Source organism: Xyrauchen texanus, chromosome 21, assembly GCF_025860055.1.
Source record: "Xyrauchen texanus isolate HMW12.3.18 chromosome 21, RBS_HiC_50CHRs, whole genome shotgun sequence".
Classification (NCBI taxonomy): Eukaryota; Metazoa; Chordata; class Actinopteri; order Cypriniformes; family Catostomidae; genus Xyrauchen; species Xyrauchen texanus.
In genome coordinates this window covers 24,191,754-24,730,826 of record NC_068296.1, presented here as the reverse complement: position 1 = coordinate 24,730,826, position 539,073 = coordinate 24,191,754, and the positions used below count along the sequence as shown (strand labels likewise).

General features: G+C 39.0%; 11 protein-coding genes and 1 pseudogene across 17 annotated transcripts; 10 read left to right on the top strand and 2 right to left on the bottom strand.

Moving 5' to 3' along the window:
* The first annotated feature begins 3,415 nt into the window (after positions 1-3,415).
* LOC127661653 (nuclear pore complex protein Nup93-like) lies at positions 3,416-48,290 on the top strand. The gene is made up of 22 exons (XM_052152467.1): positions 3,416-3,525; positions 5,700-5,896; positions 6,022-6,139; positions 31,114-31,176; positions 35,073-35,201; positions 37,066-37,140; positions 38,267-38,359; positions 39,098-39,237; positions 39,769-39,901; positions 40,130-40,287; positions 40,853-41,018; positions 42,171-42,264; positions 43,471-43,662; positions 43,789-43,915; positions 44,701-44,773; positions 44,869-44,913; positions 45,208-45,324; positions 46,464-46,582; positions 47,202-47,319; positions 47,415-47,498; positions 47,605-47,733; positions 48,053-48,290. The coding sequence occupies exons 2-22, from the start codon at positions 5,718-5,720 to the stop codon at positions 48,161-48,163; spliced, it is 2,463 nt and encodes an 820-aa protein (XP_052008427.1). The 5' UTR covers positions 3,416-3,525; positions 5,700-5,717; the 3' UTR covers positions 48,164-48,290.
* A 4,933-nt stretch (positions 48,291-53,223) lies between these two features.
* LOC127661510 (solute carrier family 12 member 3-like) lies at positions 53,224-69,052 on the top strand. Its single transcript, XM_052152243.1, has 26 exons — positions 53,224-53,543; positions 53,985-54,107; positions 57,065-57,140; positions 57,340-57,435; positions 57,992-58,131; positions 58,600-58,710; positions 58,821-58,932; positions 59,054-59,184; positions 59,306-59,390; positions 59,524-59,678; positions 60,054-60,161; positions 60,336-60,459; positions 61,208-61,309; positions 61,639-61,794; positions 61,978-62,077; positions 62,269-62,380; positions 63,773-63,901; positions 64,014-64,120; positions 64,317-64,399; positions 64,512-64,598; positions 64,702-64,803; positions 66,697-66,808; positions 67,043-67,129; positions 67,270-67,405; positions 67,550-67,617; positions 67,765-69,052. Exons 1-26 carry the CDS (start codon positions 53,292-53,294, stop codon positions 67,904-67,906), a joined length of 3,036 nt encoding a protein of 1,011 aa, XP_052008203.1. The 5' UTR covers positions 53,224-53,291; the 3' UTR covers positions 67,907-69,052.
* Positions 69,053-69,364: 312 nt separating this feature from the next.
* LOC127661630 (homocysteine-responsive endoplasmic reticulum-resident ubiquitin-like domain member 1 protein) lies at positions 69,365-78,366 on the top strand. 2 transcript variants are annotated; one of them, XM_052152429.1, is made up of 9 exons: positions 69,365-69,495; positions 69,590-69,773; positions 71,861-71,938; positions 72,702-72,785; positions 74,451-74,629; positions 74,751-74,861; positions 75,009-75,374; positions 77,068-77,182; positions 77,331-78,366. In XM_052152429.1, the coding sequence occupies exons 2-9, from the start codon at positions 69,618-69,620 to the stop codon at positions 77,508-77,510; spliced, it is 1,269 nt and encodes a 422-aa protein (XP_052008389.1). In that variant the 5' UTR covers positions 69,365-69,495; positions 69,590-69,617; the 3' UTR covers positions 77,511-78,366. The 2 variants fall into 2 exon arrangements, with proteins under 2 accessions (XP_052008389.1, XP_052008388.1); XM_052152428.1 differs by having other exon boundaries at positions 69,421-69,773.
* Positions 78,367-78,976: 610 nt separating this feature from the next.
* Positions 78,977-88,336, top strand: cetp (cholesteryl ester transfer protein, plasma). Its single transcript, XM_052152963.1, has 16 exons — positions 78,977-79,271; positions 80,619-80,733; positions 81,302-81,433; positions 81,678-81,748; positions 83,221-83,308; positions 83,544-83,613; positions 83,764-83,824; positions 83,945-84,036; positions 84,173-84,352; positions 84,456-84,506; positions 84,685-84,834; positions 84,987-85,054; positions 85,182-85,224; positions 86,879-86,948; positions 87,029-87,114; positions 88,054-88,336. Exons 1-16 carry the CDS (start codon positions 79,142-79,144, stop codon positions 88,129-88,131), a joined length of 1,485 nt encoding a protein of 494 aa, XP_052008923.1. The 5' UTR covers positions 78,977-79,141; the 3' UTR covers positions 88,132-88,336.
* A 988-nt stretch (positions 88,337-89,324) lies between these two features.
* On the top strand, positions 89,325-120,626 carry LOC127661477 (protein NLRC5-like). Its single transcript, XM_052152217.1, is given in 44 exon segments — positions 89,325-89,356; positions 90,870-91,192; positions 93,362-94,851; positions 94,853-95,097; positions 97,290-97,373; positions 97,506-97,589; positions 97,798-97,808; positions 97,811-97,880; positions 98,732-98,821; positions 100,748-100,798; positions 101,269-101,313; positions 102,927-103,010; positions 103,161-103,244; positions 103,854-103,943; positions 104,023-104,070; positions 104,164-104,220; positions 104,300-104,383; positions 104,562-104,645; positions 104,748-104,837; positions 104,933-104,992; positions 105,104-105,187; positions 105,272-105,355; positions 109,611-109,700; positions 110,349-110,414; positions 111,113-111,196; positions 113,491-113,574; positions 113,721-113,804; positions 113,953-114,039; positions 114,276-114,338; positions 114,465-114,515; positions 114,693-114,749; positions 114,838-114,921; positions 115,077-115,160; positions 115,268-115,342; positions 115,557-115,643; positions 115,785-115,868; positions 116,346-116,429; positions 116,697-116,780; positions 116,879-116,962; positions 117,066-117,149; positions 117,293-117,370; positions 119,396-119,479; positions 119,569-119,652; positions 119,785-120,626. Coding segments are annotated over 43 exon segments (5,070 nt in total). The 5' UTR covers positions 89,325-89,356; positions 90,870-90,876; the 3' UTR covers positions 119,858-120,626.
* Positions 120,627-121,821: 1,195 nt separating this feature from the next.
* LOC127661400 (copine-2-like) lies at positions 121,822-161,461 on the top strand. The gene is made up of 16 exons (XM_052152069.1): positions 121,822-121,912; positions 131,724-131,926; positions 133,898-134,077; positions 135,034-135,108; positions 135,195-135,266; positions 135,372-135,455; positions 136,131-136,220; positions 136,570-136,668; positions 138,502-138,585; positions 139,146-139,205; positions 143,022-143,155; positions 143,263-143,317; positions 145,511-145,562; positions 146,066-146,199; positions 160,171-160,407; positions 160,975-161,461. The coding sequence occupies exons 2-16, from the start codon at positions 131,753-131,755 to the stop codon at positions 161,080-161,082; spliced, it is 1,638 nt and encodes a 545-aa protein (XP_052008029.1). The 5' UTR covers positions 121,822-121,912; positions 131,724-131,752; the 3' UTR covers positions 161,083-161,461.
* Positions 161,462-161,963: 502 nt separating this feature from the next.
* Positions 161,964-178,848, bottom strand: psme3ip1 (proteasome activator subunit 3 interacting protein 1). The gene is made up of 8 exons (XM_052151804.1): positions 178,647-178,848; positions 176,287-176,352; positions 176,047-176,169; positions 175,629-175,727; positions 173,479-173,600; positions 170,122-170,258; positions 163,943-164,016; positions 161,964-162,847 (listed from the first exon to the last, which is right to left on the bottom strand). The coding sequence occupies exons 3-8, from the start codon at positions 176,159-176,161 to the stop codon at positions 162,642-162,644; spliced, it is 753 nt and encodes a 250-aa protein (XP_052007764.1). The 5' UTR covers positions 176,162-176,169; positions 176,287-176,352; positions 178,647-178,848; the 3' UTR covers positions 161,964-162,641.
* Positions 178,849-180,292: 1,444 nt separating this feature from the next.
* Positions 180,293-204,201, top strand: rspry1 (ring finger and SPRY domain containing 1). The gene is made up of 15 exons (XM_052152744.1): positions 180,293-180,560; positions 182,367-182,878; positions 189,114-189,166; positions 190,594-190,706; positions 193,094-193,220; positions 193,682-193,740; positions 194,453-194,519; positions 194,601-194,732; positions 195,065-195,180; positions 195,506-195,649; positions 196,103-196,214; positions 196,347-196,449; positions 196,550-196,702; positions 202,825-202,929; positions 203,331-204,201. The coding sequence occupies exons 2-15, from the start codon at positions 182,517-182,519 to the stop codon at positions 203,425-203,427; spliced, it is 1,743 nt and encodes a 580-aa protein (XP_052008704.1). The 5' UTR covers positions 180,293-180,560; positions 182,367-182,516; the 3' UTR covers positions 203,428-204,201.
* Positions 204,202-208,514: 4,313 nt separating this feature from the next.
* Positions 208,515-210,298, bottom strand: LOC127661476 (piggyBac transposable element-derived protein 4-like; annotated as a pseudogene).
* Positions 210,299-217,099: 6,801 nt separating this feature from the next.
* LOC127661883 (nuclear receptor coactivator 5-like) lies at positions 217,100-229,630 on the top strand. 4 transcript variants are annotated; one of them, XM_052152831.1, is made up of 11 exons: positions 217,100-217,166; positions 217,303-217,328; positions 217,593-217,658; positions 217,892-217,975; positions 218,771-218,844; positions 220,835-220,967; positions 223,834-224,033; positions 225,409-225,684; positions 226,692-226,868; positions 227,204-227,650; positions 227,783-229,630. In XM_052152831.1, exons 3-11 carry the CDS (start codon positions 217,600-217,602, stop codon positions 227,818-227,820), a joined length of 1,488 nt encoding a protein of 495 aa, XP_052008791.1. In that variant the 5' UTR covers positions 217,100-217,166; positions 217,303-217,328; positions 217,593-217,599; the 3' UTR covers positions 227,821-229,630. The 4 variants fall into 4 exon arrangements, with proteins under 4 accessions (XP_052008791.1, XP_052008790.1, XP_052008792.1 ...); XM_052152832.1 differs by having other exon boundaries at positions 217,111-217,180; positions 217,300-217,328; XM_052152834.1 differs by having other exon boundaries at positions 217,113-217,180.
* Positions 229,631-235,801: 6,171 nt separating this feature from the next.
* znf423 (zinc finger protein 423) lies at positions 235,802-440,997 on the top strand. Of its 3 annotated transcripts, none has more exons than XM_052152240.1 (8): positions 235,803-236,893; positions 277,895-277,954; positions 292,291-292,494; positions 336,481-339,914; positions 340,699-340,783; positions 409,585-409,716; positions 412,857-412,972; positions 440,160-440,997. In XM_052152240.1, the coding sequence occupies exons 1-8, from the start codon at positions 236,854-236,856 to the stop codon at positions 440,187-440,189; spliced, it is 4,101 nt and encodes a 1,366-aa protein (XP_052008200.1). In that variant the 5' UTR covers positions 235,803-236,853; the 3' UTR covers positions 440,190-440,997. The 3 variants fall into 3 exon arrangements, with proteins under 3 accessions (XP_052008201.1, XP_052008200.1, XP_052008202.1); XM_052152242.1 differs by lacking the exon at positions 235,803-236,893 and adding an exon at positions 254,766-254,890; XM_052152241.1 differs by lacking the exon at positions 277,895-277,954 and having other exon boundaries at positions 235,802-236,893.
* Positions 440,998-443,354: 2,357 nt separating this feature from the next.
* LOC127661876 (plasmanylethanolamine desaturase-like) lies at positions 443,355-494,585 on the top strand. Its single transcript, XM_052152818.1, has 9 exons — positions 443,355-443,364; positions 443,599-443,676; positions 472,256-472,332; positions 474,616-474,655; positions 475,108-475,194; positions 479,289-479,293; positions 487,353-487,497; positions 488,360-488,572; positions 494,464-494,585. The coding sequence occupies exons 1-9, from the start codon at positions 443,355-443,357 to the stop codon at positions 494,583-494,585; spliced, it is 777 nt and encodes a 258-aa protein (XP_052008778.1).
* The last annotated feature ends 44,488 nt before the right edge of the window (positions 494,586-539,073 follow it).

Below are 539,073 nucleotides of genomic sequence, written 5' to 3'. Positions count from 1 at the left end.
TACATAGCCTATAGATGTGGGGTTTATTTATGAGAATTTGTCTTTATTCCGAAAATGCAGACACTGCACTTGTCACACCAGTTCTGTTTCATGAGGCGAAGTGGAAAAACATCCCCAGTCAACAGTGAGAAGTTGGACAAGTGCAAATCAGTTCTTTTGTTTACTCTGGTCTCGCGCTCATCAAGCTGAGTGCAGACTAAACACGTCACAGTACCGTGTGCAAAAGAGCAACATGTTGACAAACATTTGTATGGAAGAAAATAGAAAGTAAAAAGAGCTTCTATAAACTCAAATAATTTCTTCAGTGTCTTTCTTTTTTTCCGACTGGGACAATGGATATCTACCTAACGTTATCTGCAAAAAAAAAAAAAAAAAAAAAAAAAAAAAAATACGTTTATTTAACCTATTATCACACACTTTTATTTTTAAATAGCCTATATCATGTGGTTGTTCTACCTTTCTTTCCTCTAAAATTTTTAATGAAGCTCAGCCACCGTTAAAGACGCACAAATTATGTTCTAACAAAACTATCATACTAGTGCAGTCTTTTATGCATAAGACAACCGAAACAAACATAAACACGTTATTATATAATCACGCAAATAATTTCTAATAAATATTGAGCAAGTGAAGAGGAAATGGTTGTAACTTAATTTTATAAACAACACATTTATTGATCTAACAGGCTGGGAGGGTCCCTTATTGTTTGATGGTTTGCACCCAGTTGCGTTAATGAGTGACACCGTGTGCAGGCTCAAGCGGGTGTACTTTTGCACTCGTCATGTGCGCTGGCGAACTGTATAAAACCACGGAGTCTCTAGTACTTTCCACAACAACTCATTCAGATACCGAGTGAAGCGATACTTCTTGGGAACTTTCGAAAACCTTTAAGGCTATTTTGAGGGAAAATGGATCCTTGTGATTGCTCCAAGAGTAAGTGTTTTCGGCTATTTTATAATTATTTGGATTCAGATTTTGACCGCTGGAATCAACTAACTAAACTTGCTGAAAGCGTTTTTTCCTACAATAATTATCTTTGCTCTTTGTAGCTGGAACTTGCAACTGTGGTGCCACCTGCAAGTGCACTAACTGTGCGTGTACAACCTGCAAGAAGAGTGAGTAGTTTTTTTTTTTATATATATATATCTATATATATCTTAAATTCATTCTGTGTGGAGGTGGGATATATATATTTTTTTTTTTTAATTTCTGTATAACATGACTGACTTTTCCATAGGTTGTTGTCCCTGCTGCCCATCCGGTTGCAGCAAGTGTGCTTCTGGCTGCGTATGTAAGGGCAATTCCTGCGACTCCAACTGCTGTCAATGAGGTCAACTCCACGTTTACAACATGGCTTTAATTTTGTCTGTACAGCTGGTCTTTTGTAATGCATAGCATGAATGTTGTCTTTTTACAAGATAATAAATGACCTCTATTGTTAATTCTGACTGTTTCCATTCTTGAGTAGTTTCCATCAAGTGTTTGTAACTAGACTTTATATTTGCACACTTGCTGTCTTGCTTTAACTTTCCACAATCTGTAATGTCTACAAGACCAATGTCTGCAGATATTGGCATGATTCACAAATTTAACCCTATGAATTGTAGCAGTTTCATAAAGCGTTTTCCATAGTTTATGCACTATTCTAGTTTGGTTATCTGAACAAGACCATTTTGAACATGGTTGCGTTTGCCCTTACTGAGACATATCATTGCTTGTGAACACACTGTGCATTTGCCAGTAAAGGCATTCCAAAAGTTGTCCTTTTATCTGGTTGCCTGTGTAAAAGGTGTTCCAGCCTGCTCTTGTCCTCCCTTTTGAGGCAATTAAGTGACCAACTCATGTGTATAGTCAATTGGAATTATTCATGAATTGGTACAAAAGTATAGGTTTTTGGACATCACCACCATGGTAGCTTTAATGTTGGGACTGCATTATTTGTGACATGTATATTTTTATGCTTCTCTAGCAGTTGTTCTCAACTCTTTGACTCAATCTTGATTGCTTAGCATTTAAATGCAGTATGTTTTTAATCCGTGGAGGCTGTTGCAAAAAGAGATGGACAATATCTCTAACCTCCTACATGAAATGCTGGATTGAGTGCATCCAGCAATAGATTCAACCTCAGTGCAATAGGGAACGGATAGGTGGTTGTTCATGCCTTCTACTAGACTTCAATTAATCTATTCACAATGTGCAGAGGCATCTTTGATCCCCTGGGAACTATAAGATGTGCCTTGTATTTTATATAATCCAATGTCTTGCATTAACTTATTTTGTATGTGTTTACGGTGTCTGTATTGCTGCTAATGCACTTCAAGATCCCAAGTCCGATCAAAGTATCTATCTTATGTCTACCATCCCCTGTACCTTGTACAATTTGTGGAGTTATGCCCACACCTCTTTAGTATTAATGTATTTTTCTTATAAAATAGTGTTACACAAATGCCAAAATTAAAAATTATATATATATAAATATATATTTTATAATTGCTTAAAAGGGTCATTAGAGACCCTATGTATTTATTTTATATATATATATATATATATAAACAGTTACATAAATTATATATGTATGATTATTTTATATATAATTTACGATCACAGGATATTTATTTATTTGTTTATTACAATAGAAACGAGTACTATATTCATACAAATAATTACTATATAACGTTGATGTTTTGTGTAACAATGGTGAATTATCAGTATCACATATGCGTGTACACATTCATATTCTACATGATATTACTTACTCAAGGTGATATTGCTTTGACATAAAACCATTTGGGTGTACTACTGAAATGATGTAACTTGTGCATCTATTTAGACTCAGTAAGTGCCTGAGAAAATACTTAGGTGTATCTTATATTTTATTTGTAGCTCAATATGTGTTTGGACATTCAGTTGCATCTCATAAAATTTGAGTGTAAAAATAATTAATCCTGTTCTAGATTTGTCCTGATTTGTTGCATAATCTCTTTGATATATATAATCAAAATAAATCAAATATATATTTTATTTGAGTATTTTCTAATCGTCTTAAAAATATTTTGAACATTTTACACAATCTGTGCATTACATGCTGGGTCTCTAAAGACATTACTGATTTAAACGTTTATCATTGCATAATGCGTTCTGTTTAAAAAATAGTATGCACTGCAGTATACAGTACATACTGTAAATTAGGAACACTAATTCACGGTAAATTTGTGTTCCAATAAGAACTAATGTACTAATATGTTAATGCGTTTTTTCACGTGAACTATCACAATTGTGTCTGACCTGATTTGAATGTGTCAAATGTGCTCAGTCGTGAACTCTCGCTGATCTTTGAATTAGGATTGTAGACATACATTTGAATAAAGTTCTCTGGACGCGCGAGCGCTTCTGGGAAGACCCCTTTGAACCAATGAGCGCTCGCACTGAATGGAACCCGGGAGTTCACGAGGGGAATGTGTTTAACATAGCGGCTAACTGGAAAACATCTTCTTACAACTGCTGTAAGGACTCACATTCAGCGAGGTGAGTTGTCAAATGTGCGCCAGCTAATAACCAGTCAATAGACAGTTAATTGTAGCCGCATTTGTCAAGTGTCTGATTAGGACCCATTTGCCGACAGCACCTCATGGCACATTAGCTCGTTAGCATGTCACAGTCACTTCAAAAGCAAAACAATATTGATATTAATAATATGTAGTACCATATTCGTCACCGTATATGGCAGTAATACAGGTCCTTCTCAAAAAATTAGCATATTGTGATAAAGTTCATTATTTTCCATAATGTAATGATAAAAATTAAACTTTCATATATTTTAGATTCATTGCACACCAACTGAAATATTTCAGGTCTTTTATTGTTTTAATACTGATGATTTTGGCATACAGCTCATGAAAACCCAAAATTCCTATCTCAAAAAATTAGCATATCATGAAAAGAGTCTCTAAACGAGCTATTAACCTAATCATCTGATTCAACTAATTAACTCTAAACACCTGCAAAAGATTCCTGAGGCTTTTAAAAACTCCCAGCCTGTTTCATTACTCAAAACCGCAATCATGGGTAAGACTGCTGACCTGACTGCTGTCCAGAAGGCCATCATTGACACCCTCAAGCAAAAGGGTAAGACACAAAGAAATTTCTGAACAAATAGGCTGTTCCCAGAGTGCTGTATCAAGGCACCTCAGTGGGAAGTCTGTGGGAAGGAAAAAGTGTGGCAAAAAATGCTGCACAACGAGAAGAGGTGACCGGACCCTGAGGATGATTGTGGAGAAGGACCCGATTCCAGACCTTGGGGACCTCGCGGAAGCAGTGGACTGAGTCTGGAGTAGAAACATCCAGAGCCACCGTGCACAGGCGTGTGCAGGAAATGGGCTACAGGTGCCGCATTCATCAGGTCAAGCCACTTTTGAACCAGTGGCTACAGAGAAGCAGCACTGGACTGTTGCTCAGTGGTCCAAAGTACTTTTTTCGGATGAAAGCAAATTTTGCATGTCATTCGAAATCAAGGTGCCAGAGTCTGGAGGAAGACTGGGGAGAAGGAAATGCCAAAATGCCTGAAGTCCAGTGTCAAGTACCCACAGTCAGTGATGGTCTGGGGTGCCATGTCAGCTGCTGGTATTGGTCCACTGTGTTTTATCAAGGGCAGGGTCAATGCAGCTAGCTATCAGGAGATTTTGGAGCACTTCATGCTTCCATCTTCTGAAAAGCTTTATGGAGATGAAGATTTCATTTTTCAGCACGACCTGGCACCTGCTCACAGTGCCAAAACCACTGGTAAATGGTTTACTGACCATGGTATTACTGTGCTCAATTGCCTGCCAACTCTCCTGACCTGAACCCCATAGAGAATCTGTGGGATATTGTGAAGAGAAAGTTGAGAGACGCAAGACCCAACACTCTGGATGAGCTTAAGGCCGCTATCGAAGCATCCTGGGCCTCCATAACACCTCAGCAGTGCCACAGGCTGATTGCCTCCATGCCACGCCACATTGAAGCAGTCATTTCTGCAAAAGGATTCCCGACCAAGTATTGAGTGCATAACTGAACATAATTATTTGAAGGTTGATTTTTTTTGTATTAAAAACACTTCTTTTATTGGTCGGATGAAATATGCTAATTTTTTGAGATAGGAATTTTGGGTTTTCATGAGCTGTATGCCAAAATCATCAGTATTAAAACAATAAAAGACCTGAAATATTTCAGTTGGTGTGCAATGAATCTAAAATATATGAAAGTTTAATTTTTATCATTACATTATGGAAAATAATGGACTTTAATACAATATGCTAATTTTTTGAAAAGGACCTGTATATAAATGAAAATGTAGGTGATATAGGGATTTAAGGTCGTTATACAGCTTATAGATACTTTATTAATGGGCTTTAATCCATGTCGTAATTCTCTGTCATCCTAATTTCATAATGGTAATTGTAATTTCTGCCAAAATACCATAGTCACTACAGTTATTGTTACTGTTGTCAAATAATTAACGATCCTCAAAATGTTCAAGACGGGTTTGTTTTGTTGAAAATAGCGGTGAGTTCTTGTTAGTACAATGAACTTTAGTTATTACAGATATCTGGTGGAAACTATGGTTACTATGTGTGTTTTTTCATCAGGGAAAGACATACTGAATGCAAATGATGTGCACACCACCATTTATAATAACATACCAATCTTCTTTTGCTGTCAAGTGGAACAGGTTGCTGGACATGGATACTGAGGGCTTTGGGGAACTTCTGCAGCAAGCAGAACAGCTTGCAGCAGAGACAGAGGCAGTTTCTGAGTTGCCCCATGTCGAGCGAAACTTACAGGAGATCCAGCAGGCGGGAGAGCGACTACGTTCCCGCACTCTCACTAGAACCTCTCAAGACACAGCTGATGTAAAAGCGTGAGTTCTCACCTGTCAACCGCTTGTATCTCCATGGACAAAAGATGTTTGACCATGCAGTAGTGCATTTCAAGGTATTTGAGTCAAAATGCTGCTTACTACTTTTCTGTTGTTGTTCTCTTCAGCTCCATCCTCTTGGGCTCTCGGGGTCTTGACATCTTCCATATCTCTCAACGTCTGGAAAGCCTCAGTGCAGCCACTACATTTGAGCCTCTTGAGCCAGTCAAAGACACTGATATTCAGGTTAGTACGTGCTTCAGTTGAGTGGGATGTGCACAGTTTTGCACTCTAGTCGCTCTATATTTGATGTGCCTCCCACCTATATGCCTCAACCTTGTGCCTCATATATTACCCAGGCCCGGACGAAATCTGCAGACACTAATGCTGAATTCTACAGAATAGATTTAAGCATGGTAAAATAAGTAGAGTACTACACTTTCATTGGTTGCTGAAAGCATAATCAGATTAGTTAAAATATTTAATTACAAAGAAAAAAACTAAGAAGTTGGATAGTTGTTAGGGTTGGGCGATGTCCCCTAAATTGGCAGTTGACGATTTTGACAGTAAAACATCGCGATGGACGATGATATCGTCGGTGGGGCGGGGGGTTATATAATTTCATATAATTTTCAAAAATTATATGACAAATTATAATTTCGTTATTTTACTAACCCAACTAATGACTCGTCGGCGCTTTATCAGTAGGTTGCACGACACGTGAAGCATTTATTTTTTAGCTTTCACTTAAGAAGAGTTGTGCACTTTTTATTTTAATATATCTCTTTACATAAATACTATTTTCCACATAAAAACTATAATTTCAGTTATTTTACTATCCCAACTGACTCATCCAGCTTTCCAATAGGTTGCACGTAAGTGGGAAAAATATTTCTTCCACTTAAGAAGAGTTGTGCACTTTTAAGCACTTTTTATTTTAATATATCTCTTTACATAGATATTTTTTTTCTACTGAAAAACTATAATTTCGTTATTTTACTAGCCCAACTAATTAGTAGCCTACTCATCCGGGCTTTTTAATATATTGCGCCTAAGAAAATAAAGTCGTCTTTGGGCAGCGTTCTTGCGAAGAGAGCAGCCACAGCCACGCTCACTGATGAGCAAAAGGTCGAGGCAGAAATGACCATGTACCTGCAGGAAATGGCCATTGATGGGGAAGAGGACCCGCTGACTTGGTGGAAAACGAGCGACAAAAGGTTTCCGTTCATGGCAAGATTAGCACGGAAATATCTGTGCATATGTGCTACCAGTACTCCATCAGAGCGGGTCTTCAGCACAGCAGGTAGTGTAGTTACTCCAATCCGCAGCTTATTAAAACCAGATAAAGTGAATATGTTGGTATTTCTGACCAGAAACATCGAAATTTAAACATGGTCTATGGTGAAAGATATTAGACTTTACGCATTTTTCGCCATCCGTTGCGGAGCTATTCGATGTTGCATAGGCCATTATTTTTTAAACGTTCATTTGTGTAGTTCATATGACCACTTTACAATATTTCAATAACATAATTTATTTTGTAGCCTGTGCTGAAGTTAATTGTGCTGCTAATTATAAGTGAAATGTTAATGCCGAGTTTCGGTCTGAGTGTTGTTCCCGTTTTCTTGTTTTATTTGTTGTTCTTCTATGTTTTAATAAATGTGTGTTATTCATATTCACCTTGTTTCTTTCATTTTATTTGACATTATGGATTTATGGCCAAGGAAATTTTTCTTTAAAAGTATTAACCAGACAAAAGTTATTTGACGTTCGCTGGTCTGGGTTTATCTTAAACTACCGCTTCAGTGTATACAAGAGTATGTGACAATGAGCAAGATTTTCTGAGACACTACAACTACTAATAATTAATTAATAAAGGCTATTTTCTTGTAGCCTACAACATAAAATATTTTAATCTAAATGTACAGTGTAAGACATGTAAAAAAAAGACAAGAAGCTAACAATGTCAAGATCAATATTTGTGCAGCCTGCCTGACACGGTATTTTCACAGACTAACACGTCATGTCTCTGGCATATACTACAGTATTTAAAATAGCATATATGCATTAGTTATATTCTCAGTTTAATTTACAGAGCAATCCCTGCAAAGTTTTTAGGTTAACTATAGAAGAGACTAGGATTAGTGAGTCACACTAGCAAGACTCGCAAAAGGGGGCATGGCATCACGATGGTGGCTCTACGTCGTGATGTTGGTCAGCCATCACGATGGACGATGATATCGTCCATCGGCACAACCCTAATAGTTGTAGAACTAAATAAAAGACTGCATAAATCTGAAGAGGTTTCTGTGGAAAGTTTATGGAGCAGATTCTGTGTGGGTCTGCTAATACCTCATATTTTACATCTCTCTGATGCAGCCACTGAGATGCAGTTGTGTAACATCAACAATTCAGTAGTTGTTTGTACAAGTTGTCTGCGTGCTCGAATTATCTGTATATATTTGGACCAGCTGAATTGTTTAACATTTTTTTATACCAGGTATAGTTAGAACTGGTTGAAATTAATGGAAAATAAGCTGTATCATTAATAATTGTCTTTCAGTGGACAGTTTGCATGTGTTTTGGTGTTGGGATGAATTGAAGTGGTTATTTGGTTTCAGAGTTTAGTAAGATCTGTGTTACAGTAGTTTACCTTACATTTGATATGATCAGAATGCATCATTAGCACTCAGCAATTTTTTTGTTTTTACAGATTATGTTCTTTGTCCTTCTCTTTTTGCATTGTATTACTTAGACATTTAAAGCTCTGGCTGTAGTGTATACTATAGGCAAGCTTTACACAACCTTTACAAGTGTGCTTGTCAAATAAATGAGCTAATAATTGCAAGCTTGCTTTTTTGATAATGCACCTTGATGTGTTTATTTTTTTTTCTAGATTTCAGGATGCTTTGTTGACTAATTACTTTGGATGATAGTGAACAATTTTAAGATGAAGTGTGTAATTCCTACTAGGAATTCAGAGATACCACTTTTTCTTTCCCGAATCGATTCCGATACATGAACTTTCTGCATCGTCCGAAACCGATCCAATACCATAGTTGTTAAACTAACTACTCTACTGGAAAATGCAGAAGCTAAATGCACTATAATAATAATAATACTTATTATTATTTATTAACTTGTAGATTGTTATTATACAATACAATTATACAATTCAGCTTTCTTCTTAATTCTGGCTTTTATTTTGGCAGAGCACATCTGTAAAGCCTTTGATTGTTTATATAGCCTAGTTCACGTTAGTTTAATAATCTTCTTATTCAGGGGCTTGGGTAGCTCTGTGATAAAGATGCTATACCTGTATATACATACTATACAGTTGAAGTCAGAAGTTTACATACACTTAGGTTGAAGTCATTAAAACAAATTTTTTTTAACCACTCCACAGATTTAATATTAGCAAGCAATAGTTCTGGCAAGTTGTTTAAGACATCTACTTTGTGCATGACAAGAGTCATTTTTCCAACAATTGTTTACAGACAGATTTTTTTTTTTTTTTTTTTTTCACTTTAGTGGGTCAGAAGTTTACATACACTTAAGTTAACTGTGTCTTTAAGCAGCTTGGAAAATTCCAGAAATTGATGTCAAGCCTTTAGGCAAATAGCCCATTAGATTCTAATAGGATAATTGTAGTCAATTGGAGGTGTACCTGTGGATGTATTTTAAGGCCTACCTTCAAACTCTGTGCCTCTTTGCTTGACATCATGAAAATAAAAAGAAATCAGTCAAGAACTCAGAAAAAATAATTGTGGACCTCCACAAATCTGGTCCATCATTGGGAGCAATTTCCAACCGCCTGAATGTATCATGTTCCTCTGTACAAACAATAGTACTCAAGTATAAACAACATGGGACCACACAGCCATCATACTGCTCAGGAAGGAGACGCATTCTGTCTCCTAGAGATGAATGTAGTTTGGTACGAAAAGTTCAAATCAGTCCCAAAACAACAGCCAAGGACCTTGAGAAGATGCTGAAGGAAACAGGTAGACCAGTATCTATATCCACAGTAAAATGAGTCCTATATTGACATAATCTGAAAGCTGCTCAGCAAGGAAGAAGCCACTGCTCCAAAACCACCATAAAAAAAGCCAGACTACGTTTTTCAAATACATATTGGGATGAAGATGGAGAAAGACTTTTGGGAGATATGTCCTCCTGGTCTGATGGAACAAAAATTTAACCGTTTGACCATAATGACCAGCGTTATGTTTGGAGGAAAAAGGGTGAGGCTTGCAAGCTGAAGAACACCATCCCAACCGTGAAGCATGGTGTGATGGCAGCATCATGTTGTGGGGGTGCTTTGCTGCAGGAGGGACTGGTGCACTTCACAAAATAGATGGCATCATGAGGAAGGAAAAAATATATGTAGATGTATTCAAGCAACATCTCAAGACATCAGCCAGGAACTTAAAGCTTGGTCGCAAATGTGTTTTTCAAATGGACAATGACCCCAAGCATACCTCCAAAGTTCTGGCAAAATGGCTTAAGGGCAACAAAGTCAAGGTACTGGAGTGACCATCACAAAGACCTGACCTCAATCCAATTGAAAATTTGTGGGCAGAACTGAAAAGGTGTGTGCAAGCAAGAAGGCCTACAAACCTGACTCAGTTACTCCAGTTCTGTCTGGAAGAATGGGCCAAAATTCCAGCAACTTATTGTGAGAAGCTTGTGAAAGTCTACCCAAAACATCTGACCCAAGTTAAACAATTTAAAGTCAATGCTACCAAATACTAACAAAGTGTATGTAAACTTCTGGCCCACTGGGAGTGTGATGAAAGATATAAAAGCTGAAATAAATAATTATCTCTTCTATTACTCTGACATTTCACATTCCTAATATAAAGTAGTGATCCTAACTGACCTAAGACAGGGAATGTCAGTAATTGTGTTTTGATATAGTTGGCTAAGTTGTATTTAAACTTCTGACTTCAACTGTATACATATTTAACACAGACTTTTGCGATTCACAAAGCTATCATTTGTCTTCACGAGACTTTGAGACATATAATGGTGCTCTTATTGTTCTTTTATGTAATTCTTGGAGCTTAAGCGTAACATCCTGACTAACATACAGTATCAGATTTTGATCAGGCTCGTCAGAATAATACATGATCCATTTAAAAACGTCATATTACGACTGGGAAAAAATATAGATTTTCAGATGCATTGTAATTTTTGTTTGAACTAAATAGATTTTTTTAAATTGCAATACCAATCTTTTACTCTACGCGCAACCCTTTTCAATACGAGTAAATCACTCGCATATGCAACCAAATTTCATGCTATGGGACTAAACATTTCTATGATTAGCCACCAACTGGTAAATGTTCAGATTAATTCAGAGTAGTGTAGTGGAGAATAAGTTCTGCACCGAGGTCCATTCTTTGCTAGTTTAGAGTAAACATTTTATTTGACTCGTTCTGTGTGTCTAAAGATGTGATCCACGCAATCCAATTGTCATTTTATAATGTCTCTGTGACAGGGCGGAGGGTGGTGATTATACAAAACCGGTCCCTTATCAGGCTAATTAAGCCTCCGAGAGGGATAAAGGCCGATTGCGGAAGGTGGTGCGACGAGAGGGAGATCATGCTACAAAAATATATATGCAATATACTATATGCAATTTCAAGACATTTATTGATGGAACAGACTGAATTTGAAAGATTTTCAAATGGTAAAATGTGATCAATATAATGAAAAACTAATAACATAATTGTTTGTAAAATTAATATTTTAGAATTGTAAATGGAAGGTTGGAAGGTACCTTTATAATAACCGCATTAGCTGAAAGATAATTTTTTTCCTTATGTAACAAAATGAACATTGTAACAGAAATATGCCCATAGGAAATTATATTGAGCCGAATCAGAATCCAATCCAATTAAGAGCTTGTGAATCAAATCAAATTGAGAAATCTGTATCAATACCCAGCCCTACATGGTATTGGAGCCGATATCGATCCAGGTATCAGATCAGGGCATCCGAAATCCTATGCTACCAGCAAGAATAAAAGGAATTACAAAAGAAGTATATTGTTTTAAAACTGTTTTCCAAAATAAATGTCTTCACTCATGTTTTTTACAATGTCAAGTTTACAATTGCTTTTCTTGTGTACCATAACCTATACATTTCCTGTTTTGTTTGTTTGTTTTTTTGATTGAGCAAATGCATTTGTGGAGGCAGGTTCTTAAGTAAGGCTGCAAAGGCCTGTTGAAAATCATATATTGAACCCTGTGGGTTGGATTATAATTAGTGCTGCACGATAAATCATATCGCGATGTCAGCCTGTGCGATTATATGACGGTAAAATGCTGTGATTATATTAAATAAATAAGTGCATGTGTGGACGTGACTCTGAGGGCAGTTTGCCCATTTTCTACACCGCTAATAAAAAGATGACCAGTCAGTCTCAGTTTAGGGAGTGGCACGTGTGGTCATGTCAGTTTCCGGTGTTCAGCGTGGAGATAGATGCTGAGCAGACTGACACTGAACTGGTGGCCAGAAAAAATAACACATCATAGCTTGGTGATATATCTTTATTTCATCCTTAATTAAAGTTCATATTATATGGAAGCGTGCCAGGTAAATAAACACAAACTTCAAAACTGTCATTCTCGGTGCGGTCAGAGCCGCTTCAACCAGTCGAGGAACAGACACAATCTGAGCGGGAGTCGAGACCGGGAGAGATTTAAAGTTCTGCCGGGTGATGCGCAGCTTGCAACGCGTAGCATTGATGAGATCATCATAAGATCAATCTTATTTGAAAAACAACACTAAAATGACAACAACAATAAAATGTGTGTGTGTTTGTATATATATATATATATATATATATATATGTTAGGGGTGTAACGATTCAACAATGCCACGGTTCGGTTCATATCACGGTTTTGGAGCCACGGTTCGGTTCGGTTCTATTTGCTGTGGGGGCAGGGTTCATGGCAGGGCACCAGCAATAATAATAACACTAGATTCACTTTTAACTTAATAAAAACAACAACAATAATTTAACTTATTAACTTTATCTTTATTAACTTAACTTTATACATTGGCTTCACATTTTCTTTAGAGCAGTTAGCACACCTGAGTTAACTAAAATGAAATAAATGCCTCCACTGACTAATAAAATAAAATTTATAATACATCTAAAATGTTAAATTAAAATTTTAAATTCTTCTTCAAAAATACCATCATGTCCACATTCTCAGGTGAGAGGCTTGCTCTCTGTGCTGTAACAATGTCCCCTGCTGTAGAGAACACTCGCTCACTGGGGACTGATGTTGCAGGGACTCCAAGGAAGGATTTAGCCAACCTGGCTAAATGGGGAAACTGGCTCTCTTTGTCCTTCCACCATGCATGTGGATTTGACTCCACTTGAAGAGTCGGCACTTCCTTGTAACGCTGCACCTCCTCTTTCACCATTTGAGACAGAGACTTGGATGCAGGTGTGCTGGTCTCCACTGGAAATAACTTTCCAAACAGTTCCGCGATTGGTGCTCTTTTGGCTGGAGGATCACATTCACTGCTGGATGCCACTTCTGACTGCTCCTTTGAGGCTTGGGCCTAACATTAAGGAAGGACAAAGCCACAAAATATTTTTAAGCTACTATTGCTAATTGCAATTCATATCTGACAAATAAAACTACCAAAAACATAGTGATGCTCGTCATTTCTGATGATCTAAGTTTCTGTTTAGATTTTAGAGTTTAAAAAATTATATATGTAAAGTGCTTTTCAAAGGACGTATTCACTACTAGTAAGATATGTTGCAGGTCTGTGGTATTTATAAACAATGAATTTGTATAAAATGTATTTTTTTAAAACGTATTAATTTTAATTAATCAAATTTATTAAATTAACTCATTTTGGAATTAAAACAATTAAACAAAAATACCTGTGAGGGATGGTATTCCAGAATCTTCTCTATCAGGCTGTTGAAGACGATTCTGCGCGTGGTCTCATCCAGAAACGGCAGAGATTTAAAACGTGGGTCAAGTGCAGTACTCATATGAAGAAACTGCACAAGTGTTGAGTCAGAGTCTGGGTATCTGTTGGTGAAGTCGGACACAATGGCAGATTTGACATCTTTCACAACTGCTGTATCTGTGCAACTCACGTTCATAGATTCCAGGATGGTGTGTTTCAGTGGCATTATCATTGAAACGGTTGGCAGCTGTTCAGTGCTCAACAGAGCGGTTACCGTTTTCAGTGGTTTGAGAACCTGAACAATGTCCTCAGCTACTTTTACATCTTCATCAGATAGAGTAAGAATGTCCTTAATGTTCCTCTTAACATTCTTGTCTGTAAGTGCTGAGAAAACAGCAGCCTGCTGTTCAAGGTAGCGCTCAAGCATGTCATAGCTTGAGTTCCACCTGGTGGGGACATCCTGGATCAGCTTGTGTGTAGGCAGTTGGAGCATCTCTTGTTTGTCCTTGAGCACTGCTGCAGCAGTAGTGCTTCGATGGTAAAAAGTGACAACTTTTCTCACTCTGCCTAAAAGCCGTGACATCTGGTTAACGCTCATCCCCCGTTGTGAAGCCAGGTTAACAGTGTGTGCAAAACAGCGAATGTTTGGTGAAAATCCGGCTGCTTTAACTGCATTCACTATGTTTTTGGCGTTGTCTGTTGTGACGGGAACAGTCGCGTTTTCTCTGTCAATTTTCCACTCAGCTACAGCTCCCTGTAATATTTCCGACAGATGATCACTTGTATGGCTTTCATAGACAGCGCGTGTCTGGAGAACGGGATTTGCAATTACCCAGTTGTGCGCCGTGATCGTGATGAAGGACTGAGTTGCACGGGAAGTCCACCCGTCTGTAGTTAAAGCAATGAATTTTGCATTGCTCAGGTCCTCCACCAATTTGGCTTTCACTTTGTTGTAAAGTTGAGGCAAAACATTCTGACTAAAATGCGGTCGGCTCGGTAGTTGATATCTGGGCTCTAACACACGTAGCAAATGCGTGAATCCGTCGTTCTCAACAACTGAAAATGGGCGCCAAAACACCAATTGCCTTGGTAATTGCTTGAGCACGGTCTGAGTCGGCCTGTAGCTTAATTTTAAAAGCAGTAGAAAGAGTTTCCTGTTTTTGAGGTCTCTTACGTGTGCTGCTGATGTCAATGTCGGGATGATGTCTCCGGAGATGCGCTTGCATGTTAGAAGTGTTTCCCGTCGTATGAGCAACTTTTGTGAAACACTTACGACAGACGACGCGCGTTTTGTCTATGACACGATTTCCATTATTGTAGTCCACTGGAAAACCAAAATTTGCCCACACAGGAGACATAAATGTGACCGGAGGGTCTTCAATCTCAATTTGCCACGGAGTTGCCATCCTGAAGTGCGTATGTAAATGTAAACTCCCGAGAGTGATCGATCACACAAATCACGTGACATGCACTTTATTTAGTAAATAATATTATAATAATATTTAGTAAAACTATAGCTCTTATTAGTTGTTAAAAGTGTACTCATTAATTACTATTTAATCAAATGTCAAGGAAGAAAAAAATAGTTTTGTGACAAAGTGAAGTGAGAGTTGGGCCGGGGGAGGAGGGGGCGGGGCATGTTCGGTTCGACATGAGAGTATCGCGGTTTGATCCATGGCTGTTGTATCGCGGTTTTTCGGTTCGGTTTGAATATCGTTACACCCCTAAAATATGTGTGTTATGTGTGTGTGTGTGTGTGTGTGTGTGTGTGTGTGTGTATACGCTCACCTAAAGGATTATTAGGAACACCTGTTCAATTTCTCATTAATGCAGTACATGCTGGGCATTATCAATAGCCTCTTTTACATTATCAAAAGTGGAAAGTGTTCAGTGACTGGTGTGATACCAAGAGCTTGAACCCCAAAACGTGCGAGATACCGAGCGTACTCGCCTTTTTTGCAGGAGCTGCTGGAGGCGGGCCGCACACCCTCCACGCTCAAAGTCTATGTGGCTGCCATAGCGGCGTCACACAGTCCTGATAAAGGACATTCATTAGGAAAAAAAAACGATCTGATCGTTCGTTTCCTAAGAGGCGCTAGGAGGATGAACCCTCCTCGCCCACCTTCGGTGCCGATCTGGGACCTGGTGGGATACCCATTGAAGATATTTGTGCAGCGGCAGGCTGGGCCTCGCCTTCGACATTTATCAGGTTTTATAACCTACATGTCCCCTCACTACATTCCAACATTCTATCAGTCTGACTGTGGAATGAGCTGGAGTATGTACATGCTGGGCATTATCTCCTCCCTTATAAGGTCCGTCTCTGACCGACTTAGAGGGTTTATTATGCGTACCAGTACACAAAAAACTCAGTACATAAGATGTGTACTTGTGTTTGTACAAGGAGCGCCCCACCTTGTAGGTAAGGGTGCCCTGTCATACCCCACTAAATAGCTCGCCTCTGGCCGGCTCGTGGAATAATCACTTTGCTTTAAGGCTCAGGCACCTGCCTCTGGCTTTATACAGCGAAGTCAGCACGCACAGCGTTTTACATGGGGTTCGAACAGTTGACCGAGCTGCTTCGCTCATCACTGTCTGCTGTGCAGCTGCAATGCGTTTTACATAAAGACTTCAATATTTCTCGAGAAACTGAGTTTTCTGCATCCAGGAAAACTCCGTTTCTCGAGAAATATTGAAGTCTTTATGTAAAACGCATTGCAGCTGCACAGCAGACAGTGATGAGCTAAGCAGCTCGGTCATTGGCTGTGCTGCGGCAACTGCTCGAACCAATGACGGGCGATTTAGAACGCGCCACCAATGGGGCGCGCCCGCTACGGCTCATAGCCTGCTGAAATTAGCATATGAGGGCTATATAATGAGCATCCCGTCATTCCGGTTCTTTAGGTTCAATCGACTGAAGCGACTGACCAAGCACAGGCACGGCAGCTTACGCAATAGTTGTTCCCTCTCTCAGGGAACCAAGGTTACGTTAGTAACCGAGTCGTTCCCTTATCGAGAGGTCTCTCCTATTGCGTAAGTAGCTTACGCTATGGGAACCCCATGTAAAACGCCGTGCGTGCTGACTTCGCTGTATAAAGCCAGAGGCGGGTGCCTGAGCCTTAAAGCAAAGTGATGTTCCACGAGCCGGCCAGAGGCGAGCTATTTAGTGGGGTATGACAGGGCGCCCTTACCTACAAGGTGGGGTGCTCCTTGTACAAACAGAGTAAGTTTGCGTCGTCCTCGTCTGCTGAAGACGATAGCGCTGCCAGAGATATCACCTGTGCTCTGAAGGGTGTAGAGAGCACCTTAGGAATGTACCCGTGCTTTGGCCTAAGGACAACTCTGCAGTCGCTAGGGTCCAAATTCCAGGCAAGCAGCGCTTGATGACAGCGCTGAGCAGGTCAGCCCACTCTTTTAACTGAAGCGAAAGTGCCAGCAAGAGCGTGGTTTTGAGCGAGAGCTGCTTGAGGTGCACGGCTCGGAGAGGTTCGAACGGGGCACCTTTGAGTGCGACCAGGACCGTGGCCAGGTCCCAGATCGGCACCGAAGGTGGGCGAGGAGGGTTCATCCTCCTAGCGCCTCTTAGGAAACGAACTATCAGATCGTTCTTTCCCAATGAATGTCCTTTATCAGGATTGTGTGACGCTGCTATGGCAGCCACATAGACTTTAAGCGTGGAGGGTGTGCGGCCCGCCTCCAGCAGCTCCTGCAAAAAGGCAAGTACACTCGGTATCTTGCACGTTTTGGGGTTCAAGCTCTTGGTATCACACCAGTCACTGAACACTTTCCACTTTTGGGCATACAAGCCTCGTAGAGGGGCTCGTGCCTCAGCAATGGTTTTCAGAACTCCACTGGGGAGGTTCTCGGAACCCGCTGAGGGGCCATGCATGGAGGGCCCACAGATCGGGCGGGATGAAGAATCATCCCGCTGGCCTGTCCGAGGAGGTCTTGCCTCAGCGGAATCGGCCATGGGGCAGATTGCATCATCTGTACCAGCTCTGGAAACCACGCCTGGTTTTTCCAGAGTGGGGCTACCAGGAGCACTGCACATTTCACCTCCCTGATCCGACTGATGACCTGAGGCAGCATCGTGATCGGGGAAAAGCATACAAGGGGCGGCTCGGCCAGATTTGGGCGAGCGCGTCCGTGCTTTTTGAGAAGAAGAGAGGGCAGTGCTGCGTTTTCCTTGGAGGCTGAAGAGGTCGACCTCTGCCTCGCCAAAGGTTCGCCATAACCACTGAACCGTCCGAGGGTGGAGAGACCATTCTCCTGGGAGAACTTTGTCTCTGGATAGCATGTCCGCTCCTTGGTTCAGGACGCCTGGCACGTGCGCTGCTCTTAGCGAGCGCAGGTGGTGTTGTGACCATAGGATGAGCTCCCTGGCCATAGAGTGCAGGGAGCTCGACCTGAGTCCACCTTGGCCATTTATATACGAAACTACCGTCATGTTGTCCGTTCGGACCAGGACGTGTTCGTTTTTCAGGTACGGAAGCAGGGCTCTGAGAGCCAAGGCGACCGCTTTCATTTCCAGACAGTTTATATGTAGGCGCTTTTCCGGGTTTGACCAAAAACCGGAAACAGGCCTGCCCTCGTAAAGGGCCCCCCATCCTATTTTGTTGGCATCTGTCGTGATAATTTTTCTCCGCGTATTCACGCCCAGACTCACGCCGGTTTGATACCATTTTATGGCTTTCCAGGGCATCAGGGCTTTTATACAGCCGTGATTCGCTCTGATCAAACAGTGGCCTGAGCGCCACGCGTGAGTGGGGACGCGGCTCTTGAGCCAGCGCTGGAGAGGACGCATGTGCAACAATCCTAGCTGGAGTACAGCTGATGCCGAGGCCATGAGGCCGAGCATTCTTTGAAATCGTTTGACGGGGCGTGCGCGCTCGCTTTGAACGATGTTGCAAGGCGTCGAATAGAGAGCGCGCGCTCTGATGAGAGGCGCGCCGTCATCTGCACTGAGTCTAGCACTATTCCCAGAAAAGAGATATTCTGGCTGGGGGATAGCACGCTCTTTGCAAAATTGATTCTCAGACCCAGACATTCTAGATGACTGATAATCCAAGATCTGTGCGTCATTAACTGACTCTCTGATTGTGCTAGGTTAGCCAATCGTCGAGTTAATTCAGTATTCGCACTCCCCGCTGTCTCAGGGGGGAAAGTGCTGCGTCCATACATTTCGTGAATGTACGGGGGGCCAATGATAGGCCGAATGGTAGTACTGTGTACTGGTATGACTGTCCCTCGAAAGCGAATCTCAGAAATGGCCTGTGAAATGGCCTCGGAATGTGAAAGTAAGCGTCTTTCTAATCCACTGATAGAAACCAATCCCCGGGGCAAACTTGCGTGAGGATATGTTTGGTCGTTAACATTCTGAACGAGCGAATCATTAAAGCTTTGTTCAGATGTCTGAGATCTAGGATCGGGCGGAGGCCACCGTCCTTTTCCGGGACGAGAAAGTAGCGGCTGTAAAAACCCGCCTCGCTCATAGAGGGAGGAACAGTTTCTATAGCTCTCTTCTCTATCAGTTTGAGCACCTCGGTGCGTAGAACATGTGAAACATCTTTCCTCACTTTCGTCTCGACCACCGCTGAAAAGCGGGGTGGTCTGCGAGCGAATTGAAGCGAGTAACCGTGTCTTATTATGTTCAAAACACATTTCGGCATGTCAGGGATTTTTTCCCAGGCTTTTGCTCGCACAGATATGGGCTGAATGCTGGCTGGGGGCGTGTCGCAGTGACGTATGGACCCTGCCGGCGAATTGCCTTGTGCTAACACTGAGCTTACAGCTCTCAGAGGCACGGGGGCACGCTGAGCAGCTTTGTTGAGTGCCGAGTGCAGGGGTGCGTGTGAGATTACAGGCACGCACGCTATCTCCGTAATGCTCGCAGCATGAGCTGGAGAAATGTTTGAAACTGTATAGACAGTGTTTACGGGTGGGGGTGCATACATTGTGATAGGCACGCGCGCCACTTTCATAAAGCTTCCCGTTCTTAGCGGGGAGTTTCTTGGCTCGCGCGCCGCATCTGTGATGCTCACGGCATGGGCCAGAGAACTGTTTGAAACTGTATGGGCAGTGCTTATGGGTGGGGGTGCATATACCGTAGTAGACACGCGCGCCATTTTCATAAAGCCTCCCGGTCGCGGCAGGGGTTTTTGGGCATGCATACAGTGTTTGTGTGTAGGGGTGCATGCATGACAGCAGGCACACGCGTGTTACCTTTATAGTATTTCCCGCTTTTACTGGGGAAGTGTTTATAACTGTGGGAACAGTGCTTGTGTGTAGTGGTGCATACATGACAATAGGCACACGATCTACATTTATGGGGCGTCCAGCTTGAGCTGGGGAAGTATTCGGCACTGTTTGGACAGTATTGATATGTGGGAATGCGCACTTTAGTGTGGACACGTGACCCCTTAGTGACACAGGCAGAAAATGACTCTTTTTGTGATTTCTGCGTGTTGCCGTTAAAAACGGCGTTTGATTGCAGGTGAGCGAGTTCTGTGACTGGCCCTTTGACTGCTGTACAGACATTTCCAGCCACTTGTAAGGGGACTGGGTAATGTTTTACACGTTTTGGAGAGAGTGGTCTGGCTTTTGCGAGACACGCACTCTCTCTCTTTCTTCCTATGGCTAGGAAGGCTTACGAGGCTCCGGGTTCAGCACGATCTTGGGCCGAGGTCCCCGTCGCTCAGGCGGCTGCTTTCGGTTAGCGGAACGCGAGCGGCGTCGAGCGTCCATTTCAGGTCTGGGCTGGGAGACGGGAGGCGCCACCCTGGCTCGCTGCTGCAGCTGAGGCAGTCTCTGGCGGCTCTGTGACGAGCTGGAGCGCTTAGGCAGGAAGTGACGCATAGCCTGCGAATTCTTCTGGGCTTCAGTGAAGCGTTCAGCGAACTCTTTTACCACCGGTCCGAACAGGCCGCTTGGGGCGATATCCGCATCCTTCATTTCTGTTAGCGTCAGCCACAGATGGCGCTCAAGGACAGTCAGGTTAGCCATGGCCCGGCCGATGGACTGGGCGGTGGCCTTTGTGGCTCGCAGGGCTACATCAGTGGCGCTGCGCAGGTCCTTGAAAGCCTCAGGTTCAGGTCCAGATTCGTCCATGGTGCGGAGAAGTTTGGCCTGATAGACCTGCAGAACAGCCATGGAATGAAGCGCTGACGCAGCTTGGCCGGAAGCGGCATATGCGCGACCGGCGAGAGCTGAGGTAGATCTTGCAGGGCTTCGAGGGATGAGAAGCTTTGGCTTTCCATCCAGCGGTGGAGGGTGGGCACAGATGGTTGGCCATAGCCTCCTCGAGGGGTGGGGTTCCTCAGTAGCCTCTTTCTCGCGCCGCCCACCGAGGAGAGCGAGAAAGAGAAAGAAGGCTTCAGGCGAGCAGAGTGCGGGCTTTCCACGACTTTGTGAGTTCGTCGTGAACTTCGGGGAAGAAAGGGGAGGATCTCTGTCGAGGGGCCTGCCGGCGCCCTTGCAGGAACCACTCGTCCAGCCGGCTGCGGGCGGGTTCTTCCGGAGAAGACCAGTCGAGCCCGAGGTCTTCCACGGCTTTGGACAGTATGCGGACGATTTCTGAGTCCATGCTGGTGCCCCTGCTCGTGTCCGCTAGTGTCGACGGCGCGGGGTCGAAGTCGCCAGTCGTCGGATGCAGCGTCAATGGAAAGGCTGTCATCATTTTCACCGTCGTCCCCTGACGCGCCGAACGAGACGAGACCCAGCGCTCCGGAGGGTTACTGGTCTGCCTGCGTGAATTGAACTGGCGGCAGGGAGTCCTCGGGTGGTGGTGAAGCACGCGGGGACTGGCCCGGCGTGACGTCACTGAAGTCCGCGTGCTCTGGCGGCCTCCGTGAGCGGCGCTTTTTCTTGCGCGGCTCGAACAGAAAAGAATCTGCTTATTACAAGAAAATAAAAATAAATAAAAGCATGCTGTCTTTAAATTAAAGGATTTATAAAATATTCACATTCAAGTGTTATACTTAAAAAATAATAGCAGTCTTCTTTTGCTTCTTGTGCCTCCTTTTAATTGCACAAGAACAAAAAAACAAAAAAAACAAAAAACAGTTATGTACATAAATATATATACTGCAACAGCCAACATTATGGAGAAAACATAAGTCCTGGCTCTTGGTCCTGACCTCAAGTTACAGCGTTTCTGAAAGGAGTTTATTTTTCAGGACCTGGACCTTGTTTGACAGCTTGTTTGCATCTAGCTCCATAAAAATCTTTTGAAATACTTCAAAAGTGTACCTCAGGTCTTGTGGGTAAGCCAAGTTTAAAGTGTAAATTAGACCAAGCATCACAGAACAAGCATTTGCCAAATTGTTCAGGTCTTCAAGTATTTGGACGCCTTCAGTGATAATGCCAACATCTTAGTAAGGGTCTGTAGCATCTGCCCCTTCATGTACGACGACATAAATGCCTAGGGTGGTGTTTCGCATTGAAGTTTGGCCTTCATCATGTTCAACGTCCTAAAAAAGTAAAATACAAATAGAAACAATTAATAACATATCAGGGGTGAAAGTGGGAGTTGGTTTTAAAGAAACATACAATAGGTTTTAAAAAAAGTAAATAACTTACCAAGTACTCCTTCACAAGGTTTGAGGGGTCTTCGTTCATGTAAACAGTAAGGGCTTTCAAGATGCATTCACGTTTTTTTTCGATGATGTCATTCTGAAAAAATTTGAAATGAGCATTAGTACTTTGCTTTTTAGACTTGTTACTGTACCTCTAACATTTTAAGTAGCATTATACAGATTATCCCATTGTGTTGTTTTCATTCAAGTCAAGTTTGTCATTCTTGTGATTACATGAAGAAACAGAAAAACTGAGAAAGATTAAATCCAGAAGAACTGCGTCAACATCTCCAAGACACCTGAAGAAACCTTCCTGCAAAGCTACCTGAAAAACTATGAGCAAGTGTACCTGGACAAAAGCTTTTTTAAACGCAAAGGCTGGTCACACAGAGTATTGATTTTATGTAGTTGATAGAAGTAAATAAAATCTATTTATGGCATTGTGTTTTAAAGCAGTACAAAAAGTACTGTAGATTCGCAGGAAGGTTTCTTCAGGTGTCTTGGAGATGTTGACGCAGTTCTCCTGGATTTAATCTTTCTCAGTTTTTCTGTTTCTTCATGTAATCACAGACAGACTTGATGATGATGAGATCCAATCTCTGTGTGGACCATACTGGCTATTGTCAGACTCCTTGTGCATATAAAAATGTCACTGGATTATTACAATTAATGGCAAAAGGAATGTTTGGAAACGTAAACCGATATTTCGTACTGACACACTGCAGTAAAATATTTAAATAACTGGCTTAAAACCATTTTTTTGGGGTGAAAATATTATCATGCCTAAGACTTTTGCACAGTACTGTATAAACCAGACTTTAAAGGGATACTTAACCCAAAAATTAACGCGTGAGGCTATACATAATGACTGAATTTCCATCTTTAGGTTAAATATTCTTTTAATCTATTATTAATTATTGTCAGATTTAAAATTATGATGAATTTAGAGAACATACCTGATCCATAACTGACAGGATGTTTGTCATCTTCTGTGTTGCTGTTCCTCCTTTCTTTCTGAAGATTCTGAGGAGCTGGGTTGAGAAATGATCCAGCTGACCCATAAATTTGGACACCAAAGGGGTAGTTGTAATCCTACTTCTGCAGATACCTAATACAATTTTGAAAGGACAAATCATGTTGGCTGCTGATAAACTGAAAATGTTTTCGCCTCTTATGTGAATTGAATGTGCTATACACATTTGATTTAAACGAGCAGTCCTTAAACATACAACTTACTGTCTCATGACTGCGCAAATGCTTATTTATGTGGAGAAAGTAATCATTTATTGAAGGAATGTCAGTAACATCACAAACATGACAATTTATCTTTGTACTTTCGCTAGAATTTTGCTTTTGAGGTCGCTGCTCACTACCATGTGATCTGCATAAGTGGGACCGCAGTGCATTCCAGGTTTTAAAAGTGCATGGACAGTAAGAATATGCGCATGGATATGCTTGTCTGCGGCCATAGTGTCCATGTACCAACCTGAAGTGTTTTAAAAGCTTTGATCTTGATATGTGAGACGAGCCACAATCTCTGCACAGCCACATGTAGGACTCTAGAACTCCAAAACTCTGTGAGAAAAAAAAAGATGTAAGTCACCAAAGAATAATAATAATATAAACAACACTGTAACACTTTATAATAACGTTCAGTTATAAGTGACTTATAAGTTATTAGTTAATGATAAACTAATAATTTACAAAACATGTCTATATTCATAAATGATTAATAAGTGATGTGCTAACATTTTATGAATGTTTTGTTAAATTAGTTATAAGTCACTTATAAGGTTATTAGTTAATGAAGAACTAATCATTTACAAAACATGACTATACATTCATAAATGACTAATAAGTGATATGCTAAAATGTTTTATTGTTTTGTTAATTCAGATATGTCATTTATAAATTATTAGTTAATAGGTTCATAAATTATTAATAAGTGGTATGCTATACAGTAAAAATCTGATAAATAGTTTACACTTTAGATTAGGCCTAACCACCAAGCTTACATTACTTAGCTAACATCAATGCCATCTTATTGATGTGTCAAATGTGTTTATAGCTGTTATTTGGGTCTTCCAAAGATTGAGTGTTAACATTTGACATTAAATAAAAATGCTCAACACCATTATTTAAGACAGTTATTAAAACTGATAACATTACTAAAATGTGAAAAAGTGTTTCGCTTTATACAGTAACATTACACAAAACAATCCGTTAACACATAAATGGAGAAACTCTTATTAACTAGCAATTTAATATGTAATTTATGTCTTTGTGTGGGGAAATTCACATCAAAGTTCAACAAGTATATATATATTACATAAGATCGAAACACACGAATGTAACGTTATAGGCCTAACTAACAAAAATGCGAAAACCACACGAGGAATGCGGCATTTTCATTAAAATACCATACAAAACACGATATCGGCGATAAACCATCTACTGACAGCCTCTAGCCTATATAAATGCATAAAAAGTAAAATACCTCACCTCTGTGTCCACAAAGACAAAACGTTGATTGTGAAATGTTGCATTTGACTGCACAAAATGGCGATGAGGGACTTTCAGTGAGCTGAAGGATCAAAGCTGATCGTTGGATGTGCTTTCCATCTGCGCATGTGCAGATATAGCTCCACCTGCTGACCAAATTACGGTACTGCAGAAGCAACACAACTGCATTTCGTTCATTTAACACAAGTGAGCTGTGTAAATGGGAAATATCACTTTTTCTAATTTTGTCAACACAACTGTTTTAATTTTAATGCACAAGCTTAAGAGCATTATTTAATTTAAACAATTCCATTCTTTGGACCAACAACTACCAATTTTCATTTTTTTGAGTGTATGGCACACTGAAAGGTTAACACTGGCACACAAGCAATGCCGAGAGAGGAGCAGACTATTTTATGTATGTGAAATTCTGCACCTGTATTCCAATCTACATCTTGAGGTAATCCTTCCTCATGATCACGCAGCGTGTTTTAATCCGCTGAATGGGAGGCTAAACAAAAAGTAAAAATGTGATGAGACTAAAGTATACCCAACAGACTCATGCAGCGTGTGCAAGCCATTCATACATCACAAGCAGCGATTCACTTCCAGTTAATCGTGTAAGCGCAGCCCATTTAGTTAACATCATTCAAATCATTGAAATCTGCTTTTAAAACTCATTGTTCATGACAAATGTAATTAAGTGGTTATAACAGACAATGAAGTGGTTGAAGTGGTTATTTAAATCTGTATTCATGAATTACTAATGGCTGCTTGCAACTGTTCTTCTACACTTTGTTGTTTCTTGCCAACGTTTCTGAGGCTTCAAGCAGTGGACTTGGTTAAAAAGCATAAATGCCCAGCATTATACCTCAGAGAGTGACAGAAGGCTGATAATTGTGATGACAGCACTTTTAATGGAGACTTTTAACTTTTAAAGCAGTATTTTAATGGACCTCCCTTTTTAAATATGTCTTGGACACATGGCTGTTACTTTAGTAGACTATCACTTAGTATGTCTGAGATGATGTATAACATAAGCTTTGATGGATCCTAGTGGCTTTGTCATGCATCATTTTTACTGATTTTAAGGAATTGTTCTCACAAAAATGCAAATTCTGTCATTATTTACTCGCCCTTTTTTGTTTCAAACCTGTATACATTTCTTTTTGCCATGTAACAGAAAAGTAGTTCTTAGATGTAATGTGTGGGCATAATAGCCTCAGTCATCATTCACTTTCATTACATCTTTTTTCAACACCTTTTGGAACACATGAGGGTGAGTATTAAAGGGACAGTTCACCACAAAATATACACCGGTCTATGATGTTATCACAATGTAATGATATTTTAGTAAAGTTTATACAATTTCTGAGACCCCATCACTTGAACACCACATGCACACAACCATCAAAAGCTTATGGTGGATGTCTTTAAGGATATGTGTTTTCCTTGTGTGATTGCTAATAATGGAAACTGGGTGTTTACTCATCAGTGTAATGATCCACTTGGTTTTTTTGTTTCCTGAAGGTTCAAAGCAGTCTACCAACACCCGTCTTTTCCTCTGCTTCTCTCCATCCATCCATCCATCCATCCCTCCCTCCTCATTTTTTCTTTTTCTTTTCGTCAGACATATTTTTGTGTTGGGCCTGCCAAAGTGCAGCTCGCCTCTTACTGGAAGTGCACTTATGAACACTTTCGTAATCTCCCTCCGTGTGTGTGTGTGTGTGTGTGTGTGTGTGTGTGTGTGTGTGTGTGGGGTGTTGTGTGTGTGTGTGTGTGTGTGTGTGTGTGTGTGTGCTAAAAATGCTCTTTAGCAATTCTCAGTACAACTATGATTGACTCTAAGGGTTAAAATGTTCCTTTTATTATTATACTTGTGTAGATGCTTTCATTCAACATCATCTTCATACTCGTTATGGATCTCCTCTGTTTTATGCCTCGCTCAGATCAGTCGTCTATTGATAATTTGTTAAGAATTAAATATGATATAAAAAATAATAATAATATTCTGCAGGTACCGTGCTCACAAATGCACTATTACCATTGTGTATACATGCATACTGAGACAACCAGATGTGCCAGAAACCTGTGAGGCAGCTGTTTTGTGTGTGTGTGTGTGTGTGTGTGTGTGTGTGTGTGTGTGTGTGTGTGTGTGTGTGTGTGTGTGTGTGTGTGTGTGTGTGTGTGTGTGTGTGTGTGTAAACTGTATATTGGATATTGTGCATGCTCCATAAGGCTGCGGAGCTGCCTGCCTGAAGACAAAGGAAAAGCACACTGCTGATGAGGCATAGTCTCTCCTGCCTTTGCTCTCGCTTCATGCATTTGCGTGTGTGGGCAAACAGCATAATGCTTTTTCAAACACACGTATGAATGTTACCTAAATAAAGCATGCATGTTTTTTTTAATTATATCTTCATAATAGTGAGACAATCAAAGACAGGAGCCCTCGATTTACATCCCTCTATTCTGCAGCTGCACACGAAAAGGCAAAACGCCTGAAATGATGAGCAGACAGGAGGAGATGCACATAGGGATAGACTGCCCGTGATAATGGCAAATGGAGAGAAATTTGGCAGTGCGTCTTGTCTTTTTTTTTTTACTTTTCCGCTTTCTTCCATCCATGCCCCTCGATTGCTCTTTCTTACTCTATTTAGTTTACACTTGTTTCTTTTTAAGCAATGCGTTATCTAAGCACAAGCAATGGTAGGTGCATGATAATTGTAAATAGCTCTACATGTGGAATAGTTCTCTGGTCATTGCACTCTCCTCATTAACACGACCCTTAAGAGGATTATTAGCCCAGTTTCTGGACAGGATGTCGAAAGCCATCAGGAGAATGGGGGTAAAAATCCATTACCATAATTGCATTGCGCCAGGAGGAGAAGGAAGCAAAAAGGAAGGATGCAGAGATGTTTAGAAAAATGAAGAAATGAGTGAGAGTGAAAGAAGAGGCTGGCAGGGATGCTGGAGGAGAGTCAGTGGAGGAGGGGTGGATGGCTGGTGTTGCACAGCACATGGCTGAGGTTGAATAATGACTTCTCCTTGGATTCTCCCCCATTTCTGTGGGCTGACTTGGTATGCTCCTTCTCTGACAATAAAGCAGCCCACAGTAACCCTGCTCATGGCTCATATCTAGGTTCAGACCACTGGGCCGCCGTGGGGTAAAGAGTGCATGTGACAGACAGTGTGTGGGCCCCTGATAAGGGAGGTCAGAATAGCACTAGAAATGAACTGGCCCACTTCTGCAGAAGATGAAGATGAAGAAGGCACAAGCAGAGGACAGGCAAACAGTTTCCAGATACTTTCACCTCCTGGCAGCACTTTGCCAGCAGGTTAAGCAACAGCATGAGTGAGTATCACTTACACACTCGCATTCGACATGCTCTCGTCTACACTCATGAAATGCATGAACGTGCGTTTTCCAAGCAGTTTATCCAAGAAGATGAGGCTGACGCCTTCGACAATGGTATGAAGATTGCGAGGATGAGGAGAAGGAACAGGATGAAGGCTTGTCTATCACACAGGAAGTGGTGGGGTTTGGGTGGGGTTCCTTTACTCCTCGTTGTTCACAAGTAAAGGGAATGTAAAAGAAAAGGATGTCTGTAGAATTTTACCGCTGTATTGTTGCGGCAGATCTGGAAAGAGGTATTGTATTACAAATTGAACTTTTTTTTATTCAGTTAGAGCATGTATGCCTTTCTTTTGTCCATCCTGTGCATTCGATGCCAATCTGTGTCATATTTCTTGATATATATTGCATTACATTCACCTTATGTTACATGAACTGTGATTGCCATTATCAGTGCATTGCATTGGACCTTTTAAAATTGCTAAGGTGACTTTAAAATGTGAGTACACACCCAAGAATGTGTATGCATCATATTATCAGAATCGGAATTCCTTTTTGTTTTATTATTAGAATTTGTTTTTAAGTTATGTGCTTTTTTATTTATTTTTTAAATGTGCTGCTTTGTTAAATGTTTCATTTATATATGCACTAAGATCTATATTGAATATATATGTAGAATTCTAAAAGTCGCTTTATATTGTAATGATTGTCTTCTGTTGACCGTGCTGTGATTTGCGTACCATCTTAATCCAAATCAAACTTACTTAATATTTGCTGTACATTGAATCTTACAGAAATCCATGGTACTTACATGTATGTAGTACGGTAACCTCCCCTTTCAACCTATATGATCTGCTCTTTGTCTAGCTGCTTTAATATTAGTCTGGGCTTTTCTCCTTTAGTCTCACATTTGTATTTCACCGTGTTCAGATGATAATAGTTTTGACTTGGACCAGATTCAGATCTACATGTTCCTTGGTATAAATTAAAAAAGCTTTTTTTTTTTTTCTGATGTATCTGAAAATGTGTGAAAATTGCATATTTGTTGGTTACACTGTACACTGTGTGTTTTAAGCATGTTCCCACGTAAGGCATGACACACATCCCTCCATGTAAAAATGTGTCAGTTTCCTTAAACTGGGTAGAAATGGTTCACAGAGCTCTTAAGGGGGCGCTGTTCTCTTCTGTATACTAGGGGTTGAGATTAGAGGCACAGTGACTGAGCAAGAAATATGATGGTGGGAATTTCAGAAAGAGATTGTTTAAATTAGTCTTTGCTATGTATGAAACGTTGGCGAAATCATCAGCAGTTGGTCCTGCAAAGCTCCATTGCTCCCACGGCCCAACCCCCTCAATGACGCCTCTTCATCTCTGTATCCATCAGCTCCACTCATTAATTTAGATGTATCATTCAGACTTTTCGTTCCTCTAATCAGAATAATTAAATCCTAATTTACAGCTGTCAATCAGTGTGGATGGGGCAATGGGGGTCGAGCCATCTCCAGAAGATCACTAAGGGGAGGGGTGGACAGGCTTCAACACAGTCCTCAAGACTTCGAGAAGAGGGTGGTGTTAATGGAGTTGGGTGGCTGTATTGCTAAAATGTAACTATTTAATTACTATGTCAATGAAACGTCTTGAAATACTATGTTCAGTAGACGTGTGTGGTTGACAATTAGGAGGAAACAGCATTATGGCGTAGTTTTTTTTAACAGGGGCGTGGTGTTTGATAATGCGACCATATTTAGTAGATATCTAACTAGAGATGAGAGAAATATAAGGAATAGGCTCAATCACTGATGTTATGATGGTAAAAACATGTTCAAACAGATGTTCAGTAATTCAACACTGGGTTTTCAGTGGTCCGAAGATCAACCAATCCCACCAGATCTAGCTTCCTCTACTCTTCTATCATGTACCACTCCCTCTCCCAACCCCCATTCGGAGTGTGTGTTTCATATCATTCCAGTGATTTCTCTGTCCTCAGGATCAGCTGCTGGTATCTTTCTGCCAGGTTTAATTAAAATGAATAAGTTTTTTATAAGTCTGTTACCCAGCTAAATCTTAACATCAAGTACTAGTGTTCATCGCACATTTACAGGGTGCTTTACTTGCACACTTTGAATCTAGTCAGATATTTATAAATGTAGCTCCTAGATCTGTGGAGGCGACTGATGTGTGCATTTTCCATCTGTGACCTAACGAAGATAACATTCTAGGCAAGACTGCCGATATTTTACTAAGATGTGTAGACTGATGGCCCATAATTAAATATAAGCATCTGTTACCTCAATATTTGTAATGCATAACATTTTACCCAGGGTTAAGGCTTTGTATTTATATGTTTTAACTGGGTTAGGCAGTGTAATATGAGGACATAGTGGGTGTTTCGAAAAGGTTGGGTGGTGTCTGGCTTGATGGAAAACATGTAAAAGCAGATATTCTTCCCTGCACATGTAGTTGAGATTTACACGTTTCCAAATCCATCAGTAGCCTGTGTAAACTACTGTGTGTATTTGTGTCAAGCCGGATTGTCTCGCATCCACAGAACATTTAAAACACTCCAGAACATAGTGTTGATCCACAGCTTTGCTGAACCAGCTCTGACCAGTCGAGAGCTGCCATTTTGAGCGAGCATACTGAAAGTGTTGTACAGGGTCGATTCTAAGCTCATTTTAGCAGTGATTGTGATAATGATGGCAATTCTCCATCTTTGGCCTGTGGCACTTTCGTCTTGGAGGATGTATGGAAGGAAAGAAAGAGAGAGAGGGCGTGTGCTCTGAATGCAGAAAAATGGAAAGTAGGTTGCAGTACGTTTAACTTCCATGCCGTGTCTCTTGTTCCAGGGCTTTCTGAAGAACGAGAGAGACAATGCACTGCTGTCTGCCATCGAGGAGTCACGCTGCAGGGTGAGTGTCTTTCCTCACCACATCTATATCCATCCATATCCTTTTATTCACGTACCACTCAATCTATCAAGCATCCTCTCTATCCAGTGTATTTCTCAATGTACTAAACCATACCAGAACTTTCAGAAACCAACAAACCCATTCTTTTAGTAATCAGGGTTACCGTGGTCATGGAATACCTGGAATTATCTGGGAATTTAAACATTGTGATTTCCAGGTCTGGGTAAGTCATGGAAATTGATAAAATCGTAAAAGTCATAGGCATTTCTGTACTTACTATCAATTTTTTGTAGTTATAATTCACTTTAAAATATTATATTAAGCTTGTGGACTAGCAATTGCACTTTGTGAGTGCAATCTCTGTAAAATTATTATTTTTTTATAATCTTTATCCTGTAATCACAAACTGCAAAATTAGGCTAATTGATAACCAGTTGTCGGATCCCTGAGAAATTAAGTGCACTACATCCTATATTGCTCAGACATTTCTGAGCAGACTCCTTTCTCTTCACAGACAGGCTGAGGGTTGCCAAAGGTTGTAGCTCTCTCCGTTTCAGGTCAATGCGCTTTTTTTTTTCTTTTTTTTTTTTTTCATTATTGCCTTTTCAGCCACTCTCAGAGAGGTAAAAACAGGCCCTATCACCTGTTGTTTTTATCCCACTCTCAGCAGAAGAGAGCTGCCCTCTGCCAGGTCAATATCCCCTCAGTCTATCCTCTTAGTCTAGACATCAAACCGCTCACTGAGGAGGGATGTCAGTGTACAGATGAACCAAGGACCATTTCCTCACCAAGGAAAGAGGTGTTAACCTCACGATATAGATGGCCCCTGTGTGACAAAATGTCTGTGGTGAAATTTGTGGTTCGTGAAAAGATTTCCAAGCACTTCAGCAAGATTAATTTATGGATTTCCCAGACAGGGTCCAAAATTAACTGTTTACCTCGCCTGTTAATGGTGAGTGGGTTGAGCAAATTTACCAAATTTAACAAACATAGATCTGTCTTATTAGCCACGTATAACGGCACCTATCGCATAAACGTGAAGGTGCATTGTTATTTTGTTCCTTCTATCTAATATATATATATATAGGTTTTTTTTCCACTGAGGAAAAGCTTGTTAGATGTGTGAGTCTTTACTGAAGGTTTTTAGTAGACCATTAATGTGGCTTTGAATACGTCCCTTATACCAGTGAGAGTCAAGGCCTTTGCACACCAAACACGAATTTCCGCCGCAATTTCTTGCTGCAAATAACATTTGAATGAAAACAACGGATTCCTATGAAGCCATTCATACCTGGAGCGAACATTCACGTGACGACAAAGCAAGGTGTGCTTTTTATTTTTCTTAAGGTGTGTCAATGTCTTCAGATAATAATTTTTTACCATCCAGCAAATTATGTAATGTTACAGTTCCTAGTACTGTCGATTTAATTTATTTACTAGCCAAAGCCAATTTGTTTTTGCCTTCGGCACCTGGGCCCAGTTGTTCAGAAGGTTTGGGTAAAATCTTGAACATGGGTTGTTCAAAAGAATAAAAGGATTCTGAAATAGGATTAGATCATGTAATCCAGTCTTGGTTTTGATCTGGATCAAACCTTCAGTATGTGTTGTTCAAAACTTTGTAGTAGGATTGGAATACCTTTGATGCAAAAAAAACAGGATTACCCTGATCTCAGCAGAAGGGTTGATTTAGGGTGGATTTCAGGAACAAAATGTCACAAAACTTTAAAATTGGTAAATTAATACAACATTTGTATCATGTAGTGTGTATATATGTGTGTGTGTGTGTGTGTGTGTGTGTGTGTGTGTGTGTGTATTTATATTTTGCACTTAATTTGTTTAACCGTTACAGTGATAAAGTAGACATTAAGCTACCTATTAAGACATTCAGTACAATAAAGTAAGACAATGTCCCCATAAAATAATCCCCAAACAGCTGTCAATATCAAACAAAAATAATATATTTAAATATATTAAGTCATTTTGTCACTGTATATTATTACAATGACTCAATCATCAGAGATGAAGCAGTCAAAAGTAGTTTCTGTCATTTGCATCCCTTATTGCACGTCCAGTCAGTCTCTCAATCTGAGGTTGGTCTGGGTCTTCAACAGGCTGAGTTGTGTCATAAATGTTACACAGAGAGGGACATTTTAGCCTTTTTATGATTTAAAACACGTGTTCAAAATATCTACAATGAATATGTAAATAATGTATATTTGTTTGTTTTATTTATTTGTTGTGGGTCAGATGAGGGCTCTGTCTGTTTAAAAGAAATTGAAAATGGGATGTGATTATTTGTATTGTTTTATTGTGCTGTTTTCTGTTCTTCAAAAAAAAAAACACTAAGTGACCCCATGTTGGCTATTCTACCTGTTGTTCTTTACATAGCTTGTAGCCTACATTGTGATCTGTAGTCCCATTTAGAGCACTGGTAATATGGATTTGGTAATCTTGAAAAGTTTGTTTCTGGATCAGGGTGGTCCAATCCAATGTTGCTTTGAAAAAACGGCAAAAAGATCGATTACATGATACTGGATATCAAAACATTGGATTTCCAAATCCATATCATTCTGGTCCAGATTAAACTTTTTGACAACTGGCCCTGGTGAGTGTTTGTTTTGGACCCTACATGAGAGTTAATTAAATTGCTGGATGATTATATAGCTTTTTTTTAACCCAGAAAAATAATCCAGGGTAAAGTTAGCTCCTTAAATCATGAATAAATGTGTGCAACAACGTGTTTTTGTTTTATTAACAAGAAGCCTCCACAGTCTTTTCCTCTAGAAATGTTTCCTGATTAGCATTAACTTCAGTACGTCATGCTGATATCATCTCATTCCCTTCATCATTACGTTCTTCTCCAAAGTTTCTTCCTCCAGAGTTCAGAAGCTTTTTTAATTAGAATGCTTGCAATTATCTCACATTGATCCATCGGGACTGAGTAAAATAGACGAAAGGTCTTTGGATTCAATCAGGGTACGGGCTAAATCCGTAGTAAGCATGAAGGCAGACCCAGATAGCGGCATAGTTCCATTAGCACGGCCTCCATGCAGCCAGGCTTTAGTAGCCCAGACCCAGTTTGATGCTCCCTAGGCCCAGCTCTCATTCCTTCTCCCTCAGAGCGGTGGCTGGGGTGGGATTGGGGGAATGGGTGATGATAGTTGTAGCCATTAGCACTCCCAAATCCAACCTGCTCTCTTCTTACTCCACTATTTTTATGCGTCACATATTGAGTAAGCTATATATTTACTTAGGGGTTTCTGTCTTTTACATATTACTCTTTATTCTAGGGGTGGGACTCCGATATTATATCAATATCTGGATAATATTGTGATTTGTCCTGGTTTAGTTGGTACGTGCCAGTATACATTTTTCATATCGTGACAATTGCTTAAACCTTTATCGCGCAATACTGTATTATCACAATATACTGTAATACCGAATACCAGCACATGTCTAATGTTTAGTTTAGTTATTCAAACTGTGATATTATCTATTACTCAATTGTTTCCCTTATCTCTATTGGCCTTCATTGCTTTTTGCAGTTACATTCTTTGCACGTTCTGAGTTTGGATTTTGATAGAATATAATTAATTACGTGTGCGTTGACCCAATGCTACAGTTTTCGATTTTCACAGACTTGCTGTAAATAGTGGTTTCCTTTTACCTAAAAATATGATTTGAAAAATGTAACTGAAATATTGATTCTTGCCGTGAGAATATTATTACAGTATCATGAGGTAAACTATTGCAATACTTTTAATAATTTTTTCCCCCAAGCCCTACTTTATTCTGCCATTTTTCTATACATTTTTGTCTTTGGTTGTTTTCTTGTAAATCTGACCCCTGTTCTCTGTCATTCTGTCTCTCGCTCCCTTGTTCTGTCTCTTTCACAGACATTTCTGTTGGCAGAGGAGTACCACAGAGATTCTATGTTGGTGCAGTGGGAGCAGGTGAAACAGAGGGTGTTGCACACCCTGCTGGGAGCTGGGGAAGATGCACTGGACTTCAGCCAGGATGTGGAGGTCTGAGAAACAACACACTACATAAAACAACACACACACAAGGAAGAAATGATATGCCTCACTTGTATGATACATGATATGATAGCACACAAAAACCTTACACATGTTGTGTTGTGAAGTACAAATGTTCTCATTTACCATATGAGCAGCTTGTGTTCAGATATCTTGGCATGTTATATGCAGCCTGTGGCTACGTGTGGCCTGGATCTCGGCATCAGTGAAATCTTATCTGGCAACAGCTTTTCTTTAAGCTTCTTTTTTCAAACATCAGAGCAGTGTATCTCAATTGCTTTTACATTGGACATTAAATGACCGAAACCCAATACCAGACTTGTTTATTATATACAAAAGAATAAAGCCTTTAAAATCAAAAAATAAAATGTAGTATTATTAACACGAACTGGCGAAAAGTGTGCAAAAGTTACTCCGTTTTCTCTTAATCTGAGCATAGTTGAGCCAAACCCATCTGTCACATGACAGGTCATTGTATAAAACCTGATTTTGGTTTTATGTAGTTACTGCATACAATTATGTGGGTAGTTGCATTTTATTATTTACATTATTTTTTAAATATGTGTAAGAGATTGCAAACCACTAGATATAGATGTTTTTAAAGAGAAATTGAATTTCTTCATGTAATGAGCTCCTTGTTGGATGTTTACATATAGATGTTTGTAGCATGCAGAAAATACAAATTTGGTCACGTGACAGTAAGATGATATGACATTGGCTTCTTTTAGAAGGTATTATTCATAAAAAAAGCTTCACAATCTTTGCTGTCAAAAAATGGAGAGGTGAGCATGAGAGCAGGATGAAGAAAACATGAAACATTGAAGATGACAAGCACTCCTCTGAATAATATATACACAAAAACCGCATGTTTCTCTTTTATGTCCTCAATTGGAGCAATAGTGTGTATACGCCAAACAATAACATCCTTTTTGAAAATACAAAACATATTGTATTATTCTTTAGTTTTTATGCCTGCCCTCTCTTTTGTTGTCCAATAAAGGAAATGAGACTAGAGTTTGTGTGTATTTGGACACACATGCATGCGTGTTTCCATGCTCTTGGAGATTTTTGACTGCTGTCCCGCTGCTTTAATTATTAAACAGCAGTTAAATTTTCCATGTGTGACCTGCTGTTCACATCCTATGCCAGGAGCTCACTCTTCCCTGTACCACCAGCCTGAGTTGCCCTTTCCTGCCGCATAGTCACACAAACTACAATGCCTCAATGGTTTTCTTGCCCGGCTATTCACAGAATTTTACTACCGGGGAATGTGTAAGTGTGTGTATAGCGTGTATGAGAGTGGGTGTGTGTATTAGGTTTTGCCTACATTGTGGGGACCAATTGTCCAGACAAGGAGAGTAAAACCTAAAATCACTTGCATTGTGGAGACCTGTCAACCCTCTCTACTATGAAAATGAATTAATAAACATGTTAAATAATGTTGAATGTAAAATGTGATGTTTAGGTGTCATGTTTGGGGATAAAAACAATAAGCTCAATTTCAATAAAAAAAAAAATGTGCATTTATTTATTACTTTTTAAAATTTCTTTAGGCTAAATTCCTATTCGTATAGAATATTTTAATTTTGTGCATACACACACACGTGAACTATATGCTCTTAAGTGCAAGTTATGTTCCTCACAATAGCTTCACACAACATTGGTCACTGTGTTTGGATTAAAAACAACTTTCAGAGATAAATGCAGGCTTGTGCACTTGTCAAACCCACATTTTTAAAGGCACACATATACATATACACATACACTCAAAGAGAATATTAATACGGCCTTGTTGTGTAGACATCCTTGTTTGTGTGTTAACAAGGCTTTTGCTTTGTGTTCACCTACACAGCTCAGCTTTGTGAGTGAGGTCAGAGTTCCAGGACGGAGCGCGCTGGACAGTGTGGAAGTTGCCTATAGCAGACAGGTTTGTAAAGAGCCACAAGTATACAACATCTACACTCACTGAGCACTTAATTAGGAACACTATGGTCCTAATGAAGTGTCCGATGTTGGCCATTCTCCGTTGACCTCTCTCATCGTCAAGGCGTCTCTGTCCACAGAACTGCCGCTCACAAAATGTTTTTTGTTTTTGGCACCATTCTGAGTAAATTCTAGAGACTGTTGTGTGTGGAAATCCCAGGAGATCAGCAGTTACAGAAATACTCAAACCAGCCCATCTGGCACCAACAATCATGCCACGGTCGAAATCACTGCAAACACATTTTTTCCCCATCTGATGGTTGATGTGTGTATTAAATAAGCTCATGATCCATATGTGGATGATATTATGCACTGCACTGCTGCCATACAATTGGCAATTAGATAATCTCATGAGTAAATAGATGTACAGGTGTTCCTTATAAAGTGCTCAGTGAGTGTATTGTGCAGTAGACAAGATGGATAACAGTTTATACATGACATGGAGAAAATTTAAAATAAAAATATTTCACGTTATTATCTGCTTCCAATATCAACCTAATTATGCCAACAATATGAAAAAACATTTACAATCTAGTCACCAATATATCATGAATCCCTTGTTATTTATGAATCCTAGATATTTTTAATAAACCACAGGCATCACAGCTCCTTTATTTAAGTCTAGCTTGGCTCTCGGCTTTGGTTATTCTCGCTTAGTTAGTTAGACACAAGAATAAATGGGTTGTGTTTTGCGAGCCAAGCACGATTGATTCAAAAGATTGATTGGCTGGAAAGAAGCATGATGGGTAAGCACACAATCTATCCACAAAGGGAATGGTTGTTTCTCACTCTCATCCTTTGTTCTCCTTTTTTGTCATCTCTCTTCTATTGCCTTGATTTCTTTCTTTCATCATGTGTCAACACATTGCCTGCGGAGTCATCCTCCTTGTCTTTTTACTCTTTTTTTCGAAGACCTTCTGAACATTTTCATCCTCTTTGTTTTGTTTTTTGTCATCCATCACGTCACCTCCAGATCATAGTGCATCCTAATGTCCAGAACTTGTTCTTAGACAACAACCAATCATTGATCATCTCCATTCTTATTGAGCATTTCCCCTCCTGCCTTTTAGATCTACATCTTCAATGAGAAGATAGTAAATGGGCATATTCAGCCCAATCTGGGAGATCTCTTTGCCTCAGTGGCTAACAGCCTGGATGATAAGGTACGTCACATTTTGTCTCTATCTGAATGGCTTTAGCATTTAGTCTTTGTGTTCTTAATAGGGCCATCACATTTCCTAAGATTTATATTTTGGTGGTCCTTGTCTAGAATATGAGAGGGTTTAGACTATGTTAGCAACTCCGATTTAATCAACAGCATCAAAAACTGTTAGAATAGGCAAAATGTATTAATTTCCATGAATCAGTTCTAACTGTCTGTTTCAATCAAATGTTTTAAAACTCAAACTCAATTATTTGTTTGCATAACTCAAAAATATTAATGATAGTCCCCCTTTTGCATTTTTCATGTATTTTAAATGTTTTAGCAAAAATACTGTATATGTAGGCTATATCTCTGTTTATTATCATTTATTGTTATATTGGTGCATAATAAATAAAAACCAATAAATATCATTACTTCATGTGTTCATTTAGTGAAAAACTGTATGTAAAACCAGCTTTGAATATTTATTACTAGATTTTTACTGTTTCAGTTCATACAATAACATTTGGATTCTACTTGGCTAGAATGGCTGTTTGATCAAAATGATGGATCTTCCATTTTATGCCTTTAATACATTTTAATAGGAATTTCAGAAAAAATACATAAATATTTTGACAAATATTTTAGCCACCCAGTTCTGTTTTTATATATTTTTTTTCTCCTAGAAATACATTTTTATTGGAGTTAATAAGCTAGATAATGATCCTTTTAAAGTAATTTATGCATGTGTTTGTAGAATGTGTCAGACATGTGGCTCATGGTGAAGCAGATGACAGATGTTCTCTTGGTTCCTGCAAAAGACACACTGAAGAGTCGAGTGTCTGTGGACATGCAGATGGCTTTTGTCAGACAAGCCCTGCAGTTCTTGGAGAACAGGTGAGAGAAAGGGCAGAAACCAATGGAGAAATGCAACAGAGTCTTTGATGAGAGCAGGGGGTCTGCAGCAAATCTGTGGGGTGCCTCCAATTATTTCAACCTTTTTATTTGTAGAAAATAAAAAGTTATCTTAAACCAAAACTAATTTAAAGTAGCTGAAGTTCAAAAATGTTTCATTGTCTCTCTCACTTTTAAATGTATTAAGTTGTAATAAGTAAATATATGACTCTATATGACAAACTATGTTTATGGCTTTGTGTAAGCAAAAAAGTCTGTGAATACGTTAATAAGGTACTATACACATGTTGATATAGGCCAGGCTTGAAATGCAACATTTTATATCAAATGCAACTTGCTCCATTTTTTTTTTTTATCCACCAATGGGTGCCCCAGGTTTAGAGACAAACAAAAACTAACAGCTTATTATGGAAATTGGCTGGAAAATCCTGTACAATTAAAAAAAAAAATAAAATAAAATTGTATCCAATGAAAACCCCTTTGTCTAAACTGACCCGTTTCCCCCTTGTGCAGCTATAAAAATTACACTATGGTGACCGTGTTTGGGAACCTGCACCAGGCTCAGTTGGGCGGCATACCTGGCACTTATCAGCTGGTATGCAGCTTTCTGAACATCAAGCTGACGACCCCACTGCCAGGCATGCAGGTACTGCAGCAAAATTCCTACACAGCTCAGACAGCACTGCGTCATGCTAGATGCCATCGCTGCAGATACTCTAGAGTAAATTACTCTGAATGTGGCACGATGTAGTTTAGATAACCGCAGTGGTTTCTCCTTGCATGGGCAAATAAGCTGCTTATTTCAGGCTTGAATGTAAAAAAGGGAGTAAATGGAGGCAGTGTGACCTGAAGATAAACCGTGTGTGTGTAACAGGATGGCGAGGTGGAGGGACATCCAGTGTGGGCACTGATCTATTTCTGCCTGCGCTGTGGAGATCTCCCTGCTGCTATGCAAGTGGTGAACAGGGCACAGCATCAGCTGGGTGACTTTAAGATCTGGTTTCAGGAATACATGAACAGCCCCGACCGACGGTGAGAACACTCATACACACACCCCAGAAAACTAGATCACATCCTGAGAGAAATATTGCTTGTCTGATTTTGGTAACTCCCTCTCATTCTCTTATGCACTTGACCTAGCTTGCTCTTTCTCCCTATGCCAAACATATTCCAAAGGTTGTTATATGAATCTTGTTTTATAATATGAGTCTTTGTCTATGTACTGAAATGCTCTGCCCCAAAACCTAAGGAGCTGTGTCCATAGTATTTGAAGGCTGTTCCAAAGGGTAGGCAAGAATTATTCTGCCTCCCAAGACATCTCGTTTGAGCCAAATTCTAGGGGAACATTGCTTTTATCTCTCTGGTAAAAGGCTGTCCTTAATGCTATGTGACGTGCTGAGTGAAATCGGTTCCAAATCAGTTACTTAAGAGGTTCCATTCCAGTAAAGATGCTGCCATAGAAGGTAGCTGACTGTGTAGGCAGTAGGCAATGAAGCAGCTCACTAGGATTTGGAATAGATCTATTCATTCAGTTGAGTAAATCTGCTATGTATTAAACCAGTGTGCTGTTTTTTTTTTTTTTGTTTTTTTTTTTCAGTCTGTCTCCAGCTACAGAGAATAAACTGCGGCTTCATTACCGTCGTGTGCTGAGGAACAGCGCAGACCCTTACAAGCGCGCCGTCTACTGCCTCATCGGCAAATGCGACATTGCTGACAACCATGGAGAGGTAGCTGATAAGACGGAAGACTACTTGTGGCTCAAGGTGAGAGGTCCTCTGGTCACTGATATAGGCCTTGTTGCAGATGTGAGCATGCATCGCTTATAAACACAAACGCAATAAAAAAAATCCAAAGACTCCCACGGATGTTGTTCTCATCTTGTGGAAGTACAGTATATTTGATTTTCTACTATAGATATTGCTTCAGTTGAGTTTAAAGCTGAGGTATGTAACTTTCTCTGTGTTAAAATGCTTTTGTCTATTCCAGCTTAATATGCAGAGACAACTATAATCAGCCATTCATTGTTTATTTTCTTGAAAAACTATAAACACGGTGTCTCTGTAATGCTATAAAAATTCCTGTATTTGTTTCGAGCGACCCGCTTATACCCCACCCAACAACGTTACTCAACCAATGGCGTGTATGTGTGTTCTCACCGTCGGTCGGGGCTGTTCAGTTGGGGGTGGGACTATCTGACTGTTTGAACAACAGCAGACGAGGGGCATAATCAGAAATCTGTTTGAAACATTGTTTCTATTCGGTGGTGTAAGAAGTGCATAAATTACATTCTTCAGCTTCAAATTAGTTAGGTATATTAGATATACTGCAAGTGGCAGAAATGATCTGGCGATTTTGCTCACTTTTTAATCTTGAACTTTTGGTGGACTCTATTATCATGCAGTAACTGGCAGTAACACACTGCTGTAATGATTGATGTATACAGTCATGAAATAAGACAGCCTACCCTTGAAATCTGAATCTTTCAAATGTTGGAGAGCATTTAAAATAATTGTCAATTTAAAAAACAAAAAAGTTAAATGATGATGAGTTTTCAGTTAACACATCCCCTGGCCCTACCAGTTGTCTTCGTTTTTTTTATTTTTAAATCACAAACTGTTACTGCTACATGGAAAGAAATTGCCTCCTTATTTTATTATGATAACTAGCATGAAAATCCATGTGATTACGTCAGAATTCCCCTGGTCATATAGTCATGATGTGTACCACTGCATCTATACGATTATCAGACAAACTGACTCGTAACGTGCAGGGGGCTTACGACATACTGAGTGTCAGAACTTGCACCGTGTACATCCAGCCTAAGTTTGGATAACGATTGTGCTCTTAAGAGATATGAATAGATTTAGCACTGATTCCACAACTGATTATTTTGAACTGTCCTTCGTCTCTTCCAGCTAAATCAAGTGTGTTTTGATGAGGATGGCAGCAGTTCTCCTCAGGACAGAATGACATTGGCCCAGTTTCAAAAGCAACTACTGGAGGACTACGGTGAGTTATTTTTTAACAGTAAATAATAGTGATCAACCAAGTGGGTTTTTCAATTAATGATGCTAATATCTAGAGAGCAGCGATGGGCAAAATAATGCCTATATACAGTGAGGTTAAAAGGTCCACATTGAAAACCTGGAAGTAATAGAAACAATGACGTGAAATTATTACAAAATAAAAAGGACATTTCCAGATCACTAATCAAATAAGCACAGTTGTGGTATTTAGTCAATTGAAATATTTGACTTTTTTTTACTCAAAATTCACCAAAAAATTAATAAATTAGAAATCAGAAAATGTGCTTTATCCATTGACATTGCTGTCGGTAGATTTTGTCACTGACTCAAGAAGAATTTGGTAACCAGGCAGAGTTATCATTGATTCATTAGCCTGGCCAATATATTAGTCAGACACTAGAAAATAATATTATAGTTACAATATGTTGACAGAATCTTGTCCTAACAATGCATTGGGAGAGATCTCGGCTCTATTAATCAAGTGGCTTCATAAGAGGAAAACTCAAATCATTCAATAAAGCAAATAAATCATCTTGTTTATCTGTAGATTCTCTTCAGTCCTGGCGGAAGAGATTTTAAATGGGTATTTGAAAGATTAGGAAGTTTGTCGGTATGCAAAACCCCTATTCAGTTTCTGCTAGTGTGTCTAGCCCAGATAAAAGTGCATGTCATTGTGCTGTTTTCTCACAGCTTAAACTTCTCCCTGCCCAATTTTAAAAAGGCATCCACTTAGTTTCTACCACCTGCCTGATGAGTCAGTCTTATCTCTCCAGTGCTCCTGCAGTACACCACATTAAAGACTCCCTCTCTCGCTGATAAGACAACTCCACTCCCAGCTGCGCTGCCATTACGCTCCATGCAAAGTCGCAGCAGGTCTTTTCAATGCTGTTTTAAGACGTCAGTTTTAACCGCAATTTAAATGAGAAGGGATTATATCAACACATGCAAATGGGAATGAAACAGCCTATTTAATCACTCCACAGCTGAGGAAGATTTATGCAGAACCCATTACTTGCTTAAAGAAACATTTAAATTCCTTAAGTAACAAATCATTATAGGCTACATTTGCATATGCATGTTGTTATTTCGATTTTTCTGCAAGTGGTTTCTGATTATTCCAAAGACTCATAAATGTGTTTGTAAAGGTGTTGTGGCTTTAGTAGGACACTGTTTTAATTGTTTTTTGCAGGTGAATCTCATTTTTCGGCTAGCCACCAGCCCTTCCTTTACTTCCAGGTGCTTTTCCTGACTGCGCAGTTCGAGGCGGCCATAGCGTTCCTCTTCCGAGTGGAACGTCTGCGCAGCCACGCCGTCCATGTAGCTTTGGTTCTATATGAACTCAGACTGCTACTCAAATCATCGGGCCAGAGTGCACAACTTTGTAAGCCACTATTCAAATGTTTGTGTTCTCTGAAGTATAGTGCGGACTACTTGTATTAACATTACAGTTATTTAGATTCACTGATAAATTATCTTTCTAAAGAGATTTCTGATATCTTGCTTTCAGTGAGTCAGGAGGCAGGAGATCCTCCAATGGTGCGACGGCTAAACTTCATCAGGCTGCTTATGCTCTACACCCGAAAGTTTGAGTCCACTGACCCTCGAGAGGCCCTGCAGTACTTCTACTTCCTGCGGTATGCTCGCCCTATGGCAGCTCATGATCAACAATCATGCAAGCTATTCCACAGCATGTGGAGTCGTTTCAATATTTTTTTTATTAATATTAATTATAATAATTACAGTGAATTTAATTAAATTCTTATAACATTATCTAAATATATGAAAATACAGTTGAATTATATGTATTGAAAAGTATGCTATATTAGTGGGCACATAGTTGGTATTAACATTAACCGTTAAGTCATTGTTAATTGGAAAGACAATCGATTATGAAAAATTCTTGAAAATGTAAATCTCTCATTCACCTTCATTCTGGGGTCATATTGGTAACAATACAACATCTGATCTCAAATCAGTTGTCTTTCTCAGCTGTTAACAAATCTATACTTAAGATACACAGAACCTATTCTTAGATCAGATTCTGTTTTTGTTTGATCAGTGGCTGAACTGAAAGTCATTTCAATTTCTCTGAAAATTGGAGTTGAAATCCCTCTCCAAGAAGTGATTAAGTTGTCATGAATTACTCTGAACCTTCCACGAATGACCCATGAATAATTAAACCCGTTCCATGCACACTGAGAATTCAGTGGTAACTCGCCCTATTGTTTAAGAGACCTCGCAGCTATTGTTACAAAAAGGAAACCGTTGATCTTCTAAAAGTTTTTTATCTTTGGGTTTGTATGTGTATCATAAAGTGAACACGCTCTTTCACTGGTGAAAGTGCTTTCATGCTACAAATGGTGTAATTACTGACTGAGAACTTGCAATCGTTGATGTCCTGTTCTCTGATTGGTCACAGGAATGAGAAGGACAGCCAAGGAGAAAACATGTTTATGCGCTGTGTCAGCGAGCTGGTCATCGAGAGTCGGGAGGTAAAAATTCTTATTGAAGGAAGATATTCTGCATGCTAATTAATATTATTACTATTACATAATATCTGTCAATACTTAACGCTGTCTTTCTGTAGTTTGATATGCTTCTTGGAAGACTTGAAAAAGATGGCAGCAGAAAGGTATGTTGGAAGCTTTTGTGTTCGTCTAATTAGATGTCACCTTACTAGCAGTATGACTTGAAGACTGGCTTTGAACGTGCCACTGTTCTTTCTCAGTAACTTATTTCAAGTCATTGTGCACAGACTCGTTCATTATTTTCCTTATTCGACTTTACAGGATTCTGTAGAATGTTCTATTGTCTCAAAGGCCTTTACAACACAGTCTGCCCTTTCATGCTCAATCCCATTTGACAACACAATTGTGCATTCAAAGTCTTGCTGAGCTCTAAGCAGTTTTTGTATGAATCCCTTCAGCCCGGCGTGATTGACAAGTTCGCTGGAGACACACAGGCCATCATCACTAAAGTAGCCTTGGAGGCTGAGAACAAGGGGTTGTTTGAGGAGGCTGTTAAACTGTATGAGTTAGCCAAGGTAAGCTTAGTCTTGACATGCTGCTGGGTTTATTAGGCTGGGATCTGAGAGTTGATGTCTATACCAGTGTTGCAAAACAATTATTAATTATGGTTCGTTTTGAGCAGAGACTGTATTTTGTTCCGGCACAAGCGTTCTGCTGCCTCCTTTTGCAACTGTTAAACGATTAGAATAAAAATAAAGAACTGTTAATAACTTTCTTTTTAAAAATGTACTCTATGCTAAGGGTGGGAATGTACCAGTTGCAGTGTTACCAGATCTCAAGAAAAAAAAGGGACCTATCTTGAAAAATGTGCTCAGAATAAGGGACTTGCCTCATCAAAAAAAATAAAATAAGTGATAAGCAAGTTGTGGGGTAATTATCAGCATAGAAATCATAAGCAAAGTATACCGTTTCCTATTTAAAATAAAATCTTTTCAATAAATGTATTCTTAATATAAAAAATATCCCATAAAATATTTCAAAAACACATCTGGCCATCTAAACTAAATGTCTCTCTCCTGCATGCATGAACACACTGCTTGGGTGTGTTTGGACTAAACGTCATCTTATGCAGTCCAAATTACTTTATTTTAAATATGTAATTGCTAGTTTATTTTAACAATTTAATAACAGATCTGATTTTTGTTCAGAACCCGGCAGCAAAAATCTGAATCAATGCATCATATCTAACAATAATTCAGTAAAAACAGAGAAATTGACTTTTTAACTCATTATTTTATTTGTTTTAGGATTAACCGTGCATGTATTTATAGTAATTATATGTAGTTGTCTAAAAGGTCTTCAGCATGTGCAATAAGCAAAGAAAATTTCCTTCAGGATCAAAGCACATGCTAATCATGTTCTACCAAAAAGAGAGAAGCCTCATATTTTGGACAACAGGAAGTGGTGTAATTCCAAAAATGTTCTGTAATAAAGAGACTTTTAGACTTTGGTGTCATGAAAAGAATTATCAGAATGCAATTAACCGATTACCAACATTTAAAAAATAACGTTTTCAAACCGTAACAATTGAAAGGGACTTCGTTCCCATTTTCGGTTATGTTCTGCAAAAAATGTGTTCGTTTGTCGTTCCTTGGAAAGTTTTCAGTCCCTGGTCTATACATGGAATCTAAAACCTCTTTTCTTTCTGCATCAGAACCCTGATAAAGTTCTGGAGCTGATTAACAGATTGTTGAGTCCAGTAATTGCTCAAGTCAGCGAACCCCAGTCTAACAAAGAGCGACTCAAGAACATGGCGGTGGCTATTGCTGAACGGTGAGGATTTACCATTTAAACAATAAAGTGGTACATAGGCCCCGTTATTGTTACTCCGTATCAGTGATTCGTAACTGGTAGGTCATGATTACAAAATGTGTTGCACAAATGTCTTCATAATGTCATGGTCAGCAGGGAAAAAACAATGCTAAATGCAACCAACCATATAATCATACGTCGTTAGATAGCAAAATAAATCTGCTTTTAAAGTGAGAAACACTTCACATATTTTTTTTTTGTTGATGTTAAATGTTGTAATCTGTGCCAAATTCATCTTTACTTTGGTAGAAGCTATCCAAATTAGGCTAATGCCAACATGGACAGGTTTCATGACATGCCCTAATGCTCGAAACTGGTAATCGTACATTTCAGTGTTAGATCTTTAGGACAGTTTTGTTATCTTTTGTATGATAATCAGTTTTGGTTCTGAGTTGAGATGCTACTTGATGCCCAATGTAAAATCTAGGTCCTGAAGTAATAGCTGTTGAGAACCACTGCACTGCATAGTTTATTTGCATCATAAACCTCCATGGTGGGATTTGTGGCGAATCATAGTATTTTGGTCCTGTAGATTTCATTGATCAACACCAAATGGTACCTTGTATTTCTGTGGTTACAGATACCGTGCTAATGGTATAGCTGGGGAAAAGTCTGTAGATAGCACCTTCTACCTGCTTCTGGACCTAATGACGTTCTTTGATGAGTACCACGCTGGCCACATTGATCGAGCCTATGATGTAAGTTCCTGCAGGAGTAAAACCCCTACAGACCATTGCTCAATCCTGCTGTGTTTAACCAATTACAGCTCTCTTTTTCTGTTACTCTTAATCAGGTGATTGAGAGACTGAAGCTGGTTCCTTTAAGTCAGGACAGTGTTGAGGAGCGGGTTGCTGCCTTTAGAAATTTTAGCGATGAAGTAAGAGATCCGACTGGAACTGATCTGAGATGTGAGATTTGTAATACTTGGAATGGCAGCCTTTATTCATGTGACATTCTCTCCATTGTGTTTAACCTTTCTACAGGTCCGACATAATTTGTCTGAGGTTCTTCTCGCCACAATGAATATTCTGTTCACGCAGTACAAGCGTCTAAAGGGGGCTACAGCAGGCACACCAGGAAGACCACAGCGTACCCTAGATGACCGAGACACAGTAAGAAGACAGTGTTCTCTACGATAAAACCCTCATGATCATTGCTTATTCAAATGTGAAGCCAATTCTGGGTCCAATAATGTATGAATTTATACTTTGTGTACATGTTTTCCAATACTCTAAAGCCTCCTATATCCAAACTGCATTGTCTTGTTCATTGAACATTAGACATGACTATCCATGACTGACATTGGACATGACTGTTATGACTTCCTGTTAATCCTGATTTATGAGATGAGCTTCTTTCCATTTTGTTCTGTTAGAATCACCTGCTTGAAGTCATGCCTTTGTATTTGTATTTGCCTGCTTTTATCTGCAGCTTCTGCGCTGTCAGGCTCGGGCACTGATCACGTTTGCTGGGATGATTCCGTATCGGATGGCTGGAGATACCAATGCCAGGCTTGTTCAGATGGAGGTTCTAATGAACTGAGACCCACCTACCCTACCTATCCTGTCTTGTCCAGCAACTCTTTCATTATCCTCATTTCACCATCATTTGGTGTTGATTTATTTGTATTTTTTTCTTCTTTTTTTAAATAATAAAAGAGAAATTTTCAGTTCTATTTTGTTTCTGTTTCCTGTTCATCATAAACCTTAGTTTAGTTTTAGTTTAAAAAGTTAGTTTTAATTTGAAGTGTCATCTTTGTTTTTCCCCTCCCAGTATGTTCATTTTAGTTGCATGCATTAATTATTTTAAAGCCAAAGTCATATATTAAAAGTTATTTGAGGCTAAGCAAATACATGATTACCATTTTATACCTCATGATATCCAGTCTCAAACAATTGATTTGTAGATCAGATATTATTTTATGGTATTGCAAACAATGAGATTAGCAGGGCTGAATTACTGGGCTCGTTTCCCCTGAGCTCCAAAGCCTTAGGGCCACATGAGCTGACCATTGGTGCATGATTAAGAGGGAGTTCAAACATTGTTATTCAAATACTGTTCACAGAATTCATGTTAGATGCTTATGATTCATATAGACTTTTATTTTTTTGTCTAATGTTTGCTCACCAAAACATGTGTTTCCTAAATTTGTTAACCAAATCACCCTTAAAACTTAATGTTGGACAAGGGGTCTGCACTAGGGGCAGTGGCAGGTGGGCTTCCAAGGGCATGTGCCCTGGAGCCTTGTGGGACCATGATCTGCCCCTGGAGATTAGTCAACGAACAAATTTGGTGGCTATGAAATGGTATGCTCTGTACTTAATGCTCTGGCATTTTCACTTATGCATTCATCATCAAAAACTAGCTTGTGAAACAAACTTACTGTGCAAATAAGTGGCCTGCCAGGGTAGATTTGAAGCCCTTTTCAAAGAGAGTTAGAGAGCAGTAGTGTGTATGTGACACTGATTCTCTCAGCAGATGGTGGGTTATGGAGGAAATGCCCGTAGAGCACACAGATGGACATGTTGGCTTCGTCACACCCGACTGCAGTATCTGCTTCTGCTTCAGCTCCTAAGCTCTGCTTTGCATTTTTAACTGTTAGCATCTGGATATCTGTGATTTACAATCCACTGTTCTAAATTTAAGATGCTGGAATTACTCCAATTAAAACCATTCTTCGGTACAATGGGGAATAATAAAAACTTTGTCTACACTGCAGTTCAGTCTTAAACTAAATGTCTTCAGCATAAAATAATCTAGTCTTGATATAATTCACTGTATATTCTACAGTTACCATGATCATGGGGAAAAGTTTGTTTTTTGTGCACAGACAGGTCATGGAAAATAATACAATCTTAAGTTATGAAATTGCTATGCTTTATAGTTATGCTTTGTGTATTGCGCATGTGTAGAGTAAAACCTGCTTGCAAACTATAGTGATATTTGATTTGTATTTTGACGTTCTTTGCTATGAACCGGTCAAAATGGTTCACAAATTGTTTTATTTGCCAAATGGTCTGTCAGCTAAGTTGAATGATTTTTCAAGTCTTCTATCAATGGAAAAGAAATGGAAATTCGCTGGAGTGTGAGAACTCGGATGTTGTTACAGTATGTCAGACATGTTGGACAGGAACTCTGTTCTGAAAGAAGACATGGAAGACAAAGATTCATCTTCGCACCACTCAGACTGGTGTGGAAGGTGTGTGTGCTGCAGCTGGTGTTGTGAATCAGGCCGATGTCACACGTCCGGGATAAGCCGGCTATTTCACAACACCAGGGTGGCACCACACCACTACCAACAGCATTACAAAGAGGAGCTCCACCTCAGAAGACTCATTTGTTCATAAGGATCACCTCATCCATCCCTTTTACAGACTAAATATTTATGTGCATGTGTAAAGCATGTATACAATTCATAAAGTCATGGAAATGTTTTTTTGAAATAAAACATTTGCACAACCAAGATTAAGTTTCTCATTAATATCTTTGTTCTGCAGAAAATGGTGTAGTTGGCCTATACAGTGGGGTCCAAAACTCAGATCACTCGTGAAAATGCAATTTGGCATTTCAAATTCAATAAATCTTACCTTGCACATTATTTTATCAGCATAACAATTTTAGTAAAAATTTCAGTTAGCACTCATATTCTGTTCAATTAGAAACGCCTACTTTGCTGTTTGCTGACATTCTTGACCGTACACATTACAGGTGTAACTTCTTTTCTTTATTTCTTAAAGAAATTATGACATTTCTCCTTCCCTGAATTATGGAACAAATTATGCATTATTTGGGGATTTTATGTATTTTTTTTAAAGATCTTAATTACTTTAAGATCTTTAGATATTATTTATCATTCATTGCATATGCAAATAAGCAAATTTATTTAACTCAAAACAGTAAAAACTTTCACTTCTATAAGTTGAAATATGAAGTTTATAAGAGAACGTGTCATGTATTGGGGCAGATTACTGCCATCTGGTGAAAAAAGAAAAAACATGACTTGAAAATCTTGTTAGGACAATAATAGCAAGTAGATGGCTGCAGTTTTCTATGCAGCCACCTACTGTGTAGTAACTAAAAATTTTATCACAACTTATGCGTTTTAAACTATTATTTGTCAAGATTTATCATCTTTGTGCTTTAAACTGTTTTGAGGTGTCAGCTTTTGCAATAATGTCACATTATGCTTACAGTCAAACCTAACCTGGTGTTACAAAGAGAGGACATAAACGAATTATTTTGTTACCAAACATCAAAATGTAATAAATTATATTAATAGTAATGTCAAGAAAATTAACAATTATAAACAGAAATGAACAGTGATGGACAAAAACGTCTAGTAGTGCATAAAAGAGAAGACTCAGACTTTGCTCTCTCTGTTTGTGGGTGTGTGTGTGTGTGTTTGGGTGGTGTAAGAGGACATTTTTTAAGATTAAAAACTGGTATTTATAAGAATAGTGTAATATAAATGTGGTTTATGAGGACATTTCCAGTGTCCCCATAATTCAAATCACTTAAAAAACTGATTGAAAATGTAAAATGCAGAAAGATTTTTGTGAGGATTATGTTTAGGGTTAGGGGATAAAATCTATAGTTCATACAATATAAAAATCATTATGTCTATGTAAAGTCCTCATAATGATAGCTGCACCAACGTGTGTGTGTGTGCCTTCTGTGTTAGTCTCTCCCGTAAATTTCTGAGTGTAAGTGAGTGTGTGTGCTGCATTGTGGGTGTGTTATGGTCTTACTCCCTCATTTATATGTGTGTGTGTTCATTGTGGCTGATTTATAGATTTTATTTCACATACTGTAAATGCTCCGTAAAAGAAAGCTGTGTTATTGTGTCACCTTTCATTTCTGTGTGTGTGTGTGTGTGAGAGAGAGAGAGAGAGAGAGAGAGAGAGAGAGAGAGAGAGAGAGAGAGAGAGAGAGAGAGAGAGAGAGAGAGAGAGGGTTCTGTGGGTGTTTTTTCTGCATTGTGGCTGATTTTTATATTGCATTTGACAAATAAAAAAATTGCTTATTTTTTTCATCTCCTTCATTTCCTTTAGTCGGTCAATTTTTGACCACAAACAGCAAAGGTTTATTTTTTTATGACCACTTAGTCTTATCGAATCAATCCAATTTTTTTTTATATTTTGAGATGGCAAGTGGGGGAAAAGTCACAAAATCTTGTACCGCTCATATAAACAAAACCATTCTTATTACATTGGAAAAATTTCTTTTGATCAACAATTACCAATAACAGAATTGGAAGGTAAAAAATTTACAAATTTCAGTCTTGCTGAGGCTGCGTCCACACTAATATGTTTTCATTTAAAAACGCATTGATTTCACCTCTCTTCCACACTAGAACAGAAAACACTCTCCATTACCGCTTAGGCCTACTTTGGAAAACTATGACATTAAGAAACTGAAAACAGATTAGTGTGGATGAGGCTATCATTTGTGAATGTTCCAAGGAGCATCTTCATCTTCAAAGAGGAAATTAAACATTTGTACAAAGTAGTTAATATGGCCACTCTCACAAATTTGCTTACATTTGATTAGTTGACCTAGAAATAGTGCAGAATCTCAAATATGTCAACCTTTCTTTGTTCTAAATTTTCAAAACTTACAACAGTTTAAAATTTGATTTTGAGTCTCAGATTTTCAATGTGGTCTCAGACTTTGGGACCCCACTACAAGCTTGCCCCTTCATTTCTTCATCACTATTTTAGATTTGTTTTTATATCTGTTTAAATCTATATTCTTTTGGCGTAATGAAACATTACTTTGACTTATTATATACATTCAACATAAAATAGACTCGTTTACATTTTAGTTTGAACTGCTTCGTACAGACTTAATTACTTGCTATGACAGATCCCCTCGAACATGAGGTTTTCAATATGTCCATTTAGCTGTTGGGTTTCTGCTGAAGCTCTTTGAGTCTAATAATAGAAATGTAATCAAAAATGTGCTTCAAAGGAGAGCACCTGTGGATTCGTGTGCAGGATCTGCACTGATTACATGGAAAAGGCTCCACCTTTGGGGCTTTCAGACCAATTTCTGCAGAAATAATTACTTAACCCAATGCTGCACCCCTGGTCAAATGCACTGGTGGACATTAGTCTTTCAGTTTATGAGGAACTGCTACAGCAATGATCAGTCATTGCTCAAGGGCAAAGTCTTTCAGTTGGAACCACCAAGAGCTTTGTCATGGCGGTTTGAAGCAGCTAAATGAAGGTCACGACTTGGAAAATTCACTGAGCAAGATTTCAGGAATTGTGTTCTATCGTACAAGCTAACTATATGTTTTCCATTGTATATTAAATAAAGTGCTCATTCTCAGTCTCTTGAGATACAGATAAATGACACATGCAGGACTCGCTCTCAAAAAATGCAATGTGTCCTTGAGAACTTCTGTCAAGGATATCTTATCAAAGATCTTTGTCATTACATGTTCTGAGGATGTTTACAAGCCCCAATACAAGCTAAAGGCCCTACGGAAACACTTAAGAATTAATGACCGATAAAAAAAGGTTTTGAATATGTTCTTACACTAATTAAACAGTCAAAAGAGGTTCCTTCCGGCTCAGGTATAATATAACCCTTTGAATCGACCCTTTGCTTTATTCAGACATCTTCAATTCACTTGCGTGGAGATCATCCACAGGCCAATGAAGGAATGAACCTCACAACCAACAGAAGCCAATTCTCGGTCTCTTCGGGACTGAGCAATGGAGATGACCGTAAATTCAGTTTGGGGGGATGTAGCAGTTATGATAATGACAGTGTGGCCTCACACAGCTCTGTGGTCTTTTCTGGATATGACACATTGGATACCCCACCAAGTTATGACTTCTATACTAACACAGAGGTTTTTGGGAGAGCAAAGAAATCAAGACCTTCTCTCTTTCAGCTTCACTCCAACCCTCAGGTAAGAACAACAGCAGTGAGACTTGATAAAATGGCACTTGATAAATTAACTGATACATATATAAAAGCAATGCTGACACACTAAAGCACAGTAACCTGCGAAAGTCTTAGGTACATAAGATGTTTCACAAAAGCATTTGTCTTCAGATGGTTATTTATATCTTCAGCTTTAGTGTGTCAATAGGAAATATACATTTTAGACTCCCAAACATTCCTTTTGCAAATAGAAAAGATTAGAATAGAAGAACCATGGCGCTCCACAAGACATGGTATGACCCCCATAGAACATTGAGTCAGTCTGAGATTACATGAAGAGACAGACAACCAGTTGAACACACTATTATGGCTTCAACATAAAAACATCCATAGAAAAACAACAGTAAAAGAAAAATCAAAAAATAAAATCATGCTTTTCCATGAGCATATTTAAGATTTATTCCAGGATGACCCATCTCCACCTCCTCTGTATGAGGAGACGAGTGTGGACAAACAGAGCCCAGAGGAAGACGAATCGGCAGAACCTCCTCCAGAACCAATGCGTTTTGGATGGGCTCAGGGAGTCATGGTAAGTTGGTTGACATTTAAGGTTATCACTAAAGAACATGCTTCATGATGTATTACATATAGCAGTGGGGAGTCCACATTTATAATCTAAGATTCAAATCTGATTTAAACCTGAAAATAAACAACGTTTTAGTATTTGGAATGAATTTAAAGGGAAGAAACTTTAGGATGTAAAATGAAAAAGAAATATTTCAGATTCTGCACTGGTATAAGGTCACTAATTGAATGGAAGCAAATTTGTGAAATTAATATTGATTCCATGTTAAAGGAATATTCCGGGTTCAAAACAAGTTAAGCTCAATCAACAGCATTTGCAGCATAATGTTGATTTACACAAAAATATAAATCGACTTGTCCCTCTTTTTCTTAAAAAAGAAAACAAAAATCGAGGTTACAGTGAGGCACTTACAATGGCAGTGAATGTGGGCCAATTTTTGTATGTTCAATGGAAGAAATGTGGAGCTTATAATTTTATAACAGGACTTTATATATATATATATATATATATATATATATATATATATATATATATATATATATATACACTTTTATTTTTCTACCCTTTTCTCCCCAATTTGTAATGCCCAATTCCTAATGCACTCTAAGTCCTCGTGGTGGCGTAGTGACTTGCCTCAATCCGGGTGGCAGAGGACGAATCTCGGTTTCCTCTGCGTCTGAGACTGTCAATCCGCGCATTTTATCATGTGGCTTGTTGAGGGTGTTACTGCGGAGACAAAGCGCGTGTCTAAAATTACATCGTCATGGCAATGAAGTAGTAAAATTGGGTATAACTTCACACAGAAAAGGTTAGTAAGCAATTTTATCACACTAAAATCCTCTTAACATGCATATTTTTTACATCTTACTTTTGAAACAGTGAGTATTTTAAATTTTCACTTCCATTATACGTGCCTCTCTGTAACCCATATATGTACAAAAAATTATGAAATCCCAAAATTATTCAATTAATTTTTCAATTAAAATTTTGCAAATTTCAAATTTCTCAAATTGTGATGCTAATCATTTGTAATGTAATAATAATAATAATAATAATAATAATAATAATTTTGAAATATGCAAAATAGAAGCATTTTCAAGGGTGGTCTCACTGACCTCACTGCATATGGGCAAAACCAGTATTATTATAGTTATGGATTTTTAATTTAGTTTTTATTTCTATTTTATATTCAATTATTAATTTCAGTTTAGTTTGGTTTTCGTTATTTTTCACAGTTTATCAGCTAGATTTAGTTTAGTTTTGTCAGTGTTTTGTATTTTCAGTTTAGTTAGTTTTTATTTTAGTTTTAATATTTTTTTTTATGTCTGCCAAAGCTGAGCGTTTACTGATGTCATTCAAAAAGTCTAATATTACGACATTTCTCCGGGCAGTTCTGCGTTACCTCTATCTAGTGGTATTTTCATGTAAATGTTGCACATTTTGTAATAAACTGGGAAAGGTGACAAAGCTTGATCCACATTGAATCCATGTGAATATCCTTAAATGATTATAAATCTTACTAAACTAATATATAGAGAGTACACAGTTAAAGGGATAGTTCACCCAAAAAAATACAATTCCCTTTTAATTTACCCTCATGTCATCCCAGATGTGTATGACTTTCTTTCTTCTGCTGAACACAAATGAAGATTTTTAGAAGAATATTTCAGATCTGTAGGTCCATACAATGCAATTCAATGGGGGGCAAAAGCACATAAATGTGTCATAAAAGTAAAGCACACGACACCAGTGGTTCCATTATATCCATCTTTAGAAGTGATTTGATAGGTGTGGGTGAGAAACAGATCAATATTTAAGTCCTTTTTACTATAAAACTTGACATCAGCGGTCTCCTGGGCAATCATGATTTCAAGCTGGATTATATTTCCCAGCATCATCTTGCACTCTGCGAGCTCTACTAGTTTGTGTAATCAAGCTTGAAATCATGATCATTCCTGAAGACTACAATTGCACGTGTGCAGTTAAAAAGGAGTTACATTTTGGTCTGTTCTTACCCAAAACAGAATAGATTACTTTGGAAGACATTGATTAAACCACTGATGAATACATTTTGTGCTGCCTTTATGTGCTTTTTTTGAGCATCAGAGTTTTGGACCCTGTTGACTTGTATTATATGGACCAACAGAGCTGAAATATTCTTCTAAAAACTGTTGTTTGTGTTCAGCAGAAGAAAGAAAGTCTGGCATGGCATGAGGGTGAGTAAATGATGAAAGAACTTTCATTTTAGGGTCAACTATCCCTTTATCTTATTGAGGTTTTAAATTGAGGATTTTACTTTGGGATGTTTGGCAGATTTCATTTTATGACCACTGTTGGGAATTGTTTTTTTTTTTTAAATGACAGACATTTGAGGTAAATCTTGTTAAGGTTATAAAAAAGTAAGTTAACTTAATGTTATGATGTGAAAGTGTATATGAAAATATAAAAGAATATTCCAAAATGATATTTTCTAGAAAATAATTTTTCCTCTGTCCCACTTTACAAAAACTACTTATTAAAATCTGGGATTTGTTTAAAAGAGGGTCTTCAAATGTTCTACATCCCAGTATTGAAAATGTCTTTGGTTTGACTAGTGTTTTTTGATTTTGACAAAGGTAGAAGACATCTTAAGCTTTCTTTAAAGGTATAATCTCAAGTTATGTGTCGTTTAGATCATAATTCAAAGTGTCAAGAAAAGTATAATTTACAGTATTGTCCCACTTTGCCCATTCACCCTAATATAAATAAAACTTAAATGATAAAGAAAAAATATGTTTTATTTTATTTTAGATAGTTTTGGAGTTATGAAAAAGTATTTGTTTCAGTTTTACTTTATTTTAGTTAATGAAAATTAATAATATAATAATAATACTGGGTAAAACTATACCCCAATCATCTGAATGAAACCAAGCAAAAACCATTGATCTTCTTCTCCAGCACTATTCTTTTATTCCCTGTAGATCCGCTGTATGCTGAATATCTGGGGAGTTATTCTGTACCTGAGGCTTCCCTGGATCACAGCTCAGGCAGGGATTGGTATGTCAGTCTCTGTTGTTATCATATTTGATCTTACCTCTAACATTGTGTTTTGTTTTTACTGTAAAAGCTCTCAAATGATTTTTTGAAAAACCATTAGGACTGTTAAGCGATGTATCGCTGTGATATACTGGTAGTGTAAGTCAATGTTTCAGCATGTGTCCTTGTTAAAGTGAACACTCTTCTTCTAAATTTAAAGGTCTGACTTGGATTATTATATTGGTGTCCTCCTCTATAACGGGCATCACTGGCCTGTCCACATCAGCCATTGCCACTAATGGAAAAGTTAAAGGAGGTAAAGACAGGGAACAATATGAGTAAAAAAGTGTATTATTATCACTATTGACATTTTTTTTAATCAAAACTGTGAAATAACACAAATGTGAGTGTTGGCATTATGTATTGACCAAAACAATGTAACATCAAAACAATCTTTTATCTTACCTTCTTCATTGTTGCCATTCTTTGCCTTGATTACAGCATTTTATATTTGTATATTAATTTATATTTGTTTACATAACTAATTTCAAGCTTTTAAGCATAAACTATTTAAATCAAAAGGTTTTTAAGATAATAGGAAACACATGTCTTTAAACCCTCGATAATTGTCCCCATTCTCTTACATAGTAAGAGCCTCACTGTAAACTGCATTTTTGTTTTTGTGGTAATCGACACATTCCTCAAATTCTGTCGATTGAGCCTAAGTTGTATTGAACCCGGAATATTCCTTTAACTGTTTTTTAGCCCTTATCAGACTTCTCAGCAGAATACAATATTGCCTAGCCTTGTATGTTATTTAATAGCCACCTCTAATCTTCATTCAGTTTACATTCTTTTTATTTCTTCCCCAGGTGGAACTTATTTCCTGATCTCTCGCAGTTTAGGCCCAGAGCTCGGAGGTTCAATTGGGCTCATTTTTGCTTTCGCTAATGCAGTGGCTGTGGCCATGCACACTGTGGGCTTTGCTGAAACAGTGCAGGCTCTCATGCAGGTGTGTGATATGGATTAGCAAACAGTCCAGATGAATATTTTATTGCTCAAATGTTCCTCTTTCAATCTGCTAGTTCCAAAACTTATTGAAGCTATCTGTAATGTTTCTTGTAATATCTATGCCTTTAAATTGCAGATGTTGGGATCATAGCAGTTTCTGACATCGAGATCTCTTTTAAATCTCTAGACAAGACACGTGTGAGACTACTAAAGACTTTTTCTAAAAAAAAAAAAAAAAAATACACAGTTGATTAAAGAGATCTCATTAGTAATCTTGCCTGTATTGAGAGTACACAGAAAGTTAATATTTACATCATAAATGATGAGAGAATTTTCATTTTTGGTGAACTATCCCTTTAACTTTCTGTGTACTCTCCAATACAGGCAAGATTACTGGATTTAACAGACCACTGCTCACATCTGCATTTTGACACAATTAAATTGAATTAATCTCTAAACCCCACAACAGGATAGTGAGGTTTGCATGGTAGACCGACTTAATGATATTCGTATCATTGGAGTGATCACTGTCACCTGCTTGTTGGCTATCTCAATGGCTGGAATGGAATGGGAGTCCAAGGTTTGTTTCTCAAATCAAGCGATTTGGCCCAAATACCTGAATAATTCCAGCTCTTAATCAATTAAAGCAAAGTGACTCATAGCTTTCCTCCGGTTCTGTTCCTCTCTCAGGCCCAGGTCTTGTTTTTCATTCTCATAATGGTCTCCTTTGCCAGTTACATTGTGGGTACCATCATGCCATCCACTACACAGAAGCAAGCCAGAGGTTTTTTCAGCTACAGATGTGAGAAAAAAAATGTAGTCGATGATTTCCACAGAAACTAATAAATCCACTCCATCCTCATTTTCTCAATGCTTGTCAGATCACATGTTCCCCATAAAGTGTCTCTGTTTGTGTTCGATAGCCGATATTTTTGCGGATAACTTTGTGCCCGGCTGGCGTGGACCAGAGGGCAGTTTCTTTGGCATGTTTTCCATCTTCTTCCCCTCAGCTACAGGCATCCTTGCAGGGGCTAATATCTCTGGAGACCTGAAGGCAAGTTGAGCTTCCAATCTCAGTAATTTGTCCTCCAATAAAACTTTATTATATATGTTATAAAGCATATCATTCTGTGGAAAATCAAGCCTTTAAAACGTTGTTCTTCTACTTCCCATAGGACCCTAATATTGCTATACCCCGTGGTACAATGCTGGCTATTTTTTGGACCACTATGTCATATCTCATTATCTCAGCTACTATTGGTGAGTATCAGAATTGTCTACCAATAAATATAATTATCCCATTGTTTCTAATTAAAGTTAATATATGAGATCAAGTAACACTAAAAACTGTGTTCTTTTCCCATTGCTGTGTTATTTCATTTTTGTCTTTCAGGCTCCTGTGTAATTCGCGATGCTTCAGGTAATTTAAATGACACCATTCCGCCTCCATATGAAGACTGCTTGGGAGTGGGCTGCCACTATGGCTGGAACTTCAGTGAGTGTATGAACAACAGGACCTGCGATTTTGGACTCATCAATAATTATCAGGTAACCAGCATGTCTATATTGGTCACTGAGTACTGGTTTGTCAACAATGTCTTATTAAAAACTAATGGAGCATTATCAAAATTTCATAGATGCTTTACAATCAATTTTGGGGCCACTAAACATGACATTTTCAAATTAAATAAACATTTCAACAATCTCTCATCCAAAACTGTATTTGTATGTTCTAAAAATAGAAGTGTTAAACTGTCATTGGAGCTTTAGCACACATGCTATGAAATAGCATATTGAGATACCCAGACCTCATTCCCTCTTCCTAACTCCACTCTCCTTTCAATAAAAAGTTGCACAAAGGTAATAAATGAACAGCATTACACAAACAGAAACATATATTTTCTTCTGTCTTGATCACTTCAGACTATGAGCTTGGTGTCAGCTTTTTCTCCTCTGATCGCTGCTGGCATTTTTGGAGCCACTCTTTCATCAGCCTTGGCTTGTCTGGTGTCCGCCCCTAAAGTGTTCCAGGTAATCAGTGAACCTCTGAACATCTTCACTCTATTATTAAGAACAAACCCCTTACATCTCACAGCAAACTGCGAGTTTGTGATGTGAACATTAGGATGATTTATTTAAACATAATTCTCACATATCTTCAACCCTTTTCATACATTTTTCCTTCCATGCCTCATCTCCCTACAGTGCCTTTGCAAGGACAACCTGTATCCAGGCATTGGTTTTTTTGGGAAGAGTTATGGGAAGAATAATGAGCCACTGAGAAGCTACATGCTAGCCTACATCATCGCTGTATGCTTCATTCTTATTGGTAAGCCATAAAACATAAAGCCTAACCCATGCTAGTTTTCAATGGCCTCTAAATCAATTATTCATTGCCTATTAAAAGGATAATTCACCCAAAAATGAAACTTCTCTCATTATTTACTCAACCTCATGACATCCCAGATGTGTATGACTTGTTTTCTTCTGCAGAACACAAAGAAAGATTTTAGAATATCTCAGCTCTGTTGGTCTATTCAATGCAATTGAATGGGGGCCAGAACATTAAAGGTCCAAAAAGCATTTAAAGACATTATAAAAGTAATCCACATGTCTCCAGTGGTTTAATCCATTTCTCCAGAAGCAATATGATAGGTGTGGATAGAAGGAGATCAATATTTAAGTCATTTTTTACTATAAATATCCACTTTTACTTTCACATTCTTCTTTTGTTTTTGGCCATTCGTATTTTTCATGAATATCATGCATTTTTCTCACCCACACCAATCAGATTGCTTTAGAAGACATGTATTAAGCCACCGGAGACATATGGATTACTTTTATGCTGCCTTTATGTCCTTTTTTGAGCTTAAACGTTCTGGCAACCATTCACTTGCATTGAATAAACCAACAGAGCTAAGATATTCTTTTAAAATCTTTATTTGTGTTCAGCAGAAGAAAGTAATACATCTGGGATGGCATGAGTGTCCATAATAAATTAGAGAATTTTTATTTTTGGGTGAACAGTCTCTTTAAAAAAAAATGTCTACATCCAATTGTTCTCATATGTATTTCAGCTGAGCTGAACACCATTGCTCCCATCATCTCCAACTTCTTCCTCTGCTCCTATGCCCTCATTAACTTCAGTTGCTTCCATGCCTCCATCACTAACTCACCAGGTGAGCTCAAACATCGAGCCAAAATGGGTTAAGCAAAGATTAAGATTTAATAGCCTATTTACAACTTTTATTGTATTTATGATTTATAATGGTAATTAACCACTTGTTTCACAGTGTATAGCCACCACATATACATTTTCTTGAGATTACGAGACAAATGCAAGCAAGATGTAATTTGCGGCAATAATGTAACATTTTGTTGCAGACATTTTCATCATCAAAACACACATACCTATCTACATGCTATCAGAAATTCACAGAGTCTCAAAACAGCTGTATTCTCATTAATGCACGCTAAAGTTTTCTCATTTTGCAATGTATGTGGGCAGGTTGGCGTCCAACCTTTCGATTCTACAGCAAGTGGCTGTCTTTGCTTGGAGCGGTGGTGTCTGTAATCATCATGTTTCTCCTAACCTGGTGGGCTGCTCTCATAGCCATTGGCATAATCATCTTCCTGCTGGGATACGTGCTGTATAAGAAACCTGGTAAGACATCAACACACTCTTAAATAGCTTGTGGGCACTAGTCTTGGTGAGAAATTATTTGTCATATGTAGCACAAGTAGGCATCTTAACCTACATGTGTATAATTGCTAGGACTTCATCCTGTGCTCTGTCCATGACCATTTTGCAAGAACTTAATGACTTCATTGTGTTTATACATTTCAGATGTTAACTGGGGCTCTTCAATGCAAGCCAGCTCATACAACATGGCACTATCTCAGTGTGTAGGTCTGAACCAAGTAGAAGACCATATTAAGAATTATAGGTAAATGACTGTGCCCCCCACAACACTGCTTCTCACAGTACACTAATAATGTACCATGTCAATACTTTCCATGTTGTTGTTAGTTTTTCCATTGGGCTTTGCTCGTGTGTTCATGTGCATCCTCTTCTCTCTTGTGCTATTTTCTTCATTTCTCCATGTGCCCTACTTTTTCCATCTGTTCTTTTTCTCAGACCACAGTGTCTTATTCTCAGTGGACCGCCCTCTATGCGTCCTTCCCTGGTGGATTTTATCAGTACCTTCACCAAGAACCAGAGCCTGATGATATGTGCAAATGTCCTTAAAGTAAGTCTACCAATGGAAACATTTCATACAGCCATTAAAACAGTCTTACAGTCATTGAAAACCATGAAATATCAGGGAATTTTAAAATGATGACTTACAGGCTTGGAAAAGTAATAGAAATTAATAGTCATGTAAAAGTTATTAAAAAGTTTCTAGTTATGCTCAGCTTTAAAATATTTAATTAGCTAGAAATTGTTTGCTTGTGCACAATTGTTTTTATTCATTTATTATAATTAAATAATTTGAACAATTCCTTACTCTGTAATCATGAAAAACTGAAAAACAGAAATTCATAGACATTAGTTTGTCAAAATATGTAAGAACCCTGCATTAATATTATTCTCAGAATAATGGCCAGAATACATTTGGAACCATTTTTTTATTTTTTAAGGTTGTTTCTCAAAAACACCAATGGTATCTTTATCTCTTTTCCCAGCCTTTCAACAAATAAAGGAATACTTTTACACACACACACACACACACACACACACACACACACACACACACACACACACACACACACACACACACACACACACATATATATATATTAAACTGCACTGGAAAAAAATACTTTGTGGTGAAGTAAATATAGCAGAAAAAATTAAGTACTTTCTACATTGAATAAGTTAGTTTCAGTGTGAACTTGAAAATATTAATTACATTTGACATTTTACTAAATTCAAACATGTAAAAATGAACGCTCTAAATAATAAGTAAATATAATTTATGATTGTTTGTTACCTTTACAATGCGTCACCATGTATCAATCCTAAAGTAGAAAACCTTGTCATAATTATTCGCTAATTTGAGTAAATTTCACAGGTTAAAAAAAGAAGTAAAGCACGTACCTGGCTTGAATAATTAATGAGCTTGTATGGTTTCACTGTTTTCTAGTTAATCTACACTGTTTTTATTGTTGATTTTGTTGTTACATTTTGGTAACGTCTTGTTTTTTGAAGTCTGAAGTTCATTTTCTACTTAAAATTACCCACTCATGATCAATAAATGAATTTGATAATTGTTACCGTCATCGTGTTTTGTGCCCTAAGTGTTCAGGTCTGCATGCTCAAATCTATAATTTGATTCTGTCATGATTATAGCAAGATAATATTTTCAAATAGTATAGCATAGCATAGTCTTCATGTGGAAGGCTTTAAAAAGCACTGAAATGCTAGCACATTTTTAAAAGCAATGTTTAATTCAGTGCTGCATTGCTTGAGTAAAATGTACAAAAACAGAGTACTTGAAACAGAGTATTGCAAAGTAAGCTTTAGAATGTCTAAATAAATCCACTGCTTTTAGAATCTTATGTTAATCACCATATCTACAGAATGATGCTTAGTTTAAAAGCTCACCCCCTTCCTTCTCTCATGAACTCTCTCTTAACAGGGGGGACACTCACCTGTTGCTGTGGACAGCAGTACTTATATAAGCTGGCTAAACAAGCGGCGCATTAAGTCTTTCTACCACACTGTAGTGGCTGATGACCTTCGCGTTGGTGTACAGATGTTGCTCCAGGTCACCCATGTCATATAATAAACTATGTCTGACAACATGTTTAACAAATGTTTTTTTTTCTACACTTTTCTGAGTCTGATAATGTCTGTTTGTGGTGTTGGTTCTATTCCAGTCTACAGGATTGGGTCGGATGAAGCCTAATGTCCTAGTGATGGGATATAAAATGAACTGGCGTAAAGGTCAACCGAGCAACATAGAAAACTATATTGGAATTTTGCAGTATGTATATCATATAGTTTAATATTGGTCCCTCAATTGTTAAATTCTTTTAAAAAGTCAAAATGCGTAAGACCCCCCATTATTCAGATTAGCAGTCAAAATTAGTTTTTAATGACTGAGCCATAAACTTCTACATTTGTTCTATCCCAGACTTGAACATTTGGTAATTTCCTTGGTTTAATCCATGTATTTTCAGTGATGCATTTGACCTGCAATATGGTGTTTGTGTCCTTCGGATGAAGGAGGGTCTTGATATAAGTCGAACAATAAAGGCGCATGGTAAAGACTGTTTCAAAACTCCTAATTTATCTCCACCTCCACTATTTGTGTGCAATGCCCTTATGACCCCCTAAAAGCCATGACTGTTGACTGAATTTTCCCTTTACCGTAGTGAATCTAGGGTTTGAGACATCCACTGAAAAGGTACTTGACACCAGGACCTCCACTTCTACTACCACACCCACAATTGACACATCATGTATGTATCCAAACATTCAAATAGTGCAAAAGTATGTCAATTTAGGTCCAATGTGAAGGTTCCTTGCCAAAACATTTGCCATCTGTTATAACCTGTGTTTCAGTGGATCCTGAGGCACTGATGGCCGTGTCCCAGCCTGCCACTGTGTTTCAGTCTAGACAGGGCAAGAAGACCATCGATGTGTATTGGCTCTCTGATGACGGGGGTGAGTTCTATTGATATTCTATGAATTCAGATTGAAATACTGCATTATTACCTTATGTAAGATATACAGTGAAAAACAAAGGGATAGTTCACCCAAAACATTTAAATGGACATTTTCTCACCCTCATGCCATCCGAGATGTGTATGACTTTGTTTATTCTGCAGAACACAAACAAAGATTTTTAGAGAAATATCTCAGCTCTGTAAGTCCTCACAAAGCAAGTGAATGGTGACCAAAATTTTTAAGCTCCAAAAAGCACATAAAGCATATTTTATGTACATATGGGGTACATAAAGTACCCCATATGTCTCCAGTGGTTAAATCCATATCTTCAGAAGCAACATGATAAAGTGGGCAGGGTTGGGGAGTAACGGAATACATGTAACGGGATCACAAATTTAAGATACAAAATATAAGTAACTGTATTCCACTTCAGTTACAATTTAAATAATTGGTATTTAGAATATAGTTACATACAAAAAGTATTTTGATTAATGAAGAGATTACTTTGCAATTTATTGTCATTTGTTTCATTTAATATTTAGTCCTTTCAGATGGAAAATATTTACAGTATCCATATAAATGATGTGATCCAAAGTGCATTTGCACAGCGGTGAAACACTTTCTCATGATGTGTTACATTCATATGAGCAGACAGAGAAGTAAGTTTGAAGTAAGTTTGAAGTAAGTTTGAAGTAAGTTTGAAGTAAGTTTGGAGCAGAAGAAATAGAAATAAACCTTGTGTAACTTGTCAGCTTTATGCTAAGCTAAAATGCTATTTCTAGCCATTTTACATGAACATGTGACCAGGCACGATCATATTTGTTTATCAAGAATTTTTTTTCTAGTAAGACCTTTGATATTAGGGCAAAAATCGTATTATTTATAATAATTTTTTATTGTTTTCCTGTAAAAATATCTAAAATCTAAATTTGATTTATCTTGTTTTAGAAACAACACTGCATAAGATATTTAGGTTTCTCAGAGAATGTATTTTTAACATGTGTATTTTGTCTTTATCGTCAAAACAAGTAAAAAAAATCTACCAGTGCTGAAGAAGTAAGTCCAAGTATTTAGAATATGCTACTGGCCTTGAGTAATCTAACTGAATACTTTACAAATTACATTTTACAGCATGTCAATTTCAAAAGTAACCCTCCCAATCCTGAGTGTGGGTGAGAAACAGATCAATATTTAAGTCTTTTTTTCTATCAATCTCCACTTTCACTTTCTCATTCTTCTTCTTTTGTTTTTGGCCATTTGCAGTCTTCTACTTGGCAGGGAGGAGAATTTATGGTACAAATTGACTTAAATATTGATATGTTTCCCACCCACACCTATCATATCGCTTCAGAAGACATGGATTAAACCACTGGAGCCGTATAAATTAATTTTCTGCTGCTTTAAGGTGTATATTGGAGCTTCAAAATTTTGATACCCATTCAACATGCATTGTAAGGACAAACAGAGCTGAAATATTCTTCTAAAAATCTTAATTTGTGTCATACAGAAGAAAGAAAGTAATAACACATCTGGGATGGCATGAGGGGTAGTTAATGAGATTTTGATTGAATAATGATTTTTGGTGAACTATCCCTAAAAATTCTATTATCATCTACACACCCTCATGTTGTTCCGTGGAACACAAAAGGAGGTGTTCGGTAGAATGTTAGTCTCAGTCACCATTTACTTAATTGCATCTTTTTTCCATACAATGAAAGTGAATGGTAACTGAGGCTGTCAGTCTCTAAACATTCTGCCTAATATCTCCTTTTGTGTTCCATGGAAGAAAGAAAGTCATACTGGTTTTTAACAAAATGAGGATGAGTAAAATAATGACAGGATTTTCCTTTTATAGTGAACTATTGCTTTGATAATTGAATGTGTTGTCAGGTCTGACACTATTGGTGCCATACCTCCTGACCCGTAAGAAGCGATGGGCTAGATGCAAAGTGAGGGTGTTTGTCGGAGGTGAAGTTCAGCAGATTGAGGAACAGAAACAAGAGTATGTATTGCCTTGAGCTTACATTATATTATCCACGTTACACATATTGCATGTAAATTTAATTAATTAATATAATTATGGAATAACATCTAATATATTATAATATAGATAAACATGATAATATATTTTCTAATTTATAATTAATGATTTATCTTAGGAACAACTGTTGTTTTGACATTGCCAAGTCTCTTCCAGATAAAAGACATCAAACAGAGCTTGTGTGTGTCTTTACAGGCTAAAAACTCTGATCGCCAGGTTTCGTCTGGGTTTCCAAGATATTCAAGTCCTTCCTGACATCAATGGAAAACCACAGTCTGAGCAGTACGGTCTTTCATTACAGCTTTCTGAACTGACCTATCTGACTAATGATATCTTCTAAAATATATTGTTCGGAACTGTTGTGGAATAAATTTTTGTGCCTAAATGCCAATGCATTTCTGCCCTTCCAATTAATGAAACAGCATAAAGAGATTTGAAGATCTCATAGCTCCATATAGAGTAAGTGCAGTCCAAAAGAATGATCAAGAAGCAGATGAGACAACGAAGGAATGTCCCTGGATGATGTCTGATGAGGAGGTGGAAAAGTTCAAGGCTAAGGTAATTTAGGGTTAGAACGATGGAGTTAAAAGAATGCACTGCCTTTATAAACAACAGTCTGGTGGTTTATTTTCTTCAAAGACCATGAATTCTGATAATCTCTTTTTTTGAACATTTAATATTTTGTGTCTTGTGTTTGTGCAGTCCCTTCGACAGATCCGCCTGAATGAAGTTATTCAAGATTACTCAAGAGATGCTGCCTTAATTGTTGTGTAAGTATCTATACAGGACGTGTTGCTGTGACATCATTAATATTACATGATAAGCAAAAGAGCAATCAACTAAAAAGCCAGACTGTTTAACTATTAGCAGTGTAAATACCTGATATCATTGGTCATCTGTGACTTTTTGTTTGGTAGCACCATGCCTGTAGGGCGGAGAGGGGCATGCCCTAGTGCCCTCTACATGGCTTGGTTAGAGATTGTGTCCCGTGACCTTCGACCTCCCGTTCTTCTTGTCAGAGGAAATCAGGAGAATGTGCTGACACAGTACTGCCAGTGAGCGCGACCTATTCCAGACAAAACTGTCCAGATGCCTACATCCAATGGAAAGATACTTGTCAATGTTAAATTGTTCAAATCAACTTGTTAATATGTTAAATCATGGCAGATTTACATGTGTTTACTACTTGTTGTGTTGTTTATTCAAAATGTTAATTGCATGTTTTAGTGTTTTTCTCCTGAAAAAAGCAAAAGACTAATGAATTTTCTCTTAAAACCATAAATCACATTTAGTTACAAGCCTAATAATGACATTACAAGCTTCTCTGTTGATTCTGATGATAATAATTCAACAATTGAACAATTAGCATATGTATAGACTTGTTCTCTTTTTAACGCCAAATGTTACTAAATATATATTTAACCCTTATATTGTGTTTCAGTCAAAGCTGACCAATGAATTTTTTTCTTATTTTTTTCATCCAGTTTTATCAGCATTGCTTTTTTGTTTTTAGCTAATTTTCATAAAATGTTATTGGTTTATGATCTACTTATCACATTATGTTGTGTTTGAGCTTGTTTGAATCGGTATAATCTGCTGTAAGTTACAAATTGTCATTGTCTATGTTATATGTATGTTTTAGTAAGTAATAAGGACAAATGTGACAAAAAGACACTCCTAGTTATTATATTTATGTGTGTTAGTGGGAATTTTATACACTAATAATCATTGCAGTTTGGCCTCTGTGTGAAACAAATCTGCTCAATGCATTTTACTAATCGAGACCTTTCCAAATATATATAAAACATGACTACGACATCTAATCTTTTTTGTATGTTTTTATCCAATGCTTTTAATCAAATCTGCAAATGATGTATATAATTGTCTGAAAATTAAAAAGCATAAAAAGCAATTGGTTATAATTTTCTACATTATTATTAGAAAACAAATGTTTACAGGGTGTGCCACCACTAGCCCAGTAAAACTCAGTTTAATGAATTCAATAATAAAAAATAAAAAAAATACATGCAATATAAAAAATAAAAAACCTGTTATAAAAAAAAAAAAAGTTGAAAAAAGATCTAATGCATATTATTGGAATAATATGACCAAAATTAAAGATTTATTAACAATTTTAGTGGGCTGGTCAGTTTTGACTGAACACAAAAGGTGTTTGCACAAACGAATACAACACAAGGGTTAATAAATTACTACTTATAGAATATTGACTTGTTCTCTTAATAATGACAACTTAAATGTTACTATTATATTTAAGTAAAGTACTATTTATTTTCAATACAATACATCTCTTATTGTGTCTAAGACAATTAATGTATACTTTATAGCACAAACTGAACCCATAAAAACACAACACACACTCACTTTAACGTACAACGGAGACAGTGTCATAATCGCTATGTAATGCAATCACAACGCTTACAGTAAAGTGAAAACATTTCCGACGACTTGGTGTCACAGCGCATGTGCGGTGCGTGTGGCTTCAGGACAGGCTCCACGTCTGAACACAAGAGCGCCACAGCCAATCACAGGCGGCCACAGTGTGTTTGCAAACAACAAACGCAAATACTTCATGGCTTATGAGCAGCCCGAAACTTCTTGAATCAGGAACCTCTTTCTCTACCATCGAGGTTTGTCTTTCTATTGATCGAATCGTTAACCAATCTAGTGTTTTCATAGATTTGCTTTAAAGTTTTTTTTTTATATATATATATATATATATAGATCTGGCTGGTTTGGCAAGGGCACAAAAATGGAAAATTCTAACATTTCGTCTGAAGAGACGATCTCGCTTGTCGTTAAAACGCCCAACCAGTTTCACGGTGATCAGCTGATCGAGGGAGTGTGCGTGGACTGGACGGTGAAGGATCTCAAATGTCACCTCTCGAAGGTTTATCCCAACAACCCGGTAGGTTTTGATTTGGTTTCTTATCCTATAAATATGGTTTACAATAGCGGGTCATCCGCATTCCTCAACTCAACACATTTCCTGAACACTGCAGGAAATATCCGACTTTCACTGTAAATACACCCATACAACATTCTAGATTCAATAAAACGTGTATTTCTTACCCCTGTCCAAAAACAAAACTCAGATTGATGTCCTGACTACTTTAATTGTGTTAGTTATATAAGTGTTACTGAATTTATCTTATGATCTATTATGTAAATATTTACATTATTCGGAAACACAACCAGTAAAACGCAAGCGTAAATCAAGCCGAATTGTGATACAGAGTATACTACCATTACTACAATTTAGCTATGTCCCAAATGACGCACTATACATTATGCACTCAGAAATGTATATTCATTTTCAAATGATCGTACTGTCCCAAATGGGATCCTAAAGTTTTTTTTAACCGCACGGAAGCAGTCGCTGTTTGTCAGCTGACGGAAGTGACGTTTTAAACGCAAGCAAATTCAATACTTGCATATATATCACAAATAATGTACATTGTCACACAGCGTGGGTTGATGACAAAGCATTCAACTCACATTTGAAAGGTACTGTCTCAACAGAAATTACACTAGTTGCCAAATTCATAATTAATTACAATTGTTTTGTCAGTCCAGCGTCGGCCATGTAACACCGCCCCTTCCGCTACGTACTGCAAACCGCGAGCACTGAGTGCATGAAGTACATCATCCAGGTACTCATAGTACACTTCTCTTTGTTGCATTTTAAGTGCAAACATACTACTCGCACTACAAATGTCTTTAGGTGCGTCCCAAACCGCACATTTCTGCACTATTTTATGTCACTTTATATAGTGAAAGTAGTGCGAGTAGTATGCTTACACTGAAAATGTATCACAAAGAAGTGTTCTACGAGTAACTGGATGATGCACTTTTTCAACCGTCAAAACGGAATGAGGAATGTTGAACACTTCATACACTTAGGTCACACGGCTTGCCTTACATAGTGCAAGGGGCTGAGTTACTGGCAGCGATGGTGATCTGGCAAAACAATTTCAAATAATGGAGAATATAACTAGCGGAACTTATAAAAGTGAGTTAAAAGCTTTACCATCATTCCATATTGTGCGAAGATCTATATTATTGAGATATAAGTGTTGAACTGAGGGTGGATGGCGCTCTAAAGCTAGCGGCAACACTTGGGTTTGAAATGTCACTTCCATCAGCTGTTAAACGGAGTAGTAAAACGCTTCTGTGTAGTAAAATATTTTTATGTGTTCCATTTGGGATGATACTACACTTTGAAAATTCATTCACTACATGGCTGAGTGCATAGTACATTTTGTAAGTGCATAGTGTACAGTGTGTCATTTGGGACACAACGTTTCTAGCAAGTCAGTCCACTGTCGGCTATGTTTGGAACGCTCTCGGGAGGCTTTTTCCAGTCATGCCAGTGCAGCTCCTATCTACTTGAATGGGGGAAGACCGAAATCTCAAAAACGGTTGGTCAAAATTACAAATCAAAGATCAAATCAGTAATAAAATCTGACAACACTGGAATCATAAATTGTGATTCTAAAAACCAAAATTTTCCTGGCATATATAGCTAATGCGCATGCATGTTTTAGAGTTGATTGACAGGAGATGTCTGTATCTAAAAGGTGATTGGCTCTGTTAACTGTAAGGCGGGAATTATTTTCTACATCCGTTGACAGTTGGGCACTCAGAGCTCCTTGGTTGAGCGTTCGATTTCTCCCATTCAATTTAATAGAAGTGGTCCATCTCTGCTAAATAATCTCTGGCACTACTTACACTACAAAGTGGCATAGAATAGTGCAGAAATGTGCGATTTGGGATGCACCTTTACTTTTTCTGCCATAGATACGGTAGATGTGGTGGAAGGAGTAGTATGGGTAGTATGCCATTACGAACTTGGCCTATCTCTCCTCGCAATTTGTTTGATACAGTCATCTCCTCACTTAGGCTTTCAACACCTCTACGATAATATATACATACATTGTTTATTTAGGACTTTTTGATGTGTGTTGTCTGATGTTTGGACTCATTTACTTACAGGCTGAGAAAGATCAGAGACTAATTTACTCAGGAAAGCTTCTTCAGGACAACCTGCATATAAGAGATGTTTTCTCTATGGTAAGTGAGTGTGGGCCTATTAACTGATTAGATGTTTTTTTTTTTATTTGACAAGTGACGTTAAAAACCAAGCTCTCTACAAAGTGTCATTTATCACAGTATTAGTACTGATTGAACTACAGTATTTATGAATATATCTCTATTTCTATTAGCATAAAGAAGAGCTGGGCTGTATTAAAGGGTTGGCTAAACATTGCTGGATTTATTGCTACTGTCAAAGAAAACTAAAACTAGTGTACCGTACAAGGTTGCATGGTGGTAAACATCAAGGAGAAGAGTGCTTATGACACAAACGCTGAAAAAATCACTCGAACAGGCAGGAATAAAAGTCAGATTGCTGATGACAAAGATGGGCTGTAAGCAGAGAAGGGTGCTGTTAGAAACATAAGGGTGTGCCCACAGACACCTCTCAGAACAATTGTTCTGTGTAGTCAGCCTGATCCATTTACCATGTGTTGCAGTCAATCAGATTTCAAAACTGCTCAAACTGCAAGTGAGATGTGTATTTGAAAATGGAAATTGATGTTTTACAGAGGATATATAGTCACCACAGATTCACACAAATATAAAATAATAAAACAATCAGGTGGTTTAGAACTAGTGTCACGGCTTTATCGTATGCAGAATAGTAGTGAATGTATTTGTTGCCTCAAAAATACATTAGTTCACACTTTAAAAATACATGTACTCTATACATGTCTTTGGTTTCCAGATAAACAGGCTTTATTTTTATTATTTCTTTTTTCAAATCTTACTTCTACAGGTGCCTCCAGATACCAAGCATACTCTTCACCTGGTGTGTGCTTTGAGACCCCAGTCTTCTGACCAGTTAGGAGCAAGACCTAAAGTATGTTTATCATTAGTCACATCTGATTACATGTAGTTCTTATAATACAGATTTCATGACTTATTTACTTGTGTTTTACTTGGGCGAGTTAAAACATTACAAGTTTTGGAGATGAAGAAAACAGTTAAGAGAATAGTCGCACGTAAAAAGACAGATTTTGTTTTCAGTTTCGCTCCATGGTGGTTTATTTGATCAGCTTACATTCAGTATGTTTTCATGAGCAGGTGTAATCGAGCTACAGCTGTTTTTTGTGCAGTCGAGATTAGGGCTGTCACGATTATGAAATCTGGCTGACGATTAATTGTCAAACACATAATTGCGATAATGACTATTAATTTGGGACATAGAGTTTTAGTGCTCTCACGATTATGTTGACTATGATGATTAATTGTCCGTTTTAGGGCTTTCTCGATTATTACGATTAATTGTGATACAAATTGTCATGCTTTTGTTATAGGATGTTTTTTAATACGTTGTTTTTTCATATTTTACTTTTACTTGATTTCCTTTTAAGGCTTTAAAAACATATGACATAATTATGAAAATATTTCAAATTCTTAAGTATCTGTCCATCTTTTTTGTCAACTTTAGCATTTACACTGTTGTTGTTGGAACCTAGCCAACATGAATGCTATTATATAATTTTTTTATTATATTATTTTAAATCATTCAATAATAAAATATTTTTTTCCAAAATGTTTCACTTTCGCATGTTACTTTAAGTCTCTGATTAAACACACAAGCCCTTATTTCACATGAAGAAAGACCTTTGAGATTCTGTGTATCTTCATTCAATCATCTTGGTAGCGACAAATAACATTTGCTATAACACGATCGTTAAATTAAAGTGAAACCGGAGCGCATTGCACTCACAAAAAATCCTTGTTTATATTTTCATGGGAGTTTGGCGCAAACCTCCGTAGACGGCGTGTGTGATATTCTTCAAGTCCAGTTCAGAAGCGGTTAATCTTAAAGCGCTCTTCAGGTGCAGCACTCACTCAGTGCGGTCCACAGTGCAGCTCAGTGAGTCTGAGGACGGTTGGAGTTCAGTTGGATGATACACTCAAATGCGCCATTCATTCCGTTATTTGGACAGTAAAATATTATATAAAATTACTGCGATCAGATGATTATTTATTCATTGTAACAGGCTTAGTCACGCTACAGTCTTTATTTGTCAGTCTAAGTATACATGGGAAAATGTGTAATTGCATATTTGACAGAAGGTTGACAGCTGAGTAAGTGTTAAATATATGCTGCGGATCACCCAATCTCATGAAAAGTCGTACATCATTTACGAGTTGGCTATTCATGTGGACTCGCACTATGCTGTTCGCATAAACTTGTACGACTTCATCACATGCAAATTCCCGGATGTCTAAAAAATAAGCATGGTATGATTTCAGTCTAAAGGGCATGTAAACGTTTTGATTATATTATTCATTGTTAATGAAACTGAGATGTTCCACTGTTTCTCAAAGCTGTTTCAGTTGAGTGTGATATCAGCACACAGCTGCTTCCATTTCCTGTCTTCATTCTTGTTTGCATAAACCAAAAAATGTAATAACTTTCAGATGAGGTTTCAGATGAGTATGTGTAGTGTATTATGCACCTGCCCTGGTTTTATAGCTTAAAAATTAAATGTCTGCCTTATCTGTGGTGCAGGTAACCTCAGCTACACAGCAGCAGAGTTCCCAGCCCTCCCCACTTACTGCTAGCCAAAGCACAGAGTCCGTTTCTGCAAGACCATCTGTGACTTCTGTACCCTCTACGGATGGCCTTAGACAGCGAAATCATGCCGAATCCACTGTTGCATGGCCCAACACTAGTACCGGCACATCAATGTGAGTTTCTGTCCTAAATATTATAGGTGCTGTAAAAAATGAAGGGTATATTAATATTGTGTACTTACAGAAGATAATGTTTTGTACTATAGTTCATTAAATGTTTATCCTTCATTGGCAGGCCTGTAACGGCTGCAATGGCCCACCCAACTTTCCCCACCTACTCACTCTACAGTCCACAACAGCTTCTGTGGTTGCAGCAGATGTATGCCCACCAATACTACATGCAATAGTAAGTACCCCCTAAATAGACAGGAAAGATATATTGGCAGTTATGTTTGAGAAATAACGTGCTTTATGTTCTTCCATGTGAAGGCACTTCTATATGATATGTTGTCCATGTCTTATGTCTCTTTGAATGCTGTCATCTACCTTTCAGTCATGCTGCCATGGCAGCCGCCACCTCAACTCCACTGGCCACCCCTCCCACTGCTTCCTCCCTCCCTGTTGCCCCTCATCAAGCTGCTGTACCTGCAGCTTTACCCAATCAGGGCCCCATCAACAACCTGCCAGCCAATCAGAATGCCCCAGGACCAGCATTCATCAATCCAGAAGGTGCAAATCAGAATCTACGTATGAATGCCCAGGGTGGGCCAGTGATGGAAGATGAGGAGGACGTGAACCGTGATTGGCTTGATTGGGTGTACACAGCAACCCGAATGGGAATCTTCCTGAGCATTGTGTACTTCTACTCCAGCTTGAGCCGCTTTATCCTGGTTATGAGCAGCCTCCTAATTATGTACCTGTAAGTTTTAAATGGAATGCCACTTATTTTGTGAAAACAATATTCGGTAACCACCAGCTGTCTAAAGAGATATGCAAGGGGCCGTTTACACGCGTCACGCTCTTGTGTACATCTGTGCTATTTTTAAGTGGCCGATCTTTGTCATTATGCACTTGACGGTCATTTTTGACCGTTGTGACAAGCCTGGCTATTTTTTCAATGACTTGCAGCCATAAACTGTGTGTTTTTAAATGCTGTGTCAAGTAAAAAGAAAGAATGTTTAAAATGTGACTCGAGACCCCTGCGTTCTGTTTCATTCCATTACGCTGTTCATTCCACACTAAATGTTTTGGAATGCAAGAACACTTCCTGTGTGAATGGCTCTCTTGAAAATGTGGTCTGTTTGGGAGCTTAGACTTTTTTTTTTAAATGTATGTACATATTTGTATATCATGAAGTACAATACCCATTGTTTACTCCAGTTCTACATTTATTCACAGATCGGGAGGAAAATGAGCATTCATTGTAATTTGTGTTCTTATCAAATCTGTAAGAACAGTTACATCCCCAGTTATGTAACTTAAGACTTTGAACCAGTTGTCTCTGTTATGTACACAAACTCTTACACTCATGCATTCCTGAGTAATGTTAAAGGAATGAAGCTGGTTAATGCTGAGAAGAAATGACCAGAACACAGGCTTCTCTTTAGTCATAAAGAAAACATATGGCTGTATATGACTGTAATTGCAGTAGACTTTGTGTTTGCTTTCATGTGGTTGGGAGCATTGTGGGACTTGGTTCTCTGAATAGACTGATCAAAATTTTGGTCTGATAAACTTTATCTCTTTAAACATGGCAGATTTTCTGCTTTACAAACTAGCGCTTTGAACTCAATAGCTTGTCTGAGGTTGTTCTGAATCTTGTATTTTCCTTTAAAACAAGACATGACCAAGTGGTGTTCACCAGGTGTTGTATAGGCCACTCAAGACTCACACATGTATTTATTCTGAAAGGCGAGGAACCACCATCATGTCAGTACTGCAAGACTCCCTTGTCTCTTAAACATATCTTAATAGTCTGCCCTGCTTTTAATGCAAGTAGCTCTTTGAGGGATTTGTTTAATAAGGTTTTACAAGGAAAGTTGGATAATTTATCGCATGTCCATTTGAAACCTCTTATATAGTTATACCCTTTTATAATTATTTATTGTATTTATAAAACTCTTTATGTACTTGTTGAAAAATGTAAACCCTTTATAAACGACACAGTTCCTGCCATGAGAATAGCCTTAGTTGCTGACATGGTATTAAACTTTAAATTACCTACCTACCTGAGGTTGATCGGTGTAATGATGGCCTTCTCTACTGGCAAGATTGCTCTTCCCTCTTGTTGCATGCTGCAAACTTGACCCATCCTGCCATGAAACACTTTCTGTCAATTATTAATTTGGTGGGTGGGATTTTGGAGATATGGCATGTGGTTGAAGAGATGGGTGGTTGAATTCAGTGGCTAAGGCTATGTCCACACTTATACGTTTTTGATGTCATCGTTTTCGAAATTATGTGGTATTAGAGAGCGTTTTTGAAAGTCATATGTTTGCCAATTGACTGAACTCGATTAGAGCGTGTTTAATGGAAGGTAATCTCATGAAGGCAGTCTATCTGAACTTGTTTTGTGTGCCATTCTGTTTATTTTCTTCTGTTTCTTTCTTCAGACACACGGCGGGCTGGTTTCCTTTTAGGCAGAGACCCCAAGCCCGGCCTCATGATCAGCCAGTACCAGAGGTCATTCAGAACCTGCAAAACCAGAATGACAGACATCCTGGACCGGTGAGTGATTTATTTTTTAAGTTCAGCAATTGATGAAACTGATGTATTAAGATTTATTTAAGAAAGAAAAGGAGTGTTGTACATGAGAACTGTATGTGAGATGTGTAGGAGAGAGTGAGTGCTTAATATTTCTGATTTCGTATTGAAGGCACAACCTCCTGCTGGAGTGGAGGGTGAAGTTGGAGCCCCAGAGGAAGCTGTTCAACCAGCCATGACCGCAGTTCTAGTTCCACCAGTCAGACCACCCACTCTCTGGACAGCCTGGGTCTTCTTCAAAGCCTTCTTTGCTTCCTTGATACCTGAGCTTCCGCAGGGTATAGGGAACTGATAAGGATCCAGATGGACAGAAACGACGAGAGTTAAAACCTGGAGCCCAAGTCCATGGCCTGAGCTTTTTGGAGCTTTTGTAAATGAAGGCTAAAAGTCCTAGATTGTTTCACTGTTGCACTTTCTTTTCCTGAGGCTCTGTGACCAACGCACATGAGCAAGAGCTTTATCGCTTCCTTTTTCCAAATGGTTGCGCATTCTACAAACAAGTGCTATAAATTTTACGCAGCACTTTAGATAACCACGTCAGCTTTGATCAATGGAATCAGTCATTTGGTATGATACTCATATGTCAGGCTCTTGTTATCAGGGCTTAATTTTCTTTGGAGTGCCCTGTGATGAGAGATCCAAGGACTAAACTCATGGACTAATCTTATTATGATCCTAGTAAGATGAACAATGGGGCCATACATAGTGGGTCCTTGGAGAATACTTCTGTGCATAGAATATATTGGAGATTGTGGCTATTCATGTTTTTTAAAGGAAATAACCGGTTCTCTTTTAATTGTTTTCAACTTGTAAAATTAGTAATGTTAATGTTCATGAAGAAATTTTGGTATGTGTGAGCAGGAACATTTGCAATTCAAAAAGAACAGAAGATTTGGTTGTTGACCTTGGGATAAAATTAAACCAGGCAAACCTCACATTGAATTCTGCAGCTTCTTTATAACGAAACTGCACTTTTGGAACATGTTATGTATAACCGAAAACAGGAGAGGACTAGTTCTGCGAGATGAAAAAGATACTGTTTTTGATCTGGAGTTTATCAACATTGTAGCATGTGCTTTTATGTATAATTATGTAAAATTTGCTTTATAATTAACATTATTAAGATCAAACCTCTTTGTATAAAGAAATTGCATAATAAAAACTTTTTTGTTTCAGTTTCACTTTGAGAGTCTTCTAATGTAAAGTAGTAAAGATAGAAGTGTACTACGGTAAGTTGCATTCTATTTAGGTGATGAGTAACATTCATATTAGGCCTATTAATTTTAATTTGTTTTCATTAGATGTTCAACCAGAGGCTACCACTGCCCCAACTGATAAACATCAGAACTTGTTTGTATGTCACTAGACAACAACATGTTCCTTTCCACTTCCTGTGCACTCTGCGGAGGACGTCCAAATGAATTTCTATGATCCTGCATATCTGTCCCTTTTCAGAGTTCACTGGCAATTTCTAGAACAGTGAGGACACTACAGAGTATTCTGTCTGCACTCAACTTTCTTCAGTTCTTACTATATAAACTCACTTGCATAGTCTCCTGCATGGACTTTGGCCTTGCCTTGTCCACTTTGTCCAAGACCATATCTCTTATTTGATTTGTGGAGCACAATGTCCAGACAACACCCCTCACTAAATGTTCTCTGCACTAAAATAACAAATTAACAGCATATGCTAGTCGACCTCTGGGGCAGATACATGTTCTCTTCCATTCTCCAAAAGAGGAACATTGCAACTCAGTCCTTACAGGCCCTGTCCACCCCCTCATCCTCTGGGGCTACCTCTGATATGTCCCTCCTCCTCAGACACAGGCTAAATGAGAACAGAGCTCTTGTAAAAGAGAAGCCCTAATATCAGTTACAGCATTAAGACAGAGGCTCATCTGTATTCATTCAGACTCTGTTGAGATGGAGAGGAGTGTAGCATTGCTCCTGGTCCTTAGTCTGGTCAGAATAAATTGTTCTTGTCTGGATCCTTCCTCTGCCTACAAGTTTACAGGAGCCGTGTGCAGGTTTACCTATCCTGCTGCTGTAGTATGTAAGTATTCTCATTGCTTTATTATAATCTATAGGCTAGCAAGTCCATGTTTGTAAAGACGTGGAAAGATGTGCTATTTACTACTTTGAAGCAGGATTAATTCACATAGCAAATGGAGTGAAAATGCGAAGAATAAAAAAATGACAAAGGAAATAGGGTGACCATATTTAGCATAACACACACACACACACACACACACACACATATATATATATATATATAAATATACATTTCCAACATTGAATGTCCATAATATAATATTTGATGCCATGAGTGTATCTTCATTTACTATTACTATTATTTTGAATGGCCATGTAAAATGAAGCAATATGATAACAATTCTACCTAGTTGCAAAAAGTAGTCAGTTAATTTACCTGATGAACTTTCACCTTTTGCTGACCCTTGGGAGAGCTAACTTGCACCTTTATTAGCAACTTACACATAAGTGCCAGCTTTACATGTCCTATATTCTGCTTCCCACGGATCTCGACCAGGACGAAAGCATGGGATTTTTTTTTGTGCAAATCTTCTGTAAATTTGCACTTTCGTTTGGGCATTGTTTCCACTCAGCTGTCATTTACTGCTACAGTCAAGCTATTGTTTGATGCCGAATAAAACAGGGCTTCGCGCGTTCGCCGAGAGATTTACAAGCAGGAATTTGGCCAATAGTTGCTGCAGTAAGAATTTGTTGACACATTGTTAATCTGAAAGCCATTTGTGAGGTTTATGTCATGTTCTAGTCCTCACCAGTAGTCCAATCTTCATTAAATTTTCTCACGTTTAGCTTAATGTTTGTTTTAAAGACGTTAAAACGGCCAATTATCGTTTTTTGAGACTAATTCGCTTCATAGAAGCAAACGTTTGTGCGATGTCACACAACATAGGAACATGCTTGCAAAAGGCGGGAATTTCAAAATGCCACATTTTCGAAGCTGTTTCCGGATATCAAGACTCGGACTTAAAGAGTTAAAAGAAAAATCTGGAGACTGGGCACCAAAATCCTTACAAGATTCATCACCTTGTGCCTTGCCCCACTCTCCCCAAGCAAGGGTCTATTGAGCATTAATTATGATAATTAATATGACAGAACTGAATACAAATAGCGACACTTGGTGGACATTAAATTATATGGTCTCACATTTTTTAATGTAAGGTCTTTGAGAAGTTGACATTTTATGACAAGCAGCATGGAATATTTGTAGTTTTAAAAAATAATTGATCACACCACTGGACTATTTAATGAACTGCAAAAAACTAAAAGGTGATTAAAATGGTGAAAAGGAAAATGACCAGAAAAGGTTAACTTGAGGCTAGAGAATACATTTCTTTCTTCATTGACTCCACAGTGAATGAGAAGACTACAAAAGTGATACAGGCCGCTTTTCAACATGCCAGATATCCCAGTATAAAAGGAGAAAAATCAGCAGGCTTCATAGGGAAGGTGGAATATGGATTCAACAAGTAAGTGAACTAACATGAACTCAGCATGTGTTTGCTTATTATAATCTGTTACCAGTGCTGGGCACATTACTGATAACAAATTACTTGACTAAAAGTGTAATTGTTAATGTAAATTCTTGGGTTAGATGTTTTAGGTAATGTAATCTAATTACTTTCAGAATACTTCGGATTTAAAACTTGTTGATTTGATGTCATGTGATTTCGAGTAGAATAAAAATACAAAGAGGAAGAACTATATACCATTATTTATTACTAACAAAACTATTTGAAGACTTACAAAACATATATCAGCATTAGGCTGATTTAGAATGAAAAAAAAAAAATATATATATTTATGTAAATTATTATGAACAATTTACTGGCCTGATTAGATGCATTCATTTAATCCATAAAAAAGTAATCTAATCTGATTACTAGTATTTTATAATTTTATCTAATTACAATTACTTTATTGTTGTGATCCGATTAAGTAATCATGATCACATGTACTCTGTTACTACCCAGCACTGTCGGTTACAATAGCATGTGACAACCTGTATTATGGCACTCTCATTTCCCAAATTTTTAGTTTAGAGATCCACAACCTTTCGATCGGAAAGAGTGATTTTGAGCTGAAAGAGAATGAAGGAATAGGGATCTACATTTCAAATGTGTCTGCTGTATTCAAGGGGACCATCAAGTACAAATATGGCAGCTGGCTGTAAGTGCTTCTATTTATTACCGCATATCAGGATCAGATTTCTGTGATGGCACAGATGGGGCTTTGCCTTGTGGACTACATATAATGTTTTGTAAAACTATGGTTTTTTGTTTGCATTGTATGAACTTATATGAGATTTCTTCAGGTTGGCATATAATAATGGCCTACTCAGATTACATGCATTTATATTCCAGACAATGTATTCTCTTAGATTTGCTGTATTTTTTATTTTTTTTTTACACAGAATCAGTGTTGGACAGACAATTGATTTTGAAATCGATTCACAGATTGACCTAGTCATCAATTCAAAACTATGTGAGTTCAAATACAACCCTAATTCCAAAAAAGTTGGGACCGTATGAAAAAAATGCTATTAAAAACAAACATGTGTGATATGTGAATTATATTCACCCTTTGCTCAATTGAAAGCTCTACATCTACACATAAAAATGTACAGTCATTTCAAATTAGATGATTGCAACACACTCCAAAAAAGTTGGGACAGTTGAGTGTTTACCACTGTGAAACATCACTATTTCTTCTAATAATACTTAAGCATTTTGGCACTGAAGACACAAGTTTGTTAAGTTTAGAACGTGGAATTTTCCCCCATTCATCCATTATGAATGTCTTTAGCTGCACAATTGTACGGGGTCTTTGTTACCATATGATGTGCTTCATAATGCGCCACACATTCTCAGTTGGAGACAGGTCAGGACTGCGGGCAGGCCAGTCTAGCACCCATACTCTGCTTTCATGGTCATGCACTTAAAATCCAGGCAGTATGTGGCTTTAAACTGTCCTGCTGGAAAATGACATCCCTTGAAAAGATGGTGCTGGTTGACAGTACATGTTGCTCCAAAATTTGTACATGTCTGTCTGCATTCATGGTGTTCTCAGAGGAGTGCGAGTTACCCATGCCATGGGCACTGACACACCCCTGGCCTATACAGACACTGGCTTTTGGACCTGACGCTAATAAAAGCTTGAATGGTCCTTTTCCTTTTTGGCCCAGAGAACACAATGGCTGTATTTTTCAAAAATATTTTTAAATGTGGACTCTTTGGACCAAAAAACACAGTTTCACTGTTCTACTTTCCATCTAAGATGAGAACGAGCCCAGAGAACTCAGCAGCGCTTCTGGACAGTGTTGATGTAGGGCTTCTGCTTTGCATAGTAAAGTCTTAACTTGCATCTGTGTATGCAACGGCGAGTGGTGCTAACTAACAGAGGTTTAATAAAGTAATCCCAATCCCATGTTCATTTTCATGATATCCATTACAGATGAATGATATTTTTTAGTGATGTCTGAGGGATCAGAGATCACGCACATTCAGAAGTAGTTTTCGTCTTCCCCTTTACGCATCAAAATTTTACCAGATTCCTTGAATCTTTTAACTAGATTGTGCACTGTAGAGGGTGAAATGCCCAAATTCCTTCCAATTTGTCTTTGGGGAACATTGTTTTCGAAGTGCTGGATAATTTTCTGAAGCATCTGTTGGCAAATTGATAAGTCTTGAACAATCCTTGTTCTTGAAGGACTAGGCTGTTTTTGGAGGCTCTTTATACAGTATACAGTACTATGACACAATTGCCTCACCTGTTTAACATCTCCTGTTTCACATCGTCTTGTTATTTCAACTCGTCAAATTGTTATTAGTCTTAAATTGCCCCAGTCTCAACTTTTTTTGGAGCATGTTGTTTCTACATGTATTGAATTACATTTAGCTTTTTTTAGTTATTGTCTGAAAAAGAGGTGTGTGTGTGTGTGTGTGTTTATGTATCAGACTGTGGAAAGGGCAAAGTGGCTGCAGACACTTCAAACTGTTTCCTCACCTTTCACAAACTGAAGCTGCTTCTGCAGGGAGACAGAGCGTGCGTCTAAACTTTCACATTTCTGACACACACCAGAAGTGGCCGGAGAAGTTAAAAGGATCTTTTTTTACACTTCAATCAATAGAATTTATGTCTATGTAGAAGTCAAATGTCTTTGCCTATGAGTAAAAAGCAATCCCTGGATTCCAGGATGACTTCTTTTTTTTTCACCACAACTACTGTACTGCATGTTTACGAGTGCCATTTACATGACTCTCATTTTGACTGTGTGTAGGCCTGGGTGGCTGAAACGAATGTTCACAGATATTGTGACTTTCACAGTGAAGCTAGTAGTCAAGTCACAGGTGAGTGTGCTGTTCAATATTCTGTTGCTCTCTCGCTTTTCACAGTGCTTAAAAAGAACACTGATTCTGATACAGATGTCTCTTAATACTGCATGAGTAGCCATTACCTCTGTTTATTTGAGTGATCTAGCTTTTTCCTCTCACTAACAGATCTGTAAAGAAATAAACAATGTGGCCAACATACTTGCAAACTTCATACAAGAGCAAGCAGGTAAGGGCAAGTAAATGCAGAGAACCCTCATGTACTGTAGCATCCCTTTATGTAGCAGCCTCATGTGGATTTCTTGTTGTGTGTTGTATGGTCTTTATTAATGCCTCTTAACCTGAACAGAACAATTTATAAGTGATGGGAACATCACAGTGGACATCTCTGTGACCTCTTCCCCTATCATCAAATCTAATTATATAGAATCATACCATAAGGTAAGATATTTTTGACTGTCTTCTTGTGTTTTAACCCCCCACCCGAGTCATTTCCCATATAAACTACTATACTAATGTTGCTGGAGAGATTTGTTGTTGTTCTCAAACTGGCAACTGTTGTTCCTTTGATAATCAGGGTCTGGTTAATTACAATAATGAGACATCAATCATCAATTCCTCTGTGTTTAACCCCTCCCAACTATCCGAGAACCGCATGCTTTATTTTTGGCTCTCTGATGGGGTTCTCGAGCCACTTATGAGTGCTGCATACCATGATGGACGATTTATTCACAACATTCCTGGAACAGAACTCCCGGTATGATGTAACACTTAAAAAAACAGACTTTGCTTAGTGTTATATAACTCACTGTAAGCTATGAAATGTAAAGCTTTATCACTTGTGTTCATATTTTTTTTAGGATCTGTTTCATACAGAGCTATCCTCACCTAGGCCTGAATTGTTGAGCAAGGTACAAAAACGCATAATGCAGATATGAATGTAAGAACCGTACACATGGGAGGAAATTACAGTTGTTTATTTCATAGGAACATGCAAATAAATGTTTTCCATTTGAAGCATAGCAGCTCTCTGTAAGGGCAGCACCTGTATGTTTGTGTGACTGATATGATATTTTATATTCTCAACAGTGGCTGTCCTCTGAGGATCCAGTGTTAAAGGCAAGGAGTTTGTCAGTTCCGCAACTCTGGACCACCACACAGGGCACATCTGTCAGAGCTGTGGCTGGGGTGGAACTCTTGTTGGCCAATCAGGAGAAACCAACACTTTACTTTGAGACAGTAAGCCAATAGCACATTCCTTTGAGCCATGAAAGCACAAATTGAACCAGCATTTGTTATTAAAAAGATAGATAGATAGATAGATGGATGGATAGATTGACAGATATGGATTTAAGTACATTTACACTATTCACTGGTTTTTGTCCTTACAGGATGTAACGGTTGTTGTTAAAGCCACATATGCGGAGAAGAAACTCATTTTGAAGGCCACTGGAGAGCTGTTAGTTTTTGTGTATTTTGTTTTTGTTTATAATTTTAGTGAAAAAATTTCATTCTAAAAAATGTCATGGTGAATTCAGTTCTGTGTCCATGCTAAAGTTTTCTTTTCTGTTTTGTGCCTCTGATAGCATTCATATAACAAATGTCTCAACATCAGAAGGAGCCAGTGAGGTGAGAATAAATTAAATGGCTTTTAAAATTTTTGGCTGAGGCTATTTGCACTTAATAGCCACAAAAAGGATCTTCTTTGCACTAAGTGCAAATAGTATTAGATGCATCTAATGTATTTGCACCTCTAATGAATTACTAAAATAGAGTATAGGGGCATCACTTATGCATGTTTATTGTGTTTATTAAAGAGGTCATATAATGCCATTTTTGTACAAGTTAATATGAATCTTTAGGGTCTAAATGAAAACTTTGTAATATACTTTTATTAAAAATTCTCATTAGTATTTTAAGAAAACACTAATTTTACCTGCTCAAAAACAGCTCTGCTTTCAGCACGCAGTTTCAGTGCATATGACTTTAAATGATAATGAGCTTTGGTCACCCCGCCCCTCCGTACACAGTTTTTAATAACACAATAACCATAACGCGTTGTTCATTATAAACGTGGGATTATGAATTATATTGAGAACGTCGTAACGTTATGGAAAACATGCCGTAATGTACCCTGAGTGTAAACATTAGCCACATTCATTGTGAAGCGTGCAAGCGATTTGCAAAGATTAATATAAAGGTTAATAAAACGTTACACTTACTTCTTCTGGAGGTGCAGAGGGAATATAAATAGTTGGTACCGAATCTTTTTTCAGCAGCAGCTTCTTAGCAAAACCAGCTTTATACTGACCCTCGTTTATAAAGCAGTCTGGTGAAAAATGATTCTCGCAAACATGAACGCATTGACGTTGCTCGTGGGGAATATTCCCATCGTAAACAAAATTCAGCCACTGCGTCTTCAGCGGTTCAGATTTAGTAACATCAAAATGACTGCTGTGTTCGTTATTACACAAAGAACAGGACACCACAATCGCTTAGGCGCCATTCTGCTCCAGTGTATCAACAAAGATGACGGACTATGATTAACAGCTCGCTCACGAGCGAGGGCGGGTCTGTGTTGAAACACTGCTGTCAATCAACAATCCTGGGAGGGGCGTCCGACCGTGTGACGTCACACGGTCCAACGGTTCGATTTGAGGCAGGGGAAAATATATAAGGAGATTAAAACAAAAACACTGGATGGATTTTTATCATAATAGGATGGTTGTGTACAATCAACTTGAAAAAGTGCATGTACCATTATATGACCCCTTTAACCTAATTAACACAATATTACTGTAGTAAAACCATTGGTAATTGCATTAAAACTATGGCTTCCACCAAAAACATGGGTTCTACAATAATACTATAGTAAAACCATGGCTAATTTTACCTGGATCAAACCATTCTCTCGACTCCCTGACCGTCACCATGACCAAATCACTGCAAGGTAATAAGCCTTTGTATTACTTTTAATGTATTATTACAAGTAGTATTAAAGGAAATATTAAGAGTGGAGATGGGGAAAAAGTGGGACAAAAAGCAGATTAGAATCCGGGTCGCCCACACGAAAAAGCACACCTTCACTGTCTTTACCTGCTTCACTACTGAAGCAACACCAGGGAGTGCGGTTTGTCTTCAATTTCAGTGTTTCCAACAGACTATCAAATTGCTGAGTTGTGTGGCAGGTGGTATTTACACCTAGTGCATATAGTCACTCTATACATTTTTAAAAAATCTATTTGACTATTATACTGATATATTGTATAACTGTCATTTGAAGATAGAGGAGAGCTTGAAAGCTTATCTACAGGAGGCTGTGGAAAAGATTGGCATACCCAAAGTCATATCATGTAAGTGTGACCACCATAATCAGTGTGCAAGTAAATTTGTATCTTCCTTTCTCTTCATCACAACTGTTTTCTCCCCTTAGATCTGGAACTAGAGTTAACTGCTTTGATGGATGAACAGGGGCTTAATCTCTTTGACATCATCAATCCTGAAGTTGTACCTCAAGATGTGAGTATATTATTCTAGCATATAATGTCTGGATATATGGCAAGATCTATAATCTATAATGATGTCACAAATCATATGATATAGTGATGCATTATTTAAAAATGGTTTCAACTATGTTTTTAATATGTTTAATGTGGCCTCTAAATGTATTTAGACACTTGTTTGGACAAAATGTTCAAATGTCATTGCATTACAGACAAAATATCAAACCAAGTGGGCTTTGCAAGCAAACGATATTAGTTTGATTTTTAGTGTATGTATGTACAGTACTGTGCAAATGTTTTAGTCACTTGTAAAAAATGTTGCACAGTGAGCATGTCTTCAAAAAAGAATGTAATAAATAGTTTTCATTCATCAATTACTGTCATACAAAGTCCAGAAGAAGTAAGTCTCTTCATGTAATCCCTGACTGACTCAATGTTCTATGGGGGTCATGCCATCTGTATCAAGGCTCCCTGTTCTTCTATTCTATTCTATTTGCAAAAGTAATGTTTGGGAGTCTAAAATGTATATTTCCTATTGACACACTAAAGCTGAAGATATAAATAACCATCTGAAGACAAATGTTTTGTATGTATGTGCCTGAGACTTTTGCACAGTACTATATGATTTCAGTTGCCCTGATAGTTCAGCACATTAACTATAGACTTGTTTCACAACCAGAAAGTGTCAAAATACATTTTTGTCATAACTGTGAACAATATATCTATTATTTTGTCATTTGAAACCAATGCTTTGCTTAAAAAAAGTGCCTGCTATCTTTCCTTAAAATGAATTGTATTAGTTTTATATTTTATTACATGCATTTTTAAGTATGGCTTGAATGTCAAAATACAATTTTGGGTCCACTGTATGTTTGTATGAATTTTACTTAATGGGGCTTGATCTGAAACCTGTTACTGTACATTGTTTTTATATTTCTTAATTCTGAATGTGCAGGGGTATGTCATAGTGCAGCTGGATTTTGGGTTTCCTCACCATTTACTTGTGGAATTTCTCAGAAAAACACTGGATTGACAGTTCTTTTCTGGCTTCCGTTCTCTTCCTCACACAAACACACACATACAGACAAGCACCAATCACATTGAAATGAAAATATGAATGACTTTGTAACTGGCCATTATTGCTTGTATAAAAAGTTTTTTGTTTATCAAGTTTGATGCTTATCTTTTTTTGTGATATTAGTTTTTAAAATTGTTCAGATATTAAAGTGTTAATCACCCCCATTGTGTTTTATTTAGATGTCCTTTGGTAATACGACCTCATAAAACCCATAATCAAATGTAAAGGTTGTGTTAACATTCTTAAACTTTTCCTTGTGTCATTCAAATTGTGTAGCAGGTTTCTCTAATTAAACCTGTTTTCTCCCTATGTACTACATAAATGTTATACATAAGGAGTGGCAGTGTTTACTCTATATTTTCTAAAGTGAATTATTCCAAACCTTTAGCCAAATTGAATTTCTAAACAAATTTAGAAAGAAAGTGGTATTTACCAAGTTCAACTAGTTGTTTTAATTAGACTAGAGGATTGTAGAAAGAAAGGTGATGCAGTGATTTCATTATGCCACTATGTGGTGCTCGTGTTTTTCACTCTTAGTCCTCATGTGACACTCTCCTAAGAAATAAACATGAGCTTTACTGAACAAAATTAACACGACTTAGAGTTTTTGAAGTATATATTTTGATCTCGATGGCAATGCTCATTAAGGCAATCTAATCTTGAAGCAGTTTTAATTATCATTAGATATATATTTATTAAATGTTGATATAAGCTGCTAATCATCCTGATGTGTATGCATTATTATTATTATATATAAAAACAAATTATATGTCCAAATGTGCTAGGAAAACAGCAGCATCTAATGTAGCTAAAACACCAGTTCGTAACCACTGGAATAAACATAATGGACCTCCCAATTCACCTCCTAGGCTATTTCTTTTTATATAAAATGTTATAATATTAAAGTAGCATACTGGTTGAGTGCCAGATTATTTTAAAAACGAAACCAATAATATTCGTACTGCAAGGTACGTAATCGATTAAATGTAGATTCAGTTCTGTAAGAAACTGAAAATAATTGTCGGATTATTTTAACCGCGCCAAACGTCGGCATCATGACGGACTCCGCAGGATGGCATCCGTATTTGTTGCGCATATAAAAGGAATAGAAACCAGACTGGTGGGAGGGATTGTTTCGTTTTCTCGCATAAAACTGGGCCGATGCGTTATGCCACAGGAGGTGAGTTCTGGCGGCATTATAATAGTTAAAAAAAAACATACTGCGAACTCATTAACTGCAACTTTTGAGTTTTTAAAAAAGATGTATTTATATTTTGTTATACGTATGTTTTGTATGCTACTACACAGCTTGTCATTATCGTTTCCTACATGTCACTACTGGGCATGAGGTGCTTTTAAAAACACTAGAAAAATAACTGAAATATCAGGGATAATGTTAGTGCATGCTCAGATTCTTAAACCCCAAAGAACTACAGAACAATAATTTATCATGCCTATGTGTGGCATACAATGAACACATTGCACCAGTTTATCCTTAGAACAAACTGAAGTAATAGTGTGGACGAGGTAAAGAGTTATACATTCATTTTATTATTTAAAGGACAAAGATAGTATATGACTTGATAGTATTAAAGTATTTCAATGTAGTAATGCACATGCACGTACACAAACCCCTCAGTTGGCATTCCAGACAAAGTCTTTGAGTTAGGCTACACTGTAAACACGAATAAGTAAGCAGAAATCAAAGAATCGAGGTAATCAGTTACACCAAACTTTTTAAGTTAATAAATTACAAGTTTCAGTATAAGCAGAACTGTCAGATTATGTACTACTCATGCTTGTATTTTTTCGAACAGGGGGGATCTCAAAACTGGATTGCGCAACCTTAAAGCCCCACTGAGCAGTCATGGCACCCTGGTAGTCAAGGGCCCCTGGGCAAAAGCGACCAGCTCCCTTCACATGAAAATCAGTCTATTGGCATTAATAGGCAACCTAGGAAGTCCTGGAAGGTCTTGTTTTGTTGTTGCGTTACAAGCCATTCACACATTGGCAAATTTTTTTTACATATTGCACCTTTAATGTTTACTCTCCCTGCCGAGTGCCATGTAAAGCATGCTGGGAAATCCCAGTTTCAGTTAAATTTAAGTTCCTGTAAATTTAAAAAGACACGTTCTTTAAACTCAAAACCTTAAACAATTCAGGTTACTTAAAAGGTGGGCGTTTTGTGAACTCAAATGAAAGAGAAAGTTCTAAATGGGGCAGTGGTGGCTCAGTGGTTGAGGCTCTGGGTTACTGACCAGAAGGTTGAGGGCCCTTAACCCTATCTGCTCCAGGGGTGCCGTATCATGCGGACCCTGCACTCTGACCCCAGCTTAGCTGGGATATGTGAAAACTAATAAATTTCACTGTATATATGCAAAAAACTGTGTGTATAATGTGTGACCAAAATAAAGGATTCTATTCTATTCTAAATACTCATTAAGGTTAATTTATTTGAACAAATTTGTATGACTAAATTTTTCCCTTCTCAAAACAATTAATTATTTTGAGCATTAGTGTTTACAGTGTAGCCTACATGCACTGGTATACTGTGCAATGTCATATGTGGATATATAGGTTTACTCTGAACACATATTGTGGTAAATAAGTTTTGTGATGCAAGTTCCACAGACCCAAATAAAGCAGTTTCTTGTTTCTTGTCCCAACTGTTAAATGAAATTGATTTTCCCCAGCTAATGGATGAGGATGGAAATGGTGGACTGGCAGGGGGGCATCCAGGAATTGATGGCCCAGGAGGGCAGTAAACTGGTGGACTTGCTGTGCGAACAGAAGAGCAAAGTTCTGGATCATATTTTTTCCTTAGTGGACCCTAGGACACAGGACCAACTACGGTCACTGACCAACATTAAAGACCGTGTCTCAGGCATTGTAAATTACTTCAAGAATTCAGATTGTATTATATGTGAAGATTTTCTCCACAATGTATATGAGTACTGTGAAAATATTCCTTTTCCTCTGGAAACCACACTGCTGTCCATAGCAGGATATGGATCTGGTAAGTCATGCTGTAGATGTTTTGATGAAGTCATGCTTTGAAGTAAAATTGAAAGTACAATCTTGATGTTAAAAGAGAGACCAAGCATGTTTATGGGTATTTACTAGAATTGTATGAATTTTACTGAATTCTGAGTTGTCAGTATTTAAATAATATTTGTTTTGTTTTCAATGCTTTGAAGGAACAAACTTAAATCATTCAAGTGACACAGACAATTCTTCACCAACACATAATGTGAAACGTCCACGGTATGTTTTTATTCTTAAAGGGGCACACCCAGCAGTTTCAAATATTGACTCGCTGTGAAAGATAACAACCTAACATTTAAATTTACTTCAACTTGAATAGTAGAGTGCTATTTCTCTCAACGATTTCATGTGAACTTGTTGTGTTCTAATAATCTTGAGTGAAATGTCAAAATAAAAAACATTGCATGAAACTAGGACTAATCAAAAGAGAAGCTTCTGCTGTATTCAAAACCACAAAACCTCTTTTCACAAACAGCAGGACTAAATACAGATTGAAAGATTATTTGAAAACGAATCTTATCATTAAAGGGATAGTCCACCCTAAAATGCTAATTCTTTTATCATTTACTCACCCTCATGCTATCCCAGATGTGTAGGACTTTCATTCTTCTGCAGAACACAAACAGAGATTTATAGAAGAATATTTCTGCTATGTAGGTCCATAAAATGCAAGTAAATGGTGGCCAGGACTTTGAAGGTACAAAAATCTAAATAAAAGTATAAAAGCTTAAAAGTAATCCATACAACTAAATCCATATATTCTAAAAGAATATGATAGGTGTGCGTGAGAAATTATAAAGCCCCTTAGAGGACAGGGTTGAATTTTTTTTTTCTGAAATAGTTTTTCATTCCCTTGGTTTTACTACAGCAACCATATTTTAACCTTAATTATTGTAGTAAAACCATAGTAATAATACAGGAAATCTAAAACTATGGTAAGAAAAATCATAATTTAGGCTATTATGGTTTTACCACAAAAAACATGTTAAAACCATAGTAACCACAATATTAACCTTGGTTAATCCATAGTTAAACCATGGTGTTCACCAAAAACTTGGTTACTTTAGTATTTTTATTACTATAGTAAAACCATGGGTTCTGCCAAAAAAAAAAAAAAAAAGAAAAACATGGTTAGCCTACAACAGTCATGGATACTACAATATTACTATAGTAAAACCATGATTTCCACCAAAACTAATGTTTCTAAAGTCTAACCATATATAACTAATTAAACTATGGTATTTGTAAAATAAAACAATACTAACCACAAAATTATGATTTTTATTATGATTTTATCCTGTATTCACTGGTTTCACAAGGAATATCATGGTGAAAATATGGTGATTAATATGGTGACTAAAACTGGTAAATGTATTGCAAGGGAACGCATAACTTATTGTGAGAGAAAGCAAAGTATTGTGAGGGAACGCAAAACTTTTTCAGAAAAACAAAAACAAAAAAATTCCCACCCTGTCATCTAAGAGGCACTAATAACAACTCTGTAAGAAACAGATAAGTCCTTTTTTTTTTTACCAGAAATTCTCCTCCCTGCTCAGTAAGTGGGAATATGCATGAAGAATGTGGAAGAGAAAGTGGTGAATTATAGTAAAAAGTGACTTAAATATGTATCTGTTTCTCATTCACACCTAACATATCACTTCTGAAGTTATAGATTTAACCACTGGAGTCATATGGATTACTTTTATCCTGTCTTCATATGCATTTTGGAGTTCTGGCCACCATTCACTTTAATTGTTTGGATCTACAGAGATGAGATATTCTTCTAGAAATTGTATTTGTTTTCAGCAGAAGAAAGAAAGTCACACCATCTGAGTAAACGATGAGAGAATTGTAATTTTTGGGAGAACTATCTCTTTACTCTGTTGCAACATGGCAATTCGCAATATTATCATACATATGCATTGCAAGTTGTTTTTTAGTTAATGGAATGACAGAAATCAAACGATGAACCAAATAATCAGATCTTTTTATAAAAGAGGCCAAAGTCTTATTCATTCTCTCCTAAAGCATATTTGCACAGTAGTAACTGACAAACATCATGACAAACTTACATACCAATAATTTTTATTCCCTGAAAAATGGTTTAAAGGTGCAATTACAATGTTCTTTTCCTACCTAGATTATTTACAGAGTTACAAAGATGTTCTGAAATCCATTCTACTGCAAAAACATGAGACTGTGACACAGGCTGTGGTGAAAGAGATCCGTCTGAATGAGACATGGGTATATTTAAAACATAGTCACCCTCTGCGAGGAAAAGACAGAACCACCCAGCCTCAAGCCTCTCTAGGCAACCAGGAAGGAGATGCTTCATTTGAGCATAAAGTTTCAGTGGAGTCTCTTTTGGAAACCACTGGCAAAATTTTCATGCTGCTGGGTCAGGCTGGGTCTGGTAAGACCCTGTTGGTGCACTGCCTTGGTCATAGCTGGGCTGAAGACTCTTTCTCATCCATTCACTTGCTGTTTCTGCTGGAGTTCCAGCAGCTCAACCTCATATCACGAAACCTGTCCTTGAAAGAACTGCTCTTTCTCTTCTACCCTCCATGTGAGAAAGCTGAGGATCAGAGCGAAGCAGTGTTTGCTTTCATCCTCTCCAACCCTGAGAAGGTCTACTTCATATTTGAAGGGTATGATGAGTTTCGAGCCAAGCTTACGGATCCGAAAAAGCTTGATGGTATTATTGACACATACAAACCACTTCCAATGACAGATCTCCTCTCTGCACTGTGCAATCGTAAAATCCTCCCAAACTGCACTGTGCTGGTCACCTGTAGGCCACGAGATGTGACAAACATGTTTGGGAGTCACAGTTTCACAACTTGTGAGCTGATAGGATTTGACCATTTGGGTGTGAAGGAATACACTGAGCAGTACTTCCATGAAAAGGGAGATGAATTTAAAGAAAAGGCTGTAAACTTGTTGATGGACAGCCATCAACTCCTTTCCATGTCTCATGTGCCAGGACTCTGTCATATCTGCTGTGTTTGTGTGGATTATCTGTTCTCCATTTCTGGAACTCATGCTAGTCTACAGCTACCCATGTCCTTAACCCAAATCTACATTCAGATCTTGTTTGCCTTTCTCAGCCACTTCAATGAGGACGGGATGTCTAGCGTGCCTTTGATGCAGAGATACAGAACTAAAATTGTTGAGATGAGCAAGCTGGCCTTTAAAGGTTTGGAGGGAAGCAGCATTGTTTTCATGGCTGCAGAAGTTTCGGCAGAGCTCCAGGATTTTGGCGTCAGAACTGGGATCTTGTCTCGAGTGAAGCTGACATGTGAGGATGGATCTTCAGGATATGGTTTCACCTTCATGCACCTCACATTGCAGGAGTTCCTCGCTGCTCTCCATCTCATGACCAGCCAAAGCATGACAGAGTGTCAACTTAAGAAGAAGCTAAACTTGAAAACCCGCTGGACCACCAAAATAGATCCAAAATCTGTCTTTACTGACTCCCTCCATCTTTATGTGTGTGGGCTTGCAGCCGAGGCCTGCACCTCCAGTCTGGTCCAGCTGAAAGGGACAGAGGAAGTCAGAACTTGGGTACAAGCACGCCAAGCTGCAGTCCGAGGCATTTTGTTTGCTTCAGCAGGAAATGCCAGTCAAACATGGCCCCAAAATAGTTGAGCTGTGCCGATGTGCTCAAGAGACACAAGATGCTAAACTGGCAAGGACTATTGGTTCGAGACCTCGCTTCGAACTGCGCAATATCAGACTTAGTGCTGTTGACATGGAGGCCTTGGCATTTGTAACAGCAGCTGCAGATCAGACTGTATGTCTAGACTTTGGTGGCTGCTCCATTGACCTGGATTGTTTGGAAATCCTCCCTTGTTTCAAGAATGTGGATCACCTCATGTGAGTTTCCATAAGATTCACCTTATGATTTACAACAAATTATTTACACATTCCTTACATCCCAGCTGGAAAAAAACAACAACATTACAAACCAGTCTAAGGTGGTTTTCTGGACATAGCTGGTTTAATCTGGTCTAGTTTGTCTTCCAGGTTGGCCAAGCTGGTATTTAACTGGTTTAGCTGCTGCCAGCTGGTTTTGGTTAGCTGACTAATAAGTGGCCGAAATCCATGTAAGACCATCAAAACAGGCCGGCTTGGGCAGACTGGAAGACCAGCTGTTCAGCTGATCAACTTAGGCTTGTTTAAACTGTTTTTCACTGTAGGGATTGGGGCTGCACGATATTGGAAAAAACTGACATTGCGATATTTTGTTTTTCTGCCATATATATTGCGATATGAAAAAATACAGGATGACTACATGATGACTTCGCTAGATGACTTGAATAGCTCTATTTGAGAAGAATTAATTATTCTAGAATGATTGGGGTGATTTTGTAGGGAACTGCATCTTCATGGAAAAGAAACTGAAAATTACTTTTTACTTTTTGTCTTATTTTGGGTAGATTATTTTATTCTAATAATTAATACACTGTTTAATTCACCATGGTACCATTGTATTCATGTAACACTCCTCTATCAATTCATCCTAAAGTCAATGATCTAACATGTTATGATATTAATAATGCATGTTGCTTACCCTAAAATAAAGGGGCTCATTTGTGAATGAAGTGTGGTGTCTAGAAGGGATTCGGGAGATTACAGGAGGCTTTATCTCTGTACTGCAACCAGGTTAAAACAGAGCATTACACTAAGGAAGTTTCATTATCACAATAGGGCATTAATGTGAATGACAAAATAAGTAATTTTACATTTTATTATATTACAAATTAGATTACAAATTAGATTTTTTTTTTTTAAGAAATAAATATCTTTTCATTTAAACCGTTTGGGGGAAAAAGTGCAGCTATACACCAACCCTGATTGGTTTACAAAAATACAATAAAAATAAAATGTTTCTAAAAGTGATAACTTAAAAATAGTTGCGTGATTGTACATACAGCTTGTCAAGCGACCGGATCATATTTTTAAAACCCTCTTTGGTAAACGTGTTAATTGGTAAGATGTCTTTCGCAAGGTGAAATGTTACTGAATCTGTGATTTTTCACAGTGTAACACTCCCAAAGGCATCTGAAATAGTTTTTTTTTTTTTGCTTTGGACGGCATTTAGATCTGGCTTTACACTCGACATACAAAGATTTGTGGTGCTGATTAAATGATCAAACAAACCAACGTCAACAACGTGCAGCAATGAATGTTTTAAAAAAAAAATAAATAAAAAAAAAATATATATACTGCGATGGACTGGCGACCTGTCCAGGGTGTCCCCCGCCTTTCGCCCAATGTTAGCTGGGATAGGCTCCAGCCCCCCGCGACCCTGTACACAGGATAAGCGGTTGACGATGGATGGATGGATGGATGGATGTATATATATATATATATATATATATAATAAACTCTTTGTATCTATGAACTCATAAATCGGAGTAAATTACGTAATATCAGACAGATATAATGCTACTTTTCCTATTGGAGAAAAAAAATATTGTAGACTATATGTTTATCTTACTACATCGCACGTTCTGCGATGTGACTATTGCGGATGCGCACATCGCGATGTCGATGCTGAAACGATGTATTGTGCAGCCCTAGTAGGGATATAATATGATGTGCAGCTGCTTAGATATTGTACATTGACACTAAATCGAATCCACCTTGAAGGTCTAACAGTAATCCATGAAATTGATGAAAACAGTTTAAATGTTTAATATTTTGTAGATCTTAATAGAGTGACCACTGACCCTAGTCATGTAGATGCATTTTTCATGTACTGTTAGGGTTGCCACTTGTCCTGTAAAATATGGGATTGTCCCTTATAGATGAAATGATGCGTACCGTTCAAATCTGTACAGGATGTGATTTGTCCCGTATTCAAGCCGGTCTGCTATCATTATGGCGAAATCGTTCAAGATCATTGATTTAATCTTGTTATCTATTGAAATTGCCTATACGGTGGGTAAGAGTACTCACATTGTGCTTAAACTGTGGAGGGTGTGGTAAGGGACTGTCAGAAGAGAGAGTGTCCTTTATCATTTCAAAAGAAGCAACCTTATGTACTGTATATTTCTTTCAAGTTTCCGAAGCCGGAAATATGATGACAAGTTTGCAGAGGCTTTGTGTTGTATCCTGTCCAAGCTCCAGGCCTTACGGCGATTAGAGTGAGTTCTTTATAGTCTAACAATATTTCAACCAACCAGTTTCCAGTGTGCTGATTATGCATTAGGTCATTGTTTACTATACAGTGTATTTTTGTCTAAATGCTTTGGTTTAATTATGTCTCTTTATTACAGATTTATCAGTGGGGGCCTCACCGATGTTGGAGCTGCTAAACTTGCCAGGGCTTTGGAGGACTGTACACATATCACGCATCTAAAGTAATACCATTTTTTATGCCATGTGCCCTAAAAGGCGATGCAGTGATTTGGCTTGACATGTTTTAGCTTTTAGCATTCCAGTCTATTTTGGATATGTGGTCCAGCTTATTATTCAAATTCTGTTTGTCAGGACACATTTTTTTCCAGAAAATCTTTAGTCTGGTATAGATGGTCCCTCATACACATCTGTTTTATGTTGATCTTGCAGTGTCAGTGATAACTCCTTAAAGACGAGGGTATAGGACAAATGGTGAAAACACTATCCAAACTGCCCAACATCTGCTCTGTTCTGTAAGTAGTATGTTTTAATTTGAAATAAATAAATAAATAAAAATAGAGGAAAAACTCAACTCAACTTTACCTACAGAGGACTAATGTCTGTATGTAAACTGATGCTGACTCCCTTAAAGGGATAGTTCTCTCGTCATTTACTCACTCTCATGCCATCCCAGATGTATATGAGTTTCTTTCTTCTGCTGAACACAAAAGAAGATTTTTAGAAGAATACCTTAGCTCTGTATGTCCAAAGAATGCAAGTGAATGATGATCAGGCCTTTTGAAGCTCAAAAATAAGATATAGTCAGCGTAAAGTAATCCATACTGGGTCCACTGGTTTAATCAAGGTCTTCTGAAGCAATCTAGTTTGATTTGGGTGAGAACAGACAAAAATATAACTCCTTTTTCACTGTACATCTTGTCATTGCGGTCTCTAGTCATGATCATTTTCAATCTCGATTTCACTTCATAGTGCTCGACGTATGCACAGTGAAAAAGGAGTTACATTTTGATCTGTTCTCACCCAAAACCAACTGGATCACTTCAGAAGACATTGATTAAACCACTGGAGTCTGATGGATAATGATTATGACTTTATCTGCTTTTGGAGCTTCAAAATTCTGATCACCATTCACTTGCACTGTATGGATCTACAGAGCTGAGATATTATTCTAAAAACTATAATTTGTGATCATCTGAAGAAACAAAGTCATACACATCTTGGATGACACAAGGGTGAGTATATAATGAGAGAATTAAAAATTTTGGGTGAAACTACCCCTTTAATTTAATTCGAAAAAAAAGAAAGTTTATCCTTGACTACATAAATTGATGAATGTCTGGCATGCTTACACTTTTGCTGTCAGGATGGACAAAAGCAGCATCTCCACAGATGGAATCCTAATGCTCACTGAAAAGATGGCCATCTGCCCTTCCATTCAGAAAGTCTATGTTGAGTAGGTTGACCTCCGGAGCTAACGTCTTTGGCTCTGGGTCGTAGGGGGGTTCGTGAGACAGGGGGCGTGCGCCGCCTGCGGGGTGCTCGACGCTGGGGCTGAGAGATGGACCCGGGTTGAGGCGGAGCAGGAGCTGATTTCTTCGCCGCAAGGGGACGCCCTCGGCGAGCAGACGGGGCAGGGCCCGTAGCAGCAGGTGTGCGGCGGGGCATGATGTGAGAGATGGCCTCCGTCTGCTTTTTCACCGCGGAGAACTGTTGGGCGAAGTCCTCGACGGTGTCGCCGAAAAGGCCAATCTGAGAGACAGGTGCGTCCAGGAAGCGGTTCTTGTCGGCCTCACGCATCTCGACCAGATTGAGCCAGAGATGGCGTTCCTGGACCACTAGGGTGGCCATCGCCTGTCCGAGTGCCTGCGCTGTGGCCTTCGTCGCTCTCAGGGCGAGGTCGGTCGCTGAGCGCAGTTCCTGCAACACATCAGGATCAGGTCCACCCCCGTGCATGTTTCTGAGTGCTTTGGCCTGGTGGACTTGCAGGAGGGCCATCGCATGCAGGGCAGAGGCAGCGCGTCCAGCCGCACTGTAGGCCTTCGCGTTGAGTGAGGATGTTGTCCTACAGGGCTTGGATGGGAGTACGGGGCGGCCATGCCAGGAGGTAGGGCTACCGGGGCATAGATGTTACGCAACTGCCCTATCGACCTGGGGAATCGCCCTGTATCTGTGGCGCTCTCCGCCATCGAGGGTGGTGAGAGTGGAGCGGGTGGCACCTAGACGGGTGGAGAGCGGGGCTCTCCACGTAGACGTCAGCTCGTCATGCACCTCCGGGAAAAACGGGACCGGGGGGATGCGAGGCCTCGAACGGCGCGCTGCCAGTCATCTAACCGTGAAGGCTGTGGGGAGGATGGAGGGTTCCAATCCAACCCCACACTCACGGCGGCCCGGGAAAGCATGTCAGACATCTGAGTGTCGGCCTCAGCCTGGGCCTGCTGCCCCGAAGGCGGCAGTCCAGGGGAGTCCTCGTCATCAGACATCACACTCTCCGATGCAGCGGCGAGCTCATCTGCTTCGGGCTCGGGAGGATAGACAGCCAGGCCGTGAGGCGAGCCGCTATCGCCGCGAGCATGGACGGGGACCAGCGAGCGTGCAGGGGAACGGGAGGTTCGCGGGGGGCTATCCGGCGAAACTGCACCCGCTGCCGCCCCCAAATCGGCCCCAGCGCCAACCGCATAGTCCTCAATACCGAGGGAAGAAGGAGCAATGCGGGGTGCAGCTGGGGTGGCTTGCTTTCTGTTGAAAGCAAGCCGCGACCGCAACGTGGTCATGGTCATGTTCTCGCAGTGAGAACATGAACCATCCACAAATGCCGCCTCGGTGTGATCGCGACCCAAACACACGAGACAGCCTGTGGCCGTCTGAAGCGGAGAGGCTTCTACGCATCCAGGAACAACACAGGGGCGGAAGGGCATCTTGAAAAAGACTCATCCTGAAAAGGACGTTCAACGCCGCTGTGTTTTGCTCTTTTAGAGAAATTACTCTTTTAATAGAAATTTGCTCTTTTAAATACACAATATGTGTGTGTGTCTGCGCTGTCGAAGCGATCAGGGGCAACAATGCACGCGTGCAATGTGAAGGAGAAAGCCGCTGTTGTGCGCCGTCAAGATCCAACAGCATGCAGATCGTCAGAGGAAACAGGAACGTTCCGGGGGCGGGACATGCAAATACCGGCTGCCAACTCTCATTGGCCTTTTTTCATAGATCAGAGGTGGATATCGGCGCTCAAGAGAGACCCCTAGTGTCGCTTCTCCGACACAACGTGGAGAGAGCGACAGAAGGGGAAACAGATAATATGAGGGATTCCCATATATCTAATGAGTAGGCACATTCCCTGTCACTTGTTCATAATTTTTTTATTCTCTCTCATTGTACACAGGGGAAGTAAGGATGTCCGTATTTCCTTCTCTCAAACCTCTGACACAACCAGGTGAGTGCTGATTTTCAGTAGAATGCAACAGCTGGTGCAGCAGCAAAACAGCAGACATTCTAGTAGACCAGAATGAACAGTTTGATTGGCAAATAAGATGTATCAACTGCATTTGAGGTGTTATGCTCAAAGGGTTGGTAATACCCCAGAAGTCCATAATCAAGTAACTAGTATTTCCTGTTTGCATATCGGTTGTGGTTTCATTGTCTGTGAACTTGGCCAGTTGCTGCAGTGCAATATGTCCTCAAAGTGATCAAATACAAAGATTTAGAAACATTCTATTTGTCCATGGGATCTTTTCATTGGTGGTGTAGCTCTTGAAAGTATTTGAATATGATCAAACTCACCATAGATTTCACTCCGTCATAGGCTTCTGACTACATCAGAACACATTTTTCTCTTAATTATGAATGCTTTTAGTTGATGTACCTACATAATAATATATTTTTTACATTCTTTTTCTTTCTTAGTGAAAGAATGGAACTGAATAACAAAGAAGAGGCAAAGAATGTGACGTATGTGCCACATCCTTTCAGATTTCAAAAGGCTTTTCTTTTCAGATAAGGGAAAGCAAATTTATCATTAGTTGCAAAGACTAGATTTTAGACTATTTATTGAGATCTGACATTATAATTTGATGGTTAGACTAAAGATTTTATGGCTTCAGAATTGTCACATACTGGAGGAGCTGCACTTTCACCCAGTTTTGTTTGTTAATTCAATTCAATTCAATTCAATAATTTATTGCCATCTCAACAAAGTTGTCTATAATTGTTCAGGGTGAGCTCACAACAACAAGAGCAACAATGGTATCACAGTAGTGCCTAGAAAATTAGCTGATAGCAGCACAATAACAGAGACCCACAATACCAAGTGTAGGGTGCTAAAGTTTACCCATGCTTATAGAAAGAGTTTTCGAAATGTTATTGTTTATTTTCGACACTTAAGTTCAGTTTTGCAAGAAGTCCAGAATTCAGTGGCAAGGAACTGATGAACCCTCAATTTCCCTAACTTCTCAAATAACTTGATTGGGATGATCGTATTAAACGCTGAACTATAGTCCACAAAAGAACCCTCACATAAGTTGCCGGAGTTCCTAGATGTTTTAGAATAAATTGAAGCCACAGAGACACAGCATCAACCACAGATCTATTAGCCTTATAGGCAAATTGGTAGGTGTGCAGAGTTACTGGCAGTTTAAGGAGTGTTTTGAGATGAGAAATGTGCAGGTGTTCATAACTTGGCAGCATTTCAGGAGATTCAAAAGGCCAGAAACAGACTTTGTGATAAAGGGTACTAAGTTATGCAATTACAGCAAATCATCGCTAATATAAATAAATGATTTTATGAGACAAATATAAAGGACTGACAAATGATATATAAAAAGACCCATGAATTACTGACTTGAATACATATACATAATTGATCATATTTATATTGTAATTATTATTTTTGTTTTTACATTTTATTATTTGTGATAAAATATAAATATAAAAAGGTCAATTACAGAAATTCTCTCAGTATTGGTGATGATCTCTATATTTTGATCTGTAAGGACATTCAAGACTAACTCCCCTCTTACAAGACCACAGAGATGGACTTGTTTTAGGTCTAGCATTTGACTGAGAAGGCACCTTTACAGGAAAAAATTCTAAAATGCAAATATTATGTCCCCTGTCACCAAGGGAACATTGCATATTGTTACCCACAGATTTGCATGCTTACCATGGGTAATGCACAGGCCAATATTAATTGTGTTTTACTTGCCAGCAATGAGATTGTAACCTCAGATATCAGAAACTGGATGCAACATGTTTTCACCATTCTGTGATTGGATTGACAATAGGAAACGTTGATCTGACTTTACACAATTTAAGTCCAAAACTTGTGCAGTTTCGCTGCAGCAGATGAATGATGCAATGTTGAATTTTAGCCTTTTTTTTTTTTTTTTACAATTAAAACTATTGCTGCCTATGTCAATATTAACCTCTGTTTTAAAGGACATTTTTCATACCTCAGCTCATCTGACATGGTTAAAAAACAACTAAACATACTGTACTGACGAAAAGTTAATTGTTTCTTGGTGCAAATGTTCTGTTTCATCTGTGAAAGAATTGTTTCTTTTTAGATTGAAGCAGTGTTACTTCACCTGTGCTAATGTTGCCAGCCTGTGTAATAAACTCAAGGGCTACTCCTTCTTAACTGCTTTAGAGTGAGTATAAGCATGCTCAATAATTATGACTCTCTCAGCCACAGTCAGAATACCTCACAGCAGATTTAGTTGATACACTCACAATTCTTCATGCAGACACAGCACTAATGTTAAGTCATATTTTTCTTGACTTTTTTTCTCATCTATCAGTTTGTCCAAAAACTTGTTGGGTAACAAGGGCCTAAAGAAATTTCTGGACCTTCTGCCTAAACTTGGAATTATTCAGGAGATAAAGTATGTTTCTATATTCCTCATCAACTCAGTGTTTAATGTATTTTAATTTGGTCTTGACAAAACTGAAGTGCACACACACAGATAGCGTTGCTTATTTGCATGTGCTGTCTACATTGTTTTATCCCCCGATTTTTCAAATCAGACAATAGCCCCACAAATAGGCAGTGAATACATTATGCGCTGCACAATTACCCGATTGCAATTGCTACTGAAGGTTGTGGATGATGCAGCAGGGTCGCAATCTGGCAATCTTTACTGGGACTATACTGAATCGCTTGATCACTGCAGTCTAAGCACTACAATGTGCATCTGTATATATGCTAATTTAAACACTTTTCCTCATCATTTGATGGATTACTTGCATGAAAAGAATCACAATTATTTAATTTAATTACAGTGCAGCACAATTACAGTGCATTTTGTGCCAGATCAAACTCGATTGTGGGTAGTTCCTGATTAAGACGCTGGGGGTTCTGTGCTGAAATTTGTTAAAGTGGCACAACTGTTTGTTGTTTTTTTGCAAAGGACTTCCCCATATAATGGATTTGTGAATCCAATGCATTTCTATTTTAAGAGGGTAAATATTTATTTATTTAAAAACTCACACAGTATCAGTGAAAATGGAGTAGATATGGAGGGGTTGGTACTGCTGGCTTCTGCCCTCTGTACTCATAAGGACCTGATGAAAGTAGATGCAAGGTAACTCACTTGTTTTTTTGGCAATTTTGCATGTCTGAATTATCTTTAAAGATGCTAACACTCTGCTTTTTCTCACCAGTGAAAATGGAAAGAAAACATTGGTTCTTTGGTTTGACACCAGCGGAAGGTACTAAAATGGTTGTGATTACTGACATTCTTGCTTAATGTGCCAAATGTTTATTGACATAGAATGGGTTACTAATGTGCTTTATTAATGCAGACATTCAAAGCAGTTTGCCAAAAAGGAAACTGGATTACATCTGCATAAAAAACTGAGGTACATCCTAAAATTGTATTCCATAAACTGATTTAGTGATGATCCTTTTATAATTTGGTTTGTACTTTTGTCTTTCCAGTTTAACCTATAGTGATATCCAACCTACCTACATGACCAGACTGTGTAAGCAACTGGTGAAGTGTAAAAACCTTCTGGATATTGAGTAAGTAGCTCTTAATTTCTGCTAATCTTTAGGGTAGGTGGTTAGCACACATACATACAGAGTTAGATGTCAAACTAAAGACAGCATGTACAATTTATATTTCTCACAACAAGATACACACCAGCTGCTGTATGTATCATCTACATTCTGCTAGTTTTCACGTTTATTTGTGTTATAGGTTCACACATCTAAAATTGTCAAACGAGTCGGTTGAAAATTTGATTTTGATTCTTCCTGAAATGTCTTCTCTTCAACTTCTGAAGTAAGTGCTCTGGTTCCTTCAGTACAGCAGTGCTTTATCTCCAACTTAGATTACATGATATTACTTGACCTTATGTTCATCTAAGACTATCTTTTCTTCCAGCCTAAGTCATGTTGACATGTCTACGAATGGGGCTCTGTTATTGGTCAGATCTCTTGTCGACTGTCAGCGTGTCACTGCTGTAGAACTCAGGTATTATTTCATCCTTTCTTAAATATACATTTAAGATCACTTCAGCACAATATTGATGTTTACATTTCTAAAGATGTTTTTAACCTGATTCTTAGGCACCAGGCAGAAGCATTCATTAAGTTCGTACCAGTCAAAGCAGAGGCAGCAATTTGCAAGTGAGTACTATCAGGCCAGTATGCTTTAGTAGCATTGATAGCATTGTTATTGTGGTGTTTTTAGAAATAGATTAATCTTTCCTTATTGCCTTTTCTGTGTTATATCACCAGGCTCACAGAGTATAAACTAAGCAGAACCAATGTTGAGAAGCTCTCAATGATACTGGAGGGCTGTCCTCACCTAGCTGAACTGGAGTAAATATTCTTCTACTTCAAATTCATATTCTCATTGTTAATAGAAGTCATAATTTCAGATTTGTATTCCTTCCTCTTCAGTAGTTTGTCCCATAACCTTCTCAAAGATGAGGGGGTGAAATGTTTTGTTGATTGTTTGCCAAAACTAAAGATCTCCAGCTCAGTGAGGTAAGAGTACAGTCTGTTTAGATACAGGTTGTTTAGTAGAGCATCCTTACTGACATTAGATATGTTGGCTAAATGAAGCCAACATACTGTTATTCTATAAACTTGGTTTAGGGATTTTCAAATTCACTAAACCGAGACCAACATTAACAAACACAACTTCTCTTAAAGCTTTCAAACTTCATCCACCAAACCTGGTACAGGCCTTCAGACGGTTCTGTAATAGTGTGCTATGTCTTTTCTAACTGATCAGACTTACTGTACAGTTTTCGCTCAGTGGACATTAAATAATCTGAAAAATCCCATTGATTTACATTGACAGAATTTTCAAATGGGTCAGTGGAAGGCTCATTAATTCAAACAACAGCTGTAAAAAATTCAAATGTAAACAAACCCACCTTTAATCTGCTTTAAGTACTCTATGGCCATGTTCACACTACAAAGTTTCAGGAGTGACATCCACATTTAAATGCGGTAGTGAATACCCTAAATTTTAATTCCATATGTGCATGGTACCAGTTTAACCCATTTTGTGTTTGCTGTTTTTTAGCAAAGAGATTATCCACCACAGATATATTATCATACAACAATGTTTTGTTAGCTGCTGTCGACAGAATCGCCATTTTGTGGGGATGCACATCTTTTTTTTTTTTTTTTTTTTTTTTTATTAAAAGGGACAATACATATTAATGAACATTTTCACAAATGTAAATATGTCAGATTATAGCCTTAGGCTAATTTCCATCTGCAGACCCTCTGGCAGGTTGATGTAACACACAGAAATTAATAAATACATATCAATACACTATACACAGACTATATACAGAAATACAAGGACAAGAGCAGTGATCACAACATGTTAGAACAGACAGTAACAACAAGAGTGGACAACAAAAGACATATAGAAAATTGGAAAGCATCGACTATATTGCACAAACCACAATTTTGCACATATCCTAACTAACCTGATATTGCACTGACCCCCATTACACTGACCCCTGTTGCACAACCCATACTATACTGACTCTTATTGCACAACCCATATCACATTGATAATTGTATCCATTTTTGTAATGCACTAACTATGTTTTACATCTGATATCTAATGATTACCTAATCATGATCACATGTTTGTGTGTCCTTCAGCCACACTTTTAAACGACTCCTAAAGGTAGGAAGACTTGTGCTTTCCCTCATTAACAGTGGAATACTATTCCAGAAGCTCACTCCCTGATATGACAGGACGTTCTGTGAAAAGGCGGTCCGCCTAAATGCCAAGTCACAATCACCTCTCATAGTGGCTCTAGTCACTCGAGACCCGGCAACACTACTAGATTTTTGTTTAATATAATCACTCAATGGTGGAGGCGCCAGACCATGTATAACCTTATAGATTAGACAGGCTGATTTAAATAATTTGAAATTAGCAAAATTTAAAAGCTTATATTTATCTAAAATTTGACAATGGTGATATGACAACGGTTTCTTGTCTAATATTTTCAATGCTCTTTTGTAGCATACTTGATTGGCCCAATAGCAGCATGACTCAGTATAGGACCAACTTGTGATACAGTACTCAATATGAGCCAGTATCATAGAGTGCAGGAATGTAATCGCTGCTGAATCCGTTAATGATGTACGAATATGTCTAAAGTTCCGTATATTAACATTTACAATTTTCACAATTTTTTTAACGTGTTTTTTAAAGGATAATTTCGAGTCTATCAGCACTCCCAAATACTTAAATTCCTCAACATTAATTAATTCTTGTCCACCCAAGCGAACTTTTACTGTGGCCACGGTTGTTTTAGGTTTACTAAAAAATATTGATACAGTCTTTTTAACATTAAGGCACAGGCATGAATCATTCAGCCATCTTTGTAAGTCATTCAAGGCCAATGAAAGCTGATGGGCTGCATCATCAGCACTTTTGGCTTGTGTAAAAATTACCGTATCGTCTGCATATATAATCGTGTCCACATTTTTGCAAACATTGGACAAATTATTTACATAAAGTGAAAATAACAGGGGACCTAAAATTGATCCCTGAGGGACACCTTGCGTATAGTAAAGATAGGGTGACTTACTATTCTTTATTTGCACGCATTGTTTTCTATCTGATAGATAAGACTGTAACCATTTTACAGTTTGATTGCTAAAGTTAAATGTTAACAGTCTAGACAAGAGCTTAAGATGATTCACAGTATCAAATGCACGCTTAAAGTCAACAAAAACAGCCGCAACATAACTGTTTTTGTCTAAATAAGACTTCACCTTCTCAACCAAAACACAGACAGCCGTTTCAGTTGAGTGAAGAGATCGAAATCCGAATTGCATAGGGTGCAAACCCGGATTAGAATCATTAAGATGTGCAATAATAGAGTTAGCGACCCACTTTTCTGCTATCTTTGAGAAGATAGGAAGTATGCTAATAGGTCGATAATTTGCAGGGTTTAATTTATCACCCGATTTATATATTGGCATGACATTTGCCACCTTCCAACTCAAAGGGACGACTGCCTGCGTGATTGATAGATTAATAAGATGGGTTACAGGCACCAAGATACAGGATTTATAATGCTTCAGAAGATTGGTATCAAATCCAAACACATCCCTTGCTTTGGAACTTTTCAATTTAGAGATTATGTTTTCTACTTCATTTTCTGTAATTATTTGAATATTAAACTTTAAATTTTGAGTTAAGGCATCCATATAGGGGTCGATGTTGCCAATAATTTGTTGAGAGTCACAAGAATTAGAAAACAATTGTGCGATCTCATCAACGGTACTTTTAAAATAATTATTTAATTTAGTTGCTAGGCTGAGAGGCTCTGATATCACTTCATTAGCAAATTTGAGTTCAAGGTCTTTATCAGCACTGTGCTTACCTGTGAGTTTGTTAATATTTTCCCAAATTAGCTTACAATTTCCTTTGGCACCATTAATTACAGTCATGAAAAAATTAGCTTTTGCCATTCTCAAAGTTTGTGTGACTGTATTCCTTGCGGATACAAAATTTAGTCGATCAGTAGTTAATCCATATTGTATTGATTTTTTAAGTAATTTGTCTCTGAGTGTCATAAGCTGTTTACACTCACTATTGATCCAAGGCAAGGAATAAACTCTTTTCTTAAAATGACCCGCTTTCTGAAACTGAGACAGAACCCCTTTAATAGAGGAGTGTAGTAGATCACAACATCTATTAGTGTCATCACAAAATAGTATGCTAGACCAATCAAGAGTATTTAGAGCTGCAATTAGACGTTGTTCTTGGCTCTTTGGAATAAATGTTTGTTGTATATTAATGCTTTTACTGACGCTTCTCAGTCGTTTTTTAGTCAACTTTCTAGAGAAGAATATGGCATTGTGGTCAGACAAACCAGTCAAGAAATTGTATGTTTTTATCATTCTATCTGGATTGTTAGAGAACACCAGGTCTATTAGAGTTTTAGTGCAATTTGTTATTCTAGTGGACTCACTGATCATTTGTGTTAGTCCAAAATTATCTGTAATTTCTTTCAGTTTCTTTCTGTCACTTTTATTGTCCCAATTTACATTTAAGTCTCCAATTAGAATAACCTCATTATTAAAGTCACAACAACTCAGAAGTGCCTTAAATTGATCATAAAAATCTACTTTTGCTGAAGGCGGACGATAAAGACATAAAACAGTAAACGGCTGTTTACTGTTTTAACGGCTGTTGTTTAACAACGCGGGCGCTCTGGACTGTATTGCATGGGATATCACCGAGTTGATGAGAGAAACTATAGATGAGAGTGAAATCTGAACCTCTGAAATTTTGGGGAGTTAATTCGGTTGTAGAATGTGGTTGTCACTCCCGTATTTTATCGAACTGTGTGTGTGTGCAGAATTTAGCTGCAGTATGTATGTGGCCTATTTCTCTCTCTCTCTCTCTCTCTCTCTCTCTCTCTCTCTCTCTCTCTCTCTCTCTCTCTTTCTCTCTTTAATAATCTATCTATCTAATGGTTTATTTGACTGTATACTGTACGTGACATTCTGTCTGACTATCTATTTAGTGGTTTGTCTTACTGTAATTAATGTATAACCATCCATTGAAGCAATCTTTTAAAACTAGTTTAATTCTTCAAAAGGATTTTTCAAGCCAACATCAACATTTATCTAACAAACTTTACCTATCTAGTTAATGTTTAGGTTCTATAAACTTTGTAAAGTTTGCTTGTAATTGTCTTTGTGGGTTACATTTACCATAAAGTTTACTTGTAGTGTTCCTTCACAGCCTCAATGGCAACAGAATGACCCAAGTGGGGGCTCTGCATCTGGTCAACTCAATGAACACCTGCAAGAAAGTGGTTTCTGTTGAAGACAGGTAATAGCCAGTGCAGTGTTTACCAACCTTTTATGTCTTACAGTAGGTAACCTGTCAGTAAAAATACCTTTTTATCTATCAAATATTTAAAGAAAATTAAGTAATCAAGAAAACATGAAGGATTTCTTTAAAAAAATAAATAAATAAAAAATATGAACGTGTCAAAGGAATAGTTCATAAAAAAATACAAATTCTGTCATCATTTACCTGAATGACTTTCTTCCAAAAGGAGATATTTGGCAGAATGTTAGCCTCAGTCACAACTGACTTCAATTGCATATTTTTTTCCCATATAATGAAATTATATTGTTGTTTTAAGTCACAATCTTTTGTTTTTTAGATTTAATAAAGTAATATTAAAATATTTACAAGTATCCCCTGGAACCTACCTAAGTAATAGGTACTGTGGTAGTACACAATCTTAATAGAATAAAACTGCTACTTGTTCTTGTTTACTTTTGATTGATATGAACATTACTTGATCTATTAGAAATACCTTAGGCATTAAGTCTTCCTTCCACCATATTACTTACAATCTGACCTATTTTGGATGAGTTAGCATAGCAATGAGTTAGTATTAGATGGACACACCCTCAGTTTTTGACTGTTAAAGTATTAGCATTGGTTATTTGCTCTTCTCATCTTTAGTCTTGGAGTGGAAGATCAGTCTCTGATTCAGTTTGTGCAGAAACATATTAACGGCAAGTCTATCAGGTAATTTCCCAGAATGTCTGTGAGGCATACATGCACGCACACACACACACATGTTGGTGCGGCTATCCTTATGAGGACTTTCCATAGACATAATGATTTTTATACTGTATGAACTATAGATTCTATCCCCTAAACCTAACCCTCACAAAAAACATTGTTTAGTATGTTTGTTAAGCGATTTGAATTATGAGGACACTAGAATTGTCCTCATAAACCAAATTTATAGCATAATATCCTTGTAATTACCAGTTTGTAACCCCCCACCCCCAAACACACACACACACACACAGGTGTGGCTATCCTTATGAGGACTCTCCATAGACATAATGATTTTATACTGTATGAACTATAGATTCTATCCCCTAACCCTAAACATAATCCTCACAAAAATCTTTCTGCATTTTTACATTCTGTATTTTTACATTCTGTATTTTTATATAAAAAAATAAATAAATAAAAAAAATCATTGTTTAGCATGTTTGTTAAGCAATTTGAGTTATGGGGACACTACAAAATTTCCTCATAAACCACATTTATAGCATAATACCCTTGTAATTACCAGTTTGTAACCCCCCACCCCCAAACACACACACACACACACAAAACTACACAATAAAACAGCCATGCTAACAATGTAACTTATTCACTCAAGTCAAAAGTGAAAGTGTTGCTCAAGCTTACATTTGTCTTCATTACAGACTGAAGGAGTGCAGCTTTGAGGCCAACCACTTACAGAAGCTTGTGGAAATACTGAACCAATGTCCAAGACTACTTACATTAGAGTGAGTGTAAGCTACAGCAATATGTACAAGAGTGTTGTACATAAGCTGACACTTTAAAAGGATATTCTGTCATCATTTACATATCATTCTAAACTGGTTTGACTTTCATGCTTATGTGGACCACAAATGAGATTTTTTTATGAAAATCACAATCAGCCTTTTCAATAAAATGGCAGTTGTTAGTGACTCACTTTAAAGCTTAAATGTGCTGTAAGCGATTTTAGCCATTCTACTTCCACAAGGCTGAGCCGTTGGATTAGCCACACCCCCACTTTCCAATACCCCGCACACCAAAGATACCAAATCTGTTTTATTGAGACCAACATCGTGCAGAAACGGTTGTTAAATACAACAGCAGCAAATAGCGCCCTCAACTGACAACTCTTATGAACAGCATGGCTTAAAAATGGCAGCAAGTCTCAATAATTCGCTGCAACTACAACACTATGAGAACGTGCAAAAAGATTGACAGGTCGATCAAGCGTCATTGTCCGCGGTTCACGGACAAATTTTGGTTCGCTATTTACAGAGTCTAGAGCTGTCAATATCTAGATATCTTACAACACTTATTTCAGAAATATCTCTCAGGGAGTAGGAAACCTTTTTCGTACCTTTTCATGAAAAAATATGCTAATAGCACCTTTAAAGATGGACTAAAATTATCATAAAAGTAGTCAAGTAGTCTCAGTGACTAATGCGTGATACTCAAAGTTTTCTGAAGGCTACAATAGGTTTTAATGGAGCAACCCAAATTTAAGTCTTTTTTTCATCTGTAAAAACCTTGACGTCTGTTGCACAAAGCTAGTTCACATTGGCACACATGTTTATGCAAGAACTTGCTTTGTTTTTACCTTGCATTTGAGCTAAGTTTTGGATATGAGTCGCACAGACTACTTTTAAGATGCTTTTGGGTCCTTTTGTAAACTTTAAAATGTGTCACTGCCTCATCTGCCTTTGTGTCGAAAAGACATACAGGGATATTCATTAAAACATCACCTTTTGTGTTCAGCACGAGAAAGAAAGTCATACGGATTTGCAATAAATAAATTACAATAGAAATAAAAATTTTGAATTATAACTGTAATAACTTCTAACACTCAATAGCATTTATTGCCTTCACAGAACAATATCCTACCTTGTAAAAAAACATTCTCTAGGCATATTCAAAGTGTTTTAATCTCCTGAAACCTGAGTGTGACTGCTGTTTGCATTTTCCATTCCCCTTTATGATTTGTAATTATTAGCCCCAAGAAACATGCTAAAAAAACTTTTTTTTTTACACCAAAACGTGTGGACCTTGGGATTAAGTTATTACATTTTTAATAATACCAAGCTAAAGAAAGTCTGATTTTTTTATAATCAAACTGTGTATTATATTTCCAGGAGTGTTGGTTTTTCATGTTTTTGAGACGTTACAGACATTACATCAGAGATTAGCATAAATAATTCTGATCCAAAGTAATGGGCAGCATCATCCAATCACTACCAACCATGTAAAATACATTTTGCATGAAAAAATCTGAATTTATATACTGATTACCATTGGCCCATGTATGTCAAACATGATGAGTGGTCTAAATATACTCTGCAGCCTGAAACTGAAGTTTTTGACTGGATGTTAGGAGTGAATGGACTTTGCTGTTTAAGAAAGTTATAGGACGCTCCCTTGCTCCCAAATTAGGGAATGACTTAACCTCCAGTGTGCTGTCTGTCTGCACTGATCTCAGAACAGTTTGAAATGCACCTTATTTTATATCTTATTCTACCCTCTGTATGCAGCCTCTGAAAGCGACATGTTCCAGCTTTTGGTTGCATCCATTAATTCTCAGTGTGATAATGCACAGTGAATATAGGATATTTTAAGGAAAATAAGCATATAGTCCACATACATGGTCATTGTGTTTAAAAGCCTACTGTTTTGTGATAAATCAATTAACTTTTTTTAAATGGCATTTCGGATGAAACTAGAGACTACTCTTTTGAGTAAAAAGGTTTTAATATAAAAATGTAATTAGGTTTCTTACCAGATGTATTTTTGTTGGCGATCCTCCCAAAGACAAACTCCGCTGAGATCGGCACCATGTTGTTTTGTCACCTGACTTGGTGTGTCAAAAGTTGAACACTTTACTGACAGCACAGAGTTTTCTGAACTGAGATCAGTCAGTTTAAATAAATTAAGTAAATTATGCATAGCCTATAGTGAAGCCAAAACTTAATGTCCACGTATGTGGACAAGTGGTCTCAGGAGTTAATGATGAAAAATACCAGATGCTGATTGTCCCTTTCTTCTTTAGACTGTCATCTATTTCGCTGCACAATCAAGACCTGTTTTCTTTACTGAACAGTCTGGCCAAACTATCCTCAATTCAAACTGTAAAGTAAGAATTACTTTTGTTATTAATCAAGACCTCACAGATCAGTTATGTGTCCATTTCAACAGTATTCATTTTCTTACTCGCATACATAACTAATTGCTATTGCTTTTGCACCCAATCACACAATGTTTATTTTATTTTCATGTCAGATTAAGAAATAATGGTCTGAGTTCTGAACAGATTAGGTATTTTGTGAAGCAGCTCAGTAGCTATCACCAATACAGAGACATCTGGTAAGTAAAGTGCAGAACATTTGTGTATATAAACAAAATAAATAGTACAAAAGTAATCCTGGTGTTCATTTGTGCTATTGCATATGATTTTTACATGTATAGCTAATACAGTGTGAAGATAATGATGTCTTTGAAATGTTTTCATTAGGATTGAAGAGCTGTGGATGACAGGAGATGCTGTTGTCAGTCTTGTTGGTAACTGCCTAAAACTGGAGTCACACATCAGAGAAATGAGGTATGGTGATATGATAACTATTATAACTTGCCCTGTAAGACAACATATCATCACTGGCTGTTATATTCAATGGCACAACAAGCATTAAATATTTACTCAGTAGAGATTTACATGTATCCATTTAGTCTGCTATCCTAATTTAAGTTATTATGTGAACTGTTAGGAGCAAAATGTTGCTTTTGAAACGGTTATTTTCTCAAAGAGATTAAAATAACATAATTTAAACTCATTTGCAGGGTCAACCATTCATCCATAAATATCATTATGGAGGCCAATTCCAGTTCCAGCTTTAATTCTATGTAGGTTTTATTACTCTGTATAATTTAATGTATGGTGTGGAGTGCTATTAACATTTCGTAAGTGAAACAATTTCAGTATGGATTATAATATGACATGCACAAAGCTAATTTTCATCTTTCTGACAGATCTCATTCTGAAATCAGAGAGCTCTCACTATGTACTCTGCGATCCATCAGGTGTGGTTTTTTGTTTGTAGGGTTGTTTGTATGTTTGAAAAAGTACTAATTCAATTTTATTTTTCAAGTTAAATTACTGTAGTAATAATGAGTAATGTTCATACATTCTCGTGTGATATTCTTTATACAGTATTTGACACAATACCACTTTTGTCATGATACTTAGCTTTGGTGACATCATCTCACTCCACTTACACTTCCTATCCAAAAATGTCATGCCTTACAGGATTTGAAGTAAGTCACTGAACGATTGTGCTGATATTTTGGTATCAGTTTGTGTTTTGAGTTTCTTGAATTAGCTAATCTTTGTTTTTGTGTCCAGGTTTTCTCAGCTCAAAATGGACAGAAAAGGTGCAGAGTTTTTTTCTCTAGTCTTTCCAGCTTTATTGAATCTTAGGAACCTCATGTAAGTGTCCTATAATTAACACATTAAACATTCAAAGTCATTTTGAAATGCATGTACAGTTTATGCAACATGTTTTGGTATTGCTATAAAAAATACTGTAGATATACATGATTTTTACAACTGAAATATATCTCTCCACAAATAAATCTTTACAGTCTTGATTTGAAAGGAGCAACTGAAGATGATTTGATAATACTAATGGAAGCATTACCAAACAATCAAACATTTGAGAGTCTGAGGTGTGTTTCTTTCTTGTTTACTTAGGTACATTTAAATTGTATTGAGCTAAATTTAAGAAACCCCTCTTTTTTCCACTATATATTTCAACTTGGTCCTGGTCTTTTAGTTTGTCTCAGCTCGTTTTAGGTGACCGCGGAACCACAGTACTTGGCGGGGTCCTTAAAAAAGTACCAAATCTGAGGTCACTCAAGTACATAACATTCTAAATGTTGCCAAAATCTTTTACAAAAATGAAAGTTGTGCCTGTAATTAGCACATACTGTCATTATTACGATTTCTCAAAGATCTACCAATAAGTATTAATATCACATTAAAAGAGTGCTGTTGTACTTCATCCTCTGTTATTACAATATGGTGTATAAATGATGATGACTGGCTGTTATCTTTTTGTCCAGTCTCTCTCAGTGCTCTGGTTGGACAGCGGGTCAAGGGAGGGAATTGGTCATAGATCTGGTGCAGTGCTTCTCTCTTGAAGAGATCCGGTAACACCTTGCCATCTTATGATGTAGTGTTTACTTTTCCAATGCTCCTTTTTATAATTTTATAATTTAAGAAGTGTTGTTAGTTTGAAATGCATTGAGAAGTCATTATCAGGTTCTCAATACCATGTTCTCAATTCGTAGGCTGGACTCTGTGGTATTGGATGAAGAGGGCATAAACATCTTGGCCCAAGGCTTCTGCAGGATGGGCTCACTTAGGAGGCTCAGGTAAATTAATCTTACTCATTGAAATTTTTACTTTAGATTTAGCATATATTGAATAATCAGGCAAAATCTGAAGGCCCGTCTTTTCAAGTGTAAATTGTCTCATCATTTCTCACCCTCATGCCATCCCAGAGGCTTATGACTTTCTTTCTTCTGCTGAACACAAAGATTTTTAGAAGAATATCTCAACTCTGTATGATCATACAATGCACGTGAATGGTGACCAGAACTCCAAAAGCAAAAAAATTAGATAAAGTCAGCATAAAAGTAATCCATAAAACTCCTATGGTTTAATCCATGTTAAGGCTGATTTTGTTGGTTGCTCTCCTCAGCTTGAACAACATTAGAATGGAGACATGCACTGGCATACTCTGCCTACTGACATCCTTTCAGGCTTTTAGACAGATGGAAGAGATTGAGTAAGTGTTACAGTCCCTGCACGCCATTTGGTAATATGTCAGTTAATTTGTCTATCTGCAGGTTGGATGGCACGCGAATGGGAGATAGTGGAGCACATGAGCTTTTGAAGTACATTCCCTCATGGACTGAACTAAGAAAAATAAGGTGTGTGAGCATGAAGCTTAGTGGTACAAGAAGACAGCCTATAATGCTTGTGATATAGCACCCTCTAGTGGAAACAATTAGAGAAAGCGTTGAAAAATGATCTAAGATTTATCAATATTGTGTGTCATGCTCTTGACTTGTGTTATTATTACAATAGATTAATCTAAATCTTTTTCCATGAAAATCGTTGCATTGTTATTCCGTTTCATTTTTCTATTGATGAGCATAAGTGACTTCAGATTTTAACTTGTAATTTCCATTTTTTAGTCTGTCAGACAACAGTGTGAGTGACCAGGCTAGAGAGAAGCTAGTGGAGGCACTATTCCACTGCAGAGCTCTTCAACGATTACAGTAAATATATTTAATCAAGCCTTACAACTGTACACATGTGATACAGTATTAAGTGTGAAATTAGTAGTATAGCGTTCATCATGATTCTTTTTACACAGGCTTTCCAAAAACCAGCTTGGTGAATACTGTGCTACTAAACTATCTCAAGTCCTTCCGTTACTGTCTCAGCTCTCAGAACTGGAGTAAGTCTTCATGTTGTGATCTAGATGGGCTTCAGGAGGCATCAGAGACATTAAATAGTGCTGCTAAATACTGTTGTTTACTTTCTTTTTTTTTCATTTCTAGTTTGTCAGAGAATCAGTTTGGTCCAAAAGGATGTTTAATTCTTTGTGAAGGTCTGGTCAACAAGAAAGCACTGAAAAGACTGCAGTAAGAGATTGAACACATTATTGAACCACACTCAAGTACAACAAGATATTACTTTTGTATATCAATATAAAGTTGTACTATATTATAACCGTGATTTGGTTATTACATACTGCTCTTAACCTGTGTAACTACTTGTCACTCAGCTTGACTTCGATTGGGAGTTCAGATCTGGCCGGTGTGGCCTCAACCCTCATATGCTGTCCATCCATAGAGGATGTCAGGTGGGTTCAGACATTCCAAACAATTCATCATTATATTTTTCTTTTTTTTTCTCCCCATTTCTCCCCAATTTGGAATGCCCAATTCCCAATGCACTTAAGTCCTCATGGTGGCATAGTGGCTCACCTCAATCCGGGTGGCGGAGGATGAATCTCAGTTGCCAACGTGTCTGAGACCATCAATCCACGCATCTCATCATGTGGCTTGTTGAGCGCGTTACCTCGGAGACATAGCATGTGTGGAGGCCCACGCTGTTCTCTGCGGCATCCACGCACAACACCCCATGTGCCACACAGAGAGCGTGAACCACATTATAGCGACCACAAGGAGGTTACCCCATGTGACACGACCCTCCCTAGCAACTGGGCCAATTTGGTTGCTTAGGAGACCTGGCTGGAGTCACTCAGCACGCATTGGATTCAAACTCACGACTCCAGGGGTGGTAGTCAGCATCTTTACTTGCTGAGCTACCCAAGCCCACAATTCATCATAATCTTGATGAATTCACGTGATCTTGTGGTTTGACCAATGGCCTCATAAATGCACTTAAAATAAGAATTAAACAAAAAAATTCCAATCCCATAATAAAGGGATAGTTCACCCAAAAATGAAAATTCTCTCATCATTTTCTCAATCTACTGCCATCCCAGATGTGTATTTTGTTTCATCTGCTGAACACAAGCAAAGACTTATAGAAGAATATTTCAGCTCTGTAGGTCCATACAATGCAAGTGAACGGTGGTCAGACATTTGCTTTGATCTCTGGCATGCACGTGCAACAAGCCGGCCTCCCTCGATATTGTGGCGCACAGACCTCAAAACTGATGTGACCCATTTCAGTTCTAGTGAGACTTTTCTAGTTTAAAGCGTTTCGGAGGAAGTCGAGACAAACCTCTCAAACAGTAGGCAGCCCTGACATGCCAAACTGCACTGAGGAGGAAAAGAGCAACACTGTGCTCTATTTCTTTTATCATTACACATCACCACCTTTACAAAATTGTATGAGTAAATGAGTTATATTTTGACAACATGTTATAATTTCATATGAATTAATCTATAGTTAGAATCTATTAGAAACCATATTTATATCAACAGTAGCAGTTGTATTTAAAGTTTCAAATGTTTCATCTAGTATTTTGTTTTATATATATATACTATAATTTATTATTATTACTATTATTTAGGACTAACTACATTGACCTAACCATGTTAGCCTAATGAGGAGCCTTTCCTCCTGTGTAATATTTATGTTCTATTTGAACAAATTGGATAATAATTGGCTCATATAAAAAAACATTCTCTTAAATTGTTAAAAGTGGGGAGAGGAATCTTCCTGTGCGACCCAGGATACATTAAATACAGGTTACGTTTTTACTATGGTGGGTCGCCACTTGATTTCCAATGTAAAATCTGGGTCCTGAAGCAAACCAAACCAGTTCATAACCAGTTTAGAACATCTGCTCTAAAGAGATATGATAGTTGTGGGTGAGAAGAAGATAAATATTTAAGTACTTTTTTTTTTAACTATAAATCTCAGCTAAACAGGAGCCACGTGTGATTTTCAGACGTGAAAGTGAAAGTGGAGATTTATAGTAAAAAAGACTTATGCTGCCTTTATGTGATTTTTGGTTCTTCAAATTTCTGGCCACCATTCACTTTCATTGTATGGACCTACAGAGCTGAGATATTCTTCTAAAAATATGTGTTTGTGCTAAGCAGAAGAAAGGAATTAAAACACATCCGGGATGTCATGAGAGTGATTAAATGATGAGAGAATTTTGAACTACCCTTAAATTGCTTTGTTCTGTGGAGCAAAAAAAAAGAGAATTTCATTGTATCTTCTTTCCATACAATGAAAGTGAATGGTGACTGAGGCTGACATTCTGCATAACATCTCCTTTTGTGTTACACTAAAGAAAGCAATACATTAAGATTCGGGACAGCATGAGGGTGAGTAAATGTTGACAGAATTTTAAATTTGAGGGTGAGCTATTTATTTAAGTTTATAAAATTCTTGTCTTTCTTAGCTTGTCATGGAATGAATGTGGTGACGAACTGGCACAGAAACTGGCTGAGATTTTGCCCCTGTGTACAAAGTTGAAAAGACTTGAGTAAGTACTCAAATGCTTGCAGTCAAGGTTTAGCAATATGTTTTGGCAATTTGCAGTATGCTGATTTTCTTAAAACTAATGCTTTGCAGCCTGGAGGCCAATAAAATAACCACAAAAGGAGCAATAGAGTTTGCCAAATGCCTCCCATCATGCCCTTCCATTGAAGTAATAAGGTAATTATTATTAGCATGCACATAATGTTGACCTGATGATTGTTGATAGTTTTTATGATCAATGAGAATCATCTAGTTTAATTGGTTGATGAACACATATGAAGCTGAGTTTTTTGCACTTAATCTACACAGGCTCTGGAGGAGCTTAATTGCCAAAGATGATGAAAATCTGAAAGATCATAGACTGAACTTCTCATCAATTTAATCTCTTATGTTTTCTGGTTTAATTATTTTTTTCTTTCCTTTTTGGTATATTGTACATAATAACAGTAAACTGCTACATTTAATTGGAGAACACATTACCTCATTAGAGCAACTCACCACACCAAACACAGTTTATCCAGCTGCCCAGGGACTGGAATATGCCCATCTAATGGTAACAATGTTGGAAATTGGCTCAGTTAAGTTATTAGAAATAACTTTATTTCCTACCCTTTACTAGAGATATACATTTTTGTGTTTTGTCAGTGCAAAAATAGATAAAACTATGTTTATATGTAGCACTGTGAAGCAAGCAGTTCTCTTGTAAAGTTAAGAACAGTCATGCTGAGAAGCTCAGAGCCAAGCACTCCATTGTGGGCATTCCTGCACTGATCCTCCCTGGACACCACCATGTTGTGTTCTCCTTTAAATTACATATTTATGTCTGTACTTCACTTTGATCTCTTCAGCTTTCAGGCCTTTTTATTAGAAATATGTTGTACTATTTAGAAACTGTGCAGTAAAATTGCATATTGTTTTGAGCCAAAGTGTCATCGTCTCCTGCACTGATCAGTTTTCACTCGTTTCATTTAGTCATCTTTTTTCTAAAATTCAATTGAATTATAAATAAAGGTGAACTTGTAAAATATTTTGTCCAGTAGAGAAATAATTTTTTTAATAGTAAAATTATAAATACAAAAAGAGGAACAAGTTCAGTAAATACCAGCAATTATTAAAGCAGTTATATTTAGTTGAGGTGTACCCTTGTTTGAATGAGATACAGTGGTTATCAGAGGTTACAATTTAAAAAAAAATGTAAAGTGACCATTTCAATTTCTTACTTGTATTAAATATGTGTAATATATTGTTATTAGTATTACTGTTAATTTATGACCATATATGTTTCTTACAGTAAAAAAAGGAATTGCTATTGCCCCTGGACTATAATCTATAAGGGGTCTTTTTTTTTTATTTATTTTTTTTTTTTTTTTGGTTAGTGAGTGTACCATAACATTATTTTGTACGTGTTCTGCATTATTACCACTAGATGTCGCAGAAACGCAATAACAGCTAAGTGAATCTGTTGAGCCTTTTTGTACTGTTCTCTTGAACGTCCAGAGAATAATGTTCATCTGCAAAAATCACACATGGCAGTCACTATAATAAGGCTACTGTCACTACATGTGATGTACAGGGAATGTGTCTACAACATAAACATAAGACTAGTTTTAAATAGGTGAAAAATAGTTTTAAATAGGTGAAATCGATGATGACGATGATCAGTGCAAGTCGCCAACACACCAGTTCCAAAGAGTCAAGTCAAATATCCTCCAAACTGTGTTCATCTCGTCCCCTGACTCCTTCAGTGCTCTCTGGCATTGCCTTTTATTGACGTTTAAAACAAAAGCGATATGTTTAAATGGGTGGAAAGAAAGAAATAGACCTCCATTTGATTTATTTTCTATAAAATCTCTTTATATCCCCTCAGAAGCCCCTCAATGCGCACGTTTCCAAATACGTCAATGTAATGTATATAATAAAACCAAGGCCAGTGCGTGTTATTCTTTTTCTCTTGTTTTTTAAGCTCTTTCCGAGAGTGGCAGTGCGCTTTAAAAGAGACTAGCCCATGGTAATGACAGACTCGCAGATGTAGACACGAGCGGAGTTGTCAGAGCTGTGAGAACTACACAACTGTTGGGTTCATTGAGCGCGCGACTCAACACGATTCAACCGAAGCGACGCGCTTTTTCGGTTTTACCTTTTCACATAACAGAGATTGGCGTCGTTTTTTTTTTTTTTTTAACTGGATAATAAAATTAACCCAGTATCGTTTTGAAACGCAGCGTTGGTGCGACCAATAAGACATAGAAGAGAAGACGCTCAAGAAAAGTAGGCTACGTATTCCGAGAAAGCTTCGACAGGTGAGTTATATTGAGTTATATTGTGACTTCATGAAGTAATCTTTCGCATTCATTAGCAAGCCGGGTTTGCGACATTCTACCTTCTGAAAGGAAGCCACAGAAGCATAAAGAGTTCCAGTATCGACCTGCACGAATAAGTAGGTAAATAAAAATACATTGTCAATTCAAAACAGTTATCCATTAACAAACGCGTCATATCCATCAAAACTATGAATATTTTAAAGATGCCAATTTCTAATGCCAATTGAATTCTCAAAAATATAACAGCTCTTTGTATCTTTTGAAAGTTTTTTTTTAAGTAGCCTAAAAAATGTAATTACATATATATATATATATATAACTCGTTATTTTGTTGGCGTATTACTTACTTTTAACCATTTACCTTTTTGTTTTGTTTTTTGGTTCTCGGTGCTGCAAAGCTCAAGATCTGATTATATATTAAGCATGATGTTGCGCTGTTTTAATCCTTTTCTGAATATGTGGTTTGACAGCTGATCGAGTCGTAAGGGAGCGTGATGCCTAAACTGTAGTGACTTGAAGTGAAGTGTTTAGTCTTGGGACATTAGACGGCATTTCATCAATTTCCAATAATTTCTTTGACTTTTGTATTGTAAATTGTAGATTAACTTATTAACTACACATCATGAACATTTAGTCCTTTGCTTATTGTTCAAGAAAATGTCCATGGTCTTCATGTTGTAGTGATAATACACTCCTTTCTGCACTTTTACATCCCAGCTGATCCAAAGGCCTTTGAGTTGTACAATTTGCTTCAAAGAAAGCAAATTTACAATCACTAGTCATAAGGGAATATTTATGGGCTACTGCATACTTTCAGATCAAAGAGCACTTTAGATCTTGCTCTATACTTCTAGTTTGTACTCTTTTAACCATTTTTTACCATGTAGGTAGTGTTCTCCTTCATTCTGGTAAACTGGAAAATCGGACACCCAAGGTATTGTAATTATGACAGGTTAATGTAATGATCTTGTAATTGTTCTTCTTTTGGTAAAGTCCCTTAAGTGCAAAGTGTCCGGATGTATGATTTAGATGTGACATGATTGTAGAGTTCACTGAAAAACAACAACAACAACAAAAAAAACAAAAAAATAATAATGATTTGTTGGCTCAACAACCATAACCTAAGACAATAATTAGCTTATACTCAGAAACGTACATATTTATAAGATTGTTAGCTTTACTTAATTTTCATTATTATGTACAACACAAAATATGAATTATATGGTGAACTTAGAGTTATACATAAAGTAAAAGAATAATTGTGTTCCTTTAAAATGCTTGAAAACCCATAAAATTAAGATTTAAGTACTACTAACTCAAATGATCAAGAGCAGAGGTTGTGGGGAATACCCATAAGCCCTTGTGCTTAAATAATTTAAGCACATATGTTTGGTCAAAATGGACTTATTGGGGCATTTAATTAGTTGATTAAGATCTTTTTATTTGTTTTGTGTAAAGTCACCATCAGGGTCAATAGTGTTCCCTTTGGTGAAGTTGGATCCTCTTCAATCCATGTAATTTTTCCTTGCACTTGTGAATGTACATAGCTGAAGTGCAGCTTTATCTGCTTTTCTTCTGGGAATCGATTGTTAAATAACTGACCTCAGCCATTACTTTCTTTTGAGCCAGATAAATTAATTAGAAAGAATAATATTAAAGTCAATTAAAAACAAAATTCTATTCTTTTTTAAATCTTATTTGTGTGACACACATTTTTAAGTAAAAAGTTGAATGAACTGATACATTTGTGTATATCTAACACAGGTTTTCAAGTTATGCTGACATACAATGAATGTAAGTGTAATTTACTTAAACAGTGTGATGCAAAAATGCTACTAAATCCAACAGCTATTTTTTTTCCGTGTTGGCACACAATTACAGTCAGGTTTTAGTCAGATTAAATCACTATTAAACGTTACAGGAGACTCAATTTGCACAAAAACTTGACGTCTATGGCTCGCATGTCTTTTACCTTTAAATTAATCATCTTAGTGCAATACACATCAAGTTAATCTCTTAATTACCAAAGAACATTTTGACTCATTCCTCAGTTTGTAAAAAAACTAACAAAAATGAATAGCATTTACAGTAATGCACTTACAATAAAAAGTCAATTGGGCAAGGCATTCTGGAGGTGTTAAAAGCATAAATGTGAACTTTGTGTTTTTGTTAAAGCACTTTTATTAAATCTTCCATACAAAATTGTGTGTTATTTGAGTTATAAAGTTGTCTAAATCGTCCTTTTAACAGTGGAACTACTGCTCTAGGCAAATTAACAATGGTTATGCGTTTACTACACTTATCTATGTTTTGAACTTTTAAGTATGTGTTCTTTACAGTTGAGCAGTTGTTTAACTTTTCTGCTTCTTACTTAATTGTATTTCTTTGATTGCCCATGAAGGCAATTTCTCCTATAAAATCAATTAGTCTGTATGCATTATCTTTAAGAGACATTTCTTAGAGATACATTAAGCTATGTGATTTTCTTTGCAAAGTATCGGTCGTTATTAAGGAGTCTGGTTTCTTTATTGGCTCAGCAATTAAATATGCCTGCAAATTTCACACATCACTTTTTTACGGTTTTACAATAAGCAATGCAATCATTTAAATGGATAAAACAGACATAACGACATACTCCACACATGAATATACACTTGTTTTGCAAGTGTTTTGCAAGTCTTCTGTCTAGTAGTACTGCGCTTTGTAGATAAGTAATGAAGTTCAGAGTTGATGATCACGTAGATTAAGTCATGTTTATGGTGTCATCTCAGAATGCATTGCCATTTTGACCTCAAATGCGCAGACCCATGTCAGGAAAAGACACTAAATTATTTTATGGAAATTGTTCAGATAGAACAGCAGGGTTGGACAAAAGGCTACTAATTATTGCAGTCTCTGACGTTGACCTGTCTCTATCCAGTTGTCCTTTTTTGTGCAAGGTTTCCTATGCGAGTTTGAGTATTCAGGCAGTTCACACTGTTGTGACTGAATATCCCGTTTTCCATGGCATCACAGTCATGTGGAACGTGGGCATGGTTGAGCATTTGTCTGGAGAGAGAGGAAGCAGAAAGGGTTTTCATCTGAGATGAATTGCTGGTTGTGAAGCGGGACATGGTCATGTGTCTGTATCTGGGGATCACCTGGTGATTAATGATATGTAACACATGTGTCTCGTTGCAGTGATGACGGAGATGGGCTTGAAAAGGCCACCGAGAATGCCAGTGAGGGAGAGAGAGTCAGCAACAGAGAAACACGAAGCTGTGAAACTGAAGTGTATATTTATCGTGAACCTAAAGCATATGTTTGTTGTGAAGCTAAAGTGTATACGTCATTTGTGAGGCTGAAAAGCCAAAACTCTGATTGTGAAGCTAAAAGCCAGAACACTGAATGTGAAGCTGAAAACATTTAATAAAATCTGACTTGCCTGGACTGTCACCCCACTTCCCACTTCCTTACTGTTGAATCCTTTAAACTGGCACTGAAACCCGGGATAAGGAAGAAATCTGGTCGCATGGTCACCTCACCACTGGACGGATTCATCCGTGCCCTGGCTAGCATCCAGGACACCCATCATCAAGCCCTTATTGCCTAGGAGCGGCGCTACCAGGTGCTTTTCTAAGCCCAGGCCATAGATCGGCAGGTCTTCCGGAGCTGGCCGGCTCCAGGCTGATCCTCCGTCATGATCCCAGAGGCAGCGAAGCAGCCGCACATCCTACTCTCCAAGATGGGCCCCCAGGACGAGACGTTCATGGGCATTTTCGAGCAGTCAGCCACCACCTCCGAATGGCCGTGAGCTCAGTGGTCCCATGGTGCAGGGATGCCTGGACTACATGAAGCTGAAGACCGCTGTCCTGCAATGGTTTGGCCGTACCCCAGAACAAAACCGCCAGCAGCTCCGCTCCCTCATGCTGAGCGAAGTCGACCGCCTGTTTGCGTTTGCTCAGCAGCTCCATGATGCTTGCCGCAAATGAGTGCTATGAGTGCTTACCGTATACTGGTAAAAATGAAGGGGTGTACATACCAAGCCCTGGTGGATTCAGGCTGTAATCAAACAGTAATCAAATGACGGGGCTTTAGGTACAAAACACAAGGTGATAGTGAGGTGTCACATTGTGCATGGGGGTGTTCACAAATACCTGGTAGTGACTACCGTTATTCAATTTCGGGGAGTAAAGCATAGAGTGGAGGCCGCGGTTAATTCCCTCTTGCAAACCCAAAACACGGTGTGTGTTGTGTGACGCACTGGCTGAGGAGGTTGTATCGAGTAACACAGGACACTAAAACCCATGAAAATACAACCCAGTTATTAGTCCCGAGGAGCCGTCGGGAAACACTTTTCCAGGTGGCTCACCACAATCCTATGGCGGGTCACATAGGGCAAGAAAGAACACTACACCATTTAATGGCCTGCATTTATTGGCCGGCCCCATTGGGTGCTTGACATCATATGGGAGGCATGGGAGGAAGGATCTAGCCAGAGCAAAAATGAAATTCAGTATGTCCTTGATCTTCGAGCAAAGCTACACACACTGGGTCAGTTGTCACAACAGAATTTGCTCCAAGATCAAGATACACAAAGCCAGCTGTATAATGGGGTGCCCAGCTACGGGAATTTGCACAGGGAGACAAAGTACTTATATCACTCCCCACATCAAGCTCAAAATTACTCGGCAAGTGGGAAGGATCCTTTGAGGTTACATGGTGAGTCGGGGGCCTCGATTATAAAGTTAAACGAATGGAGGTGGGGCACATCAAATTTACCACCTCAACCTCCTTATATAATGGAGAGAGGGGGTGCTTGTATACATGCCGATGGTACTTCCAGAGAGGGTGGAACTCGGGCCAGATGTGAAGCTCAAAGCCGATCCATTCACCCCTGTCCCTTAAGGAAGACCACCTCTCGCCTGCCCAGCACGCGTAGGTAGCCAGGTGGCAAAAAGAGTTTGCGTGAGACATGTTCTCTCCCCTTCCGGCCGGACTAACCTCATACAGCACCATATCAAACCCCACTGGGAGTGGTAGTGCATAGTTGGCCGTACCTGAGCACAAGAAAAAGGTGATTCGGGATGAATCAGAGGCAATGCTCAAGATTCAGAAAGGCGGCACACAAAAGGCGTATCCTTGCCGATGGTAGTTCTGGAGAGGGAGGAGTTTGTGGAGACCACTTCTTGCCGTCACAATGTGCAGAGGTTGCCAGGTTGCAAAATAATTTCTCTGATGTGTTCTCGCTTCTCCCCAGCCGATTAATCTCATTCCACATCGAGACAACCTCTGAGGTAGTAGTACATAATCGTCCACACCGCTTACCCGAACACAAGAAACAGGTAGTATGGGAAGAATTAAAGACCATGCTCAATATGGGGGTAATAGAAGAATCCCACAGTGATTGGGCTAGCCCGGTGTTTCTGGTAACTAAGAGCGATGGCTCGGTCTGGTTCTGTGTGGATTATAGAAAATTTTACGCGGTGTTGAAATTTGATGCTTATCCAATGCCTCATGTTAACGAACTGCTCGATTGTTTGGACACAGCTCCCTTTTTTCGGGATTGGATTTAACAAAGGGATATTGGCAGATCCCCGATGTCCTCTCCACACTGTTTGGCTTACACCAATTTGTGACCCCCTCCATTCGGTTTGTTTGGGGCTCCAGCTACTTTTCAGCATCTTATGGACAGGGTCCTCAGACTGCATGCTGCGTATGCCACTGATTATTTAGATGATATAAATATTTTTATTAATGATTGGCAGCGGCACATGCAGCATCTGGAGGCCATTCTGAGGTCGCTGCGACGAGCAGGGCTCACTGCAAACCCGAAGAAGAGTGCAGTTGGGCGGGTGGAGGTACGGTATCTGGGGTTCCATTTGGGTCATGGTCAGGTGCTGCCCCAAATTGATAAAACTACAGCGACTGCAACCTGCCCGACCAAAAGAAGGTGAGACAGTTCCTGGGGCTGGCTGGCCATTATCGTAAGGTTTGTGCCCAATTATTCGGATGTTACCAGCTCGCTGACTGATCTCACTAAAAAGGTAGCTTCAGACCTGGTACACTGAGCGGAGCCATGCCAACAAGTATTCCCGCAGGTCAAAGCTGCACTTTGTGGCTGCCGCTTCTACATTCCCCTGACTTCTCTCTTCCTTTTGATTTGCAGATGGATGCATCGGACAGGGGGCTGGATGCTGGGTGCGCTACTGTCCCAAGTGGTGGAGGAGGAGGAGCACCCGGTGCTGTACCTTAGTTGGAAGCTCTCTATGAGAGATACGAAGTACAGCACCATAGAGAAAGAGTGCTTGAACATCAAATGGGTGGTCCTCGCTCTCCGCTACTATTTGTTGGGATGAGCATTCAACTTCTGTCAGACCATGCCCCGCTCCAATGGCTCCAATGCATGAAGGATGCCAATGCACGGATCACCCGTTTTTATCTGATACTCCAGCCGTCTAAGTTCGAGGTGGTCCACAGGCTGGGGGTGCAGATGGCTGTCGCGGACCTCCTCTCCAGAAAGGGGTGGGGTCAGACAATTCCCCCTGAGTCGGGCGGTGGGGGTATGTGGAGGCGAGGGCATGGTCGAGTGTTCATCTGGGGAGAGAGGAAGTGGTATGGGTTTTTACCTGAGATAAATTGCTGGTAATTGCTGTTTCTATGTTTGCAGTGAGAGTCGAGGGAAATATAAAGGGGGCCAGATCTCAGAGTGAGAGAGAGAACCCAGCTGACAAGTCGTGTGTGTTGGCGGCTGCCATTCCCAGAGCGTTTGAGTTTTTATATGTGAAGCTTACCGTTACTCCATTAAGCAAATTTGTTCTGTGTTATTAATAAATTTAACTTTGAGTTGGATTCGCCGTCTCCCCCTTCTTCATTCCTCAAACCTTGTTACAGTGTCATTATTCTGAGAATGGTTGCCAACACTGCTGTGCTATATAATGGTTATTTGATTGCAGAGTTAATTTAGAATCTGAACCACCCTTGAGGTTAGAATAAAAAATATAAGATGCCATTTTGGGATGGAAACTCAGGTGAGTGAGTGATTTTCTTTTATTTTATATATTGTATTATTTATCATGTATATGTATATGTGTGTGTTTGTGTTTGTGTTTGTGTTTGTGTTTGTGTTTGTGTGTGTGTGTGCGTGTGCGTGTGTGTGTGTGTGTGTGTGTGTGTGTGTGTGTGTGTGTACACAGGCTCTGTGTATTTATATACTTAAACAGGGTACAAGAGAGTAAACAGGGTTGGAGAGTATCGGAATACATGTAACAGGATTACATTTTTAAAATGCAAAATATATATAATTGTATTGCACTACAGTTAAATCATTTTTAATGAGAATACAGTTACATTTAAAACTAATTTTGATTACTGAAGAGATTACTTTTATTTTATATTTAGTCTATTCAGTTGGAAAACATTTATCCATATACATCTTGAATCTAAATGAAGGTAAAACAGAATTTATTTTATTTGGTCCTAAGGAAAATTGTGCTGCTGACCTCGACCTAGGTTCTCTTGCCCCATATAAAACACAATGCGCCAGAAACCTGGGTGTACAATTTGATAACAATTAAAAATTTTATAAACAAATTAGTGCGGCTGTAAAGTCATGCTTTTATCATCTTCGCCTTCTCATTAAAGTAAAACCTTTTTTATCCATGCGCAACTTTCAAACTGTGATTCATGCTTTGGTAACATCTCGTTTAGATTATTGTAATTCTCTTTACTATGCTGTCTCTCAGTCTTCCCTCTCTCATCTGCAGCTGGTACAAAATGCTGCTGCCAGACTTATTACGGGGACTCGCAAGTACGAGTCACCTATTCTAATTGCTTTGCACTGGCTTCCTGTCAAGTACAGAATTGACTTCAACATTGTACTGTTTGTTTACAAAGCACTACATAATTTGGCCCTTAAGTATCTGTCAAACTTGCTACAGCCATATGTTCCTTTTAGAACTCTTAGATCTTCAGATTTTGGTTTATCTCTTTGCCTAGATCTAAAAAAAACATGGTGATCGAGCATTTGTAGTCGCTGCACCAAAACTATGGAACAGTCTACCTCTATATATTAGATTATCTCCCTCAATTTCAACTTTTAAGTCTTCTCTAAAGACATATTTTTTCTCTTTTCAATACTTTTTAAATATTGTGACCTGTTTTATCTTCTTTTTATTTTTTATCTACTTTGCATGTTTTTATTTTCTTGTAATAACCATTTTACCTTGTACAGCACTTTGGTCAACCATGGTTGTTTTTAAATGTGCTTTATAAATAAATATTGATTGATTGATTGATTGATTGACATGATATGAACCAAAGTGCATTTGAACAGCGGTGAAACACTTTCTTAAGATGTGTTACATTAATACGAGCAGACAGAGAAGTTTGAAATAAGTTTGAAGCAGCAGAAATGGAAATAAACCTTGTAAATTGTCATGTGAACATTTAGCTTCATGCTAAGATAAAATGCTATTCCTAGCCATTTTACATGCACCTGTTGCCTAGCATGATCACATTTTTTATCAAGAAAATTCTCATTAGATCCGAATGGTTTTTCTCTAGTAAGACCTTTGAAATTTGGGAAAATCTTATTCTTGATGAGAATTTCTGAATTGTTTTTCTGTAAAAAATATTTAAAAATCCTTCAAACAAGATCACTTTGCTTTATCTTTTTTTTTTTTAGAAGCAATACTGCGATAGATATTTCACCTTTTTTACAGAGAAAAATCTACCAGTGCTGAAGAAATAATACAAAGTATTTAGATTATATTACTGACCTTGAGTAATCTAAAGGAATACAGATTAACTAACCTGAGTTCTGGTTGTCAACATGCTAAATTGTAATACAATTTGGAATAGGTGATCTAATGTGATTCAAATGTTTGGCCTGAGTAATTTTCTCTTACATGCTTTGTCTATGGTGGTCATAGCCTAATTGTGGTTTGAGACATTAACACAGAAAGAGATGGTGGTACGTCATCTAAGCAACAAGAGCTGTCGCTGTATTCCTCATATCTTGGTGTGATGTTGTTCTGTTTGTTTGTGTATTTACATGTCTGTCATTGAGTGTTTTAATGATTTGTACATGAGGAGCTGTTTGTCAGTTGACCATGAACATGTATCCTTGTTTCATAAAGAAATTATTAAGTTATATCTATGAGAAAAGGTCAATCAAGGCTGTTAAATGTATTTCTTTTCAAGGTTCCAGATCACAATCAATTTTTTTTCTTGTTGCAAGTGATTAATATACAGATGAGAGACTGAGAGCCTATTCTTTATTCTATTTGACCTTTTTAAATTGCCTTTCTAAATATTTTTGTAATAATGTAGTCCTGGGATTGTTTAAGAGAATAATACATTTTAAGATATACTGTATAAACACATATAGGGGCCAAAATTCAGAGACCATTTGTAACAAATATTATTATAATTATTTTCTCATTATGAATTATATTGTCAGCACACAATTTAGTGGAAAGTTGAATTGAAAAATGTACGTGAATTTCAGAATTTCCTAGTATTTGGTGTGTCCCCCTTTTGCTTTGATGGCAGCATTAATTTGTGCTGGCATGGACTCCACATGTTTGTACAAAATCTAATGATCCATGTTATCCAGCATATTTTGAGAATGTTTGTTTGTTTCAATGGATGCAAGGAAATCTGACCTTTTGTACAAATTTTGTTCTTTGATTGGTGACCTAGAAATAGTCTTAAATATTTCTTAATCACTTTATAACATTTTGTTGTTTAAAATAAAGAAAATTTAAAAAATGGTTTAAATTAGGCTAAATTTTGAATTAGAATTTTCAATGTGGACTTTTGGACCACACTGTATATATTAATTTTGTAAGTTACTTTTGTCATTTGTCACTTATATAATATTCTACAAATTAATACGGATGAATATACAGTATATTATGTAAATTACACTTTTGTTCCCCCCAGGGTGTGGGAGAGGAGGTACTCCCATCTACATGGCCTGTACTCTGGGCTCGGGCCCTGGCGCAGGCACTGCCATTGGGCCCCAGCACTGTGTCACAAAGGTAGAACTTTCTGTCTGTGGCTCCAACCTGCTAGACCGTGATGTGGCATCAAAGTCTGACCCCTTCTGTGTTCTTTTCCATGAGGTGGATGGCAACTGGGTGGAGGTAAGGAGCAATAAAAACAGTTCACTTTCCATCTTACATTTAAAGATTAATGGAGTTATTGTGGTGTTAGGGGATCGGTTAGGAGTGGTTCGATAACATGGGTTAACATTTGATAACTGCTGGTGATAATAAGAGATAGAATATAGAAATAGAATATAGAAAAAATATGGAAAAGAAGGTGGAATGAGGAATACTGAGACAAGGGTATGTGGAAAAAGGATAGACATTGAGACAGTGACGCCAAATAAATTATTTGGACGCATTTGGACACTCCAGTCACACTTAAAAATTGTCTGAATGTGAATTTATTAAATAACAATTCACAGAGGTTCCCTCGCAGGTGTTGATCAACACATTCATTATGGATGTGCTCCACTAATATTTGATTATAATTGTATCATTTGATGCTTTTCTTGAAAGTGGTTTGTATGATATATTTTATGTTTTAAATAAATACCACATGGTTTGATCTTTTCTTACATAATTTAAAGACATTAATACATTCTGAAAGAAAAAGCTCAAGTTTGGAGCATAGAGGGCTGAACTAGCTTGCAAAAATGAGGAACAGAGGTCTTTGTACACTGAGTAAAAATAAACCTTGGAGCAAAACAACATTGCCGTGTGAGAGCACAGATATGTATGTGCAGTCTGTGCCCTGAGCAGCACAATCAACACAGGCCTGTTCTGCTGGTCAGTAGGGCAAGCCAGCACATTAAATTATTCTTTCACAGCAAACTGTAACCATGGAAACAACAGGTGGAACAACGGAATGTGTTTGTTGTGTAGAAAAGGTTGTTAAAGAAGACCACTTGTATGTTAATTCTCAATTTTAAGGATAATCTCAAGAACGCTAATGATTTATATTTGTTTTTTAATATTTATAGTAGACAAAAAAATGGTCCGACTTTTAGTAGTCTTTAACTACTATGTTCTTAAAGATTTGATACAAATGTACATACGAGTTGTTGCATTGTACTTACATTTAAAGTACCTGCATTTAATTACATTTGTAGTTACACTGTTTATCTTACCTCTAACCCTACCCTTAACCTGAACCCTAACTCTAACCACTGACCCCAACCCTAACCGTAACCCTACTCCTAAACCTACATTACCCATACTTCAACCTCAGTATCAGCAAAGTTGAATCTTGTGAGAATTTTGCAGAACAACATGGTTACACAGTAAATACATTGTGATTTTCTAGACTTTCTAGGAGTTCACCGTGCTGAAGCACCTGATGTTGAAGAAAGGCCTGAAAATCGGCATTGTGAATAATGGGAATGACAAAAAAAAATAAATACATAAGTGAAACTTATATTATAGGAAAATTTATTTGAGGAGAAAATATGCTTAATTATAATGAAAATAATGTCCCTGTAATAAAAAAAACGAATCAATGGTCCTAAAAATAGGTTTAAATGCTAAACATAATTTAGTTTCTTTTTAGTTTTGGGTGAAATGTTACCTAGACATGTTTTTGTCAAATTACAGTGAAAATATAAATTATTTAGCCAGGCTGATATATTGGTCTATCACTAACTTTTGATTGACTCACTAGAATTTTCTTTTCTTTTCACTTCATTTGCAAAACTCAAAGTAAGACCAACAAAGTACACATAATGGCTGCATTAACATTTAACTTTTGCAATACAGTTGCACCATTACTGGATGCCAATCTGTTTCTCATCTTAACCTATTATATTCCTTCTGAAGATATGGATTTAACCACTGGAGTCATATGATTTACTTTTATGCTGCCTTTATATACCATTTGGGCCTTAAAAGTTCTGGTCACCACTCACTTGCAATGTGAGGGCCTACAGAGTTGAGATATTTGTCTAAAAATCTTAATTTGTATTCAGCAGAAGAAAGAAAGATACATCTGAGATGGCATGAAGGTGAGTAAAAGATGAGAGAATTTTAATCAATTTTTATTCACATGGCCTCTGATTTGTGTGTCGATTCCAGCTGGCTCGAACAGAGACTGCCATTAACAACCTGAATCCAGTGTTTGGTGTGAAATTCCAAGTTGACTACTGCTTTGAGGAGGTCCAGAAGTTCAAGTTTGCCATGTTTGATGAGGACAAGTGCGGCTCCCAGCTATACGAGCATGATTTTCTGGGCGAGTTCACCTGCACGCTGGGAGTGGTACAGTAGCATATTCCTACTCTGCCTGCTTTCAAATCTTACTGCTATATGCTGCCTTATAATTTCTTAAAGGGATGATCTAATATTTCCTCATCTTTATGTTGTTCCAAAACTGATTGTTGTTAGATGTTAGGCAGCATGTCTCAATCACATTTACTTGCATTGTTTTTTTTTCCTCCATACAACGAAAGTGAATGGTGACTGAAACAAGCATTCTGCCTACCATCTTCTTTTGTGTTCCACAGAGAAAAAAGTAATATAGGTTTGGAGCAACATGAGGTAGAATAGACATTATTTCTTCTGCTGAAAATAAAAAATATTTTCAGAAGAATATCTCAGCTCTGTTTCCAGAACTTTGAAGTTCCAAAAAGCATATAAAGGCAGCATAAAAGTAATCCACAAGACTCCAGTGGTGAAATCTATATATTCAGAAGCGATATGATAGGTGTTGTGAGAAACAGATAAATATGTATGTCCTTTTTTACTATAAATTCTCCTCCCTGCCCAGTAGGTGGCAATATGCATGAAAAATGTGAATCGCCAAAAACAAAAGAAAAAGAATGTGGAAATGAAAGTGAAAGTGGAGATTTCTAGTTAAAAAGGACTTAAATATTGATCTGTTTCTCACCCACACCTATCATATCGCTTCTGAAGACATGGATATAACCACTGGAGGTTTATGGATTACTTTTATGCTGCATTTAAATGTTTTTTAGAGCTGTAAATTTCTGTCCACAATTCACTTTCACTTTGAATTGTACGGACTAACAGATCTGAAATATTCTTCTAAAAAGTGTTGTTTGTGTTCAGCAGATTAAATTCATTCACATCTGGGATGGCATGGGGAGAACTATACCTTTAAAAGAAATTAATTATTTTATTATATATATTATATATTTAAGAGCTCAGGTGTGATTAATCAGCCTCTACTTACCATTTTATCTGTTGTGTTTTAGATTGTATCAAATAAGAAGCTACATCGACCACTGATTTTAGCTAATGGCAAGCCAGCAGGGAAAGGGGCCATCACAGTAAGGCACTAAATAATACATTATAATAGGCACATGCATTGATAGAGCATTTACTAGAGCATCACAATATGCTATGTTTGGTCTAGATAACAGCGCAAGAGTTATCAGACAACAGAATTATCACCCTGACCATGTGTGGGAGTAAGCTGGATAAAAAGGTGAGTTGAGAGGTTGTGATAACCAATTCAGGCACTCTCAAAAGCTCTCAACTTTATACAATAATAGATATGATGATGATGATTATGTTTTTGACTGTATTTCAGGACTTTTTTGGTAAATCAGACCCCTATTTAGAATTCCACAAACAAGGGGATGATGGAAAATGGATGATGGTTCACAGAACAGAGGTAATATGCAGATTTTTTTATTTATTATTTTTGTAATGTTTTTATTTTCTCCCCAATATGGCATGCCCAATTCCCATTGCACTGTAGGTCTTCATGGTGGTGTAGTGACTCATCTCAATCTGGGTGGCGGAGGACGAATCTCAGTTGCCTCCGTGTCTGAGACCGCCAATCCACACATTTTATCATGTGGCTTGTTGAGAGTGTTTCCGCGGCATCCACGCACAACTCACCACATGCCCTACCGAGAGCAAGAACCACATTATAGTGACCACGAGGAGATTAACCCAACGTGACTCTACCCACCCTAGCAAGCGGTCCAGTTGGTTGCTTAGGAACCCTGACTGGAGTCACTCAGCACGCCCTGGATTCAAACTCATGACTCCAGGTGTGGTAGTCAGCGTCTTTACTTGCTGAGCTACCCTGGCCCCCAGTAATATGCTGATATTAAAACTCCTACACACACCTGTTACTGCTTTATAAGGAGTATCCGACCATATAATGGAGGCCAAAAAATATATGATTTATTGTGGATGCCTTACAATACAATAAATAAGTTGGAAGAGGCTGAAACAGACCACATAATGGATATCGAATTACTGATGGAAAGTGTAGAGGGTGTGTTGAGTTGATGCAGGGAAAATGTCTACTGTAATTTATTCTTATATGGATTTTTAGGTCATCAAGAACACTTTGGATCCTGTATGGAAGTCCTTCACTGTGCCTCTTATTTCACTTTGTAATGGAGATGTGGACAGAAACATCAAGGTGCGTTAAGGGATAATGTACAGGCATTATCCCAAAATAAAACCTGTCAGGATGATTGGGTCCTGTATCATCCTGAAGAAGTTTATTTTTGGAAAATGACTCCATGACTGCACATTTTCCCAGTTATTATGTAGTTGCTTACCAACTAAACAAATAAATAGACATGAAATATTGAGTTGAGTTGAAATTATTTTATTATGTGAGAAGGAAGAGACCGCATAGTGATACAAAATCATGAAACTAGCACAATGTTGGAGATTGATTTACAAGGGACAGTGATCAAATATACTGTTTAGTTATGCAAAAACATTTGCATCCATGCCTTTTTATCAATGATATCATACTGTAGGCGCTGTGCTACGATTACGACAATGATGGAGGCCATGACTTTATTGGCGAGTTTCAGACTACCGTCAACAAGATGAGTGAAGCACAGAACTCAGTGGAGGTGAGTTTGGCTTAAATTAACTTTTTTTTAGTTATTTTTTTAATTTATTTAAAAAATTCTGCTATTTCAATAATATAAGTATTTATACCTCATATAGTATTAGTTTGTACTGCCTTTAATTTATGCTGATTTAAATAAAACAAATCTTGGAATTACAGTAATTTACTGTAATACAGTAATGAGAATTTAATGAGAAAGAACTTTGAGGATTATATAAATTACAAGAATTAAAAAGACATTTTTTATATATTATGATAATGGAAATTTAGGGGGAGAGTGTGATTAAAGGTATAGTTCACCCAAACATGAAAATTCTCCAATCTTTTACTCACCCTCATGCCATTCCAGATGTGTATGACTTTCTTTCTTCTGCAGAACACAAAGATTTTTTAATTTTTTATATTTCAGTTCTCTATGCCCTCACAATGCAAGTGATGGGTACCATCATTTGACCTCTTATATGTCTCAGTATCAAGGAAAATGTTATTCTCCATTTCATGACCCCTTTAAATATTTATCTGTTTCTCACCCAAACTTATCATATCACTTATGAAGATATATACAGTATTTAATCACTGGGGTATTATGGATTACTTTTATGCTGCTTTTATGTGCATTTGAAAGCTTAAAGAATTTGGTACCCATTTACTTGCATTGTGAGGACCTACAGAGCTGAAATATTCTTCTAAAATTTTTATTTGTGTTCAGCAGAAGAAAGAAAGTCATTCATATCTGGCATGGCATAAGGATGAGTAAATGATGAGAGAATTAAACATTTTGGGTGAACTACCACTTGAACATTTATGAAAATAATGACACAATGATAAATTGCACCTAAAATAGATTCCTTTTCATGCTACATAGAAATTCTTTTTTGCTTTGATTTTGGGATGAAATACGACCTGGACATAGTTTTGTGATGCCAGGCTGATATATTGGTCTGTCACTAACTTTATCACAAGCATTGTATTCTCCTTTCACTTCATTTGTAAAACTCAAAGCTAAATATACATCCTTGTTTGACATCTCTGAGAAACACGATGAATGCATTAACATTAAACTTGTACATTTATAAGATGAGTGAAGCTCAGAACTCAGTGGAAGTGAGCATGCCTTAAAATAAAAATATAAAAGTATATTAAAAGACAATGTAGAGACTCTTAATTTCTAGAATGTAGGAACTCAATACGAGAAGTAAAGCTTGGCTCACATTAATGCCTGTCACTCTCTCGCCAGAATACTATGTGAGTACTAGCCATGCCTCATTCTCTGGCATAATGAAGGCGAGAATTAGTGAGTGAGTGAGAGAGCGAGAGCGAGAGCGAGAGAGAGGGAGACACATAGAGAGTAACTGGCTCTTTTGAGATGAAAATGGCTCTGATTTTACCACTGCCTTGTGCACCCAGTACAAGCATTGTGTGTCGCCAGTCACTCTTAGGCAGAAAATGCGGAATTATTCTCCTGGAGATGGAATCGGTGCACTAATAAATCTCTAATAAAACTCTTTCACTCATTTTCAGTTCTGACATTCTGTTGCAGAGCATTAGCTTACATATATGTTTTATAGTGTGTTGTAAATGACTTGAGCTCCCGCAGTGATTGTTACCCCCTCTTGTATCATACTATGTTCACATCTCACTTGAGTGCTCATGCTAGAATTAACAGATGATGGTGATTATCATATCCATAATCAAGCCATTATTGTTTATTATTAATTAGCCATTATTATTACAACTGGCCTATAAAACAGCCTGACCAACATATCAGTCTGTCACAATTTTACTAATGGCCTTTAAAGAAAGGTGGACAATAACATAGTGCTCTCTCTTACAGATTGAATTTGAATGCATTAATCCCAAAAAACAGAAGAAAAAGAACTACAAAAACTCTGGGATCATAATTGTGAAGTCATGCAAGGTAACGAAATAGGCGATTGATCTTCCTCATTTAATCACCGGTATGTTGGTTTAAAATTAAGAATTATTGCAAATAGCAGCAACAAAAACCAGCATTAAATACATTATGTTTGCACACTGAAGGACATTCCATTCTACTATTGTGCTGGGTTATTTATTGCATTTTTATTGTCCATCCATCCATCCATCGTCAACCGCTTATCCTGTGCATTTTTATTGTTTATTATTTAAATAAAAGGTCTTTAATGGTGGCTTTGGTGTAAGTAACGATTAATTTTATAGTGCTAAATCCACATTAAATAACATGTATTAATACCAGCACAAAACATCTGTCAGTTCTGCACCATCACCGTAGCTTTAATCATTTGTGCTGATGGAATGAGTCATTAAATCAGGAAATGACTCAGTTAATGTCAATAAAAGTCACATTATGTGCACACATAAAAACCCATACAAGGAGTTAAATTAACAACCTTTTTCCTATGGAATGTCCAAAATGGTTATGTGATCTGTTTATTTGACTAGAAGACAGTCACATGTTGTGTATCTATTATTTGTTAGATTACAAGGGACTACTCCTTTCTGGACTATATTCTGGGTGGCTGCCAGCTCATGTTTACTGTGAGTATGATTATGCATTTATAATCTCTTGATTTGAATGTCTCTTTTAGAAAAGTGTGTGTGTGTGGCAAAATAACAAAAATATAATTTGTAAGCAGATGAAATTGTAAATATATTCTGTAAATGACAAACTTTCAGCTGAAAATCACAATGGCATAATCTGGTTTCAATGCAGCTCCATTGAATAGTATTATATTTGTACGTTGGGTCAGTTTGACATATAAAATAAAAGTCCAAAATTTGGCGAATAAGGCACATAAAATGTGTTTTCTTTTTGTACACTGTCCAGTCGAACAGGCTCTATATATGGTTCTTTTATGTGACTCAATTGCCTTCACCAGTGTGATTGCTAAGAAATGATACAGAAAGTGAGTGAAATTCACTGGTTGCTATAGTTACAGTGCGCTGCTGTGTAGAGGTTCATGTCTCTCATTTGAAACTAAACACAGAGAGTGACAGGAGAATGTAAAAAAAGAGAGAGAAAGAGACATGGATGGATAAAGGGAGCCACGTGAGCCTCTGAACAAAGGAAACGGTTTGGGGAAAGGGATTTCAATATCTTGTTTGCCTGTTGCCACCTTACGACTCTCATTCCAGTTGTTGCCCTGCAGAATATGATAAGCCCTCATATAATTTATTTTCTCTGTATAGATTGTTATTTCTTTAAAGATGTTTGTAAACCAGCACTTCTTGAATAGCGTATCTATGACACTCAATCGGTCTTATGTGCAGCGTGTTTGTAGGTGAGATCTTCTCCAGAATTGCAGCTGTGGGCTTAAGCCTTGTACAGATACAGAGTGGAGCTGATTGGAGTAACTATTTGCTGATGCATTAGTGCTTACAGGCACCTTTATGGAAATGGAGTGCAGAGCTCAGGGTTCAGCAGGATTCAAACAGACCTTTGAATGCAGCATTCAAAGGAGAGTTAATTAAAAAAAATTATGTTTTGCATTTATATTATTTTTTTTTTTAAAAAACAGATAGTTCTGAAATGCTTGAAACATGTGACCACATTTCCAGATCAACAATGATCACTGTTTCTGGCAGATTTCAGCACGGAATGTTTATTGTACCTGTCACAATAAATGGTCTGCACTTATATAGCGCCTTTTTAACCTTAACGGTATTCAAAGCGCTTTACACTGTGACACATTCACCCATTCATACACACATTCATACACCAATGACGGTAGAGCTGCCATGCAAGGCGCTAGCCTGCTATTAGAAGCAACTTGGGGTTCAGTGTCTTGCCCAAGGTCTTGCCAATATAATGCAAGCTTTGCAAAGAGGCTGTTATTGAAGGATGAGATAGGACTAACTACATTGGACACAACAGCAAACCCGCAGCCCATGTTGATGCGCAGCAAAGTGCAGTATCTCATTTCACAGAAAAGAGTGTTTACATAGATGACTTAAATAAAGTCTTAAGTCAGTGACTTAAAATGGCTCGTTTATTTCTTAAGATCATAGAGAGGGTGGAAAATGTTCGAGAAACACTAAATTGTAACAGTTTTGTTAGCAATAATACCTTGACTAACATTAAAGGGACCTCATGGAAACAAAATTATAAAAAAAAAAAAAAGAAGAAGAAATTACAACTTTAAAGGGATGTCACCCAAAAATGACAATTCATCAAGTCATCATTTACTCACCCTTGTGTTGTTCCAAACCTGTTTGACTTTCTTTCTCCCAAACACACAAGGAGATATTAGGCAGAATGTTAGCCTCAATCACAATTTGTTTTCAATGTGTCTTTTTTCCACACAATGAAACAGCAAGGTGGCTTAGGCTGTCAGTCCCCTAACATTCTGCCTGATATCTCCTTTTGTATTCCATTGAAGAAAGGAAGTGAAATGGATTTAGAATGATAGGAGGGTGAGAAAACGAAGAAAGAATTGTAAAATATTTTTCTACAATTTTAAATCACAATACCTACATGAAAAAGCATTATCTATAGTTTGTTCTTGCAAGACAGACAACCTCCCAAGGAAAAGGAAAAGGAAGATTTAAAAGTTGTTACATCCACACTGGAGAGAATATAGACATCACAATGGTTTATTCTCAAGTGCTTAACTTAACAGCTTTGTCAGCCAGAGGCCCTGAAAGACAATGTGAGGCTGACCACATGAAAGGACACCCTCATTCTGTCACCTCCTATTCCCATGCCTTTCCTTTCCCCTTCATTAGTCTGTTATCAGCCTCAGGAGGGCTAGGAAGTGGGTAGGTGTGGTCTAGGAATGATGATGTGTGAAGGTTAGACATAGGGTCTTTCTGTACTTGTTAAATGTTGTCTTTTTGTAGGCATATAGTCTGAGAATCAGGTCTTATGGTTCATGATTGCTGTGGGACAGAGCTATCAAATCACAGCTTGAGCTGATCTGATGATTAAACCTCCCTGGGTGAAGACAATATTGCCTTGAGCTATAAGCTTTGATGCACCACTAACTGTGTAAAGATTCTCAAATGCTGCATTGTACTAACAGCTGTCTGTATTTTTAAAACACCACCTCAAAGAGCTGCTCAGTTTGTAGTCCTAAAACCCGGCATAAGAGAAAATTCCAGTGGGGTTTAAGATTTTTGAGTAAAATACAGTCTGTGTTTAACAGTATTTTAAAGTGATTTTGGCTATTTAAAAAGTTCCACAGTCTGAGCTGTTCGATTAGCCACGCCCCCTCTTTCCAAACACCCTGCACTCCATAGATACTAAATGAGCTTTATTGAGACCGATACTTGTGGTGTATTTTTATCAAGTTGAGTATACATTAATCAAATATAATCAACTTGATAAAAATACACCACACACTGAGCAGAGGTGGTTGTCAAAAACAACAGCAGCAAATTAGCGCCCTCAACTGACAACTTTTATGAGCAAAATGGCGCGAAAATGGCATTTAGCCTCAATAATCTGCTGCAACTACAATGCTATGAGAACGCACAAAATGATTGGCAGGCAGAAAGCATCAGAGATTGTGCCCCGTGGACAAATTTTTTGGTTGCTGTTTACAGAGTCTAGTGTTGTCACAGAGACCGGTGAGGTATGTCACGACCCTTATTTAAGAAAAAGTTCTTATTTAAGGGAGTACATGTTGTTCTACAAAATAAAAAACACACATTCATGGAGTGTGAGTTTTGAAGTTGATTTTTTAAATGTATTTTTTTTTTTTTAAGTGAGTGTACACGACAGCTTAATAGAAACTTACATTTTAAAAACATTCCTCAAAATGCACATTTGAGGTATGACTGAGTGAAATTTATGTTGTGGACAAACAACATAAATGTCACCCTAAAATGAAAATTCTGTCATTATTTACTCACCCTTATGTTGTCCCAAACCTGTATGACTTTCTTTCTTATGTGAAACAAAAAAGCTTTAAAGTTTTAAGGCATAAATAAGAACACAAAAGTATCCTTAAAGTGGTCCATGAAACTTGTGCATCATATCCCAAGGAGAAACAACCCAAAATGTAAGTTATTTTTAATATAAACATTTTCACTTGATAACTTTTCGCTATTAATTAGACTAGTTATCTCTAAAAACAATGCAAGCTCTTGCATTAACAAGAACCATTGTGAGCAAGCATAACAGATGTCAAGATCTTCACTATTGCTGACCTAACGTATACCTTCAAAACACTTGGAATATGACAAATGAATCGCATGGACTACCTTAATGATACTTTTGGGTTATATTTATTCATTAAAGTGAGGCACTATCCTCTGCCATTATTTTGAAAAGACAGATTGAGATATTGATTAAAGCATTGTTCATCATTGGCAAGTATTAGTTCATCACACTATGGATATGCATTTCTCCAGGTTGGCATTGACTTCACAGCATCCAATGGAAACCCAAGGGAACCATCTTCTCTGCATTTTATCAACCCAATGGGCAGCAATGAATATCTGTCTGCTATCTGGGCTGTAGGCCAGATCATCCAAGACTATGACACGTATGTATCAGTATATGTAATAAATACACATTAAAGGTTTCCATATGGCCACAAAAGCAGTGTCTGGTACAATCACACACCTCCTTATTCACACTTTATGTGCACAGGGACAAAAGGTTTCCTGCACTTGGATTTGGGGCTAAACTTCCACCAGACTGGAAGGTGAGAAAATGTCCACAGCTGTGTGAACATTTGTATTGTCCATGTATGATTGTTTGTTTTGGAGTGAGTGTAAATTAAGTTTTGCATATTTTTTTTAAATCTTTTTGTGAGGATTCTAGTTGGATGATCAAGTGAAATTTAATGTGAAAGGCTGTTATAGGCTGTGGATATGTGAAATGGAAACAAGAATTTAAAGTGCAAGACATTGAAGAGGTAGATAAAGAAAATGAATAATACTCACATATCCCAGTGATTATGCAAGTGTCATCCCATCTGCGTTGCCATGACACCAGAGTGAACACAAAGAAGTCTGATAGAGTGAATAGAGACAGAGGGATGGATAGAGAGATGGTATTTCTTGCTGTAAAGAAACATACTGTAGAGAATAAAATTAAAATTCTTCCCTCTGATAACTCATAGAATTCAAGTAATAAGCTGGATTTTGTTAACTCAGGCCACATCCACACTTATACTTTTTCGTTTCATAAACGTATTGATTACGTTTACGCCTCTCATCCATACTATAATGGTGTTTTCCTCTATTGAAAACTGTCAGGAAAGATGAGACAATAGATCCGAGTGTGGGGTAAAATTACAATGACAGTAACCCAACCAGGGACCCTGAGTTACCCTGATGGAGATGGAACCGATCGATGAGGGCACGGTCCAGAACATCCAGAGATGGGACCCAGCATCTCTCCTCAGGACCATAGCCCTCCCAGTCCACTAGATACTGAACCCCCCCTGCATTTGACATTGAGTAACCATCTGACAGAATAAGCCATGGCACCCTCCACCAGACGTGGCAGGGGTGGGATGGGCATGGAAGGGTTAAGGATAGACCGGACGACTGGTTTGACACTGGAAACATGGAACACCAGGTGTACACAACTAAGGAAAGGGGACAATTTGAGAAGGATCGCAAATGGGCAAATTACCTTAGTGATGGGAAATGGCCCAATGAATCTGGGCCCCATTTTACAAGAGGGGAGTCAGGGAGGAATGTCCTTGATAGACAACCAGAGGTTGGTGTTCTGCCGACTTCTTAAAAGGAGCGGCAGTCCAGAGGAGGGCTTATCTGGCTATTCGCCAGATGCGATAAGCATTGCGTAGATCCAACTTCATTAAGACGGATGCCCCCTACAAGAGTTCGAAAGCTGAAGCCATCAATGGCAAAGGATAGCGATTCTTTAACATGATATTATTCAGCCCCCGATAATCTAAGCAGGGTCTAAGCAAAATGTCCTTCTTCTACATGAAGAAGAACCCCACCCCTGCAGGAGAAGATGAAGGGTGGTTGAGACCGGCTGCTAGAGAATCAGAAATATATTTATTCATGGCCTCCGTCTTGGGAGCAGAGAACAAATTAACCGACCTCGTGGAGAAGAAGTCCCAGGGAGCAGATTGCTTACCTAAGAGATGAGGAGCAACATCGGCTGCGTCAGAGTGCAAGGCGTTGGTCAACCATTATGGCAAGAGCGACCAGATGTGTTTGTAGGCTTGTGTGCATAGTGGCCGTATAGAGTAGATCCTCGAGGAATCCAGAGAGAGTAGTATGTTCATAACTTGTGTGCATAGTGGTCGTGTGCAGAGCAGTCCCGTTGCAGAGAAGTATAGCTGAGGAGCAACTTCTGAGAAGAAGCATCAAGGAGGCGAAGCAAATTGGCAGGATGGTAACCACAATCCCAGTGCACACAGCACAGACTGGTAACCAATATACAGACACGATACAGGATATAATAGGGCTGAGGGAGAGAGTGGTCAGATACAGGGCTCAAACAAACAATCGAGCAATGAACAAAACAGAGGGAGGTAGATATGGCCCAGGAACTAATGGCAATCAGGTGCTGCTCGTTCGCAGCAAGCTGGCATTATCAGCGTTACCATGGAAATAATCAAGTGGCAAAGCTGATCACGTGAGTCAGTGACACCTGAACCCAACAGAGAGAAAGTAATAGCAGTAAACATAGCAAAGTCATTGTCATTGTGGTTTCAATGAAAATACATTAGTGTGGACATAACCTTCGAATTAGAATATTTTAAAACATTTAATATATTTTCTCACAGCAGGAAAGTTAAATTCTAGGAAATATTTGTCAGTCTTTTTCTGTTTGATGTGAACTGAAAAAACTACTGATGTGATTTCCTCATTATTATCCTTCTTATATTTATCGTTTTCCACTTATATTGCAGGTTTCCCATGAATTTGCAATAAACTTTAATCCCACCAACCCATTTTGTTCAGGTGAGGTTCATATACATTTTACATGTATTCATTTACCACATGCTTTTATCCAAAGCAACTTAAAAATGTGTAAAGGGCTGTTCACACCAAAGGCATTTTTGTACCCCTCTGTGCTGTTTTTAATAGTTTTTCTATGTAAACATGTGCTAGAAGGATGTCTTTGCCTGTTGAGCTGCATTTCACAGTTTTTTCAGAGACACATTTTTTAGATGCTGTATCAAGTTATCAAGAACTTCCAATTTAAAATTGCACCTTGCGGCAACTGTTTTCTGTTTCATTTATTGCACTAATGTTATATATATATATATATATATATATATATATATATATATATATATATATATATATATATATATATATATATTAGCACAATAAATTGTTCGTTCTGAATGGCCCCTAATGCAAAACATAAGCAATTCATCACTCTGTGACAATGTCTGTGGCATCCACTGTACAAGCTGATGTGTATTTTAAACAGCTGTGATGGTGTTTTGTGTGTGCAGGTGTGGAGGGGATCGTTCAGGCTTACTCCAACTGCCTGCCTCATATCCGCTTCTACGGACCCACCAACTTTGCCCCCATCATCAACCACGTGGCCCGTTTTGCCACTCAAGCCCTCCAGCAGAACACTGCCGCAGTAAGTGCAACCCAAAACAGAGTTTCGAACAAAAGATCAGGAAAAGCATATTCATACAATCCTGCCCATCACAATTCAAACAATAAACATCTTCATATGGCACACCCCTGCTAAAATGACCAGCTTAATCTTCTCTTGCTTGCCTAGGCTGGTGTGGCTTGGACGTTGGCAATGTCCGCCTCTAGGTTTCTCTCTCACTCTCTCTCTGGACACTTGGCGTTCCTTTTATGTCTCCCTCCGCATCACTATAACAAGACACAGGTGTTAGAGTTAATTATAAACCAGGTGACAAGCCTTACCGGTCTCTCTCTCTCCCGCATACCAACACACAACCACGCCCCCACGCCACAGCTGGTTTATGCAAGTTAATGCTGATTTGATGCTGGTGGACCAGTTTAACCTTGATGTTGTCCAGCAAAACACACCTGGTGAAACTGGTCTATCAGCATACCCTATCTGATGCAGCTTCATGATGAAAGAACACCAGCAAATCAGCATCCCATTCTGGGGACCAGCACCCAAAATACAACTTATACAACTGATAGTTCTGAATTTAAATTCTAATTGGATGAGCAGCTTTAGAAGCCATTCTAAAATTACCATAAACGCACACCTGATAAGATTAATTGATCAAGTTAGCTGGAAACCCCCTGAATCGCATGTTAGCCAGGCAGTCTCACATGTGAAGCCAAAGGACTGTTTGAAAGTCAACCTTGATTAGAGTGTCTGCTTAATGCTGTAAACATAAAGGAAAGTCTCTTGGGTTTTGCATGTCTGAAATACCTCCTGTTTCTATTTAAAAATTAGTGGCGACTCATTATATGAACAGAGAGGCTGTGTTCTCAAGTCCCAATGTCAGTCCAGTTTTGAACAGCAAGTCTCCTTATAAAAGTCTCATTAGTCTTATTCTTATTCTTCATCTTATTGCAGCCCATTACTTTCCTCAACTCAGCTGCATATGCACTCTCTAGATCTATAAGATTGAGTAAAATCCACAATTGATCCACACCCACTTTATGCAAATCCCTCCATAACATTCTCCTTCCACTGCTGAGAGAGGAACAATACTCATCTGTGTTCTCCGTCGAACGTCAAGTGTAAAACTGTGAAAACTTAAAATAATAATAATAATATATAAAAAAAATACAATTCTTAATCAGTATTTTGTTTTACTGTAAAAATATTGAAACACCCTTGAAACAAGATCAATTCACTTGAGAAGCAAACATACATTTCTTGAGAAAATAACAAGACTTTGTATGTTGAATAACATTTGCAAATGGCATGTTGATGTGGATGTGATCACTAATGTGGTTAGATGTATGCTTAAAACCAGAAAACAACTTTGCCAGTGGGGTAAGAAAAACAAACGTAATTCAAGATATATTTTCTTAATAAGTCTTAAAATCTTATTCAACTTCGCTTTTTGAGTACATTTATCTGGTTTTAAGGATGTTTTGATATTTTTACTGGAAAAAAATATTATTGAATAAATAACATTAGTTAAAGACTAATGTTCACTATGTAACGTTTGTCCCTCTAGCGGTTAAAAAATAAAACTGCATGTGTTTTGCGGAAGAACATTCGTGCTTCAGCTGTTCTCGTCTGCATGGATGAATGTGGTTCGAGGCACTGGTGTACACTGGATACAGGACATCTTATCAGAGCGAATGGACAAATAAATAATTATATCTAAAAACATGTCATCTGAGCAGGAACAGTAAATTCCATATCTTATGCTGTTGTTTTGACTTATTGGAAACATTGATGTTTTGAAATAAATGAAATTACAAAAGTTATGCAATGTTTGTTAACATTAGACACAATGATTGGTAGTTTGATAAAGTCAAACTTTTATTAAAAGTTTTTATAACTGCAGGATATTCTGGCCAAATAGACCACGGTAGTAACTAATTTATAGATTGTCATTGTTACCAACCAGTGGTCAACATAATTTCAAGACTCACATGTCCTTGGCAAGCCTAGGACTAAAGGATTTATTTATATAAATTATTGCCATTATAAAGAACAATTTCGTTTTAATTGTTGACAGGTTTTTGAGCGGGGGGATCGGCAAACAGGATTGCACAACCTTAAAGCCCAGGCCCCATTGGCCCGATCGGTAATCCGTCCCTGCAGCCAGGACATTATGATAAATATCTCCTGAAAGAAAGAAAATCAAATAGGTTTGGAACAACACGAGGATGAGCCAGTCATCCTGTTTTGCTGGATTTATACAGAGATGTTTGTTTTGGGTGGGTGTTCCTGTGTGGTTGTGTTCACTGTCTAATAGACACCAAGACTGACCCTAATTGTTCCATAAGACACTCACAAAATTTGATTCTTGTTGTTAGTTCAAAGTCTTCTGAGGGGATTTGAACAGCCAGCACAGCACTCACAATTTCTCCAGCTCTTATTATCAGCCCAGTGGAAAACAGCCATTAAAATCCCTTTTCAATTATAGCTATTTATAGAGGCTGAATCAGTGAACAAATGTTCTCGCTTTTTCCCTAGTTGTTCATGGGTTTTAATGAGTAATGAGGCCTCAGGTCTGTTATATGTACAGGCCAACAGCAAGGCCAGCTTCTGAGAAGGAGAATGGAGGGACACTTTGTGTTGTCACAAAAATCTGTGTGTTAAGCGAGGCCATACAGAATGCCAGTGCAGACACCATGCTGTTAAATAGCAAGATTATTATTATTAGTTATTATTATTGATACAGACACACACAGAGTTGTGATCTTGGAGAGCAACTGGGGCTGGAGAGTATGTGATCAGATCACTGTTGTTTACTGTACAAATTTCAAAAATATCAAATTATGCCTTTTTACATGACATTATATACTGTTGTGAACATATAATAATTTATGTTTACCATTAAGATATTTGTGCACTGTGACATTTTATTCATGACAATTAACCCCCTTCAAATTATCATTAGTGTAATGTGAAAAAAATTTACAAGATAATATTTATTTAATTTAAATATTAAAAAGTTAAAACTTCTACAGATATTTTATTCAAATCTGCATAGGATTATTATTTATTATTACAGTGAGAATAATAATTGAGAATAATAATTAATTACAGTAATAATAATAATAAAAACAACAACTATGAATGCATTATGGAGGTAATGATGTGTTTAATTGTCATGACAATAATGTCATAATGCTAAAAGTATTAATGGTTCTTTAAATAGGCTTCCTTCTCTACAGGTATAAAGAGAATAAAATATAAAATATAGTTTATTATATTTTCTTTTGATTTTGTAGTAAAATATTATCTGAACATGTTTAAAAATGTTAACATAAATGTTTAAACTAAACCAGTCAATGACATTTGTCAATTATAAAGCACAATCTCTTCTCGTGCTTGCTTAAAACATCATGTCACATCAGAACAGTAAGCATACTGTAGACACAAGCCTTTCATGAGCCATGCTAAACTCACTTCATGACCAACACATTCTGTCTAGTAGGAAAACTAAATAGTTATTATTTAACCTCCTTCAGGAGAGCCTAGAGCTCTTTTTCTCCCTAATTGCACCCTGTCACCTCCAAAAGATAAAAATGGGTAGTGAGATAGAGAGAGAGAGAGAGAAGAATAGAGCCTTAATGCAGTAGGAGAGAAGTAGTGTTGTCTTCTTGTGGCTGTGTTAATGCAGATAGGTTTATTAGCAGTGATCTGTGAACTCAAGTGTTTCAAGCCATTGTCATTATTTCCACTACAACTGAATGGCCAATAGGTCAGTGGAAATGCTTTATACACATTTATACACATCATTTAAAGTTAGCAGAGGGATTGGAAACTCCCAAGTAAAGGTTTTCAGATGGAAAACTTGTGAAAGCTCCATTATGGACGTGTAAACTTTGAGCTGTGAAGATGACACTTGACGAGGTAATCAATCAATTCTGCATGTCTGTAAATATTTTGGTTATGTGTCTCTGCTCTGAGTAATGAGATGCTAATGAGCCTGTATGTTAGCACATTAAAAGCCAAGACTTCTCTATCCTAGCAGGAAAGGTGAGTTTGCTGTCTTATGGGGCTTTTACACTGCACGGTACAACTCGACTCAACTCGACTCTGCTTTTTTGGGGTTTTCCACTGTGGATAGTAACTGGCACCTGCTACTTTTTTTAGTAACACCTTGGTCGAGGTTCCAAGCGAGCCGAGCTGATACTAAATGTGACGTCAAAATCCTGCAGATCACTGATTGGGCAGGACAAATTGTCTCACTGGATTTCCGACACGCGACATCAACCCGCTAGTTTTAAAGTTAGTAACAGCGATAGCAGTATCATTTGTTCACACGACTTTCGAATTGTGAAAAAAGAAATGGCTATGCGCAAAACCACGCCGTGGTCAATAAACGAGGTGCAGACAGTCCACTCATTAGCGATAACCGAAACGAAAAAGTCTCTCAGGAAGTGTCTCAGCTGCTGGCCGCACACGGCTACCACCGGACCTACCAACAGTGTAGGGAAAAGTAAAAAAAAACAAACTTAAAAGTGACTACAGAACCATCAAGGAAAAGTGGAGTGGTTCAACCAAATGGAAACCGGAGAGCAATGGGAGGGAGAGTGCCCTGGACTCAGCCACGATGAAGTATGGTATGTTTTGTTACATTAACTCTATACTCTGCTTGAAAGCTTCACTTTATTTAGTTGACCAGCTACTGGAAGCTTGCTTCTAAAACAACCAGGTCAAATGAACTATTACACTTGTGTAAAATCACCATGCAACAACTGCACTATGCAGCACAATGAGCTAGTAGCTAACAGCTAGCGGTTGTGTTATTGTTTTGGTCAGTTTTTGTCGTGTTAAAGATGATGTCACAGCAGTAGGTGCAGTGCAACTATGCCCATCAGCCTATAATCCCACCCACGCTGAAGAAGCACTAAACTGCAGTGGAAATGCAAGCTCAGAAAAGTAAAGCGAGTAGAGTTGAGGCGAGTCAAACCTTAACGTGCAGTGGAAAATTGCCAATACTGGTACCACAATGAGTCCAGCTTGCAGATTATATGTTTAAGCCTGTCCAAATATGTCATTCTAAAAGTTAAAGGGATAGTTCACCCAAAAATGGGCATGGCATTGGTATTTAATTATATAATTGGCATTTTTTCTGATTCAGTTCCACATGAGTGTCCTCTTCTTATGTTGCCATCTTCCTAATAATGTTCAGTGGCTTCTAACATAATTTTTTTTTACATTGTCTGAAGAATGGCATTGCTATTTGGTTGCCTGGGTGTTCTGGCTAGCTACTTGGCAGGCAAAAACGCAAGTCTGATCAATTTGAAAAGTAAATGCATACCTCTCTCAACAAGCCGTACGGTTTGAAGTATCATTCATGTGTCACAGCATCATCGGACTGAAATTGCTGTCATTGCAGGCAAACTCAGTGCTGTGCATTTACAGGTAAGACATCATCCTCCCTCATGTGGTACCCTTCCTGCTGGCTCATCCTGACATGACCCTCCAGCATGAGAGTGCCACCAGCCATACTGTTCATTCTGTGCATGAATTCCTGCAAGACAGGAATGTTAGTGTTCTGCCATGGCCAGTGAAGAGCCCCCCCATTGAGCAGAAATGTCTGGGAAATTGCAAGTGCCTTGGTGGAAGAGTGGGGTAACATCCCACAGCAAGAACTGGCAAATCTGGTGCAGTCCATGTGGAGATGCACTGCAGTACTTAATGCAGCTGGTGGCCACAACAGATACTGACTGTTACTTTTGAATTTGACCCCCATATGTTCAGGGATTATTCCATTTCTGTTAATCACATGTCTGTGAAACTTGTTCAGATATGTCTTAGTTGTTGAATCTTTTTAGTTTCATACAAATATTTACACATGTTAAGTTTGCTGAAAATAAAAGCAGTTGAAAGTGAGAAGACGCTTCTTTTTTTGCTGAGTTTACATGTGGATACAATGTGGATCAAGCTTAAATGTCCTTTGTCACTTTATACATATTCACCCTTTATTATAACATTTAGGAATAGGGACCAATAAGGTAGCGGCAAGTAAGAATCTGGCGAGGAGTCAGATTTCAGACTTGGTACCGAAGTACTAGTACTTTTGACATCCCTTCTTTGTTCAAATCCCTAAACCTTAAGGATGAGCATTAGTAATGGTGAGTCTTGCATTAGAGTAAAAGTTAGTTAGTTAGACTTAAAACTGCATAAGCAATAAAATGTGTTCTTTAGAGAGAGCAAGGGAAAACATCTCGTTACGTATGTAACCTCGGTTCCCTGAGACGTGGGGGAACAAGACATTCCATCACTAAGCTGACGCTATGGGGATTGTCCTTCTATACGACCTAGTTGAAACCTTTCTACAATAACACCAATTTAAATTGTTGCCTTGTATTAAATTGTTGTCTTGTATTAAAGCGGGCGCAAAAACACCATTCCTCCAAATTTTCTGACTGAGGGACAAGAGTGCGTCGTTCGCACCTCAAAGAACTCTGAGTCTGTAGTGTGGCCAGCTTACGCAATGTATCGTTCCCCTCGTCTCAGGGAACCGAGGAAAAGAGGGGCATAAGTTTATGTTTTTGCCAATGAAATAGCAAGCGCTCTAGACAGAGATGACTTGCTATGAAAGAGACGTTATGTCTAGGTTGCAAATCCTTGCAAATGTGTTTTGCAAAGACTGCTGCAAAACATATGTCTTGTAAGGTCAAACCATTCGTCCATGCCCATGAAGAGGCCACACCTCTAACTGAGTGTACTTTAACACCAATTGGGCAATTCGCACCCAGCGACTCGTAAGCCAGAGCGATTGCATTAATGATCCAGTGAGAAATTCTTTGCTTGGAGACAGACATTCTGTTTGTGCATCCTCCATAGCACACAAAGAGCTGGTCAGACAGACTGAATTGGCAGGTGCACTCAACATATGTGTGTAGCGCTCACAAAGGGCATAAAAAATGCAAGGACTGTTCCTCATCTGAATTAAATGGAGGGGAAAAGGCTTGAAGGTGAACCACCTGCACTCTGAAGGGTGTGGTTAGAACCCCTAGGCACATAGCCTTTTCTGGATTTGACAGTGGTTTTTGAAAGTCCTGGACCAAACTCCAGACATCAATATTGTCAACTGACAGTGCTTACAAATCACTGTTTTAGTGAGGTCAAAGCCAGCAGTAAAATGGCCTTAAGAGGACTCAGGGGGACCATGAGCACTTTTAGGACCAAAGTTAGGTCCCAAGTCAAGACTGTAGCCAAGCAGGGGGATTTAGCCACTGCCCCCTTAAGGAATTATGATTACATCATGTTTGCCTATAGAGGTGCCGGCTTCAGGTGCGTGATACGCAGATATAGTCACCACATAAACTTTGAGCATTAATAGATTGAGCACTGCATCCAATCACTCTTAAAGAAATGTACACATTTCAGGTATGGGGCAGTTCACTGTGTCTTTGCTGTGTGAAAAGCACCAATTTGTGAACACTTTCCATTTCAGTATGTAAGGGTGTCTTGTGGATGGTGCTCTAGCCTGTAAAATGGTGTTCATAAACAACTGAGCCAGTTCTGGCTTGTCCGCTGTGCTCCGTTCAAAGGCCATATGTGTAGGCTTCATATTTCTGGTTGGGGATGCCAAATCATGTCTTCTGTTTGAAAGAGAAGGTCTCTCTTCAGCAGTATTTCCCATGGCAGCCTATCCAGTATTTCTATCATCTCCAGAAACCAGCACTGATTGGGCTATTTCACCACAATTAACAGGACTATTTTCATGTCCACTCGGACTTTGCTCATGATAGAATGAAGGAGGCGCACCAGGGGAAACTCATACTGGGGACTTCTATACGTTTTCTGAACAAATCAGAATGTGGTGATTCACGATGTTGGAATGAAAAGCTCTCAAAGCGAGAAAGACAGCCAGTAGCTCTAGGCAGTTGTGTGACATGCCATGCCCGTTTCGCACCTGTCCAGGTTTGGAAAGTCGGACGTCCATCACACACCTTGCACCAACTTGTGTTGGATGCGGAATGCGGAACTTCACTTGTGTCAGTACTGGAGAGGTCTTATGTGCAACAGACCTAATTGTATGATGCCATAAAACCCAGCAGGATTCGAGACAAACTTCTAAAAAGGAGATTTACTGGCAGGGGAAAGTGTGCTTTTTGCCCAGTTGACATTAGACCAGATTTTCCATATGGCAAAGCAAAAAAAAATTTTTTATACATTATTACACGTCCTTCAGATCTATTTATACAAACCAATTCTGAGGATGGATGTGTGATAAGATCTGTTTCTGACTTAACATTTTGAATGAGCATCATGAACAAGAATGGGCCAAAGCCCGCCATCCTTCTCCAGAACAAGGAAATAACGTTTGTAAATCCCGCTGTGTGTGTCACAGTCTGGGGCAGTGGAAGTCAGTCTGAGGAGACTAAGACTGCGAAGACTGCGTCTTCGGACGCACCGTGGAAGTCTAACACTGATGAAACGGGGTGGCTGATATGCAAATTAGATCATATAACCATGCTTGATCGTTTTTAGCACCCAGTCGAAAAAGCCCGTAAGTCATGTGTCCACGTAACAGGACAGAGGACAATTTGTTTTTTTCATTGTACGATATAATGCGCCGCTCACCATTGGGAAGTGGTTGTGCATAATGTGTGGGCTTTGAAGTGGAAAGCTCTTTATAGAAAAAGTGTGAGCGTCTTGTGTATGTTCATCTAGCACTGTACTCTTTTTTGCAATCTTTATTGCATGTGATTGAATGTGAGACACAATCAACATATTGAACAACATTTTGAACAACAATATTCCTTTACTGACAAATGGCAATGGGGAAGAGGGGAATGGCATTGTGTGTCAGGAGCAGCGCTGGGGTTTTTTTCCACTCTACATGGGGCTTGCGCTAAGGTGGCTGCCTTCTTTTGGGCGCTGGCTCGAGACAGAGCGGGAGTGAGCCGGTTGTGATGAAGTACTGCTCCGTTTTGGCATAAAATGTCTTATAGCCTGTGATTGTTACTGAGTTGTGACGTAGTGCTCAGCAAATCTATCCACAGAGCCCCCGAAAAGGCTAGCTGGTGACAGAGCATCAAATAGAGTGGCGTATTCTGCATCACGCATTTCTGTGAGAGTCAGCCAGATGTGATGATCCAAAATAACCAGATTTCTCATTGACCTGCTAATGGCCTGTGCAGTGACTTTCATGGCTCGCAGTGCTAAGTTCGTAGCAGTGCGGACCTCTTTGAACATCTCTGGATTATAGCCTTGCTCGTCCATTTGCTTGAGGAGCTTAGCTTGGAAAACATGGAGCACCGCCATCGTGTGGAGTGCTGAACCTGCTTGCCCCGCTGCTGAGTATGCTTTCCTAGTCAGTGCGGACATCAGTTGACACAGCTTGGAAGGATGAACAGGGCACCCTCTTCCACAGGGGGTAGTTGTGCATAGCCTATGCCTTCTCTGTGGTCCACTTTAGTGAGAAGAGTGGAAACGCTGTGCGAGCGAGCAGAATTTTGTCAGTTCATTATGAACTTCCGGAAAGAATGGGGCAGATCTGCGTAACAGGGTTGCTTGACGGCGTCCGAACTGAAAGATCAATTCATCAAGGTGAGATTTTTAAGGTTCCTCTGGAGGACACCACTTGAGACCGAACTCTTCGACTGCTCTTGAAAGGACATGAAGCATCTCTTTATCAGTGGCGCATGCACGCTCCTCGCCCTCACTGGGGGAAGGAGAGGCAACATCATTCATTGACCATTCGCCAGATGCAGCAAGAGACATAACATCATCCCCAACATCAGAACTGCTGAACGTGACAAGGTTGTGCGCTCCTGCAGAGGGCTGAAGCTCTACATGTACATACAGAGATTGAGGGGCTCACGGGGCGTGTGCTGGCACAAGATCCACCTCAAATTCATCCTGCTCAACCTCGCAGCCCCGCCATGTCTCCTCGTGGGATCCCTCGGAAGTCACAGAAGAGGCTGATGTGAGGGTGCGGGAGGCTGAATGGTCCCTCAGAATGAGGGCAGGTTCATTCCAAACTTCCTCAGCCATCTCAGGAAGAAGAGGCGCTGGTGAGCCTTCTTCACAACGGCTTCAGTGTGGACGGACCATGTGAGTTCTTCAGTGATGTGGACACCGAGGAACTTGAAACTGCTGACTCTCTCCACCGGTGCTCCATTGATGGTGATGGGGCGGTGTTCTCCGTCTTTCTTCCTGAAGTCCACTACAAGCTCCTTGGTTTTACTGACGTTGAGGGAGAGGTTGTGCTCCTGACACCAGCGTGTCAGAGTGTGCACCTCCTCTCTGTAGGCTCTTTCATCATTGTCAGTGATCAGACCTACCACCGTCGTATCGTCAGCAAACTTAATGATGGTATTGGAGCTATGTGTTGCCACACAGTCATGTGTGTATAGGGAATACAGAAGTGGGCTGAGAACACAGCCCTGCGGGGCTCCAGTGTTGAGGGTCAGTGATGAGGAGATGTTGCTGCCCATTCTAACCACCTGACGTCTGCCTGACAGGAAATCCAGGATCCAGCTGCACAGTGAGCTGTTTAAGCCCAGAGCCCGGAGTTTCATATCAAGCTTGGAGGGCACTATGGTGTTGAATGCTGAGCTGTAGTCTACAAACAGCATTCTCACATATGTGTTCCTTTTTTCCAGATGGGAGAGAGCAGTGTGTAGTGTAGATGCAATGGCATCATCAGTGGAGCGGTTGTTGCGGTAGGCAAACTGCAATGGTTCCAAAGAGGGGGGCAGAACAGAGCAGATGTGATCTCTGATTAACCTCTCGAAGCATTTGCTGATGATGGGGGTCAGAGCAACAGGACGCCAGTCATTTAAGCAAGTGATTGTGGCTTGCTTCGGTACAGGCACAATGGTTGATGTTTTGAAGCATGTGGGGACTACAGACAGGGAGAGGGACAGATTGAAAATGTCCATAAAAACACCAGCCAGTTGATTCAACTGAATTTCCGCTTTAACTACGTCTTCAGCTTCACACGTTCACGTCAAAGTACACTTAACTCACGTAACTTAAACTGACTGTGTGCCTCCATCGTCCTTTACATCTTCAGCTGAGAAAATGTCGATCTCTCGCACAGCTATTACAGCGTTACTCTCTTCACGAGCACAGCGCGTCTGTCTTCTTCAAAGCCAAAGGTGCAACTGTCTTCTTCCTCTTCTCTTTCGCACACACCATTGACAGCGCCACGCACCAAAATAAAAGTCCCTTGGTGAAAATATATCACCATTACATATATATATATATATATATATATATATATATATATATATATATATATATATATATATATATATATATATATATATATATTTAAGCAATATCACATGAGCAAGAGTGCGATATGGCCCTACATCAGCACTGCTGTGATTCGGCCGCAGGTAATCACAGCAGTGCTGATTTAGGACCATATAGCACGATTGCGAGTGTGATATTGCTTATATACAACAGTTCAAAGTTTGGAAAAACTGAGTACAGTCATAAAAAACACATTGTTTCAAGTAGTTCCATAAACACATTGTTTATGGAACTACTTTCTTACGCGACGGATCAAAATCTGCCATTGCTGGTTCAAAACAAATGATGCAACCAAGTCTCTGTTAGTAATTAAAAAATGCCACTTAAGAAATAGTATCACTGCTTGTGCTGTTGAAGTTATTGGATAAGAGAGAGACAGAGAGAGAGAGAGAGATGGAGTGTGTACAATCACCTGTTGACACTCCCAAGCAGAGATGCTGTCAGCTTTCTGAAGATCAGTTTTCTCAGTGGAAAAAAGCGGGGGTATTTCTCCCTATTTCACGGTAGCCGGTGCGAAAGAGTCGATCACTATAGAAACCGCAATGTCCTCTGCCATTTTAAACAGCACCCTTTGTGTAATTAACCAGTCTGTTGTGTCTCTAATGCTGAAGTTGTTCATTTAAAGCCATTTAAAACTATTTCCTAGCTTTAGTAATGTAGTAGTAATACTAGCAATCACAAAGAGCTGTTGTATTTAAACACTGGCTGATGTAGATTCACTATATGTCACCTAACTGGCTCATATTTCTTTTGCCACCAGCTGCTGGCTAACATATGTAATGTAAAAAAAATACATGTAAAAAAAAAAAGACAAACCATAGATCTTAACACATATGCACTACGCCTACACCTTAGTTTGGAACAGCATGAACACAAGCGGAGTGATACACACACAGTGAAGTGTCTGAGTGCTGATGGTGTTAGACCATCAGTGCTCATGGAACGTCTCTAGTCCAATCAGATTCGAGGACCGGAACTAACTGTTGGATATATACTATATATATATATATATATATATATATATATATATATATATACAGTAAATACTGTATACACAATATTACAATAGCTGAACTACTGCTGAAGCAGCCCATTTACCAGTGAAACTTCAAGCGGAGAGGCAGAGTAAATGTTACCCGGAACAGGGGAGCAGAAAGTGTTCATTTGCCGTGAAGATACCGCCCGCTGACTTGTGTATGTCGACAGCGATGTAGTGGAAGGCTTCTAGATGATAGATGAATCGCTGTCTTGAAGGAAGAAAATTTGGAGGAATGGTGTTTGCGCTGCCACTTTTATACCAGACAGCTTCGTGCCTAAAAAAGGGCAGGGCTTAAACACCATACCTAATTTTAGAATTGCCATTATTGTAGAAAACTTGGTTGTACTGAAGGACACTCCCCATAGTGTCAGCTTAGTGATGCAATATCAAGTGTACTGATTCGTAAGGGAACTGTTTATTGTGGCGGTTCATTATGCAACACAGTTTGGAGGCACTTGAGTCTTAGTTGTCCAAAAGAGTGTGTATCTTGGTAAACATTCACTTTCATTCTCATCTCACACCACAGAAAATTTCACAGAGGACAATTTCTCAGGCTGCATGCCTATTTAGGTCACATCACCAGCTTAAAATTAAGGCCGTTTTAGGACAAGGAGCTATCAGGCCAGTCCCTAATGCTCTCGTAAGCCCATTTGTTTGTATTTTTTGTACTTTGGCAGATCGTTTTAGGAAAATTCTAATAAAATGCAACCGGGTCTCATCTTTCCATGTGTGCAGCAGGGCTGGACTCCAGGATGAAGTATTAAAGTATTACTTCGTTTCAATGAAGCAAAAGCTAAATTATAGCTTGAAAGTGAGGCACAGCAACATGCTAAGTATTGCTGTCAGAGATGAGCTGCCACGTAGAGCAGGAGGAGGGAAAAGTGACAGCGAAAATCCCCTCCACACATTTACTCAAGCTCTCCGTCTTTCTCCCTGTGTGATGAGGGGGCAGGGTGGTATGGATGTTTTAACAGGAATTTCAGTACATCACCATGCTTTTCCCTTCGCTCTGCCTATGTATTTCAAGTAAACCGTCAGAATTGAGCTTGATTAACTATATTAATGGTGCTTGCTAAGGCAAGCATCACTATTATTATTGCTTAAACTTAAGATAAGGTGATTTTCAAAACCTAAAATCTTGTTGCTTGATGCTATTACTTTTCAAAGCGATTGAACTTAAAATTGTAACAACTATATTAAATGATAAAACAGGAAAAAACCCATAGACTTAAACTGAAGAAGGGACCTGTGACAAATCAAGGGACCAAAATATCATCAAGACTTGGGGGTCAGGGCTTTTGACTTGGGCCAGTAAGAAACCACCTAGCAACCACTCAGAACATCGTAGCAACAACCCTAACAACTGCATTGCATTTAAAACCAATCCAGAAATTTTAGCAACAGCATGGCTATGTCCAGGCAACAACCCACAAATCCCTATCATTCTGGCATGGGTGTACACCATTCACATATTCTTCAGAAAATGTAAAAACAATCAGGTTGCATTTATAGCAGCTGAGCCTCTAATTTAGAAGTTTATGATTTAATAAGAGGTTTTAAGGAAGTGCACAAAATAACATTGTGATGCACGTGACCTCTTGACCTTACACGGATTCTTCTTGTAATCTCTCTGCATTGTCTCTCTCTCTCTGCAGCAATACTTCACACTACTGGTAATTACTGATGGTGTGATCAGTGACATGGACGAGACACGTCACGCTATAGTTCAAGCTGCCAAGCTGCCCATGTCAATTATCATCATTGGGGTGGGCAATGCCGACTTTACTGCCATGGAGTTTCTGGACGGAGACAGTAGTGTACTGCGATCCTACACGGGAGAGGAGGCAGTGCGAGACATTGTGCAGTTTGTTCCATTCAGGGACTTTCGCAATGTGAGTGCTTCCCAAATTCTCTCCCTTATTGCCCCTGTATTGGTTCAGTTATGTAAGGGTGTAGTCATAGTGTACATGATGTAATGCTTTTAAAATACAGTTGCACATGATGATTTCAGAGCCAGGTCAAAAAGTATTTTCTGCACAGAATTAAACTCAACATTATGGAGATAATCTGACCCTAAGGCTCGAGCTTAGTCTTATAATCAATATTTCTGTTGCCCCAGACCTCAAGATAGTTTCTTGTTGTTCTTGGAGCACGTATGTAAATAGAATCTTCAGTAGGAGTGGGAGTGGGCGGTTTGTGGGCCATGTGATTTCCTCAACAGCATGAGGGAGCGGGCAGCACTCGCTCAACTGGGTTCCATTCAGAGGAAATTAAAATTAATTTAGCTTAGAGAGAATATGGAGGTACACTGTGCCAACATTCAGCACCACACAACCAAATGTGTCTGCCATTTCTTCATTTCATTAAATGGAAATGGATTAAGAAGTGCCTTCTGCCAGTGTGTACTCGAATATGCATATTCAATGACGTCATTGTGTGTGTGTTTGTTGTTGTTCCAGGCTCCGAAGGAAACTTTAGCCAAATCCGTACTGGCAGAGCTGCCGCAACAGGTCACACATTATTTCAAACAGAGGAACCTGTCGCCTAGCAACACAATGCCAGAATAAAAGCTTGAGGCCTGAAGTTCACACTGCATGTTGCCAAAACCTGCTAACTGTTTACAAACCCCCCTTGACCAATTAAATGGGCAAAATGCATGTTTTATTCTGTAAATGTGTTTATTTATTGGTTTATATATGACGACTTATCAATCAAGATGCAATGGCCATTTATGTGTCTATGACAAAATACGTGAATAATGGTGTTTGGCTGAATGTAACTTTATACTGCCATTTTCTGTGTATTCAGAGAAGTGAAAGAAAAAGACCTATTATGTAGTGATTTGTATTTAGTGATAATCGTATGGTGCCATGTCAAGGTGGTGTTATTGATTTTGTTGTTGTATCAGTTGTTTATGTTCCACTCAGGTCAATAAATTTCATTTGTGAAAAGTCATGACACTGTGACCTATGAAAACACATTACTACCGCAAAAACGCTTGCATTGATTTGGGAACCAGTGCTTTAAATCGGATTATCTTCAGTTATGAAAATTGGTTCTGTAATTGTGGCAACTAGCAGGTTGTTAAAGAATCAACAAAGCACCTTCAAGTGCTGTGTCCTTTTAGAACGTTTTATATTGATCAACAATTTGCAACATTATTTTGATTTAAAGTCAACACAAAATCAAGATTGCCCCTATTTAATTTCTTAAAGGAATTGTCCCTCATTTTCTTAAAAAAAAAAAAAAAGAAAAAAAAAGAATTTAAGTTACAGTCAGGCACTTATAATGGAAGTGAATGGGGGCCAATCCATAAACATTAAAATACTCACCGTTTCAAAAGTATAGCCACAAGGCATAAACAATATACATGTTAACATGATTTTAGTGTGATAAAATCACTTACAAAGAAAAAAAGCACAAATACACGAGAAACATATATATTTTTTATTCTCATTTCATTCTCATTTTCATTCCAGCGAAATGTCACACACACACATTTTGTGTCCTTAAAGGGCAAAGTTCCAGCTTTTCACATTGCAGCGTTTCGTTTTTAAAAAATAAAATAAAATAAATCAAAGAAACATAAAACTCAACAAAGACATTTAAACATCTTCAAACAAGCACCGCCCACAATATGTCTGATTTGTCTTGTGATGATATCAGAGATTTTGTCTAAATGTTTCATTTAGCAGCCTTCTTGATCCTCGGATGTCAGTCAGTCAGTCATTGTCCCCTTGGCCACTAGCTCTGCAGAAGCCGCAGGGGCAGGTGGGCAGGTGCGTCACCAGGTTAAGCTGCCAGGTTTTTAAACTGTATGGAACGTAATATGAGGAGGATGGGGGAATTGTCATGTTTTGAGAGTATAACACATCAACAACAACCACAATTCAAGTTAACATTACCACGCCTTTAATAAACATCAAGCAAAAAATTAAACAGACTAATTCAAACTTTAAACACAGAACATTGAGCTGAAATTAGAAATACTTAAGGAGCTAAATCATTTTAGTTACTGATTTGTGCTCCACACCGCCGAGTAGGCAAGGGGGCGGAGCCCGAGCCTTGGGCAGCACAAGTTTTAAAGGAGAGAGTGAGAGTAAGTGAGTGTGATTAGTAAATGTGTCTATCTGAAGAGCCTGTGGCACTTTATGGGAGAGCCAATCTTGTCCACGCTACCTTCGCTGTCGCTGCTGGACTCTGAATCGCTGCTGCCCGAGTAAGCTCCTAGCCCTGGCAGGATGCCCACACATACAGCGGCGGAGGGCAGATGTAGAACGCCTGAGCGAGTCACACCCGCACCAAGGGATTTGGGCTCACCTGCCTCCTGCTCTGGGAACACAATACACACATATAGAGCGACACAGTCTCTACACAACTAACATGTTAATACTGAAAAATGCCATCAATATGACATTTATATTTTGCTGATTTTTAAAAGTAAAGATTACACTCAGGGTTGCCCTTTCTGCTTCATGACTTTTCCAGTCATTCGTGATGACCAGTGTTGGGTGTAATTTGATTACAAAGTAATTAGTTACTGTCATCTAATTATTTTAGGCACATTTCCCAATTTGGAATGTCCAATTCCCAATTGTTTTGCTCGAAGTCCTCATGGTGGCGTAGTGACTTGCCTCAATCTGGGTGGCGGAGGACGAATCTCAGCTGCCTCCGCATCTGAGACCGTCAACCCGCGCATCTTATCACGTTGCTCGTTGAGCGCATTACCACGGATTCATAGCACGTGTGGAGGCCCACGCCATCCACTACAATAGCTACACACAACTCATCACGCGCCCCATTGAGAGCGAGAACCCCTAATCGCGACCACGAGGAGGTTACCCCATGTGACTCTACCCTCCCTAGCAACCGGGGCAATTTGGTTGCTTAGGAGACCTGGCAGGAGTCAACATCAGTATGCCCTGGATTTGAACTCGCGACTCCAGGTGTGGTAGTCAGCATCAATACTCGCTGAGCTACCTAGGGTACCTACCAACTGGAATTTACAAATTAAAAATTCCCTGATGTTTCCAGGGTTTTCCCAAGAACTTCGAAACCCTATACATTAGGTTTGTGTATTTAATTTTATTAAAGAGATATTCTGGGTAAAAAATATAAAAAATTAACAATTAACAATATATGTGGCATGCTGTCGATTACAACAGAAATAATTTTGTCTGTTGATAGTATTGCACTTACAATAAAAGTCAATGGCACAAAGGTTTTTACAAACTTAAGCTTAACTTTTAACCCCAAATGCCTCTTATATATAATATATATTACTTACTATAATGTTCTGGTACATTTTAAAAACAATTAGAACAATATGAAATGTAATAACAGATCTCTAATAATTATATGAAAATCTAAAGATTACATTATGCATGTCTAATATATAGTATTAGACTACTCTAGCAACTTGCCCACCTGTTTGACTGCCATTGCCGGCAACTGTCGCTTCCACTTTCAGCTTTTTACTTCCTTCTGAGGACAGAGACGAGCTGTAAAAAACCCCACAAAGAATGAAAACAACAAATAAAGGGACTGCAACCTCTTTTTTTCTACAGGTATTACTCTACACAGGGCCATAACTACCATAAAGATAGAGCATACCCACCATAAATATTGAGGGCGATGTGTCCCATTCAATATTTAAAATAGCATTCAATCAATATGAGTTGTGGCCTTCAGCAATTTAAACACTTATGTGTGAACACCATTTCAGTAGTTCAGAAGTTAATGCAATCCTGCAGTAAATGTTAAAAGTGTAACTATATGTGGCTTGCTATCCCTAGCGGAGAGCTCAATGCTTGAGACTTGACCTGAGCTCGAATGCCTCCCAAAAGAAGCCAAGAAATGGAACAGCAAGTCGCTTGCATTGTAGCCTAGTGAGGCGCGGAAGTGATGTGTAGGAAGGAAAAAGGAACAGAAGACAATATCGAATATATTCGACTCGAATAGAAGAGCCCCTGATTTAAGTGTGTGGGAGGGCATTTGTTGCGGTATGGACGGGTGAGCATCCAGGCTTGCTGGGGTGGACCCTCGCAGCATCCAAACAGGAGTCATCGTCAAGCGCATCGTTTGACGTGAGGCGACATTTGATGAATTAGATTGATACGGAGATGCTGGCTTCTGGCGGACTGTTTAGGAAGACCTAAATCGGCCCGATTGTCAATCACTAGGTGGGTGATGGTTCATTTAGTATGAGTGCCATAGTATGGGTTACGGAGCCATGGGGGCTGAGACGCACGGTCTGAAAGATGTCCCGAGGTTGTGGCATGTGAACAGTTGCAGTGCTTGGACAGTGCGTTTGTGCACTTAACCGTGAATTTGGAGTTTGTCGTATGGCCCTAAAGATGCCACGGTTGCAGTATTTGAACAGCATATTTGCTCTGTTTGCAGAGCAGTAGGAGGTTTGGTCGCACAGCCCAAGTAGGAGTTCCGGAGTAGGAGATTAAAATGGTAGAAGTGAGGGGTATAAATTGAAGAGGGGAATGGGTCTGGAGCAGGTTTCTCCAGCGGAGGCAGCCTCACGTGGCAATCCACTCCAGAGGCCCATGGATAGGAAGGGGTAGAGGGATGGATGTTGGCAGAGAGAATCGGTTGTGATATGAACAAGCTGAATCATCCGGGTGTGGGACTGCACAGCGTTAAATGGGAGAACATACGATTCGTGTGAGAATGCTTATGCTGAATTTTACGGAGCTCGCAAGCAGCTTGATCCACAGGTGTGGGCCTGTACAGCATTCGATGATAGGATGAATCCTCGAGTGCAGACAAACGTGGAGTTTAACAGGAAAAGCCGATGTTTTCCTGTGAAAACTTAACGCTGCATCTGAGCAAGAACTCACTCTGCGGTACAAACAGGTTGAGCACGGCATTTGATGAGAGGGCATATGGTAGGCTATGTTCGAATTAAATTGATTAATGCAGAGATGCAGGCTTATGGTGAACTGTTTAGGGAACCTGAACCATCCCAATTGTTGTCAGTTACTAGGTGGATGATGGTTCATTTGGTATGAGTGGCATAATATGGGTTACGGAGCCATGGAGGCGGAGACGCATGGTCTGAAAGACGTGCCGCAGTTGTGGCACGTGAATGGTCGTGGCGGTTGGACAGCACGATTGCGCGGTTTGTCGTGTTGTGGGAGTTTGACATATGGCCCAAAAGAAAGTTGCGATGTTTGGATGGTGCATTGCACTGTTTGGACAACACCTGGACAACACATTTGTGCTGCTTAGGGATGTGTTGACCCAATACAAAACATGATAACGGTAAATGTAGCGTCTGCAGACACCTGAACGTAATAGTTGCTAGATTACATGTCGGGAACATGTGTAAGACAACGGCAGGATACATGCGTAAGACAACGGCAGGATACATGCTTGAGTGTATGAACAACATCATTTAAAGTTGGTTTGTCATGAAATTAGAAGGCACCTGAAACTGAGTGCCCAAATGAATACCGTAGTCTGATGTGTATAACTTAGTCATATGGTTTGGAGCTTTGTAGATTGTTTTCCAAGGTAATACGAGTCAATTCATAACTCTATATTATTGCCATGGGGTGACTCATCTCGTTTGATGAGAACGTATGAAATCATAGGAGTTTGTGCCTGAGAGTTGGATTTAACAGATACTATAAGAGCACTGTTGGCTGCATAGCGAGGTGAGCTCGAATGCTGAGAGAAGTCCATGCGAGTTTGAGGAATGATTGCGAATGAGTTGGGATGCAACCCGTGATCCGCCTCTTGCCTATGGAAGGCTAGGCAGTTCAAATATACGTGAATTTTTAACACATAGACAATGCGCAATCAACGTGTTGTGTACACATTGTTTAAGTGTGAAAAATCACAGTGTAAACAACACGTTAACAATGCGAGATCTCGGACGTCAATTTTACTTACTTCTGAGCCATTTGGCCACTTGTCCAGTTTGAACAGATGAGTGTCGTAAGTTCCAATTGGCTGCTGAGCACAAGGGTTAAACCCTTTCTGTGAGTATATGGTGTTGCCTACCCACTCATAGACTTTATGCTACTACTATTTAACATGCTAAGGATCCTCTTATTTCTTTGTCCTATTCTTCCTTTTTTGTGTCACTTATAAAAATAAAATATTTGGATTGCAGTTTCATGACATAGCTTTTTAATTTTTGTTTTCTTGTTGTTTTCTGCATTACAAATGAGAAACGGAAAATCATGTCCTTCATAAATAAATCGAAAAACAATATCAGCATCTTAACCAGTTAAACACACGTGTCAATTACTAGACAGCGGACGTAAAGTGGTTTACACCTTGGAAGGCCGATACATCTTGGGCCACGGCGCAATCAAAACTGTTGAACCACATTCATACATTTTAATACAACATGCTGTAGCCTATATGTGCATAAAATACAAAATATGCCTAATGAATGAAAATCCTGCATAATCTGCATATAGTCTTTTTCAAGTCTATAGCTAAACATCCAGCACCAGCATCTCAACTAAGCCTTTAACCAGATATATTATTATTATTGTAATGTATAATAACAGACATACATTCATAATATTAATTCATTTATAAAATTCAACTGTCTGTGATTTGTTATCAGTCATGAAGGCTTGAGATAGGAGTGGGCGATATGGCCAAGATCTCGTGATATGAGTAATTTTATCGCGATAACGATATCACAATATACTTATTTTTGCAGGAAATTAGGCTGTTATGATTCCCGAATTTTTGATACCAGTGAAATTTCACAATGCTTCATACCAATTTCGATACCACAGCAAAAACTAATATTAGCATAACTAAAGTAAGAAGTTCTCAAGCAATTATAAAAGTCAAACAGTCAGTAATAAAATAACAATAAAGAAATAAATTACAAGAAATTGGACAAATAAACACAATATAACAAAGATACAAATGACGTAAACAGTGCTGAAAGTCTTTCGAACTTTTTTGCACAAGCATTCATAAAATTAATCAAAATAAACTAAAAACACTTCATAGTCTTCACTGCATTCATTAAATATACATTGATCCTTATTAAAGCTACAAGTTATTCAGTCAAGTGCGGTGAGTGATTTTTCTTTTTCTTTTGTTGTTAACCACACTTACAGCAGCAAGAATTATTAGAATTATGCTGCATTTACACTTTAAGACCTAATGCACAGATCCAATATACTGACAACACTTGCCAAGATCTGCATTTTGGCATAATTTGTGAGTATTTGACTGTATACCCGAGCGGTGCGAGTAGCGAATTGAGTTATATTTCATGGCTTATTGCGCTCTTAATAATTATTTTTAATATCAAGTGCGTTCTGCTTTGTATTTTCTCATTCCTCCATGTTTCTTCAACCCTCTAACCCGTCAATAACGTTAAGCAGTCCTGGTCACCGAAAGCCGCATGGATATTTTTTACATAACACGATAACGATAGCAAAATATCTATCTACTGACACTTTATATTGTCTCCACGATAGATAGGGTCATATCGCCCAGCCCCAGTTTGAGCAGTTTGCAGTGGAAACACATCAGTCCCGTCTTTCAGTCCTAGCCTTTTAATACTGTCAGTAAGCCATTTCAAGTCTGTCACGTGTTATGAAGTGTATAATAGGATACTACTCAGTTACAATCCATGTTACTTGTTGCTGTGATCATTCTGGAGAATCTGCAATGCACAGTTGAAAGCATTCATGTCCATTATTTTCTGCATGACTATTTCCATGTATTGCAGATATAAACTACTATATGTGTGTGTGGTTCTAGAAATAAACAATAAGCCACTTTTATTTGTATTTGTGTTTACTTAAATGTTTAAAGTGTTTTAACTAATTAGATAAACACTTCTCAGGTAAATGGTTTTAATAAGAACTTTCAGGGTGGTCTAGGACTTTGGCACAGTAGTGTACATCTGTTGGCATGAAAGCCAAATCAAATTATTAGCTGACCCAAGGGCGTAGATATGGCTTGACCATTGGGGGGCGGGGGTTGCAGCGTGAAGCATTTATATGTCTCTACTGATAATGGTATAAATATTTGGGGAGTTGTAATAGCTTGCTTTGATTATTTGGGGGTGGGGGGGGGGATCTGTCATAAAACTGCAATCCAAATATTTTATTTTTATCAGGTAAACAAAAAACGAAGAAAAGGACAAAGAAATAAGAGGATCCGTAGCATGTTAAATAGTAGTAGCATAGGGTCTATGAGCGAGTAGGCAACCTCCTTAGGCTTACAGAAAGGGTTTAACCCTTGTGCTCAGCAGCCAATGGGAACTTACGACAGTCATCCGTTCAGACTGGACAAGTGGCCAAATTTGCTCAGAAGTATGTGAAATTGACATCTGAGATCACAAGTTGTTAACACGTTGTTTGTGTGTCCTTTAGGTGTTGTTTACATGGTGATTATTCACACATAAACAATGTGTAAACAGCACGTAGGCAATGTAAAACCAATAGGATGCAAACCGTTGTTTGCACATTGTCTACGTGTTAAAATGTACATATATTTGAACTGCCTGGTGTTCCATACTGGCGGAGCTGAATTCGGCTCGTATCTGTTCGGACAGAGGCAGCGTATAACTGCAGTGTGCTGTGGAATGGTCAGAGCGAGTGGTGTGTGGCAGCGAGCTTGCGTTAAAATGTCTGAATGGATTGAAAAGAAGTTGTCATTACAGCATAGGTCATGCAACGGGTTTGCTGTTGCATGATTGCCCCTCAGTTCAGAAGGGCACTCTGAAGGGAGAACAATCGTGATATTCATGTTAGAAGTTGACAAACAGAATTGCTGAATGGATCATGCCCTAAACGAGCTGTGCGGCGAGGTAATGAGGCTGTCAGGAATCAGCAGTGCAGGAGAACCAGATTTAAACGCTGGGTAGTTTAGTTGGAATGATGATTGAATTAAACAGTTAATCTTTTGTTTCCCACGCATTCAAACAAAGCTGTAATAAAACTTGAGTTGCATGAGCCGGAGCAACGCCCGTTCACGGAGGCAGGCTTATGTGTTGAACCGCTCTGGGTGGAAATTTAGATAGGAGAACATGTATGTGGTCATAGAGAGCTGTTTGTCATGCATATAGAGTCAAAGCAGCCAGTTAGCAGAAGCAGCTTCTCGCAGTCGGCCATTCCGGGTGGGAAATTCAGATAGGAGAACATACGAACAGTCGTAGAGAGCTGTTTCACATGTGTACTGCGTCGAAGCAGCCAGTTGCAGAAGCAGCTTCATGCAATAATCTGCTCTGGCGAATAGAGATGAGGAGGAAAGATGTGGTCGCAGTCAATGCTGTGAAACGAATGAGCTGCTGTGGCAGCTTCTGTTGAGATGAGATGATTTAGACGGAAGAGCTATTCTGATGAAGGCGAATGCTTTGCAACAGAGTTGCAATCCGATGATCCGAGTCACTTGCATGGGTCTGTTCGTGGGCAATGGGTGGGGCCAAATGCCAGAAACACTCAATGCTACAGAGAGCAGCTGTTTATATAATCTTACTCAGGCTGTGTTATTGTTTGGATTAAATTAACTTGCTCCTCCCGAACTTTGTTAATAAAACATCATATGTTGGGGTGAGTCCTGCTAAAACAAATTGTTTTGAGTAACTAACTGCTTTTTAATACCTGCGTCGTTTGACTGCCCCAGCCAACAGATGAGCCTGAGACAGGTGACTGGACTTGTGTTCTGTTGATTTAGGTCCTGCTTTTTTTTCTGGCTCCTTCTTTTGGCTTTCTGTGCTCGTCAGCTTCTGCAGAGCACTGTGAAGCTCAACAGTTAAGGAAACAATCACTGGCACACTTTGGTACAACCAAACCATGTGGAAAATTCACAGCATCCCAACCTAACCCAACTTTCCAACACTGCAATGGCAAACACAGTTTGACCAATAGATTTGTGGTAAACCATTTGATAACAGTTCTTACTTTTCACATCAAAAGAATATCAGGAAGGTCACATGAACTAAACTGGAACAGATAGTTACCACAAAAGCACAAAAACAGATTAAACCAACCTGTTTTATATAAATTTGCAGACAAGAAAGCAACATAAAGAGGGCTTAGAGTTGTGGTAATAAATATTGGCACCCATGGCAAATATGAGCAAAAAATCTGCATTGTTTTTATGTTTGATCTTTAATTAAAAAAAATAAATAAATAAAAAAAAATTAAAAAAAAAAAATCACAAAAATCTAACCTTTAATTGAAAACAATCGAAAGAGGTGAAATATCACATTATTAAATAAAAAATTTTTTTCCCTCAAACACATTGGTCACAATTATTGGCACCCCTAGAAATTCTAATGAGTAAAATATTTCTGAAGTATACTCCCATTCATATTTAAAAAATTATTTAGAGAACCTGGGTGACTAGGAACATGAAATTGTTCAGCCATGACTTCATGTTTCACAGGGGTATAAATATGAGGTAACACACAGGCCAAATTCCCTTAATCATCATCAATAACAGTGGGTTAGACTAAAGAATATAGTTCTGATGTGGGCAAAAGGATGTTGAGCTTCACAAAATGGGATGTGGCTACAAGAAAATAGCAAAAGCATTGAAAATGCCCATTTCCACCATCAGTGCAATAATTAACAAGTTCCACTCAACTGGAGATCTTAAGAATCGGCCTGGAAAAGTACGTGTGTCTATATTGTCTCCACGCACAGTGAGGAGGATGGTTCTAGTGGCCAAAGAATCTCCTAGGGTCACAGCTGGAGAATTGCAGAAATAATTTGGGTCTTGGGGTCAGAAAGTTAAAAAAAATTATATCAGACATCACCTACACAAGTTGTTTGGGAGCATTTCAAGAAAAGAAAAAAAGAAAGAAAAAAGCCTCTGCTCTCATCCTGCAACAAACTCAAGGATCTTCAGTTTGCCAGACAATACTGGAACTTCAAATGCAACCAGGTTCTATGGTCAGATGAAACCAAAAAAAAAATAGCTTTTTGCAGCAAACAACAGAGATGGTTTTGGCAGACATTTAGCTGGATCTTTAATGTTGTTGGGCTGTTTTTCTTGTTCGGATACATGGCATCACGTACTCTATCAAATACCACCAGACTGCCTCTGCCAGAAAGCTTACAAGGGGCCCTGAATAGATCTTCCAGCAGCACAATGATCCAAAACAAACATCAAAATCAACACAAAAATGGTTCACTGAACACAAAATCAAGGTTCTGCCATGGCCATCCCAGTCTCCTGACCTGAACCCCACAGAAATTTTGTGGGGTGAACTGAAGAGGAGATTCCACCAAATGGACATCTGAATTTGAAGGATCTGTAGAGATTCTGTATGGAGGAATGGTCTCCGATCCCTTGCCAGGTGCTCTCAAATCTCATTAGGCATTATAAGAGAAGACTCTGTTATCTTGGCAAAGGGAGGTTGCAAAAAGTATTGAATAAAAGGGTGGCAATAATTATGGCCAATGTGTTTTGATGAAAAACATTTATTTAATGAGATATTTCCCGTTTCGATTGTTTTACTTCAATTAAAGGTTATATTTTTGCGATTTGTTTTAATGAAATATCAAAAGGATAAACAATGTAGATTTTCTCCACAGCCTTCTTTGCTCATATTTACCAAGAGTGCCAATATTTTTGGCCAGAACTGTATAAAACCCACAGACCTACAGTACTTCCTTTTGGGCTCACCACTAACTAATGGCCTAAAAAGGTGACACACTTTACAGGTAAGACCATTTTGGAGCATTCACGAGAGTCGAATTCAGCAGAATTAGGGCACATTACTGTATTGTGCTGCAGATTATACCTCTCAGCGGTGCTTTTAGACGCAGTAATCAAACCCTTAGAAAAGTTTCAGTTGCCACGACAACGCATCCTCCAACCTTCTATTTACAGGCATACCTGATTAGCAGAAGAGAAAGGGCACTGCTGATCGTGTCACTTGCTTCATGATTTAAAAAAAAAAACGATTGTATAGTATGGTTAAAAGCATAGCGCCATTCTACACATTTGATGACATCACTTAAAAATTTTGAAATAACAGGTCTTGAGATCATTTTTAACATGAAGTTAGCTCCCTTCAAGTTCATACAGGTGTCTTAGCAGAGTAACCACAAATGTAGTTCATCACTTTAACTATGTTCCACTTGTTTTTGATAACAAAAAAAAAAAGTCAAGACTTTACTAGTTCATTCAAATATGAAAATTCTGGGATGTCTTAAACTCATTTTCTTTCGTGCAAATCAACAAGAGATGTTTGAAAAAAATTTAATAACCATATACTTTCATTCAATTAAATAAAATGCAATGAAAGTGAATGGTGACTGAGGCTATCATTCTGCCAAACATCATCTTTTGTGTTTTACCAATGCAAAACGATGGCAGAACTTTTAATTTCTGGGCGATGGTAAGGTTTAGGGTAATTTTGTATTACGCGATACATATGACAATCCCAAATTTCTACCAGTATATCATGTCCACCGATATAATGTCCACCCCTATGTACATAAAAAAAATTATCATATAATGAGTAGTTGTAGTGTTTTCAATTTAGCAAAGGATTTAGAAATAACTTTTTGTTTTAATTATAATTATGTGAACCAAATTATGTGATAGTTCTGCAGAGATAGTGAGTTCTGTGTTTGTTGAATGTTTCTCCTGGCAAAAAGTAAATTACTTGAACTGAACTTTTTTTTTTTTTTTTTTTTTTTTACCCTTTTCGGTTTCATCTTCCACCCATTTGCCTGCATGACTTTCCATTGCAACAGAGCTGGATTGAGTGCGTCAGGCTCCTCTTGGGGCTGTCTTGTTTGAGAGCATGTACACTAACAAGGTATAAGAACTCTTCTTTATTTTTTACCAGCCATCACCACGATTGACAGCTGAGGCTTTCACCGCTGGCTTAACTAAGGTGAAAGTGGAGACAGACTCAGGTGGAGAGCAAAACTTACTGTCAATTTTTCAAGAGCTGCGTGACAGTCATATTGTGTGCATGCTGAGGTGCAAAAGGATATCCTGTATTCTTTAATCTCCTGAGCTTCCTCGTCTCGCCTGCGTTTCTCTATAAGATACTGTTGCCGTGACACTTCGTCAAGAAAGCTGCTCTCGTCTTGATCCAGACCTTTAACCATGTTCTCTGTGGAGAAACAACAAAACAGATGAAGTGTGCATTTAGTGGTAACACACACTCCTTCAGTTTTAGGCATGGGATGCCTGTTAGGAATTTAACAATCCTGGTTCCTTAAAGGAATAGTTCAACCAAAAATGAAAATTCAGTCATGAGCATGATTCAAAATTCATATATTACTCATACACATCAGTAGTCAAGATCGTCAGTAAGTAACTTACATTTTGGTCTTCCTCACACAATCACTATAGTATGGCAGAAGAGTTGTAATAAAGTGAAGTAGTCCTGTGAACCATTTTTATTATACTTTGGTGATTTTATAGGCGCTTTCTCATAATGGAACTTGACAGTCCTAGTCCTCATTCACTTTCAATATTTGGACTAGAGTGCTCAAAATGTTCCTATTATTTGTGGTCCAAGAAGAAATTCAAACAGGGTTGGAATGACAAAAGGGTGAGTAAATAACCACCTTTTAATTTTGGGGGGAACTTTGCCTTTAAGGATTCCATTAATTATTATTTATCAGGTAATAGTATCTCAAATCAGGAAATCAAGATTCAAAAACCAAAGTTAAAAAATCATTCACCCTTAAACGCAAAACAAATTTTACTTAAGATTATATTTTTTTTGTGTTGAAACAGAGACCATATGATTATGTATGGTTTATGACAAAATAACATCTCAGGTCTTAAGTGACCCAGGAACAAATTTTACCCATGTACCTCACCTATTTTTTGGATTTATGCCCACAATATTTAGTGTTCCTTAATCTTTCTCTTATATATACACTGTAACGCAAAAAATAAATAACATAAACAATATTTATTTTTTGTATAATGGCTTGCGTTTATGCCCACAATATTTAGTGTTCCTTAATCTTTCTCTTATATATACACTGTAACGCAAAAAATAAATAACATAAACAATATTTATTTTTTGTATAATGGCTTGCGTACCAAAAGTGAATAGGGTCTATGCAAGTAATAGTGTCAATTTTCTTTTCTTTTGCATTTACTTTTTCATAATTAATTAATATCTACATAAGTTTATAAATCACAGTATATTTATTTATTTGTTTATTACAAGAAAAATTGTCATTTGGGTGTACTACAGAAGTTATGTAAACTCTGCATCTATTTATGCTCTATAAGTGCCTGAGAAAATACTTTTGTGTAGTTTATGTGTAGTTAATATATAGATTAGGCCTATGTGTTATGTGTATCTTATGTTTTATTTGTAGCTCAATATGTGTTTGGCAGCGTCTCATGACATTTCAGTGTGAAAATATTGAATCCTGTTCTAGATTTGTTGCATTGTCTCTTTAATATATATATATATATATATATATATATATATATATATATATATATATATATATAAAATAAATAAACATACAAATACATTTCATTCTATTATTTTCAAATTTTCTTGAAAATATTGAGAAAATTTGACACTATCTGGCCATTTTGTAGATCCATTTGTGATAGATATACGTGCATGGTCTCTAAAGACCAAAATACTTAAGAGCGTTTGGTGAAATTCCCATGCATATAAGGGTTAATGGAACCAAGCTACTTGAAAATTCCCCTTCCCCTTTTTGATTCCCAACTACTATTCCAGTCCATAGCTTCTAGACTGAGAGATTCCTTGGAATCAATAGAAATAGGAGCAGCAATGGTCGCCAGGGAGACTGAGAGTGGGTTTGTCACCAGGGATACGGAGATGAAGCAGAGATATTAAGATCATGCCAGTCTCCCATCAGCACCCACAAGAACACACCTGCTCTTGATCTCCACCACTCCCATCTGTTCACACTCATAGACACCCGCCTATAAACCCAAACACACACCAATGCTTAAATATGCACGCAGGCACAAACTTGTGCAAAAGCAGTGACAGATAAACCCCAAAATTAGGTCATGTATAGATGGGAGAGGCAAGCCCCCTGAGACTGTGTGGTACATGTCATCAGAGATATTGGTGTTTGATAAAAAAATAAAGGGCTGAATATGGGTGGGGAGCAGCAGGAACATTTACTGAATTTGAACTGCTCATCATATTCCTCCTGTTTCTTGTCTTTCTGCTCTTGTAGCCTTTCGTACAGAGATCGGGGGTCATACTCTTCTTCTGGGACCTCTGTGGTAGAGCCAGAATACAAAAAATCAATAGTTGGCAAATGCATCTAAGAAGAATTAATGTCTATCAGGAAAAGTTCACCCAAAAAATGTAATTTATGCCATCAGTCACCATTCACTTTCATTGCATGGAAAAAAATATGCAATGAAAGTGAACAATGACTGAGGCTAACATTCTGCCTAAAATCTCCTTTTGTGTTCCATTGGTCAAAGAAAGTCTTACAGGTTTGGAACAATATAAGGATGAGTAAATTAAGCTTTTGGGTGAATCATCCATTTCGTTTGTCTGATTGGTGATGATGAGGTGGAAAGCATCTTACCCTCTGGATCATCTGGCTTGCGGACCTTCTCCCATTCTTCTTGTCTTTTCTTTCGCTTCTCTTCAAGTTCAGACTCTGACACAAACTTTTGGGTGAGGTCCACACCATCTGCCATGGCAAAACCTACACAACACACTCATCAGTACTATATACAGTACATCTAGACATATACCGTGTGTTATCAAACATGATGCCGCTATACTTTTAAGAGGCATTACTTAATATGTTTATCTAACTTACCTAAATGGTGTCAATTTGATTAGGATGAACAGGGCAAGCAGTTCATGAAGTCATCTGCAGTAGATTCTGTTCAGAAATAGAGGGGAGTAAAAAAATTTAGATAATGCTAAATACATTTGGGAGATAAACAAAGTTAAAAAAAAAAACCTGAAGATCAATATGGTGAAGGTCGAAATGTATTTCTACTCAAATGATTAAAGTCACAAATATTCTGTGTCCCAGGTCCTTGACTGAGCAAAATAAGAAAAATATAAAGTGAACACAAAAAAATTATAATCAGAGCCACTGATACCAATACAAAGAAAGGTAAACACTACACCCTTGTGGTGGATTTAAACATTTAACACGATAACTCCTGGATACAGAATACAGACTGACCTACAGTATTTCCCTCATTTACTACTTTTAAGCTTCAAACCTTTAAAAAAAAATTAAGATATTTCATCAAAATATTAAATCAACAATTTAAAGGTAAAATAACCTGATATAGTAAATTATATTTATTATTTATGCACTGGCAGCCAAAAGTTTGGAATAATGTACAGAGTTTGCTCTAATGGAAAGAAATTGGTACTTTTATTGACCAAATAACATGAAAAATTACTATTACAATTTGAAAACAATGTTCAGAACTTCTTAAACTACTTCAGAGTTCTCATCCAAAAATCCTCCACATGCAGCAATGGCAGCTTTGCAGATCCTTGGCATTCTTGCTATCAGTTTTTCCTCAGGTGACATTTCACCCCACACTCCCTGTAGCACTTGCCATAGATGTGACTGTCTTGTCGGGCACTTCTCACCTTACAGTCTATCTGATCCCACAAAAGTTCAATGGGGTTAATATCCATAACACTTTTTTCCAATTATCTGTTGTCCAATGTCTGTTTCTTTTCCCACTCTAATCTTTTCTTTTTGTATTTCTGTTTCAAAAGTGGCTTTTTCTTTGCAATTCTTCCCATATGGTATGCACCCTTGAGACTTCTCTTTACTGTTGTACATGAAACTGATGTTGAGCGGGTAGAATTCAATGAAGCTGTCAGCTGAGGACATGTGAGGCGTCTATTTCTGAATCTAGAGACTCTGATGTACTTATCCTCTTTTTTAGTTGTACATCTCTTTCTGTCCTTGTTTGAGCCAGTTGTCCTTTGTCTTTGAAAACTGTAGTGTACACCTTTGTATAAAATCTTCAATTTTTTGGTAATTTTAAGCATTGTATAGCCTTCACTCCTCAAATCAATGATTGGCTGACGAGTTTCAAGAGAAAGCGGTTTCTTTGTTTTGTCATTTTTTAACTAATATTGACCTTAAGACATGCCAGTCTATTGCATACTGTGGCAAGTCAAAAACAAACACAAAGACAATGTTAAGCTTCATTTAATGAACCAAATAGCTTTCAACGGTGTATGATATAATGGCAAGTGATTTTCTAGTACCAAATGATCAATTTAGCATGATACTCAAGGATAAGGTGTTGGAGTGATGGCTGCTGGAAATGGGGCCTGTCTAGATTTGATTAAAAAAATAAGGAATTCAAATAGTGATGGTGCTGGGTTTTTTTTTCATCAGTAATGTCCTGACTATACTTTATGATCAGTTGAATATCACTTTGGTGAATTAACGTAACAATTTCCTTCTGAAACAGCAAACATTATTATAGCTTTTTAATGTATATTATTCCAAACTTTTGGCATACAGTGTATATTTATATATATAAAAAAAGAAGCTGCCAGTGTTGGTTATACATAATAAATAAATACAATATCAGAAAGTAGTGGCATAATATGACAACATTCCATTAAACAGCCGCAACACACATATAATGGAACCTTGTTAAGGCCAATGACTGCATAAGGATTCTCATTTTGTATATATGCAAGGAAAACTGCAATAAGCAGCTACAACATACACTGCTTTAGTATTTATATCCAGAACAGCTGAAGGGCCTGATATTGATCTGAATTACGAGCGTGCATGCTTATGATCGCACTCGCTGGGTGAACAGTCAGAAGCGCTATTTGTACAATGTCTAGATTAATAAACATTATTTACCCTAGTTATTGATTTGCACAGCAAGACTAATAATAGAAAAAGAATAAATAATTATCTCAAGATGGAAATGAAACCAGATATTTACCTAGTTCGGTCTTGTGCCCTTGTTAAAGAATTCCGTATGCAACATCTGCTTACGGCGCAAGTTCCTATGCTTAAAGCAAATTTACCATTTTCACGTACCATTGTTTGGAATGCGGAAGTAAGCTATTGTGAGGTTTTTAATTTATTTTATAATGCAATTATACATCAACAGGGTTAACCTGTACATCGGTGAATGGGGGAGCACAGCTAATATAATTTCTGCTTACCTGTTTGCTCCAACAGCGACAAAAAAATAAAATCTCCACATTTACGTTTTCACGATTTTCTACAAGAGGAAAACATAGAGAGCGGTGCTTTACCACAGTAAAAAGAGGGAAGACGCCAAATTATTGTCACTCCCTCAGCAGCTGTATCAGAGATAATTTTATTTATTTATATAACAACGTCTGCGGCTCAATTATCTTAGGAGATATCGTAACGGTCAACTAGCGTTTTACGACAGTAAGTCACCGTTTTGCGGATACTATACAGAGCCGTAAACTAATACCTATTTGTCGCAAATTTGCCAGTGTCAGAAATTGTATCGTTGTCAATTCCACACATAATTCATTCCAAATGTTTTTTTTGTGTGTGTAAAACATGTTGAAGATTAGACGACAGGCGGTCAGTTCATAAAGCGATTAGCTGTTTCTTCACAAAAGCCTTTTATTCATCAAACTGTAGCGTCTCCTTCATAGACATCAATTCAATAAAATTACCTCTTGTCCCCTCGCCAATGTACAGCCATAGAATGTCTATGGGACCGCCGCGTTATGCTGTGCTTAGGTTATAGGACCCTTCGTAGAAGGATTCTGGCTGTATTAGAGCCCATTGTAGCTGTGGTAACTAATATTTTAACCAAATTCCATTTGGGGCCTGGGTAGCTCAGTCAGTATTGATGCATACTACATCCCCTGGAGTCACGAGTTTGAATCCAGGGTGTAAAGTTTGACTCCAGCCAGGTCTCCTAATGGCCTGGTTGCAAGGGAGGGTAGAGTCACATGGGGTAACCTCCTCCTGGTCTTTAATGTGGTTCGCTCTCAGTGGGACGCCTGGTGAGTTGTGCGAATGCCACTGAGAATAGCGTGAAGCCTCCACACACTTTAAGACTATGTCTTGTTTGGAAGGCTGTGTCCTTCGGAGGAGGGGGGAAATTAATACATAAATAAACAAACACATTCCAGTTTATTAGCACAAAGCATAATGTTATAAATTTACACTAACTAAATAAATCAATAAATTAAAATGAAAAAGTAGATAGATTTACGCCGATAAATAAGGCGGATTTGCGTCATCACAGTCCAGAAAAAGGTCCATTGACTTCTGGGAAATGTAGTTCTCAGGGATGATGACTTGAAGCTAATTTCGCTTTCGATTTTCAACGTATATTTTATTAATATTTGTATTTAATATTATTTTTTTTTTGTATTATACTGTAAGTAATAATTTATAATGGTATTATAATTTTAATAGATGCCAGTAAACTTATTTATTCTGTCTTTCAGTTGTCAACACTTGCTTGCTATATATTTTTTTAGCATCTCTCCGTGTTAAACAGGTATTAATCAATTATTATTATTATTATTATTATTATGTAAATTGTGAATATATCTATTTATTACCTGAATGTCTCGATTTGTTATTATATCATTAAAAGAAAGGCAGGCAGGATAAAACACGATTCTCAGTCCACATTCACCCACCCAAAACGAAAAAAAAAGAAGTGTGACAAAAATAGCTGCCACAAAGCTTTTATAATTATGCATTTATCTGTTTAGCTCAGCATGAGAGCAGAAGTTGGTATGTTGTACTGGTTGCTGGGAGGGGTCGGGTCCAGCATCATGTGCTGGAGAGAAATATGCGACAACACACACTACACAGAGGGAGCCCTGATTTATCCCCACACACTCACTTCAGACAGTTGCTTATGCTTTCACTTCTCAAGCAGCCACTTACTTTCATTAACAAACACCGACTGTGTCTGTTTTAATCTGTGGGTCAACACACTATTGATGACTGAAGGGACTGTGAGTATTAATCATATCGCTAATAATTAAAGCTCACACACTTCCCGTGTAGTCTTTGTTTTCGGCCTACAGACCAGTGCTGCTACATTTAGCGAAAATCCTCCGCCTTAACGGGTGAGTAAATGCATACCTGTGGTATATTCATATTATTTAAATACAAATAGTCCTGTTTATGGACGTGTCAGTTCAGGAAAATGCTTTAAGCTGACGTTTTGTTCATCTTTTTGGAGGCGTAGTTAGTTATATCGCCGCTAACGTTAATTTCTGACATGACGATAGAGGCTGTGTTTCAAAACCTAGTGAACTGCATACCTTGACAACATTTTTGGGGATCATAAGCGCTCGAAATCGTTTTGGGTATCATACATTTGTGTTGTTTAGCTGACACGGAACGCGCCTGTGTTTCCCGTAAATGCTGCCTTCGTAGGTAGCTCACAAGGATTTAAAACGCAGCCAAAGAGACTCAAGTTTGTTGACGTAAATTTATTTAAACGTCAGTGTCATTAGAAAGCTTTCTGTGTGTCTGTTGAGGGATTGTGAATGTCAGTGTTAGCTGGCCAGTGTCCAATCATGAATGAGTGTTTTATTATCATTTAAATGCTGTTTTTAAATTTGTGCTAGCTGTGAGGTTAGCCGCTGCTAACATTGACAATTATTGAAATCGCAGATATCTTATTAGTTTATATGTACTCTTACAAACTGCTAGCAAGTCCTGCTGTGTGATGACTTAACATAATTATTAAGCAAATCATAAGGTTGGATAATTGCAGTTCTTAGAAATGTACATAAAATGTGTTGTATGACTAACAGTGTCCCTTTAAGCAAAACATTGTTTACAAAGCAAGCTCTGGAACTTTTCCCTAAAACACTTATGTTTTATTTTAGCGACTATACTAAAGTTATAGACACTAACGGTCTATTATCATGTCAGTCCGCTAATGCAATCTTGTAATAACTAGGGGCCGGTTGCACCAACTATAAGTACGCTATAACTTCGCTTAGTTGTGGCGTAAATGGGCCCAACTTATGCCCTACAAAATATTTGAGCGTTGCACCATATAAACTTGGGTAGGATTTAACCCTACGTATAAACTAAATACAGAAGCCTATGACCAGGAGTAACGGATGGAATAAAAAAGAAGACTGATATTTTATGACATCAATGAGCTCATGTTTTGGTTGTCAGGCTTCTGTCCTTTCTACATACAGTATGATGTTGCCATTTACACTCGTTTACATTTACGGGAGAAAACATTTAGTAAAAAACGTACTTCTTCAGCATGTGTCAAGTTTCAACATACGAAATAGATATTAAAATGTATAAATGCCTATTTTTCCAGCCTGTTGTATTCGTATTTATTTATTGCCCCTTATTTTAGATACAGTTATTAAATATTGTTATTTAAATATACCATTGGTATATCATAGTAATTCAGTAGGGATATAATTTATTACATCTAACAGTTTGGAGCAAACAATGTTTGAACAAGATCAAATTGAATTTGACAGCTTTTTAACACATCTGTGTATAAATTTCAAGGCTATGTATTGGATCAATACAAGTAAACGTCATATTATGGGACTATGCATGACTTTACAGAGAGCTTAGGACCTTTTAGTTAAGTCTTTCCTTAAGAATAGGTGGTGCAACCAAATTAAGCACTGACTTAGTTACAAACTAACTAGTAGTTACTAACCTCTTAGTGTGAACTTCAGGTTTCAACTTAAGTGAGACCTTACGCATAGCTGGTGCAACTCTACCCAGATCAGTGGCTATTATCTAGCTATGTTAAACCGTGTTAGTGAGTCCTTTGAGTATTTTATGTGTATGTTTTCCACGTCATGGTTGTCATGTATTCTGCCCACATTGATAATAATTTGATGAGTAATCTTAATGAAATCTTGCTGCTTCCCTCACAGGAGTGAAAACCTCTCAGGCTGTAGGATGTGTGTTGACTGCACTATCAGCTTTGTTCGTCTGCGCCTGGCAGCTGATCGTCTGCAGTAGCACAATGACCGACACATCTACCCGACCCGTACCGTCACACCTTCTAAAGTCCTTCCAATGATATGATAGTAGCCACCTGGATTGCATTCTGTGCCTGCAGGAGCCTTGCACGGGTTCTACGACTGACTGTAGAACAGCTGCGGTCAGTGCAGTTTTGGCCCAGCCTCTCATCCAGTGGAACTATGGGGAACAGCTGCGTGTGCAGAGAGGACAGTGACGTGGAGGAGGGATCAGCCCCTCGCAGGCAGCACAGGCGAGTGGATAACTCTGTCTCTGATCCCCCAGAGGCCAGAAGCAGCCGGCCCAGGGACCCGGTCCGACCGCCCAGGCGAGGTCGAGGACCGCACGAGCCACGTCGGAAAAAACAAAACGTGGATGGTTTGGTACTGGATACGCTGGCCGTCATCAGGACTCTTGTTGACAAGTGAGTAAAACTGTAACTATGACAGGAAGTAGAGGGGCATCTCGGTAAGTTATTAATTCCATCTTGGAATTAATCATAATGCATCATATCAAAACATATCTCCATCTATGGCTAAAATCATTAGGCTTATTTTAAGACACTGTTATGTTGCATCCATTTTCATATTGTTTTTTGTTTTTTGGTAAGTTAAAGGAAGAATGGAAATGTAGTCATTTATTCACCCTCATGTTTTGTTCCAAACCCGTATGGCATTCATTCTTTTGTGGAGCGCAAAAGAAGATGTTAGGGGGAATGTTCAGTCTCCGTCATCGTTGACTTTCATTGTATGAAAAAAAATAATTATAATACATTGAAAGTAAATGTGACTTAGACCAACATACTAACTAAAATCTCCTTTTGTGAGCCATAGAAGAAAGGAAATTATTTGGTTTTGGAACAACATGACAATGAACTATCCCTTTAAATATATAATTGTCTACCACTGACACCACACCCACTGGAAGGAGGACCTTTCCTCTGAAATTAACCAAGCTTTAAATCTGCAGCTTGGAGAGCAGATTTAGAAGCCTGCCAGAGCTTTTAAATTAGCATGCCATTATTTATTTATTCATTAATTTGCACAGCAACACATTTAGTCTTAATGTATTGCTCAAGACACCAGCTTGAGATAACAGAGGAGCTCTTTATGTTTCTTTTAACATTTAGGCTTTATATCAGAGCCGTCAGTCACTCTTCCTCTTTGTCACATGTTCTTGCACCTTCCCACACAGCTTGCCTACAGCTGTCAAGCAGTGGATGTCCACCACAAAAGTTTGTTTTACCTGTCCATCAGATTTGCCAGCTCAAATCTTGCTGAACCTGCTGCAACCTATTTGCATGGCAGATGGCAGATGGCAGATCCGATTCAGACTTTGTGTGCATTATTCTCAGGAATTTTTGACCCGTATATTAACAGGCTGTTTTCACTTCCTGAAGAGAATCTTAAATTACCATAAACCACAATTTTATGGGAAAGGAAATATTCCGTTCCAATCAGATTTAAACATTCTGTTTTTTGCAGGGGTGGGGGGCTCAGCCATTTTCTTTCTTTTGTTTAAAGTTGGAATGTAATTTCACTTTGTAAAATTTTGTTATTATTTTTTGGTTCCTGTGTAGTAAGTGTTATTTCCTAATTGCTTGTGCCTCAAAAGTATAGAAAATGGCTATTGTTCCCACAAAACTTGCTTTTGTGACCAAGCCAGTGATGTTTTGAAATGTACCTATTTTTCAGAACATTGCAGATAGATTCAGTGCTGAGTAAACTTGGAGTAACTTATAGAACTTTCTATAACTTTCCAGTAATATAAATATTAGTATAAATAAAGGGGCCTTAAGCCCACTAGTTCAGTTTAGTTCCAGCTGCCTTAGTGGATACATATCTGCATTTTTCTGAGATGGCATCAAGAGGCTGCAAGCATCCGGCAGATGCTTTTTCCTATGTCTGCAGCCAATTTATCAAGACAAAAGTGAAAAAGTACTCTGTGGAAGCATTTGCTAAGATGTGTGAGGCCTATAAGGCATATTTCGGCATGCCTGTTAAGGATCAAGACAAACCCTGGGCACCTCATATCACATGCGAGCACTGCAAAAAAAAAAAACTGGGAGCCACTGGTGGACCCCTGGAAGGTGCTGGTACCACCACTGCGCATCAAACTGGGCCTTATGAAACAATTTGTCAGAGCTCTAGATAAGGAGTCGGCAGCCTTCAAGTACCTTCAACACTTCTTCCCTAAGCTGTCTGAGGCAAGAGGCAAAAGTCAAAGCCGGTGTCTTTGTCGGACCTCAGATAAAAGAAGATCCTGGAGTGCAATGAATTCCCCAAGAAGCACACTAGTAAGGTGAAAGTGGCTTGGAACAGCTTTGTCGCAGTGGTTTGGGGCTTCCTGGGCAAAACTACGTGTAGCTGTTTGAGACTCTGGTGAAGAACTATGGCACAATGGGCTGTAGGATGTCCCTCAAAGTGCATATCCTTGATGCTCCTCTTGATAGATTCAAGGAGAACATGGGAGCATACACGGAGGAGCAAGGCGAGTGCTTCCATCAGGATATACTGGACTTTGAATGATGCTACCAAGGACAGTATTACGAGAACATGAAGGGAGACTACATTTGGGGGCTGATTTGTGAAAGTGATTTACAGTAGAATCATAAATCTGGAAAAACTACTCTCTTCTAAATCTTTTGTAGACATTTTTGTATTACTTTAGTATAAATACATGTTAATTTGGATTCTTATGTTTTATCTAACTTTATGTGAAAAGATACAAATTAGCTCATTTTCTCATTGGAAATAGGTAAATTTCAAAATATCACTGTCCTGGTCATGTAAGTTTGTGGGGAATAATTGCCATTTTCTATACTATTGAGGCTTAAGCAATTAGGGAATAACACTTACTACCCAGGAAAACAATTGTGTTACATAGTGTTTTCAGTTCACACACCACAACCAATGTTTCATCAAATATCTAGGCCTCTGAGTGGACTAGAAGCTCAATCTAGATGTCATTAGAAAGCTAAGATCCTCCCCTTTGAACTGATATAAAACATTTAATCATCATTAGTTGTAACAAATCCGATGATTTGTTTAGCATGTTTTTCCTGCTGTATGACACATTTTGTTCTGGGATATAACTTTAAATTATTTACACAAATAAGCTCATAGACCAGTAAAAAATTCTCATTTGAAAACTTAGGTAAAAGCAGATATTAAGTTTGTAGCTATTTGGGACTTACAGCAGCAGTGTTTGGTGTGTAAAAGAGACATTTGTATTTTATGTCTTACAGAAATAATATAAAAATTTGTGATACTTTTGAAAATCTTTCCAACTGTGGTATTAGGGCAACAAAATAAAATGTACAGTAGTGCAATGATGAGAATGAAAGGTTTCATTTGATATATCATGATTTGTCTATTTTAGTACTATATGAAATACTTTTTCATATGAATATTTCTACCCCATTACCACTAAGTGGCTCTGATTTGCGACACAAATTTTTCAGGCCTTATTTTGCTATTTTATGTAACATAAATGCAGAAGTAATGGTTATCTATGAAAATGTGAGATTCTACTCTTTCAACCGATACCACATATGCATGAAATGTATACAGAGACTTGAACTTATTAAGAGTAAACTTTTTCGCAACATAGCACCTACTTTTGGACCCCTTGAAAAAGGAAAAGTTTCATACAGTATAAACGCCCCCTAGGAAAAGGTTCATATAAAAAATTCCATTCTCCGAAGAATATTTTTGAGTGTTCATGCACATTAATTGTTCAATCAGAGATTTGAAACAATTAATTGAAAGTTTGAACTGGTTCATGAAAATGAACTGAACTTCCCAACTCTAACAGGATTTTTTGTATTCAAGGTTAAATCGGAGGTGCAATTAGAATATCTATCTTAATGCTCTCATTTTCTCAGGTCTTTTGAGACCATGTTGTTTCAAACCTGTATGATTTTCTTTCTTCTGTGGAGCAAAGTAAGTGAAATGACACATTCTTTGGAAACTTCATGGCTAAATGAAAAGTTAATTAGCGTCATTGCAATAGTCAAAATGTTGCTTAGTTTTATATCAGTAGCAAAATCATTAGGAATATTCAACAAATCACCCAGCACACCTGTGACCACAATCTCTGTCCTTGATTGTGTTAAGTGATCAGTTCTGTGTAGACAGCTGTCTACACAGAGTGATAAACAGGAGTTTTTAAGTAGAAAATGTCCCTATGTGACCATTACAGCACAATCACACAGCAGTCAGACACCTATAGCTTGGGGCATTAGACCTCTCTCTCGCTCTCTTTCTCGACCACCCTAATAGTTCTCTGTTCCTTCTCATCTGCTGTTATCGGTGACTTGATTGTACCAGTCTAAATGTCTCTGGTGTTGTTTTGATCATGCCGGCTCCCTCCAGGGGCGTTTGCTATCGCTGCTTAGATTTACTATTGCAGACCCAGCCTGCAAAATGGATGTATAGACCCTGTAGCCAAAACAACCCCAGAAGTCTGCTCTGCCTACCCTCCAATAGCAATCTGCCATGTGTTGTACAATCACCCTTTATACCATTAGGCTTTTATAACTAATGTCTAGAGAGCCAAGGACTAAATAAGATGCTTACACACTCACATGCTCATGCACCCATGGTATGAGATACAGAGGTGAACATTTATTTGATTATGCTTTGCCATTAGCAGGGCGCAACAATAAAGATATTGTTTCTCATGCTCAAGTTGGGCCAGAAATAAATTATAAAATGTACCTTGCTGAAACAATTTTAAAAAACAACAATGTTTAAAACATCACATGTTAAGCTCAATCGACAGCATTTGTGGCATAATGTTGATTATCATAAAAAAATATTTTGACTTGTCCCTACTTTTCTTTAAATAAACAAAAATCTGGGTTCCAATAAGAATCTTACAATGGAAGGGAATGGGGCTAATACGTAAACGTTAAAACGACTGCAAAAACGATGATTTAAACAACTTTAATGCTTAAATAATACAAAAGTTTTAACAAAAAAATTATTGTAAGTGTTTTAATAAAATTATTAGCTTCACATTTCTGCCTTTTTAAACCCTCCAAAAATTGGCACCATCCACTACCACTGTAAGAGCCTCACTGTAACCCTGATTTTAAACCCTGATCAAAATTATGGCCAAAATGCTATCGATTGAGCTTAATGTGTATTGAACCCGAATGTTTTTTTTATGTTCACAAAAGGTAAGGTTGCTGCTGGAAGAGGTATTAGGGAGTCTTATGGCAAATTTCCACTGAACGTTACGGTTTGACTCGCCTCAACTCTGTTCGCTTTACATTTCTGAGCTTGCATTTCCACTGCAGTTTAGTGCCTCCTCAGCGTGGGTGGGATTATAGGCTGATCGTCATAGTTGCGCCAACTCTACTGCCGTGACATCATCTTAAACATGACACAAACTGACCAAATCAATAACACATCCGCTAGCTGTTAGCTACTAGCTCATTGTGCTGCATAAAGCAGTTGTTGCATGGTGATTTTACACAAATGTATCAGTTAAATTGGCCTGGTTGTTTTAGAAGCAAGCTTCCAGTAGCTGGTCAACTAAATAAAGTGAAGCTTTCAAGCAGAGTATAGAGTAAACGTAACAAAACGTGCCATCCTCCATCGCGGCTGAGTCCAGGGCACTCTCCCCCCCCATTGCTCAGCAGTTTAGATAGCGTCCATTTGGTCGAACCACTTCCGCTTTTCCTTGATGGTTCTGTAGTCACTTTTACGTTTTTTTTTTTACTTTTTCCTACACTGTTGGTAGGTCCGGTGGTAGCCTTGTGCGGCCAACAGCTGAGACACTTCTTCAGAGACTTTTTCGTTTCAGTCATCGCTAACAAGTGGACCGTCTGCACCTCGTTTATTGACCATGGCGTGGTTTGCGCATAGCCATTTCTTTTTTCACAATTCAAAAGTCGCGTGAACAAATGATACTGCTATCGTTGTTACTAACTTAAAACTAGCGGGTTGAAGTCACGTGTTGGAAATCCAGTGATGCTGGTAGTGACTATTCTCCCTGACCAATCAATGATCTGCAGGATTTTTAGTATCGGCTCAGCTCGCTTGGAACCTCGACCGAGGTAGTACTAAAAATGTACCAGGTACTATCCATAGTGGAAAACCCCCAAAAAGCAAGCAGAGTTGAGTCGAGTTGTACCGTGCAGTGGAAAAGCCCCAATAATGCCCCAGTATAGTGATGGGGACACTATACTGTAAAAAGGCGCTGTCGTTTGGATGAGACGTTAAACCGAGGTCCTGACTCTGTGTTCATTAGAAATCCCACTTCTCGAAAACAGTGGGGGTGTAACCCCGGTGTCCTGGCCAGATTCCCCCCATTAGCCCTTATCAATCATGGCCTCTTAATAATCCACATACACGAATTAGCTAAATCACTCCACTCTCTCCTCTCCACCAATAGCTGCCTGGTGTGTCGTGAGCGTACTGGCACACTATGGCTGCCATCACTGCACACTGGTGGTGGTTGAGAAGAGTCCCCTATTCACTGTGTAAAGCGCTATATAAATGTAACGTTTATTCATTCATTTATTCATGTCAGATGTAGTGAAAATGTAGAAGTTGCCTAATATGGCTGGTTAAACTGGCCTCAAGCCATTGGCCCATACTTATTTTGAGCCCTTATTATCATATACTATTTGTTCTTTTTTATTTCAGTGATCAAGAGCCGCCATACTCCATGATCACACTGCATGAGATGGCAGAGACGGGTGAGTGAAATACAGTCAAAGTGCTGCAATATTGCATGTGGGTTTAAGACATTACAGAAATTACTGCATAATTTCTCTAAAGCTGCTTTGAAATTATGTGTGTAGTGAAAAGCGCTATACAAATAACATTGACTTGAATTGAAATCAGCCAGTGGTGTTTTTTTTGTTGTTGTTCCCATTAGTGAAACAAGTGCAGCTTGTTGTCACCCCCTGGAACCTGATTAAGTAATTAGGAATGTTAATCTAAGAGCGGAAGCTGTGGATGCTCCGTGTGTATTAGTTATGGCTGCTTTTGAAGTTTGACGTGTACCCTGTGCTATCATTGTTATTGCGATGCTCAGTCCTGTTGCAGCGGCTGAAGTTTGTGGGTCAGTGACTTTGGAATTTAAAGGGATAATCAGGTGTTATTTATTCATCCACATGTTGTTTCAAACCTGTATGATTTTCTTTCTTCTGTGGAGCAAAAAAACAAAACAAAAAGAGTTCTACATTCTGCCTAAAATCTTCTTTTGTGTTCCACGGAAGAAAGACAATCATATGGGTTTGGAACAACTTGAGGGTGAGTAAATGATGACAGAATATAAATTTTTGAGTGAATTAATTAGTCACTCAGAGACTCTTGAGTTGAGGAACAAACACTTTGCATGTGTATAAATTTGTTTTGTGATTTGTATATAATTTTAAGCTATGCTGCATTTGCTTGTTTATTGGGTAGTGTGCTGAGATTTTGTGTACATACTCCCTTTGCATACTAATTTACCCTGTAATCTTTATAATTACACTTGTAGATGTAGCCCATGTTACCTGCAATGCCCCATAGTATACTGCATATTGAACGGGGTTGCTTTGGTCTGGACACAGTCCAGATTCAGATCAGGGGTCAAAATGTAGCAAGGTCGTATATGGGTCGCCAGCCTGCCTCTCTCCTAGTGCTAATGCCAAAGCCTCCGTGGCTGTTGATTTTATTTATATGTGCATCTGTTGCTCCGAGCTGAGTCTGCATGTTGTGGTTTGAGACTCTGTGGCATCAGGTGGCTTCTAAGAGCTTTATGCTGGAGTAAACAGGTGGAAACTCTACTTTTAATAATAAGGAATGGTTCACCAAATTTTTATTATTATTATTATATTTCTAAATGTTCAATCAATTGAGCAATTTAGCGAATGTCTCAGTTGCTTATATTAAAATGTTATATCTTGTAAAATATTGGCATTTAATGTGTCCTCAGCCAGTCTGCTCACTGCCAATATTTTAATTGAAAAACCCATATAGGTCAACTAATAATTTTAATGAGGTATAAAATTGAGTGCACTGATACAATAATGGAGCAGTATGCTATAATAAAATTCACACAAAGGACATCACATAGTTGAAACTAAACTTCTGTTTGTGTTCACCCATCCTCTCTTGTCTCTCTTTCTCACCCTAGATGATGGCTGGTTGGAAGTGGTGCAGTCTTTAATTAGGGTAATTCCTCTAGATGACCCACTGGGACCGGCTGTAATAACCTTGCTACTGGATGAATGCCCTTTGCCCACCAAAGTGAGTTCACATATACATTCATACCCACATTGACTGCCATATTATTTTCCAGGTACTTTTCCATAAAGGATGTTAATGCACCGAAAACCTATCCCTAATATGTGATGTTATGCTGAATTTGAGTGATTGCTCTCTACACATAAAAAAATAAAATAAAATAAATTAATTACCCATTTAATTTAGTTTGGGTCATATTTTATTTTACCTTGCATATTTTTGTTCACGGTTTTCGAGGATGAGGGCATGTCAAGCAACATGTCCATATTGGATGAATCTACTTTGGCAAACTTCTACCAGGTTTGCTCAAAATGCAGTTATGCAGTTTAGATTGGACAAATGGCCTTTGAAGGCAACAACAAAAGATATGTAAGTGTTTCCTGCTCGCTTTTAAAATTTCACTTGTCAATTTATTCTATGCATGATTAGGGCTGAACAATTAATTCAAGTAAAATCTAAATCGCGATATGACATGCAATTATCAAATTGCTAATGCTGCGATTGAAATAAAATATAGAAATAGTCTGCACATGTTTCCCGGCTCATGAGCTATGTGTGTTACATTTACAGCACTCTAGTTTCACTAATTGCACGTTTGTGTTATTCCAAATACCGGTATGCCTTGCTGCTAAATGTAACTATCCAAATCTAAAGTAACCTCATAAAACCAGGTTTTTGTGGACAGAAGAGTTGAAACAGAAATGTCTTCCTTTAGTGTACCGGCAAAATAAAAGCTTCTGCCAAAAATAAAGGCCCTCATAGTTGTGCTGCATTCAGATTAAGAAAATATTACATAAATATGGTACTGTTTTATAACAACAAGAACAATAATAATAATAATAGTTAAAGTTGTTGTCGTTGTTTTTAATATTAGGGACTACAAATTTAATGTTTTTAATTTTGAGCAAAAACTGTATTTTCGGTTCAGAAGTTCTGCAGTTTTCCGGTTAGAACAAAATAAAAGAATGGTTAATAATATTCTTTTTAAAATTACAGTACTGTGCGCTATGGGGTGGGTGAAATGCCAATTGCAGTGTTGCCAGATCTTGCAAGAGAAACAAGCATGGTCTGGAAAAACAAGTTCAAAATATGCCACTTGCCTCACCAAAATAAGTGAAAGTAAGCCATTTTCCCCCCTGTGTGGTGGATTTATCAGCATAGAAATTATAACAAGCAGATAATTAACAGTTAAGTATAATTTTGTTTACAGATCTGCTTCCGATTCAAAACCCGGCAGGATCAAATCTGTATTAATGCATCACATCTAACAATAATTTAGTGAAGACTTGCAAACAACTGAGAAAACTACTTTTTACCTCTAATAATGTTTTCCTTGTATCTGGATTAGTCGTGCATGTATTTATAGTAATTATACATAGTTGTTAAAAAGGTCTTCATTCAGAGAATGCAACATCCACAACAGGTGATTAGGCAAAGAAATGTGTGATGCAGCAGTTTCCTTCAGGATCAAAGCATGATTCATTTCTTCGAGCAACATGAAGTGTAGTTCCAAAAATGTAGTGTGATAATCCCTTTAGCCTTTAGTTTCATGAACAAATAATCAGAACAATATTTGCTGGTTATAACTGGTTATCAGCATTTAAAAATAAAGTTTTCACTCTGGAACAATTGAAAATCACAGTTTTGCTAAAAATGTCATTTGTTTTTGTTTTTCATTTTCGTTCCTTTAACCGTTTTAGTCCCTGGTTAATATTATTCAAAAGTATATTTCCGTAAAAATGTCTTAACTTAATAATAACTTATTATTGGGTTCCAAAATATAAATGTATTTTTTTATTTATTTAGTCTAGTTCTTTTTAAGAGGACTCAAGTGTGAACACCCTTTCATGAAAAGTATTTCTGTTGGCAGTAGAGCATGTTTGCCCATGACTTAATTTTGATCAAAATGAAACACTTACTAGTTTTTTTTTATGTTAATAATCACATCACAGTTCAATTCGCAATCGCAAAATGTTCAAAATAATTGCACTTAGATGTTTTTTTTTTGTCTAAATCATTCATCCTTATTCATGATTATATAGTTGCATTTTATTATTTGCATTTAGTGTTGTTTTCTCCCTGCTGTCCATGACCCTATCAAAACTGACCTGCAACTTATTTTTGGGTCCCACACAGTTTAAGTTCTGATTTTATGTTGGAGTTTTAAGGTAACAAATTCTAAACAGAAGTGAGCTCTTGTGATAATAATGAACATCAGAAACATGTAATTTTGTCTGATGTCTGTGAGAACGTGTTAACGGTTAAGTAGAGTTGTGAATAATGTTGGTGAGGAAGCTCTTTTGGTCTTTGAGCTCTTGTGCATTCAAGTGTAGACACCATTTGGTTTGTAGCATTGATTAAAGAGTTTGGTGCTTTGTGTCTCCTGTCAGGATGCTCTGCAGAAGTTGTCGGACATGTTGAATCTAAGTGCTGCTGTGGCCCGTCAGGACGCCCTTATCCCAGCCAAACACCGCAACACCACAGCAGTATTGGGCTGCCTGGCTGAGAAACTGGCTGGTGAGGGAACCACTCATACTCAGCCTAACATGAACTTGGAAACGACACCGAAATGTCCAAATAATTTGAGCAACACATACATGTAAAACTCATCCAAAGTGACATCAGTCTGGAAGATTCTGTGAAAGGAATCTGAGATCTCTTTCATCTTACTATACCTCTTATTCATGTTAGCATGTTCTTCTGAAGCTAAAGAGCCTAGTTTGCTGTGTGTGAACTGTAGACCTGTCATGCTTGCATTCTGCAGCAGCCTCCCTCAGAGGCCTGTGATCTGACAGCTCTGCTGAGCCTGCAGCACACACACATAAACACACGATTCACCCAGGGCCATCTACAGTCACTCAATATCCAGTTCTCTCACTATGGATAGATCTTACTTTTTTAGAGTCAACACAATGTACAAATGAATGATTTGGTTAATACTACAATAGTTAATTGAGTACTTATTCTTCTTGCTACAGGTCCAGCGAGCATTGCGCTCCTCAGCCCTGGCACTCTGGAGTACTTGCTCGAGAGTTTGGTAGGAGCATTGCACACTACAAATTTTTTTTATTCCACATACCAAGTTTATTTAACAGAGTCATACCATGGAAAACAGGATTTTCCTTCCTCTTTTGAGATGAGAGTTTGATTTTATTATAAAGACATACTCTGACATTCACAACTCAAAGCTTCCTCCCCAGTCCACCTGGAACATTTATTTAGAAATTCAGCTGTGAAGATGGGTTATTCAGAAATAATTATGACATCAACCATGAGCACATTAACATATGATAGCCTAAATTATGTTTGAGGTGTAAGACATCCCGACTAATATTATGAGTGGACTTAAATGACATAAAATGCTGCTAAAGTGTAGAAAGTGTCCTAACCATGCACACCGTGATAAAACAAAGAGTGATAAAACTTATCAGCCACGACCCCAAGAAGCAACAAGAACCAGGACATTTTGTTGATTGCATTGTCAGCATTGCACTGGATAGCCCCGCCCATTGTGAAATCTCATTAGTCCAAAGTCCCACTTCATATAACTGTACATTATGCATTAAATATCTCCTGATTGCCTGAGACTGACACGTCGCAAAACACTTTTGTGTTCAGTGTGGACAGACAAATTGCTTGTTGCTGGAAATGTTACAGTTTTATAATCCCCTTCCACTTATGCTGTAGTTTTGCATAAGTTGTTGTAATGCTGCCATTATAGCATTCATGTGTTTTTATTGCGCCTTTAGAGCTCTGAGGCCCATCCAACTGTCATGCTGTTTGCTCTCATCGCTTTAGAGAAATTCTCTCAAACCAGTAAGTTTGACACTTTGCTTTCTGTAGTTTTCTGGATGAAGCTCAACATTTTCAACATCTGGAAGCTTGTCTTTGTTTCAGGTGAGAACAAGCTAACCGTTTCAGAATCGTGTATCAGTGACCGACTCTCCGTTCTGGAGTGTTGGGCTGATCACCCGGACTACCTTAAGCGGCAGGTCGGCTTCTGCGCTCAGTGGAGTCTTGATAATCTCTGTGAGTAACCTTGACTGCAATGGTGTGCATCGTTCATTAGAAGAAAGTATTTGAATGGCATTCAGGACTTTTTCAGGTTTTTTTAAGTGAACAAGTTCTTTGTAAATAAATATATTTCTATGTTCTATGTAATATATAACTATGTTTTCTTTAGTTAAATTCGTACTCTTTGCCTTTTTTCAGATATCCTTTTGTATTACATGAACTTGCTTTGGTGTAGTGAAGAAAATAATAATTAGCCTGGCAATTGGTCAATTTTGCATGAACCAAATATTATATTGTATGTTGTGTCTCATTGAGAATTTTATCATTGGCCATCCTTTGGCCCATAGTCATTAAAGAGGGCCGTCAGTTCACATATGAGAAGGTCAACTTGAGCAACATCAACGCCATGCTGAATAGTAATGATGTCAGCGAATATCTCAAGATCTCTCCCTCTGGACTGGAGGTGAGAGACAAACAATTATTTTTGAATTCTGCAAAATGACATGGATGTGTAGGGTCTTGTGAAACCGCAAAACATAAACAGAACATCTTTTCACACTTCAGTAAATGGTTCACACTGCTAGTCTCAGGATAGTGGTGGATGAATGCATGCCTAATATTGAGCATACTCCCAGTAGCACATCTTGTGGAGGAATAGCGACTTATAACAAATATATGTTGTTTGTTTGTTATATGTCAAATATAAGCACATTATTTAGCTAATTTATCCATCAACCTTTTTGAATTTGAGAATTTGTGTTGAATGTGATTTGTTTCCTGCTCCTTAGGCACGGTGTGACGCATCATCGTTTGAGAGCGTCCGCTGCACATTCTGCGTTGATTCTGGGATTTGGTACTATGAAGTCACGGTCATCACCTCCGGTGTCATGCAGATTGGCTGGGCAACAAAGGACAGCAAGTTTCTAAACCATGTGTGTTTCTTGTTATGTTATGGTTATATTTACCCATTATTTAAATGAAGAACACATCCCTGCTCTGGTTTTATAAGAAGCGGCATATAGAGTGCTGAAAATTTAACAGCATTGTATTTAGTGGTATTATTTTGGTGTATGCCTTAAGTATTTTGAATATAACTAATAATATTTAAATAACATAATTAGGAAAAGGGTTTCGCAACATGATGCCTGTTCATAAATTGAGCTCTTGTGAATGGAACTAAAAATGACACTTCTTATGTTACTGATTGCTTAAGTCGGTTCTGTTTTTTTGGTTAGTTCATGAGGCATTTTGAAAGCATAATTTTTCATCAGACTATTATACACTGTATTTTAAGGGAAAGAGAACAAAAACTAAATGTCCGCCTGACAAAAATAAAGTGTAGCTTGAAATACTTTAGTGATAAGAACACTTTTGTGTTTGTACAGGAGGGTTATGGGATTGGAGATGATGAGTACTCGTGTGCGTATGATGGCTGCAGGCAGCTGATCTGGTACAACGCTCGCAGTAAACCTCACTCCCACCCCTGCTGGAAAGAAGGTTCGTGCAGAGCTTCCAGTTCTGCAGATATGTTGTTTTATTTTGTGATGATTGCCAGACTAAGTGTGCCAGTAAGTGTGCTTCATAATTTTGGGCAAAAAAGGTTTGAGCATTGTTCTCTGGGCTTTGTAGGTGATGCCATAGGCTTCCTGCTGGACCTCAGTAAGAAGCAGATGATCTTCTATCTAAACGGACACCAGCTGCCTCCTGAGAAGCAGGTGTTCTCCTCTGCCACGTAAGCAAACAATCAATTCTTCCACCACAAGAATAAAGATTTAAAGTGTTTATGGAGCTCTTTGAGTATTTTCTTTTTTCTCTGCCTCTTTCTTTGTCAGGTCTGGCTTTTTTGCCGCTGCCAGTTTTATGTCCTACCAACAGTGTGAGTTCAACTTTGGAGCCAAGCCCTTTCGCCACCCCCCCTCAATCAAATTCAACACATTTAATGAGTTTGCCTCGCTTGCATCAGACGAGAAAATCATTCTGCCCAGGTATGTTTTATTTACTAGATTTCTGTTCACATGGCAAATTATCAGTGTCTGTAATCAGGCTGCACAGTTAACAATTAAGATGACAATTACGGCTGCCGCTATTAAAGGGGTTATGAAATGCTTTCTTTTTTTTTTTTTTATAGTTTTGTTATCTTCCCTGAAGTCCACTGATAATATTTAGTAGCCTCCTTTAAACTTCAACGCTATCATCTTTCAGTCAATTTTTTAAACATAATCGGAAGAAAATGAATATGCACCAAAACATTATAAAACTAAATGTCAGGGTTTACACACAACGCACATCCAACACTTTGCATCCGAATATATTAAACTGTTTATCTCAAGCACAACTGTTAACACTTACACCCTATCTACACTGGATGTGAGAGTCATAATGAATGATGTTGTCTACAGCGTCCATTGCATCGTCAGAAAACAGATGTCCGGTTCAATTTTGCGCTGCATTCGGTTTTACTACTACTGCTAACAACACAAATAAACGGTTAAGAAAGTTTGTGTTGACACACTTGGTGTAGACAGCCTCAAGCCGTTGTATCGCTTCACATCAACGGACACGCCATGTGTAAAGAGGATGTCAGCACTATAAAATATCACGATTGCAATCATGTCCAAGTGTTTTTAACTGCCCCATCCTTCAATAACAGTTCCTTTGCAAAGCTTGAATCATATTATGACCGACCGGTATGTTATGAGCCAAACATATGATCCACTCTAAAATATGCTGAAGACACATCCAGTTTCCAGTATCTTTCCATCATGTATTCAAACACCAACAACTAAAAATAGTGCAAATGGGCAAAATAATGCGTCCATGACAGAGAGCTTCTCCTTTTAAGAGATGTAACATGACACGGTGTCTTTTAAAAGTGGCCCGAGATATGTATCATGGGGTCAAAACTGTCTGTCTGTGTGCATGTTTTTGGAGAAAAACATTTAAATCCAGACAGGCACATGAAGTGGTCCTGTGTAAAGGCCGGTGCACACTGTACGATTTTGGCCACGATTCTGCCGTCTGTGACAAATGTCGTCACTGGGCAAAATCTGCATTCAGCGTGACATGTACACAGACGGCCGATTAATAGCCTTTGCGATGATCTTCAGCCTCTGACGAAGTTCTGGCAGTGTCAGAAATTTTGCATCACAGCCGTATAGTGTGACCGCTATTACGACAGTAATATCAGCACCCCTGTGGGGACCCGGGGTAAAATAGGTCCCTAGCACCCCCTTGCTGTTTGTAAAAGGTGATGAATGGGGAGACTTGATGGCCTTAAGTTGTGACCTGTATCTGTGGAAGAAGAGATGCTGGCATTTGAGGAATGTGGGCAGTTGCGATCCAACACAATGCTTTGGCTCTAATTTCATATAGACCGGTGGTTTGAGAGGCCCGATCCAATCAAGCGGCTAGTCATGACGTGCCCAGGGCAATTACTGGCATTTAAATCAGCCACAATGACATTTTTCCCTGAAGGCGGTGGCATAGGGTCAAACAAACAATTTAAGCTTTTAGCTCTTATTGCAAGAGTACTGTACGTCTAGCTCTTGGAGCCATCGGAACAAGTCCCATTCAAAGCCTTTAGACAGAAGACGGTGAACCTTCCCTCCAGAATAGGCATCTGAAACTGGCCTTACAATATGCATTCAAACTCACCAGTATTCCAACCAGAATGTTCTTATCTGTATGAAGCTAGACCTGAAACAATCAAACCTTTTGGAATACGGATTAAACCATACTTGGAGAACTTGAACATCAAACTGGACCTTGAAAAAAACAACTATTATTATGGCATTGGCACAACTAAAAAAGGCAGAAACACTTCCCAATGTGTATCAACAGAAATTCTTGGAACTGAAATGTAGTTTCCCACTCTATAGTACAGTATTCACGGATGGATCCAAAATGGATAACAGTGTATCAGCAGCAGTAGTGATTGGAGATCAACAATATGGCATACGTATTCCAGAACAGAGCTCCATCTTCACAGCTGAGGCCCAAGTGCTGCTACTGGCACTGGAAAACAGCAGGGTTGAGGACGAAACTTTTTAATCACTTCAGACTCAAAGTCTTGCCTTCAAGCACTTGAATCCATGGAGAGCGATCATCCCATAATCATAAACATTTTGAAAAAAATATTGATTACAGAAGAAGGATTTCAACATTATCCTCTGTTGGGTGCCGGGATATATTGGTCTGGCAGGAAATAAAAAAGCAGATACGGCTGCAAAAGCGGCATTTAACTTGGAGATCTCAGAATGTCTGATACCACCCTCTGACCTCAGGCCATTAATAGACTCCTATATCACCAATAAGTGGCAATCAGAATGGAATGAGTGTAACAGCAATACATTATATGAAATAAACCCCAGGGTCCAAAATGTTAAATCTAGGCATGACCAAATAGTGTTTACCGGATGCTGACTGGGCCATTCAAGACTAACACATGTTTTTACTGACTGGTGAAGATCCTCCCATATGTATACCTTGCCAAACCCTATGACCTTCAAGCACATTTTACTGAACTGTAAAACATTTGGAACTATCAGACAATGGAGACTAGTTTAATAGATATTTTTTAAAGTACCATCTGAACAGATTTTACAGTTTTTATCTTGTATAAATTAAGTGTCTTATTTAATGTTGTAAATATTTATTGATGAACCTTTTGTTTGCCATGTGAATAGCGTTAAAAAAATAATCAAAATCAGCAAATACAGTTGGATACAATTCTAGAAATATATGTCATGTTTGTGCATCATCCATAGGGAATTTGCAAGCATGATATACACTCACCTAAAGGATTATTAGGAACACCACACTAATACTGTGTTTGACCCCCTTTCGCCTTCAGAACTGCCTTAATTCTACGTGGCATTGATTCAACAAGGTGCTGAAAGCATTCTTTAGAAATGTTGGCCCATATTGATAGGATAGCATCTTGCAGTTGATGGAGATTTGTGGGATGCACATCCAGGGCACGAAGCTCCCGTTCCACCACATCCCAAAGATGCTCTATTGGGTTGAGATATGGTGACTGTGGGGGCCATTTTAGTACAGTGAACTCATTGTCATGTTCAAGAAACCAATTTGAAATGATTTGAGCTTTGTGACATGGTGCATTATCCTGCTGGAAGTAGCCATCAGAGGATGGGTACATGGTGGCCATAATGGGATGGACATGGTCAGCAATGCTCAGGTAGGCCGTGGCATTTAAACAATGCCCAATTGGCACTAAGGGGCCTAAAGTGTGCCAAGAAAACATCCCCTGCACCATTACACCACCACCACCAGCCTGCACAGTGGTAACAAGTCATGATGGATCCATGTTCTCATTCTGTTTACACCAAATTCTGACTCTACCATCTGAATGTCTCAACAGAAATCGAGACTCATTAGACCAGGCAACATTTTTCCAGTCTTCAACTGTCCAATTTTGGTGAGCTCTTGCAAATTGTAGCCTCTTTTTCCTATTTGTAGTGGAGATGAGTGGTACCCGTTGGGTCTTCTGCTGTTGTAGCCCATCCGCCTCAAGGTTTTGCGTGTTGTGGCTTCACAAATGCTTTGCTGCATACCTCGGTTGTAACGAGTGGTTATTTCAGGCAAAGTTGCTCTTCTATCAGCTTGAATCAGTCGGCCCATTCTCCTCTGACCTCTAGCATCAACAAGGCATTTTCAGCCCACAGGACTGCCGCGATACTGGATGTTTTTCCTTTTCACACAATTCTTTGTAAACCCTAGAAATGGTTGTGCGTAAAAATCCCAGTAACTGAGCAGATTGTGAAATACTCAGACCGGCCCGTCTGGCACCAACAACCATGCCACGCTCAAAATTGCTTAAATCACCTTTCTTTCCCATTCTGACATTCAGTTTGGAGTTCAGGAGATTGTCTTGACCAGGACCACACCCCTAAATGCATTGAAGCAACTGCCATGTGATTGGTTGATTAGATAATTGCATTAATGAGAAATTGAACAGGTGTTCCTAATAATCCTTTAGGTGAGTGTATTATCAGCCTATATGAATTTTTGAAATTTTGCATGGCCTATAGGTTACTAATCTAAAAGAGGAGAAAGATGTAAAATAACACACCTTTTTGTTTTCTCCAATGTGAATGGAGAGGTTTGTAGTTTTTCAGGCCACAAGTCTTTTTATTTCCACATGAATATTTGCTTGTCACGTTCATTCTCAACATCTGTAATTTTCTGTATTTCTGATCAGGCTGTCTTATTATAAGCCTATTTGACAAAATCCATCTTTCTTGTAAATGTTAGCCTTTGCTCATGATGGTGTGGTATTAGAGCAACATAAATGCTGATGTCCTGACTTTCAGAGAAAAAACTAATGGGGGCTAATTTCGCCATTTAGCTTCTATTCCACAACATACCCGTAATGTTAGTCACGTTCAATGATCGAGACGATTGGGACCAAAGTTGGCTACGAGGTCTATCATGCAGTCTGGCATAATGTCGCTCAGTGTGCCATGGTGATATCAATGCATTCATATCGTACAGTCTGACAAGCGAGAATCAAAATCGTACAATGTGCAACAGGCTTAAGTCCACTTTGGATGAATGTCCCATGACAGGCCCCATCTCTCTCCTCTTCACCTGTGTGAACTGACTGAGAGCCAGTGGGTGGGGCCAAGGGTGCAATGAAGAAAAATAGGTGTTGCATATCAGATGAACCAAAGTTTTCCGGAGAAGTTCTTCGTTCAGGTGTAAAAAGAAGTTTGGAACAGCCGAGCAACAGTATACTGTTTGCTACATTCAGAAACCCACATCACTGTGGGAGGCGTTTAGAATTGCTCTTAAATATGAGGATGCTCAGTAAAACCTTAACTAATGTGACATTAAAATGTCTTATCAATGAATTTATGCCTTATTCTAGGAGTATAATACACACAAGGTCTGTAAAAGAAGCTTTTTTTATCCACTCGATGATGATTTAAAGTAATATATATGCAGCAGATAATGTTTAATTTGTCTTGTTACATTCTGAATTTATTGAGCTATTGAGCTAATGCGCTATATATATGCACCGATTACACTGTTATTGTAATTTATGATGACTGCAAAGATGAGTGTATAAAAGTGTTAATTTGCATAATAAAGACAAACAATTATGGTAGATGCATATCTTGCTTTGAGCAGATGTGTAAATGGCTTTCGCTGCAGATGGCACATGTGTGAAAGGGAACTTAAGAGAATTTGAGTTGATTGGATTCCTTTTGTAGACTAATTACACAAACAAAAAATCACATGACATTGGAAAATGTCTACATGAACGATCATACAGATGTAGATAAATTTGCACCAGCTTGCTAATAACCTGTAACATGCCGGTGTGTTCTTGTTGACTGTCCTTAACTGACTGAACAACATAAACAAAATTAGCTGTCGGCCTCAAAGTAGGTGGATCTCCAGGTCACACTTACTGATGATGTTGACCAATGGTATTAAGAAGGTGTTTAGCAGCCACTAAGACATTTTTATAAAAGTTTTTCCCAGCAAGCTGTTCCGAACCACAGAAATGAATGCAAAAACACCTTTTTGGCCAGATTTAGTTCTAAATGAAGTCTCCATGAAGTTCGTTCTTCGATATTGTATGAAGTATATCAGGGCCTTTACATGTTTAGTTGCAGCACTTGATATTGTGACCCGTCACAGATTTGTGAACAATAAATCAAAGGTGTTTAAATGAGTCTATAGGTCTATCAGTAATGAAACATTCCTAATGAGTGCTTTTTGATCCACAAATGGGTGTTTTATGTTTCACATCTGTTCGTGGTGGCATGTGAAAATGAGTGCTGAAGAAACAGCATCTGACAAAAATACGTTTTCAAACCCAAGCAAATTATTTTGTATTCGCTAGATGCCTCACCATTTAAAATTTTGCTTATCAAAATTAATAATCACAATTGCAATATCAAAGGAAATAATAGGCAATTATGGTTTTTGCCATAATTGTACAGCACAAGACTTTTATGTGGATTTGAATAATGCACAAGTTATAACACCTAAAGAAAGTGACTGAATCCCTTTCATGGCAGACACAGTATGAAATGCTTCTTTGTCTTTTTTTTTAATCTCATACCTTTCATGGCAGACACAGGCGCCTGGCCTTGCTCAAGCAGGTTAGCATCAGAGATAACTGCTGCACCCTCTGCTGTGACCAGATGGCAGACACTGAACTGAGACCCTGTTTGCACAGGTACAAAGATCAGCATATAGAAGCAAAGTTTACACCACTGGGTTAGGGGTAAAGAGACATGATTGAGGTTCAGAGTCTGCTCAAGAAAATTGAACGGATCTGCTGGGTTAAATTGGAAAAACAATAGTGCCAATGGAATGGTCTCAGAATTATGACATTTTGTAAAACTGATAGTCCCAACTCTAGATTCTGATTGAATGAGCAACATTCGAAAAATACAAAATAAAGACAAACATGATAGTTGCTACGTAGTTTGGAAACCATTTCAAGCCTATTTTTGCAATGTCTATTGTTGCTATTAAACCTCTTGTACATTACTGTCACTTCCCATGTTCATTTGTGCTAAACGATTATAATGAAGTCATCTTTGCATTTGTGTTTTCTGTGCGTCATATCCACAGTGGCATTTGTATGGAGTGTGCCTTACAGCTAGAAACGTGCCCACTGTGTCGTCAAGACATCCAGACACGAGTCAGACTCATTGCCCACGTGTCCTGACATCAACCCACCAACCCAAGACATGGACTTTCCCCCTCAAGCTTCCATCTTTTCCAATCCCCACTGTCTGAGAGATTGACCTGACCAGTCAAATCGTTATGCTGTTTTAGGATTGAACGCTGCAGTTTGGACCGTTGATCGTTTGTGAGGATGGATGGAATAGACCCTCCATGAAGATAGAGATAAAAAATAAAGAGAGAACTCTACACTGTTGCACTCTAAGGAGGCCCCAATCAGAGTGGCAATGGGGGCTGTTGCTTAAATTGGAGGTTTCAAGTTTTCCGGGAATTTATAATGATTCAGGAATTGATAAAATATAAAACAAGTACATCCATTTACATGCTGATCTGATTTAAGTGTCTCCCGTCGAGCTCTGGTCAGGCTCTGCTGTGTGTCTGTTCAGATGTGTTAAATATATATGTGACTTCTCTCATTTTTTATTCTCAGCAGGAAATTACATCAGTGTCTTAACCACTTTGTTTCCTCTCAATGTTTATGCCTGTCTTAGAAGCCCATTATTCCTCACGGTCAAACTTGATTGGCAGAATTGAACGAGAATTTAAATAACTGAAATTGTCTCATTTATATGACACTATGCTAAAGGCACTCATGTGAAAACCCATATGTGAGGTTTAGGGGAAATTTTATGTGTTTCTTTCATGGTTAATACACATATCCATGTCCCAGTGCTGCTGAGGCTACATTTGAATTTTCTGAAGCAGAGACTGAAATCTGAATTGTGATGTTTGTAATAAATGTCTATTTTATGTGTTGCACAGGTTTTGTAACAGCTGTCTATATTTACTATTTTCAAATGTGATTTCCATGAATTCTAAAAAAGCTAAATGAGAGCAAAAGCTATATCAAACTATTATGTGATAGACCGGCCATAGAGTGTAACTTAAAGAATGTCTGATATGATCACGTAAGTTAAAGGGATAGTTCACCCAAAAATGACAATTCTCTCATTTATTCGCCCTAATGCCATCCCAGATGTGTATGACTATCTTTCTTTTGCTCAACACAAAGATTTTTAGAAGAATATCTCAGCTCTGTTGGTCCATGGAGAAATTTTAATCTCCAAAAAGCACAGAGAGGCAGCATAAAATAAATCCATATCTTCAGAATCTATACAGGTGGGTGAGAAACAGATTGATATTTAATAGGATTGTAACAGTTCTCGGTAAAAAATAAAAAAAGTGTTTTCCACCCACGGTTTGGTATGTACGAAGAGGATTAGGGCCAAGCAATAATAAAAAAAAATAAAGCCATCTCGAGATTAAAGTCATTATAATGCGAGATTAAAGTCGTTAAATTTTGAGAAAAAAGTCGAAATACAATCTTGAGAATAAACTCATTAAATATCGAGAATAAAGTCATTATAATGCGAGATTAAACCGTTAAATGTCGAGAAAAAGTCGAAATACAATCTTGAGAATAAACTCATTAAATATCGAGAATAAAGTCGTTGTGTTTCGAGAAAAAACTCGTTAAATTTAATCTCGCACTGTTTGACGTCGCTCGACGCGAGTGACGTATACTGGTAATTAATGTAAAAAAAAAAAAAAAAAGCGAGCGAGCGAGGGTTTAAAACGCACAAACGATTTCTTCCTGTTTCCTTGCACGGCTGTAATCTATCACGCATGCAAGCGTCAATGATGCGCTTTGATTAATTGCATTAAAATGCCATTATAGTAATACATTAATACATGAATAATCATTTACGCCGATATCACCCGGAGAAAGAATGAGCCGAAACTGCACACAATTGCATCCGTTTTTAAGCAGACACTCGGTGCTAATTCAGACAGACATCAAACAATAGCTAAAGCGCTTGGGTGTTCATTGTCATATGTGGGATTTTCACGTATGATTAAAATACCCGAGCCACATTATCAAACAACATCCCTTCTTGTATACATTTTTATAGCAAGTTTCCTTTTATAGTGGTGTACAGATTGTGAATGTTGAATATTACATTTTAAATACACTTTATGTTGAGGCATGTAGAATTAAAGTACAAGTATTCATTTTAAATGTTGATTCAATAATTAGATAATTTTTTGCTTTGTTTTTATAGTTAAGGACCTTGATGAAAATTAACCATGGTTTTACTATAGTAATATTGTAGTAACCATGAACCAGAAGTAACCAGCAGAAATCATGTTTTTGATACAACTAACCATGGTTTTATAACAATAATACTGCCGAATTCATATAGTAATCATGATTTTACTATATATTTTAACAATGACAGTAACCATATTGATTTTGTGGTTACTATGGTTTTACTACAAATACCATGATTAAACTATGGTAACTGTTGTAAAATCATTATTTTTTTTTATGGCCAACCCTGTTGAAGTGTTTAACAAGTAGAGTATTCTTTGGATTTTGAAGTAATATTTTTTTCTGAACAGCAAATACCGAACAATACCGAAACCGTGATCCAAACCGAACCGTGGGAAATTTGAACTGTTAGCTACACCTGATTTGATAGGTGTGGGTAAGAAACATCAATATTTAAGTCCTTTTTTACTAGAAAACTCCACTTTCACTTTCAAAATATGAAAGAAAGTGAAAGTGGAGATTTACAGTGGAAAATAACTTAAATATTGATGTTTCTACCCACACCTAGCAAATCGCTAATGAAGATATGGATTTAACCAGTGGACTCATATTACTTGTGTCTATATATATATATATATATATATATATATATATATATATATATATATATATATATATATATATATATATAGTACTGTGGAAAAATTGTAGGCACTTGTGAAAAATGTTGCATAGTGAGGTTGTCTTAAAAAATAATAAAATAAATATATTTCATTTATCACTAAAAAGACCAGCAAACATATACAAGCTAAATCAATATTCGGTGTGACCACCTTTGCCTTTAAAAAAAGTCCTAATGATCCTAGATACACCTGGACACCTTTTTCTTGGTTATTGGCAGATAGGATGTACCAAGCTTCTTGGAGAATTCGTCACAGTTCTGCTATCTATTTGTCTCAATTGCTTCTGTCTGTTCATGTCATCTCAGACTGACACAATGTTCAGTGGGAGGCAATGCGCCCTCTTCTTCTATTCTAATCATTTCTATTTACAAAAGTATGTTTGGGAGACTAAAATGCATTTATATTATTGACACATTGAAGCTGAAGATATAACCATCTTAAGGCAAATGTTTTTGTGAAACATCTTAAGTGCCTAAAACTTTTGCACAGTACTGTGTGTGTGTATATATATATATATATATATATATATATATATATATATATATATATATACACTCACCTAAAGGATTATTAGGAACACCATACTAATACTGTGTTTGACCCCCTTCAGCCTTCAGAACTGCCTTAATTCTACGTGGCATTGATTCAACAAGGTGCTGAAAGCATTCTTTAGAAATGTTGGCCCATATTGATAGGATAGCATCTTGCAGTTGATGGAGATTTGTGGGATGCACATCCAGGGCACGAAGCTCCCGTTCCACCACATCCCAAAGATGCTCTATTGGGTTGAGATCTGGTGACTGTGGGGGCCATTTTAGTACAGTGAACTCATTGTCATGTTCAAGAAACCAATTTGAAATGATTCGAGATTTGTGACATGGTGCATTATCCTGCTGGAAGTAGCCATCAGAGGATGGGTACATGGTGGCCATAAAGGGATGGACATGGTCAGAAACAATGCTCAGGTAGGCCGTGGCATTTAAACGATGCCCAATTGGCACTAAGGGGCCTAAAGTGTGCCAAGAAAACATCCCCCGCACCATTACACCACCACCACCAGCCTGCACAGTGGTAACAAGGCATGATGGATCCATGTTCTCATTCTGTTTACGCCAAATTCTGACTCTACCATCTGAATGTCTCAACAGAAATCGAGACTCATCAGACCAGGCAACATTTTTCCAGTCTTCAACTGTCCAATTTTGGTGAGCTCTTGCAAATTGTAGCCTCTTTTTCCTGTTTGTAGTGGAGATGAGTGGTACCCGGTGGGGTCTTCTGCTGTTGTAGCCCATCCGCCTCAAGGTTGTGCGTGTTGTGGCTTCACAAATGCTTTGCTGCATACCTTGGTTGTAACGAGTGGTTATTTCAGGCAAAGTTGCTCTTCTATCAGCTTGAATCAGTCGGCCCATTCTCCTCTGACCTCTAGCATCAACAAGGCATTTTCGCCCACAGGACTGCCGCATACTGGATGTTTTTCCCTTTTCACACCATTCTTTGTAAACCCTAGAAATGGTTGTGCGTGAAAATCCCAGTAACTGAGCAGATTGTGAAATACTCCGACCGGCCCGTCTGGCACCAACAAACATGCCACGCTCAAAATTGCTTAACCCTCCTGTTACCCTCAAATCTGATAAAAAATTTTTAACCTCCAGAATATGATTTTTTTTTTTACAAAGGTTTGTGTCTCAGGTAATTTATGTCTTTGTTGACTTCTTAAGTAACCTTTTAAATTGACATCCACCCACCACCCCCCTCCCCACCCCTTAAACATCCAGAATACCCATTGCACGTATATGGACAAATTTACAAATCACCATAAAATCTTACTGATTGACCTAAAATTAGAAAAGTACATATATTTTTGGTGTTTTATTTGTTTTATAATATTTCTTAATAAGTATAGATTTTTGTAATCTATAACATTTGGAAAGAAAAACTATTTATTTTATCAAGGATAGTAACACGAGTTATGTTTGGGGTCAATTTGACCCCGGGAAAAACACAATTTCAAACATTTAGAAGGATTTTATTTTTAAACAGAACATCATTACAATCAAAACATCAGTAAGGAACACATAACAGTCCTTTTTGTTATCAAGGATTGCAACATACATAATGTGTGGGGTCAATTTGACCCCAAGAAAACAAACAATTTTAAACATTCAGAAGGATTTTATTTCTAAAACAGAACATCATTGCCATCAGAACAACAGTAAGGAACACATACCAGAGAAAGAAAGAGAGAAAGAAAGAAAAAGATGGATTTACAAAACCACCTCTAAAAAGTAAATTTGAGCATTTTGTCAGGAATTGTTTTATGAGACTGTAAGTGCTTTATGCAAAAACTATGAGTTAGAATACAAACAGCATAGACAGAATATGAACAGCATATTGTTTTTTTCCTACAGATCTCCATAAGGTACATTCCAGCCTTTTGTCTGCACTACTTTGCACATGATGTGCAGGAAGTGTGTGTGTGCTCCTTGCAGATGTATTTTTGCATTTCACACAAGTGTTGCTGGTCTTGGTGTCATTTCTGTTGGGACAGACCTGGCACCTGCCACGTTTCCTGCTTGCAGTTTGAACCAATGGAGTGTGCGTCTCCATTTGGATGTCCTTCACAACAGTTGCAGCAGCTGTTGATGCTCTTGGAAGGCACCGTCTTCTCTCGATGTGAGGTTTCACTAGCTCGTAAAACAGCTGCTCCAAGAAAATTCTCCTTCGACTCAGTTTTCCGCTGTTCCAGTCCTTGTTTATTTCACTCCATAACACAAAGGCATTGTAGGCGCTCACATCAATGATGTTGAAGAAAATGACAAGTGGTCATGCGTCGGCAGCTGTAGGTGGCTGTAACCTTGTCCAAATTATCAACCCCTCCCTTTGTCTCATTGTAATCCAGCACCATTTGTGGTTTTCGGTCTTCTCTAGTGCTCAGCATTTTTGTGCATAGTGCTCATTAGCAGGACATTTTTCCCTTTCTTGGGGCAATAGGAGACGACAGTGGCCTTTTCAGTGAAGGCAAACATTGAAGATGTTACCTTCCTGTTCTTCATCGCAAGAAGGTCACAGGGAAGTTCTGGCTTATTTTTTCTCACTGTCCCCAACATGGTAACCTTCCTTTTTAGCAGTTCTTCACCCAGGGCGTACGATGTGAAAAAATTATCGCATGTAATGTTATGGCCATTCAGTCCCTCAGCCATGTCTAGTACCACCCTCATGCCTTGATTTTTTTCAGGTGCTTCTCCAGGGGATTTACCCGTGTACACCTGCATATTCCAGGCATAGCTGGACTGTGCATCACATGAGGCCCATATTTTTATGCCATATTTGGCTGGTTTGCTTGGTATGTATTGTCTGAAAGGACAGCGCCCACGAAATGGAACCAGACATTCATCCACCGTGATGTGGGGGCCTGGATTGTAAAGAAAGGGTAATCGCTGGACCCACTTGTCCCATACAACCCATATTGCTGCGAGTTTGTCACGCTAATGTCTGCCCTGTCTTGTTTCTTTGTCATCAAAGCGTATGACATGGGAGAAAACATGGAATGTCTTTAGAGACATGGTGGCTGGAAATATTGCCCTTCCAGTGTCAGCATTCCAAAGGCTTGCTGTTGCTTCTCCTTTTGACTTGTAGACTCCTGCCAAAATGAGCAACCCAATGTAGGCTTGCAAGTCAGTCACATCAAAGTCTTTCCAACCTTCCCCATACACACGCCTACCCTCTAAGTTTGTCATTTCAAGTACATCCTTTTCAATTGATGGTGTGATGAAAAGATCAAATGCTGATTTTATATCTTGGACATGGCTGACATCATATCTAGTGGGCCCTGGAACCATTTTGATGACATTAGCAGCACTAAGTCTACCCTGTCGTTCAGGTGGTGAGCGGGACCATGATAACTTTCCATTTTTGGAAGGTAATGGGTTTGTGGGTGGTTGAGAGACAACAGGAGGGTCAACATTAGGAGTATCATTCTCATCTGAGGAGGATGCCTCATAATCAGGGTCCTCCTCAATATTATCATCGGTCTCAGATACATTCTCCTCTATGTCACTTTCACTGTCAAAAAACTGTGACAAAATCTCATAGACAGAAAATCTTTGCTTAGATGTCATTTTCAAATGAGAGAGATGGAGAACATAGAGAGCACACAGAGCACAAAGAGAAATGGTTTAGAAGGCTTCTGTTCATGCTTTTATAATGTTTGCTCCTCCCTTTGTTTGGTAAACCATGAGAATTATGTTTTCCCTCCCCCACGGCACGGGAAATATCAAATTTCTTGCAAAAATTATGTTTTCCCCTCCCCCGCGACACGGGAAATATCAAAGTTCTCGCAAAAATTATGTTTTCCCCTCCCCCATGGCACGGGAAATATCAAAGTTCTCGCAAAAATTATGTTTTCCCCTCCCCCATGGCACGGGAAACATCAAAGTTCTCATGAGAATTATGTCCCATGTCATGTGAACTACTAGTGGTTCTCGCAATACTACAGATATGGTTATGTTAGGTTAGAGCCCTAAAACAGAGGGAAGTTTTTTGAATATGTAAAATTGTAATGAACATTATAAAATTATAACATGTTATAGTGACCTCAATAAAACAACCAAAACAAATGTGTGTGAAATTTTAATATTTCTTCTGTTTTATACAGCTAAAAGAGCCTGGGGTCAAAATGACCCCAAGGAACACCGATGCTACAAAATGTGTACAGGACATTGAAAAAATATCAGCAGGTTAATTTGATGTTTACAGAGTTGTCCCCATTAAATTAGGAAAAGTCATTAAATCTGAAGCAAAAAAAAAAAACATGTTTTTACATATGTTAAACATTGAATGGGGTCAAATTGACCCCAAAGATAATAGGAGGGTTAAATCACCTTTCTTTCCCATTCTGACATTCAGTTTGGAGTTCAGGAGATTGTCTTGACCAGGACCACACCCCTAAATGCATTGAAGCAACTGCCATGTGATTGGTTGATTAGATAATTGCATTAATGAGAAATTGAACAGGTGTTCCTAATAATCCTTTAGGTGAGTGTATGTATATGTATATATATGTATGGTGTTTACAATGTACCTCAAGGTGCTTCAAAACATGCATCGCTATTGCAATGGTACATGCACATTTCCCGCCAAGTGTAGGACCATTCTGCTACTTTTTTGTTAGTGGTGCAATTGTTTGAGGGACAGTAATTAGACTATAGGCCTAATATATAGTGGAAGTGTACACAAAAACTGAAGACAGAAAAATATATAACTAGCTTTATGCACACCTACTTGAAATGTTCAAGTGAGCCCAAAGACCTTGTTTAGGCTGTTTCATGATCTAGTTCAGGGGTGCCCAATATGTTGATCGTGATCTACCAGTCGATCGCAAAGGCAATGCTGGTAGATCGCACAAAATTTAAATGTACTTTCGTAAAATTTTAATAAAAATAAATATAATGTCTTTCCTTCTTTTAGTTTCTGTCTGACATGCACTTGATGAGTAAATATGGACCAGGCGAGTTTTGTTTATTCAGTTACCATGACAACTACTATATGCGCCTTCCAAGGACTTCTGAGAACATGCCTAAAATCCGGGCAGTAGCATCGCAATTTCGCGCTCTGTTTAAGAAGTCCTTGGAAGGCGCATATGCGCAAACCTAGTTGTCATGGCAACTGAATAAACAAAACCTGGCCTGGTCAACATTTACTCGTCATCAGAATAAGGTAAATGCCCTGGCTATAATCTATTTTAGTGTTAAAACTGAATGATATCAACATTGAACATTGTTATATATTTTTTTATTAATTAGAAGATGAATTCCATGTAGGGATACATGCAGTAGTCCCAACAAGCATTTTCTTATTTTAAATGAAACTGTGTTTTTTTTAGTTGGTAAATCTTATTGAGTTGGTCATTTAAAAGTAGATCATCACACAAAAAAGTGTGGGCACCACTGATCTATATATATAACTGGATAGCTCATGACGTCACAACAGTGAAGCTACTGCGCCGCCATCTTGGTATTCCCTAACGTTCTGTATTTCTGGGTGTCAATGGGAAATCGTCTGTTTTGGTGAGTAATTTTTACCTATCCAGTCACATTAAAAACAATGTTTTACGTCTGCATACACTGCATCACAATGCAATCTTCCTAACTATGTAATTCATTATTTATTTTGACTTTCATTTTTTCCCCCTGCTTATTCTAAATGTGAGCGTGTTATGTTACTCTTTATTGCAGCAGCATTACGTTCAGCGCCGCACGTGTTACCTCAATAGAAACAAGTTTAAGAAACTGAGGTAAGATATCAGTAGCCTTTTTTTGGCAGGCTTTAAAGTTTTTATTCTGAATTCATAATTATGTTTTGTAACTTTTGTTTACGTTGAACGTGCATTGTGGTTATTTTCTTAGGATAAATGAATATTAGCTGTGCAGCTAACGTTAACTTAGGAAAATAACCACAATGAATAACAGTATAACTCATCAAGTTAGCTTTTTTTGGTCAAGTTGAATATCTAATTGCAGATCAACACCGGTTACATAGATGGATATAATGTGGGCTTGCATTAATTCTCTGTGTGTGATTTGTAGTTTTTGCAGTGCACGCCTGAAACCGGACCAGCTCACGGGCATCATTTATAAAGTGATCAATTGGAATAGACGAGGAGCAGGAATAGACGAGGAGCAGGGCTGGACTGGTAATCTAGCCTACCGGACATTTTTCCGGTGGACCGACGCACTTTGGGGTCGATCAGGGTGGACTGGCCATCGGGAGAACCGAGCGGGCCGATTTCTCTTTTTAGTCCAGCTCTGACAAGGAGCACATGGATATTGTTGAAGTTAAACAAGGTGAGTTAGCCGTTTGGATTTCAATAAACACCCCACTGAATGTTAGATAAAACTGGAATTGGTTTGCAACAGGAGGAAAAGCTGTATGAGGAGACATTGTTAAAACAGCTCTTCAGTGAAGCCAGGCTGACAGTAAAAAATATTATACTATCTGTTGTTATTTGCAATGAAGATACTTTTGCAACATGCAATATAAGTCTCATAAAATTACTGTTTCAGATAGTTATAACATTTAATATTAATAGAAAAGTTGACCCACATATGTAAATTCTGTCATCATATACTCAACCTCATGTCCTTCCAAATCCATGTGACTTTCTTTTGCAGAACCCCCAAAAATGTATTTTGTATTCCATATAAGGAAAGTAAATGGTGTGCAAAATAGCTTGTTTTGGTCACCAACAGCTGTCATTATATGGACAAAATTTTTTTTTAAAATGTCACCTTTTGTGTTCCACAGAAAAAGTCATACAGGTTTGGAAGGACATGAGGTTGAGTAAATAGCTGTGCGTAAGGTCTTAAGTTGATTTTGTTACGGTTGATATACAAACCTTGTTTGCTTACGTAACCGTAACTGCGGACGTCACAAGAGCAGCTCTCTTGAGAGACATATTTTGATAATTAAGATATTATTTTAATTAACATTTTATACTTTTATATTTGACTGTCATTCATATGTTTTTGAAGCCTGAAAAGGAAATCATACCCTTATTTTATTATATGACTCAAGCTTGTAAAAATTTGTATAAATGAATTAGTGAGTTTGTATGGTAATAAATCATCATATATATGAAACACCTAAAACAGACAATTAATTGTCATAATCACAATTATTTGATTGATGCCTGTTATGCAAAACATGAGCTTATTGATGTCATAAAATATCAGTCTGCTTTTTTATTCCATCGGTTACTCCTGCTCGGAGTCTTCCGTAAATATTTAGTTTATACTTAGGGTTACGTCATACTGAAGTTTAATGGTGCATGCTCAATTATTTAGTAGTGCGTAAATTGTGACTTCCTGCTCATTTACGCCACAACTAAGCTAAGTTTAAACTTTTGTATAGCTGGTGCAACCGGCTCCTGATCTTTATATCAAACTTTTCTTTTTTCTTCTATTTTGCAGTACAAGCTTGCCCAGAGTTTTCTTAAGCCGTTTGGACTGTGATGTTTCCTTGGCAATGAAGTGGAGCCTGATGTTTGTGCAGCTTTCTGCAATGCACTGAGGATGAAGATGTGATTGTTGTATGGTTCTAGGTTGAACATGTTTGCCTCAAGTTCCTTGAATGCAGAACCACCATGGAGATCCAGAACCTTTGTGGGGACAGAGATGGGCCTTGTGAGTGTGTGCTGTTGAAGAAATCTCTCAGCTGTCTTGCAGACTTTCAGGACGCTGTCTGACGGTCTTATAAATCCACCTCAGGACTTCATGTCGATCAGTGTGTTCATCTTGGGAAGAGCTCTCGACACTGAGTGCTGATAAACAGGTAGTGCACAGAATCATCTTCATAGTGGTTTTAACTGCAAAGCCTGCTATGTGCCCTACCACAGCCTCTTTGAACATGGACAAGCTGGGACGACATACAGTGATGTTTTTCTCTGTGTCTTCTGTTTCAGGCTGAATGTCACTGCCTGAAATGCATATCAGAAGATGTTGCCTCCAGTGTCACTGTGCTATCCGGTGGAGAACTGTTGCCACTAGCTCTGATGGCATGTCTTGCTACCATTCTTTTGAAAGCTGAATAATGTGGGATTGTTGTTAAATCCATTAGCAGATTTGTTCCCACATATCTGCAAATTTTTATTGTATTGTTCAGTTTAAGTCAATTTTTGTGTGTACTTGGAAGCTTTTGTTATTGAACAAATAAATATGTATGATTTCCTTGTGTGCATATGTCAATAAACCTATTTCTAATTATGATTTAAAAGATCAGGGGATTGTTGAAATAATTAAATTCTCACAAGCTGGCATGTACATATTCCAGAAATGAATGCAAATGGATAATTCCATTAAGTAAAGGTAAATTAATTTATGTGTGTGTGTGTGTGTGTATACACTCACCTAAAGGATTATTGGGAACACCATACTAATACTGTGTTTGACCCCTTTTGCCTTCAGAACTACCTTAATTCTACGTGGCATTGATTCAACAAGGTGTAGAAATGTTGGCCCATATTGATAGGATAGCATCTTGCAGTTGATGGAGATTTGTGGGATGCACATCCAGGGCACGAAGCTCCCGTTCCACCACATCCCAAAGATGCTCTATTGGGTTGAGATCTGGTGACTGTGGGGGCCATTTTAGTACAGTGAACTCATTGTCATGTTCAAGAAACCAATTTGAAATGATTCAAGCTTTGTGACATGGTGCATTATCCTGCTGGAAGTAGCCATCAGAGGATGGGTACATGGATGCCATAAAAGGGATGGACATGGTCAGAAACAATGCTCAGGTAGGCCGTGGCATTTAAACGATGCCCAATTGGCACTAAGGGGCCTAAAGTGTGCCAAGAAAACATCCCCCACACCATTACACCACCACCACCAGCCTGCACAGTGGTAACAAGGCATGATGGATCCATGTTCTCATTCTGTTTACGCCAAATTCTGACTCTACCATCTGAATGTCTCAACAGAAATCGAGACTCTTCAGACCAGGCAACATTTTTCCAGTCTTCAACTGTCCAATTTTGGTGAGCTCTTGCAAATTGTAGCCTCTTTTTCCTATTTGTAGTGGAGATGAGTGGTACCCGGTGGGGTCTTCTGCTGTTATAGCCCATCCGCCTCAAGGTTGTGAGTGTTGTGGCTTCACAAATGCTTTGCTGCATACCTCGGTTGTAACGAGTGGTTATTTCAGGCAAAGTTGCTCTTCTATCAGCTTGAATCAGTCGGCCCATTCTCCTCTGACCTCTAGCATCAACAAGGCATTTTCAGCCCACAGGACTGCCGCATACTGGATGTTTTTCCCTTTTCACACCATTCTTTGTAAACCCTAGAAATGGTTGTGCGTGAAAATCCCAGTAACTGAGCAGATTGTGAAATACTCAGACCGGCCCGTCTGGCACCAACAACCATGCCACGCTCAAAATTGCTTAAATCACCTTTCTTTCCCATTCTGACATTCAGTTTGGAGTTCAGGAGATTGTCTTGACCAGGACCACACCCCTAAATGCACTGAAGCAACTGCCATGTGATTGGTTGATTAGATAATTGCATTAATGAGAAATTGAACGGGTGTTCCTAATAATCCTTTAGGCGAGTGTATATTATACACACACATACTGTATATGAACTTGTGTGTATACTACGTTTTTATATTTGATTCTTCTGGATTTATTCTGAAGAGGTACTGTCTATATAGTTACAATATCAACACAAAGCTAGTCGTTTTTATTAACAACTTTAAAACTTGTTGATGTGCATGCCCCCCACTAAATTAGTTCACATTTACTATATAATCTAGTCAAAAATGGTTAATAATGTTGGCAAATTATGCAGTTGTATAATTTGTCAACATTATGAACAATGAGCATCAACATATTTAAACTATGAAGGCAGAGAAACATTGCATCCTGTAACAATCTGCAGATGGATAACTTTGCTTTAAAAAGGGGTATTAATACACTTTGGTGTTGTATTTTTACCGTTGATTATTAAAGATTATGATCGTTATGCCCACTCTACATGGGGATAACGACTAATGTGTGCTTAATATGTACATACCGGTAGTCATAAATTACAACATGTGGGCACTTTAGCCGCATCCTTAAGTGATTGTTGTTTCGCGGTTAAACGCTGCACATGCCGCGATGCCCTCTGTCGGTAGGGAATAGTAAGATGGCCGCCAGAGCACTTCCGGTAGCTTCACCTACTGCTGGCAGTTTAGAATTCTATGAGCAATCCAGTTATATATATAGATCAGTGGTGGGCACCCCTGATCTAGTTGATAAGACTTGGATCCAAACCAACAAACCCAAATCTCCATGAGCAGGTTTGAGCTCCCTGTGTCGTGACGTCATTCCTCACTGATCTCGTCGTTTGGCTTCCTATCCAGTGGGAGGCACTCCACTCTTCTCTAAATACACATTATTCGTGAGGAAGAAGTCAGAAGAACGGCTTGGAAGCAGGTTCTCAAAAAGATACCGTGAGCCCTTACGTGTAATTTTCATTAGTATCCACAGCCAATTATTTACCAAGTATTCATATTTTTTTTTGTTGTTGAAATAATATAATGTCATTGCATGTAAAGATTTAACATTGTATCACGCTTATTAAAGCAGCAGTGAAATAACTGAAGATTACGCTGGTAAGATGGGTTTCATAATACTCATTTTTTATTTTTCCTTTCCTTTCATAACTATAACTTGATTAAGTATTGCAAATATAGTATATTGTTTTAACCATAGACAGTTTAGATAAATAGAAAAATCAATGGTTAAATCGCCTTGTGTTGTTATGAGATTTGCTGGGACATTAACTCTATTGGGTCTTGTGTACTGCGATATTGGTTTTAATCTAACGTTTTGTTTTTTTGTTTATTATGTTGCATAACCTTCCGTTTGTTCAAAAGAATTCAAATGTCGTCGTGGGTGAAGAAGGCTGGGGGCATATTACCACCGCCAAACAGTGGAGGAGGGTATATACCTCTACATGTATTTGCAGACAGTGGTTGTGTCTCAAAACCTAGAGATCTGCCTACTTCTAGACAACATCTTTGGGGCATTATAACCTAGGTGTGCTTTGAACATTCTGGATTGGCAGCTCATTAGGTTTTGAGACATCTCACAACCTCTAACATTGTAATACTCTGTGATCTCCCATATAGTTATTTTTTTTTTAATCACTATTAAGTTGTTTTTTACTATGCAGTGGGCCAAACCCTCTCAGGTCTTTTAGAAGACAACCATATCCTATGAGGGACGAGAGAAAAGAGGATCACCAGAAATCTGAGAGGTACCCAAGACGAGAGAAATAACTGACAGAAAATGGGTCAACAAGGTGTAATGGCACTGATATTTTCTCTTATAAACTGCCGTTCAGAAGTTTGGGTTCACTTATTCTATATTATTAATTTGTTCTCCACATTTTAGAATAATAGTAAAGTCATCAGAACTATGGAATAACATACATTGAAAAATGGGAATTATTTAGGTACTAAAAATGTTATATTTTAAATAGTCAAAAATAGTCACCCTTTGCATAGATTTTGCAGACATGTACTCTTGACATTTTCTCAACCAGCTTCTTGAGGTATCACCCTGGGATGCTTTTTAAACCGTATTGAAGGAGTTCCCATCTATGTTGGGCACTTATTGGCTGCTTTTCTTTATTATTTTGTCCAAGTCATCAATTTCAAAAACTTCTTTTTATTTATTTTTATTAAATTTTTGTTTTGTAATGAAATAAATTAATATGTTGGCACAATTATATTTTTGTCTACAAAACTAATTTCAAACCTTTAAGCATATGCCTTCAGATCAGAAGATTTTTAAGATCATGAGAAACATTTCAGTCAAATGACCCCACATTTTTAAATGGTAGTATATATGGGACATCTCCCATTTCTCCTAAATCTACATTTGCTTTTTCACAATTTATGGCTAAAGAAGGTGATTGATTATTCATCTGAAAGTTCGAAAGCTGTATGATTTTCTTGAATGGAACACAAAGGGAGATATTTGGCAGAACGTTAGTCTCACTCACCATTCACTTTTATTGCTTTTTTTCCATTTTCCCCTAAATGTTCAGTTTTGAAAGCTTGAAAGAAGTGACTGACTACTCTGGCACAAAAGACAATGAGCATTCAACACATCAGTCAACTGGTAATGTATTATTTTTTTTTTTTGGATAAACAACTTTTCTCACTGCTATTTTTGTGCCTACTCTGGAGAATGACATTGTGTTCCTTAAGTCTCAGAGCAGTGTTATTATAGTAAACGAAAACGAAAACTAACTAAAATCATTTTCGTTAACTAAAATAAAACTAAAACTCAAATTGTTGGAAAAAAATGAACTAAAATACTTTTTCATAACTCCAAAACTAACTAAAATAAAAATGATTTCCAATTTCATTTAAGTTTTATTTATATTAGGGTGAATGGGCAAAGTGGGACAATACTGTAAATTATACTTTCCTTGACACTTTGAATTATGATCTAAACGACACATAACTTGAGATTATACCTTTAAAGAAAGCTTAAGATGTCTTCTACCTTTGTCAAAATCAAAAAACACTAGACAAACCAAAGACATTTTCAATACTGGGATGTAGAACATTTGAAGACCCTCTTTTAAACAAATCCCAGATTTTAATAAGCAGTTCTTGTAAAGTGGGACAGAGGAAAAAAAAAAAATCTAGAAAATATCTACAAAGTATTTGGAATAATGTTTTATATTTTCATATACACTTTAAGTAAGTTTTAAGTTAATTTACTTTTTATAACCTTAACAAGATTTACCTCAAATTTCTGTCATTTTTACCATTGCTTTTCCCAACAGTGGTCATAAAATGAAATCTGCCAAACATCCCAAAAATAAAATCATCAATTTAAAACCTCAATAAGATAAAGGGATAGTTGACCCTAAAATGAAAGTTCTTTCATCATTTACTCACCCTCATGCCATGCCAGACTTTCTTTCTTCTGTTGAACACAAACAACAGTTTTTAGAAGAATATTTCAGCTCTGTTGGTCCATATAATACAAGTCAACAGGGTCCAAAACTCTGATGCTCAAAAAAAGCACATAAAGGCAGCACAAAATGTATTCATCAGTGGTTTAATCAATGTCTTCCAAAGTAATCTATTCTGTTTTGGGTAAGAACAGACCAAAATTTAACTCCTTTTTAACTGCACACGTGCAATTGTAGTCTTCAAGCTTGAAATCATGATCATTCCTGATTACACAAACTAGTAGAGCTCGCAGAGTGCAAGATGATGCTGGGAAATATAATCCAGCTTGAAATCATGATTGCCCAGGAGACCGCTGATGTCAAGTTTTATAGTAAAAAGGACTTAAATATTGATCTGTTTCTCACCCACACCTATCAAATCACTTCTAAAAATGGATATAATGGAACCACTGGTGTCGTGTGCTTTACTTTTATGACACATTTATGTGCTTTTGGCCCCCATTGACTTGCATTGTATGGACCTACAGATCTGAAATATTCTTCTAAAAATCTTCATTTGTGTTCAGCAGAAGAAAGAAAGTCATACACATCTGGGATGACATGAGGGTAAATTAAAAGGGAATTGTATTTTTTTGGGTGAACTATCCCTTTAACTGTGTACTCTCTATATATTAGTTTAGTAAGATTTATAATCATTTAAGGATATTCACATGGATTCAATGTGGATCAAGCTTTGTCACTTTTCCCATATTTACAGTTTATGTGCAACATTTACATGAAAATACCACTAGATAGAGGTAACACGGGACTGCCCGGAGAAATGTCGTAATATTAGACTTTTTGAATGACATCAGTAAATGCTCAGCTTTGGCAGACATAAAAAATAAAAACTAACTAAACTGAAACTACAAAACACTGAGATAACGAAAAAACTAAACTAAAACTAGCAGATAAACTGTGAAAAATAACGAAAACTAAACTGTAATGAATAATTGAATACAAAATAGAATCCAATACTATAATAAGATTGCATGTAGATTTGTCTCCACACATGCTAATAGTCACATTTAAAAATATCCTGAACACCTTTGATAAAAATAAACTACACTTAATCCCAAATTGTATTAATTTGAGCACTTATTTTAGTAAAGCTTTAATATGAGTTTTTGTGTGTTGTATCAGCTGTTTCTCTACAAGAGTATGATCCATCATCTCAACGCACTGCCGTATTCAAGAAGTTGTACCAGCAGCTACATGGAGATGGTGCGAGACGGCCTGCAGACTGTGTCATCCTGTCCGTCAGCATCCAGAGTTTGTGAGTACATCACAAGTAGCAGTAAATTCTGCCACATTGGTCATTTTAAAAGCAAGTAAACTTTACTTTCTGTTTGTGTGATTGTTTTTCTCTTAATTTCATTAACCTAGTAAAAATCTGGAACTTAAACATTTGGCTTAGACATTTTGTGAAATGCTGTAGTGTACATTTTCTGAAAATTGTCTGTTGTGTAAATGCTCCCTGTTAAATGTTTGCTTGATGCGGTTAGTTAAGTTAAAGATGTGCATCAGGAACCGTCCATGAACCTGGCACATGCAATTCTGTAATTAAGAAGTAAACAATTCAATTAGGGATTTAAATATGCATTGAAAAATAAAAAAATCAATTTGTAATTTACAAATTGTAATATGTCACATATTAATCTTTCAAAAGCTCAAAAACATTACCATGATTGTGTTATATGGAATCTGTGTGATATCTCGTGAAATTCAAAATGTATCATTTTTACTCGAGGGGCACAGCCCACAGTTATGAATACATTTGAAATAAAAATTTGTAAATAGAATGTATAAAAGATCAGAATTTTTACATAGTTCAAAGCTCCCACCTTCATTGAAACGACTGCATAAAATTACTTAAAATTCTCTCCAAACCTCTAAAGATCTATAAATCCAAATTTACAGACGTCACTAATTTACACAGATTTCGAGCATACCAACACTAAAGACGAGACATCCATTAATCACAGTAAAAAACTAAACAAAAAAACATTGGAATTAATCATATTTGTTTTCTTCTTCAAGGTGTGTTAGTTTATTCAAAAATGTGTTAATTTTCCTCCTGGCTTAATTTCCCAAACAAAAAATGTATTTATTGAAAATAAATCATACTAAAAACATTTATATTGACTTCTAAATCCTTAAAAGTTGTGTAAATACATGTAACAAACCTTGTATTTTCAGACAGTAACAAACATTTTCAGCACCAGCTCTTTTGTTAGATCTCACTAGTGTGAAAGAATGTGTAGTTTTGTTTGGGATAATTTGGTTTTATTTATTGACACTGTCGTATCTATATTTAAAAGTCAAACTTAATTTTATGGTATTATGTACATTTTTCACCCTCCTACACAACATTTCACACTTCTCACAAAGGAATTAATGTGCCCAGGAAGCTGTATCCTTTACAATCCTTAATTTATAACCACAATCCCTGTTGTATAATATGCAAAACAACAAGTGAAATTGAAAATGCTCAATCAAAGCCTTATTTTTTTTTTAAACAATTCCATACTAAAAAACAGTCTTTTTTTAGTTAAATCTAAAAATACAATACATTTTTTTGAAATGCATGATACTATTTTTAATTATACAATGAATTTGATTTATTTGTATATATACAAATGCCATGAATTTGAAACAAACAAATTCTAAATTACATTTAAATGAATAGATCTAGTTGAATCTTTATTAATTAAAGGGGTCATGAAATGCAAATTTAAAAAAATAGTTTTATTCCTTGATAATGTTGGGATAGTTTTTTTGCACAGTCATAATTTAGAAATATATGATCATTTTCCACCCTGTTTCTGGCCCTTTGTTTGAAACCCACTGTTATGATTGGCTAAAATTGTGCAGCCCCTCAAATACAGCCATATTTGAAACTATTTGAATTGTGTTACAGTTTTGCGGGTGCAATAGAGTTTTTAATCTTCCCCATCCTTCAATAAAAGTTCCTTTGCAATGCTTGATTCATATTATAACTGGTTCACACACAGTCTACGCTGTTGTGATGAAGAAATGCAGATACATAGTCCAAAGAACGGTGAAATGATTCACACACATAGGTGCACATCGAAACCCATCAAACGGTAAAAGACATCCACTAGTGTATGTTTACATACACCAGCAATGACAAATATCACAGATGGGCTTAAAAAACATCCAGAATGAGATTTTGCTCAAAACAGCAAGAGGCAGAGCAGCTGAATGTTTCACCTTACATTCAGTTATTTGAGTAATAACTTGACACCGTGTCATTTAAAAGCATCGTGAAATGCACAACAACAGTTAAAGACATCTGTCTAGTGCAAGTTTATGTACAAAAATAATTCAAAATAGTCCATACTGGTCCCCTTTGGTGTTCAGGAATAGTTTGCCACACTATGCCCATTTGTCCTGCTCTCTCTTTCTGTTTATAATACGAACTGTGCACCAGTGGGTGGGTCCAAGGGTGCGATGATGCATGTTGTGGAACTTATAAATACAAATGAGCAATGTCTCGTAACGCCATGAACACAGATTTCAAAACGAGATGTTTCAGCAGGGTGGCAACTATAAATGCTCTTTTTAGACTGGGAAGAAGTTTTGAGTTCTTAAATGTGGGGAATGTTTTTATAGTACCGTTACGTCTTTATATGTCTAAATATCAAGAAAAAGTTTATTCTCCATACAATGACCCCTTGAATGTTTTTAATTGCAAACTTTATTTACAGGGTTTTTGTAATTTAAATGCACTTACGTTTTGGTAATATAATTTAGAGTTTAAAATTGTGTTAATCAGTGTAAAGTTAAAAGTTTAATTCTGCATATTAGTGTAAAATTATATGTAAAAATCAATACATCAAATTTAAAAAATGTTCACTTACTGTGTCCTATGACAATTTTTATTGCAATAAACAACTTAACATCAAGCAAAAGCATTTGTTCATCAAAAAACCTGAACAAAACCTTTTTATATTGTTAAAATGGTAACTTGATTTGTGTTGATTTATTCATACATGTAAATCTTCAGCCCTTCATTACTGCAGATATAAACCAGGCCACACCATGATCCCCCACATTTGCTCACTTCAAGCCCTCAAGCATGGTGCTCAATAACCAGATCTCTTCTTCTTCTTTCAAAGGGATTACCCCAAATCTATAGGCCAGTGTTTGCAGGAACGTGGCCTCTCGGTGGAAATGCTTTTCCTGCAGGCTGAATCAGGCCTGACCCGGGCCCTCCAAGATGTCCGCTCAGACGGTTCCCCCTTATGTATTCTCGTCGAGCAGACTAATGTAACTCTCTCCTCGTGCACTGTAATCATATTTTCAGAGTCCCTCAAAAGTAAGTCCAGTTTATCTCCCAACAAAAACAGTTTAAATATTCTTTGTACTTCAGTTAAATAATCTTATACATTAGCTAAAGATTAAGCAATCTTGACTTAGTGGTGGGCATTTTTATACTCATTATTAGGTAATGAACATTATGAAAAGTAGAATGTTAACACTCAACATAATTAACTATCAATATTCCTCCAAACACACATGCACCACATAAAACGTATAGTTTTCTGACTGGAGTTCTTGTGGGTAGATTGCAGTTGTGTTGTCTCCCAAATCCTTTGTTCAGAAGAAATAATTTTTCTAATATACATAAAAATTATACACCATTTAACCCCCATTTAAAAAAAAAAAATTATGTCTCACCCAAAACAAAAGTGTTTTAAAAGTAATTAGCTTTTTTAAAAACATGAATATTATTTTGAGTTATTCAAAGAAATCAATATGCAATAAGAAATTCCCCCAAATCTAGAGAACACTGGTGAAATATTTAGGCAGGGGTATAATTTATTTTATTTATTTATGTATTTACCAATTGACAGGAATAAACTGGTTTGTGTGCTCCATTAAAGCCTATGCAGTATTTTAAAAATGTTTTGTGAGATGCTACAAAATGATGGGTGACTGCTGATTGAGGTTAATATTAAAAGTGCTTTTTCATTATCATTGTACCCCCAACATTAAAACAGAAGAAATGTATTGAAACAACAGACCTGATTTAATTCCTATTTTTAAATTCTATATTACATGTAATGCCCACCACACATTGTTAAAATTGAATAAAGGAGCTCAGATGTCTTCAATAAATATTTCAAAAGTTTTTATACCTTTTTACCTTTCTGTATTCTATTACTGTAATTCTATTATCAATTATATAATTTCTTGAATCCATAAAATTGAACTTCAAAACATGTAAGCTCATTTGCTAAATTAATTGCAACATCTAAGCATATTTGGATAAAAAAACAAACAAAAAGAAACCTCTCATTGTGCTGCTATTTTGAAAAATAAGAGATAAAATCACCTCCAAGACTAATGAGCAAAAATACAAAAGATTCTCACATGCACATTGCTTTCCTTATGTTACACACAGTCAAATAGTTTGTCTGAAAGTTTTAATATCAATCCTAAATAAAATCTCCAAAAATTGGCCCTTCATCTAACTGTGAGTCTATACCAATGTGTAATCTATTGAATGTATTCTTTAACTGCATTCTTTATTGTAATGTCGTAATTTGGTTAAGCAGTAGTTAGCACTGCAGTGTGTTGCTGATGAGGTAGAACTCTGGTGCACACTGCTTAGACTGCAGCGGCTCACACTGAGCACCATATGTAACCCCCTCCATCCTCTGGCTGACCCTTCCACTGCCTCTCTGCAGTTCATCGAAACATGCCCAAAGAACAGGCCATGGATTTTGTGATGGTGGAGTTCAGGCACGTGAGCGGCTCACGGCAGGAGCCGGACCCCACGGAGGCAGCGGTGCGGGCGGCTGAGCTGACAGAGGACTACCTGGAGCGCAGCAAGCTGGAGCACCACGCTGTTCCCTCTGCCACACGCCACCTGCTCTTTCTCCTGGCCGAAGGTTTGCACCTTTACCCAGAGGAGCTCAGCACGCTGGCAGAGTACCTTCAAAACCGCCAGGACCATCTGCAAGGTGAACATACCATGTCCTTCTGGCCTAATTTAGTTATTGTTATTGTGATCTATTCATGAAAACTCTCATTTATCACGTTTCTCTTTGTGTATGATGGGCACAATATTGTTGAAATTAAACATACATTATGGGCTATGTTTATTCAAGTTTATTACATTTTTTTATTAAAAATGTAATTCAAATAGGTTCAAAATGTAAATTGTGCATCTATTGACAAAGTTGGTATTAGATTTTGGAGCTAACACTAGGGGGAGCTAACGCTTCCTTGTTGCACAGTTATTGGCAATGTCGATAATCACAAAATGCAATGCAACACATCGCTGCTTAATCGGCCTAACCAATTTACTGGTCTATTACTGGATAAAATGCTATTCTTTGAATAGTGATATTGGGGCTAGTTGTCACAAAGGGAGTTTTGACAAGGTTTTGAGGCAAAGGTCCAAATTCTCAAATGCTCGTTTTCTCTAACAGGTTTGTCGTTTGTTGGTTCCAGCAATCTACTTCAAATCTGTCTTTAATTAGAAAATTCTTTGTGAATTTAGTCTATCCTGGCTCCAAACTAAAATTCCAGCATCAACACCATTTATGTAATAACTTTGAGTAAACAAGTGAAAACAATATACCCTTTAATTAAAGGGGTAGTTCACCCAAAAATGTATATTCTCTCATTCACCCTCATGCCATACCAGATATGTATGACTTTCTCTATTCTGCTGAACACAAATGAAGATTTTTAGAATACATCAGCTCTGTAGGTCTGTACAATTCAAGTTAATGGTGACCAGAACTTTGAAGCTCCAAAAAGGAGATAAAGACAGCATAAAAGTAACCCATAAGACTCCAGTGGTTAACCAATGTCTTCTGAAGTCATCAGTTGGGTTTGGGTGAGAACAGACCAAAATATAACTAATTTTTTACTGTACATTTTGACAGCAGGCTCTTTGGTGTTCATGACATGATTTTTAAGTTAATTTATTCATTCACAGCATTGTTCTTTTCTTTTACAGCAACTTCCACTGAAGTGGACAGTGAGGTGACTCCTGTGATAAACCGTCTGCCTCCAGGTTTAGGAAAGCCCCCACCACTTCTACCTGCTGGCTCTGGACCACCACCACCAAGAGAGCGGACAAACCCATCCACAGGCTCAGGAGATGCATCTCCAGGCCTTTACACAGGATTGCAAGGTTTGTTTGTGGGGCACAGAATGAAATGCAGCCATAAATGTAAAAAATCTAAACCGTAGAAATTACAAATTTTCTGGAACACAAAAGATGTTAGCAGAATGTTAACCTTAGTCACCATCCACTTTTATTGTATAGAAAAAAAGATGCAATGAAAAGTGAATGGTAGCTGAGGCTGTCATTCAACCTAACATTCCCTTTTGTCTTCTGTGGAAGAAAGTCATTCAGGTTTGGAACGACGAGGATGGATTGCAAATGATATAATCCATTGAATTGTTCAAGCTGACTTTGAGACTGCTTAGTATATTTCATATAAACAGTGTTCCCTGTGTTTTCAGGCTCATATCCCAAGACAAAACCACCACCTCTGCTTTCCATACAAACTCTTAAGCCACCTTCTCACAGATCAACTGCCCCCCATGGTCCTTCACCCACACGTGCCCCCTCAGTCTCTCATGATCCTTCACCCACACGTGCCCCCTCAGTCTCTCATGGTCCTTCTTTTGGTTCCCTGCCATCTAGAGGGCCACTGGCCCCTCATGCTCTTGACAAACCTCAACCTCTTCTAGGCATAACACCTCCTCGTGGTCCATCCCCGACTCGTAGCCTTCTCCTTGACCATAAACCTCATGTTTTCCACTCTCCTCGAGGGCTGTTGCCGCATCGGGGGTCTCATTCATTGCGAGGACCACCTCTGATCCATGGACCCCCACCGCAGAATGGCCCCCGGGGTCCAAGGGTACCACCACCTTCACTTAGGAGCCTTCATATGGGAGCCCCAACAGGTCTGCCCTTTATCAGTTTTTTGTATAATACTACTGGTATTTAGAGAAAAGAATTTAGCCTGGAAGAATCTGTTATTAATATTTCCATATTTAATGCTCTTGTTCCTTTTTTTTTTTTTTTTTTTTGGACAGGTTCAGGTCCACGCCCCCCACGACGTCTGCTCCCTTGATTCACTCAGTACATCTGATTAAAACGTCCTCTACAGCCATGTGGGACAGTTGATACATTTTAGACTAAAATGATCTTCTGTTTTGTTTTTTGTTTTAGGAATTTGCCCTTTCTTTTTGGTCACCCTATCAGGATCTCATTTGATGTTTGCAAATTGTGTTGTCTTAAACAACAGTTATATTATCTTTATTTTATGGTCATTGCTCCCTATCAAACATTTCAATGGTATTCTGTACATTGAACTTACAAATTTGTTTGTAGCAGTAGTGGTTTTAAAATCCATGGTTGAATGTATTTCAATGAATTAAAGGTATCAGATTTTGTCATCATGTACTCGTCCTAACCCATATGACTTTCTTTCCACAACAAAACACAAAAGATGTTAGGCAGATGCACTTTCACTTTCATTACATCTTTTTCCCCCATACAATGAAAGTGAATGGTGCACAGTGTTCTTTCCTGTGTTGAAACAAGTGGTTTGGGTGGGACATATTGAAAGACTTGTCCCTTTGTTTTAAAGGCCCAATAGCCTTCACCCAAAAATGTATATTCTCTCATCATGTATTCACCCTCATGCCATCCCAGATATGTATGACTTTCTCTATTCTGCTGAACACAAATGAAGATTTTTAGAATACTTCAGCTCTGTAGGTCTGTACAATTCAAGTTAATGGTGACCAGAACTTTGAAGCTCCAAAAAGGAGATAAAGACAGCATAAAAGTAATCCATACGACTCCAGTGGTTAACCAATGTTTTCTGAAGTCATCAGTTGGGTTTGGGTGAGAACAGACCAAAATATAACTCCTTTTTTACTGTACATTTATTATTTTACAACCATGTATTCTTTGGAACGTTGTTATACTGGAACAAATTTAGTGCGCTAAACAGGCCATTGAATGACTGATGCAGACACCCCTAATGGATTTTGGCTCCATGCATGTTGCCCTTGATGACAACAAGCTTTTTACTTTCTCGTGCTAAAAAAAGAAATCCCAGAACATCATGCTGCCACTGCACTTGACTGTAGTGATGGGGTTACAAGGGTGTAGAGCACCAAACACTGCAGTTTGAGACTCACTAGAGGCCACAAGATCTTTACCTTTTTTATATATTGGTTAGACTTTATGCACTTATTTTTTCCAGAGAAAAACGTCAGTATTATTCGATTCTAATCAGCTGGTGGGTGTTATGATCCCTAAAACATTTTAGTGAGAGTTTGAGCATACAAGCGAGCAAAAAGTTGCACTTCCGTTTTAGCATTGGGTCGACCATATTAACGCCTGTCTTTAAGTAATTCATGAGAAAAAGATACATAAAATATCAAAATAAATGTCTCAAAACTGAAAAGGCAAATTATACCTGTCCCATTGTTATGAAGCTCCACCAGCTACCTATTGAACTCTTGTGGTCAGTAAATGTGTCCAAACAGCAACATTTAAGAACTTTTAGAGGTGTGAGATCAGGGTAGAAGATAAATAAAAAAAAATTGACAGACACAAACATGCTGCTTTTAGATGACATTTAGCAGAACATCCTTTGACCCTATTAGACTAATTGTGCATAACTAATTCTTGTTTGAAGTTTGCCTTTGTATATAGACCTTGTTCAAAGTATAGCGCTATATTTCATGTTTGACAGGAGTGAAAACGAGGCAGCAAGGTTTCGTAGTCTTTTAAATGGCATTTAATTTATAAATTAAATATATCTATATATGACGATTTTAAGCATACTTTTTATTTATTGTACGTTTCTTTAAATGCTTGGGCAACATTGTAAAATGTTAACAATCATGCCAATAAAGCTTTTTTGATTTGACTACTCTGAATAAGGTAACGCCTTGAGATTCTTGCTAAATTCTTTAGCTGAAAATCTTAAATACTGTCAATTTTCAGGAGACAATGACCAAATCCGGACAATATAAATGTTTAATCGATCGAATATTTGTGTTTTTGTCGAGAACTGCTTATTCATCACAGAGGGGCAAAGATGAGAAAGGTGAAAATCCACGAAAATGAATGTAAGATCATTTTAACCACTAGATGGCGATGTAGACCTATACAACATATTTAATGTAGCGGTTAAATGTTTCATTTTTAGCGTTTATACTCATCAAACTTCACACACTTCGTTATTTAATGTTTCATTTTATTTGACAGTTTTATTTAAAAACATTTGTTACTATTTAAAACAATATAAATACAGAATGCACCCTAAATGGGTTTCTTTCTCTGGAAAACATAGCTAGCATAAATTTATTTTCCTCAATAAAAGTAAACATCATTTTATCATGCAAAATAAACCACCGGGAGATGAATCAGAGGCTTAGCGAAACTACTGCTCCTTGTTCAATTTAATAATAAGATGAAATTTGCATTTATGAAGGGATAGTTTGTGCACATGCTCAGAATTGATCAAAATAATAATGCTTTCAGATTACATGTTTGTGTCTGTGGACATATATATATAGAGATTCACTGATATTACAAATCAAATAGAAAAAGACACTAGATAATTCAAAGACATAAATGCTACTCAAATTTAGATTTAATATCAAGAGATTTCATAACCATAATTTATTTTATGCAGTATATTTTAATATGTTTTATTTGAGTTTCCAGAGCTAATTTCAAACAACTGAACAGTAAATATAAGCATTGTTTTAGGGATGTTTATAAATGGAAAACTCCAAATGTATAAATGTTAGGTTTTGTAGGTAGAACATGAGATGGCAAATGTAGTTGTGGATAAATCTACAGTCATATGTGTGTATGTGTATATGTATATGCCTATGGCACACACTGTGATTGAGTGGGTGTATGTCTTTAGTGGGGCATGTTTTACAGCTGTTTGTCTCTCCACTCTCTGATCACAGACACTCAACCGCAGCTGTGAAGTATCCATCAAGTCTCAAAGTAATGGATGCATAGTTCTGCTTCATTTCACCAGCTGGGAGGTGTTGATTGGCCCTTTTTATGGAAGCAAGCAAAAACCAGCTCTTCTAAAGCTGATAAATGCATTAAGATGGACAGATTACCAAGCAAACAGAGTGAAACCAACTTTCACCGTGCTCGCATGCAACGGAAGCACAGGCATGCCTCATTTCTGTCCCACGACGTGCAATTCAGTTACTGTTACAATTCCGTTATCACACAGAATCACTTTAACCCTGTGGAGACATACACTTGCCATTGCTGCACAACTGGGTATCAATCAAAATGTATCACTATGAATATTCTTGGCACTATTGTGTAAGAATTCACAGATACTAGTTTGGCTCTAAACGCGACGTGCTTCTTTGTTAGGACAGCACCACACTGTGCTCCTGTATGCTGCTGTGAGTGAGATCTTCATTAGAAACCTTGAGCCCTTCACCAGGATCTGTGCCAGGTACTTGGTCTAACAGACAAACATGTTGATAATTAAACCCCTGTAATCGAGAGGTGTTATCACAACAATTAACAGCAAAAAATGTTAGGGAATGAGAGAGAGTGTCTCAGAATGTGTGGCTTTGTAATTCATCTTTTTTTAATTGGAATCGGGATAGTCAACATTTATATCAATGGTTTAATTATTTATTCATCTGTAATTGTAATAAACTGTCTGCACATTTTTGTTTGTGTATATTTTGCAGATAATTCCTCTGTGAAAGCATCTTGGGAGGAACTTGATGTGGGAGAATAAGGCACGAAGACATCATTTCTCTTCCGCTCTTTTTCCTGAAAGCACATTTGTCTCTCTCCTACTTTCCCTAATTCTCCAGACGGGTTCCAGTCTTTCTCATTTTCTCCTCTCCCTCCCTTTTCCTCCCCAAAGTTGGCTGCTTCTGCCCTCGTTCCTAGGCATCAGCTGAAGACCCAGCAAGGCCCCCATACACAATGAGCTTTAATTGGGTTAAGTTTGTCCGCCACAGATAACATTTCTCTTTCTGTGGAGAATAAAACAAATTGCTGGCACTAATGGCACTGTTTAATGTAGCTCTTTTTATTATGGATGGAGGAAATTAGGAGGAGACTCCCAGCAGAGAGCTGATGTCGTGGGAGTGAGTGCATTGTTGCAGCTCATCAGAAAAGCGTTGTTGCTGGAGCTCGGCCTCCTTGCCTTCGTTGCTTATCTTTCTCTCTCCCCTTTTGAAAATACAGCAATGAAGACTGCACTTAAGAATTAGGGCGTATAACCGTAGCCTTTACCATGCAGTCAAGATCTGATCTTCACACATTACGCCTTGTGTCCTGAACCTGTTCTCTGTTCGCTGGTTTATGCTATAATGCCCTAAGTCCATAAAGCTGGTGTTTCTTTGTGTAAGTCTGGGGCAAGAGCCAGGGAAAAGGGGGTCGGAGGGGAGCTAGTTATTGAGGTTTCGGCACAAGACGCGGTAAGCCTAAAAGCCTGAAATTTGTTCTGCATTGCTTTCGTTCTGAAGAGGGTCCCTTTTTAAAGTCAGACATCTCACTGCAGCCTGCTAATGGGATGTGAGGACAGATGCACACCTTGGCATTTAACACGCCAACACCTGAGAGTGTTTGGAAGACAATGAGCAGTAAAAATGTAATGTTCAATCTGGATTTTTATGGTGGCTAATCAGGACTGATGAAGTAGTGGGTACATTAAAGTGCAGCCGAGCGGTCAGCCCCAATCTGCGTTCCCGCTCTCCACCTCTCCCTTGTGTGCCCGTGTGCACTCAGAATCAGCACGGCCTTCCAACGGCAGTCTGGGTCACTGTAACAAACAAACATGCTGTTTTAAGCTCCTCACCGTCATATGGAACTCCAGAATGGAGCGAGGACAATTAATGCTGTGTGATGGCATATTTTAGCAACCCTATATTTTGCTGATATACACGTTGATACCATTAAAAAGCTTCTGGCAGTGCTTTTTTGCCATTGTTGCATTCATAATAGACTCTACCAGGGCAGGGCATGTCCAGAAAGAGATAGATCCATTACCTTTAAATGGATGTGTATTTTAAATCTGTGTTTGACAAAAATGCAACAAGAAGCATTTGCTTCCTGCGTCCCATACCCATTTAAGCATGATGCTTCTGCACTTTGTTATCAAGACAAAAGATTGTTGGCTTTGCAGTATTTAAATCAGTTATGTCTAATTATTTCATACAAAAATAGCCTATCTAGGGCAAAGCCAATGAGATGTAACATTGTCTGTGGAGCGGGGACCTGGCGGAGTTGGCGTGAGTTCAGCTGAACAGAACAGAACAGAACAGAGAGAATGCGCTGTAGGCAACATAAATACAACATGAACTCTCCAGGCTTGTGACAGTACAATGGGGGAGTGTTTAAGAGTGCTTTCTGGGACTGCAGTGTCCAATGGATGATATTCACACTAGAACTGAATACCTATGTACAGACGGAGAGGAGACCAAAGGGAGAAAGGACAAAACGGTGTTGAGTTATTGCAAAATTTTGATGCAAGAGCATCATAGTCAACCATCCTTGCTGTGTTGTGAAAAATACTAGCCAGTATCAAGGCCATTTGAATTAAGAAAACAAGTGTTGCATTATAATGTCAGTATACACATTAGAGATGCAGCAACATGAATTACACACATTCTCCTCTTCTATATTTTTTCTCTCAAATCACATGAAATCATCCAAGCTTAAAAAATTTGCCACTCATTAAAATCTTCCTAAAATAGCAGCAGTGTCTATTCCAATCAGGACCATCACATTTCAAGTTCACACCTCTTTTCCTCCAGCGTCTTAATTAATTTCATCCACATGTCTTGTAAGTCTTATTCTAAACTGCTTGTTGTGGCAAAAGAAAAATGCAAATCCGTAAAAAGATGACAGAGGGTGTAATCGCTTGCTATGTGATTTCACAATGCCACTCTTTCAAGCCATTCATGTCTCGGCTGTCCTTGACCCTTAAGGAGCTTGTAATGTGGGTTATTTTCCTCCTTTGAATTTATCCGAGAAAAATGGGACCAATGCGGCGAGCTTTCGCCCCTTCGTGCCAGTGGCCTCTCTCTCTGGGACGCCAGAAACGCGTTTAAAAGCGGTATCCAGGCGCGCGCTCATTTCAGGGGGAGTTCAGACGAGACAAGAGGGCCCCCGGTCCTCCGCAGGGGGTCAATTTTAAAGGCCGCTCCGTAACTCGACGGGGTGCCAGACTGGGGACATCCCGCTGACCAAGACTGGGAGCCCCACCATGCTATCCATGACAACGGCCGAGCAGCTCCGGCACACCAAGCGTGAGAGGCGAGTACAAAGCGCGCGCGTAATTTTGACAATTTCTTTGGTTGATTTTTGTCAAAATGACTGGACTTCAGCAGCACATGCAGACGGTGTGGGAACTGAAAATGCAATCGAAAAGGCCTTTCCCAGCCAGTAAATAAAGGGGATTTAAAGGAATATTAACCTCAATCGACAGCCTTTGTGGCATAATGTTGATAACCACAAAAATGAAGTTTGACTGGTCTCTCATTTGACTTAAATAATACAAATAAAACGTGAGGCGCGTACAATGGAAGTAAATGGGGGCCAATCCATAAACATTAAAATACACACTGTTTTCTGCTCACAAGACATAATATACGTGTTAAGATGATTTTAGTGTGATAAAACTGCTTACTAACCTTTTCTGTGTGAAGTTATAGCCAATTTTACTACTTCGTTGCCATGACAATGTAATGTCAACAAAACCAAAAGGCATAAAACGACTGTAAAAAATGAGTTTTAACAGAAGAATTAATATAAGTGCTTTTATAAAATTATATAAACTTCACATTTCTGCCTTTAAGGGAATATTCCGGGTTCAATACAAGTTGAACTCATTAGATTAGATTAGATTCAACTTTATTATCATTGTGCGGAGTACAAGTAGCTACAAAGACAACGAAATGCAGTTTGCGTCCAACCAGAAGTGCAAAAAAGCAGAAAAGTGCAATGTGATAAAGACGTATAGACAGGTGGTGCATAGGCAGGTACAGAAATATATTGCAGTGTTATAAGAGCAGAATAAATATGGCTATGTAATATGAGCAGTGTACGAAAAACATGTACAGATATGTGCAATGTAGTAGCAGTGACATTTAAAATATTTGTAGAATAATATAGATATATGCAGTGTATTAGCAGAATATATAGTAAATAGTTAGACAGCATTTGTGGCATAATGTTGATTACCACAAAACATTATTTGTTACTGCGTTACAGTGAGGCACTTACAGTGGAAATTAATGGGGCCAATTTTTAAAGGATTTAAAGACAGAAATGTGAATCTTTTAATTTAATAAAAGCAATTACATACATTTTTTTCTGTTAAAACTCATGTATTATTTGAGCTGTAAAGTTGTTTAAATTAGCATTTTACAGTAGGGTTTTACATCGTCATGGCAACGAAGTTATAAAATTGGTTCTAACTTTACACAGAAAAGGTTAGTAAGCCATTTTATCACTAAAAGCATGTTAACCTGCATATTGTTTACATCCTGTGTCTATAATTTTGTAGCAGGAAGTATTTTAACGTTTACAGAGTACATCACTGGAACCCTGAATTTTCCTTTTTTATTATAATTATTATAAAAAGAGGGACGAGTCTGAATAATTTTTTTGTGGTAATCAACAATATACCACAACCTCTGTCGATTGAGCTTAACTTGTATTAAACCTGGAATATTCCTTTAAAGTTCATTACAAATTAGACCTATACCTAGGCCTACTAACTATTTGAATTAAACACGTCTCGTATATATCAAACGATATTCAGATATGTAGAACACATCTTCACATTAAAAAAATGCATCTCTTAATAATCAAACATGCACTTCATAAAGTATCAGTTCAAATATTCAACAAAAAGATATACCCTATAATGCCAAATACTACAATTTTTTCGCAGATAAACTTGTAATTCAATATTACCAAGCGATGTACCGAATCATAAAAAAGGATCTTAACTCAAAGGTAACCCCCAAATACTTATATTGTCATAGTATCCAATCGTCAGTTAAACGCTGGAGTGAACCCAAGATGATGGCACGAGCTCAAGAACTAAAGAGGGCAAGGACCGTAACAAAAATGAATCCAGTCCGTCTTTTTTCTTGCACGCTGCAGAGTTTCCTCGAAGCTCCGTGTTTTGGCCCGACCCGTGCTCCAAGTTAAGCTGTAGTTTCCATGGCTGACCATGGTTTGGTGCTGTTGGCTCTCTCTGTCTGCTCAGCCCAGGCTGTGCAGAGCTCCCTGCGGGATCAGAGCGCTCCCCCGCCGGGACCCTACTCTCACATCCTCCTGCTGGGACACGGCTACATTTCCAGCCAAGCCTGGCTTTATTATGTGTGTCTGCGCTGCAGCCCCGCCAGCAGTCGGATCGGGAGGCGGAGGGAAGACCAGAGTCAGGACAAAGAAAAAGGGAGAGAGAGGCTAGCGACTAGAAATATTTACGACTTTTAGGACGTAAGTGTGAATAAACAAGAAGAAGAAGAAGAAAAAAAAAAATCCCCGCAGGTAAAAATGGCATTGAGAGAGACACCTTCCGAAAAATAATAGCGCAAAGGAGGGCGGCTCGGTGTTCTCGGGATCACAACGAAAAAAGACAGTTCCGACAACTGTAAAAACAGAATCTCGAGGAGCACGCGGGACATAAACATTATAAACCAACACCTAAACATTGTTTAAGTGGGTTTGCCACATTATCGGGAAGTATTGGGCACCTCTCGCCACTGATCAGGTGTGATCGTAATTTGGGCACGAAACTCTCTGTGCCCGCCTGTGTGCCCGCTGCATCGTCTGCCGTTACGGAGGAACAATAGAGCGTTCGCGAAATACCGCAAGTTATTTTTTAAATCTACAGGTTGAGTCGAGCGTCTGGATAAGTTCAATTATTGGAATATCCGGGCGCTGCGGCGCCTCTCCATTGCTCCACTACTCTCTCTTCCTTTGAATGCTTCTGGACTATCGAGACTGAAGTTGCCGCATTGCAACAGGCAACGTGAAGAAATCTCAGAAGTATCAGCGCGTAACCTCTTGTTATTTATCGGAAAGGACGAAATACGCTTTAAAAAGAAGTAAAAAGACGGAGATGTCTAGACGCAAGCAGGCCAAACCACGCTCCGTTAAAGGTAAGCTTTCAGGGTTTTTTATGGAGACAAGAGGGAACAACTCGCATGACCAATCAGAAACTGGCGGGGATTGTGAAATTCGTCGATTTAATGTATTTGCTTTAAATAGTGACATTTTCAGAGAGTTAAAGTATGTCTGTATGCATGGGAAGATAATAATAATAATTATAATAAATAAACTCTTTAAATATGATGCCAGGTTCCAGCAGTTATGTGGTTATCAGTGGTTTCCATTTGTAAAGAAAACGTGCTATATTTATCAGTAAAACTATTTTATTTTTTGATTATTGCTTGTTTTAGACCTATTATAATTATTTTACCATTTTATTTAGTAATTTTAGTTTAAAAAAAAAGTAGTTTAATTTGCATCATGCATCACTAAAAGCTTTTAAATAAGTACCTTTTTTGGCAATATTGCATCATTTGAATTGAATATGTTTATGTAACACACGTCATTTTGGACACCATCCTTTCCATTCTCCCTTGTAGTAATATTGTGAGTGATATTCGATTCTTTAGAGTTTTCAGTCTGGTGTTTCCCCCCTCTTTGCTGTTTATTCCTGGTTGTGACTTTGACATGACAGAATCAGTCACACACAGACCCATCTCATTCACGCCCCTCCTACAAGACTCGACATACACTCATAGGCAGGTGAATTTAGGGCCAGTAAAGGCCTGCTGTTATTTTGTCATGCCCATCAGTAATGTGCGGCTAATATTGTGCTGCTGGTCGAGATATCACTTGGCACCCTCACCCCAATAGAAACCAGATGGGCATTCGGGTGGCCATGTGGCCCATATTAGTACCCCCTCCCCCAAATAATAACCATTTTTTTGTTTTAATTAACGGACACAATCTGCAGAGGTTCACAATGAGGGGTGGGGGAATGGTCATAAGTTTGCATGGATGTAAGTGGGTGATGAATAAATACATTGTAACAATCAGGCTTCAGTCGTTGTTATTATAGATATTTAATATTGACTGAGTCTGCTGGGTGCAGATCGATCGTAAACATTGTTGTTGAGTTGTTTAGGAGAGAGAGCGTCCATACAAGCCTGTTACAGATAACTTGATTATTTTGAAGGGGTTTTTAGTATTCACATGCACAGTGATGGGGAAATAATATTGCTTTGAAATATGTATCATAATACTGTTTTTTTTTTCCAAATATGAAGCGTGTTTTTTTCTTCCAGTATCAATATCTAAAAAGGCAATTTCCAAGCAAAATATTTTTTAAGGAATAATATTGCTAGATTGCAATATTGCCATTTGTCTATTGACTATGCATTCACCCTGCTGCAGCAAAGGGGTTCTGGGGTAAACTGTGATTGTATTGACTCAGCGATGCACGTCAATCAGAAGCCAATTAAATATGTAACCGAGGCTCACGCTGTCCCTATCTCAGCCCAGCACCTTTAGCTTTGATTGGTATGCTCAAAGATTAGAGGGGCAATATGTTGGAGTATGGTTAGCACAAAATCATTTGTGTTTTTAAATGTCACGATGTCTGGTGTATTAGCTTGCTCATCCAGGGGTTAATCTTGTTTGTCATTATTTTCTTTTTATATGTTCAAATCTGCAGGTGTTATGACTGTAGAAACATGTGCAGTGAGCTAACACATAGAGAGGGGACTTCTTCAAGAAAACATGCCCATCACATTAGACCATTATTTTCCAGTAAAGGAAGTCATGCTCTCACATCACATTACATTATAAACGGTGATTGCCAGTGTTACTTACAAGAGAGAGAGAAAGAGAGAGAGAGAGGGAGAGGGAGAGAGAGAGAGAGAGGGAGATTATTTCCAAAGGAAAAAGACAGCGAGTGTTCGTCAGTGGGGTAGAGGGAGCTGCGCTTATCAAAATATTATTTCTCTCAATTAATCCCTTTTTAATGTGTGTCTATGCACTGAGTGCTCGGCCGTGGCATTCCAGTTTCATATCTCCACCATCCCCATGAGTGTTTCATGCATTATGTAGTGATGATTATTACTTAATTACACATTAATTAATCCCCTTCATTTGCAGGACATTAAGAGGGGGATGAATGCACACGACAGAAAAGGAGACAGCGAGGGCACTTATTTCCATATTTTTAGCGTTGTTTACAGTCAATCAAATCAAATTGGACTTTTAATTCAACAAAAGGGAGAAACATTTGAGTAGAGCTTGTATGAAGCTTGCTGAAAAAGAAATCAAGAGCTAATGGCATTATTCTTGCCTACCCAGCACCACCAGTGTCTTTCTGCGGATGTAGGATGTGTGTGTATGTTGCTCTTTCACTCAATGTTGAAATGTCTTTTAGGAATGTAGTCAGCTTATGTTGTTTCTTTCTGCCAAATGTATCTTTTAGCAAGGGCTTGGATAGGGAATTGGGTATTTACTCACTGTTTTGAATGTCAATTTTAAGACATGCATTTGAACAACTGAGGGACTGTGGAAAAAATTTGACTTTCTTAAAATTTGCAAAACAACAGAATTATTATTATTATTATTATCTTATTTGCTGGGACAATAGGATATGAGCAAAAAGACATTTTAAAAACATTTGTAATTTAAGTAAGATACTGTGTATTGTGTCAGGTGGGTATGTGAGTCATTTTTTGTTCTGATTTTCTTGTGCCTTTAAAGAAAGCTGCCGCCGATCTGATCTGCCTCTGAAAAGAGCTTTTCTGTTCTGTGATTTCAGGTGTCTTGTTTGAAACTCTGAACTTACGCTTTGGTTTTCAGTAGAACTGCGTTACACATCAGAGGATAAGACAAAGAGGCAATGAAGCTACAGTGTGTGGTTGTGTAATATTTGATTATTTTTTTTCTTCAATGAGATATAGTATGTATCTCTTTGCTGTCCCCTCTTTCTGGCAACATCTGGTTTTAACATGAAATGTCTTTTTTATTGTCACCTAGACTTTTGGCAATGAAAAAGAAGTTTCATTGGTCAGTGGGTTACTGTAAAATGTTGAATTGAGTTACCATAGGTCTGCAGAGTCACAAATGAAGAGATCAGGGAACGAGTACCAGCATTCTTACGCATTCCCGTTTGTCTTTCTCATTTCATGCTTTAATATGTGTGATGTTTCTATTTTTGTGCATTTAATCACCCTGTCGCATCTGTTGCACATTTACAAATGATGGTTCATTGAGAATAAATGGTGAGATAATTTTTAGTCAATATTAGGTTAACATTTCAGTTGAATTGAAATTTGTTTGGTAGATTTTCCTAATTCTACGATTAACAAATTACACTTTTTGCTTGGTATTTTGATCTGTGATAATTATGTGAAATTGGAGAGAATGTATCTGGAAACCAAATCATGTTTTTTGTCCCACTCCAGATGGTTAATGTGAGGATAGAGAGGGAGATAAGTGTTCTAGTCACTTTGTGTTAGGTAATGGGAGATGAACCACAAAATAGATTTTTATGCTCTTTCTTTTTTTGTTTCCATTGAGTTGTTTAACTAATTGTTCATGCTGTGAAGTCAAAGTATTTCATCAGGAACAGGAAAAAAATTGTAATTGCGCACAGTTTGACAGAAGCTGAGGACTTTTTATAATGACTGTCTTTGGTTGTTGATGTAGCTGATATTGTGATGTTAACTGGCCAAACTCGCTCTATAATTTTCTTCAGAAGAGAGCTTTTTTTAAAAGGGAAGACAATTACCTCTGTCCATTGTGCTCTCTCTGCAGTGACCTCTGTTGGTGAGGAGATTGTAGTGTAATTTGCCTATGATGGGGTGCTGGGTTGGGAGGAAAATGGGATGGGTTTGGATGGTGGTTTTTCCCTAGTGGGCAGTGCGTGTCTGCCAATGACAACTCCTTATCAGCAGCCTGCCTGCTAGTTTTGTGGGGAAGAATCTGTCTTAATGTAAGAGCTCAGTCATTGGCTCTGCCATTGTACTGGCTTAGCCACACACTTTATCAGTAGGCCTGGGCTCAGTTGCCCGGAACCAACACTCGCTGCGGACCCGCTCAGGACCCGCTCCATGCCACGCTTCACTTCTAAAGAGAACGTGTCGCTCTGACAACTGCTGTTATTAATTCTGTTTATGCGGTTGGCATTCCCATTGCCCCCCTTTTCCTTTCCCACCAAGCCTGCCAGCTAAGGCTCCCCTGTCAGGCCTTCCCAGAGGATCACGGCCGTTCTAAGATGCTGCGCTCTGGAACCCGGATTGGGCTGCTGCAGAGGGCAGATTAAAACGTGCTGGAACAACGCACAGAGAAAGAGTCTCTCAAAGCTGCTCATACCCATGTAGATTAAATATGGCAGCCATTTTCACCTAGTCCGCAGAGGTTTGCGAGGACTTTTGTCTGTGCTGTTTAGAAAGCATATTGTGGTATGTTTACAACGTTTGATCGTGTCTTGAAAGCATTCTTTTACATTCACAACATTGTTTGGTGACCTAGTATAGGGGTTGTTTTGAATGTAGGCCTGTCACAATGTCAATCAGAGTTGGGAGTGGATCAAATCAAAGATTGTCCCAAAAAGTGAGCTTCAGTAAATCTGACACTTTTGGGGAAATTAAGGTACATCTTCAATTGGAAAATTTATTTATAAATAAAGCGCTTTTAATAAATTTTTTTCTAAAGATGCAAAAAAGTTGTTTTAGTGATTGGGTTAGGACCGAATGATTATCGCAATCACAATAAAACCGAACTCGTGATATGACGTACTGTTATCAAACCGCAAGGATTGCGATTTAATTAAATAAATAGTTTGCATGCTATGCACTTAATGCTTGCTTCACTTAATGTATGTGTGCAGCTCTGTTCTCTGTAGTGTATTATATATACTCAAAGCAGTCACGAGGCTAATGATCTTTGCAGGTTATATATTTACAGCATTCTAGTTACAAATATGCTTGGCCACTGAAAGTTACGATCCAAATCTGAAGTAACTGTCAGAGAGTGAGACAAAGGGACCCAAAAGCAGAGGAACTGTTCAAAGCTTTTATTTACAATAAATGATAATATTAATTGTGCTGGCAAAGACTGGAGAGCCTTGCACCAACTACAGTAGAGGAAATGAGTCGTGTGAATGAGTGTGCGCTGTAATCGCACAATGGGCAGATCTGTGAAGAGTGTGTTCGTAGACGAGTGTTTTGCGTTGTGGAAGTCAAGAGCAGATCCGTAGGAATCCTCTGTAGAAGCTTAGAAAGGTGCAGAGAATAAGGCCCAGCAGATTTGAAGATAATCACATTCCCGACAGGTAGGCAGAGATGAGGAATCCTCCGTTGAAGATTCGTGAGAGCAGAAACCAAGCGTACAGCAAGCTAGAAGGTAACCACACTCCCAACATGCGGGCAGAGAATGGGCAACCAAATAGATACATTAGACAAGACCAACTAGGCAGAGAGTGAGGTAAGTTACTTCACATCAAACAATAGTCTAGCAAAGATACTGAGAACATGAAGGGTTTAAGTAGGGAGTGAATTAGAGGAGAACCAGTTGTTGCTAGCACGCTAATTAGTGGCATGATCAGCGTTCCCTGATTCCCATGGAAACACTGATCAAGCATGCCGGCTTCGCCTGCGAGACACGAGGGAGAGAAAATAATAAAACACACAGAGTAAACCGACAAACTCACTGGAGCCATGAAACACTGGGTTTTTGTGGACAGAAAAGTGGATGAGAGCATTTCTCTGCAGTTAAAGGCCATTGTTAACTCAGCTACAAAAAAAAAAATCTTCCTTCCGTATTCCGGCAAAATAAAAGTTTCTGCCAAAATAAAGGCTTTAGGGTAGGGATGCCGCGATTATACGGTTTTACTATTAACCACTATTAAAAATGTAGTTTACCCAAAAATGAAAATTATCACATAATTTATTCATCCTCAAGCCATCCTAGGTGTATATGATTTTCTTCTTTCAGCCAAACACAATCGGAATTATATAAAAAAATATTCTGGCTCTTCCAAGCTTTATAATCGGAGTGAATGGTACCTTAGATTTTGAAGCCCAAAAAAGTGCATCCATCCATCAAACAATAATCCATACAGCTCCAGGGGGTTAATAAAGGCCTTCTGAAGTGAAGCGATGCGTTTTTGTAAGAAAAATTTCCATATTTATAACTTTATAAACTATAATCTCTGGCTTCCGGTAAAGGCCGGAAGCTTGGAAGAGCCAGGATATTTTTTGATATTGTGTTTGGCTGAAAGAAGTCATATACAACTAGGACTTGGCTTGAGGGTGAGTAAATTATGGTATTTAAATGACTGACTGAAGACGACGGATGTAAATTATGCAGACAGAAGTCATAGAAAGATACATATCCAACAAGGGGACAGGATGTTCCACTAGTCATCCAGCAACAAACAAGTAAGTTTAATATATTTAGCTGTGGTGATTTTAAAGTGATGAATCAAAAGATGCTCCTTTTTGTAACGTATAAGCATGCTGACAGCGTGTGGTGCATTTCGTGTAGTTACTCAGCGAGTAAACATTGAAAAGCTGTGTTTTCGTCCTCATTATTTAAAGCATTGTTTCAGTACAAATTAATCGCGTTCAACAATAAATTAACATTTTAGTCATTACAGGACTTTAAATTGCCAGCTGTGAGCAATGTTCACCTTATTATGCATAGTTCACAGGTTTATATGTAAGGTGTTGTGGACAGTATTTTTATAGGCACAAATCTGTTGCCGATTCTTTATGTTGGGATGTCTGACAGACAACTAATTGTTTTAATAAACTGTTGCAGAAGAAAAAAACAGTTGGAAGCCTTGAACAAGGCTACATGTTGCGCTCCCACATTAATCTTGCATTTACACACTTTTGAAGCACTCTGGTTACATTGAAGCACCTCACTAAGCTTGGGATGCGCTTAAGCGGTGTCGTGCCCTAGATTGGAGCATCTGTTATAATATACCTCCTATTTATTTGTTGAGTATTTATCAGCTTTATTTTTGTAGGGCTGCCCTTAGTGTCCACATATTCACCAGGAAATACGTCCACTAAAACGTTCACTGGTGATATGCATTTGTTTTGTATCAGTGCTGTTGAGGCTGTTCCTGCTTGAGGGTTTAACTATCGTATAGCAACATGCAAGTGTAAATTAGAACATAAGTATGCTACTGTTTTATATTATAATTATTATTATATAAAAATATATTTCCATTATAATTTCTTAATTATAACTTATTTATTTAAATAAATAAATATGAAAAGTTGGCTGAGACCCTATCACAAATTGGACAAAAAATATGGACATAGTGAACAGGTACAAGGTGAAGGTGATGTGAATAATTTTCCCCCCTCGATGTTTACTGTATTTGTTTTATTTATTTAGTCTTGCTCTTTTTAAGTGGACTTGAACAGTATTTCTACTGGCAGTAGAGCATGTTTGCTCATTACTTAATTTTGGTCAAAAGGAAACACTTACTAGTAAAAAAAAAGGAAAAAAAAAAAACATATATATATATATATATATATATATATATATATATATATATATATATATATATATATATATATATATAAAATTGCAGTTTTCCAACTGCAATGTTTTTCAAAATAATAGCAATTCGATTTTTGGTCCAAATCCTTCACCTATACTTTGGTTTAGTTAGTGTCTACCCCTAGTAATTATTACAGCTGTACTGACGTATCGGCCAAACATTGGACATGAGCTGATTGTTTAAAAACAGCCGATGATCTGGCCAGTTTATTTCCTGTCAAAAGGGCCAGGAAAAACACACCTGACAGTTAGCCTATAACTCATACTCTGTGTGAAAGAAAGTGTCTCTTGTGTGGAATAACCTTGAATTGAGTGAAAATGACAGCAGAGTTAAAGTTTGTAAGCTTTTAACTGCTAGAATTTCACGAGAGGAAAATATGGTTAACATTTTAATTTTAAAATTAATTGAACTACTCACATTAAAGTTCACCACAGCAAGGAATATGACGAGTTTGTTAAAGCTAAAGCGGAGGTTGCTTTAGCTATAAAGGGAAACGCTTCATCATTCATAATTCAATTCATGTAAGTTAACAATATGCTTTTTGTTTTAGTGTTTTGTTTAGAACTAAGAGCAGTTACTCTGGAACATTGAAGACATCCAGATACATAGAGAAGTTATTATTTACATTTCTTTCAAAGTTGTGTCATTAATTATCAGAGATTTTAAACAAGGTTGGATAAAAAAGCATAACCACCAAACTATTGACTTCAAAGTTGTTCTAATTTATCGGAAATTGCTATCAGCACACATTTGCATTAGTGCATTCCATTTAGATAGGGATGTAAACGTGTGTATGTTTTCAACTTTTCCTTAAATTGGAAGATATATACCAAGTATATCAGTCTCTTTATGGACAAGTGTCTGATATATAAAGATGCATTAAATGTCTCTTCTTATCTCTCCTCTCCTTTCGACGGGTGGCTACTTTACGACCCTTCCCTGTCTCGCTGGGCTGTACATTAAACATAAGGAAAGGGGGCAATTAAGTCCACACCTGGCTGATGCATATATTTATTGGCCTGTCTCCCCGCCGGACAGACTTTGGGCCCTGGCCTGTGCTTTTTTGGAGGTGGCAATGAAGGCTTGCAGAGATCATTAATGAGGAGTGCTGGTGCTGGTTTGACCCCTGCTGAACCCCCCAGAGTCCTTCTGACCCCTCACCAGGTCATTTGCCCTCCCATGGACGAGTGTCCAGAGAGCCTCGGAAAACCAGCGAAGGACTGGTGTAGCCAGAGGTGCAATGCTTCCACTGAAGCTCCACGGAATGTGTGTGTGTGTGTGTGTGTGTACGGGCTTGCAAGGTCGAGCTTGTGCCCACGCACATAGAAATCGCCCGAGCGCTTGTGGCTCCCATTCTATCTACAGATGAACCTATCGATTTCACAAGGCCTAAAAAAGTTTTCTACCAGCAAGAACAAAACTGTTAAAACAAACAAACACTTACAGAGTTGAGCAGCCTTGCCCTTTAGAACACAGATAGTTTGACTCTGCAAAATGAAACTTTTGAGTAATTTAGAGTTCATCGAATGTCACAACGTCTGGCTTTACCTTGTTTCAAATCTTCTAGACAATTACATTGAGGAATAAGGAGGCGTAATTGATATGGCAGAATAATAAAAAATGACTGAAACCTTTCACTTATCAATGAAAGTAACGAGTTCTATGAATACCAGCATGACTAATGAAAGTGAAGCTCCACCAGCCATATTTCAGTCTGCTATTTCGTCACAGACAGATTATGTGTGCTCTGAGAAACCAGCGCTTTCTGTCTTGTGCTAGTAATGCCTTGATAAATTGATTTAATGTGTGAAGCTTCCTCGTTTTATCCCGAGGCTAGTCTGGAACCTAGCATTGAAGCCTTTTTTGGGCTTAGACAGAATTAGCCGCTCATTGTAAAAGACCCTCCATTCTGCTAGCCACCGCTGACCATCGATAAAGACAAGTCATTGATCCCGGAGTAAGCCCTGTTTTGCTTATTTTTCTTCATTTAATGCCCTGTCAAACAGCAAGTTGCCCCCTCCCGCAAAGCTGAGGATAATAACCCGTGCAAACAGCGGGGCTATACTGAAGAAACAATTAAAGCCGCTCTTCGTTTCAGGGCGTTTGCTCACACACATATGCTCACAAAGGGAGAAAAAAGAAAAAAAAAAAAAAGAAGCGGAATAATGACATTTACAAAACAGCCGTTTGTCTACAATGTGTTCATTTGTTGGTTAAAAGTCAGGTTTTCCATTGTGTGCAGTTCATTTAGCATATGTGCTGTTTTGGAGGGCTGCTCCTGTATTCCAAAAACTCCCGTAGGAACTGAATGAGGCAAAGAGTGATTATTACTCTCCGGTTTCTCTCCGTTCACCTCAACTCACCTCACTTCTCACCCTCCTGTCTGACTGTACAAGCTTAAGTTTACAAAACACATATTTCTAAACTCCCACTTAATACTGAAATTATGTGTGGAAATACACAGCTATTCTGCTTTACATTAGTAAGCCTGTTATTTCTAAAAGTACTGTTTGAAAGTGGCCAATTCTGCCAGTTCTGTGTGTTTTAGATTTATTTGAGTTTCTCTGAGAGATTCTGTGTGTGACTGTTTTGGTGCTTGACTGAGAGATTTGTGGTGTGTTGTGTGTGGAGAGATGACTCAAGCCACTTGTATGGAGGTGTGTGTGTGTGTGTGTGTGGAGGTTGGGGTGTTACTTAGCTATACATTACAGACAATGTTAAGCTGAATTACCTAAATTTGGGAATGTCTCAAAAGATAAAAAGTATTCATAAATTAAGAATTTTTTAAATCACAAAAATGGGTAGATGTGTGTTTTTTCTTTGTAATGTCCGAAGCACCTGCATTCAACTATTCATGTATGCAAGATTATTTATGTATTAATTAAAAAAATGTACAAAGTTTTCTTTTAGGCAATGAAATAGGTTTTTGATAAGGTTAGTATGTATTTATAATTAGCTTAATATAAAAACAGTCTATGATAGATCCCCATTTTAATAGCTAGATTAACATGTGTATATGTGTGCAGGTGTGTAAGAACACTGCCAGAGCGACAGAATTTACTCCGAAACTGTGTCAAATCACTCACCATTTCCAAACCGAATCAGTTAACCTTATGTTATATCTTGTCGGATCAGTCCCCAAGTAAAGATCTCCATGCTATAGCCACAGCGTGTATTAAATCATCCATCTGCCGGTCCTGACGTGTGTGTATGTGTGTGTGTGTGCATGCGTGCACTCGCTGTGAGCTGCTCTGATAGGTGTGTATTTGTGTTGTTGTAGTGTAGCTTGGTTGGAGATGATAGGGAAGGGTTCTCTCTCAGTTCCAGCACAGCAAAAAAAATTAATAAATCCAGGGCCAAGTGAGGTGCATAGAAATTATTAACCATCCACATACACTCTCCCAATTCTTCTTTATTCTCTCTTTCCTGCTCTGCTTCTCTCGCCTAATAAATGCTTCATGTCACCATCAAACAGGGCCTGACTTGCTCCTGGAGAGGCAAAGAGAGGGAGCGGAAAGAAAGAGAATTGGAGATGGCGGGGCGTGGGGGTTGTGGACTGTGGGGCCTTAGTGTGGATGCAATGGCTAGATGGACAGATGTTAAAAATGTAGAGTTTTGGCCTGTTCTGTAGTGACGGACAGGGACCTGTCTGATTCTCTTTCTAACTGGATCTAGCTCTATCATTAAACTCTGATCAAATCTGATATAAGACCACTCTATACATACTGTCTGTTCACACACACATATACACACAGAGTTTCTCAGGGGCAAACCCAAAATTAGTTTCTTATACAACACTGTAATATGTTCAGGCAAAGTGTACAATGCAATACTTTACAGATAACTACAAAAATAATTGGTCTGCATTAATCCGTAAACTTTAGTCCAAGTACGTGGCAAGAAAATGTATGTGAACTCTTTGGAATGAGCTGGTTTATGGCATTAATGTGATCTCATCTTCACAAGTCACAAGTATAGACAAACACAATGTGCTTAAGCTAACAACACACAAATAATTATAATCTTTCATGTTTTTACTGAAAATATCCCATGTAAAAAGTAAGTGAACACTTGGATTTAATAACTGGTCGATCCTCCTTTGGCAGCAATAACCTCAACCAAGTGTTTCCGGACATTCAGAAGGCCGCTGTGTGTATGCGTGCGTGTCTGTGTTTTATGTTATGTTTCAGTTTATGTCATTAAAGTTATGTTGACTGTTCTGCCTGTTCCCTCCTCCTCCTTGCCCATTGTTGGAACCCCATTACACTAACCTCAAGAAGTTAGAAGAATGTGACAAAAATTAACACAAGTCCTACACAAATGCTTAAATGTCACGATTGTTACCATCTATTTGCATTAGTTTATTTCCAGCTGGTCAAGTTTATGCATTTGCTAGTCAGCTACGTTGCACATATAAAGCTTGTGATATGAGAAACCAAATTAATATCTTCATGCAGCCGAGAGAAATTTATAAACAAATCAGAAATGCATCTGATTTCAGTTCAGTTTTTTTGTCCTCACTGTAATACAATGACTTCAGATCGATCACATTCTTGTGCAAAAAAAAAGGCTAGACACAGTGCAACATATGCAGTTTAACAGAGAGCAGGTGTCTCAGTATGCTTTTAAAGTTTTTTTTAATTAGACACATCATCTAAAAAACAGCACTCCTGCACAAGATGCTGAATAAACAAAAACGAAGGGAAACAAAAACGTTTGTCTAGCTTCCATTTACATAGAAAAACTAATGGATGGTTGAAAAAGTGTTCAGTGTGAACAGTCCATTACAGTTGGTGGAGGTTTTGGTCATTGCGCCTTGCTCTCTTATAAGCGTTTCTCAGATTAAATAATGAGTTTTTTAAATGCTTTGTCAGGAAAGATGTTCAACTTGGAAATGTGTGTCTCGAGATATTTGCGTCCGGTTCCAGTCTGTTGTGCTCTGTCTGTTTGAACAGCCCCTGACCTGGGCTCATAGTCTGAGCCACTTCACCACTGAGTTCAGCCGAATACCACTGTAATTAATAAAAACAATGTGGTATTTCACTGTTATTATAAAGCTTGAGTCTGTAGTAGGAATCAGTGCAAGTGTAACACCATGTCTATTGAAGCGTTTTCCCCCCTCATTTTACTTTTGACTTAACATTTGAGAATATGGACAGACTAAAACTTTTTATTTATTTATTTTACGCACATTAGTTGAAAATGAAATGCTCTTTTTTTAACAGCTAGGATAGGAATGTTCTAAGCAATAATATAACTATGTATTTATTGCACCCCACGTGGGAAACAACGTCAATTTAAAAATCAGCTGACTTTAAAATTGTAATATTAGTTAATATATATAATATTTATATGTTTATTTCATTAAAAAAAGATTTAATTTTCATGGTTCAGTCAGTACTGTTTATTTTTGTAATAAAGTCCCGCACAATTTTACTTTGTGTTATTTTTTTATTCAGTATCGGTTAAAAATTATCGGTTGATTAATCAGTTATTGGCAAGTACTGCAAAGCTTAGTTATCGGTATCGGTAAAATCCACTATTGGTCACAGCAGAATCAGGCCGGAGGTTAGGGCGGAGCTAATTACAACACAACAATCATGGCCGAGAACACTGTGAGTTGTTTTATTTATAATATTTTATTAAATCTATCATTATTTGGTGAATATTAAATCTATATATTAATGCATAGTTTTTATCTGCTGACTACTGAATCTGTAGTTGTGTTTCTTGTTATTCATATTGAAACAATCAAATATTGACATTTCAATTACCTTTCGGATTGTGTTTTGTAAATAGGCATTCCGATAAAGTCACTGAAGCTTTTTTTATATTTCTGAATATAATAATTTTTTGTTGTTTTGTTTAGGCCTATGGTTTGTGAGTTTATGGTAGCCTACTAATAGGCTACCTTTGAGCACTGTGTATTTTGTTGCATTGGTCAAAGTTCCTGAAATTAAGCTATGTGCATGTGGTGCATTTTTCACTTGTAGAGACATATTACGATATAGAGAGGTTAAACATTACCTTAGTTGAAGCAATGCAAAACCTTTTTGCATGGCAAGTGTGTTTAAGCCGACAAGACTGGACAAATCAAATTTGCATCTCCAAAGCGACTATATTCACTTTACTTTTCCACATATGTGGCTTGGGCTGTAGAGCATCACTCCATTGCCACTGTCTGTACTGAGCAACTACAGTAATTTTGAAAAATATTTTATGTAAACATAAATAGCATCCAACTTCAGCCAAAATGCCATCAATCACCTGCTGAACAGTGCCCACGCCAGCGGTCAGAGACACACCACCAACCAACAGTGCCCACACCAGAGGTCAGAGACACACCACCACTGCACCAGTGCCCACGCCAGTGGTCAGGCACACCATCAACCACCAGTGCAACAGTGCCTACGCCAGTGGTCAGAGACACCACAAATGCCCACGCCAGTGACACACCATCAACCACCAGTGCCCACGGCAACGGTCAGAGACACACCACCAGCCACCAGTGCCCATGCCAGCGGTCAGAGACACACCACCAACCACCAGTGCCCACACCAGAGGTCAGGCACACCACGAACCACCAGTGCAACAGTGCCCGCGCCAGCGGTCAGAGACACACCACGAACCACCAGTGCAACAGTGATCAGTGAAATCATGTTTTTGACATAAATAAACCAATAATTGGTGCGATTTATAAGTATTTGTTGGAAGAAAGAATAAGGACACATGCATTTACAATTATTCAATTGGCAGATGCTTTTATGGAAAACAACTTACAGTGGAGTCAGTCTATTGACTTATACATTTATGCATTTTTTGGGAACCCAAAACATTGCTGTTTCTATCATCCTTGCTCTAACTCTACCAGTTGAAATTTAGGATTTCTGTAGCTCAACTGGTAGAGCATGGATCATGCTTAACCTGGCATATACTGTACGAATCTGTAAACACATATTTGCATAGTAATTTTTATGCAATTTTAACTTTTCTTGAAATAGTTTTTTTATTGTTGTTTTTCAGAACGCTCTGCACTTTGTCTAGGTGCACCCTTTGATGGAGACATTTCAATTACCCTTTCGATTGTGTTTTGTAAATAGTCATTCCGATAAAGTCACTGAAGCTTTTTTTATATTTCTGAATATACTATTTTGTTGTTGTTTTGTTTAGGCCTATGGTTTGTGGGTTTATGGTAGCCTACTAATAGGCTACTCTTGAGCACTGTAAGTATTTTGTTGCATTGGTGATTAAATTGTTCTCTTGATTAGTTTTAAGTTGTCCATTTGTTGAATAAAGTTTGAGTGTTTCTTTTAAATTGTTGCTGTTATTTTTATTTAGATGTTTAAATTATGATTTTAGTTCTATTTTATCAATATTAACATTTCTTATTAGTTTTTTAATTGTCGAATGTTCATTTTTAATTTGATATGATTAAATATAGATGACATTAAATGCCCATGCTTTATTCCTTTTTTTAAGTACTATTTGTAACATCATGAACATGAAGGAAATCATATCTCATATAAAATAGACAAATGGGTAACACTTAAAAATAAGGTTCCATTTGTTAACATGTTAATATGAATAACAATGAGCAACACAATTTCAGCATTTGTTAGTCTTGGTTAATGTTCATTTTAACATTTACTAATACATTTTTTTAAACAAAAAGTTGTATATGTTAACATTAGTTCATGGACTATGAACTAACAAAGAACAATTGTGTGTTTATCCATTAACATTACCAAGACTAATATATAACGGTTAAAAATATAGTTAATTGTTTGTTCATGATATCTACCTGCATTAACTAATGTTAAAGGGAACCTTATTGAAAAGTGTTGCCATTGAATGTTTAAGATAGTCATCATATGGAAATCAATGTGAAAACAGCAATTTTTTTAAAATGTAAACAACAAATGTAAGAAATTATGCTTCAAAAGTGCAGGTTGCGCAAGCATTGGTCCAGAAACTGCTGTGGCTCCATTAGCTCTGCCCTAACCTCCGGCCTGAGACTGCTGGCATGGTGCTGCTGTCCTGAAACTGCTGTGATGTGTTGCTCTGCATGTAGATATATCTCACTTCGGCTCAGCCAAATTCTTAGGATGTCTAGTGTGAATGGTTCTCTTGTAGTCTTTCCACAACATCTCTATTGGGTTAAAGTCTGGGCTCTGACTGTGCCACTCCTAAAGGTGGATTTTCTTTTTTTGAAGCCATTTTATAGTGGACTTTTTTGTGTTTAGGGTAATTTTGGGGCGGCTGTGGCTCAGGTGGTATAGCGGGTTTTCCACTAATCGCAGGGTTGGCGGTTCGATTCCCAGTTCATGCGACTTCACATGCCGAAGTGCCCTTGGGCAAGACACTGAACCCAAAGTTGCTCCCAATGGCAGGCTAGCGGCACATTGGTGTGTGAATGTGTGTGTGAATGGGTGATTGGGACACAGTGTAAAGCGCTTTGGTAACCTCTAAGGTTAAAAAAAGCGCTATATAAGTACAGACCATTTACCATTGTCTTGCTGCAGCACCAAACTTATACTGAGCTATCTTATAGCAACTTATACTTAGGGTATCTTGATAAAAGTGGGAATTAATTTTCCCCTCGATGATGGAAAGTTGTCCTGGACCCGGGGCAGCAAATCAGCCCCAAATCATGATGCTTCCTCCACTGTACTTCACCGTTGAGATGATGTTTTCATGTTGGTATGCCATATGTAGTGCTGCGTGTTCTTTCAACCTATTCAACCTTAGTTTCATCAGTCCACAAAACATTTTCCCAGTAGCGTTTTGGAATGTGAAGGTGGTCTTTGGCAAACTTTAGGCACGCAGCAATGTTTTTATTGGAAAGTAGTGGCTTCCTTCGTGGTGTTCTGCAATGGACACCATGTCTGTTTAATGTTTTCTGTATAGTAAACTCATGAACAGAGATGTTAACCAGTTCCAATGGTTCCTTCAATTCTTAAGCTGTCACTATAGGTTTCTTTTTTTTACCCCACTGAGCATTCTGCAGTGTGCTCTTTGAGTCATCTTGGCTGGACAGCCACTTCTAGGGAGAGTAGCCACAGTACTAAATGTCTCCATTTATAGGCAATTTGTCTAACTGTGGACAAATATCTAAGCTCTTAGAGATAACTAAGCAAAGCAAGTTTTCTTGATCGTAGGTCTTCTGAAATCTATTTTTTTTTGCGACGAATGGTCCATGTCAGAAGATGCTTCTTGTAAATAGCGAACTTAAAATGTTTGAGTGCTTTTTATAAGTCAAAGTAGGTCTAACCCACACATACAATCTTATTTAATTGATTGGATGGCAGGTTTGCCAACTCCTGACTCTAAAAAGCTTTTGTTGATGTTATTAGCCTAGGGGTTCACATACTTTTTCCACAGCACTGTGAATGTTTAATGGGATGTGTTCAATAAAGACATGAAAGATTATAATTTTTTGTGTGTTGTTAGCTTAATTACATTGTGTTTGTCTATACTTGTGACTGATGAAGATGAGATCACATTTTATGACCAATTAATGCAGAAAACAGCTAATTCCCAGAGGGATTCATTCTCATACTTTTTCTTGCCACTGTATGCTTCACACAGTCAGTGCTATTTTATGGCTTCTTTTACTGTTGGCTTGTGTGCAGTGTAGATGGCAACACAGTACAAGTAATGTGCATAACGAAATTATACGCAACAAGGATTTACACCAAGTTTATGCCATTTTGTATTTAATTTATTTACTCACAAATAAAATTGTAAAATCAACTATACCCTATAAAATAGTCATTTAGCTGCAGTTAGAAAAACGTAATGCAATTTAAAAATAAAGGTGTAACTTATTTAGTCACTGTTAGAAGAAACAGTTTTTCAAAGTAGACTAACATGTAACGTGTTACTTGGTGAAACATAACATTCACCAATATTGCTTGTGTGTATTTTGAGAAGAGTAAACAATGTTCTTTAAAATGTTCTCATATCCTTAAATAAGGGTTACTGTAAGTGTCGGTAGAGTTCATTTAATAAGAGCCCCTCCCACAAAATCCTCATACACAAACAAACATACACTGGCATGGTCTCCGGCGGGCAAAACAAACAGTGGAAAGGTCTCAAAAGGAGCATGATTGCAGAGTTAATCTGTCCTCTAGTGATGTAGGCCAGCCGCAAAGCTCCTTCAGACGGGGGGACACATTGTAATGCCTAATCAAGTCTGTATCAAACTAAATAATGCTGTAGTGTGAAATTGGAAGCCGAAGTCAAAAAGCACTCCCCAGCCTGTACTACAGGATAAGGCAATTAAGACTCTCTTTCTCCCTATTCTCTCTCTCTCTCTGTCTCCCAAGAAGTCAGGATGTACTCTTATGTCTCCGTGTGTGTAACAGCCCTGCTCTCTTTCTCCCACCTTTCAGTTGATGTATTGTTGGTGGTGTTCTGGGAAAATCTATTTCTGGGGGGTCCCAAAAGGCGCGGGGATCCAGGGAGGCCGTCATCCTCCTAGGTCAGGGGCATTCGGCACGGGGCCCTCCACCTGCCAGGAGAGGAAACTGGATTTTTGGGGAAGGTGGGGTGTGTGTGTGTGTGTGTGGTATTAATGGGTCATAATGAGGTTTTCTCATAAATTTTGTTTTAATATTTAATTTTTTAGTAAAAGTACTTTAATTATTGTGCTGACAGTGTATTGTACTTTTGCTGTTAGATTAGTTTGCATGGAGTTTTTGTCTTAAAATCCATCCCATTTAAAATCAACTGTACCACAGACATGCATATGCAGACGGACATCTTTGGCCATTACATTGTTTTGTTTTTTAACCTCTTGCAGCATGAGTGCTGCTTTTCTTAAGCATGTCAAGATAATTTGTTTAACATTTAAAAATAAATTTGAGTTCCTTACATTCTGTACCATTCTGTTTCACTCCATCCAGCTGTTTTTGTACACAAGAACATAGTTTATCCTATGTGAACGCCCCCTAAGAAACGCATCCAATCAGGGTCACCTGAATCTGAAACCAGCTTAATTATACACCGCTTATTAAAAGGAATATTTCACCCAAAAATGAAAATTCTGCTATCATTTACTCATCCTCTTGTCATTACAAACCTGTATGATTTGTTTTTCTTCCATAGAACTCAACAGGAGATATTAAGCATAATGTTAGTAACTCAGCCTCAGTCACCATTAACTTTCATTGTATGGAAAAAAAGATGCAGTGAAAGTGAATGGTGACTGAGGCTAACATTCTACCTAATATCTCATTTTGTGTTCCATGGAAAAAAGAAAGTCATATAATTTGGAACAACATGAGGATGAGTAAATGATGATTGACTAATTATTCAGGCAAGCGACAGACTAGTCAATTAGGACAATATGTAGTTTTGCATCACTAGCATGTAGCAGTTTGGGGCTCTGCCGCCCCCCACTGCAGTCGCTCCCCCCTGTCCCGGCCCCGTTTAATAGCATCATGGCGGAGAGAACGTGATTATGGCATTCTCCCTAGTGAGCAGCGATCTGAACCTCGTGACACACTCGCTGACAGCCACACACAGCAGACGGGATTTAATCACGTCTTCTCTCCTTCCATGTTCCCTCTTTTCCTCTTTTGCTTTATATTGCTCAGGTTAATTCTCTCTCTCTCTCTCTCTCTCTGCCTTCCTTGAGCCCTCTCTCTTTCTCTCCGCAGGTATATTGGAAACATTTTTCCTCTTGTCTTTGACAGGCGAGACAGATGAAATACAAATTTCACATCTGATCTGAGCGCCCCTTTAATCTTTGACTATGTTTTCTTCTAGTGAACATAGTTGTTCCGCTGCTTGCGTGCGTACGTGCGTGTGTGATGTGAGTATGTTTTCGCATGCCATTGTGGTTTACGTTTTTCTTGAGTCTTTGTGTCGAAGAATGTGCATTTCTAAGTACATTTGTGCCTCTGAGTGTGAGTTTATGTGTGTGAGTATGTTTATTAGAAGCCAAAAGTCAAAGAGTGTCAAGATAAATAAATAAACTTTTATGTTCTGCATTGTGTGTTTAAAGGTGGGCTGTAAGCTGATAAGCGGCCCCGACTGCCTCTTTCAGTGTGTGTGTGCGCGTGTGTGTTTGAGAGGGGAATGCAGAGGAAGAAGGAGAGTTGACACTGCACCCAGGGCTTTCCTGAGGAAATGGCAGCTGACGGCCTTTAGCCAGACTTTCGCATCATATGGCCAGGAATGTGCCATGTGTGCGCAGCACAGGAGTGGTAGAGTGTGAGAGTCAGAGAATGTGTTTATGTGTGTGACTGTGCTTAAACGTGTGTGTCTTCATGCTGGTTTAGGCTACAATTTAGCCTGGCATAAATGTTTAGAGTTAAAGCTAGAATTTATGTTTTGGTATTTAATTACTTATATCCTATCTTGGTTTTATATGCAACGACTGCTGCTTGTAAGCAATTCGGATGTTTGGTTTTTTAAGGCCACGTCCACACCAATATGTTTTAGTTTGAAAATGCATTAATTTTGCTACAATTTGTCTGTCCGTCCACACTGAGATGCCATTTTTGTCCAGCAACAACAGCTTTTCGAAAACACTCTCTCAAGGGAATACATTTGAAAACGCCTTCTTCGAGTTGTAGTGTGGACAGGGGAAATGGAGATATCTGAAAATGATGACATATTTGTTGTCATGTGACGCAGTCATGTGATCCATTCAACCCAGTGGATGGCGGCCCATGTTGTAGCGGTCTTGTGCCTGCTACCCACTTTGATAGCATTGTTAAAGATAGATGTAACTTTGTATGACTTTCACATTGCATTCCTTCAATGGCGATGGGAAGTTCACTCGGAATTGCTGTTCGGTGGTGGAACACAAGGATAATTGCACTTCAGATCTTACATGGAAATGACGCAGGGCCACGCTTCTAATGTTTTCCTCAGTATGCGCAGTAAGGGGATTTAAGGGTTTCCAGACGTTTCAGTGTGGCGAACTGCTTTTGGAAAATGTACATTTTCCTAAGAGTGTAAACACTGTGCATCTGTGGTGATATCAAAACATTGCTCTGTTTTTGACCAACCCAACACAACAACACTGGCTTTACCAATGGCATGAGTTTGTGGCGGGACTATTTGTATAGCTGACAAATGGATTATGGCAGTAGTGTTTGGGGTAACCTTCTTGGAAACTGATATTGTTTTTGTATTCCATTTGGTGAATCTAATGGCATGGACATTACACACTTCATTATGTTAAATTGGCTTAATAATAATGTTGTTGCTTTTGAGGCCTTCACTGAATAGAGATTGTCAGATTACACTAGAAAATGTTGTATTTGTGCTTTTGTGTATGTATGTGTTTTGTTTGTCTGTGTCTCATCTCTGTCTTCCATCACATCAGACAGGTTTTGGATCTCTAGTTGGTTTTGTAAAACATCAAAGTTACCCGCACTTCAAGCATCCTCACAAACACGCATACGCATTAATTTTTCTCGAAAGAGCGGATAGAGGCAGACCTGGACTGGGTGCAGCAGACATGCCTGCAGTGAAAACTAAATAGAAAAAAGAAAGAAAGAGAGAGAAAGTGTGTATGGCTAAGACCCTCTTTTGACTTGAGCTGTCCAAGTTCTCCCAAGAGCACAAAGTTGCCGGAAGACAACACAAGTGCTCTTGCCAGCCTCCCACTCCTGTATGTGCTGGTTTTCTTTCTCTACACCATTCTACATCGTTCTTTGACACTTCCTTCTTCCTGTCCCTCATTTTGGTTAGGGATGGGTCATTATGGTTGACTATTCTAACAACTGACTAGTCAATTAGAATAAAGAAAGTGTATTGCTTTCTTTCTTTTGCAGAACACAAACAAAGATTTTTTGAGTATTTCAGCTCTGTAGGTCCATGCAATGCGAGTGAATGGTGACCAGACCTTTCAAGCTCCAAAAATCAAATAAAGGCAGCATAAAATAATCCAGTGGTTTAATATATGTCTTCTGAAACAATGCAATCACTTTTTACATTTTAAATAACTTTTTTAAGTTTTCACATTTCACATTCTGAAAGTGAAATTGAAAGTGGAGATTTATAGCAAGAAAAGCATTGAAATATTGATTTGCTTCTCACCCAAAGTGATTGCAGTGATTCAAAAGACATATGTTTAACCACTGGAGTTGTTTGATTTTTTCTTTTCTTTTTATTGCATATATGTGATTTTTGGAGCTTGAAAGGTCTGGTCACCATTTACATACGTAGTATGGGCATACATAGCTGAGATATTCATCTAAAAATGTTTGCGTTGAGCAGAAGAATGTGATACTATGTGAGTAAATAATGAGAGCATTTTCAAATTTGGGAGAACTATCCCTTAAAAGCACCGCCGCTACAACCACACACATTCAAACAGACATTTTTGGTTGTCACGCTACATCTTGTGTTGTTTTTTAAGTGTTGCGTTTTCCAGACTGAATATGTTCTTGCACTAAAAAAGCTGTACACAACACATCAAATGGAACAGAATGGAGGTGTCTTGAGATGCGTTTTTAAAAGTTCAAGTTCTTTTAACTTGACAAGCATTGTAAAAACATGCTGCTCATGTACAAGGTGCTGAAAACACAGAGACAAGGCACAACGATCAAAAATGGATATCTAGTGCATGTTTACATAGGAAAACAAACGGTTCCTCCTAACTATACAGGGCAGACAACCCACTGACAAGACCAGTGGTTCTCAATCCTGGTCCTGCTGTACATTTAGGATTTTTCACTTGTTTAACACACCTGATTCCACTCATCAGCTCATTAGTAGAGGCTCCAAGGCCCGAACTGGGTGTGTTATATAAGGGAGAGTTCCAAAATGTGCAGTGCTTGCGTACTCCAGCACCTGGATTGAGAACCAATGGACTAGTCAAGGTTTTGTGATAGTTTTGCACATCCTTAATTGCTTTAGCTCAGTCCATTGCTCAGATCCACTGTCCTGGGCTGCTGTGCGTTTTAGATGAAGATGCTGGACAGTTTGGCATGTTTGGAGCATAGGCGGAAATCGCGGGGGGGGGTCAGGACCCCCCCTATCTGAGGGTTGTCCCCCCCTAAAATATAATTAAAATATGTGTATTGTAAATAATATAATGATATATTCTTAAAATAATTGTTTAAGAAATAAAATAATACAAAGGCAAATGGGGCAACAACAAAAAAAACCTTGGTGTCCCCTTCAAAAATTGCTCTTGCGAATTGTTATGTTTATTGTCCCCCCCAACATTTTGATGAAATTTTCGCCCCTGGTTTGGAGTAGTGTTGTTCTCTGAATGTGAGGGAGCAATGAGCTCTCTGGGCCAAGTCGGTCCACCATGTGTCCCTGTGCCATGTAAGCCTTCAGTTTCTCTCTTCCCGCTTTAGTGGGTTTCTGGCCAGTGGTGCTGTTTTGTGTTTTTAAGGCCGTTTTGTGCAGCGGAGCAGTTTCACTGCTGATAAACGAATTTGGATAATCAGCTTCCCTCTCCATCCCTCGTTTTAGGTTTGGAGGACAGGCCATTGAAGTTGAAGCTCTTTCGGGAAAAGCGCAGGCTGTCAGACTGGCACCGCACTCTACCAATGCAAGCATGCTGCAGACCTGTGAGCTGCAGCTGGCAGCCAATGCATTCAGATTGCGAGGGTCTGAGGGCGAGGCTGTCAGCTGCGGCCCATCCTGCCTGTACCGCCCTCACGGGCCGGCCTCCAAAGCCTAATTGGACACAGTGACCCAGTTGAGCGATAAGGGCCCCAGCGGAGTTCCCTCTGTCCGCACTTCCATACTGTGCTTGGGGAATACTCATCCCTGTCACTCCATCTCCGTTGTCATTCCACTGCAACTGTGTGTGCGCTTTTGTAGGCGGAGCTGTCACAGAATCCGGCCCGCATTCAAAACAGCTCTGGCTGCAGGGAAGGAGTTAATGAAAGACATAAACATATTGAGGAAACAATCTCCTCCCACTCCTGTCAGTGGTGGTGTGTTGGTGACAAATGGCTGCCTGAGTGTAAATATTAGTTGGTGTTTTTTATGCCACACTCAAGATGTCAACATGGTTGTTTGAATCATGGTGATATTCTTTAGCGGTGGGAATCAGCAGGGACCTGGCAACATGGCATTATGTAGAAATCTTGGTTGTGATAAGATAATATTGCAGTTTTCTTTGTTTAGTGTATTGAAATTCAAAACTATGATACTGTGATCTTTTTACCTAATCTTCTTCATTGGACTTCGGTGGTTTGCTCAACAAGTGCTGAACTTCCTGCTTTACTTCATCGTAGAGCCACAAAAGTAGTGTAAAGCATACTGTAGGCAAAAAAATAAATAAGAAAATTTGAAGGACAAAAATGTACCATGGTACCAGTGTGTTTATAATTACATGAAAACCATAGCAGTCTAGATGTACAGAGGAAAATTGTGGACATCCTTAAAAATGAAACAAGCTATAGATTTGAGTTTGCATTTTGGTCAAAAATATTTGAGTGTTCACATGTTTTGTCTTCTCAGAAAAGTGGTGGTTGACACAATGTAACCATAATTCAGCCGGCTCATGAATATTAATTAGGCAATGTAACTTTCCTTCTAACGGATAGGTCCGTAAACTTGTTGTTTTACATGGTGTGCTACATGTTTTGTTTTAGTTTTTTCCTGCGGCCAAGCAAAATAAAACTTTTAAAATGTAAAGATTATTTTTTTAAAGTGGGAGGAATGAACTGCTTCAATGACTGCTACACCCCTACTTCTGTAATTCTGCAGTGATGGTCACTATATTTTGGTGGATCAGTTTTGCTGCTGTATATTGTCTTTATCGGTGTAGTAAACCCACACTAATATTGTAAACTATACAGCACGAGCCATACATTTTGTCTCAACATATTTGTGTGTACATTTGTGTTCTGTTTATGCGCTATTGTCACCATTTGCTTGCTTGTATGCCCATTCTCTTTGCAGTTGAGCCCCCTCTTCTGAATGGCTTCAAACCGCTTTGTCCGGGTATTGATCTTTGGTGGTTGCCTGTGATGTGTGTAGTGCTTACGGGAAAAAGCATATGTATTTTTATATGTGTGTTGGCAGGAGTGAATTGCACCATTCAGAGAGCAGGCCTACAAACAGCGCTCTCTTGGGTGTGTTTGTGCCCGCTTGTGTGTTTGAGTAAGTGCATGCCATGGGCTTCTTTTAGCGTGCGTGTGAAAATGTGTGAGTGTGGGTCTGTTCCGGTTCAGGTACACGCCTCCACCCTCTATGCTGCAGCAAGATGACTGTGTCTCTGGAGGTCTGCAGGCCAGCGTCTGGAGACACAGCCGTACGTGTTCCCGTTATTCTCCCTGCTATTAAAAGCTATTAAGCCTTGAAGAACAAGTCAGGCTTTTATCTATTATTAATTATCTGGAAATGAAAGAGAGTCTCCCTCTCTCGCTCTCTCCTTCATGGTGAGACTGTGTCGGTACAGGATGACCGTTAGGGCGTCGTTAACCCAGAAAGATGGCAGTGATGGACAGCGGGCTGGATGTCTTCATTTATAATGTGTTTTTCTCTTTCCCGGAGAACACGGGCAACGTGAAGCCACAAATAGAGGTCATTAAATCAGCTCTACCGCAGGATGGACGGGTTTGACTCTGATTGCCTTTATTAAATGTTGATTGCCTCGCCTTATGCTTTTTAGCCCCATGTGCAATGGTCAAAGGGGCCCTATTGACTCAGCTATGGAGTGAGTTTTTGAATGTCTAGAGGGGAAGGAAGATCATTGCATTTTAAAATGAAAATAAATTAGTGTGCACATGGCCTAACATCCTGACTAAACCGGACTCAAGCATCGCATTGTCATAATTTAGAAAATATATATATTTCTTTCTAATCACATGCACACAATGTTTTAGCAACAATAACATTACAGCAGTAAATAGAAAAAAGTAAATGATTATACTAGGGTATTTCTGTTGAAAATAAAGTAGGATTCAGTTTATTCACCCATTTAACTGTCACAGAAGTCTACTTGAGCTCACAGCTGATTTGTCTGTGATTTTGGCATGTTGTTTAGAATGTTCACTTTGACGCTGCATGGCAGGCAGAGACTGTTTAGCCGGAGATGGAGCACTTGTATTAAAATGAAGGGGACAAATTGGAAAGCCCAATATGGTGAATGTAGAAAAGAAAGATATTGTTACTTTTATTCACCAAAGTTGCATTCAACTGATCACAATGTATAGTCAGGAGATTCATAATGTGAAAAATTACTATTACCATATGAATTAAAAACTATTTCAAAGAGTTCTCATCAAAAAATCCTCAATGTGCAGCAATGACAGCTTTGCAGATCCTTGGCATTCCAGCTGTCAGTTTGTCCAGGCACTCAGTTGACATTTCACCCCACGTAGCACTTGCCATATATGTTGCTGTCTTGTTGGGCACTTCTTGTTGGGATAAGGTGTTGGAGTGATGGCTGCTGGAAATGGGGCCTGTCTAGATTTGATAAAAAAAAAGACTTTTTCAAATAGTGATGGTGCTGTTTTTTACATCAGTAATGTCCCGACTATACTTTGTGATCAGTTGAATGCCACCTTGATGAATTAAAGTACCAATTTCCTTACAAAACAGCAAAATCTGTACATTATTACAAACTTTTGGCTGCGTGTGTGTGTATATAGATATATATATATATATATATATATATATATATATATATATATATATATATATTTATTTATCAAGATAGAAAGATAAAATTTAATTTGTTATTCAATAATTGTATTTACTAAGTGCGGTCGCTTCCCTCTACGACATGCCTGTAGGAAATCTTAACGGTGTCAGCAACAGTAACTATGGGAAGTGAGGCTTATAAGTTTTCTCTCTCTCCCTCTCCCTTCCGCTCACTCAAGAGAGCACACATACAGTCCACTATTATCAGGGTTGGGGAGTAATGGAATACAATAAAGGTATTATGATTATGTATTTAAAATACAAAATATAAGTAACTGTATTCCACTACAGTTACAATTTAAATCATTGGTAATTAAAATACAGTTACATTAAAAAATTATTTTGATTACTGAAGAGATTACTTTGCATTTTATTGTCATTTGTTTCATTTAATATTTATTCCTTTAACATGGAAACATTAATAAAGTATGTTTGGAGCAGAAGAAATATAAATAAACCTTGTGTAAATAGTCAGCTTTAAGTTTAGCCATTTTACAAGCACACGTGACCAGGCACAATCATATTTTTTTGGCTCAACTAGGTATGCAGTTTTAAGAGAAAGAAAAAAATAAACTTACAAGCACTTGGTGCACTTTATCCTCATACAGTTGTGCAAAGATGCTCTGGTTGGTAGAGTGACATTTAATGATATTTTGTTGCCTTGGTGTTGAGTTGGACTAGGACACTGACATACTGTTTTACGACTGTAGTGCATTTTATGTATGTTTTTTTTCTCTCCCATTTTCTGCCCAATTTGGAATGCCCAATTCCCAATGCACTCTAAGTACTTGTGGTGGCGTAGTAACTCCGGGTGGCAGAGGACGAACCTAAGTTGCCTACTTGTCTGAGACCGCCAATCCGCTCATTTTATCATGTGGCTTATTAAGCGCATTACCGCAGAGACATAGCGCGTGTGGAGGCTTCACGCTATTCTCCGTGGCATCCATGCACAACCCACCACTCACCCCATCGAGAGCGAGAACCACATTATAGCGACCACGAGGAGGTTACCCCATGTGACTCTACCCTACATAGCAACCGGGCCAATTTGGTTGCTTATGGGACCTGTTAATCCTGTTTGTGTGCATGTGGTGTTAGCAACAGTCTGGTGCCTGGGCTCCTAGATCTATCAGTAGTGAGTTTTAGGGATCTGCATTGGGCCCCTGATTGTGATGCATGATGGTGTGGAGGCAGCCATTGGCCCAGCATGGGCCCATTCTAATGAGGGGGCTGGACCGCAGTGCACTCTGGGCCCAAACAGCTCGTCGCTGGACACTAATCCCAGGGTGCCGGAGAGCTGTTTTGTACTGACAAAATCACACACACTTTGCTCAGGCAGGAGCATGCGCGCGCGCACGCACACACACACACACACACACACACACACACACACACACACACATACTCATAACCACAAACCAGGCAGGAACACAAAGACACAGGGGTATGAACCCATTCAAATGCATGGGCTCATGCATGCACAGGGCACACACACACACACATACACACAAACCAAGCTGCAAATGGGGGACTGCTAATGGCTTCCAGTGGGAGAGAAGGAGAGCAAGGCTTTATCCCTTAAGTGTAGAAGACTTAATCATACAGAATGGCCCGGGGCCAGTAACAGGGCTGTACGGCACGCCCCTCCACACACGCATTAGGTATTCTGCGGCTGAATCGCATGCAGACGGTTGCTGCAGAGCAGGGCCCAGGTGAGACTCCCTCCCTCCCACTCGCTCGCCCTCTCCCTTCCCTTCCATCTCTCTCTCTTTCTCTTTCCCCATGTCAAACATGCATACCAACACATTGGTCCACAAGAGCTTTCCTAGTAATGTCATCGGAGATGCGTCTGCATAATATTTCTGCCCTCTCTCTCTCTTTTTTTCTCTCTCCCACCCGTCTATTAGTCTTTCTGTCTCTCTCTAAATGTATTTTCATACAAGCACTACTAGCATGACTGTTTAAATACAATCTCTTTTTCCCCCTGATTCTTCCCTTCCCTCTCTTTCTGGCGTGGCGCTGGAGTGCAAAACCATTCTTTGAAGCTTTACCTGCAGTGTGTGTGAGTGTGTGTGAGGCCCTTACTGAGAGAAGCATGGGGCCTGTGTGTGTGTGTGTGTGTGTGCTTGTGTGCTCATTAAGGGCCCTCACAGCATCAGCCAGGTCTAAGGGTGAGAGATGAGATCTTGTTCTTTGTACATAGTGGCTTCTTGTTGTCGGGATCTCTCACTTGCCGTGAAACGCATCCCTGATTTGATAACAGTGGAGATCCTAGTGGAATACCTTGCTGAAGTTTAGGAGAGCCATGTATGTAATCCTGCCAGTTGCAATGACAAGAGGATATAAACAGATGCTATCCTGGCTCACCCCCAATTTCATAATTTTTCTCGGTGTACTTCTGTCCAGAGGGGAATTTTAGGCAAGTTTCATGCTTGATAAGCTCCTCTATTACGGACAGCGATCCACACCTGCTTTCCTTTTATACAACCCAACATTATATAACCCTAACCTGTAAAGATACAGTTGACTTTTTGTTAAAGAGATAGTTTAAACAAAAATTTTAATTCTGTCTACAGTTGTTTTAAAACCATATGAATTTGTTTCTTTCATGGAACACAAAAGGAGATGTTAAGCAGAATGACAGCATTAGTCACTATTCACTTTAAAAAGAAAAAAGATGTAATGGACTGTGGCAGGGCGGAGGGCGGGGCGGGTCATGATTCTGCACACCTGGACCCTAATCATGCTGATCAAGCCCGAGAGGGATAAGGCTGACCGGAGATGGCAGTTCAAGAGAGTGAGAGAGAGAGAGTTTCGGTCAGCTGCTCGACACCTGTGTGTGTGTGTGTGTGTTTGTCTTTTTGGTTAAATTTATTATTAAAGTATTATTTATATTGTTAAGCCGGTTCTCGCCTCCTCTTTTCCATTGAAATGTGTTACATGGATTTAAACAGTGACTGAGGCTGATATTCTGCTTAACATCTCCTTTTGTGTTCCACAGAAGCAAGAAACTCAAATGGGTTTGAAATTACATGAGGGTGAGTAAATGATGATGGAAATTGTTGGGTGAACTATCCCTTTAGTAGTTATATTCAGAAAGTATAAAACAAATTATTTAATTAGACATGTCACATGTTTAGATAAACGCAGCACGTGTTCATCTGTGCACACTTACTGTGATTTCCCTATACCCTTGTTATTTTGGTAGATAAGCAAAGCCCGTTGTTAATTTAAAGTGCTCAATTTGAAAACAATTAAAGGCTGTGTCATTCTCCCACTGGCTGGCAAACGTTTTGGCAGCTAAATGCGAGCATTGTGTTTGCCATGTTGTTGTGACGCGCTTGTTTGATCTCTACCCTCGTCCTATTCTCCGCTCTGCTACGCTCATCGCTGTGTTGCCGTCAGCTACACTCACGTATAGAAGTCTCTGCATGTGTGTGTGTGTGTGTGTGTGTGTGTGTTTGTGTGTGTGTGTGGTGATGGTGCTGTTTAACACGGGTTAACAGGACCCAGAAATGCAAATAACGCTGCACGCTCTCTCCAACACAGCAGTAATTAACTGAGAAGGAATTTCAATAATATAGAAATAAATTGTGTCAAGGATGTGTGTGTGTGTGTGTGTGTGTGTGTGTGTGAGTGAGACATAGAGAGGGAGTTTGAAGATGGCCCTTGGGGGAAGAGTGTTTTTTCTCTCTTTCTTTTTTCCTTTAAATAATAGTTTAAATGGAAAGAGAAACAGCAGTCCACCCCTGTAGCGGTGATAAAAAAAGGAGGAGATATCTCTGGGGTGCCGATTATTTATTAACCCCTTCCTACCTGTATGATTCATACATTACAAATGCACACATTCAAAACAATATGAAATTAGTACATTATACATTTAATTGAAGTGATGTAGCATATTATAGTTATAGTTCCATGATCTGCAGTTAAAAGATTGAAAGATCACAATCGTATTTACAACTGTACGTAAAGTCATGCAAACGCTCTGGTCAGCTTGGACAGCGGTGTCCATTTTGGATCTTGAAATGGAGGCACGGCGTCAATCTCTCTTCCTCCCTCCAGCTCCAGTGCAATTGGCACTGGCCGGGCGAGCATATTAAGGAAATGGAGAGTATCCAAGGTAACATTTAAAACATGCTGTTATCATTACACTGCACCCCACTGTATAAAGCTTTTACAAGCCCAAGCTTTTCAGGAGGAAGAAAGCAGGGTCAGTGTGCAGTGTGGAGCTTTCATGTTTTTAGTCTGAATTGCCTACCATGGATGGAGTATACAGTAGTTATACAATCCTAACCCTAAAGGTTAGTTTTCTGTGTGCCGTTCCATCAGGCGCACACTGCCCAGCACAGAAAAATGAAGTATACTTTGGCCTTATGTATTAAACTTTGGCGCATATCTCATCCTGCACCGTTTGCGCTATGCACACGAATGATACCTCAATCATTCTGGTTATTGAGGAGAGGTGTGCTATTACTTTTCAAAGAGGTCAGACACTTTACACAAATATTTTGAAAACCCAAAGACCTACATCGATAGAGGCCATTGAGAATTTACCTTGCAACCACCACAAAACACCCTAGCAACATGCTAAAAACCACCCACAACACCCTAACAGCACACCCGTGACAAATGCAAGAACCACTCACATTTCCTTAAGAACATTTTTAAATCTAGTATAGATATAAACAACTTTGGAAACGTGGAAGTTGTTCATTGATGGGTAGTGGACGTGGATGATCAAATATCTCACTCCACGTCACAGTTCACAACAGCAGTGCTTTCTGCACCCAGGGTGCCAGGGGATGAAGACAAGATACACAGAAATAAATATGCTTAGCTAATGAGGGAGAGCAAGAAGAGGCTTTTAATAGAATGCTGGTTTTAAAAACTCCTTCTAATTACTTTATTTTCCCTATTGCCTTTATCTTTTGTTTCTTTCCATGCAAGGTTTTGTTTGGCTTTGTGGATCCTAATGTGAGGTCTTCGTATCCTCTTGGGTTGGTTTATTCTTTATTTGGGGGGAGGCTTGGAGAGTTTGAGTCACTCAGGACTTTGTATGTACTGAGAGCCATCTGTAGTCCAGTGGTCTACAGCTGTACGGCCCATCCCTATAGAAGAGTGTCCAGCCACACCTTTATGTGTTTGGGTTCAGATTTTTTAACTGTGATCATTTATATTCTGTAGTGTCTGTAGTCACTTTCAAAGTTAAGGTTTTTAGTTACTGTCCAGTGGCTCCAAAAATTATTTGTGTATTTAATTGACACTTAAAAATGTCTGAAAGCCATTAAAGGAACATTTTAATTTTGTTTGGTGAGTAAAGGTTTTTTGGGTGAACAAAACCTTCTGTCAAACCAAGTGGCATCTGCACACAAATTATGCTGCAGTAGATGATTCTCAGAACTGAACTTCTTATACTGTATTATGTATTATGTTTGTTCCTCAGACATTCACACATGTGCCTTAGAGTAATCGCAGGTGCAGTTCATCACATTAATTATTGATGTATTCCTAAAAGTTTGTGTCCAGAAAGTGTCCAAATACATTTGCAGTGTTTCCCCTAGGATTTTTTTCAGCAGTGTTGCTGTTGTGCACACGTCCACAAGCCCGCAATGCCGGACTCGTATTAACGTGTGTTTGTCAATGATTAGATTAAAACACAGGCGTCAAACTCAATTTGAGCCTGGGTCACATCAGGGTTTATATGTGCCCTCAAAAGGCTCTTTGAAAATGTGGGACCCAGCACCTGCTTTGGTAGCACCCATTCAAATAATATTCCATGTTATGTGCATTGAAATGCACATTTGACTGTACAGCATTGATTTTGAGGTTGGGATGAAGATGAAAATTATAATATTAACAACAGTAACATCTGTTGAAAAAATGAACACCTAATTTTTATATGGCTACATTGAAATATTATGACAGCGTGACTAAGTTGGGTCTTTACAGATTCCTTTCATCAGGCTCCTACTGATTAAACTACAGTCATGTCTTGGAATTTATGAAGGCAAACCAACAACTTACAATCAGAGAGCATTACAAGAGTACAGATTTTACACAGATGGAAAACTGATAACTTGGTCCATTATTATGAAAATGCACTATAGTTTTCCCCATAGTTTTAACTATAGTTTTAATGATATTTGTAATAGTTAATGGTTAGGGCTGGGTATTGAGTTCAATACATTTTAGGCACCGACCGAATTGCCTCTAAACAATCGAGTATCACAAAATGTCTTGTCGTTAGGTGCAATCATCCTCTCAGCGTCCTGCCACAGAGCCTCCTTTAACATGCCCACCACGAGTCCTCCTCCAAAACTACTGATGAATGCAGCGGCGCTATGACAGGGACTCCGACAGGTAAGGTTAACGTTTAGCAAACAAAACCGGCTAACTTGTAGTGGTACATTCTTGTGTAATTGTTAAATTAACGTTTTTGTGCGCGGTGACATAGTCCTATAAATTGGGACCAACCAGTTAGATATTGTTTGGATGAATGGCAATAGATAGCTAGCTAAATCGATGCTAAAAATGCCTTAAGGTTGAAGTAACTGATCAAGTTTAACTTACAAACTATTTATCTTGTTATCCTGTTTTTCCCCCTCTTCACATTAATGATATAGCCTCTGCCCCTGCCGACCCTGGCATGAGGAGACCAGAATGCTCAGGAGATGAGTCTTTGAATCTGAAAAAAAAAATCAACAAACTGAATTAATAAAACCAAAGTAAAGAGGTAATGTTTGTAATCTTGCAAAAATCGGAAAAGTATCGTTTAGGAACTGGTATCGAAGTCAATTTTAACGATCTGAAAGATACCCAGCCCTTTTCATGGTAACCATAGGTAAATCCATGCATGGCTCCTCACTACAATGGTTAGTAAATATGGTTTCTATATTAAGAACTATGGCATTTTTGTAATTAAAAACAGCAGTCTAAATACATTTAGAAAGTTTTTCTGCCACAATTACCATAATTATCTATGGTGATTACAGTACAGTTAGTGTTACTGCAGTAAATCCATGGTACCATTTTGTTTTGTAAGCATTGTGATCTGTGAATTGAAAAGAGAATTTATGTTTTGACCTTTTTCTTTGTCAGTGCCGTTTAGAATGTGTTCTTGGGCTGAACAGTCTCAGGCTGTTTGTTTTAAATTAGTTTCATCACAGAGTCATAAGACTTTTGCCACAGACAATAATGTGCAGCATTCAAACGGGTTCGCAATCCCCGCCACGCATCTCACTGGTTCACAAACACATTTAAAATAGTCTGTGCGGCTGAGACAAGTCCGCAAATTACTGCACCTGCTCTGCGCTCGTGCTGCTATGATTAAGCCGTGTTGATAATTGACCCGTATAGCGCTGTTTCATTCCACTGTTGAAGCAAGCAAAATGCACTCCAAAACATACAAATGACAGGGGAAGTCTCATTTATATTCACAAGGAAAGTGCTAACTGATTGTTCAATGAAACGTTGCGATCACCTGCCATCCTACGTTTCAGAATTGAGCTTGCGGGCCACTTGAAATGAAGCGAGTTTGACACATGTGGGGTGACTGTGAGTAAGTGCGTGTATTTGTGTGTGTGGCGGGGTCCCTTTCACATGTAGAAAGTGCACAGCTTGCTGGGGCTGGTAAGCGTTTTGTTGCGTCAAGAATATTAAATTAACCATGTGAAATCCCAACAGTGGCACTCATAATTCAGCAGAGGTGCAGAGCCGCCGCAAAATGCATATAGGGGAAACACAGACATTTGCCATAATTTTGAAACAATGTCATTTTTGTGATATATTTCTTTAACACATTGATATTAATATTGGTATTTAGTTATAAAGACATTAAGACTATGGCTGTGAATTGATTAAACTTTTTAAATTCATTTATTGCAGTTTTCTGTGATTAATCGCAATTACTTTTAAAACAAACGTAATTAATATCATAAATATATTTACATTATGCTTTGTCTTGGTTAGTTGTCATTTATTTTAATCATTTTAATATGTACATGTTAAAATATATATATATATTTTTTTTTGCTAAAAAGAGTTTAGACACATTTCTACAGGTATCTACAAGTTTAATTTGCTGACGTTTAAATCTCAAAAATATTTTCTCTGGCTGCCATTCAGCCTCTATCAGGCATACGCGGGGTCTCTCTCACATGTTTTCGCTTTGACACTGACTGGTTCAGATGATAGTGAGTGAGCATTTTCTGTACTAGGATGTGCAGTCGAGTTAAGTGTGTACCTCCTGGAAATGTTTATATGCCAATTTTACCCACAACAAATTGGCTGGTTTCTGGAAGTGAAAAAAACTAAACAAACTGATACTGCATTAATTGCGTAAAATTATTATTATTTTTTTTACAGAAATTAACACGTTATATTTCCCAGCATTAATTCAGACATTTTTAAGTCAGGCTTAAAGGGATATTTCACCAAAAGAAATTCAATTCTGTAATTGTTTACCTGCCCTCATTTTGTCCAAATTCATATGACAATCTTTTCTTTCAGTGAGCACAAAAAGGTATTTGTTAAGAGAATGTTAGTTTCTGTCACCATTCACTTTCATTGCATCAATGAAATTGAATGGTCTCCTCTTGTGTACATGAAAGGAATAAATAAGTCATACAGGTAAATGATGGCAGAATTTTTTTTTTCATTTTGGGGTACACTATCCCTTTAAATGTCTAAATATTTCATGCATCTGCTCATTCACTGATAGTGCTCTGACCATTGACTTCACAGTAGATATGGAGTTGTAGCTCTGTGTGTGTGTGTGTGTGTGTGTGTGTGAGAGAGTGAGAGTGTGTGTGTGTGTGTGAGAGAGAGAGAGAGAGAGAGAGAGAGAGAGAGAAACATAGAGTGAATGTATGTCTTACTTGGCTGGAGCCCAGTGCAGTGCAGTAGTGTGTAGGAGGCAGATGTCTGCCAGTGCCGCTGGCAGCTTTGTTTTTAGACAGGGATCTAGGCTCAACTGTGTGTGGTGCTGTTATGCTGAAGCCTGAGGCTGATGGAGCTGTCTCTCTGTGTGTGTGTTTGAGAGATGTAGAACGTTTGTCTAGTATAACCTTCCTCCTCCTCCTTTTCTGCACTCTTGTACTCTTTTCTCTCTGCCTTACTACACTCCAATATCCTTCCTCTAATGAAGCAGAAAATGGGGGATAAGTGACACTCTGATTGGGAGTAATTTAGCGTTTTTTCCACCGTTGGGAAGACGTGTCTTCAGGAATGTGGCATCCGTTGTTTGGATGAGGAGTCTTATGCACACGGTGTGGTGTGGATGAGATTCAGGTGGCATTTTGGTCCACTATAAATTCTAGTATTGTACCATTTCATGTTTGTAACTACATTTTTTACATTTCTGAAGAAAATATGACTGTTACTATACTTATTTGATATATAGGTTTCAAAAGGTGATCTGAGTAGTTGCTAAAGAGTCCACCCCTAAGTATTTATGGCCATGTTCCCACTTAACCGTTTTCGTTTGAAAACACATTGATTCTGCCACATTTACTTCTCTCATCCACACTAGAACGGCATTTTACTCTTCTGAAAACAGAGACCTTCAAAAACACTCTTTTATACATTCTTTGGAAAACGATGACATTAGGAAACTCAAAACAGAGTTTTTAAACAAAAAACGGATTAGTGTCAATGCGAACTATACTTTTGTGCCTAGATATTGCTTTGGTCCTTATTTCTATGTAAGTCAATGTTTTTTTCCCCCTCTTGTTTTATCATCCAGCAGACAAAATCAGTTTGATTACTAAGGAAAGTAATACCACACCTCTCCTCAACAAGCTGTTTGATTTGAGGTATCATTCATGTCCGTAGCACAAAAAGTGCAGGACATGTTACGTGCCAAATATGTTTAATATGTAGGGTTAGGGGTTCTGAAAAACCTCCAAATGAGGTAATAGTAATGCTTGCCTTAGCAATCACCACTAATTATCTCTTTTCTTTAGGAAGGTAGAAGCTTTCTATGAGTGTTGGTGTCCTAGTGTACTCCGCACCTGCAGTGTAGGCTGGATTTCTGGAGAGATGCAGTGCTTTCTGTGTATGTGTGTTTGCAAGTATGTATGTTTTTGTATGAGTAGTAGAACTCTTAGTGGATATTTCGGACTATGGGGAGCTTACCATTAGGGCTGAAATGATCAGTCGGCGTTATCGACAACGTCGACAATAAAAAATTGTCAACATAAATTTTCGTTGACAAAGTTGTTTGATCTCATTTAACGTTACTTGAGATCACATTAATCTCTAATGATGATGTGTGAGAGCCGCACTACAGTTCCCACCTGACTGAGGAGAGGAAGAAAACACAGCTCACAGCCCATATGCACCCCAAACTTTCCAAACAGCTTCAGGTGATTTAGATCACCAAGTATGAGGGAATTATAATGCAAAAATACCAAATAAGTAAATACAGAAGCACTCTCATTGTGGAATAGGTGGAACCAGAGCTACTGCTCCAATAAAGCAAAATTTGCGCATCGAGCATCTTTAAAGGAAACACCCCAAAGTTACATCTTAAATGCAGTTATATTTAAAGCATTACAGCTTTATTAAAATTCAAATAATACAGAAGCAGATCATGTAAATAACTACAAACTCCGAAACTGGCATTTCTCTGTGCGGTCAGCACCTCTTCTATGAGTTGCTCAAAGTGTCCAGATCTAAGGGGTAGAGATTGAAAATGCATCCTGCTGAGGCACACTCTGGCACGGGATGCTCATTATCCAATAATGTAAAATCAAACTCCTTTTAAGAGGAATATACAGATTCTAAGCGCAGCACTTCAGCATTTACATTTATGCATTTGGCAGATGCTTTTATCCAAAGCGACTTACAGTGCACTTATTACAGGGACAATTCCCCCAGAGCAACCTGGAGTTAAGTGCTTGCTCAAGGACACAATGGTGGTGGCTGTGAGGATCAAACCAGTGACCTTCTGATTAACAGTTATGTGCTTTAGCCCACTACACCACCACTCCACATGGTGACTTACAGATATTCAACAAATAAATAGGTTATAAAACTAAAAACATCTTATTACACAAAACTATAAAAGTAAGAGAATAAATAAGAGACTGCAATACAGAGTGGCAGAGTGCTAAAGGGCGATCCTCACTTCACAATCAAAGCATAGAACTGCACGATATTATTGCGGGTACATATCTAGTTCACAACATTAAGCAGTTTAAACCTTTTTAAATGCAACTATTTATTTAAGCAGTGTCAGACAGAATCAGCAAAAGACTTGCATCTCTCCACAGCACCTCACAAATACGGGAACATTGCTCACAGTGATCGTCTTGAAATGTATTGTTGGTTCGGGACATTGACGGCTGCAACAACAGCGCATAAAAAGAATAAACTTATGTGTTAAAGAGACCAAACTTCTTGCAGAGGGATTTACTGTGCTGACTGTTATTCACTGTTAAACACAGCAAGCTATAATAATGCAAAAATGCACTCTACAATGTTGTCTCTTAATTAATTTGAGAAATGCATCTCCCTTTAAAACCACCACCAATAAATATTAATGTTAATAGTTGACCCCACTATTCGACTTGTCAGTTGTTAGATGATTAGTCGACCACCCAGGCACATCCCTAGTATTTAGGAAGCCCTGTATAGCTTGGCTGGTTTCAGGTTCACCGTACCTTGATCAGACACACTTCTTTAGGGGTATCTAGATACAATGGATTCTGGTGTCAATAAACCACTAGATTGAGCTGCGTGTAATATAATGCTGTACTATTTTTAAGTTGACTTGGTATCTTAACGCAACCACCAGTGAGTGAAATCTGTCTGAATGTGGATAACTGAAGAATGTGTGCTGTAAAGAGAATGAATTAGTCATACAAACTAACAACTATAGGACATCATCTTTAGCACAACTTTAACACATCATCATTAGCATCAGTGCTAATAATGACAAAACCGAAACAAAGAAGTAAAAAGAAAGAATCTTCATAAAATAGTCAACCTCATTAATCAACTAGTCTATTGTTCGACGACTGGTTGACCTTCTCGACCCATTCCTAACAAACACTTTTACAAACTGACAGTCAGAGAGGAAAAAAGAGCACGTCCAAGGATAAACAAATCCAAACACCCAGGCAAGCATCATTTTGGACTGGGAATTTGAGTAATACAGAGGAAAAACTTTAGAGACTCTGAAACAAAGGACAAGAGAAAGAGAGAGGTGTGACGTAACCCTTGACTTTGAAAGGAGTGGAAGAGAGGACCTCAGTGTCCAGTTAGCAAAGGCCTTCTGTTATTTCTGGGCTCCAGAGCTTGGCGTCCGGTAATAGGCCAGTCATTCTGACCTGGCTCGGCTCCCCAGGCCTTGATGGCAGGCTTAGCGCTGGAACTCCTGGCCGGAGCTTCTGCGGTCGTGATATTCCGCAGCTCTGAGAAGGAAAACGGGTCTGTTGGCCTTGGCGTCAGAGTTGAATATGGAATTACGGGGTGGTAGTGGAGTTGAGTTCACACCGACCACCCTGCTGAGAGCAGCCACGGCGAGAGGGGTGTACGGTGGCCCAGACAGTACATTCTCCTCTGGTGTGTGTGTTTGAAGGAAAAAGAGGGTCTGTGTGTAATTAAGGAACTGATCATGTGGAAGGAATGTAGTATGGCTGTCAGAGACAGTGCAGTTCCTGCCTCTTGCAAACCCTCCTTCTCTACCTTTCTTTCCTTTTGTCTCTCTAGTTTTCCATCTTTCTCTGAGAGTCTTTTCCTGAAAGGAAATGTGTTTAGTGAGACTGCAGTGATGCCCAATGCCAGTGGGAGCATATCTAACCACAATTTCCTTTACACAGAGCAGATTCGGTCTCCCTCACTCTGTCTTTGACTTTACTTTCTTTTCTCATATAGACGTCTATTTAAAGGAACAGTGCACTAAAAAAATGAAAATTCTGGCATTAATTATTTACCCTCATGCCATTCCAAACTTATATGACTGCTTTGTCTGTGGAATACAGAAAGGCAGAATATACTGGCTGCTCTTTACAATATAATGAAAGTTAAGGGGGAGAGTGGCTGTTGAGCTGCAAAAAATTACACAAAGTCACCATAAAAGTAGTCCAAATGACTTGTGTGCTAAATTCCAAGTCGTCTGGAGCCATACATAGATTTGTGTGAGGATTTTTAAATATAAAAGTTGTAAGTTTGTATTCACACATACAAAATGTTCTCTCCACCATAGCTCTCAGATCTCGTTTGTGTTTTCGCATATTCAAATGTCATGCATAAAGACACAATGTGCCTGCTTTGACGTTCACTTTTTGTACACTTAAAAGGATTTTCTTGGTTAAATACAAGTTAAGCTCAGTCGACCTTATTTGTGGCGTAATGTTGATTACAAAAAACTAAATGAAGCTTCACTTTTCTTTGAATCTGAATGTAGTCATATGATGTCACTTTAATGTTGTTATATTTGGATTAGTTCACTGATTCAGGGTCCCTATGGTCATGGACAACCTGGAAATATCAGGGAATTTTAAAATTGTGATTTACAGGCCTGGAAAAATCATAAAAATATATAAAACTTTTTTATGACTTTTTATAGTGATATATGGAATGTGGAATACTTTTCTGGTTATGCTCGACTCTTTAACATTTTATTGGAACATTGCACTCTTTGTTGTATTCCAGGTAGCTTGTATTTAGTATTTAATGTATTTAATGTGTTTTCTTTTAAGTTAGTTTTGGTGCAGTAAACAATCTTAAATAGTTTGTCTCTTTTTCTTGCTTAAGACACATTAGGGAAAATATTTAAAGAATACTGTAAATGCATTTAAAAAAATACAAAATCAAATTGTTTATCAAATCAAATTGAATTTCAGTGTGAATCGAATTGAATCATTCTGACCCCCCCCCCCCCCCCTATGAATCATATTGATTAGCTGTCAACCCAAATACTCACACACCTAATTTTAACATTTATGGATTGGGCCCATTTACTTCCATTGTAAGTGCCTCAAAGAAAAGGTTAAAGAGTCTAAATATATTTTTGTGGTAATCAATATTATGCCACAAATGCTGCCAATTGAGCTTAACTTGTATTGAACCCGGAACATTTATTTAATAGTCCTTACCAGTTCTTTCATACTGAAAACTATCATCAGGCATATTCCTTCATGCACAAATGCCGCCGTTGTCTATGAAGGGGTTACTCAAATAACCAATTGTGTTTGTTTTTAAATCGTTGAAGTTGTCCTCACAAAATAGTAGAAGGTGTTAAAACTGACTTTGAAGTGTCATAAATCAGCCAAAACCTTTTTTTTTTTCATTGCTTCATTTACTTCATATCTACAAATATCAACAGTTTTCTGTGAGTGTTAGTGGGAAAGTATAATAAATATAGTCGTTGTATTATAAAAACGTTGCGTCTTTATGAGATCCTTACTAATATATCTTCTAAAGTCTGTGTGTGTTTCCATTTTTGAATGTAGAAAGCTGTGTGCCAAAGTGCTTGGAGGCTATAGGGAGTTTTAGTGTCTGGGAATATGTGTGTGTGTTTATGGTGGTGCGGCTGGGGGGGTTAAATTTCTCATTGTGTCCTGAACACTGCTGTTTCCTGTTTGTGTGCCAGTGGGGCTTCCTTCCTTGACTATGCCCAGGAAAACCTTCATCACACATTCCTGCTCTCATCTCACTGCCTCCCGTTACCTGATTTGCACCTCCAAAATTAGCACACAGACAAACAAGCATTGACCACTCACACAATAAAGCCCTTTGATGTGCATCAGCAATCAGATCGAACACATCATAGACTCATTATGGGCAGCCATTTATGTGGCGCACTTCTGAAAAGAATACCGTAAATGTTTGTGTGCTTGGAATTTGTGGTTTGGCTACACAAGCATTCTAATGTGTCTCCCTCTCTGTCTGTCTCTCTCTAAAGCGGTGGAAGAGTCCGAATCTACAGACTGCACCAGTGGCTGGGACTCCTCTGTTCAGACAGGTATGATTTCAGCCGTTGGTGTGGCGTCTTGCACATCCTCCAATGATACATCCAACCCCCGCACAGAGACGACCCACTGCATCACAATCTCTAATATTAATTCCGCATGACCTGCAACCCTGTGCGCAGAGGGAGGGAGGGAAGAAGAGAGTTTTTCATAAGGTGCAAGAGGACGGTGTCCAGGTGCATGCTGGACTGGAGGCTCAGTGGTGCTTCCTGTCTGAGCATTTGTTGCTTGTAAAGGCACTTTGCCGCACTCAGAATGTAATATTTCACGACTTGTCGAGTTTGATTATGTGTGCTCTCAGGAGAGGAAAATTCTATATAGCAAAATCCAAGCAGGCTTTTTAGATTGTGCATCTTTCTGAATATTTGATTTAGCTTTTCTACCTGTTACCTCAGAAGCCCTTTTCTCTAATCGAGGTTCAGTGTCAAGAGTGTTTCCTAATGTCGAGCCAGTTCTAGATGTATTTGGATTATATGGTGAAAACATTGCTGTTTCATCAGCTGTGCTGTGTTTTTTGACTGGACCTTATCCACCAATGGAACATTTCTGGTTACTTAGTGAATTAGTACTTGCTTTAGTCAGCACTGTATTTTCTGAAAGAAACAAGATATTCAGAAAGAAAAAAATATGGGGCTGGATGTATTTTTATTCACTGGGAATTGATAGGATCATGAAAAGTGGTCTTTATACGACCAGAGTGACTATTTGCAATAGATGTAGATATCACCTGCCACAAAGTTTGGTTATTTTTACTCCAGTAGTCTGGTAGAAACAGTAATTTGTTGATTTACTCGCTGTGATTTGGTCATGTTAAAGGTCACAGAGTTGAGAGAATGGTTTGATCCAGGTAATATTAACCATAGTTTTAATCTAGTAACATTGCAGTAACCTTGATTTTTGGAAGAATCCATAGTTTTAATGCAATTAACCATGGTGTTACTACAACAGTATGGTGTTTATAGAGTAAAGTTATTTAATTTTGTGGTTACTATGATTGTATTATGAAACACCATGGTGATACTATGATAACTGTAATAAAACCATGGTTAATTTGGTAAGGGATTGTTAGGGTTAGGTTTAGGGGTTGGTGTAGGGTGTCTATGGCACTCTAAAAAACATGTTAGTAAGTTAGTATTTAATTAGGTGTGTAAATAGTGTTTGCCACTTTTCGCATGTAATACTATTTGCACTTAGTTGCACAGAATCGTTTTTTTGTTGCTGTTTACGCAATCGTCTGTGTCCCGCAACTGCTAACGGGTCCTTAAATAATTACGTGCGAGTATGGGCAGCTGGTGAATTTTCTGGTAAATATCGTTTCCTATTTTGATAATAGTTACAAAGACAATTTTTATTTTCTTTGGAATAATATTGTGTACATGGTGATATGAACCATTCACAATAAGATTGTGTATTAAGAATGTTAAGGGATAATTTTGATTTCATGCTGACTTTAAAGAGTTCGTTCTTACATAAATTACAATTCTGTCATCATGTTGTTCCAAACCTATCCGACTTTCTTTTGTCCGTGGAACACAAAAGGAGATTTTAAGACAGAATGTTAGGATGTTAATTTTCATTTAATCTTTTTTTTCCATTAAATGAAAGAGAATGCATGAAACATCTAATTTTGTGTTCCATGGAGTCAAAAGGGATTTTACAGCTATTAAATGATGACAGAATTTCATTTTAGAATGAACTGTCACTTTAAGACCACAAAAGAACAAATGCAGCATCAGTGCTACATGACTGGTTGAATATTTGACGATTTCATTGGAAACCTTTTTGGAAACGTGGAACAGAGTATGTGCTTCATGTGGCTGATGTGAGTTAGCCTACATAGCGGCTTGTATCCTTTCCAGATCCCGTTCCCCCTGTTCTTAATTGAAGTGAGTTTGTTTGTGCTATCGTTAACATACATTTCTAATTTGTATCCATATATGCATACATGTTCCATCCTGGTGCTTTGGAGGGGTGGTGTGCTCAGCAGAGAGAAGGCAGAAAGAGAGAATGGCCCCTGGGGGCCTGAGAGGATGACGTGAGCCTCTCCTAACTGGCCTTGAGGGAGTGCTGCAGGGGTGCTGACTGAGGCCCTGGGTGGCTGCAAAGTGCTGCGTGTGTGAGATACAGCAGGAAGGGGAGTCTCTGGAGTCTCGCTAACCCTGCTCTCTTCCACCCTGCTTTGACTCCTCTCTCCCATCCCTCTCTCCTTCATTTCTCTCTTCCGTGCTGTAACCCCATTTGCTCGTGCTAATCAGCCTTTTTTCCCTCTGTGTGCCAAAACCACCTCCGTTCCAGGTGGACTTGATCGCTTTCTGCATTCCAAGTCACCTAGTCTTTTCTTCTTTCTCTTTGTCTCCCTTTTCCCTTTGCTTCTTTCCCCCTTCCGCTTTTTCTCTTTCCCCCTTCCCCCTATCCATACTCTTTGCTGTGTTTGTTTGTACTGCTGTGTTTGGGGCTCAAGGGGCCGCTCGCCATCTCTTATTTAAAAAGATAAAAAACCTTCCTTCCCTTTATTCCCTGGGAGATGATGTCGACAAGGACACTGGCAGGCTTTTCCTGGTATTAAATTTGCTTTTTTCTCTTCTGTGGAAAATGTGTGCCGAGTTTGAAGAGAGTGTAATGGTGTGTGTGTGTGTGTGTGTATGTAGGGGTTGGTTGGAGTTAAGGGGTGGAGAGGTTAAAGGAAAGAGTTAGAGCCCCGCCCCCTACCCGTGGGCCTCTGAGGACCTGATTTGTGGTCCCTTCGGTCTGTCCCGCTGGAGGAGCAGGCCGGAGGTACACCCCCCGTTTCCCTCTCTCTCCCTCTCTCTCTCTCCACCCCGTGCTCCCTGAGATAGAAAAACAACCCGTCCCTCCCTGGCCCAGAGGGGAAGAAGAGAAGGAAAGGAGAAAAGAGAGAAAATGAGCCAGGTCTGACACTGGAGACTTGGAGAGAGATGGAAGGGAGGGGGCGGTCGGTGAAGGAAAGGAAGAAGAGGAGGGAGAGTTTATAGAGACAGATGCAGACGCTTGTCATTTTTGGAAAGAGGGAGCGGGGGGCACTTTTTTAAGTGCCATCAGAGCTGTGAAGTTGAGCATTGTTTTTCCTGCTTCCTGTCAGAGAGCCGGAGCTGTGCTTTTTGGTTGTGTACACACACTTTGAAACAATAGCTCTAGAGACTTTGTTTTGTCAACATATAGGACATAGTCTGACGCGCATTTGCAGGGATCAAGTACGTTTTTACTCCTACATACTACACATACTTATGCACACAAGCACCCAATAGTGTGCGTGTCCCAGACTATGATTCATTGTGGAAAAAGGCTGCTCATATCCCCGTGTGCTGGACAATAGGGGCTGTAATGGTCTTGAATTGAATTATTTTATTTGTTTCCTCGCTCAGCTATTGGTGGGCTGACAGGACCTCTTAAGACAGCCAATCAGAGCGCTCTGTTTTGTCTCCCTCAGTCTCACCCACACTGGGTAAGTCATTGTGACCTCACCCGTAATGTGAGCTTTTGGTCACTTGTGTATTCCTCACTCAGAAATGGATCTGTTGTGTTCTGGTTTTATTTGGCAGCAGGGCACCAAACCGAGCCTATTTATGACCCTCTTAATGGCCTACACTGTCAAACTCAGCACACGTTACAACTTTTGTCCAGGCCTAAGAGAGAGGGAAAATAATAGTATGTGGTGTAGTCAGTACCGAGCAAGACTTGACAATAAGGATTTTTTATGCTGGAATGCACAATTCCCATTGCACTCTAAGTCCACATGGTGGTGTAGTGACTCGCCTCAATCCAGGTGGCGGAGGACGAATCTCAGTTGCCTACGCGTCTGATACCGTCAATCCGCGCATTTTATCACATGGCTTGCTTAGCACGTTACCGCGGAGACATGGCACATGTGTAGGCTGCACGTTATTCTCCGCATCATCCACGCACATCTCACCATGTGCCCCACTGAGAGCGAACCACATATTTGTGACCATGAGGAGGTTACCCCATGTGGCTCTACCCTCCCTAGCAACCGGGCCAATTTGGTTGCTCAGGAGACCTGGGTGGAGTCACTCAGCACACCCTGAAGTCGAACTTGCGAATCCAGAGCTGGTAGTCAGCTTCTTTACTCGCTGAGCTACCCAGACCCCCAGTTGGACCAGGAATTACGAATTACGAATTTTAATTTGCATTGCAAATATTTTCACTGGTCCAATAACACAAAAATATATATTATTTTTATTGGTAAAATTTCAATTAGTAATTTAAAATGTATTTGAATTGTTTTATTCTTTTTTAATGACTTATTTTCAGAACATATATGCCTTAAAAGTGTTAAATAAAAAAGTTTTTCATTTAAAGTTGCACTCAGTAACTTTTTTGTTTGTGTCATCTTGCACACTATTTTCAGTTGCACTTACTTAGTTTTCAGTGTCAGATGCTATTTTAGAAATTCACTATTCACAGTCAGCCATTATTAATTTGATCCATGAGTCAAAATGTCTAATAACAGGGCGATTACTGAGATTAAGCGAGTAGTTTTCAGCTGGTCATATGATTCTAAAATGGCCGCTGCCATAATGGGACCCTCTCCATGTAGAACCATGGAGAACACATCTGACTTCATCTCATGTGAGTGCTACTAATTATATAAATATGCTTTAAAAATAATATTTATTTATTTAAGAGTAAACTTTTTTTAATGTTACTGAGTGCACCTTATACACTCACCTAAAGGATTATTAGGAACACCTGTTCAATTTCTCATTAATGCAATTATCTAATCAACCAATCACATGGCAGTTGCTTCAGTGCATTTAGGGGTGTGGTCCTGGTCAAGACAATCTCCTGAACTCCAAACTGAATGTCAGAATGGGAAAGAAAGGTGATTTAAGCAATTTTGAGCGTGGCATGGTTGTTGGTGCCAGACGGGCCGGTCTGAGTATTTCACAATCTGCACAGTTACTGGGATTTTCACGCACAACCATTTCTAGGGTTTACAAAGAATGGTGTGAAAAGGGAAAAACATCCAGTATGCGGCAGTCCTGTGGGCTGAAAATGCCTTGTTGATGCTAGAGGTCAGAGGAGAATGGGCCGACTGATTCAAGCTGATAGAAGAGCAACTTTGCCTGAAATAACCACTCGTTACAACCGAGGTATGCAGCAAAGCATTTGTGAAGCCACAACACGCACATCCTTGAGGCGGATGGGCTACAACAGCAGAAGACCCCACCGGGTACCACTCATCTCCACTACAAATAGGAAAAAGAGGCTACAATTTGCAAGAGCTCACCAAAATTGGACAGTTGAAGACTGGAAAAATGTTGCCTGGTCTGATGAGTCTCGATTTCTGTTGAGACATTCAGATGGTAGAGTCAGAATTTGCCGTAAACAGAATGAGAACATGGATCCATTATGCCTTGTTACCACTGTGCAGGCTGGTGGTGGTGGTGTAATGGTGTGGGAGATGTTTCTTGGCACACTTTAGGCCCTTTAGTGCCAATTGGGCATCGTTTAAATGCCACGGCCTACCTGAGCATTGTTTCTGACCATGTCCATCCCTTTATGGCCACCATGTACCCATCCTCTGATGGCTACTTCCAGCAGGATAATACACCATGTCACAAAGCTTGAATCATTTCAAATTGGTTTCTTGAACATGACAATGAGTTCACTGTACTAAAATGTAGTACAGTCACCAGATCTCAACCCAATAGAGCATCTTTGGGATGTGGTGGAACGGGAGCTTCATGCCCTGGATGTGCATCCCACAAATCTCCATCAACTGCAAGATGCTATCCTATCAATATGGGCCAACATTTCTAAAGAATGCTTTCAGCACCTTGTTGAATCAATGCCACGTAGAATTAAGGCAGTTCTGAAGGCGAAAGGGGGTCAAACACAGTATTAGTTTGGTGTTCCTAATAATCCTTTAGGTGAGTGTAAATACAAATAATTAGGTATTTAGTTGGCAATAATAGCTGAAAATTATACTGTAGCTTAAATTGAACTTCTTTTGCAGGAAAACAATTGCATATGGTGCAAAACCTTTTCGATCCAAGACAATCACAATTTATTTAAACTTTACCTAGTAGAAAAGTAGTGACATACACTCACTAAGCACTTTTTTTACACTATGGTCCTACTAAAGTGCCCGATGTGGTCTTCTGCTGTTTTAGCCCATTACGCCTGAGTTGTGCATTCTGAGATGCTATTCTGCTCACTACATTTGTACAGAATGGTTATCTGAGTTACTGAAGCCTTTTTGTCTGCTTGAACCAGTCTGACCATTCTCCCTTGACCTCTATGACCAACAAGGCATTTCCGTTTCCAGAACTGCCGCTCACTGGATGTTTTTTGTTTTTGGTTGCGTTCGGAGTAAACTCTAGAGGCTGTTGTGTGTGTGAAAATCCCAGGAGATCAGCTGTTACAGAAATACACAAACAAACCCGTCTGGAACCAACAATCATGCCATGGTTGAAATCACTGAGATCACATCTTTTCCCCATTCTGATGGTTAATGTGAACATTAACTGAAGCTCATGGGTCGTATATGCATAATTGTATGCATTGCACTGCTGCCACACAATCAACACATGAATAAATAGGTGTAAAACTGTTCCTAATAAAGTTCTCAGTGAGTAGATGTAAAGCTGCTGAATAAACAAGATTAAACAGTGTTTAAAACTTCACATAAAACATGTAACATTTTACTAGCCTTAAAAAAACATCGGGGCTCAGTTGGCCACTAATCACAGAGTTGGTGGTTCAAATCCCAGCCCACATGACTCAACATGTCAAAGTGTCCTTGGGCAAGACACTGAACCCCAAGTTGCTCCCAATGGCAGGCTAGCACCTTGCATTAGGTGTATGAATGCATGTGTGAATGGGTGAATGAGTCACAGTTTAAAGTGCTTTGAATACCGCTAAGGTTAAAAGGGTGCTATATACGTGCAGACCATTTACATGTACATGATCAACAAATGTGAGATGTATTGACTATAGGGTGTCAGGCTATCCATATTGTTGATCCCAGCAAAGGCAGCAGTGGAGAACCAGTGGGTCTGTGAGATCTGTTATATGATGTGTATGTGTAACATGCTCTGTCCGCTCTGGAATCTAACCTGAGCTGGATTCAGCCATGTATTTTGTGAAATGCTGCTTGGCTCCCTGCCCTCCGTTTGGTGGCGGGTACGGGATGAAAGGGGGAGGAGGACAGGAGCTTTGATGACCGTCGGCTGCATCACAGCCCCAAAATGGCCCTCTTTCTGCATGGTGTAGTGGACAGTTTAGAAAAGAGGGCACAAGCAAGAGATCCATCTCTCTATCCCTCAAGTGCTTTTGTGTGTCTTTTCTCTCTCTCCCAATTCGTGTCTCGCTGTCTGTCTCGCTCTCGCATTTGTGTCCCTCTCTATTTTTCTTCATCTCCTTGCACGAACCTCTGGAGGTCCATAATATATTTTTAATTTCCCCAAGGCAGTGACAGGAAAACAGTTATAATGTGTGAAGAGGAGGTGTGTGTCTGCCTCTTTGTGTGTGTGTGTGCATTAGCATGTCGCTTTTGTGTATATTTGTGCATTTCGGAGTGCAATGCATGTAAGTGTCAAATGCACGTTTGCCGATTGCACACATAAACGCCCTGCCAGGGGCTGGAACAGGTGATGCATTGGTGAGCAGCTGTACGGCTGTTTGCATGTTCTGTGTGATTTAATTCCCATCCTTCCATGATGCACTCTTTCATCATCTCGCTCTCTTTCTTCTCTACGTCTGGGTGTGCGGGCGTTGGGTGCTGGGTCTCCGGAGAGGGGGACGCTAGGACAGTGTGTCTGGCAAGCGGGGGTCCCTAGGGGCCATGCGGTATTGTGGAAACACAGCAAGCAGGGGCCAGCAGATCCAGAGAGAGAGGTCTACTTGCTTTAAATAGGTCCCGTGTTTACCGCGTTAGGACCTGCGCTCCCCCGAGAGACCACGTGCATGCACTGCACCTGCTCAAGCACTGGGCCATCAGGGGCTGTCCCACTCCAACCCGGAATACACACAATTTGACAGTGTACATACATGTTGCCTTCTAGCTAATGTTCAACTTATATGGGTTTTTATATGGTCAATGCCAATATTATAATGATATGTATATTTAATGATTAGCTCTGAAATCAAACAAAGATGACATTATAGACTTTGTATACATAACAAAAGATGACAGTTGAACCCATGACATTGCCGTTATAAACACCAACATTTGAGCTACAGGAACCTACCTATTGCATCGTATTTGTAAGATGCTGGTACCGTGGAGTCTATATAAAACCTAGAATGCCTCTCAGTTGTGTCTTGCTGCATTCCAACATCATTAATGTTTCTTATCACAGAGCATGTCTGTGCCAATTTTCAGGGACAGGATGGATTTAGACAGGTAGGCTGTGTTCATGTTATGAGATCAGACATCCCTAATTGAGCTCAGAGCAGCACTACAATTCCTTTGGTCTCTCTGACTAATGCAGCCTTGATCTGGTTTACATTTGGCCACGTCTGGTTTGAGTATGTGTCCATGTGTGTGTATTTGTGGTGCTGTTGAAAGACAGCCTTGTGCTTTAGATGTTTTTATAGGAACAAAAAGGAACTGAGGTCTTGTTGAAGTTAGAACTGATATTCTTCCAGTACAGCAAAGTGTGGCTGGTTCTTTTGTTGGAGTATAATAGTGCTCTGGTGTGTGTGTATTTGTGTGTGTGTGTGTGTCTCTTATACCAAGCTTACTCTTATCTCGTGTTAGCTGTGCAACCCACAACTTTGGATTGCTCTTCCTCTCCATCTCTCTTAGTCTCTCTTGCTTTCTTCTCTCCATCAGTTGACACGTGATGATGACCTCATATGTGAGTTTCCCCTTTAAGTACTCGTTGGTACATACATAAGTCATACTAAAAATGTATGAATATATTGCATTCTATTACAAAATATCATTCCAAATGGCATTTATTTTAAAGCAATTTTGCCCAAAGTGAATTTGAAGGGAACTATCTTCTAACTTTTAACTTTGTTGTGAGAAAAGCATCTTGTGGTCATCTGATGCAATGGTGTTCAAACACTTTAATTGCTACTTGGGTGTCCAAAAGGACACTTTTTTGCGGCCACTCTACATTATACTGCACACATACACACACACACACATGCACGCACGCACGCACGCACACACACACACGCTGGACAGCATAGTTAAGTCAGACACAATGTCAGAAAGGGAAATGGAGTTTAAAGTGTTCTGGTCGTAAAGAGAGATCCCTTGCTAGGGTCTCAGAACGTTTTAGCTCAGTTGCGTCTTTGTGAATCGAAACCCACAATGCAAAATGGAAAGCTTTTTATTGCATTATTGCATTGCATTATTTAATGCACTTTTATATTTAACGTTATTGTGCATTGTGGGCGATTACAAAGACGACAATGTCTATGTGACGGAGGGACCTGTGGACTCTTCATGGCACTAAAGCATTGTTTTGATCCTTTGTCACTTTGTCATTTTGCCGTCCCTTCCCTCGGTGTGGAGGATGCCTTGCGGTGTCCATTAAGGGCAGCATCACACTGATGCTAATTATTTCCCTCTCTCTCATGATGGAGGCTGCTCCACACTTAAAAAAATACATATCAACCTAACGAGGGGTAATTAGCAGGTCCCTGTAAGGCGGGGCTGTGCTCGGCAACATGACTGCTCTGTGGATTCTGCTAATTCACTTCTCCTCATCTAATTACCCCACACAAACATGGCTGTTTGTCTTTCCTGAGAGAGAAAGTGTGTGGGGGGGTGAGAATGGGTTTGGTATCTTGGCGATTGTAACAACCCCCCCAACCACCACCACCACCACACACACACACACACACACACACACACACACACACACACACACACACACACACACACACACAGTCACAATCTGAGGCTCATCTTTATGTAAAACAAACACAACCTTATGTAACATAAACAGTAAGAAAGGGCTATTAGTACAACTATGAATATTATACAAAACCATAAAAGAAAAAATTTCATTTATATATACTGATAAACTGTACTCAGATCAGAGCATCAAGCCAGACTGCATCAGAAGTGCATATGCTTTTTAAAAAGTTGGCCAAGCTTTATGAATATAATTTTTTTTTCTTTCACACTAGAATATGCATTCTACCATTTTTAGAATGGATATAGTCTACTGGGACTGCATTTAATGACTGCAACTCTCAAGCACCATTGAATTGTTCTGTTATAAATGAAAATTAATCCTCTGTTTGAAATGTTCAGTTTTATTTTAATTAATTTTTTATAAAATTTTTGGGCTTTTATCTTTGACCTTTTTTTTTGGCAAGAGAGAGGGAGAATGGTATACTTGTTTATGATACACTTGTGTTTAGGTATATGTGTGCAAGCTCTTCGTGCTGGGACTGGCTGGCTCTCAGCGATAATGGCCCACTGCAGAGTGACGGCCAGGGACTCCAACTGGCTAAGAGAGAGCTTGAGTTGGAGTAAGGGGATAAATCCCTTGCTGGGGACCCCCAAACACTTATTAACACATTGCTCCTCCATAAGAAAAAGGATAGCGCACACCCTAATTTAAAGTACTGATAAAATACTCTCTCGTACACTAACAAAGGTGTGGTGGAAAGAGTTTGCCACCTGGTATTACAAAGTCTCAAAAGATCAACGTATGTGTGTTTGATAAAGTCTTTGTCATATTTTCTGAAGGTCATTATTCTCAAATACTGCAGTGGATCACTACTACTCTGATAAATTAAGCTTTCAATCAAGTGTGCCACACTGTTGTCCACTAACCCTCACCAAACACACACACATTTTGTGTCTTTGGCTTGTTCCTCACCTAGCCCTCTCAATGTAGAGGGAGTGTAGACCCTGTGGTGAGCTATGCCTGTGTGAATGTGTCCTCCACCTCTAGTGTCACAAAATGACACTGAAGGGGCGAAAAAAACCATTTATACTACATTAACAACACAGATAGCAGCCCAGTTACCTCAGAATTGCACTTGATGCAATGCTAGCTCGACAGCTATTATAGTAATGAAACAAAAATAACCGCATGGTCTCTGTCAGGAGCGGCACTCGCAGGAGATATATGTTAGCAGCCTATGGCGCGGAGCGAAGAAATATATGAGCGCTAAGAATATATCAGAGAGCATAAAAAGAGCCTTTTGAACGACTTTCTTAAAAATCATTAATCTCTTTGGACAGCACTCTCCGCAGCCCGGATTTCATCGAGCTTGACCGTGCCACAGTGAGTCTGTGTTTAAAAACACAGCATGCCGCTTCAAAATGATTCTGCTAAGCCTTGTTTGCCTTGACCTTAACTCACTTCTGCAGGCCTTGCATGAGTCTGTGTGCGTGCATTAAGCATTTAACGGTTAAACACACAAAAAAAATGACCTTCACAAGGGGGTTCAGCTGAACCGTTGAATATTTTGAAATGTTCACGCCACCTCACCTCCACCTGTGCCCCACCCCATGTCCATCAGTCTCCCCTCACACTAAACGCACGTCGTGTTTACGTGTCCACGGTCGAAGGTGGAAAGACTGCAGCAGAGGTGCATGATGTGTGTGTATCAATCTTCCACTGCAGAGAGAGAAATGGAGCCCTGTAATGACGGTGGCCCTGCACTCTAATGGAGTGTGTTCTAGAGGGCCTCCTCTAGAGACTTCCCTCCCCACATCCCTCCTGAGAGGGAATACGCTTACCGGAAAGGAGGGGGAGAGAGAGAAGCATTAATGAAAATAAGATGCAAAAACAGGAATATGGAAAGAGAAAGAAGGATGGAGGACGGAGAATTTAAATTGCAGGAATGGGTCGTGATGGTCCTACAACGGATTAGTCGATTAGTGAGGTTTACTAGCTATATTTTTTCTTTTACTTTTTTAATTTTAATATTTGATGAATGAATTTTGATGATGCTTTAATTTGCGTACTTCAGCTGTAAGACAGTGTAGGCTGTAAAACGAGTCTTTACATTTATAATCTTTAAAGTACGACCACCTTAGCCTTACACATTCAGAGAGATATCTGTTGCTGTTGCGTCGCATCTTGTGCTTTTTTGAGCATTCCGCCTCAAATGTAAAATTTTTAAAATGGCATGTTTCGTTAAAAGGTCCAACTTTTAAAAACTGTCCCATTTCGTTGCGTTCTGTCTAGTTGTTTTTCAATACAAGAATGCCTCTTATGTAAACACCCCTTAAAAATGCATTGGATCCTTGTCAGCAGATCCCAAAACAGAGCATATGATGGACATCTTAAGCCATTGTGTCGCTTCTTGCGTTGTTTTTGAGCATTCCACCACAAGTATTGCGTTTTTAAGAGTATATTTTAAGTTAAAAAAAGTCTAACTTTTTAAAACTCATATCGCCCCCTGCGTTCTGTTATATTTTGTTGCACTCAATCTAGCTGTTTTTGAAAGCCAGAATGCATCTTACATAAGCGCCCCCCTAAGAAATAGGCTACATCTGATGAAAACAAAACCAGCCTAATTTTACTGGGCTTCTTTAAAACTAAGTATCGAATAGTATTTCAGGCAGCCCACAAACTAGTTAATTATAAATATATGTTGTTTTTCGCATTACTATTTTGTAGGTAGGTTAATGGTGTAAAGGGGTTCACCTGGCGCTTTTATCCTGGTCTCCGTCTCCTCCTGCAGGCCAGCTCCTCTTACAACTGGAAAGATGGAGGGATGGAGAGCGGAGTGCAGAGGAAAGGGATAGAGAAATGTCCCCTCCTGATCCTCCCTCGTTGCCATGGTAGCAGGTTGTGCTGGCATGTGCCTTGGTTGGCAGTGCCTTTACCACTGGCATGAGGGTACCTGGGGGAATCAGGGTGTGTGTGTGTGTGATTGAGTGAGGAGAGGTAGGGAGTGTACGAGGGTTACTGCCACCATCAATTTTCCCCGAGATTAGAAGCTCTCATGGATGAAATAGTGTAGTTAATGCACCTTTTGTGTGTGTGCATGTGTGTGCGTCTGTATGTAACCGCTGCTTAGGGCTCTATCAGTGTAGTGCCAGTTAGGGGCAGTTTTCCTCCCTGTCCAGACGGTGTTCTCACCACTGGACAGATGGCCATATCCCTCTTACCCCCAGCCCAGCCCACACCACCAAACCACCATGACGCCCCCACCTTCACCCCCACCTCTCTATCCTCTGCTCTGATGGGGGTGAAATAAACTAGAACACCTCAACGCTTCCTTATCCAAATGCCCCTCCAGATACCTACCAAACCCTGCGCATATAGACAAATGTCTTGCTCTACCCCCGCCCATCCATCCCCACCTGCAGTCCGGACTGGGCCGGGGCTCAAAGCGAGGCCTTGGCTCTCATCTGGTTGGGCTCCGATCAGCAGGCCCCATTAACGTCGCCTGCTGCAGAAGGGCGTAATGCAGCAGCAGGCCTGGCCAAATTAGAGCTGATCAGAATGTGTGGAGCGCAGGAATGGCCACCTCCTGCTTTGCTCTGATTGCACAAGTCCAGGATGATTAGACAGGATGTTAAGCCCGGGGGGAGCCGGTGAGCAGCACCCCTCCCCTCTCTGGCCCCTCACTTCCTCCACCCCTTTTTTTCTGCTCTCTCTGCCCCTCACGTTTCCTCTGTTCCTTGCTCTTGTTCTCTCCTCCTCTGTTTGCCTTGTTGACATTGTTTCTTCGCTTTGTCAGTTCTGTCTGTTTGATTTTTTTTTTCTTTTTGTGTGTCTTAATTTTTAAATCTCATCCATGTATTTTCGCTCTCATTCTGTCTTGAGGTCTCTGAGCACCTCACATTTTGTACATCTTCTTGTCTTGCTTCCCCTGTCTCTCTCTCTCTCACTCAATCTTGCTCTCTCCTCCCTTTTTCTCCAGTCTCATGTGTAGTCCTTTCAGCAAAGAGCCTTTAATGTGATAATAAGGTGTGAAAATGGAGCCACAATGGCGGAAGGAGGATTGCAGTGGCAGATTTCTCCATTGGTCCTTTACCGTGCGCCACAAGCGACTGGGTGGCTCACACTCAAACGGCTCTCAAAGCCTCGGGCCCCTCTCTTACACTTCAGTCTTGCAGCTCAGAGGAGCTTTAATGCAGTTTTGACTGAGTCTAGACACACTTAATTGGTATTTATTTATAGAGGATGAGAAATGTGAATCCAATGTATTTGTGTTTTTTTTATTTAACCGGGTTGTATTTTTTGGCATATTGATATAAAGAGCTATCATCAGCACAAATATAAAGTAAACGTAACAGGTTTTAAATCATTAAATAAATAAATAATTATTGTAGTTTGATACAGCTGTCAATCCCTTGTTCTCATATCTTGCCCCTCTCTCTGTTTGGTGTGTGTATGTTTGTGTGTAGATGCAGCAGTTTCAGAGCGAGACTCAGATCGAAAAGAAAGCAGGGAGGCTGGAGAGGATGGAGAACAGAGTGTGACGAGTCATGATGAGAGGGTGGGAGAGGAGGATCTAGATGACGACTCTATCTTCACCTGTGACAACTGCCAACAGGACTTTGAGTGCCTGGCAGACCTTACCGAGCACCGCACCAACCACTGCCCAGCAGGTTTGTGGATAGGTGTGTGTGTGTGTGTGTGTGTGTGTGTGTTTCTGTCTTCCTCTGTTTTTAAAGGTGTAATAAAAGTATAATATGATTTTTTTTTTCTTAGTACAATTAGTACATTTGACTCTGCTTGTTTTTATCAGCCCAACATAAAAACACAGATAGTTCAAACAGATAGTCCTGCACAACCTCGCGCCATTGGTTGAGCCAGTGTTGCCGTGTCAGGCTGGTCTAAAGGCAATGTTTTAAACGTGCCACAAGGCCACCCTATTTACAATTTTATGGGTGGTCAGCATATAATTGGCTCACTAATGGTTGTCTATCCACATTAAATTGGGATAATAAATGTATATTAACATTGAAAAAAATTACAGACTTCACCTTAAATTTAATTCCCGAGGAGAATAATATTTTGCAGTAGGCAGAAGTTGGGATAGATTTGTAGGCAGTAGGGTTACTCTGAGGCCGTTGGCTGTTCTGGAGTCAGTATGCTCCCTCAGGAGAGTGGTGTTTTAAAGCTAACATGCAGTACACGCACACAATAGCCGTTATTACAATCGCAGTAATTAATGAAACGCTAAAAGCGGCCCTGCAGGGGCATCTGCTTCCTAGCAGATTAATCAAGGGCCTCACCTTAACGAGCATAAAAAATCAGGAGAAGAGGGGGAGAGGTAGATAGACTGAGAAAAAAAGAGAGAGAGAGTCTTATGCAGTATGTTTTATAAATAATCTCTCTGAATTTTTTTAGTTGTGGAAAATGCTCTAAGTCTCAAATGTGATGCCAGTGGCCCTCATCATAGCAGAGCACATTTGTTTCTGAGGGGACACAATACAGCGTAACACTTGTCTGCTTACAAAGTAATGAAATCTTGGCCCTTGATTTTAGAGCCGATCTCTGCTCCTGAGTCATCAGAGAACTGCATGTTGCATATTGGAGGGGAAAAAGAAAGTGAAATGAAATGATAAAATGTAGCATCCCAGGGCTGAGCGAGCCAGAGATAGCAGAATTATCTGGGGCCATGGCTGGAGGATTGAACCAATAATGAACCTCCTCTCATTCAAAGACTATTATTATTATTGTTATATACTTTATATTATTTAATAATATTCTATTGATTTAATATAATAGCATGCCAGTAGTAATAATAATAATTATTTTAATATTGTATTTATTATACTTATTATTGTTGTTTAATTTGATTAATTAAAACAAAAAAGAAAGAAAGAAAGAAAGAAGTACATAAAAAAACCCTTGTCTAAGTTTTTGACACACTCGCGGGAGCTGGCCTAGTGGATAGTAACATGTCGGTGGTGACTTCATCAGATAAGGGAGAAACACATGCAATGTATGAGTGTGTGTGTGTGAGAGAGAGGCCATGTTGTGGATAGCAGTGGATGGTTCCCATGGCCCCGAGGAGAGCCTGGCCAATATCAGCACACCAGCAGAAGGCTCATAAAGCCACTCTATCAATTTACAGTTATTATTATGACCACATACCCCGTCAGAGCAAGAATATTCTCTCTCATTTCAAGCATATCCACGCCATGCCACGAAAATGAAATTTTCTATTCCCTTAACAGAAGAGAAGACACTGTGGCTATAGAATTACACCTGGAATCCCATCATATGTTTGTGCTGTTGTGTATGTGTGTGGCTACCTGTTGTTTGCACACTTTCCTTTTGTTTCTTGCTCTTCGACAATATATATAACCTCTGATATAGTTGCTGCCAGTCCCTGCTGTTATTGTCTTTCTCTGTCTGTCCCCCCCGTCCTCCCCTTTTTCTTTTCTCCCTTGCCTTGATCATTGATCGCTGGTCATATGATTTCTACATGAGACGATATTTAAGACTAGGAATGTCTGCCTTTCTGTCCCTCCAAATCTCTATGGCTCTGCTTTCAGCTGTACACTCTCACATTGTTTCAAACCTGTATGCTGTTATGTTTTAAGCAGCTCTTTTACATGTAGTGTGGCAGGGCGGAGGGCGGGGCCGGGTCGTGATCCTACACACCCGGTCCCGTATTAGGCTAATTATGCCTCCGTGAGGTTTAAAGGCTGACTGAAGAGGGCCGTGCGGGAGAGAGAGATCGTTAGCGGACATGTCCGTCATATGTGTTTGTGTCTTTGTTTTAAGTTTACCATTAAACTATAATTTATATTATCAAGCCGGTTCTCGCCTCCTCCTTTCCATTGAATACGTTACATTGGTGCCGAAGCCTGGGAAGGAGGAGGGATACGCCGTAGTAGAGTTCTCGCCACTACCGTCCACCCCAACGGAGCAGTCGTTCAGGTGGCTGGGCTCCTCGTCCCCCGGCAGATGGCCGCCGACCGCGAGCAGGGAGGGGCTCACTGCCGACCGCCTGGAGCGAGAGAACCGCTGCCAGGGATGGGGGAGACTCCTTCTAGTCCCCGAGAACGCGGCGGGGTGTTCCATCCGCCAGGGGCTGGAGGACTGCCTCAGATCCGCCCGGAGAGGCGTGGCTGTCGTCCGATAAAGGGTGGAGGAGTGGCCGAGGAACAAGCTGCAGGCGGTCGGCTAGGAGCCCCTCCTCCCCTCGCGGTCGGCGGCCATCGTCCTCGTTCAGGTGGCTGGGCTCCTCGTCCCCCGGCAGATGGCCGCGGCTGCTCCGTTGGGGTGGATGTTAGTGTAGAGAACTCTACTACGGCGTATCCCTCCTCCTTCCCGGGTTTCGGCACCAATGTGACGTATTCAATGGAAAGGAGGAGGCGAGAACCGGCTTGATAATATAAATTATAGTTTAATGGTAAACTTAAAACAAAGACACAAACACATATGACGGACATGTCCGCTAACGATCTCTCTCTCCCGCACGGCCCTCTTCAGTCAGCCTTTAAACCTCACGGAGGCATAATTAGCCTAATACGGGACCGGGTGTGTAGGATCACGACCCGGCCCCGCCCTCTGCCCTGCCACATGTAGTTTATAGTGACATTGTTTGTCAAGCATTAATATTCAAAATCAAAAAGGCCATAAAAGTGGTCAATTTGACTCTTGGACTATATTTCAAGTCTTTTGAAATCGTTCTATAGCTTTGTGTGCAGACTGAATTGTAGGTCATTATTCACTGATAATATTCACCTCCATTGCAGCTCTCAAATCAATTATGTGTTAAAACTGCTCCATAGTCACCATATTTGAAATTATATAATTATATCATTTTAATTGTTTTAAACTGTAAGTAAGAGATCACACACTTTGCTGGTCATCGGACACCATTATATTGTCTTGTCTGTATGTACTTGGTCATAAGGGTAGATTAGTGTTTGTGTGCACAAGTATGTGAAAGTATGTATGACGTGTGTGTCGGTGATACAGGAGTGTGTATGTGTGTGTGTGTGTGTGTGAGAGAGTGTTGTGCTGTGAGCTGATTCTGAGGGGTGGCTCAACTGGAGGAGGAATCTGGAACACTGGCTCCCTGAGGAGCGCTTGGAAAAAAAACCTCAGATCAAATGGAGAACATTCACTGCACTGCTCCGCTCCACTGCCCTGCAACCGGCCAAGGTTGGGTCCTGGCTGTTAACAACACTCACCTCTCTCTCTCTTTCTCTCTCTCTTTCGTTCTCCCTCTCACCCCCTTTCTCTGTCCCCTGTGGTGTTGTGCAGCTGACCCTCCCTTCGTAGTCTGGAACAGAAGACCCTATAGCCCCCTGCGTTTGGCTCAGTTGAAGACAGAGGCCCAGTTTAGACTCTCAACAAAGCGTGTGGACCAGTAGGCTTATTCAGGTGTCCCAGCATTTAGCATCCTCACTTATCTATATGTGTTTTTTTTTGTGTGCTTTTTTTGGTCAATTGTGACTATGGGTTTGTGGCAGGGCGGAGGGCGGGGCCGGGTCGTGATCGTACACACCCGGTCCAGTATTAGGATAATCAAGCCTCCAGAGAAGGATAAAGGTCGACTGCAGAGGATTGTGCGAGAGAGAGAGAGATAGTTTATGGACATGTCCTTCATGTGTGTGTTTGTCTTTTGTTTAAGTTTTATATTAAACTATTATTTATATTGACAAGCCGGTTCTCGCCTCCTCCTTTCCATTGATCTCTTTACAGGGTTATACTGTATATTTTAGCAATACCACACTGGCACACAGGTAAGCATGCTGTTGTACTGACTATTATATTGTTGATTTTCAGCTGAACAGAATGATTGCAAGTGTGATATTGCTTTTATACAACAGTTTTATAAACCGGATGTTAATATCGAGTTGCTCACATTTTAGACTAGGGCTGGGATATTTAACGTGTTAATTACTGCGATTTAATAATTAATAATAGCATAACAATTACACAATTAATACAGTATTAGGTTTTCACTCCCTTAAATTTCACTAATGTTTTCCCCCATTTCGTGTGACTGAAGTTGGCACAGAAACTGATTGTATGGATAAGTGGATGTTTATTCATTACGAGTGATGCATGTCCCTAGCATAATAAACACAGGAGTAGATTTACTGTATGGAGAATGGAGACTTCACCCACAAGTGGTGAGTCAGATGTGGGAGAGATATGGGCAAGCTACCGTATCTCTTCGCATCGCCAAAAACTGCCCACACTGTCAACTGAACCAGTGACAAAAGTGAACAGCGTGAAAGAGACCCAACGTATGTGTGTGAAAGAGACTAAATGGCAGCCAGAGAATTTGTATTATTTTTTATATTTAAAGAAAATATATTTTTGCAAAACTGAAATTACGTGCTTCATACCACATTTGTCTGCTCTTTTAACATGAAATGTACAACAGGGGGTGCCAAACCTGAGCGAAATGAGGTTGTAATCAGAAAAGGGTTTTTATTTGAATTTTAGATGGAGGTTTTAATAAAACATACCTCCCTACCCTAAAACATTACCCTAAACTTCACCAATAGTGTCCGAAAAGAGAAATGAGAGTTTAACAAAACAGACATCCTTACCCTTAACCTAGACGTAACCTTAACCGATAGTGTTTTAAAAAGCAGAATCAAAATGAAAAGCACATTTTCTGAAGCAACCACGTCAGATTGTCACTTCTATGTCTCTGTCGTGTCATGTGTCAGCTTGAGTTCTTGTCTGGTTTTGAACCGCAATCCTGTGTCCAAAGTCCAACGCTGTATGAGGTACACTACTGCGCAAGCGAATCATATTGGAATACGTGTATGTAGATTGGTCTGTAATATAAGCGTTAAATGTATAATTTTTCAAAAGATACGTTAGAGTAAAAGTGTGTCCCATTATCATAACAGAGCATGGTCTGAGTAATAGAGAGAAAAATACGTGTTTTTAAAGTCATAATCAGCTATTGAAGTCATGATTTGAGTGAAAGTAAATAAAACACAGTTTTTGTAGCACCTCTAGTGTTCATTTCACCTGAAAACTGCAGGGAACTGTACCTTGAGACTAGGGCTGCAACTAACGATTATTTTGATTGGATTTGATGAATGATTATTAGAACGATTATTTGACTATAATTATTGCAACGATTAGCTCTTAACCAATTATTCAACTTCTGCCCCCACTTAAAAGGTTGTATTAAACATGCTTACTAAAAATAAAGAGGACAAAATCATCTTTTAAAGATATCTATAAATGGCATTCACTGAATTAAAGGGAAAAAAAAAACTTTATTAACTTTAATTAAGTAAAGAAATTCAATGCAAAAAACCCCAAAAACTATTGTTAAATTGTTCAATTTTATCCATTTAAAATTGTCTAAAAAATCCATAAAACAAGATAAATTTACTTGAGAAAGCAACATATAAGATATTTAGACTTGCTTTAAGAGAATGTATCTTAAATCTAAGTGTATTTTGTATATAAGTGTATTTTTTAACTTGGTTATACTTCTGCGAGTGCAGTAAAGACAAAATATACTTATATTCAAGATCTATTCTCTAAATATCTCATATGCTGCTGCTCAGGTGAATGCATCTTTTTTTTTTTAAAGGATTTTTAGATATTTAAAAATATTTCTCAGATAACAATTTTTTCTTCTTCAGTATAGTTCCTAAAGTAAATGTACATTGTTTTAAATGAGTTTTAGATATTTTTATTGGAAAACAAGCCAAAACAAATCATAAACGTATTTTGTTGCCGTGTATAACGGGGCGAAGACTTCCTCTCTCACCTTTCTGTTCACTTCAGTCCATCTTTAACTCACAAAAAACAAACTCTGTCTTATTAATAAAGCTGCATATTGCCAATTTTCTTCACGATGAGAAATGCACAGTGACATTATGATTCAATAAGTCACGAACCATCACGTTATAATCTAGCTGCATTAAGTGTGCGTGCAGGATGATGGGAGAGGGAAAATTATCCCTCTCTATTGTGCGAGCATCCCCGCAACAGTGTGTGCAACAGCGGGGTGCAGTTTCAATCTCTGCCCCTTAGATCGGGACATTCACGCAACTCATAGAAGAGGTGCTGACCGCACAGAGAAATGCCAGTTTCGGATTTTGTAGTTAATTACATGATCTGTTTCTGTATTATTTGAATTTTAATAAAGCTATAATGCATTAAATATAACTGCATTTAAGATGTAACACCGGGGTGTTTCCTTTAAAGAGCTCCAGCTCTGCTTATTCCTCAACGAGAGTACTTCTGTATTTACTTATTTGTTATTTTTGTATAATTACCTTGTTCTTTGCGATCTATATAAGATGAAGCTGGTTGGAAAGTTTGGAGTGCATCTGTACTGTGATTTGTGTAATTCTTCCTCTCCTCAGTCAGGTGTGAGCTGCAGTGCTGCTCTCAGGAGTCATCATTATTCGACAATTTTTTATTGTTGATGTTGTCGATAACGTCAACTAATCATTTCAGCCCTACTGGAGACACATATAACAAGTTTTGCAAAAATTTATATAGAGTCACGTTTTCACTATGAGACCAAGTTGAAATAATAGTTTTGAGATTTGAAACTTCAGCAAATAAAACTTCAGCATTCAATTGGTTTCATATTAGTATAGTGTCTTATAATGCATTTGCAATGTACACTTAAGTTCCTCTTGTCTATAAAGCTTGATATGAATTAAATCTGCACATTTGATCCCATTATTGAAAGTCCGCAGAAGAATTTGCCCAACTTTTAATAACAGCATGTCAATGGATTTTATGGCATGTGTACATATACTTGAATAAAATATTATACCTGTAAATATGTGTCTAATTAACTCTATCCTCAAAAACAAAAAAACATTTTTTTTTTTACAAATGTTTATTTTTAAATAATTAAACGAAATGATGACTAACTAATTTCTTGCAAGTTCTTTGAGTCAAAATATCAAGTAAATATATTTATGATTAGATTTTTATGTTTGTCTTTATGTACCATGATTAACCACGATAAATCATTGAAAATTGTGCATTTAATTTTGTAATAGATTCACAGCCCTATTTTTATGCAATATGGCCAGTTATTTTGTCTATAGTATTTATGCTCCGCTAACAAAAAATGGTTCCAAGTTAAACCAAAGTACAATTTTTGCAAGTTGTCGAGAAATGCAGACTGACAGCTGAAGGATAGTGATATATAGAGTGAAGTGATCAGTACTGTTATAGTAAATATCAGCATTTTTGGAATGCCACTTGTCCAATCTAATTAGGGAACCAGAGCTTACTGGTGTTAAAACGCAATTTTGACCACCCTATAACCTTTCTAAACTAATGTGGCAGGACAGTGGGGGGAGATGGGGAATGGGGCCGTGATGGTGAGGTACACACACACACATACACACACACAGAGGTGACCACTGCATGGCAGCTGAGCTCTTCTAGCATGTCCCTCAGATCACAATTCATCTGACATTCTTTGACCCATTTATTTTAAAACGGCACAATCAGTTAATATTTTGAACGTATATGTGCCTAAATAAAATGAATGTTGGAATGTGTGTTTCTGAAGGAGAGCCAGTGAGGAAGACTGATAGAAATAGGAGACTTAGGGGAGTAAGCCAGAGAATGGTTGAGTGAAACAGCAGTGTGGGTAAAGGAGAGCGCTGTCAGTCAGCTGGGGGGGCGGGCTCTCTGCCTGTCAGATACAAATAGGAGGCGAGTGCTAATTAACCCGCCTTCAGAAGACTGAGGGGAACGGCAAGCGCTCCAGAGAGACGGACTCAGAGAGAGAGAAAAAGAGGAGGGAGGAAGTGGAGGGGGTTTTGCTGCACTATACAGCTCACACTCTCTGTCACTGTTCTGAGAAAGAAGGGTGGGAAGACAAATGAGAGGGAGGCATATTATTTTTTTTTATTTATAATTGTTGTCGAGAGAGGACAAGGAGATGATGGGTAGAAAAGGAGGGAATGGGGACAGTAAATGTCAGAAGATGGATTCAAACTTATCTCAGCTGCGTGTGCACCACACTTTGGCGTGTCAGGCCATGTGTGCTAACCACTAGGCCATGACTCTGACATTAAGATGTAAACTAAAACCCCCACATATTCACACATGCTCCAAACTACTTCAACAATATATACACTCACTGAGCACTTTATTAGGAACACTTTGGTCCTAACACATTGCTCGATGTGGTCTTCTGCTGTTGTAATCCATATGCCTCAAGGTTAAACGTGTTGTGCATTCTGAGATTCTGAGAGTGTTTATCTGAGTTACCGTAGAATTTCTGCCAGTTTGAACCAGTCTGACCCTTCAGTTTTGACCTCTCTCATCGACAAAGCATTTCCATCTGCAAGCTGCTGCTCACTGGATGTTTTTTGTTTTTGGCAGCATTCTGAGTAAACTCTAGAGACTGTGAGTGAAAATCCCAGGAGATCAGCAGTTACAGAAATACTCAAACCAGCCCATCTGGAACCAAAAATCATGCCACGGTCCAAATTATTGAGATTATATATTGTCCCCCATTCTGATGGTTGATCTTTAACTGAATTAACTGAAGCTCCTGACCTGTATCTGCATGATTTTATGCACTGCTGCCAAACAATTAACTGTTTAGATAATCACATGAGTGATAATTGTACAGGTGTTCCTAATAAAGTGCTCAGTGCGTGTATATTTAAAATACAGTATATTTCATTCAACTTACGAATGGTGTACTACAGTAGTTGTCTCCACATATTAAGCTGGGGTAGAAGAAAATATATGCAAGGGACAGAAGATGTATAGAAATTTTGTTAATGTCAAGCGTTTCAATTCTGAGGAAATCTGCAGAGCATTCGAAAGAGTTTTAGGGGCTTGGTAATCGTATACCTCTCTTACTCACTCCCTCTCTCTCTCTCTTTCTAGATCTGTAACATTCAGTACACACAAACTTGTTTACTTACACACACACACACACAGCTCTGTTCCCTCTCCTCTGCAGGCAGGCTGGGTAGGGAGTTGTGTGCCTGTCAGGCAGTCGGCCTGTAATGGGGGCATGTGACGTGGCCTCTGGGTGGTTCAGTCCCTTGAGACCCTTCCGTCACCCCCTCATTCTTCCACTAAACACACACCCATACTCTTGACAACCACACTCACCTAGGGCATTTCATGGCATGAATATATATCTCCTTTCTAGCCACCTATATATCCATCAATCCATCCATCCGTCTGTATGTCAGTCCTGGCCAACCAAAGACCCCCCAACTCCTTCTGCCTGTCGTCACGGCGGCAGCTGAATCCAGAGAGGCCAAGACTCTTATTAAAGCTGCAGATCATTTTCCCTCTCCCATCATCCTACAGAGAAAGAGAGAGAGAGGAGAATAGTTTGAAACTTGATCCAGCTTAGCTGTGAAAGAAGAAAAAGCGACATGTGGTGAAGGACAAACGTAGACATTTGAGTTTGAGTCCTATTTGTTTGTGTTACTTAAGTTTATTTTATGAATAAATGTGTCTAGACATACATTTGAATATCAAAGGAATGTTCTGGATTAAATACAACCTAAACCATATTAACTTAAAAGTATGTTATTAAAGTATGTTATTTTTTACGTTTAAATACTGTCTCCTGTTCCAGTTTAAAATGCAGAGACATCTGTAAGTAAGCCATTTGTAGATTGATTTTGTGGAAAAGTGTGAACATGGTGGCTCTGTGGCACTATCAAGGCTCTTTTAACCGATGCCAGACGTTACACTGAAAATAAACACGTATTCACGCTATATTACGCTCCATTCCAATGGAATTTGTCTTTTATTCCATTTGTAAAAACAAACAAAAAACATGCTTACATTTTCGCACTTACAGTTGCAGTCTTCGGAGGAATTTTGCCATGTAGACTTCTATTGTAACTGTTAACGTGTTATTTTGTTTGTTTTTACAAACTGTGGGACAAGTCTAAATATTTTCTGTGGTAATTCGCAGCTTGCTACATTGAATGCATCTTAAGTTGTTTTTAACCTGCATGTTTCCAGGGACACGTTTGCTTTGCGTCTCCATTTTCAGTACCTATCAGAGGAGCTTGTTTTTGTGTGTGCGGGCGCATTTGCGTGTCTGCAAATCAGACTACGCGTGTTCCCTCAAAGTGAGTGCTGCTTTGTGTGCTGGTCCTCCCTTACCCCCTCCATTCCCTCTCTTCTCTCTCTCTCAGAGCCAGAGGGTGGCCTGAAGATTCCTCCACTAAGCCTTTGGCACAGATACAAATGCAGTCACAGCTGGTTGTAAACTCAGGTTTTCCAGGGGGAGCAAGAGCCCTGCCTCCATAAGAGAGAGAGATTGAGGGGATGGGAGGGGGCACAGCATCCAGGGAGTGAGAGAGAGGGAGGGGGTGAGACGAAGGAGGTTGTTTCAAAGCACACTGGAAGTCATTTTTCATCACCGGGTTCATTTTTCACGATGAAGTTCTTTTTCTCTCTCTTTGTCTCTCTCTGTCCCTGTCTTTCGGTGTCTCTTTTTCTTTTCCTCTTCTGTTCCATCTCTTTACTCTGCCTCACGTACGTGACTCTGCTTATATTATGTTTTTCTCCCCTTTCAGCCCTAGATTTTCCTTTTCCCCTTTTATAAAATATGGATGACACCAGTTTTGGGCACTCTAGCAGAGAGAGCAGTGCTCTGTCTCAGTAGAGACTCAGCTTGTGCATGCACCTAAACACATCGCTGAGCAATCTGTCAACATTTCAGCAACACATGTTTTGTAAAAAAAAAAAAAAAAAGGAAAGAAAGAAAGAAAGAAAAAATAAGGAGAGGATAAAAAGGAAAAAAGCGCTTCCAGAGGGAGTAATGGCTCCCACCAGGACTCCGAAAATGCTTTGAATTCAGCAGATTTCTATTGCGGGGGGACTCCCCTGGGGTGCCTTTTTTACAATGCCTGCATTTCAGAAATTTGAGTCAAAGACCCCTGGGGGCGTCCTTTCATAATGCCTGAAAATGTAGGGTTATATTGTGTGCAGTTCCCCATGGGGCCTTTATTAATACCTGAATTCTGAGGGACTGGAAATTACACTGGGACTCTGTGGGGGCCTGCGCTCGCACCAGGAAGGGAGAAAAACTCTGCGGGGACGTTCTCTCTTCTCTTTCTTTTTTCCTTCCATTCTCTTCTCCTCTCTCTCTCTCTCTCTCTCTCTCTCTCTCTCTCTTTCTCTCTCTATTCTCTTCAGTTTTTCCTGCTCCATGCAAGAGTAAAATAAAAGAATTTGCCAAAGGACACAAAAAAGTAGCATGTGTGTGTGCTGTGTGTGTGTTGGCGGCGGTGGCGTACTTGTATTCAGCTTGCCTTCTCGGAGGGAAAAAATCAGCCGATTAAAAATGTAACTCTCTCTCCTCCTTTCTATCTCTCTCTCTCTCCCGCTCTCTTTATGCTGCTGTGTCGAGCAGGCGGGCGGAAGAGGGGAGAGTAAATATTTGGTCTGTCTGCGTGTGCCCGGGAAGAAGCCAAAATCTGTTGGAATATCCACACACATGTTTTTTTTTCCTGGTTGTGGAGAGATGAGAGAGAGAGGTAGAGCTGATATTCTTGCCACCAAACACACTTATTTGTATTCAGTGGCTATAAGATGGGTGTGTACGGACAAATAAATGTACAGATAATCAAAGTACACAATTACAAATCTATTTCTTTTGGTGCATATCCACGCAAATATGCTTAATTCATACAGTGCTTATTTGCACAAGCTCTGGCCACGCGTCTTTGTGTTTTACTGGGAGAATTTGATGCGGCTAGCATCGTTGCCAGGTTCACAAAGTCTCTCTTATTCAATATCACCCTTTAATGCATAAATATTACAGCACAGCATAACTAATTTATACATATAGATCTGTGCGCACCTCAGGAAGTGCGCTAGTTCAAAATGATTTTTTTGCTAATTAGATTAAAGTTTCTTTTCCTTAAAATGACTTCTCAAATTTGAGCCCGGAGTCAGTCGAGGCCAACACTGCTCCTATTGAACGATTGTGTGGGTGCGTTGGAGTGTGCAGGTCCATTCTAAGATGGCTGCCCTTTGTTGGTTTTCCACCGACACAGCCTTTATCAGAGCCCTGATTGAGACTCTGTGGGAGGAGGTCAGGTGTTCCGGTCATTCAATGGCCACGTTGATTGGTTTGCATCTTAGAGTGCATGAAGGGTTTTTGCTAGAATGTGACCCCTGGTCGGTTGGTGTGACCTCCGTGACCCCGGGTGTTGGAAAATAGGGCCGTTACCAGGTTCTTCACGGGGAGTCGTAGTAATGAGGAACAGCCTGTTCTCTTGGATTCTTGCACCCCTGTGGCAGCTGCCCCCCAAGTCTGCCCCCACACCCCTTCATCTCTTGTAGTGGTTCTCAGCTGGTTTTGATTCAGGACTGAGGTTAAATATCGGACATCAAATGGTGACCTAACATAATACCAAAATTGTTTATTGTGCAAAAGTAACATACATTTTCAAAATTGTATTTGAAATGTTTTATTATTAGAAAAATAACATTTAGGAAAATTTGGATAAATTGCATAAGCCAAACAATATGTATAGTAAGGGATAGTTCACCAAAAATAAATGCAATTCTTTCATAATTTACCCTCATGCCATCCCAGATGTGAATGACTTTCTTCTGCTGAACATAAAGATTTTAAGAAAAATGTAAGAATATCTCAGCTCCATACAATGCGAGTAAATGGTGGCCAGACCTTTTGAAGCTCCAAAAATCACTTAAAGGCAGCATAAAATTAATCCATATGACTCTTCTGAAGTGATGCAATCACTTTTTTTTTTTTACTATGAAATGTCACTTTCACTTTCAAAATGTAAAAGTGAAAATGGAGATTTGTAGAACAAAATTACTTCAATATTGATCTGTTTCTCACCCACACCTATTATATTGCTCTCTGAAGCTATAGATTAAACCACTGGAGTTTTATGGATTACTTTTATGCTGTCTTTATGCGCTTTAATGAGAGAAATTTCATTTTTGTGTGAACATGACACTTTGTTTACAATTTTCTAAATGCAGAAACCACAGTATTTTACCAACCTAACAGATGAAACAAACATCAGGCCTAATATTTTATTACTATTAGCCATATTATATTGCCAAAGTACTCTGGAGTTTGATTGGACTCACAGTATTTGACATCAACAACAAAAGATATAGGGAGTATATTCTCCCTATTTTCTCCTTCCCTTTAAAAGTTTATTATGATATGATCATATAGCTAGTTGCATTTTATTATGTGCATTTAGCATGTTTTTAGAGTCACTGACTCTATCAGAACAGACCCATTTTTAAGTTGCATCCCACCAGTTGAGAACCACTGCTGTAGTGGATAACCCAAACCCTGCCCTCCCTCTTTTCTCACTGTCTCCCTTGCTCTAGCTCTCCAGCAGTGTCCTTTCTCCCTTCTTCATTTTATTTTCTCTCTCTCTCTCTACCTCCTATTGGGTTTGGTCCATTTGCCCCCATCTCTCTCTCTCTCTCTCTCTCTCTCTCTCTCTCTCTCTCTCTCTCTCTGTCTGTCTGTCTGGCGTGGAGTGGAGGAGCACAGCTAGTAGCCACAAAACATAATGGAGAACATTATGTTTTGTGGCTACTAGCTGTGCTCCCCCACTCCTCACTGGCTCCCTATAGTCGGCTTAGTGTGGACTGAGAATGGGTGTAGAGCGGGCCTGTGTGGGCCCTTCAGGTTTGGCCCTCAAGGTGTTCCACTGCTGCTGATGATGTTGTTGTTGTTTCCATAAAATATGAAGATGCATGGTGGCGGTGATTTTGCCAAGATGCGTTTATCGATTGACATCCTTGTTGATCCTGGAACAATATTCCTATCTATCAAGCACATTTTAGGGATAGGGAAGGGGGGTAGGGTTAGGTTTAAGGGGACGTTTGGCCAATAGAACTCACGCACTGACCTCTTGGATAAATCCAAAAGATACGTATTTCAGAGCTACGTGTTTTTTTGTTGTTGCTTGAAAGTAAGTAGACAGTATATTCTAACATTTTAAAATGTAATATAATTTGTTATTTGTGATTTATTATTTATTAAAACCAGAAATCCTATCCCAACATCATATCTTGTACATTATTATTCTAATCAACCTCTCATTTCCGTCTCACTTTATTGAAAGACCATGGCAGTGATACTAAAAGAGGAGGAGATGGTCCAGTCAAATAAAAATGAATGGGAGAAACCATAGCGCTCAATATGGTGGCCGTAGGCCTGTAAAAGAGATGAATGCATTTTTTTTAGAGGAATGGAAGTTCAGTCACCTTTTTGGTAGTGGCATCACCAGCCTGATTCAGGTTTTTGGATTCTTTGAGATAAAGATGTCATTGTTGTCAGATTTGAAAATGTTATTGTAATTGGAACGTAATCAAAAGAATGGTATTCCCCATTCAAGTAGATAGGAGCTGTACTTGTAAGACTGGAAATAGCTGCCCGGGGTGCTACCAAGATGGCCGCCAAGTGAACCGACTTGCCTTAAAATAATCTTTGGTTATGGTTTGGGCTATGGTTTTTGACATCAGTATTGTTACAGGAATAACAAAAAGATGTTGATCCACTTGAGCTTACTTGTCCAAATCATGGTGACCGAAGATGTGGTCATGTAGTGTTGTATGTCAACACAGCTCTGTAGCTGCAGACCTTGAGGATGCACAAACACAGACACCTAGACCCACATTCTCTTATACATTCACACACTCAAGGGGCCCAAATCACACACACACGCACACATACACACACTTGGTGCAGTGGAGCCAAAGGGCAGTGTGCCAGGGGGAGAGCTGTTATAATAGTTTTAACCCTACGCTCAGGTGTGGCTAGCCTTTGTCAAGTGAAATGTCAGGAAAAGCAGTGCCCCTGGGATGCACACACAGAGAGAACCAGGCAAGACTGTCTGAATCCACACTCTTTTCAAAGAGCCCTGCCTTTCCCCCTCTGCAGACAGACCAGAGTCCATTAACCACAGCCGCTATCGCAGCACACACACACACACACACACACACACACACACACACACACACACACACACACACACACACACAAAAACGTAGCCTTATTGACACACTCACACAAGCACGCATGTGCACTGATACAACTTGCAGACATACATACACGCTGATTCATAGATGTACACACAAACACCTTTTCTGGACTCTTCTTTTGTTACCTTTAACAAAGTGGTGTGTTGTGTGAAGACAGCTTCTACAGCTCTGTTCTAAAACCTAGTGACCTGCCTCACTGTCTGCCTCCTATATTGGTAGCGGCCTTGATGATTTTTTGCCTTAGCATGTTGTTAAGCTAACAACGCGATCTAATAAGCATAAAAATACATAGCACACAAATATTGGGTAAAATCGTCCTGTTTTGATCAGATTTAACTTTTTTGTAGGAAAGTGTTGAATATAATATGTATGTTTATAAACATAATTTCTCCCAAACCTGATGTTTGACTTGGGTCAAATGGAAAGGAATTTGGCAATAAGAAGATATCTCTGTTGACTGCAGAATTGTGCTTAGTAGACAACAGAACAATGCTGTCTAGGTATAGGCAGCTCACTTGGTTTTAGAACAGAGTTCACAGTGTGTATCTGTGTAGGCTTCCAAGACTTTCAAGATTTGTCGGCCTATCACAGTGTTGTGTAATAAACAAAGATCACGGCCCACCTTTGTTGTGATTATTACATCTCTCATGACTTGTATATGCTTAATTTCTTCTCATATACGTATACGGTCACATTGTGACACGTGTATTTTCATTTACGTAGTTACAATATTTCACTGTTCATATTTTGCATATAGCTCTTGCGTGTCTTGGTAAGTATTGTTTGAGTGTGCCCACAAATGGTAGATAACCTCTTTTCCAATGTTCCCATGAGTACAGCCCCCCTCAGGGACCTCAGCCAGTCTTAGGGAGGCTCTCAAACACCCATTACGCCCTACCTCTATCTTCCTTGGTCACACACACACACACACACACACACACACACACACACACACACACACACACACACACACACACATACAGACACTCATACATGGTGATGTCAGTGGCTGGTTACTCCCCTGGGTGCTGGGAGCAGTCTTTGTTCCCCCTCCAGTCCTGCTCCTCTCTATGTCATTTGTCCCTGGAAAAAGCCATCCAGCTAAGTGCCTTATTGGAATCCTTCGCATCTTGGCAGGTTCGCAGAGGGGGGCCTCCGAAACCTAGAGGGAGTGATAGTTGGATAGTTGGAGATAGATTTGAAAGTGAAATTTATAATTTTTTCATTGTTAAAGTTCTTTCTCCTATTCCAGCTTAATTTTATAGACCACAATAAGTAAGCCATGGTAGGTTGATTTCTCTTTAAACACTTCGAGTCTGTGGCGCTATCAGAACATTACTCTTTACTTGTTTGTGCATACCTGCTAGCCTATTAAAGCAACATTGGCTCAACAAATGGCATAAATTTGGGCTGGGACTATCTGTTTTCTCGGCCAATGAAAGATGTGGTGAGTGTTTGGGAAACTAGTTTAAAAACTAGGTGTCTCCTAAAGCCCCAGCTAATACACACTTTTAACCTTTTAAAGCACAATATCAGATAATAGAGACATGTACGTTTTTCCCCTTCTTTCAGTGATGACAAATGGAATTAGTGCGGTCGGTGCACATTGTTTTTGTCAATGCCTGTGACAGTGGAGCTTCTCAAGAGAGATCGAATGAGGGAGAGAAAGGGAAGTGTGTGGTGGGGGTTAAGCATTCAAAGGAGACAGTCCTCTATTGGGGTTAAAGATTTGGAGAATCCTTCTGCTGTTCCTCTGAGCACAGATCCTACACTGCACCCAGCCTCTCTTAAATATTTAAACCTGTTTCTAATTTCTGGGGAGGATTGGAAACTTGCTGCTGAATAAGTAACCAGACCTGGGGGTGGGTGACGACGCCAACTCATGAACTCCACTTGTGGAAAACACGACAGATACAACAGGCACAAACATACAGGCAAATTTGGCCTTAATGTCTCACCATTGCCGTCTTTCCCTCTGGAGTCTTCTGTTCTTTTCTTTTTTCTTTTCTTTTGCTTTCCTTTCCAATTTCTTTCTTTCTTATTTCTATCTTTCTTTCTTTATTTCTCATTTAATGAGAGCAGCTCCAGTGGAATGCAGTTGGGCCGCGGCGGACCTGCTCTCTGGCTGGCTGGTGGGAGCGTCTTGCACATGTAATGAACTCCCCCAGGACACAGCACAGCAATGCAGGCCTGTTTCCACGCTCCGTTCCCAGGGCAGGCCAGGACTGCTGCTGCTGGGAGGGAAGACAGGGAGAAAAATAGGGAAACAGGGAGACTGGTTAACCCCCCGTTTTGCTGCCAAAGCGTGCGGCCTGCGAGCGGGTAGATAAAGTGGAGTGGGGGATTGAGAAGAGTGAACGGGGGGGGGGGGGGTCGGAGAGAGAAGTGAGAGTGTCGGGGAGCTCTGACAGCTGTGGGGGGGGGGGGGTGAGAGTGTCGGGGAGCTCTGACAGCTGTGGGGGGCTTTGGTTTGACTGGTGAGGGGCTGATAACGGGCTGGCAAGGATCGGAGGCGCAAAGAGAGGGCTAATAATCATAATCATGCTAGAAAAGTTTAGAGCCAATACGTGTGTGAACAAGTGTGTTGGTTTTGAATTGTGACGATAAGTGGAGTGGCACAAAGAAGTTTACATCTCTATATCAAAAGAGTTGTAGGAACACAAATTAGAGACTAAAATAAAAAGTGCTTCATGAGTGCTTCATGTGAAGAGTGTTCTATTGTATTTGCTAATCAAAAAAATTAAATAAAAAAAAAACCTTAACCTGCTTTGAGTAAAAAATATTTACTCCAAAGAAACTATTGTTTTGTGACAAACAACAAACCTATTTCAACTTCTGTCATTTTGCTTGTTAGAATTTATGCTAAAGTGTTCAGTAGAATGTAGTCTCTTTAAGACATGAAATCTGCTGTCCAGTTGGACCAATCAGTACCCGATACACTCAGAAACAAGCCCAGGATAGCAGAGGGATCTCTGGTAATAGTGTTGTGATTAGGTTGTATTGACAGCAATACAACTTTCCACCACCAGTTTGGGTCAGAACAGATAAACATACTGATGTAGACGAGGCAGCATCATTCCCCAAGTGCCCTTAAAATGCACTATGTGCATGTCAGAGGCTTGACAGGGCACTGTAGTAAGCCAATTGCTCATAGATGAGAAGTTGATCTGCTCTTTGTGCCGAAAGCCAGAGCCAAGACTTGAATCTAATTTTGGATTCAATCGGCAATCAATGAAAAATGCCTGCATGTGATGTTGTAAAACTTTGGAGAGTTTGAAATCAACTTTGCAGATGCAATCTAGTCAAGTCCAGTCAATTTTATTTGTATAGCACCTTTCACAACACACATTGTTTCAAAGCAGCTTTACAGAAGATCAGGTATTAACAGAAGATAAAACTGTAATATCTATAATGTCTTAGAGTCATCATTGTGTAGTTTGATAAAATCTGATTGTGAATTGCGTTTAAAAATAAGTAATTAATTAATAATTGTATTTTTAACCCCAGTGAGCAAGCCGAAGGCAACTGTGGAAAGGAACACAAAACTCCATAAAATGTTGGTTAATTGATAAAAATAACCTTGGGAGAAACCAGACTCACTGTGGGGGGCATTTCCCCTCTGGCTAACATCATGAATATCATGCCAATATTACTTTCGTATAGTGCAAGTCATGGTTTAAAATAATTAAACTAAGTAAGTGTAAAGGGTCAGTGTTTAAACAAAGATTTTGTATGAACTCTAAGATTAATGTCTTTGAAGTCCATCCTGGATTAACTGCAGAAGTTCACATAGATGCAATTGTCCTTGTTAGTTGGCTAATGAAGGCTTTTGTTGGCAATTAATTGATAGTCTATGTATTCCATTTCAAGAGTTTAGTCCATCGTTAGACCGAGGTGATGCTGGCAGAGATCAGTGAGTTGCATCACAGTTCAACTTGGTCAGTAATTTTGGTGAGGTCTATCCTAAGTCCAAGGTTCAGGCAATGGCATATGAAGTATCCCATGTCTTATGGTTGGAGTTGGCATCAGTTCATCCTCTGAAGTCCATCGTAATAGACTGAAGTGATGTTTGGCTGACACCAGCTGCTATTAGTCTTCATCACACAGCGTCACGAAGCAGTGGAGTCCAAAATGAAGCAAGAATGGAGCTGGATCTCTGGTGACCTCAGGATAGGAGTCCAGAAGTTGAGACAGGGAAACAAATATAATTATAATAGCATAGATGCCATTCAATTTATTGTAGAGTTATAGATCATGATCACTGTTACTGGTTCCGGCAGACCTAACTAAAGCAGCCTAATTATGAGTTGAAGTATTAATTAAGTGTATGCCTGGCTAAATAAATGAGTCTTTAATCTAGACTTAAACTGAGAGAGTGTGTCTGCTTCCCGAACAGTGTTAGGGAGACTATTCCATAGATTTGGAGCAAAATATTAAAAGGATCTACGTCCTTTTGTGGATTTTGATATTCTAGGAACTATTAACATGCCAGAATTTTGCGATCGTCATTCATGTGATGTAATATAGCGTGGTAGAACGTCACTTAAGTATTACAGAGCTTGACCATTCAAATCTTTGTACGTAGTTAACAGAATTTAAAAATTAATACGGAATTTAAGAGGTAGCCAATGTAACGATGATAAAATGGGGCTAATATGATAATATTTCTTGGTTCTCATTAGCACTTTGGCTGCTGCATTTTGAAACAATTGAAGTTTATTTATTGATCTTGCTGGACATCATCCAAGTAATGCATTACAATAATCTAGTCTTGAGGTCATGAACGCATTAATTAGTTTTCAGCATCAGGAACAGAGAGCATGTGTCATAATTTAGCAATATTTCTTAGGTGGAAGAATGCTGTTCTACAAACATTGGTAATTTGATTTTCAAAGGACCTATTGGTATCAAATGTAATACCTAAGTTCTTCAATGATGTAAAAGTACATCCATCGAGAGTCAAATGATATTTTAACAGCTTATTTTTAGAGGTTTTTTGTCCAATAATTAGTACCTCTGTTTTGTCAGAATTGAGTAGATGGAAATTTCTGGCCATCCAATCTTTTATTTAATTGATACACTCTGCTTATTTGGAGAATTGGGAAATCTCATCAGGTTCTGAAGAAATATAAAGTTGTGGATCGTCGGCATAACAGTGGAAACTTATTCCCTAAATCTGGCCCTAAATCTGATCCCTGTGGCACTCCATACTTTTTGTTTGGTTTGACAACTCCTCATTTACATAGACAAATTGGTAGCGTTCTGCAAAATAGGACCTAAACCATGTTAATGCAACTCCACAAATGCCAACATAATTTTCTAGCCCATTCAAGAGAATGTTGTGATCTATTGTGTCGAATGCAGCACTAAGATCTAAAAGCACTAGAAGTGAAATGCAGCCCTGATCAGATGATAAGAGCAAGTAATTTGTATATCTGACAAGTGTAGTCTCTGTACTGCGATGAGGCCTATATCCTGACTGAAATTGTTCATATATAATTTTTATCTGTATTAATGAACATATTTGGAGGATACTATCTTTTCTAGTATTTTCGACATAAATGGGAGATTTGAAATCAGCCTATAATTAGCCAGTTCTCTAGGATGAAGTTGTGGCTTCTTAACAAGTGATTTGATAACTGCCATTTTTTATTTGGGACATGTCCTAAGGATAGTGAGGAGTTAATAATATTAAGAAGAGGTTCTGAGATTACAGGGAATACCTCTTTTAAGAGCTTTGTTGGTATTGGATCTAACAAACATGTTGAGAGGTGAGAGTTTAATAAGGACAGGGGAGTGTGTGCGTGACTTGTGAACGGTTGCCCGATATAGACTGACATAGACTGATATAGGTGTTTCTCTCTCAACGCAATACTTTCACATCTCAAACACATCAGTGGCCCCTGTCAGACACTTTCCAGAGATAACAACATTTATTATAAATGGCATGAGCGATTGTTTTTTCCTCCAATGTAATAATACCCATATGCAGTCTCTTAATGGCTGGAAACACTAGTAAGTAATAAAACACTTGGGGGTTTGATTTAATTTTTTCTATATTAATTTAAATTTGGGGCATGTGTGTGAGCTTGTCTGGGAGACACACATTGGCTGTGTGTATTTGCGTGTGCGTATGTGTTTATGTGTGTGTTTGAGAGAGAGAGAGAGAGAGAGAGAGAGAGAGAGAGAGAGAGAGAGAAAGAGACCGGTAAAGGAGAGAGACAGGTCAGATAGACAGGAAAGACATCAGGCAGCAATGCATCTGGAGTTTTGCTTTATCAAATTCTGAGTATTTTCCTTCTATTCGCTCAAAGGTGAGGAGCAACACCTCTGCCATAAAAATGATACCTTTTCTTTTTATCTCTATTAGCCTAATTACTCCTAAAAAATATTTTAAAGCTGGTGCAACCTGTTGCATCTGGATAGCAAGTGGTGATTGCTAAGGCACTATTACTGTTGCTCATACCTAAGCCCAAAGTATACATCAGTTAGACACGAACGCTGAGCGATCAAGTACTGCACGCATGGCGCAAATCTCGTCATCAGCAGACTGCTCGAGCACTGAACCCACGCAGCCCGATTTTTCTAAAAGTGCATCTTTGCTGTCACAAAGAAGCACTAGAAGAAGATGCAATCGCCAGCAACAGTGGATGTGCAAGTCAAGAGCACATGTGTGAGGAGGTCTGGTGAGACCTGGATTTGTATAACTCAAGTCTGAAGGAATATAAAGACATCTTTATTGGTCTAACTCTTGTAGGGAAATAGTCCGATGTCTCTTAGCTGTCCTAACATGCATGCATCAATGGCCTGTGCACACAGTTAAATGGAGTATATTTTGACAGGCTTGCATTCGACTGTATGCAGACGTAGAGCGCAAAATGGAAGTATACATAGGGCTTAAGAGTTAAGCATTTGGATAAAACTCTAACCCTAATTATTAAGCATCGGTGCTTAACTTGTTCCACTAAGTTTTACTTTGTACACGAATGATACCTCAAATTTTGCGGCTTGCTGGCGAGACTTGTGCTCTTTTTTCTAATTGATCAGACTTAGAATTTTTGGTTGACAATAAAATAGCCAAACTTGCATTGTAGGACCTTAGCTATATCTAGGGCTCTTTGGACATGGGTCAGTAAACAACTACCTTGCAACCTCCTAGAACACCCTTGCAACCACTTTGCAACCACCCACACCACCCTAACACCATTGTGACTTTTGCACAGTGAACTCCAATAACATTTGTGTCAGAAAATGTAGAAAGCTACTTTATTTAAATGTGATTGAGTTGGATAGTCTGTCATTGATGAAGGAAACATACACCGCTGCATGTCTTTCATAGGACATGGCAGATGGAGAGAGAAGGGAGGGTGGAGAGTGGGAGGGAAAACATAAAAGCAGCATCAGCAGCCGCCACACGTCCATCGTTGAAGCCATTTTCATGTTTCTGTTCTTTTGCGTTATTAAAAAGTGGTGGCGGGGAAGTATTTGAAGTCAGGATGGGGCTGCACTTTTACTGTTAGTCCCATTGCAATTCTTTTTTTCTGCCATGGAGTCCAAGCAGCCAGTGGTCACAATTGATCTCTTCCACCCGTCATGCTGCCCTCTACCACACTGTGTGCCAAATTGTGTGTGTCTGCATGTAAGAACAGTTTTATTCATTTTTGCATATGTGTGTGTGTTTGTGCAGGCATTTGTATTCACAAGTATATCCATAAGCATGTGTATTTCCTATGTGAAACCACCTGTGGATATGTCTTCCTATGCATTTACACATGTGTCTGTACACATCATTGTGAGGCACTCATATACGTTTGAATGTGTGTTTGTCTGAAGGTCAGCTTGGTTCTCCTTCCCAGAGAACAGCCCCTGGGGCGATGCCAGAAGTTCCCAACAAAAGTGTTTTTTTTTTTTTAGTCGGGCAGTCACAGTGGACAGCCTTTCCTCCCATGGGCCAGCAGGAGGGCTCCCTGCATGGGCTGAGGCCTTACTGGCAAAAGGGGAGGGCCAGGATGGGATCTGGCAGTGTTTGTATGTCCCGATAGGGGTTGGAGTGTGTATGTGTGTGAAGGACTAGTGCAAAGGCAACCCTAGGAGCCAGTGGATTGGAGAAGTTTTCACATTGCCTCCATCCTCTCTCCCCGCATTTTAGCGGATGTAGGCCATAATTACTGGACCCCCCGGCTTCCCTTTCTCCCGACCGCAGCCTTTGATCTATTTCATGTTGGGCAGATTTTTTTCACACTCGCTGTACCTTTGTCTCGTCCTCTCTTTCTTTTCTCTACTGCTTCTTTTCCCCCAGCCAAGCCCCCTTTGATGGAGACAGTATGCACTCTTTAATACACAAAGACTTCTGTCTCCCTCTCCCCACCCTCCATTTTGTTTTAAAGTTGGGTCGTTTTTGTTGACAGCCACATTGAACTTGATACAGATTTTTTTTTCTTTCCTGTTTGTTGTTTTGTTTTATTTTGGGTTTTTTGATTTTCATGACCTTGATTAAAGGCACCATGCTCTTGTTTTTTTTTTTTTTGTCACAGTGTTAAAGGGAAATATACTCACAAAGTTAATGGCTAGCCACTCCTTGGGTTGCCCTGGCATCCCTCTTTGTTTTTGAACAGTAAAGAATCATTATACAGCCGTGTGTGTTAGTTTAATGCATGTTGTTATTGTTTGTGTGTGTGTATGTGTAGGAGAAAGTCTCGGGCAGTGCGTATGTTTAACAAAAAATAATAATCAACTGATGAAATCATACCAAAGTAAATAAGCGGCCCTTACCTGTTGGCGGTCGCACATTGTCCGTTGTTTAGTACGCCTCCCGCCAGGCACTGATCTATAGTCTCCTGCATGTGTGGAAGTGGGGGTTGTGTTTGTTTGTAGAGTAATGGCATTGTTTGCAAAATGCTGGCTTGATTTGCTATTCGGTGTGGCTTGATAAGGTGATTCTTTTGGGCTAATTGCCATGGCACGTACTGCTTCGGCGACGTTAAAGGGACGTGTGACTTTCTAAGAACTCTCAAAACACAACACAAAAGAGTTTTTCCACACAACGAATATGAAGAAGGATGGGCACTTATGGTACAATTAAGTAACATATAAGTAATTATTATGACTTTTGCACTGTGTTTCAAGTCTTCTGAAACCATAAAACTGTTTGAGAAACGGATTGAAATTTGTTGTTATTCACTGAAAATGAAAAATTTCCCTCCAATAAAGCTTTCAAATCTCATTCACACTTTTGCACACACACACACACACACACATGTTGTGTTTCCATGTTTTATGGGGACTTTCCATAGACATAATGGTTTTTATACTGTACAAACTTTATATTCTATCCCCTAAACCTAACCCTACCCCTAAACCTAACCCTCACAGAAAACTTTCTGCATTTTTACATTTTCAATAAAACATTGTTTAGTATGATTTATAAGCTGTTTTCCTCATGGGGACTGACAAAATGTCCCCACAAGGTCAAAAATTTCGGGTTTTACTATCCTTATGGGGACATTTGGTCCCCACAAAGTGATAAATACACGCACACACACACACACACACACACACACACACACACACACACACACACACACATGTTGTGTTTCCATGTTTTATGGGGACTTTCCATAGACATAATGGTTTTTATACTGTACAAACTTTATATTCTATCCCCTAAACCTAACCCTACCCCTAAACCTAACCCTCACAGAAAACTTTCTGCATTTTTACATTTTCAAAAAACATAATTTAGTATGATTTATTAGCTGTTTTCCTCATGGGGACCGACAAAATGTCCCCACAAGGTCAAACATTTCAGGTTTTACTATCCTTATGGGGACATTTGGTCCCCACAAAGTGATAAATACACGCTCACACACACACACACACACACACACACACACACACACACACACACACACTCATGTTGGTCTACCTATCATTATGAGGACTTTCCATAGACATAATGACTTTTATACTGTACAAACTATAGATTCTATCCTCTAAACCTAACACAACCCCTAAACCTAACCCTCACAGAAAACATTCTGCATTTTTACATTTTCAATAAAACATCGTTTAGTATGATTTTTAAGCGATTTGAATTATGGGGACACTACAAATGTCCTCATAAATCACATTTATAGCATAATACCCTTGTAATTACCAGTTTGTAACTTACAAAATTGTCCTCGTAAATCACAAAAACACGCGCACACACACACACACACACACACACACACACACACACACACACACACATGTTTGGTTTCCATGTTTTATGGGGACTTTCCATAGACATAATGGTTTTTATACTGTACAAACTTTATATTCTATCCCCTAAACCTAACCCTACCCCTAAACCTAACCCTCACAGAAAACTTTCTGCATTTTTACATTTTCAAAAAAACATTATTTAGTATGATTTATAAGCTGTTTTCCTCATGGGGACCAACAAAATGTCCCCACAAGGTCAAAAATTTCGGGTTTTACTATCCTTATGGGGACATTTGGTCCCCACAAAGTGATAAATACACGCTCACACACACACACACACATAGATCTATATATATATATATATATATATATATATATATATATATATATATATATATATATATATATATATATATACACATATCATATATATATATATATATATATATATATATATATATATATATATATATATACACATATCGTTTTCTAGCAATCATGCCAAATGTCAATGGTTCTTGTGTAGGGGTGGGTACAAGTATTGATTTTCCGATGCATTACAATCTTCGTTTGTTCTTTCTATACATTCTTAAATCCCATGATTCCAATATTTTACTCTATGCGCAATCCTCTTATACAGTGAGAGGAAATCACTCTCATTTTCAACCAAATTCCATGCTGTGCAACTAATATGTATATTGACGACTGGCTGGTAAATGTTTAGATTTCACTTAACAGTGATTGTGTAGTATAGTGGTGGAGTATTCAGCAAAGAGATCCTTTCACTGTGTGTTGAGAGTAAAAGTTGTTCCATGTAATGTGTGTCCAAAGACGAGATCCACATGACTCGTTTGTCATTGCATAATGTCTCTTTTAACACCCTTTCTATTCTCTACATTCAGTTGTAGATCAAAAGCTACAAAAAAGAAATATGTAAGTCTAATCACACATAGGACAGATGAGACCATCGAAGCCATTCGAGTGCTCTCTTATTAACATGTGCCATCTGTGTTAAAAAGATAGTACCGTTTTTTAACATGGCCTCAACAAATCAGTGTAAATACCTGTAAATAGTACAAATTATGTTATTAAACAATAAACATTATATATGCAATATATTATCATATTTATTGATGTATACATTTTTAAAAGCTAAAATGTGACCAAAATGTTAATCAGTCAAATTAATATTTTCAAAATGTACCTAGTTAGAAGGTCCCCTTTATAATTAACAGCATTAACTGGGAGAGAATGTTTTTCATATGTAAGCAAAAGGGACATTTAACTGAAATATAACCATATGAATCGATATCCAATCAGAATCGGAATTGAAATCAAATCTAATCAAATTGAGAGCTTGTGAATAGGAATTTAATCAGGAAATCCCAGCCCTATTCTTGTGCATCTCATGCCTGATCATGTCTTGTCAAGTTTGTGTTTGTAAAAGAGTGAAGCATTTGGTCTGTTCCTCACATAAAACTATTATATGGCTTCAGAAACCTTGCAATTTAGGGCACAAGTCATGTAGACTACTTTATTATTATTATTTGGAGAAAAGTACGTTGAACATAAAAAACATGATTTTTTTTTTATTTTTTATAGGTATCAAAGAAAAAAACATGTATCGGTGAAGTTGTACAAATCAAAAATCATAATTTTTACTATCGTAATATAGTAATTCAGTGAGAAAAAATAAATAGTTGTTTTTTTACAGACCATTTCATCTAATAAATATAGAAAATTAAGAAATGTTTACAAAATAACATATTGACTAATTTTATGGTACTTTTTCATCCTTTTTGGAGTTTGACGGCATCAGTCCTAATTCTCTTTCATTGTATAGAAAATTCAGTGTGAATATTCTAAAAAATATTCTGAAATACTTTAAAACATTTGTCCCATGAAAGAAATTCATTATGGTGAGTAGGCCTAAATAAAGACCATTTTTATTTTTGGGTGAACCATTCCTTTAAGGGCAGCTGTTTGTGCTGTATGCGAATACAAAACAGTCAGAGACAGTGTGTGCTCCAGTAATGACAGTGCTGAGTTGCAGCTGTTTGTGTTTATGTGTTGTATGCGAATGTTTGTGTGTATGTGTGTGGGAGAGAGGTTGAGCAGGAGACAGGCAGAGAGAGACAGTGTGTGCTGCTGTAATGACAGTGGTGAGGTGCAGTTCTATCTGTGTCCTTGAACCCTGGCTGGGTGCTCTAGTGTCACTCTGGGGAGTGCACCGTTTAATACCACAGTAATTATCCTGTCCTTATTCACCACATTGCCGTCCAGGTGTCTCCTTCACCCTGCCTTGCAGCATGTGTGTGTGTGTCTGCATGCATGAGTGTGTGTTGTAGTGTTTTTTTTATAGTGCCTGTGCCCTGTATTTTTGTTTAATATTCATAACACATTTTCATTAGCTCATGAGGGTGTGTGTCTCTTGTCTTTTTATTTTTTTTGGTAGCTGTTTATGTGTTAATGTCATGCACGGTTCTGCTTGTGCTTGTTCCGGTTTACTCAACTGTTTGTGCATTAAAGGAATAGTTCAAAGGAGCTGTCAAGCAGAATGTTAGCCTCAGTCATTCACTTTCATTGTATGGGGAGGGGGAGATGCAAAAAAGCGAATAAGGCTATTATTCTGCCTAACATGTCCTTTTGTGTTCCACAAATGAAAAAAGTCATATGGTTTGGAACAACATGAGGGTTAGTAAATTGTGAAAGAATTCTGGTTTTTGGGTTAACTATTCCTTTAATGTCAATGCGTGTGTGTGGATGTCTTTCTCATGCTCACCGTCTGTTTGCTCTCCCAGTCTGTATGACTAATGGCAGGCCCAGTTGTTTCTCTCAGTTCTGGGTGTCCCTTGAGGTGCCGAGGGTCCCACTGTGGCAGTATGGGCAGGAGGTACCCGCCTCTCTCTGCCTGTATGTAGTGTCCCATGGGCCCTGCGGCCTCATGAGGGCCCCTGCCTTAAGCCTCTTCTCTCTGCCTGAGTCCCCCTGCAATATCATGTATTATTACACAACTCTCTAGAATACTTGTTTCTGATTGGTCAATCACCGCTTTCTGCAGTTTTAATCATTTTTATAATGATGGCTAAACTGTATAAATGGCAACCGATTTCATACATAACTATGCTAGTTTCAGGCCTCTTTCTATTAACTTTTCTTTCCCACAGTAAATCATTCCTATTCAAAATCAATATTTAATGTCTATTTATTTGTTTATTTTGCTAAGTAACCACATAATAAGTGGGATATTGTATAGAAAGCCATCTATTATTGCAAAATGAAACCCATGAGGGTGATTCAAGATCACCCCGTCTGGATATATTTTCAAAATCAGAAAGATTTTTATTGGCCAAGGATGTTTACACACACACACAAGGAATTTGTTATTTTGTGATACCTGACTGCCTACCTAACTGTACATTGTCCTTTACTTATCCCATGTTGTAGCGCATGCAAATATAATTTGTCCCACTGTAGAAGAGTGTATTAATAGTTTGTATACTGTATACGTGTATTGTTACATTCTACAAAAGTAATGCTAAAGAATGATTCCTCAGTTCCTTAACCACACACAAATGCAGAGCTTGTGATCAGACTTTTAATATAGTCAATAAAGCCATAAATATTCCCAAACTGTTTTACCTTCTTCTGATTGTAGGGGGCGGTACACATGCCAAGCACCTGCTTGTGACATGTATAAAGAGCTCTTTGCAAATTCAAATCCCGCCTGCAACACATCCCAATTCTGCACCCCTCCTTTAACTTTCCTGTCTTTCTCCACTGTCCAATGAATTATAAGGATAATACAATTTCTCCTTGTTTAGCCCCAGTGCTATGCAACACACAGCAGTGCTAAACACTGCTCCACTGGTCATCTCCAGTATTGTAGGTTCATGCAGGTGTAAGTGGATTACCTAAGCAGGAACTTGTCAACTGGGAGCACTTGTTTGAGGGCTTGAGATGGATTAAACTCTCATCAGAAATAAGGTGCTTAACCTACCATACCCCAGAGACAGTTATATGCTAAGAGCGATGGCTGTTATTTTAAGTTTTACACAGAATTTGGGCCATATGCTAATAGATAATTGTTTAAATGTGTTTAGCATGCTACCTTTTGGAGGGTATGAACATGTTTTAGTTAGCATGAAGAGTTCTCCATCAGCCTTCTCATGTTGCGCAGGAGCCTGCGGGCACACCTACTATTTTTAACAATGAGGTTTGGCTGATTGAGTTCAGGGAAAAGAGGGATGGTCAGAGACAAATGCTGTAATCTATAGTAGTAGTTTTTTTCAGTGACTGTCTTGTCAGAATCATTTTAAGAGGTAGGTTGATAAGTGTAAACACTTTGACTCTGTGGAGCTTTTACTGTTGCTCTGTTTATTGAGTGGCTCGACATAGCAACTTTGGCTCAGCAAATCACATGAGTTGGTGCAAGACTAACACTTTGTATTGGACATTTGCAGACAGTGTATTTGGGAAACCAATTTTAAATTTTTTGGAATTCCGTTTGGTCCTGCTAGTGGTGCATCAATAACACACTGCAGCTTAAAGGAATATTCCGGGTTCAATACAAGTTAAGCTCAATTGACTGCATTTTTGGCATAATAGTGATTACCTCAGAAATGTATTTTGATTTGTCCCTCCTTTTCTTTAAAAAAAAAAAAAGGCACTTACAATGGAAGTGTATTGGGGCAAATCCATAAATGATAAAATACTCACTATTTCAAAATTATATAGACCATTTCAAGAATGTAAATAAAAACAAAGGAATTAGAACAGTCCAAATGCATTTCCGGATCCTTTCAACAAAGTCTCTTTTTCAAGATAAGTCAGTCCACTTGGCAGCTGATTTGGAATGCAGTTGGGCAGTTTTGGCAAGCATCATGAAAGTGCAGCTCCTGTATACTTGAATGGGGAAAGACCGAAATCTCAAAAACGGTTGGTCAAGATTAGGATAAAAGAACATATTTCAAATTAGTAGTAAAATATGACAACACTGTGTGGTGGGTTGAGCAAGAGAGGACACAGTGGGTGTGGTGTCAGGCCTTGGAGAAGCATTTATTTAAAATGTCCAACACTAAGGGGAATCTGGGGCCTTCACGGTGTGAATGAAGAGTAGTGAAGACGGGAAGTTCCAGGTGATAGTGAGCGGGATCTCGGCTGCTGCAACGTGCTTCCCTCCTTGGTGCGAGGTGCGTGGGGTGGCCTGGCTTCTCTGGGCCTCGGCACTTGAGGGGAATTGCGGCCCGTCATCCTGTTCTGCCGACCGTGCTTCATGCTCCAATCCCTGGTGTTGTATTTAACTCGCATGGGGGTTCCCAGGGGCAGGTCCGGCAACACATCTAACTCACACCAGACCCTCCCTGCTCCATTCCTGGACCTGCGAAGACACTAGCAGGTAGAGACCGGTCTCCCGTGGAGAGGTGCGCTAGGTGTTTAAAAGCAACAGTGATGAGGCTGTTCATTGGGTTCAGGTGAGCCTCGTCACGTACCTAGCCAAATTCCCCCCCATTGGCCCCTATATATCATGGCCTCCTAATAGTCTCCATCCCTGAATTGGCTACATCAATCTACCATCTCCTCTCTGCCAATAGCTAGCAGGTCAAGTTTGTAAATGAGAAGTGGTTCTCAAACAGTTTACCTGGATAAATAAAGGTTAAATAAAAATAAAAAAATGTAAAAAAAATGGGAAACCGTCACCACAGGTGACGATGATCCACAAGAGGGGCGTGTCATTCCATGACAGCTGGTATAATAAATTCTGCACCGATAATTTTTACCGTGTTGTATAGCTAATGCGCATGCCCGTTCTCAATTAGATTGACAGGCGATATCTGTATCTAAAATGTGATTGACTATTTTACCAGTAAGGCGGGACTTCCTTTCTACAGCCGTTGACCATTGGCTGCCGTTTGGCGTTCCAATTTCTCCCTTTTATTTTAATAGAGGTGGCCTGTCTCTGCTAAATACGCTCTGTTTTGACTATGGAACAATGACGTCACTTGACGTCACCAACGAACAGTCTTTAAAATGGTCTATAATCACAAAATGTAAACCGTATATGTGTTAACATCATTTTAGTGTGATAAAATCGATTACTAACTGTTACAGTGCGGAGGGCGGGGCCGGGTCGTGATTTTACACACCTAGTCCCTTAGGCTAATCAAGCCTCCGAGAGGGATAAAGGCCTACTGCGAATGGTGGTGCGAGAGAGAGATCGTTTATGGGCAGCTGACCGCCGTGTGCTGATGTTTGTGACTTTTGTTTCAGTTTTTCATTAAAATATTATTTATATCGTTAAGCTGGTTCTCGCCTCCTTTCCATTGTTCCCTTTACACTGGTGCCGAAGACCTGGAAAGGAGGAGGTGAGAACCGGCTTTACAATATAAATAATATTTTTAATAAAGAACTAAAATCACGACCCGGCCCCGCCCTCCGCCCTGTCACACTAACCTTTTCTGTGTAAAGTTAGAACCAATTTTACAACTTTGTTGTCATGATGATGTTATGTCAACAAACCCTAAATCCCAAAAATGACTGTAAAAATATATTAAACAGCTTTACAGCTGAAAGAATACATGAGTTTTAACTGAAGAATTAATGTAAATGCTTTTATTAAATTATAAGTTTCATGTTTCTGCCTTTAAGTTTGTCGATTAAGCTTAACTTGTAGTGAATCTTGAAGTTTTTTAAGTTTCATTTGTTTTCTTTTTTCTTTTTTTGTACACAGATATGCTTATAATACAAAGTAAAGGAAATCAATAGGGAGAGTGAGACCTTAGAGAGTTTAGTTTAAGTTGAATTTATTTATTTACATTTTTGGGCCTCTTTTGATAAGACAGTTATAGTAGAGAATAAAAAGAAAATATATGCAAATTAGAGGGACACTTCATGGATTGTACTCAAATTTGTGTTTCCCACATGACCATCTTAGCTCAATGTTTCTCAAGTGTACGCAATACTGGCTAGACCACCATTTCAATGATGGTCCATCATTCAGGCTAATACAGTTTAAAAAAAGCCAAAACAAAACATATATGCAGTTGAACTTATATAGAGCTGAATTTCTAGATAAATCCGACAGAATGAGCGATTTCAGAGATTAGTGAACTTATTACTTTGCAATGATATAGATCAAAGGGAGTCAAGAGGCAGAATACATTGTGTGATCTGCGTAGAGCCCTTTCTGCCACAGGACAGATCATGGAGAGTAAAAGCCTAGACAGACGAGTACAGAAAGGGATGGGAGAGAACGATCAGAACACTTTTATATGCATTCTCCTCTCTCTCTCTCTCTCTCTCTCTCTCTCTCTCTCTCTCTCTCTCTCTCTCTCTTCTCCCATCTGTTTTGCACATGCTCTCTCGCTCTCCCTCAAAAAAACATATACAAACACACATGTATGCACATCTCAGCGATGGAGGGTCATGTTCAAAGTTATGCAAGGTAGATGTTTGTGTTTGTGGGGCTTTAAAAGGAACAAAGTGCTTGTTGAGTGCTGCTTTCCTGCATGGCTAGGCAGGCAGCTGCTTTCCATTGACTCTGTACACAGTAGGAACCCGACTGCAATCACTGTACACTTCCAACCAACCAGTAAAACTTGTGACATACATGACTACCAGAGGACAGATAGACAAAAAGAGAGTGTCTGAGAGAGACAAGTGTTGTGTTAATGACTCATCAAAAGAGCGTCAAAGAGAACTCTTGTCACTTTTTTTTTATTTAACATTCAGTGACATCATTATTGCATATGATGTGGTCCTAAGTGGAGCTTATTCTGGCAAAGAACTGCCCACTTAGACAGGACATAAATCAACCAACCAAAATATTTTGTTTTTACATGCATTTAGGGATGCATTTAGGGTTAGGGGCTAAAAAATGGATGATCCTACAATAATAAACTATTGCTAAAAACAAATAGCTGAAAATGGCTATAAACATACATAGTGGGATCATAATTTATGTCCATAAAAAAGTGATAAATACTGATTATTGAAAAATTCAGAAAGTGGAATATACAGTACCCTACTAGGTTCCTCAAAAAAATTAAAGTAAAAAATAAAAAATAATTAAAAAGATATTACTAAGTTACTAAGATTGTGTGCCATTTTGCAAATCCAGTGAAATCCATAGTTCTTCCTCAAATGTTCTCATTGTATCAACTTGACCAGGACTGATAAAAAAACCTTTTTCTTGCATAAATCCAGCCAGTCAAATTGGATCTGATTATTTCAGCCAATATTTGCCATTTTTGTGTACAGTAAACATCATTGAATGGGCTGTGGGCAGTCTGTGGGTGTGCCTTCTAAGGCTGTCATAATGGTTCATGTTCAACTGAACGTGGAAAGTACCACAAAGTGAGGCAAAGTTTGTAGAAAGAGAGAGGCTGAAACTTCTCATCTCTGATGCTGGAGTTGTGAAGAGGCTTGTTTTGGTACACTTCATATGTAATTAATCTGCAGCTGTTTAACGGTGTGAGCCCCTGCCGCTCGCGCAGACTGAGCAACGCAAGAGTCAAACGGAGCTTAACCACTGCCAGTGCCCCTGTCATCACGCAGCCTCTCCCTCAGTCTTTACCTCTCCTTCATCTCACCTTCCTCTCTCCAGCAGACACACACATAGTACTTATGTTTCACCTTTGCGCCCCTAAAAATTCTTAGCGTGTTAATCATCCATGCTATAAACTGCGCTGGCTTTTTTGCATCAAAGATTATTAATGGCTCAAGGCTTTTAATTTGAGTATACAGCAACCTTATCTTGCGGATAAATGGTTTGTTCATTTCCTCTGTGTCTGGTTAGCATCACAAAACCTTGTGCAGAGGAAAGTTTCGCTATAGAAGTTAAGCTCTGTTGACTGCATCTAAGGCATGATGTTGATTCCACAGAAAATCATTTAAACTCGTTCCCTTAGTTTGTAAAAACCTTTTTGGAGGTTTGTCAAGATAATGTTTCAATTACATATATCAAATCAGCAATAAATTCGGACAACATTCGTTTAATAAAATTAGCTTCTGTCTCAAATCACACTTAAAAACTGCACTTTTTCATGCTAGTCCAGTTGATGCACACACGTTTTCTTGGGTAAACAAACTCTTATCAAAAAAGTGATTGGCTATTTTAACTGTAAGGTTGGATTTCCTTTCCCACAGCTGCCGTTTTGAGAGTTACATTTTCTCACATTCATTTTTCAGTTAGTGGCCTATCTATCTTACATTTAATATATAATTTACCGTCTATAAATGTAATTAATGTTAACAAATTATTCATCTTTTCAAAGGGTTCAGCATTGATATCCGATCTCTCTTTCACGATAGCAATGCTCCAGAAACAACAATTTAGTTATTTGTGCCAGGAGTACAAATGAAAACATGCAATATCAAAACGGGACTTCATACCTTTTTTATGAAAACACGATCGCCAGATGAATCCAGTTTGCCACACTTGGGTCAATTGTCCATGACAAGCGTTCATTGGAAAACATCCAATAGCACTTTTTGTCCATAAAAGTGATAAATCTGAGAAATATTGATATACTCTCCATTGTTTAGATGCGATTTCGCCTGAAAGAATTACCCTTCGTCATCGTTCTTCAACAAACTATGCAGTCTGAGCAGCATTCATGTTGTAAAATCGTATATATTAGAGTCTCGTAAACAAAATAAGCCTGTCTCAATATCTATTTTAAAAAATGCGGCGTAGTTTTATTCATAATAACCAAGCAGTGCAGTCAGATTTTGTGTCGTCTTGAAAGTCGGAGAGCAGACTGGTCTCTACCTTAATTTCACCCTGTATGCTTCCAGCGATTTCTAATTTTTTAGATTATAAAAAAATTTTCAGCTCAAAGTATTTCCATTACTATAAACTTCAGCTTCTTTAACTTTAAAAAATATATATACATATATTATAAACATATATTAATTCTGAAACTTGGGAAATAAAGCCCAAAGTGTCACAACTATGCCATACTCCAAAGGGTCCAGTAAATACAATAATTTAAGTTCAGGTATGTCATTTTCATGGTTTGTGCTCAAAAAGGGGGTGCGTTTCAACAGGATAAACAAGGTTGTGATGCTAACCATACAGATGAAAGCACTTCTTAACAAAAATTTTCTCCAGGAGATAAAGTTGCTGTAAACTAAATTCAAAGCCTTGACCCATTAATAATGTTAAATAACTTTTAGATGTGAAAAATCCAAGAAACATTTGATTCATTATCGAAATCTCTTCTCCTTGTTGGAACTGTGGCCTAGTGGTTGGCATAAATGCTCTGATACGGGCAGCACAAGTTGAAGTCCAGCTTGCATCATTTTTCGATCCTATTACCCCCTTTATCTACCCATCGTTTCCTGTTATCTCGCCAATATCTCTTGCCGTTATGATAGCACTGCCCATCACAAAAACACTGCACCCATCTGTACTGCACTCTGTGGTCTCTAGAGGTGACTGAGTGGTCAGCCTCTAGAATGCGTTCCATTTATTTCCCTCTTCCTCACCTGGGGGTCGCCAGAGGGGAGATAGGGAGCAGGCTGTCAGCTGTCCTTGCCTTCCCAACCCCCTGCCCCTCACCTTCTGCCCTGGGAATGAGTCCGGCTGCTCGGACGCTTATGGGCGCCAACAACTCCATATGGGCCGTGGGCAGCAAGTGTGTGTGTCCTCCAGGATTCCGGCCCCTGACAGACAGCCTGTCCTGTGACATCACTCCAGTATGTATGTGCCATAGTGTTGTGTATGTGTGTTTGTGAGTGTGCAACGGTACATATGAGTGCAAATAGATGGGTTTCCTCCAGGATTATGGTCCCTGACAGACTGGCTACATGATGACTTCACCTTGGCATGTGTTTTGTGTGTACATGTGTGTCCTTTAGGAAAAGACCCCTAACAGACTGTGTCCCTGGAGCCCCCTGTAGGGAACTGAGAGCAATGCCAGGGGTCCGGCAAGCACAGACTGGAGAGTGTCAGCTTGATGGAGCAGGGACTGTTATGGACAGCAAACATGACTTTGTGTGTATGTGCGTGTTTGTGTGCCCACCAGGACAGGGCCCCTGACAGACTGTCTCTCTTGAGCAGCAGTGGGTACGGCACAGGCAGAGAGTATGTCAGCTTAGAAACCCATAGGAACACCGCAGAACAGTATGAGGGAGAAAGACAGGAGTTAGGTTTGCATGTGTGTGTATTTCCGTATCGGTAAACAGGTGTTTGGTCTCAGAGACTGTCCTCCCTTAGGACTACTGGCCATGTGGTCAGTTCCTGTGTGCTACCCCCTCCCTTCTCGTTCTCTTTTTTCTTCTCTTGTCCTCACTCTTTAGCTCTCCCTCTTTTTACCCTCTTAACAACATGGCTTTGTCCTCTGTTGTGTTTGGTTATGACGGTCCTGTTGCCTAGGGGAGAGAGGAAGGAAGGAAGATAGGGAAGAGGGAGGACTCTGGGAGAAGCCTAGAAAAAGAGCAAGAGAGATGAGAGAAGAGAATTTAAGGGACAGTTGAGCTAAAAAAAGGGGGAAATCTTGGCATTATTTACTTTGCCTCATGTCTTTCTAAACCTACATGATTTTTACTGTCGAAAAAACACAAAAGTAAAAATGTTTAAGAATGTCCTGGTCACTACTTTCCTTATAATGAAAGTGAATGAGGACTGTCATTATAAAATGACAATCAAATCCCCACAAGTCCATGCGACTTGTGTGTTATGTAAGATTTTTATGAAGCTTTGTGTGAGAAACAATCTGAAATTTAATAAGTGAGTAACAAATTAAATGTTGCATTGCATTATTGTTTTGCATAAAAAAATGTCTAAATATTCATAAAACATGAGAAACAAATCTGGAGATGCAAACTGAAATTTGTCATTGTTTATTTTAAGAAACATTGAACAAAATGTAGTAACATTTATTCTTATAACAAGAAAAAACTATTTGCCTAAAAAACTTTGTACTGCATTGGCACATACTTTTTTTTCTTGAAAAAAGCATAAACGTTATGAACTTTTAAGGACATAATAAATTAAAAACTTTATTAGAAGCATAGACGTTATTACATTTTAAAACAAAAAATCTTTTGTTTTGCTATTTTGCTTCCCCAATAAATATACAGTGTCTTGTTTTAAGATGTTTAGATATTTTTACTGCAAAATAAAACAAATATTATTTTGTAATGTGGTCTGTTCTACACACAAAGCTATTAAATTACTTTTGGTAGACTTGGAAAATACAGTAGCTCACAAGTTGTCTGAACTACTTTTACAAATATTGTATGCTTTTGTGCTTTATTGTAATCTTACAGGTTAGGAATGACATGAGGGTGAGTAAATGATGATAGAATTTTCATTTTGGAGTGAACTATAACTAGAGATTGGTGGAAAGAAAATCAGAAGATAATACAATTAAAACACCTATAGAATCAAGTCATGTGTACGTTGGAAGTACAGATAGAGTAGAAAGGTTTTTTGAAAGTTGTTTTCCCCTGGCCCTTGCTTAAGGCCTGTCTGGCCGACGTGCTGGCTTGCCCTGTGGGAGCTCGGGTGGAAGTTGTTTTTCTGCCCCCTACAGTTTGTCTCTCCTGCCCCGGGCTGTGGGCAGAGGGCCAGGGGAAAGGGGCTGTGAGCCGAGCAGGGGGGCTGCTTGGAAAGGTGGAGCTTTTTGGGCAGGGGGCCAGGCTCAAAGGTGGAAGGAGGGGTGAGAGGTCGGGAATATGGAATGTGACTAGGTGAAGTGATAAGACGCAGGTCCTGAACCTTATATAAACACTAGACAGTTAGGGTATGATTGCCCTTAATCCACACTGACTGAACAGTGCTGGCTTACTGATTCGATGCAAATGAGGCCTGCGGTATAGATGTAAACTCTGTTCAGTAGTATGCACTGTTCAGTAGCATGCTCTGTTTTTGACCACTGGACATTTTTTGGAAAGCCAAATTTTAAATTGTAACCCATTGAATTGAATTTTAGCAATCACAGATTAGTTTTCATTTGTGTGAAATAAAATATGGCCTCTATCCTGACAGAGGTCCATTTCAATTATTATTAGCATTGCTTAAAGCTAATAGCATTAACATATTGAGGTCTGAGTTCTCACTGATAATATTGGAAGCCTATTTTACAATTCATATTTTTTGTAGTTCTTAAAATTAAATCTATTTTTTACATATTGCAATAGACAGGGACATGTGAAGTTAAAAAACATTCTGACTATAAGAAGATACATTTATTTAATCTTAAAGGAATAGTTCACCCACACATTTACTCACCCTGATATTGTTCAAACTCTTAAGATTTTATTTCTCTAGTAGAAATAAAATTTCTTCATTCCACAGAAGAAATAGTGTCATATGGGTTTGGAATAAAATTATGAAAATGCACATTTTTAGATTAATTATATAAATAATTACTGAGCACAAAAGACTTTTCATGACGGGACTTTGAAGAATGGGGCAATGCTTTTACTGACAAGCACTTTTTGTCCATTTCTTAGTTATGATTTAGTAGTTAGCATTACACAGTTAAGAATTATGAATTTAATTTAAAGAATTAAATTATGACTACAGTTAAGACACTTTTTTGAAGGGAGATGTTAGTTTTAGTGTCTAAACAATATGTATGGCAAAATCAATCAGGCAAAAGTTGAATGTTTGCCTTTATTTGTCAAGCTCTAGAGTTTTTTGAATAGAGTTTGCTGGAATAATTATGACACTTGTTTAGTGTTAGTGTCTCCTATGCAGTATAAATTTCAGTGTGTTAATCATTGTGGAACTGCTGTATTGTTTTTGGATGGTGTTGTTGTTCCAGAAGGGGAACAGCAGTGCTATATGTCATAAGCGTGGGTCTGCTGTATATGCCTCCAAGCTCTAATGAACACACAAGCCTGGTTTGGCTCTGACGTTTGGCTTGTATTGGTAGGGGCATTTACAAAATCCACATCTCTCCTCTGCTTTGGTGTTGGGAGGGATCTCTCTTTTATCCTTGTCTATCTGGCTCGCCACCCCCCGCAATCTGTCCTTGTGTCTGATAAAGAGGAGAGGACAGACATCAGACCGAGCACGTCTTCATTACCGCCTTCCATCATGTTTCCGGCCCGGCATGCCGGAGCTTTGGCTAGCCCATTAACTGGCCCAACGTGGTTCAGCCTGGTCCAGTCTGGTGGAGGCGTGGGGGTTTGCCCAAGAAGGGGAGTCTGCTCTTAAATATCATCGAAAAATCAGCAGATTAGGTGCTGCATCTATCACCATGTGTTTCTGTTACCATGGTCCCAATTACCAGGCCCCTTTCAAGCGGGGTAGCAGGCCCAACCCTGGACATCAGAACGTGCACTTTTACCAGTCCTGTCTTGTCTTCCATTTTCCTCTCCCTCTCTATGCTAGGGTTGTCACAATACCAACATTTCTGTTGTTGGTACCAATACTAGTACTGTTTCATGATTCTCGATACCAATTTTTATACCACAGCAAAAATAGATAATATGCTATTGAACACAATTTTTTAACCTATTTAAAAAAGCTATATTTAAATGTAAATATTACATTAAAACATCTGCATATTTCCTTGAAGTGTTGACAGTCAGGCCCTATGAAATTTTGTTTTCCATTTAATTTTTTTCTTAATTAAGTTTAATTCAACTTCAGCATCAAAATAGTGTCTAATCAAATTAATTAGAAGAAAATAATAAAATTAAAACAGAAAAATTAATTTTCAACATGCCATTGCATTTGTTTTTAAATCAAAAGTATCCTTTTCCTCACAACATAATCTAAAACACAAAATTTGTTTTGTCTAATAAAGTGCGGCACAACAGAGCATCACAGTTTAAATGAAAAAATTGATAAAACCTTTATTCAGTAAAACAGCACTCTTGCTTGTGGGATATTGCTTGAACATTATTATTATTTTTATTTATTGTAAAACAGTTAAAGGATGGGCAAGGAGGAGGCGAGAACCGGCTTGTCAATATAGATCATAATTTAATGAGAACTTAAACCAAAAGCATAAACAAACACACACATGACGGACATGCCCGTAATTCTCTCTCTCTCGAACCATCGTCACCGGCCGCCTTTATCCCTTGCGCGCCTCATCAGGCCGATTGGGGACTGGGCGCGCGATATTCTGACCCGGCCCCGCCCCCCTCAGCACCACATTTATATATATATAAAAGTTAGCAAATATTACAGTTTTCTGTATAGTATTAACATATTTCTGTCGCAAATTGAATCAAGCTTTTTTTATATGAAGGATGGAAGCTTTACACCTCTGGATAAGCAGTTGTTTAAAAGTGCAAAGTACTGCAATTTAATTATAAACATATGAACATAATCTGCAGACACTATGTGCTTCACAGTGAATAAGCACTCTGTTCTGTCATTTATTACAACATGCACGGCACACATTTTGCTCTTAATTTGAAAAATGTTAGCATTCACATTCACTGTGAAGTACACAGCACATGCAGACAGTATATTTTATTTAATCGCATCCTTTTGCGGTTTAATAGTCACACTAGGATCTATCACGTTTTAATTTGATTATTTGGGCATTTAGTTTTTCCCAATTATGTCAAATTTGTGTGTGAGCATTTAAAAGCAGTCTTGTGTCTGTCAGACTGAGCACGGGTATCGAATTGAGTCGGTGCTCTGTACTGCCGGTACTGCATAAACACTGGTATCATCTTTTTTATTTTAGTATCGACTTTAGTACCAAAATACTGGTACTTTTGATATCCCTACTCTTCACCCTTCCATCCTGTACTCTAACCCTCCACATGGGACAGGTTGGCGAGCAGAAGGCCAGCGCCAGGAGCAACCACCATAGCAGCCTATTAATTCGGTAATGAGTCACAACATGAAAGAAAGTTTGGGATGGAATGTGGAACAAGTGAGAAACAAACTGTCAGAGAGAGAAAGAGAATCCAGGAAAGAAAAGGAAGGTCGGACGATTGTATATGTGGAATGAACAGGCAAGAAAGGGAGCGTGAAAGGAACCCTGTGTTTTTGTGCCCATTCCAGTTGCCAGTTCTTTTCTTCTTTCTCTCTTTCTCCCCATTCACTTTCCCTCTCTTTTTCTTTCTGTTTCTTTTCTAATTTAACTTTTTATTGAAATTTCGTACCCTGTTTAGTGCTCTTGCCAAGTCCCCCGGCGGACGGATGACAAAAGCCCCCTAAAAGCCATGTGATCTTCCATTTTCCGACAGCCACACTTCTGAGGATTAAGGCTATTTAATGACTATAATCTCCCTCTTTCTCAAAAGTGATTTCTCACATTCTGTCGCAGTCAGAGGGATTGCATTAGCATTAATAGATTTATAATTCGCCAGAATGACCACATGTGCCAGGAGTTTTTTTTTCTTTCTCCTTTTGGGCTCCAAGCTTTTTCTCCCCTCTGCCTCTTTTTCCCTCCTTTTTTCTCAAGCAAGTGTTTCTTTGTATCTCTTGTACTATGGTACACGTCTGTGCCACAGCAGGACAGCCTACCTGTCAGACGGCACCCCCCACCATCACCTACCATACCCTCTCACCTCCACAGCGGCTGGATGAGAGAATGGCCTGTCAGGGGCCATGGTCTTATTGTGCAGCCAAAGAATTCACCACGGTTAAGTCTCTTATGGGCTTTTCATCCCTGCTCTTTCATTGGGCCACTGCAACACTTTCTCTCCCATGTTGCGAGGGTTTTAGGTTGTGTTGGGATGACTCTTATCCTGACATGGACACAAAAGCATAAGGGACAGAACAGGGGGAGGGCACTGTAGTTGAAGGAGGGAGAGAAAAGAGGCAGAGGCGGTGTGCTAGAGGTGGGGAGGGGCTGTTTTACTCTCACTCTAATCTGAGAAAGTGACGAAGACAAAAACTGAGAATGAATGGGGTACAGAAGAGGGTATGCCATGGACACTAATAAGAACAAGAGTTTTTTTTTTTTTTAGACTGGAAAACGGTATACACCATTTTCATTTTCCAAAAATGAAAATTCTATCATAATTTACTCACTCTCATGTTGTTCCAAACCTGTATGCCTTGCTTTCTTTAGTGGAACACAAAAGGGATTTTAGGCTGAATGTTCAGTCTCTGTCACATCCACATTTATTGTATGAAACCATATAGGTAAAGTGAATTGGGGATGAGATTGCCAGTCCCTGACAATCTACCAGATAAATCCTTTTGTGCTCCACTGAATAAAAAAAAAAAAGTCAAATAGATTTGGAAAAGCATGAGCCTGAGTAGATGATGAGTAGATGATCATTTTAGGGTGAGTTATCCCTTAAGCTATAAGTATCCTTTATTTGGTTTCCCACTCTCTTTTTTGTTCTCCTGTGTAAGCATATTCTCAGCCATGTCACACATCCTTCTTGTATTCTATTCCATCACTGATATCTCTATTTTTAACTTTTTTCTTTACTCTAGCTCTGAATTCATTTCTCGCTTGGAGCTAAATTCATAATTCATGGTTTTACAAATTTCTACCCACAAACCCCTGTGGAGATTTATTTGTTCTGCACAGCACCTACATTCTAAAGTGGATCAATTCATCACTTGAATTTATTTTCTACAAATTCTGCTGTGCTCACCTTTGTGTAATGGGAGAGTAGTAGGCGGAAGTAAAATCCTACAACTGCCATATGGAGTTGAAGTTATTAGTTTATACAATACACGCTGAGGTGATGCACTTTTCTTTGTTCTTTTATTCTTGTCCCTTTTCCCTCTGTGTTAGGTCATAGCTTGTGACTCTTATTTCAGTAGGTTTTTCCATTTCCAATTAGAATACAGCGTAGAGGAGGCCATTGTTACATTTGTCTTATGAGTAAAGAAAGATTATTGGGGTTGTGGGGTTGTGTGTGATCCTCTGTAAACATACTTTCTTTTTATTGGAATCTTTTATACCAGAGGCTTTTTCAGCACATTAAGAGTGAACATACAACTTAGAGAAAATAAAGCAAAAAAACAGTGCCGTTATAGAAGATTCTGTGTTTGTCTGAGCAGCAGTGGGACTTTGTGCACACAGCATCCCTGCTCAATAAGTCATGAGCTCTCTCCCTTGCTTTCCTTTTGAGGCTGCTGGTTGAGATGCTAAATAGATGACGTGTGGACTGTGTCAGGCCCCATCAGATTGCACAAAGCAGGACAGAATTAAGAAAAACACGCTTTGTTAATCTAGACTGTTTTTTTTGTATGCGTTGTCCAGTAAGAAGGCCTTCCTTTTCGAATTTGCTCTAATCACCTTTGAGAAGCATTTCAATCTGGTGACCATAATGAAAAATATGATAAAGCAGATCAAAATATGGGGGATGAGCTTGTTTGCAGAGAGAGGATAAGAGGATAAAATATACATCTTTGTCCTTATTTTCTACTCCTTTGTGGTTTGCTGTCTTTAGTTCTTTGGTTCTATTTTGATATTTTCTCTGCCTCTTTAACTTTTTAATTCTGTCTGTGTTTTGCAATGCAGATGGTGATGATGACCCAGGTCTCTCCTGGGTGGCGTCCTCTCCCTCTAGCAAAGACGTGGCATCGCCGTCACAGATGCTAGGGGATGGCTGCTGCGATATGGGCATGGGCACAGGGGAGGAAGAAGGAGGCTCTGGCCTGCCGTATCCCTGCCAGTTTTGCGACAAGTCCTTCAGTCGTCTCAGCTACCTGAAGCGCCACGAGCAGATCCACAGTGACAAGCTGCCCTTCAAGTGCACTTTCTGCAGTCGTCTGTTCAAACACAAGCGCAGCCGCGATCGTCATGTCAAATTGCACACCGGTGACAAAAAGTACAGTTGCCAGGAGTGTGAGGCAGCCTTTTCTCGAAGTGATCATCTCAAGATCCACCTCAAGACACACAGCTCCAGCAAGCCATTCAAGTGCAGCATTTGCAAGCGTGGCTTCTCCTCCACCTCCTCTCTGCAGAGCCACATGCAAGCCCATCGGAAGAACAAGGAACATCTGGCAAAGAAAGACCAGGGCAAGCGTGATGGATCTAACAGTGACGTAGCTGACCAGGACCAGGATCTATACATGTGTGATTACTGTGAGGAGACCTTCTGCCAGACAGATGAACTTGAGAAACATGTGCTGACGCAGCACCCCCAGCTCTCAGACCGTGCAGAGCTACAATGCATCCACTGCCCAGAAATCTTCAGTGATGAAGGCACTCTACTCACCCATATTGACAGAACACACGCCAACAAGAAACACAAGTGCCCCATGTGTGCCGAGCAGTTCCAATCTGTAGAGGATGTCTATTGCCATCTTGACAGCCACCGACAGCCAGACTCCAGCAACCATAGTGCCAGTCCTGACCCTGTCTTGGGTAGTGTGGCTTCTATGAGCAGCGCTACCCCTGATTCTAGTGCGTCCTTGGAGAGAGGTTCGACCCCAGACTCCACCCTCAAGCCTGGACAGAGCAGACGTAAGCTTGCCCCATCTTCTGAACATGATGATGGAAGCTGGTCAGGCAAAGTGACTTACAGTTGCCCCTATTGCTCCAAGAGAGATTTTAACAGCCTGGCTGTTCTGGAGATTCATCTGAAGACCATCCATGCAGATAAACCGCAACAGAACCATACCTGCCAGCTGTGTCTTGAAAACCTGCCTACTCTCTACAACCTTAACGAGCATGTGCGCAAAGCACATCGATCTAGTGGGAGCTCTGCTTCCAACTTTCCCCTTCTGCAGTTCAGTAATGTCTCTGCCTTTCACTGCAACTACTGTCCTGACATGTTTGCAGATATCAACAGCCTGCAAGAGCACATCCGTGTTTCTCACTGCTTATCTGGTGGTGTAGTTGCCGGATCCACAACTTTGGAGGGCAACCATGCATTCTTCTGCAACCAGTGCTCCATGGGTTTCCTTACAGAGACCTCACTCACTGAGCACATTCAACAGACCCATTGCAACAGTGGGGGTGCTGTGACCAAGATGGAGTCCCCTGTTCTGCAGCCCTCACAATCCTTCATGGAGGTCTATTCCTGCCCATACTGCACCAACTCTCCCATCTTTGGCTCCCTCCTCAAACTCACAAAACACATTAAGGAGAACCACAAGAACATCCCACTCGCCAACAACAAGCGCAAAGTTAAAGTGGCCGACTTGAGCCCAGCCTCATCTGATGTGGAGATATCATCCCCTAAACGCCATAGAGTAACTGGTGATAGCACTCCAGTGGTTGCAAATGGGGACTATCCCTGCAATCAGTGTGATCTTCGATTCACCAGCTTTGAGGGCTTCCAAGCCCATCTCAAGTCCCACTTGGAACTGCTGCTGAGGAGACAGTCTTGTCCGCAGTGCAACAAAGAGGACTTTGATTCTCAAGAGGCATTGCTACAGCACTTAACCATCCACTACACCACCACCTCCACCCAGTATGTCTGTGAGAGCTGTGACAAACAGTTCTCATCTGTAGACGATCTGCAAAAGCACTTGCTAGACATGCACACCTTTGTGCTTTACCACTGCACACTGTGTCAAGAAGTCTTTGATTCTAAGGTGTCCATCCAAGTTCACCTGGCCGTCAAGCACAGCAATGAGAAGAAAATGTACCGCTGTACAGCATGCGCTTGGGACTTCCGCAAAGAAAGTGACCTGCAGTTACATGTTAAGCACAGTCATTTGGGTCATCCTACTGGCCCCGGGACAACTGGAAAAGCTCGCAAGTGCATATTCTGTGGGGAGACCTTTGGCACAGAAGTAGAGCTCCAGTGTCATATCACTACTCACAGTAAAAAGTATAACTGCCACCTCTGTGGGAAGGCCTTCCATGCCATTGTCCTGTTGGAAAGACATCTCAGAGAGAAGCACTGCATTTTTGATGGAGGAAACGGCAATGGAAATAGAGGGAGCCAAAATGGAACACCCAATGGGGTGACTCAAAGCTCTAAGCGATCTGCAACAGGATCGACTGCCGCTGCTGAGCAAGCAGATCTCCAGAACATGCTTTTAAAAGGAAGTGGTCAGGAAACGGCCAACAGCCATGAAGCCAGTGGTGGTGAAGAGGAGCTGGATGCCTCCGAGCCGATGTATGCCTGTGACATCTGTGGTGCCGCCTACACCATGGAGTCTCTGCTCCAAAATCACCGCCTTCGAGACCACAATATCAGGCCTGGAGAGGATGATGCATGCTCCAGAAAAAAGAAGGCAGACTTCATCAAGGGTAACCACAAGTGCAATGTTTGTTCACGGACCTTTTTTTCAGAGAATGGCTTGAGGGAACATGCCCAGACACACCGTGGCCCAGCGAAGCACTATATGTGCCCCATCTGTGGTGAGCGCTTCCCTTCTTTGCTTACTCTCACTGAGCACAAGGTCACCCACAGCAAGAGCTTGGACACAGGCACCTGTCGTATCTGCAAGATGCCCCTGCAGAGTGAGGAAGAGTTTATTGAGCACTGCCAGATGCACCCGGACTTGAGGAACTCCCTCACAGGCTTCCGCTGTGTTGTTTGCATGCAAACTGTCACCTCAACACTCGAACTGAAGATCCATGGAACGTTTCACATGCAGAAGCTCTCTTCTTCTGGAGTCAGTGGTGGTGGTGGTGGAGGATCAGCGTCATCATCTCCCAATGGCCAGCTGCAGGTCCACAAACTCTATAAATGTGCCCTGTGTCTCAAAGACTTCAAGAATAAACAGGAACTGGTCAAGATAGATGTCAATGGCCTACCTTATGGTCTGTGTGCCAGCTGCATGAGCCGGGGCACAAATGGCCAGTCGCCCTCTGTAGTGGTGACCCCGCAAGAGACTGGAGAAAAGGGCACCACTGGACTGCGTTGCCCAGAATGTGCTGTCAAATTTGAGACCCTGGAAGACCTGGAGAGCCACGTTCAGGTGGATCATCCTGAAATGAGCCCTGAGACGAGTGGAGCCAAGAAACCCACAGATGCTTCACCTGTCCCTAAAGTAAGTGTCAAAACCTCACCCATACGATAACTAAAATACTTCTTAGTTAATCATTACTGTTTGTACATGTACAGTATATTGTTGTCTTTGCTTTCTGTCATATATATATATATTTAGCTTGACATATTTAAATGTATGTTTTTGCTGTTCTGTTGGTCTATGATAGTTCAGTATGAAGCCAGAAGATCAAATATTACTCTTAGCCATAATAAACAAGCACTGGGCCTTTTTACAGAAATGTTCTATTTCAAAATTGTTTTATTTTTGCTTAGGGAACTTTGCATGTCATTTGAAGTTTTCCTCTAGTTCTAAAATGTGTGTTCTTTACCTTTTCTCTTTTTGTGTTTCTTTTCCTATTATCTCTACTCTTTTGGCTGTTAAAAGAAGAATTTCATGCAATTACATTTGAAAAGAAGAGACATTGCCAGCAACCATTTTCTGGCAGTATTTTTTTGTTCATAAGTTCCCTGTGTTCCCAAAGTGTTCTGAGTCAAAGAGAGATGTGTGAATTCATGGCTATATTACTACTAGCCCCAGAGGGTTCAGCAGTGCTGGGCTATTGTACAGCCTGTTCACTTCACTAGATATTGACAGTGAACTTCCAGGGACGCTCAATCTTTACCTGTGCTTTTGTCTCAGCTCAGTGTAGCAGATAGGAGAATCTCTGCCTTCTCCACTCTTTGTGCTTCTCTTTGCAGCAGGAGAGGTGAAAAGTGTGTGAGAGTGTAGAGAATTAAGTACAGCCTGTTCACTGTGAATTCCAATCCTGTTTCTTGTCTTGTAGAAGAAGACGTATCAGTGCATCAAATGCCAAATGACTTTTGAGACAGAACGAGAGATACAGATCCATGTGGCCAATCATATGATAGGTAAGTCGACTCCATTGTTTTCTCTGCTATTGCGCGTGCGTTTGTGTGTGTGTGTGTGTTTGGCTGTTTGCCAGTCACTCCTCCTGCTTTCCTACCCTTATTTGCTGCCTTAGTCTTGCCCCAGCACTCTGTCTCACTCCCTGCACACAGGTGTGAGACAGACAGGTGAAATGAACAGCTCTATTTCTGGAAGTGCAGACATCGCTCTCAACAGCTGTTCCATTGTTTAACACTTGACTACGCAGCTGAGGCCTCGGCTGCAGGTCTGATTGCTCTGTTAACTCTTCACCATGCAGCCGAGACCAGGACTGCAGGTCTTGCTCTCTCGACAAAGGCCAACAAACAATTAGGTTCTCTTTTATTCCCCTTCATCTCATTCATGGAGCTTATCATGGACAATTACACACATTTTGCTCTTTGTTTCTCCTATTTTGCCAAAAGAGTAACTATATGTGCACGTGGAGGGGGTGTTATTTACTGCTCAGCAACACTCAACTGATGTTGGGATTATAATTATGTTTCCAACTGTCCCAGATTCATGAAATATTTAAATGGAAAACATAGACAAAGGTTAGATAATGAAGCAAAAATACTCTTTTACTGGTTTATTAATGTATTTGGAATTTTTCAAAAACATTTCTAAAACGTTACCATGCTGTACAGTGTGGGTTGACTGATCTAATTCTGTTAAAATAATGTTTCAAATGCATTTCTCAATCATTAGAATGCCGTAATGCAGTAGTTGACTGATCTAATTCTGTTATAAGAATGTTTCAAATACGTTTCTCAAATGATATCATTTTTGTTTTTTGGCTAGTCCTGGCTGCAGTAAAGCAATATATAAGCTTAACAGAACAGTTCCTCTGTAGTTGTTTTATATGCCTCCTCCCATGGTGTTGTTATTCTTAAAGTAATAATTGCTGCAGCAGCACACTGTAGTGTAGATTAACGAGCTGGGCCTGTGAGTAATTTCACAGAACAAACGGCGCAATGCTCCGAGCCTCAGCAACTTCGCCAGCCTTTTCCAGTCCTGACAGTCGATACTGGAGCCGAGCTGCCTGATATATTCTTAGTGTCTTACTGAGCATTCAGCATCTGTCTTAAGAAAGGCCATTGTACCAAACCGCATAGACTTGTGTGCTCACAGTCTAAGCACTAGTACACTTTTTCTTCTTCTTCTTCTTTTTTTTTCCTTTCTTATTTTAGGTGGGAGGAATTTTGAGTTGAATTCTATCCCTATTTACAAACCCTTGTGTTTTTCCAGAACATTATGACTTTCTTCAGTGAAACTCAAAAGGAGATGTTAGGAAGAATGTTAGCCTTAGTCACCCATCACTTTCATTACATCTTTTTTCCATGCAATGAAAGTAAATGGTGACTCAGACTGAACATTCTACCTAACATCTATTTTTTGTGTTCTGCAGAAGACAAAAAGTAAGACAGGTTTGAAACTATATGAGGGTGAGTAAATTATGACAGAAGTTTAATTTGTTTGGGTGGTGAACTGTCACTTTAAGGGTCCTTTGGTCCCATGTTCATTTTTTCTTCTCATATAATAAGCATGGAAGTGCTTAGCACCCAATTATTCCCTTATTAACCGCCCTGACTTTATCATCCCACCCTGTTTCTATCCATCCACCTCTCTCTTCCATCCCTCTTCCCCATCTCAACTGACCCTTCATCATTCATTCGCAGCCTTTCTGCAACCAACCTGTCCAATCTCAGACCATCGCAATCCAATTTGGTCCACGCTGAGAGCTCTCTCCTTTCATCACTCCATTCTCTCTCTCTTTTCCTCTCTGAAGATACTGATGGTAGAGATATAGGCTGCATGTGAGATGGAAAGGAGGATCGTATGTCTCTCCCCCATTGCCATGGAGGGAATTTTGGGTTAATTAACATCATAATTGTCAGAAAAGCTGGAGGAGATTAATTATGGAATTGAGGCAGATTATTTTAAGTGCCGTTGTTATTTTATAATTTTTTTCAACCCCTCTTCAAAGATTGATGACGTCTTTGAATAATGAAAAGGGAGTCGTGTATTAACCTTTATCAGACTTTGCATTAGCCGCCAGAAAATTGAAGTGAGATCACAAAGGAGTTCTAGTTTTAGCGCTCTCTCACACTGTCTCTTTCTTTCTTTTAGAGATTACAAAGCAATCATTAAAAAGCTACACTATCTGTCAGCTTTAATATATGACTAGTTAGGCTATTATGTGACTTTGATATTTTAGCTCCTGCATTTTAACACTGAAATTTGCATGCAAACAAATTAAAAATTAAAAAACACTATAATAAATAAAAATATAATCTGTATCTACTGCACTCTCTGCACTAATGCCCCTTTGCTTTACTCGTTTACACATTGATGCAATCAATTCATATCAGACAATTATGGAAATAGCTGCATTTTGACAGCAAATGGTCTGAATTTAATTTCACTGTAACATATACTGTATTTAATAGTTGTTGATTGTTTGACTTGAACTTACTAATTGAGTGAACGTTAAGTATGTGTGCCATGTTAAATCGAACAATTTGGCTTTGTGCTTTTTGCTCACTTTTCGGCAGCTGTGGAAATCACGTGATCTCTCCTCTTCCTGTGATTCATCAGTGCTTTCACTATGCATATTCATACATGCTCCTCTGCCAAAAACAGCTGTGTGTGTGTGTGTGTGTGTGTGTGCGTGAGCATGGTTTGTTCGCAGAAACAGTATGTTAAGTATATGTATGCACCTAAAATGTGGAAATCCATGTAGATTCCTACCAAAATATACTTTCTCATATATGATTGACATATCTGATAAGAGCTTGCACACACAGACAGACACATTCTGTCAACGTAAACATGGTTGTGGATACACAGTCATTCTACCTTTTTTGCAGAGGTGTGATCATACCTCACCTAGCCTCTCTCTATCTCCCACCCTCACTTCCTCTCACTTTTTCTCATTCCCACTCTCCTTTCCCATCTCTTTCCTCCTCTCTCTCTCTCTCTCTCTCTCTCTCTCTCTCTCTTGCTCTCTCACAGTCACTAGTAGGCTGAGGTGACACCTCATCTCAATCAGTTTACCTCCTCAAACTGGCAACATCTGCTTCCCTCTCTTCCTCTCCTCTACTCTTTTCTCTGTATCCTTCCGGTGAGCACCCCACCACTGTGCGAGCGTGCTGCCTGTGTCATTTTCTGTACTGTCTCTTTTGCAAGAGGAGCACAGGGGACAAGAGACTCTTCTCCCACAATTAAAAAAAAAATCTACACATACTTTTTACATTCTTTTACACACCTGAAGGCATCCTTAGGCATGCTTCGGGTGGTTATGGCACCTTGAGGTTTGGTGACTTGATGTTTAATTTAGGTTTAGATTATGTTGATGTCGTTTCAAATCTTTGCTGCCTGTGTTTGCATGGAAGTGGTTTTGAGCGTAGGTGAGGGAATCAATAAAGATTTTGGGCTATTGCGGTCTGCTGCAACAGAGCTTGATTACACCAAGATGGGAGGGGTGTAAAAAGCCTAGCGTTTTAATTAATCCGACTGGTGAGGCAGGCGAACACGATCAGAGCTCCGTTCTCCAGGAGGCGGCGAGCCTGGAGGAATGTGGGTTTATTTTTCCCTGCCTGTTGATTGAAGCCATGTGATTATTTAATGTAGACGTTTGTCTCTGAGCGGAGAGACCGCGTAACAGTTTTCCTTAGCACGGAGGCAGCGATCTGAGTGTATGGAAAGCTAATTTCATTAGAGCTGCCCTGATTTCATCAAACAAACCAATGGCTCCAGACTACACAGGGTCATGCAGACATTTATTTACTGTGTGGTTTTGATACCGCATTATCATTAGTTTCATATTGCAGCAGTTGTCTGTTCATGTGGATCAGCCTGCTAACATTATATCATCTCATCTTTTGCTTATGAAATTATGAACTATTCAGAATTACTAGATAATTACTACATAATCTAATCCAGATAATCTAATATATTCATCCACACACACTCGGTAATTCAAACAAATACATCAGATATCCACACAAGAAACACCAAATCATTGTATACCTGGTTAGTTGACATGTCAAGTTGTGCCAGCAGTTAGTTGCAGTGTGACTCTAATTATTGTTTATTTTCTCATATTAACTGAAATATGGCATGGAATTTTTGGACTTTCCTAAATTCATTGCAAACCCAAATAACCCAACTATAATGTGATGGTCAGGGTTGGGGAGTAACGGAATAAATGTAACAGGATTACGCATTTAAAATACAAAATATTAGTAACTGTAATCCACAACAGTTACAATTTAAATAATTGGTAATTAGAATACAGTTACATACAAAAAGTATTTTGATTAATGAAGAGATTACTTTGCAATTTATTGTCATTTGTTTCATTTAATATTTAGTCCTTTCAGATGGAAAATATTTACAGTATCCATATAAATGATGTGATCCAAAGTGCATTTGCACAGCGGTGAAACACTTTCTCATGATGTGTTACATTCATACGAGCAGACAGAGAAGTAAGTTTGAAGTTAGTTTGGAGCAGAAGAAATAGAAATAAACCTTGTGTAAATTGTCAGCTTTATGCTAAGCTAAAATGCTGTTTTTAGCCATTTTACATGAACATGTGACCAGGCACGATCATATTTTTTTATCAAGAAAATTCATGTTGGATCATGATTTCTTTTTTCTATTAAGACCTTTGATATTAGGTCAAAAATCATACTATTGATAATAATGTTTTATTGTTTTCCATTACAAATGACATTTTACAGCATGTATTCTGTAATCTGTAGTGAAATACATTTCAAAAGTTACCCTCCCAACCCTGGTGATGGTAACACTTTACAATAAGGTTCCATTCGCTAACATTAGTTAACGAATTAGGTATCAGGAACAAACAATTAACAATACGTTGTTTACAGAATGTATTAATCTTTGTTAATGTTAGTTAATAAAAATGCAGTTGTTCATTGTTTTGTTCATGTTAGCTTATAGTGCATTAACTAATATTAACATATACAACTTTTGATTTTAAAACGTATTACTATGTTGAAATTAACATGAACTAAGTTTAATAAATGCTGTATAATAATTGTTCATTATTAGTTCATTTTAACTGATGTTGTTAATTAATGTTAACAAATGGAACCTTATTCTAAAGTGTGATATACTCTATATAGACATGTCACTTGTCAACTACCCATATGTAGAATTCACTAGCTCCACTTTGTACAAGCATTCACTTTACTTTCTGAACAGCCAGAAAGGCTGTTTTTACTGACTTACCAGAGAAACAGAATCCTGACAATAACAGTAATAACATCACAGCCCATCCAGAAGCACACACTCCATAATGTGAGCACTAGTCTGAACCCTTTCATCCCCCATGAGAGAGACAGCCACTGCACTTGAACATTTCACTGGCCCACACCAAGACTTGTCTCAGACATGACACTGACTGACTGGACAGATTCACAGTGAGAAAAAAATGTAGAGAGTAGAGATTAGGAAGCCAGTGAAGAGCTGTGATGTGTGTTGACACACACACAAAAAAAAAAAAAAATATATATATATATATATATATATATATATATATATATAGATATACATACATTTTCCAGTAAAAATATCTTAACATCTTTACAAGATTCATTGACTTGAAACAAAAATGTATTTAAGATATGAAGACTTGCCTTCAGTTAAATGTTTCCTACACCTTTTTTTCTTTTTCTTGCTTTAAACTTAAATCTAACACAATTAAGTTTTTCAATAGGGAAAGAAAAACAATTATTCAAGATATATTCTCAGAAAACATATTACCCTAAAAATGTCGCTTCTCGAGTAAATGTATCTCTTTTTAAAGGATGTTTAGATATTTTTCTTAAAAGAAAACAAGACAAAATACTGATTACCATTTTTTTTTTTTTTTTTATATTAAAGATTAGAAATCTTTAAAATGCTAAACAAACAAACAAACAGGGAACAGGACATGATTTTTGTGGGTGGTGTTTTAGTTTTTAGAATATTCATTATATAAAAATTGTTGGAGCATGCTCCTGTGGTGATCAAACAGGTTAGAGTTGGCCTGTAATGTGTCCCAATCCCCTTCTCTTTTCTCCCCCCCCCCCCCCATAATTTCCCATCACTCTCTGCTATATCTGTCTTACAAACCAAAAGACGCTCTAAAAATGAGCCTTACGGTACATCCACAAAAAGACGCCATTTTGATTGTTCCTAAAACACAGACAGTGTTGCAGATGAAAATGAGAGACGGGAGCTCGATCCAGCTCAGTGAGTTTATATTCATATTAATATAACTGAACCTCTTTGTGCCAGGCTGTTAGGTTGGGGGCAAAAGATGCCATGTCCCACTGTCGGGCCACCCTCATGGGGGACTTGCCTGTGCAGTTGCAGGCATTCCAGTGCGCTGCTTTTAATTTTAGTCTTCATTTAGCACAGCACCCCTTGATGATCACTTCTGCACAGCGGCGAGCCCTGCTGGTGAGGGGAGAACCGATGCAACCACATACTCTTGAGAACGAAAACTCGAGATTGCGCACAAGTATACACACTCTCTTTCTCACTCTCTTTCTAACTCACTCTCACACCTGCAGGGGGCACCCCGTGGGTCTACAGCTGCGCAGTGGAAAACAATAAAGCCCGCCTGAAAAAATATCCTCTATGCTCCTGAGAGGCCTTCACACACAAAGAGAAAGATTGTTCACCAAAAAATAATAGTAATAAAAAAATACAGACAGACTGACAGATAAGCAAGACAAGAGAGGGGAAAATCAGCTTGAGTAGCAAACAAGGAAACACAAAGCACAAAGCCTCTCAGACAATACAGCGAGGAGCTTGGCCTATAGTCTTTTTCTCTGACACGTTTTTGACACTCCTTGTGATGAGGTGTGATGTTCTATAATGTTTGTGTTTTGCTAGGCAGGCCAGACCCACACAATCTTGTTTGTTTTTTGGACCTGCGTTCAGTCCTCAGGGCTCGACAAGTTTTCTCTGGTTTATTGTTGCTTTTTCATGTTGGGTAAAAGTGTAGGAGCAGTAGGAGAGGAGAGCAGAAGGAGGCTTTACTCATTTCACCTCTCCATCTCCCCCTCCACACATCTCACTTTCTCTCCATCCCTCCATTTGGGCACGTCGCAAGGAAAAGCATGCAGACACTAATGCTGCATTAATCACCGTCGTACAGAACTCACAGCACGTCCACTCTCCTCTCAATCGCCCTTAATCAGCCAACACATTTCAATTAGCATTTTGTGTTTAACCTCCCTTTCATCTGCCTTTATTAGTAGATTGAGCTGTAGTCAGACACCCCTCCCCCCCTCCATGTCCAGACCTTATTCTCTCTCTGCTCTATCGTTCCTCTATCCCTCTGTTTTACTCTTCCAGGTTCTCATGTATTGCTCCGCTGTGCTCTTTCTTAGTGATAGGTCCAGGGTTGATTGTTACAAATTAATTCTGCTCTCAGAGGACACTCTCTTGTATCATATTAACAGTTAGGTTTGTTCGTTTATATGACAGTAAGCAACAAATGTGAAAAGATTTGTGCTCCTAAAAATTATAATTCTGGCAGTGATTTAAGATCATTTTGTTCTAAACTTACTTTCTTCCATGGTACACAATACATAAAATTGAAGGTGCTGTCAAGTTCCAAAAATGACAAAAAAGCGCCTTGAACGTAGTCCTTAGAGATACATACCTGAAATTCTAGGTCTTATGAAGCCATACAATGGCTACTTCCTCTCCACTGTAGCCCTCAAATCTCATTTGCTTCTGCATGCATTTAAATATGTTGATGTCAGCCTGTCTTTACACTCCATATTTGAATGCTGAAAAAGCAAATCTTTACAATTCATTTAGTTCTAGGGTCATATATTCAGCTCTGGAAAAAATTAAGTGACCACTGCAAAATGATCAGTTTCTCTGGATTTACTATTTATAGGTATCTGTTTGAGGGAAATAAATATTTAGTTTTATTCTATAAAGTACTGACAACATTTCTCCCAAATTTCAAATAAAAATATTGTCATTTAGAGCAGTTATTTGCAGAAAATGAAAAATGGTCAAAAATAAATGCAGTGTTATTAGACCTCGAATAATGCAAAGAAAACAAGTTCATGTTCATTTTTAAACAACACAATGCTAATGCTTTAACTTAGGAAGAGTTTAGAAATCAATATTCCTGATGGAAAAACCAAACCTCAGAGTTGGGGAGCATTGTCAGTGCAGAAGGAAGCAAGTTTTCTTCCAGGATTATCTTGTACGTGGCTTGATTTATGCGTCCTTCACAAAGAGGAATCTGCTCGATTCCAGAATTGCTGAAGCACCCCAGATCATCACAGATCCTCCACCTGGTCGTCTAATGGTTAGACGGAGACCTTGAGAGGCCTTCAAGCCACAGTGTCTCACACCCACTGTGAAATTTGGTGGAGGATCGGTGATGATCTTGGGCAATGCTGGAATCGGGCAGATTCATCTTTGTGAAGGATGCATGAATCAAGCCACGTACAAGGTTAACCTGGAAGAAAACGTACTTCCTTCTGCTCTGACAATGTTCTCCAACTCTGAGGATAGATTTTGTCAGCAGGACAATGCCCCATGCCACACAGCCAGGTCAATCAAGGTGTGGATGGAGGACCACTGGATCAAGACCCTGTCATGGCCAGCCCAATCTCCAGACCTGAACCCCATTGAAAACCTCTGGAATGTGATCAAGAGGAAGATGGATGGCCACAAGCTATCTTACAAAGCCGAGCTGCTTTAATTTTTGCACCAGGAGTGGCATAAAGTCACCCAACAGATTGGTAGAGAGCATGCCAAGAGACTTGAAAGATGTGATTGATAATCAGGGTTATTCCACCAAATATTGATTTCTGAACTCTTCCTAAGTCAAAACATTAGTATTGTGTTATTCAAGGTCTGAAAACACAGCATCTTTTTTGTTATTTTGTCCAGTTGTCGTTTTCTGCAAATAAATGCTCTAAATGACAATATTTTTATTTGGAATTTGGGAGGAATGTTGTCAGTCAGGGTCACTGCTGGCCAAATTGTTTGTGGGGGTTGAGGGGGTGTGAGTAAGGGCCCTCCTAGGGTAAGATGGTGCTCCCCTAGGGAGTTGGTGCCCTACACAGACTGCATAGTCTGCTTCTAGGGAGCGGCAGTACTTTTGTCAGTACTTTATAGAATATAACAAAATGTTCACATAAATATAAATAGTAAATCCAGATAGAGATCCTGATAATTCTGCAGTGGTCTCTTTTTCCAGAGCTATATATTATTTTTACAGAAGGCTGGTTTGAGACATGCGTAACAATGGCAGCCCAATCTCCCTGCATAGAGTCACCTTGAGTGATCCATGACCCCCATGTGTGACCCCTCCTCCACCATCTAACACTCATGTGGTCATAGAGCTGCTGACTAACTGTCACCCTGCCTTCTCTTTCCACCCTTCCCTGCCTGTCGGACGGCCCGTAGGAGAGCCCACCCAGCTGCAAGGTTTGTTTCCCCTTATCTCTCTCCATTCTTAGCTAGATGACCTGAATGAATAGTACCCCTCAAGCTCACATACATCTCTTCCTGCTTGAGTAAAATGGGTGGGACTGTAGTGGAGTACAATGCATGATTGGTCACTTATCATATCATTCATTTTAAACCATTTATATATATATTTTTCCCCTTAGTTCCATGATTTATTTATTCATGACCATTTTCCACCCTCACTCTAAGTCTTAGAATTGAATAGGCGGGAGCAGCACGATTTTTAGTGGACTTTCCTGCTTCTTACTCTAAATGCTATTTGTATAACAACTGGAGTCACAGTATGTTCATTTTCTCAAGTTATAGTTCATGCGAGTATGGTTCAGGAATAAAAGTAGTCTATCTATCCTATTTTCTCATTATTACTTCACTGTGACTGGGAAAGGCCATGTTGCTCAACACTGAATAGGCATCGTTGACATGTAATAAATGTGGGCTGCCATGTGGTAATGAATTCGGGTTTCTGAAATTGAGAAAACGATGTTGGAATAACCTGTTTTTGAAGCATAATCTTTTAATAAATGTGCTTTTTGGACCAAGTTCTGAAGTAGGTTTGCATTGTAACTCCAACTCTTTTCAAAAGAAAAATGCAATAGTACTTTAATTAATAAGACCTATGACAGGGGTTAAGGAACAACCCTAGAGCTATGCCAACCCATGTCATTTGATTTCCATACCACATCCCTCTGCCAGTTTATATGCATAAACACACACACACTTACATGCATACATATTGCCACAGTGGTTTATGCATGGGGCTGGGACAGGGGCATGAACACACATACACCTGAATGAGGCTGCTCTCCAGAGAATAATGTTAATGTCACAGATGATTCTTAGTTATTCATCCCAATGATTCTGATGCCTGGAGCATGAGTCGCACGAGTTGTCAAGGCAACACCACATATGATTTCCGTTTGACCTCAGGGTGTCCTCTGTGATGTCATAATGGTGTTCTTGTTTTAACAATGGGTGCACTTTTCAATATGTGAATCATTTGTAGTGTCACATCACAACTCCTTTTTTGTCTTATTGTATTGTTATATCTGTAAGCAGTCAGGAATGCTGATTGTTTTGTAGTGGCAGGTGAAAAATCAGACAGTTCGTTAGTTTTCAGTACGTCTCATTGAATTAAAACTGTGAGGTATTGACATGGTAGCAGGATTCCCACACTCATAAAAAAACCTGGAAATATCAGGACATTTTAAAACTGTGATATATAGGCCTGGAAATTTGTTAAATCTTAAAGCATGGAAAAGGCAATTTCTGTCAAGTAGAGACAGTTTCCCAATTACACTGCTCTAACATTTTTAATTGGCTAGATATTGCTCTTTGTGAGTGCTTTTTGTAGAGTAAAACATGCTTGCATAGCAGCATGACAACATTTGTCTCTCTTTTTAGGGTTTAATTGAAGACATTTGTTCACAAATAAGTGCAATTGTTTAAATTGTCAGACTGGTACCTGACATACAAATGGAATTATTAATATCTATAAAATGATTAAATAAAATGCTTTTTCCAGTAATCATGGAAGTCATTGGTCAAAAAAAAAACATTTACACCAGATTCGGGTGATCAGATTGCAAGTGGACAGAGCTAAAGACGTTTTGTGATCACATTTGGAGGTTGTCGAAAAAGGCATGTGACCAGGCTGCATTTGTTATGGGAGTGCTAATCTGTCCTGATGTGTTCCGGACAACAGTAAAAGACAGCCTACTCACCTGTTAATCAAACACTCTGCTAAAACAAGGGTTTTAAACTTAGCTGGGTATGTGTGCTTTAAAATAAAATAACTGTTTGATCTTAACTGCTCTTAATTCCATGTGTTGACTTGGCCAATATAAAAGCCTCTAGTGGCCATATACAGATAAAAGTTTCCACTTTTTAACTTATTTTTCTTTAGGAAGTGATGTTGCAGAGCAGTTGATCCTTATTTTGCTGTAGGCGATGCCTATCTCTGTGTTGTAGCGAGAGAGAGACAAACACACTTATACAAACACATGCACACTACTAAAGGAGACCTGGCGCAGTCTCTCTGTGTCAGCGCAGACTTAATGAGGCAGCACACAAGAAGCTTTAGGAGTCAATGGATATAGATAATGTGGATGAGGGTTCACTTCACTGAGCGCATGCTTGAGCATACGCGAGCCAATGTCTAGCCTAGGGCCACACTGTTTGTCTATCCCTATGTGTTTATATCCGTACTGCAGCCTCCTCCATTCTGTAGTCATGAGAGCAAAAGTACTCATCATTCCTTCACATTGCATGTCACTCCCTGTTATTCAGCCCCTGATGTCTTTATTGTGTGCGCAGAGCCGATGTTAGGTTGACTGGCTTTGGTGAGAGCAGCTATTCCTCAGTGTTCTGATGTTTTATAAGGGTTGGGTTGTTTTTTATGGCTTGTTAATGGTGTGGCGCTCTCTACTGCAGCCCATGTGGTGAGTACGTGAGCATGGGAACAGATGACAGCCCCTCATGCACATCATACACCACCTGGAACTAGCCAGGCAGAACCTCAGAGGGGCCGGGCAACGTTTGGGGAAGGGGGGGTTGTTGATGTAGGGTACACTACTGCTAGAGGTGGCTGGAGAGAGGGAGAGAAGAGAGGAGGAGAGGATGAGGATCTAAAATAGGGTACCAGTCCAGAGGTTGACCAGATCATGCCCTGGCAACTAGTCAAAGTTAACACATGTGTAGGGTCAGACATATACACATCGGCTTATATTGTTTGGCTTTATTACACAGCTCTCTGGAATACTTCATTCTGTTTGGTCAGTCGTGGCATTCTGCTGTCAAATGTTTTTATATAGTTACCACTACACTGTGTGATTGACCGTTGTCCAATGTAACCGATTTTCCCTTTTGTATCACTTTTTTCCCAACATAATGTCAACTCAAATCAATGTCCATTTAATTATTTGGTAAGTAGCTATGTGATAAGCTGGATAATTTATAGTCAGAGCCTGATCTCATGAAAATTACTTGACTGTGGCATTCTGCATCTACGCAGAATGATATTAAGTGGTTCATTGCGTGCATCGCGGCAGTTCTAAGGTGAAATGTCCACTGTGAGGCACCAAAAGAGAGTTAAAATTTTTACCAAACAGATGAGGTTTTAAAGGTTAATGCTCTATCATGTTTTCAATTAACAAAACCAATCTCCCTACTAGGGTTGGGAATCGTAAGAAATTTTATGATTCTGGTTCTGATTCTTCTTAATAGTTCCAGTAAAGATTCCTGTAATTATTTTAGTACTTTTTTAAAGAATTTTTTAGAAATGAGAAATGCAATTCATATTGTATTTACTACCTTCTGAGGTAACAAATAATGAGATCATTTCAGATGTGTACTGAGTAGATATAACAAATCAGAAATAAATGTAATACAGTTCTTCTAAAAGATGTGTTTGCAGAATTTTAGAGACTTAAATACAATCCAATAATAGATCCTATAAATAACAATAAATAAATCTAAAGCAACACAAAATGTAATGGAATATTTCATTAATTCAATTAGTATTTTATAAAATTCCTCTTATTACAGCTAAACTTGTGTATCTTTAATTATACATGGTCATATGAACAGTCAGTCAGTAACTGCACTGCTTGTTTTAATAGAGACACAGGTCATCATTAAATAAACAGTAACAGTTCCAGAGACAGTTTAGACTGTGTATTGTAGCCTAATGTTGTACTTCAGGCTTGTGAGACTTCAACAGTTCTTATTAATTTCGAGTTTGATATTCATAACTTGCACATCAGTATAAGATTAATTGTATACTGGAAGGACTGTATGTTTTGTGCTGTAGATTCAAAATAACCGGCTCATTAGAATGGTTTTTTCTGGAATCAAACTGTACCGGAAGAGCACATATGTTTCACGCTGTAAAAAGAGCTGGCTCGAGACTCGTTCAGTTGGGAACAGTTTTATGTTGTAGAGTCAGTAGACGGCAGCGCTGCTGCAGAGATGCGCTGCTGGAAACACTGTCAGAGTATTTGAGGACGGTGTTCCAGCCACATCGGCAGAAAATTGCACGCTGGAGAACCGTTAACTGAACTGAAAGTCACAAAGATCATATGATTCTGGTATTTTTAAAGAATGGAACCGGTTCTGAACAAGAACCGATTCTTGGTTTCCAACCCTACTCCCTACCCTAAACCTTAAACCTAAATGATAGTGTCAGAAAAAACAAATGTGAGATGAAATTTGCTGAAGCAACCACGTCATATTCTGGCGGTTATATAACACTTTCGGCTCATGTTTAGGTCTAGGTTTAGGTTTAGGTCTCATGCTGTGGTCCTTCAGTTGAGCTACTGTGCAATTTGATCGTGTTTGAACAAGCATCTAAATGTAGTTGGTTTAAATCATTTAGCAAAAATTTAGGTTTAGTAATGTGTTTGTGTGGACCAGGTTGTATAGTCAGGTGGTCATTATTGCAAAATAAACAACTTCAGGATAACATAAGACACCTCTGCTACTTTTTGGGGTTCTGATCACCCTGTCAGGGTTTGTTTTACGATAGTGACTGGCTTGATTGTGCATTATCTCTAACTTAATGAACTCCTCAATGCACAACCTTAACAAGTATACAGATAAGAATATGAATGAATAATGCCCTCAAACTACTGTTGCGATTATTAAATAATCATCTGATCGAGGTTATTTGAGATTACCACGATTATTGTGCACTTAAATTCCAATCACATTTTATGCACAGATAAGGGAATTTGAAGCAAATATATAAATGCCATCAATGTCATGTTTGTGTGTCATTCAGTTGAACTCAGAGCATCACTAAGCCAGAACGCTGATGACAACCAGAGCAGCTCCTGTCCGGAAGAGCTTGTGAAGTGCTTCTCAAGCGCTTTGATGTGTGCTCTGTCAGCAGATGATCACGCCAAATTCCAGTGAAAATATAAACAAACAAATATAAACTATGATAGTGAACGCAAAGAGTTCCGGCTTCTCTTTAAACCAGAGGTGCTCAAACTTGATTGAGGGCTTTAGGCCGCTCATATGGAGGGCATTTTTTCACTTATAACCTTATAAAATTACTCTCTCATCCTTTTATGTCAAATACTTTAATTTAAACAATTAATTCGATTTTAATATGGCATGTTTCAATAATTGCAAAATTGCACAAATCTCTACATTGCATAATGTGATATGTTACTGAAACAAAAAATTTTCTCATTCACATATTTCCAAATATTTTGCCTATTAAATTATCAGCTTACAAAACTAATGCACCAACACAGAGGAGTAGATGACAGCATTTCTCCAGATTTGGAATTAGGAGCTTCTAAAAACTTAGTTACTCCATGCCAGTTTACTAAAACAATGCAAAAATAAACATTTTGAATGTTTGAATGAACATCAGTCAGAGAAATGATTCATACACCAAAATTGTTTAATGTTCTGTCAAATTATTATTGTATCATTAATAAAGTTTTATTTTACATCAAGGCTATTTAACACATCCAAATATTATTTTTGTTAATTTTATTATTAACTACGTTGTAGCATTTAGTCATTTTAGCATGGAAGCACAACACCTAACTGATACGGAAGCATGAGAATCGGAGTGCCCGTTTGCGAGCGTTTATGGTGCGAGCTTCCGCCAGTAGCTCGCCAATATCAGCACAACGCACAGTACGAAACAAATAATGTTCAGCGAAAATTCAAAAGAAGATTGCAATGGATATATTTGTAACATTATCAGATTGCAGGGGAATTTTTTAATTGTTAATTTCTGTTAATTTCTGACCCTGGAAGGAACTAGAGATGGAGATGAGAGATGTAACAGATGTTTAAGTGTCTCTCTTCATCATGCAGCAGGTGCATTACACAAAGCATTTTTGCCATTTCTGCCTTTCTTGCAAATGTGCTGCATTCTGAATAATGAGGGAGAACCAAGATATGAAAGGCAAAAGAATGTTAATAGCTTTGTTGATTATAAACAGGAACTATATCGTTTTATCGAGTTACTCGCTTATGGAGACGTGGTATAACACCATTTGCATATTGAATTAACTGTAACATCTTAAGTTCATTATCTATGTGACAAAGCACTCCTCAATGCTTGCACTTATACTAAATCCAAAAGTGCTCAAATGCTCTGCTGACTGCTGCACTAGAGAGAAAGTGAGGGACAGAATGGATTTAATTGTGCATCTTCTGAAGTTACAGTTTGATACAAAAACAAGTTTATTTATTTGATTTGTTCATCTGTATCTAGTGGTTTACTAATTCGCTGTTGCACTGTATATTGATTAAAAGTGTGCGGGAATTTTCTGCATTATGAAGGTGGAACTGTGCAATAGCCGCAATCCCGCACTGAATTTCAGGCTCTGCAAACTGTATTATATTTAAAATATGAAAGCTGCCCTGGTTCCCATCCTTCATTATACAAAAAGCAAAACATTACTCTGCAATCTGCTATTAAAGCTGCATCAATAAAAAATAAAACAACATTATTTTCATATACGTCAAGGCGGGCCAAATCAAAGTTCATCATGGGCCAACTTTGGCCCACTGGCCCTGGATTGGGCATCTCTGCTTTAAATGGTTGTGTAATGGCAAATATTAGTCATAAGGGGTTCATATAAGGAGTGTTAACGAGTGATACAATTATGAACAAAATTTTAAAGGTTTTGCTTCATGAGAAATGGGCTTGTAGGTTTAATCAAAGAGCATTGAAATAACATGTAGAAAAATTATTATAAAGAATACAATTTATACTAATATTAAAAAATATTTATTTTGTTGGTTCACGCCCCCTTTTGAAACAAGAAAAACTTTTATCACATGTCCTCTGTGCTCTGTTTCGGCCACGGTCAGGACATCTGTACAATAATTTGAACTTGATTAATTATACTGACAAACTTTAATTACCATTGAAATAAAAACAGACCTTTCTGTCATCATTTACTCGCCTTCATCGTTCAAAACCATTATGACTTTTTACATCGTGATAGTGGCTGTCCAAGCTCCAAAAGCACACATCAAAGCATCTTAAAGTAGTACATAACACTTGTACATTAGATATAAATTCTTCTGAAGCCATATGATAGTGTTGTGAGAGGAACAGACTGAAATTTAAGAGTTAATTCACATCTTCACCCATTAGAAACTAGCGCACATCCCAGAACAGCTTGTTTACATAAATGTTGTGAGCGCACCTGACACCATGAATGCTTTGGGCTGTCGAGAGCTGCGTGCGCAGGATACCCTGTGGTGCCAGGTGAAAGTTTAAACAAGGCAGAGGAAAAGATTTTGTGCACATTGTTTCTTAGTGTTCATTGTCAGTATTTTTTTGAATGTGTGAAAGTGAATGAGATTTGAGAACAGGCCAGTCTTCCGTGGCCCACAATACCTCTGTCACCCCCTACGGGGTGCGCCCCACACTTTGAGAACCACTGGTATAAAGTGAAGAAATTAGGACAAAAATATTTTTAAATTTCATAATATGATATAATATAATAAAAAAAAAATTTGTATATTAGATATATGAGTTTTTAAAGCCTTAAAAGGAAATCATATATCCCTATTTTAGTATTTGTTTTATATATTTGAAGTTAAATATGTATACGTGACTTCTTAAAGTGTATGAAGCACACATGCACCTTAAGAAATATGACAGTTGATATGACAATTAATCGTGAAAGCCCTTAAAGAGACAATGAATCGTCATAATCTCAATTATTTTTTGACAATTTATTGTCAGCCAAATTTCATAATTGTCATAGCCCTTCCTTGCACATGTTCTAGAATCAATACTAGGAAGCATGTGACCCCAAACCAGCTCTCTGACCAAGCACAGCTGTAATACCCCCCTTTCTCTATCTCTCTCCCCTCCTTCTCTCGCCCCCACAGAGAATGTCATGTTGAAACGGGAGAGAGGCAACAATGTTTTGCCGAAATGTTTGTTTGCAAGGCTGAGTGATGTCTGATCCCCCTGAGAGCTCATTTTGCCACATTTGCGCTTGATTTGCTTCTTATGCTGTTTATTAAAGGTAATTACAAGCTGTTTGGAGATCTATAAGAGAACTGCTCAGGGGGAGCCTCCTCCAAAAGTGTGGGAACAGAATGGAAAATGAGGTACATTGCGTCCGGCACACAGAGACCGCATAAGTGGAGGTTGCAGGTGTACTTGGAGGAAAAGTGACTTTACGGAAGAATTTGTAGGGAACAGGCATTAGCACTCATGCATGGTGATCATTGACACAGGAAGTGCTACAGTTGGATGGATGGGACTTCAGTGCACTGGTATGTCTGTGCATACAAATCTTTCTCAGGTAAGTCTGGTTGATGTTGCAGCTGCCCCGTTTCCCCCCTTCCCTCCCTGCTTTCCCAGATCCATCCAGGTGTGTCTTAGCCAGCTGTTGTGGAGGGGAGGGAGCTACGATATTGGGAGCCCGTCAGCCTCCCACCCCTCCTCTCTCTGTGCGGTAATTGTTAAAAAGACAAACAAGCTGCCTGCCTATCTGAGCATAATGAACGGGGGCCAGCCGCAATTTGCTCCTCACTTAATTCGTTAAGTATTCAGAATAAATTTTCTCAAGTGACAGTGGCAACTGTCATAAATGGCGTAGAGAACTTCCGCCCTTGTGACGTTATGTGCCGCTTATGCGATGGTGAAAGGAAGGAGAGAATGTGATGAGAATGGAGGGTTAAAGGTGATGTAGTTTTTGCTCCACTAGCGTCACCAAACAGAACTGCAAAAATAATTCTAATTTTTTAAACAAGTTTTCCTGAACACTTCTCCTGTCTACCATCGGCCGGTACAGAGCCTTACAGGTGACCGCCCCTTTTTCCAACTCTCTGTACCGCCAGGTAAACTCTGCAAATAAACTCTCAATGGAATGGCGAGGATGGAGGTCCCAGAGACACGGGGTGGGGGCCCTTTGGAGTGTGTGTTTTTGTGCGTGGGAGAATGGGCCACATGGGGCCGGACTCTTTAAATGCCACTCTTAGGAGAGCTGTGAGATGTGCCTGTATGACAGGAAACCCAACTTTGATCCAGAATAGGAGTCAGAGTGGGAGAGGACATGGAGGACAGGAAGGATCAATCCAGGTGGGAATTCAAGTGTGTGACTGGTAGAGAGGTGGGGGACATTCTCACTTTTTTCACCCCTCACTAGTTTGCATCCCTAAATTAATTCATATTTAAGTTTTGGTTGAGGTTTTTGAAAAACTCCTAACCCTCAGTATTTAACTTTAGCGTATAACTCCATTTGTGCTATGGTCATTAATGATGCCTCAAATTATGTGGCTTGTTTAGGAGAAGAGTGATGTCACCTTTCTTAGTGATCTGACTTGTGATTTTGCCTGGTGAATGATAAAATTGGTGAAAAAAATCCCACATACTTTTGTTGAAGGGTTGGCCTGAGCCATATGTGTCATAGAGACTTGAAGGTGAGCTCTTTTGACTTAAACGAATAGTTCACCCAAAAAAGAAAATTCTCTTATCAGTTACTCACCCTCATGCCATCCCAGATGCCATTCATCTGCAGAACAGAAATTATGATTTTTAGAAGAATGCAAGTGAATGGGTGCCAAAATCTTTATGCTCCAAAAAGCACATAAAGGCAGCCTAAAAGCAATCCATATCTTCAGAAGCGATATGAAAGGTGTGATAGTGATCGCATAAGTGTGAGTAAATGATGAGAGAATTTTCATTTTTAGCAATGCCCAAACAACCACCCAAAAACCTCTTGCACATTCATAGCAACACACCAACAGCCTCTCAGAACAAATATGCAACCATATAGCAATGCCCTGGCAACCACCCACAACACGTGCGTTGGCAAGTTTTTCACAAGCAAAAAACACTCACATTCACTTAACCAGTACCATCAAGTTAAGTTCATAGGCCTTCATAGACACATTCTTGAAGAAAAAAAAACACCTCTTAATATAGGCCTAATAATTGTGGCGCATTGTAATATATTAGATAACATTATTTGTCATGTCTTTAGACAATCTAATGACTGCTTTGTTTCCGCCCCAGAGGTTTGGAAAGGGTAAGGAGCCGTGTGATTGGCTCAGTTTTATCATGCTGTGCAATCTTTGGCTATACAGCCTCACTCAAATATCCAAATATTTCTTTTTGAACCATACAATTTCAGGCTGCGAACTAATGGAGAGATTAAGAGAATGAGAGAGGAAGATCGAGAGGTGCGACGGTCAGGTGAGATGGAGTCTGTGGGTTAGAGGGGAAATGGGGTAGATTTGGCATGGAACAAGGGATGAGATGTGAAGAGGAATGCATAATCAGTGCTTTTCAGTGCAGAGATGCAGAGGGAGGGAGAGAGAGAGAGAGCGATGATCTGACCGGGTGCTGATGAGGGAGGATGACCTTCGGAAGTGAGTGAGAGTGAGCGAGGAGGATGAAGCTGGCTGACAGGGGCTCTCCTGTTTTTTGGCAGCCTCTTAGTCTGCGTGGTGAGCAGCTGGACTTCATTAGGAGCTGGTGTTAATTACTGGGTCCAGGCTGCAGCCGCCTGCCCACCCACCCGCCCGCATGCACGCACAAAACACTCACCGTAATTCAACCAGGGTCACCTTGAAATTGATCATTTACTATCAGAGAGAGATGGACGGACAGAGATAGTCGAAAAACCTAGTGAGCTGCATCTGTAGGCAGCATTTTAAGGGATCATTGGGACACTCCTGATTTGATCTCTGTTCCAAAATTCGGAATCTTAACTATGCTACCACCTAAGATACAGTACCTTCTTTTGGCCTAATTCTATGTCAACATTGATCAGACACATTTTTGAACGAGACAGGTCACTTATCAGCATACAAATTAATGGGAGAAAATGTAGCACTACTGTGAGTATGGGAACTGTAGGATTGGAAGTCCTGCCTCACAATTGCCATTTTGATTGTGACATCACCTGTCTGTTTACTTGAGAACATACATAAGCTGGATCAGCCTGAATATTAGCATTGTATTTGTGTGATTTGAGCTAAAGCTGCACAATTTATGATAAAAATTTTTGTTAGATTTTATTGCTGATATATAATACGTTATTTGAATGTAATCTTGACCAGCCATATTGGGGATTTCGGTCTTTCCCCATTCAAGTAATTAGGAACTGTACTTCTATGACTATGGTTACCACTTGACTTAAAGAGACTTTGCCATCAAATGTATCTTTCACTGAAAAAGCATTCTCATAATGTACACAAGAAATGTTAGTGAAAATTGATTATTTATAAGAATATCATTTTGTTATCATAGCACGGTGCTAACATCAAACTCAATAAAAATTACGAGTAAGTCTTCCGTGTGGAGCAATGTTTGGTTGCTGCTTATATAGAGTGTTCTGAATCGGTCAATTATGAGGTGTCATAATGGTTACACTGCCTTAGAAGGCCTATGCGACTACTAAGGTGTTGGAAAAGAGCTTGGAGTATGTGCCTATTTAAAACTGCTGTGAAACGAACGCAGCTGTTCTTTACAGAAAAGAATGAGGTAGTGACAAATACAGCGTGTGTTAAATGCTGCAGCTGTAGCAGACGGCATGTATAATCAGATATGGTGTGAGGTTGCAGTTAAAACAGCAAACACTGCGACTTGGTTTTCTTATGACATCGGACTGCAAGGTCAAGATGTTTGCGCTGGATGACTCAGATGACCAAACCTGGGAAAAGGACAGTCAAGGCTTAGAAAAAGCTGTCAGAAAGCGCATCATTTATATATTATTTTTCATTCTACTGTGGGATTCTTTCACACTTGATAGCTAGTCACATTCATAGACACACACACACACACACACACACACACACACACACACACACACACACACACTCAGTTATACAATTACTTTAAGTTATTCTTTGGAGTGAAACACATGGCACTACCTTGGCGACACTATAGTAATTACAGTGCAAGAGGACAAAGAGAGACAAATGAAGTCGAGGAAGTATAAGGGAGAGAGGGAGATGTAATAGTCGGCCTGTCGCGTGTGTGGTCCCTGTGTACCAGAGGCGTACAATATAACGCTTTATTCCGCATCCTCGCAAAACAAAAGTCTACCACTCTCGGCTCACAATAATACAAAGTTCTGATACAATCTCCTCCTTAATTCTCAGCCATGTCAGTTTTCAGGAATGTTTTTGCCTCCTCCCTGAAGGAAATCAATGCATTCTGATTTGGTAATTTCCCATGGTGCCACGCTCTGCGCTCCCTGAGCTGAGAGAGGTGACAAATCCAGTCATGGCGGCGTGAACCTTCTCCCACCCCCCCTCCCTTCCATCTTCCACTGTTTCCACCATGCTTTTGTTTGTCTTTCTCTCTCTCTCTCTCTCTCTCTCTCTCTCTCTCTCTCTCTCTCTCTCTCTCGCTCTCTCTCTCACTGTCTCTGGGTGTTGCGACAGAGTGCAAGCTTAGAATTTGTTGGAATTTCGCAGCCCTTCCTGGTGCTCTGGTGAAAAACACTCATTTGTGACGGTGCCAAGCTGCTAATGGCGGATGGCGGGGTCCGTGCCGAATCCCACCTCCGCTTCCCCACGCTCGTTATTCCATACTCGGCGCCACTCGCACCCCTCCCCTACATCTGCCAAACTCAGCTGCGAGGGAGAGGCATAATTATCCCGCCGGAGCCTCAGACGCCTCCATGCCGTCACAACTGGGGCTTCATTAGAGACCCGCAAGAATGCCCCTGTGTGTGTGTTTGTAAGAGAATGTGTTGCGTTTATTTGAAGATATTTGTGCATGTCCCTTTGTGTGTTTGCATGTTGTGTATGTGTGTGTGTAGTCAAGCATGGGTAGTTTTTGGGAGAGTTTTATGTCCATGGCTTGCAGCGTGAGTGTTACTTTGCTAGTGTTCGGTGTTTGTGTGTGTGTGTGTTTGTGATTGCTGTCTGTGCTAATATGCTGGTGAGTACACTATTAATGAGTGTGTGGCGTGTGGGTGTGCATGGAGCTGATGAATCGGGCTCTGAGGTAATTTGACTTCTTAGAGCTGCTGACCCCTGTGCCAACCCCCACCCCTTCACCGGCTGAGCAGTCCCCAAGGAAAGCCGGGTTTAACGGGGCCTAGATTCCCTCACTTACAACATACACACATTGGAATGACACACACTTATATACTGTCAAAGACATGCACACTTCAAACACACATTAATAATGAGACATTGGCCTCTTTTAAAGGCTCTTGTCCATGTGAGTACATCTCGCTGAGACTTGTTTATCAAGAAGCAGACACAGATGTGTATGGGTATTTATACTAGAGGAAGAGGATAGTTAATAAGCTTTATTTTAAACTCCATAAAACTCAAGGCATTTTTAGGTGGCTCTTTGAGGCAGAAGTATTGGTGTCACAACATTTTGTTTAATGCCTGCGTTTGAGAGTTTGAAGGAATGTAATTTTAGGACAAAGTCTCATCGGCCCTATTTTTTTTGTTGTGTTGTTTTGTTTTGTTTTGTTTACACCATTGTAGTCTCAGACAGCATGCCCAAGGAATGTCCACAGCCCATTCACTTATCATCTGATGCATATATCAAACATAAATAGTTAGCTCTTTCAAGTTGTAATCTGATTGGCTGATTACAGTCTTGCCTGGAAACTAAGTCTGTACAAGGTATCAGGCTGGTACAATGAACACTTTTGAGGAAGAACTAATTTGGATTTGTCAAAGTTTGCCAGGGTACTGGCATCAAGTCTTTAAAAGATATTCAGAGCCTAGTAACTACATATCCACAAATATACAGTAGCTGTATATTCTGATTTGGCTTATGAATTATAAGTGAAATAATCAGTACTTGTTACTTTTGAACAGATAGAAAGTCTACACAGATTTTCTAACATTTTTCTGTTTTCTGTACTACAGTAATGCTATTATTTGAATTTGTCCAGCAATGTATAATATTTTGAAGGTAAACCCACCTCTATGGTCGCATGAGGTGGGTTGGTCGCATTCCTTGTGTTCTTGTCAAAGTGTGCATTGTTAGGACAGAATAAGCTGCAAAGTGACCCAGAGTGTATGCTTATTGTCAAAAGTCTAACTACTCACGACTGAGACTTTAGTGACCGGATTTGAGAGTAGAATGGTATTGAGTCAAAGTTATCTGAAAATGTATGCATGCTTTTTTATTCTCTTCTTATGTCTCTTTCACTGCTGTCTCTCCTTTTACCTCTCCTTTTATGTCTCCTCTCTAAAAAGTCTACGAGACTCTACTTGTAATGATGTTTTCGGCTATTTTTAAACCTCTGCCAAATAGTGATGTTGTAATTGCAGGGCTGTGTGTGTGTAAGGGGAAAAGAGAAGGGTTGTTACTGTCCCCTGTTCTCATAGGCCACCGACCGCGCTGTCATTGATGGCCATTTGTGCACCACGCATGCCAGTGTATGTGATGAGTGGGTTGGTTGTGGCATTGGCATTGCTGCTGCTGTGTACTGCTCACCCTCAGAACTGCATGGTTTCAGCACATGTGCCAGATTTGAGCTAGAATACGACTTCACTTAGAGGATTCATAGAAACAAATAGAGTTAGGTTCTCGAGTTTGGACTCAGACTCGAGTCTGGGTCACAAGTCCAATTATAATGGACTTGGACTTGTCACAGGCTCTGATGCATTTTTACTCGGACTTGACTCAGATTCGAGCCTTTCGGACTCTGAGTCCAGCCGAGTCCATGTAATTTGTGATGCAATGAAAAACAAACAAACAAAACAAACAAAAATATTACGTAACATAGGGTGACAATATGTCCTCTTTTTCTTAGACATGACTACATTTTCCGACAAGAAAAAAACATCCGGCCACGTTTTAAATATTGTCTCTTTTGAAGAGACAATATTTAAAAGAGATTGCCAGACATGCTCTGCCGCTGTCATCCAGAAATATCAATAACGTACCCCAACTCTGCAAATTATTAAATAGAACATATATTTAATCAGACTTACTCTTACTAGACAAAGTCATTTATAACTGAAATGTGACTATATTGAGACAAAATCAAATTTACTATGTATCAGGTATATTTCAACTAATATGACATATGAAATAGACCATGATGGAAATTGTTCAACTCAGTCACTGTTACTTGTAAAGCTGGTACTTGCGTTTCAATGGCAAAAAAGTCAATAAATTCAATGAAGAACACAAGTGAGGGGAGAAGTCTCTGTTCACCTATTATCCCTTAGGGCTGCTTGATTATGGCAAAAATCATAATCACAATTATTTTGGTCAATATTGAGATCACGATTATTTAACACGATTACTCATTGAATTTGGAAACATCGTGCATTTATTGAACTTTTAAAAAAAAACTGAACAGTGGCTTTTCTTGAACTTGAAATGCAAACTGCACAGACTAGGGGAGAAGGATTTTGTCACATATGGTAGTCAAATAAGAAAAGTCTCCATCGCCACGATTTACAGCAGGAGTGCTCACACTTCAATGGAATGAGATCTACCATATATAATAAAGGCTATACATTATCACAATACCAAATTTCAGTAGTCTGTAGTGAATTTACCAGATTCTCAATACCAGCTTCAAAAACACAACAAATAATAACACTACTAATATGTTCATTTTTGAAGAATGTTCTTAAGTAATTATTCAAGACTAGTAAACAGTCAGTAATAAAATAACAATAAAAAACAGCAATGTATAGAAATAGATTAAAAATAATAAACAAAAAATACAAATTAAGAAAATGTATTGTTAAAGCTTTAAAAGTTGTTAACAGCAGTAGGTTATCAATTATTCAAGGAAACATTCAGAATGAAATGCAACATAAAACTACTACTGGTCTTCACTGTATGATTATAAAACATTCATAATTTTTAAATGACACACTACACTAGATGGCAGCAGGTCTATTAGCTTGCATTTATGCATACAAGTCCAACATTTGATTACAAATCTGCTTTTTTTCTCTGCTGTTCACATTCACTTCAGACATAACTCATTGTGTTTACATGTATACCTCACCAATACTGGCATTTTGGAGGAATTTTGCACATCAGCACATTAGCGCAAGTGTTTTCGGAACACGCGCATATTCAGCACACACACATATGCCGGCTGTCAATCAAACAGGGCACAGCTGTTACTAGGTCATAATAAAATTATGTGCTCTGGATTGTATTGAATAGCAGAATAAGAATATGTCCTATGTAATAAGTGACACAGGCCTATAAAATATCACAAATATAGCTGGCAATTTTTTCGACATTTTATTGACATTTTAATCAGTTTGCTTTGTCCGGTCTGGCAAGTAAAATTCTCTTTCACTTGCCCCTTCAAATCCACTTATCCATTGCTTTAAAGGAGTTTTAGATATTATTTTGGTAAACAAGCCAAAAAAGACTTTTTTCTTTGACATATATCAGGGTGTAATGGGCTAAGACTACTCTCTCTCTCACCTTTAGGTTCACTTCAATACATCTTTAACTCACAAAAACAAACTTTCTCTTCTTAATAGAGCTGCATATCGCAGATTTTCTTCACGATAAGATACATACAGTGAACGTGACACAGATATTATGATACACTACATCGCAAACCATCACATTAAAATCTAGCTGCAGCAAATGCGCGCAAGAGACGAAAATCCTTGCGCCAATGTGCACCAGATGGGAGAAGATTCAATCTCTTCCCCGGTCACTTCACGCAACTCATAGACGTGCCGCTGACCATACAGAGAAATGCCAGATTCTGAAAAATGATACTGAAAAGTGTGAAGTGTAATAGATTGAAAATACATTTTTAATGGTACCTGTTCTTTTCAGTTTTTTTATGTTGTTTTATTTAATTTTATGGGCATTATTACATTTATTTAATTAATTACATTAAATGTATGTCACCCCTAATTTCTGATAAAGCTAAACTAAATTAAATGGACAATTTGAAAATGAAGTAGAAATAGAAACTCTAACAAATTCTAAAAAATAAATTCTAAATAAAGATAAATCTGGTTGTGATGACTAATGCATCTTTCACTTTCTTTAGTTTGAGTGAATGGATAAAACAACAAATAATTGAAATGTCTTAGTGACTCATGCTTCACTGAAGAGTTTTGTCCAGTCATATGCTTTGTAGAATGAGCATGTCCCACCCTCAGCAACCAGCCAGCAAGCAGAAAATCATAAATCCATGGCTTTGACAAAACTAAAGGCTATTGGCTATGTAGAAAAAATAAAGGTTGAGCCCTTCGGTATGTCCTGCCTAAACTCCCTGTTTCAATAGGAAATATGTCAACAAAGTGATTTAATGGGGTCTGTAAGTTGCTTTGCAGATGACGCAGAAATCAGATTGTGGTGGTGAACATATTTGTTCACAATTTTGACATTACAGGATGTTGTTCATTATATTTACACACATTGTTTTCCCCAATGTCAGCCAAAACAGTTAAAAGTGAAGACTGAGACATCCTTGCAAGCGAGCAGGCTTTATATTTTCCATTTCAAACTCATCAAGGACATTGGACCACCTTGGAGGAACCACAAGCCTCCTCTGTAAGGAAAGCCAGAACTTCTCAGGCCCAAGCCAAAGCAAGCATCTTCTCCTCTCCTGGGCCAGATCTTATAGAACAGTTAAACACCAGTGTTCACCCAAGGAGGGAGGAGAAGTTGAGCATGAAAGCTACATGATACTCATGTCTCAACTGTAAACAAGCAAACTAATGCCATTTTGCACTAGGTCTTGGTGTGTTTCAGAACAAGACAGGTATGTTTTGAACTTTGAATATGAGGTGAGAGGTTAAAGGGTAAACACCATGCTGACTCTGTGAATTTCCTGTAGATGTTAATCGTTCTGCTGGCACCTTATGTTTTAGTAGTAGTGTTTCCTTCTTTCCATAGTGTTCACATTTTCTCTTAGTCTCACTCACACTTCAGCCCCCTCCTCACTCTACCAGTAAATCCCCTTTATACTGCAGGGAAGTGAGGGATTGGTAGAGAAGGATGAAGAGGGAGAGATGGATGGATGGAAAGAGAGAGAATAGGGCGAACTGTGAGTTAGGCTTCTACGTGAGTGTCAGTCATATTAAAAGCTGCTGACAGCTATCGCTTCCAGACCAAACTCTGGACAAATAGCTCTCCAATCGATAGTTTCCCAACAGCAATATTTGGTATCAATGCGTGTCCTTCTCATTACACGATGAGGCCAGAGTCTCCCTGGGTTCTGAATAATTTATCCCCCTGACGTGAAGCGAATACCAAAGAAGGAAAAGCCGCCCTCTCTTGCTCGTACTGTGTTAGCCCAGAGCAGACCAAGTGCTCATCTCATTCTGCAAGTTCTTAGTCTTTATTCATTTTAGCCTTTCTTTCTCATGCTTTTCTCATCATCATATATTTCAGTTTCTGCCAGCAACCCCTCTTCTATTTCTAAGTAGCTTTGCATACATTAATCGCTTGCCATGCCAGGTGCTGCTGGGTAATATTTGCCTAGACTCAGCAGTATGTTCACGTAGCTCCAGTTTATGAGGGTGCGCAGGGTCTATGAGGGTCCTCCATAAGACGAGGATCAACATATCCATAGGCGTTATGCATCTTTCGTCACCTCTCGAGGGAAAGGGTGCTCGAAGAGCAAACTCATTTTAAACACACTTACTCGACACCAAGCACATCTTTCGCTCATTATGGCAGCAGCCAATAGCGTGGGATCAGAGTGGAGGTGAGCCATCTTGAGTAAGTGGTAGAGAACATTAGCGAAGAAGAAGATAATGGAGGTCTGGAAGGCTGGCTAATGAGTGCTATCCTCTCTGGAGCAGACCCTCAGCAGCCTTATCCCTCTCTCAAACACGGCGAGCAAAGAATAGCGCGAGGAAAAGGTTCCCATTCCATCTTCCATTATCTTCCGTGACCCTTCCCCCCTCACCCGCCCTCGCCTCCTAATCATCGCTAAGTATTATAAATGTTAGCTTAAACCAGGCAATCATCGCTACACCATAATAATAAACTTTTATTGCCATGTTCCTATTAGTGAGTTAATGTTGTCTGCTGATGGCGTGTAATTGTGCTCTTTTCTTGGCTTTGCGAGTCCCACATTTCCCTCATGCCCAATCAGCTATGCATGGGGAGCGAAAATAAATAGCTTAATGCTGTTTTAATCACTGAAAACATAAAGCATGAAGCCTACGCCTTCCCTTCTCTCCTCTCCTTCAGCTACCTGCAGCTTTCCACAATGCACTCACAACTAACGGCACTGACCGACAGTGTGAGCAGGGCCACGACTTGCAACCGCCCACTCTGTGGAAGAGCTAGATACCTTTAGGGAGAAAAAGCAGAGTTTAATGTGAAGACGTTAGAGTTGGACACTTTTATTCTTCGATCATTAGTAAAATATGTTCTTACAACCCTCGCAAAAACAACTTAAGGCGGTTAGCTGGATTTCCCGCTTGGTTAAACTTGTTAGGCTGGTCTGTTTTTTAGAGGGGTGTTGCATTCTTTTCAGCTGGTCAGGTTTAAAATGGCCATCTAGGCTAGTTTAAACTGTTGTTTTTTCTCAGCAAAGATGTGATCTTTGGTGTTGTTATATAGTCAAGATGGTCACAGGGAACATTATGTTAACTATCTGGTGTATCTCTTCTTAGTATGCACACGCACGCGCGAGCACACACACACACACACACACACACACACACACACACACACACACACACACACACACACACACACACATGTTGTGTTTCCATGTTTTATGGGGACTTTCCATAGACATAATGGTTTTTATACTGTACAAACTTTATATTCTATCCCCTAAACCTAACCCTACCCCTAAACCTAACCCTCACAGAAAACTTTCTGCATTTTTACATTTTCAAAAACATCATTTAGTATGATTTATAAGCTGTTTTCCTCATGGGGACCGACAAAATGTCCCCACAAGGTCAAAAATTTCGGGTTTTACTATCCTTATGGGGACATTTGGTCCCCACAAAGTGATAAATACACGCTCACACACACACACACACACACACACACACACACACACACACACACACACACACACACACACACACACACACACACACACACACACACACACACACACACACACACACACACACACACACACACACACACAATCCATAGAGGCACAAACATACACAAGCCCCCATAATCTACCCTGAGGACTCAGTGTTAGTAATCTAGTAGATTTTTTGACAATACTTACTACAATGCAATTAGTCGCATCTCACACACATTCTCAAATACACAGCAGCTTCCTGCAGTGTTTACAGCACGTTAAAATCCCACCCATACCATCACACACTCAATCATTTCCACACACACCGACACACACACACTCACTCTGTACTTCCATGGTGTGGCTGTGTTTCTAAGGAAACAGAGTGCTCATCTTTAGATGTGTCTTTGTGGCTCCCAGTTAGCCGCCTTCCCAGACACCATCGTTCTTATTTTAACTCGCACCCTTCACACCTCCACTGAGGCCAGAGAACAGACACTCAAGCAGATGTTAAAAGCACTCCTGCAGTAATTAATCTGATACCTGTGCTATAACTGTTGATTTAAAAAAGGGGGGCTCCAGACTAAGTTAAAAATAGATCAGGGAGAAAATGACCTGATGTATGTGTGGAAATTTTAAAGGAATATTTCACTTAGGAATGAAAATTCTGTCTTCATTTACTCACTGCCATTTTATTGTCAACTTTCTTCCATGGAACACAAAAGGAGATGTTGGGCAGTTTGTTACTCTCAGTCACCATTCGCTTTCACTGAATCTTTTACCATACAAAATGTGAGCCATTACATTTTTGAGTGAACTATCATTTTAAAATACAGTCCACTCACATTTATTTTTATATATTGAAGTGCATGCAAATTTAGCAGTGGCTGCATGAGTTGTGCAAAAAAAATTTTAATCTGGGATTTTTTATTTTTCATTTTATTTATTTTATTACAAAATCTATAATACACTGTATCAATAATTGTATGGCAAGGATTTAAGAATTTTTATTATTTTGTTTTTCACATTAATATTTTTGGCAAGTGTGTGAGAAGGTGAAACATAATGCACACAGTTATTTCTATTAATTCACAGTTCAAAATAAGAACAAATGAAGAACATTATTGTGCAAAATCCAATGAAGATGAATGAAAAACAAGTAATAGATCTCAATATATCACTGTTTTGAACTACTCTGCACAAAAACATGAAAAATTGCAATATTATTGTATCCTGACAGAGATGCCGCTATAATATTAACATATTGCCAGGTCCCGGCTGATTCCCACCCCTAGTTAGAAGTTGCCGCTATCCTGGTTTATGTGAAAGAAGGGATTATTTCTTTCCAACTGTCTCTAGTATCTGTTTGTTTTTTAGGATGCAGTGAATATGCAGTAAGCAGAGATGGACAAGGATTTGTGCGGGGTGGAAAGGCACTAGACAGCCCTGAGGATATAGATGTGACTAAGGCTTAAGTAGACATAGGATGTCAGGCAGAGGAGTGGAATAATTATGGAAGATTTTCTGCCTTCATCTCACATTCTATTCATTTTCAATTCCACATAATGTGTCCTTCCCCGTGGCGAAAGTAATCATATTACAGTTTGTATCTATCTGTTTGTGTGTGTGTGTGTGTGTGTGTGTGTGTGTGTGTGTGCTGCGCGCGCACGCATGTGTGTGAGTGAAAGAGAGTTGAAGTAATAGAGATGTGCTAACTTTTAGAAGATGTTGACTTGCCAAAGGTGTGTGTATAAGGATGCGGTTCTGCTCTTTTTTTAGGCTATGCATAGATGAGTGTGTGGGGGGCAGATTACTGGTGTGGGGTATGTGCCTTTTTAGGCCCTGCTCTAGTTTACCACAGTCCCTTTTCCTGCCTGAGTCCGGATAGCATTGATCCACAGTGAGTGTGCATGTGTGTACGTGTATGAAACCTATTAAAAAGAAAGTTCACCCAAAAACGAAAAATTCTGTCATCATTTACTCCACCTCATGTTGCTTCAAACTAGTATGACTGACATCATATTACTTAGGCTCCTCCCCTTTCAACCACCTGTCATATAGACAATTTTTCAAAATCCAATCAATTCTCGATGGATAAAATAAAGCCCTTTTTCTAGTTGAATATTTGTAAAAAAATTGCAGAAGTAAAATGGGTTGCAAATGACATTTCATGTTGACTTTGAGAATCGCTATTATCACCACATGACCAGGGCAAGTGGATTTGTCTCAGTGACTTTGGATTGTCCGTCCAAGTAGGTAAGGGTCACGGTCAGTTTTGGCAGTAATGTAGTCGTACCAGTTTTGATGCAGTCATCCAAATACTGAAGGAGCAGTCCAACTGTGATATGGGTTAATGTATGGGCAAACACATGTACACACACACTAAGCAAGCTTGATCCTTTTCTGTCTTCATAGCAATGTTGCTTTGTTCCATAAAAAGTATTTGTAATGCTCAGTGGTGAGGAACCATTTCCAAAAAGGAAATAAACATGTGCACAACATAGTGTTTGAGTGAGGGGTCAAAATATAAAGGCAAAAATGAAAGCAGAGTGCTACTGTTACCACATAGGGTCTGTGTATTACCCTTTGTCTCCTGTTCTTTCCTTTTCCTCTCTCACACCCACACATACATACTCACAGTTACAAATAAAAGTATGCAAATATCGCAGCGTGTTTGATTCTCTGACTCTGTGTGAGGTCCCCACAGACTCATCAAGACTTTATCACCTCCATCAAGTCGGAGTGGATAGAAAGAGGTCTCAGCTACACCTTACATCACACACCCCAGTGAGTGTGAATGTGTGTGTATATATATATATATGCGTGTGTGTGCGTGTGGTCTGTCTAACTGAGCTGCTGACTGGAAGGCTGGTATGTAAAAAAAATTTAAAAAATATCTTGGGTCCAGGGGTGTGAAAATGGACTTATATCACTGTCAAGGACACCTTTAATTACAGCAGCAGGGGTTCATTGTGAAGGTGTGCCTGGAGATGGAAGAGTTGACATGACAGAAAGGAATTCTGGGTAGAACTTGTTAAAAGCCAGTTTGTCCATGTCACACTCTTTTTATGCATTTTTAATGTTTTAGGGCATTAGAAAAATATCAGATGGATTGATTTTGTGGTGTGTGTGAAGAAAACAGATAAAAAAATGGAAGAATGAGGAGACAGGTTGAATAGGAGGCTACATTTTTTTGCAAAGACATTTTGTAGGTCACTTAGTTTCTATTTCCGTGTAATATTCAGTGTAGCCCAGCACACAGTGAAATCTCATTGGTTCAAAATACCACTCCACATAGCTGCTTAGTAAACATCAAAATAGATAGACAATTGACTTGTCGCTGGACACTCTTCAAAGGAGCCGTTCATAACGAAAATGTTGTTGTGCTGAAAAAGCTAGAACAGCGCCTCAAATAGAACCGCACGTAAGTGTTTTGAGACACGTTTTTAAAAACCTGACATGGCATCTAAAATGCATCGTTTTTGCATAAGAACGTGGCCTGTCTAGAGCAGGTTTACATAGGAAAACAACTGGGAAAACAGCGTGGTTGGATGCAAAAATGCATTTGGTGTGAACAGCCCCTTAGCTATCGATAGACAGCATACTTACTAATTAAACTTCAGAATTTGTGCCTTTTAAAAATGTGTTTACATATTTGAAGTTCACATAAGTAAGTCAATATTCTTGAATTCTTACATACACACAGCACAACATCAGTTTCCCTCTCAAGAAGTGGGTTGGTGTCGGTGACTCGCTTTGTCCCATTAGACATTCTTCTACTCTTGTGCGCAAACCTCTCCAGTCCTCAAAGTGTACAAATATATGCAAACGAGAACATTCTTCTGAAACAGCGCTCTTTAGTTCTTCATTAGCGGAGGGGGAAGCTGCAAAGAGCAAAAAAATATGAGGGAAAAAAATGTGACGGAATGAATCAAAGAGGCGAGGGCTCCGTCAGTCGATCAGAGGCAGATACGCTGCCTTCCACCCCATTTCCTCGGCAGAGCGGCCGAATTAGCGTGATAATCATTCTCATCGTTTACAAGGGCGAAATGTTTCAGTTTAATGCCTTGCTTGTGTTACAAGCCATGCACTTAATTAGACTGTAATGACTCCGGCGAGGCGAGCGGAGAGAGGAATAGAGCCGAAGACAGGAGAAGAGGGTACGTGGAGTGAGAGCCCTTCACATCCAAGAGCCCTGGTACATTCGCTCGCTCCACCTGTCGGCTCTCCACTAACACACTAACACATGTGCATGCTGCGTCCTGTAGCCATGGAGATGGTTTATTCAGTTAAGGAGGGGATTCTGAGCAATGACTTGCACTTTAGTGTCATTGTGACCCTGGGTCACTCTCTCTCTCTCTCTCTCTCTCTCTCTCTCTCTCTCTCTCTCTCATATATATATATATATATATATATATATATATATATATATATATATATATATATAACTTTTACAAATTGGTCTCAAGGTGATTTGTAGTGGATGTACTGTATGTTCCCCTCAAGTGTATGTAATTGGCCTAGTTGAGTAACCAGAGTTTTAGATCATCATGGACCTTAATTTTGAACAATATAGGGGGCCTGGGTAGCTCAGCGTGTAAAGACGCTGACTACCATCCCTGGAGTCGCGAGTTTGAAACCAGCGCGTGCTGAGTGACTCCAGCCAGTATATATCTATAGTTTTATCATTTAAAAACTAACAAACTTCTTTTTGTGAAATGTTTTGCTTGAAAAGTCATTGAGATGTGGTACTCAAACAGGTGACACAATTTTGAGTCCAGCTTGAAACAATCTGCCCCTCTCTCTTCCCCCCATTTATTTTCCGGCCCTCCCTCCACTATCACCATTGATTAGGTGGCAAACGTGACAAAAATATAAACAAACTTTTATCTTCCTGAGAGTGTTTTAGGACAGCCACTCTATGGCATATTTCTTGTCCCAATGCCCTCTTCTTCATCTTCCTCATCCCTGTGATATGATCAAAGTATAATGTTCTCCTTTCTCTCTCTTGGGAGGGCAGAGTCTGTGTAGGAGTGACGGAGTAACAGAGAGGTAATTTTGCCAGCCTTAGTAAATGCAGGCTGGTATCCAACATTGGAGTAGGCCTTTGCTGCGTTAAGCCCAGAGCCTGCCGTCTTGCTAGCTGTCGGATTGAAGCCGATACACACTTCCATATCTCACCTCGTGCCCTGGCTCTGAGCTCTCCAAACTGGGCCAAGAGGTCTATCCTACTCTGCCTACCAACACTAGTTGACTCCTGATGTCTGTATGATAGAGGATGTGTGTTTTTGATTCACTTTGGATGGATTGCTGTACTGTGTGAGTGTGTATATGTGTGTTTGTCTGCAGAAGTATAAAAGCCTGGTTGGGAGCAAGGCTGTTATGTCTCTGCCCTTGATCCCGCTCATGCTGTTCTCTGAAACGGCTGATAAATGCGAATCTTCAGTCACACTCTAATTACAGCAGCTTAAGTGCTTTAACCACTGTTATCGCAAACTGTTCCATTCTCTGAACCTTGTCAAAATACAAACACACACGCGCTTGAGTGTTTGTTTGTGCGTTTACGTATAAATGTGCGTATGTGTACGGCTGTTTGTTTATACTGCAGTGGGTACGAGTGTGCCTGGGTGCTTTTGCAAACGAGGGACTTACCTCCACATGTGTGCAGAAGTACGATGTGATGGCACTTGATGTTCTGTCGAACACATTTTTCACAGCGCATAATTTAAAAGTTTCCTCCTGTTTGCATCTCCCGCCGTTTCTGTCGACTCCCCTCCTGCTCTTTCTTTCTCTCTCTCTCTCTCCCTCCTTCCATCAGAGGGTTGTACCTTAGTGGCAGCCCCCCTCCCCCCATGCCCTCTGACTGCCTGCGGTCTGCCTATTAGCGGCGCCATCCGATTTGGCCATAACGCTTAATTTGCAATATGGATTTAATGTGTGATACATAGAGGCGTCGATTGACTAATGCCTTATTCTTCCATCTTAGTCTCTTCCTGTCTGTCTCTCTGGAGTGTAATTGGCTTCTGTCCCTGGTAGTATTGCTAGCACAGAGGTTTTCAGAATTTTGACATTATTTGATATGCTGTATATCTCTGAAATGGCTTAAAAGGGGGACTTTTTTTCAGAGGAGCCATCATTGCAATCATTTCATAATTCAAAATGTTTAACGTAAGAACTAAAATGCAATAAAAATCTAGTTAAAAATAATAAAGAATTGTTTTTGCCCCATACTGTTTGTATACTAAATGAACCAATGTTCCTAAGGTCATGGAAAATCAGGAAACAACTGGGAATTTTAAATTTGTCTCCAACTGGAAAATAATAAAATCTCAAAAGAATGGAAAAGTCATGGTCATTTCCTTAGTTAAAATATATTTTCTAGTTTTTCACTGCTCTAAAATATTTATTTGACAAGATATTGCTCTTGTGTTGAATAAAACTTGCTCGCAAGCCAGAGTGATGTCCGTATTGTCAGTGAATTGCTCTTTTAAGTCAGATCTTTTCAATTAATAAGTGAAAATTATTCTTTTACAAAACAGTTTGAATCTAAATGATAAAAAAAAAAAAAATTATCCAGTAATCATGCCTAGATAGGTCATGGAAAAGTCAGGGAAATTCAGGGGTAAAAAGGGTGGGAACACTGATGAACACATGGAAATTATATTTAATATTTTTTTATTTATGTGCATCAATATAACCATACATATTAATAAGCATAAATATATAACTACATATATTTTTACTAAAACATTTTAATCTAAGTAAAATGCAACACTTTGTTGGAGACTGATAATGCAAATGAATCCTTTAATCAGAGTTTTTAATCAGTTTATTGAAATGGACTGTTTAAATTGTTTCTGTTCTCTGATTCTGACATCTGTCTTAATGTTCTTTACCAGCGAGTCGCAAGATGAGGAAGAATCATGAAAATTCTAATGATTTAAAAAAACACGTAATGGCCAAATAAAAAGTAATTGTGATATTTATGATGTTGCTAGCAAAATCAACACAAATATATTGTGAATATTCAATATATCGCTCAGCCCTAGCTTTCAGTAGCGTGTGCGATGCTGACAGAAAGCAGACATTGCACAGTGGTTGGTGATTCCTGGGAGAGTTAGATATGTGTGTGTGTGTGTGTGTGTGTGTTTTGGGTGAATCGCAAGAGGTGTGTTTCTATAGTGGAGGTGATTTTTAATGGGGTGTGGAGTGTGTATTTATCAGCTCCCTGATCGCTGTTTATTGCCCAGTCGTGTGGAACTAATTTACTAATTGAGTTTGAGGCTGGGAAAGATGTGGCAGGAGGGTTTGCGAAGAGAGACGCAGAACCACGTCGTCCCCTTGTGTGGGTGTGTGTTGTGTGTGAAAGCAAAAAAATTACAAGCATAATTATGAGTACATTTACATGTACTGTATATACATGAAAGGCTCTCACTGTGTCCTAACCAGATTCCAGTGTCAAGTAATTTTTCTGTTCTCACTGAAACAACAACACTGCAGCGCAACAGCAAAATCACAGCCAATCAGAGCATATTTGATGTTCAATAAGCAGTTAGGTGAAGCAGGATTTTGGCCCAATGAGATTTGACTGAGTGGAGCTACTCAGCATGATGTGACAGATATGTTAACCAAGCAACTGACATAAACACTGGAATATCACTTGTTGCATTTGCAGCCTGTTAGGAAAAAAACATCTAGGTTACGGATGTAACCTCCATTCCCTGATGGAGGGAACGAGACGTTGTGTCGGAGAAGCGACACTAGGGGTCCCTTAGTGTCACTTCTCCGACACAACGTTGAAGAGAGTGACAGACAGGGAAATAGTGTTATCTTATATTGTTGCGGTGTCATTTTTTATTTTTTATTTTTTTAAAGAACAGCGCCAAAGCATGTGATTTTAAAGAGTTTAGAAGCAGCAGTTCTACCTTTTCTTGCGTAGCTTGAATATAAATATGAGATATAATGCATCTCTAGACTTAAAGTATCCACATAACCTCACTTGCTGAAGTTTCTCACAATGGCCGTAAAAAAAAAAAATAGCTTGCTGTGACAGTGGTATTTTGATTTAAGCTATGTTATTTAAATGATTCTCTAAGGTATCAGAGGTATTTTAGTACTCTTATGTTCCATCATCCAAGTATCTGTGAGATTTTAAATTTGACAGATTGTTTTTACTTTTAGGTGCTATATGAAATCAAAGAAAAATTAATTAACACCTTATTTTTATGAGATTAGTTATTAGACTAGAATAATTTCCTGGCTGTATCCTTGAGTAGACCACTTTACTGAGTTGGGACTGTGCTAGTGAAAAGGTTTTTTCCTACTCAGATATTGTTTTAATTTCATCAGGCTCTTTAAAGGTTTTAGTAATCTTTAGGAATATTTTAAGTCAAACAAGGCCAATTTATTTATTCAACATCAGACTGAGCATTACACTGGAGGATAACTTTGTCCATAGTTTTTCCATACATCTTGGAGGTCCAGACTTTAAAGCCCTCTAATTACTTGACCTTAAATTTACAGCACACTGCCATAAGCAAAGGCAAGACCATGGATGACTCCTTATTACTTTGGTTAGGTCACATATTTTTAGTCTTTAGTCTAGAATTCAAAAAGGTTGCAATATTTTTTTTGGTAAGCAATGGGATATTGACGGAAGCCTAGAAGATGAGTGTGCAGATCTACAGTCAAATAGAGCAGAGCTCATCATGTGAGTGATTTTGTGATGCTAGTGCAAAACCAGGCTTGAATTGTTCGCGTTTAAGATATGGAGGCATATTTTGCATGTATGAAGTACCGAACAGCAGAATATCATTACATTTGCAGGAGAACCACTGCAATAACCAACATTTACTTAAATCGCAGTTCGACTCAAACACCTGCAGTTCCGGACAAAAACATTCAGGGCTAGACAAAACCATTCTGTGCTCCAGGGTGATTTGGACAAAATCTAAATAAATCCTGCATGATGTTTATCCTTTTTTCCCCTGATGTATTTTTTTTCTAAAGTAAAATAAGATTAGTGCAATTGGAATAAACAGGGGAGATAAAAAAAAAAAAAAAAAATACCAAAAAATCGAATTAAATTAAATATCAGTGCATACTAAATTAAGAAAGTGACAATATCAAAAAACATTTTTAAAAGCAGTTGCTGAGTAAATTAAAAAAGTGACAATTAATAAACATACTGTAAGAAAATAAATGACAAAAATAATATTAAATGGGAGCAATTAAAGTGGTTGATCCATAAATAAATATGTCATCATTTCTTCACCCACATATTGTTCCAAACCCATATGACTTTCTTTCTTCTGTGGAACACAAGGAGATGCTAGATAGAAATTATTTTACATTTCTGGTGTACTATCCCTTTAAAAGGATAAAGACCCCCCCAATTATGCCAATAAACAGTAATAATTAATATACATTTTCGTCTCTTTCTGTCTATTGGCAAATTGTACAATGCAGGCCTCTAATGTATCTTTCTGTGCTAGATAGTTGTGCATTAAAAGAAGATCATGTTTTGAAGTTCTGGCTCAGTCAGATTGCTCTGCATTTATTGAGAGTGAAAGAGAAGGAAAAGAGAGTGAGAGAGAATGAGATAAGAGAGGAATGCTAAGTTGTGTAAGGGTTACAGAGAGTGGGGGAGCGTGGGTTTTTTAGACAAGCAGACGTTTTTGGGCTAGCTTACAGCAGCTGTGGAGCCCCACTGGTAGATTAAAAGAGACTCCCGTCCACAGAGTGAAGTACAGCAGAGCCCCCAGCGGGTGCAGGTGGGTAGGGGCCCACGCAGCTGTCACCCTCTGCATACTTTCTCACCCAACTCCAGAAGCTATGGCCCAGTGGCCCCCACCGTTCACCCACACACCCCACCATGGTAGCGGCACGGACATTAATGCAGAGGACAGAAGGGTTGTGTCTAGATGGTAACCTTTGTGCTGAAGAACTCTCACACGATTCCCCCTAACCCTAGTAGAAATGCAAATCCACAGCAAGAGGGTCACCATCTAGTCTTTGCTAACTAAATGCAGAAATTCTAAGTTTTTCAGTAGCATGACAGTAGTACAGGTGTTTACAAAATAGTGAAGCAATCACCTTTTTCAAATAGAACACAACAAAACACAAACACTCTTGGTTGCACATGACAAAAATAAGTATAACAAGGCAAAATGCTACATTACTGTATTACTATTGTTTTGTGCATGCAGCCTTAAAGCCAAGTTAGGTAATAATCATCTCAATGCAATTTCCTGTGTGAAACTTTAGGTCATATTATGAATTTGATTTGGTTATATATAAATTACAATATATTCTCCTTTTTTAGTTTTATTTAGTGTAAATTTATCTGTTCAAGTTTAATGTTGTCACTCTAATTGAGATTTGTTAATTCATTCTAAACAGTGATTGTGGCAGAAAAATGCTGTTCCGACTAAATTGTTAATTTTGAGTAGATTCAACGTAGTTCAATGTTGTTAACTACTTTTCAATGTAGAAAATATGTTTCTTCAATAGAGTAGCTTGACAAATAAATAACTACAACCCCAGTTCTGAAAAAGTTGGGACATAATGAAAAATGCTAATAAACACAAAAATTTGTGATTTGTAAATTATATTCACCCTTTGCTATAATCACCACAACTACACATAATATGATGTTATGAGCGAGGATCGTTCAAGACTTATCAATTTGCCAACAGATGCCATAGCAAATTATCCAGCACTTTGAAAACAATGTTCCCCAAAGACAAATTGGAAGGAATTTGGACATTTCAACCTCTACAGTGCACAATCTAGTTAAAAGATTCAAGGAATCTGGTCAAATCTTGGTGCGTAAAGGGCAAGATGAAAACTACTTCTGAATGTGCGTTGTCTCCGATCCCTCTAACATCACTGTCTTAAAAACATCATTCATCTGTAATGGATATCATGAACATGAACATGGGCTTGAGATTACTTTAGTTAACTACTTTGTTAGTTAACACCACTCTCCGCTACATCCACAGATGCAAGTTAAGACTTTACTATGCAAAGCAGAAGCCCTACATCAACACTGTCCAGAAGTGTTGCAGACTTCTCTGGGCTCGTTCTAATCTTAGATGGAAAGTAAAACAGTGAAACTGTGTTTTCGAGTCCACATTTCAAAATATTTTTGAAAAATACAGCCATTGTGTTCTCTGGGCCAAAAAGGAAAAGGACCATCCAAGCTTTTATTAGCGTCAGGTCCAAAAGCCAGTGTTTTTATGGGCCAGGGGTGTGTCAGTACCCATGGCATGGGTAACTCGCATATCTGTGAGGTACCATGAATGCAGACAGATTTGTAAAAATTTTGGAGCAACATATGCTGTCATCCAGCACCATCTTTTCAAGGGACATTCCTGCATTTTCCAGCAGGACTTCAAACCACATACTGTCCAGATTACGAGTGCATGGCTTTCTGAGCAGAGAGTGTGGGTGCTAGATTGGCCTGCCTGCAGTCCTGACCTGTCTTCAGTAGAGAATGTGTGGTGCATTATGAAGCACAATATCCGGCAACGAAGACCTCATACAATTGTGCAGATAAAGACCTACATAATGGATGAATGGGGGAAAATTCCACTTTCTAAACTTAACAAACTTGTGTCTTCAGTGCCAAAATGCTTAAGTATTATTAGAAGAAATGGTGATGTTTCACAGTGGTAAACACTCAACTGTCCCAACTGTTTTGGAGCATGTTGCAATCATCTGATGTGAAATTACTGTACATAAAATAAAAAACAATGAAATTCAGAAAGTAAAACATCATATTATGCGCAGTTGCGGTACTTTCAATATATCAAAGGGTGAATATAATTTACAAATCACTCAGTTTTAGTTTTATTAGCCATTTGTTATGGCTTCGGAACTGGGGTTGTACTTTAAACTATGAGTAGCTTGTATCTTGGCAAGCTACAGTTTCAAAGTGGCTTCCCCAACAATCAATGAACTCTTTCGAGTTTTTTTATTCACTGATAAGATGGTTAAACGTATTACAGCAGCGGGTGAGTCAGCACTGTTTGTTTCATGATAGCAGTAGTTAAATATTTTGAATTCAGATGCAGCACTGTTAACATAAGCTGATAAGCAAAACAATTTTCTTCAAGCGGAAATGAGACTGCACAGCTGCAGCCAGGTCTAGGGTGAAAACATGCTTTCTCAGTCTGTCAAACACATACACATAGACTGAGGATTACAGAAGGCAAAAATAAAGATTTGACACTCTTCTCAGTGTTCTGACATATTTAGTTGGTTTGCTGGAATTTATGATCCTCACAGAACACAAACTCACACACACAGGAACACTTGGCTTTGCTGAAAACGCTGAAGTCAGTGGGTCTCTGTGGTAAAGCAGGCTAGGGAGGCTTTGTCACGCAGATGCCCTCACCACCAAGCACTGGACAATGACAGTTCTTCAGAAAACACAACACACACTCGTAAACATGTCCTCGCTCCCCTTAGTCCACTCCGCACTGCATTTCAACACCGACAGCTCAACCCACCCTAGGGAGACAGCTTCCTTTGTTTTAGATTTTTAGGTGTTTCAGATGTCTGTTCAGTTCAAGGTTATAATAGTCTAGAATTGAGAATTTAGCTATTTTTTTACATTCAGTTTGTCCTTTCAGTTTAGTTTAGTTTTCATTGGTTTTCACTCTTTGTTAGTTTGTGTAGTTGTGAAGTTTTCAGTTTTTCTACTTTCAGTTTAGTTTAGTTGTTTAATTATTTTATTTCATTTGATTTGGAGTCATTCAAATATATTTTCGTTTTTCAGAATTGTTTTATTTAGTTGTTGTGTTTTATTGTTAATGATAACATTATTATATTTGGTTTGTGTTGTTGCATTTATGTAGCCGTGTAGATCTCTTTGGCATTTCTCATCACTATGTAAGTCATCGGTCTGTGTCTATTTGTGTGTTTGCATTGAGATTTTGAAGGGTGGGGTGATGGTTGGGGGTAAACAGGGCTTTTGGCATGTCTTGGGTGAGACAGGGTCAAGTGTGTCAGGTTTGGCTGATTCGGGTTGGCTTGGCTGGTGCTGTGGCCCCGCCTTCCTAAGACTCCCAGTGCACTGCCTGCTGGGAAGGCAAGACCAGTCATATTCCTGACAACATACACTGTCCACAAGACAGTCTTTTGATTTGTGGAGAAAGACTGGATCCAGCTAGGCTGTGGAGCTCCTTAGGTGGAAGGGATGGAAGAGAGGGGATGATAGGGCAGAAAAAAAGAAGTGTTCTCTAAAAGCAGGTGTTTGGCTTTGATGGATAGCGTGGGCTACAGGTGCACCCTGCACCTGTGTTGGATCCTCAGGTCTTGTTTCTGCAGACTTGAGTTGCTTCTGTTTCTCTTCCAGCCTTGAGTGGCATGCTCACTTACTAAAAAACCCCACAGAGTTTAACATTTGTAGCGGGTTGCGGTGTAATTAGATAGAACCAGACCAGGAATCTGTTCTTACTAATAGTGGCGGGCCCGAACAGGAGCGGTCTCAAGCCCAGTCAAGGATGGGGGACTTCTGGTCCTCTCTGATAACTATTAATGATTCTCTCTGTCCTCACTTGCTTCCCATTCCCTCTTCTTATATCATCTATCTCTGTCTCTCTCTTACAACCATGGGAGTGTAAATCCTTCTCCTTGGAGCCGTGAGGAGCAGAGTGTGGTGGCTCAGATCTGACATCCAGCACGGCTTTCCGTTTTTCCATCCCTCCCTCTTTTTTCCTGCCCTGCTTATTTTTTTTCCAGATGGATGTGAGGGGCCGGCTACAAGGGCTTCATTTCTCTTGGCTATTTTCCTGCCCAGCTTCTCCATTCTTTTTGGGGCCTTGATCAGTGCAGGGTCGTCTGTGGGGTCCTGACTTATGGAGCAAATGAGAAGGGAATAGAGAAAGCATTTCTTTCAATTATAGGTCTCAGACATGCTCAGGGGCCACTCTCTCTCTCATGGTCCTTTATTTCTTTCTTGCTTGCTTGCTTCCTTCCTTCCTTCCTGCCTTCCTGCTACTTTATTTCTGTCACTTCTTCCTTCTCCTTCTCTCAAGTTACATAATTTGTCTCTCCTTAATGAAATCGAAATACTGTTGCCAATCAGATCATATTTTATATGTTTATTACACAGCTATGTGGAGCGTGATTTTAGACCAATGAGATTTCACTGAAGGTTTTACAAAGTGACAATGACCGCTTGTTGCGGTTTCAGCTTATTAGGACCTAAACTCAGATTTACATGGAAGAGATGGGATTTATGGCTTGAACACATCACATCTAATTCAGACATGGTTGATTTATTGAGAAATGCATCAGCAAGGCAGTAACCATTATAGACATGTCCCCTCCAAAATTCAGATTAGTTATCGATCAATATGTGTTTTCCATTTGTTTACATTCTTGTGTATTGGTAATAATTTCCTGGTTGTATGGCCATTACCACAGTTTGTCCATCAGCTCTTAATGTTGTTCGCTTTTTTGAGAAGAATACAGAGGCTGATGAAGCACTATGTATTAGAATGTGTTTGTTCAGAAGAACTCATCAGCATTCAGCGGAAGGTATGTTGTGGATCAGGAGCTGGGGGGAATTAGAGAGACTTTACTGTCACCAACCCCAGGAGAGAGAGCTGAGAGTGCACACTGACACCAGCATCCAGGAGCCAGATTAGAGATTTGCACCACACACACACACACACACACACACACACACACACATGCATACGTACACACACATTAATACAAAGAGTTTAGTTTCGGCCCTTAGACTTCAACATGGATGCTACGACATGTAATAGTTACATGCAAAGCAATAATGGTCTGATTTCCTTTGGGAAAAAGTAATATGGGTTTGGAACAACAATAGAATAAGTAAATTATTGACCGAATTTTCCATTTTCATTTTTGGGTGAACAGTCTCTTAAAGTCAAGTGTACACTACATGACTCAATCTCCATTGATGTTTTCTTGTCTTTTACTTTTTTGTGCTTTATTACCGTTCAGTAAAACACAGACATAATGATTGGTGCAGACTTTCTCATTGAAATCCGAACACAAGTGGTCAAAAGAGATGACCAGGTGTAATGGTGATGTTCTTCAAGTCTTTCTAGCAAGTCAACCATCTTTGGAATGCTCTCAGGAGGCTATTTCCAGTCATGCCAGTACAGTTCCCATCTACTTGAATGGAGAAAGACCAAAATCTCAAAAACAGTTGGTCAAGATTACAATCAAAGATCATTTTTCAAATCAGCAATAAAATCTGACAATATTGGTTTCATACATTTTGATTCTTTACCTCATATTACACTTTAAAAAAACAATTTTGCTGGCTTTTATAGCTAATGCATATGTGCGTTCTAAAGCTGATTGACAGAAGATATCTGTATCTAAAAGGTGATTGGCTCTTTAAGGCGGGACTTCCTTTATAAGTCCGTTGACCTTTGGGTGCTCAGAGCTCCTTGGTTGACCATTCCGATTTGTCCCATTCGTTTTAATAGAAGTGGTCCATCTCTGCTAAATTATTTCTGGATTGGATCACCCAAAACGCATCTTAATACTAGTGTACACATGACCTCAGTTGTGGATGAATGTTTGCGTAGTTGATACACTACAGTACAGTCCTGAAGTGTGCGCACCTGCATGATGGACTGAGAAGCAGTAGTGTACACTAGGCTTAATATTTACTCGGTTATATCTAAAGTTCACTTGAACTTGTTCTAATTCATTACACACATCGTTATGGTGCCTCAGAAGCCAGAACAACATGAGGGTGAGTAAATTATGACAAAATGTTAATTTTTGCCTGAACTATCCCTTAGTTGATCTAGTATTTTATTTATGTAATATTTACTCTTATTCTTAAGCACACACTCATAAATTCATTCAGAAGTACAAACAAATTCAAAACTATGTGCAGAGACATCCAGATTGCTGCTAGTCCCCCCAAAACCCAAAAGGATAAAAGAGGCATAACAACCTAAACCCCATTCTAACACACACTCGCGCATTCACTCAAACATACTGCAATGATCATGTGCCTCTGCAAACCCCCCACCCTGAGCCAGGTCCCAGATGCCCCAGTGATTGGCCCAGCTCTGCAAAGCAGACTGTGGTATTAACAGGGAGGGGGAAGAGGGTGCCAGGGGAGAAGGAAAGACAGAGAGAAGAGCGAGAGAGTGTGTGGGGGAGGATGGAGATACAAGAGAAAATAATGCACCCTTCACTGTAGGGAGCACCAGCCTACCCCAGACCCCCAGAGAGCTCTCTCTCTCTCTCTCTCTCTCTCTCTCTCTCTCTCTGCTCTTTGGACAGCTGTGAGTGGAGATCAGGTAACGGGTGGTGCTGGCACTTCCTCTGTGCTGGCAGGCGTGTGTGTGTGTGTGAGCTGAACGTCTGGATGCCATTACCACCATTACACTGCTGGAAGTTCAGCTACGCCACTTTTGACAAGACAATCTCTTCATTGCATTCTTTCTTTGCCCTATACTACAATGCATCACAGTTCAGAGCAAACACACCATATAACAGTCACCCACAATTCATCTCTTCTACTTTACCCAAAAGCACAGTATGTAACATATTTGAAATCTAAAAAAGTCCAAAATGTAATTTAGACCTGGAAATATGCTGAAAGTTTTTGGATTGTAAAAGTGTTATTGGACAAAAAAAATGGACACACTGCTGCTCCCAAAAAATTATTAAATAAAATATATATTATTTTTTGAGACCTGCCAGTGTGCTGACTTTTTTTGTTCAATATCCACCCTGCACTGTTTTGATTGAGCACCTGTATCAAGATTAGTTTTGTGTGTTTGTTTGTGTTTAGTTTACTTGCATTGTGTATTGAAATAAGAAGTATGTGCATACTTGTGTACAGTATGTTTTTGAACTTACAGTACTGTGCAAAAGTTTTAGGCATTTGTGAAAAATGTTGCATAGTGAGCATGCCTTCAAAAATAATGATATAAATAGTTTTCAATAATCACTTAATGTCATGCAAAGGCCAGTAAACATAAAAAAGCTATATCAATATTTGTTGAGACAACCTTCACCATCAAGACAGTGCCAATTCTCCTAGGTACACCTGGACACAGTTTTTCTTGGTTGTTGGCAGATTGGATGTTCCAAGCTTCTTGTAGAACTTTCCAAAGTTCTTCTATCTATTTTGGCTTTCTCTTGCTTTTGCACAGTGCTGTGTATTGCACTAAACTGCTTCATGGCACTCCTATTGGCTTTTCTCAACAGTAACTTATCAGGCTTTGAAAACATTATACTCTTGTCGTTGTGAGATATCAGTGTTGTATCCTGCAATAGCAGAAAATTAAAGTCCCAAAGTCAATCTGCTTTCCTGCGTTCCCAAGACACTAAGTTCTAGAGGCTCTCACTGTAAGACTTTATGACTTTGTTTATGTATTTCCTCATTTTGTGTGTGTGTGTGTGTGTGTGTGCTATCAAGTGCCTCTCTTTGCCTGTGAGCCAAACCTGCTAACAAGGTCCATATTCAGATGAGCTCTCCAGCCAGGCCAGCGCTGAGCCTAGACACACTCTAGAGTCTCTCCTCTCTCTCCCCCTCCCTTCACAGGTTTATTAATTCATTCCCTCCTGTAATGGGCTGCAGCTGGGGAGAGGCGAATCCTTGCTCAAATGCTGATGGAACATTCAGCTGCTGTCTAATCCCCCTGTTTGTGTGCCACACTCATAAAAAGGGGAAGTGAAAGTGGGGAAGAATGTTTTCGTGTCATTTATAGGTGAATACTACTGGAAATATATTGTATTAAGTTTGCTCACAGTAGACTTTGTGCTCTATTTGTTTCCATTCATATGTGTGCAAACGTGGCAGAGCAGAAATGCAAGCACAAGTGAGGAAGTTCGTCTTTTGCTGCGTACCAAAGTTAAAGTTTGGTGAACTCTTATAACAACACCAATAGAGAATCGAAACATCACAGATTGTTTTCTTGGCTCAATGAAAAGAATGTAAATTGCAGTGATGGGGAAATTGAAATACATTTATATATTGTAACATTTTGACATAATTATTTGTTATATGTAATTTAAATTTCAAATGGATCTCCACTGTCATGGAAAATTTGAAAATATGAGAGAATTTTAAAATAGGGATTTCAAGGCCTGAAATGGTAATGGAAATCAGTTCAACTATAAAAAGTAATGGAAACGTCTTTGGAATTTTCTATAGTGAATATGCGTGCACTGAGAACTTTAAAAGGAACACTATGTTCCTAATAAAATGCCCGACATGGTCTTCTGTTTTTGTAGTCCATTCACCTCGAGGTTTGACATGTTGTGCATGCTGAGATGCCATGCTGCTCACTACAGAGTGGTTATCTGAGTTACCGTTGCCTTTCTGTCATCTCGAATCATTTTAAAAATCTTCATCCATTAATTTGAACAACTGGAAAAAATTATAGAAAGGTCATGAAAATTAATCGGTCAAAAAGTATGGGAACCCTGAATATTTGATTTATTAAAAACTATAGTGTGACATCTTGTCTAGTTACTGATATAAGTTCAACGCAATCCAAAGTCATTTTTGATTTTAATTTACCCAAACATTCTGTCATATTTTTCTCACCCTGATGTCGTAGCAAACCCATATGACATTCTTCCATGGAACAAAAAATGGATACGTAAGAATGTTAGCCTCAATCACCATTCACTTTCATTACATCTTTTTTCCATAGAATGGTGACTGAGGCTAACATTCTGCCTAGCATCTCCTATTGTGTTCCACAAAAGTCATAATCTTGCACCAAATTTACCCAATGTTAATTTTTGGTAAACTATTCCATACAACTCTAATGTAACCATACCTTTATGCATGACTGACATCAAGCACTCCTTCGAAAGAAAGAAGGTGAACATTCCTTGAACGTTTATGTCTGACACGTATATGCAAATGTACAATGGCTCTTGTCCAATCAGAGTAGAGACGGTGTTGGAATGTTATTTACCAAACCATAGGGAAGAGTACACAGGACATGCTCTGAATGCATATAAAGTGCTCTGCAACAGACGAGCGGACCATCATAAAAATGACCTGACCCAGACACCGGCAGCAATTCCTAAACTCAGCTCCACAGTCTCAACTCGCCTCATTATCCAAGACAAACTGGCCAAAACAGACTCGCCGCACTCAGTATGTGCCACGCATGCATATGCACAATAGATACAGAAATACATTTGCCACAACAGACACAACAATGTGAGGCAGGCGAGTGGATGGGCAGGCCCCCGGGAAGCTGCAGCATTGCTGTTTGATGTTGGCAGCTGATTAATGAGACGTGAGGAGTGAATGTTTGACGGCTGCTCTCTGGGCGCCTGTTTGAGGGACCCACTGCGTACATGTGTGTTTTAGAGAGAGGGAGAGAGTTAGAGCGGGGTGGGTGGGGGTTGGGGGGGAGGGGAGGGGGTAGACCCCTGCTGGTTACCCTTGAAAACTCTGTGGAGGTGTTGAGGCGGCCCTAGTTCCAACCGCTCTTGAGGGTGCTGTCGCAATTAAACCAGCACAGCAGAGTGACCACTGGAGAGAGAGAGGCCACTCTTCACTACACGGCACCTCGCCAGAGAGAGAGAGATAGAGAGAAGAGAAGAGATGAGCAGTGAGAGAGGGAGTGCAAAACAGAGAGGTGATGAGTGGGTGAGGGCAGGACAGGAAATGGTGAGGCAAGAGAGGTAAACTTTGAGAATTCGCAAAGGAGAGAGAAATCGAAAACATATGTGGGATAAACTGCCAGCAGGAGGTGATGTCACCGGAAGTGCTCGAGCAGCCATACTGATTATTCTCTATTGTCAATAAAGCCTAAATGATTGGCGATACTGCTGTCATTTCACCATCTGCGTCCACTGGATATGATAGTAGCATTTCGCCCCCTAGTGACAATCCTGATTAACTTTTAATTACTCGTTATGGAAAATATTTGTTGCATGGGAGAATGGCATACGTGGATCGCGATGTGAGAGCATGCAACTGCCTAAGTGTGCTGTGTATCATTGCAGCACAATGTTCACCAAGGTATGTGGCAAAACTCTGCAGGTTGTAATGCAAGTAGGAAAAGTTGCAATGTCTGCTTATAATAGGGTGACAACACGTCCATCCTCTTTTCTGGAACTTATACATTTGTTAAACTGAGTTGTCTTTTTTTCATATTGATGTGCTTTCTATAGACATACATACACTCACTGAGCACTTAATTAGTAACACCTACTTATTAATGGGATTATCTAATCAGCCAATCGTGTGGCAGCAGTGCAGTGCATAAAATTATGCAGCTATGGGTCAGGAGCTTCAGTTAATGTTCACATCAACCATCAGTATGGGGAAGAAACGTAATCTAAGTGATTTCGTCCATGGCATGATTGTTTGTGCCGGACAGGCTGGTGTGAGTATTTCTGTAACTGCTGATCTCACAAAAAACATCCAGTGAGTGGCAGTTCTGTGGATGGAAACACCTTGTTGATGAGAGAGGTCAAAAGAGAAATGTCAGACTAGTTCAAGCTGACAGAAAAGCAACGGTAACTCAGATAACCACTCTGTACAATTGTAGTGAGCAGAATAGCACCTCAGATTGCACAACTCGTCAAACCTTGAGGTGGATGTGCTACAACAGCAGAATACCATATCAGGTACTTTATTTGGACCATATTGTTCCTAATAAAGTGCTCAGTTTTTAACCATGTGAACGATCTTTGCGTGGCTTGTCACCTAATTGGCATTCCTGCTGTTTTTGAGTCAGCGAGAAGCTACTTTCTTAGGTAAGTCACCCTAAGAAAAAGGATTTGAAAATATGAAAAAGTAAAATATGCAAAAGTAACTTAGAACAAGCACTTTAATTTTCGCAAAACATATGTCTGAAATTGTCTGTTTGTATTTGACCTCAGATTTATTAAACATGTTTACACTGAGCTAATCTGTTCACCACTGAAGTACAGTATGTCACTCAAGCTACTATCTGAAATAAGTGAACATAACTCACTCAGGCTTTCAAGAAAGGAAAAATTCCCGATTTTAAATAAATTAACAATTACATGCCTAGGAAGTTTGTGTTGTTGTATGGCTGTACAGGCAGATGTTAGATATTAATTTGGGGATTTAATGGCTTATGTTTGCTCTTTAAAATGAGAAGATTTCCTATTAAAACAGTATGCACACTCGTGCCATGCATACACATTTTGCTGCACAGTGGCTTTAATGTAATACGTCATCATCAATCCTGTCTTCATTATAGATCAGTGGTGGGAACCCTGTCACTTTCATTGTATTTAAAGATCTCCTTTTGAGTTCCACGAAAAACAGAAAGAAAGTCATATGGGTTTGGAACAACATGAGGGCAAATGATGACAGAATTTTTTTCTGTCTAAACTATACCTCATATAACTAAAATGCTTATACCTCTGTAAAAAATAGAATCGTACATCGGAAACAGTTAAAATAGTTTTATGAACACTCCATAGGAACAGCACACAAAGGATGTGGTATATCATAGCCTGCAAAAAACGACCAGATAAAGGCATCTTAGTAGACAGGATGTTAAACATACATAGGATTAGGAAATTACTTGAGGCTTTACTACCTCCATATACTACCAGACTAGTCATATTTTTTATGTTTCAGACACAGCCTGAGCAAGCCATATTGAAATAGTGATATTGGTAAGATGAGTACGGCCTCCGTCAGTGGCGGATGTGGGTGCGTGCATAGTTTACTCAGTCTTTCTTAGCCCTTTGACGTAGCACCGGTCGGTCTCGCGCTGGGAGAGGCTCTTTAATTAGCTTCTGATGAGGACCTTGAGGAAAAGAGGCAGGTGATTGGACTTCTTATCCAAATAATTACCTCAATTAAGTCATTAAGACCCTGGGCATAGCCAAGCCCAGAACTGCCTCCCCTGTGCCACAGCATGCATTCATCCCTGATCTCACTCTTCAGCTGCAGAGTGTGTGCAGAGTGTCTTTGTCTAAGATTACGTCTGTACTGATTGTGTTTCTGTAGGCTAGTGCACATTTACGACCATTGTGCCTTTTTTTTTTTTTTTTTTTTTTTTTTTTGCCATGCCTTTTGTGTAATGGCGCAAATTCTATCACTTGCACAAAGTCTGTGTCTCATGCTTTCAGACACACACACACACTCACTTGCTCACTCACAGAGGTAGGTTAATTACCCATAGCATCTGGATGGCCGTATGTGTGTGAGCCCTCACTGCAATTGTGGGTCTCAGTGGCTCCAAAAGTGCCCCGGTGCATCATGGGGGATTAAGCATGGACAACCGTGGGGGTTTGAGGGCGACAGCCATGTGTGAGATCAGACATTTACACTCCTTTTTCCTCTTTAGTTATAGAAATAATGTATGAATAGGTGCTCATATGTGCCATATGTGGACAGGGATAATTTACAAAACAGATGCCATTTGGTCCCTTGTATACATGTGTGTAAAACAATGAATAGATATTATCAACTTTTACTGTGTTAATATAGATATTATTATATGAGATATGTTCATCATGAGAAGACCATTTTCAAATATACTCATTTTGATAAAAAAAAAATGGAAAGAAGATAATATTTTGTCTTTCTGTAAATATACTTTTAACAATGTATTATTAAGAAGACTTGAATTTGTGCCCCCAGTTTATTTGTCAACCGTGTTACAATCATATTTTTCCATTTGTAATGTAATGAACTATCAAAAACTTCATAATGACATCATGGCATAAAGTATTATTTAAAAAAACTGAGGGACACAACATTATGTCTATGCTTCAACCCTCTTACCATTCTATTTTTTTTTTTTTATTAAAAAGGGAAAAATCTTTTAAGATTCTTAAATGGTCAATCCTGTTTCCAAAATGTTGTATAGTAAACAATGTAATATTGAAAAGTGGATATTTGTAGAAATATCAGCATTAAATTATCAAAAATTAACCTTGTAGTTTCACAACCTTGAGCACCAAGCTTGTAATGTCAAATACAACTGTAAAAATGTCAACCCTGTCACCTTTCTGTAAGCATAATTATGCCTCAACATATATTAAAATTCATTAATATCGTTGATATGTCACAAATGCAATTTATTAACCCTTTAACACATTATTTATATCATAGAATGTTTAAAATCTTATAAAAATGTACTTTGGACAAGGCCAAGGTACCCGCTGATGACAGAATGACCCACATGATAATTCCCTGCTCCCTTTTAAATATAGAGGTAGAGAAAGGACAGAGAGAGATGGAGAAAGAATGAGAAAAGTTAGTTGAGAGGGGGGCTGTTTCCCCCCTCTCCTTTGTTTTGGCGCTGTTTGTGTCCAGGTGTGCTTTCTCCTGCAGAGCTTGGCGGCCCACATCTGGATCAGGCCAGTGGCTCTTCACCCAGATGTGCTCCGGTTCTAGACTATCTCTCTCTCTTTTTTTTTGTTTGTATTTATCTTTTCTTTTTTTTAAGCATAGGGTTGGGAAGAGGGCATCAGCTGCTTGTCAGGTATTTGCATAGATGCAAACAGATGTTATTTTGATGATTCTGAGAGAGAGGGAGGGCAGACGACAAAACAACAATACTGTTTGTATCAGGAGTTCAAACCCGAAACGTAACGATTGAGGAGCCATCACTGGAGTGAGGAAACTCGGCATACGGATGAGGTGCACATGCACTTGGCCCTGCCTCAACTGCTCCATCTGGCCTGTGTGTGTGCGAGCATCTGTGCATGTGTGTGCACTGTGTGCACATGTGTGTGTATCTTGCATGTGTTTGATAAAATTGTCATGCACCTCCAATGAAATTAGACCAAATGCTGATCCTCAGCCTCAAACTGTGTCATTCAGAGGTTGCAAGAGATTCATTGTGTATGATAGGCTCTTGGGGGTAAAGTTCCTTTTTGCAGCCTTGTTAGTTGACCAGAGAGTTTTATCTTAAACCTTTAAAAGGGGCACAGGAAACTAATATCATATAATTTTTAATAGTTTTTAGTAAGCGAGAATAGGACTGTTCACACCAAATTCCAGTGCAGCTAAATGACACACAAGCATAATATTTACAAACCGTTTTCCCGGGGGCCTGCGTAGCTTAGCGAGTATTGACGCTGACTACCACCCCTGGAATCGCGAGTTCGAATATCGTTTATAATGTGGTTCTCGCTCTTGGTGGGGTGTGTGGTGAGTTGTGCGTGGATGCCGCAGAGAATAGCGTGGGCCTCCACAAGCGCTATGTCTCTGTGGTAATGCGTTCAACAAGCCATGTGATAAGATGTGCAGATTGATGGTCTCAGACGCCACCCGGATTGAGGCGAGTCACTACGCCACCAGAAGGACTGAAAGCACATTGGGAATTGGGCATTCCAAATTGGGGAGAAAAGGGAATTTTTTCAGGGAATTTTCGTAATTCCCTGAAAAAAAGTGAAAATGTTGGAAATGAATGTGAAAATTAGTTAAATGTTTCTACAACAGATAGTTTGATCCACTAATTTGACTGGACAAGCAATGTTCTATTGGTGATAACTATATTAAAGCACTGCACTTTTCACCATTTAGTATCAGTCTACATGCCTGTGTGTCTACATAGAATTGTAACATTGTCACCAAACAAAAAAAGCAAAAAAAGGCTGACAAATCGCCTCAGTACAGTACTCGATTTCAGACTATGTGTGAAGGAATTTATAGAGATACCTTATTTTTATTTTTAAATCTTTTGCATAATATTATTTCTGTCCTGCATTGTCCAGGAAGTGAGGAAGTAGAAAAGAATGAAGACAGGAAAGATGGGAAAGAAATGGGGGGGAAAGGGGAGTATCTACCCCCTCCCGAGCTGTCCTTCTCATTTCACTCCCGTAAGTGTGGAGGTGACACATTGAATTAAGGCTCTTGGGCTGCTGGGAGCTTTGATTTGACTGAGGACTCTTTAGGTGGGACAGATGAGTTCTCCCAGGGGGACAAACACTCCCCTCCCTCCACTCAGAGGGGGAGTGAGCAATGGTTTAAGAATTTTTTTTAAACAAAGTTAAGATGAAAAAGCATCCTCTAAACAGAGGCGCTGACACACTTCCTTTGTTGTGGATGTGTACGCATTAATATTGATTTTTATTCGACTGGGGTCTCTGAACATCCAGTTTGGTGTCACCCCCCAGGGGAAAACGCCCTGTGCACACCCGATTAATGTGTTGTCATCTGCAATAACTCAAATACTTGACACTCTGATATTAATATTAGTTTTTGGTGTTTCTTTGTGTTTGTTTGTGGTTGTTTCTGATAACCATCTAACAGCCTGTATCATAGCTTGTCTGGGGGAGAGAGAGAGAGAGGGAGTTTGAAAGAAGGGAAAAAATCAAGAAAAAATCTAAAAGATAAAGGGTTTAAGAATGCCTTTAGAAGCATCATGCCCTTTTATTTTTGTGCCAAGTGGATTTTGAGTCCAACCTTCAGAAAATTACTTGTGTCTTTGATGATTATTATAGGTGAAAAGTGTTTGTTTACAACACTCCTCAAGGAATGTCTAAATGTGGACCTTCCAATCGAGTTGTACCTTCTATTATTTTCTTTAAACTCTACCTAACTTCATTTTGTTCAGACCCCGGTCTATAATGCACTTCTAAGTTGTTAAGTTGCTTTTAAAAGGGATAGTTGAATAGAAATGAGGGTTTTTGTTTTCTGTGTCTCTACGTGCGTCATTGTCAGCAGGGAGTCATTTTTCGAATTGGGAAAGCCTTATCCAAGATGGCGGTTTTAAAAGCTCCGCTGCCATACAAACACACAAATAGGTCTCTAAACACATGTATATTTAATCCTGGCCTTCGAATAATTAATAGAACATTATTTATTGATTTGTTTGTATTTTAGTTTGTGGTACTAGCAGCACGGTGCTAGAAAAGGCATGGGTTCGGATAACCATAGTAACTCACATGTGCACTATAGCTTGGCCTGGCCAGTCTCAGTGGGTGGGGTAGGGATGGAAGAGAAGCATGCTGGGAGATTTAGACCCAGAGGAGGTGAGCAAGGCATGCTGGGTGATGGAGGCTCAGAGGGAGTGACATGTAGAGAAGATATCACACAGACATAGAGTTTGCAGTCCTGAGGGAAGATGGGTCTTCTTTCAAACTGTTCGCTTGTTCCCTATTTCCTAATCTGCAGAAAGAAACCTTTCCATTTAGTGATATAAAAGGCAGCACCCTACACAGGGGATAGAAAAGCCATTTGAGATGCAAGCCTGGCTTCATGATTTGTGAGGAAGCACAGTAATAGCTTTGACATTGAACCATAATATCGAAGATGAAGTGTGTCATTATATCAGTGTTAAAAGGATTTCTCCTACCCCTTTTTTAAAGTGATTCCCAATGCACTCCAAAGCCTTGTGATGACGTAGTGACTCACCTCAATCCGGGTGGCAGAGGACGAATCTCAGTTGCCTCCGTGTCTGAAACCGTCAGTCAAAGCATCTTATCACGTGGCTTGTTGATTATGTTACATTACGTTACTAGGCTTCACGCTATTCTCCGCAGCATCCATGGACAACTCACCACGCAACCCACTGAGAGCGAGAATCACATTATAGCGACCATGAGGAGGTTACCCCCATGTGACTGTACCCTCCCTAGCAACCGGGCCAATTTGGTTGCTTAGGAGACCTGGCTGGAGTCACTCAGCACACCCTGGATTCGAACTCATGACTCCAAGGGTGGTAGTCAGCGCCTTTACTCGCTGAGCTACCCAGGCCCCTGATTGGATTGGACTTCCATTCTTACAGGCACTATATTCAGAGTTACAATTTCTCTCATTCTTAAGTATACCAATGATGTGTCTTGCCCCATAATGTCTCAAGCTCTTTAGGGGCGAATTTAATAGTTTGTCCGAATAATCACAGACAAGAGGTGATCAAGTGCGCAAGTGGTGCAGAAAACACACTTCACCTTTAGTTAAAAAGTCTTGCTAAACAGACTTGTTCTTTGGTACCCTTTTAGCGGAGTATTCATTAAGTGGATGTGACTAATCTAATTCCTTAATTACATTTATCACACTCTCTGCTTGAACCTACTAAGAGAACCTAGATCTCTTAATTTCTCAGTGAACCACCTTTCCTTTGTAGCTGTGCTAATGCGCTCCCTGTTCTCCCTCATAGATAAGTTGGGAACTGCAGCTCTTCTCTTTTCAATGAACTCCCCTAACTGTCTCGGCTCTCTGATCATCTGTGCTGATGATTTGTCTCAGTTCAGTTTGTAAACATCCACAAAAAAGCCACTGCAGATCTTTGATATGACGGTATTTACAGAGGAAGAGTCTATAGACGCACCAACTGAGAAACAGTTGGAGAAAGAGTTTGATGGAAGGAGGGGGTTGGGGGCATTCATGGGAGTTTTTGGCAGAGGTTCACATACATGACCTACAAATGATATAGTGTCTTCTTTAAATGTTTGATTTGTGTATATGTGTGAGCATTATTCAGTGTTCTGACATCAAGTATTTGCATGTGTGTGTGTGTGTTAGTTTAATATGATGTGTTCACGCTGCCCATCTTCCCTATAGGCCCCAGCAGGGTGGGAGTGTGTGTGTGTTTTGGCCCAGGGTGAGGGTCCAAAGGCAGGGCACAGTCGGACACAGGGCAGGGGGCAGGGACAGTCCAGACGCAGCAAGGTTACTCCAACTGCTCACAATCATCCACATAGAGCCGGCTTACTGCCAGGACCCCCATCTCACTCTCTCTCTCTCTCTCTCTCTCTCTCTCACTCTCTCTCTTTCTCTCAATCTTAACAGTCCCCCTTTTTTCCTGGTTCTTTCAGTATATCCACCGTTTTAAAGGGATAGTTCACAATAAATAAATAAATTATGTCTTCATTTACACTTATTTTGTTCCAAACCTGTATGATTTTCTTTCTAATAACAGATATTGTGACAGAATTGTCATTTTGGGGTGAACTATCCCTTTAATTCCATCTCCATTCTTTTCATCATAGTTTTTTCATGAGAAGGCAGTCATCTTTATTCATATGTTTTACTCACTCTTTCTATCCTCTCTAAATGGTAAATGGTAAATTTATGTCTCTCTCTCACTCTCTCTCTCTCTCTCTCTCTCTCTCTCTCTCTCTCTGTCGCCCTCTTTCTCTGGAGGTACAGATGGACAGATTTGCAGGTTAACTTGGAACAGCTGGAGGTGCATTATTAGCATCCTACTGCTTCCTCATATTTGCTTAGATTTCCCCCCTTCTTTAGTGAGCAGATAATTCATAACCTGCCGACCAAAGACTTAGACGTGTCCTAATACAGGAGAAAAGGGAACAAGAAGAGTGTAAAGCGAACACAGTAGCGGGCAGACACTGGCAGCCTGGCCAGTAGAATGTAATAAAGTAATTGCAGAGCGGGCTGGAAAAACCTGGAAGTATCATGGAATGTTAAAATTAGGTTCTCCAGACCTGGAAAAGTCATGGAAATTAATAAAATTGTAAGTACAAATCTTAAGAATAGTCATGGAAATGTCTATAACGAATATTATCTATTAACTATGTAGTAATGTAAAAACAATGCTTAATACTAATAATAAATTGCATATAAAAGTAATACTATAAATAATACTATAAAAATGCATAGTTAAAATAGCAAAATAAATAGGCTTATTAAACCTGCACTGCATAAGTTTGTGCTCTCTAGCGACTTCTGTTGTTGAAATATAAAATTGCAAGCAATTTATGGAAGAACACTAAACGTAAATCGTGTTTCGGCACTGCTCATCTGGTGGATGAAACTCATGATTTGACCTTTGCCTGTGTGTGATCATGACTGGAGTCATAACGTGCTATTTTCATGTTGATGCAATGTTATACGATTAAACATTTATTTTTAATAAATATTACTTGCTTTGATGAAGATAAACAACTTTCATTTTCACATATTTTGAATGAATGAATTTTACACTTAAAGTGCTTTTCTGACACTACACTCAAACTGCTTTTACATAGAGAACAGGTTATATAGAGAGTATCATTTTTCAAGTATTTTATCTACAATTAATGTTTGTACTAGATTGAGAATTTATCAATTTAAGAGCTGATACTCCTAATATGGCTGAAACGAGTTCAATGGAAGACTTTATTATTGTTATATTATATTGTACAGCCTCAGTTGATAATGCAAGTGAACCGTAATACTACAATATTATGTTTATGCAATACACACAATAACATAGTAAACTAAAAACATAAAACAAGGATTCAATAATGATGGGGATTAAATATACTTTATTAAACATGCAAATTATATGCTTAAAAATTCTACAAGAAGTCAATTTCAGAAGTCATAAATATTAGTAAACATGTCACAGTAACTTCCCCCGAAAAAGTAGATAGATTAAAACGTGAGTAATGTTGGATTCATACAAGCATGACAAACAATATTAGCTTCAATAACCCTTCCAGACAACATATCCAAGCATTAAAGCAGGTAAACAACTTTGCCAAATGGATAACAGATAAATATCCATCCAGATTGTTGCGATGCTGTCTGGAATTGTGTGAGTGTGACTGACTGAACTTTAGTTTCTTTCTTTTACTCATAAACTAAAACAGTGCATTACAACCATATACTGTTTACATTGGAATGAGACAGCTGGTTTTTCCGGCTTCTAAATCACACTTCTGCTGTTGTTTATGCATTTACTTAATTTACTCTTATGTAATTGGCCTATTAGTATTGTTACATGTTGTTGGATCTACAATATGTAGTTCATGGTAATATTAATGAGTGATATTAAGAATATTTTTGTTTACTGTACTTTTGTAAGAGAAACGATTTTGGATCTATATATAGTGCAACAATCTGGTTCTGGAATCAAAATTCCCTTTCATTGATCCCATAGACAGCGATCCGTGGCCAAAGAAACATGTGAAACGTGCCTCTGAGCCACTACAAGATCCCACAGTGCACTGAGAATGAAGTATTCAAGCCGGTCTCCCTTCACCCTTAAACTACTTATATATTTGTACATATCAAAATATTTTGCATACACATAAAATATAATGTTTCTATACTCATAATGAACAACTTAAAATCAATAGTTTTATATATTTTAATTCAAGGAAAACGTGAAGTACACAGCCTTGTACCCTTGTTTTATGTCAGATTATCAAATACTTTTTTTGCCTCAAAACAAAGTTTGTGATGTGATTCTCCTCTGAGATGGTTTGCTTGGTTCATGGCTTATAACTCTTTTAAGAAGGATTTTAGAAAACGTGTATGTAAGAAATGATTGGGAAAAATACTTCTGGAACCCAGACGGCTGAACAAGTGGCAGTCACTGTTGCACTCTATTGGGTCGCCACATGATGTCCAATATAAAATCTGTGTCCAGATGCAAAACCAGTTGAGAACCACTGCTCTAGTGTGCTCTACAATGTGCTCTTAGTCCCACCCCAAACTTACACCTTTGCTTGAGCAATAAGTTGACCACTCAAGCAAACCAAGCCATGTTTTGAAAGCACCACAGTGTTTGCAGTCTTTGGAAAGTCGACCAGAAAACAGCTTACGAATAGTTTTCTCTGCACATTATGTATAATCACAAACAACTGGAAAGGTCATGGAAAAGTCCTGGGAATTAATTGGTGAAAAAGTGTCAGAACCATATGCCACAGAAGGGTATGCCATTGGTATTGCTGTGATCATTTTTATGTGATCTTTTTTCATCACAGAAGGTTGGGGGTGTTTGTGGTGGGATGGGTTGAACGAGAGGGGAGAGGTTCGAGGGGGCGGACAGAAATTAAGTCCCAGGAATCCGCCATATCCCAGAGGACCAAACTGACAATGAGCAATTGTGTTGGAATGGTTCATTGAGATTGCTTCTGAACTGCATTTGGGAGATCTTGCGTGGATAAAAAGCCCCCAGCGCACTCAGGGGCGAAAGATTAAACGCACACATGCATACACGCATATATATACACAGATGAACACACATGCATACTCACACAAAGAGAATTAATGCTTGCTGTTTACAGAGCCATATTGTCTCTTTTAGAGGGCTGTTGTGCATACTTTTGTGAATGTGACTATTGTGTATTTGTAATAGTAAAGGCAGCTGCGTCCTCTGGCAACCATTGTGTTCACAAGCAACCCATCATGTCTTCCCAAAGTTGTGTGTGGCAGATTGCAGCATTAGACAGACAGACAGTGTGTGTGTGCGTTGAAGAGAACAGCCGACAAACAGCTCAGCCAACTCCAAATTCACTGCACCAGGCCTCAAATTCAATAAAACCCCACAAAGACCAGGTCCAGCCAGCAGAAGTGGCCAGCACATACTCAGCTGACCACTCACCGGAGCCATAATTACCCTCTATACTGCAATTAGCAATCTGGGGCTGTGTGCGCTCGCGTGTATGTCCACTTCCAATAAAAGTTTGAAGTTGGCAATGAAGTTATAGCTCAGTTTGACCTTGAAGCTAGGAAATACATTTGTATCTTCAGCTTGTTGCTCCATCTCTTGGGCGTCTACAGCAATCAACGCTGCTTGCTTTAAAAGGTATTCTGTAGTTTACCCAAAAATGAAAATGACATCATTATTTACACCTCATGTTATTCCAAACTCATATTACTTTCTTTAATCCATTGAACACAAAGGGAGTTGTAAGACAGAATGACAGCCTCAGTCACCATTCACTTGCATTGCATTTTTTCCATACGTTTAAAGTGAATGGTGACTGAGGCAGACATTCTACCTGTGTTCCATGAAAGAAATAAAGTAATACAGGTTTGAAATGACAAAACCTTGACCGAGTCACATGGAGCTTATAATATGGGCAATAATTCTTCATTAAGCTTTGATTCGCTGTTTTTACTTCAACGCAGCATATTCCTTTCAACCTTTTTTGGTGTTTTGATGGTCTAGATTTACTACTTTTTAATTACACCAGAGCACATGTTTACTTGTGTCAGATTTGACTTGGCTTTCCACATTCATGCCATCTAGGAATGTTTGGGGAGGGGCAGATGATAGGAAAAAGATGAGAATGCAGAGGGGATGAGAAGAAGAGGAGTACACCGACTGTTAAGGCATATGGAGGCCCTGGGAGTAAGTGTGTCTTATAAAGACTTTATCATGCAAAGGGTTTATTGGTATGCTGATTAGAACCATTCCCTCATTGGCACTTTCCAGCCTTCAATTAACATTCAAAACACAAATAGCTGTGCATATATTACACGCTAACAATCAGGTCCTCAAGTGTGTAAGACTGTGAGTTCGATGGTGGTTTGTATGAATGAGAGGATGTGGGTGGGTTTGTGTTTGTATGTATATATGCATGGGCACCCATTTAAATTGCCCCAGCAACACAGTCGCCAGTTTTAATCTTTTGTAATTCAATTCATTCTTAATTTTGGCTTATATTTGAGAATTTAAAGGGACAGTTCACAGAACAATTTAAATTCTGTCATTTACTCACCCTAATGTTGTTTCAAGCCCCTATGACATTCTTTGTTTCATAGAGCACAAATGGAAATGGAAATGATGACAGAAGTTTTATTTTTGGGTGACCTATTCCTTTTTACTGTGAAACAGCCTCGGTCAAAACATTAACACTCTCCTGTCAAACATGTACCATTTTGAAGGCTTGGCAATTTCAGAATGCTCTAATATATGCTGTAAACATGCATGTTTCATCCCTGATTTGAGCTCTGGTTTGATTGCAGCAAGCTGCAGACTCCTATCTGCAGCTCAGTGTGCTGTCTTTTTATCTGTGTGTGCAGGAAATGAGAGTGCTGCCTCAGTGGGAGCACGGGGTGGCCATCAACACTGCAGCCAGACCAGCCTGCTTCACAGGGGGTTAGGAACTGCTGACATATGCTGATTGGTGGAATTAAAATTAGAGGGTGTTGGTTGTTATGAACAGAATGCCCTGATTGGTGGGGTACATAGATGGTTTATTTAAGGTGACAATGCATTGGCTAATAAACAAAACACAATGCGTGTCTTATGCAGCTGCTCCTGTAGTGCATTATGGGTAATAAAGTTCTCTAGATGAGAGCTCACCGGTAGTAACAATGCATAATCTGACAACTGAAAGCTGATTGGATTCTGAGAACTAAAGCAACAGTCAGAATAAAGATTTTTCAATACTTCACTATACGATTAATCCTTAGGCCCAAAACATACTTTATAGCTATATAAGATTGGTATTGGGTTGCATAATGTGTCAGAACACATAATGCAGAATTAGGGATGTTTATGATAAATCAGTGATTGATTGATCATTTTTTTTTCATTAATTTCAAAACAAATGCATTCAGTAATCATGTGAGCAGATGGAATGAAGACTGCCTATACAGTCACCCACCGCTAAAGTGCACACTGCCACTTAATACACTGTGTGTATTATTATGCACTGTACTGGGTGTTGTTATTTGACTTAAATTCAAATAAAATAAGTACAAAAATATTCCACAATCCAATTTTAATAAAGTTATTATTAACAATAATAATTTCATGGTAAATTAAACAATTCACAAATTTGTAGGCCTACTAATCAGCCTAAATATATTAAAATATAGTGAACTGAAAATATGTATATTAAGAGGAAAATGTCAATAATCATATTTCTTAAGTATATTTATTTAAATGATAAATAAACAGTAGGCTACCTGCACATATTATTTGGAGTCCTCCACATGTGTTTTGCTGTATTAGCATCAACGATTACTTGAAGTAACTGATCGTTAACTTTTATGAAAATCTATTTAGAAAATTCCAAGAAGCTGTGCAAGAAGCATTAGAGTACACTGTCTTTTACAGTGTGTTTTCTCTTTTAGGTCAGCTACTGTCATGGCAGAGCAACCGTTTAAAAGTAATTTAGTTGAACATTACACAGGTTTGTTACCACCATAGAAAGGCAAGAACATATGTGAAGTACAATGTTGTCATGCACTTATAATGCATTGGTGAAGTATTCACATCTCTCTTTGCACATTTCCATAGAGTATGTATCTGGCATTAATATACACTCAACGGCCACTTTATTAGGTATGCCTGTACATCTACTCATTCATGCAATTATCTAATTAGCCAATCATGGGGCAGCAGAAACTGAGGCTGTAGTGGGCACAGGCTCATCAAAACTGGACAGTTGACGATTGGATAAACATTGCCTGGTCTGACAAATCTGGATTTCTGCTGAGGTACACAGATGGTAAGCCCACTGCAGCTTCAGTTTTATGTTCTTGGCTGACAGAATTGGAACCCAGCATGGTCTTCTGGTGTTGTAGCCCATCCGCCTTAAGTTTCGACATGTTGTGCATTCTGAGATGCTATTCCTCTCACTAAAATTGTACAAAGGGTTTATCTGAGTTACTGTAGCCTCTCTGTCTGCTCGAACCAGTCTGACCATTCTCCGTTGACCTCTCTCATCAACCAGGCTTTTTCATCCACAGAACTGCTGCTCACTGTTTGTTTTTTGTTTTTTTGCACCATTCTCTATACACTCTAAAGACTGTTGTGCTTGAAAATCCCAGGAGATCAGCAGTTACAGAAATACTCAAACCAGAACATCTGGCTCCAACAATCATGCCCGGTCTAAATCACCAAGATCACATTTTTCCCCATTCTGATGGTTGATGTGAACCTTAACTGAAGCTCCTGACCCATATCTGAATGCTTCTATACATTACACTGCTGCCACACAATTGGCTGATTAGATAATCGCATGGATAAGATGTACAGGTTTACCTAATAAAGTGGCTGTTGAGTGTACTTGGTATTCACAGCACCAAGTTCAAATGGGAAGTTTAGCTTTGGCACATTATAGAAGACTCAATGGGTCTCAATGGCTTCCCAAAGCTCTGAGTCAATAACCACAGTTGGTAGAAATGTACCGCTCTCATCCATAAACCAGGTTGAGTCAACACAACAACTACACCAGCAGGATAGATGCTGACGAATAAGCGAAGATGCACAGGAGTTTAGACATGCACAACAGTGACAGAAGAAGTAGGCAAGCGATGAAGTGGTGCTTGTGCTTTGGATAGAGTTTGTTTGTTTGCTTGCTTGCATGAAGGTCGGTTTCTTCAGGGAAGAGGGATCCAGCATCCTACTGTTATGTAATCTGATAGGAGATTCCAAGCTGGTCAACTCCATATGCCGTCCACGTTTGCCAAAAAATGTCTGGAGCCTGAGACTCCATCCCGTTTGGCAGCCAGATAAAGAGAAACTGAGAGAGAGAGAGTTTTCTGGAAATATTTGCTACATATAATAAGAAACGTGTGAGTCAGATCAGCAACCAGGAGAGAGCCATGAGTTAGAGCTCCTACATACTAGAGATAGCTCTGATGGTGCATATGACGAATAGGAATGTGTAAGGTCAGTTTTGAGGGTGTTGAAAGAGCCAGGTCAATTTGAAATCAAGCAAGAATACAGAGAACTGGATTTATAAAAGATAGGTCAACTGTCTAAAATTTCTGTTCATTAATGGATGTCTACATCAGAGTGAGAAGTCCCCAAACTTATGGAGTGTCACTTTTGCAAATGCTTGCGCTTTTCCTCTACACCCTTCTGTCGTACAGTCCTCATTGAAATCATTGGATTTGCAGCATAAACTGTTGTGTGTAGGCATCCTTAGTCACATCCCTATTGCTCCCTGCATTGCTATCAGTTAGTGTATCGTTTGTCGAGCCAATGCGGGCACTCATACAGATAGGCTCAACTCTACTGGGCATGAATCAAACTTGTATAAAGGAGACATTGTGAAGTGAGTCACCATTAGTGTCTGTGTTCATGTATGGTATGAAAGTAGATGTGCCTCCTGGGATTTTTTTTTGCATTGCAGTACTCTGTGTTTGTGTTTAGGTCATTGTATGTGTGTAAGAAAGAAAGAAAGAAAGAGTAGGAAGCAAGAGCTCTTGAGACCCCCCTAGCCCTGCTGTGTGTGTGTGTGTGTGTGTGTGTGTGTGTGTGTGTGTGTGTGTGTGTGTGTGTGTGTGTGTGTGTGTGTGTGTGTGTGAGTGTGAGTGTGTGCACTTGGTTTTGGCCCACATTGCCACCCCCACCAGCACGGGTCAAGCTCAGCACGCCGCTGCTTCTCCTTGCTCTCCCTCTCTGAGTTGCCATGGCAACACACCTTGAGCTCACCCCCTAGAGAAGCCATCTACCTCCACCCCCTTTCGCCCTGGCTCGCTCCCCTCCTCTCCTGCGGCTTTCCTGCTCTGCCTCTCCACCATCCGGTCCATCAATCCGGGAGCCGGGGCCACGGGCCTCAGGGCCAGACGAGAGATGCGGGCCACATGGGATCTATAGCTCCCATCTACACAGCTCATTTGTGTGCCAGTGCATGTTACAGGGGGTGATGGGTGGAGAGAGAGAGAGAGAGAGAGAGAGAGAGGGAAAAAGAAGAGGATGGAGGGAGGGGCCCTCTCATATAGATGGACCTGTCCCAGAGGAGCAGCACAGGCCAGGGCGCCACCTGGCTCCCCCTAGTCAATTAGCTGGAAGCACATTGGCCAAGCTTTGCAGCAGCCACTGCAGAGCCGCAGTGTTTGTGTGGAAGAAGAGGCCTGCTCAGTTGGTGGAATAACATCCTGGAATACCACATGAATACTGTCTCCATCCGTTCCTCAGTTGTTTGCTTTCTACATATCCGTTTGTGTGATCACTGTTTTCTTTTTTCGATCCTCTTGCCATTTTCTTCTCTCCCTCTCCACCTCCCTCCCTCTATCGATGTGCTGGAAAGCCCTCATCAGTGATTCTGTGAATGTGTGGTGGCTTCATGCAGTTTCTCAATTAAGATGCTGCATACCTTTAAAGGTGGCCAGTTTTTTTTCCCCTTCCTACCCTTCCAGTTAAATATTCTCTCAGACACACATCCCTGCCTCTCGCTACCTACTCTTCTCCTTATATCTCTATTCCTCACTCACTCTCTCCCTCCAGATCTTCCTCCGTTGCTCAGCATAGGTTCTAATTGGTGATGAATATGGGGTGAAATTCTTTGAGGAGAAAGGTCTTTGAAGGGTGGACCACAATGAAATAATTTAACCCCTCCCATCAGGTCCTGTAATCAGACACAAAGTCACATATAAGGGAAAGTTATATCTTCTTTTCAATCAACAAATTCCACCACATAAATGCATACCAGCTGACATGCAAACAGAGCTGTGTACATACACATACAACATGCCAAGCATCAATGCTTTTTGAGATAAAGAGGAAGGAATTCTGAAATCTCTTCGGTTTGCCTTTCTCGATGTGTCGCAGTGCTTGTAAAGTCCTTTTGTTCTTTTTTTAACCCCCAGTTAGTTTCAGTTATGAAAGAGCGTGTTTTTGTCATGCACTTCCTAGGCCCTTTGCTGCACTCTGCACGTCTGTCTTCTCCTCTTTAGTGGTGTGATGGCTCCCCCAGCACACTGCAGTCCCCCACTCAGAGACCTCTGTGTCAGCCTCACTGATCAAATGCTCTCCCTGACAGCACTAGTCTGGTTTGCAGTAACAAGCAACTGTAATCCCAATGTAGCCCTATCACTCTCTCTCATACAGACACACACACACAATGAAGTTGAGAGCTTAGTGTTTCTGTGCAGACTAGAAAATAGATGATGGAGCATATTCTGTACTTACTGATCAACTGCAGTTCTCTCAGAGAGGCTTACTTTTACTGCACTCAAATACACACACAGGCCCCTTGGCTACCATTACTTTGTGTTGGACAGCCCAATTATCCCTTTGGCTTTCTGCTTTCTTTAGCAGAATTGCCATCCTCTAACTCTTCCTCTCTCATTTTCCCCAATTTTTCACTTTGGTGTTACTTCCCTCTTGTCCTTATCTACGTGCATATTAGATCTAATCTTGTATTTCATTCAAACCATACCCCCAAACTAAAGCAGTGTTTTCTTCAAAAAGGCATTTAACATATTAAACCCAGTCTTAACCTCGGTTTGCCACCACTTTCATATTATTATTATATTTATTTTATTTCTCTTACTCTCGCAATTTTTCACTTTGGATTTACTTCCCTCATATCCCTATTCCTGTGCATATAATTTGGCCCATCCACATCCACGTAATAGATCTGGTCTTGTATCTAAAAATGATCTTGTCTCGTTCAAACAGCACCCCCGAACTAGAGGAGATTTAATGGCTTTTGACATATTAAACCCAGTCAAAACCTCTGTCTGCCACTGCTTTCATTTGCCCAGAAAGGAATCCTCCAATCCCTCACAAATGCAATGTCTTTTAGGAGGCAGTGGGGGAGGACAGACCAAAGCGGTGCCCTTGCCAATCATTCTCAGAACCCCCCGCTCTTGCTGCCCCTTCCACCTCCCCTCCCTTTCCTTTCAAACAGGGATTAGAGCACCCTTGTGTGGGCCTTTGAGACAGAGCGGAGATTGGAATCGGTTGAGGTGGCTTTTGGAAGGGAGGGGTAGGTGGTGGAGGTCATGGTGATGGGGATATACGATTGAAGACTTTATTAACCCTCCGAGCACCCTGTAGCTCAACAGCGGGACACCTCGAGCCTGTCTGCATGGGACAGCAGGACACTGGACGCTTTGGGAAGGTGGAATCTGGGACACGGTGCTGTGTTGGCATCTACCATACCCCAAGGCTCAGTTAGGGGTTTGGGAGATTGGAGCATAGTAGGAGTGGGGGTCTGGCGGTTGGCGTCTGATGGAGTGCAGGCGGGCGGGCTGGGCTCAGGCCTGTGTGGTGGGTGGGTGATAAGACGGGAGCAGAGGCGTCTAGCCAGGACACTATACCCAACTTTCATCTGTCCCACACCAACAGGGGGTGGCACTGATGTCACTCAGGCAGGCTTAAAATAAAGCAGCGGGCAGAGGGAGGGCACAGAGCCCGCAGCACTGGGGGGGCAGTAGGCAATTACCGTCAGGGAAAGAGACAGTGTTGGGCGGAGGAGGGAGGGTGTGGGAGGGTATGCGCTGACCATACTGTCCAAAGTGGAAGATTATAAACCTGGGACCACAAATGATGTGCAAGGACAGGGAAGAATGGAAAAATTACCCCATTAACTCAAAATACCTAGACCTTGTTTACACCAGGTATGAAGATAAGTTTTCAGGTAAGATAGATCAATGTTTAAAACTGTTAGGTACATGTGCCTCAAATGCTTCTTCTGTGACCACTTATGATTGAAATTCGAGAGGAGGGTCTCTGTTTTTTTTCCCCACTTGTGATCAACTCACCACAGACAGATCTCCATTTTAATTTTAAACATGGTCCTATACAAGATGTCTGAGCTCATATCATTAATTTGCTTAAAAGTTGTAATCACAGACAACTAGTGTGTACACTAGGTGTATTACTCTGTATCTCTTTTTCCAGCTGACCCATGCTGGTGTGTGTAACCTGTTGTATCATACTCTTGTGTTGCAGAGGAAGGCATCAATCACGAGTGCAAGCTGTGTAACCAGATGTTTGACTCTCCGGCCAAGCTCCTGTGTCACCTGATCGAGCACAGCTTCGAGGGTATGGGAGGCACCTTCAAGTGTCCCGTCTGCTTTACAGGTGAGGAATCTAACCCAGGGGGTTGGCCAGGTTGAGGGCGTTGGGTCAGGGGCAGTCAAAGAGTTGTGTTGCATGGGGCAACACACACACACACTTACACACAGTCCTAGTAATGACAGGCTAACTGCATGCTGTCTATGGTCATGCATTCCCAGATGTGTATGACTTTCTTCTGCTGAACATAAAGATTTTAGAAGAATATCTCAGCTGTTTAGGTCCATAATATGCAAGTCAGTCCTTTTGAAGGTCCAAAAAACATATAAAGGTAGCATAAAGGTTATTGGAGTCACCGAAGACTTTGTCAGTTCGAAACAGTCTTTCCATTCTCTGTTGACCTCTCTCATCATTTCCGTCCACAGAACTGCCGCTCACTGGATGTTTTTCGTTTTTGAGTAAATTCTAGAGACTGTTGTGCGTGAAAATCCCAGGAGATCAGCAGATTCAAAAATACTCAACCCAGCCCGTCTGGCACCAACAATCATGCCACGGTCTAAATCACTGAGATCACATTTTTTCCCCCATTCTGATGGTTGATGTGAACTTTACCTGATGCTCCTGACCAGTATCTGCATGATTTTATGCACCGCGCTGCTGCCACAGGATTGGCTGATTAGATAATCGCATGGATGATTGCTGGTGACAGACGGGCTGGTTTGAGTATTTCTGTTACTGTTGATCTCCTGGGATTTTCACACACAACAGTCTCTAGAATTTACTCAGAATGCTGCCAAAAACAAAAAACATCCAGTGAGCGTCCATTCTGTGGACAGAAATGCCTTATTGTTGAGAGAGGTAAACAGAGAATTGCCAGACTAGTTCGAATTGGCAAAGTCTACGGTAACTCAGATAACTGCTCTGTACAATTGTGGAGAGAAGAATAGCATCTCAGAATATTATTCTGAGATGCGGGTTGGCTCTGTTTTGGTGGCACGAGGGATACGTACAAAATATTAAGCAGGTGGTTTTAATGTTGTGGCTTATCAGTGTAAATACTACCATATATGAATCGAGATTTGTTCACTCTTGACTTAAGTTGGAAGGAAAATATTATGACACGCTATTATGCAGAAGCACACAATTGTTAATAAAGTTCAACATGGCCAAGACAGGAGGCTGCGGTTGGCACAGACACCCTGCTGAGCTGATGCTAAAACTAATGAGAGCCTATCTTCCCACTGTGATGCCTGGTGGGACTCATGACCCCTGGGCAGATCAAGCTCCTGTCAGACGCCCCACTTTCCCTGGACCAAAAAGAACTGCAGTAGAATAGGAAAATGAGAGCACAGTTAACCGGGTTTCTCAAACCGTGATGCCTGTTTTCATGTACAGAAAGTCATTGAGGAACTTGATAAGCTAAGTGGCTGTGGTTTTCTGTAAGCCAGTTGTCATACTGAATGTCTTTGAGGTGAGCAGATCTGTGTGTGTGTGTAAGTTCTAGAGAGGAGAGGTCAGAGAATAAAGGGCAGGTTTATAGAAAAGCAGTGTAATCCGCTCCCTCTCTCCAGAGTAGGGCCCTCAGAGTACGTGTGCTTTTAGTTAAACAGGCTGTATGTGTGTGGATCTATTCTAGATGCACTAAGTTTGAAAGTCACTTTGGACTGTTTGTCAGCTAACTTTTGGGAATCAGAAATAATTACTTGAGCTTAACTACATTAAAGAGTGGTGTTGGAGGCCATATTGTCCCCAACTGTCTTTAACTCTCTAATATGCATGTTTCTTATTCAGTTTAGGGATGGGTCACGATGGTTGACTAGTCGATTAGTCGTCCCACAACTGACTAGTCAATAAGGTTGAATGTCAATAAGGTTGAATGGTTTATCTTTCCTTGACTTTTTGAATTTTTGTCTTTATTTTATAGGATAGTATAGATGGACAGGAAACTTAGTTAGAACAAAGTTGGGACATGACCCAGACAGATTCGAACCTTGGTCTCTGTGAGGCAACAATTCTGCTACTTTATATGTCAGGGGCAAATGTGATACCTTCTGCACCACAGCTCCGATAGCATCTTGAAATTTTAAAGCACCACCACCTCATCCATAACCATTCAGACAGACGCTCCATTCTGTTACGCTCTGTCTAATTGTTTTTAAACACAAGAACACAACCTATGTAAATGCCACCTAAGAAACACATCCAATAGGGGTCAGGTGAACCCCAAACCAGCCTAATTATACAGCGCTTCATTAAGACGACTAGTCATTCAGACAACCCATTTATACGTTGATTTTAAAAAAGGTGTAGTTTTGCAAATCCCCTATTCCATTTATCTTGTTTAATAGTACCCACTAACTATTCATAAGCATTTCAACCTTTCTCAACTAGATCTTCAATTCTTATATGTCCTCTTCCAGTCCCTCACTCTTTCCACCTCCTTCCATATTCACTGTATGTTCCCATTCACTCCTCTGTTTGTCCCTTCTGTATCTCCACCCCTCTGATCAAATAATTTGTACTTCTTTTCTGGTCCTTCCCTTATGTCTGTCTCCATCACCCTCCTTGTGGATTCGTTTTCCTTCTTTCTTTCACCTTTACTGAGTTGTTTGGCTACACCACGTTTTCTCCCTCCTTCCCCATTCCTCCCTTACAGGTACGCAGTCCTCTTTTAAACTTTAACACTATTCCTGTGTGGCTCATGAATAAGTAAGCGGATGGTTTCTCCTCCAGGGACGCTCAATAATTCATAGTCTCCACACACAGCAAACTTAAGTTTACCGAAACAAAAAAATAAAAAATACACGAACGGAATTTAAAAACGCGAGGAAAGAGGAATGATTTATTGATAAATATCACAAGGTCTGGTGGGGATACATTCGTCTGTCTGCTGCTTCTGTCTCTCCCTCCATCTCCGCCTGTCATCCCTCACTCTCCGATAAAAAGAGTTTGAGAGCTTTTCATTTGAGAATGCTCCCTCTCCACTCCTCTGCTCTTTCTCAGTGCTGACACATTGTCTCAAACCCAAAAGTTTCATTATTTACACAAAGTGTGAAAGTCGTTGGTCGTGGATTAAAAAAAAATCTTCACTCTTCAGGATTAGTTTTTAATCAAATCAGCTATTTTCACAGCCGATTCTCCATGCACCTTTTGGTTAAGTGCTTCGGAAGTCATTTAATGGCTCTTTTCCTCTGTCCTTCCCCCAGTGTTCGTTCAAGCCAATAAGCTGCAGCAGCACATCTTTGCCGTCCATGGGCAGGAGGACAAAATCTATGACTGCTCCCAGTGTCCACAGAAGTTCTTCTTTCAAACTGAGCTTCAGGTTAGTAATGCAGAACCACACGGCAGTTAACAACGTAAAAAAGAGTGAAAACATTCATGGCTTTCTGGAAGTTATGCAAACAGGGTCCATTTTTTTTCCACACATGCCAATGGTGAATGAATTGAAAATAAATTACTGGTCATAAATATTTCTTACATAGGTGTGTGTGTGTGTGTGTGTGTGTGTGTGTGAGCATGTATTTATCACTTTGTGGGGACCAAATGTCCCCATAAGGATAGTAAAACCCGAAATTTTTGACCTTGTGGGGACATTTTGTCGGTCCCCATGAGGAAAACAGCTTATAAATCATACTAAATTATGTTTTTTGAAAATGTAACCATGCAGAAAGTTTTCTGTGAGGGTTAGGTTTAGGGGTAGGGTTAGGTTTAGGGGATAGAATATAAAGTTTGTACAGTATAAAAACCATTATGTCTATGGAAAGTCCCCATAAAACATGGAAACACTACGTGTGTGTGTGTGTGTGTGTGTGTGTGTGTGTGTGTGTGTGTGTGTGTGAGTGTGTGAATGAGAGAGAGAGTGTGAGAATGTGAGAGAGAGAGAGAGAGAGAGAGAGAGAGAGAGAGAGAGTATGTGTACATTTGTATTTGAGGGATCGAAAGAGAAACTGAGAAAATTAGACATCTCGCTTCAGGGATTACCTTTTTTTGCTGCAGCTCTCATCAGAAGTAACATTGCTTCAAAATCGCCAAGATGCGTTTCCCACAGATATTTCAGATAATATAGAAACTGTTGTATTGATCAAGTGTATCTAGCTTTGATACATGGAGAATGCGCTGCTTTTTAGCACTGGAGTTAAAAGGTAGTGCATGCGGGTGTGTGTGTATGTGTGCGCACGAATGTACATGCATGTGTGTGAGTGTGTGTTAGTGCAGGGTACACAAGGGAGTGTGATGGCTCTTTTTAACTGAAATTTAAATAAATGTAGGATAATTTAGACATCGTTTTGAAATTCTTAACCTATTTATTTTAAACAATGACTTTGTTTAAATTTTGTATTTTGTTGTGTAGCCTGTAGGGCTCTTTGAAATAACTGAAAAATTTGGCGAAGTGATATGGAACCATTATGTGGTCAAGACCTGTAACTACTTTATAGCCATGTGTTTCCTTGAAAACTAATTGCACACTTTAGAACATCCATAAACCAATCAGAATCGAGCATTCAACAGTCTCGTGTTATATCTTCTGATATTAAGTGCTTATATATTTCATGTGATTCAAATGTGCAGTGAAACTTTTTGTTGTAGCAAAATGTGAATCCACTATGTGAGGTTTCATTTTGGGACTGTATTCGATCTCATTTAGCCATGATAGACACAGATGTGACACAGATCACAGCTAATAAGGGAATTAAAGGAGAAAACAAGGTGCATCCTCAAGCCAGTAACGATTAGACCCATTACACTGCAAATCAATCACACCACCTGCTGTGACTGCTGGAACTCACATTCACACACACACACACACACACACACACACACATACACACACACACACACACACACACACACACACACACACACACACACACACACACACACACACACACACACGCCTACGCCTATTGTAAAAACATCTAGTCTCATTCACTTATACAATGCATATCCAAAAACATTCATTGACATTCTGTGTACACACACACACACACACACACACACACACACACACACACACACACACACACACACAAGTACACTCTTGCTATATGGTACACACTATAAACTAATCACAGTACAGATGCTCTAGAGCAGTTGTACAGACAACTGTATGCCCCACGTGTTCACGCTCAAGTACACAGCCTGATATGATGCCTGACAGGTCATCAAAAGGGGTTTGGCTACTGTAACAATGTAACACTCTTTGTCATCTCCTCTCCGGATTAGTCTTTCTTTCTCTCTCTCTCCTTCACTTTGACTTCCTCTCTCTCTCTCTCTCTCTCTCTCTCTCTCTTACATTTTGCCTTTTTTCTGTCTCTCTCTTTCTGTCTCTTCCGCTCACTCTCTCATTCTTTATTTCACTGAAGCATTTATCTCTGTTCCCTCAGGGAGGCCCTGAACCCCTCCACTCAGAGACTGATACATTGACTTTACTAAGTGAGCACTGCCACACACATTTGTAAAATATATTTAAGTTTTCTTTAAAAGTGTTGTTCTATGATACCCAAAGTCCTCCTGTTCATTTTGGCAAATGCCCCGTTGTGACTGTATGCATAATGTGCGTTCACTCTGATAGCGATTTAATCACTGGAGGTCACCAAGTTGCTATAGGTATTCCTACTCAACTATAGTATCCACATGCATTAGAATGCAGATCACATAAAATTTGCTCAGTGTACTCCCATTGGTTGGTGTAGCATTGCATCATAACTCATTTGCATAGAGTTAAACTGTTCAAATTTGCTGCATGATCAATAGACACTCAAGTGACTTTTGGTTGCTTGTTGCTTCTAAACACTCTCAGTGTGTATATTTTTTCTACAGTATGTTAAAATACTTTAACATCTCATATCCTAGCTAAATAAACAGAGACAACTACAGTATAAGTAAGCAATTGGTAGGTGGATTTCAGGTTCTGGAAACCAGTCTGAAAACATCAGACAATTTCTGTTCTCATTGATGTTGCCAGAGGCCCACACTTCAGCTGTAAGCAATACTTTTTCTCGTCATTGATGTTGCTGGATACCACATATATTGTCTAGTTCTTTATTTACCAGGAGTTTCTTATCTTTGTTGCCCAACAAAATATGTTTTTGTATAGAGATACAGACATTCTGGTAGCTGTGGTTTGGTTGTAAGTATTGCTGTATGTTCCTGACCTGTGGTAATGATTCCCAAAGGATACAGTCATGCCAGAGCAGTGTGACACATCTGCTGACTCTTAAAGTTTATCTAGAGATATCACAGAGCTGTGAGGTGAAAAATAGTATCAATTTAAGCACCAACTCAAATGCAGACATCTCAGCCCGGCCTAGGAGCCTGGCAGGATTTAAATCACACACACACACACACACACACACACACACACACACACACACACACACACACACACACACACACACACACACACACACACACACACACACACACACACACACACACACACCCACCCACCCACCTTCCACACAGTCCCATTTTGAGGACTAAAACTAAATATACTGGTTTAAAAAAGTTACTAGTAACTGGTTGAATTGATTCATCTTTAGGGACTTGTCTTTAGTGGTGCAATCTTACACTCCAACAGTATCAATACCATTTTCCTAGCTACCTGTTCTAGTCAATGTCACTTATGTGATGTGTAACAAGACTTTAACAAAATATTCAGGATTGGGGAGGACCAAATGTCATCAATTAAAAAACACATATCAGTTGACCACTAAATCTTCATCCCATTCAATATTTATATTGATGTGCACTCTTTTGTATTTTGCATTGGTAAGAGAATGTTTGCACATTGAGCCATGGTGCTCTCATGGGTAATGTGTGTTTGAATTTGGCTTCCAACATTTCCCAACCCTGTTACCCCTTCTTGTCCCCTGTAACGTTGTAAAAATTCCAAAAATGGCATGAAATAAAATAATAATAATAAAGTGGCTGCTAAGAACATAACATGTTAATGCACTATTGCTAGGTCACTGCGAGTAGTCTTTATATGAAGGCTGTTTTCTCTCTCTCTGTCTCTGTTTCTATCTCTCTTGCTCTGTGCTGATTATGGGGCAGACAGATTGAGTAGGGGCAGGGCTGTGAATAACTCAGCCCACAGTGGCCACTACGGGCCGCTGGGGTCAGCTGCATTCTGACCTACCCCAACTTACATTCATCTTCCTGAGCTATGGCCCACCATCCCTGCAGCCCACTCCAGCGACTGCCTACCTTACCTGGCTCCGTCTGTATATGTTAGTGGGAGGGTCTATATAAGCGTCAGGATGTGAGGTTAATAGCTAACTCATATCCGTGACTTAATATTTTAGGGGCTTGGAGAGTGTGACCTAAATCTCCTGCATGGCTCAAACACCCCACCTCTCAACATGCCCCCCTTACCCCCAACCGTGGTGTGACAGTGATATAAGGCCGGCGGCGCAGGGCATATGGCTGGTCAGTCCATTTAGCAGCAGGAGGAGCGCTGGACCCTGTCGGTCACTGTCTTTCTCACCCCGAGGCTGGCCAACCGAGATACTAACACTAGCCCATGGCTCAGCGGGCCACCCAATCCTCCCCATCACTCTATCCACTCACGCCCCCTGCGTCCACTTCAGGCCCACCTGAGCGGTGACGGCATTGAGGAATAGAGCAGTCAGATTCAGCAGAATGGACTTTCAGGTGGACAGGTAAATAATTAAATTAGACATCTTCATTGAAATCCAGCCTTAGACTAGTCTAAGCACAAGGCCACATCGACACATACCTGATTTTGTTATCGTTTTCCAAGGTATGCGGTAATGGGGAGCTTTTTCAAAACTCTCCAGTTTTGGTTTATTTATCAGTCCATTAGAAAACAAAGTTGTGAATTAATGAACAGTGGCTGGTTGCTTTAGATGTCGGTTAGACAGTCTCTCTCTGTCTAAGTGGGCGGTTCATGGCCAGAATAAGCTGCAATGTGAACTTAACCTTTTACCACTTAATTAAAGGTTTGGCTAAGTCATGATCCCAGCTCAATGTTCAATCCATTCCATAGTCCTGACCTATTTTTGTTTTTACCCTGCACCTGGCCAGGTGAACTGAGACTTGATTGTGTGTATATGTTAACAAGACTGAATGGATGGAAGCTTATGGCCTAGCCGCCTGACCCAGCATGCCCTCCCATTGAGGCCACACTCTGGACCTTTCTGCCTCAATCCTCACCTTCCCATGAGCCACTACGAGACACGTTACTGCATCATCCCCTCTCCCTTATGGCAAACTATGCTTGCATCCTTTATCTTCACTCTAATTCTTCCTCCCTCTCTTTCATACTCCCACAAACACTCTCCCTTCCTCAAACTGTTTCCAACTCTATCTCCCTCTCTTATTCTGCTTTTTATGTCTCTCATTCTTTCTCCCTTTCCCATTTTCTTTTTTTCTTGCTCCCAGAAGAGCCATCCCCCATGCATATTTTAGCCCCTTTGTGTTGCCCCCACCCATCCCACTCTCTCAGTCTCCCTCTCTCCTTTCTGCCTATCCCCGGTGCCCCATAAATAGTGCAGATGTAAGCTGGTAAATAAGTGATGCTTCACCCCAATCAGCGCAGCTAGACCTACTCCGCTGGATCCTAACTCCTTTGTTAGAAACTTTAGAGACTTTCTGTGAGTGTGTGTAGATTTTCTTTCAGTTGTTATTTTGTTTTCCCAGGTGAACCCCCTACCGCCCACCCTTTGGCCCTTCCATAGGCAGTGCTGTCACTCTCTGACAGCATGCCTCGGTTTTACACACTGCCATGTCTGACTGAGCCCTCCAGGGGGCGCTTCTTTTCCCCTTATTTAATATTTAACCATACTCAGCAGTTTGGATGGATGAGAGTGCATGTGTGTGTGTGTATGAATTAGGAAAGGGGGCTTTGAGCTTGTTTGTTTGTTGATGCCCCATCCCAACCCCCCGACAATGCGAATGTGTTGAATATTTGAGGGCTGCGAGTTCTCATACAGTGCTGAGCACAGTGTTGTAAGTGCGCGGTGTTCATCAGGGTGTACACATATATACCTGCATATACACACACGCACACTGTCTTTCACACTTCAAAATACACACAAAATTATGAAACTCTCTAACTACCATTCGTACTCTTGGAGATGAGGCAGACAGTTTCTCTCAGCCTTGAAAGTTTGCAAACAGTGGAGAGTGGCAAGATGAAAGAATTATTAGTGATGCTTGTTAAGGCACATATCACTGTTATTTGAACAAACCCCTATACTTAGGTATTAAATGTCCAGTGCTGTTTTTGCTACTCGCATGCATAATGCCTCAATTTGTGTGGTTTGTTGAGGAGAGGTGTGGTATTTCTTTTCTAACCAATTTTATATACCATAAAATGGGCAGCGAATCCCATAGACTTCTATGTCAAGAGGGACCTGAGCCAGAATATCATAATAATTTGGAGTGGGTTTCTTTTGACTTGGGAGAGTGTGCAACCACCTATCAGTGCCCTAGCAACCACTCAGAAAACCCTAGCAACCACCCTGAACAGCCTAGCAACCACATAGCAGCACACTTAAACTACTCTGAACACCTTAGCAACTGTATAGCAATGCTCTGGTAACCATCCACAACATCCTAGCATGGTGGTGATGTTTTTTCTCTGGGCAAGCACTAACTCACCTTTTCTTCTGAAAATGTAGCATTCTATTTGCCTATTTAACCTAGATTAATTAAATAAATACATAACAAGAAGTGTAGAAGCTTCAAAGAGGTTCATAGCATCTGCTTCATTATATGTGTCATATCAGATTCATATTGTGCATGGATAATTTATCTGGTGTGCTTTGAATCTGGTTTTGTGTGCTGTAGATATTGATATAGGTTTCTGTTGTTGATGCTCAATTTTATTAGTGCCTGCTTGCGTGTGTGTGTGTCCCAGCTGCCCTTGCGTCTGAAGTGGCAGTGTACGTTATTAGAATGGGGATCTGGGGGGCTCTCTTCAGAGCCTTAACCCCAACACACACACACACACACACACACACACACACACACACACACTCACACACATGCCTACAGCTCCTCAAATCCACCTCACCTGCTGCTGATTGGCTGGCTGGTTGAGGGGTTGTCAAGGGACTGCAGTATAGTGTCTCCAGCTAAAGCTATGAGGCCTGTGTTTAGAACGACTCGCTCTCAAAGACCATGACATGTCATACTGCAGCCACAAAGAAGCAGGTGCGAATTGTGGAATTCTGCTGGGGTTGTGGACTTGAAGAGTTGTGGGTCTTGGGTCTCTCTGATGACTTTAATGCCGTGATATGATCTGCAAATATGAGAACAGGATGAATAGCGGGAACTTTGCCAAGAGTTTATAATGAGCGTGAACTAATGAATTAATTCACTAATGGGTTCAGTCGTCGTATTGTGTTTTGTGACAATATTTTAACAGTGCAGATTACAAAGCCCCATCCACACTAATACTTTTAAAAAAAAAAAAAATGTATGCATTAATTGTAGTAATTGCCATTTTACTCCACCAAAAACAGAAAACGATGTTGTTAGGAAAGTAATTACATGTGGTAGGATTGTTTGGTCCAAACACAAGTTTAATCCTACAACCTTGCACCTATTTGTCTCTTTTTGCTTTGTACCTTTGCAAGGTAACTACTGCAAGGTAAGTATGAGAACTTTCCAGCTTCACAGTTTCATTTATGTTTTTGTCTGTTTATCATGAAATCATAAGTATGACGGGGAGCATGCAAAGATGCATATCAAAAACAGTTTAATTTCTGTGATTTAGTTGTACGGTGTGAACCGTAACAGAATTCACATGACTCGGGTGCCACATTCAGATGAACCAAAATACAAACTCTTATGTCATATGGACTCTTATATCAAATGGTTTTTCACACTGACAGTATAGTCCCAATCAGAGTACGGGTATGAAAAATTGGTAATATGAAAGCGTTTTTTGAACTGTGGAGCGGACCTGCACCCTGGTGCAAATGTTGTTCACTCTGGTGCGCATAATGGCACCAAATTAATAAGAAATGCTCAAAAATAGTGAGCGTTATAAGGAGTACATTGTGGTGTTACTGACAAACACATAACCACACTCACATTTTCAAAAATTCTCCAGATGGGGCGGCTGTTAGGCGCTCGAGTAAACTAGAATCGGAGGGGACATATTTAAGTTGTTTACCTGTTTGCATTTGTTTTGTTTCTCTGCCCTTGCTGAGAGAAAGATTCAACCGAAGCTCCGACCTGGTGAATTCAAATCAAAAACACTCACCATGGGGTGACACTAATCTTCAGAGTAAATCAACACATTCACATTCGTTTATTACAACACAGGACACCAGTTCATGCTGCACGTGTTTATGTTGAGATCAAAATTAAGTAAATGCCATTTTGCAATTTTTTTCTGCATACCCACCCACACTCATGTTTCTGTCACAAAATCCCCCTGCTTGGAACAATCTATAAAGTCAAGCAAAGAAGGGAGGAGGAAGGAGAGGGAGAGAGAACTTCAGCAGGCTAGCACATAGGGAGATATGGTGTCTGCTCTAAATTAAATAATTTGGGGACTGGCATGAGAGAAAGGGGAAAAGGGAGGGGGCATGGAAGAGAGAAAGAGCGAAGGAAAGAGGGAGAGATGTCCACTGGGATCACTATAAAGGGTTTTCTCATCCTTCTCTCATGGTAGCCTGTTTCTTTAACACAGACAGAAAGAGGTATATGGTGTGACACAACATGAGAGAGAGCGAGAGAAAAAGAGCTGAAATTAAAATGTGAAGAAAAACGAGGGAGGAGGGGTGTGTGCGGCTCATGCCCCAGTCAGAGATGACAGTTGAGCAGGATTGTGCTGTGGCGCTACAGCTCCGCGCTGCGTGGTGTGTGTTGTTGTCTCGTGTGCGGGTTGCCAGCTCGGGACTGGAACTGTCGTAGCTGTGACAGTGACGTATGAGTCTAAGCGCTGTCGGTGAGATGACTCTCGCTGCACAACGCTCTCAATGCTCGACGCACATGTGCACGCACGCACACTGAGCACAGCTGTGATTTGGAGGGTTTGGGAACTGTGATACTTCACTTTGTTTGTCTCGCTCATTAACATAGCATAACAGATGAGAGGACTTTATCTTAAGATGTGACACTAGAATCGCACTCATTAAAAACAAAAAATATAGCAACTTAGGAAGTGTTTTGATTGTACCGGACACTTATTTAGAAAGGTGTCTTGATTACACTTGGAATTTGCATGTGGCAAATGGAAAAAAAAACATCTCAGACTGGATTAGAATGGAGTGCAGTTTGATTAGTCCCATCAATCTCAAGTAGTAGAGAACGCTCTGGTGATACAATCGAGTGGAAATTGTGTCTGTATTGCTTCCCACTAATGGCTTGGACTAATGTTCTGTCAATGGATTTGCCACTGAATAGCAAGGGTTAAGTAGTTTTATGATCACACAAAATATTATGTTGCTCTATAAAGAGTAATGTTTATCTAATGATCTGTCATTTCTAGACTGAACAGTGATAAAGGAGGCACATGTTCACATACCCTTTAAAGTCAACAGGAAACCATTGAACCATTTTCAAGAATGAAAAGTAAGAGTGCTTGGATAGTCATTTCAGTGGTGGAGTAAGTTATAACAAACGATTAGAAAGACAACTTTTATTTGGAATAATGTACACCAATGAATTGTTAACAATTAAAATAAATTGGGTGCATATTGGTTTATTGTTGACTTTCAACAATGTGACAGGAGACATATTATGAAAAATGTGATTTTTCTTGCCATTTTCAAAATTTCTGTAGTGTTATGTGGACATAAACTAACACTATCTCATTCCACTGTCCAACAAGACCATTTATGAAAACTAAGCTGCGAAAACGGGTCATTCAAAATAAATTATCATGTACATGAACATATGACCACCCACATTTACACATCAACACCTATTCAGCAACAGACCCATTCTTGTGAACAACTATTTACATTTAGAAGTCTTAAAGGTACAATAGCAAGTGAGTGCAGTGATGGATAATGTACTCAATATCCATACTTAAGTAAAAGTACAGATACTACACAAGTTTATTACTTAAGTAATTCATCCATAAAAAACTACTTAAGGAAAAGTAAAAACTACCTGGTTTTAAAAATACGTAAGTATTAAAAAGTAAATACTGCAAATTCAAATCTGTTCATCTTAAAAAAATGTGACCCATTCATGTTGTTGTTTTTAAAACCTAATAATTGGGTCTCATACAGGTAATACTGAATACATTATGTGATAGTTTAGTGTAATAAGTAAAGCTTAGTTGCTGGTGGATAAGGACAGGACATTTTATTTAGAAAATAAGCTTATAGAACATGGACATTAATTAACATGAAAAGCATGTAATTAATTAAAATAATAATATCAATAATTATATAAAGTATAAGTTTAAAATATTTACTTATTTGTTCCCTGAGCAATTTTGACTTACTACACTATAAGCTATTAACAAAAGTGCCTACCAACGCTAAAGTATTATCTTTATTACAATATATATAACTAAGTGATAAACAGTATTTGACGAGATAATGTAAACACATCCATGTAAATAAAGGAGTTGAAACCAGTGGTGAACAGCAGCATTTAACTAAATATTCCACAACAAATATGTTGATTCAAAAATAGGGTATGCTGTATAAAACTCAAATGAATTGTCCTTTAATACTGTCCATGTAAATGAATCCTCCGAACAAACTGGTTCACTAAAATTAATCAAACTGACTTTCTAAAGATTATATGACAGAATGGTTTAGGAGAGCATGTTTGTTCAGTCATCCTGAATACTTTGCACATAAGTAACAAGTGTTCATATGGGTAAATGCATAAGGAAAATTGTCAAATCCCGGGACACTTTGGGAATGAAATTTAATTTTTCCAGGACAGATGGCCAAAAACCAGGAGGATCCTGGGAAATCATGGACGGGTGCAACTCGACACGAGCACTCTTTACATTAGATGCAGACATTTTTATTTGTATAGCGCTTTTCACAACACACCTCATTTCAATGCAGCTTTACAGGAAATCATGCATTAACCAAAAAATGAAACTGTAATATCTATAAAGTCTTAGAGTGATCATTGTGTAGTTTGATTAAATATGATTTTAAATTGTGTATAAAAATTTTATTATTAAATAATTATTGTATTTGGAACCCCTGTGAGCAAACTGAAGGTGACTGTGCCAAGGAACACAAAGCTCCATAAGATGTTGGAAAAATCTTTGGAAGAAACCAGGCTCACTGTTTGGGCCAGTTCCCCTCTGGTTAAACAACATTAATATAATGCCAATATTAGTTATTTGTGTTAATATTTTAACTAAGTAAGTGTTAAGTTCAGTGTTTTAAAAAAATAAATAGATATTGTATGAACTGTAAGATTTGTTATTTGGCTGATGAAGGGTTTTGTTGGCAATTAAATGATAGTCAGTGTATTCAGTTTCAGGAGTGTAGTCCATCAATAGACAAAGGTGATGCAGGCAGAGATCAGTGAGGTCTTCCATTGTTTCTATGTTCCTTATATTCTGTGGATTATATACATTGACGAATACATTAAGACGGTCAGTTTTGTACACAGCTAGGGTAAACTGCATCATATCTGTACGTTTGGAAGCATGTTTAGGCTTATTTATGTTTTAGACATTCACTAAAATCCTTCATAAAAGATTGCTTTGCTGGTCTGACACAGACTTGATGATGAGCACGTGATCTGAGTGTCTGTGCTCGCGCTGGCTGCTGTCAGTCAAACACACTTCGCTCCATTTATTAGCTTCTCTCTTTTCACAAATAATGAAACAAACTTTTTTAATCCAGGTAATGAGTAACGAGAGGCTCTGTATCAGAGTAAAAAGTATTTATTTGGATAAAACATTTTACGAGTTGCAACAAATGTAAATACTCAAAGTATGAATTCTGAAAAATCTACTTAAGTACAGTAACAAAGTAATTGTACCTTGTTACTTTACACTACTGATAGAGTGCAACAGTGCCCACACACTTTTTCAGCTGTCTTGGTTTGGGAAGTATTTTCCCATTCTTTTTTCCACAGAGAATTCATAAAATCCTTCAAAAAAAGATATAAGCCATGAGCCAAACCAACCAGTGAACAGTGTTGGGAGTGTAACTTTTGAAATTTATTTAAACTACAGATACGCTGTAAAATGTCATTTGTAATGTATTCCATTAGATTACTCAAGATCAGTAACGTATTCTAAATACTTTGGATTACTTCTTCAGCACTGGTATATTTTTTTCACTTGTTTTGACTATAAAAACTTACAGTAAGACTGTAAGTGTTAAATTTGAAAAAACTAAATATCTTATGCAGTGTTGTTTCTAAAACAAGGTAAATCAAACTGATCTTGTTTTAAGGATTTTTAGATATTTTTACAGGAAAACAATAAAGAAATTATTATCAAGAATATGATTTTTGTCCCAATATAAAAGGTCTTATTAGAAAAAAAGAATTATGATCCAACATGAATTTTCTTGATAAATTTCTTCTATTTCTTCTGCTCCAAACTTACTTCAAACTTACTTCTCTGTCTGCTCGTATGAATGTAACACATCATAAGAAAGTGTTCAAATGGACTTTGGATCGCATCATTTATATGAATAAATGTTTTCCATCTGAAAGGACTAAATATTAAATGAAACAAATGACAATAAAATGCAAAGTAATCTCTTCAGTAATCAAAATGATTTTTGTATGTAACTGTATTCTAAATACCAATTATTTAAATTGTAACTGAAGTGGATTACAGTTACTTATATTTTATATTTTAAATATGTATTCCTGTTACATGTATTCCATTACTCCCCAACCCTGCCAGTGAATCAAAACATTACAAATTGGGTTTAGCAGCAAAAAAGTATCAGCTGAAAATCAGACAAAAAGACAATATGAAGCATTGCAAATAACGTAATCGAATTAAAAGCGATGGATGAATATAAAACTATTAATTTCAAGTTGATGATTATAAGTATAAAGAAAATATATTTTAAGTTTATTGCTACATTTTCAGATAGTAGTAGTTTTAGAGTGTATGGAGATGACTCGATTTTGATCATTCACAGTGCGTCATGGTAGTGTGTGGTCACTACTGTCCTCTTTTGCTGCAATTCTCCAATTGGTGGATATTTCTCTGCTGGATCATGGGTAGTGTAGTTCTTCACCAGACATTACACTATTAAATATGATTTTGAAAAAAAAGTTGAAATTACATAGACTACTGACTTGAACAGAAGCGTATACTATTGACTTTAAAGGTTTATAAATTATTGTTAAAAATTGATTTGCCTGTAAAGAAAATTAATAGTATTTTTACTTCCAGAACTGGAACGTTGCCCTCTATAACAACCTGTGTATTTTTAAGTGTCAGAGAATACACAGAAAATGGTAATTTAAAACAATATTGCAGCTCTTTTTGGAATGAGAAACCTTGACTAACATTATATGTGGATTTAAGGGACAAAAAGTGTAGAATATGGCCCCTTAAAAGTTGTCTGCTCATTCTCTTTTTCTTTCGCTCTCTTTTCTCGATCTTTCAACATACACTCTCCCTCAAACTGACACTTTCATTCAGCAGTTGGAGTCTGACAGAACACACTATAAATCACAGTTCTGGAAGCACACCTTGCACACATCGCTATTCTCTTTTCCTCTTCTCACTCACTCTCACTCTCCCCGCCAGGCTCAAATATCATTGTGACAACAAAGTGTTGAAGTTGACTGGCTGTAGACAATACGCACTAGCCCACTCACTCTGCACGCTGCATCGTTCGTGGCATAATGTGTTTTTTCTATTGTAGTTTAAGGCTGCTTTGGAGTCAAAACCGTCTCCCTGAGGGAAAACAAGGGTTTTAGTGAGGCTATGACATGGAAAGAGTGTGTGTACTGTGAGTGCATCTCTGAGTGGCAGAACATGGCTAGTGTAGCGTAGCGTAGCCTAGTGTTAGCCTAGCGTAGTACTATCGCCCATGACACGGCTCTACTGAGGCCACTGAGCTCATTTAGAATTCAAACCTCCACAGTTCACAGATCTCACAACAGCACAACTGTGTCCATGTCTGTCTGTGTGTACATGCATGCGTGTGTTGTTCTTTTTATGTAGTCTATCTTTGTGTGTGTATGTGTGTTGCCTTGTTTGATGCCTGCAGAATGTGTGAAAGTTTATATTAGAGTCTGCCTACAGTACAAGTTGACTTTTAACCCTCACAAAAATGTGCCATGCTAACCATAGACATTAAAAGAATTACAACAGTTAATACAATAAAAGTTTTTTAAGAGGATAAAAGATTATGAAGAAAAAACATGCAAAACAATTGGTTTCATGCTGACTTAAAAGTTCTTACACTGTTTAAAAAAGATCCCTTATTAATTTAATTATGGCTTTACATTAGTAACATTAACTGTAGTAACACATTTCTGTAAGGGTCCATCTGTATGCCTGTAATTTGCTCTTGTTTGAAACATGCAGAGTATGTTAAATGTTATATTAGAGACAGACAACATTGTTTGTTGACTTTCAGAGCCTGTTCTACTCATTAGAAATATGTTTCTCTAGATTACATCATTGAGCTAGTTATGTACATCATCGCTGTATAATTAATCCCCTGTACATTTTGTATTTATTTGGCAACCCGGTGTTTAACAGAGACATACTGCTGTCGGATATACAGTATGTATGAGTGTGAACAGAGTGTGTGTGAGAGCATATGGCTATGTCTGTGTAGCAGCTATTAGTGTGTGTGATAAATGTGAGGAGGCCACTCTGGAGTATGGATGTGAAGCAGGAGGTCAGAGTAGGTCAGTGATGGTGGAATCACTCCCTCCGCTCCTCCATCTGAAAGTGGGATTGAAGATGACACAGATTCGACTGATATCACCTGTACTCTCCCTGATGCTCAGACGTAGACTTCAGTTTTTTTAATCCAGATTCATGCATTTTATAGTGTCTGTAATCTGGGTGTGCAGTGGAGCAATTATCTGTATCTGTATCTGTTCATATGACAAAAATATCTGTATTCGGATAGAACCGGGTGTGGGTGGGGCTTAAAATGAAAGTGCATCAAAACTAAATGAAATGCCCATTTTTAAGTATTACTCTTCGATTTATAGTTTCTATTATATACAATATACTGTGTATATGCCTTTTCATAATAATAGCCTTATAACATTATTATTATTATTATTATTATGATTATTATTATTATTATTATACAATAATTTAAAAATATATTATTTTATTATTTTGTTTCTTACTAGATGAAGCTGAATTTGTAGGTTACATTAATTGTGGAATATGTTGTGGTTTCTCCTGGTATTTCAGATATTAATATCTGCATGAAACATAATTTTTTTGTCTGTACATGTATAATAACATTATTCTGGAGGCAAGATGTGTCAAGCAAAATGTGTAATGTCAAGCACATATTTTGCAGTGAATAATAAATATAATTAAAACATTAAAATAAATGAAAATAAAATCAATATAGCCTACAAACAGGTGAAAGACCCGTAAGTAATCTAGATAGGATACCATTATTTTGTTAAATGATAATAATAAAAATAATAATGTTACATTTATATAGCGCCTTACCAGAGTTCAAGAACACTTAACATTTCCAAATTTAACACAGTTTAAAGAAGAAGAAGAAAAGCATGTTTCAGATTCTTCATTTTACATAAGGTGGAATATTTCAAATAGATGAATACTTTTTTGAACATTTAACCTTTATGGAACATTTGACCTTTTTTCGGAATAAAGTCTTAAACAATTAATTACCTTAATCGCTGATGTGAATATAAATGTGATCAGCATTAAGAGACTGATATAAGAGCTCCAATGTTAAAACACTTCAGGTCAGGAATTTAACATTGCACTCAGGTTTAGGCTATAAATGAATACATGAGAATCATGTGTGAATCGTATTAACACAGACATTTGAAGAAGTGGAAAGTGTTCATGATGTTGTATCTTAGTTAATATTACATTTGACAAGCTCCAGACAGGCACAATTAAGTTTATTTAAACTATCACTTTATCATTGTACTTTTTGGACAATCAGTCAAACTAATATTTGTAATTTTATTCAGATGAATCCATTATGCATTTTGATGTCATTATCCGTGCCTTTCCAAATATGGTATTCGGTTTCAGGCACATCCCTACTCTGTATGCATACAAATACCTGTGAGTCATACATGCATTTTATTGATCTTTTTGCTTGTGATAGACCGATATAGACGATTTCAAGGGCAATTTGTCAGTTTAAGGAAGTTACGTTCTTTGTTCCTAGAACATTTCTGGATAGTTGTTATACTCATTCAAAACAACAGCGGGAGGTGCTTCATTCATAGCGACATTAACATGATTAACTTTTAAGCGATTGTAATAGAATGTCTTTATTAAAATGTGAACCATGTTGTTCGGTGGCTGGATGCTCCCTGAAAGCCTGAAACTAACGGAAATTAAAGGGTTTAGATATCAGAAAAAGCATCCAAAAATGGATGCATTAACCACTGCAGTGAAGTGAGGTGGCTTGATAGATATGTGCAGTACTAACAATTGTAGCACACATCTTATCTCTGGTAGGTGAACAACATTTTTGCCTACAAATAGTAAGTTTGATAGGTAGAATTTAGCTGAATATTTAAGTACTAGTATTTCTTTGCAGACTCAAAAAGTGACTGTAGATCACTCCCATTATAATGAATGAAGCTGCACAAGTCATTTACATTTAAAGTCATTTAGCAGATGCTTTTATCCAAAGCGACTTACAAATGAGGAACCTAACAAGCAATTTGTCATACCAAAGTCAACAATATCTGCAGTATGGCACGGCCAAGATCTCAGAGTAGCTGGAGTAGTATAGAAGCTACCACAGAAGAAAGAGACACAATATGTATTTTTTTTAATAATTAAACAGAAAACCCTTACCTTGTTTGCAGCTCACATGTTTGCAGCTCACATGTTTGCAGCTCACATGCTTGCAGCGATAACAGCTTAATTGATTCTGACAGGAGCGATCCAATATTCCTGACCTTGCCCCTGAGGAAATAATTGTGAGCATCTAAACTACGATACTCTTTCATCGCCTCTCTTGAATAGACGTGCATGCTCTGTATCAACAACATGTCGAATAAGTCCCTTCAGATAAGCGTTTGATTTTCTTTGAGAAAATGTGTTGACTCAAGTCTTATTTAAAGGAGTTTTTGCACATATCTTATTTGTTCTGTTTTAGCTCAACTCAAATGTATGCGCTAGTCATTTTATTTTGACGGTTATGGGTTATAAAAATGCAGCTACCGGAAATGCTTCAGGGCCAGACATGCGCGATACCATTCTAAATCGGCTGATATTTGGCCATTTTAGGATCATCTTCATCTGTATTGCCCGAAAACTTTGTCTACTTGGTTGATAATCTCTAAAGCTAATTATTTAGAATATATCTTTTCTTTAAAAAAAAAAAAAGTGTTCATTTCATTTTGTGTAAATCTCATTTGACAAATTCTGTTAAGTTCTGTAAATATTAGCTATAGGCCAATGTGCTCTATAAATATCGATTTGGCATCAGTCGTTTAAATACCTGTATCAATCAATAATTATTTCCCATTATTGATACAGTATTGGAGATAAGACTTAAATAATGAGAATTTGAGAAAGTTACTGGATTAATAAAAGTTCAAGAGCCAGATTCGAAGTTGCATCGCCCACATAAGCACCACACCTCGAAGTGCTAATCGCTAATTCACATCTCCAACAATCATACGCGTATTTACGTCAACCACTATTTCCCATTATTGATACAATATTCATGATAAAACTTAAATGATGGGAATTAGAGAATGTAACTGCATTGGTAAAAGTTCAAGAGACAGATTCGAAGTTGCATCCCCCACATAAGAACCACACCTAAAAGTGCTAATTGCTAATTCACAGCTCCAACAATCATACACGTATTTACGTTATCAGATCACATTAACACATTCGTGTCCAGTCCTGGTTCGGCCATCAGGAGGATCAAGTTGCTGTCAGGCAGTGTTGTGGGGACAGAGTGTGTTGCACTTTAGTACAACAGGACGGAGTTGCTGAAAAGGTGCCAAATTCAGGGACAGGCACTATCTGGGTGGAGAATGGTGTGAGTAGGTGGGAAGAGGGGAGGGTTGAGGCAATCCAGGGGCAGGGCAGGGGGGCATTTATTTGTAACATACTCCCAAGTGAGTTTCCTGTCTCTGGGAGGTGAGAGCTGGGAGCATATGAAGCTTTAAGACAGCCCATCTGCTAGTCTCCGGCCATTGGAAGATTGTCAAGCAGGTCTAAAAATAGGCCACTCTAAAGTGCACCAGGCGGCAAAGGTGATTTTTCATTTTGTGTTAAAAACGGAGCAGAGAGGAAAAGACTTGCGTCCTAAGAGCAAAGCTGTACTCGCTGCCCGCCCTCCACTTTTCTCTTTCTCTCTTTCTTTCTCATACTCATTTGCGTTTTGTCTCCCTCTCTCTTCCCCTCTCTCAAACCTTTGAGTATCTCTTTATTTCTCAATAGCCCCTTTCCCACTAACAGTTCTGGTACTTTCCCATTAGGAACTTTCTTGATGAGAACTCTTAAGAGGAACTGTAACAATCGCACATACAAATGGAACCCCCACAGTGATGTCATCTTGTGTCGACCGATTTTCTTCTAACGTTGTTTGCATGAATAATTCAATAGCAAAAACAACTAAATCAACAACATTATAAGGAGGACATCAGGATCGGAGCTACACTTTTGTTATCTTCAGGTTACAGTCTTACACTGAGGTGCATGAGATGTTTGTGTGTGTGGTGTTGAGACCCTGAAGCCACAGTGAGATAACAGATGAGGTGCCAAGCCTATTTTAACCACGCATCACATGCTAAATTAAGCAGAAAACATATTGAAAATTAACTATGAACCTATTTATCAAAAAAATAAAATTCAATGTTTCTTCTTCCTGTCTGTATTGAAGCATCATACAGCAGACAGACTCAGCAGAGAGCACTTTATGAAGTCAATAGAGCACAGAGACATGGTTTCTGTTCATTTATCATAAAAATCCAGTAAACAAAAAAGATAAGTCAATATTCGGTGTGATCACCTTTGCATTCAAAACAGCCCCAATTCTCCTAGGTACACCTGGACACATTTTTTCTTGGTTGTTGGCAGATGTTCCAAGCTTCTTGGAGAATCTGCCACAGTTTTTCTATCTAGTTAGTCTCAATTGTTTCTGTTTCTTCATGTAATCCATTCAGAATTGATGTTCAGTGGGGGGCTCCGTGGGGGCCATGCCATCTGTTGCAGGGCTCCCTGTTCTTCTATTCTATTATTTTCTATTTGCAAAAGTAATGTTTGGGAGTCTACATTTTATATTTCCATTTATTTGACACACTAAAGCTGAAGATGTAAATAACCATATTAAGACATGTGTTTTTATTAAACATTGTAAGTGTACGGTAATGTATTTCATGATATATTTCATGAACTGCATGACATGGAGAAAATTAAAATAATAATAATAATATATATATATATATATATATATATATATATATATATATATATATATATATATATATAAATATATATATATACACACTGTTCAAAAGTTTGGAACACCATGATATTTGTATGTTTTTGAAAGAAAATGATAATTTTCTTCACCAAGGATGTTTTAAATGGATCAAGAACTGCAGTAACAACACTTATATTGTTACAAATGATTATTTGTATTTAAATAAATGCTGTACTCTTTTCAAAATTTCTGTTCATCCAAGAATCCCCCACTTGCAGCAATGACACCTTAGGCATTCTAGCAGTCACTTTATTATGATATTCAGGTGAAATTTCATCCCTTGGTTTCTGTAGCACTTTCCAAAGATGTCATTGGTTTCAAGGACTTTTTGATCAGACTTTTCAAACAGCTCAACACCTCAAACATATACTCATCTTTCCATACTAATAATTTCTAATGGTTTGCCACCAGTCTTTAATTTATTTAGCATATTATACCCTTCTCCTCTTGTCAATCTTAGATGTGGCTTTTTCTGTGAAACTCTGGCTAAAAGGCCAGCATTCAGTCTTTTCTTTACAGCTACAGGTGAAACTTGTGTTTGGTACTCAATAATTCAGCAACTGAAAAAAGACTCTGTATTGCGATGTTCAAATGTCATTAAATAGCAAAACTGTTTTAACTGTTCTAGCAATAAAAAGGGTTTATTGAGTGCCACACTGGCACATTGGAAATATTTCTTAAGGATTAGTAGACTGGCATCATAACTGCTTAAAATTTGGCTTTGCCGTCATGCAAAAATAGAATTTGAAAATGTCAAACTGTAATAATAATAGCTAACATTGCTAATGTTTTTGGCAGTTTTTATTTTATTTAATAAATTTAATCTATCGTTGGTGAAGTAATCCATCAATTTCAAGAATCAAGTGATTCCAAACTTTTGAATACACATTATTAAACGCTGTGCCCAAAACACATTGTATGGGTGAGTATAATGTAGCGGAAAAGTTATAGACATAAATTGTTGCCTTAGAACCCACCGGTCAATGGAAACAATTATGTCACAGTGGCGAAATTCATGAGCAAATTTTTTTTAATTCAGGACAGTAATATTGCTCATATCACACAAATTAATGATTGTCATATATTGAGCAGATCATGTTTATGTCCATTAAATCATACAATGAACCATAGTGCCAGAAGAGCTTGTTTTGACATACAACAAAAAGATAAATAAAAGAAAACTAGTGTCACTACGTCACTTTTCCCACAATTCAGAAACACCGGAATGGACAGAAGCAATTAAATAATCTGACCACCAAAGACAACAATCCTAACTTGAATGCCAAGGCAAATATAATGTAAACACAGCTGTCATCCCGGAATATATTGTTTTAAACAGACACTGCACCCTAACGTTAGAACTATAAAACAGATAAAGCATAACTAAAATAAAGGACCTTTTAGCCTATAAAAAGGACATGATTGCCAGATCACAAATTCATAGCCTCAGACTAACCAGAAACAATGACCTAGTATGACCTCCTAGTGGGCGGCTGTGGCTCAGTTTGTAGAGCGGGTCGGCCACTAATCGCAGGATTGGTGGTTCGAATCCCGGCCCACATGCCGAAGTGTCCTTGGGCAAGACACTGAACCCCAAGTTGCTCCATATGGCAGGCTAGCACCTTGCATGGCAGCTCTGCCGCCATTGGTGTATGAATGGGTGAGTGTGTCACAGTGTAAAGCGCGTTGAATACCGTTAAGGTTAAAAAGGCGCTATATAAGTGCAGACCATTTACCATTTAGTATCAATAACACAGAGTTTTAATAAACATATTAATTTACCTATACTGGAACACAAAATCCATGCATCTCTCCTTGCGAATGAACATCTCTCAATAGCCTCTCTTTCTCAATTTTTTATTGAAATTAACTTTCTGCGTAGGTTGTCGATGCTTACACTATATACATTTTAGCGCTTAATAACATATTAGTTACGTGAACTTTAATGTGTTGATGCAAAAAAAAATCTAGCCTATCAGATAGCATGACTGAAGGAAGGAGCTTCTGATTGGCTTACTCGTTTAGGTAGGCATGCTTACCTTGGCCATTTGTAGTAGCGGCCATGAATCAGTTTGAATGAAGTATAATATTGAATGAAAACAATACTTTGAATCCAAATAAACACCACCCATTACAGCTCCATTATATAAAGTACAGTATGTTCTTCGAGTAATCACTGTTCTTTCTGTTGTGTGTGTTTGTGTTGCATATGTATTGTTTTTTTCTGGATTGTGTGGACATGTGTGCCCTTTATTTAGTGTTTCACTTGGGAATGACTGCTTTGCACTGTTCTTAGGTCAGCTCATAGACGTCAGTAACTCAGAAGAATCCTGTTATAAAAAATGGTTTACTGACAGAAAGCCCACCCTCTCACACAATATTCTTCTCTCTCTCTCTCTCTCTCCCTCTCTCTGGTCGCTCTAGCAGAACGAGCCAACACATTAGAGTTTCACTGACACCGCACTGTCCCCAGAGCCGGGAGCCAGGGGCCCTGCGGCACACACACACACACACACACACACACACACTCACACAAACACACACACGAACAGCCCTGATTGAAAGTGACATGACAGCCACTCGGTCCGGCTGTATGTGCATGCTCTGTGTGTGAAAAGAGCTGTGTAGGGAAACGTAGATTTGATTTTCCTTTATCTTTATCTCCCCACAGCTCTAAGCCCCCCCCCCCACCCCCACACACACACTACTCCTCCTCCTCCTCTTCCTCCCCCTTCGTGAGTGCAGCAGTCTCGCAGTCACTGCATCAGTAATGTGACTGGGCCATATTTCCCAGGAGTGCACAGCTCCACAGGATTTAGCCTCTCTTTTATAACCAGTTTAGGAAAACAATGACAGCGTAGATATTGACTGAGCTCGCAGGGGCTGTTCTGCCCACCGTACTGCCTCCTCCTCTCCATCACCCAGCCAAGAGGGGAAACGGAATGGAGGCTGTTTTGTGCATTACGCACCCTCCCCATGTTACAGCGACAGAAAGTCTGCTCGGTGGGCTGTTTCTGAATGGTGCCACAATGATGAAAATGTCACAATTAAAAGTAAAACTGAACTTAAAATTGTCGCATTTCAGTTCATGCACAGTTTAACAAAAGTGCATGACCTGTGAGCGAGTCCATGGGCATTTGTGAGCTTGTCAAGTACTTGTACCAGAGTATAACAGTGCCTAACACAGTATGGCGGTTGTGTCAGAGCGCATGTTTTGATGAATTCTCCTGTAACAGTAGGTTGAGATGCAGCTCTTTCAGGATTATTTATACGGCTGTGTTCCCCACCACTCTCCATTTTCTCTTGCTCTGTCTCTCTACCTAACTTCCCCCCTTCAAGAATATATCAATTACAGCTGCATTGCACTGATGTCATATTGCGAGTCATTATCAGATTCAGAGAGACACACCATTTCAGCGATCGATCGACTGCGGCCTAATCGATACCGCTGCCTCCGACGACGCGCTCAGATGAAGAGAACAAACTGCGGCCAGCCTGAAAATGTGTTTGTTCCAACACACTGATTAACTAATTTAAACAAGTGTTGCTGGTATGATCGCCCACACATCAGCTGCCATCTTTTAAGAGAGATGGAAATGGATATGTTTGTGTGTGTGCTGGGCAGCTGAAGTGCAGTAATTTGATGCATTTATAAAGGTGTGTGTGATTAGACCGAGCAGATGTACGATTGGGTCGTATATGCCAGAGATCATGAAATAAGCCAAGCTGTGGATGTTGATTGTGGCTAGTGGCCATGCACGTTAAACGTGTGCGTGCTTGTGTGTGTGTGAGCTGCGAACATTGGCATGTGTGCGCAGATCTTTGGGGAGTCTGAGCGTATGTCTTTTGTTTTAGTGAAGTGAATGATCAATGTGTGCGTATAAGGAAGGTTGTGTAGGAGTGTGTGAATGTTAGGCTGGGCTCCCTGCACCCCTCCAGTCCTACTGTGCAGTTTCCATCAGACCACTGCAGTGCTGGTGTAACCCTAGACCCCAGGGAACAACACTGCCTCTCTGTCCCTCCACCTCCAAATCAATACAGCTCCGCACAACCCTGAAAACCTGGGGGATGCACACACTCAATCACACACACTCCTTCTTTCTCCATCTCAGATGCATAGAAACACTCTAATCTAAACCTGCTGTTGTTTATGAATCATTTGAATGCAAATACAGTATTTTACACAAATACACTCTGGAAATAGTTTTAAAATTTGTAAACCCACCGATGTATGTACAGTTACAACACCCAACCCACACCCAAACCAAAACCCAACTCATAGAAAACTCATTCAGTTGCTGTAGTTAATATATTTAAGCATCAAGGTACAAGAGACTGTGCTATTATGCAAATATAGTCTGGTTTAAGGGCATATTTGTGCATGACAAGCAAAGGAATGTCAGCAACTCCTTCAGCCCATACTATATTCACAAGGGTACCTTATCGCTTTTATATAAAAAAAGTTGCTAAATAATAAAAATGTCATTAAAACATGGTCAATGCCATATATTTGCTAGAAGATATAGCCCCTGGAATATGAATAGTTTATCTCTATGGGTGCCGCGCAGAGATATGATGGTAAGAGATCGGGGCTAGTTGTCACGCTTTTTACTCCAGCAAAGATTTTTTTTAGGATAGGTTAGGAAAGTCTTGCACGGGAAAAAAAGATAGTTTACTGAAAACATGTTTAGCTTTGGTGACAACTTGACCCAATAGCGGGGTAAGTTGTCACAATGGAACCTGTCATTAATCTACTGGCATAAGTTTCTTGTAAACACGTTCACTGGTCACCTTCACACCACCACCAATGGTAAAACAAAATCTATGTTTCTCTTAAAATGCACACTTGCATAAAAACACCCTGCATCAGGCTTTTCAGCAAAATTTTTAAACTAGATAAAACAATTATGAGGCACAAAACGATTCATGAAACAACTGAAATGGAAAAACATTAAAGCCTTTTAAAAAATCTGCCTTCATAATTATGTTGACCCTTCCCTGAAAGTATGCCTGTAAAATAATTACTTTGTAGGGTAGAATTCATAAAAAAGAAGGGTTTTTGAAGTAGTTGTTTGCAACCAAAATTCAAAACCTCTGGAATAGAAAGCACACATTTGCACAATTGGATTTGTGATTCCGGATGTTATTCTTACGGCTATATAGCCCTTGTGACAACTAGCCCTGGTCTCACTTACTGTACACAGGAGCTGGACGAACAGTTGTTTTGAATCATAGCAGTTGCTATATTGTGTGTTTTAGCAAGCTAGAACACTGTACTGACAAATCAGCATTCTGGACCAGAACTATCCATTCTATACAATTAAATGCTTCATTCCTAAATGAACCCTTAAATGCAGGGGAATTTCACCAAACGCTCTTACATATTCAGGTCTTTTGAGACACGGCACAAATATCTTTCAAAAAATTATCTACAAAATGCCCAGATAATGTTTCTTGCTATAGTTTACTTTGATGTTGTTTCTTTATCAAATAGCAATGTCAAATTTGAATCAAGATAATCACTGAAACAACAGCGCCACCTTGAGTAAGAAATAGTAGGCATAATATAGATGTGTACATGCATATAGGATATTGATAATTCACAACTGTTACACAGAAAATCAATGTGAAATAGTATTTATTTACATTTACATTACATTTACGCATTTGGCAGACGCTTTTTTCCAAAGCGACTTACAGTGCAATTATTACAGGGACAATCCCCCGGAGAAACCTGGAGTTAAGTGCCTTGCTCAAGGACACAATGGTGGTGTCTGTGGGGCTCGAACCAGCGACCTTCTGATTAACAGTTATATGCTTTAGCCCACTACGCCACCACTACTCCATATTTATTTGTTTAAATTAGATATTATGTGATAGTAAACTTATGTAGATATTAAATAATCATAGAAAAAATGTGTTACACTATTTATAAGAGAAAGATTGAAGTATACAAAAGAGGTGTGGGCAAAACTCTGAAAAAATGGATAAGGTACAGGGGGTGAAATGTGGTCCCGGGTCTTTAAAGACCCGAGGTATGCATTTAAGGGTTAACATGTCATATACAAATCACAAATACTTTATTAGTTCTAGTATTAAATTAATTGTGTCGATTAAATGACATAAGATTATTATTATTATTATTATTAGAGGTGTTATTTTTTTTGTTGTCACGATCGGTGATCCAGATGTTACTTTGGTCTCGCATTGAGCAGGCTTATCAGGTATATTAAAAAAGAGGCTGGGTTGTATTTGGTTCTACAGCAGGTGAAGATTGTGTTTTGGGGGATCGGCTTTGTGGGGAATAACTGATAATTGATTGAGCAGCAGCATATTCTCTGGGACTCCGATTGGCAGGTTTGGGTAAATTGGGTCGTTAGTTGCTCTTGACATGTGCACATGTGACAATGCGTGTAGGTACACTGTATTGACTCGTCGCTCATTGTCATTCTTAGTCCCAGGGTTATTTTGAGTTTTTTGAGTTGTTGCTTTTTATTCCGTTTAGTTTTCTCGTAATTCCAAAATGTTAAACAGGCATTGGTGATGCGGACAAATGATGTGCAATATGCATCTCTGTATTCATCTCGTTTGTCTCTTTTAGCAAAGATCAGACTCAGACATAGACAAGGCTGGCCTCTGCTGGAGGGAGGAGGCAATGCAGTCAACGTAATGCAAAAAGAGAAGTGGTTTGCTCTCATAATGGGGTCAGTGGCTCCCAGAGAGATGCGTCTCCTCGTTCAAGAGCCCTCCTCGTGTGCGTCTCCACTCTGTTCCACGCAGGAGGGGCGGGAAAAGAGAGAGAGGCTAGGATGGAAAGAGAAGGAGAAAGCATGACACACATCCCCTTGATAGGCTGCCATTGGTTCCATAGGCTGGGGTTTGAAGACCCAGTGTTCTGGCCTTCCATGGATGGAACTGCCCGTCCCCTTTCGGCAGCAATCATTTGCTAAATATGTGTACTAAGATAAGGGCCAGAAGAATAAGAAAGTATTTATCAACGAAAAACCATGTTTAATCCTACAGATTTGTCTCCCCCTTGCCCATTTCCCCCCCTTCTATATTTGGGGGCATACAACACAGCCTATCTCTGTTGAAGAGATTAATCTTGGAAAGGAGCTTTGAGAGGGAAAGTGGGATGATTGCCGGCTCTTCTCTGGGAATTGGGTTTATGGTCCAGGGAAAAGCATGCGGAAAAGCAGATCTGCCGAGAGACCGCAGCTACACAATACCCATTTAGCCTGCACATATCTGCTGTTGCTTAACCGGCTATCACTCTGCAAAAAGTCTTCTGATTGATCTGTTTATGTGATCACAGGTTTTAGGTCATTCTTTCTGTCCCATTTCAGCCATTTATAGTTCTTTGTTTGCTGCCATACACATCTCTTCCCCTGGTTCATTTCAGCTACTGCTTACTAGAGGGATTTGGTACGTTATTATAAATGTATGTTCTGTGCAGAGTATGAGGGCCTCATAAGGCATTGTTATGATTTAAAATATTCATAAATATGTATTGAAATGTAATTCAAGAATCCAGAATAAACAAATCATTGGAAACAGAAAACTATATATCAAATGAAAGATGAATATGATTTTGTGTTTTTCTGCCTGGTAAAGAAGTGAAGTGTGTGCATGTGTGGGTGGATGAAGCGGATTGTAAGTGCACATGTGCCCAATTTTTAATGGGAGGGTGTGGAGAAGAAAGAATTGAGGAAGAAATGAAAGTGCTCACTCAGAGCTGCAGAGCTTGAACTCCTCTGTCAAAGTGGGGCTACTAGCCTTGAGATGGACGGACAGGCCTGTGGGTAAATAGAAAGAGGGAGATGGATAGAGGGAGAGAGCGAAGGAGACGGGTGGAGGTGTGGGCACGTAGCTTATTATTTCTCTCCTCATGTGTTCTTTTCTGTTCCCCTGCAGAACCACACATTGAGCCAGCACGCACAGTGAGACCCTGCCCCGCAGGACTCCCAGATCAGCCTAGAACCCCGACCCGGGCCCGGTGGGGGAGGAACATTTCAACATCACAGCCAATCAAAGTGTCATTTGCTACTCACATGTAAAACTCTAACGATTCTGCCACCAGGCGCAGCTATTACGAACGGTGGGGAATGAATATTAATGGAATATGCTATTAAAAAAGAAAAGGAGAGAAAAAAAGGAGGTGGAGAGAAAAAGGTATTCTACGTGCAGTATTTTTTATCGTCCCTTTTTCCTGGTTGTGTGTTCCTTATTTTCCCACCATTTCTTTTTGCTTTTTTCTTTATTTTTGGGGGGGACAAAGAAAAAAATGGAAGGAAAAAAATGCCTCTGCCTGATTTTAATCTCTAGAAATACATATCTTGTCCTCTGTTGCTTCATGTATCAAACTTCATACGTGCCAATTTTGTTCTTTTAAATGCATATATTCTCTCAGCCCTTTTTGTTGATTTGTACCATTTATTTCTTGCAGTAAATAGGTACTTGTGCTGTGCTGTGATTGCTTGCCAGTCGTAATATCTTTTCCTTTCTATTATTATTGTTATATATTTCCTTTTTTCTAATTACAGTTTAAAAAGACAAAAAACATATAAAGAAAAAAAAAACAATGGGTTTGATTGGATTTTCCAGTACATGGGCCTTATGGATGTTGTAAAAATAAATATTATTAATTTCAGTGCAACTGGATGATGTCTGCTTTTTAAATGTGAATTAACCAGATTGCAATAAACTAGTACAGTTGAAAATAAACAAATAAATAAATCATGAATAAAGGGAATCCATGCTTCTGCAGTGTGTTCTTTCAAAGCCCAGATAAAGCGTATTGAAGTGGTTGAACTCCTTGGAGTGACTCTTTTCCCCGGACGCCGTGTGAGCTCTATTCTTCTTGTCATGCTCTCCATTTAACAATAAATATCAGTCAGCTAATGCTGCTCAAACGTGGAGATAATGTGCATGAAATACATCTAAAAACGTTGATGATGAAAAGTGAACACATGTTTAATTTAGGCTTATTCATTTATATATGTATATATTTATCAAGATAACCCCGTATGAGATGGTGTTCACAGTATCAATAAATAATCATGCTGTTAGCTGCATAAATGATTTTCTGCTAAATTGTAGATATTGTTTTCATTTAATTTGTGTTAATTTAGTAACAATTTATATCACACAAATTAAAGTGTACTGTTAACTCAAGATGATTCATAGCATCTGCAGGAAAGGAGAACAGTGATGCGACAGTGAAGTGATTTAATAATCACTGCTTTGCACAAACCATGATTCATGCTTTGTTTTCATTGTGTTTAACTGAATGTCTGCAGTATGGCTGGAAACTTTGCCATTTATACATGGTGTTTTATAACAAATCAAATTACTATTAAATATAGTAATCTGACTGTAAGTTGATTCTTGAAAAATACACATATCATTAACAGTCAGCTACACTATTATCCTCAGACTAGGAAAATAAAAATATTCATATGATAATGTGAGATTATAATATTGGACATAGTGATTTGTGTGATTATATGCCTCATGTAACCAAGTAAAAGTCAAGCTTTAAACACAAATGTAATACTCTGATATGGTGTAATGCCACTGACTCGCCGAATGAGGACAGAAACATATATTCAAAGCTTCTTATACACCAGTGCAGTTTCTGTTTAATTGCATCCATGTGTTTAAGCAGCTGGTTCGGCCGCTGAGTCTCATAACTTGAGCCGGACAGAAGGTCGGTGCTGTTCCCAGAAATCAGCCATCAGAACGTTTCGATACACTATGGGCCCCCAGGGGCATCTGAACCCCTCCGTTTGGGAAACAGGGTTCAACATGCCATAGGAGTAACTCTTAAATACTTGAAAACTAGCGAGTGATTTCACAAATCTACAGATATCTAATAGTAGCCTAGTGAATGCCACTCTTACCTACAATACAGTTTTCCAGGAAAGCCGACAGTGGTGGAATGTGGTGTAATTGTGCATGTGTAATATTTGGTAGAGTTAGTTATTTAAATGTTTTGAGGACATGACTAAGTTAGTAAATCAATCAGTTAATCAATCAGTCAGTTAGTCAGTCTCATGTAAGTGATTAATGATGTAGCAAACAATTAGCCTAGAAAGATGATTCAGTGACATTCTTTCTGAAATATATTTTTGTTTATCTGTTTGCTTGATATTATATTATATAGCCTATATTATTATATTGACAGTGTACGCAAAATCTATTCCCAAGCAACAAAACACCTTCATTGGGGCAAGTCAATTTTGTATTTATTTATCATTTGCACAGCTTACACAGGATTAACTGGACATTGAAATGCTTAAAACGAGGCTCAAATTGCAGAAAATTGACAATATAGACAATTTTTCAAAACAAGACACATACACAGTACGTAGACAGACATGTATATATGTAGTAACAAAGCAGTAATATGATGTTCAGTAGTAATAAAGCATACTAATAAGTATAAACAAATTAGATAATTTTTTCCATCCAATGGAAAATTTTATTACATTTGTTTTGTTTAATTTCATTAAAGATTACTCAATTCATTCTGATGGAATTTTGTTGTGAAATTGAAATGTGTAAATAAATAAAAAAATGGAGCGTAATATAATATAAAGTAACAAAAAATGAGAATGAGAGTGTTCATTAACATAAACAAACAGAAGCTGAAACAGAAGGGAATATAAAATTGTTACGTATCTATTCCTTATCAATAGGTAGTGCAGTAGTCGTGTACTCTACAAGGCTTTCCCTTATCAGAGTCCCAAATCTTTTGACCGACGCTCACTAGCTATAAAGGGACCGTCAATAAATGACCAAACGTTCTCTTACATATTATAACGTTTAAGGTAAAAAAAGTATTCAAGTTTACTTATAAACATGTGAAATATGGTGTTATTTTGTTGGTTCCACCAATTTTACGTTAATAGTCTGTGATTGTATCTATTGTTTCGCGTCACAATACACATAGTAATTTTACTACTATCCCTAAAAACATTACAGAAATGCGAGCGCAAGAAAATATTTGTTACTAATATTCACTTTATTCAGTGTTTCGGACAGTTTAAATAGCTGGCTCGAATGTCCTGCGAAGAAATAATTGTATTCATATTTTTTTCCCATGAGATGAAACAAGGTAAGTAATGACCAAACATAAATGTTTATTTGAGCTAAGCTCAATATCTAGCAAGCAGTTCGTGCGTATTTTAGTTCCGGGTAAGTTTCACTGAAGTAGAAACCTCAGAGAGCTTCGCAGAAAGGTGTGCCATTCCAACGTTAAACCTTAAACTGCGCTTCCTATGTATTAGTCTCTAAATGCACGACACAACGTAATAATTTATGCATTTCTCTAAAAACTGGCTATCATAAGGGAGCATGGCGGTGGCGCTACTGTCAGAGACGGAAATCAGGCATCGGTGCCGACAGCTCGCCAAGCTTTACTCACCGGGTAAGGCAAGCAGAGCTGGTGGCGTTGAACAAATCTGTGTTTATATGAAGAATTCCTTAAACTGTTTCATGCTGCTACGGCATCGTTGAGGAAAACACACACTCACTCACTCACTCACTCACTCACTCTCTCTCTCTCTCTCTCTCTCTCTCTCTCTCTCTCTCACTCTCATCACACACACACACACACACACACACACACACACACACACACACACCTAAAAGTAGCCTGATGTATAGAGGTAAGTTTGAAATCAATGTAACAACTGTGTCAAAATGACAGCAACACAATATAATGATTGTTGGTTCTTGTATAAAGTCTTCCTGTAAATATAAGAGTTCCAGGTTATGGATTGTTTATGTCATCCTGATAATATGTGCTACTATGTATAACGTGTAACAGGTTGCTACATGTATTTGCAAAATTTAACCTATTCATAACCTTAAGTAATATATTACAGTATAAAGAGTAATTGCACCTATCAAGATAAGCTATTGGGAACTGTTATAAACTGTATATGAATCGCCATACAGCAGTTACACATTTAAGGGCCCAGAGACCTGTATGTTCCATATTTGGAAAGTATGAATTATATCCACCTTGTGCAGAGCTGTAGAGAAGAGTTATGTGCTGTTTAGCAAACACTAAGTTCAGGGCCTAACCTCTGACATTTATTGAGCATTGTTCATATTCTCCTATTGAGCCTATTCTCTGTCAATTTCCAGGCCTTATTTCCTTCAGCAAGCTGTGCTCACATCTTTTATTAGATTTTTTTTTAATTTACTTTGGTTCTGTTGTGGACCCAACCAAACATCCAAATTAATGTATGTTTCAGATTTGACTTTATTCCACTTTTGGATTAATGGAAAGCAGCTGTATTTCTGCATGAGTCAGAGATCAGCAGCGTTAGGTAAAGCTGTTCACCCTCAACCCTACCCTACCACGCCACCCTCCCACCCCAAAGTATGATGAGGTTTAGCAGGAAAAGAGCTATCATCCCTCCACTAGCCCCAGAACCAGTCTTGTTGTGTCAGGGGTTTGTTGTTTGCAGCTGCAATTAAAAATACATTCATTTTACTCAAAATGCTATTAGATGCTCAATTTTCTTTGGCAAAGCACCCAGTGTGTTAAGCATGCATTGCCATCGGCACGTCCAGCAGGTAAATTACTCTGGCATGTTAAGATTGGTCGAGAGGAGTTTGGTGAGGTTAATAAGTTAATGTTGTGATGCATCTCGCTGTGAGTGGGGGGTTGGGTGCCATTGTGGATGGGATTTTTGGATGAGCTCAGTAGAGTTTAATATCCACCAGCTGTGAGGTGGATGTCAGAGAGGTTTATCTGTGCCATTCTCAAGGAAAGTATTCTGGGATTGTTCTGTTGCTGTTAGCATGCTGTGCGCTGTTAAAATCACTACCCTTTTACCACGCATTTCGTCAGATACTAGTTAGGTTTTCACACTGACAGCGATTTGCAAAGCAATTTTGAGGACATTTTTCTGGCATCAGCGACTTTTGGTCACTAACGGTGATGCAACAAAGTTTGAGCATAGTTCAGCTCTATGCTAATGAGCAAAAACACAATGCAGCGACTACCAATGGGAGAGCAGTGTATAGCTTGGTTTCTATCCATGTATTTTTATGCAAATGTTGGGATATCACATAAAAAATGCTGAATGGAAAATCTCCAAAATGTCCATAAAACGTTTAGGCTCTCATGAGCTGGATAATATTTTTATTCGATAATAAAACATCTGCATAAACTACAATGAAAACACTTTAACTGAATATATTCTTATATCATTTAAATATGAATATAGATGTGCATAAATAAAAAGTGTGACAGACTCAAGCCATGTGAATAGATAATTCGTTCAGACAATATCATCAATATCCTCGCATAGCATCTTAAATGTTGCTCTGGTTATTAAAAAACAAAACGGGACTCAAAGCGTGTTATCAAAATGATTAGCAATAGCAACCATTTCATCTTTAAACCATCTGATGTGCTTTCGCTCCCAGACATAAGGCATCTTGTTCTGAACACTAGCAAACATTAAGTTCATCACAGCATTTTGTCTGTTTGCTCTAAACCCCAAGTAGGCTAATTCATTACATTTAATAAAAGAGGAACAGTAGCTTCAACTTCCATTTTATTTCTATTTTGTGAAGTGATGATTTTGAACTCTTAAAGACATGGGATGGAAACACTGCATTATTCTCAAACTGTTTTTGTTTGCTATAGTATGATTTTGGTATAAATTACGTTTGTAACTTTGATGGAAACATGACTAGTAATCTGTTGTCTGATATGAAGTAATATTCCGGGTTCAATACAAGTCAAGCTCAATTGACAGCATTTGTGGCGTAATGTTGATTATCACAAAAATTGTATCAAATTTTTGGATGTTTACAAGCAGATATGTGCTGCTTGTTAATTTATAAAACACTTATATTAATCCTTCTGTTACAACTTGTGTATTATTTTAGCTGTACAGTTGTTTAGTAATTTTAGGGTTTGTTGACCGTACATCATCATCATCATCATGGCAACAGATTTGTAAAATTGGCTATAACTTTACACAGAAAAGGTTAGAAAGTGATTTAATCACACTAAAATCATGCTGAGACAAATAATTATGGTTTATGCTTTGTGGCTGTACCTTTAACCTCTTAACGATGGGTTGGTCAAAAATGACCCACTTGTGTATTTATTTACATTTGATGTATGTTTAATGCATGTTTAAACTGAAATACTAAACTAATATTGACATCCAATATATCATTTGAAAGACCTTGGTCTGATTTTGATGATCGCAAAGTTACAACATTAAGATTTTATTAAATGTGTTGAGTGAAAATCAAAATATTGAAAATTAAACCATAAGTTCTGACATTTATTGTCTTCCAGCCGAACACAGATGAGCACAGGCCTCCAAACTTCAGTATGCTTTTCATTGCAGGAGTCGAATAAATAATAATAATTTTAATCCAAATATCGTTCTTCAGGTTTTACATATTCAACACACTGTAATTCATGTCCATTCTCTGCTAAATCTAGCACTCTTTGTAGCTTTTCAGTAGCAAAACACCCAAAGACGATATTTGGAAGCGTCTTCTGAACAAAATGAGCCCTCCCTCAAAATCTTCTGTGCTGTTGTGATTGGGTAGTCACTCAGAATATACAAACAGGACAGTCAACACGAGTGATGTAAATATTTGCGTCATCCATGTTTGTCTCTGGATAAAGCCAGCCAATGAATAGCAAGATAATTTTTTACTGATCTGTCGTGTAGCCAATGAAAAGATGAAAACAATGATATAAGGGTTGTTTATATCCCTGTTGCCAATTCGCGAAGGTTCGGAGTGGAAAACCGTGGACTGTGTTTTTTTGTGTGTGCGCTATTATGCACGGTGTGCAGTTATAGCGTGTTACTGCTGTACTGTCGACAGAGAACTCTGCCTTTGGACCCGCAATCTGATCCACCCTCCTCAGCTTCAGTCACCATCACTAACGGTATGGTTAACACATGTTCCCGTATGCATTATTTCATCACTCCCCCTGTTCAACTGCACATCCAGGGGGCTCGGACATGTCATTCAAGCCTAGATGAGCCACCCTCATTGGATTTGCTCACAGTGAATTTGACCCTGGAGCACACGCACCCCCAATGCATTGAATTAGTAATTCTTTCACTGCTTTTGCTTAGCAGTTCACCCAGGGCCTTTAGCCTCTGCCTCAAGCCAAGAGGCCCCAACCTCCTCTGCTTCAGTCGCCTTCACCGTGGGCTTGGAGGAACCACTCCTCCCGACTGCATTACCATTACTTTGCGTACCATGAGTTAGACTCTGGAGCACACACGCTCCAAATGCATTAACAAAACCCCCTGTACAACTGCACATCCAGGGGCTTTGACAAATTTTTTTATGCTAAAATGATACATTTTACTCTTGAATAACAAATGTCTAAGTATCTACTTTCAACTGAGCTCAAGTTTGTGTTTGTAGACCAAATGGTTCAAGAACTGCAAGAGTTTTACTTTGGGTATATCGTTTTCAAGCTCATCCACAAAAAGAGGTTGGATGTTAAGGATTTAAAATAGTGAGAATTTAAATGAATTGGCCTCATTCACTTCCATTGTAAGTGCCTCACTGGAACCCAGCTTTTTTTAAAAATATTTAAGGAGGGACATGTAGAAATTTATTTTTGTTTGTAAAGAATACTGATATCTCAATTTGTGTTCTTTATAGTTGAACATATATTTTTTAACTTGGTACAGGGTCTAAAACATGTGGCGCTCCTGTGTGAGTCGCTGAAAAAAATGGCACAGTGCAGTCTGAAGATGCTGTCTACACTGCTTCATGTGGTAACATCTAAATTAACTGTTTTTATTTCAGTCAGAACTATTATTTAACATCACATAATGAACCTGAATATATTAGGTTTCACCACCTACTGTCGATTGAGCTTAACATATATTGAACCTGGAATATTCCTTTAACCAGGAACGCTCACTAGTGATCTACAGCACAAAGGCTAGGTGACTTCCAGCGATTTAATCGGCGTCAGTGTGAACAGGGCTTATTGACTGTGATAATTGTTGATACTCATGATTTCAATTTCAGAACATAACTTTGAATCTTATGCCGGGTTCACACTGTACGATTTATATTGTCCTTGTTGCTTGTTATACTGTATGTTAAGTTCCAATGAGATCCTGGTGTAAAGCCATGGCACACTGTGTGACATGATGTCAGAATGTACGATACGCATTAATGCCAAGACATTTGTCCCAATCGTCCAGATTGACAGTGCTGATTGGGTGTTTTATCTCATCTGGCTGTTGTAGGAGCAGTCACACTAAGATTCATCACAAAGGGAACTAATGTGTAGTCATTGAAGATGTCACACTAACTGATCAAAGACTGATGATTTTACTCTGACAAAGTAAATCAGAGTTTGAAATTTGTCACAGTCGTCAAAAAGTGTACAGTGTGTGCCCAGCATTAGAATCTATATTTATCGCTACTTGTCCAGGGCCAGAAAACATTGGTTCCACAACTTTCTCTTGATGTCACCATAGAACCTAGGGCTGAACGATTAATTGACATAAAATCGGAATTGTGTATGACGTAGTGTGATTATGAAACCGCAAGGGCTGTGATTCAATTAAATGAATAAATAGTCTGCGCGTGCTGCTCCCTTTACATACTGTATGTGTGCAGCTCTGTTCTTTGTAGTATCTTACACATACTCAAAGCAAATGCAAGGCTAATGAGCTGAGCGTGTTATATTTACAGCACTGTAGATAGACTAATTGCAAATTATTTGCATAATTCCAAATACTTGGCCACTAAATGTTACTGAGCAAATCTAGAGTAACGTCATAATACCTTTTTTTTTGGACAGAAGAGCATTTCTCTGCAGTACAAAGCCATCGCTAACTCAACCACAAACAAAAATGTATTCAGTGTTCTGCCAAAATAAAGGCTTATGGGTTTAACGGGACCACATAGCAATGCCGCATGCAAGTTTAGAAACGATTAGGGATGCTCCGATTAACACTATTCTGACACTATTAATTGAATTTTCCTCTCCCCGGTAAGATCACTTTGCCTATTTTTTTTTTTCTAACAAAAAAGTTTAAAAGGCTTATTAAAAAAGCTAACAAAATATTCTCTATATTAAGATATATAGCTCTATAAATAATTAAGCTTAGTTTCAAACAAACTGATAACACATTTGTGCAATTAAACTTAATGTGACATTTTTAGTTATTGATTCATTGTCATTATTTCATATAATTATTATTATTCCTCGTTTTAATTCTATTTTATTATATTTAATACAGTATATTGTGGTATCTTAATATTGTATACATAATTATTATATTTATAAATTCCTTCCCTGCCTTTTCATATAGTTGAATGATTGTATTAATAGTTCATTTTTCAGGTGTTTTGCTTGAACTTTAATTAGGGGAACACACACTCTCTCATAAGGGCAAGAAATTAAAGGAAAGCAGAGAAAAAGCGGATGTATCTGGACTCTTCACGTTAATGCCATTTAATAAGGAGTTATTTAATAAAGATGTTTGAATTACACCACATATTGTAACTCACGTATTTACTGAGATTATAATGCCTAGCGGAGACTGAGAAGCTGCCGCCATGAACGTTAGAAAAGACCGTTTCACAGCTGTGCTGTTTTTCCTTTGCCATGTTGCAAATGAAACACCACATTAACAGTACATTACACCAACTTTTCATATTTGCCATACCTCTCCCACTGCATCATTCTTAAGTGCTGAATCAAGTTTGTTGTCTTACAACACTATGCCAGTATTCCCCATACTCCGTGATTCCATGACAGTACTGCACAATCTTAAAGGAGCCCCGCGTCTTGAGCGATCGGTTTATGGAATTGACCAAATTAGACGTGAGTTCGACTATTTTATAACAACAACAATAATAATTGATTTTGTTCATTTTGAAAATATTATGCAAAAATATATTTCCTGTCTGAATACCCAATAATTTAAATTAGCTGATAATTTACTCATCCTCAGGCCATCCAAGATGTATCTGAGGACACGCGTCATTGTTTACAAGAAAAGCAGCGCTGTAAAAAAGTTTAATTGTCTTTGCTGTAGATTTGTATTTGTATTGGTGTATTGTGCAAAATTCATTTCATTTGGCGTGTGTATCCTGGATGCTTCAACCTTCAGAAACCTTTAAGAAAATGCTATTTTTATGCGATTTCTTATACATGATCATGAGTGATTGAAGCTCTGATCCTTATTGCTCTGAACCTGGATATCAGAACACCCCTACATTCTCTCCAAATATTGGAGGGTGTTTAGTGAACATTTTTACACCTGAGGATTTCAGACCATCGTATAAACAAAGGGTCGATATCTGAATTAATCGGCTGTGCCCGTGCTGTTTCCAGCGAGCTCTTGGTATGTGTGAAAACTTTGTGATTGTCACTCCTCCCTCGGGCTCTGCAACTCCCTCAGCGCTCCACTCCTCATCACCCGATTTCTAATTCACTGCACCTGCACTCAATTCACTCGTTAATCACTGCCTGCATAAATGATGTCCTCATGCCACTTCACTGTCAAGTCTCACACAAAGGACATGCAGTGTTTATTTACCTGTCTGTTTGTGCTCTTGATCTTCGTCGATATCTGTTTTGTGCTTACCCTGTTGTTTTGCCTGTTACCGCTTCTTTAGTTTGTGAATTTTCTCTTCTGTGATATCACCTGTACCATTGATCTCACTGTGTAAACCCTGTAAATCCTGTGAATCTCAGTAAATGCTCTCACACTTGGTTTCACTAACTCCATCTTGTGTGGCTTGAATTCCTGACAGTTATATAGCCTGTATATTTCTGCTAAAGAAAAAGCACAAGTAGATAATGCAACGGCATTGCTCCAAAATAAAGATTTTTTTTATTTTTATTTGGAAATTATTTTTAATTTAATTTGATATTATTTTTAAAAATGTTTGGTTTGTGAGCGGCACTTGGTCTGTGCAAGTTCCTCTTGTAAACAATGACGAGCTTCCTGCCTCTTCCATGGGACGCGTGACCTTACCAACAAGCTTTCGCCCTCCCTCTCATGAGCGTGCTTCAGAGATATACGGAAGCAAACATTTGTAGTTAAAAGGGCCAATTAATTTTTCTCTTGTAGTATTTCTTCAAAGTTGTTGTGTGAGTTGAGTGATTATTGATTTTCTACAGTTGATAGTTTTATTTTTTGCATTAAGGATATTATTTGTTATTTTGAACATGAAAATAAAGTGATGGTTTGTATTGTTAATTTTTTTTATTCTTGTAGCAAAATTGTATTTGCACAAGTAGAGGTATCCTAGAAAGCTACCAGGCTCACTGAGTTCTAATTTGAAGTGGAGTACAATAAATCTTTTTGGAGATATTATGATAAATGTTTTTGTGTGCCGTAAACCAGGACAAATATTACATTTTTTTTTCTATTGGCAATGTCTTTTATGTATATGCACTTACATTTATACAATTGTTAACCTTTTTTTATTCCCAATAAAATTCCCAATCATTCCCAATAAAATAATAATAATAATTAAATAAAAAAAAAATTGTTGTTAAAAAGTATATAAGTATTGTTTGTTTCTAAAAATAATAAATCGTTTGGGTTCAGAAGAACTTTATTTGTTGACTGGAGTCGTGTGGATTATCTTATTATGCATTTTGGACCATCAATAAATGGAGTACAATCACTTGCATTGTTTAAAGGAGGCCTGAAATGAAATCCTACAAATTCTTAAATTCTGTTTTGATGAAGAAAGAAACAGCCTGATGGATGGCCTGAGGGTAAGTAAATTATCAGCAAATTTTCATTTTTGGGTGAACTATTCCTTTAATATTAACTTACTGGGTTCCAAAAAATAATAAAGAAAAGTGAACCAATACAATATGAAAGATATCTGTTTTTCCTGCCCTCTATGTTTCATTCTATTTTGTATTTATTTAGTCTGGTTCTTTTTAAGAGGACTCAAATGTGAAGGCCCTTTGTTGAACAGTATATTTCTATTGTCAGTAGAGCATGTTTGCCCATGATTTCATTTTGGTAAAACGGAAACACTTACTATTTTTTGAATTAAATGTTAATAATCATATTGCAGTTCAAATCGCAATATGTCTCAAATCGCAATTAGAATTCAAAATTGTTCAGCACTAATAGAACCTGTTATTAAGTGCCTTGCTCAGGGAGTTAAATAGCAATTACTCATGGCTTACTTGCATGAATCAAACTAGTACCCTTCTGGTTGCCAGCCCTAAGCCTTAACCACCACACCACCCCCAAACGGTCTTTTCTGCCTCAAACTTATGTATTCCCTGTGATTTTAACCTTTATACAGACAAAGTGCCAGGTTGCCCGAGTGTTGGATTTTTGTGTAACCCAAGAGACCTTTGACTTCATCAAATGGAATTAATCAGACTTTAAGCTAATGCTGAACTAAAGTCCTTATGGAGACTAACGGAAACCAGAGGGTTGAGACACAGAATATAATGTCAGGCATACTAAAAGTAGACGCTCCGGAGGCCTGCCGGCTGATCTGAGGGAGGTTTTTGTTTGCACGTGTCTGAGATGAGGTGAGCAAGAGTGGCGTTTGGAAGTTTTGAGGCTTACTGGTGAAAAGGGATTGATGAGGGTTCAGTCTGCTCAATGAAGCCTCTGGCTCATTACTGTAACCCCAGGACAGTGAAACAGCTGGACGCCTCTCCCCGCCATATGTCTGCGTGTCATGCACCACTGACTGCTCTTTGTGCTTCTTATCCCACTTTACAGATTCACCGCAAAGTAAACATGATTTACAGGCTACTTTCTGTTTCCCTCATCGCCTTTGCCAGCCGCCATGCTCTGGTTACTTAGTGTGTGTGTGTGTATCTCAGAGAGAGAGATCAATATAGTATTACATTGCAAGATCTAGTTTCCTATGCAGTCAACTATCTTGACTTTAGTCAGTTCGGTCTGGTCCTTATTTGTGGCAGACCGATGTCTTGACAACAGAAAAGCTATATATGGAGGTAAAAAGAAACGATACAGGGCATAAACGGTGTGGATCGGACAAAAGGCACATTGAACTACAATCACAAGTGTGGTTTTAGCTTATCAGTTGTCAAACGCTACTGTAATTATTTATGGTAGCAATCTTGCAGATAAGCCAATAATGTGTCAACACTTCGCATCAGAAACTTTTGTCCTCTCTTGTGTCTGAATCCGTTCCAATGTAACAGTCCACATCAGGGTTGGAAATTAAAGGGGTAGTTCACCCCAAATATTTTATTCTGTCATCTTTTACTCTTACATTGTTCCAAACCCTAATGATTTTCTTTCTTTTTTGGAACACAGAAGGATATGTAAGGCAGAATGGCAGCCTCTGTCACCATTAACTTTCCAGCATAGTCACACGGGAAGTCTTTTGATCTTTGAATTTGACTTTTGAAGATTACGCCGACTCGCTGACAACTGGCATTTCTTATCAGACATTTTTGCATTGGCTCCAGCATGTTTATCTTCCTTTGTGGTGGTACTGGAAGTGAGGTGCGTCAGTAGCATTGGAGACCCGGTTTCGGATCCTGCATTGAAATCGGGAAGTTATCGCGTTCACATAATCTGTGATGAGTGCCATTCTGAGGTGTCATTTTCCCCTCTACATTTTTACTCCACTGACGTTAGGAGTATTTTTACGAGCACACAAGTACAATGACATCAAATCTCCATTAATGACTAAGGCTGACATTCTGACATCCCTTTAACGAAACTTGTCATTATTATTATTTTTTATTCAGGGTCAACTGAATTTCAGGAGCATTATTTATTTATTTATTTGTTTTCTAACATACTAGGGGTGGGTAAAAATATAGTTTTTCAGATGCATCGTGATCTTCATTTGAACGATCTTGATATTGATTCTTAAATCCCAAGATCAATCTTTTACTCTATGCACCACCAGAGTTTCAACAAATCAATGTATACCTTAATCTTTCGTAGCCATTATGAGGGGAAAAAATATTATGAGATCGTGTTAAACTATCTAAAGGTCATTGCTTATTTTTTTAATTAATATAATTGTTTATATTTAAAATTGTATTTATGATCTAATTTGTATTGCTATTTTTCCACCTGTTGTTGTAGAGTGATGTTTAAAAGAAAAGGGTCTGGTGGAAGATGTTGGACCGAGTAAAATGTTTGGATTTGGTGTGATTTATTTTTGTATTTTTTTTTGACCACTTCGTTATTTTGAATATATTTCTGTTTAGTTTGAAATGTAATTTGAATTTAGAAATATATTTGGTTTAATTTTTTCATGTTTCAATAAATGAATTTTATTTTTTCTAAATCGACTGATAGATGTGAAGTGCATGCCGATAGAGTCAGTGTTAATACCGGATTTGTGTGTCAGTAGATAAATGATTAATAATACTTGGATTCTCTATTCTGATGAGAATTACATTTTCTGTGTGTTTAAAGATGCATGTCACTGTCATATAAATATGCCTGCCATTCATCAAGGATGCAGATAATGCACAAAAGAACATAAGTCCAAGTCCACATTCTTTTAATTCATTGCATGGAGTGGTGGTGGTGGTGTAGTGGTCTAAAGCACATAACTGGTAATCTGGTAATCAGAAGATCGCTGGTTCGATCCTCACAGCCACCACCATTGAGTCCTTGAGCAAGGCACTTAACTCCAGGTTGCTCCAGAGGGATTGTCCCTGTAATAAGTGCATTTTAAGTCGCTTTGGATAAAAGTGTCTGCCAAATGCATACAGTTCATTTACACTACCAACTTCTTATGAATGTACTGTCTTTGTTTAAATCCTTGGTGCTTGAGGGAATGGACTATATAATAGGATGCAGACGCTGAAATAACCTCAGAATTAAATGGCACTTGGTCCAGCCATTTTGTGCATTGCGCGTGTGATTTAGGCAAACCCACTTGCACCTAGACTTGGCACATGCTTGTACGAAAATACCAAAACTTTATGGTCATGTTCATTGACTTTGCACTCATGACTTAAGGCATTGTGTTGCGCTCAGTGCTTGTGCTCATAAAATAGGGCCCTATAACTTAAATATACCCATTGAATTTATATAAAATCAAAATTGGAATCGAATCAGGAAATCTTTATCTATATGTATCTGTATCAACCCAGCCCTATAATATACTGTATGACATACAGTTTGTTGTCCGTTTATATAAAATACTTGAATCAATTTGCCTTATTGAAATGGTCACTACACTAAACCTATAACTAGATAGACCTAGAATAGAATATTATGAAATATATCAAATGTTAGATCAGCATTTCTCAACCTGAAAGATTATCCGGTGTGCCATGGAAAATTATCAAATTCCACAAAAAAAATAAATGCACGAAGAAAGAAAAGAAATTCAGGGATCCAAACTCCAAAATAATACCGTAGATCTGCTTTGTGTTAATAATTCTTATACTGAAGTCAGTACATTTGTAGCCATGCAAGTTTTACTAAAGGAGAAGGTAAAACAGTTATTGAAACTCACTATTATTGTTGTCGTTTTGGATGAAAAATAATACTCAGACTGAAGAAGACTGTAGATCTGCTTTGTTCTTTTAATACTTAAACACTATAAAATCTCTTGGTAGATTTCGGTCACGAACGACTCAAAATTATTCACTGACTCACTCATAGCACACAAGACTCTCATTTGTCGCCACCTAGTGACATATCCAGAAGGGGTCACTGAACTAATCAGTTAATAAAATTAAACAAATTTGTTAAGCAGAAGCAAGCCTCACCAAAATACTCTTTATTTTGCAGCTAATAAACTTGAATCACTAAAATAGCTGGATTTGGTGTTTTTAGCATATTCTTTAATAAAAACTTTCCCCAGAAATGTTCGTGGACGAGTGATTGTCTTACCTTTTGGCCCCTCATGAATTTGCATCCCTGTAATTTGTTGCGGCATTGCAAGAACAAATCTAAAGATTAGAAGAGAAGCAAATGTTTTATTTTTTTATTACCCATTAAGTGCTCTTGACACCTGTGACTAGGTGACTTTTCAAACATTACAAGTAAACGCTCTACGAAGATGGACAGAAAACATGGACATGTTCTTGAAAAGGAAAAATATTGACGATGGTTTGCCTATGTGGGATAGTGGAGTGCCGTATAATTTTTTTAGTTGTAAAAAGTGTGCTGTGGCACACTTTAGCATATAGCATATTTGCCACAAGTCATGGTTATTTTCTGCCCCTGGTCCACATGGACCGATATGTTTCTGTTATACACATAGTTTTATGTTTGATAACATATTTTTTGCTCAGAAAATTTTGTCACCCACTTGTGGGCTTTAAATCCACATGTAAACCACCTTTGTCCTCTTGATAACCTGCTAGTCGCCTCTCCTGTCACTGTAAGTAATGAAACCTTGACCTTGGTCAATCTATGGGCACCTGGTGGCCTTGGAAATGGAAATATACTCAAGAAATTCACACTGAGTGCCTCTAGGCTGAGGTTTTGTGTTGAACTCTAACACTGTGATCTTAAATTAACACCCCTAACACTCTCTCTTGTTATAAGGAGTTTATAGCTGTTATTATTTAACCCTTTGACTAGGTATTGCCAACTACTTTACAACCCTGTGATTACAACATTGATTCAATCTATCGCAGTGCATCATGGTATCTTAATTTGATTGCAACTGAAACTGAGAGCAGATGTGACGAAAGCAGTGATAATATTTACAGTATATGCAAGAAAGAGTACAAAAGAGTAAGAAGCCAAAAGTAAGAGGTTGATTTTTCAGCTCCTTTCCTTGTAGGCAATTTCTCCGCTCAGTGGCGCAGGGCCAGAGGTGTGTGTCACAGCACAGAGAGGAGACCAGGCCACGTCTGCTTGACACTGAGCATGACCCTGCCTTCAGTCCCGCTGCACTGACTGCACTGACTGCACTGCGCTGCACAGAACTAAACAAACCAACACCCCTGCTGCTCTGAACCTTCACTCATTCTCCACGAAATCCTTACATTACACTCTGGTTCTTGCAAATTATGTCCTCTCTGTAGCAAACTGCAGAGTCTGGCTAATGGTCTGATGATTGTGATGGTTGTGGCTTTCACTGATTTAGAGAGCTATACACCTCTGGGAGTATGAAGGTAAATTGGTGCCTAAAAGATTTGCATGCAGAGTAAAATTTGTGAAAGTGTAAATCAAATTGCAAGAACAAAAAACAAACAAAAAAAATGCTTGCGCACAGAACATTTTGAAAAGGTGTAAATCAGGTTGCCAGCATAAGGAAATATATACATCGTTCTGTCTTCTCTTTTTTTGCGCTCTCACTTTTGGCACGATTTTCACACTCAAAAGAGTTTTGCAAGCACAAGGGTGAAGGTGGGTCTACCTGCTTCTTATAACCAATCAAATTAGGTTTTCGTTGACCAGTTTATTCTGACCTGATTGTTAAAATATCTTGACAGACAGGTTCTTCATATGGCTCAGTTTTTTCCCTCTGGCAGAATGGTATCTCACCTCTCTTAAATATAAAACCTAAATATTAATACATATTATTTTATTGTTTGTGTGTGTGTGTGTATTTAGGTGACACAACAGTGCCAAATGTGTAAGTGCTAAAAAAAGGAAGTTAGAAGAATAAGAACAAATTTACTTAGTGTAACAGAAAGTACAGATTCACAACACATGAATTACATTACGTGTTCATAGCCATGTTCAATTATGATAGTCCCAAAGGCAGTTCTTGTCCTCTGAGAAGCAGAGATGAACATTGCACTTCTCAAAGTCACTGTTCCCATTTTGGACTGCATCAATGACATCATACACATTGTAGATAAGACAGTCTTTCCTGGCTGGTGGCATTCTGAAATGGAAAAGAAAAATCTCTGATTATTTTCTAGGCTAAATAATCTCAATGCAAATCAATCCCAATCATATTTTCACATTTTAAAGAATTGACCCATTCAACAGAATTCACACAGTACTGAATTCACAAAATCTTATTGTGCCCTCTACTTATCATGCTAATTTGATTACCCCCACATTCCAGAACATGATCGCCTGTCCCTCATGAAGTAAGCAGATATTTGGGCAAACAAGCAAAGCAATCAGGACCAGTTAAGTATAGATGGTTTCAAATATTGCTAAACAAATACTTTCAAATTCTCAAAGAAATAATTTATTCCTTAGTTCAACTTGAACTTATCATTTAATAGTCATTCAATTGTGATTGAAACTCAAAATGGTAACAAAGAAGACATTTTAAACTTGTGAATGATCAAAAATAGTATGTTTTTATTAGTATATTTTTCACATGGAACAGGTGAAAAGTACAATGTACTTAATTTCTGCATGATCTAGATATATTACTAATCACAGAAAAAACTATTTTTGGCATTTTACTTACTTGAATGTTGATTTATCCAGTCCAGTAAAACAAGATGATGTACTTCAAGGCAAGTTTGCAGTTGTGTGAGTTCACGGCCAGGTGAACAGGCCTATTTACTAAATGTACCATCCAATAACATTGCAAGGCTGCAACATGTGCAGGTTTATTTTAATAGAGCTAAAATGTATGTTGTAATATTACAACAGTGGGACTCACAGGGTTAAGCAAAGCATTCAAATATTGAAAATGATGTTTGTTATAGATATGCTTGCAACTTGACTACCTACACCTTTACAAAATGTTCTGTGTTTTTGTTTTTACTCTTTCGATTTGATTTACATTTTCACAAAGCACATGTAAATCACATGTTATCTCAGTCTTATAGTCATCTTCTACCTGAAGTGAATTTGCTTTTGGAAAATTGCTTTTGTAACTCCGTTCCACTTCCAGTTAAAGTAATAGCTCAACCCAAAAGGAAAATATTGTCATTCACTCACCCTCATGTTGTTCCAACCCATATGACATTCTTCTGAGGAACATGAAAAGAGATGCTAGGGACTTACATCTTCAGTCACCATTCACTTTGTGGGAAGAAAAAATACCATGAAATGAATGGTGACTGACAGATGCAATTGATACCAAAAAAATTTCCATAGAGTAAAGAACATTATACCGGTTTGGAACATCATGAGGTTGTGTAAGTGATTTTGTCCTTAATTTATACTAGCCCAATCAAACATTTAAGGTTCTCAGCCATGTAGTCTTAATTGCCTTGACCCGCTACAAGGCCAACACTGCCCGTAGTCTTTTACACATTTTTCTCTCTACATTTGCTTTAGTGTCCCCTTACCCAGCGGAGCCTGAACTGCATATAATTTATCCCGCCTTCCAGCTGAACTCATGCCACATTGACCCTACCATGCACAACTATTGCTCCTGGCTCTTGACCATTGACCTGGGGTCAAAAGGTCATAGGTTCAAGATTCTGGGCTTCTAGCTTGTGGGTGTACACCTAAGCTGATCAGGTGACCCCAGTCACCTGGGCAGCAGCGGAATCGGACAGTATCAGCACATGTGCTCTTTTCACTCGACCGGGATACGTTATGCAAAACATGTAACTGTGTAATACTATGGCGTTCACTGCACCACTCTGTCCAGCATGAACTGCTCACCGGCAGTGTAAACAAAAGCCAAGTGGACTCTCAAGGGAGAAAAGAGAGCGAGAGAGAAGAAAAGATAGAGAAGAGGAGCAGGAGACGGGGAGGGGAACCTGGCTACCTGGAATCGCTCCTGCTGGGCTTCTCAATTATACACGCATCAGGCCAGCTAAATGCATGATACAAAAAACAAAACATTTTGTTCACTCAAACACACACACTCAGGCACTGGGTGGGTTGGGGTTGGGGGGGTCAAATATGTCAGAATGTTAATGGTACTTGCAGAAAATGGTCTATTTTGCATGCCAGCACATTCACACACACACACACACACACACACACACATAGAAGCATGCCAGGGTGCCCAAATACATTATGTCTGGAACCACACAGCCTGTTATTAATATTTGATGGAGTTCTCCATCAGCTTTCTGTGTGAATTCATGTGGCTTTGTGGTAGTTGGGGACAGGGACAGTGGGTGAGCCGTATAATTACTATTATCAAAATTCAATTTCTGAAAGTGTGGCCCTTCGCCTTGCCTTCCTCAATCAGCGCCGTATTTAGTACGGAGTCCTCAGTGAAGTGGCTCCGCTGTGAATTTTCAATATTTAAATTTCACTCTCTGCATTTTAATCCTTCTCTCCCTTATTAATGAATTTCAATCTAAAGGCTGTAAACCAGCTTAACTCTTTGAGTTGCAGATGTAAGCGGACTGGATTGTCATCACGGCAAATATTTGAGCATTGTTGTTTTTTGTTAATGTGGTGACATGTTACGTTCAATTTGTCTGTCCCTAGTGATTGCATACAACCTCTTACTTTTACCTTCAGCACCTGTCACACTGGAGATTTGGAGATATTAAAAGGTATTGGTGTTTGTAGTGGTGGGGGGGGGGGTTGGTCTCAGGGCTCACTCACCTGTCATTAGTGTCCCTTATCAGGGTCTAACTGACTACACACACAAATGTGTCCACCCATATTTCTCTTATAAAGTGGGGATGGGGTTCTGTGACCCAGTACCAAGTATAATACTGGAGCTGAATTGTTTTTATGCTATGGTTTTGTTAATTCTTCACGAATGTCTGGAGTTTTAAGCTGATGTCGATGAAAAACTGTACTAAAATACTCTTGATAGTTTTTGCTGATCTGTTATTTAGTGATGATGTAGGCAAAATAATACAAAGCCAATCAATAGACAGAACAACTTCCATTTGTGTTGTCTTTGATGCTGGTATGCTACAAATACATAAAGTGAGCCCAATGATTTGCAAAAAAATGTCTCTTATGAGCCAGTTTTTTAATGAAATAGCCATAAAGCCTCTCAAATCATTCTCAAAGTGAGTTATCAGTTTCAATCAATTTAATGACTCACTGAATCCGTCAGAGCAGTTCTTGACTTACCCTATTTACTGAACCTCACTGACTTTTTGAACACCAGAACAGAAATAATGTTTTTTTTTTTTTTTTTAAATAATTGAAATAATTTCTTCCCTTTAAAAGTACTAAAAGAATCATTAAAGGAATCAGAATTGAATTAAATCAAAATCAGAACCACAATCGATAAATTCCTTCTTATTTATTTTTCTAGTAATATACTTTGATGGACTTTACCTGTTATGTTCACCCATATTCTTAAAAGTCCACTCCGCTTTTGTGTCTCTGCTGCGAGAAAAGCAACTTGTCTATTGTTACACACTTGGTTGTTTTTGAAAATAACATACGGCATCGTATGGCACAAAGTATGTTGTGAAAGTGTGTGTATCTCTGGATACATGTGTTAGTGTGTGTGTCCCAGGTTGAGTTGTCCACTGAGAACAGATGAAAGCAACAAGGCCTGTGACTGATCCATTTGTCCCGTTCAGGGGAATTGTACCTCCCTTTCCCTCACTCCCTTTCTCTTCCTCTCTCCATGTATGACCCACTTTTCCTGTCTCTCCATTCTTTCCCAACGTCCCCTCTGAAGACAGGCCTACAGAGAGCTGGCAAGGGGACAATGTGTGTGTCTGTGTGTGTGTGTGTGTGTGTGCCTGTATTATCTATCTCTCTAAATATAATGTCATGTGCTAATATGAGGTTCATTTCCCTTGCCTGCATTTGATGTTTCTCAATCAATACAGTTTCCTTTTGCCCACATGTAGATGCCCTCTGCATTGTTGGTAGGGAAGTGAAGTGGCATAGAGAATGGCACAGTCATGGCATGTTGGCAGGACTTTGTAGTGTGGACGACCCTCTGAAAGGATGCTATTCTGCGACTTTGAGTTGCTTTTTGTCTGCCTCTCCGAAGGAGGTGAGAACTGTTCTTTCAGTGCCAAGGCTGCGCTGAGAACAGAGGGGCCCGTGTACCACCGCAACTCCATCAGGAGAGCCGCCAAAGTAAAGAGCCCTTTGTTCGGTGAGGATAGAGACAGAAAAAAACCCTCTCTCTGCATCACAAACAACAAATACTGTTCACACTCGTTGACTTCTGCTAGTTTGACAGGTGATAAACCACCGCTACTGCCCCCCCAAACCCCACCCTTTTTCCTCTTCACTCACCCCGTCTCAGCATGGGAGCCACCAAAGGAGCCTGTTAGAGCTCCTTTTTTGTCTAGTTCATAACATTTTACCTAAAAATAAAATGAATAGTTTACTCATCCTCAGGGGTGGAAAGAGTACTGAAAAATCATACTCAAGTGGAAGTACTGTTACTTCCCAAAAAATATAGTGTGAATGGAGTAAAAGTAGCTGTCCTACTCAAGTGAGAGTAACAGAGTAGCTCATTTAAAAGTACTCATGAGTAGTGAGTAGAGTTGCAAAACCTAAGCCCCATTATAATGAACACTGTATGCCAACTTTTAAAATACATCACTTTTATATGATAATCTACATGAATCTGATTCCAAAAAATAAAAGGGAGACAAGATAACAAAAATTAAATGATTAAGAAGTTATTTTCAATACACTGATCACCATTTTAAATCGTAATTATGAAACGATAACATTAAAATCAGTTTATGTGTAGGGATGAAATTTCCCTTAATGCCGACAGAGCATAAAACATGTTCAAACAATGCAAAGAATGCAAAAAAAAATGCTAAATAAGCAGGGTCACTTGTCACGCCCAGCACAATAGAGGAGGTAGAGTAGCCATGGTAAAAGTTGCTACTGGGGCTACATCACGCTTAAAAAGGAATAATTCACCTAAAATGTTAAATTCTCCCATCATTTACTCACCCTCATGCCATCCTGGATGTGTATGACTTTCTTTCTTCTGCAGAACACAAATTAAGATTTTTAGAAGAATACCTCAGTTCTTTTGGTCCATACGATGAAAGTGAATCGGAGCTAAAATATTGAAGCTCCACAAATCGCATAAATCAGAATAAAAGTAGTCTAATCCATGTGCCTCCAGTGGTTTAATCCATGTCTTCAGAAGCGATATGATAGATGTGGTGAGAAACAGATCAATATTTAGTTCCTTGTTTACTAATTCTCCTCTGCTCAGTCAATCTCCACTTTAACTTTCACTTTCTCCTTGTGTTTTTGATGATTCACATTCTTCATGCATATTGCCACCTACTGGGCAGAGAGAAGAATTTCAAGCAAAAATTGACATAAATATTGATCTGTTTCTCACCCACACCTGTCATATAATTTCTGAAATCATGGATTAAACCACTGGAGTTGTATGTATTACCTTTATGCTGCTTTTAAGTGGTTTTTGGAGCGTCAACATTTTGGCACCCCTTCACTTACATTGAATGGACCTACAGAGCTGAAATATTCTTCTGAAAATCTTAATTTGTGTTCTGAAGAAAGCAAGTCATACATATCTGGGATGGAGTAAATAATGAGAGAATTTTGGGGGCCACATTGGGGCCACATTGTCCTCCTTTTGAGATACAATGTTCCACATTGATTTAATTATTGTACTTTTCTATCTTTGTAAAGGCTAAATTATTTTATTATAAATTATTTTAACATCTCTACTTCCCTGGTAATTTATTATACCAATTAACACACTCTCTACATGGGGGGGTATTATTAAAAAACTAACAAGATTTAAAAACAATATTATTATTAAAAATGTCACTGTTTTATTCTATAACATTAATGCTTTTAAAGCTACTGAAGTTATTCAGCCAAAAGTAGTGAGTGGTTTCCTCATTTCCTTGTTATTGTTGTTTGATTAATAGTCTTTATATGACATAGCCTAATAGACAGTGCTCAAATCGGTTACATATACTTCAAATCCAACATTTTGATGCAAATACGCTTTTTGTCCCACTGTTTAAATTCAATTTAGACATAAATGACTGCGTTTATATTAAATCCTCATCAAGAAAGGCATTGGCGGTATTATAAAGTGTATTTGACCATTTAGGTGCATAACCGCGGTAGCGCTCAAACATTAGCTGCCTGTCAATCAAACAGCGCGTAGCGACAGATGTCAGGAAATAAAAAGTCAATCTTTTATATTTCATCTAGATCAACCAACCAGTGGTGCTCGTGCTATCACGATTGATGTAATGAACACCCCTGTTCTAGATGTAAACATAGGCTAAGTATAGAAAACTACTCAAAAGTTTGATCGAGGACATCTCTCTTTTTTCCGATAAACATCTAGATAATTTTATTGCCCAGCCCTATTGATAACATTGCATTAATCTCTCACAGCAGCCCAATAATCTCAGTGATAGATAGTTAAATTAAAGGATACGTTATAGACACACAGAATCTAGGAAGCAGAAATATGAAATTTACCTCAATATGTTTCTTCAAATTAGAGGCAGGATTAATGCTGATATCTGGCTTGAGCAAGTTAAACACATGACACAATTATGCAATTGGCCTTTTTTGCTGCGAAAATCCCTTCCGGGTGTGGCCGGGATGTTCAGCTGTAAAGTATGCTTGAGGAATTCTCCACATCCATAGATGGCACCAAATCTGCAGCTGCCGTTCAGGCTTTTTCATTTGTTTGGATGGGAGTCACAAGACTCTCCCTAGCCAATCATGTTGATGGATAAATATAAAATCAGGACAGGGAAGTAGCGAACACAGATAGTGGGAAAATAGCACAGTAAAAGTAGAGCTACAGCACTTAAAATATACTCAAGTAAAAGTATATATGAGCTCAGTGAATACTGTAACAACTTAAATTTTGGTCTGTTCTTCACATCAAACTATTGAACAGAATATGACCCTTATATATATATATATATTCTTTTTTATAATTTTGGTGCTAAACAGCCCGAGTCCTCATTCACTTTCATGATATGGACAAGAGTAACCTGGACATTGTTCAAGTTGTACAGGTTTGTAATGACACAAGGGTGAATAAAGGATGACATAATTTTAATTTTTGGGTGAATTGTGCTTTTAATTACCATATTGGTTTAAAAAAAAAAAAATGTGTGGGTGTGACGTTGAACAAAATGCTACCACAGGAACGATTTGCAGTTAGAATTTTGCCTTCAAGCCCCTAACAAACTTTTTTCTGGAAAAAACGTTTTACATGTTAACATGAAAAATAAAACTCTTACTGTTATGCATTTATTTACATTAGAATAGTTTGTAATTACATTAAAATAGGTATTTAACATTTGATTGTAAATTCCTTCTTAAGATCTGTCTGAAGAACAAACATGACCTCATACCCTCAACTAACAAATAGATTTTGATTAACTTTGAAAAAAACAAAAAACATACAATGTAGGGTTATTTTTTATGAAATCTGAGGAAGAATATTTAAACCTGCTTAAGTCTGCAGCTTTGACAGTACCAACCCACATAAGAGAACAAGGGCAATATAATGTGTAATGTAAAACTCAAAGTATTGTAGCCTAAAACTGAAAAAAGAGCATTATGTCTGTTTTTCCTTTTTGATTATTATTGTTATTATTATCCTTCCATTCAGTGAGTGGACAATTAGCCTTTTCTTGTCCTGCACACATTAATTTGCACATAGGAGACAGATATTTGTGCAGAGAATAAATAATCATAAGAAACGATTTGATTGTGTTCAAGTCAGGATGATGAACGATGACACACACGTGTATACAAATAAACACTGTCAGGATTTATGCATAGGAAAGCTCAGTGACACTTCACAATCTTTTTACGAGCACTGTAGAAAAGAATTGAGAATAAACATTTATTTTCTTTTGAAACTTTGATTTTCCTCATCGATTTTATCTTTTGTGAAAAAAGGTTGTGCATATGAGCTGACATTGCTTCAGTATCAGATTTGACTTTTTTCTGTATTTTTGACTGTAGTTTTGACTGCATCCAGCAGCTAATTCATTTGCATACATACATTTGATTGAATAAGACACTAAACATTTTTCTCACCTAAAAGTAACTGGTTCATGTTTTGGAAAACTGAACTATGAACAAAAGCTTAAACTTGTGAGCTCCTCCAGATCTGGACCATGGATCGCTTGATGACCTCCATTGCTGTTGTTGCATGTGTTGAGTGTTGTTAAACTCACAGCTGGGTTTTTGATTTTATCAAAATAATTTTCAAGTTAAGATAAAAGTGTTTGGCTGGCCTCATCGAATCACTGATTCATTACCGGGAGATTCTGAGAAGTGGTGGTACACAAGAAAAACTGCCGGTACGCTGTAGAGTAAATTTTACAAGTGCAGGTACTGTGTACCGCCCCGCTTCAAGCACTGATGTTAAGAGAAAAAGAGAGAGAGCAAGAGCCTTTAGCATTCACGGACGTTGTTTGGCACTACAGCCAGCTCACTGCGTTGAGTCAGGGACTGTTGATTAATTTCAGCCTATTAGCACCCCCCCACCCCTCCCAGGTTAATTCCCCAAGCCAGCAAGTGGGAAAGAGGGCTACGGGTGTGAGTGATGATGCAGGGGAGCACGTTGTTGTCAGGACTGTATTAATGAGTGCAGCACTCAGGTCCCGTGGACAGGGGGACGGTGTTCCTGGCTGCGCATGGCGACGGCGGCTCTATCGAGGCCTGGCCTAGTTTCTGGCCTCACCGGGGAGCGGGAGGATCCAAGGACTGACGCTGATCACCTGACAGCAGCCCCACTGCTGCGAGTGTGTGTGTGTGTGTGAGAGAGAGAGAGAGAGATAGAGAGAAAAGAGAGGGCACAAATGGGTAAATGTTTTTTTATTTTTATTTTTTTATTTCAGTGTTGGAATAATTGGGGGAGTTTGCAGAGATGGTGTCATATGAAGTGTGAACGGTGGCAGATCTGTTCACACATTTTTTTTCTATGTGTGCTAATGGAAGAGCTGTACAATTGTTCTACAAACAGTGTCACTGTAACAATGCTTACCCAAATCATATTCAAATTTCTGCTATACAGAAAATAGCACAACGTCTGGTTTAAAGCCCTAATAGACAAAAACACACCTGGATCTGATGCATATGCGGCACCTGGAACACTGGATCACACTATTTACACCAACACTACAATCCATTGTCTCATCGGTCATGCCCTATTGAAAGTGAATATAACCCCATCAGCTCCTGCTTCATCAGTTCTCTTAGATGTTCACTGGTATAACAAAGAGTGTTCGAGAACAGGCTATATCACATTCACCATGTATTTTTTATGATTTTGCTGGTGACATAAAATTGAGCAAAATCATGTATATTGCAAAGATTTTCTGAAATGAAAAACAGGAACATTTCTAGTTCAATGGTAAATATAGTATGTCATTGCAATTTCACATTATATATGATTTAAAAAAGGGGGACAATTCAGATGTTATGTATTTTGACCAGGGACTAAAAACGGTTTAAGAAATGAAAACCGAAAACGAATGACATTTTTAGCAGAACGTAACTGAAAACTGGAACAAAGTGATTTTCAATTGTTCCAATTGTTATTTTTAAATGCTAGTAGCCAGTTATAATCAGTTAGTTTTGTTCCAATAATTTTTTCATGAAATTAGGCCAAACGGTTTATCACATTACATTTTTGGAACTACACTTCATGTTGCTCGAAGAAATGAATCATGCTTTGATCCTGAAGGAAACTGCTGCATCACACATTTCTTTGCCTAATCACCTGTTGTGGATGTTGCATTCTCTGAATGAAGACCTTTTTAACAACTATGTATAATTACTATAAATACATGCACGACTAATCCAGATACAAGGAAAACATTATTAGAGGTAAAAAGTAGTTTTCTCAGTTGTATACAAGTCTTCACTAAATTATTGTTAGATGTGATGCATTAATACAGATTTGATCCTGCCGGGTTTTGAATCGGAAGCAGATCTGTAAACAAAATTATACTTAACTGTTAATTATCTGCTTGTTATAATTTCTATGCTGATAAATCCACCTTACACACACACACACACACACACACACACACAAGTTGCTTATTTTAGCTTATTTTGGTGAGGCAAGCGCCTTATTTTGGGTTTGTTTTTTCAGACTATGTTGCTTGTTTCTCTTACAATATCAGGGCCTGAAATTCATTTCTAAAGGGTTTATTGACCTTCTTAGATGCCTCATTGTTGAGGATTTTTTCCACTTTGTAGTCATGACGCAAAGATATTCAATATTGTATAATAATAATAATAATAATTATTATTATTATTATTATTATTATTATTACTACACTATTTCACCTAACTGTTTCTATCAGTTTGTTTCTTTCATGTGGTATCTCATGGATCTGTTTTTCTTAATTATACCTTTTATTTTGATCAACTCTTAAGCATTATGATGCTTGTTTCCCAGCAAGGCACAATTAATCTATGTCTTAATGTGCTGACTTACATTTATTGTTTTTCTTTACAGATACTTTATTATACATTTCATTTATTTTTCCAGAACCTGAACGTTCTGAAGAAGACTCGTTATACGAGTCGAAACGTTAACCATATGGTTTTGGATTCTAATTATTGTTGGAGCAGTGAGTACGTGTGCAAGTTTGTTTTTGTTTTTGAGAGTATCAGGTTTTTTTGACTCAGCACCTTACAAAGTTTGTTTTTGGTGTGCGTATGTTCTTACAAACGCTGTGGGTGAGAAACAGATCAATATTTACTTCCTTTTTTACTATAAATCTCCACTTTCACTTTTACATTCAGATGTGAAAATAAAACTAGGTGCCATGTGTGATTTTCAGATGTGAAAGCAGGGATTTATAATAAATAAGGAAGTAAATATTGATGTGTTTCTCACCCATACCATATTGCATTTTGAAGATATGGATTTAACCACTGGAGTTTTATGGATTACATTTATGCTGCTTTTATCTGCTGTTTGGACCTTCAGATTTCTGACCAATATTCACTTGCATTGTCTACAGAGTTGAGATATCCTTCTAAAAAATCTTCATTTGTTTTCAGCAGAACAATAAATTCATACACATCTCGTAATTGAACGATTATTAGAACAATTATTCGATTATTCTGCGATTATTGCAACGAGGAATCATAAGTTCTTAATCGACTATTCAGTTTGTACCCAACTTAAAGGTTGTAATAAATGTGCTTACTAACAATAAAGAGGACAAAATCAACTTTTAAAAATATCTCTAAATGAAATTCACTGAATTAAAGGAAAAAAAATACTTTAATTCAGTAAAATAATTCACTGCAAAAACTCCTGTTGTTATCAAGTTTTTTTTGTCTTGTTTTAAAATTGTCTACAAATAAAAAATATACTTGAGAAGCAACATTATTTAGACTTGCTTTAAGAGACAAATATAAGTGTTTTGTATATAAGTGTATTTTTTCATTTTGTATATTTATGCGAGTGCAGTAAAGACAAAATATACATATATTCGAGATCTATTCTCTAAAAGCAAGTATAAATATATCTTCTATGCTGCTTCTCATGTGAATGCATCTTTTTTTAAAGGATTTTTAGAAAAACAAACACTCTTATTAACAAAGTACATTTTCTATTGCCAGTTTTCTTCACGATAAGAAATGCACAGTGACACATATATTATGATTTAATATGTCGCAAGCCATCATGTTATAATCTAGCTGCATTAAATGCACATGCGATGGAGCGATGAGCATAGAAGAGGTGCTGACCGCACAGAGAAATGCCAGTTTCTGAGTTTGTAGTTATTTACATGATTTGCTTCCTTATTTTAGGAGTGGTGGTGGCGTAGTGGGCTAAAGCACATAACTGTTTATCAGAAGGTCGCTGGCCCCACAGCCACCACCATTGTGTCCTTGAGCAAGGCACTTAAATCCAGGTTGCTCCGGGGAATTGTCCCTGTAATAATTGCACTGTAAGTCGCTTTGGATAAAAGCGTCTGCCAAATGCATAAATGTAATGTAAATGTAAATTTTAACTTTAATATAGCTTTAACGCATTAAATATAACTGCATTTAATATGTAATGCCAGAGCATTTCCTTTAAAGACGCTCGACACGCAAGATTTGCTTCAGCAGAGCGGTAGCTTTGGCTCCACTTAATCCACAACGAGAGTGCATCTTTATTTACTTACTTGGTATTTTTGTATAATTCTCTCATACTTTGTGATCTAAATCACCTGAAGCTGTTTGGAAAGTTTGGAGTACATCTGGACTATGAGCTGTGTTTTCTTCCTCTCCACACTCAGGCACGAACTGCAGTGCTGCTCTCGTGCACCATAATTAGAGTTTCGTATGATCTCATTTTACGTTAAATGACATCAAATGACTGTTCAACATTGACAATGTCAGTCCTTGGATCCTCCCGCTCCCCGGTGAGGCCAGAATTGAATATTTTTAACTAGATCTTCACTGTATTTCTTGCTTAAATTATTAATCTAATTGGCTACAGAAAGTTTTGGTTGAAAAAGTGGTTCCATTGATTGAAAAATAAAACTTTATCTCAGTTCGGCACAGATGTAAATAGTGAGATATTCAGTATATGGAATATTGTCTAAATATTGAATTCTAATACAAAAATCTTGGTATAAAGTATATTGATAATTTTATTTAATTGTAATAGCAATGACATTTTTTTTTTTTTTGCCATCAACATAAATATCAGCATTTTCAGGCAGTAAAGCATGAAATCTAGAAGTTATAAATGGAGAACAGGAAACTACAATGGTATTGGTGAGCAACAAAGCAAAATAACAGTTTAATAATCAATATAAGTTCATGTGGATTGTTCACAACAGTCACGAACTACACTCGAGTTTACATAAACGAGTATGTCCCAGACGAGTTTCAGATTAACTCAAATGGAGTGTATTTTCTTTTTTTCCCCAACAAACCAAACTTTGTGGTCAATTCACACACCCAAACTCCTAGTGTGATAGCAACATGAGACCCTGAAATGCCAGGATTGATAATCGTGCATTGTGGAAAACAAGCTGTTAGGTTATGAATGCCATTGGCTGGGGATCTCGTAACTGTGCGACTGAAATGTAAGGCAGGCTTATGTGTGTAATATAAAAACCATGGTCCAGAGTTGGTGCATAGTGTTGGTTGGCCCATTGAGGCACTATAAATAGCTGTCATCAATATCTTCTTCTCAACCTCCTCACGTTCCCAATCCACTCAGGATGGCTCCTCTAATGGCATTAAATTTTTATAAGAGCTGAGTCCAATGCGCCTTTCCGTGCCCTAATCTGCCCAACAGGAGAGAGAGAAAGAGAACGATAGAGTGAAAAGAAAGGGTCACAAAGGGAGAAGGGAAGACAGAGGTGGTAGAATGCAGTTAGATACTGAATATGCAAGTTTTTAAAAATAGAGATGGATATGGTGAGAGATGGGAGACATGTAGATGTGGCTGGTGTCCATATAGACTAATTGTCTGCTCTGTTGTGAATAATACATTAACACTTTAATCATCCTCCACAGTCGCCCGCTGTGCCACACCACTGTCATGGTGGTCTGAACAGTGCCTGTCGTGGCCTCCCCATCTGCGCCCTCTGCCCTGACCTGGGATGTCTAGCTGTGTCAGGCATACACTGCTATTGCAAGAGATCCTGACCCTCGCCTCTCTACAACGTGTCCTAGTCTAATCAATTACTCCTGAGCACATGCGATAATGGGACACACACTTCCCGCACACACCGTTACACACGTTCAGCTTGTCTCCTGTCTGCCGACCCTGATGACCTTTTGGACTTCTGAGAGATATCGACTCGCTGCTATCTCTGACCTCGCAATGGTCACTGTATTTAACCTATTCCGTTACTTAGAAGAATTAATGATAGCCAAGAGATGACACTTTTAAGTAATCTTTCTACTTAGTTTCTTTTGATACACCAGCCTCTAACAGTATAACTGGTAATCAGTGTACTGTAAATTGTGTTTGAATGCTGGTCCACAATACAGAAGCTGGTGTGATAGTGCTCCAAAAATGGTCTATGAATAGCTTAACCAGCAAGATGTCCTTGGTTAATCAGCATTACCAGAATAACCATACTGGTTGACCAGCGTCATCAGCTACGTTTTGCAAGAGATTTACATTTTTGTTAACATGGTCTTCACAGCAAGGACCTTTTTATTTTGGATGTAATTTTTTATTTATTTTTTGCTCATGTACCTTGTACATGTGTGTTCTTGTTGTAGGAAAGAGACTGCAGGAGTGGATTTGTGTGATTTTGTGCCTCTCACTCTTCGTTGTAAACTTCTTCCTTCTCCTCAACTTTTCCCACAATAAATGTATTTTCCATGCTTGATGTAAACACTGCCACAGACACACTTAGCTCTACTTTAACAACCTGTCTAGACAACATCTGTCCTCTCTCCTCTAGACCACCACGGACTACACCACCCAGCCCCTGGCTGTCTGACGTCCTTCGTGAACATCGGACTGATCTCAGGGCAGCTGAGAGGAGATGGCGGAAATCTAAAGATCCAGCTGATCTAGGTAAATATCAGCTTCTGCTTGCAACTTTTTCAAATAACGTTAAAACTGCAAAAACTTCATATTACCAGAGCAAGATCAACAGCACCACAGACACTCGTAGCTTGTTTAGAACATTTAACACATTTCTCTGCCCGCCCCCTCCACCACCTGACACATCACTGACAGCAGATATATTCGCCACATTTTTTACTGATAAGGTTAAAGCCATCAGCAATACATTCACTGCACCACACCCTGTCAAACACCTGGCTCCTGTATGCAACCCTTCTTTCCCTATGTTCTCTCCTTTAACTGACACTGAGGTCTCTAAACTCCTCCTCTCCAACCACCCCACAACCTGTTCCCTTGACCCCATTCCATCACACCTTCTCCAGGCCATCTCTCCGTCCATCCTACCGGCACTTACACACATAATTAACACATCCCTTCTTGCAGGCACTTTTCCCACTACATTTAAGCAGGCTCGAGTAACCCCACTGCTGAAAAAACCTGCACTTAACCCCACACAGATAGAACACTACAGACCAGTCTCTCTCATCCCATTCATGGCAAAAACACTTGAAAGGGCAGTTTCAATCAGATCTCCGCCTATCTCTCACAGGACAAGCTGCTGGATGACAGAACAAGCTGCTGGATGACAATCAGTCAAGCTTCAAAAGTGGACACTCCACTGAGACTGCCCTGCTGTCTGTCATCGAGTCGCTGAGACAGGCGAAAGCTGAATCCAGATCATCCGTTCTGATTCTGCTGGACCTTTCTGCTGCCTTTGGCACAGTCAACCATCAGATCCTACTCTCCACCCTCTCTAAACTGGGTATCACTGGAACTGTGTTTGACTGGTTCAACTCTTATCTCTCAGAAAGGTCCTTTGAGGTAGCATGGAGAGGGGAAGTATCCAAGCCACACCAGTTACTTACTGGGGTACCTCAGGGATCAGTGCTTGGGCCACTTCTCTTCTCCATATACACAACATCACTGGGACCCATCATTCAGTCACATGGTTTCTCTTACCACTGCTACGCTGATGACACGCAACTCTACTCGTCTTTCCAGCCCAATGACACCACAGTGACCGCTCGAATCGCTGCCTGTCTGGCAGACATCTCAGCCTGGATGAAGGAACACCACCTTCAACTCAACCCTGCCAAGACCGAACTCCTTGTCTTTCCAGCCAACCCGGCTGTTGAACACAACATCACCGTGCAGCTGGGTCCAACTACAGTTTCGCCTTCCAAAACGGTCAGAAATCTAGGGGTAACCATTGATGATGAGCTAAATTTCACAGACCACATTTCAAAAACTGCAAGATCATGTAGATTTACACTCTACAATATCAGGAAGATAAGACCCTTCCTCTCTGTACATGCCACACAACTGCTCGTTCAGTCCCTTGTCATAACTGGACTACTGTAACGCTCTCATTGCAGGCCTTCCTGCATGTGCTATTAGACCCCTGCAAATGATCCAGAATGCAGCAGTACGTCTGGTCTTTAATGAACCTAAGAGAGCACATGTTACACCACTCTTTGTCTCTCTCCACTGGCTGCCGGTTCATGCACGTATTAAATTCAAGGCCCTGATGCTGGCATATAAAACAGTCACTGGGTCTGCTCCAGCATACCTAAAAACATTTATGCAGAGCTACGTTCCCACCAGAAGCCTGCGGTCGGCTAAGGAACGTCGCCTTGTCGTACCAAAACAAAGAGGCACCAAAACACTTTCCCGGACTTTCAGTTTCATCATACCACGGTGGTGGAATGACCTTCCCAACTCAATCCGGGAAGCTAACTCACTCTCTATCTTCAAAAAACGGCTAAAAACACATCTTTTCCAAAAGCACTTAATCGGTCACAAAAAAAAAATAAATAAATAAATAAAATATTTACATTTCTTGTTGCAATTAAATCTGTTTTGTATACTATTCTGATGATAGTGAAACTTTGTAATATGGCACTTTTTGTACCACTGTCTCACTAAGATGATTCGCTGATGTTCTTCCTCTTTTGTAAGTCGCTTTGGATAAAAGCGTCTGCCAAATGAATAAATGTAAATGTAAATGTTTTCCACTGTGCACATCTACAAAATCATCTTTGGCATCGGTAAGTTTTTGGATTTGTCGTGGTCTTTCTGTTCATGTATTACTTTTGTTTTCTACAAAAGATCTACCGTCATTATTGCCAGGAGCGTAGCAACTCTTATGACTGGGGGTCATGTCGCCCTCACTTCTAGAAATTTCGAAGCTCATCCCACCCCCACCCCATTTTGGGAAACTATATATATTATATTTTTTTTATAAAGAAAATTGTAGCCAACTGCATAAGACATTGTTTACAGTAATGGCAGTGGATATATGATAGATAAATGTGTTATCATAAAGTTGTGCCATCTAATTAATGAGTCAAGCTCTTTAGAATTTCTACGCCTCTGATTATCACTACAGAAACGCATCTGTTTTAGTGAAGTCTGTGATGGTCTCATGGTCATCTTTATCTCAGGACTGACGTTATTCAAAACTGGTCTCTCTCTCATTCTCTCTCCGTCTTCCTCTCAGTGACTGGTAGCGTGATGGCATACTTTGCCTCTGGATTGGTACATTGGGGGGCTGGTACATGGGGCTCGGTGGACTTCCCAGTAATTGGCCACTGCCATTAGATCTGTGTACTGCTGGCTCTCTAAGAGGCCATGGCTGAGGCACTGATGCTTAATGGGATTTACCTAAGAAGGAATATTTTCCTGGATCAAATTCCTCTAATATAACATCAACAATAACATAATAACAAAGTAACATCCAATCAGATTTTAGGATTAAGATTGTACTAGGGTTAGGGGTATAGCTATGATTGGCTGCTTTTCTATCATCTCGCCAGTGTGAGGCATGGCTGTCAAATGGACAGTTGGTGCCAATAATCTCGGACCTCGAGCTGCAAGACCAAAATCTATCTGCGTTCCCACCATCGGGCCAATAGCTCCGGAGCTTTGCAATTAAACCCACCCTTAATATGCTGCTCTGGTGCCAAAGTCACACCCATTTCACAAGCAAGAGAGAAAATCAAGCTGAGGTATCAGACTCTGGATACACGCTAACCCTCAAAAAGAACACAGATTTGTAGTCACAATTTTTATTTTTATCCCAAACCGGTAACTTGGCAAGTTCAACAACAACAGACTTAATGATGACTTCGTTCAGCAGACTTTCTCCACCCTGGGGAATTTCACCCTTCTTGCTTTCCTAGAGCACCATGTCTTAGCACCTCCCTCCTAACCCCCACTCTCAACCCAAAAAGGTGCAGGGAATACCCTGGAGGGTTACATTAATGCCTAGTACGGTCACAATCTCCTTGCCCAATCAGAGAAAAGGTCACACACTCACTGTCCAATTAAAAAGCAGCCGACACTTTCTCTTTGTGTTGGACAAGTAGGAGCCATGAATCTAGGTGTGTTTATGTGTTTTTACGCTGACAGGGGTCATTGGGGTATTATGTGGAAGGAGACCGTAGACTGGCAGTGAAAAAATGGTTAACCTAAGCTAAATCTGGTCCCCTGTGCCAATAATTCCTTCTGAAAATATGGATTGTTAAATATGATTACAGTGAAAGACAATGACAAGTGTACAAGTGAATTGATCATAATACACTTGACTAAGAGATTGGCCATGATATTTTCACAGTTTGAGGCCTGCCTTTTAAGTAACACAATCTATTCTATTGTTCAGTTGTTAATTAGTTCAATAGTTTACCACTATGAGTCTTCAATGTAGAACTAACACCGAAAGGGATAGTTCACCCAAAATTCAGAATTATGCAGGGTTCCCACAGTCATGAAAAACCTGAAAATATCAGGGAATTTTGTTTTTAGACCAGGAAATGTAATGGAAATTAAAGTCTTAAAAGTCATTGAAATCTCTATAGTGAATATAAAATAGTCTCATTATGCTCTGCTCAAAAATATTTAATATCCTTAAAATTGCTCTCGTTTAGAGCTTGTGTAATGTATAACTTGCGTTCAAGCCAAAGTGATGTCTGATTTGCGAGTGTATATATTAAGTATGATCTTTTCAGTTAATCGGTTGAAATGGTTTACAAATCGCTCTGAATGATTCATAAGTGAATCAGTCTGAATCCAAATTATTTTTGAAAATGTTTCCAGAAATCAAAAATTACTGGAAAGGTATTGGAATTTCATTGGTCAAAAAGGGTGGGAACCCTGATGGTGTTATTATTTTAAGTTGTTCCATGATTTTCTTTCTTCTATAAAACACAAAAGAAGACATTTTGGAGAATGCCCTGGTAATTGTTTTCCATTTAAAAAGGCAATGAATGATATGAGATGTCAAGACTAAAAAAGGATGTAAAATCACCACAAAAGTGTGAAGTGCAAGCGTGAACCAGTGTGAACAAGCTTCTCTCATGATAGTGCTTTGAGTGTTTTTTTTTTGTATTAGATTTTCTGTAAATAATGACTTAAAGGAGTAATTCACGCACATATTTCAATTCTCTCATCATTTACTCACCTGTATGCCATCTCAAACTCATATAATTTGCTTTCTTCTGCAGAACACAAAGAAAGATATTTCGATGGAGATATGATGTGAATATATATATATATATATATATATATATATATATATATATATATATATATATATATACAATTCACATTAAATCATGATCGCACCTAGGAGATGTTAAAATTTGGACTGTTCTCACTCAAAACGGATCATATCACTTCAGAAGTCATGGATTATCTTTATGTCCTTTTTGGAGCTTGGACATGTTGGATTCCATTTACTTGCATTATATTGATATATTCACATCAAATCTGCGTCAAAATATATTTGTGTTTAACAGAAGAAAGATCATCTGAGATTGAGATGGCATAAGCGAGTGTAAAAGGGAGAATTTTTGGGTAAACTATTCCTTTAAATTTGGTTCTGTTCTTCACACAAAGCATTTTTGTCATGAGTCATGTGTGGACTAATTTCACGATACTTATATAGTGATTTTTCATTCTATTTTCTTGTCAGAGTCTTGACATCTTGTCACCATTCATTGCTTGTTTGGCTGAATAATCCGTCAAAGCTTCCTTTTCTCTGGCCAGTGTGTGCTGTATAAATGGTGCCTTGCTTCATAAAAGGGTGCCATGTTTGCATTCTGGTCGTTGATGAGTTGTCCTACATGACCATGACTCTGATGCTGTGAGCCAGCCATGACTGGTTTCTATTGAGAAGGTCATTTGAATGGCCTGTTCAGCCCCTGCTATGGATCAGGCCAAGGGGACCTTGCTTTCATCAGCGTCCGTCTGTGCTGTAAAACGGCTCAGCCACATCGCCCCACTGTGTAGGGGTTTCCAGCCGGCTCTGTAGCCACCGCCGATCCTTCTGCTGTTGAGGATAATTAGGATCCGCCACCTGGGAGTGATCAAACTTACAAAAAAAAGTGGGGGAATTTACAGACATCCAGAACACAGTGCTTTAAGAGCCTTAACCAGCAGATTTAAGGCGGCACTTAGCGGGCCGATATATATGGCTTTTTGTCCACATGTTTCAAACAAGAAGCACCAACTTGAGGGACTATCATTAATGACCGTGATTAAACAGGCACTTAAGAGCAAAGAGCGCGGGAAGGAGGAAGAAAGGCAAGAGAAACGAGATGGATGTCTCTGGATGTGTGCTCTGTGTCTTCGGCTGGGTTGCTAGGGCAATCTGAAGATGTGAGTCGTGATAAGCAGAAGGGTGAGGCGAGGCAAGCCGTTATACAGAGTGGGATTAGCAGCAGCGAGGTACAGGTTTGCCACGGCATGCCAGTGAGGAGACATGCACACTGTGTGCTGTCTGGGGCTTAGCGCTCTTTTAATCTCACGCACAGAGAGCGAAAAAGGAAACGAGGAGAACAGGAGGGAACATAATTTTCGAAATATCAACAGATAGTTTTATCCGCTCCAGCAGAGTGTCGCCACGTGCTTTCAGATATAGGTGTGATTGAGTTCAGCCCACAAACACGCCATAATGACATTTTTCTCCCAGTGCTCTGCATCTGAAACGCTGTGGTAATGTGGCTCCAAACGATTCGTCCTTTTTATGTGGAAAATAAATTACCTTCATTTGTACCTTCAACAATCCCTTTGTGCATATACGATCCTTTCTCTTACTCCTTTTCATTTTGCGACACCGCGTGGTCGCAGACGGGCGCCTGTCTCAAAGCAGCACTCCTGGGCGTGAGTGACAGGCGCTGCTGGGTTATGGTTTTTCATGATGCAGGATTTGAACCATGGGGAATTGCTGTTTAATGCCGGGTTATCTCTCCGCTCCATAATGTGTAGCTCACGACGCAGCGCCATCTTTCATTTAGGGCCTAGTAATGCTAACCCGCCAATTTGCGTCTTTCAATCAACATCTTACTCCACACCAGCCTGTCTTGTGGTTCAGGATCAGGACGACACTCCATAATGTATAGCTCATTCCCCACCTTTCATTTAGGCCCTGGTAATGCTAACACAGCAGTTTGTGTCTCTATCAGTCAACATATAATCACCCCATCTTGTTTTATGGCTCAGGATCAGTAGGAAACTTTTGTAGGAAGATTGTTAGATAAATCCCATTCCTCTTTCTCATTCTTCAGTGTTAATACTGTAGTGCCCCTCACAACCTGTTCACTAAGCCTACATTTCACACAGACTGTGTTTGGGATTGACTACTATATTTACTGATTGTCTTGTTCATACAACAGCTTAAAGGAAAGGTTTGAATACTGTCTTTTATGAATGAATAACCAAAGTCAAGCCCCTTGTTTATTCTGGATATAGCCATGAACATCTGTACTGTAATTATAGGGAAAGTGACAAATGTAAATATCAAAGATGGCAATTCTTATCACAATTGACATGATGTTAATTAAGTGCACAAAGTTATTTTCTTTTGTTAAATGACCCTTCACTAAGCCCCGCCCTAAAAGCATTTCTGACCAGTCCTATCCTGAAACTGTTGCTGTGCTCATTTCTCTGACAAGCACTTGCTTTTTCCTAATGAGAGTATATGGGAGTAATGTGAGTTTGAGCAGTTTTAAGTGGAATTTTGTAGAAATTATAAAAAAAAACATTTGTAATAATGACACGAGGTATATGTAGCGAGAATACATGCATATTTTTAATTAATTTATTTTGTACCTTTTACCAAATCTCCAGTAGATTGTGCAATGGATTAAATTGTGTCAGCCCTCATTCCCAAATGAACATGTATGACATCAGCAATGGCACCTACATTTGCTCTAATGTTAACAGGGTTTCCGCGGGTCTTAAAAAGTCTTTAATTCGCCCCTCTGCAAAATAAGACCTTAAAAAGGTCTTAAATCAGAGCAACAAATATTTAATTCATAAGGTCATGGCATTAAATGTTGTATGAGGAATTGTTTTCTCATTGCTGGATTTTTTTCTCATTGTGTTTAAGTAGGGTGACCAGATGTCTCATGTTGAAGAGGTGTGTCCCCGACAATTCTCTAAACATTGTAATTATATCCTGGTTTCAACTGGTAGGCTCACTGATTTTTTTCTACTTACATTTGATGTACTCATTTTCCTTCTCGCTATTGTCTTTGGTATCGTTTGCAGAGAAGAGAAGCAATTTCGAAGCGTTGCACGTTGATTTGATGATCCTTTCATCCTAGTTTTTCTGCAAATCTGCTGAAAAGTATCTGGATAGCAAGGCAATGACTTCATATGCTTAACACACACTTTTTCATCCTGTCAGACAACACATGTAGAAATGCACTAATAAAAAATGTGTTTTCAACAACGAGCTGAAAAAAAGCCGGTCTATTTATTTGTGCAGCACGTGAATATGTAGTGAGTATTTTTCTGTAATGTTCATTTCCCCACGAGCATGGAGGTAAATCAGACAACGTCACATTTAGACAGCTACGCTGCACATTTTACGTAGCACAAGCACTTATATGTTCAGATGTGGGGGTTGTATTTTCGAATTTTTGGTTACAATGTTGTGAATTTTTGTGAGGTAATTTCATAATTACACATGCAATATGACATCATATGGATATGATAAGCTACATGGAATTTGTACATTAAAAAAAGCTAAAATGTGGTGAAATCTAAAATAAAATATAAATTTTCACAAACAATATTGCCTATACAGTTAAGTGCAGAAGTTTGCATAACCCTTTTGTTTTTATACATTTCCACACCCCTTTCAGAATGTATACAAATAGCCAATAAGAGATTATATTTTTTTATGTTGTACTGCCCTTCAAAAGCTACACAAAATGTACTGTTATTTACTGTTCAAATGTTTGTACCTTTTAGTTCTTCTTATGTTGCCTTCTTGAGCATAAATATTTGTTTACACCTTTTGTAATAGTTGTGTAGTGTAGTAGTCCCTCAATTGTCAAAATCTGGACCTCATATATAGCCACTGTTGGGCAGAACTCAAATGGGCAGAAGATGCTTAGAAACCAAATAATTTGACTGTAGTTGTGTTTTTTTCTTAAGAAAAGTAGACATCTCCACTGCTCAGGGATTCAGCAGGGATTCATAAACAATTATTATACAAACAGTCATTGATCATTGAGAAAGCAACACACCATATTAGAAACCAAGGAATGTAAACTTCTTAACAGGATCATGTGTGTAAATTCAGTTACTATTTTGTTGTGTGGAATATATGTGAGGATGTGTTATGTCAAATAAGCTTCATGAAACCTTCAAAAACCCTGGTTAAGCTAATAACTTAACATTCATTTATTTACGTTTTGATTCTGGTCTTAATAAAGGCGATAGTAAATAAAGAGTTCACAGCATCATAGTGAGTGTGTTGAGACATTATGAGCTGTTCTGTTCACATACACTAACGTTGTCAGGTGTGTAATCATCATCAAATTAAATTTTTCTCTTTGCAAGTGACTGTGATAATCATTTGCCTCAATTCTGATTCACCGTCTCCAGAGTTTTCAATCAAATTACTGTTCATTCCAGCCCACATAAAAATATTATTAATTCCATTGATGAGAATATTTAGCCAAAAACCACACCATTCACAGCACACTTCAATTCATTCCAATGGGAAGTTCTGCAAAGCTTGTCAGAGCGAACAGCGGTAACGTACCAAGGTGGGCGGAGCTTAGTGAAGGGTCAATTCCTTAAAATTTAAACAAAGAAACTAATAGTAATGAACTTTTTTTTTTAAATGATTGTGAAAAGTTCTTTCAACTCTCTCAAGGAGGAAGTGGGAGACAGGTAACAATTCAAGTTGTGTTTTTTATTCCTCACACAAACACAGACATTGTCTGCTGCTCAATGACCACTCATAAACACATTGCATGAACACAAAACAGCTGTTAGAGGTGATTTCTTGCAGGTGTTAATCCTTACCATACTCACTTTCTCTGCCTCGCTCTCCACAGACATTGCTCGGCCATGCCCCCATCACCACATACCCCCATCGCCCAACTCAGGCCGGGGACTCTCCAGCCTGTCACTTACCCACCACCCCCCATTCCTGGAGAGGAAATCCGCAACAGCCATCTGCATCGTCGGCCTGTAGATACCAATGCGTGATATGTGCGTTGGCACTGGAGCGGGACGTGGTCCAAACAGAGGGTGAAAGCACATCCCAAAAGATATTACCGGAGAGTGAGGACCACCCACTTGATGGCCAAACACTCCTTCTCGATTGTGCTGTACTTAGTGTCTCTCATCAAGGGCTTGTGACTAATGTACAGAACAGGGTGCTCCTCCTTCTCCACCATCTGGGACAGTACTGCTCCCAACCCCCTGTTTGATGCATTTGTCTGCAAGATAATAGGAGAGCAAGAAGTCAGGAGAGTGCAATAACAGCCCGCCGCAAAGTGCAGTTTTCACTTGCGTGAATGCCTGCTGACACGGCTCCGTCCACTGGACCAGATCTGATGCCCCCATTTGAGTAAGATCAGTCAGTGGGCTGGTGAGAATCGAATAATTAGGTACAAACCTACGATAATAGCCAGCCAGCCCCAGGAACTGTCTCGCCTCCTTTTTGGTATTAGGTCTCGGGCAAGCTGCAATCACTATGGTCTTATCAATTTGGGGCCGAACCTGTCCAAGACCCAAGTGGAAGCCCAGATACTGTACTTCCACCCATCCAATTGCACAATTCTTAGGGTTTTCTGTGAGTCCTGCCCATCTCAAGGACTTCATGACAGCCCTCAGATGCTGCATGTGCTGCTGCCAAATGTTACTGTAAATAATGATATCATCCAGATTAAGCAGCGTGCGGCTTGAGGATTCTGTCCATGAGCTGCTGAAATGTAGCTGGGGCCCCAAACAAACCGAAAGGAAGGTTGACAAATTGGTGTAAGCCAAACAGTGTGTAAAATGCCGTTTTTTCATGGGACATGGGAGATAAGGGGATCTGACAATATTCCTTCATTAAATCCAGTGTTGAATAAAAGCGAACCGATCGAGCAGTTCATCAATCCGAGGCATCGTGTATGCATCAAATTTAGGCATCGGATTGACTTTCTATAATCCACACAGAATTTACTGAACTGTCAATCTTCGGAACCAACACCACCGAGCTGGCCCAGTCACTGTGGGATTCTTCTATTAACCTCATATTTAGCATGGCCTTTAATTCTTCCCAAACTACTTTTTTTTTGTGCTCTGGTATCCGGTAAGTATGACTGCATACCATTACCCCTGGTAGAGCTGCACAATTAATTGTTAAAAGATTGCAATCTCGATTCAAACACCCACAAATCCCATTTCTAAATGGTAATTATTCTGCCATGTATATTAACGTTTCCATGGCATACCTTTGTAAGGCGGTAAAATTTAATGAGAAATTCACTTCAAGATGAGTTTTTAAATGTTGATCTTTTAAACTTTTATATGGCATCTACAAAACACAGCGCTCCTGCATGAAACACTGAATAAACTAAAACGCAACAGCCAAAGACGTTTGTCCAGCATAGTGGTTTACATACTGCAGGGTGCAGCCACAATTAGCTAGGAGTGTGATAGAATCTCTACTCAGTTCAATATTTTAATAGCCAGAGACCAATGCAAAAAAATAAAAAATAACAGCCTTACCAGATCTGACTAAATTCCCTACCTGTGAGGTGTCTGCCCAAGCACTTGTGTCTTGTGATGAATGCAGCGCTCCTGTATGAGACCATGAGCTGTTCTTAATCAAAATACCCCTCTTTAGGCAATATTAATGTAAACACAGCTGTTAATGAATTACGAGAGATTAAATCTGCACTGTTTTGATGAGATTTTAAAGCAAAAACTGACGTTAATGTATAAACAGATGGGACAAATTCTTAAAGTGTTAGATTTGTGTGATGCCTAAATGTATATAAGCTGCATGCTGTCTGTTCTAGACATTTAGGCATTCTTACTGCATCAAATCAGTATTAATGTATTTATAATAATCACATAGAGTGTCAGATATTTAAGTAGTTTCATTTTGCATTAAATTACTTTTTTATTGTTCTTATATTATACATTTTTAAATATATATATATATATATATATAGTGTGTATAGATAAATATAGATATGAATTTGTAAAATAACTGTGTTGCACACTTTTTGCGTATTTGCCTACCAGTGCAAAACTTAAGTTGAAATAAAATGAGTTGACATATCGCTTAACCTCATAATCAATTTCCCTGACTCACTGTGTGACCTCAAAGGGCCCTTGCCACTTGGTGAGTAATTTAGAGCTCGATGTGGGGAGTAATACAAGGACTTTATCTCACGGTGCAAATCCTCATAGCAGAGTACCCCTATTATAAATATGGCTTTGACGTTCTTGAGCCTGGAACAAATTCTCTTGAGTTAATTGCCCCAGTGTGTGGAGTTTTGCGCTCAGGTCAAGAACATATTGAATTTAGTTTTTGCTGTTTGAATGTTCCTCCTCCCAATTTTTCTGTAGGACGTCGAACATGCCGCATGGTCGACGCACATACAATAATTCAAACTGGAGAACCCTGTGGAGGCTTGCGAGACCTCTCGAACTGCAGATAATAGGGGCTCAAGCCACTTGTCCCAATTTTGAGTGTCTTCATGCACAAACTTACGAATCATATTTTTTAGTGTCTGATTAAATCGCTCTACAAAGCCGTCAATTTGAGGGTGATATACGCTGGTCTGAATTGATTGAATCCCCAGTAATTTAACTGTTCTTGTAGTTTGGGTGACATAAACATCATGCCTTGATCAGTGAGGATTTTTTTTGGAATCCCCACTCGTGAGATTATTCTGAAGACTGCCTCCGTTAAACTACGTGCTCAAATGTTGCCTAGAGGCACTGCTTCCACATATCGCATTGCATAGTCCCCCAGAACCAAAACAAAGCGATGCCCGTGTGCTGTCCGCTCTAATGGCCCGACGAGGTCAATACCAATTCTTTTGATATGCATGTTGCACACCATCTGCGAGCATCCCTGTTAATACCCGGCCTATAGAAATGGGCCATTAGACGTTTAGTGCTTTCTCATGCCCGAAGTGACCTACCATTGGATTATAATGAGCCGTCTGGAATAACATTTCCCAATGGCTCTTCGGTACTAGCAGTTGGGTTGTTGTTCCCTTTGTCTGAGCGTCCTGTGTCACTCGATACAACCGATCCTTGATCATTGAAAAATATGGATATACGAGCGAGATGTCTAGCGTCTTAAGCGTCTTTCGCTTGATCAAAGGCATGCCTTAGTGTCTCGTGTCCGCTCCAGAGGGAAATCTCCTGCAGGGTATTCTGACGTAATTCTGACGTGGAGCTGACGTAGATGGCCCCATCTCAGCCTCCCTAACCAGTGTTAAATAAATAATAAATAAAGCAGTAAATGCCGGCCAATTCATACCCAAGATTAGTGGATGGGTTAGGCGGGTAAGAACCGCAGCCTCTACACTATGCTTTTGTCCCTGAAACTGAATGATGACCATCACTAACGGGTAATCGTGAACATCCCTGTGCACACACCTTTTGATTACAACCTGAATCTGCCAAGGCTTTATATGTTCCACCCTTTATACTCACAGATACCTGGTATGCTCCTACTTGATCGGGGCGGCCTGTGGCATTTACATTTACATTTTATGCATTTGGCAGACGCTTTTATCCAAAGCGACTTACAGTGCACTTATTACAGGGACAATCCCCCTGGAGCAACCTGGAGTTAAGGGCCTTGCTTAAGGGCCCAACAGTGGCATCTTGGTGGTGCTGGGGCTTGAACCCCTGACCTTCTGGTCAGTAAACCTGAGCCTCAACCACTTAGCCACCACTGCCCCAGTGGTGATCCCTGTGGCACATCAGGGACCCGGACTAATGTCTCCATCTTCATCTTGTGGCCTCAGTCCTGGAAATGCCCTGGATCCCTGAAGCTCAAGCAGACCAGCACAGACTACATGCCCACACCCGCGGCAGCGATTTCACCAGCCTGTGGGGGATAGCGGAAAGGGTTAGGGAAAGTCAGCAGAACGAATGACCCACAGGACCGGGGAACCGGTTGTGGGGAGTGAATTCCTCGTTTCTGGGGAGCAGATGGGAGACTAACTGCTCCAGCACCACAAGGTTGATGATTTCATCGGTGTTGCATCGCAGAGCTGTTGTGTGAAGGCAAACGGACAGATGTCCTTTCTTAGCGTTAATGTGCGGAAATGCTGTTTCGGGCTGCAGCTGACCTGTTGCAAGATTGCTTTCTTGGTAACCAGGAGTTGTTGTGCCTTCAGTTGGGCTTCCCCAGACAGCAGCTGTAGCAGATGGACCACCCACTGTGAATGCAGCCACTTCTGGGTTCTCTCCATGTGCTCTAAGAGCTCCAGGATGGCCTCTGGGTCGTCCCATGGTGTCATCTTTGCAAGAGTCACATGGGGTCCTCCTGCTGCTGCGGTTATGGCTGATGTCCCCTCCTGGGGCAGCAAGCTCTGCATCACCTGCCGGTCCTCTGCTTGGGACTGGAGGAGCACCTCAAAATGCTTCTCCTGCTCCATCTGCAGCTCCATGATGGCCTGGTGTTGCGCTTGGTGAATGCTGGCGAGGGAATTGAAGACAACTTCCAGTGGCGAGGACGTCATGGCAGCATATCCTTCCTGGGTTTCAGCACCACTGTGACAAGTTCTTTCAACTCTCTCAAGGAGGAAGCGTGAGACAGGTAACAATTCATGCTGTGTTTTTTTTATTGCTCACACAAACTTCAAAAAGCTTTGTGTCTGCTGCTCAATGACCACATGTGAAAACACTGCTGCGTGCCACTCTCTCTGTCCTCTGGTGGTCTAGATTGCCCTTTTAAATCCCTCTCCGCACTCACTGAAAACACAAAACAGCTGTTAGAGGTGATTTCTCACAGGTGTCAATCCTTAATGTACTCACCCTCTCTGCCTTGCTCTCTACAGATGTCACTCGGCCAAGCCCCCATGACCACAATGATGGACTCTAGTCATATCTGTCTTAGAGAAAAAGCTGCTTTATTCTACAAATGGCGCTGGGCACACATTCATGAGTGCGTCCAGCTTGATATCATATGACCAGCCAAGTATTGCTCGCTTAATCTTGATAATACCCTGCAATTGGATGCTCGCAAAATAAATTGAATGCAAATCACATTTTAACCAAACTGTGTCTTAACATAACTGTATTTAGCACTGTAACTCACCAGCTTGACCCTGCACTGTCTGATCATAAGACGTGCCCATTCATTACCACAGGGTAATGGGTCTAAATCACCGTTCTAGACACCCCCACCCATTTTAACTGTAACCTCCCATTTCCCCTCTCCCCACCAACTCTCTTTACCTCTCTCTTTCCACTCAGGCATTTATTCGTCCATTCCGGGAGCATCACATTGATCCGACTGCTATCACCCGGCATGACTTCATTGAGACTAATGGAGACAACTGCATGATCACTATCCTGCCTCTGGCCCACAAGGCCTATAAATTCCTCACCTACCCACCAGGTACACAAGCACACACACACACACACACACACACACACACACACACACACACACACATGCACACTCACTTTTCCAGTGTGTCTATAAGCCATTTTAGAATCAAGAAGTGTGACCCTAATTTGACTTTTCTGGAGTGGTCAGTGTGTCTCGCATTCATCTTAAAATCCTTAAAAAGTGAAGAAAAATTGACAAATGAAAATATGGTTTGAAAAAAGGAATGTTCTTAGTTCCATTTCAATCCTACATGGGTTGAAGTCAACAGTACTTTTTACATTGTTAAAGGTATAGTTCACCCAAAAATGTGTTTCATTGCCTGCATGTTGTTCAAAAGCTATATGACTTTCCTTCTTCTGTGGAACTCAAAAGGAGATGTTAGGCAGAATGTTAGCCTCAGTCACAAATCAATTTCATTATATTTAAAAAGATGCATCAAAGTAAATCAACCAATCAATTACCAAAGAATAAAATCCTGTCTTACAATTTTCTCAATTAATAATCTGTTTAATATCGGAAATAAATCAGATTATGTCAATTAAATGGATTGCGAATGCTTTTACATTAAGAATTTCAATCCATGTTTGATTAGATAAGTTTCAGTTCCACTAACATTACAGCAGTTGTATGCTTTGACTCATGTTTAAGTAACTCTGTCAGATGATGTACTCCACACATGAAAATTGGAGATAGATAGGTCAATATGATTGTTGAGTTTTAGGCTAAAGGGTTAAGGTGGTACATTTACATGTCACTTTAAGGCATATCATCCTAATTTGCAAATAATTGTATCTCTCTCTCCACCTTTCCCATTGCTCCTCTAGCTCTCACACCACCTCTGCCCTACATCTCTATCTCTTTTTCCCAGATGCCCTTGCGGAGTCCTACCCCTGGGAATGTTTTGTTTTTGCATTGGCTGCCTTTGTCACCATGACTAATCAGATCCACAAGTGGTCACACTCCTACTTTGGCCTGCCATGCTGGGTCACGCTACTGCAGGAGTGCCACCTAGTGCTGCCACGGAAACACCACAGAATCCATCATGTGTCGCCACATGAGACAAACTACTGCATCACTACAGGTACAACGTGAGAGCATACATGGCTTCATTCCCTCCGATCTAAAAGTACATTATTGCATAGTGAACATCTTGAATATACCTAGAGCCCCGGAGGCTTTTTAACAATAGTGTGCACTCTCCCACATCAGTGTGGGCTGATCTGGATCAGATTCAAGTAGTGAGGTATTCTAGGTTCTTACTTTCTCTAAGGGCCTTTTATGTAGTCGATTATGTTGACCTACAGTATCTGGCAAGGATTCTTCCATGGAGTATGACTTGTATTGCCAGTAACTCTAAATAGTGGGTTAAAATTAGTAAGTATTTTTTATTTTTTGACGAGTAATGATTATTCTATAGTGTCCGATATCCTACAGTATATGGAAAACAAATGCATTATGAAAATTTTATATAAAATTCAGTGTGTCAAGTTTCTCTGGACCACATCTTACTCTTAAGCATGAATGGCTGTTATGTAAATTGAATAATTTAATACATTATTCACCTGTGAATACTGTTGTTTCCTGTTGAACACACAGTGATGTATGGTGGTGTTGCCGGGCAAAATTCTAATAAGACCCATCAAATGGAATTATCAGAAGACCTAATATTAAAGAACAGATGCCTTATTAAAGGGTTAGTTCACCCAAAAATGAAAAATGCCATAATTTACTCCCCTTCATATCTCTTTTCTGTGGAACACAAAATTTGATTTTGTGTTGAATGTTATGGATTGACAGCCTCAGTCACCATTCACCATTGTATCTTTTGCACGAAAGAAACAAATTCATACAGGTTTGGAAGAGTAAATGGTGAAGAGATAAGGGTGAGTAAATGATGACAGAATTGCCATTTTTGGGTGAACCTTCCCTTTAAGTAGAAAAATAAAAGTTTGGTCAAACTGATTGATCGTCTGTCCCTAGTTCAAATAACTTTTTGTAAGTCAATGGCAGTTTAGCTGAATGTGTGTGTGTGCTCGTAAGTTTGTGCGTGAAGGCATTAAACTCCCATGATAACTCAAGCACTCAGTGTGCGACGTGCGTCTCTGGGCCAGAGCAGAGCGAGGATGCTTGTGCGTCACCCTGTGCCTCCGCGGACAACAGATGTGTGAGCGCATGCATGCTCCAGAGTGCAGACTGGTCCTTTTGACCCTCCCACTTTCCTTTCCACTGCTGCTCCCTGATCCCACTGGGAAACTCTGATGGAGGGAGAGGAGAAGGTCCCCTCTCTCTCTCTCTCTCTCTCTCTCTCTCTCTCTCTCCCTCACATACACATGCACACACACACACACACTTGGGAGTCTCTCTGCGTGAGCCCTGCTCCTCCACCCTCCCTGCCTGAGTCTCAAGGGGCCCGGGGCCTGCCTTTGTGTGTGCTAGTGGCTGAAAACCTCTATGTATATTTAATGCTAACCTGCTGTCAGTGCTAACAAATAGGCCTGAACAAAGGAGCTGTTCTGCTCTCCTCCTGCACCAAAAGGGTCACTGTAGCACTGTAAAGAGAGAGTACAAACACACGCATAGACACGGCATTGACATGACTGAGGAACAGTTTGATGTTTATACAGAGAACCAAGAGCATATCTATATTAGCTTGAATGAGTTCTGAAAAAGATAAAGTTTATGATGTCAAGTTTTGTGGCTGTGCCATGATGCAGAGATGGTGTCAAATAGTGTTTGTAGGACCATTTATTTACCATGAAATTCACATGGTACTTCACAGAATACCATTGTCCTAAAACGTACGGTTGGATTTATATTGAATAGTCACAATATATTCACAATGATTTTGCTGTCAATCTAAAATTAAGCAACATCCTGAATATTGTTATGATTTTAATGTGCTTTTTATTTAGCCATTACATTTTCTAAAGAGCATGACATTCTACTCAATTTGCAGTATGTTTGAAGTATGAATTTTGATAAGAAGCAAAATGGCGATTGAGAATATAAGTTCAATCATTTTCATGTGTTTTAACTAGTGATGTCCTGATATCAATTGTTGGATTTTTTTTTTTTTGGAGAACAAGTACGGGTACTTCCTTTTCGGTACCCGCCGATACTGATACCGTTTTATTTATTTTTTATTTATTTTTTTCTAGATGCCAAATGTACAGTTTTTTTTAAACTGTTATCAAAATGGTGTCTAAATAAATTAATTCATTAACTTTAATCAAATGAGAATAAAACCATTCATTTTCAACATAATATTATGTTTGCAAAAAATAAAGTGCTACATAACGGAGCATTACAGATGTGAGATATTGTTTAAATATAATATAATTACTATTGATTTAATATTATTATTAGTAGTAATGGTGGAAGTTTTTGTAGTAGTAGTAGTAGTGAAAATTACATTTTCAGTAGTGATGCATTTCTGTCATACATTTTTTTATTCTTTTCTCATTTAAATTGAGCTTTTATCTTGGCAGAAGCTTTTATTTTGGAGTGAAGCCATTTCCATTTCTGTGTGTTTTTGATGGTGGCTTCTCTCTTCTGAAAAAGCAGGACATGACCCAATGTAATTATTAAACCGCAAAAGGCTGCTATTTAATATATAATTATGTAGACTGTATGTACCTTGCGCTACAAAGTGAATTTGCTTTCTGCTCACTGTCATCTGTTACTAACAGAGCATGCTGTGCTCATGATGGAGTTTTCTGTGAATGAGCCAAGGATCACAATGTATGCGTACTTTGTGTCTTTATGTCTGCACAACATCGGCTCCATACATTCACAAGCACTCACATTTGAAGCTTGCAGCACATGCAAACTATAAATATTTCTCATTAAATCACAGCCTTTGTGGTTTAATAATCAGACTAAGACATATCGTGGTTTTAATATGTGCGCTGAATGTTTACGGATTGACATTCGTTCATCGGATGGTATCAGTTTAATATCGTAGTATTTTTACAAGTACTAGTACTTAAGTGCGGTATCGGATTACTGCCATATATTACCAGTATTGATATCGGGATATCCCTAGTTTTAATGAATCTATTTGTAATTCAAATCTCTGATTCAACTATTCGATTGTGTCATCACTAAAAAAGGCTGAAAAATATCTAATAAATATTTTTACTGTATCACCAAGCCCTGATTCAAAACTGGTACATATACTTGTGCATGGTACATATAGAAACAACCATGGTATTAAAATGTTACTGTTTGGTACATTCTTTTTGTAAAAAACACGAAGAGTGCAAGTTAGGGTCTGTTATGCATTTTAATACTTGCAAGTTGGTTTGTTTTGTGAACTTGTGTAAGTGTTTAGCAGGTGTGTGCATGTGTGTGTCCTACACGTTTTTGTGTGTTAAACGTCTACATGTTTTTTGCGTGTATGGCTGAAACGGTTTTCATGTCAAAACCCATTGGAATGCATGTCTAGGAGTACAACAGAAATGTGTGTGTGTGCGTGTGTGTGTGTGTACATCGTGGAGGTCAGGCTGGCTGGGGGTGGGGTGCTGCTACATATTTATAGCAGTAAGTGTGTACATTACTCTACTGCTAGCGCCTGATCTTCTGTCCATCCCCTGGGAGTCACCATCCAGGAGCTTGTGTGTCTCACCGCCTCTGATGTTGTTCTCTGTGCCTTACCCTCTTTCTTCCTGTCTTGCTCTTTTGTCCTTGCTCTCTCCTGTTTGCTTGGCTTGCCCTCTCACTGTTCTCTCTCTTCCCTGCATTTCTCTCTTTAATCTTGCTGGCGAGTTTTCTAAGAAGTATGTCATTCACTGACAAGAATTAATTTGTCTGACTGTTTTTGCTCATGAAACACGTGTTTCTTCTCTCTATTTCAATTGAATTTAGAGTTATTTTATGGTATGATTGTTTTATATACAATAATGACAAAGCATCAGTACACTCTGACAGGAAAAACAAACATTATAAAAACGTAAACATTATATGTGCTAACATGGTTTTAGTGGGAAAAAAATCTGAGATTTGCCAGCGTATATTGGATAGAACTTTATACTGGTAAGGTTAGTGATTTTATTACACTACAACCATGTTATCATGGATAATGTTTGTATCTTTTGGCTAAATTTTTGAAGCTCTGCATATTTGAACTTGTATGGACTGGCCCCATTCACTTCCATTGTAAATACCTTACTGTAACTGCAATTTATTGTATTTTTTTTCATAAACTTGGGACAAGACCAAATAATTTTTTGTGGTAATCAAAATTATGTGTAAAATGCTGTTGCTTGAGTTTAACCCTTTAAGCTTGGATGGGCTCCTGTGAGAAAAAATTATAATGGTCAAAACATTAACAATAACAGTCTTGACCAACACAAAATAGGCATTGTTTGAAAGCTTAGAAGCTCTAACTTTTAATTCATGTATACATTATCTCCAAAAATAAATAAGTGCTTTAAAATTTGCAGATGTATCAGAAGCATTTCGCTTTGATTATTTATTAATCATTTTGCACTGTACATATTAAAGTAAAGAACAGTAATATATAATATAATAGTAAAGAACATCAATCTCATCAAATAGCCATGTGTCATATGTTGTTGGAAAGCTCTCAAAGAGTACAATACAACCAGCCTATTTGTTACTAACAGACAAAAATGTAACTAATAATGGCTAGTATATGTATATCTTTGACATTGTTTCATGGGAACAGATGTTGCTTATATGCCGCATTTCCATTAATAACTTCACGAAAAATAAACGGAACATAAAATATCACATACCACTACCTTAGAGGAGGCAATTATCATTTAAAAGAGCCCACACACAAGGTAATTGGATGCGTAGATCATAATCCACACAAAGCACAATGTGCACACAGCATCTGGCTATCTGGCATCTCGCAATCTGGCTGAAAACACGGTAGCTTTCCTGGAACAGATGACGTCATCGGACCGCTAAACAAATCAAATTGGGTTCAGATCTGTGCAAATATCATCCATATTTGAGAAGAGAGATATGCGATTGGTGACTGTTACATATGGCCACCAGGATATGGCGCCAAGTACATGACAAATCATGACTGCATGCTACGCAAACCTTTAATCATTGTTGTGTTTGCATGTGTAATTGGTTCTTATGAACAATAATTTTGTTTATTTGTTTTGAGAGGTTTTTGAACACTTTGAGATGTTTTTGTACAGTCAACACAAACAAAAATTCTCAGGTACAGTTAACATGATTGGGAACAAAACAAAAGTTTTCTGAGCCATCTTATTTACACCCAAAGATACTGTATAGTATAATGTCAAATAATTGTTGTTTTGTGTTATTTTGTGATTTCCCTAACTGAAACAGGAAATCTTTAAAAACACCATGAGAACTTAAAAGTCATGTATTGTACCTGGAAAATTCCTTTAAAGGGGTCATGACATTAGGAATCAAATTTTTCTAGATCTGTTGACATATAACAGGTCATTGTACTATAAAAACATACTGTAAGTTTCACAACTCAAAACTTCCTCACTACAAAATAATTTGTTGAAACCAAGCTGCCAAAACGACTTGTTCTCTCTTGACACATCAACTGCAACTTTACTTTATCACTTCTGTAGCTGGCCCAGAAGCGGTGAGCAGTGAGATGGCAAGTAGAGAGAGCAGGTTAGTCAAGAGCAGAGAGCCAATCATAACAGTGGGCATTTACTGTCACGTCTTAAAAGAGAGGCAGCACCAAAGTATTTCTGACAGAGGGTGAGAATGAGGGTTGAAAATGTAAATATTTTACATATGACTGTATTTTGTGCAAAATAATAATATTTTAAGTGAACCTCAAGGAACATATTGAAATATAAAAAAAAATGCATGTCAAGTACTTAAAAGGTATTTTTTACCCTTTGGTCACGACTTATCTTGCCTAGTTCACCAAGTGAGCTATGACTGCCTATGGTTTCCTCTCAAAATAATATTTTTTTCTCCCTTTATCATTCTCCCTGTCAGGTTGGTTGAACTATCCGATGGACAGAGTGGGCTTTTGGCAGAAAATGGAGTGGCTGATCGAGAGACTGATGGGTCAGAAGCCACGCTGCGATGACCTGGCCTGGGCCAAGAAAACGGACTGACCAGGATAGCAGGACTGTACCCCTCCCTAATCATCTCTCCCCCCACTAAGTGGAAGAGCAAAAACAGAAAATGGGCCTTACCTCTGTACCCCAAACCTCTCTACTAATCTTCCTTTCCCCTCTATCTAACCCCAAAACCCTCTCCTTCTCGGCACAGAAGCACAGATTACTCTTACAGCTGGGGCCTTTACCTGCCACTGATTTCTGCTATACTCGAGCCATCGCCTGCTCCTCTTCTAATGGTTTCTTCTCCTTGTTCACACATGAAGAAGAATAGAAAGACAAGATATTGTTAAAAACAGGGGGCTCAGATAGTTGAGTGGATAATAAGAGAGAGACCTTTTTTTCAATTGTTCCTCATTCAATCCTTTGCTGCTCCTCTACATGCAGTCTTGCGATGCCTGAGAGAGGTGACCATAACTTTCTCATTTCAGTTTGTAAAAGGTATGTTTTCTGGAGGTTGGGCTCTCCAGAGGACCAAAATCATGTGATTTCCCAGCATGGTTTTATGTGGAGTTATGGCGGCAATTAAATGTGGATTTGATTTTGGAGTCAGATCAGAAACTGTGAGAGAAGATTAATCACAAGCAAAAACACTTTTTCCTGGATTCACTCAAATGCAGAAGCGATGTGTGATGTCTCCATAGTAAAACCCACCCTTGGTTTGGATGGAAGAAAGCATTGAGAATCCACTTTTCTCTGAAGGGTTTAAAGCACAGGGAAAGGGTTTTGTTGGACAACCAGTGTGGTGAGTGCTCAGTTGACCCAACTGAATGTTTTCTATGAATGTCTCTTCTGAGCTTGTATACAAAATGAGTACAAACCCATTACACTTATTTCTCATCAGCTCTCTGGGGCTGATGAACATGACAATGAACATTGACTGAGGGAAAATTCCAAACAGCATTTTTGCACCCTTGAAGGGCACTGTGGGAAGGGGTGTTCCAAATGAAAGTGAGCAACTTCCTGCCCTCCAAGAAGGGTCCTTCCACAAGGCTGCGAAGGGTATATGCGTTGGTCACTTCGAGGAAGTATTTTGACCTTTTATGATCACGTGACCCTGGTTGGGTTGTCCTCTGGATATTTTTTAAAGCAAGGTTGTCGATCAGAACATATTACATGTTCCAACGCTCAGGCAAGCGCTATAGCCCTTTTATAACAGATACTTTTCCTCCGCAGTTTACATTCGTCCTCATACATAAGATAGTAGACAGCCATAAGCAGAGATACTCCAAAAACAGGTTCCATTTTTTCCTGTAGGCTAGTCTAAACCATATGGTTTATTATGTATTTATTTATTTATTATTAAGACCTCTCATGCACCAAATAACGTTTGGCGGGAAATGTTCATTCATGTATTTTATCTATATTTATGCAGTACAGATTTATTATTATTATTATTAAAACGTCAACAGAAATACATTTATATAAGACTCCTGTTAGTACAACTGCGCTTTGTTGTCGTGGCGAAGTTAAAGTGAAAGTGAAGTATGTCTTTCATTACTCCCTTCAACAAGAGTGTTCCAAATGGCCATATATGAGACGTGAGTGCCCTGCTCCCTCCAGAGTTGCCACATCAAGGGCTCAGCCCTTCGGAGGGAGTAAGGCATAGGGATGCTCACTTCCGTTTGGAATTTGCCCTGCGTCTATGGTGTGTTAGCGTGACATGTTATTGATGTTTGGAGTAGTATTAGCAGTCTAGCTAGTAATGTCCTCCTGTATCCTGTGGTACAACAGTTTAGCAAAGGTTGTACTAGCAAATGGTAACTTTAGAAAAAGGTCCATTTGAATCTGAATTTTAAGTTACCAGGCTTTATTAAAGAGAATCTTTTTTTTTCTTATTGAATGATATTTGCACTCTATTATTAGTAAAAAAGCCAAATAAACTCCCTCACACACACACACACACACACACACACACACACGCACACACACACACACTTAAAGATTTGTTATCATACTGTATATCCAAACACACACACAATATCACCTGAATTCCTGTGGAATTATGATAAACGGAAAGACTGAGGAAGCTTTCATAGAGCACTTGGTTTCAAGGCAGTTTGTCTCAACATCATGTATTCATAGGACAGCTGCAGCTCCATAATTTGGGTTTCATTATGTGGCTTTTTGAGTTGTATTTGTTCTTACTTTCCATGCAGCTAATGCCTGCTGCTAGTCTGCCTTAAACTAGTTTTTTATTAGTTGTATAATTTTATAAATATCTAATAAATAAAATGTGATATTTATCGTGTTTTATGTCACTTTGGTCATTTTAAAATGTTTAAAACGATTATAGAGGTTCGCAAAGATAATTGCACAGGAAATCTGCAGGGTACATTGAGGTGACTGTTCTACTCAGGTAGAAAGTGTTTCTACACGAGATTTAGGGGGTTCATTCAGTAAAGCCGAGAACTGTCTCATTTATTTGTTTGTTTATTTATTTATTTGTAACAAAGAGTAGATTGTAATGGTCCCACAGATGGACTGTGAGGACAGTGAAAGATAAGTTAAGAGGGCACTCTGGTGGCTGAATGGTGTCAACACAGCTGAAAGAGCTTTACTGCACTGCTTGTTGTTTTGTTGGTATAAATATTACCAATGTACTGCCATGGGGTTTTTAACGTGTGATGGCAATACTTTTTTTATATATATGTTCATGGTAGTACCATTTGAGTTTCTTTGAAGTTCAGTTCTATTGTTCCATCTGTACTAGACAGCCTCAGTGCATTTTTAGGCGGTGGGCTGATCAACAGATATGATTTAGATATGATTGAGCGAATTCAGTTGTCTACAGTGGGCAACAGGTGTTTGTGGCATGCACTTGCATGCTTCTGTTAAGTTAATAGTAAATAGAAAAAAGGATTTAAATTTGATTATTTCTCACCCACACATATCACTTCTGAAGACATGCATTTAACCACTGGAGGTGTATGGATTAATTTTATGCTGTGTTTATGTGCTTTTTGGGCCTTCAAATTTCTGGCCACCATTCACTTGCATTAAATAGACCTGCAGAGTTGAGATATTCTTCTAATAATCTTTGTGTTCAGCAGAAGAAAAAAGTAATACACACCCGGGATGACATGTGGATGAGTGAATGATACTTTTGGGTTGAACTATCCCTTTAAATAAAGGCAAAAATCTGGGTTACAGTGAGACACTTACAATAATCACTGTTTCAAAAATAAAGCCAAAATAAGTAAACAATATGCATACAAACACAATTTTTGTGTGTAAAGTTAAATCCAGTTTTACAGCTTGCCATGATGAAAACACCATAAACCCTAAAATAACCATAACAACTATTATTTAATCAACTTTATAACCCAAACAATACACAAGTTTTACCAGAAGAATGAATGCAAGTACTTGTTAAAATTATAAGCTTCAGATTTCTGCCTTTTATACCTTCTAAAAATTGTTCCATTCACTTCTATTGTAAGTGCCTCACTGTATCCTCTTTTTTTTTTTTTTCTTTCAGGTACAAGTCGAAATAATTTTTTGTGGTAATCAATATTATGCCGCAAATGCTGCTGATTGAGCATAATTGTAATGAACCCCGATTATTCCTTTTAAGGGTTTGTTCACCCAAAAATTTTAATTCTGTCGTTGTTTACTGGCTCACATTTTGTTTCCAAACCCATGTGAATTTCTTGCTTCAAATGAACATTTAGAATTTTTAATAATGTTTACACAAATACTTTTTCCAAACAATGACACTGAATAGTTACTAAGGCTGTTGGCCCCTAACATTCTGCCTAGCATATGCTTTTATGTACCTCGGTAGACATAAAGTCATACCGGTTTGGAACAACATGTTGGTGAGTAAATGGTGAGAGAACTTACATATTTAGGTGAACTACTGTATCTGAACTACTGGATCTGATCATGCATTCAAGATAAAAGGTAAAAACACAACATTCAATCTGTAGCCTCTTTATTACAGTGCTGCATTGTTTGTCCTGTCAATATCCTGTTTTCCTGGTGCAGAGCTTCTTGTGGGGATAGAGAGATGCTCCATAGCTGTCAACCCTCCCGTTTTTTCCGGGTTTTTCACGTATTTTAGCTCTTTTCCCGCAAAATATCCCGTATTTTTACGCTCTGATTGTGTTAACTCAGAACCAGAACACGCAACTATCTGTGTCTGTGAAGTGGCTTGCACTTGGGTTGCTACACCTCCAGTAAAGCAGGTGGCAGCTTAAGCTACTGTCGAAGAAGAAGAAGACAGTTGCAGCAGCGGCGGGTGGGAGGAAGAGGGAAAAAGTAGCGGGAAGTCTGAACGTCAAGGAGAGTAGAGTAACGTTAGATGAGTGTGATGATGGATCAGGACGCTGACGGCCAAAATCACCGTGACCTAATTAACCACCAAACAAAACTGAGGACATTATGCAGATATTTAAGTAAATGGGAGACCACCTTCCACTACCTGACAAGTAGCCATGTAGGTCCAAATTATGCCCACTGCAAAATTTGTCGCTGTAATTTCAGTGTTGGTCATGGAGGGAAAAACGACGTTTCGCAGCACGACAAGTCACAGAAACACAAGCGAGTGAGTCAGCTAGGCACACAACATCATTATCGTCATTTGTGGTGAACCGTGCCTCGTCTGAAGCTGACCAAATTTTGAAAGCTGAGGTGAAAATGTCTATGCTAATTGCCAAAAATAACGTCGCGTTCAGTTTTTTGGACGACTTCAACCGTAGTGTGGCTGACATGTTCCCGGATTCAGCGATTGCCAAGAAGTACACTCTGGGGAAAACGAAGGCTACACAAATCATTAAAGGTAAGACTATATGGAGTTACTAAGCTAAGCTCTTCTAACGGGTTACTATGGGTACGCCATATGAGGGGTTTTCACGAATCACAACTTATGCTACCCATACATCAGAAGACCATTGGTCTGTCATTCTTTAATATATATTGTGTAGTTTTAAACTCTTTAGACTGTTAATGATTAGTCCTTTCTTTTAAAAAGTTTGTGGGTAAGAATGGCTGAAAAAAAATCCCTTATTTTGGGGATGGATTCCGGGAAATCTCCCTTATTTTCAATGTTCAATGTTGACAGCTATGGATGCTACTCTGGGCCTCTGAGTTAGTTTGTGAAGTACTGTAACTGATAAATTATAAGTACTGGTAAATGTGTTTATTCCTTAATTATAAAGCATGCGCTACAGTATGTTAATAAAAACAGTCTCAGAAGTTTGACATTTTTACTGCTCATTGATTAGCAAATTAGTATCAAGCAGTTCATATCCACTCTTTAGTGCTAAATATTTAGATACATAATCTGTGCCTCAGTGTGACAATTTGTAATGTATGAAATTACTTCTTTTTGTGAATGTAACCCCTTGATTATTGTATAGTGATGAGGACAGTAATGCGATTTGACTTTTTTTACTGTTACTGTCCTGCTAAGGTGTTGCCTGTCCATCACATTAGCTTATCTGGCATCTATATACAATCAAATATATGTATTTATTTTGGCCTAATTAAAAAATATATATATATATATATTCCATCAAATAAAAGTTTTATTATGTTTTTTTTATTAATTTACTAGATTACTACATGAAATTGTCACGGTTCATAAATCCTATGTCTCTTCCTTGTCTCGTGCTTTGTCCATTACTTGTGTGTGTGGATGTGGTGGGCGTGAGGACTCGTTTACGTGATCAGCTATCAGCTGCAATCACTCCTATTCACCAGCTGCAACTCATTCCATTACCCTTTAAATACTCACCACTTTCTCATCTCCTTTGTCAGATCGTTGTTTGTGATGTCCGGTTGTGTTGATCCCTCTGAGTTCCAGTCCGGTGCCTTCGTGGTTCCGGTTCCGGTTCCTGTTTCATGTTCCGTTGGATGTTATCTGGATTCGTTGTGTTTGTTCAGCACTCCTCGTCACTTCTCTCACCTCATTCATCTGACCATTGGAGTCCCTGCATCACTAGACCTTCACCCTGGACCTTTTCCCTTGTTTCACAATTATGTTAATAAACCTAGTGTCACTTGCAACTTGCTTCCGAGCTTCATTCGTGACAGAAATATGATAGAAATGTGTTATTCAATTGAAATGTGTAAATCTTAATAAATAGTTTGTGTGTAGGACAGGGAGAAGGGGCAATATTTTCTTACCATTGAGTCCCTGAATGTGATTGAGGTTATATAACCACAAAAAATAAAAATAAAAAACACACATTGCATTGACATTGTGTAATCAAATTACCACTGCTTCAGCCCTAAGAAGTCAGAAAATGGCAATACAGTGCAATACTTTAAAGCAGAAATGCGAGTAGTATTTCTGTTAGACTTGTACATTTCAAAATCAAAAGTCTAATTAGAAATCATAGAAATTCTGAATTGTTTCATTATAGAGATGTGATGTATGCATTCATGTAGTCACGTTCTTGTTGACAAACTATTAGTGATCTTTTTAAAACTTTTTATCCCCTTTTCTCCCCAATTTGGAATGCCCAATTCCCACTACTTAGTAGGTCCTCATGGTGGTGCAGTTTCTCACCTCAGTCCGGGTGGGTCTCAGTTGCCTCCACATCTGAGACAGTAAATCCTCGCATCTTCTCACATGGCTCATTGTGCATAATACTGGAGAGACTCACAGCATGTGGAGACTCATGCTACTCTCCGCGATCCACGCACAAATTACTACGTGCCCATTGAGAGCGAGAACAACTAATCGTGACCACGAGGAGGTTACCCCATGTGACTATACCCTCCCTAGCAACTGAGCCAATTTGTTTGCTTGGGAGACCTGGCTGGAATCACTCTGCACGCCCTGGATTTGAACTCGTGACTCCAGGAGTGGTAGTCAGCATCAATACTTGCTGAGCTACTCAGACCCCCTGTATTAGTGATCATTAAGATTCATTCTTAAACTCCATATCATACATTTTTTGCTGGTTTTCCTCAGGGAATGGATCACATTCTTAAGCTTTAAGATATGAAATTGTGGCTGCATAAATTTGTTGGACAGTTTTGCAGCCAATCAGTTCCTGAGTGTCTCTCTTGGGTCTGTAAGGTATGCTGATGAATGATTGAGTCTGATCGACAAACCATCTGATTTGTATAGCAGTCCTGATGCCATTTTCTCTATGAAATGCCATGGGTGCATCTTGGCCACTGATCACTTTGAAAATGAAGATCAGACAGAGTCCAGATCTGTTTTTGTTGATCATCTTAAAATATTTGTCCATACAATACATGGCAAGAAGTATGTTTGTATGTATTGTTTTCACTATTAGTGCCTCGCTGTATGCTAAATTTTCTTTTCCATTTAATAAAAAAAAAGTAACTTTGTATTTCAAATATTTAACTCAGAATATTCCTTTAAAGGCTATATTATGCTCCGATAGGACACAATATTTTCATACATTAGTATATTTTCAAGATAAACTGGTATTCATTTGGGAGTCTATATGGTTTAGGGTGGGGAGTGTGCAGGGTGAACGTCAGATAATGAATTGCTGATCCAGGCCACTGGGGACCATACTGCTGTCAACCTGTCATATCATACATATCACATCAGACCCTGCTCATTCACTGGCAGAACAGCGGTAGTTTCAATGCCACTCCACTCTAGGCCTTTAGATGGCCCCCTTGTACCTCATCTGTGACGCCTGCTTTGCATGCTGTTGTTGATAATTTAGTTGCTTGTTTTAGGAGTGTGCAGATGTGAGTTTTGTCTGTCACTGACAGAAATGAATGTGAAAATGTTAATTAAATAGTAGGTGTGAGCACTGTTTGGCAGCTGTGTGTGTGTCTATACTTCTGCCTTTTAGTAACTTGAGCAGCAGTGATTGCTTTAGTGTATGGGTGTGTAAATATTCTGCTGTCTTTGTGTGGGCCAAATTTATGAAAATATCATAACAAATACAAACCCTTTTGAACTGTCTTTTTAATATGGTCCTCGCTAATTAACATTAATAGTTCAAATAATTTAAATTAATTGCTTGATTAAAATGTTTAAATGTCATAAAGTGTCTTTATGGGTTAATGTAAAAGGTGCACTCAGTAAGTTTTTGTTCACATAGATTTGGACTTTGGACACTTTAAATCCACACCTAGCAGAGTGGATGCAGCATCAATCAAACATAATAGTTTTTAGTAACAGATGCCATTTGTAGAAATTCCCTATTCACAGACAGCCAGAATTAATTAAATCCCTGAGTGAAAATGTCCAATATTAGAATGGTTACTAAGATTAAACAAGTACAATTCAGGGGGTCATGTGATACTAACATGGCAGCCCCTGTGTGTGGACCCTCTCCATGTAGAATAAAACCACTTTTATAAGGTTTCTGATGTGACTGAAGTCTTAATCCCTTTTTAGTGGTCATGATTTTAAACATTGGTTTCAAAATTATAATTGATGTCTTTAGAATTAAAACACTTTAAATGAGTATAAAAACTACTCTGTGGTTGCTAGGATAATCTAGATGCTTGGTAGGGGGCTGGGTAGCTTGGCAAGCAAAGACGCTGACTACCACTCCTAGAATCGGTAGTTCGAATCCAGGGAGTGCTAAGTGACTCCAGCTTTCGGTGGGGCATGTGATAAGTTGTGTGTGGATGCTGCAGTGAATGGTGTGAGCCTCCACATGTGCTAGTCACATGACACGATGCATGGGCTGACTGTCTCCGAAGCGGAGGCAACTGAGATTTGTCCTCTGCCACACGGATCATGGCAAGTCACTGCACCACCATGAGGAACGCATTGGGAATTGGGCATGCCAAATTGGGGAGAGAAGGGGATAAAAATAAATAAAAAAATTCTGGGTGCTTGCTAGGTGTTTGATGTTTGGGTTGCCAACTTTATACTGTACCAGTGCTGAACGCTGGTGTCTTGAGACGCATTAGTAACAGTTGAAGTTAAATTGACAAGCTGTCTAAAAAAACCCACAGCGCTTCTGCACAAGACGCTGATAAAAAATCAAGATGCAGCATGATCAAAGAGTTTCTCTAGACTCTAGAGCATGTTTACTTAGAAAAACAATTGAAAAACAGACGTGTTTGTGAGAATGACTCCCAGCACTTAAAATGAGAAACGCCTTAAAACAACAACTTTCTATCAATCTTGACTTTTAATAAAAATTACTTTTTGCCAAAAAGAATAAAGCTGTAATTAACGGAGAAAATATTTTTCCATTAATCGTTTTCTTCTCCGTAATTAAGCAACATTTTTCCTTTTTTTTAAGGTGTGATGTCCATTTAAAATTTGGGACATCAGTTTGTAGACAGTATATGATGTGCTAAAAAATAGTTATAGGAAATAGCTAAGCGTTTAAATAAGCATGCAATATACTTTAATTTTATATTAAAAGTGCTGCAGTTTTTCTCACAGTCATTTGGCTGAGAGTGTCTCTCTCTCTTCCAGAAGGAGCATTTACATTTACATTTATGCATTTGGCAGATGCTTTTATCCAAAGCGACTTACAGTGCCCTTATTACAGGGACAATCTCCCCAGAGCAACCTGGAGTTAAGTGCATTTGCTCAAGGACACAATGGTGGTGACTGTGGGGATCGAACCAGCAACCTTCTGATTAACAGTTATATGCTTTAGCCCACTACACCACCACTCCACTAGTACTGACATTATGCAATGTAATGCCATGTCAAGAATATTTGGAATCACAATGGTTAGAAACAATTGTAATGTTTTAAATGCTATATTTTAGACAAAATTCTTCAGCTTTTAATGGAAAACATGACAGAAGACATGCACTCATTGTCATTGATCTTCATTGATAATTTCCCACCGCTTCTGTCAAGTGTATTGTCCATATAAAGCAACAGCCAATATCTCACACAACTCATGCAAAATATGTCTGTTTCAGGTCCACTTCTCGATTTGTGAAACGTTCTCAGCTTTTTGGGTGTGAGATGCTAAAATATGGGACAAACGGCTTTCCATATGGATTCAATATGCAATCCGATTTTGTTCCTTTAAATATGGGCCGATTCTGTATTATACGGTACGTTTGGCAACCCTACTTACTGGTCCCAGTCAAAAGAGCACACCCGCAAGTCTCTAAGATATTCTGGTCCCTAAATATGTTTCAGGTCCCTCCTACAATGTAAGTCTATGGGATTTATGTCCATTGCACAAATGGTTAAATGCCCAAGTTTACCACTTAGGGTTATGGACAGGGTTGGGGAGTAACAGAATACTAGTAATGGGATTGTATATTTAAAATACAAAATATGAGTAACCGTATTCCACTACAGTTACAATTTAAAGTTGGTAATCAGCATATAGTAAAAATAATTTTGATTAATGAAGAGATTACTTTGGTTTTTATTGTCATTTTTTCCATTTAATATTTTGTTTATTCAGTTGGAAAACATTTATCCATATAAATGATGTTATCCAAAGAGTGTTTAAACAGCGGTGAACAACTTATGATGCTTTACATTAAGTTTTGAGCAGCAGAAATAGAAAAATACCTTGTGTACATTGTCATGTGAAAATTTAGCATTATGCTAAGCTAAAATGCTATTTCAAGATATTTTACAAACACCTGTTATCATGTATGAATCCAAGAAAATCTGCGAAATATTTTGATCTTATAACTAAAACAAGATACATTTTCTTTATCTTGTTTTTGAAACAACACTGCATAAAATATAAAGGCTTTTTTTAGAAAATGCATTTTTAATGTGCATTTTGTCTTACTGTATTGGCAGAATTTTTAATAGTGAAAACAAGTGAAAAACGGCTAGGTTACGTATGTAACCTCCGTTCCCTGATGGAGGGAACGACACGTTGTGTCGAAGAAGCGACACTAGGGGTCTCTCTTGAGCGCCGAATATGCCTCTGATCTATGAAAAAAGGCCAAGAGAAGTTGGCAGACAGTATTTGCATACCCCGCCCCTGTACATACGGGTATAAAGGTGAGGAAATACGTCACGTTCATTCAGGATTTTTCTGAGGAGGCGGAAACGGTCCGGCCACTACAGTGGCTCGGCTCAGCGACGTGGCCGGGAGGACACAACGTCTCGTTCCCTCCATCAGGGAACGGAGGTTACATACGTAACCTAGACGTTCCCTGTCTGTCGCTCACTTCGACGTTGTGTCGAAGAAGCGACACTAGGGGTCCAATTTAAATCACGCCATGCGCTGAGCCGTGTACGTGTGCTGCTGACACAGGAGCGGGCAGGTAGTTGACGTGCACAGGTGATCAACTGTGTCAGAGTGCATGTACCCTTCCCCAATGCCCCAAAACAGTAATCAGAGTCCTTCTGGGTACCCTAAACAGGGGAACAAGGCGACGCTTGCCAACCTGGGAATGGGCCTCTTTTCTCTCTATGTTTCTCCCCATAGAGCAATAAACGACTGGGGCCCTTACACGCATCGAGGGAAGGGGGTCTTACCCAGTTTCCTATTCTTTCTGGGGGAAAAGACCCTGCTGAGACCACACCTGCCCCGAAGGGGAGGTAAGAGTGGTGAATACATCACATGGGTTTTTTTAGGTGGCATGTGGAAATGGCACAGTGGTAGATCCAGCCTCGCTAGGAGGGGGGAGTTGCTACAACACGGCGACCGGAGGGCAGCTGGGACTGCCTAAGGGAGACGTGGGTCCACTCGCAAGTGAACCGTACCATGGATAATACACACAGGGGGAGTCCATGTAGGAGTCCTACCCTGTGGAGCACCTATTCCAGTACAGGGTAGATTAAGTACCCATAGTGGATTGGGTCGGTGAGTTCCTTCGCTGAACTGCAGACTCACAAGGGCTTGGAAGGAATCATCCAGGGATATGAGAAGTGGGATCTCCTGGGAGAAAAAGCGCACAATTTTACCTCAACGAGGAAAAGGGCGCTAGGTGCCACCCGGTCAGTCCGTCAGCGTGTTACCGAGTTCTACCGGCTCGGACCTGAGAAAACACGGGACGAGTCTGACTCAACCCGGAGATTGTAGAATCTCACAAAGGTATTAGGTGTTGCCCAACCCGCTGCTCTACATATGTCTGCTAGGGAGGTGCCCCTGGCCAGTGCCCAGGAGGATGCAACACTCCTTGTTGAGTGGGCTCGGACCCGCAAAGGGGGGGCATGGCCTGGGTGTGATAGGCCAATGAAATGGCGTCCACTACCCAGTGGGAAAGCCTCCGTTTGGAGACAGAGTTCCCTTTCCGCTGTCCACCAAAGCAGACAAAGAGCTGCTCAGAACGTCTAAATCTCTGCGTGCGGTCCAGATAGGTACGCAAAGCACGTACTGGACACAGTAATGAAGGGGCTGGGTCTGCCTCCTCCCGGGGCAGCGCTTGCAGGTTTACTACCTGGTCTCTAAAGGGCGTGGTAGGAACCTTGGGCGCGTAGACTGGTCGTGGTCTTAGGATCACAAATGTGTCTGCCGGACTGAACTCCAGGCAAGTGTCGCTGACAGAGAACGCATGCAGGTCCCCGACCCTCTTGATGGAGGCGAGCGCGATCAGCAGGGCTGTCTTAAGAGAGAGAGCCCTGAGTCCAACTGATTCTAGGGGCTCGAAGGGAGGTCTCTGGAGGCCCGCGAGGACCACTGAGAGGTCCCAGGAGGGGAACAGGCTTGGCTGGGAGTGATTTAACCTCTGGGCGCCTCTTAGGAACCTGATGATTAAGTCTGCTTACCCAAAGACTTGCCATCTACTGCATCGTGGTGGGCCACGATGGCAGCAATATACAAATTTAGGGTGGAAGGGGACAGCCTCCCTCCAGCCTCTCTTGCAGAAATAAGAGCACTGACCTAACTGCGCACCTCTGCGGGTCTTGGCCCAGGAAGAACCCCAGTTTGCGTACAAGCGCCACTTCAGGGCGTAAAGATGCCTGGTAGAAGGTGCTCTGGCTTGGTTGATCGTGTCTACGACGGTAGGTGGTAGACCAGCTAGATCTTCCAAGTCCCGTCCAGGGGTCAGATGTGGAGGTTCCAAATGTCTGGGTGCGGATACCAGAGCGTGCCCTGCCCCTGAAAAAGAAGGTCTTTCCTCAGGGGAATTCACCAGGGAGGGGCTGTCGTGAGGAGTACGAGGTCCGAGAACCAGGCTTGGGTGGGCCAAAAGGGAGCCACTAGTGTGACTTGTTCCTCATACTCTCTGACCTTGCACAGCACCTGCAAGAAGGCTCACTGGGGAAATGCGCAGCCCCGCAGGCCAGCTGTGTGCCAATGCGTCGGCCCTGAGGGGAGCCTCTGTTCAGGCATACCAGAGCGGGCAGTGGGAGGTCTCTCGGGAGGCAAACAGGTCTACCTGGGCCTTGCCGAACCGTTCCCAAATCAGCTGGATCGACTGGGGGTGAAGCCTCCACTCTCTGCTGGGCAAGCATTGTCGTCACAGCACGTCCGCTATCACATTGAGGTTGCCGGGGATGTGAGTGGCACGCAGCGACCTGAGTTGGTGATTTATGTACGCTACCACAGTGGTGCTGTCTGACCTGACTAGGACATGTTTGTCCCAAACTAACGTGAGGAACTTCCGCAAGGCAAATAAAACGGTCAGCAACTCTAGGCAATTGATATGCCAATGCAGCGGGGCCCCTCTCCAACGGCCCGCAGCTGCGTGCCTGTTGCACACGGCGCCCCAACCCAATCTGGAGGTGTCGGTCATAATCAGGACGCATCTGAACACTGGCTGCAAGGGTACACCTGCCTGTAAAAAGCAGATGTCTGTCCAGGGTTTGAATGTCTGGCGGCAGGCACTGTCGAAGCACCCAGGGGCAAACTGCACTGCCGTGCAAGGAAGGAGAAACTAGCCGCTGTAATGCACCACCGATCCAACAGCATGCAGAACGTCAGAGGAAAACAGGAACGGGTGTGACTCGCAGTAGACTGCATGCACTACCATCGGCTCTGAAGAAAATTTCTGACTGAACTCGACGTATTTCCTCGCATTTATACCCGTATGTCCGGGGGCGGGGTATGCAAATACTGTCTGCCTATTTCTCATTGGCCTTTTTTCCTAGATCAGAGGCATATTCGGCGCTCAAGAGAGACCCCTAGTTTCGCTTCTTCGACCCAACGTCGAAGTAAGCGACAGACGGGGAACCAGTGTTGAAGAAGTAATTCAAAGTATTTTGATTACGTTACTGACCTTGAGTAATCTAACAAATTAAAAATTTGTAATGCAAGTTACAAATGACATTTTACAGCATGTATTCTGTAATCTGTAGTGTAATAAATTTTAAAAGTAACCCTCCTAACCCTGGTTATGAGTCTCACTAACCTTAAATATGAGAAATAGTAATGTGATGCTTACCACACCAAGCACCACTAGTTGTTAATTTAAGAACATTTTAGGAGAAACATCTGGCAAAGTTGATAAATAATTGAGAAGCTATGAAAGAGCAACCTGAGCAATACAATTTTCCTTTTGGTTTTTGTCAATGTATGGACATGTGCTAGAGAGAGAGATAGAGAATATATGAACTGTGAGTCAAGAGAATAAATATGGGTTTACAAGAAATATCAGTGGGTGGTTGTATACATCACAGTACCCAAGCAGGAAGTATAATTAGGCTTATAGTGCTCATGCTGTACCTTAGCTTATGCTCTGATTGTCACTCTAATCAGCTACTGATTAAATCCTCTTTTCAAAGCTCAAGGTCTGTCTGAGTCACTGGACTTGCTGTTCTCTCTCCTGGGCCCCTTGGGGCCACTCTGATTTGGTTTTAATTGGCCGGTCAGGGGTTGTCACTGGTGCTTTAATAGCTCAGCGACCAGTTGAGATATGTACAGTGCTACTTTGTGCTATTGATCATTGATTTCTCTAACAAGGTCAGTGTGAGAAAATACAAGGGAACAGATTGATCAACAAACGAGAATGCCACAGCTACACTAAGGGTCACCTGCAGACATTAAACATTTCCATCAGAAAGCTTTAATTGCTGGTCGTCTCAACATGAGGTGCTGTGTATATGCATGTGTGTTAGGAGTGTCAGTCAGAATTGGTGACAGAATCTATTCCATTAAAAATAAAATTATTTATTATATTATATATAAGCATATACAGATGAAACTCAAAAAATTAGAATATCGTGCAAAAGTTCATTAATTTCAGTAATTCAACTTAAAAGGTGAAACTAATATATTATATAGACTCATTACAAGCAAAGTAAGATATTTCAAGCCTTCATTTGATATAATTTTGATGATTATGGCTTACAGCTTATGAAAACCCCAAATTCAGAATCTCAGAAAATTAGAATATTACATGAAATCAATAAAAAAAAGGATTTTAAATACAGAAATGTCGGCCTTCTGAAAAGTATAATCATGCATATGTACTCAGTACTTGGTTTGGGCCCCTTTTGCATTAATTACTCCCTCAATGCGGCATGGCATGGATGCTATTAGCCTGTGGCACTGCTGAGGTGTTATGGAAGACCAAGATGCTTCAATAGTGGCCTTCAGCTCTTCTGCATTGTTTGGTCTCATGTCTCTCATCTTTCTCTTGGCAATGCCCCATAGATTCTCTATGGGGTTCAGGTCAGGCGAGTTTGCTGGCCAATCAAGCACAGTAATACCATGGTCATTGAACCAGGTTTTGGTACTTTTGGCAGTGTGGGCAGGTGCCAAGTCCTGCTGGAAAATGAAGCATGAAGTGCTCTAAAATGTCCTGGTAGACGGCTGCGTTGACTCTGGACTTAATAAAGCACAGTGGACCAACACCAGCTGATGACATGGCTCCCCAAACCAACACAGACTGTGGAAACTTCACACTGGACTTCAAGCATCTTGGATTGTGTGCCTCTCCATTCTTCCTCCAGACACTGGGACCTTGGTTTCCAAATGAGATGCAAAATTTGCTCTCATCAGAAAAGAGGACTTTGGACCACTGAGCAACAGACCAGTTCTTTTTTTCTTTAGCCCAGGTAAGACGTTTGACATTTGAAGCCCATGTCCAGGACCCGTCTGTGTGTGGTGGCTCTTGATGCAGTAACTCCAGCCTCAGTCCACTCCTTGTGAAGCTCCCCCACACATTTGAATGGCCTTTTCCTGACAATCCTCTCCAGACTACAGTCATCCCTGCTGCTTGTGCACGTTTTTCTTCCACACTTTTCCCTTCCACTTAACTTTCTATTAATGTGCTTTGATACAGCACTTTGAGAACATCCAACTTCTTTTGCAATTACCTTTTGAGGCTTTCCCTCCTTGTGGAGGGTGTCAATGATGGTTTTCTGCACAACTGTCAGATCAGCAGTCTTCCCCATGATTGTGAATTCAACTGAACCAGACTGAGAGACCATTTAAAGGCTCAGGAACCCTTTGCAGGTGTTTAGCTGATTAGAGTGTGACACTTTGAGCCTACAATACTGAACCTTTTCACAATATTCTAATTTTCTGAGATTCTGAATTTGGGGTTTTCATAATCTGTAAGCCATAATCATCAAAATTATATCAAATAAAGGCTTGAAATATCTGACTTTGCTTCTAATGAGTCTATATAAGATATTAGTTTCACCTTTTAAGTTGAATTTTTGAAATTAATGAACTTTTGCACGATATTCAAATTTTTCGAGTTTCACCTGTATATAGTATCTCACAAAAGTGAGTACACCATTCACATTTTTGTAAATATTTAATTATATCTTTTCATGTGACAACACTGAATGGATGACACTTTGCGACAATGTAAAGTAGTGAGTGTACAGCTTGTATAACAGTGTAAATTTGCTGTCTCCTTAAAATAACTCAACACACAGCCATTTACATCTAAACTGCTGGCAACAAAAGTGAGTACACCCCTAAGTGAAAATGTCCAAATTGGGCCCAATTAGCCATTTTCCCTCCTGGGGTCATGTGACTCATTAGTGTTACAAGGTCTCAGGTGTGAAAGGGGAGCAGGTGTATTCAATTTGGTGTCATCGCTTTCACACTCCCTCAAACTGGTCACTGGAAGTTCAACATGGTACCTCATGGCAAAGAACTCTGAGGATCTGAAAAAATTATTGTTGCTCTACACAAAGATGGTCTAGGCTATAAGAAGATTGCCAAGACCCTGACACTTGCAGCGGTTTAACAGGACAGGTTCCACTCAGAACAGGCCTCGCCATGGTCGACCAAAGAATTTGAGTGCACATGCTCAGCATCATATCCAGAGGTTGTCTTTGAGAAATAGACGTATGAGAAGGGGTGGGGGGTTAGCCTGTCAGTGCTAAGACCATACGCCGCAGACTGTATCAAATTGGTCTGCATGGCTGTTGTCCCAGAACGAAGCCTCTTCTAAAGATGATGCACAAGAAAGCTCACAAACAGTTTTCTGAAGACAAGCAGACTAAGGACATCGATTACTGGAACCATGTCCTGTGGTCTGATGAGACCAAGATAAACTTATTTGGTTCAGATGGTGTCAAGCGTGTGTGGCGGAAACCAGGTGAGGAGAACAAAGACAAGTGTGTCTTGCCAACAGACAAGCATGGTGGTGGGAGTGTCATGGACTGGGGCTACATGAGTGCTGCCGGCACTGGGGAGCTACAGTTCATTGAGGGAACCATGAATGCCAACATGTTCTATGACATACTGAAGCAAGCATGCATCCCCTCCCTTCAGAGACTGGGCCGTAGGGCAGTATTCCAGCATGATAACGACCCCAAACACACCTCCAAGATGACCACTGCCTTGCTAAAGAAGCTGAGGGAGAAGGTGATGGACTGGCCAAGCATGTCACCAGACCTAAACCTTATTGAGCATCTGTGGGGCATCCTCAAATGGAAGGTGGAGGAGCACAAGGTCTCTAACATCCACCAGCTCCGTGATGTCATCATGGAGGAGTGGAAGAGGACTCCAGTGGCAACCTGTGAAGCTCTGGTGAACTCCATGCCCAAGAGGGTTAAAGCAGTGCTGGAAAATAAAGGTGGCCACACAAAATATTGACACTTTGGGCCCAGCTGTACACTCACTACTTTACATTGTAGCAAAGTGTCATTTCTTCAATGTTGTCACATGAAAAGATATAATCAAATATTTACAAAAATGTGAGGGGTTTTCTCACTTTTGTGAGATACTGTGTGTGTGTATATATATATATATATATATATATATATATATATACTTACATTTACATTTATGCATTTGGCAGATGCTTTTATCCAAAGCGACTTACAGTGCACTTATTACAGGGACAATCCCCCCAGAGCAACATGAAGTTAAGTGTTTTGCTCAAGAACACAATGGTGGTGGCTGAGGGGATCAAACCAGCAACCTTATGATTAACAGTTATGTGCTTTAGCCCACTATGCCACCACCACTCCTTGTGTATGTATATATATATATATATATACAGTGGGTACGGAAAGTATTCAGACCCCTTAAATTTTTCACTCTTTGTTATATTGCAGCCATTTGCTAAAATCATTTAAGTTCATTTTTTTTCCTCATTATTGTACACACAGCACCCCATATTGACAGAAAAACACAGAATTGTTGACATTTTTGCACATTTATTAAAAAAGAAAAACTGAAATATCACATGGTCCTAAGTATTCAGACCCTTTGTTCAGTATTTAGTAGAAGCACCCTTTTGATCTAATACAGCCACGAGTCTTTTTGGGAAAGATGCAACAAGTTTTTCACATCTGGATTTGGGTATCCTCTGCCATTCGTCCTTGCAGATCCTCTCCAGTTCTGTCAGGTTGGATGGTAAACGTTGGTGGACAGCCATTTTCAGGTCTCTCCAGAGATGCTCAATTGGGTTTAAGTCAGGGCTCTGGCTGGGCCATTCAAGAACAGTCACGGAGTTGTTGTGAAGCCACTCCTTCGTTATATTAGCGGTGTGCTTAGGGTCATTGTCTTGTTGGAAGGTGAACCTTCGACCCAGTCTGAGGTCCAGAGCACTCTGGAGAAGGTTTTTGTCCAGGATATCCCTGTACTTGGCCGCATTCATCTTTCCCTCAATTGCAACCAGTCGTCCTGTCCCTGCAGCTGAAAAACACCCCCACAGCATGATGCTGCCACCACCATGCTTCACTGTTGAGACTGTATTGGACAGGTGATGAGCAGTGCCTGGTTTTCTCCACACATACCGCTTAGAATTAAGGCCAAAAAGTTATATCTTGGTCTCATCAGACCAGAGAATCTTATTTATCACCATCTTGGAGTCCTTCAGGTGTTTTTTAGCAAACTCCATGCGGGCTTTCATGTGTCTTGCACTGAGGAGAGGCTTCTGTCGGGCCACTCTGCCATAAAGCCCCGACTGGTGGATGGCTGCAGTGATAGTTGACTTACTACAACTTTCTCCCATCTCCCAACTGCATCTCTGGAGCTCAGCCACAGTGATCTTTGGGTTCTTCTTTACCTCTCTCACCAAGGCTCTTCTCCCCCGATAGCTCAGTTTGGCCGGACGGCCAGCTCTAGGAAGGGTTCTGGTCATCCCAAACGTCTTCCATTTAAGGATTATGGAGGCCACTGTGCTCTTATGAACCTTAAGGGCAGCAGAAATTTTTTTGTAACCTTGGCCAGATCTGTGCCTTGCCACAATTCTGTCTCTGAGCTCTTCAGGCAGTTCCTTTGAAACATGAAAAATTTAAGGGGGTCTGAATACTTTACGAACCCACTGTATATATATATATATATATATATATATAATTCTAGGAAAATTGAGAGCACATTTAAAACTTTGAACACTCATTCTAAAGGATCTCACCCCTTAGGCCATAAACCTCACATAAGACTGCAAGGCTTTTCATGTGTTCTGAATATTTAATAACATTCAAATGCATTCAGAAAACTATGTATTATTGTTTGTACCAAGTTTTGTAAAGTGGCTTATATTTTTCAAATTCGCTTTAACCTGTTGTATAAAGGACTTAAAGCTATGAAACTTTGCAAGTGTTTGTAGCTTGCTAGCCTGCTTAGCATTGCTTATTCTTCATTACGTTCATATACGTTCATAATTTTATCCTTTGCCATTTTACCAAGTGCTTCAGGTTGTTTCCGCTTTTATACAGTTTAATCTGTCTACATGTCATGTCTTAACTGCATGGATTCGTTTTCTCCTCTGTGTTTTACATGGATTATTGCATCAATCTCAAACATCTGCTGATTAGGAACCACATCGATATCAAATCCTTGCCCCTTAAGAACAACCATAACAACAAACAATTGCGGTAAGTCATGACATCCACTCATGTAATTGCTTCTTGCATTATATGCCACATGTTTACTATAGCTTCTTCCGTCAGAAGTAAGGTATTCACATGTGATAAATGTAAGGAATTTGTCAGGCTGATGGAGAAAGTTAATGAGCTACAGACATGCATCCAAACAATAGTGGAGGTCAGTGAGAAAGAGAAGCTGGTAGATACTGGTAGTTTCGGATGTGGGTAGACCAGCAACCAACATGAGTTAGTAGAGCCCCCACAGCAGGGCAATTGGGTGAACTCTCAGTGGCATACTCACTCAACAAAGCAATACCACACTCCTGTTCCTGACATCAGATAAAATGTTCAAGTGCTGGTTAATGCTAAATGTAGATTTTCTAAAATTGTTATTCATGTTGGTACTAATGATGTCTGGTTTTGTCAGTAGGAGATCACTAGAGATAATTTTAAAGAGGTGTGTGAACTTGCAAAAACATTGTAAGGCACTATAATATGCTCAGGCCCCCTCCCTACTCATTGTGGGGATGAGGTTTATACTAGATTAGTGTCGCTGAACGACTGGATGTCTGAGTGGTGTCTGGAGAATAGCATATGATTTATTGACAATTGGAGGGGTTTTGGGGTAGACCTGACCTGCTAAAGAGTGACGGACTCCATCCCTCCAGGGAAGTTGCTGCTCTCCTCTCTAGTAATTTGGCTCACAGTCTTAATAATGATATTATTTGACTAACTGGGGCCCATGTCAGGAAGCAGACAAACTGGTTAATAGGAAAGTCTGCTAGCTGCCTTGAGACGTCACATAGTGTAGGTCACATAAACTACAACACATAGAGACTGTATCACCTAGATATCACATAGAGACTTTGTATGTTCCCTGAACTACCAAACACAAAAACATTTACAAAATAATATTTTTTTTATTAAAGGCAAACTTGAAAAAACTAAAACATTGAAGAAAAACATCATATAAAGGTAGGGCTACTAAATATTAGATCTCTTTCTACCAAAGCACTAATTGTAAATGAAATTATTACAGATCATTGTTTGGATGTGCTCTGTTTGATTGAAGTCTGGCTTAAATTGGATGAATATATTAGTTTAAATGAATCTACTCCCCTAGGTTATTGTTATAAAAATGAGCCTCGTCTGAAGGGTCAAGAAGGTGTTGTTGCTAAGATTAACAGTGACATTTTTGGTGTTACTCAAAGTACAGGATTGAACTTTAAGTCTTTTGAACAAATAATGCTTAATATGACCCCGTCAGATATAAATAAAAAAAATATCGTCTTGACTCAAAAAATAACTCTTTTTGAGTCAGACAAAATGTGACAGGACCAACTTAGCGCCATAATCATACGCTAGATTTAATTCTGTCATATGGTGTTGATGTTGATACTATAGAATTTCTACCGCAGAGTGATGATTTCAGATCATTACCTCATCTCTTATTTGTTTTGATCAGATAATGTTACTCAAGCTACACCATGCTACTGTTCAGGTAGAACTTCTTTCAACCACTAAATATAGTTTAATTAATAATCTTTCGTAATTGTCTCACATACTCCGTAAGCCAAAAAGTCTAGAAGAACTTAATGAAATAACAAACAATATAAATACAGTCTTCTCTAGCACTCTTGATGGAGTCCCCCCTTCGATTAAAGAAGATTAGAAAAAGAAAAAAAGCCTCAAACCATAGTACAATGATCACACTCATGCTCTCAATGGAGCAGCTCAGAAAATGGAGCACAATTAGATGAATACAAAATTAGAGTTACTTCACAGTGCATGGAAGGAAAGTGTCCATAGCTACAGACAGGCACTAAAAGCTGCCAGGTCAGCATATTTGAGCAAACTCATAGAAAATAACCACAACAACCCTAGGTGTTAATTTAGTACTGTGGCTAAATTGGTTAAGAATAAAGCATTGACTGAACCAGATATTACGTCGCAGCACAATATCAATTAATTTGGAACTATGCAATCAACTGTTACGTCACAGCACCTCAAAAAACAGTGTCTCATAAGTTTGCTCACGAGCAACTTCAATCCTTCGCTGACATAGGTCAACATAGCTCTGACAGAGCTTTTCTCAGCCTTTGCAGAAAGTAGAGGCTTTTTGAGATCCTTTTCATATTTGGCTCCTAAACTATGGAATAGTCTCCCTAACATTGTTCAGGATGCAGACACACTCACGCAGTTTAAGTCTAGACTAAAGACTCATCTATTTAGCCAGGCATACACCTAATTTATCCATCAACTCACAATTAGGCTGCTTTAGTTAGGTCTGCCGGAACCAGAAACATCCATCATGATCTATAACTCTGCATTAAATTGAATGGCATCTATACTAATATTATTCTATTTGTTTCCATGTCTCAACCTCAAGATTTATATCCCAAGGATACCAGAGCCTGCCAGATCCAGCTCCGTTCCTGCTTGGTGTCAGATTCCACAGCTACATGTCGCTGAGAGATAACGACAAACTACAGCCGGTGCTAGCCAGACATCACTTCATTTTTTTTTATTTCAGTGGCTGAACTGATGCCAGCCCCAACTGTGAGACATCGGATACTACATATGCCACTGCCTGAACCTTGGATTACGATGGACCCATCGAACCTCATCGAAATGACCTGCAGGTTGAACTGCGATGCACGTCATAATTTATCTCTGCCTGAATCTCCTTTGTCTATTGATGGACTTTACTCTTAAAATTTAATACATTGACTCATTTAATTGCCAACAAAAGCCTTCATCAGCCAACAAACAAAGGACAATGCATCTACAGTACAGTATGTGAACTTCTGCAGTTAATCCAGGATGAACTTCAATGACATTAGTCATTAATCTTAGTTCATAAAAAAAAAATATATATTTTTAGTTTTAAAACACTGGACCTTAATGCTTACTTAATTTACTAATTTAAAACAAACAAAACTAGTTTGAAAACATCAATCATTATTTTTGCAATTCCGTTTGGTGCCCCAAGTGGTGCAAAAATTATACCCTTCACCTTTAAAACAGAATGATGTCATCACTGGCATGCTCTGATGAGCTCATGGTCTGAGGTCTCTGTTTTTATCTTGTCCCAAGGCCTAATGGGAATTTACTGTGTGTTTGAAAGAGAGAGAGGAAGGGTACAAATACATGTCTTTTCTAATACAATGTGTCACTCACAATGCAGAGGTGAGAGAGTGTGGATCTGTGTCATGTTAAAATCTGTGAGTCGATGCTCAGTTAGGTTGGGAAGACAGATGATGGCCACTGAGTGAGGTGACAACACATCCTTCCTGTTAAGCCTCCCTCGTCTTTTCTCGCTGTTCTCCCGATGTTGCTTTCCTCAACAGGATGCACAGATACCCTCCACCTGAGCCATCAAGGTCCCATCTACTCCTTCCTCTTATTTCTCCTGCTCTTTTCACTCTGTCCTCTACTCGATGAATTCTTCTCTACTTTCTTTATACCACCCCCCTTCCCAGTTCTCTCCTTCCCTCATATTTCCTAATTTCTGTATGCTCATACATGAGCATAATTATTCTTTTTAAACCATCAACTTTAATTTTATATCATTGCATTAATAATAATGTTAAGAAATTGTTATAGAAATATTTTATTGTATAATAATAATTATCATTATTACTATAATGATAGTATATGGTAATTTATAATATAATAATAGTAATATATGTGTAATACATTGATTCCATTTACATGAATTTAAGAAAGCACTACACACAGCAGAAAAAACAGACATGCACATAGGTGTAGCACAGCAGGCAGCACACTGAGACTAATTATTTATTGAATTAATCAAATCGCAGCCCTCACGGTTTGAAAATCGCACTGGGTCATATCACGATTTCGATTTTATTTTGGTTAATTGTTCAGCCCTAGGCTAGTTATTGCAAGATAATAGCTTTTGCTTATGTAGTGTACCATAAAAGTAGTCCATATGGCGTGTGTGCTACATTCCAAGTCTTTTGAAGACATGATAGTTTTGTTTAAAGAGCAAACAGAAATTTAAAGGGATAGTTCACCCACAAATGTGAATTCTGTAGACATTTACTCACTCTTTTCGTTCTACCTGTGTGACATTCGTTGTTCCATGGAATACAAGAAAACTTTGAATGTGGATGCTGCTCTTTCCCCATACAATGACAGTGAATGGTAACTGAGGCTGGAAAAACTGATTTTTTTTTTTTTGTTTGAAACAACATGAGGGAGAATAATTGATGACAGATTTTTTGGTTGACCTATACCTTTAAGTGATTATTAACAAAGTGGAAAAGAACCAATGTAGTCACATATGATCTTCCTCAGAGCACGAACATCATTCCAAACACAGGATCCATATTGTATCCTCATTTAAGCTGAATGAACAACTGGGATATTGTTTCAGTATCAGAACTGTGTGAGAGGCAGAGTGCTCTCTAGACTATGCCTACAGGCTGTAGAGTGTCCGATCCCATCAGAGTCTTTTCGAGACTTGGAACGTTTGTCATTCCAAGCTCTTGTTGCAGGCTGGATGCAGGTCTACTGGTCAGGGAATGCTAAATGCATAGCTAGAGGGTCGATTTAATATCACTGACGAAAGTTTGAATGATGTAGTTCTGAACTACTGTCACACTATGTGTACATACATGCCTTGAGGCTACATGGGCCCAGTGATAGTAAGTGAATGTGACTGAGTAAGAACGTATGTATGTGTATGCGCATGATGACAGACAATTGCAATAGCCATCGTGTAATCTTCTGTACAGTATAGAAAGACACAATCTTAATTATCTTAATATTGCTATTGTAGTTGCTTTTATAGGAAAGAAGGCATAATGATTTTGTAACAGTTAAAGGACGGGAGGAGGCGGGAACCTGCTGAACATTCAACATAAAGTTTAATGAGAAACTCAAGCTTAAAACAAACATGAATACAGACACACACACACACACACACACACAACACAACCTCTCTCTCTCTGATTCTGTGCCGGCATTGCATCCTCACGGCCCGGCCATGCCCTCCTCCTCGTCTCTAAATATAATGTGTGTTTTATAAATGTTAAAGAAACTTGAGTTTTCTGATTCTGTTTCTTAAGAATTTAAGTAAAATTCTATTCTATTCATGATAATGCTAAATGATATCCAGTACAATATAAGTTAAAAGGTACACATTTCTGGTTTGTGTTGATGAAGAAATACAGTACTTAATGATTTGGGCATGTGTGGGTACATAATACAAACAAATAAAAAAGATATTGCACTCTGCCTATCATACATTTAATGTAATTTATATTTTGTCCACTAGGTGGCAACAATTAAATAAAATTCATAATGCCATCTCCTTGTTCCTCTGAATCCACACATTTATCAGTCCGTCCGTCCATCCATCCATCCATCCACTTATCTTTTCTTCTTTTTGATTCCAGCCTTTTTTCACTCGTCCTTTATGTCTGTTCATCTATCTATCATTTCACTGTCTTTCATTTGAGTTTATTATGCATTGAGAATTTGCCTTTTTCTCTGAGCAGCTCAATGCAGGTGGAATCAGTGTGTGTGTGTGATATTTGTGGACTGCTCTGACAGCCGTGCTGAAGGCCTGTCATTAGTGACCTTTCTCCAGCTGTACCGAGTTGTTCCTCATTTAACTAGTAGGAGGACGTTCTGTTGCTATTCTCCCATCAGAGTGAGACAGAGAGAGAGAGAGAGACAGATGCGGTGGAGTATTAAAAAAAATTCTTGACCAAGAAGAGGCACAAGAGATATAAACAGACTAGAGATAGACACAGCACACTTAAATAAAGACCCAAAAGTAGTTTAGTGGGATATCCTCAACTGGAAAATCGATTAATATATAAAGGAAAGATTGTTTTTTTTAAATTAGGGGTTGGGTGTGAGCTAGTTTATCACATATAGAATTAGCTCCACATAAAATCATTAGAAGGGTTTGGTACTTCCCCAATAAGATAGATAAGTAAATGTGTGTGAGAGAATGGAGTATGTAATTGGATGAGGCTTTCCTCTGTCACATGAGCATATAGCCAGACATGCACAAATGCACACAACACCCTAGGGTAATATGCTGTGTTCAATTGCTGTGTTAGTCATCACGGAACAGCAAAGTCAAAGGTCAATTTTTTTCTAGCTAAAAAACATGGTTAGATCAAGTAGAAATTGAACCTGTTACCACATCTAACATTTAAAGGACATTCTGTAAGGGTGAGGAAATAATTTTCTTGCATAGCTGGCAAATGACCTATCGAGGTCAGGAAAAAAGCTGAGGTGTGCATCTCTCTGGAAACCTCCCTATTTCCCCTCTCTTCCTGTCCGTCTATCTATGTCTATCTCTAAATGTGGATAAAGAGAACACTTTAGGAAGACCTTTCTCAGTGTAATAATATGGTCAAGATCGCTCTTATCGCTGCATAAATTTAGATTAATTATGTTTGAGCCATTTAGATTAATTATGTTGGATGTGTGAGCCACACACAGCTTTTCATCTTCAAAACTGTACTAGATACATTTTGCACACTTTCTGAGTAAGAAATTGCTACCTGAATACAGGGTTGGGCAGTAATACTTTAATATAGTTTTGTGGGCTGAATACTAAATACTCTTTCCTGATTGTATTTCGAAACATCATATAAAAAAGTAACATATTCAGAATACTTTTAGAATACATATTTATAAAGTTAAGGCACAAATGGAAGAATTATGTGTTATATGTTATTATTAGCTTTTCTGAACCACTACAGCCACAATTTTAACAGCTAAGTTAATCTGAATAGTGTTTTTTTTATTATTATTAATTAGATGTGGAGTTGGACATTAATGTTTTCTTTATGGAAGACAAAAGGCAAACAGGAGGCAGTTTGTGGTCCTCTACAATATTTTAATAGTTTTCTTAACCCATTATTTTATTAGACTGACAAAGAATTCATTTTGTCATCAAATTATATAAGAAATGTAAATAAAGCATATTTATTTTTGAGATGCTACTTGCACGGCCTACTAGTGAAAGGTCAACGATCAATGGATGTAGAAAAGAGAGTCCCGCCTTAAAGAGCCAATTATCTTTTAGATACAGACATCGCCTGTCAATCAACTTGAGAACACACATGCATTGACTTTATAGAAAGACATTACTGTATGTTACAATACGTGTCACACTGAACTAGATGCCCATCTATAAGCCACAGATTTTACAGTAGCTATTTACACAAGGTTTTTCTGTCATCATTTGGACTCTGATCTACTTCAAGTCCTTTTCTGTCTTTGCAGTCCTTTCTTCCATATTTTACCAATTCATATTATTGTAGTTAATAACTGACATTTCTCAACAGATTTTCAATCCACAAGTTTCTGATGTGGACATGACTCACCAAATGCTTATTGAGAGCCATCTTTACACTTTACACAGCAATTACAATTGCGGGAAACAATGTATCATGTGCTCACATGTTACAGATGCATCTAAAAAAATGTGAATATTGTGGAAAAATATGAATGTTTTTCCATTATTTAATTAAAAAAGTGTAACTTTCATATATTCTAGATTAATTACACATAAAGTGAAATATTTCAAGACTTTTTTTGTTGTTGTAATCTTGATGATTACGCTTACAGCTCATGGAAATCAAAAATCCAGTATCTCAAAATATTAGAATAAAGAATTTATAATACAGAACTGTCGACCTTCTGAAAAGTATGTTAAGTTATGCACTCAATACTTGATCAGGACTCCTTTTGCACAAATTACTCCAAATAACTATTGCTCAGTGGTCCAAAGTCCTCTTTTCAGATGAAAGTACATTTTGCATTTCATTTGGAAATCAAGGTCCCAGAATCTGGAGGAAGAGCGGAGAGGCACAGGATACAAGTTGCTTGAAGTCCAGTGTGAAGTTTCCACAGTCAGTGATGATTTGGTTTCCATGTCATCTGCTGGTGTTTTCTCAAGTTGAGAGTCGATGCTGCTGTCTACCAGGAGATTTTAGAGTGCTTCATGCTTCCATCTGCTGACAAGCTTTATGGAGATGCTGAATTCCAGCACGGACTTTTCCAGCAGGACTTGGTACCTGCCCACAGTGCCAAAACTACTAGTAACTGGTTTGCTGACCATGGTATTACTGTGCTTGTCTGGCCAGCCAACTCACTTATTGTCAAGAGGAAAATGAGAGACACCAGACCCAACAATACAGACGAGCTGAAGGCCACCATCAAGGCAGCCTGGGCTTCCATAACATCTCAGCAGTGCCAGAGGCTGATTGCCTCCATGCCAAGCTGCATTGATGCAGTAATTCGTGCAAAAGGAGCCCCGGACATGTATTGAGTGCATAAATGAACATACTTTTGAGAAGGTCGACATTTCTGTATTAAACATTATTTATTCTAATATTTTGAGATACTGGATTTTTGATTTCCATGAGCTATAAGCTGTAATCACCAAGATTACAACAACAAAAAAGGTATGTAATGAGTTCCACTATTTGAATTAAATTAAATAAAAACTTTAGACTTTTCTATGATATTCAAATTTTTTGAGATAAACCTATATATTTGTGAAAACAACAAACAGAGCAACAACTGTGCAATATCTGAAAATATAGAAAAGGAATGGAGAATAAAATAAAAAAGTATTCCTCGGATGCTATGTTTGTTATTTACACAAGGAAATGACGTTGCTTTGGAGAAAGCTGCTTACTGACCGAGCTGCATGTATACAGAGATAAAAAGTACGCCACTTGGATGTAACCGAAATGCTGCTTTCGCGCAATACGCCTCTTTCTCACAAGCCGCTTTTTTGGTGTCTATATAAACTTCGGCATTATACATGAATAAGTATTTTCATACTTAAGTGCTTGCCATCAAACCTCTTGTTGACTGAGTCCATTTTTATTGTATCCCAAAAAAGGCAATCCGTGATTCTATGATTTTATCCTGTCAATGTGTTTTCAAATTAGCCAAATTTACAAAAGCATGACCCTGGCAACACCGCACAAGCACTGCAGCTGCTCTAAAGGAAGAGAGAGCAAGTGTGCAGCATGCGCTTGTGCGCTGTTTAGAAAAACGGTTTCTTCTTGATTTTGTGGTCATTATGAGAGAATTATTCTAAACGTAGCCTATTCTAACAAAATTGTATAAAGTAACTGTATTCTGAATACAGGTGCTTCGAAACATAACAAGGAATTAGTACAGTTACGTTTTTGATTTCCGAATACATATAATTTAATGTTGACTTTAAGCAAATGTGCCAGAATGTGCTGACAATCTTTGACAAACGTATAAAAAAAAAAAAAAAAAACATTAGCCATACTTGTTCCCTATTGTGGCCACCAGGAATGAATGTAGAGCTTGAGACATAAGTTCCACATGCTGACACAGCCCAAAGCAGTCACTGCCCAATGATTCATCAGACAGCTACTGGGTAGGCAGAGAAGGAACAACAGTTTATATGTGTGACTGCATTGATGCCTAAATCTTTACATTGCTATTTTTACTCTAATAACGTGTCTAAATGTCAAATTATGCTAATTGCATGTAATTAAATATATAATTGGGGATGTTCGACAATATTTTCACATTCACATTTGTACTTAAAAGAATAGTTTTCCCAACATTAAAAAATATATCATTATTTACTTGACTTCATATCATTCCAAACCCATATGTTGTCAATCTTTTATATGGAACAAGAAGAATTTTAAAGAACCTTCATATCTTGACAAAACGTGCCAATGACGTCTATTTTTATGTCAGTATGTTTGAATAGACAATCGTGAACAAGTGACGTATGATGTTATTGATATCCATCATGCTCCATAAGTGCCATATTTGATTTGAGAGCTGCAGTGGAGGTAAATGTTATCACTAAATAATGACATAAAGTCATATGCGTCCACACACAAAATAAAAGCATTCATGTTTAGAACAACATGAGGGTGAGTAAATATTGATTTTCAAAAACAAATAAACATTGTTGATTTTTATATTATTTCTTTGTATTGCTAAAATACATGTGTGTGGATTTCAGTGTCAATGTACAGTACACATATATAATGTGAGAGAGATTGTAAGATGCTCATCAAGCTGGATGACAAGACTGTGTGTGTGTGTGTGTGTGTGTGTGTGTGAGAGAGAGAGAGAGAGACACTGGCTCAGTTATTATTTCCAAGGGATCAGAAGTGAAGATTGTTCCATTTCCCATCAGCAGTGGCCTGAGTATTGATCTTTTCTGTCAACACACCACTCCTATACTCTGTTTACCGAGGACACACATACACACCTAATGTGCTGAGTGGCAGACAGTATCTGCATGCTACAGGGGCTGTCGAGTGTTTACAATATTTAAACAAACAGTCTGGCGTGCTTTGAACGTTAGACTCACATGCTCACTGCTCACGCAGGAAATATTCATTCAAACATACTGCTCCACCCAGTGGTTGCACGCCACCTGTGCATAACACACTCTGACACCATACAAACATCAGTGCTCACACACATCAAAATCAGACACAGTGACTGCCTGCACTCATTTAAATACACACACTCACACATAATTATCATAATCATAATCTGTCTCTTCGTTATTCCCAGACAGCCCGTCATATTCCCCTACTCACACTTTAAGGGACAAATGATCCAAAGTGATTGGTGCAACCATGTAGCAGCAGTGCAGTGCAAAATATATGTATTTTATAATGATAGAAGTTGGGGTATAATAGTGATAGGGGTAAGTATTAGGGGTATAATAGAGATAGGTTTATACATTGTCTAAAGAAAATGATGCTGGGGTGTTGGGAATGGTTGACAGGGCATTGCTATGTGTTTGCTATCATGTTCATGGTGGTAGCTATTGTGTTTTTAAGGTATTATAGGTGGTTGCTATGTAGTTCCTGAAATGTGGAGCCCTTCTCAAGTCTATGATATTCCTACATATGGCTTAGGTACCTTCCTCACTATGGGATTTTTCACCCATTTAATCATCCACCAGGTGAATTTCATAGTCCAATTATTTAGAAATGTAATAGTACACATCCCTTCAATAAGATACACAATTTGCGGTATCATTCATGTCCGTAGCACAAATGGTGCAGGATGAGTTATGCTCTAAAGACTACTAATGATAGTTATTAAAAGATTGTCATGTGAATGTGTTGGCAGTCATGCACAAGGTGGTATCTTGTTACTGTAAAGGATTTGTCTTATTAAAATCTTCCTGGAGGAAGTGTTTATGCTATTATTTATTTAAACAGTTGGCCTGGATACTCAAGCTCTGCTCTGCACTCTAAGGTACCTCAACACTTCTAGTATTCAACTCTCTTTCTCAACTTGCTTCTGTCTTCACATGTGGTTCTGATTTCATCTCATGGTATGAAAACAAGATGGCAGGGTCATTTAGTGGCATGCGATATTTCTAAGAAAAAGTTAAGTAATTTGTGTTAGCAAAGTGGGGCGTACTATTTCGTACAGGCTCAGTCCAATTTGTGAACGAATCATTCATTTATACCTGATAAGACTTGAGCAACTGAGGGAAAGGCCAAATTGTTATGGCCAGATGACTGGGTTAGAGCATCTCTGAAACGGCAAGGCTTGTGGGGTGCTCCCAGTCAGCAGTGGTGAGTACTTACAGACAATGGTCAGAGGAGGGATAAACCACAAACCGGCGACAGGATGTTGGGTGCCCATGGCTCATAGATGCAACAAAGGCTATCCCATCTGGTCTGAACCCACAGAAGGTCTACTGTGGCGCAAGTCACAGAAAATTGTAATGATGTTTTACGGGAGGAATGTGGCAAAACACACAGTGCATCGTACCCTGTTGGGAACGGGGCTGCATAGCCGCAGACTGGTCAGACATCACATGTATGGCCGTGTATGTGTGCGCTGTTTACCTGGGGAATTGATGGCACCAGAATGCACTGTGGGAAGATGACAAGCCGGAGGAGGGTGTGTGATGCTCTGGGCAATGTTCTGCTGGGAAACCCTGGGTCTGACCATTCATGTGTATGTCAAATTGACACATGCCACTTACCTAAACATTGTTGCAGACCAGGAACACCCCATCATGGCAATGGTATTCCCTGATGGCAGTGTACTCTTTCAGCAGGATAATGTGCCGGCCACACTGCACACATTGTTCAGGAATGGTATTAGGAACCTGATGAAGAGTTGAAGGTGTTGCCCTGGCCTCCAAATTCCCCAGATCTCAATCCGATTTAGCATCTGTGGGATGTGCTGGACCAACAAATCTGATCCACAGTGGTTCCACTTCACAAATTTCAGGACTTGAAGGAACTGCTGCTAATGTCTTGGTGCCATATACCACATGCCTTGGCGGGTCGCCACTGTTTTGGCGGCAGACGAAGGGCCAAAGTCATATTAGGAAGGTCATAATGTTTGGGCTCATCTATATATATATATATTTATTTAAGCAATATCACATGAGCAAGAGTGCAATATGGCCCAACATCAGCACTATTGAGATAATGCCGTAGGTAATTACAGCAGTGCTGATGTAGGGCCATATTGCACTCTTGCTCGTGTGATATTGCTTATATACAACAGTTCAATGAACAAGTACATACATTTTTTTTTTTTTTTGAAAAACCGAGTATGGTTATAAAAATACATTTGTGCATGGAACTACTTTCTTACAAGACGGATCAGTACCTGCCATTGCTGATTCAAAACAAATGATGCATCCAAGACGTTAGTAATTCAAAAAGTTAACTTCAGAAATAGTATCACGTCTTGTGCTGTTTCTAACAAGTTATTGGATAAACAAGGATAGATGGCTGGATATGTGTGTGTGTGTGTGTGTGTGTGTGTGTGTGTGTGTGTGTGTGTGTGTGTGTGAGAGAGCAAGAGAGAGAGAGAGAGAGAGAGAGAGAGAGCGCACAATCACCTGTTGCCATACCAATCAGAGATGCTGTTAGCTTTAACAGTGGAAAATAGAGATCCAAGAGGGGGTATTCCACTCTATTTCACGGTAGCCGGTCATTCACAATAGAATCAGTGATGTCCTTCGCCATTTTAAACAGTATGTATCCAATGTGGAAACTTCGATAAAAGGTAAACACTTGAGTTCTGTAATAAATCCTTTATGTCTCTCAGCATGAGCCTTAATCCTGAAGTTGTCAGTTTAAAGCCGTTTAAAGCCATTTCCTAGTTTTTGTAATGTATTAGTAATACAAGCCATCACAGTTCTATGTAAACAATGACTAATGGATTCACTTTACGTCACCAACTGGCTCATATTACACACAAAAATGATCTTTTGCCACACCTACTGGCTAACATATGTAATTTCAAAAATAAAGCCAGTAACTCCTAACAGATACACTTTAATTTAGAACAGCATGAAAGCAGAGTGATACACACACACACACACACACACACACACACACACACACACAGTGAAGCGTTGGAGTGCTGATGGAACGTCTCTCGTCCAATCAGATTCGAGGACCAGAACTAACTGTGGTATATATATATATATATATATATATATATATATATATATATATATATATATATAATTGGTACTTTAATTCACCAAAGTGGCATTCAACTGATCACAAAGTATAGTCGGGACATTACTGATGTAAAAAAAAAACATCACTATTTAAAAAAAGGAATTTTTGATCAAATATAGACAGGCCCCATTTCCAGAAGCCATCACTCAAAACACCTTATCCTTGAGTAATCATGCTAAATTGCTAATTTGGTACTAGAAAATCACTTGCCATTGTAGTACTCCTGAAAATAAGTATAATAGTTAAGAGAAGAATGCTGATGTGATGGCTTCTCGACTTCTTGTATTTACTATGAATGAATAAAAGTATATGCATTTTACATCATTTCAGCACATTGCATTATTAATACAGGTATAATGTCATTGCATATTATTGACTGGTTTTAAACACAAATAACTCCAAACATTTAAAAAAAGCGCAGTATTTACAACTGATATATATATATATATATATATATATATATATATATATATATATATATATATATATATATATTCTTAATCCAAATGACATGAAATTAATGAATGTAACTATGCAGTTAGTATGCCAACCACATCCTGAATGTGATTACTGCTGAGTCTATAGTCTGATGTATTACATTCAATTAAGACACATACGAAATTCACTCATAACTCACAGTTAACCGAGATCACAGGGGGGGTTAAATGACCAAATATGTAAGTCGAAGATAATTCATAACTATGAAACAACATCAATTTATATAGATTCGAATTACATCTATTTTCCATTTTTTATGGCATATAGAGGGCTGTCACGCTAATGTGCTCGGCACATGCTTATTAGTATTCCGTTTAACAGTGTTTATACTCAAACCAGAAGTGTGCTTTGTGCATTTTGTTGCCCAGTTACCTGAAAAGAAGTATAATATAGTTAAGAAAAGAATGCTGATGTGATGGCTTCTCGATGCTGTATTTACTATGAATGAAGCACATCACAGGCACTCACCCAACTGAAGTGTGCGATGGTGTCATGACGCCGGTATGTCAAATGAAAATAATTAATTCACTAAATGCACATAACACAAATAGGAAATCTAACAATATTTAGCAGTATTAGAAAAATAACATTTAGCAGTTTTACATAGAAAATAGAAATATACATAAACACAACTTGTATTCACTATATCACACCATTACATCAAACACATTTGAAAGCTATTTGGTTTGTTAAATGAAGCTTAACATCAGAGGCGTTTCCAGCATTGAAGGACATCCGGGGCTTAGCCCAGACAATTTTATTTTCACACTAGCAACCACTTCTCTGTAGTCCAAAGCTGGTGAGAGGGTATTCTTTGAGTTTTGCTCTGGCTGGGCCTGTTTCTACAGTTCCTAAATCTTCCACTCTAGTACTATCCTCAACATCCTCTCTCCTCCCTGAATCATCTGTGATGCAAAAGAACAGATACAGCACATAACTTATTGCAAATCAGCTTCAAACACCTAATTCATCAAGTGCTACATATTTCAAATTGTAGACCAATACCATTGAAGAAAATGTATTGGGAAGAGCAGATCAGTGGGTTTGCCCTAATATCTATCATGATTCTTGAATTTTCATGTACATTACCATAAAGTCATCACAAAAGAGTTATATTATAGTGAGTAAAGTGAGGTAAAAAAATATTGAATATAAATAATTTATATTTTTTGACATAAATAGTCAAAATGATGTATTAGATCCTAAGTTAAAGCAATACAAGAATGACTTTTAAGTTCATTGACACACCATGGCATTGAACTGTATATAATTCTCATCATCTCTATGAGAATAATTAATCTGTCAAAATCCTTTCATTAGGATCATTGGGATAAACAATGTTTCACTTTTAACTTTAAAGTAAAGTAACTGATTAATTGTTACCAGTTTCCATGCCTGATTCTGGCACAGCTGCTGCTCCTCAGTCTGTAGCTCATCTTTGCTACTCTCTACAAAAGCATTTAATCAAATCAAAGTGTATATTTACTACAAACTAATATCACAAAACAAGTCACATATACATTTTATGTTAATGCTTATTGGTTATCCTTAGCGAAAACAACACCTGATAAACAAGAAAAGCACACTCTGAACGGGACTCGAACCACAGTCTCCGGCATGATAGACGGGTGAGCTTACAAGTAGGCTAGAGACTACAACGTGTAATGTTAATCAGTAGTGGACATTTTGAGGTTTAGCCTACTGTGGGTGAATGCCAGCTAAATGATGATCTTCAAACTTTACGGACAAAAACAAATGTGAATTCTTACCCACTGACTTTTTTCGGGAAAAATCCCCAAAGCCTCATTTGCTTCATTTTTGCTGTCTTTCCTGCTAACTGCTGTTAACTCGCCACTAAGTAACGTTAGTTGATGTCAACGACTGTGCAAGCTCCTCCTCTACCTGCTGCATATTCAACAGAGAGGAAGAAACGGAGTTGCCCATAGGCTACCGACAGCAAAGTAACTTATTCTATAGGCTAGATTACGCCTATGTCTATTTTTACAGGCTGTATGCAGTATGTGCAAAGCCAAAGTACAATGAAATAAGGCAACTTATGATTTCGGGGGTTTACATAGGCTTTTGTCCGGTTTCATATTTGTCAGTCAACTTTTCAAAATACATTCGGGCTACACTCAAAACATTCGGGGCTGAAGCCCCAGCAAAATCGGCTGCCGCCGCCTCTGCTTAACATTGTCTTTGTGTTTGTTTTTGAGTTGCAACAGTATGCAATAGACTGGCATGTCTTAAGGTCAATATTAGGTCAAAAATGGCAAAAAAAGAAACGGCTTTCTCTAGAAACTCTTTAGTCAATCATTGTTTTGAGAAGTGAAGGCTATACAATGCTTGAAATTACCAAAATTCTGAAGATTTCATACAAAGGTGTACACTACAGTCTTCAAAGAAAGACTTCAAAGGACAACTGTCTCTAACAAGGACAGAAAGAGATGTAGAAGGCCAGATGTACAACTAATCAAGAGGATAAGTACATCAGAGACTCTAGTTTGAGAAATTGACGCTTCACACGTTATCAGCTGACAGCTTCATTGAATTCTACCCGCTCAACACCAAGTTTCATGTACAACAGTAAAGAGAAGACTCAAGGGTGCAGGCCTATGGGAAGAATTGCAAAGAAAAAGCCACTTTTGAAACAGAAAAACTAAAATAAATGGTTAGAGTGGGCAAAGAAACACAGACATTGGACAACAGATAATTGGAAAAGAGTGTTATGGATCTTAACCCCATTGAGCTTTTGTGGGATCAGCTAGACTGTAAGGTGTGTGAGAAGTGCCCGAAGTGTGGGATGAAAGGTCACTTGAGTATCTGGACAAACTGACAGCTGGAATGCCAAGGATCTGCAAAGCTGTCATATGTTTGATGAGAACTCTGAAGTAGTTTTTAAAAAAAAAATAATTGTAATAGTAAAGTTTCATGTTATTAATGTCCTGAAACTCTAGAGAATGTTGTGAAAATCCCAGGAGATCAGCATTTACAGAAATACTCAAATCAGCCCATCTGGAACCTCATTCTGATGGTTGATGTGAACATTAACTCTGTCCAGACCCATATTTTCATAATTTTATGCATTGCACTGCTGCCACATGAGATAGATAATTGTGTGAAAAATTAGTTGTACAGGTATACTTTACCTGTATATATATATATATATATATATATATATATACTGTATATAATCACAAGTCTCATGACTACTTTATGATGCTTTTGTGTGAGGAAAAAAAGTCGAATGAGTTTCGAACAACGTTAAGGTGAGCAGATTTTTCATTTTTGCATAAACTGTTCCTTTAATGTGGCTAAATGTTTGATTGCAATTTGAAAACTTCCAGTGCTATGGCCATCTACCTTGAGTCTCTACTGCCACCATAACAGAGCTATATTTGTATCTTTTTCTATCTGCATCCCAAAATCACTCCCACTTTTTTCTCCTCTCCCCCACCCTCCATCTGCCTCCTATCAGACTGTCTCTATTTTACAGACCGCCTGTGTCTCTCACCTTGCTCCCTGAAAACCCCTGCCACGTGAATTAGACCCTGAGAGAGACGGAGTGAGTGAACAACCCAACCTTTGGAGGACTGAGAGAGCAGCCTAAACCAGCAATAGTGATGACAGGTTCTTTTTCACCACCCCTCCCTAGACAATGCAATGCTGTTTTATCTTCTCCTCTGACACAGGGGAGATTTAATCTAGCCATCTCTGGGCGGCCCTTCTGCTCCTGTAACCAAATGAAAGCCATGATTACACACGTTTTTTTGCAGAGGGGGGTAAGGAGGCCTCGGCTCAAAAAGGCCAGAGCAGCAGATTCAATGGGCTCGGCAGGGTGATTCAGTGTGTGCGTGGGTACCTATGTGCAGATGTGTCCGTGTGTAAAACATCACCGTTGATGGTTGTCTTTATTGTTATAGAGGGTTATTGTTTGTGTGCCAGGTGGGAGACATCTTGAGCTATAAAAGTGAATCGCACGCTGAGGACTCACACACCGCCTCTTTAAATGATTATGCTAATGGCCCTCCCTTCTCATCTAAATCTCACCTCCCTTCCACCCATTCTCTTCTGAAGGGGAACTGCTTTGACTAATATTACATGCAGCTAAATTATTCCAGGGCACATGGTCTTCTATTTTTACATGCAATGTCACATGAGTCATAACAAGTTTATAGTGCTCTACACTAGAGATTATACCATGTGGATTTATTTAAGAGACTTAAAAGCCTGGTTATTGCTGTTATGAAGTATGAAGCCTCAAGAGAAGTCAGTTCTTAGATAAAGCAACCTTTGTTGGAGATTTTCAATGTGATTCACAGATTTTTGCAAAAACCCTCAAGAGGTATTATGACTGTCTCTTTAAGAGTCAAGTGAGTCCTATTTCACTGCATGCAATATATATTTAAGGCCTTAATGGCTATTTTCCCAGCCAGCTGAGTGCCCCATAACTCCAGCGCAAAGCAGCAGGGAACATAGAAAGCAAAGGGATATTTTATATTTAGATAAGAATGTCTAAACAGAGAATGCAGTTATGGATAATAAAAACCTCACACACTCCCAAGGTACCTTGACTATGCTGTTTATGTTTGCAAACTCTGAGCAAGACATGTACTGTAATTGTTCTGGGTTAGAATGAAAACACAGTTTTAATAATTTTACATTATGCGACATACAGAACTGGATGTCCTGAGACTGAGACACATTTTTTGAAGTGGTGTTTTCAGTGTAAGTTTATGGCACTTTAGTAAGTTAATTGTAAGATTGTATCTATCATCCGCATTATGTTCAATTGTTTGAATATTTTTTCCCCATTTCATTTTTTTGACATAAAATATCTCTAATAACAAAAATAAAATTAAAAGTTTGAAAAAAGTCACACACACAAAAATGTTACCATAATTGACAACAAATTAACGTGATCAATTTCCCATTTAATCAAATTAATATTTCATTAATTAACTGATATATTTATACACTTGGAACTAAGTGAATAATTATCACAAGTTGTTGTAAGTCAGAAGAACTAAGTGTACAATATTCTTTCCTTTTAAAAAATTGCTGTGATAATTTTTGTCTTAAAAGAAGAAATACAAATTGTTAATGTGTTATACATACATTAATGCAATTGTATTTTGGTAAACATTTCCAAATGAATGAATGCAATAATATAATAGATGCCACTATCTATAAAATTCCTAATGAGAAAATGCATTAGAACAGATCCATTGTGCAATTCCATTGCAACGTTCATATTTTCTCAATTTTCTGTTAAACTATTTTAGATAAAGTTGATCGGTTACAGTTTTTCTCCATTGATTTTACGCATATCTCCAAACTCAGGTCACTGCTCTCAAAACAATTAACACAGCCATCTGAAAACTTTGTAATAGTCCTAAATGTTTGGATTATGCATGTTTCTTGATTTTCCTCATTTTTTAGAAACACTACACACAAATTTCTCTGATCCAAAACTCATGCTTTCAAAACAGTTAATACAGACAACTAAACTAAGCTAAAGTCATATTCTCAAATGAACATGTCAGGTTGTCAAATCCCTTCATATTGATTATCGGCTGTTAGTAATGCACACAGCAAAGAAAATGCAATTTACTAACTTTTTCACACAACTCTCATGACTCTTGTTATTGTTTGTTTGCTGTGAATTTTCCTATTTTACCCCTAGATAGCCAGTCATGAGAGTTGTGTGAAAAATTTTGTAAATTGCATTTTCTTTGATGTGTGCATTACTAACATAGCCGATATTAAATGAAGGCATTTGGCAACCTGACATGTTCATTTGAGAATATGACTTTAATTTAGTTGTCTGTGTTAACTGTTTTAAAAGCATGAATTTTAGATTAGAGAGATTTGTATGTAGTGTTTCGAGAAAATGAGGAAAAAGGCACAATCTGTTTGGGACAACTGCAAAGTGTTCAGATGGCTGTGTTAATTGTATTGAAAGCAGTGACCGGAGTTTAGAGAAATGTGTTAAATCAATTGAGAAAAACTGTATGAATTATAGCCTCTCTAAGACACACAGAGTGTTCAGTCTAATGTGAGCAGATCTACAGTGACTTCAATCTCAACAAAACAGAAGAAGAGGGAGGAATGGCATTGGAAGAGGAAGAGCAGGGACATCTAGAAATGTAGAGACATTTAATGAAAACACGTGGAAAAAGTTATTTACGGTGGATTGTTGTGTGTCTATAGCTGAACATGTTATGAATTTAATAGAGAACACATCTATTGATATTAGTATTTAATTTTAATAAACGCATTATCGGAAAAGAATACATTGCTTCATTATTCAGTGAAATTGAATTGTTCTGCAAATTTGTGTGTCTGTTTCTATGGCTCTGCAAATTGTTTTGAGAGCACTGATTATAGTTTGGAGAAATGTATAAAATCGACAGAGAAAAACTGTAACAACAACATCTAATTAACTTATCAAAGATTCAGCAAAAAAAATAAATAAAAAAAAATCATGATGTTGAAGAAACATACCAAAATGTGTTAAACAGAGCAATTTGTGGAGAACTTCAGCAGGTGTCTCCCTCATAAGGGTGACAAAATAAAATGTCATGTGGCTTTAATACAGCATATTATTGGTTACTTTTAAGACTGTCCTTTTATTTACAACAATGCATTATGTTTTAGCTTTTTCTGAAAGGTGAGAAAATAAGTAAATTGTTTCCTCATAGCTACACTTTCCCATCAAGGATTTAAAAAAACTCTCTCCTGCATGCTGACAGCTTGCACGTGTATTCAAATGACATTCCCTTATTCCCTCTTGTGCTTGTGCTATATTGTGTACCTGCTGGAGTATACCCAAGCCAAACTCTTTTAAAATCATATAATCAAGTCACCTACAGTATAGAAAACTATTTTTCTGACAAGCCACCAACAGGCTGCCAATAGCGGACTAATGCGATTTGGAAAATTGCATTTACAACGCTTTACATTCTTGACTGGATTACCCACAGCACTTCTCTCCTAAACAAGTTAATCATTGCGTTCACTTCAAAATGTGTAAAATGAAAAGGGAACAAGGTTCATTAAATACACAGTGTGCAAACCTCAAGTTTTAATATGATTAGTATCAATCTCTCATTAATAAAAGGAAAAGTGCTTGCAGCAATCTTATTGATGCCTTCCAATCCTCTTTTAGAGTTGGAAAACTGTTTGGCTATGAGGATTAGCCGCAGTCAATTGAGTGCTTATTTAGTTACATAAACTGCAAAGCCAAGGCATCTCCACTAGAAGCCTTCTTTTTAGTTCTTCATTTGACACAAACAATAACCACGGAATGCTTGAAGTTATGGAGGGTTCCATGGGAAAACGTGTCATATGCAAGGTGATAAATATTTTGAGTGCTAATTGCTTTGGTTGTTAACTTCTCATTTTGAGAACTGAAGTGTTTGCATGCTAATTGTTCTTTAATGACTACATATCGGCCAGTCTTGCTCTGCTGGGAAGGATCTATACTTACCTTTATTTTCTTAATCTCATCATTTAGACAGACATGCGTCTTGTTATTATCTACTTCAGGTGTTTTCTCTCAATAGCAGCCAGGCATTGAGAGCCAGCTGGCACCAGCACACACACTGTCACGCCTAACATGTCACTGACACACCTCTCTTTCCCTTTCTCTCTCTCTCCCACCCTGCTTTTATTTCTTTATATACTACATTCTCGCTTCATGATGCAGGGAGATGGAAGCACCTTAGACAACTGCATGATGCAACGAGACCTGAGGGATGTGTAGTGTGACAGGACATTCCTCATAGGAAAGCTGTCACCTGACAACATCTGTCCCTTCGCTCCACTAACCTGGCTTTCATTGTTCATCTACTGCATTAAACGACTGTCATCTATCTATCTATCTATCTATCTATCTATCTATCTATCTATCTATCTATCTATCTATCTGTCTATCTGTCTATCTGTCTGTCTGTCTGTCTGTCTGTCTGTCTGTCTGTCTGTCTGTGTGTCTGTCTGCCGAAACAGAAATGATAAAAAGGAAGACTGAAATTCCTGATTTTAAACTCCTCACAGAAATTGGTTTTCTTTGTATGGTTTGCTGTATGTTTGTATATCTTGTCTTTGCATCAGGTAATTCGAAATGTACCCCCACCACCGCAGGTTTGTAGGCGGCTGACCTCACTGAAGCTATGCCTGCAGCTCATCATTGCTTCTTTAGAACATTTCTTTTGATAACATTTATAGGTGACTCGCTGACTTCAAACCAGCATTTTGTCTGTGCCTGTTGAGATATACTGGAGAGTTACAAGTACTGTTCTATTTGCCTTTACGATTACAGCGGTGTCCATACATTTGTGTACACACAGACATCTCTGTGACTCAGTGATTAGGCTTTTATCATTCCTTCAACAGCTTCAGGTCTGGTGATACAACCAAATACTTAAAGGGTTAGTTTACCAAAATAAGAAAAATCTCTCATCATTGACTCGCCCTCATGCCATCCCAGATGTGTATGACTTTCTTTCTTCAGCAGAACACAAACAAAGATTTTTAGAAGAATACCTCAGCTCTGTATGTCCATATAATGCAAGTGAATGGTGACCAGACCTTTAAGGCTCCAAAAAGGAGATAAAATCATAATAAATGTAAACCATCAGACTCCAGTAGATTAATCGATGTCTTCTGAAACCAAAGCAAAAGTCCAAAATATATACAGCAGTCTCCTTGGGGATCATGATTTCAAACTCGATTACACTTTCTAGCACCATCTAGCGTTCTGCGCATGATTCAAGCACTAGGATGAGTAATCGTCTTGAAATCATGATCTTACCTAGAGACTGCAATGACAAGATGCACAGTGAAAAAGTTATATTACAGTTATATTTTTGTCTGTTCTCACCCAAAAATAACTAGATCACTTCAGAAGACATGGATTAAACATCTTGAGCAGCATGGATTAATTTTATGCTGACTTTATCTCCTTTTTGGAGCTTCAAAGGCCTGATCACCATTCATTTGCATTGTATGGACAAACATAATTGAGATATTCTTCTAAAATTCCTTGTGTTCAGCAGAAGAAAGAAACACATCTTAGATGGCATGAGGGTGAGTAAAAGATGAGAGAATTTTCATTTTTGGGTGAACTATCCATTTAACCCCCTCAACTCGTGTATTTGTCTACATACTTTGTTGTTGCTGCCACTGTTTTTTCCTCTGCTCTTGTTTAGCTCACCATATCTCTTTTACTCCTAAAACCTGCTGATTTTATTTATTAAATGTCATGTAGGAACTGTGCTGGCGCAGAATGAGTGCTCTCAGAAAATGCGTCGTGCAGGCCCTTCAATGGACCCTTTTCGCCCTTCTGGGCATTGGAATGCAGAAGTAAACGTTTGCAGGGTACACTTCAATAGCAGTGAATGGGAGACCACCATGTCAAATAGAATATTTGCTTACCCATTTGCTCCAACATCAAAAGAAAAACAGCACTATTACAGTCCCACAACTTTCCAAATTAAGAAAAAAATAGAGAGCGATGGATTACGACATTCAGAAGAGAAAAGATGGCATATTTCCTGTCACTCTTTCAGTAGCTGTATTAGGAACCTCATTTCATCTGTGGAAAGTCGTTTTTTAAAACTTATTCAACGGTAGTGTAATACAAAGTAGAATGTTATAAATGTACACCTAAATAAAGTGGAAATGCCAGGCGCGGGACCAGAAGGGTGGCACTGGGTGGTAGCTGCCACCCTAAAAATTAGCTTTGCCACCCCAACTCGGGCCCGCTCATATCCTGGAGATGGTGTGCAATGGCTTAACCCACCGTGTCGCACATGGTCCATAACAACGTTCTGCCGTGTCTGGGAGGACACAGCATTCCTCCTTAGTAGACAAATCTCCCCACCCCCGGTCAGAAGGAATCCTCGACAAGACAACACCCCACAACCTGTTCCAAAATATATTTTTGGATGTAATGACTGAGGGAGTTTGGAATCGGTATATTACAGTTAGCTGGAACTGTAATATGCATTACATAACTAGAAGAGTTCCATTAATGTTTCGGTCCTCCCTAGCTTTTAAAAGTTGATTCATCCAACTGTAGAAGAATGTGTACCCATCAAAACACATATAAAGTGTCCTTTTTGCAGCGATAAGTGTCCAGTGGAGAGCAAGCAACTTTGTTAACTTCCACCAGGCATGAATTAAAAACAACCTCAGCTGTCTTTACGCGCACTCGCAATCCATTAATCTTTGAAAGCCTTTCAACACGGCATGGAAGAACAAATTGCGTCCTTGCGTCCGGCAGAACGATGACAAAATGACGCGCGCCTATTTTAAGAGGACCTGGGTGTCATACCCTTCTGTCTGCTGAGTAGTCGGCGGGTCCACCTGTAAGATA

Bases quoted from the DNA above. Each gene is read 5' to 3' on its own strand.
- LOC127661653 (XM_052152467.1), top strand. From the start codon at position 5,718: ATGGATACTGAGGGCTTTGGGGAACTTCTGCAGCAAGCAGAACAGCTT. The intron at 38,360-39,097 runs GTACGTCACATT...ATGTGTTTGTAG, and splicing joins CTAACAGCCTGGATGATAAG to AATGTGTCAGACATGTGGCT. The intron at 44,914-45,207 runs GTATGTTGGAAG...GAATCCCTTCAG, and splicing joins AAAAAGATGGCAGCAGAAAG to CCCGGCGTGATTGACAAGTT.
- LOC127661510 (XM_052152243.1), top strand. From the start codon at position 53,292: ATGAACCTCACAACCAACAGAAGCCAATTCTCGGTCTCTTCGGGACTG. The intron at 57,436-57,991 runs GTAAAGACAGGG...TTTCTTCCCCAG, and splicing joins TAATGGAAAAGTTAAAGGAG to GTGGAACTTATTTCCTGATC. The intron at 59,185-59,305 runs GCAAGTTGAGCT...TACTTCCCATAG, and splicing joins ATATCTCTGGAGACCTGAAG to GACCCTAATATTGCTATACC.
- LOC127661630 (XM_052152429.1), top strand. From the start codon at position 69,618: ATGGAAAATTCTAACATTTCGTCTGAAGAGACGATCTCGCTTGTCGTT. The intron at 74,862-75,008 runs GTAAGTACCCCC...TCTACCTTTCAG, and splicing joins CACCAATACTACATGCAATA to TCATGCTGCCATGGCAGCCG. The intron at 75,375-77,067 runs GTAAGTTTTAAA...TTCTTTCTTCAG, and splicing joins AGCCTCCTAATTATGTACCT to ACACACGGCGGGCTGGTTTC.
- cetp (XM_052152963.1), top strand. From the start codon at position 79,142: ATGGAGAGGAGTGTAGCATTGCTCCTGGTCCTTAGTCTGGTCAGAATA. The intron at 80,734-81,301 runs GTAAGTGAACTA...CCAAATTTTTAG, and splicing joins GTGGAATATGGATTCAACAA to TTTAGAGATCCACAACCTTT. The intron at 87,115-88,053 runs GTGAGTATATTA...CTGAATGTGCAG, and splicing joins CTGAAGTTGTACCTCAAGAT to GGGTATGTCATAGTGCAGCT.
- LOC127661400 (XM_052152069.1), top strand. From the start codon at position 131,753: ATGGCCTGTACTCTGGGCTCGGGCCCTGGCGCAGGCACTGCCATTGGG. The intron at 135,456-136,130 runs GTAATATGCAGA...ATGGATTTTTAG, and splicing joins TGATGGTTCACAGAACAGAG to GTCATCAAGAACACTTTGGA. The intron at 139,206-143,021 runs GTGAGTATGATT...GCATTTCTCCAG, and splicing joins GCTGCCAGCTCATGTTTACT to GTTGGCATTGACTTCACAGC.
- psme3ip1 (XM_052151804.1), bottom strand. From the start codon at position 176,161: ATGGCAGATGGTGTGGACCTCACCCAAAAGTTTGTGTCAGAGTCTGAA. The intron at 173,601-175,628 runs GTAAATGTTCCT...GTTTCTCCACAG, and splicing joins TGATGAGCAGTTCAAATTCA to AGAACATGGTTAAAGGTCTG. The intron at 164,017-170,121 runs GTATTAAAAAGC...GGTTTTTTACAG, and splicing joins GGGGCAGTCAAACGACGCAG to CTCGTCTCTGTCCTCAGAAG.
- rspry1 (XM_052152744.1), top strand. From the start codon at position 182,517: ATGATAGTAGCCACCTGGATTGCATTCTGTGCCTGCAGGAGCCTTGCA. The intron at 193,741-194,452 runs GTAGGAGCATTG...TTGCGCCTTTAG, and splicing joins AGTACTTGCTCGAGAGTTTG to AGCTCTGAGGCCCATCCAAC. The intron at 195,650-196,102 runs GTGTGTTTCTTG...GTGTTTGTACAG, and splicing joins ACAGCAAGTTTCTAAACCAT to GAGGGTTATGGGATTGGAGA.
- LOC127661883 (XM_052152831.1), top strand. From the start codon at position 217,600: ATGTCGTCGTGGGTGAAGAAGGCTGGGGGCATATTACCACCGCCAAAC. The intron at 225,685-226,691 runs GTGAACATACCA...TTTCTTTTACAG, and splicing joins CCGCCAGGACCATCTGCAAG to CAACTTCCACTGAAGTGGAC. The intron at 227,651-227,782 runs GTCTGCCCTTTA...TTTTTTGGACAG, and splicing joins TCATATGGGAGCCCCAACAG to GTTCAGGTCCACGCCCCCCA.
- znf423 (XM_052152240.1), top strand. From the start codon at position 236,854: ATGTCTAGACGCAAGCAGGCCAAACCACGCTCCGTTAAAG. The intron at 292,495-336,480 runs GTTTGTGGATAG...TTTGCAATGCAG, and splicing joins CACCAACCACTGCCCAGCAG to ATGGTGATGATGACCCAGGT. The intron at 409,717-412,856 runs GTGAGGAATCTA...TCCTTCCCCCAG, and splicing joins GTGTCCCGTCTGCTTTACAG to TGTTCGTTCAAGCCAATAAG.
- LOC127661876 (XM_052152818.1), top strand. The intron at 443,677-472,255 runs GTAAGGCAAGCA...TTCTTGTTGTAG, and splicing joins CGCCAAGCTTTACTCACCGG to GAAAGAGACTGCAGGAGTGG. The intron at 472,333-474,615 runs TTTTCCCACAAT...TAAATGTAAATG, and splicing joins ACTTCTTCCTTCTCCTCAAC to TTTTCCACTGTGCACATCTA.